Raw genomic sequence first — 564,470 nt, 5'->3', positions numbered from 1 at the left:
CCAAAAATTTTACTCAAGAGTAGCGTTACTTCAAAATAAATTTACTCAAGTAAAAGTCGTCCAAAATTATACTCAAGTACAAGTAAAAAAAGCATTTGGTGAAAAGAAAAATCAAAAGAGTGAGTAACATTTTGAGTAACTGCTTATGATGTTTGATTTTTTTTTTTTTTTTTTTTTAAACAAATGTATTTTTTATACGAACTATTATTATTATTTGGAGAAGACTAAAACCTATTATATAACCACAATAAGCCAAAGGGAACTTTTTTTTTTTATTCCAAAGAGAGATAAAATACAGAAATGAAGCATCATTCATCCAAAGTGCCCTCTAGTGGAGAGAACATTTCATATTATGAAAAGGTTGGCATCTCTGGTTTTCCTTGGCCAATCGGTGCCAAATAAAACTGGAGAGAGGTTAAAATCCTTTCAAGTCATGTTGACAGGAGTGTCGATGTCAAATACTACATTTTTACGGTGCTTTAAAGACTGCATGTGATTGAACGGGCTGGCGTGATCATAGAACGGCAAGCTTCAGTCCGATTGGTTCAATGGAGTCATGATTATTGTTGTGACATCTCAGTGGTGAAACTGGTAGCACTATTGTAGCCAAAGTAACAGAGTAAGAGTAGCGTTTCGTCACAAATCAAGTAAAAAATAATAAGTATGGCTTAATAAAACTACTCCGAGAAGTACAGTAATCCCTCGCTACTTTGCGCTTCAAACTTCGCGCCCTCAGTCCATTGTGGCTTTTTTTTCCAATTAAAAAATGCAGTATTTTATAGAGCTGTCACGATCCAATCACAGTCTGTCTTTCCCCTGCCGCTTTTCTTGGTCAGGCAGTGCACTGGAGTTGCTTATTAAAGTTAACGATGATTGACAGACAGTTCAGGTTTGATCTTGCCAGAGACGCTCAGAAGTCAAGACTTCAAAGCGCCGCATGCGTCAACATCGTTTAAATTGTTAAACAGTTGCTGTTGCAACTCTTTTTAAGTGAGCAGCTTGAGCGGATTTGAGTGGATTCACTCAATGAAGCATTTAATAAAGAATTTTTTTTTTTTTTTAATGGATTGGGCGTCTACTTTTTTTCTTGTTTAAAAATAATTTGGTGGGACAGTAAAATGTTTAAAATATATAAATATAATATTAAATATAAAATATATAACATAATTACAGTGATCCCTCGCTACTTTGTGCCCTCAGTCCATCGTGGATTTTTTTTTTTATTTATTTAAAACAAAAAAACAAAAAAAAACAAGCTGTCCCAAGCCGAACGAGTAGTTTATCTCCCTCGCTCCCTCCCCCTGCTCTTTGTTGGTCGGACAGTGAGTAAACTGGAGTTGCTTATTAAAGTTAAAGATGATTGACGGACATTGATTTCTGATCTTGCCAGAGAAGTGAACTTTAAAGCGCCACTTGTGTCAATCATCGTTTAACTTGGTAAACAGTTGCTGTGGCAACTCATTGTGTGTAAGTGAGCAGCTTGAGCGGATTTGAGTAGACTCACTTAATGAAGCATTTAATAAAGACAAGGATTTTTCAAATATATACATACCGGTACATACAAAAATGTTTTTGTTTTTAATTATATTTTGGAGGGGGGGGGGGAGTGAAAAAACATGCCTTATATGTATCTCCAATGCTAAATCTGAATAAATGCATTGAACACATACACACTCAAAAAGAAAAAAAAACTTGGGGGGGTGGGGGCGTTACTTCGAGGGTTTTTACTTATCAAGGCAGGTTCTGGTCCCCATTAACTGCGAAAAATGAGGAATCACTGTATTACATTTGAAGTGCTTAAAACCATTTCTTAATACAGTATATATATATATATATATATATATATATATACATATGGCGGAAAAGACTGAAAAAGCAGTTTCTGAATTGTTATGTTTGATAGAACAATATGTTTATATGCTGCCATAGCAGATTCATGGCGCATTAAGCCCCCAAAAGATTTTTAATTTGTCAGTTTTACCCTGGAGACCCCCGTTTACAGACCTCGCGCAACCGCTTTTGTTTCAACCCAGCCATAAAAAGGTAATTATATTTATTATTGAAACTCATTTTTAGCTTAGAATCATTAATTGATGTCTAATATATAAAAAAAAAACATTTTAAAAAAGTATTCACTCGCATATTTTAAACTTTTAGACAAATTACTTCACATTTTTTGTTTATTTTTTTTGTTACTGTTACTGATTTTAGATGATAAAAAAATCGTTCCAAACAAAAAAAATTGAACCAAAAAAAAAACAATGTTTAAAAGGGTAAATATATGGAAAAAATAGTACATCTCGACCACTCCTTGATGTCTGCGATTTCTGCATCGCGACTCTTGTTATATTACTATGTTTCAGCCATAAAATCCCCACAAAATCCGGCTGTGGCCATTCACATCTGTCTTGACACTCTGTGATATAGGCTACATGGAGTTTTTGGATCTAAACAAGGTAAGTACACGATATCTTGTTAAAATCGTGGTGTCTTAATTCTGCTCTCATGCGCTCACCTCCAGTTAGGGTTTTGCTGTTTACATTTTCTTAATGCCCTCCTGTTCAAAAATTTTCTTCCCCCAGAAAATTTAGATTTTAAGCTTTCCAATGATGTATACCACATGTGGATATCGGACAATTTTGAAATTTAGCCAAATTGGGGGTCTCAGAGCAGAACTATAAGTCACGTGAGTGTTTTCCGCCATATGCAATTAAAAAATATACTTTTGGGAAGAAAAAGTAGGGGGGGGGGGAGTCTTATATGTATCTATTTCCAAAGATATGAGAAATCTGAATAAATACATGAAACACACACAAAAAGTGTTTTTATTGATGGGGGGGCGCTACTTCGTGATCGTTCACTTATCGCAGCTGGTTCTGGTCCCCATTAACCACAAAAAACCCTACATTGTACGTTTTTCTCAGTTACTCAAATGTAATAAAGTAAATATAACGCGTTACTACCCACCTCTGCTTTTGAGTATTCTTTTCACTGAATACTTCTTTTTTACTTCAGTATGTATATTTTTACTGAATACTTCTTTTTTACTTCAGTATGTATTTTTTTTTTTTGGTGAGTACTTAAGCAATATTATTTTTAAGTAACACTACTCTTGAGTAAGAATTTTGACTACTCTACCCACCTCTTGTGCAAATACACGCCCCAAACACGTATACAGGGTGTGTATAAAAGACGTGCGAGGGTGGGTTTTAAGGCCAGACTTGCGTCCAAGGGACCCAGGTGAGTACTGACTTCATCTTCTCATGAAATCACACGCACACACCTCATCCATCCAAGCACATATTCAGCAAGGTGAGGCATCTATTTGCATGGCATAATTCAACAGCAGGTCATTCAAAGTGCTTTGAGAGACCAGCAGTAAGATTTTATACAGTTTCCTTACTAGTTTACTAATTTCCTGACCAGTTTAAAATAGATTAGTTGCATTTTCTAGCTTGATCCCCCCCCCCCCCCCCCCCCCCCCCACTAAACATGTAGATACACCAGGGATGGGCAAATCTGGTGTCTTGCAAGCGCAATCATCTGGTCGCAGTTAGGTGCTTCTTGTTTCAGCAGAAACCGTCTGTGCTGGATCAGTTGAAACAGAGACCAGGATCCACTATGGCCAAGGGCGTAGGTTTGGTCTCAATATTGATAGGGACGATATAACAGCATAACCTGCATGTACACTTTTTGCTGGGGACGGGACATTAATAAGATTGGGTGAACAAGGGTCAGAGCAACATTTCTCCCTAATATGAACCTAATTAATTGATAGGCTAAACGATTAATGCAAAATAAATCTGTATTGACTTATACTACTAACCTTCCCGTTGCAAATTTAAAGTATGTCTTAATCTGATCATTTTTCATAAATCAAGCCGAATAATTTTCTCCGTCTTGTTTTGTTTTAAAGGCTAGTTAACTGATTAATGCGTCAGATTCTTCCATTTAAAGTAAATATTACTTGTGTTTTTGTTCTTGGCTCATACATCTAAAAGTTGGTCATTTTTCACCTAAATCAAGAAAAAAATGCTTTCAAATGTTTTCAACAATATCTATTTTTGAATTAAGAAACCAAACCTTTTGCTTAAAATAAGTCTTACATTTTCAGCTAGCTATTGTATTCCAACAAATCTGAGTAAAATTTCTTGAAGCACTGGCAGATAATTTCACTTATTCCTAGTAGATTTACACTGAAAACAAGTTTTACATTTTTGGGAGGGGGGGGTTTGCAGTGCATATGTATTGGTTTAGGTGGTACCCCATTCCGATTCAAGCCTTTGTTTTCAAAAACTACTTAGAAACATTTTGGAAACTTCCAGAATAAGTGTCTGGATTTAATAAGCAAATTTAGGTAACACTTTACAATAAGGGTCCCTTAATTAACATTACTTAATGCATTTTTAGACAATAACTCATGTTTAAGTAACATTACAATAATTAATATAATTGCTTATCTAACATTTATTAATATATTAACATGAGTTAATGCATTTGGTAATGCAGTAGTTAATGCATAACCAGACAGTAACTAATGATTTGGTAAAATTAAAAAAAAAAAAAAAAAATGGCACAAAACACTCAGATTACTTGAAGTTCCGCTCTGAGACCCCCAATTTGGCCAAATATCAAAATTGTCCGAAACGCACGTGTGATACATCATTGGAAAGTTTATAATCTCAATTTTCTGGGGGAAGAATGTTTTTGAACAGGAGGGCTTTTTTTTTGTTTGTTTGTTTTGTTTTTTTAAACAGCAATACCCTATCTGGAGGCGAGAGCACGCGAGAGCAGAATTACAGACGCCATGACTTTAACGAGATGATATCGCGTACTTACCTTGTTTCCATTCAAAAACTCCATGTAGCATGTATCACTGAGTTTCAAGACACAGCTTTGAATGGCCACAGCTGGATTTTTGGGGGATTTTATGGGTGAAACACTGTCATATAGCAAGGGTCGTGAAGCAGAAATCGCCGACATCAAGGAGTGGTCGAGATTTTCTTTTTCATATATTTACCCTTTTAAACGTTTTATTTGCAATGCTTCTTTGTTTGGATCAATCATTTATCATCTAAAATATCGGAGAAAATGCGACAGTAACCAAAAAAAAACACAATTAAGCCAGTAATTAGGTAGCTATCAGTGACTTTTTTTACAGACACCATTTTTTAAAATTGTGACGTCATTTGTTTAAAAGTTTAAAATATGGGAGTGAATAATTTTTTAGTCTTTTTTTTTTTTTTTTTTTTTTAAACAAAATATTAGACATTAATTAATGATTCTAAGCTAAAAATGACAGACGTTTTGAATAAGAAATATAATTTATTACTTTTGTTTTATGGCTGGGTTGAAACAAAAGCAGTTGCGCGACGTCTGTAAACGTGGGTTTTCAGGGTAAAACCGACATATTAAAAATAGTTTGTGGGCTTAATGCGCCATGAATCTGCTATGGCAGCATATAGACATATAGTTCTATCAAACACAACAGTTGTTTTGGCTTAAAATACAGCGGTTTCTTTTAAGGAGGAGTGCAAGAGCAGAAACTGCTTTTTCAGTCTTGTCTGTGTTTTCCGCCATATATATGTGTGTATATATATATATACATATATGTGTATGTGTATGTATATATGTTAGGGGTGTCAAACGATTAAAATTTTTAATCGAGTTAATTACAGCTCAAAAATTAATTAATTGTAATTAATCACAATTCAAACCATCTATAAAATATGCCATATTTTTCTGTAAATTGATGTTGGAATGGAAAGATAAGACCGAGATGGATATATACATTCAACATACGGTACATAAGTACTGTATTTCTTTATTATAACAATAAATCAACAAGATGGCATTACCATTATTAACATTCTGTTAAAGCGATCCATGGATAGAAAGAGTTGTAGTTCTTAAAAGATAAATAAAAATAATAAATAAAATATATATTTATAAAAATTTATAGAAAATAAAAGATAATAACTAGTACAAGTTATAGAAATTTTATATTAAACCCCCTCTTCATGTTTTCGTTTTAATAAAATTTGTAAAATTTTCAATCAAAAAATAAACTAGTATGCTCATGGCTGCTGAAGCCTATAAAATCAGTCGCACCCAAGCGCCAGCAGAGGGCGGCAAAACTCCGAAAAACACAATAAGTACACCTTGCACTTTGCTGTCCTTTTAATATGTTTGAGCGGGGCATTTGTGCGTTAATTGCGTCAAATATTTTAAGGGGATTAATTTAAAAAATTAATTACCGCTCGTTAATGCGTTAATTTTGACAGCCCTAATATATAGTGCCTTGCAAAAGTATTCGGCCCCCTTGAACCTTGCAACCTTTCGCCACATTTCAGGCTTCAAACATAAAGATATAAAAAAAAAATTTTTTTTCAAGAATCAACAACAAGTGGGACACAATTGTGAAGTGGAACAAAATTTATTGGATAATTTAAACTTTTTTAACAAATAAAAAACTGAAAAGTGGGACGTGCAATATTATTCGGCCCCCTTGCGTTAATACTTTGTAGCGCCACCTTTTGCTCCAATTACAGCTGCAAGTCGCTTGGGGTATGTTTCTATCAGTTTTGCACATCGAGAGACTGACATTCTTGCCCATTCTTCCTTGCAAAACAGCTCGAGCTCAGTGAGGTTGGATGGAGAGTGTTTGTGAACAGCAGTCTTCAGCTCTTTCCACAGATTCTCGATTGGATTCAGGTCTGGACTTTGACTTGGCCATTCTTACACCTGGATACGTTTATTTTTTAACTATTCCATTGTAGATTTGGCTTTATGTTTTGGATCATTGTCCTGTTGGAAGATAAATCTCCGTCCCAGTCTCAGGTCTTGTGCAGATACCAACAGGTTCTCTTCCAGAATTTGGCTGCATCCATCTTCCCGTCAATTTTAACCATCTTCCCTGTCCCTGCTGAAGAAAAGCAGGCCTAAACCATGATGCTGCCACCACCATGTTTGACAGTGGGGATGGTGTGTTCAGGGTGATGAGCTGTGTTGCTTTTACGCCAAACATATAGTTTTGCATTGTGGCCAAAAAGTTCCATTTTGGTTTCATCTGACCAGAGCACTTTCTTCCACATGTTTGGTGTGTCTCCCAGGTGGCTTGTGGCAAACTTTAAACGAGACTTTTTATGGATATCTTTGAGAAATGGCTTTCTTCTTGCCACTCTTCCATAAAGGCCAGATTTGTGCAGTGTACGACTGATGGTTGTCCTATGGACAGACTCTCCCACCTCAGCTGTAGATCTCTGCAGTTCATCCAGAGTGATCATGGGCCTCTTGGCTGCATCTCTGATCAGTTTTCTCCTTGTTTGAGAAGAACGTTTGGAAGGACGGCCGGGTCTTGGTAGATTTGCAGTGGTCTGATGCTCCTTCCATTTCAATATGATGGCTTGCACAGTGCTCCTTGAGATGTTTAAAGCTTGGGAAATCTTTTTGTATCCAAATCCGGCTTTAAACTTCTCCACAACAGTATCTCGGACCTGCCTGGTGTGTTCCTTGGTTTTCATAATGCTCTCTGCACTTTAAACAGAACCCTGAGACTATCACAGAGCAGGTGCATTTATACGGAGACTTGATTACACACAGGTGGATTCTATTTATCATCATCGGTCATTTAGGACAACATTGGATCATTCAGAGATCCTCACTGAACTTCTGGAGTGAGTTTGCTGCACTGAAAGTAAAGAGGCCAAATAATATTGCACGCCCCACTTTTCAGTTTTTTATTTGTTAAAAAAGTTTAAATTATCCAATAAATGTTTTTCCACTTCACGATTGTGTCCCACTTGTTGTTGATTCTTGACAAAAAAATTAAATTTCATATCTTTATGTTTGAAGCCTGAAACGTGGCGAAAGGTTGCAAGATTCAAGGGGGCCGAATACTTTTGCAAGGCACTGTGTGTGTATGTATATATATATATATATATATATATATATATATATAGGGTTAGGGTTTGTTAACTTTACACACATGTGGGTTAATTAAGGTTAAGTAATACTTATGAGGTACGTTCAGTATTACTTAACCTTAATTAACCATTACTGAATGTTTTTTGGACCCTTATTGTAAAGTGTAGCACACGTATCCCTTAACTAAGAAATTATAAATGCTTAGATTTCCCTCTCTCAACCTTTATTAACCATTACTGAATGCTTTTTGGACCCTTATTGTAAAGTGTAGCACATGTGTCCCTTAACTTTTATTATTTATTAAATTATAAATGCTTAAGTTAACAAACCCTATACCCTAACCCTATATAGGCCTAATTTTTATTTTTATTTTACCAATCTATTAGTTACTGTCTGGTGATGCATTAACTAATGCATCAACTAATGCATTAACTCATGTCAATATATTAATAAATGTTGGATAAGCAATTATATTAATTGTTGTAATGTTACTTAAACATTAGTTATTGTCTTAAAATGCATTAACTAATGCAATAACTCATGTTAATATATTAATAAATGATAGATAAGGGATTAAATGAATTGAATTATTGTCATGCTACTTCATGTGTTATTGTCTAAAAATGCATTAACTAATGTTAATTAAGGGACCCTTATTGTAAAGTGTTACCCAAATTTAAATTGCACTATCTGAACAAAAAAAAAAAAAAAATTATATGATAACAATCATACACAACAAATACAAACTTGTGAAGCATCTCTCAACTGTCCAGGATTGCAAAAAATAAACATGCACGTAATGTCCGCGAATGCAGCGGTTCCAAAGTCAACACTTCAAACTTTTAGTAAAGGAATATTTTCTAGCGTTTGATCATGTAGGAAACTTCTCCTCAGACACATCTTGCCATGTGGCTGCACACGTAAACAACTCAACTGCACACCGCTCTCTCACCGTTAACGTCTTTGCCGTGTCTTTAAGCATTTAATTATGCCATTTTAATGTTGCACCTGTATGTTTATGATGGAACTTGTATATTTTAGGGCTGGCAAATGATTGAAAATTTTAATCGAGTTAATTACAGCTTAAAAATTAATTAATTGTAATTAATCACAATTCAAACCACCTATAAAATATGCCATATTTTTCCGTAAATTATTGTTGGAATGGAAAGATAAGACGGATATATATATTCAACATATGATACATAAGGACTGTATTTGTTTATTATAACAATAAATCAACAAGATGGCATTAACATTATTAACATTCTCTTAAAGCAAGCCATGGATAGAAAGACTTGTAGTTCTTAAAAGATAAATGTTAGTACTAGGGCTGTCAAAATTATCGCGTTAATGGGCGGTAATTAATTTTTTAAAATTAATCACGTTAAAATATTTGATGCAATTAACGCACATGCCCCACTCAAACAGATTAAAATGACAGCACAGGGTCATATGCACTTGTAACTTGTTTTTTGGAGTTTTGTCGCCCTCTGCTGGCGGTTGGGTGCGACTGATTTTATGGGTTCAGCACCATGAGAATTGTGTAATTATTGACATCAACAATGGCGAGCTACTAGTTTATTTTTTGATTGAAAATTTTACAAATTTTATTAAAACGAAAACATTAAGAGGGGTTTTAATGTAAAATTTCTATAACTTGTAATAACATTTACCTTTTAAGAACTACAAGTCTTTCTATCCATGGATCGCTTTAACAGAATGTTAATGTTAATGCCATCTTGTTGATTTGTTATAATAAACAAATACAGTACTTATGTACAGTATGTTGAATGTATATATCCGTCTTGTGTCTTATCTTTCCATTCCAACAATAATTTACAGAAAAATATAGCATATTTTATAGATGGGTTGAATTACGATTAATTAATTTTTAAGCTGTGATTAACTCGATTAAAAATTTTAATCATTTGACAGCCCTAGTTAGTACAAGTTTTATAAATTTTATATTAAAACCCCCTCTTAATGTTTTCGTTTTAATAAAATTTGTAAAATTTTCAATCAAAAAATAAACTAGTAGCTCGGCAATATTGATGACAATAATTACACAAAGCTCATGGTGCTGAAACCCATAAAATCAGTCGGACCCAAACGCCAGCAGAGGGCGACAAAACGCCAAAAAACACAAGTAACAAGTGGACATGACACTGTGATGTCATTTTAATCTGTTTGAGCGGGGCATGTGCGTTAAATACGTCAAATATTTTAACGTGATTAATTTAAAAAATGAATTACCGCCCGTTAACGCGATAATTTTGACAGCCCTAGTATATTTAGCACCTTTGTACAACAATGAGAGTCCAACTGCATGTAAAACAGTGCTTATTCACCACAACAAAAGCTTCTGGAGCAAAATATTATAATGGGTGAAAAATTTGACAGAACACCGGCTGTGAATGCGTGTGTGTGAGGAGGTGGTAAGTCGTCAGCCAATCAAACCTGCGTTTGAGGGGGAAAAAATGGACTGGCCCATTTCGTAAGTGAAAAATGGGTCAATATAAGTCTGATCATATTGAAAGTACTGTAATTCACTTAATAATGGGAGGGTTAATTCTATCCTCACAACATGGGAAGACAAATCTAAAATACCTATATAATTGAAGTCAATATATAATGCAAATAAGGTTGCTTAAAAGTTGGTGGGGACAATTTGAGAATCCTTAAAGTTGGTAGTGTTTTGTCCCTACCGTCCCTATGCAAACCTACGCCCCTGACTACAGCCATTGAGGACCGGTTTGCCCACCCTTGACATACGCCATTGCAATGATACTAAATTGATGGAAAACTGACTAATGTAATTTGACTAAGAATGATTTGAAAAAAGAAGGCGTTGTGATTTGTTACAAGCAGCCGGGAAATGAAATGAGCAGCGCGGTGTTGGGCAACGCTAGCGTGGCGGAATACAGAGACTCCTTCAGCAAAGCGTTGATCAAGAATGTGCTGGTGGTGGCCATCGGCCTGTCTGTCAACTACATCAACATCTGCCTCATGTACACCTTCTGCAAGCACCAGGTAGAACACAGTGTCTGATTTTTGAACATTTTTTGGTTACTGATTCCGACATTCAGCTGTGTGGTATCGACCATAACGATAGGTGTATCGAAACTGAAATTGCGGTGGTCGGTCATGATCCTGTCTCGTGGTGTTAGACGATAGAATCGTGGCCTTTCAAGCCGAGTTAAAACCAAATGATACCTGGCAACGAGACGAAATGAGGCATCAACAATGACCTTTGAGATTGTGAAAACTTGCTAATTAGATCCGCACAATATACAGTGGGGCAAATAAGTATTTAGTCAACCACTAATTGTGCAACTTCCCCCACTTGAAAATATTAGAGAGGCCTGTAAATGGCAACATGGGTAAACCTCAACCATGAGAGACAGAATGTGGGAAAAAAAGAAAAAATAAAATTGTTTGATTTTTAAATAATTTATTTCCAAATTAGAGTGGGAAATAAGTATTTGGTCACCTACAAACATGCAAGATTTCTAGCTGTCAGAGGTCTACTTCTAACGAGGTCTAACGAGGCTCCACTCATTACCTGTATTAATGGCACCTGTTTGAACTCATTATCGGTATAAAAGACACTTGTCCACAACCTCAGTCAGTCACACTCCAAACTCCACTATGGCCAAGACCAAAGAGCTGTCCAAGGACACCAGAGACAAAATTGTAGACCTGCACCAGGCTGGGAAAACTGAATCTGCAATAGGTAAAACGCTTGGTGTAAAGAAATCAACTGTGGGAGCAATTGGGAAAAAGTAGCAGCTTATAGTCTGAAAATGACGGTAATTAAATCTCTAAAACTGACCATAAATACTCAATAATGTTGAGGTCTGGGGATTGTGCCGGCCATACGAGATGCTCAACTTCATTAGAATGTTCCTCAAGCCATTATTTAACTAATATATTCAATGATTATGACGGTGGAAAATAAGTGGTCAATACCAAATGTTCATCTCAATACTTTGTTATGTACCCTTTGTTGGCAATAACAGAGGCCAAACGTTTTCTGTAACTCTTCACAAGCTTTTCACACACTGTTGCTGGTATTTTGGCCCATTCCTCCATGCAGATCTCCTCTAGAGCAGTGATGTTTTGGGGCTGTCGTTGGGCAACACGGACTTTCAACTCCCCCCACAAATTTTCTATGGGGTTGCGATCTGGAGACTGGCTAGGCCACTCCAGGACCTTGAAATGCTTCTTACAAAGCCACTCCTTTGTTGCCCTGGCTGTGTCTTCGGGATCATTGTCATGCTGAAAGACCCAGCCACGTCTCATCTTCAATGCCCTTGCTAATGGAAGGAGATTTTCACTCAAAATCTCTTGATACATGGGCCACATTCATTCTTTCCTTTGCACAAATCAGTCGTCCTGGACCCTTTGCAGAAAAACAGCCCCAAATCATGATGTTTCCACCGCCATGCTTCACAGTGGGTATGGTGTTCTTCGGATGCAATTCAGTATTCTTTCTCTTCCAAACATGAGAACCTGTGTTTTTACTAGGGCTGTCAAAATTATCACGTTAACGGTCGGTAATTAATTTTTTTAATTAATCACGTTAAAATATTTGACGCAATTAACGCACATGCCCCGCTCAAACATTAAAATGACAGCAGTGTCATGGCCACTTGTTACTTGTTTTTTGTCTCCCTCTGCTGGCGCTTTGGTGCGACTGATTTTATGGGTTTAAGCACCATGAGAATTGTGTAGTTATTGACATCAACAATGGCGAGCTACTAGTTTATTTTTTGATTGAAAGTTTTACAAGTTTTATTAAAACGAAAAAATTAAGAGGGGTTTTAATCTAAAATATCTATAAGTTGTACTCATATTTATCTTTTAAGAACTACAAGTCTTTCTATCCATTGCTTTAACAGAATGTTAATAATGTTAATGTCATCTTGTTGATTTATTGTGATAATAAACAAATACAGTACTTATGTACAGTATGTTGAATGTATATATCCGTCTTGTCTTATCTTTCCATTCCAACAATAATTTACAAAAAAATATGGCATACTTAATAGATGGTTTGAATTGCGATTAATTGCGATTATTTACAATTAATTAATTTTTAAGCTGTGATTAACTCGATTAAAAATTTTAATCGTTTGGCAGCCCTAGTTTTTATCAAAAATTTCTATTTTGGTTTCATCTGACCATACAACATTCTCAAAGTCCTCTTCTGGATCATCCAAATGCTTCTAACGAACCGCAGATGAGCCTGGACGTGTGCTTTCTTCAGCAGAGGGACACGTCTGGCAGTGTAGGATTTTAGTCCCTGGCGGCACATTGAGTTACTGATAGTAGCCTTTGTTACTGTGGTCCCAGCTCTCTCTAGGTCATTCACTAGGTCCCTCCATGTGGTTCTGGGATTTTGCTCACCGTTCTTGTTATCATTTTGACGACACGGGGTGAAATCTTGCATGTAGCCCCAGATCGAGGGAGATTATCAGTGGTCTTGTATGTCTTCCTTTTTCTAATAATTGCTCCCACAGTTGATTTCTTTACACCAGGGGTCAGCAACCTTTTTGGTGTGGAGTGCCACTTTCAAATTTTCTTGTCAATCAGTGTGCCACCCCAAGATTAATGACGCGCATCCGAATTTTTATATCCGGCAGAGCTGTAATTTTACTCCAAATAAAAAAAAACATGGACATACATTTAGTTTGTATAACTACCATTTGTCTTCATCAATTAACTAAAAACAAATGCATATTGTAGAAAATATCAAAACTTGAAAATAAGTGCAACAGTAATAACAGCTGTACAGCTGCACCATTTTATGCAAACATATCACACACACACACACACCCCAGCACGCAAAGGGGAACAGGTGTGATTCTCAGTGCAGGTCTCTCACAGTACAGAGAGCCTTCAAAGTCAGAACAGCCGACTCTTACATTTTGTCTTGTTCACTAGCAACTTAAAGAATGAATTATATGTACAATTTTAGATTTTATATTACAAATATAAAAGATGCCCACTTTAATGTGTTCCTTGGCCCTGTTTTCTATGAATTTTCATGTTTTGTCTCGTAGTGGCGTTTGACACTTGTTGTGCGACACACAACACTCTCGAGGCATAATGCACAAAAAGAGCTAGCGGAAGTAACCAGGCAACCAGTTGTTACCGGTATTCCCAAGGGGCCGCTGTCCCCTACAATATGATCGGCTTACTAGTTAAGCGTAGAAGAAGAATTGGGCGTCTGTGCGAGAAAAAGAGAGGGAGCAAAGGAAGGTGTTGAGAGAGAGCGGAGAGCGCCGTGAAAAGGAGAGAAGAGGCTGTGTCCCCCGCTGGTTTTTGTTTTGTTTAATAAAAGTCTCCAGTAAAACGCCATCCAACGCGTCACAGTGTTTTTATACACATTGCCACCTCTCCGAAGTAAGCACCGGACGAATCGACGGCAACGAGCCACGTTAATCGCTGGTCCACTCCATACTACAGTGCAAGCATCGCTTCACCCGCTGCCCTGACCTGACAGCTGGCAATCGGGGTCCAACCGGAGGGTTGCGATGCGCCGGGACAGGGGTGTACAGTCCCGTATCTTAAGCGACCGGCCTCCGCGCCGGGGCGAGTGTGTGACATCGGGATCTCAATTCAAAGTTAAAGCGACGGGGCTCCCGGTGCGGACGCCGGCGATTCGCCGGCTGTCTACTCGCTTACTGGCCCGCTGGCCTCCACGCTGGGGCTTGGAGTAACAGCACCAAAAAGTGCAGATTGGTGACACTGTACTTCCGCCAGCTTTCTGACTGATTGGCTTCGTGACACGTTAGTAGCGGGTGCTGAACTGAGCGCGCAGAATTGAGCGCGCAGAGGGGAAAAAAAAAACGACGAGCGCAGGAATCGAGAAATTGAAGAGCTGGAAGTGTGCTCAAAATCCATAATTGTTCGCAAATAACGCTATAGGCAGAGGGGTCGGGAGGGACGCTCCTGTAAAGCCCTAAATAACAAGGCGTGCAACTAAAAATGTCTTAATTTCAGGTAAAAAAAAAATAAAAATAATAATAATTCTTTTGCCATGCGCTCGCGTGTCACTGGTTAACCCTTCGCGTGCCAATGCTGACACGCGTGTCATAGGTTGCCGACCCCTGCTTTACACCAAGCGTTTTACCTATTGCAGATTCAGTCTTCCCAGCCTGGTGCAGGTCTACAATTTTGTCTCTGGTGTCCTTGGACAGCTCTTTGGTCTTGGCCATAGTGGAGTTTGGAGTGTGACTGACTGAGGTTGTGGACAAGTGTCTTTTATACCGATAATGAGTTCAAACAGGTGACATTAATACAGGTAACGAGTGGAGCCTCATTAGACCTCATTAAAAGAAGTTAGACCTCTTTGACAGCCAGAAATCTTGCTTGTTTGTAGGTGCTTGTTTTTTTTTTTTTTTTTTTTTTTTTTTTTTCCCGCACATTCTGTCTCTCATGGTTGAGGTTTACCCACGTTGACAATTACAGGTCTCTCTAATCTTTTCAAGTAGGAGAACTTGCACAATTGGTGGTTGACTAAATACTTATTTGGCCCACTATATATGAATATAATCATATGTCGCAGTCTTGATATTTTTTGCACTTCCAGTTTTTATGTGAGTAAATAATGAAGAAATACAATGAATTTGAAGCATCTTAAATCTATAATGCAACAATTTAAAAAAATACAGAAACTAATAACATTTTTATATAATGTATTGCTTAAAGAATGTAAAATGAAGAAAAAAACTAAGAATAATGGATAAATGAGAAAAAAACATTGGAGCAACTTGGAAAAAACAATGTAATAAAATACTGAATGCAAGGGCGTAGGTTCGGTCTCAATATTAGTAGGGATGACCTAAAAGCATATCCTGCATCTACACTTTTTGCTGGGGACGGGACATTAATAAGACCAAACGGATTGTGTGAACGGGGGTCAGGGCTACATTTCTCACAAATATGAACCGACTTGATTGAAAGGCTAAATGTTTAAAGCTAAATAAATCTGTATTGACCTATACTAACTTTCACACTGCAAATGTATCTCTTTATCTGATCATTTTTCTCAAATAATTTTCTTCCATCTTGTTTTGAGTGTTTAAGGCTAGTTAACAGATTAATGTGTCAGATTCTTCCACTTATTTTAACTAAATATTACAACAGTATTTGTTCTTAAGGCCATACATCTAAAACATTTTCACCTAAATCGAGAAAAAAATGCTTTCAAATCATGTTTTGACTTTTGAACAATATTATTTCTGATTTTTTTTTTTTAATATAAGAAATATACAAACTTTTTGCTTAAAATAAGTCTTAAGTTGATTCTCAGCTAGCTATTTTTTTCTTATTTCAAGAAATCTGAGTAAAATTTACTTGAAGCACTAGATAGAAGATCATTTCACTTATTTTTTAGTAGATTTACACTGAAAACAAGGGTATTTAAGTTTGAAAATGGATGATAAACAGATTTCAAATCACAGCCGAAGGCTAAAGGGTGACAAGTGCTTCTTTTTTTGCGGCGTGTGTAGCTGGCAGCCATCTTGAGTGGGGCGACTAGCGTTTGGAAACTAGGTCTTGAAGAGTACATGTTGCATAGCATCGGTTATTTCTTTGCACTCCCCAAAACCGATGATGTCATTTAGTGCCGTATCGGTACTGATACTTTTTACCTTTCCGTTTTTCAGATCTTCTACTGGAACCCTCGCTATATCCTGTTCTTCCACCTGGTTGTGAATGACATGATCCAGATGAGCGTGAGCATCATCCTCTTCGTGGTCAGCTACACCTTGTACCGCATCAGCGTGAGCGTTTGCGCCGCCTTCATCCTGATCGCCGTCATCACCTCGGAGAACACGCCCCTTAACCTGGCCTGCATGGCGGCCGAGTGCTACGTGGCCGTCTGCCTGCCGCTCCAACACGCCCGCGTCTGCACCGTCAGGAGGACCCTACTCTTCATCGCCGGCATCTGGACCGGCAGCTTCATCTCCACCTTCCCGGACCTCTTTGTCACGCTGGCCACCGAGCCTGCCGAGTTCTTCTCCGGCAAGATCTTCTGCCTTCGAGAAACCGCCTTCCCCAGCCCGGAGTTGGCACGGAAGCGTGACTTCATCTACATCGTCTACCTGGTCCTGATCCTGTCGGTCATCTTCTTCTTGTACTTCAAGATCCTGTTCACGGCGCGGATGGCCAGCAAGGATGCCAAGAAGGCCAGGAACACCATCGTCCTGCACGGCGTCCAGGTCCTGCTGTGCATGACCATGTACGGCGAGGCTCTGGTCAAAATGCCTCTTCTCCGATGGTTCCCCAAGAACAACTCGGACACGCTCTTCGCCTGCTACATCGTCATGCGTATTCTTCCTCGCGCAATCAGCCCCGTCATTTACGGCGTGAGGGACAAGTGCTTCCGCAAGTATCTCAAGCACTACTTGGTCTGCAAAAACGGCCCCAACTCGAGAAGCAAGAGACCTTTTCGCCGGAATGTCGTATGTGCTGTGGGGTCTGCTTTTTCTGATGCCAGAACATAAAAAAAAAAAAACGTCTTTTGAGAGAGCAAAAAACGGTCTATAGTACTCTATTGTGAGTTTTAGTCAGTAGATTTAAGACATTTAGAAAAAGCATTTATGTCCAAATCAAATTAAAGAAAAACATCAAAATGCTTGTTTTCTTATATTTTTGTAAAATTCACATAATTTACACACACATACACACACAAAAATACAATTTATTGTATGACAAATTCAACTCTCACATGCCAAAAAAATCTATGTGGATAATATATATACAGTGGGGCAAATAAGTATTTAGTCAACCACCAATTGTGCAAGTTCTCCTGCTTGAAAAGATTAGAGAGGCCTGTAATTGTCAACATGGGTAAACCTCAACCAGGGCCGGCCCAGGCCATTTGCTGGCCCTAGGCAAAAAAAAAATGCAAAGCTGCCCATATTTTTGGCTCATCATTTCGTCACAGTGTACTGTGAAACCCATACATGCAATCCAACCCATACGTCCATATTTTGTATATTAATCAGATTTTGTTGCACTGCATACTTCAAACTTCTCACCCCAAATGATTGTCAGTACGTACAGTAGATAGCGCCAAACCTTTTTCTAAAAGGAAAGAAAAGCTAAGGAAGAACTTTTTTTTTTTTTTTTTTAAGCTTGTAATCAACTAAACTCACAAAAGTCAAGTAAAGCAAACTGCAGTAAACAAAATAGAATATAAATTAAACAATTGCCTGATTGGGGGCCCCCTAGTTGTCAGGGGCCCTAAACAGCTGCATAGTCTGCGTATAGGCAGGGTCGGCCCTGGGTTTCAGGGTACCTAACCTAACTCGAACCTTGGGTTTAGGGCAGTACTTCTCAAATGGTGGGGCGCGCCCCCCCAGGGGGGCGCAGAGCGATGCCAGGGGGGGCGCGAGTGACCTCGGGGAACATGCTTTTTTTTTTTTTTTTTTTTTTTGCCGTACTAGAATAAAGTGTACTTGCACATCCACTCCGTAGGTGGCAGTGGCGCTCTCATTTTCAAAGTGCGTGCAGTATTTTTGAAGTAAGCAAGAGCACACGGAAGAGACTCATGCAGAGCTGGACTCACGCAGCGACCCACTGTCTTCTTCGGTTCTCACGTGTCCGGCCGAGAAGTGCCGTTTTCGGCTTGGGATCGTCACGACCACCGCCCTCACCTACGGTTCTCCCTCGGCCGCCGAGAATGCGTTTTTTTCGGGCCGTTTGCCTTTGACTTTTAATATAGTGGGAAATGAGGAAAGACCACTGTTTACTGAGTCTAAAAATGATTATAGCGGAGAAGCCAAATCAGTTAAGACGCCACTTAAAGACATTAGACCTCAATCTCATTGATAAGCCGCTTGATTGTTTTTCAGCGAAAATGTGCCGAATATTGCCAATTGTCACCATCGTCCCGCTTTGTCAGTGTTATATCAGTGTTTTTTCGGTCAAATTTTTTGGCATGTTGTCCTGAAGAGTAAATGTTTCTAATCAATTTGAATTTGTTATTATTTACTGATTTTATTTTTCAGTATCAAATGGTCAAAAATGTACCTTGAGTGTATTTTTACAGTTTGGATGTGACTTTTTTTTTTTTTTTTTTTTTAACTTCAGGCAAATTGATGCGCGTTAAGTCTTTTCTGTTACAAGCAACACAATGTTGAAAAAGTTATACTTTATTATAAGTTGATCTATGTTACTTTTTTTTCTTTAATAGAAAAAAAAGGACACAATGTTAGGCTGAGGCGTACTTATAATAGTGATATAGACGAATGATACTATTTACAGTGGCGGCAGAGAGTTGGGGGGGGGGCGCGAAACATTTACGTCTTCCTTGGGGGGGCGTAACAGAAAATAATTGAGAAGCACTGGTTTAGGGTAACTCGCCTAACTCTAACCTACTCTAACCTAACCCTAACCTAAACCCTAACCAAAATGAACTCATTTTGATCACTTACTTGTTCATTTTATAGTACTGAAGGTCAATTCTTATTGATTTCAGGTCAGTTGTATATTTGTAATAATTCCTGTTGATTTTATGGTATTTCCAGGTTGCTCCTGTTGATTTTGAGTCACTTTCTGTATTTTGTGGGCCATATTTTGGGTTCATTTCCTGAAGATTTTGTATCAATTTCTGATGACTTTATGGTATTTCCAGGTCGCTACATGTTTGTTTTGGGTCACTTCCTATTGGCTTCCTGTATTTTATGTGGCACACCAAGGTCACTTCCTGTAGATTTTCTTTCAATTTCTGTTGGTTTTATGGTATGTCAAGGTGGCTGGCTGTTCATTGGTCATTTGCTGGTTTTTTGGGGGCATATCCCGGTCACTTCCTATTGATTCCGCATCACTCTCTGTTAGTTTTGGAGGACTTAAGACGTCATGATTCATCTGTTATATTTTTTAATTCATTATATAATGCCTTCGTTTCTTCATATCAAGTCTTCCATCGTCAGATCGATTGTTTGTATATTCACGTTTTGTGTAAAAAATATCAAGACCGCGACATATGATTATATTCATATATAGTGGGGCAAATAAGTATTTAGTCAACCACCAATTGTGCAAGTTCTCCTATTTGAAAAGATAAGAGAGGCCCGTAATTGTCAACATGGGTAAACCTCAACCATGAGAGACAGAATGTGGAAAAAAACAGAAAATCACATTGTTTGATTTTTAAATAATTTATTTCCAAATTAGAGTGGGAAATAAGTATTTGGTCACCTACAAACAAGATTTCTGGCTGTCAGAAGTCTACTTCTAATGATGTCTAACGAGGCTCCACTCGTTACCTGTATTAATGGCACCTGGTTGAACTCATTATCGGTATAAAAGACACCTGTCCACAAGCTCAGTCAGTCACACTCCAAACTCCAATATGGCCAAGACCAAAGGGCTGTCGAAGGACACCAGAGACAAAATTGTAGACCTGCACCAGGCTGGGAAAATTGAATCTGCAAAAGGTAAAACGCATGGTATAAAGCAATCAACTGTGGGAGCAATTGGGGAAAAAGTAGCAGCTTATAGTCCAAAAATGGCGGTATTTACAGTGGGGAGAACAAATATTTGATACACTGCCGATTTTGCTGGTTTTCCCACTTGCAAAGCATGTAGAGCTCTGGAATTTGTATCATAAGTTCTCTTCAACTGTGAGGGACGGAATCTAATACAAAAAACAGAAAATCACGTTGTATGATTTTTAAATAATAAATTTGCATTTAATTGCATGAAATAAGTATTTGATATCTCATAAAAATCAAACTTAATATTTGGTACAGAAACCTTTGTTTGCTATTACAGATACCAAACGTTTCCTGTAGTCCTTGACAAGGTTTGCACACACTGCAGCAGGGATTTTGGCCCACTCCTCCATGCAGATCTTCTCCATAGCCTTCGGGTTCTGGGGCTGCTGCCGGGCAACATGGACTTTCAGCTCCCTCCATAGATTTTCTATCGGCTTCAGATCTGGTGACTGGCTAGGCCACTGCAGGACCTTAAGATGCGTCTTACGGAGCCACTCTTTAGTTGCCTTGGCCGTGTGCTTTGGGTCGTTGTCATGCTGGAAGACCCAGCCACGACCCATCTTCAGGGCTCTCACTGAAGGAAGGAGGTTGTCAGCCAAGATCTGGCGATACATAGCCCCATCCATCCTCCCCTCAATACGGTGCAGTCGTCCTGTACCCTTGGCAGAGAAGCAGCCCCAAAAAATGATGTTTTCTCCTCCATGTTTCACAGTTGGGATGGTGTTCTTGGGGTTGTACTCATCCTTCTTTTTCCTCCAAACACGACGAGCTGAGTTTAGACCAAAAAGTTCGATTTTGGTCTCATCCGACCACATGACCTTCTCCCATTGCTCCTCTGGATCATCCAGATGGTCAGTGGCAAACTTCAGACATGTCTGGACATGCACTGGCTTCAGCAGCGGGACCTTGCGTGCGCTGTAGGATTTTAATCCATGACGGCGTAATGTGTTTCTGATGGTTTTCTTCGAGACTGTGGTTCCAGCTCTCTTCAGGTCATTGACCAGGTCCTGCCGTGTAGTTCTGGGCTGATCCCTCACCTTCCTCATGATCAGTGATGCCCCACGAGGTGAGATCTTGCATTGAGCCCCAGAACGAGGCAGATTGACCGTTAACTTGAACTTCTTCCATTTTCTAATAATCGCTCCAACATTTGTTACCTTCTCGCCAAGCTGCTTGCTTATTTTCCTGTAGCCCATCCCAGCCTTGTGTAGGTCTATTATTTTATCCCTGATGTCCTTACACAGATCTTTGGTCTTGGCCATTGGGGAGAGGTTGGAGTTTGTTTTTTTGAGCATGTGAACAGGTGTCTTTTATCCAGGTAACACGTTCAAACAGGTGCAGTTACTTCCGGTAATGAGTGGAGAACAGGAGGGGTTCTTAAAAAAGAACTAAGAGCCGAAATATATACTAGTTGGTAATGTATCAAATACTTATTTAATGCAGTTAAATACAAATTTATTATTTAAAAATTATACAATGTGATTTTCTGGATTTTTGTATTAGATTCCGTCCCTCACAGTTGAAGAGAATTTATGATACAAATTACAGACCTCTACAAGTGGGAAAACCAGCAAAATCGGCAGTGTATACAAATACTTGTTCTCCCCACTTTAAATCTCTAAAACTGACCATAAATACTCAATAATGTTGAGGTCTGGGGATTGTGCCGGCCATAAGAGATGCTCAACTTCCTTAGAATGTTCCTCAAGCCACTATTTAACAAATATGTTCAATGATTATGATGCCAAAATGTTTGGTGTTTTTCTATTATGTAGTCCAACCCCTGTATTTCACGTCAACACGCATGAAATCGTGTGTGTGTGTGTGTGTGTGGTTGCATTTACCTCATACACATCCGCATACAGGATGCTTATAAAAGACAGGTGGCGCTGACTTGCAGCGATTGGTCCCAGGTGCGTCCATCCAGCTGGCAGGTGAGTATCCATCCACTTCACGGTTCATTACTCCTCTCGTCGAACGGTGCTTGCTTCTAAAGAGGCTCATTTTATTTTCATTAATCATTGGCTTCAATTGACAGCAAAGGATTTTAGAAATTAGCTTTTTTAAAGTTGACCACACTGTAACATAGGCATATTTACACTTAAAACACTCAAACTAAGCAAACACATGGACAACCTTCCTACTGTTCCTTCAGCTTGAATCTTATTTAATAAACTAACATTGCCTGCCATAGACCGCGATAGACGTCCAAAGCCTATGGACAGAGAGAGCAAGAAATGTATTGGAATCAAGTCTTAAATTGGCTATTTTTCCAATTTCGTTTAAACATGACTGTCAATGGTTTGAACAGTAGTAAAGTTATTAATGTATTTCCTTAGTTTGAGTCTTGTAAGTGATAATTTGATGATGTTACTGTGTGGTCAATGTAAAAAAAAAGATTGTTGCCGTTAATGGCAGACAATGAATCAGTCCAAATTTTATCTCCTTACATTAATGAATAAAAATTCAATCAGTTTTCAAAGTCATGAGAAAACAGTCGTGTTTGGTATCAAAACAATTGCGAATGAGTATAGGATGCAGCTGTACAGTTTAAAAAAAAAAAAAAAAAAAAAGGGTATACTCATCATTGCTAACAACTAATCAACGAATTTTTTCATTTATACTTGAAGTCCGGTAGAATCCAAATGATTTTCAAATTGGTCCAAAAGATAGCCATGTTTGGTCTCAAATCGATTGGAATTGACCATAGGACACAACTGAATAGATTATGGAAGTATATTTATCATCGCTAATGACTAATTAACCAAAATGTTCATTGATACTTGATGAGAATCCAAATGATTTTCAAATTGGTCCAAAAAATAGCCATGTTTGGTCTCAAATCGATTGGAATTGACCATAGGACACAACTGAATAGATTACAGAGGTATATTTATCATCGCCAAGACTAATCAACTAAAATGTTCATTTTTTCTTAATTAGAATCCATTTTATTTTCAAATTGTTAAAAGAAATAGTTGTGTTTGGTCTCAAATCGATTGGAATTGACCATAGGACACAACTGAATAGATTATGGAAGTATATTTATCATCGCTAATGACTAATCAACTAAAAATGTTCATTTCTTCTTAATTAGAATCCATTTTATTTTCAAATTGTTGAAAAAAATAGTCGTGTTTGGTCTCAAATCGATTGGAATTGACCATAGGACACAACTGAATTGATTATGGAAGTATATTTATCATCACTAATGACTAATTAACCAAAATGTTCATTGATACTTGATTATAATCCAAAGGAATTTCAAATTGGTCCAAAAAATAGCCATGTTTGGTCTCAAATTGATTGGGATTGACCATAGGACACAACTGAATAGATTCCGGAAGTATATTAATCATCGCTAATGATTAATCAACTAAAATGTTCATTTTTTTTCTTAATTAGAATCCATTTTATTTTCAAATTGTTCAAAAAAATAGTCGTGTTTGGTCTCAAATCGATTGGAATTGACCATAGGACACAACTGAATAGATTATGGAAGTATATTTATCATCGCTAATGACTAATTAACCAAAATGTTCATTGATACTTGATGAGAATCCAAATGATTTTCAAATTGGTCCAAAAACTGGCAATGGTTTGGTATCAGATCGATTGGAATTAAGCATAGGACACAATTGAATAGATTATGGAAATATATATGTATATATCATCACTAATGGCTGATCAACTAAAATGTTAATTGATACTTGATTAGAATTTGATTAATTTTCAAATTGGTCAGAAAGTAGTCGTGTTTGGTATCATATCAGTTGTGAGTGAGCGTAGAATCCAGCTGTACAGTTAAAAAAAAAAAAAAAAAAAGATATACTCATCATTGCTAATGACTAATCATTGAAAATATTCATTGATTCTTGATTAGAATCCATTTCATTTTCAAATTGTTCAAAAAATAGTCGTGTTTGGTATCAAATCAATTGTGACTAAGCATAGGACGCAGCTTTGACGTTTATATTATTTATATACTCATTATCGCTAATGACTAATCAACGAAAATGTTAATTGATAATTGATTAGAACCCAAATGACATGCAAATTAGTCCAAAAAATAGCCATGTTTGGTATCAAATCGATTGGGATTGACCATAGGACAAAATTTAATATATTTCGGAATTTTATCTATCAGCGCTAATGACTAATCAATGAAAACATTCATTAATACTTGATTAGAATCCAGTTGTTTTTTAAAATAGTCTAAAAAAATAGCCATGTTTCGTATCAAATCTATTGGGATGGATCATAGGACACAACTGTATAGATTACAGAAGTATACTCATCATCAGTGATGACTCATCAATTGAAATGTCCATTCATATTTGATTAGACTACAGCATAATTAATTTTCAAATTGGTCAGAAAATAGTCATGTTTGGTATCAAACCGATTGGGATTCAGTGTAGAATACACCAGTAAAGTTTACGGAATGATGCTGCAATCCAATGAGTATCACATGAGAACTTTTTACAGCCTTCAGCCTGTAGTAACACATCAGTGCATCCTTTTCTTTTTTTAAAAAACCATTTTCTTTGTGTCTTGATGGTCATAGAATTTAAAAAAAAAAAAAAAAAAAGAAAGAAAAATATTATTTTAAAGGGATATTTAAATAGGATCCCTTATTTTTCTGTTCAAAAAATTTGTTGCACTAGTGCTGCAAAGGTTGTAAATAAATGGATAAACGTATCACCAAAAAAAGAACTGAATCACTGCTTGTGGGTATTTTTTGCACTCAGGCTAACGACAAAGTGGGGAAATTGCGGTTGTCAAACGTCATGAGCGGAGCTACGCTGGCAAACTCCAGTGCGGTAGTACTATATCGCGACTCACTGGGCAAAGCAGTGGTGAAGAACGTCATCGTGCTGGTCATCGGACTCTCCATCAACTACATCAATGTCGGCCTCATGTACACCTTCTGCAAGCACCACGTAGGAAACAACAAATACATCTGACACACATATTTACATCAGGGCTGTCAAAATTATCGCGTTAATGAATCACATTAAAATATTTGACGCAATTAACGCACATGCCCCGCTCAAACAGATTTAAATGATTGAAAATTTTACAAATTTTATTAAAACGAAAACATTAAGAGGGGTTTTTAATATAAAATTTCTATAACTTGTACTAACATTTATCTTTTAAGAACTACAAGTCTTTCTATCCATGGATCGCTTTAACAGAATGTTAATGTTAATGCCATCTTGTTGATTTATTGTTATAATAAACAAATACAGTACTTATGTACAGTATGTTGAATGTATATATCCGTCTTGTGTCTTATTTCTCCATTCCAACAATAATTTACAGAAAAATAGGGCATATTTTATAGATGGTTTGAATTGCGATTAATTACGATTAATTAATTTTTAAGCTGTGATTAACTCGATTAAAAATGTCAATCGTTTGACAGCCCTAATTTATATATTTTTTTGTTTTTACTTTCCATGAAAAATGATTTTTTAAAATATATTTATAAAAGGGGGAGCCGTTTGACTTTTTGTTTTTGTTTTTTCTTACTGGTTTTCTGTCATATTTCTATTACATTTTTAAAAATGCATCTGAAAATGTGAAAAGAATTGAAATATATATAATATATACATTTATAAAATCAGTTCAGTTGTTTGGCTGGTGAGCATTTTTTTCATGCATTTTTCTGTCTTTTTTAAAGAAATTTTTTTCTTCAAAAGCCTTTTGCCTTTTGCCCCCCCCCCCCCCCCCCACTCAGTCTTTTCTGTCTTTTTTTTTATTTTTTATTATTATTTATTTTATTCTTTTTTTTTTTTAATGGAGAATGTATGTTGTATGTTTTTTTTTAAAAACATTTTAAAACTAGAAACTGCAATTTCTGGAGAAATTACTCAGGGTCTTTGCTGTGTGGACATACAGATCTTAGCCCCGCCCAGGTTGGTTTGAGGCATTTCTGGGACAATATCAGCTCACTTGCTGTTGATTGGGGACATTTGGGATGCGTGTCCTGGTCATATCAGGTCATTTGGGGACATTAGGGGGCGTGGCCTGATCATATCAGGTCATTTAGGGACAATTGGGGGGGCGTGACCTGGTCATATTAGGTCATATGGGGTCATTTGGGATGCGTGTCCTGGTCATATCAGGTCATTTGGGCACATTAAGGGGCGTGGCCTGGTCATAACAGGTCATTTAGGGACAATTGGGGGGCGTGGCCTGGTCATATCATATTCCTAAAAATGTCCCCAAATCAACAGGAAATGACCAGATATGACTAGGACACGCCCCCCCAATGACCTGATATGACCAGGACATGCTCCCCAAATGTCCACAAATGACCTATGACCAGGACACGCCCCCCAAATGTCCCAGAATGACCTGATATGACCAGGACACGCCCCCAGAAGTCCCAGAATGACCTGATATGACCAGGACACCCCCCCCCAAATGTCCCCAAATGACCTGATATGACCAGGAAACGCCCCCCAAATGTCCCCAAATGACCTGATATGACCAGGACGTGTCCCCTAAATGTCACCAAATCAACAGGAAGTGACCTTATATTGTACCCGAAATGTCCCCAAACATACCTGGGCAGGGCTAAAATCTGACACAGCGAAGACCCAGAGTACTTTCTCCAGAAATTGCAGTTTCTAATCGGATAACAAACATTTAATGGGAGAGGGAGGGAGATGAAAAACAAGTCCATGCACGTCCATTGGTGCCAAGATTGCAATTTCAAAAGAGCATTAAATGCGAATACAAAATAAAATATATAAATTAAAAAAAAAATAATGTAAAATAGCTTAGCATTAATTGGTATAAAAAATGAGGTTCTAAGTAAAACAAAAGGAAAAAAAAAGGGTTTAAATGTCTAATTTGCCAAATTGATATGTAATTTTATTACATCGTAATAAATTTGCATAGCAAACGTCTGCTAGCTTAAATGCTATAAAATGCTAACTTTTTTTTTTTTTTTTTACAAACACATTTTCCCACAATAAAGTCTAAATATGATTACAGGATCTTGGCTCGGTTGTTCTCGACCACCTTTGGAGGTGTCGCCCACATTGACTCCAGGGTCTCCAGTCCGTACTTGGCACAGATGTTTCTGTACACTATGCATGCTACCTGGTTATGTCCTTCCATGTATGCCTTGCCTGCCAGCGTCTTGCACACTGGTGTGATAGACCCCAGCCTCTATTGATCTTGTGTTTAGGGCCTGTTTTTGTGCTGCCATGATCAGTGCCTCTGTGCCGTCTTTCAGTCCGGCGTTTTCAAGCCACTGGTATGTTTTTACCATGTCAGCTACCCCCTCAGTGAGCAGGTCATCACTGGGGGCCATTTTCATGATGTACTCTTGGAGGGATGTAGTTTCCTCCTGGATAGTGGCTCTGATGCTCACTACTCCTCGGCCTCCTTCTTTTCGCTTTGTTTAGAGCCTCAGGATGCTGGACTAATATATGTATATGTACAGTGGGGCAAATAAGTATTTAGTCAACCACCAATTGTGCAAGTTCTCCTACTTGAAAAGATTAGCGAGGCCTGTAATTGTCAACATGGGTAAATCTCAACCATGAGAGACAGAATGTGGAAAAAAAAAAGAAAATCACATTGTTTGTTTTTTAAAGAATTTATTTCCAAATTAGAGTGGAAAATAAGTATTTGATCACCTACAAACAAGCAAGATTTCTGGCTGTCAAAGAGGTCTACCTTCCTATTACGAGGTCTAACGGGGCTCCACTTGTTACCTGTATTAATGGCACCTGTTTTAACTCATTATCGGTATAACCTGTCCACAACTTCAGTCAGTCACACTCCAAACTCCACTATGGCCAAGACCAAGGAGCTGTCGAAGGACACCAGAGACAAAATTGTAGACCTGCACCAGGCTGGGAAGACTGAATCTGCAATAGGTAAAACGCTTGGTGTAAAGAAATCAACTGTGGGAGCAATTATTAGAAAATGGAAAACTTACAAGACTACTGATAATCTCCCTCGATCTGGGACTCCATGCCAGATCTCACCTCGTGGCGTCAAAATGATAACAAGAAAAGTGAGCAAAAATCCCAGAACTACACGGGGGGACCTAGTGAATAACCTACAGAGAGCTGGGACCATAGCAACAAAGGCTACTATCAGTAACACAATGCGCCGCCAGGGACTCAAATCCTAAATTGCCAGACGTGTCCTCCCGCTGAAGCCAGTACACGTCCAGGCCTGTCTGCGGTTCGCGAGAGAGCATTTGGATGATTCAGAAAAGGACTGGGAGAATGTGTTATGGTGAGATCAAACCAAAATAGAACGTTTTGGTAGAAACACAGGTTCTTGTGTTTGGAGGAGAAAGAATACTGAATTGCATCCGAAGGACACCATACCCAATGTGAAGCATGGGGGTGGAAACATCATGCTTTGGGGCTGTTTTTCTGCAAAGAAACCAGGACGACTGATCTGTGTAAAGGAAAGAATGAATGGGGCTATGTATCAAGAGATTTTGAGGAAAAATCTCCTTCCATCAGCAAGGGCATTGAAGATGAGACGTAGCTGGGTCTTTCAGCATGACAATGATCCCAAACACACAGCCAGGGCAACAAACGAGTGGCTTCGTAAGAAGCATTTCGAGGTCCTGGAGTGGCCTAGCCAGTCTTCAGATCTCAACCCCATAGAAAATCTGTGGAGGGAGTTGAAAGTCCGTGTTGCCCAACGACAGCCCCAAAACATCACTGCTCTAGAGGAGATCTGCATGGAGGAATGGGCCAAAATACCAGCAACAGTGTGTTAAAAGCTTGTGAAGAGTTACAGAAAACCTTTGACCTCCGTTATTGCCAACAAAGGGAACATAACAAAGTATTGACATGAACTTTTGGTATTGCCCAAATACTTATTTTCCACCATGATTTGCAAATAAATTCTTTAAAAATCAAACAATGTGATTTTCTGGGTATTTTTTGGGGTAGGTTTACCCATGTTGACAATTACAGGCCTCTCTAATATTTTCAAGTGGGAGAACTTGCACAATTAGTGGTTGACTAAATATTTATTTGCCCCACTGTATGTGTGTGTGTGTAGTGCTGCAACGATTAAAACGATTAATCGATTGATTCAAGTAATTCGATTGGGAAAAAGCTTCGAATTCAAATTTGCTGCTTCGATGATTGGTTTAATTAGAGTAGCATTGTTATGGTTTGTTTTGAAAGTGTTGCATTACATTCAATTGGTTTGGGAGGATACAGTCCCCTCTGGTGGCAACAGTGAATATGACATAACTCATCTAGGCTTAATCCAGCTCCTCCCAGTTCAGGCCAACATAAGGCTTTAAATTTTTGTTTGAGCTACTATGTTTATTCATGCATTGAAGCATATTTCAATTTTATTGTGGGAATGTTTTTGTCAAAAAAAGCATTTTAGCTAGCAGAATTTTTTTTATGCGCAAACGCGCATCTGCTCTTGGATTGTCTGCTCGTTCTGTGAGACGAATCCTCCATGAAGAATTGAAATTTTATCCCTATAAATTAGCTATGGTGCAGGAACTGAATTAATCTAATTTTTTTTTTTTTTTTAAATAAAAAAACAAATAATAATTTTTAAAAAATGATGGCACTGCTCCGCCTGCCTCCCCTCAATCTCCTCGTATGCATTTCCTCCATTTTTCAGATCTTCTACCTGAACCCCCGCTACATCCTGTTCTTCCACCTGGTTGTGAACGACATGATCCAGATGAGCGCCACCATCTTCCTCTTTGTCTTCAGCTTCACCTTGTACCGCATCAGCGTGAGAATGTGCGCCAGCTTCATCCTGATGGCCGTCATCACCTCGGAAAACACGCCCCTCAACCTGGCCTGCATGGCGGCCGAGTGCTACGTGGCCGTCTGCCTGCCGCTCCGCCACGCCCGCTTCTGCACCGTCAGGAGGACCCTGCTCCTCATCGCCGCTATTTGGGCCACCAGCTTCTTCTCCACCTTCCCGGATCTCTTCGTCACGCTGGCCACCGAGCCCGCCGAGTTCTTCTCCACCAAGGTCTTCTGCCTTCGAGAAACCGCCTTCCCCAATCCGGAGTTGACCCGGAAGCGGGACATCACCTACATCGTCTATTTGGTCCTTGTCTGGTCGGTCATCTTCTTTTTGTACTTCAAGATCCTGTTCACGGCGCGGTCGGCCAGCAAGGACACCAGGAAGGCCAGGGGGACCATCGTCCTGCACGGCGTTCAAGTCCTGCTGTGCATGACCATGTACGCCTTGCCGCTGGTCAGGGAAGCTCTTTTCCGTTGGTTTCCCAAGAACTACTCGGACTCGCTCTTCGCCTGCTACATCGTCGTGCAGATCCTGCCTCGAGCCATCAGCCCCATCATATACGGCGTGAGGGACAAGTGCTTCCGCAAGTACCTCAAAAACTACCTCATCTGCAGGAAGTGACGCCAAAATACGGCTTTTTCTGATTTTTTTTAATGTAAAGTGATGGCTTGGTCAGACACTGCTTTAACTCATTGGCTGCCATTGACGTTACGAGACGTCCAATCTCTTTGAAGCGCTTCAAATGGATTGGACGTCTACTTGTGATAAACTCATTTCAATTCATAACAGTAGCTTGGAAAGACTTTTCATTGCAGAAATGCCCTAAAATGAGCAGGAAGTGACCATAAATCATCAGGAAGTAACCCGGAAATTTCCTAAAATCGGACGGAAGTGACACGAGAATGCCCCAAAATCAACAGGAATTAACCCGAAAGGAACGGAAAGGGTCAAACGAACAGGAAGTGACCCATAAGTGCCTCAAGGTGAGCAGGAAATGACCAAAATCAACAGTCAAGTGAACGCAGAATGCCCAAAAATCAACAAGTAGGGAATGAAAATTAACAGGATCGCTTAAAATGAAAAGTAAATGACCCAGGAATGCCCTAGAATGAACAGAAAGTGACAGAAAATCAACTGGAACTGACTCAGAAATACCCTAAAATCATCATGAAGTGACAGAAAATGAACAGGAAGTGACCCGTAATAGCCTAAAATCAGCAGGAAGTGACCTGGGAATGTCCCGACATCAACAGGAAGGGACCCGAGATGAACATGATGGTACAAAATGTACAAGTGGTGACCTAGAAATTCCCTGAAATGAGCAGGAAGTGACCAAATCAACTGGAACTGACCCAGAAATACCCTGAAATCATCAGGAAGTAACAGAAAATCGACAGGAACTGACCCGAAATTAACAGAATGGGCCAAAAGATGACCAGGAAGTGACCAAAATAAACAGTCAAGTGAACAAAGAATGCCCCAAAATCAACAGGAAGGGAATGAAAATTAACAGGATTGCCTAAAATGAACAGGAAGTTACCCAGAAATGCCCCGAAATGATCAGGAAGTGAGAGTAAATGAATAGGAAGTGACCTGAAATAAACACGATGGCACAAAATGAACAGGAAGTGACCCAGAAATGCCCTGAAATGAGCAGGAAGTGACCAAAATCAACTGGAAGTCACCCAGAAATACCCTAAAATCATCAGGAAATGACCCAAAATTAACAGAATGGGCCAAAATGAACAGGAGGTGACCCAGAATTGCCCTGAAATCAGCAGGAAGTGACCAAAATCAACTGGAATTGACCTAGAAATACCCTAGAATCTGCAAGTGACAGAAAATGAACTGACCCGAAATGAACAGAATGGGCAAATATAAACAGGAAGTGACCCAGAAGTGCCCTAAAACGAGCAGGAAGTGACCAAAATGAACAGTCAAGTGAACAAAGAATGCCCCAAAATCAATAGGAAGGGAATGAAAATTAACGGAATGGCCTAAACTGAACAGGAAGTTACCCAGAAATGCCCCGAAATGAGCAGGAAGTGACAGTAAATAAATACGAAGTGACCTGAAATAAACACGATGGCACAAAATGAACAGAAAGTGGCCCAGAAATGCCCTGAAACGAGCAGGAAGTGACCAAAATCAACTGGAAGTGACCCAGAAATACCCTAAAATCATCAGGAAGTGACCCAATATGAACAGAATGGGCCAAAATGAACAGGAAGTGACCCAGAAATGCCCTGAAATCAGCAGGAAGTGACCAAAATCAACTGGAATTGACCTAGAAATACCCTAGAATCAGCAAGTGACAGAAAATTAACTGGAATTGACTTGAAATTAACAGAATGGGCAAAAATAAACAGAAATTGACCCAGAAATGCCCTGAAACGAGCAGAAAGTGACCAAAATTAACAGTCAAATGAACAAAGAATGCCCCAAAGTCAACAGGAAGGGAATGAAAATTAACAAGATTGCCTAAAATGAACAGTAAATGACACGGAAATGCCTTGAAATCAGCAGGAAGTGACAGAAATCAGCAGGAAGTGACCCAAAATGAACATGATGGCATAAAATGAACAGGAAGTGACCCAGAAATGCCCTTAATGAGAAGGAAGTGACCAAAATCAACTGGAAGTGACCCAGAAATACCCTAAAATCATCAGGAAGTGACCCAAAATGAACAGAATGGGCCAAAATGAACAGGAAGTGACCCAGAAATGCCCTGAAATCAGCAGGAAGTGACCAAAATCAACTGGAATTGACCTAGAAATACCCTAGAATCAGCAAGTGACAAAAAATGAACTGGAATTGACTTGAAATGAACAGAATGGGCAAAAATAAACAGGAATTGACCCAGAAATGCCCTGAAACGAGCAGGAAGTGACCAAAATGAACAGTCAAGTGAACAAAGAATGCCCCAAAGTCAACAAGAAGGGAATGAAAATTAACAGGATTGCCTAAAATGAACAGGATATGACACAGAAATGCCTTGAAATCAGCAGGAAGTGACAGAAATCAACAGCAAGTGACCCGAAATCAACAGGATGGCACAAAATGAACAGGAAGTGACCCAGAAATGCCCTAAATGAGTAGGAAGTGATCAAAATCAAGTGATCAAAATCAACTGGAAGTGACCCAGAAGAACCCCAAAATCAAAATCTTACACTCATCCAGAGTCTTTAGTTTTGGCTTAAAGTGGGGCTGTCAAATTTATTGCGTCGACGGCGGTAATAACATTAAAATATTTAACGCATGCGCTGAACTACCCACTCATGCATTGTCGCGTTCAATCTATAATGGCACCGTATTACGCATACATAGAACTAAAAGGCGACGTAAAATGAGTAGAGAGAATTTTGGCAGCCTTTGAAGCCTTTTTTAATTGGCTAAAGTCTTACAATCCCTCTCTAAACGATCAGAAATATCGTGGGAAGCAATGTGGGGAAGAAAGGTAGTAGTTGATCTTTTTCTTAACACCGAATTTTTATTTCCCAACGCTGAGAAGATATATCAATTGGTACCATTACGCACAGTCATGGTTGCACTTCCCATCATGCATTGGGCAGAAGTTAAATGCCTGAATTATCATTTACTGAAAGCTCATAAAAATCCACTAGATAGCAATATTTAGTCACAATATACAAAGTCACATTTGTCCTTTAAGAATTACAAGTCTTTCTATCCGTGGCTCCCTTCTCACAGAAAGAATGTTAATAATGTAAATGCCGTCTTGAGGATTTATTGTCATAATAAACAAATACAGTACTTATGTACTGTATGTTGAATGTATATATTCGTCCGAGTTTTATTCATTTTTTTTTTAATGCATTGCCAAAATGTATATGATCGGGAAAAATTATCGGGAATGATTGGAATTGAATCGGGAGCAAAAAAAAAAAAAAAAAGCAATCGGACCGGGAAATATCGGGATCGGCAGATACTTAAACTAAAATGATCGGGATCGGATCGGGAGCAAAAAAAACACGATCGGAACAACCCTACCTAAAATGAACAGGAAGTGACCTGGAAATGCCTAAAATCAGCAGGAAGTGACAGATAATCAACAGGAGGTGACGTGAAATGAACATGATCGCACAAAATCAACAGGAAGTTCCCCAGAAATTTCCTAAAATCAGCAGGAAGTGACCAAAATCAACTGGAATTGACCTAGAAATACCCTAGAATCAGCAAGTGACAGAAAATTAACTGGAATTGACTTGAAATTAACAGAATGGGCCAAAATGAACAGGAAGTGAGTGACCCAGAAGTGCCCTAAGATGAGCAGGAAGTGATAATAAACAGTCAAGTGAACAAAGAATGCCCAAAAGTCAACAAGAAGGGAATGAAAATTAGCAGGATGGCCTGAAATAAACAGGAAATGACCCAGAAATGCCCTGAAATCAACACGATGAGACAGAAAATCAACAGAAGGTGACCTGGGAATGCCCCAACATCAACAGGACGTGACCCAAGATAAACATGATGGCACATAATGAATAGGAAGTGACCCAGAAATGCCCTAAAATCAGTAGGAAGTGACAGAAAATCAACAGGGCGTGACCTGGGAATGCCCGAACATCAACGGGAAGTGACCCGAAATGAACATGACGGCACCAAATGAACAGGAAGTGACCTAGAAATACCTTGAAATGAGCAGGAAGTGGCCAAAATAAAAGTCGAGTGACCGGGGAATACCCCAAAATCAACAGGAAGGGAATGAATATGAACATGATGACCCAAAACGAACACGAAGTAAGCCAACATGAACAGGAAGTGACCCGTGGGAGTTTAATAACCATGCAATTTCCCCAGATATAGCATTTTCTAGTTATTTTGCAATGTGCCTTATTTATTTCCGTGAATTATGAATTAGTTATATAAAGAAATGTGTCATTTTAATTAAAATAACATTTCGTTTTTATTTGTTATGATAATTTTCTGCATTGGTGACGTGAAATAAACCTTTTACAAAAACCTTTGTCGTGTTTTCCATCATTGAACCCCAAACTTTGTTCAAAACATTAAATAAAGTTGGTGATCATGACAAAAAGGTTCATAAACAAATTAAAAGTCACAAACATCAAGGGCATTAATCCAAAGGGAGCAGAAGCAAAGTTCAAAAACGAAACCTACGTCAAAGTCATCAAGCTAATGATTGTTTTGAAATGTTGCGCTAACGAGCTTTTTGACCTTCAAACCTTTGAGGATTCATCGAGTTCCTCCGAGAATTCCCGCCGGTGTTTTAAAATCCTCGCTGGAAAAAACATCCGTAAAGGTCACGTAGTGTAGGAGCGCTCTTTTTTGCCATTACTTCATAGGCCACAATGGATAACTAACTGGGCGTCGAACGCCGTCAATGGCAGCCAATGGGTTAAAACAAAAATGGCACACACAATCTCACAAAAACATTTCACTCCTACTGGTTTTCAACTCAGAGCTTCAAAATACAATTCTCAAATTGCTCCAAAATTAAGCGGGAAGTGATGCCAGATGTACAGGAACTAAGCCGGGAATGCTCCAAAATCATCAGAAAATTTGCCAATATCAATAAAAAATGACCCGAAATCAACAGAAAGTGATCCAGAAATGCCCTAAAATCGACAGCAAGCGACCAATGACCAGTGGTGACCCGGAAATGCCCTAAAATAAACAAGAAAGTATCCAAAATGTGCAGGATATGACTCTAGAATGCCCCAATCTGCACAGGAAGTGACCCAAAATCAACAGAAAGTTAGCAACAAATGGCCCGGAAATGCCCTAAAATTAACGCGAAGTGATAAAACATGTTAAGGAAGTGACGCCGGAATGCTCCAAAATAAACAGAAATTGATCCAAAATCGACACAACGTGACCTGTAAGTTCCCCAAAACCAACAGGTGGTGACCCAAAATTAACATGAAGCGACCAATGAACAGAAAGTGACCCGGAAACGACCCTAAAATCAACAGAAAGTGCCCCAAAACCAACAGGAGGTGATCCAATATCAACAATAAGTAAGCTGTAATTGCCCCAAAACCAACAGAAGGTGACCTAAAATCAACATGAAGCAACCAATGAACAGGAAGTCACCCAGATATTGTCCTAAAATCAACAATAAATAACCTGTAAGTGCCCCAAAATCAACAGGAGGTGACCCATAATCAACATAAAGCGACCAATAAACAGGAAGTGACTCTTGATATTGTCCTAAAATCAACAGGAAGTGCCCGAAAACCAACAGGAGGTCACCCATAATCAACTATAAGTAACCTGTAAGTGCCCCAATCTCAACAGGACGTGACCCAAAATCAACATGAAGCGACCAATGAACAGGAAGTGACCCGGATATTTCCCCGGAAATCAACAGAAAGTGCCCCAAAACCAACAGGAGGTGACCCAAAATCAACAGGAAGCAACCTGTAAGTGCCCCAAAAGCAACAGAAGATGACCCAAAATCAACATGAAGCGACCAATGAACAGGAAGTGACCCGGAAATTTCCCCAAAAGTCAACAGAAAGTGTCCGAAAACCAACAAGAGGTGACCAGAAATCAACAGGAAGTGACCTATAGGTGCCTCCAAACCAACAGGAGGTGACCCAAAATCAACATAAAGCGACCAATGAACAGGAAGTGACCCGTATATTGTCCTAAAATCAACAGAAAGGGCCCCAAAACCAACAAGAGGTGACCCAAAACCAACAGGAAGGAACCAATGAACAGGAAGTGACCCGGATATTGTCCGAAAATCATCAGAAAGTGACCCAAAACCAACAGTAGGTGACCCAAAACCAACAGGAGACTACCCGAAATCAACAGGAAGTCACCAGTAAGTGCCCCAAAACCAACAGCAGGTGACCCAAAATGAACATGAAGTGACCAATGAATAGGAAGTGACCCGGATATTGTCCGAAAATCAACCGAAAGTGCCCCAAAACCAACAGGAGGTGACCCAAAACCAACAGGAAGGGACCTGTAAGCGGCCCAATCCCAACAGGAGATGACTCAAAATCAACAGGAAGCGACCAGTAAGTGCCCCAAAAGCAACAGAAGATGACCCAAAATCAACATGAAGCGACTAATGAACAGGAAGTGGCCCGGAAATTTCCCCGAAAATCAACAGAAAGTGCCCCAAAACCAACAAAAGGTGACCAGATATCAACAGGAAGTGACTTATTGGTGCCCCCAAACCAACAGAAGATGACCCAAAATCAACATGAAGCGACCAATGAACAGGAAGTGACCCGGAAATTTCCCCGAAAATCAACCGAAAGTGCCCCAAAACCAACAGGAGGCTACCCAAAATCAACAGGAAGCGACCTGTAAGTGCCCCAAAAGCAACAGAAGATGACCCAAAATCAACATAAAGTGACCAATGAACAGGAAGTGACCCGGAAATTTCCCCGAAAATCAACAGAAAGTGCCCCAAAACCAACAAAAGGTGACCAGATATCAACAGGAAGTGACTTATAGGTGCCCCCAAACCAAGAGAAGATGACCCAAAATCAACATAAAGCGACCAATGAACAGGAAGTGACCTGGAAATTTCCCCGAAAATCAAAAGGAAGTGCCCAAAAACCAACAAAAGGTGACCAGAAATCAACAGGAAGTGACCTATAGGTGCCCCCAAACCAACAGGAGGTGACCCAAAATCAACATAAAGCGAACAATGAACAGGAAGTGACCCGGATATTGTCCGAAAATCAACCGAGAGTGCCCCAAAACCAACAGGAGGCTACCCGAAATCAACAGGAAGTCACCTGTAAGTGCCCCAAAACCAACAGGAGGTGACCCAAAATCAACATAAAGCGACCAATGAACAGGAAGTGACCCGGATATTGTCTGAAAATCAACCAAAAGTGCCCCAAAACCAACAGGAGGTAGAGTTGTTCCGATCATGTTTTTTTGCTCCCGATCCGATCCCGATATTTCCCGATCTGATTGCTTTTTTTTGCTCCCGATTCAATTCCAATCATTCCCGATAATTTTTCCCGATCATATACATTTTGGCAATGCATTAAGAAAAAAATGAATAAAACTCTGACGAATATATACATTCAACGTACAGTACATAAGGACTGTATTTGTTTATTATGACAATAAATTATCAAGATGGCATTTACATTATTAACATTCTTTCTGTTAGAGGGATCCACGGATAGAAAGACTTGTGACTTTGTATATTGTGACTAAATATTGCCATCTAGTGTATTTGTTGAGCTTTCAGTAAATGATACTGTAGCCATGCCCAAATGCATGATGGGAAGTGGAATCATGACTGTGCGTAGTGCTACCAATTGATATATCTTCTCTGCGTTGGGAAATAACATAAGGTGTTAAGAAAAAGTTCAATTGCTATCTTGCTTCCCCACATTGCTTCCCATGATATTTCCAATCATCGGGAGAGGGATTGTAAGGCTTTAGTCAATCAAAAAAAGGCTCCAAAGGCTGCCAAAATTCACTCTACTCATTTTACGCTGCCTTTTATCTCTCTATATAGGTAAAACAGTGCCATTACAGATTGAACGCGACAATGCGTGAGTGGGTCGTGCAGTGCATACATTAATTGCATTAAATATTTTAACGTGATACATTTTTTAAAAAATGAATTACCACCGTTATCGGGATAAATTTGAAAACCCTACCTTGAGCCTAAACTAAAGACTCTGGATGAGTGTAACATATTATGTCTGTAACGTTAAATACAATTAGAAAACGATTTAATTAAAAAATATATATATATTAAAAAAAGGCATGGCCGATTTTTTTTTTGCTGAATCCGATACTTTGAAAATGACGTCATCCCGATCGATCGGGACATCTCTAACAGGAGGTCACCCAAAACCAACAGGAAGTGACCTATAAGTGCCCCAAAACCAACAGGAGATGACTCAAAATCAACAGGAAGCGACCAATGAACAGTAAGTGACCCAGAAATGCCCTAAAATGAACATGAAATGATCTGAAATGTACAGGACATGACCCACTATCAACAATAAGTAACCTGTAAATGCCCCAAAACCAATCGGAGTTGACCCCAAATCAACATGAAGCGACCAATGAACAGGAAGTGACCCAGAAACGCCTTAAAATCAACAGAAAGTGCCCCAAAAACCAACAGGAGGTGACCCAAAATCAGCAGGAAGCGACCAATGAACTTAAAGTGACCCGAAAATGGACTAATCCAGTCTACATGAAATAATCCAAAATCAACAGGAATTGATCCAAAAATAACACATTGCCTGCCATTGAAAACAACAAACATGCAATGAACTTAAATTGGCAGATCTGGCTGATGTTTCAGTGCCATTGACGGCGCTAGACGTCCAATCAATTTGGCTTGGGAGGGGCGAATGAACTATTGCTATCAGTACTCGTAGAATAAGTAGTAATGGGATTTGTACTAGTTGTTATTATGGTTCATATGATCCCGAGAAGTGGTGTGATTGACGGTGATGTCAGGAGTATGCCATTGGACGGTTTGGCATCACCTGACATTCGCCGTCCTATAACAAGATTGGCTCGGCTACCGCCTGAACACTCGTGGTCCGACGTGGTCCTCTTCAGGTGAGCCGAGCGCCTCATCGTCTTTGTTTTCCGATTCTCTCCAGAAATGGCAGTCTTTCAACAGTGTAGGACCTTCTAGTATTACCATCCCTGTATTAATTTTATTTTCTTGGCTATTCTGTAGGAATCTCTGATGTTCTGTAATAATTGGATGTTCTAGGTCACATTAGGACGCAGAGTTTCGTCGAAGTTTTCGGGCAGAAAACAGCACCTAGGATTGGTCACATGCAAACCATGAGGTAAAATGATAGAAGAGCCATCATACTGAGGATGTTGACGACCTTGCTGAGAAATCCATCACATGCTGGTTTCTGTTCCAGCAAAAACAGTACTAAAACACAAGAAATCCAGAAAGGATCTGCTGGATTTGTTGCGTTTGGTGCTGGTTTTGCAATTTAAGAAACCAACAAATGCTGGATCCTGTAATCCAGAGGTGGATTCTGGTGGATTTGTTGTGTTTTGGTACTGGTTTTGCTGGGTCGGAACCAATCATATGATGTCGCCTGTTACCCAGCGAATTCTGCTAGATTTGTTGTGTTTTGGTCCTGGTATTGCTGTTGCAGAATCCAACAAATGCTGGTTCCTGTAATCCAGCAAGATTTTTTTTTTTTTTTGCTGGGTTTTCTAGTTCAGAAGCCATCATCATTTGTTGGTTTCTGTACCAGCAAAACCAGTACCAAAACACATCAAATACAGCAGGTTTTGGTCAGATTTTTGTTTTTGGAACTGGTTTTGCTATGGGATTCACTATGCAATTTCAGCAATGTTCTGTTCGATTTGTTGTGTTTTGCTACTGGTTTTGCTTATGCAGAAACCAGAATATGGTACCTACCAGTACCAAAACTTGACAATTGTTGGATGGTTTTGCTGGTGTTGTTGTTGTTTTTCTACTGGTTTTGCTCATTCCTGTACCAGTAAAACCAGGACCAACGACAAATCCACCAAGGTTCTCCTTGATTTGTTGTATTTTGGTACTGGTTTTGCTAGTTCAGAAACCATGTTATGCTGGCTTCCTCAGCAGAAATCTAGCATTTGTTGGTTTATGGTTTATCAAAACCAGTACCAAACCACAACAAAACATTAAGTTTTGCTAGAATGGTTCTGTTTTGATACTGGTTTTGCTATGGGATTTTCTATGCTATCCCAGTAAGGTTCTGTTGAATTTGTTGTGTTTTGTTCCTGGTTTTGCTGTTGCAGAATCCAACAAATGCTGGTTCCTGTAATCCAGCAAGGCTCTGATAGATTTTTTGTTTTTTTTCTACTGGGTTTTCTAGTTCAGAACCCATCATATGCTGGATTTTTCAACAGAAATCCAGCATTTGTTGGTTTCTGTACCAGCAAAGCCAGTACCAAAACACATCAAATACAGCAAGATTTGGTTAGATTTTTGTTTTTGGAACTGGTTTTGCTATGGGATTTACTATGGAATTTCAGCAATGTTCTTTTGGATTTGTTGTGTTTTGCTACTGGTTTTGCTTATGCAGAAGTCAGAATATGGTACCTACCAGTACCAAAACTTGACAATTGTTGGATGGTTTTGCTGGTGTTGTTGTTTTTTTTTCTACTGGTTTTGCTCGTTCCTGTACCAGTAAAACCAGGATCAACAACAAATCCAACAAGGTTTTCCTTGATTTGTTGTATTTTGGTACTGGTTTTGCTAGTTCAGAAACCAGCTTATGCTGGCTTCCTCAGCAGAAATCCAGCTTTTTTTAGTTTAAGGACTATCAAAACCAGTACCAAACCACAACAAATACAGCAAGTTTCTGCTGGATTGATTCTGTTTTTTTTTACTGGTTTTGCTATGGGATTATCTATGCAATTCCAGTAAGGTTCTGTTGAATTTTTTGGATTTCTTAGCAGAAATCCAGCATTTGTTGGGTTTCTGTACCATCAAAACCAGTACCAAAACACAACAAATCTCAGAAGGTTTTTGCTGGATTTGTTGTGTTATGCTACTGGTGTTGCTATTTTAGAAATCAGCATATGCTGGTACCAGAACGAACAAAACCAGTACCAACACACAACAAACCTCGAAGGGTTTTCGCTGGATTTGTTATGTTTTGCTGCAGGTTTTGCCATTTCAGAAACCAGAATATGCTGTTTCCTGTATCAACAAAGCAGTCTCAAAAACAAACTCAGTAAGGTTCTCCTGGATTTGTTGTATTTTGTTAGTTTTTTCTAGTTCTGAAACTAGCATATGATGGGTTTTTAAGCAGTGAGGAAGTGAATGGCGTTTTTTTTGTCGTCAGGTTTTCAAGAAGAAAGCGCTAATCGACGATGCTAAACTCGTCATCGTTCAGCTGGCAGAACGTCAGTTCCTACGGTCCCGTTTGGGCGGTTCCGAAAGACAGCTTCTCCAACGCGCTGTCCAAGAACATGGCGGCCATGTTGGTGTGGCTGGCCCTTAGTGTCATCAACGGCAGTATGGTGCACACCTTCCTCAGGCACAGGTGCGGCTTTCTTACGTGTCCAAGCGTTGATCACTTACGTTTTATCTATTTATTTATTTTTTGCGTCGACAGCGTGTTCTACGACAATCCGCGTTACATCATGTTCATCGCCATGGTGATCAACGACGCGCTTCAGCTGAGTCTGGTGACGGCACTCTACGTGCTGAGTTACATCTTCCGCAAGATCCACGCCTCCGTCTGCTGCCTGCTGGTGAGAAGACATGCTAACGTAACGCCGAGGGTCACTTTCTGCAGAAATTCGGTCACTTTCTGTTCATTTCTAGGTATTTGCAGTTCTCTTAAGTGTTGAAGTCGTTGGCTGCCATCGACACCCCTAGATGTCCAATCCAGTTCGACTGGGAGGACCGAATGAACCTTCGTCGAGTCGACCCTCCCAGTCAAAATTGATAGGACATCTAGAACCGTCCATGACACGGAATGATGAGCAGTTTAAATGAATTGACGTCTATTGTTGACAATGGCAGGCATTGGGTTAGGTTTCAGCAGGGAGCCCTAAGCAAAGAAATGCAAAGGAGCCCATATTTTTTGGCTCATCATTTCGTCACAGTGTACTGTGAAACCCATACATGCAATCCAACCCATACATCCATATTTTGTATATTAATCAGATTTTGTTGCACTGCATACTTCAAACTTCTCACCCCAAATGATTGTCAGTACTTACAGTAGATAGTGCCAAACCTTTTTCTAAAAGAGGAAAGAAAGAAGTTAAGGAAGAACTTTTATTTTTTTAAGCTTGTAATCAACTATCAAAACTCACAAAAGTCAAATAAAGCAAACTGCAGTAAACAAAATAGAATATAAATTAAACAATTGCCTGATTGGGGGCCCCCTAGTTGTCAGGAGCCCTAAGCAGCTGCATAGTCTGCGTATAGGCAGGGTCGGCCCTGGGTTTCAGGGTACCTAACCAAATTCGAACCTTGGGTTTAGGGTAACTCGCCTAACTCTAACCTACTCTAACCTAACTCTAACCTAAACCCTAACCAAAATGAACTCATTTTGATCACTTACTTGTTCATTTTATTGTACTAAAGGTCAATTCTTATTGATTTCGGGTCAGTTGTATATTTATAATGATTCCTGTTGATTTTATGGTATTTCCAGGTCACTCCTGTTGATTTTGAGTCACTTTCTGTATATAGTGGGCCATATTTTGGGTTCATTTCCTGAAGATTTTGTATCAATTTCTGCTGACTTTATGGTATTCCCAGGTCGCTACATGTTTGTTTTGGGTCACTTCTTATTGGCTTCCTGTATGTTATGGGGCACACCAAGGTCACTTCCTGTAGATTTTCTTTCAATTTCTGTTGGTTTTATGGAATGTCCAGGTGGCTACCTGTTCATTGGTCATTTGCTGTTTTTTTGGGGGCATACCCTGGTCACTTCTTATTGATTTCGTATCACTCCCTGTTAGTTTTGGAGGACTTAAGACGTCATGATTCATTTGTTATATTTTTTAATTCATTGTATAATGTCTTCCGTTCTTCATATCAAGTCTTCCATCGTCAGATCGTTTGTTTGTATATTCACGTTTTGTGTTGTTCAGCTGAGGGCATGATGTTCTTAGATCTTTTCTTTCCTTGGTAAGATCATGTGGGCGGTGCTGACGACTCGTTCCACGCCGCTGATTCTGGCGGGGATGTCAGTGGAGCGTTACCTGGCCATCTGCTTCCCACTGCACTACGGGCAGATGTGCACAGTGCGGCGCACATTGCTGCTGATCGCCGCCATCTTGACGCTGACCGCCACGCCGCCTGTCACCGACTTGCTGGTCAGCGTTATGCGGGAGCCGCCCGGTTTTTTCCAGGCCGCCATCTTCTGCGACCACGCACTGCTCTTCCGCCACCGCGCTATCTATATCAAGAACTTCGTCTTCGATGGCGTCTACTTGTCCTTCGTGGTCCTCACCCTGGTCTTCACCTACTGCAAGATCATGATGACGGCCCGCGCCGCCGCCTCCGCTGGGCTAGCCTCCGTCACCCGGGCCCGCAACACCGTCATGCTGCACGGCCTGCAGGTGGCGCCTCTACCACTTTGTCTTTTGGTGCTTGTGTGTCTTTTCTTTGCTGTGTCTTGAAGAACTCCATCTATTCTAATTGTTACTTACACTGGGGCAAATAAGTATTTAGTTAACCACCAATTGTGCAAGTTCTCCTACTTGAAAAGATTAGAGAGGCCTGTAATTGTCCACATGGGTAAACCTCAACCGTGAGAGACAGAATGTGAAAAAAAAAACAGAAAATCACATTGTTTGATTTTTAAAGAATTTATTTCCAAATTAGAGTGGAAAATAAGTATTTGGTCACCTACAAACAAGCAAGATTTCTGGTTGTCAAAGAGGTCTAACGTCTTCTAACAAGGTCTATCCAGGCTCCACTCGTTACCTGTATTAATGGCACCTGTTTTAACTCATTATCGGTATAAAAGACACCTGTCCACAACTCAGTCAGTCACACTCCAAACTCCATTTTGGCCAAGACCAAAGAGCTGTCAAAGGACACCAGAGACAAAATTGTAGACCTGCACCAGGCTGTGAAGACTGAATCTGCACTTGGTAAAACGCTTGGTGTAAAGAAATCAACTGTGGGAGCAATTAGTAGAAAATGGAAGACATACAAGACCACTGATAATCTCCCTCAATCTGGGGCTCCATGCAAGATCTCACCCCATGGCGTCAAAATGATAACAAGAACGGTGAGCAAAAATCCCAGAACCACACGGGGGGGACCTATTGAATGATCTACAGAGAGCTGGGACCAGAGTAACAAAGGCTACTATCAGTAACACAATGGGCTGCCAGGGACTCAAATCCTGCACTGCCAGGCGTGTCCCCCTGCTGAAGCCAGTAAACGTCCAGGCCCGTCTGCGGTTCACTAGAGAGCATTTGGATGAACTAGAAGAGGACTGGGAGAATGTGTTATGGTCAGATGAAACAGAAATAGAACTTTTTGGTAAAAACACAGGTTCTCGTGTTTGGAGGAGAAAGAATGCTGAATTGCATCCAAAGAACACCATACCCACTGTGAAGCATGGGGGTGGAAACATCATGCTTTTGGGGCTGTTTTTCTGCAAAGGTACCAGGACGACTGATCTGTGTAAAGGAAAAAATGAGTGGGGCCATGTATCGAGAGATTTTGAGTGAAAATCTCCTTCCAACAGCAAGGGCATTGAAGATGAGACGTGGCTGGGTCTTTCAGCATGACAATTATCCCAAACACACAGCCAGGGCAACAAAGGAGTGGCTTCGTAAGAAGCATTTCAAGGTCCTGGAGTGGCCTAGCCAGTCTCCAGATCGCAACCCCATAGAAAATCTGTGGAAGGAGTTGAAAGTCGGTGTTGCCCAACGACAGCCCCAAAACATCACTGCTCTAGAGGAGATCTGCATGGAGGAATGGGCCAAAATACCAGCGACAGTGTGTGAAAAGTTTGTGAAGAGTTGCAGAAAACGTTTGGCCTCCGTTATTGCCAAGAAAGGGTACATAACAAAGCATTGAGATGAACTTTTAGTATTGACCAAATACTTATTTTCCACCATGATTTGCAAAAAATTCTTTAAAAATCAAACAATGTGGTTTTCTGCCCCCCCCCCCACACACACACACACACACACATTCTGTCTCTCATGGTTGAGGTTTAACCATGTTGACAATTACAGGCCTCTCTAATCTTTTCAAGTGGGAGAACTTGCACAATTAATGGTTGACTAAATACTTATTTGCCCCACTGTAATTTAAGATATTTCGTACAAGACGGTCATACTCTTGTCCCAACAATTAAACCAAAGACCGGCTAATCCCGTTAACGGAAGTGAGTTCAATCTGACCTGGCTCTACTCACATGAGTACTTTCTACTGAATTCCTTCTAGCGTACTTCGCTTCTATTGTCTTTTCGGGTCAATTACTCAAAACCATGTTTCTTGCTTGTTTTGCTGTTGTTTGCGATTGCATTTTGTCGAGTGATTTCCTCAATACCAAGACCGAGACGTGACCCAGACTTGCGCGACATCAGGAATCACTGAGATGAAGTCAAGATCAAGACGTTTGGGGGTCAAAACCAAAAGAATTAGTCCAACACTAAGACATTATGAAGACTGGGGTAGAGTCAGGAACCAGAGTTTAAGTCGGGATTAAAAGGTTTTTGAAGAGTCAAGATCAAGACTCTTGTAAATCAAGACCAAGACAGAAACATGACTAAGACTTTCCTGGAATCAGGAATCATTTAGATTTGGTCAAACTCAAGAAATTTGGGGTCATGACTAAGACCAATACTAAGTACAAGACAAGATCAAGTCCGAAACTTGACTGAGACTCTCCCTGAATCAGGAATCACTTGGTTTAAGTGAAAATCAAGACTTTTGAGAGTCAAGAAGACCAAAAGAATAAAAACTGGGCCAACACCAAGACCTGATCAAGACTTGCCAAGTCAGCTTTTTTCTGAATAATTGTTATAATTGAAATTAGTTAATTTGTAGTTGACATCCAATTCATTTGAGATTTGAGGGTTGGTCTCCTAGTGATAAACTCATAGTAATTGACGGCATGCCCCCCTGCCAAAATGACCTCTGGGCGGCCATGTTGGTAGGGGCAACCTTCCCCATCAAAGTCAGTGCATTGACATGCAAAAGTAGCCCAAACTATCTTATCTCTCAACCCATTTCTGTTGTTGTTGTGTTTGATTCATCGTGTATTTCAGTTGCTGCTGTGCATGCTGGCCTTCGTCGTTCCGTCGCTACAGGCGGCGCTCATCTCGCTCTTCCCGCGCCTGAGTCTGGAGATCCGCTACATCTTCTTCCTGCTGGTCTACATCATCCCGCGCTTCCTCAGCCCCGTCATCTACGGCTTCCGCGACAAACTCTTCCGCAAGTACTGGACGCGTTACATGGCCTGCCAGAAACGGGTTGGCGCTCGCGTTGCTCACATTTCCTGAATGCCAGTGATGGGATATATTCCAGTTCATATTTTATATTTTAGTAAAAAAGTTGGAATATGAAGTTTTAAATCTCTCGTTGTGCTCTGTACGATGACATTATGACAATAAAGGCTGTCTATTCTATTCTATTCTATTCTATTCTATTCTATTCTATTCTATTCTATATTCATCAACTTTCATCGCAGACTACAGATATCAGACAATCTTCACAGTTTTTCCACATTATTAATTAAAAATAAGTCTAAAAATACAGATTTAGAAAAATAATGAAAATTCAAAAGAATGTTTTGTCTATTTTTTAATTAAAAATCAAATTTTAAAAAATTTGAAATAAAGAAAATATTTTGTATTTTCATTTTTTTCAATTGAAAAAAAATTGAAGAATTGAAAATATTTTTTCTTGCATTTTTATTACTTAAAAGGTATTTTATAAAATATCATAGTTACACTTTTTTTTTCAAATGAAATATGAACCATACATTTGCTATTAATTTTCATTTAAAAAGAGAACATGTACTGTTTTTAAAAGAAAGCACATTTGCTGTTTATTCATTTTTGTTTGTTTACGTAAGAATATATTTTTTAAAACGAACACTTAGTTTTTCCCCCTTTTTTTCTTTCTTTCCTTTTAATTACAACAACAACAAAAAGTAATGATACATAGAGAATATTTATTCTTGAGAGGTTCCAAAAATAATCTTTGGACCATTACGAGGTCTCGAATGTCTCGAAACTATTTCTCGATTGTCACCATTTATTTGAATTATTCTGTAAAAATGATAATAATATTGACTATATTTATTTTTTTCAATAATTTAAACTTTCATTTCAACATGTACAGTATGTAGCTTATTTAATTCATATACATGTCAACGTTTTTAATCAAATCATCCCAAAAAGTCATAAGATGAAATAAAATATATAGGGCTGTCAAACGATTAAAGTTTTTAATTGAGTTAATCACAGCTTAAAAATTAATTAATCGTAATTAATCGCAATTCAAACCATGTATAAAATATGCCATGTTTTTTAGTAAATTATTGTTGGAATGGAAAGATAAGACACAAGACGGATATATACATTCAACATACTGTACATAAGTACTGTATTTGTTTATTATAACAATAAATCAACAAGATGGCATTAACATTAACATTCTGTTAAAGCGATCCATGGATAGAGAGACTTGTAGTTCTTAAAAGATAAATGTAAGTACAGGTTATAGAAATATTATATTAAAACCCCTCTTAATGTTTTCGTTTTCATAAAATTTGTAAAATTTTCAATCAAAAAATAAACTAATAGCTCCCCATTGTTGATGTCAATAATTACACAATGCTCATGGTGCTGAACCCATAAAATCAGTAGCACCCAAGCGCCAGCAGAGGGCAACAAAACTCCAAAAAACAAGTAAGAAGTGCATATGACCCTGTGCTGTCATTTTAATCTGTTTGAGCGGGGCATGTGCGTTAATTGCGTCAAATATTTTAACGTTAATAATTTTTTAAAAAATTAATTACCGCCCGTTAACGCGATAATTTTGATAGCCCTAATAATATACACTTTAAATACGTACAACCAGGGGTGAAAGTGGGCCAGAACGGTCAGGAACGCAGTTCCGGTATAAGATTCAGGGCTGGAACACTGTTCCTGTATACGGTGCCTTGATTCCGAAAATGTGACGGCAACTGTCAAAATGCTATTTAAAAAAAAAAAATACAAAGCTGCCACACGTGCATTTCATCTCCGAGAAGAAAACAATCTACCAACATCAGATTTACATACACAAGTATGTAATAAAATAAAAGCATAATAAAATGCTTGTGTAGCGTAATCCGTTTCCACCGATATTAATTATTTATTTTATTCCACGGATGGCATGGAGGTTTCCCCAGCTGCTGCAGTTATCTGAGTCTGACGATGACGAGTCACATCAATGTGCAAATGCACGCAGCAAAGCAAAACGCCTGGACTCATTTATCCGTTCATTTAGCTGACATACTGACATGTGATCACCCGAGATAGTTACTGTAGCTCTGATTGGTTCAAATGTGCATGTTTTCTGGAATAGCAAAAAAAAAAAAAATGCAACAGAAAATGGATCAAATCTTTATGAGCAAGCAAAGAGTTAAGAAGGCTTATTTATCACATATAGTTTTATTTGCATCTTAGCTGTCAATGTGCACTTTGGACTTACAGTATATTTGTTCATTTATGTTAGGCTACTTTTTCATTTCCTTATGATTTAAAAAAAGTCATTGTTTGCCTGATCTTCAAAATATATTCCATTTCACTCTGCATAATATAAGTAATTTGTACTTATTTTTCTTAATGTATGTTACTTATATCTTTATTATTTAAAAAAAACACAACAAAAAGTAAATGTTTACATTATCTTCCAATGTTCTTAAGTAGTTAAAATTGAGATTTGGCATTTTGTATGTGAGGAAATGAGGGAAAATAAAAATTAGGAGATGGAGGTTGGGGTTATAATTGTTTTTGTTAACTTTTATTTTGCAAATCATTGAAAAAAATACAATTTTGAATGAGAATCAGTTTTTGTATGTTATAGAAATAACTGACCAAAACAGTTTTCTTTGCATTTCAGTAGTTTTGACCCCCCAAAAATAAAGAAAATAATTTTTTTTTAAATTCTTGCTCCTTCACGTCGGGGAGTTCCGGCAAGAAATTCTAACCACTTATTTTCATCAACAAGTGCTCCTCTACTGGAAGATGATTTTCAAACATAATTTTTCTCCGCATAATACATCTATATGGAACAACCGGTATATTCAGTGGAAAAGGAAATCAATTTATTTAGAAGAGTGGGATACAAAAGGAGTTTGGGCAATCGCTCATATTATGGATGAAAATGGAAATGTACTACAGTATGAGGAGTTTTGCATAAAATTTAATGTTAACTGTTCGATTAGGCAATTTAATAGGATAACAAAAACCGTTCCTTCTCCTTTGATTTCGATGGTCAGGGAAGGTATTTTGCACTCTGATGTCTCCCTGAGACAGCTCCGCATACATGGTGTTGATTTAATTGATATTAAATGCAATAAGTTTATAAGGATGCTTTTGTGTCAGGAATTGTTTCCCGGTCCAACAAAAAGACATGTTTTTCTGAGGGACTTCAACAAGGCGGAGATTAAGGACTTCAGGACGAAATATCTTTCATTTCCGATTCCGCCAAAATGTAAAGAAGTACAATTTGAGATCCTAAATGCAATTTATCCCACTAATGACTTTATGAGACTTAAATTTAATTTTCAGACAAATTGTTGTGTGTTTAGTGAAAATGACATTGAGGATATTGATCATTTGTTTTTTCATTGTGACCTAGTGCAGTTGTTCTGGAAGGATATGCGGAGCTGGCTTCAGTCCAAACAAATTGATCTTTCGATGTGGTGAGTTGAGTCTATCAAGTTTGGTGTGTCTGGCATAAATAAGGATTTGGTTTTTGTTGTTAATGTGATTTTACTACTTGGAAAATTCTTCATTCACAAATGCAGGTATTTTAAAACAAGACCTTGTTTTAAACATTGGATAAATGAGTTTCATATATGGTATAGATCTCTGAAATTGATCAAGCAGCAAAAAGCTCTCCATTTGGTTGCATTGTTTGAGAAAGTTAATAATTCTTTGTAAAGCTCTGTGTTCGAGTATGTGTGTGTGTGTGTGCGTGTGATGTGTGTGTAAGTTGTGTAGTGACGCGTGTGTATGAATACAAACATGGCAAACAAGTAGAAATGTATATATTATGATGAAGAGTGTTATTTGTGGTTTCTTGGTAGATTGTCGAACATGTGTGAGCCCGTTTTAGTTTGTAAATGTGTATAAATGTGTAAATAATAAAATTTAAAAAAAAATTTAAAAAAACATTCTAACCACTTTCACACCTGCGTACATGTTCAGGTACATTGGATCTAAAAATCCATGTAAGTAGGCGCCTTTCCGTTAGGGGCGGTGTGGTAACGTTTCAAGCGTTCTCTGCCTTTAGCAACACGAAGAAGAAAAGCTCCGCGTCTCTGAAGCAGCTCATTTTCTTTCCGTTTCTGTACGTGAAGGTCCAACAAGGTGAGTCCAACATGACAGCTTCGTGTCCACTCCAACTCTCCGAAGTCAACCTTTGAAATAATTTGACGTATTTCCCCGCCGTGGGAGTGTTTGTGTTTTGTTGTTTTTGTGCTGCTTTTTGCCTCCTTGCCGGCTGACCGTCAGGTTAGCCGGCTAGCCGGCTAATTCGTGTAGCTATCTCCTTGTCGATCTTAATACAAACTATTTTATCCTATTTATATTCAATTGACTTACAAATAATTAGGCCGTCAAGGTTGTAGCTGCCCAAACGTCGCATAATTATGGCAAAAGCTGTTTTAATTGTCATATTACTAATGAGGCGAGCAGTTTTGACTTAAGTATTGGTTGCTTTAAAACAATATTTGATTGCAGTATTATTGAAGCAGTTATTTGGTTTTGCACTACCATAGGTCACCAGAAAGAAAGGAAAAATCTGATTTTTCACTACTATTGAAAGCAATGGAGAATATTTTTGCATCTTCTTGTTCACTCATTTGCTGCCATTAACGTTAATAGACGTCAAATCCATTTGGAGTGGGAGGGTTGGCAACAAATCAACGTTTTTTCAATTCAATGTCAACCCTCCCACTTCAAACACATCAATGTCAAATCATCTGATTTCCTTAGTGGGTGCCTTTGATGTTAATAGATGTTGAAGTTGGAGGTTCTACAGCGAATGAACTAATATTTATGTTTTTTTTTTTGGTAGAGATTGCGGACAATGTCGCTACCCAAGCCGGTGCTGAGAGGTCTTCTGGCAAAACGGCTGCGCTTTCACCTGCCCATTGCTTTTGGGCTGTCCATCCTGGTAGCCGTCGCCTTCAAGGTGACACGTCCGAGTCCTCTTAAAACTTTCTGTGGAAATTCTATAAATCTGAGGGTTGGCTGTTTTTGTGTTTAGTACACTGTGACGGAACCTCGCAAGAAAGCATACGCAGACTTCTACAAACAGTATGATGCTGTTAAGGAGTTCAACGCCATGCGGGAAGCCGGAGTCTTCCATAGCGTGCGGCCCATCGGAGAGCAGCCCGCTGAAGAGTAAAACCCGGTAGGCGCTCGCACGAAAAACAAAAGTTACCGATTTAATACATTTGCTATTCGTAAATATTTGTTTTTTCTTGTAGTTCCGTTTCCTGCCGCTCATTCCCGCTGTGAAGATGTTATTGCACCAATATTTGGATGATATCTACGTCAAATAAATGTTCATGGAGACACTTGCTGTTGCTTTTATTCATATAGCATTTCTATTAGTTTTTTGCTCCTTGGCTGCCATTGACTGTTAAATAGATTTGCTTAAACTCCTTGATGCCTGAATTTGCAAATAACAAATATACATCAAAAAGCACAGAAGAAATATAGAATAAGTACAATAAAATGATATGCATTAATTGAAAAACAATTCAACATAAAATGGGAATTACAGAATCTAAAAAATCGAAACTACTTTAAAAAGTACAGATAAATGGAAGGAAATTGAAAGTTATTTCAGAATTAAAGAAAAAACAAAAATTTAAAGTATGAAACTAAAATATCATTTTTGGGTGGGGGAATAACAAATGAAAAGGAGAAATTAATCAAATATTTTACATTTTTAAACTGCTTCAATCCGAATTAACTGTACAAAAAAAAAAAAAATCTTTTGGTCATTGAAGCGACAAGGTTAGTATTTGGCGCCCTCTGTCGGTGCCGCCCGTCCCTGCGGCATTCATTACACTGTGCCATCATTATCACATATAAAGAGCTAGATGCTAGAATCGTCGGAGTAGGCGACGTTAAACGTCAGCGGCCATATTAAAGCAGTGCAATCCTCGATGCGGGCCATACCAAGATGATTTTGTCCACTAAAATACTCTACCAAATATTTAAAATATGTAATTAAGTTAATAAATTTCTGATCTCAATTAAACCCAAGCCATTTGAAAATCGGTTCAAAATAGTTAATACGTTTCTGACCTCCATTAAACCTAAGCCATTTGAAAATCGGTTCAAAATAAGCAATTTGAAGCAAATTCAAAGTACTATCTACATTTACCGTTGAGCAGAGTTCTGCGTTGATCGTTTGGGACTGAAACAAAATGGCCGACAAGCGATAACGGTACTCGCAATTGGCTCACAGCGCGAAATACTTATCTACACATGTATGTGATGTTTACACTCTATCCGCGGCTGCTTTTCTTCTTCGTACGTCTTCGTTCGCTTTCGTTCTTCTTCGTCTCCCAGCCTACTTCCTTGTTTGCACCCCCCGCCGAAGAGACTCTGGCGCTGCGCTTAAAAAGTCCAAAGTTGGACGAGGATGTCCCGCAACCGAGGGCGGCGCCGCCCGCGGCTCGCCTAAAATGTGACTAGCAAGGCGGTTGCTTTTCTGCGTTGTCTCCCCTCCGCGAGCGGTCGGAAACACCGCCGCGGGACTGACGAGTCGGCTCGCTAGCGCGCTAGCCGTTAGCCACGTAGCGAGCGGTCGCCACGGGACGCTCGACCGGGCCGGGTGCCTCCGAACGGCGCCCGTCGAGCGAACCGGGAACCGCTAGAGCGTCGAACATGGAGAACCAGGACAAAGTGCAGATGCGGAACCATCCTCGCAGGTAAAAGGCGTCATCCTGCCTATTCGTCGTGTCTCTTCCTACCGCGGGGGGAAATGCTTTCGAACACTTGATTTGACGTGAGTTTCTGTAGCTCAATGGGTGAAATCGTGCACACGGTGGCGCTCTACTCAAGGGATTATAATCGCGAATAATTCATATATATTTTTTTTATAATCATAAAAGAGATTCCCCTCTAAGGTTTAATAGTAAATCTTAGTATATATATATATATATATATATATATATATATATATATATATTAACGAAATAAAAACGAATATATAATATTAACAAATATTTTCAACAGTAATTATAATATTTTTTATTGGGGTTGTTTCGATCATGTTTTTTTGCTCCCGATCCGATCCCGATCGTTTTAGTTTGAGTATCTGCCGATCCAGATATTTCCCGATCCGATTCCTTTTTTTTTTTTTTTGCTCCCGATTCAATTCCAATCATTTGCACTTCCAGTTTTTATGTAAGTAAATAATGAATAAATACAATTAATTTGAAGCATCTTAAATCTATAATGCAACAATTAAAAAAGTACAGAAACTAGGGTTGTTCCGATCATGTTTTTTTGCTCCCGAGCCGATCCCGATCGTTTTAGTTTGAGTATCTGCCAATCCCGATATTTCCCGATCCGATTCAAATCATTCCCGATAATTTTTCCCGATCATATACTGGACTGTCTCAGGAAATTAGAATACACAATATTCTAATTTTTTGAGACAGTCCTGTGTATATATACAGGACTGTCTCAGGAAATTAGAATACACAATATTCTAATTTCCTGAGACAGTCAGGAAATATATAAATGAGGATCTAAGTATATCAAAAGAACAACTAGCTAACTTACATAGCAAAAGTCCGCAAGCTAATAAATTGCTAACTTTGTTATTATTATTAATTTCCTGAGACAGTCAGGAAATTAGAATATTGTGTATTCTAATTTCCTGAGACAGTCCTGTATATATACACAGGACTGTCTCAAAAAATTAGAATATTGTGTATTCTAATTTCCTGAGACAGTCCAGTACATTTTGGCAATGCATTAAGAAAAAAATGAATAAAACTCGGACGAATATATACATTCAACATACAGTACATAAGTACTGTATTTGTTTATTATGACAATAAATCCTCAAGATGGCATTTACATTATTAACATTCTTTCTGTGAGGGATCCACGGATAGAAAGACTTGTAATTCTTAAAGGGTAAACGTGACTTTGTATATTGTGACTAAATATTGCCATCTAGTGTATTTGTTGAGCTTTCAGTAAATGATACTGCAGCCATTTAACTTCTGCCCAAATGCATGATGGGAAGTGCAACCATGACTGTGCGTAGGGGCACCAATTGATATATCTTCTCTGCGTTGGGAAATAATATAGTGTGTTAAAAAAATGATCAGTTACTACCGTTCTTCCCCACATTGCCTTCCACGTTATTTTTAATTGCTGAGAGAGGTATTGAAGGGCTTTCGCTACAGTAAAAATGGTTCCAAAGGCTGTCAAAATTCTCTCTACTCATTATACGCTGCCTTTTAGCGTTATCAATTGGTAAAATGGCGTCTCTATAGATTGAACGCATCAATGTGTGAGTGGGTCGTGCAGCGCATGCGTTAATTATTCAACGTGATTAATTTTAAAAAATGTATTACCGCCGTTAACACAATAAATTTGATAGCCCTACTTTAGCCAAAACTACTCTGGATGAGTGTAAGACATTTTGTCTGTAACGTTAAATACAATTAGGAAACGATTTAAATACAAAAATATATATATATATATATATTTAAAAAAGGCATGTCCGATATTTTTTTGCTGATTCCGATATTTTGAAAATGACGTGATCGGATGCCGATCGATCGGGACATCTTTATTTTTTTATATATGATAGCATATATACGATGTAATATTGTAGTCCTTTACATTTTTTGACATGTTCACCGTTTCATAAGCCCTTTTAATGTTACGCTTCTGCATTGATTTTCGAATGGATGACCAACTTTTCAGTGGATTAGGCGTACGCACGGAATTCATTTGCTGTGAGTGAACAGTTACGTTTAATTGCATCAGGCAATTGAAGAAACTGAGCGAGGACAGCCTGACCAAGCAGCCCGAAGAAGTGTTCGACGTGCTGGAGAAGCTGGGTGAAGGGTGAGTGCTTCTGCCGCCGCGGCCCGACTTCCCGTTTCACAAGTTCCTGTCTGGGCAGGTCTTACGGCAGCGTCTTCAAGGCTCACTACCGGGAGACCGGCGAGATCGTGGCCATCAAGCAGGTTCCCGTGGAGTCGGACCTACAGGAGATCATTAAAGAGATTTCCATCATGCAGCAGTGCAACAGGTGCCCTCTCTCTATGTCCGTAACAATCATCCATTTATGCTCCTTCGTGTTAATAACAATTATTTTAGGTTATGTGGAGAGAAATCCTTCAAGGTTGTTCATAACGATCCCGTTTTTTGAATAACATTTTTGTTTTCCTATCCAAATCTATTCATAACAATATTTTATGTTTGTAAACAAAATCATTTCCCAACAATATTTTTTGTTCATGACCATCCTATATAGGTAGTCCCTGGGTTATGATGTACTCAACTTACGCGATTTCGACTTTAAGACACCGTGAACAGTACCTTATTGTACCTCAAACTATCTTAATTTTGACTTTACTTATTAATATGACACGTTCTGTCCTCACTAAACGTGAGTTGTTCAGCTTTACAGACAGCAAACAAGGCAAATTATGCTTTTTGAAACTTTTTACATCCTTCACTTTTGACAATTGGTAAAGCTGTACCACATTTTTACACTTGTGTTTAGGGCTGCAGCTATCGATTATTTTAGTAGTTGATTAATCGATGAACTAGTTAGTTCGAATAATCGAGTAATCAGTTAAAGAGCATAAAAAATTAAAATACCTGAGCTTTAAATGGTATTAAAAAATAAATGAGGATCTAAGTATATCAAAAGAACAACTAGCTAACTTACATAGCAAAAGTCCGCAAGCTAATAAATTGCTAACTTTGTTATTATTATTATTATTTTTTTACAATACTGTTAACAAATGGTTCAAACACATATTTCCTCAAAAAATGGTTAATTATACCTATAAACTAAATTACAAATGCTTTTAAAACATTAGCTCAATCAAAAACTTAGCTAATGTTGGTCTTGACAGGGAGCAGCTGGATTCAGCCATATAAAATTAGTTATGTCTTATTCACTGTCGCCGCTAGAGGGCAGTGTTCCCACCCAAATCCATAAAACTCAATGCAAACACTTTCAGAACAAACCATTACAACGCCACTTTAATTAAACGAACACTTGAGGCAGCAAAAGTTAGATCGAATCTTTTTTTCTAATCGAATTACTCGAGTTAATCGATTAATCTTTGCATTACTACTTATGTTCAAAACGACACACATTTTCACAATAAAATTTTGACACAAAACAATCGGAGCTCAAACGTCCATCCAGTCTGATCAATATGTAAATTTAGTAGATTAAAATAGCCTAATTTGCCTAACAAAAGTCTGGTATCTTAAATGCTACGTATGCTAACGTGTTTACAATTCTCATAGCAAATTGCTCGTACGTAACTCCAAAAACTGTCATTCTAAACTTAATTACCGTATTGGCCCGAATATAAGACTGTGTTTTTTCATTGAAATAAGATTGATAAAGGGGGGGTCGTCTTATATTCACGGTCTAGACATTATATGCATTCACCACGCTGGATGACGCCAGATATCATTGAAGCGATGTTCTGTTATGATAGATCTCAGCTACTCTCCCCATTCATGACGCTAGATGGCGGCAGATATCATTGAAGCGATGTTCTGTCATGACAGATCCCAGCTACTAGTTTAAGCAGTTTGCATTATTTTATTGCAATATTTTTCCTTATTCAGATTTGTTCCAAGACTACATTTACAGTCAGACTTCACTTTGATGGTTAATCGAGTTATTGCAATTTTGTTGTTTTATCACAATAGATTAGTTTATTTACATTTCAAAAACCAGAAGCCATTCATTTACGAAAGTGATTGCACTTTAGTTTACATATTTAAATGTTCAGATATTAAGATTTGAATGAGGCAAAATCTCTCAAATGTATTGTTATAATCATTTGTTTCAGATGTACTGTAATTATTTTCTGTATAAAAATTAATTTGGTGTTCAAAACGTCTTTTTTCAAACTTGAGTCTTGAAAAACGGGGTGGTCTTATAATCAGGGCCGTCTTATATTCGCGCCAATACGGTACAAATGCATACACAACCATGTGTTAGCTGAAACAACTTACAGCCTTATGTGGGCCAAACCAAAGCTCAGCTGTCCTTTATCCATGTCAGACGAGTGTCTACTTATCAGTCATAAGGCGACAGTCCAGCCAGACCAAATGCTGCCACCAGAGGGCAGTGTATTCTCCATAATTAATCAAAATATAATACTTTTGGACTTTGGGATGGATGGCACTTAAAGGGTTAATTAAGAAAATTTGTTCCTAATCTTTTCCGTTGGCCCTGTCCAGTCCCCATGTGGTACGCTACTATGGCAGCTACTTCAAGAACAGTGACCTGTGGATCGTCATGGAATACTGCGGTGCGGGTTCCGTCTCCGACATCATACGCATACGCAACAAGACGGTAACGCTCATCTCCTTGTGCACACGCATTGGCAATAATTGTGTTGTTAACGCATTGGCTGTCATGGAAGGTCCTAGACTTACAGTTCATTTGGACTGGGAGCGGGCAAATGAACGTTCCCTGTTCAGTGGGATTAGTAAGTGCCATAAAAGGCACTGAGAGAGCCAGTCCTCGGAGTTTAAAGCGGAAATGTTAAGTAAGGTTGGCCAACCATGTTTTTGAATAATATCAGTGGCTAAACAGTTATAAGCATATTTTTGATATTTTTTTTAACGCAACCCTTCCAGATTCTTTGTTTAACCCATAGCAACGCCCTTGACAACGAAAATGCTTTTCTTCGGAAATCTTCGGAAATTACGTCACACAGGGTAGTGCGAGGGAAGTCAGCCATAGAACAGTATTGTTTGTTGCATTGCTTCTCGGTAAGATGCCACGGCGGTGTGTGGCGATGTTTTGTTCTCACTCAAACGAAAAGTTGTATGAGTGGCCAAAGAATAGCAGGGCACGTAAATGGACATCTTTCGTTCGCACGAAGCGAATGCATTTGACTCCATCGTCGAGTAGTGTTTTCTGCTGCAAACACTTCGAAGATGCCTGCTTCCTTAACCGGTCTGCTTATGATGAAGGATTTGCCAAAAAGTAAGTGTGATTTTTGGATAGATGACTGATGACTTTGTCAAAGCAGAGCTGCCAACTGTTGTGGAATGAACAGTATAAGCTAGCGACGTTAGCCGAAAGTTAACTCGTGGCAATCCCTGATCATAGTTGTTGTTGCGTTCGCTAGGTTAAGCGTGTTTTAATTGTGCGTCATCTAAGATCTTGTCCGAAAGGGTTTAACCACTGTCAATCGGGAAAGGGGTGTGGATGTGCATATAAGCGGGTCGGCGTCGCGGCAATTCACGGTCACGTTGCCGTAAGAGACACACACCGCCGGTGAGTTTGTGCACATTTATTTGTAGAGGCGTGCAAAATTTCCGATTCTTAGATTATTCACGATTCGGCCGTGGATGATTCGAGAACGATTCACAAACATCCAAATTCCGATTATTGAATTATACCAGGTAAAGCGGAAACGCTACAAAGAGCGCCCAGTTGCTAGTTGCTACAATCATACGGCAACATACGGCTATGGCAGATATCACATATATCTAGACTAGATGTGAAATGACACTTTCCCGCGCTAGTAAACAGGCGCCATCTTAAAGCAGTAGACTTCTCTCGAAGGCTCTGTTGTAGAGAACCTAATTACTTTTTATCTAAAATACCCCTAAATCGGCAAAATCTTGACTTTAATCTATCTTAAATGAGGAAACAGTTTTAAAACTTTCACATGTCGAAAGTAGACATGAGGGAAATTATGGAATAAAGGGCGCAATTTTAACAACTTTAACGGTTGATTCACAACATTAAATTAATTGAATGTAGTTTAAAGCTTCTGATACAGAATGGGGACTTGAGTATTTTATTTCCTGTTTTTAACCGGTAACTTGATACTAAAATAGTAGTTTGGTTTATTTGGCCTGAGAGGATTTTTGAACAATTTTGGCACAAATATACAAAACATTTTAAAAAATGGGGGGGGGGGGGGGGGCACCAATAATTTATTTATAATCGAATCAGAGTCTCTGAATCGTAATTGAATCGTTAGGTGCCCAAAGATTCCCACCTCTATTTATTTGTATTTGTATTATGTATTTCCACCTTCATGCTTCAAGCATTGCATTGCATTTGTACGGTTCGGCGTTTCTTTCACGGTGATCGCTTGATAGCCTTCTAGTTTGTGTTTTACGTACGAGAGCCGCTGACAGGTGACAACAACAAGCGTGTTGCTTTTAATGTCTGGCAGCGGATCAGCGAGCGCGCAGGTCACGCAGTGAATCATGGGAAATGTAGTCTCGGGACAACACTGAAGTGGTGCTTTGTAATCTGTTCGCTTGTGTGAAAAAACTACATTTCCTCACGCCATTAGACGCCACTTCCTGCCGAGAGCCCCGAGCTGTGGTCGTACTGTTAGCGCCATGTGTTAATAAAGAAACAAAGTTGTCAGCACGTCGTGTGTTCAAACAAAAAGCTCATAACAAGACACTATGCACGATCCGTTTAAGAAGGCAAGGAGGGGATCAGCAAGAAGCAAAACTTCACGAATGTGGCGGCAGTCCGCTATTATTTTGTTTTCTTATTGTTGCCACAATTAAGTGGAGAAAGCATCAACGACTCATCTCCTTCTTTCCCTCCAACGTTTTTATATTATTTTATATGCACAAGAGCTGCCGGATCTGCCGAAATGAACATGAAGTCTGATTATTATTTTTTTTAACAATGTCATCAGATAGACAAAAACATAAAATTATGTGCAAATGCCTGCATCTTCAAATCATGAAAATAATAACAGCCTATATCTTACCAATCTTGTAATCAGATGGGTCTTGTATCCATTCCATGTCAGGTTGTCTAGGCACATTGTTTGCATCCTGATTAGCGTCTGGCTAATACATGTTTGGTCCAACATAAAATTCCAACCTCCTCTTCTTCCTCCAACTCTTCAAAAACTTGGATCTCCTCCCTTGCGCTCGATCTATCGCTTATATCTCTGTTTGAATCATTGTTTGAAGGGCTTTGTATGGCCGCCGTATGTATGGAGCTGCCATCGCTGCGATTTGACGCATCACTTCCGGGTTCGTCCTCTTTCAGGCTCGAACTTCGGAAACGCGATTATTTTGTTAAATATACAACATATAAATTATTTTTTTCGTGCTTTATTTGTTGGAGAATGTTTAATTACTTTACTTGTGACCCTATTTGGCATGTCATGAAATTACTTCACATTTCTGCTTTAAATGAACTGGACATCTGTCATTGTCAATGGCAGGCAATGAGTTAATTTTAGGTCCCTTTTTTTGTGAAATTAAAGGTACTTCTAGGTCACGTTCTGTAGATTGTAGATAATTTCCTCTTGATAGTAGGATGTTTCCGGGTTGGTTTGTGTTCTTTGATCACATTCTGTTGATTTTTAGAGATTTTAGGCCAACTTTCTTTTGGTTTTGGGTCACTTCCTCTATATTTTAGGTTATTCCATTGTCACTCCCTGTAGATCTTGGATCATTTCCTGTTGATATTAGGGTATTTCTGGGTCGCTTTCTGTTCATTGGTCACATCCTGTTGAATTTGGGGCATTTCCATGTCACTTCCTGTTGGGACACAACTTTTGGGACACTGGTTGGTCATTTTTTGTTAATGTGGGATCATATATGAGGATTTTGGAGCATACTGAGTCACTTCTTGTATTTTTTGGGTCTATTCCTGTTAGTTTTGGGGCATTTTTTGTCAAAAATAATGACAACCAACCAACATTTGTTCATTCGCCTCTCCAGGGCACTTGGCACATGTGTTGCTCTATACTGTATGCAGTATGTCACAGTTTTTTTTGTGTGTGTAGTTGACAGAAGATGAGATGGCCAGCATCCTCCAGTCGACGTTGAAGGGTCTGGAGTATCTTCACTTCATGAGGAAAATCCACCGGGACATCAAAGCTGGAAACATTCTGCTCAACGCCGAGGGCCAAGCCAAGCTGGCTGACTTTGGCGTAGCCGGTCAGCTAACGGTGAGCGCTCCTACCTGATTTGCGGGCCTTCCTCACCACAGGCCATTGACGGAACCAGAGTTTTTGAAGTACTCGCTCAGTGCTCCAGACTAACATTTTTTACTAGTAGCACAGTGGCCCTTAAAGGTAACCACGGATAAAAAGACATGTAGTTCTTAAAAGATAAATGTTAGTACGAGTAATAATAATTTGTTATTAAACCCCCTCTTAATGTTTTCGTTTTAATAAATTTTGTAAAATAAAAAAAAAAAAAAAAAAAAAAACTAGAAGCTCGCCACTGTTGTTGACGCCGCTGGGCGGTGACGTCACAGGGTCACGCTGCCGTACTTCACAGTCACTGTAATTATGTAAGGTAGTGATTTAAATACACCACAAGGTGTCAATGGCGAGTTTTACATTAATAAGACATCAAGCCAATGAGTGCGTTTTGTCCCTTTACTGATGCCGTAGCTCCCTGTTTCTTTTTAGACTGGGTAAATTGTGATTCACGTTCATTTGAGTGTTGTTTTCACAATACTCCTGAAAATGGCTCCCAGCATTATAGTTTGTGTATTGTGACTAAATATTGTCAGCCAGTGTATTTGTTGAGCGAAAGGAGTTGCTAAAATGTTTAAATATAGTTTGACCCAAGTCTGAGTAAATTTTATGTGTATTTTGCGCATCTATTTTGATTGTGAATGCCAGTTCTCTTTGCATTGTTGTGTTAACTGTGAGAATAGGGCCTCAGTAATACAGATTGAAGCACTTTTCTTCTTGGTGACATTTTTTGAGAACTATGAGTATTAGTTTTGTAGTTTTTTCACTATATGATACTTATGTGTGTTGTGAAAGAGTTGCCGATGCTCATGCCAATAAACGGCGCGGTCCGGGCTACGAATCTGAATGCCTGTGTCCACTCTCCTTTCTCTCTCCTACTGTGGATTAAAGAAACTGCAGCGTCAAGGGAAAATCTGTACTCATGGATTTAATCCCTAATTAATGTAAAACTCCCCTTTGACACCTTGTGGCGTATTTAAATCACTACCTTACTAGGCCATACCCCCCAAATGTTCCCAAATGACCATATATGACCAGGCCACGCCCCCAAAATGTTCCCAAATGACCTAATATGACTAAGCCACGCCCCCAGACGTCCCTTAATGACCTGATATGAGTAGGACACGCCCCCAAACGTTCCCAAATGACTTATGACTAGGCCACGCCCCTCAAACGTCCCAAAATGACCTGGTATGACTAGGCCACGCCTCCCAAACGTTCCCAAATGACCTGATATGACTAGGCCACGCCCCCCAAATGTTCCAAATGACCAGATATGACTTGGCCACGCCCCCAAATTTCCCCCAAACGACCTGATATGATTAGGCCACGCCCCCCAAACATCCCCAAATGACTGGATTTGACTAGACCACGCCTCCAAACGTTCCCAAATGACCTGATATGACTAGGCCACGCCCCCCAAATGTTCCAAATGACCAAAAATGACTTGGCCACGCCCCCCAAATTTTCCCAAACGACCTGATATGATTAGGCCACGCCCCCCAAACATCCCCAAATGACTGGATTTGACTAGACCACGCCTCCAAACGTTCCCAAATGACCTGATATGACCAGGCTACGCCCCCAATATGTCCCCAAATTAATAGGAAGTGACCTGATATTGTCCCCGAAATGTTAGCAAACCAACCTGGGCGGATATAAGATCTGTATAGCCACACATCAAAGACCCAGAGTAATTTCTCCAGAAATTGCAGTTTCTAGTAATTAAAGAGTGACACGTTTTTTTTTTTTTTTTTTTTTTTTTTTTTTTTTTTTTTAAAGAGTGACAAGTGGAATTCTGGCAGCGTGGCCCTGTGACGTTACCGCCCGGCGACGTCATCAACAATGGCGACCTAGTAGTTAAAATAATTTTACAAATTGCATAAAAACTAAAACATCAAGAGGGGTTTCAATATCAAACTATAACAACTTGTACTAACATTTATCTTTTAAGAAATAAAAGTCTTTCTATTCGTGGATCCAGTTAACTTTAAATTTTAATGAAGCAAGAAGAATCGGGCGCACACTGTAAATTGACATACAGTGGGGAGAACAAGTATTTGATACACTGCCAATGGGTTTGGCAGTGTATCAAATACTTGTTCTCCCCACTGTATATAGCATAATTTTAGCGGTGCAACGGTTTGCGGTTCAAAGCCGAACCGTTCGGTTCGCCCTGTACGGTTCAATACGCCTTTATGAACCGCGCCTTTTCGGTTTTTCAATTAATGTATTCCGAACGCTTGTGGAATGAATTGATCGAGCTCTGTGTGCCTGTCTGAAGCACCGCTGTGGAGAAATTCCCGCCCGCAAGTAAATGTCAGATCGCTGTCAAGCTCCTGTGTAATAGAGGCCGAGTAACGCCCTCTCTCGCTTACGAGCTAAGTTGAAGTGAAACAAGAAAGAAATCGCTATGGCGAACGGTGGAGAGACCGAATTTTGAGGAGGCACCGGCTTCTTTCAAATCTGCGGTGTGGCAACATTTTGGTTTCCCCGTGGACTACTACAATGCGGAGGGAGAGAAAATATTGAAAAAAATAATAAATTGCAAGCATTGCTCGGCGCTTGGTCCCCATGCTAATGGCGACACTTTTATAACATGTCTCCGGCACCTCAGCCTGCATCACCCACAGATATCACTTTCTCAGGGCAGGACAACCCCGAAGATGACACCAGTGAAAACACACGACGGGCTTCGTTAATTTGTTTGCAACGCTTGACCCGTGTTACATTGTTCCCTCGCGGACATATTTCTTCCAACAACGTAATCCCCGACATTTATGAAATGGCATGCAAAGCCATCGAAGATGATTTCGCTAAAGCACATCGTTTCGCCCTGACCACTGATTGTTGGTTGTCCTGTGCTACAGAGTGTTACTACCTAACTGTGACGGTCCACTATAATTCATACCTGTCAAGTTGTACGGTCTCGTCGTAATTTGTACAAGTGAGCTCTGATTTTTAAATGTGTACGCCGTACGTTACGTTCAAAATCTGCACGTTTTTTGTGCATTACGTTTCTTTTTTTTTTTTCATCTATTCGGATTTGGTCACCGTTTCTGCAACGAGACAATGTTCGTTAATACGTTGGTTGAATGACGCGAGAAAAAGTCAGACACGGAGAGGGAAGAGTGTTTGTTGAGACGCTGTAGCAAACGCGATGCTAGACGAGGTGGCTCCAATATTTCCTGACTACAGAATACAATCTACGCCTAGATATCTCATGCATATAGAACTACATGCGAAATGACAGACTCAGTAGCGTTAGTAAACAGCCGCCATTTTAATGCAGTAAACTTCTCAGAAAGGCTGTGTTGTAGTAAACCTTCCAAGCGAACCTAAGCAACTTTTTATCTAAAATACTCCTAAATCGGCGAAATCTTGACTTGAGTCTATCATTAAAGGATGAAACAGTTTTAAATTTTTCACGTCGAAAGTAGACAGAAGGGAACTAATGCAAAAGCGGGAGCAATTTTATCAACTTTAACGGTTGATTCACAACATTAAATGACCTCCAAACATAGCAAAGGTTACTATGTTTTTTTTTTTCCCCCCTTAAATGGAAAAAAAAACATGAAAGGTCTCACCAGTTACTTTGCCAAGTAACGTTTTTACTACTGTGTGTATATTTCGGTAGTCTGTCACTACACTAGCCAAAGAGTTAAGAGGCATTTTAACAGTCGAAAATGTTTACATTTTAAGTGTTTATTTCATTTTTTTAAAAGCAAAATAAAGGCAGTTAAAAAAAAAAAAAAAACGCAAACCAAAGCCGAACTGAAACCTTGATCCCAAAACCGAGGTTCAAACCGAACCGTGGGCTAACTGAACCGTTGCACCCCTACATAATTTTCACTGTTAAACCGATACTTTCATAATAAATGCATAAAATCACAAAGTTATGAACCTATATTTTATTCTCAATCAGTTTTGACATTGACCAGTATACTGCTGAGAAATTAGGTTAACATGGGATTTTTGTTTTTTAGGGAAAATCAGCTGTAAAATGGTTGCAGAGTGTCCCATTCATGACAATAAATAAATATAATAATCACTCACTACTTCGCGCTTCAAACATCGCACCTTCAGTCCATCGCAGATTTTTTTCAAATAAAAAAAAAAAAAATGCTTGATTTTATAGAGATTTTCCATCCGATCACGTACAGCCTCTTCACTCTACCGCCTGAAGCGTTTCTTTCTCACCAGGCAGCTACTGCTTGTTAAAGTAAACTATGAGTGACAAGGGAGCTGCTTTGAAGTGGCCAGAAAACGACCGGTACCTTTCAAAGGCTGCCGCCTCGTTTAGCTTTTTAAACATTGGCTGTGGTCGCTATGGCAACTCGTTGTGTCATGTGCTGGTCTAAGCAGCATGAATTGATTTGGGAGGACTCACTCAATGAAGAATTATACTTTGGGGGGAAAAAAAGGGAAAAGTCATGTCTGATATGGATCTCTTTCCAATGCTAAATTTGAATAAATACATGAAAACACCCCCAAATTTTAAAAAATGTTTTTATTTAAACTACTACTTTGCGGATTTCGTTTATCCTGCAATGTTACTGGTTGCGCATGTAGATGTAGATGAAAAAAATACTCTGGCTCTAAAATACTGGCTCTAATTTTGGTATCAAAATGCAACCAGTTGGTCGCAGTCTGAAGCCCTGTCACTTTGTTTTTTACTAAAGGAAAAGTACAGATGCAGGGGCAAAAAATTACTTCTTGTACACTTTTGATCATTTCCTGTTAATTTTAGGGCATTTCTGGGTCACTTTCTGATCATTTTAGGGCATTGCGGAGTTACTTGCTGTACATTTCAGGTCACTTCCTATTAACTCTGGGGAAACGTGCGGATTTTTTTTGGGTGGGGGGGGGGGGGAATGTAAAAAATAAATAAATAATTGTAAGTTTTGAGGCATGTTATCCATCCATCCATTTTCTTCCTGATTTTCTCGTCCAACTGAATGGTGATGTGTCTCAAAATGTTTGACCAAGGGTGTAGTATTGAAAATTGGAGCGAGTATTTTTTTTTTTTGGGCATGGAAATAGAGTTGAAAATTTTAATATGGTGACAACAGCGGGTCTGACATCTCTGTTGCGTTTCCGCCGGCAGGACACCATGGCCAAGAGGAACACTGTAATTGGGACGCCCTTCTGGATGGCGCCCGAGGTGATCCAGGAGATGGGCTACAACTGCGTGGCAGACATCTGGTCGCTGGGCATCACTGCTGTGGAGATGGCCGAGGGCAAGCCGCCCTACGCCGACATCCACCCCATGAGGGTCAGTCGCCCAATTGAATCAAATTTTATTCTACAACTTTGATCTACAGCAGACATGTCCAAAGTCCGGCCCGGGGGCCAAATGCGGCCCGTGGTCAAATTTCATCAGGCCCCCAGCCTCTGTCATAGAATCAATAACGTCTGGCCCGCACACAGACTTAATAAATTGGTCAGCAGTACTGTTACCAGCATATGAAGTAGCTTACACACTAAATGCTGCTCCTCATTTACCCACTAAAAGGCAGCAGCACTCTAAGCAACATTACCCCATGTGACACTTTACTCCTTTTCTAAAATGGCGACAATTAACAAAAAAAAGTTGACTGGGCTGGCTGGCGCTTCAAAGATAGGTGGAAATTGGACTATTTCTTTACTAAAATACGCAACAACTGTGTCTGCCTCATCTGCAAAGAGACAGTTGCTGTTTTTAAAGAGCTCAATGTGAGGCGATATTACCAAACAAGACACGCTAACATGTATGACAAGATTAGCGGGAAGATACACAGCGAGAAATTGAAGCAACTTGAGGCTAGTTTAATTTCACAGCAGCAGTGTTTCACAAGAGTCGAAAGAGAACGCTACAAAGGCTAGTTGCGAGATTGTTGAAATTATTAATTAAAAAAAAAATAGTAAAGCAAATGTGGCTTGCTAAAATTTACTTAAATATATCGTTCTACGTAAAGGACATCAGCCAAGGTCGGCCCCCCACATTTTTACCACACCAAATGTGGCCCCCTTTGCAAAAAGTTTGGACACCCCTGATCTACAGTATTTCAGCATGCATTTATTTACATGCAATTTTTTCCCCCGAATTTAGTAATTTGTTCGACCTGCATCTCAATTTGTAGTTATTTTTACATTTATTTGAATTTTTAGTTGATTTTAGTTTTCATTTCAATATTAAGTTAATATTTAAGCTATTGATTTCCTGTTTTTTGTGGTTTTTTTTATTTATTTATTTTTTTGGGATGATTTTGATTTTTCAGTAATTTTTTTTTTTTTCATTTTCACTCATTGGCTGCTATTGATTGCGTGAGATGTCCAATCCATTTAGACTGGGAGTGTCTTGCGCTGTCAATGACACTAAAAAATGAGTATTCCCAGCTAGTCCTCCCATTGTTGTCAATGGCAGTTGTCATGTTGACCCATCCTTATCTATTTAGGATAGATGAATACAAATACTTTAAATGTTTATCTTTTTTTTTAATTAATACTACAAAATTGTAAAAAAAAAAAGATTTGGGGAAACTCATTGGCTGTCATTGATGGCACTAGACGTCCAATCCATTTAGATTGAGGGGGCTGCCCTAGTCAAAATGGATTGGACATCTCGCGCTGTCAATGGCACTGAAATATGAGTCAGTTCTCTCAGTTTAAATAAATTGGAAATCTATTGTCAATGGCATTTGAATTGGAATTGTTCTTGACATTGGAAAAAAGTCAATTCAAAAATGTGCAAATAAATAAAAATGGAAATACATGTTTTTAAAAAATGCTAATATCAATCCTGTTTTTGAAAAATTAGGGAAGTGAAAAAAATTGAGTAAAATAAAAGCATACTATACAAAATAATAAATACAGTGCCCTCGATAATTATTGGATTTATAATAATTATGTGTTTTTTAGCTTCTAATTATATTTTTTTCTTCTAAATAATATGGGACCTTAATGGAAAATCTGTTGCCCTCTGCCCGAAAGCTGAAGATGGGTCGTCACTGGGTCTTTCAGCAAGACAATGACCCTAAACATATGGCCAAATCTACACAGAAATGGTTCACCAGACACAAAATCAAGCTCCTCCCATGGCCTTCTCAGTCCCCAGACCTCAACCCCATTGAAAACCTGTGGGGTGAGCTGAAGAGGAAAGTACTGAGGAGAGGACCCAGGTCTCTGGATGATTTAGAGAGATTCTGCAAAGAGGAATGGCTGAAGATCCCTCTTTCTGTCTTTTCTTATCTTGTGAAACATTATAGGAGAAGATTAGGTGCTGTTTTGTTGGCAAAAGGGGGTTGTACAAAGTATTAACACCAGAGGTGCTAATAATTGTGATACACATTATTTGATGTCAAATAATTATTTCTTTATGTGGGATTTTTTCCCCCACTGAATAAATGCACTTGTATTGAAGGTTGGATTTTTCTCTTTTTTTTCCATTGAGGTCCCATATTATTTAGGGGAAAAAATTGTTAGAAGCTAAAAAACACATTATAATAAATCCAATAATTATGGAGGGCACTGTATAAATACAAATAATTAACATTTATTTTTAAATTCAATGTAATTAAAAAAAAAACTGTACAAAATTGTAAAAATATTTTTCCAAAACTTGTTAGGCCATATTCATGATCCCCAGCAACCCCCCGCCCAGTTTGCGCAAGCCGGACGCGTGGTCACCGCAATTCCGCGATTTTGTCAGCCAGTGTTTGGTAAAGAACCCGGAGAACAGGGCCACCGCCACACAACTGCTGCAGGTATTTACTACTCTAAAACTCCATCGGCGTGGCCACAAGAAACAGTGACTTTGACTTTTTTTTTTTCTTCTTCTCTAGCATGCTTTTATCAAGGCGGCCAAGCCCGCCAGCATCCTCAGAGCACTCATCAGCGACGCCATGGACATCAAAGCCAAACGCCAAGAGGCGGAGCAAGAGGATGACGATGACAATTCTGTATGTTGCCGCAGGAAAAAATGTTTTGTTAAGTCGCTCACTGCCCTTGACATTGTTCTTTTTTTGTAGGTTTTAAAAATATTAGGGTTGTTCCGATCATGTTTTTTTGCTCCCGATCCGATCCCGATCGTTTTAGTTTGAGTATCTGCCGATCCCGATATTTCCCGATCTGATTGCTGTTTTTTGCTCCCGATTCAATTCCAATCAATCCCGATCATTTATCCCGATCATATACATTTTGGCAATGCATTAAGAAAAAAATGAATAAAACTCGGACGAATATATACATTCAACATACAGTACATAAGTACTGTATTTGTTTATTATGACAGTAAATCCTCAAGATGGCATTTACATTATTAACATTCTTTCTGTGAGAGGGATCCACGGATAGAAAGACTTGTGACTTTGTATATTGTGACTAAATATTGCCATCTAGTGTATTTGTTGAGCTTTCAGTAAATGATACTGTAGCCATGCCCAAATGCATGATGGGAAGTGGAACCATGACTGTGCGTAGTGCATGCGTAGTGCTACCAATTGATATATCTTCTCTGCGTTGGGTAATAACATAAGGTGTTAAGAAAAAGATCAATTGCTACCTTGTTTCCCCACATTGCTTCCCATGATATTTCTAATCGTAGGGAGAGGGATTATAAGGCTTTAGCCAATTAACAAACGGCTCCAAAGGCTGCCAAAATTCACTGTACTCATTTTACGCTGCCTTTTATCTCTCTATATAGGTAAAACGGCGCCATTACAGATTGAGCGTGACAATGCGTGAGTGGATCGTGTAGCGCATGCATTAGTTGCGTTAATATATTATAAATCATAATAATAATAAATATTTTAACGTAATACATTTTGTAAAAAATTCATTACCGCCGTTATCGGGATAAATTTGATAACCCTACCTTAAGCCTAAACTAAAGACTCTGGATGAGTGTAACATATTATGTCTGTAACGTTAAATACAATTAGAAAACGATTTAATTAAAAAATATATATAAATATTAAAAAAAGGCATGGCCGATATTTTTTGCCGATTCCGATACTTTGAAAATTACGTCGATCGGGACATCTCTTAAAAAAAAAAAAAATATATATATATATATATATATATATATATATATATATATATATATATAATTGTATAACAGATAAATGTTTAAAAATTTAAAAACAATTAAGAACAATAAAAAAACACAATAATTTAACTTTTCCTCATTGTTTTTATTTCGGCCAGATTTCAGACTGAATAAAAAACAACCTTGGACTGAAAAAAACAAACTGAAAATGCTAAAAACTGAAAATACATTGACTTTTTTTATAGTGAAGTTTGTTTATTTTTCTGGTTTCAGGACGAGGACGAAGTGGACCAGGGCACCATGGTGAGAGCGGGGTCTGGCGACTCGGCCACCATGCGAAGCGTGGTTCGGCCAGACTCCCTTGAGGACCAGACGGGAACCGTGCGGTCGCAGCTGGGGACCATGATCATCAACTCGGAGGACGACGAGGAGGAGGAGGAGGAGGCAGGCACCATGAAAAGTACAACCTTTTTTAAAAGATAAAACAAAATGGCTGCTATCGACGGTGCTAGACATCCAATCCATTTGAAATGAGAGAGTGGCAACGGATGAATGAACGTTCATTTGCTGCCAGGAAGTGGCCAATCGCATATGTTTTCTCATTCATGTGACTTCAAGTTGTTGGAGCCTTCCTCAATATCCGGTAAACAAAAGTCCAATGAAAAGCAAACAACAGTCAAAATATTAGGAGATACAAGTCGCCATACTACGAGAATGAAGTCAAACATCGTAATATTATGAGAGAAAAGTTGTAGTATTACAAGATTAAAGTCGTAATATTATGATAATTAATTCATATATCGTAGAATTAAAGGATAAAAACCATAGTATTACGAAATTAAAGTCATTTTGTTGCTTGTTGTAACGTTACGTGAACCAGATGTTTGGTTTCATGGGCTGAGACTTATCAACACCAAACTACTTTTGGCCTAAAATTAGGAGATTGAAGTAATACTGTTATCAGTACAGTGGTACCTCGACATACGATCCTTTCGACATCCGACGTAAAATTTGACTCGTCATTTGTCTCGACATGACATGTTCGAAATACAAAGATTTATAAGAAAGTCTCAATTTCATTGTTTTCCCGCAAGACTGACGCACGGCGGATTTTCTTGTGAGAGAAATCAACATGGGTCCAAAGAAGGTTAGTTCTGCCGGTAGAAAAGGGTGACTTACCATTGAAATTAAAAAGCAAATGATAGAAAAATATGAGCATGGTGAGTGAACTGGCTCAACAATATGGCCAGTCTCCCTAAAGCCGGTTTCTATAAGTAAAGATGATAATAAAAACGCTTTCTTATTTCCGATTTATTATTAGTAGGGTTGTTCCGATCATGTTTTTTTGCTCCCGATCCGATCCCGATCGTTTTAGCTTGAGTATCTGCTGAATCCGATATTTCCCTATCTGATTGCTTTTTTTTTTGCTCCCGATTCAATTCATATCATTCCCGATAATTTTTCCCGATCACATACATTTTGGCAATGCATTAAGAAAAAAATGAATAAAACTCTGACGAATATATACATTCAACATACAGTACATAAGCACTGTATTTGTTTATTAAGACAATAAATCCTCAAGATGGCATTTACATTATTAACATTCTTTCTGTGAGAGGGATCCACGGATAGAAAGACTTGTGACTTTGTATATTGTGACTAAATATTGCCATCTAGTGTATTTGTTGAGCTTTCAGTAAATGATACTGTAGCCATGCCCAAATGCATGATGGGAAGTGGAACCATGACTGTGCGTAGTGCTAATTGATATATCTTTTCTGCGTTGGGAAATAACATAAGGTGTTAAGAAAAAGATCAGTTGCTACCTTGTTTCCCCACATTGCTTCCCATTATATTTCTAATCGTAGGGAGAGGGATTGTAAGGCTTTAGCCAATTAAAAAAAGGCTCCAAAGGCTGCCAAAATTCACTCTACTCATTTTACGCTGCCTTTAACTCTCTATACAGGTAAAACTGCGCCATTACAGATTGAGCGCAACAATGAGTGAGTGAGTCGGGCAGTGCATGCATTAATTGCGTTAAATATTTTAACGTGATACATTTTTAAAAAAATTAATTACCGCCGTTACCGGATCAAATTTTATAACCCTACCTTAAGCCTAAACTAAAGACTCTGAATGAGTGTAACATATTATGTCTGTAACGCTAAATAAAATTAGAAAACGATTTAATTAAAAAATATATGTATATTAAAAAAAGGCATGGCCGATATTTTTTTGCCGATTCCGATACTTTGAAAATGACGTGCTCGGACCCGATCGGGACATCTCTAATTATTAGTATTATTATATTGTAACATCAGCAAGGAAGTCGCCTGCGTCGTCAGGTTTTTAATCATTTATTTCTGAACTTGTGCAACACAGTACGACTACTGTCCACCGTAGCCTACGCCAAAAACATGATAAAAATAAAAACTTCCCACTCTACCGGACCTCCCTCTCTCTCGTCAGTCACACAGTGCGTTCAGGAATGCAAAATGTTATATAACTTATATTTATGTTATAAAAACGTGAAGTTGTTCAGGGCACATAGACTTCCAACTTCCAACGCAGCTTTAGAGCGGCTGTGTTGGTAGGGGCAACATTCCCATCAAAGTTCAATTCAATTCAATTCAATTTTATTTGTATAGCCCTGGATCACAACAATGTTGTCTCAAAGGGCTTTGCAGAGGCAATATGATACACAATCAGAAACAGCAAATGAAGCTAAGTCCATTGTCAATGCATTGACATTAAAATCAAATCATAAGTAGTTTATTTCACAACCATTTTTTATTTTATCAAGTCAAAGCATCTGATAATTACTCATTGTCTGCCATTGATGGTGCTAGGCGTCCAATCCATTTGAAGTAGGGGTGTTGGCAGTAGTCATTAGCATATCATGCTAATCTTTCCAGTCGGCGTTTGTTGTGAGCGCCCACCAGAGGGCGCACTTAGCTCATTGACCGTCACAAGGGAGAAATCTACTTGTTCTAGAAGCATATAAGAACGCTGACTTTTTTATTTTATTTTATTATTTTATTTTAATGAGTTCCCACGTGTGCAGTTAATCAACTAATTGTCTGCCAATAAACAAATCTATCAAAATGGTTGAAAACCTTTTTTGAGGCTAGTTAATTTAAATATATATTTTAATACTTAAAAAAAGGAAAAATAAGGGGGGGGGGGAAATCTTTTCATAAAAAGTGTTACTTTAAAGAGTTTTTAAAAAAAATCTAATGATTTAAAATATATACATATAGAAAATTTAATTTAAAAAAGAGCAAAAACTATCCAATAAATATGAAAAATAGCAGTAAAAGATTGCCCTCCCGGTCTAAGCAAATTTGACGTCTATTGCTGTCATTGGCAGCCAATAAATTAGTAAAAAAAAATCATTAATTCAAAAAAAAGGAAAGTTGGAATTTGAAAATGTTGTTTAATTTTATTTAAAAATGTACAAATATTTTATTGTCTTAAAATTACTTCAAAAAGATTTCTACTCATTTTTTTTAAAAAATTGGGGCAAAAACAGTAAATCTGTAAATATTTTCAAAATGTATATTTTAAAAAACAGCTAATATTAACAAACGACAAAACATCACACTTTAAACAAGATTTTATAAATGAGGTTATCACTAGTAGATGTCCAATCCATTTGAAATGGGAGGATTGGCAACTTATGAACGACTGCGTCGTCAATGGCAGCAAATGAGTTAAACACAACTGAGTGCACTTGTAACCCATTAATTATGTATATCACATTAAAGAACCGTCGGTGATATTCAAGTGTAAGCACATGGCATGGATTGGTGAGCTCTCATGAATAATCAAAGTGTCCGTTTGCCGCCCTAAAAGGAACGTTTCGAGTTACATGCACAGTATAAAACGGAAAGCGAGTCCCGAAATAGTGGGCCCGTATCGATGTGGAGATCGGGTTACCGGCCGCACCATCGCAATGCGCCGATTCCCATCAGGTCTGAGGGAAAGAAATGTATTTGGACCCACCATCCAGTCCAAGAGGATTGGACCACGAGCGATGTCAATGGCAGCCAATATATATATTTATATATAATATATAACAAATATATAATATATAATAGGTCTAAATAATTTTCTCATTTGTTTTAATTTTTTTTCAAAAATTAAAATGCTTTAGTGAATTTTTAAAAATTATTTTTAATTTGGAATTTCGTATTTTCTTGTAATACTTATTTTTTTACATAATTGAATGTATTTCTCTCATTTTTAATTTTATTGTATAATATATAGTTAGTTTTAATTTTTAATTTTCATTGTTTTTTTTTTATGGTTTTTATGTGGAATTCTTTTTAAATGTTTTATTGTTTTATTCTTGGAATTTGTTTTTTAAATTTGGAATTTACTTTCTTTTTAACAATCTTTTTTTCACATTTGAAATATATTTAATGATTATTTTTTTATTGTTGTGGTTTTTCCATTTGGATTTTTTTTTCACCTACTGTAATACTTTTGAAAATTAAAATATTTTAGTTTTTTTAAAACATGGATTTTTAAAAATTTTTTTTTCACTGAAATTTAAGTTTGAATTTATTTTGAATATTTTAGTCTTTTAAGCACTTTTTTCTTTCCTTAAACTTGAAAGACTGGCTGCCATTGACAGCTATAGATCCATTTGGACCGGGAGGCCTGTCAACAACCATTCAACGAGTTAATGCGTCCCGAGAGGTCAAAGCATTTGACACTCAGATTAAAAGCATTTGACACTCAGATTATGTACTTGTATAGATTTCAGCATATGTGTTATTGGAGTTAGCAAATCACTAAAAACATGAAAGTTTAGCATACAAAAGCTGTTCTCAGTTGGATTGGATGTCCCTTGCTGTCAATTGCGTCTACTGTGTTTTATTTTGCACCTGTTTTTGTGTTAGGAACGGACGAGAGCTCGCCGCCTTCCAAGCCGTCCTTCCTGGAATATTTTGAGCAGAAAGAGAAGGAGGAGGCCAGCAGTCAAAATGGAAGCCAGGCGTCAAAAGTGCTATCGGAAGCTGATCTCCGCTTGGTAAGTGGGGCGAGCGCTGTCAAATGTCAGCAGTGTCAACAAAAAATGTTTTGTTTTAGAAATACGGGTAATAATAAATATAAAAATTAGGGGTGCATGATATATATTTTTTGAAACCGATATTGATAACTTCCTGCTCCTTAAGACCGATATGATAACCGATAATATAAATGTAAATTCACCTGAGTTTTTCAACACCTGTAGGTACAAAATACTAGTGGTGGATTCAGCATAGATTTGCCTTTGACCTAACCAGAATTTCATGACATGAAACAAAACAAAGACAAGAACAGTTATGACTTCAAATAAAGTGCCCATATCAGTTTTTTCAAATAACTATAATTTGAGTCAATCACAATCGATCAGTCAATATCATTGACGATGTGTGCCTCTGAACAATAAGCACAGAACTAAAACAAACATAAACCCAACAGGTATTGGAGACTTTTGTTGTCTTTGTCCATGAAACAACTTTCTTAACCTGGCAATTATAGGACAGCAAGCCTATCAATAACCAAAAGGCCTCTTAATAACTTAAGGCAGTGCTTCTCAATTATTTTGTTACGCCCCCCCCCCAAGGAAGACGTAAATGTTTTGCGCCCCCCCCAAACTCTCTTCCGCCACTGTAAATAGTGTAATTGGTCTATAAAAGAACGATTATTAATACGCCTCTGCCTAACGTTGTCCTTTTTATCTATTAAAGAAAATAAGTAACATAGATCAACTTATAATAAAGTATAACTTGATTAACATTGTTTTGTTTGTAACAGAAAAGACTTAAAGCGCATCAATTTGTCTGAAATAAAAAAATAAAAAAATAAAAAAGTCACGTCCAAACTAAAAATACACTAAAGGTACATTTTTGACCGTTTGATACTGAAAAATAAAATGTAATAAAATCACTAAATAGTAACAAATTCAAATTGATTAGAAACATTAACTCATCAGGACAATATACCAAAAAATGTGGCCAAAAAAAAAACTGAATAGAAGAAAAACGACAGTGTCTTTGGACAGAAGGACAATTTTTATTTTTGCTGCTCACAGTTTCACCTGCTTTGCAATGTTTGCAATGGTGTGGGGTTATTTTGCACTGAGCGTGCTGACAGTGCTCATTGGTTTACTGATATAACATTGAAAAAGCGGGACGAATGTTGGCAATATTCGGCACGTTTTCGCTGAAAACAATCAAGCGGCTTATCAATGAGATTGGGATCTAATGTCTTCAAGTGGCGTCGTAATGGATTTGGCTTCCGCCTGTCCGCTATAATAATTTTTAGACACAGTAAACAGTGGTCTTTCCTCACCTCACACTGTATTAAAAGTCAAAGCCAAAATGCAAACGGCCAGAAAAAAAGCGCATTCTCGGCGGCAGAGGGAGAACCGTAGGTGAGGGCGGTCTTTGTGACGATCCCAAGTCGAAAATCGCACTTCTCGGGCGGACACGTGAGAAGACAGTGGGTCGCTGCTTGAGTCCGGCCGGAAAACGGCTTTCGAAAACGGCCTATATAGCTCTTCATATCTCTTTTCTGTGTGCTCTTGCTTGGTTCAAAAATACTGTGCGCGCTCTGAAAATGAGAGCGCCACTGCCACCCACTGAGTGGATGTGCAAGTACACTTTATTCTAGTACGGCAAAAAAAAAAAAAAGCATGTTCCCCGAGGTCACATGCGCCACCTATTCCACCACTATTTGAGAAGTACTGACTTAAGGGTAACCATAGCACTGTAAAATGCAAACATTGCCTTATTGACATAGTAAGGTTCATCACTCAGTAATGGAGAAATAAGGCCTGTAGAACAGTAATTACGTGCCATAATTAATATTAACAGGCCCGATAATAAATAATGTTATTGGATTTATTGGGATGACGTCATAATTCCTATTATCGGACCGATAATTATCGTGGATCTCTGGTAAAAATGAAATGAATACCAACGAATTTTTCTGAACATATGGCGGATAACACTCAAGTGACTTAAATTTCCGCTCTGAGACCCCCAATATGGCCAATTTTCAAAATTGTCCGATATGCATGTGTGACACATCATTGGAAAGCTTATCGTCTCAATTTTCTGGGGGAATAAAAATTTTGAACAGGAGGGCACTTTTTTTTATTTTTTTATTTTTATTTTTTTATAAATAAAAGTTTTTTAAACAGCAAAACCCTATCTGGAGGTGAGAGCACTGCAGAGCAGAATTACAGACGCCATGACTTTAACGAGAGATTATCACGTACTTACCTTGTTTCAATCCAAAAACTCCATGTAGCATGTATCACGGAATGTCAAGACACAGCTGTGAATGGCCACAGCTGGATTTTGGGGGAGCAAATGTCGCGATGCAGAAATCGCAGAGATGTTCTTTTTCATAAATTTACCCTTTTAAACATTTTTTTTTTCAATTTGTCTTTGTTTGAATGGATTATTTGTCATCACAAATAATGGGGAAAATGCGACAGTAACAAAAAAAAATACAATTAAGCGATAGTTATGAGGTAGATAGATATCCGTGACTTTTTTACAGACGCCATTTTTTTCATTGGGACGTCATTTGTTCAAAAGTTTAAAATATGCGAGTGAATAATTTTTTAAAGTGTTTTTTTTTTTTTTTTTTTTTTTTTTTTTAAACAAAATATTAGACATCAATTAATGATTCTGAGCTAAAAATAATGAATTACCTTCGTTTTATGGCTGGGTTGAAACAAAAACGGTTGCGCAACATCGGTACACGGGGGTTTCCAGGGTAAAACGGGCAAATTAAAAATAGTTTGGCGGCTTAATGCAAAGACATATTGTTCTATCAAACACAACAGTTGTTTTGGCTTAAAATACAGCAATTTCTTTTAAATAGGAGTGCAAGAGCAGAAACTGATTTTTCAGTCGTGTCTGTGTTTTCCGCCATATATTTTTTAACCCTTGGGGGAAGACTTATGCATGTCACATATGCAGTAAATGAACTAGTGTACTATCAACACCTTCTAGATGTGAATACTCTTCTAGATGTAGTTTCCAACTGCTGGTTGCCCAACCAAAATGGCCGCCAGCTATGAACACTGCCGTAAAAAGATGAGCACTTGATGAGATGATGATAGACATCCAATCATCCTTCTGGCTTGAATTAAAATTAGTTTACCACTAGTAGGTGATAGATTCGGGACAAAATATCATTTGAATAGCATAGCAACAAACTAAATAGCATACCTAGCAATTAATGAAACAACATGATCGGTAACTGACGAAATAATTAACACAGGACATGAACTTTGAAAATGTTTTTATCCTCAGCGCTGCAGTGCATGCTGGGAGGCATGAGGCACGGGTTGCAATATTTTGGGACAAATACAGTGTTGACAGCAGGTGGTCGCAAAGGTTGTCTCTCTCCCAAGGGAAGTGAGAGATTAAGCAGGGATGGTGAAATGAAGCTTCTTTAATCTTGATCAGAGTGGTTCATTTGCTCTCAATTGGTCTTGAAAAGGCCAAAAGTGTTGAATTCTATTGCTATTTGTTTAAGAAGATACAAATGTGCTTGGTTTATATGAACATAATGCAAAAAGTGCTATAAGGATAATTTTATTCATTTTTTATTCAGAAATAACTTTCCCATATTGTGTGGCTTTAAATGCTTCCTTTTTGCATGTCCATTTCCAGTCTGCGCTCCTGAATCTTCTGCTTGCGCCCCTAAAATTTTTAAGTTAGGGGTCACTGTGCTCCTAGTAAAAAAAATGTTAATCTGGAGCCCTGGGTTGGTTAGATTGCCACCGTTAACCAACGCTGAGCGACTTTAAAGCAGGGTTCCAGCGGGTCCTTAAAAAGTCTTAAATTTAAAACCAAGATATTCAAATTCTTCAATTGTTTACGATGTAATCGAAGATTGCAGTCGGTATTAAATTTCCAGATCATGCGTTTAATGCCTGTGTTGCTACAAACATTTTCCATTAGAATAGTGTTAGCTCACTGACTGCCATTGACGGCGCTAGACATCCAATTTATTTGACTGGATTGGACGTCTAGCGCCATCAGTTTCACTGAAACTAAAGCTTTCACATTCAGTATTTTGTGGGCATTTACTGTACAGGTCACCTCCTGTTGATTTTGGGTTACTGAAAAGGAAGTGACTCAAGAATGTCCCCAAATGAATAGGAAGTAACCTGTAAATGCCTTAGAAAGAACAGGAAGTCACCTGTAAATTCCTTAGAAAGAACAGGAAGTCACCTGTAAATTCCTTAGAAAGAACAGGAAGTGACCTGTAAATGCCCCAAAATCAACAGGAAGAGACCTGTAAAGGCCTCAAAATCTCTTCGCCTAGCATTGGCTGCCACTGACGGCCATAGACGTTCAGTCGATTTGAATTGGAATTGGATCAAATTTGTCGGATATAGACCCTACTCACCTACGTCACAAAATGACGTGTCGCTGTATCCGGCCGCCATATTGTCCGTATTTTTTAGACCTATTTTCATTGTTTTCAATTAGTCGTGCAAGTTATAGAGCAATTCATGGAAGCCCCGGTGTTATCTGACGCCGTAAACTCATTGGATGCGTTGCATAAAAGGCGTTATGTGGAAAAGCTTCAGTTTATCCATTCGCCAGATCCATATTTAATGCCTAAATCGATGTTTTTCGACCCGCTGTCTTCGCCGTCTTTACCTGACCCTGATATTTACAACTATCTTGTCCACACAAAATCAGCCTATTCTCACGAAAGTTTGAAAAACTTTAAGAGCTTGGAGGCTTATAAATGCTACGTTGCTGGTTGGGTGAAACAGGTCCTCGTACACGAAAATTCGGCAGGAATCTTGTGCTCGGGAAGGTGAGTTACGAAATTTTCAATTCAAAATCTTTTGTTCTTGCTAATATCCACTGTCAAGTCTAATGTATTTCATGTCATTTGTCAATGGAGCGAGGGCTTTTAATGTTTATATGGTTTAGCGATAGCACTCTCACTACATACATATATAATATGTAATAAATATGGAGTGCGATAGCACTACTCCAGATTGTCCCTAGTTGAATTTATTTTTTGGCTTTTGACCTCAATAGTGAAATTGTAAATTAATTGTATGACAACTGTCTTATTATGCCCTTATAATTATATATTTTCAGGTAGTTCATTCACAACGTCTGTGTGTATGTTGTCGGCGATTAGCCTAGCAATGATCTTAATTGTTGTTGTCAGCCCAAAACCCTCTAAGTATATATTAAATGCATCTTACCAGATATAAAATGACTACTACATAATCTGTGGTAGTCGTTTGGAGCCCAGTTTTCTCGTCGAATTGCAGCAGTCAATCTCGCTCTCCTCTCCGGGTCTCTCGGAATACGGTAAAACTTCAAGTCTCTCTGTCTATCTTCTCTGTTTTTGCAACCGACGGCCACACACGACTTCACCATTTTGATTATTAATGTTAACGAGCAGAAAAACACGCCATAATAGGAGGAATTTACGAAGCGCTAATGCATTAACATGACGAGTATACGGACAACATGGCGCGGGGGCGTGGCTGTGACGTCACGTGAGTAGGGTCTATACCAGACTCACCGCTGTTCCAGCGATTGAGTCTGGCGACCGTCCGGCGGATCAAATTCCGAGGGCGGAGCAAGCCACAGCAAACAGACAGCGGAGTGGACCAATCAGCGACGGGCCGACGTGACGTTGTTAAAGCGATAAGTAATTAGCGTGAGCAGAGAATGGAGACGTTTATTCAACATGGCTAGCGGGAGCCATGGTGTTGGTCTTGTGTGTTTTATCAAGGGTAGGGTCAATGCAGCTAGCTAGCAGGAGATTTTGGAGCACTTCATGCTTCCATCTGCTGAAAAGCTTTATGGAGATGAAGATTTCATTTTTCAGCATGACCTGGCACCTGCTCACATTGCCAAAAACACTGGTAAATGGTTTACTGACCATGGCATTACTGTGTTTAATTGGCCTGCCAACTCTCCTGACCTGAACCCCATAGATAATCTGTGGCATATTGTGAAGAGGAAATTGAGAGACACCAGACCCAACACTATGGATGAGCTTAAGGCTGCTATCGAAGCATCCTGGGTCTCCATAACATCTCAGCAGTGCCACAGGCTGATTGCCTCCATGCCACGCCGCATTGAAGCAGTCATTTCTGCAGAAGGATTCCCGACCAAGTATTGAGAGCATAGCTGATATAATTAATTGAAGGTTAACTATTTTGTATCAAAAAACACTTTTTTGTATTGGTCGGATGAAATATGCAATTTTTTTGAGATGGGGATTTTTGTTTTTACTTGACTTTTTTGCCAAAATCATCAATATTAAAACAATAAAATGCTTGTATTACTTCAGTTGTGTGTAATGAATCTAAAATATATGAAAGTCTAATGTTTATCAGTACATTACAGAAAATAATGAACTTTATCACAGTATGCCAATTTTTTGAGAAGGACTAGTATATATGTGAAATCTACCTTGACCGCAGGTGAGCTCATGGACAGCGGAGGATCTGCGCGCCCGGCTAGCTGCTTTGGACCCACAGATGGAGCAAGAGATGGAGGAAATCCGACAGCGCTACAGAGCCAAGAGGAAGCCCATCCTGGACGCCATCGAGGCCAAGAAGCGGCGACAGCGCAATTTGTGATCTCGTCCAATGGCAAGATTTTACACAGGCAGGTGGCAAAGGCACAAAATATTGTGATGTCATGTTTTGTAGCTACAAATGAATATTTTTTGGAAATACATATTACATACAATGTTTTTTTTGGGGGGGGGGGCACCAGTATTTAATATATGAATTTTGTCATGAACTTATTCTATTTTGTGCTCAGAAAATACTCTTTCATCCCCCATGATCTTATGTTTTGTAGCCACGAATTAATGTTTTCGTGGCAAAACATAATATGGTACTTTGTGGCCATTGAATTTCTTTGTGGCTCCAAATGAGTGTTTTATCATAAGAAAACAGGATTTTCTGCTTACATATTTTATTATTTGCCCCCGATGTGCTTGTTAGCCACAAAATCACTTTTTTTTTCGTGCAGTATACCTCACTTTTCGGCAGCAGCTTACTATTTGTAGTAAGCATATCAGATTTTGTGGCCATCGTCTAGTCATTCTGGGTCCCAGGTTTGTATTTTTGTGAGTTATTTTTGTCTGGAAATGTGGATTTGCGCACTATTTTGGAAGCGTTTCAGCTTTTTTTTTTTTTTTTTTTTTTTTTGGGGGGAGCCGCCGTCTTGGAAGTTGAACGACTACCGCATTTGTCGCTTTTTGGTTGCTTTGATGCATGTGTGACGTTTGGACTTCAGGAAGCTTCTCAGGGTCAAAATGCTGGTTAAGTCTTTGCCTGCCATTGATAAGGATAGACGTTTATTTTAGATGGGAGAATGAATTTTTTTTTTTTTTTAATCATTTTTATTTCCCTCTCTTAAAAGAAAAAATGTCTTTTGCTTTTAGTTTTTGTCTTTATTTACTTTTTATTTTTGGTTCTAGTAAAAAAAAATTTAAAACAAAAAAAAAAAAAAGAAAACCAGCAACATGGTCTTAATTGTTTACACATTGATTTTTTTAAATGAGAGAACTAAACATTTTTTCCCGATTTTTGTTTCCCTATTTTAAAAAATAGGTCGGAAATGTTATATAAATAGTTTTCATTTTTTTAATGTAGTTTTAATAAAACCCTTTTTTTTTTCATTTTTGGATGCAATTAAAAAAACGTTTTTTTTTTTTTATTTAAAAAAAAAAAAAGAATTCATGAAAGGGGGAAAAATACTGATGAATTGCGGACAATGAATCTTTGCCCTTAATTTTATTTACATAAAAAACATGAAGTTGATGGCCCACTAATTACAATCCTGGCCTAAATAACAATATTTTCTTGTTCGTTTTTTTTTTTTTTTTTTTTTTAATCATTTTTATTTCCCCCCTCTGAAAAGAACTTTTTTTTTTTTTTTTTTTAAATTATTTTTATTTCCCCCCTCTTAAAAGGAAAAAATATATTTTGCTTTTAGTTTTTGTCTTTATTTACTTTTTATTTTTGGCTTTAGTTTTAAAAAAACTGGAAAAACAGCAACATGGTCTTAATTTTTTACACATTGACACATTGATTTTTTTTAATGAGAGAACTAAATATTTTTTTCGCTTTTTGTTTCCCTATTTTAAAAAAATAGGTCAGACATGTTATATAAATAGTTTTCATTTTTTAATGTAGTTTTAATAAAACCCTTTTTTTCATTTTTGGATGCATTTAAAAAAAAGTTTTTTTTTTTTTTTTTTTTTTTAATTAAAAAAGATTTTATTAAAGGGGGAAAAATAGTGATGAGTTGCGGACAATGAATCTTTGCCCTCAATTTTATTTACATAAAAAACATGAAATTGATGGCCCACTAATTACAACCCTGGCCTAAATAACTATATTTTCTTGTTCGTTGTTTTTTTTTTTTTTTTTTTTGGGACATCAAGTGCCATCAATGGCAGCCACTGAGTTAACTGTTGCTGCCTTTTTGAAAAAGGGAACATTAGTCGAAAACACTGGATGTTAAAGGGATGAATTATTATTTTGTTTTGCACGAGCTTTTGTCTTACTGCTGCAAAAGAAGGCAACAATTGCCTTTTTAGGTCCTTTTTTGTTTTCCGCCTGAAAAGCAACTTGAACTTTTTGTCTGACGAGCAGATTGACTTTATAGAGCTTGCAAGTTGCGCTGTTGATGTTTTTGCGCCATTCAAGAAAATAAAGATGAGAAAACCAGGCTTGAAGTTGCTTTTATTGGGCTGCTTGGGTGCTCACAAGACAAAAGGAAAACAATATTAAAAAAGACGAATGTTTCATTGGAACACGAGCAATATTGTTGTTTGGATATACAGGAGTGCCAAACACAGAATTAATAAAGTATTTAACATTGAACAGTATACACTTTTTAATGCTCGTATATTATTTCTATTATACTGTAAAAATGTAATAAATAGATTGAATAACGAGTAATAAAGTGATTGAATACTTGTACTTCATAGTATAATTTCAGGGTTTCCCCTACATATTAATTAGTGTGGTGCACCGCCACACCAAAATAAAGGCCGCCACGCTGTGCAAAAGAGATGTTTTTACCAAAAAAAAAAAAAATTAAGTCAGTTTCAAACTAGCGGCAACCTATTCATTGTGTATTGTAATGTCCATAACTCTGGAGGCCCAATGAAGAAACATTCGGACGACGAGCTGTGACGTACAGGGAAGCAAGGTAGCGGTCGCATGTCACGGAAGCCTGCTGTTATTTTGTTATTGTTTTTCTTTATTTGCCACAATAAAGTGGGTTAGCCAATACAGACTCCTCTCCTTCTTCCCCCCATCCGGGGCATTACAGTATTTTGGATCGGACTTTTCGGCAAAAGTAAGCAGTGGACGGCCGAGGGGCATGCGTACTTATTATATCTGCTACCAGGCTGTTTCGGCGAACGGATATACGCAATCACGGTTGACGAAACCTTGATAAATGCGCTCTTTTTATCCAAGTTTCGCGAGCTCTGGGACACTCGAAAAATTACTCTCATACTTCTTGCTGAGCTAATTGGTACCTCAATGTGCGTTTGTGTGGAAATGGAGTTCACAAACAACAACCAAAAAAATATTCACCTTCTCACCGAAACTAGTAAATCTCTTAACACGGCAAGTAGAATTTCCCCCTACTCCTTGAAATGGATCCATTACAAGGGCAAAGGTTTGGTCTCAATATTGGTAGGGACGATATAACAGCATAACCTGTATATACACTTTTTGCTGGGGACGGACATTACCGTAATAAGACCCAACAGATTGGCTGGGTCAGGGCTGCATTTCTCACCACAAATTTGAACCTAATTGATAGATAGGCTAAATCAGGGCTCGGGAACCTTTTTGGCTGAGAGAGCCATAAACACATTTTTTAAAATGTAATTCCGTGATAGCCATACAATTTGTTTAAAACTAGAAATACAAGTAATGTGTGCATTTTATGTCATTTAAACACTTTTAAAGTACAATAAATCTCTAAATTCTTTTTAATAACATTGTTATGCTGTTGCTAATCAATGATGAGTATTTCTTACCATTAATGCGACTTCTGGTGTTGCTGATGGCTTTGTAGTCTGGTTGATACTTGATGAGGTTAAGCGTCATGCAGGCATTGAGAAACTTAGGATACGTCTCTTATCATGTTCACGAAGAAACGACACGAATCCTGTTTTTTCCAACCATACACGGAGCACCATCAGTGCACACCGAAACAAGTTTGTTTTGGTTGATTTTTTTCTTTAGCAAACTCAATGAAGGACTTGAAAAAATCCTCCCCTCTTGTTGTCCCTTGCATAGCCAAAACTGCCAGACTTTCCTCATGTAGTGTGTCACTGACAACATACCTTGCGATCACGCTGAACTGTGATAAATTGCTTACGTCCGTTGACTCATCCAAAGCGAGTGAAAAAAATGGAGCCAATTTATGTCCTTCATGTCAAAAAGTTCATTGGCAACATCAAGCATGAATGCTTTGGCGTACTCCCCATCTGTGAATGGCTTCCCGTTTCTCACAATTGCTAAAGCGCCAGCAAAGCTAGCCGAATTCCAGTCACCTTGCTTGGTTCAAACACAGAGTTGCACTCTTGATAGAAGCTCTTGACATGCTTTCTTCCTGTTGTCCCCCGCCGGATATTTCGATGCAAATGTAGTATGGCGGGTGTCAAAGTGCCGCTTTATATTTGACCTTTTCATAGATGCAATTTCATCATTGCATATTAGACACGCCGCAGAACCTGCTCTCTCCACAAAGGCAAATTCCTCTGTCCATTCCTGCTGAAAAGTACGATACTCCTCGTCTTTTTTTTTTTTTGCCATCTTCTCAAAAGGGTTTCTAAAATTAGCAGGGAAAACGAAACTACAACCGTGGGAAAATGACTACGCACATGCGCACATCGGCCGCTCTTTTTGACAGCAAAATACGGCGAACCCACTCGATCAGTGTCTCTGCCTCATCTGCGTTGCCAATGCGATTGATAGACAGATCAATAGATAGACGCAACGACATGTATGTTAGCCACTTTCCCACTAAAATAACTGCGAACCGGCTTTCTAGTCGGCGGGGATCGTCGCAGTTTTGCGCAATGCGCAAAGGAGTATAAAGAAGGTTTTTTTAAATAAAGATTTGTCTGCGAGCCAGATGCGGCGTCAAAAGAGCTCGCGGGCCATAGGTTCCCAACCCCTGGGCTAAATGAGCAATGCAAAAATAAATCTGTCTTGACGTACTAACTTTCACACTGCAAATTTAGAACGTTTTAATACAATGATTTTTCTGAAATCTATTCGAATAATTGTTCTCCATCTTGTTTTGAGTGTTAAAGACTAGTTAACAGATTAATGGGTCCGATTACTCCATTTACTTTAGGTAAATAATACCATTTGTTCTTATTAAGCCTATACATCTAAAGGTTGGTCATGTTTCACCAAAATCAAGGGGGAAAATGCTTTCAAATAATGTTTTGAACAATATCACTTGTTGAATTAAGAACATTCCTGATGAAAAAGTTTTTTTTGCTTAAAATACAGTGCCCTCCATAATTATTGGCACCCCTGGTTAAGATGTGTATTTTAGCTTCTAATAATTTTTTTAATTCCAATAATATGGGGAAAAAAGAGAAAAATCCAACCTTCAATACAAGTGCATTTATTCAGTGGGGGGAAAAATCCCACATAAAGAAATAATTATTTGACATCAAATAATGTGTGTCACAATTATTGGCACCCCTGGTGTTAATACTTTGTACAACCCCCTTTTGCCAACAAAACAAGATCTGGGGACCGAGATGGCCATTGGAGGAGCTTGATTTTGTGTCTGGTGAACCATTTCTGTGTAGATTTGGCCATATGTTTAGAGTCATTGTCTTTCTGAAAGACCCAGTGACGACCCATCTTCAGCTTTCGGGCAGAGGGCAACAGATTTTGATTTAAAATGTCCTGGTATTTCAAAGCATTCATGATGCCATGCACCCTAACAAGGTTCCCAGGGCCCTTGGAAGCGAAACAGCCCCACAGCATCACTGACCCACCCCCATACTTCACAGTGGGTATGAGGTGCTTTTCAGCATGCGCATCTTTCGTGGCACGCCAGACCCACTTAGAGTGTTTGTTGCCAAAAAGCTCAATCTTGGTCTCATCTGACCAAAGCGCTTCAACTGGGACCGTGTGCTTTGGTGTGCTTCCACCCTAGGTTGCTAAACTGTCTTGAATGCACACTCCTACCCAAGGTGATTTTTTTTCTGACCAAAGCACACGGTCCCAGGCTTCAACTGGGACTGTGTGCTTTGCTGGGACCGTGTGCTTTGGTCAGATGAGACCAAGATTGAGCTTTTTGAAACCAAACACTCTCAGTGGGTCTGGCGTGCCACGAAAGATGCGCATGCTGAAAAGCACCTCCTACCCACTGTGAAGTATGGGGGTGTGTCAGTGATGCTGTGGGGCTGTTTTGCTTCCAAAGGCCCTGGGAACCTTGTTAGGGTGCTTGGCATCATGAATGCTTTGAAATACCAGGACATTTTAAATCAAAATCTGTTGCCCTGTGCCGGAAAGCTGAAGATGGGTCGTCACTGGGTCTTTCAGCAAGACAATGACCCTAAACATATGGCCAAATCTACACAGAAATGGTTCACCAGACACAAAATCAATCTCCTCCCATGGCCATCTCGGTCCCCAGACCTTGTTTTGTTGGCAAAAGGGGGTTGCACAAAGTATTAACACCAGGGGTGCTAATAATTGTGACACACATTATTTGATGTCAAATAATTATTTCTTTATGTGGGATTTTTTACCCCACTGAATAAATGCACTTGTATTGAAGGTTGGATTTTTCTCTTTTTCTCCATTAAGGTCCTATATTATTTGAAATAAAAAAAATATTAGAAGCTAAAAAACACATCTTAACCAGGGGTGCCAATAATTATGGAGGGCACTGTAAGTGTGTTAAAAAATAGCTGTCTCAAAATAATCTTATTTCAAGAAATCTGAGTAAAATTTACTTAAAGCACTGGCAGATAATTTCAATTATTTCCAGTAGATTGAAAACAAGGGAATTTAGTCATCTGCCAGTCAAACGTGCATTTGAGGGGGGAAAATGGTGTCAGTGTAAGTCTGAACATCTTGAAAGTAATTCACTTAATAATGGTTGGGTCAATTCTATTCTATCCTTACAAAATATGTAAAGACAATCCAAATGACCTCTATAACTGAACTCATTATATAATGCAAAAAGGTTGCTTAAAATTTGGTGGGGACAATTTGAGCATCCTGAAAAGTTCCTAGTGATATGTCCCTAACGTCCCTCTGCAAACCCATTAGTCCATTAACCGAAGTACTAATATTGTTGTGTTAATGTAGTACATATTAAGGCCAAATAAAAGGAAAAAAAAGGACTACGAGATGTAAGTCATAGTATTGCTATAGGAAAAAAACAGTCGTATTATTACGTAGGGTAATGTAACTGTAATCAGCTACGCATTTTCCGTACATGAACCGTAGCTGAGAGCTATGACATTAGCCTGGCTCATGAAACATTTCAAATAGATCTTTGTTATGGTTCTTTTTGGGAAGCAAAATGTGAAAAAAAAATCTCATGATATGACGCAATTTTGCCGTGGCACGACATGGTGAGGCAGTCCGACTCCAATGCAGGCCACCACCACAGTTTCAAAAATATTCAAGAGGAAACACTGAATTTGTCATACTATTATTTCTAAATATACGAGGGTAAATAAAAAATTATCCGCTTATTGGCCTAAAGCGCACTCTTGTTTTAGCTTTTTCCCAAATTTTTTTTAACACGTGTCGACTACTTTGTCACGTGATCACGATCAGCTAAACCAGGGGTGCCCAATCCCGGTCCTCGAGAGCCCCTATCCAGCTTGTTTTCCGTGCCTCCCTTCTTTTAACACACCTGAATCAAATGATCAGCTCATCAGCAAGCTCTGCAGCAGCCTGATAACGATCCTGATTAGTTGATTCAGGTGTGTTAGAGGAGGGAGACACGGAAAAGAAGCTGGATAGCGGTTCTCGAGGACCGGGATTGGGCACCCCTGAGCTAAACTAATTGTTCGTTGAGTTTTAACATGTGTTATTTTCAGTTGATAAAAATGGACGCTCCACTTGCACAATTCACCAGAGAAGAACAACGTGCTGTGGTCAGAAGGTTCACCAGGGCAGAAATAAAAGTCTCTCAGTGCGTTGTCTCCATATTGTGCTATCGAGAAGAACGGTATATGGGTGGATTGAGAAGTTTAAAACTACCCAGACGATTGAAACATGCAGAAGGAGCAGGACGTCCATCAACCGCCATCAGTAAAGAGAAGACTCTGCAAGTTCAACAAATCATATTGGCAAACCACCGCATAATCACTGATGAGCTAGCACAATCTTTGCAGATCAGTTTTGGCTCTACTTAAGAAATTATTCATGAAATCCTTGGGTACAATAAAGTTTCTGCAAGGTGGGTGCCAGGGCAGCTTACAGAAGAGCACAAGCGTAGATGTATGGAGATCTGCCAAATGTTATTGAACTGCTACAACAATGAAGGTGAAGAATTTTTGAGTCTAATAGTCACTTGAGATGAATCATGGTTTCATCACTAGTCCTGAAACCAAGAGGCAAAGCTTGGAGTTGAAACTGTCCTCCCCGTTTAACAAAAAGAATTCAAGAGTCAACTTTCTGCAGGAAAGGATATGCTAACCATTTTTTGGGATTCCGACGGGCCTGTTTTGGAGGAATTTCTAGAAAAGGGGAGTACATTCAACAGTGCAAGGTACTCTAATTCACTAGCCAAGTGCCTGACGCCTGCAATTTGGATCAAACGCCGAGGGTTACTGTCAAAGTTTTGCTGCATCATGACAATGTACGCCCACATGGTGCATGGAAACCACTAAAACCATTAACAGACCGGGTTTTGAGGTGCTGGAGCATACTGCATACAGCTCAGATCTCGCTCCTTCCGACTCTTTGCTCCACTCAAAAATGCATTACGGGGCTTTAAATTTCCTTCTGATGAAGCAGTGCGAAAAGCGTTGCATAAATGGTTGCGCGACCAGCCAAAGATTTTCTTCTCAGATCTTTTTCGTGGTTTGTGTTTTTGAAATAAAATAATAAAAAGTGTAGATTATTATAGATTTACCCTCGTATAAATATAAATTAATATAGCAATTATAGTATACAGTGTATCACAAAGTGAGTGCATCCCTCGCATTTCTGCAGATATTTAAGTACCGTATTGGCCCGAATATAAGACTGTGTTTTTTGCATTGAAATAAGACTGAAAAAGTGGGAGTCGTCTAATATTTGGGGTCTAGACATGATACCCATTCACGACGCTAGATGGCGCCAGTTATCATTGAAGCGAATGCTGAACTTAAGGAGTAATGTTCTGTTATGACAGATCTCAGCTTCTCTCAAGTTTAACCAGTTTGCATTATTTTATTGCATTGTTTTTCCTTATTAAGATTTGTTTTAAGACTACAGTTACATTTAGACCTCACTTTGATGGTTAATGCAGTTATTGCAATTTTGTTGTTTTATCACAATAGATTGGTTTTGACACAATGAAAAGTAGTCTGTGTGCAGCTTATATAATAGAGTTAATTTATTTTCCCCTCAAAATAACTCATAATATAGCCATGAATATCTAAACCCCTGGCAACAAAAGTGAGTACACCCCTTTGAAAAAACATACATCCCTAAATGTCCAAATTGAGTACTGCTTGTCATTTTCACTCCAAAATGTCATGTGACTCGTTACAGGAGTGCTGTCAGCATTGCTGCAGAGATTGAAGAGGTGGGGGGGGGGGGTCAGCCTGTTAGTGCTCAGACTATGCGCCACACTCTACATCAAATTGGTGTGCATGGCTGTCACCCCAGGAGGAAGCCTCTTCTGAAGATGGTACACAAGAAAGCCCGCCCGTCTCATCAGACCATACAACATGGTTCCAGTAACCCATGTGCTTTGTTGACATGTCTTTAGCAAACTGTTTGCGGGCTTTCTTGTGTACCGTCTTCAGAGGAGGCTTCCTCCTGGGGTGACAGCCATGCACGCAGTTTGATATAGAGTGCAGCGTATGGTCTGAGCACTAACAGGCTGACCCCCCACCTCTTCAATCACTGCAGCAATGCTGATAGCACTCCTGTAACAAGTCACATGACATTTTGGGGGGGAAATGACAAGCAGTACTCAATTTGGACATTTAGGGATGTACGTTTTTTCAAAGGTGTGTATTCACTTTTTTTGCCAGGGGTTTAGATGTTAACTCATTTGCTCCTCAAAACGTATAAATACGTTCTATTTTTTAATTGTTTCAGTGTCCCAAAGACGTATTTATACGTCTTTTACGTTAAAAAAAAAATTATTTTTTTTTAAAGACATCTCAGGGTCGTGATTCAATTTAGCTCCAAAACACAAAGCTGAAAATCCATTTTAAAGCAATAAAACTGACCACTGGAGGGTAGTAGCGCATTGGTAAGACCCACAACCCGATTTAACGGCAACGAACGGCCGGGCGCCGGCGGAAGACGACCAAATGGATGCCAGGCGGTGGACGACCGTGCAGAACAACCGGTAGGTCACCCGGGATGCCAGGCGCTGGACAACCGAGCAGAACGACCGGGACCACTAGTGCAGTGGACGCTGCCTTTGAGTCCGTGCTGCTTGCGAGCTGAGCCCGCAGAGACTCAAAAAAATTCATATTTATGAGACAGCGATGAGGGAAAAGTTTAAACGGCTGTCGCTGCCAGAGCAACATCATCTTTCAGTTAGCAAAGTAACAATTTATTTACACACAACTATCTAAAGCACTATTTGTCTTGTTTATGTTATTTAGTAAAAGGAAAACATTATTCAGATGTTTGGGATGTAACTAAAGCAAAAAATAGCTGTGTTAAAGTCAGAGTTATGTTTGAAATTTATGCTTTCACAAAAAGCTCAATTTCTCAGTTTTTTCATGAGAAATTGGAAAATTGCTCAAACTAAGCTATTTTCTAATGCTGATAGAACAATAGAACAGAATTTTCTGTGGGCCTTGCAAAATCAGTCAAAATCCAGTAAAACGGTCGGGAGCGAAGGGCCTTGCTCCGGTGAAAATGGCTGGGAGTGAATGAGTTCATGACAATAATTTGAGGGGAAAATAAATGAACTCTATTATATAAGCTGCACACAGACCACTTTCCATTGTGTCAAAGTGTCATTTTGTCAGTGTTATCCCATGAAAAGATATTAGGGGTGCACGATATCCATTTTTTAAAACCAATATCGATAACTTCCTGCTCCTCAAGGCCGATACCGATACGATAACCGATAAATATATATATATATAATTTTTCAATGTATATGCACCTGAGTTTTTGAACACCTGTAGGTCAAAAATACTAGTGGTTGATTCAGCTTAGATTTGCCTTTGACCGAACCAGAATTTTCATGATGACATGAACATTATTATAATGAACAAAACGAGGACAGTAACAAAACTATGCATACTGGAAAAACAGGAGTAGAAACAAACGCACAAATCCCAATCCGACACCGTGCCAAAAATATTATTAATAAGGCCAATAATATGTTATCGGATTTATTGGGATGACCTCATAATTCCTATTATCGGACCGATAATTATCGTGCACCTCTAGAAGAAATACTTAAATATCTGGAGAAATGTGAGGGGTGTACTCACTTTTGTGATACACTGTATTTAGTACTTAAAGCAACACAAGGTAAGTTTTCAGTTTTGGTTGATTTCAGCAACGCCGGTGGACATAAGCGGTAGTGTTTAGCCTTTTTCCCATGAGGACTAGCGCACACCCGCACTGTGTCGTAAAATCATGATCTCCTTATTGCCTGCAGATGGATTAAACGACAATTCTGTATCTGTGTGAAGGATGAATAGTAATAAGGTAATGAATGTAGTTGTGACTAAACAATGGTAAGTGACGGTTAGCAACCGTGTGGATTATTGCGGCTAACCGCCCCACCCAAACTCATCAATGGGGGAGTCGCGAGAGAAACCCAAAATGTCAATGACCAAATACTCATTGAAACCGAATCGTCCAATTTATCCACAACAGACCGACTTTGGGAAAAAGAATCGAGCGTGGGAAATCGAGGGGGTCAGAGCGGCCGGGTTTCGGCGGCGCGGTCCTCCACGTAGCTGCGGTTTACCACGCCTCCGTCGCCGCCTTCTTCGTCACCTCTGGCTCTGTTTCGGACGGATGCCTCCAGCGCCTTCTGGCACCGGTAAAAGTGGGAGAACTTGTTGAAGATGAGGGTAATGGGCAGCGCCACCACCAGAGTGCCCCCGAGGATGCAGCCTCCGGCCGCAAGCTTGCCGCCCACCGTCACCGGAACCACGTCGCCGTAGCCCACCGTGGTCATGCTCACCGTGCCCCACCACCAGCACGCCGGGATGGTGTCCAATCCCTCCTCCTGACCAGCAAAAAAACGTGTCACTTTTCAAGTCCTTCCATGAATATGAAGTGAAATTATTGGTTTTGATATACATGGATTGTGACAGTAATACTTACTTCTTGGTACTCAGCGGTGTAGGCCATGCCGGAGAAGACGGACACGCCCACGGCCAAGTATAGCAAGAGGATGCCCACCTCACGGTAGCTGTGCTGCAAACAGACCGTGCCAAACCTTGTTTAATCGGGCTTGGGCGGATGAGTATGCGGTGCGCTCACCCTCAGGGTGGCCCCAAGCGAGCGCAGTCCTGTGGAGTGTCTGGCCAGCTTCAGGACTCTGAAGACCCGCAGGAGACGGAACACCTGAAAGACACCAAACATCCAGCGAGTGAGCAGCTAGTTGGTGAAACAAAGCGAAAAAAGGAAGTGAAAGAGGGTAAGATGGAAGTGAAATGGGGAGGAATTGAAGGAAGTAAGGAGGAAAGTTAAGAGTGAAAAGAAAAAAGTTTTTGTTTTAATTCTCTTATTGAACAGAAGTTCACAGTTCTGTGTATTTTGGTCACCTAAAATGGTAATGTAAACGCATACTTGTTAACCCGAGGCTGATGGCAGTCTTACAAATAGTGACGTACGCCCTTACAAATTGGTGACTAATCTTACAACGTTGTATATAGCGTGCAATATGAAACAAAAATAAAACTCAATTTTTAGAATAATATGAATTTATTGGTAATATTGTAACATATAACCTGGAGAAATCAAAGAACAATCAATATCTACAGCTACATCATGATTACTAAAATTAGAAGTGACTTGTTATAATTATTAGTATTATTATAATTATAAACTTTGGCAATTTCTATCATGTCATGATGGCTGCACTTCAGCTCGCAGTTCAGTTTAAGTATTTAGTCAACCAGCAATTGCGCAAGTTCTCCTACTTGAAAAGATTAGAGAGGCCTGTAGTTGTCAACATGGGTAAACCTCAACCATGAGAAACAGAATGTGGAAGAAAAAAAACAAAAGCGCATAGTTTTATTTTTAATTTCTTTCCAAATTAGAGTGGAAAATAAGTATTTGGTCATCTACAAACAAGCAAGATTTCTGGCTGTCAAAGAGGTCTAACGAGGTCTAACGAGGCTCCACTCGTTACCTGTATTAATGGCACCTGTTTTAACTCATTATCAATATAAAAGACACCTGTCCACAAACTCAGTCAGTCACACTCCAAACTCCACGATGGCCAAGACCAAAGAGCTGTCGAAGGACACCAGAGACAAAATTGTAGACCTGCTGCAGGCTAGGAAGACTGGATCTGCAATAGGTAGAACGCTTGGTGTAAAGAAATCAAGTGTGGGAGCAATTATTAGAAAATGGAAGACATTCAAGACCACTGATAATCTCCCTGGATCTGGGGCTCCATGCAAGATCTCACCCCGTGGCGTCAAAATGATCACAAGAGACCTAGTGAATGACCTAGAGAGAGCTGGGACCACAGTAACAAAGGCTACTATCAGTAACACAATGCGCCGCCAGGGACTCAAATCCTGCACTGCCAGATGTGTACCCCTGCTGAAGAAAGTACACGTCCAGGCCCGTCTGCGGTTCGTTAGAGAGCATTTGGATGATCCAGGAGAGGACTGGGAGGATGTGTTTTGGTCAGATGAAACCAAAATAGAACTTTTTGGTAAAAACACAGGTTCTCGTGTTTGGAGGAGAAAGAATACTGAATTCTATCCGAAGAACACCATAGCCACTGTGAAGTATGGGGGTGGAAACATCATGCTTTGGGGCTGCTTTTCTGCAAAGGGATCAGGACGACTGATCTGTGTTAAGGAAAGAATGAATGGGGCTGTGTATCGAGAGATTTTGAGTGAAAATCTCTTTCCATCAGCAAGGGCATTGAAGATGAGATGGGGCTGGGTCTTTCAGCATGACAATGATCCCAAACACACAGCCAGGGAAACAAAGGAGTGGCTTCGTAAGAAGCATTTCAAGGTCCTGGAGTGGCCTAGTCAGTCTTCAGATCTCAACCCCATAGAAAATCTGTGGAAGGGAGTTGAAAGTTCGTGTTGCCCAACGACAGCCCCAGAACATCACTGCTCTAGAAGAGATCTGCATGAAGGAATGGGCCAAAATACCAGCAACAGTGTGTGAAAAGCTTGTGAAGAGTTACAGAAAACGTTTGGCCTCCGTTATTGCCAACAAAGGGTACATAACAAAGTATTGAGATGAACTTTTGGTATTGACCAAATACTTATTTTCCACCATGATTTGCAAATAAATTCTTTAAAAATCAAACAGTGTGATTTTCTGTTTTTTTTTTTCAACATTCTGTCTCTCATGATTGAGGTTTACCCATGTTGACAATTACAGACCTCTCTAATATTATCAAGTGGGAGAACTTGCACAATTAGTGGTTGACTAAATACTTATTTGCCCCACTGTATATGCATGAGATATCTAGGCGTAGATTGTAGGCTGTCGGCTACAGTCAGGAAATATTGGAGCCGCCTAGCCTCGCATCGCGTTTGCAACAGCGTCACAACAAACACTTCGCTCTCAGTGTCTCTGACTTCTCTCGTGCCATTCAACCAACGTAGTAAAGCATAGTAACGCACGTTGTCTCGTTGGCGAAACGGTGATAAAATCCGAACCGAGAAAAAAAACGTAATTACAACAAACAAATTAACAAATTACGCCGAAACCGTATAACTTGACAGGTATGTAAAAGGTTATAGTGCAGTATAATAATAAAAGTTACGGGTGACATTGTACTGAGAAAAAAATGTATACCTATGTTTAAAAAAAAAATCCAATTGTAAGAAGTTACTCATTACCTTCCTTTTCAACGAATTATTTTTACTTGTATTTGAATAAATCTTTTGGATGTTTACTTTTACTTGAGTACCGTATTTTCCGCATCGAAGTATAAGGCGCACCATTAGACCACGGAAAACCAGAGATATTATTGTTGAATTTTCATGGTAGGGAATATATTTTCTCCACTAGAGGGCACTCATGCTCTTTGGGTAGGTGATGTCTCATTTCTGTAGATTTTTGGGTAGGAATTCAATGATTTTGTGTGTTTTTTTTAACTAATATTGTCATCTAATAGGTTATAGTACACATAGATGACATTGTGCCGAGAGAAAAATATATTATCGTTGAAAAAATATTAGACATTGGAAGCAGATACTCACATTGGTACTCATTACTTGAATGTTCTTTTCATTAAGTACTTTATTTTTTACTTGTACTTGAGTTTTTTTGGATGGCTTATCTTAAAGTAACGCTACTCTTACTTGAGTAAAACTCTTCGCTACTCTACCCACCTCTGTGTATGTAGAGCGGTTAGAAGGAAAGAAGAAATGAGAAGGAAGGAGGGTAGGAATGGAGGGAATGGAGGTAAGCAAGCAAAGAAGGATGGAAAAGGTGGAAGGAAGGTAGGGAGGGAGGGAAGGATAGAAAAGGAAGGGTGAATGGGAGGGAGGAAAAGAAATAATTGTAGGGGATTGGGAGAAAGGGAAACGAAAGCTAAAAATGAAAAGTGAGAGAAGAGGTGTCACCTGCAGTACACGTCCCATCATCCCCTGCTCCGACTGGGCGCCCAGCGTCCAGTCGCAGAGGAGCGTCACGTAGACGGGAAGAACACACGTTGCGTCAATCACGTTGAGCGGGCGGTGGAAGAACTGCTTCCTGTTTGGCGCTAACAGGAAACGCAGCACCACCTGAGGAACACGCATGCAAAGTCAGTGCCATTGACGACAACAGATGACCAACTGTCGTCATGCCGTCCATAAAAATGGAAAATAATTTCCATTGACAGCAGAAGCATAGAAAGTTCTTTCATGGTCTCATTGTGGCAAATTCAGTCACTACAATCTTAATTCTCAACCAAAGATTATTTTATCAATGTCAAAAACACTGAAGTAAGGGATGTCGGCAGCGAATGAACGAACGGCCTCGTGTTTCAAATGGATTGGATGTGCATAAGTTATACACTTATTTCAATTCATAGCAGAGGGATTCTCGCACGTCACATAACTGGACGTCCATACATACACACGTACCTCCAGGGTAAACCAGCAGGTGCTGAGCACTTCGACGGCACCCACAGTGGGATCTTCCACCAAATTGCCGTCGCTGTCCAACGTCTGCAAGACCAACAACTGTCAAAATGGCGTACTATTGTAACTGGGAGCTCATGTAAGCAAATAATGTATGTTCATGTTGTCATATAGAGGTATGAAAAAGTATCTGAACGTTTTGGAATTTCCCACATTTCTGCACAAAATCCCCATCAAATGTTATCTGATCTTTGTCAAAATCACACAGATGAAAATACAGTGTTTGCTTTTACTAAAACCACCCAAACATTTATAATTTTTCATGTTTTAATGAGGATAGCAAGCAAACAATGACAGAAAGTGGGAAAAAAATAAGTAATTGAACCCTCTGCCTAAGGAGACTTAAATAGCTATTGAAACAACGACAGTTCTAGTCAGTTGTGTGCCCAATCACTGATGAGTGGTTTAAATCTGCCCTGCCCACTATAAAACACACACTTGGTAAGAATTGTCTTGATGAGAAGCATTGTCTGATGTGCATCATGGCTCGGTCAAATTAGCTGTCTGAAGAACTGAGATCAAGGTTTGTTGATTTGTAAAAAGCTGGGAAAGGATACAAAATCATCTCTAAAAGCCTGGATGTTCATCAATCAACCGTCGGAGAAGTTGTCTACAAATGGAGGGTTTGGCACTGTTGCTTCTCTCCCGAGGAGTGGCCATCCACCAAAGATGACGCCAAGAGTTCAGCGCAGAAAACTCACAAATGTGAAAAAGAACCCCTAGAGTGTCTGCTAAACACTTACAGAAATCACTGGCACAGTCCAATATCTCTGTGCACACATCAACTATATGTAAAACTATGGCCAAGAATGGTGTTCATGGAAGGACTCCACGGAGGAGACCACTGCTGTCTAAAGAATACAAACATTGTTGCGCGTTTAATTTTCGCAAAAAGGCACTTGGACACTCCACAGAAGTTTTTAGCAAAATATTTTGTGGACTGATGAAACCAAATTTGAATTGTTTGGGAGTAACACACAATGTCATGTGTGGAGGAAAAATGGAACAGCTCACCAACATCATCACCTCATCCCCACCGTGAAGCATGGTGGAGGTAGCATCATGATTTGGGGCTGTTTTGCTGCCTCAGGGCCTGGACAACTTGCAATCATTAATGTAAGAATGAATTCAAAAGTTTATCAAGATGTTTTGCAGGAAAACCTGAGGCCGTCTGTCAGACAGTCGAAGCTAAAAAGAGGATGGATCATGCAACAAGACAATGATCCAAAACATAGAAGTAAATCAACTTCAGAATGGTTTCAGAAGAACGAAATACATGTTCTGGAGTGGCCAAGTCAAAAGTCCAAACTTGAAGCTGTGACTTGACCTAAAGACAGCGGTTCATGCCTAAAATCCCAGGAATCTGACTGAACTACGGCAGTTTTGTAGAGAGGAATTGGCCAAGACTAGTCCTGATCGATGTGCCAGACTGATCTGCAGCTACAGGTAGCATTTGGTTAAAGTTATTGCTGCCGTGGGGGGGGGGGGGGGGCACAAAATATCAAAAGTGATGTTTCACTTACTTATTTTTCCTCTTCGGTCATTGTTTGCATACTATCCTCATTCAAATATGAAAACCTATAAATGTTTTGGTTGTTTTAGTTAAAGCAGACACAGTTTTTTCATCTGTGTGATTTTGACAAAGATCAGATCACATTTAATGGTGATTTTATGCAGAAATGTGGGAAATTCCAAAAGGTTTAGATACTTTTTCATACCACTGTAATTATACAAAATTTCTTTTTTTTCCTCAAATTTTGTTGCAGTCTATCTTTTTGTATCAAAATTGAAACTTTGTGTATTGTTTGTTTCCCATATGTTAATAAGGTTACACTTTGTCCATCCGCCCTGTACCTTATACTCTGGCACACTCTTGATGCACGTGGCGGTGAGGGAGGCCAGCAGCACTCCGACAGCGACGACGCTAAACAACTTGCCGGGAAGTGAGTATCCAGGATTCTCCAGCGTCAGCCACAGACACCTGCGGGCGGCGCCACAACGCAAGCGGGCGAAGTGCTGCAACTCCCTGTGAAAAAATGTCGTGCGTCAGTAGGGGGCGTGTCGGCGGCGGGGAGGCAGGGGAAATTCTCACGTGCGCAGCCGTTGGATGTCGTTGCGCTCGGCGCGAATGGCGCCGCCGCCAAGACGGTCTTCATCGATGTCATCGTCCCAGCTGGGCCGGAGCCGGCTTCCTAGCTTGCGCTCGTGGTAGCGAAAACTGCAGCAAGAGGCCAGGAAAAAGTCGCCGATGCCCCAGTACTCCATCTCCTGGCTGGGATTGGAGCAGTTAGCGCATTCTGTTTTTAAGTTCGCTAACTGCCATTGACGAATAAGACCTGCTCTTAAAATGAATCGTTTTTACATTGAGCGCTTATTGCTTATTAAAGTTATCTATGATTGACAGACGGTTAAAATTTGATCTTGCGAGAGACGCTTGTAAACCAAAAATTCAAAGCGCCGCATGCGTCAAAATCATTTAACTTGTCAAAGTTACCGTGGCAACTCACTGTGTGTAGGTGAGCAGCTTGAGCGGATTTGACTCAATCAATGAAGCATTTAACAAAGACAAGCATTTTTCTACTTTATTCTTGTTTAAGAGTAATTTGGGGAACAGTAACATGTTTAAAATCGTATATATACTTATCATAATTATTACAGTTGAAGTGCTTAAAAACCATTTATTAAATAATATATTTACATAAACGTTTTTTTGTTTAGTTTTTTTTTTTTTAATTATACTTTGGGGGGAAAAAGTGTAAAAAACAGGCCCTTTATGTATCTCTTTCCAATGATAAATCTGAATAAATTCTGGTCCCCATTAATCCCAGAAAAACAAGAAATCACTGTATTACCGCTTACAATATGCAAACTATCGCATAAAACCCTTGAATCCTGAATTTTCATTTAACAAATATTAATAAAAATAGCATTGAAGGAATATATAAGTACATAAAAATATTACATTTAAAATAAATATAGAAAAATAAATGAATGAAAATACAATTAAAAATGTGAATAAATAGTTTTATAATAAAAAAAAAAAGACAAATATAGAAATAGAAGACTCAGAAAATTCATTAAAATGATAGATTTCTGGGGGGTATTAAAACAATCTAAAATTTTATTATTATGTTTTAAAAATATTTTGTATATTTTTAGATTATTATTTTTTTAATTTTAGGATTTTCTCAATTTTAGGGTGTATTTTTGTTGTATTAAGTTGGCTTATTTTGGGACACTTCCTGTTGATTTTGGGGCAATTTTGCGCACTTCCTGATGATCTTTTTGGGCACATTCAGAGGATACTTCCTTTTGATTTGGGGGAATTACTGCATCAATTCCTGTTAATTTTGGATCACTTCCTGTTGATATAAGTTAGAGCATTTTTGGGTCCCTTCCGATTGATTTTGGATCACTTCCTCTTAATTCTGGAGTATTTACAAGTCACCTTCTCCTGATTCTGAGCCGTTCTTGTGCAGATTTCTGTTAAGTTCAACTCCAGGTCACTTCCTGTTTTTTGGGGTAAGATGTTGGGTCATTTCTTGTTCATTTTGGTTTACGAGTTGATTTCGAGGCATTTTAGGATCCCTTTGTTCATCCTGGATCACTTCCTTTTGGGGGAAGTCACTCACAGCAGGGGGTGCTGAGGATCTTTTTTCGTGTTTCCCCATCCAAAAACAGCCGTTTCAGTCCAAATTTGGCATGCTCGCATGTTTTCGCCATATAAAGCAGGGGTCCCCAAACTACGGACCGCGGGCCGGATACGGCCCGCCTCCACATTTGGTCAAGCCCCCTGAACAATACCAAAGAGCATTTTGAATTTTTTTCTCTCACCCTTCTCCATGGTGTTATTTTTTTCCTCGCCTTTTACTGTGAAAAACTCAGAGAGGGTTATTTGGTTATTATCTATTTAACCCTTAGATGCATAAGTGTGTCAAAAATGACCCGGGGAGGTTGTTTTCTTGAAATATCTTTGGAATGAAACTTGTTATCAATTCATATTCCAGGTATTCCTCACAAACATGTTTTTGATATAATGCCATTCAAATTTTTGATGAACTTTTTATACATTTGAAGAAATTGTCATTTTTGTATTGCTACCCTAAGCTTCTACAAGTGGGTCAAAAATGACCCACATGCATTTTCTATGGAATCCAATGGGAATCTTTCATTCTTATCAACTTTGGCTGTCAGGAATAAATTTACCGTGGACCACACAGACTAGGTATGTAAAAAGTGACATCCCATAAAGAGATTATTTTACACAAAAAGAGCTGATACGCGTACAGTAAGTATTATGTCCATATAGTATTTTGTGTGTGTGTCTTTCATGACTCTTTATTATTATTTATCAACAAATTAACCTACTTCATAACTAGCTAGCTAACTAAGGCTAGGTTCATACCGCAGGTCCTAATGCACAATTCCAATTTTTTGTCATATCTGTTTTTTTGGCGTACCCGTTCAGACTGCCTTTGTCCATTGAGCCTGTTCAAGTATCACACACGCGCTCTAATTCACAGTCTGAGATGCGCTGAGCAAACTGGCCCGCATGCGCAGGAGCATTAGAGCAGCGCGAAAACCGAGCTTTGTCAGGCTTATTCTCAACCCATTTTATTTTTTTATGACTGTTGTCAAGCCCACTCCCTCCCCAAAAGCCGCGTTCATGCTAGGCGCCAACCTTAATGCACAGCTGCACTGTAGCACCCTGTCTCTCTCGCTCTTTGCTGATGTTAATTGCTGCATGAATTCCAATTTGGGGGACTTGACAGTTCGGACCGTAACCACATTCTGGAAAATGTGGCCCGGATGGGATTTTAACCACATACGAAAGTGACCTGGACACAAAAAAATTGGATTTGTGCTACATGTTAGGTTTTGTGTTTGGTTTCTCCTTGTGTGACTTGTCCCTGTGATTACCCATTGCTCTCACCTGTGTGTGTTTTCCCAGTGTATCCTGCAATCTGCATCCACCTGTGTTACCCAGCTGTTCCTCGTCTCGTTACCCCTTGTCTGCGTATATAATGACCCAGTTTCTTGTCACTCCTTGTTGCGTCATTGTCTATGTCAATGTCAGTGTCTGCGTCCAAGCTGAAGTCCTTTCCAAGCCCTCGTGTATTAGTCCCTCCGGTAAAGTAAGTTTTGTTTGAACCTTGCCTTTTTGATCCACAGTCCTTTTGTTTGTACTTTGTGCCTTTGGTTAGTTATAATTAAAACGTTTTTTTGAGTTCACCTGCCTTGCCGCTTTTGTTGCCCTGCAATTGGGTCCACACAACCTGCCTTGCCCGCCCGCATTCCGTGACACTACATTTACAGCTGAAATGGTCCTTCAGATGTTGGATGATGGAGAGGCAGTGACAGGGTTGGATTCAAGTGTCTGAAATTTCTGATGATGAGGACCCAGACTATTGTCCAGGTGGCAGTGGCAGTTTTCCACCTGGAAATCCAATTGAACAGGATCAATCTAATTCATAAGTTTCCACTTATGTGTCCTCTGAAAAAGAAAGTGTCTAAATCATGACCAACATAATGAGTTGGTAGGGCTCTTACTAGACAGAATTACCTCCCAGCCAGGGCAGAAAACAGAGCCACAATATCCTCAGAAATTGGTCAGTGTCTCCACAAGGGCTTAGCACCGCTGTCTCACCAAAAAGATGTATGGGAGCTCTTCATCATTGATGATAAAATACAAAGAAGGATAAAGTCTAAAAAAGCAGTTTTTTTTTTTTTTTTTTTTTCAAAAAAATTAATTGAATTAAAGATATTTCAAGCACGAAATCATTCTTGTGTGGCCTTAAATATCATACTAATTAATATACAAGTGATTATTCTTCACCAAAATGGCATAAAAACACATTGGTTCTAATATGGGTCATTTTTTACCCATTTATGGAAGAGTGCAGGGTCCAGTAACTTGTGCATCTAAGGGTTCAATAATAGTGTTATTATATTTTATATTATATTATATTATATTATATTATATTATTATTTTCTTTACTTTTGTTCCATGAAGAATCCAGGAAGGGTTATTTGATTGTGGCTTTCTGAAAAACAATAATTTTTTACATTTAGGCACTCCTGCAATCGTCACACTTTTTCTGTTACAAACTGACCCCGGCCCCTCATCAGAGAAGGCAAAAGTTATGTGGCCCTCACAAGAAAAAGTGTGGGGACCCCTTATATAAAGCGTTCAGAATGGCAGTCCACACGCATGCTGGATAGTTTATGTACTACTACTAGGCTACCACAAAGACATTGTTTTATTTTACCTACAGTGTGTGTTGGAGTTTTTGTATTGGAAACAAAAGCGCCTGTGTATCATAGCGCAAATCATTGCAGCTAGATGGCGCAATGACACAAACATATTTGAAAACTAAAAGGTCCAATAAGCGTCAGTTTAACACCGTTTCACAAAACGAAAACAAATTGCACATGAATATCCAACAGTGGTCTGTATGGTGGCAGCTCAGCAGCAACAACAAACAATAATATGGCCACAATGCAAGCATGTCTTACCTATTTGAAGACACTAAAAGGTAGATGGAACAGTCATGATAATCATCTTCATTTTTTACCTCAAATTAAAGTTTAGAAAAAAAACACTGTTTTTGTAAAGAAAAAAAATGCTAATTTGTTTTTGGGTTAGTTTTCCAATTTCCTCATAGCGTCAGATGGTGACCATGTTACTAATAAAAAAAATGAAAATAAAAAAAAAGATTTTTCCAACATATATATTTAATCCCCAAAGTTGAGTACCCTATTGTTTCAGTGTTTTATTTATTAATTCATTTGTATTTATTTTTTTAACAAAAAAATGTCCCAAAACACTTTTTTTATCTTCTCCGCAACACCAGGGGGTGCTGCAGCACCATCTGCATTCTGCACTTCCCGCGCCACTGCTCTATGTTGCTTTTGGAGAATTTCCATGAGAAATTAGCTCTGATTATGGCCCTCAATAACACTCCATTTTTAAATTTTACTTAATTTTCATAGTAATCAGTGCCCTATTAAGGCTTAACATTCTGAGAATTCAAAAATTCGGCACCTGAAGGAGAAAACGCAGAGCTCGTCCATGATGTGAAGTTTTCCCGTCCGGTAGAAGTGAAGAACGTAGCGGAACAAAATTGGATTGCGGTCAAAGTAAAACTCCTTCCGCTGCACGTCGTAGTCGTCGCACACCTGCAGGAGGCGCCCGAGCCACACTCACACCGAGTAGTTCCCGATATTTGGGACTTTTTTCCAGAACGTCGTCGCTACTGACCTGCAGTATGTCCTCCTCTGAGTGGCAATCCAGAAGTTTTCCCAGCCTGGTCTCGGGGAATTTGGTGAGCGTGCCACAGCAGAGAGAGCGCCTAAGCCCGCCCACGTTCACGTGCACCAGACCCTCGCCGGCGTCCAGGCGCAACGTCGCGCGACCCCGACGCTCAGTCACCATGCTTGGCTATCGCGGCTAAAGCAAGACAAAAAACTAGGGCTGTCAAACAATTAAAATTTTTAATCTAGTTAATTACAGCTTGAAAATTAATTAATCGTAATTAATTGCAATCCAAACCATCTATAAAATACGCCATATTTTTCTGTAAATTATTGTTGGAATGGAAGACACAAGATGGATATATACATTCAACATACGGTACATAAGGACTGTATTAGTTTATTATAACAATAAATCAACAAGATGGCATTAACATTATCAACATTCTGTTTAAGCAATCCATGGATAGAAAGACTTGTAGTTCTTAAAAGAAAAATATTAGTACAAGTTATAGAAATTTTATATTAAAATCCCTCTTAATGTTTTCGTTTTAATAAAATTTGTAAAATTTTCAATCAAAAAATAAACTGGTAACCCGCCATTGTTGATGTCAATAATTACTTACACAATGCTCATGGGTGCTGAAGCCTATAAAATCAGTCGCACCCAAGCGACAGCAGAGGGCGGCAAAACTCCATAAAACACAACAAGTTAGTGTTTCACTGTACTGTCATTTAAATCTGTCTAAGCGGGGCATCTGCGTTAATTGCGTCAAATATTTTAACGTGATTAATTTAAACAATTAATTAACGCCCGTTAACGCGATAATTTTGACAGCCCTACAAAAAACATCAGATATTTCACGCAATGTATACCGTTTACACATCGTAACCATACGAGACGTAGGAAACATCCATAATGTAAGAAGCATTACAGACAACATCGTCAACAATATTGTAAGTCGTCCGTTAAACATAAATCTTCTACAAATTATTGTAAAAACATCGCAAACATCAAAACACAAAAGCACAAGACATTGCATCCATGCAAGGCGTGCACAATGGCAGGATCCACGCATTCCAAATAGTTTACGTACTACTACTAGGCTTCTACAAAGACAGCGTTCTATTTCACCTGCAGTGTGTGTTGGAATTTTTGTACTTGTATTATATGTATTATAATTAGGGTTGTTCCGATCATGTTTTTTTGCTCCCGATCCGATCCCGATCGTTTTAGTTTGAGTATCTGCCGATCCCGATATTTCCCGATCCGATTGCTTTTTTTTGCTCCCGATTCAATTCCAATCATTCCCGATAATATTTCCCGATCATATACATTTTGGCAATGCATTAAGAAAAAAATGAATAAAACTCGGACCAATATATACATTCAACATACAGTACATAAGTACTGTATTTGTTTATTATGACAATAAATCCTCAAGATGGCATTTACATTATTAACATTCTTTCTGTGAGAGGGATCCACGGATAGTAAGACTTGTAATTCTTAAAGCATAAATGTGACCTTGTACAGTGCCTTGCAAAAGTATTCGGCCCCCTTGAACCTTGCAACCTTTCCCCACATTTCAGGCTTCAAACATGAAGATATGAAATTTTAATTTTTTGTCAAGAATCAACAACAAGTGGGACACAATCGTGAAGTGGAACAAAAAATATTGGATAATTTAAACTTTTTTAACAAATAAAAAACTGAAAAGTGGGGCGTGCAATATTATTCGGCCCCCTTGCGTTAATACTTTGTAGCGCCACCTTTTGCTCCAATTACAGCTGCAAGTCGCTTGGGGTATGTTTCTATCAGTTTTCCACATCGAGAGACTGACATTCTTGCCCATTCTTCCTTGCAAAACAGCTCGAGCTCAGTGAGGTTGGATGGAGAGTGTTTGTGAACAGCAGTCTTCAGCTCTTTCTACAGATTCTCGATTGGATTCAGGTCTGGACTTTGACTTGGCCATTCTAACAACTGGATACGTTTATTTTTGAACCATTCCATTGTAGATTTGGCTTTATGTTTTGGATCATTGTCCTGTTGGAAGATAAATCTCCGTCCCAGTCTCAGGTCTTGTGCAGATACCAACAGGTTTTCTTCCAGAATGTTCCTGTATTTGGCTGCATCCATCTTCCCGTCAATTTTAACCATCTTCCCTGTCCCTGCTGAAGAAAAGCAGGCCCAAACCATGATGCTGCCACCACCATGTTTGACAGTGGGGATGGTGTGTTCAGGGTGATGAGCTGTGTTGCTTTTACGCCAAACATATCGTTTTGCATTGTGGCCAAGAAGTTCAATTTTGGTTTCATCTGACCAGAGCACCTTCTTCCACATGTTTGGTGTGTCTCCCAGGTGGCTTGTGGCAAACTTTAAACGAGACTTTTTATGGATATCTTTGAGGAATGGCTTTCTTCTTGCCACTCTTCCATAAAGGCCAGATTTGTGCAGTGTACGACTGATTGTTGTCCTATGGACAGACTCTCCCACCTCAGCTGTAGATCTCTGCAGCTCATCCAGAGTGATCATGGGCCTCTTGGCTGCATCTCTGATCAGTTTTCTCCTTGTATGAGAAGAAAGTTTGGAAGGACGGCCGGGTCTTGGTAGATTTGCAGTGGTCTGATGCTCCTTCCATTTCAATATGATGGCTTGCACAGTGCTCCTTGAGATGTTTAAAGCTTGGGAAATCTTTTTGTATCCAAATCCAGCTTTAAACTTCTCCACAACATTATCTCGGACCTGCCTGGTGTGTTCCTTGGTTTCCATAATGCTCTCTGCACTTTAAACAGAACCCTGAGACTATCACAGAGCAGGTGCATTTATACGGAGACTTGATTACACACAGGTGGATTCTATTTATCATCATGGGACATTTAGGACAACATTGGGTCATTCAGAGATCCTCACTGAACTTCTGGAGTGAGTTTGCTGCACTGAAAGTAAAGGGGCAGAATAATATTGCACGCCCCACTTTTCAGTTTTTTGTTTGTTAAAAAAGTTTAAATTATCCAATAATTGTTGTTCCATTTCACGATTGTGTCCCACTTGTTGTTGATTCTTGACAAAAAAATTAAATTTCATATCTTTATGTTTGAAGCCTGAAATGTGGCGAAAGGTTGCAAGATTCAAGGGGGCCGAATACTTTTGCAAGGCACTGTATATTGTGACTAAATATTGCCATCTAGTGTATTTGTTGAGCTTTCAGTAAATGATACTCTAGCCATTTAACTTCTGCCCAAATGCATGATGGGAAGTGCAACCATGACTGTGCGTAGTGCTACCAATTGATATATCTTCTCTGCGTTGGGAAATAAAATAGGGTGTTAAGAAAAAGATCTACTACTACCTTTCTTCCCCACATTGTTTCCCACGATCAGAGACGTAGCAAGGGTTCCCGGGGGCCCCAGGCAACAAGCAACATGGGGCCTTTCGAGCGTGTGCAAGTAAGGGGGACAGTTGGACTTTATTTCATGGACGCACACATTTTAACTGGTGGCCGTCCTGAGCTCGAAATACGCTCCTTACGCCTATTCTCGCTCCCAGAATACGCAGCGCTTGTGACGTAGGACGATAACAGGACTGGTTGCTATCGAAACGTTCGCATACCCAAGGAACCTTGCTAAAAGGAGGATTAAAATTGCTAATAAAATTGTTTAGGATTATTTTAGATACATATATGTTATATTTTTCTTGTAGAGTATTCGACGAGGAATACAATAGACCCATTAATAGACTTTTTTGGAAAAATCGCCATTTCTTTAAGTAGTCACATGAATAATGAGGTGGCCTGTGAAAATCAATTTGACTCAACTCGGTAAGGACTTTCCTGAGAGTACTGGGTGAGTCACTCTATAAACAATCATGTGGTATTAATATCTGTTTGGGCTTTCTTAAACATGTAAATTCTACGTGACATGGTTAGTGCTGATTGGGATAGATAACAGAATCGATAGATAATCTGCCAAATGATTCCATGGTACAGAAACACTCCCTACACTTGTCGCTGCCACAGTACAGTAAGGCTGTGTGTGCTAAATCTGTTGGCCCCTGCTGGCTGGGGGCCCTAGGCAATTGCCTGGTTTGCCTAATGGAACGCGACGCCTCTGCCCATGATATTTCTAATTGTTGAGAAAATCAGCGCCCTATTTGTTACATTCAATGACATTTTCGTCCACCAAGGGGGCGATTACTCCCCCCCGGCTCCCCGTAGTCTCCGCGTATGATTACATGATGCTTCGGAAACAATATCATAAGGTTTACACTAAATAGCGAAAACCTTGTACTAACCATTGTAAACATGACAAAAAACACCGAAAGGTTTTCCACGATGTTGTAAGCATCATACAAAACTTCGTACATGACAATCTAAATATTATACAAAACATCGTAATCATTATCCACGATGTTAGCATTATCCACAACATCGCAAAGATTGTACAGGACATCGCAAATCAATGTAACCATCCCTCATTGTCACTTGATCAACTTTGCATCCAGGGCACGCTCACCTCTTGTCAAGTGTGTCCCGCAGCATCCTTTGACGTCACGCCCAGCCCACCTGGTCAAGTCTAAAAATGAGACGCAACGTCTTTAATTAATGACGTCAAATGAGGAGACGTCAGTCAAAAGTGCGCCTTGCGGCTGGTCTGCCAACACGACTGCACGCAAAGTGCTCCTTTCTACTTGTGGGTCTTCGGCTTTTTCCGGCGCTTTCCGGAGGGAGCCGAGATTCCACGTGACCGACTGACGATTTCAGAGCAATTTTTTTTTTTTTTTTTTAAATCCTATCATTCATTTGCTTTGATGATTTTTTTTTGTACCATGCATTTAAAAGCTCACAAATAGTCAAGGAAATAATCTTCAAAGTGAAATACCTACGGCTCCCGACGTGAGTATAAATCTGTTACTACAGCGTCATCTTGTGGTAATTTTTTCCCCTGCATGTCAATGGAAGTCAAAGCCTGAGGAGAACAGGAGTGCAAAAATAAAATAAAATAAATGAATAAATAAACACACAATTGAATAAATTACTAAATGTGTCATCAAAATGTTTCTGTTTCAATATTTATTTATTTATTTATTTCAATATTTACTTATTTATTTCAATTTATATACATTTAAATTTCCATTTTTTAATAAAAATTTTTATTTATATATTTCACTTTATATTTATTTGAAAAATTATGTATTTAAATTTTAATTTATTTATTTCAATTTATATTCAATAATGTCAACATTTATTCTCATTTTTAGGACCAGCAGTGCAAAAAATAAAATAAAAAAAATACACCATTAAATAAGTTATTAAAAGTCAATTTAAAAAATAAAATAAATACAAATTTAAATAAATAAATAAATAAATGCTGAAATAAATAAAAATACATTCAAATAAATAAATGTTGCAATAATTAAATATAAATTCAAATAAATAAATAAATTTAAATAAATAAATTTTGAAATAAATATAAATTGAAATATATATAAAAAAAATCAAACAAATAAATGAATATTGAAATAAATATAAATTCGAATTGATAAATATTGAAATAAATAAGTAAATATTCAAATTGAAGCATTTGGCACATTTAATCATTTATTTAATTGTGTATTGATTTATCTAATTTTTGCACTGCTGGTCCTCAGCGGTGGTGGTGGTGGTGTGTGTGTGTGTGGGGTAACAAATATATAAAACGGGAAAGAGTTTTAGTAAATCTTTTACCTTTTTAAAAAACGCTTCAATCCCAATAAACAAGTTCAGAACCCCAAAAAATGTTGCAATCTTTTAGGAATTGAAGTGATTTGTTGTGACTTTACACAAGTTTTTCTTCAGCAATTGGTGTCCTCTGTCGGTCCTGCTTATCGCTGCAGCATTCTTTGCATCGCTAGCGCATATAAAGAGCAAGATGCGAAACGTCGGAGTCGGCGATTCATCACCGACGGCCATTGTAAAGCAATGAACCTCGGTCTCTTTCGCAACCAAACTCTGGTGAGTGTTTTTCTCCACTAAAATACTCTTAACTCTGCCAAATATTATTGTGAAACTATTTTAAATGTGTGATTAATTTACTAAATCTTTAACATTTAGGGGAAAAAAAATCAAGCCGTTTGAAAATGAGCAAATTACAGCTATTTCAAAGTCCACGACTGTTGGCACTGACACAAAATGACCGACAAGTGATAACGGCCATCCTTATAAATCGACCACATCGTGTACATGTGAACGCAGTTGCTTTTTGTCTTGACCTCAGTGATTGTGATAAATGAGTTATAGAAATTCACCTTCACCCAGTGTTGACCAAGGCGCCGCCATGCAAGTAGTTGTTGTTCTTCTTGTTTAATAACTTTGAAGTCCGACTCTTCCGTAATTCGTGTAGCGATCATCATGAAACTTGGTAGCTATGTAGCAAGGGACATTACCTATCAATCCTTGGAGCTGACTATTTGACTTTTTTTTTCTATCACGGATGATTAATTAATTGCTGACTAATTGGTGCCTGTTTTGCCTGTAGGTTACGAGTTAACCAGTAGAGGGCATGCCCACAGTTTCCAGCCTCTGATGTACTGGAGCACACTTGTGCTTGTCTTTATGAGATCATGTTTATTACGTTTCAGTTTTACTATCTTTACAGTCACTGTTTACTATGTGGCCATTATATATTTGATAGAGCTTAAGGCAATAGTTATTGTTATAGTCAGCTGTGCAGGGCATCTTTAGTTACACTGGGGCAAATAAGTATTTCGTCAACCACTAATTGTACAAGTTCTCCAACTTGAAAATATTAGAGAGGCCTGTACTTGTCAACATTGTTAAACCTCAACCATGAGAGACAGAATGTGGGGAAAAAAAACAACAGAAAATCACATCTACATCCATAATAGGTTATAATACAGTATAATAATAACAGTTCATACTGATGAGGTTGTTCTGAGAAAAAAATATACAATGATTTCAAACCAATCAGTAGTTACAATGTTACTCATTACATGGGTATTCTTTTCAACGAGCACTTTTTTCTACTTGTAATTGAGTAAATTCTTGGTTGACTACTTTTACTTTTGTAACATTATTTAGAAGTAACACGACTCTGACTTGAGTAAATTTTGGGGCTTCTCTACCCACCTCTGGTAATTGAGGCGTAATAACAAGAATCACCTCAAAACCACAAATGAGTTCATTTTCTAATAATATCCATCATTTTGTTAAATATTTTATAAAATAAGATAAAATATAATATAGGGCTGTCAAAATTATCGCATTAACGGGCGGTAATTAATTTTTTAAATTAATCACGTTAAAATATTTGACACAATTAACGCTCAGATTAAACTGACAGACGTTTAATGTCCGCTTGTTACTTGTTTTTTGTTATTTGGCGCCCTCTGCTGGCGCTTGGGTCCAAATTATTTTGTGGGTTTGGGGAGTGAGCTTGGTGGAATGACATCAACAATGGCGAGCTACTAGTTTATTTTTTGATTGAAAATTTTACAAATTTTAATTAAACGATAACATTAAGAGGGGTTTTAATATAAAATTTCTATAACTTGTACTAACATTTATCTTTTAAGAACTACAAGTTTTTTTTTAATCCATGGATCGCTTTAAGAGCATGTTAATAATGTTAATGCGATCTTGTTGATTTATTGTTATAATAAACAAATACAGTACTTATGTACCATATGTTGAATGTATATATCCGTCTTGTGTCTTATCTTTTCATTCCAACAATAATTTACAGAAAAATATGGCATATTTTATAGATGGTTTGAATTGCGATTAATTACGATTATTTAATTTTTCAACTGTAATTAACTCGATTAAAAATTCTAATCGTTTGACAGCCCTAATACAATTTTAGTTCGTTCATCTTATTTCAGTTAAACCCATTGCATCCGTAGGTGGCTCGCATTCGTCACTGAGCCATTTCTAATCTCGCGAGGTCCGGTGACTTTCCCGTCTGTTCGTCTTGAGTAGATCTCGCGAGACGTCTAAGCGAGCTAGGTAAGTAGTGGTTCCTTCATACTAAGTGGCACACATCGACGATTACTAAAATACGACAAAGTAAGTCCAATCTGTCCAATCTGAAACTCCTATCGCGTGGTCGGTTTGTAGCGTGTGTTCGGGGTCACTTTTAGCCGGGATGTAGTTGCTGTGCACGGTCTTTTGGCAGCAGCGGAGGTGGAAGAAAAGAGCGGATGAATGGAGGGATGGGGTGGAAAGAAACACTTGCTAACACCGACACGTCTCATTGATCTTGGTATTAATAAATACGACAGCGAACTTGACTTATGGTCACATAGTGCAAATAAGAATTTAGGTGGTGAAAAAGACTAAAAAGGCGGCGGCTGCTTGGTACGGCGTCGATATAATAGCGTTAGGAGGTTCATTGCGGCAAGTTAGCTAAAATGTTAACGGTGGTAGCATCGGAGGCTAACGAAGCTAACGTGGGTCACCCTTGGCCGCGTTCCTTTAATGTGTCCGACCGGTGAATGAGGCACGACCGGTAAAACACCTTTGACGTGTGTTTTTAAGACATGTAGTGTAACACGTTGAAGGCAGATGAAGCCAGAACTTCTAGAGGTAACAGGCCTTTCAGGACCATGGACAGGGGTTTCACTGGCTGTATTCCAATTTTTTCGACTGCATATTATTTCCTATTGAGTATTTCAATCATGTTGTTGGACAATGTATGCTGTGGATTAATATTCATTTTCCATTTTTAGACTTGTGTGGGTTCTCATCGAGCCTCTTTTTTTCTTTTTGAAATTTTCAAAATTCGCACGTCTCAAGCTTTACATCTAAAATGCATAGCTTTCCAAGTACCTACATTAACTCATTCACTCCCAGCCATTTTCACCAGAGCAAGGCCCTTCGCTCCCGGCCGTTTTTCTGGATTCTGACTGATTTTGCAAGGCCCACAGAAAATTCTGTTCTATTGCTATAGACCCTACTCACCAACGTCACAGAATGACGTGTCGCTGTATCCGGCCGCCATATTGTCCGTCTTTGTTTATCCGTATTCTCAATGGTTTCAATTTGTCGTGCAATGGCGTACCGCAAGCAACACCTAACTTCCGCTCATTAATATTCATGACATTAGCTACTGTTGCTAAGCAAGGACAAGCCAACGTTTGTCCCTAATAGGAAATGAATGGAAATCGTGTACGAAGGAGATGTTTACAGAGATAATCCTACCAATTCTCTCCGAAAATGATGTGCCTGGTGCTAAATTGACTGGCATAGATGTGGAAGAATATAAAAATGTTCAGTTAAAGAGATAGCTTTAGTGTCGAAGGCTGAAAAAGAAGAAAAAAACGAGCCGACCTAAGCATAGCTTTAGCTTTTTTTATCGACGCGACTGTTTCACATAACATAAGGTGTGTTTTTGTTATAGTTAATGTTTGTTTAAGCATTCATTATTTAGTTTAGAAGTATATTTGGCGTTTTTTGTGGGAATATGTGTTTGAATGATTTGTTAAGAGCATTGTAAAAAAAAAAATTGGGAGCATTTTATAGCATTTGAGCTAGGGGACATTTGCTATCCAAGTTAGCCAACTGTTCTTTTGTTGTACTTGGATCCTCACTTATTTCTGTCTTTTTATATCGTTCGAGGCTAACTTCAGGTATTTTATTTTTAAATGCATTTATTGCTCTTGTGAAATGAAAGTGCAATTCTGGATCTTTTGAAGAAACACTTGCAATTTTATTTTGTATACACATTCAATGCTCTTTTGAAATTTTAATCTTAGCAAGCCAAAATAAATGTTATTGCAAGCATAAACATTTGTTTGTTTCACATATTTTAAACGTTATTCTGCAACACATTATAATAATAATAATAATACATTTTATTTATAACGCCCTTTACATTTGAAAAAGAAATCTCAAAGTGCACATTACCATGTAAAAAAAAAATAAAAAGACTAAGAATAAAAGAATAAAAGCATAAACAGACAGATGCGTTAATATTTACAAATGAAAATGAATACATTTTAAAAACCCAATCTTTTCCAACCGATACAAAGCTTCTAAAAGTGACGTGCTCAGGCCCGATTTTCAACTACAGCGGTATGAAAAAGTATCTGAACCTTTAGGAATTTCTCACATTTCTGCATAAAATCACATTCAAATGTGATCTGATCTTTGTCAAAACCACACAGATGAAAATACAGTGTCTGCTTTAACTAAAACCACCCAAACACTTATAGATTTTCATCTTTTAATGAGGATAGCATGCAAACAATGACCTGCCTAAAGAGACCTAAAAGAGCAATTGTAACCAATTTTTAACAAACATTTTAAGTTACGGTAGGTGTGTGCCCATCACTGATGAGTGGTTTAAAGCTGCCCTGCCCACTATAAAATTCACACCGGGTAAGAATTGTCTTGATGAGAAAAGCATTGTCTGATTTGCATCATGGCTTGGTCAAAAGAGCTGTCTGAAGACCTGCAATCAAGGATTGTTGATTTGTATAAAGCTGGGAAAGGATACAAAACCATCTCTAAATGTCTGGATGTTCATCAATTGACAGTCAGAGAAGTTGTCTACAAATGGAGAGAGTTTGGCACTGTTGCCTCTCTGTGGTCGTCCACCAAGATTAGTCCTGCTGCAGCTACAGGAAGCGTCTGGTTTGTTATTGCTGCCAAAGGAGGGGTCACAAAATATTAAATGTGATGGTTCACTTACTTATTTTTCTCCCTTCTGTCATTGTTTGCATACTATCAACATTAAAATATAAAAACCTATGAATGTTTGGGTGGTTTTAGTTAAAGCAGACACTGTTTTTTCATCTGTGTGATTTTGATAAAGATCAGATTAGATTTGATGGTGATTTTATGCAGAAATGTGACAAATTCCAAAAGGTCAGATACTTTTTCATAGCACTGTACATGATCGGATAGGGGGCATCCCTAATTTGAACATTTATTATATGTCCTGTGAAAGACTGGTGGCCAGTTGGTGTCATTCCACTTTGGCAAGCGGGTAAATGCAGGAATGGTATTTGCAATAGGATTTTTACTTAAAGTATGCTTTTAAGAAACCAATCCGAGCCCATTGTTTGTATTGTGGCTCAAATAGGCTTTTTAAATGTTAGGTCTTCAAGGCCTGTCTGAGAATATAGGGCATTAAGCATCGGTTTATTATGAGGGCATGCCATTCATTTAGACTAATGTTTGAGGGAGCAAAAACCGAATGAAGATTCTGAACAGATTGGGCTGCAGCCTGGAGCCATAGTGCTGACATCTCTCTCTTCCACTCACTATGACCAATGCTGTGGGCGACAAGTGGAGCTTGCATGAGTCTCACTGCCTGTGTGGAATGTTTATAAGGACAAGTGGAAACTCCAGCTGCTTGACTGTTTATCTGTTTTAATAAAGTGCAGAAGGATCAGATTAATAGTACACTATATCGGCAGATCCTAGGGACAACTCTCGTAACTAATACTGTGGTAATTAAGTGTACATTGTTCTCTCTTTTAGCCTTCCGTGACGGATCCCTTGCCGGAGACGTTGCATAAGGGTCTCTAGAGTCGTTAAGAAGCCGCTCTGAATCATGGGGAACATTTTTGGGAATCTGTTGAAGAGCCTCATAGGAAAGAAGGAGATGAGGATCCTGATGGTGGGCCTTGACGCAGCAGGAAAAACTACAATCCTCTACAAGCTCAAACTGGGGGAAATAGTTACCACAATCCCAACCATTGGTATGCGTGGGCTGTCTAAGATGAGTACAAGCGGCATATTTGTTGCATGACCTTGTGTGGCAACCTTTGTTTTCAGGCTTCAATGTGGAGACAGTGGAGTACAAGAACATCAGCTTCACTGTGTGGGATGTGGGTGGGCAGGATAAGATCCGTCCCCTCTGGAGACACTACTTTCAAAACACACAGGGTGAGCTGAGTAGATATGTGCGAATGAACATCATAATCCTAAATATTTTTGTTTCCTCTAGGTTTAATCTTTGTGGTAGACAGCAATGACAGAGAGCGTGTCAACGAAGCGCGAGAAGAGCTGATGAGAATGCTGGCTGAGGATGAGCTGAGAGATGCCGTGCTCCTCGTGTTTGCCAATAAACAGGCATGAAACACTCACATACACCTGCATAAATGAATGACGTTCAATACAGGATCGGTGTCAAACGTTCTGACTTCAAAACAAAAAAATTTGCTCAAATAGCTGATTCCGCTTTAATAATGATTAACAAGTCAGCAAAGACTTAAAAAGCTGTAGTGAAACACATCCCTCAATTTTCTATACTGCTTATTGGGGCTAAACGTCAGCAGATTAGCATATTAGCACACATATCCCCCGAAAATAGAATATTTCGAATAAGCTCCATATTTTTGTCTTACCTTTTCAGAAAGCAAATTATTATTATTTTTTAAAATATAAAATCATTTTAATATATAGAAATATTCTGTTAATACTGATGATTATGATTTCGCGCTAGTTAAAACAGAAAACATGAATATTATAATTCTTATAATACTATTTTATATAGTAGTATACTATAATAATAATGCTAGATTTTTTTTTTAAATTGCTTTGAATAATGTTGGAAAGGCGAAGTTAGTGTTCTGAATCTGTTTACATTGCATTCTTTTGCACTAGTAAATGCAATCAACATTTGACCTCATTGTTTATGTGTGATTAATTATTGTTATTTACATGTTTATTTGTACTTTAATAAAGAATTTAAGTGTTTTTGTGAATTAATAAGCGTCAACAAAAATGTCATTGCTAAATTAGTAAAAAGTCGACTAATCGTAAAAATAGTCAGCTGACTAATCGGGAGACAATTAGTCGTTTGGGACAGCACTACCGGAACATACAGTGGAGCAAATAAGTCTTTAGTCAACCACTAGTGCAAGTTCTCCCACTTGAAAATATTAGAGAGGCCTGTAATTGCCAACATGGATAAACCTCAACCATGAGAGACAGAATGTGGGAAAAAAACCAAAAACAAAACAGAAAATCACATTGTTTGATTTTTAAAGAATTTATTTGCAAATCACGGTGGAAACTAAGTATTTGGTCAATACCCAAAGTTCATCTCAATACTTATTGTTATAATGGATTATGTCGTCAGTGATGGGCACGTTACTTTAAAAAAGTAATTTGTTACATTACTCACTACTTCTTCCAAAAAGTAACTGAGTTAGTAACTGAATTACTCTATAGTAAAAGTAACTAGTTACCAGGGAAAGTAACTATTTCCGTTACTTCAAAAAGAACTTGTTGTATGTCAAAGAATTTGGAATTTTCAGAGCAGTATTCGAGTCAGTGGAATAGAGAAGAACAGACAGGTAGTTAACTTGTTAGGTGCTTCAGCAGATTTGAATTGCTTACCACAGATGTCGACAAAAGCTTTGCCCCGGGACATAAATTACACATTACATGCAGGTTCTTTCCTTTAATTTCGACAAACTTGAAATAGTGTCTATATCTCCACCTCTTAAAGGACATTTTTTTCTTCGGAATGCTCTGCCATGTGACCGACCCTGTGCATCTGTTTTGCGTGTGTGTGTTTGCCGCACGCGCTGCTCTGGTTTGCTTGTGAAATCACCGGCTCTGATTGGCTTACCACGACACATGACTCTAACCCTCAGTCAATCACAATCACTTCCATCGCCTCTCTCGAGGGGCTGCATTCAGGTAGGCTCGGGTAGAAAAGCGCTATACTTGTATAGCGCTTTTCTATACAAGTATAACACCATTTACCATTTCCCGACAATTCACGTCACCTTCAAAGCGTCTGCCTTCCTCAAGATGGAAACAGAATTATTGCTGGCTGACAGTGGGAGATGGGAACGAGGCTAGCATCAGGTGTAGCAAACACAGAAATGTTACCAAACTTTGGAAAGCATTGTCTAATTGAATGAGCAGGGACAAACAGCTTGGAGTCAGAAGTACGTGCTCTATTCTCGAACCTGAACGCACCCCAAGTCTTGGATGACAAATCAACAGAGCAGAGAGTCGACTCGACACGGCTGGTAGTTTCTTCAATTTATTCAGTGTAAGTAACGCACCGCTTTTGACAGTCAGTAATGGTAACGGCGTTGTAACGGTGGAAAAAGTAATTTGTTACATTACCCCGTTACTGAAAAAATAACGCAGTTACGTAACGGCGTTATTTATAACGGCGTTACTCCCAACACTGGTCGTTGTGTACCCTTTGTTGGCAATAACGGAGGCCAAACGTTTTCTGTAACTCTTCACAAGCTTTTCACACACTGTTGCTGGTATTTTGGCCCATTACTCCATGCAGATCTCCTCTAGAGCAGTGATGTTTTGGGGCCATCGTTGGGCAACACGGACTTTCAACTCCCCCACAGATTTTCTATGGGGTTGAGATCTGGAGACTGGGTAGGCCACTCCAGGACCTTGAAATGCTTCTTACGAAGCCACTCCTTTGTTGCCCTGGCTGTGTGTTTGGGATCATTGTTATGCTGAAAGACCCAGCAACGTCTCATCTTCAATTCCCTTGTTGATGGAAGGAGATTTTCACTCAAAATCTCTGGATACATGGCCCCATTCATTCTTTCCTTTACACAGATCAGTCGTCCTGGTCCCTTTGCAGAAAAACAGCCCCAAAACATGATGTTTCCACCCCCATGCTTCACAGTGGGTACGGTGTTCTTCGTATGCAATTTAGTATTCTTTCTCCTCCAAACACGAGAACCTGTGTTTCTACCAAAAAGTTCTATTTTGGTTTCATCTGGCCATAACCCATTCTCCCAGTCTTCTTCTGGATCATCCAAATGCTTTCTAGCGAACCGCAGACGGGCCTGGACGTGTACTGGCTTCAGCAGGGGGACACGTTTGTTACTGTGGTCCCAGCTCTCTGTAGGTCATTCACTAGCCCCCCCGGTCTGGTTGTGGGATTTTTGCTAACCGTTCTTGTTATCATTTTGACGCCATGTGGTAAGATCTTGCATGGACCCCCAGATCGAGGGAGATTATCAGTGGTTTTGTATGTCTTCCATTTTCTAATAATTGCTCCCACAGTTGATTTCTTTACACCAAGCGTTTTACCTATTGCAGATTCAGTCTTCCCAGCCTGGTGCAGGTCTACAATTTTGTCTCTGGTGTCCTTCGACAGCTCTTTGGTCTTGGCCATAGTGGAGTTTGGAGTGTGACTGTCTGAGGTTGTAGACAGGTGTCTTTTATACCGATAATGAGTTAAAACAGGTGCCATTAATACAGGTAACGAGTGGAGCCTCGTTAGACCTCGTTAGAAGAAGTTAGACCTCTTTGACAGCCATAAATCTTGCTTGTTTGTAGGTGACCAAATACTTATTTTCCACTCTAATTTGGAAATAAATTCTTTAAAAATCAAGCAATGTGATTTTCTGTTTTTTTCCACATTCTGTCTCTTAGTAGAGGTTTACCCATGTTGACAATTACAGGCCTCTTTAATCTTTTCAAGTAGGAGAACTTGCACAATTGGTGGTTGACTAAATACTTATTTTCCCCACTCTATTTCCACCACACCCTTCTCACCTTTTAAACCCCTGACCCATTCTCATACCTGTAATTTAATTTAACTAATTAAGTACCTCTAAATGCCCCCTAAATCTCAAAATAACTATCCAAAAACATGTACTATACGTCATATTAATACATAAAAATTAAGATAGATTTTCTTACAACTGTCATTTATTACTGTAATTTGTCACAGTCAAACTATGAACACACAATTAGAAAATAAAATACAATAATGATAAAGATCATACAGTGGTACCTCTACATACAAAATTAATTCATTCCAAGACCGTGTTTGTAAGTCGAAATGGACATATGTCGAGCAGGATTTTCTCATATGAATACTTTATAATTCCATTAATTCGTTCCACAGCCCGAAAACCTACACTATATCCTTAATAAATGCTACTGTAACTATTGCACGTAGCAATTACACAGAGAAAAACAAAAAAAATATGAACAAAAGAATAATAATATCATAATAGTAATAATAATAATACCTGTAATAATGTAACAAATCAGGGAGGATGTGTTTTATGTGGTGTACCTGAACGCACTGTGTGGCTGACGCAACAGAGTGAGAGAGGACTTTTTACTTTCATGTTCAGCTGCGGCGGACAGTTGGCATGTTGTGTTAAACAAGTTCTGAAATAAATGATTAAAAACCTCATAAAGCTGGAGATTTCTTTGGCGATGTTATAACAATAATAATTGTCACCTTAACTTACAAAGACTGGCGAACGGAGGTCGGAGGAGGACCGTCCAGATCATAGACATTCTACGGCCATATTGTCGAGCCAGTTCACGGACGCGCACACCACGCTTATATTTTTCTATCATTTCCATCTTCACTTCAATGGTAAGCATCACCTTTTTCCTTTTTTCAACACCTGCGCTAAACTTCTTGGAACCGATGTTGAATTCGCTAAAGAAAATCCGCCGTGCGTCCGTCTTGCGGGAAAACAAATAAAATGCGGCGCTGTCATAAATCGTCGTATTTCGAGCATGTCATCGGATGTAGAATGAAGGAATCTGACCTTTTAGCCAGACTGCAGGTATCGTGCCAGCCGACCCGGGCCGGCAGGAACCAACATCCTGGCCAAAAGGCTAAACTCCGCGCAGTCACCTTAGTCTTACCCCTTTGTACTGATTCCATTTTAAAAGCTAGACAAAGGCTTCGAAGCACAAGTTGGCAATTTATTCAGGTGGGCAGCGATCAAACGGCAAGGCGAAACGGAAACAAAAATAAATGGTGAGTCAAATTTTACTTCGGATGTCGAAAAGATTGCGTGTCGATGCAATCGTATGTCGAGGTACCACTGTACTTTTATGACTTGTGATACAATGAGCCTGGAAGAAACTATCCCCCTGTAGACCCCAATCACCAACGCCACACTATCACGTGATCTCTGTATTGTGCCGCCATATTGTCCGTCATTGTGTGTCCGTATTGTCATTGATCGTAGTTTCTAAAGGTGGATTCACTTGCAAATTATGGAAGCCCCGGTGCTTTCAGACGCTGTAAACTCATTGGATGAGTTGCATAAAAGCCGTTATTTGGAAAAGCTTCGGTCGATCCAGTCGCCAGATCCATATTTGATGCCCAAACCGATGTTTCCTCCCGTCCAGTCCCGTCCTGTGCGTCAGAGCTCGTCCTGAGACTACAAAATTTCCAATCATACTCCAGTTTATGTCACGATGAGGAGTCGGGTACCCAAAATCGGCACCGGGCTGAATATAAACCGACATTTGGTCAGCTGAGCGTCACCGTTGTCACGACTGTAAAATGAAACTTGATCGACAACGGGCCGGTGTGTGCTGAAAAATAGCTGCCCCGCGTGAAATGTCCCCCCCTGACGGGAGCGCTTGTTTATAACGCTTTATTGACGTGGAAACATCAAATGTTTTCATGGACGCATTACAGTAATGGACTTACAACTGTAAGAAGATCAGTTTTAAATAATTAAATTACACAAAATATTAATACTGTATTTTAGTAACAAATCGTGGACTCGGCCACATAACCATCTTTGAACAGAAATGTATTAGTCTACAGGTTTTCACGACCATATCCCAATGACAATCACACAGGTATGACATTTATTAGTTAAAGCAGAGTAAAATAATACATATTCACGGTACAAGAAAGTCGTTTCCGTGTGGGCGCTCCCGTCAGGGGGGACATTTCACGCAGGGCGGCTATTTTTCGGCACAACACCTGTTGTTGCGCTCACTTTCTTGCTGCGCGACCGTGGCGACGAGCTTCGTAGTCTCCATCTGTTGATGTCTGCGATCGTGTTGGCATCATATTGATGTTTTGGCCGCTGTCTGACGGCTGTCGACACAAACGCATCATGGACCGAGATAAACAAATCGTGCTGCTTTCGAGATTTGCCCTTTTAACAATGGGCACACAGCAACTACTAAAATGACCGTTTATCTTCTCTGTTACTGCAACCAACCGCCACACATGCCTTCACCATTTTGATTAATCAATGTTAACGATTGTCAGGAAGGTTTTTGGGTTCGTTTACTAGGCCAGGGGTCTCCAACCCAGTCCTCAAGGCCCACTGTGGGTCCTGGTTTTTGTTCCAGCCGATCCAGCAGAGACAGTTGAACCAATGAGGCTTCTGCTAAAACAAGCCACACCTGACTGCAATCAACTGATTGCACTTGTAAAACACCGGATTGGGGAAAAAGTGTCGTCATCTTGTTTGGTAGGAATGAAATCCTGCACCCACAGTATGCCTTTGTGGAATAGGTTGGGGACCCCTGTACTAGGCGGCGATTCCTTAGACAAGCAGAAAAACACGCAGTAATAGGAGGAATGTACGTAGCGGTAATATGTAAACACAATGAGCTGACGGACAATATGGCAGCATCAGTCAGGGGAGCGGAGTTGTGACGTCACGTGATTGGGGTCTATATCCCCCTATAATCAACAAGTGTAATACAATACAGCAGAATGCGCTGTAATATTTAGTCCGATTAGATTGTTCTGTGGTACTTCTAGAATGAAATAATTCATCAATTCCCTCCTCAATAGGACTTGCCTAACGCCATGAATGCCGCCGAGATCACAGACAAATTAGGATTACACTCCCTGCGCCACCGTAACTGGTATATCCAGGCCACCTGTGCCACGAGCGGCGACGGCCTCTACGAGGGCCTCGATTGGCTGGCCAATCAACTCAAGAACAAGAAGTAGGAAGACTGGAAACATCCGGCAGACACAACCATCTGACTTTATTTTGTTTCATTTGGGACTGAGGATGCGGGATGGAAGAATTCCAGGGAGATTTTCGGCTTTCATTTTCCTTCCATCATTATCCGAGTTCCGTTTCGACCACGCAAACCATAAAACAATCACTCTGATGTGCTTCTCTTGTGCCCACCTCTTGTCTTTAGGTGCCGTGTACGATGTTTTTTGGGTCACATGATTCCACAGCAGCAAGACTGACTCGTGTGTGTTTTCTTGCAATGGCGTATGATCAGCCTGCCTGTGAACTAAAACCATGTGTGACAACAGCAACCACTATTGAAAGCTTTTGAGCATTTTATTCAGTATCCTTGATATCCAATCTAAGGTCTACATACTAGTACTATGGATCATCGATTCTTTTTCCCTCACCTCTGGGCAATCACACCCCTATTTTAAACACTATGAGACCAGCGACAATAAGAACTGAAAACTTGGTTTGGCTCTGGGGTCAGCCACCTTTCACATTCAAAGAGAAAATTCGGCCCAGGATCCACGGTAAAGAACACTGGGAGCTGTAATCATAAATTGATATCTGAAATGATTGAGTCAGCTGGACTTTGTGTATTTAAATACATACATAAACTGGTGTTTATTTATATACATACATAAACGGGTTCATATTGTACTTAAAAAAAGGAGTCTAGGCTCCTTTTAATTAGCAGATTAAGTGCTAACGTTTTACACTAGTTTACAAAACACTAATCTAGGCCATAAATTCACCAACCAAAGTAAAGGTTGCTGCTTGGAAGGTGTACCTACAAGTCTGGGTCTGTGAATGGCGCAAATATTTGTGGCTACACCTTGCAAGTATCAACCGTGACTTTACATAGTTGGTAAATTTAGCGCCTGCATGAGTATTTTGTAAATAAGTATAGCAACCTTGACTTTACATAGTTGGTACATTCAGGACCTGTGTGAGTGTTCTGATGACAAACACACATGACAGTGAGCCTGCCATGATCTGCCTAATAAAAAAAAAAAAGTTGAACAAATTTGTTAAATCTCACAAGCGCTAGTGTAAATTTTAGGGCTGTCAAACGATTAAAATTTTTAATCGAGTTCATTACAGCTTAAAAATTAATCGTAATTAATCGCAATTCAAACCATCTACTATAAAATACGCCATATTTTTCTGTAAATTATTGTTGGAATGGAAAGATAAGACACAAGATGGATATATACATTCAACATTTGGTACATAAGGACTATTTGTTTATTATAACAATAAATCAACAAGATGGCATTAACATTATTAACATTCTGTTAAAGCGATCCATGGATAGAGAGACTTGTAGTTCTTAAAAGAAAAATGTTCAATCAATCAATCAATCGATCAAATTTATTTATATAGCCCTTTACAAAAACCCGAAAGGCCCTCAAAGTGCTTTACAACAAAACATGGCTCAAGATAAATAAAAGGCAGGAAAATATTATACAATGACATTTAAAAAATAAAGTAAAACAAAGAGCGCATCACAATAAAAGTCCAGCAAGTAAAACAATAAAAACGATAAAATCGAAAAACATTAAAAAAAAGTCCTTAAGCTAATAAAACCAGGCTATCCTAATCTTTGTAAAAGGCGAGTCTAAAAAGGTGCGTTTTTAGCCGAGACTTAAAAAGACCTACATCCGTGGTGGTGCGGATTTCGGAGGGAAGGCTGTTCCACAGCCTGGGGGCAGCAACCGCAAAGGATCGGTCTCCCCACTGTTTAAGTTTTGACCTCGGAACATCTAAAAAAAGCTGGCCGGTCGAGCGAAGAGTTCTGCCAGAGTTACGAAAAGTTAAAATTTCCGATTCCGATAGAATGTTAGTACAAGTTATAGAAATTTTATATTAAAACCCCTCTTAATGTTTTCGTTTTAATAAAATTTGTAAAATTTTCAATCAACAAATAAACTAGTAGCCCGCCATTGTTGATGTCAATAATTACTTACACAATGCTCATGGGTGCTGAAGCCTATAAAATCAGTCGCACCCAAGCGCCAGCAGAGGGCGGCATAACTCCATAAAACACAATTAACAAGTGAGATTTTCACTGTACCGTCATTTAGATGTGTCTGAGCTGGGCATCTGCGTTAATTGCGTCAAATATTTTAACGTGATTAAATAAGAAAATAAACGCCCGTTAACGCGATAATTTTGACAGCCCTAATAAATTGTAATCAAATTTTCCTTATTTTAATATGAAACTCAGCCGCATCAGTTCAAAGAGCCGCAGGTTGCTGACCCCTGGCATCGTTAAAAAGAAATATTTGATGAAAAATGAACATTTTACTTACTGTTATACAACTCATTTGCGTACTGTTATAACCTAAATCCGTTGAGCACCTTAATAGGAGGACAACATTTGCACTCTAGTAATACATATGCATATCAATAGTACGAGAAACCTGTGCGCTAGTAAAAACTGTGTTACCACTCCTACTGGTGACCCAATATGTCACATGTAATGCACTTATTGCAAGCAAATGTCAATTTTAATGTCATTTGGCAGTGGAAAAACATGCTAGTAACACAGTCAAATATTGTACTAGTATAAAATATTACGGACATGGATTAAATGCTCAAATAGCGACCCCGTTCTGAGTTTTGTGTTGTGATACGAGATGAACACATCCTCGTCACATCAGGCCTTTTTTGGGCAGCAAATTGTCATTCTTATGTCTGTTTGGTGGGAAAGGAAGCTTCTGTCATTGCAACCTCATGAATATGTTTACTGAATGTGCATTGAATATTATGTGTGGCTGTAGAAAAAGCTGTTAAGTATATTTATTTTACACAAAGTCATTTATTTAGGTGGTGTGTCAATATAGGGAAGAAAGCAGGGTGAAGCAGAGCAAAATACGGGCACAAGCAAATGACCGATACCAGCAGGCTTGTAATTGATTTTTTTCCCCCCGTGCCGTACATGACAACTATTATACTGTAAGTGTTTCTATTCTATTTTCAATCATGGGTTTAATCATTTGGGTTTTGTGGCCTTATAGTTAGTGTTGGCTAAAATTGATTTTGATCTTTTTTTTTTCTTTTATGCTGTCGAAACACAGGTTTGTGCACTGTAGTTTGAGATGATTAGGCAAAGGTTTGTCCTGCTGTAGCTTGTGTTTTGCCTGTATACTTGATTCATATTTAGTGGTAGGTCTTCATTGTATGGGGGTAGTGGGGTGTTTAAAAAAAAAAAAAAAGACTTGTGACCACGTCTGTAAAGCCAATGGGAAAAGAAAAGAATCCTGGTATTCATTCTGTACTGTCCTAGTTACACACAAATGACCACATTGCAGTGCTACGTGCATCTGTATGTTATGATCACTTCCTGCTGTATCACAAATAAACCCATTTTCTGTAGGACCAGTCTCATAGTACTTGTGCAATTGACTAATTCCACTATTTGGTTATCCTTTCATTGTCATTTAAAATGTTAAGCTTCGGTCGGCACTGTTTTGCAGTCAGTCTATTTTTCAGTATGTATAGTGCCCTCCATAATTATTAGCACCCCTTAAAAAGATGTGTTTTTTAGCTTCTAATATACAGTGGGGAGAACAAGTATTTGATACACTGCCAATGGGAAAACCCATTGGCAGTGTATCAAACCCATTGGCAGTGTTCTCCCCACTGTATATATATATATTTTTTCCAGATAAATGGGACCTTAATGGAAAAAAAGAGAAAAATCCAACCTTCAATACAAGTGCATTCTTTCAGTGGGGAAAATTTTTCACATAAAGAAAAAAATATTTGACATCAAATAATGTGTCACAATTATTAGCACCCCTGATGTTAATACTTTGTACAACCCCCTTTTGCCAACAAAACAAGGTCTGGGGACTAAGATCGCCATGGGAGGAGCTTGATTTTGTGTCTGGTGAACCATTTCTGTGTAGATTTGGCCATATGTTTAGGGTCATTGTCTTACTGAAAGACCTTGTGAAGACCCATGTTCAGCTTTCGGGCAGAGGGCAACAGATTTTGATTTAAAATGTCCTGGTATTTCAAAGCATTCATGATGCAGCCTAACAAGGTTCCCAGGGCCTTTGGAAGCGAAACAGCCCCACAGCATCACTGACCCACCCCCATACTTCACAGTGGGTATGAGGTGCTTTTCGGCATGCGCATCTTTCGTGGCACGCCAGACCCACTTAGAGTGTTTGTTGCCAAAAAGCTCAATCTTAGTCTCACACAAAAATACACATGGTCCCAGGCTTCAACTGGGACCGTGTGCTTTGGTCAGATGACCTGGTGTACTCTATACGTACCTTAGTAATTCTGGCAACCACAGCTGCCAGTATTGTATCGTAACTTCAACATTTATTTATTGCTATTTTTATTTCAACAGTGCATACACTTTGGTCCCTCCCATGAATTAAAATCAAAACAATGGAGAACAAAGGTGTTCAGTTCTCTTAATTGGTCTCAAATGATGTTTTAATCATTGCTGGGTTTGTTTAAACATCACACAGTGTTGCGGAAGGTTCGACAGCCTTGGGCATCTGCCTTTCTTGATGCTGCACTGCTTGGACACAAGAAGGTAAGATACACACCCACACACACATATGTTGAACTGATTACCAAGTTTAGCTTTTTGTCCTATCTTAATGTTGTACTATGATATAGGTTTAAAAAAAAACTGTCTGTTCTCACATTTTTAAATTCTAACTCAACACTAAGAGTGAGAAACTCTTGGTACGATACGATACGATTTGCGATAAAAAGCGCACGATAACGATGATCTGACGATATAGCGATACAACGATTTTCGATACATTGGTAAGGAAATCATTCTAGGATGTTCTAGAAAAAACTAATAAACAGAAAAAACAAGCTTCTGCTGTGAATTGGAATGAATTTATCACTAGTAGACGTCCAATCCATTTGAACTGGGAGGGTGGCAGCGAATGAACATTCGTTCATTCGCTGCCATCCCTCCCACTTCAAACGGATTGAACGTCTATGGCCGTCAGTGGCAGCCAATGCCAGGCAATGAGTAAATTTGGGCCATTTAAGGTCATTTACCTGTTGATTTTCAGTTACTTCCTGTTGATTTTGGGGTATTTTATGGGTCACTTGCTGTTTCTTTTGCGTTACAGAACCGGAAGTGACCTGGGAATCACCCAAATGAATAGGCAGTGACTCAAACTCAACAGGAAATGACCTGTAAATGCCCTAAAGTGAACAGCAAGGACCTGTAAATGCCCTGAAAATCGGACAGAATGACTGCGAATGCTCTGGTTTTGAATGGACAAACGTTTCCAGTCTAACTGGATTGGGCGTCGAGCTCCGTCAATGGCAGCCTTTTTTTCCCCTTTTTTTAAAATTCACTCCTTTTTAAAACGATATCTCGATTCTTGACAGGAGCGTATCGATAACCTTTTGGGATATCACGATATATCACCATTTTGATATCAACAAAATACTTCAAAACCTGTTTGTGATGATGAGCCACTTGCAGGTCTCCCACATTTCTGTGGTTCGGCACTCATTACACCTTTTAGCTAGACACCCTGAAGTAGATTTCCTACTTTCCTCTCGTGGGGTTTTTCTTTGCTCTTTTGTGGGTTCAGATCAGTGCATGTCGTAATTGTTTACGATCGGTGGGCCCGTGAAGCCCTTAGAGACAATTGTTGTGATTAAATAAAGGTGACTTACTATAGCCCAATTCAGACTTGTATCCTGCTAAATTACCGTTTAAGGCAGGGGTCGGGAACTTTTAGGCTGAGAGAGCCATGAACACCACCTATTTTTAAATGTAATTCTGTGAGAGCCATACAATATGTTAAAACTAAAAATACAAGTAATTTGTCCATTTTATGTAATTTGAACACTTAAAGTACAATAAGTCTCAGAATTATTTTTAATAACATATACATGATAATAATTTAATTGAATAATAAAAAAATAATATTAAAATAGTTATTCTAATATTTTGTTGTGTCCACAGATAGATTCACCCTATGTTTAAAATGTTCCATCTAATGTCGTTTTGTTTGTGGAAAATATACACACAAGTTACAGCCTGAAAAGACTGTTGTACTTACAGTTTTAAACCAGCAGGGGTCAGCGTTCGCTTCTTGGCCTGCATGGACAATAAATGTTCATATTTTAGAGCGTCTTTGCAGCAATGCGAGACGGATGTTGTAAACTAGTATTTTTTTCTTGTTTCAGGTGAGAAAAACAGTATAATTTGACTGTGTATATTAGCGGATTGCTTTATTTGAGGATGATTATGATGTGTACTGTGTGTTAATATAGTTCAGAAATACGTTGATCGTTAAGTATGTATATGTATGACTGCAGCTGTGTTCGTAATGGTGAGCGGACGACGCGTGAATGCTAGTAGAGTAAAATGCAGAAAAAAGTTTTCTCACAAAAACTTAGATTTTTTATTAATCTAATTATATATGAATTAGCATTTTAGAGCGAATAAGAAATGAGCCGTCTGCAGCAATCCGAGACGAAAATTGTTTTTTTCTTGTTTCAACTGTACAAGAAAAATGACAATAAAACAAAATTAAATGTGTAGGAACAGACTGAAGCACTAGTCTCTGTCTGCACCACGCTACAGATGCATAGCTATTATTTCAACCGACTGCCACATGCATCATCAGACTTATCAGACGCTCTCCACTGCCACACCTGTCCTAAATGTCGCCTGACCACTGGCTTGCCGAAGGAAAAAATGTTAGTGCCCCTAATGGTTGCACTATTTAACACTTCGCCTGTGGCCGTTACGCCCGCCAGGTTTTCCCTGAGGTCCTAGCGCCCTTCCTATTACATAACGACACTTTTTTTTTTTTTTTTTTTTTTTTTTAAATAATTGAAGATTTGTCTGCGAGCCAGATGCAGCCGCCAAAATAGCCATATCTGGCTCACGAGCCATAGGTTCCCGACCCCGGGTTTAAGGTGACAAAGGATTTAGCCATGTCGTGGCTTTCACACATGGGGAAATGCTCCAGGAATAAACTGGGTTCTATGTGTGAAAGTGGCTAAATCTATCCCGGGTTGGCATCTCGGCGCTCGCTGTGCGGGGAGGGCAGCTGGTGTGATTTTATAACCCGGACATTACGTCATTTTTTGTGACATCGGCTGTCACATTCTGTTGGTCAGATCGTGTCTTGATACAGAGCCGGTTGTGAGACGGTGCCTGACATTGACGTCCAAGCTCATCAGGACTGTATTTAAGCCCAGGTGATCAAAGAGAAGGGTGTCGAGATATTAACTTGCTCATTTGACACCTTGTACTCTCAAATTTTGTGCATTTGCTAGCTTGTTCGTCTGTCGCCCTTGTTTTGAAATCCTCTGGGTTCTGGTATTTATTTGAGTGTATGTATTTTGTTGCTTTCACACATACAGTCATGTGAAACAATCGGACACCCCATTAAATATTCAGTTCTTTATTAAGAAATGTTCACATATCAATGTCTGATCTTGTTTTTCTGTATCTTTGGAAAAGAAAGTGATTTAATTGCAGGTAAACAACAAAAAATAACATTGTTTTACCCATTAAACCAAATATATCAACAAAAATACTTATTCTAACTGAGGAAAAAGTTAGGGCATCCAACCACCTAATAGCTAGTGTTACCCCTTTTGGCTGAAATAACTTCAGTGAGAAGCTTTTTGTAGCCGTCTACCAGTCTTTAACAACGGTCTGAAGAAAGTTTTCCCCACTACTCAACGCAGAATACTTTCAGCTGTGAGATGTTTGAGGGATTTCTTGCATGTACAGCCCGTTTCAAGTTACCCCACAGCATCTCAATGGGTTTAAGATCTGGGCTTTTACTAGGTCATTCCAGGACTCTGTATTTCTTTTCAGCCAGACCTTGGTGGATTTACTGGTACTTCTTTTGGGTCATTGTCATGTTGCAGGGTCCAGTTTTGCTTCAGCTTTAATTTTTCACAGATGATCTCACATGTTCCTCAAGCACCCTCTGATACACGATAGAATTCATGGTGGATTCTATGATGGTGGGCTTGACAGGTCCTGCTGTAGCAAAGCATCCCCAAACCATGACACTTCACATGCTTCACAGTTGATATGAGGTTCTTTTCCTGGAATGCTGTATTGGGTTTACGCCAAACATGTTCTCTGTTCTAGCGTCCAAATAATTCAATTTTAGATTCATCTGTCCAAAGAACATTATTCCAGAAGTCCCGGTCTTTGTCTACATTCACTCTGGCAAACTTCATTCTGACCTTCATGTTCTTCTTGGAGAGCAACGGTTTCCTCCTTGCAAAACTCCCATGAAGGTTAAACTTGTGAAGTCTGTTTCTGATTGTAGAGGCATGCACTTTCACATTGACAGTAGCAAGAGCCTGCTGTAGGTCCAATGATGACATTTGAGGGTTTTTGGAGACTTCTTTTGCATCTTGCGGTCTGCTCTTGGGGTGAACTTGCTTGGATGGCAAGACCTGGGCATGTTGGCAGTTGTTTTGAATGTCCTCCACTTGTAGACTATTTTCCAGACAGTAGAACAGCTGATTTTATATTCTTTTTAGGTCTTTTGGAATCCCTTACCAGGCACATAAGCGTCTACACTCGTTTTTCTGAAGGCTTCAGACAGCACTCTTGATCTCACCATGGTGTTCTCTCTCACTTCAACAGTCAGTTACTGTTGAAAGTATTCTGCGTTGAGGAGTGAAACTTTCTTCAGACCAATGTCAAAGACTGGTAGATGGCTACAAAAAGCGTCTCACTGAAGTTTAGGGGGTAAAAGGGGGTAACACTAGCAATTACAGTGCCTTGCAAAAGTATTCGGCCCCCTTGAACCTTGCAACCTTTCGCCACATTTCAGGCTTCAAACATAAAGATATCAAATTTTAATTTTTTGTCAAGAATCAACAACAAGTGGGACACAATCGTGAAGTGGAACAAAATTTATTGGATAATTTAAACTTTTTTAACAAATAAAAAACTGAAAAGTGGGGCGTGCAATATTATTCGGCCCCCTTGCGTTAATACTTTGTAGCGCCACCTTTTGCTCCAATTACAGCTGCAAGTCACTTGGGTTATGTTTCTATCAGTTTTGCACATGGAGAGACTGACATTCTTGCCCATTCTTCCTTGCAAAACAGCTCGAGCTCAGTGAGGTTGGATGGAGAGTGTTTGTGAACAGCAGTCTTCAGCTCTTTCCACAGATTCTCGATTGGATTCAGGTCTGGACTTTGACTTGGCCATTCTAACACCTGGATACGTTTATTTTTGAACCATTCCATTGTAGATTTGGCTTTATGTTTTGGATCATTGTCCTGTTGGAAGATAAATCTCCGTCCCAGTCTCAGGTCTTGTGCAGATACCAACAGGTTTTCTTCCAGAATGTTCCTGTATTTGGCTGCATCCATCTTCCCGTCAATTTTAACCATCTTCCTTGTCCCTGCTGAAGAAAAGCAGGCCCAAACCATGATGCTGCCACCTCCATGTTTGACAGTGGGGATGGTGTGTTCAGGGTGATGAGCTGTGTTGCTGTTACGCCAAACATATCGTTTTGCATTGTGGCCAAAAAGTTCAATTTTGGTTTCATCTGACCAGAGCACCTTCTTCCACATGTTTGGTGTTGTGGCAAACTTTAAACGAGACTTTTTATGGATATCTTTGAGAAATGGCTTTCTTCTTGCCACTGTTCCATAAAGGCCAGATTTGTGCAGTGTACGACTGATTGTTGTCCTATGGACAGACTCTCCCACCTCAGCTGTAGATCTCTGCAGTTCATCCAGAGTGTTCATGGGCCTCTTGGCTGCATCTCTGATCAGTTTTCTCCTTGTTTGAGAAGAAAGTTTGGAAGGACGGCCGGGTCTTGGTAGATTTGCAGTGGTCTGATGCTCCTTCCATTTCAATATGATGGCTTGCACAGTGCTCCTTGAGATGTTTAAAGCTTGGGAAATCTTTTTGTATCCAAATCCGGCTTTAAACTTCTCCACAACAGTATCTCGGACCTGCCTGGTGTGTTCCTTGGTTTTCATAATGCTCTCTGCACTTTAAACAGAACCCTAAGACTATCACAGAGCAGGTGCATTTATACGGAGACTTGATTACACACAGGTGGATTCTATTTATCATCATCGGTCATTTAGGACAACATTGGATCATTCAGAGATCCTCACTGAACTTCTGGAGTGAGTTTGCTGCACTGAAAGTAAAGGGGCCGAATAATATTGCACGCCCCACTTTTCAGTTTTTTATTTGTTAAAAAAGTTTAAATTATCCAATAAATGTTGTTCCACTTCACGATAGTGTCCCACTTGTTGTTGATTCTTGACAAAAAAATTAAATTTCATATCTTTATGTTTGAAGCCTGAAATTTGGCGAAAGGTTGCAAGATTCAAGGGGGCCGAATACTTTTGCAAGGCACTGTAGGTGCTAGGGTTTCCTAACTTTTTCCTAAGTTAAAATATGCATTTTTGTTTATATATTTGGTTTAATGAGTAAAACAATGTTAATTTTTGTTGTTTACATGCAATTAATTCACTTTCTTTTCCAGAGATAAAGAAAAACAAGATCAGACATTGATAGGTGAACATTTCTTAATAAAGAACTAAATATTTAATGGGGTGTCCTAATTTTTTCACATGACTAAGGGATTTAAACGGTGTTAAGGTGTCTGTGAAAGGGGCTGATGTGTGACTTGACGGTCAAAAATCTGAAATGCTCATTTTACCACAAACTGAAAATGCCCCGCACAAATTTATTTACTAGTTTTGCACCATAATAGTGAAATCACATTGTGACATTCTAACTTTATTCACTTGCAACAAGTTGAGGAACAGCTGTGGTAACAGAAGAGTATAGGAATGTAATAATGAATAGATTGATAAACTCTGTGAACTTAAGGAGAATAATTTGCATATCAATTGGGCAGCTCCTCCTCTCACTTATATGACAGTAAGGAATGTTTCAAATGTCGTTAAACCTGTGGAGGTTTAATGTCTGTTGTAGCATGGCAGGTTGATTTCAAGTCAAGATGTTCAATTGTATTTTGCCTTGCATGATAAGTCATTAGTTTGTGGAGGCGTAACTCCTGCTTTGATAAGTGAGTGTATGTTGTTCTCTTTTTTAAAGGATCCATTGCCAGTGACTTTTCTTAAAGACATCTAGAATTGGCAAGAAGCCTCTCTGAATCATGGAGAAATTGCGGAATTATTTGAAGAACTTCCTAGGAAATAAGGAGATGAACATACTGATGGTTGGCCTTGAATCAGCAGGGAAAACAACAATCCTCGACAAGCTCAAACTCGGGAAAATTGTCACTTCAACGCCGGCCAGTGGTATGCGCAGGCTGTTCGAGATTACTAACACCATGTGCGTGACCTCACCATTTGTGACCTCTTCTCAGGCTTTAATGTGGAGACAGTGGAGGATGAGAACATCAGTTTCACTGCGTGGGATGTGGGTGGCCAGGATAGCAAGCGTCCCTACTGGAGACAGCTCTTTTCCAACAAACAGAGTGAGTCAAATAGAGCAGAACAACACAATCTTAAATGTGCGAATGTATTAATGAATTCTGTCATGCGTTCCATAGGTATAATCTTTGTGGTGGATAGCAATGACAGAGAGCTTGTCAATGAAGCGCAACAGGAGCTTAACAGACTGCTGAATGAGGATGAGCTGAAAGATGCTGTGCTCCTTGTGTTAGCCAATAAACAGGTAAGAAACACTCATGAACCTGCACAATCGAGTGAAATTAAAGGTCCTCTCTTCAATAGGACATGCCGAATGCCATGCGTGGCCCCGAGGTCACAGAGATGTTGGCTTTACACAATGTGCGCCACTGTATCTGGCACATCCAACCCACCTGTGCTCTGAGTGGCGACGGCCTCTACGAGGGCCTTGAATGGCTGGCTAATAAAGTCAAGAACAAGTAGTAGGAAGACAGCAACTTTCCGACAGCCACACCCGTCTTACCTTGGCTCACATTTTCATTTTGTCCGTCAGTGTATGAGCTCAATTTGTATTGGTTCTGGTAGGTGAACACATTCTCATGAATTTGGAAAGCAGAGGTTAGTAGGGTAGCCAAAAGTTTTACTCAAGTAAGAGTAGGGATACTTTTTTTCAAAATAATATTGTATTTTCCACACATGAGGCAAACTTAAAACACTTCAATTTTCTCAAAAGCCGTCAGTGCGCTTTATAATCTGATGCGCCTTATATATGGATCAATATTGGTTAGTTATGGCATGACATGCATAACGCAACCCCAACCGCAACTACTACTGCTGCGGCTTATATGTATGCATTATTTAGGCACGAGAAAACTATAGCAGGCTTCTGTCTGGTAATAATAATAATAATAATAATAATAATAATAATACATTTTATTTGTACAGCGCTTTTTTCCAATGCTCAAAGACGCTTTACAGTAGGAACAAAAAAACAGCAGACAACGTGAACAGAACAAAACAATAAAGAACATAATAACAGTATATGTTAAAAGCTAGTTTAAAAAGGTGAGTTTTTAACAGTTTTTTGAATGTGGGAAGGTCTTTACAGGAACGGATGGGTTTAGGAGGTGAGTTCCAAAGGGAGGGGGGCAGCAATGGAGTAGGCTTTGTCCCCCCCAAGTTCGATGTGTTCTTTGTTAGGGCGGTGCGAGGATGTTGCCATTAGAAGAGCGGAGGTGACGGGAGGGGGTGTGGAGACAGAAGGTCTGTGAGGTAGGGAGGGGCCAAGTTATTGAGTGCTTTGTAAGTGATAAGGAGGATTTTGAACTGAATTCTGTATGAAATAGGAAGCCAGTGCAGTTTATGGAGGACGGGGGTAATCTAAAAAGATTTTTCCTGCAAGTGTTCTTGTTCTATCGTCAATCATGGGGTTGAACGATTTGGTTTTGCAGTTTTGCTGAAATTCATTTGATTATTTTTTTTCCGAATAAAATGAATATTGATTATTTTTTTATTCTGTTTTTTCTCCCTCGTGCTGTCAAAGCACAGGTTTTTGCACTTTAGTTTGACATGTTTTGGCTAAGGTTTTTCCTGTGGTATCTTCTGTTTTGCTTGTATACCAGATTGTTATTTAGTGTTAGGTCTCAATTGTATGGGGCATGGAGGTGTTAATAAAAAAATGACCACCTCATTGAAGTGAATGAAAAAAGAGAATTTATTCGAGTACAGTCGTTCTTAACCTTGCTAAAGGTACCGAACCACACAAGTTTCACATGTGGATTGACTGAACTCTTCAGAATTAGATAATAAAGCTTTTTCTCTCCTCTCTCCCCTCCCCTCCCCTCCCCTCCCCTCCCCTCCCCTCCCCTCCCCTCCCCTCCCCTCCCCTCCCCTCCCCTCCCCTCCCCTCCCCTCCCCTCCCCTCCCCTCCCCTCCCCTCCCCTCCCCTCCCCTCCCCTCCCCTCCCCTCCCCTCCCCTCTCCAAACCATGTTGACTGGGATTTGACATTGATTGGACCATCCAAATTGTTATGGACACACATTTCAAACAGCAGCATTTGTAATGTGCCAGTGGCATAATTTACACATCTGTGAAGGCACCATGAATACTGAAAACTACATACAGGTTGTGGAGGAACATCCATTCAGCATCTTTTTCATGGACGCCCCCGCTAATTTCGCTATTATGGCCTGCATGCAGTCCGGACCTGTTTCCCATTGAAAATGTGCGGCACATTATGAAGCATAAAATACGACAACGGAGACCGTTAAACAGCTGAAGCTGAACATCAAGCAATAATGAGAAAACATTCCACCTACAAAGTTTCAAAATTAGTGTCCTCAGTTCCCTATCATTTACTGAACGTCATTAACTCATTTGCTCCCAAAAACGTATAAATACGTTCTATTTTTAATTGTTTCAGTGTCCAAAAGATGTATTTATACGTCTTTTAGGTTTTTTTTTTTTTTTATAGAAGAGACATTTCTGGGTTCTGATTCAATTTAGCTCCAAAGCACAAAGTTGAAAATCCATTTTGAAGCAATAAAACTGGCCACTGGAGGGCAGCAGCGCATTTGGTAAGACCCGCAACCCGATTAAACGGCAACGAACGGCCGGGCCGCACGGTTGGGGTGCCGGCGAAGGGCGACCGAATGGAGAACAACCTAGAGGACGCCCGGGATGCCAGGCGCTGGACGACCGAGCAGAACGACCGGGACCACCAGTGCAGCGGACAATGTCGTTGAGTACGTGCTGCTCGCCGAGCAGACCCCGCAGAGACAAAAAAAAAAATCCATTTTTATGAGACAGGCGGCGATGAAGGAAAAGTTTACCCGGCTGTCGCGGCCAGAACAGCGTCATCACTCAGTTAGTTATGTGTAAATAAATTGTTACTTTGCTATCAAAAGCTCTATTTGTCTTGTTGTTTAACTTATTTTGTAAAAGGAAAACAGTATTCAGATGTTTGGGATGTAACTAACGCAAAAAAGAGCTGTGTATAAGTCAAACATATGTTTGAAATGTATGCTTTTACAAAAAGCTCAATTTGTCCGCTTTTTTCATCAGAAATTGGAAAAATTGCTCAAACTAAGCTATTTTCTAATGCTGATTTCTAAAGAACGGGAAAAAGATATGAAGTTTGTTTTCTGCTGAAAGAAGAGAGTCTAATCTTTCTTTTGGTGGGTTCCATGTTTTTATAGCAATAGAATAGAATTTTCTGTGGGCCTTGCATAATCAGTCAAAATCCAGTAAAACGGCTGGGAGCGAAGGTGGTTGCACCGGTGAAAATGGCTGGAAGTGAATGAGTTAAAATACATGTGACACAAAAAAGCATGTTTATTTCATATTACTATGCTCCTGAATGAAATGGACCACTTGGATGTGTGCAGAAGCAATCGATATATTTATTCAATTTTTTTTGTATCCAGCGCTATGCAAATGAGAGTCTTCCGGCCAAAGTCTCAGATTGAGGAAGAAGGCGGATGTGACGTCAAGACATCATCTTCACTATACAACCATACTACTGTATGCATACTACAGGACTGTGGATTCAGCTGATTTTGCAGATTAATTCATTTATTTTTCACGTCACGCCAGCCCAATGTGCGGCAGGCTTTTGTTGCTTCACCAGGGAAAGTGGTGTGACCCTTTCAGAGTTTCCAAAAGATCACGTTCAACGTGGGAACATGGGAAAAACAAGTCCGACAATCGAGGGACCATTGGACGGACGAGGAAGTGAGTAAACTACGTGTTTGATATTATGTCAAATAATAGCATTATGACACACGTTTTAATAAGGAGGTGGCTTGCATTTTGTGGGTGACAATTCTCCTTGTCTACCGAGAAGGCGGAGTGGCCGCCTCACTCAGCCGATGACTGGCGGCTTGTCGCACACCCGTGCTCAGGCAGCTACGCGGTTCTTGATTGTGTTGAGACTTCCACCCCCCTCGGCCCTGCTCGCGTGCCCGCCGATGGAGCGCTTACCTTCTTTTTTTGTTTCCGCTCTTTCCTCCGTCTCTGAGTCTCTGCAGGGAAATGACAAGCCTGACTGCCTCCGGTGGCATAAAATACCGTTCGAGAGGTTTAAGAAGTCGACAGTTTTGACCATTATGCAGTAATTTAGCCCACTTGTACTGAATAAAGACATTTTTAAATATTTCATATTCCATTTAGCACAAGACTGGTATTTGTCATGACCATACAATTTATTTAGCAATCGGGGAAAAAATACTTAGATACAAAGAATATCCTATAAAAATTTTGGAGTAGAGAGATAAAAATAATGATGACATTTCGCTGCTCTCTGTCGCATTTTTCTCGTTCTGAATCTTCCCCCTCAATGGGCTGAATTCTAAATCATCTGATAATTTTGACGGCCCTACTCAAAATATGATTTTAATTCAAATAATAATGCTATTTAAGATTTTTTTTTATCGTGTCACAGGCACTTTCAGTCAAATTGTTGAACACATTATTATTATTATTACATTTTGCTGTCTGCTCTAGTCATCAGCCTCGTGTTTCTTGTCTCTGTCGCCTTTTTACTCGTTCTGAATCTTCTTCCTCCTCCAAATACAACTCAAACATATATGGCTGTATGTCACATACTTCCTCTGGATCGACAACATCAATTGAAAAATCCACACTTGAACCAGAATCGCTGAAAAACGCTTCCTCCTCCATTAGGCTCAATGCTAAATCCACTGAAATCGCTCATTGTCTGACATCATCACCAAGATGGAGGCGCCAGAGCGCTAATGACAGGAGGAGCTAAACGGCCGATTTTTAAAATCATTTCTCGTCATCTGCGTTTTGCCAAATTGTTGCTTGTGGTCGAATCGTCTCAAAATATGATTTAAATTTCAATAATAATGCTATTTAAGATTTTTTTTTTAGCGTGTCACATGTATTTTTAATTAAATGAAAAGGTGATGTAACACAGTGGTAAACGTTAGCATGTCCCAGTTTTTTGGGAATGTGTTGCAGCAATAAAAAATTCCAAGTTAATGTTTATGTACCAAAAACAATAAAGTTTATCAGTTTGAAAATTAAACATCTTGTCTTTGTAGAGCATTCAATTAAATATTGGTTAGACATGATTTTCAAATCATTGTTCAAGTTTGAATGCTTTTTTTTTGTTTTTTAGAGCATTAATGAATTGAGTTTATGAAATATTTAGTTTCTGTGCATCTCATATACAACTTCCAAAAACTTGACTTTTATCTACTTTCATGAAGTTTATTACATTTTTTAGAATTGTTTGAAAACAGTTTGTTAACAGAAAAACAAAAAGTCTTCCCGTATGCTTTGCTTTCATGTTGTGTTTGTACAAGCAGCATATTTTTTGATACAAAGAGAAAAGGGGAGGGGGGCATTTTAGCATAACTTCCTGCTCATGGTGAAATATTAACCATTAGTTTGGAGCACTTCTACTTTTGGAGTGACTACGCTCTCGAACAATCTTTTTTTTTTTTTTTGAGATCGCCTTTTCATCTTGTGTTCAGGTCAAGATGGAGAAAACAGAAAGGTTGCTTGAGTGCGAGCAAGTTGTTGTGAGCCATGAAGAACAAGAGACTGGATCCTCAGGCCGAGCAGGTTCCACAAAGCAGTTCAACTGGCTCGCCCTCTCTCATGGCAACAAAATTGTTTGCACATGGTTTTAGATAGCAAAATAACAAGAGGCTTTCCAAATCAACACGAGATGGTCATCAGTTCAATTCGGGCGGGCAACGTTCACTTCATGCCACATGTTTTGTTTGATTTTGAACTTTCACTTTCTTCTGCCACTCTTGCTTATAATGACTATAACTTTGGTATACTGTATACCAAAGTGGCATCTGCTATCTATTCTTTATTTCTTTACGATAAATCATCATCCTCAGACAAATACACAAACATAATTTTTATTTGTTTATTTTTAACATGTCAACGACTGAAGTTGTTCTTCGTGGCCTCGTCAAACTCCTCCCTGGTCTCAGTAATCACCAGAGCCGTATGTCACTTGCCCAGCATTAGCAGCCTATGGATTCCCACAGGCCACAAATTCCCAATAGGACTTCTTCAGCTTGATGGCATCCTTTACTGCCGGTGTCTACCAGCAGGCTGCCATGACAAGCACCGACCACCTTACGGTTGCAGCTCTGCTCCACCGCCTCAGCAATGGAGGCGCAGAACAGTGTTGTTTTCCTCAACGATGACTATAATGAAAAAATTTCGTCAATGAACAATTTTTTCATGACAATGACATCACAATGACGCGCTGAAAACATGTCTAGGAAGACTAAAACATAACGAGATGAATGCCGGTTGTCGTCTGACGACACGAGAACGAGATGATAATTCGCCATAGTTTTCGTAAAAAATTCACAATGTGTGATATTTTCTTCTGGTAAATTTTGCTTTCTTATCTTGACTAGATATGCCATGTTGCTTTAGCCTTTAAAGGTCTGTGCTGAGTGATCATCACACACTAAACTAACTTGTAGCATTAGCATAGCGTTTGCATTAGCAATCGCGTTAGCATTAGCATTTTTGTGCGGTGACTCGTTGTCTTCTTAAAGTCTTGGAAAACATTTTACATACAGTTCGTGGCATCCAGATGAGTTTAATTCAAATAATGTTCTGTTTTCCTGCTGAGTGTGTATGATCATCATGAAAATGGTGATGTCCTTGTAGACTCTAGTTATGTGGTCGTCTGTAATGTTCATTCAAAATTGTTGGAAAACTTTTACAGTGGGGCCAATAAGTATTTAGTCAACCACTAATTGTGCAATTTCTCCCACTTGAAAATATTAGAGAGACCTGTAAGTGTCAACATGGTTTAACCTCAACCATGAGAGACAGAATGTGGGGGGAAAAAAACAAAATCACATTGTTTGATTTTTAAAGAATGTATTTGCAAATCATGGTGGAAAATAAGTATTTGGTCAATACCAAAAGTTCATCTCAATACTTTGTTATGTACCCTTTGTTGACAATAACAGAGGCCAAACGTTTTCTGTAACTCTTCACAAGCTTTTCACACACTGTTTCTGGTATTTTGGCCCATTCCTCCATGCAGATCTCCTCGAGAGCAGTGATGTTTTGAGGCTGTCATTGGGCAACACGAATTTTCAACTCCCTCCGCAGATTTTCCATGGGTTTGAGACCTGGAGACTGGCTAGGCCACACCAGGACCTTGAAATGCTTCTTACGAACCCACTCCTTTGTTGCCCTGGCTGTGTGTTTGGGATCATTGTCATGCTGAAAGACCCAGCCATGTCTCATCTTCAATACCCTTGCTGATGGAAGGAGATTTTCACTCAAAATCTCTCGATACATGGCCCCATTCATTCTTTGCTTTACACAGATTAGTCGTCCTGGTCCCTTTGCAGAAAAACAGCCCCAAAGCATGATGTTTCCACCCCCATGCTTCACAGTGGGTATGGTGTTCTTCAGATGCAATTCAGTATTCTTTCTCCTCCAAACAGAAGAACCTGTGTTTCTACCAAAAAGTTCTATTTTGATTTCATCTGACCATAACACATTCTCCCAGTCCTCATCTGGATCATCCAAATGCTTTCTAGCGAACCGCAGACGGGCTTCGACGTGTACTTTCTTCAGCAGGGGAACATGTCTGGCAGTGCAGGATTTGAGTCCCTGGCGGCGCATTGTGTTACTGAAAGTAGCCTTTGTTACTGTGGTCCCAGCTCTCAGTAGGTCATTCACTAGGTCCCCCCGTGTGGTGCTGGGATTTTTCCTCACCGTTCTTGTTATCATTTTGACGCCACGGGTGAGATCTTGCATGGAGCCCCAGATCGAGGGAACTTAACAGTGGTCTTGTATGTCTTCTATTTCTAATAACTGCTCCTACAGTTGATTTCTTTACACCAAGCGTTTTACCTATTGTAGATTCAGTCTTCCCAGCCTGGTGCAGGTCTACAATTTTGTCTCTGGTGTCCTTCGACAACTCTTTGGTCTTGGCCATAGTGGAGTTTGGAGTGTGACTGACTGAGGTTGTGGAAAGGTGCCATTAATACAGGTAACGAGTGGAGCCTCGTTAGACCTCATTAAAAGAATATTACTTTTTTAAAGTATTTTCTTATGGCATCTTTAGTATGTTCTGCCTGTATGCATCTAAACAAAACAAGCTGAAAGGGCACGGTAGTGGCATAACGGCAGGTGGCAGGGCACCATGCCTTTACCTGCATGCCCCTGTTTTCCAAGTGCAAAGAGGTGAAATCATCAGAGCACGAAACGTAATCTTGAGTTCATCTGTGTAAAGGAGTGGAAGGTTCAAAGTCCCTCCACAAGACCTTAAATAAAGATTATGAGCTGTGTCCTAGTAATTTTTGTGGACTGTATGCAATAAATTGAGAAAAAGACTGTGGCTAAATGTGATTTTTCACTTTTTATATGTTATTTTTCACGTGGATTTGCAATATGAATAAACACCTGATTTGGCGAAGATGATTTAAAAAGAGAACTACATTTTTTTTTACATGATTACTATTTTTCTCTGGCATCACGTGTCAGGAAGTTTTAATCTCAAATAAACCGCTGTTAAATAAAGTTGCATAGGAACTCACGCTTGACTTGCTGGTTTCACGACATGACGTATCTCTAGACAAACACTGATATGTGTCATCGTTAGTCACCAATGACAAATCTGAAATGAACAACTTGACCCTTACTAATTGTGAATTTTATGATAATTATTGGGACATTTATCTTTCCTTGGGACTGTGGACACGTCACAAGTTATGACTATAATATGATTACATTTTTGACCATTCAAGAGATAGATTATAGTAGACATTTAATGTTACTGTTCATTAAAATGATGGAACAGTGGTTTTCACGAAACTGTATTTCTTACCATTTAATTATAAACTGAAGTCTAGGTTCCCAACCCAATCTCATTTTGCATGTCTTTCCTGAGCTTGTGTCACTTTCTATGCATACTCCAATATGCCAAAAACATGCATGCCCCAGTATGTACAACCCTTATGACTACAACCCTTAGTATCCATCGTTGTGAGAGCTAAACGAAGCATGTATTTTTTTTTGAGTCATCTGTGAATGTTTTGTTTCTGTATTTGCACCTGCAATTGGCTGGTGACCATTTCAGGTAGTACAATAGTGATGTTGAGCCATAGAAAACAAAGGACTGATTGATGTCTGAGTCACAATGGAAGTGAGGGAAGTGTTCCCTTGCACCGCAATTAAAAAACAAAACAAACAAATTATTCAACATTCCTGAAGTGATGCAGAAGTATATTATATAGTTGCTGGGTTGTGATGGATAAAAATCTCGAGAAGACAACAACAAAAGCCTAACATCGTCACTTATATAGCGTTAGTGTACATATATATATATATATATATATATATATATATATATATATATATATATATATATATATATAAAACACTAAGGAAACTAAGCCACTAAGTAAACATATATTGCACATCCATATGTTATAGTAAACATAGAATACTTACAGACATATATTTTCGAGGCGGAAACACAACAGAAAGCACTCACGATTGTCAATGCTACCGCTAGACACTGCAATCTGTAAGTGAATGAACCAAACTACTTTAAAAAAAATAAAAAAAAAATACATGCAGTGAATTATTCTGGCCAGCAGGTGACAGCAATGCCCCGCAAATGGTCAACTGATTTCCCGTGCTAGTGTGTACTGTAAACTGTAAAGCCAACACAGTACATATTATCAGTCCTATTAATAATGTTATTGGATTTATCGGGATGACGTCATAATTCCTATTATCGGACCGATAATTATCGGGCAAATGATTATCGTGCACCAGTAAACCTAAGCTTTCAAAAGCGACCACAACTACTGAGCAAGAACCAAGGATTGAAAATGTTGACCATGAAAAGCCAGAGAGCACCGCCAAAATGGTGAGCGGAGTTTCAATTTGCCCCACTAAAGACGCTAATGCCTCCAAATGTTCCCAAATGACCTGATAAAATGTCCACAAACCAACCTGGGCGGGGCTAAGATCTGTATCTCCACACAGGAAAGACCCAGGTGTAATTTCTCCAGAAATGGCAGTTTCTAGTTGTACAACAAATTTTGCACCCTTATAATATTTTGCTCCCACAGCTGTTGTGACGGTGAATAAGCCCTCTTTCACATTCAATTGGATTCTCAATGTTATCCACAGGTGCTAAGTAAACAAGTAAAATCGTAAACATACATGTTCCACACGAGTATGGCGTAAATTGATGCTTAACTACACGGCGAAGACATAAACAGGGATAGAGCGGCGTGCAGTTGTCGTGTACAGCTAACATGGCAAAATGTGTCTGAGAACTTTTCTACATGTCAGTCCATGATCAAACGTAAGTGAATATTCCTTTATTTAAAGAAAGCTTGTAGTGTTTACCTTGTAACCGCTGTACTTGCGGCCATTTATAACACAAAGTTGCAATTTCTGATGGGGTGCAAAATTTGACAGTACAACAGTTGACACCGGCGGGCGTAGCATATTCAATGGATGGCGATCTTGGTGAAAAGTATAGCTGTCCTCAGCAGCCTGATTCAGAATTCAGAATTCCCCCCAAAAAATGATGGGAAACAAAAAAAAAAACACTTATTTTAATCAAGGCTGTCAAAATTATCGCATTAACGGGCGGTAATTAATTTTTTAAATTAATCACGTTAAAATATTTGACGCAATTAACGCACATGCCCCGCTCAAACAGATTAAAATGACAGCACAGTGCAATGTCAACTTGTGTTTTTTTTTTTTTTTTTTTTGAGTTTTGTCGCCCTCTGCTGGCGCTTGGGTGCGACTGATTTTATGGGCTTCAGCGCCCAAGAGCATTTTGTGTAATTATTGACATCGACAACGGCGGGCTACTATTTTTTGGGGGGGATTGAAAAATTTACAAATTTTATTAAAACGAAAACATTAAGATGGGTTTTAATATAAAAATTCTATAACTTGTACTAACATTCATCTTTTAAGAACTACAAGTCTTTCTATCCATGGATCGCTTTAACAGAATGTTAATAATGTTAATGCCATCTTGTTGATTTATTGTTATAATAAACAAATACAGTACTTATGTACCGTATATTGAATGTATATATCCATCTTGTGTCTTATCTTTCCATTCCAACAATAATTTACAGAAAAATATGGCATATTTTATAGAGGGTTTGGATTGCGATTAATTACGATTAATTAATTTTTAAGCTGTGATTAACTCGATTAAAAATTTTAATCGTTTGACAGCCCTAATTATTATATTATTCTTGGAAGTTAATTTTATTGCTGAAACTGCGTTTCAGGTCATTCATCAACTTTTGTGCCCCCCCTACCCTAAAAGTCAAACTCCGCCTATGACTTGAGTGTCAAGACAGCTGTGAATGGCCACAGCTGGATTTTTGGGGGATTTTATGGGTGAAACATGGTCATATAACAAGGGTCGCGATGCAGAAATTGCAGACATCAAGCTGTGGTCGAGATGTTCTTTTCCATATATTTACCCTTTTAAATGTTTTTTTTTTTCAATTTTTCTTCGTTTGGATCGATTATTTATAATCTAACATATCGAGGAAAATGCGACAGTAACAAAAAATACAATTTAGCGATAGTTATGAGGTAGATATCCGTGACTTTTTTACAGACGCCATTTTTTTCCTTTGTGACGTATTTTGTTTAAAAGTTTAAAATATGCCAGTGAATAATTTTTAAAGTTTTTTTTTGTTTTTTTTTTAACAAAATATTAGACATCAATTAATGATTCTAAGCTAAAAATGACAGACATTTTAAATAATAAATATAAATACCCTAATTTTCGCACTATAAGGCGCACCTGACTATAAGCCACAGCCCACCAAATTTGGCACGAAAACGGTATTTGTTCATAGATAAGCTGCACTGGACTATAGGCCGCAGCTGTCCTCACTGTATCATGGGATATTTACACCAAAAGATATTAACCGGTAAAACTTAATTTGACAGCGGCATCAGACGACTGTCAAAAGACCAAACGAAGCACCATGAAGCTTTGAACCAATTGGCTGTTAAGCTTTATTGCTTCAAGAAGCTTCATTTGGCCATCACTGCTCCCTTGGGGGAGACAGTCAACCTCTGCTGCCATCTGCTGTCAACACTGTTGTCATCCAACATGCCTCTTAGCATGCACTGCAGCGCTACAGATGTAAATAACAATCAAAAATCATGTTCTGTGCTAAATATTTCTTCAGTTACTGTTCCAGTTGTTTCATCAATTGCTAGTTAGGGTATTTGGTAACACTTTATTTGACAGTGGTGGCATAAGACTGTCATTACACAATCATAATTATGACATGTCGCTGTCCTGAGCATTCATGAATGCTTATAACAGATGTCATTAAGTGTTATCCGGCAAATGATCTCACTTTTGAATGGATGCAAAAGATCCAAGATGGACAAAAATTGAGTTAGTGACATAATTTGCTAAATGACACTTTATGACATTCAGTAATGTCCATGATAGTGTCATGTCATAATTTTGATGATCTTATGACAGTCTTATGACACCGCTGTCAAATAAGTAAAGTGTTACCTAAAAAAATCAACAAATAAGCTGCACTGGACTATAAGCCACAGGTATCAAAATGAAGGAAAAAAGTAGTGGCTTATTGTCGAAAAATTATGGTAGTTACCTTGTTTTCATGGCTTGGTTAAAACAAAAACGGTTGCGCGACGTCTGTAAACAGGCGTTTTGAGAGTAAAACGGGCAAATTAAAAATAGTTCGGGGGCTTAATGCGCCATGAATCTGCTATGGCAGCATATAGACATTGTTCTATCAAACACAACAGTTGTTTTGGCTTAAAATACAGCAGTTTCTTTTAAAGAAGAGTGCAAGAGCAGAAACTGATTTTTCAGTCTTGTCTGTATTTTTTGCCTTATGTCTCTTGACATGATTCGTTTCTGTCTTCCAAGTTGTTCCAAGGTTTCCAGTTCTGCAAGCTTTTAGCGTGCGTGCGTGTGTGTGTGTTCTGTTCACACTGGCCCCTCCCATTCAAATCAGTGCAAGGGAGAAAAAAAAGCCACTCCGATCTCTGATTGGCCTTCAGTTACGCTCCAATCACTGCTGGTTCATTTCAGCTACACACTATGAGCTGGATACACCAAAACTAGAAGTGGATATACTAAAAGTTCTACTCTGAATGGACTCTTGGGCAATTCCATTCACGGGATGGTAAATGCTGCATCGGACGGCGTGACGTTTTGAATGAGAATGACCTCCGTGTTGAGGAAGGGCCAACAGGTGCGTGCGGTCCTGTTGCTGCTGTCACTTCTGCTCAGCTCGGTGCTACAACTCTGCAGTGCACAGACACAAGGAGGTAAGAACACTTGCACGCACACATATATTCAAAATGATTAGAAAATTTGCCATGCTATGATGTAAGGTAGGAAAAAAAAAAACACCTGTCAGGCCACACATTCACAACCTGCTCTACAAACTTCAAAACCTGTTTGCGATGAGTCACCTGCACCTCTCCCACAATTCTGCATGGTGACGCTTATCTAGCTTGTCACTCTCCCAAGGTTCTGGAACGCACACAGTGTTGCTCAATTCTTTTTTTTCCTACGCACTCTACAAGCACAAAGCACGTTCTTTTTTAATTCACCAAAGGAATGAACGCACATTGTAATTCCCTTCATTTATTTGAAGCAAGAATAGGCCAGTTATGGGAAAGATGGATGGATGGATACATAACTTGACATTAAAATCTGCAACAATGTAAAATAATTTGGGATTTCATGTCTCGCAAGATCTTAATAATTACATTGTTATAACAAATACAGTGGGGCAAATAAGTATTTAGTCAACCACCAATTGTGCAAGTTCTCCTACTTTAAAAGATTCGAGAGGTCTGTAATTGTCAACATGAGTAAACCTCAACCATGAGGGACAGAATGTGGAAAAAAACAGAAAATCACATTTAAAATTTTTTTTTAAACAATTTATTTCCAAATTTGAGTGGAAAATAAGTATTTGGTCTCCTACAAATAAGCAAGATTTCTGGCCGTCAAAGAGGTCTAACTTCTTCTAACGAAGAAGTATTAATGGCACCTGTTTTAACTCATTATCGATATTTAAAAGACACCTGTCCGCAATCTCAGTCAGTCACACTCCAAACTCCACTATGGCAAAGACCAAAGAGCTGTCGAAGGACACCAGAGACAAAATTGTAGATCTGCACCAGGCTGGGAAGACTGAATCTGCAATAGGTAAAACGCTTGGTGTAAAGAAATCAACTGTGGGAGCAATTATTAGAAAATGGAAGGCATACAAGACCACTGATGATCTCCCTCGATCTGGGGCTCCATGCAAGATCTTACCCTGTGGCGTCAAAATGATAGCAAGAACGGTGAGCAAAAATCCCAGAACCATACGGGGGGACCTAGTGAATAACCTACAGAGAGCTGGGACCACAGTAACAAAGACTACTATCAGTAACACAATGCGCCGCCAGGGACTCAAATCCTCCACTGCCACATGTGTCCCCCTGCTGAAGCCAGTACACATCTAGGCCCGTCTGCGGTTCGCTAGAGAGCATTAGGATGATCCAGAAGAGGACTGGGAGAATGTGTTATGGTCAGATGAAACCAAAATAGAACTTTTTGGTAGAAACACAGGTTCTCGTGTTTGGATGAGAAAGAATACTCAATTGCATCCGAAGAAAACCATACCCACTGTGAAGCATGGGGGTGGAAACATCATGCTTTGGGGCTGTTTTTCTGCAAAGGGACCAGGACGGACAACTCTAATTTTTATGTATCATTTTATTTGTGTTTATGGAATTTAATGTGATGCTAGGCAGTTTGAATTACCTTGAGTTGAATTGTGCATTACAAATAAATTTCCCTGGCTTAATCATATATTCATACAGTGGGGCAAATAAGTATTAATTGTGCAAGTTCTCCCACTTGAAAATATTAGAGAGGCCTGTAATTGTCAACATGGGTAAACCTCAACCATGAGAGAAAACCCAGAAAATAACATTGTTTGATTTTTAAATAACTTATTTGCAAATCATGGTGGAAAGTAATTATTTGGTCAATACCAAAAGTTCATCTCCATACTTTGTTATGTACCCTTTGTTGGCAGTAACGGAGGCCAAACGTTTTCTGTAACTCTTCACAAGCTTTTTACACACTGTTGCTGGTATTTTGGCCCATTCCTCCATGCAGATGTCCCCTGGAGCAGTGATGTTTTGGGGCTGTCGTTGGGCAACACGGACTTTCAACTCCCTCCACAGATTTTCTATGGGGTTGAGATCTGGAGACTGGCTAGGCCACTCCAGGACCTTGAAATGCTTCTTACGAAGCCACTCCTTTGTTGCCCTGGCTGTGTGTTTGGGATAATTGTCATGCTGAAAGACCCAGCCATGTCTCATCTTCAATGCCCTTGCTGATGGAAGGAGATTTTCACTCAAAATCTCTCGATACATGGCCCCATTCATTATTTCCTTTACACTGATCAGTCGTCCTGGTCCCTTTGCAGAAAAACAGCCCCAAAGCATGATGTTTCCACCCCCATGCTTCACAGTGGGTATGGTGTTCTTCAGATAAAATTTAGTATTCTTTCTCCTCCAAACACGAGAACCTGTGTTTCTACCAAAAAGTTCTATTTTGGTTTCATCTGACCATAACACATTCTCTCTGTCCTCTTCTGGATCATCCAAATGCTCTCTAGCGAACCGCAGACGGGCCTGGATGTGTCCTTTCTTCAGCAGGGGGACACGTCTGGCAGTGCAGGATTTGAGTCCCTAGCGGCGCATTGTGTTATTGATAGTAGCCTTTGTTACTGTGGTCCCAGCTCTCTATAGGTTATTCACTGGGTCCTCCAGTGTGATTCTGGGATTTTTGCTCACCGTTCTTGTTATCATTTTGACGCCACTGGGTGAGATCTTGCATGGAGCCCCAGTTCGAGGGAGATTATCAGTGGTCTTGTATGTCTTCCATTTTCTAATAATTGCTCCCACAGTTGATTTCTTTACACCAAGCGTTCTACCTATTGCAGATTCAGTCTTCCCAGCCTGGTGGAGGTCTACAATTTTGTCTCTGGTGTCCTTCGACAGCTCTTTGGTCTTGGCTATAGTGGAGTTTGGAGTGTGACTGACTGTGGTTGTGGACAGGTGTCTTTTATCCCGATAATGAGTTAAAACAGGTGCCATTAATACAGGTAACGAGTGGAGCCTCGTTAGACCTCGTTAGAAGAAGTTAGACCTCTTTGACAGCCAGAAATCTTGCTTGTTTGTAGGTGACCAAATACTTATTTTCCACTCTAATTTGGAAATAAATTCTTTAAAAATCAAACAATGTGATTTTCTTTTTTTTTTCCACATTCTGTCTCTCATGGTTGAGGTTTACCCATGTTGACAATTACAGGCCTCTCTAATTATTTTCAAGTAGGAGAACTTGCACAATTGGTGGTTGACTAAATACATATTTGCCCCACTGTATATAACGGAACACAATATACATAATCCAAATAAAGTCGCTTAAAAGGTGGTGGGGACAACTTGAGCATCCTGAAAAGTTGCTAGTGTCATGTCCCTACCGTCTCTATGCAAACCTACGTCCTTGCCTAACCCGAAAGACAAAGAACTAAAGCCCTGCACTTCAGCTGGCGGAATACATAAAACATATTTGAATGAAATTTATATTTATTCATCACCTGCCTATTTTGCTCTACCTGTAATCTGCTTTACAATGAACCAGAATAGCACAAATTTATTGTTCCAATCAAGATGAAGTAAAACACATCATTTCCTGAGGGTGTTGTTGTGATTTGAATCCAAGCAAGACTGTGAACTTTGACCCCACCCATGTTTTGCTGTTTACCTGCTGCCTCAGACACCTGTGGCGCCTAAGATTGAGAAAAACAATGTGTCCCAAACAATCATCATTATCATTAAAGGAACAACAAGTTTTGCATAAGACTATGCTTCTGTGTTAGTGGGCTCAAAAAAACACGCAGGAACTAACATAATTTAAGTAAATTTGAGGTTTACGGTCATTGAAGCAGCTTCTCTTTTGCCCGGGAAATGACTAGACAGTAAACAGGCGTGTTGTAAAAGAACTCTTCTATTGTTTTGTAATGCAGGAAGATGAACTTGTGTATTACTGGCAACACCCTGGTCGTTAATTTATCGTATCTTTATGACATCACGGTTAGCATGCAATTCTGAGGTTCTGGGATAGAATCTTGGCTCTGGTCAGGGTTTTCTCCGATTTAGGATTTACAACCCCTAGCAAAAAGTATGGAATCACCATTCTCGGACGAGCACTCACTCGGACATTTTTTCATGTAGAACAAACTCAGATGAACAGCTTGAAAAAATAATGAATTAGTTCAAAAGTGCAACTCTTTAGCATTCTAAAACACTAAAGTAAATGAATAAAAAACGTTGTGGTGGTCAGTAAATGTTACTTTTATTGCGCAAGTGCAAGGAAATATATATGGAATCACACCATTCTGAGGGAAAAAATATGGAATCATGAGAAACAAACAAAGAAATAACAATCAAAACTAGGAGTGGGAACCTCTTGGTACCTCGCGATACATAGCTCACGATAACAATGATCTGACGATATGGCGATACAACGACTATCGATACATCGGTCAGGAAATCATTCTAGGATATTCTACATGCAACTAATAAACAGAAAAACACAATTTTCATTCTTTGGCTGTGTGTTTATCACTAGTAGACGTCCAATCCGTTTGAACATCTATGGCCGTCAGTGGCAGCCAATGCCAGGCAATGAGGTAATTTTGGGCCATTTAAGGTCATTTACCTGTTGATTTTCACTTACTTCCTGTTGATTTTGGGGTATTTTATGGGTCACTTCTTGTTTATTTTGAGTTACCCATAGCAAAGCAAAATTGAAGATGAGATCTTGTTCATGTCTCATTTACATCTCTGAGAAATGAATAAGCAATAATCGAGACCAGAGTGGTTTTCTCTGTTTTCTCAAATTTGTCTAATGAGAAGTAAGTCTCATTGTGAGCATAACATTAGAAGGTATTGAGAATAGTTCTACTGGCACCTTTTTCAATTAAGTCTCACAGTTGTCTCCTCTCAAGATCTCACCAAGAGACAACTATGAGCACATGTGTCGATCTCAACTGCGTCTCAATTTTATCTCATTACTTGGAGTCACGATCTCAGTAATGTCTCAGTAAAAGATATGGACGAGCAAAGTATTTTATTTCTTCAACTTTGCTCAAAGTTGACCTTATATTGTGCCAGTCACAAATATTTCTCAATTTGATCTACTTCCATTTTGCAATTGCTTATTTTAGGTTTTCAAGATTCTTTCATTGTAAGAAAGAGTGTCTGCTCTGACATGTTCAATCACATCTTAATTCATCTCATGCCAAAATCTGAGAAAATATTATAATTGGTCAAATAATTAAATAACATCTGGTTCATTTGGTTCATCTTGTTCAACGTAAAAATTAGAGATGTGACCGAAAATTTGGCACCGAAAACTATCGGCTGCTACAAATGCATTATTGGTTTTTGGTTTCGAAGACCGAAAGTTTACCACTAAATAGTGTGAAGAAACTTAGTCCTCTTTTTGATGACGGAATCAAAGCAGGCAACACGCTGGCTGACGACGTCTCGCTAAAACTACTGGCTCACAGGCAACATGTCTGCGATTTGGAAGTTTTTTTTTTTTTAAATATAAAAGAAATATATAAATTATTAAATGAACCAAAATGTAATACATTTTCTTCATTGCTGCTACACAGTTTCTGAAGTTGCTTTCCATTGATGTGCCCCGTCACATCGAGCACAGTGCATCTAAGCCCGTGCGTGGCTCAGTGGTAGAGAAGTCGTTCCCCCACCAAGAGTTTGTGAGTTCAACTCTCTGTCCTGATGAATTCATGTAAGTATCCTTGAGCAAGACACTGAACCCCATGTTGTTGCCTCACCAGCAGGTAGACAAGGATATAGTGTCAAAGCACTTTGAGTGCCTGAGAGAAACTGTACTAGTATAACTCAGTTTTTAATTAAGAGAATTTGTCTTCTCAAATATTGGTCAAATCTGGTTTTCTCAAATCAATCTCCTTTGTCTCAATGATGACTTTGCTCAATTTGACTCATCACTTGCTCCTAAGGGTACCCTGAGGAGCACAAACTCAGCAACAAATAAGCAGAGAATAAGATAAATTTGAGATGATCAAATTCGTCTCATGAGACGAGATTAAGCAACAGTTGAGTAGCAAATTTTTGCTGTGGGTACAGAACAGGAAGTGAGCTGAGAATCACCTAAATAAATAGGCAGTGACTCAAACTCAACAGGAAATGACCTGTAAATGCCCTAAAATGAACAGCAAGTGACCCGTAAATGCCCTGAAAATCAGACAGAATGACTGTGAATGCTCTGGTTTCGAATGAACGAACGTTCCCAGGCTAAATGGATTGGGCGTCGAGCACCGTCAATGGCAGCCGTAGAGTTAACTTAGACACTATCATGGTGGAAGATTTTGGTAGCAACTTGATGGTACTTTTTTTTTTTTTTTTTTTTTTTCAACATTGACACCTTTTTAAAACGATATCTCGATTCTTGACAGGAGCATATCGATAACCTTTTGGGATACAAAGTATGATGATATATCACCATTTCGATATTTTGTCTCACCCCTAATCAAGCTTTTATGACAGCTTGACATCTCTTAGGCATGGCCTTGATAAGTATTCTTCATCAATTTGGTGCCAACTCTCTTTGATTGCAGTTGCCAGATCATCCTTGCAGGTCGGAGCCTTGCTGTGGACCATCTTTTTTCAATTTCCACCCCAGGTTTTCAATAAGGTTGAGATCTGGGCTATTTGCAGGCCATGACATTGACTGGATGAGTCTTTCTCCAAGGAATACTTTAACAGTTTTAGCTCTGTGGCATGATGCATTGTCATCTTGGAAAATGACAAAAATATTTTCAATTGAAGGGATAGGAAAGCTGTCTAAAATTTCATTGTAAACTTGTGCATTTATTGAAGATTTAACCGCAGCCATCTCCCCAGTGCCTTTGTGTGACATGCAGCCCCATAACATCAAGGACTAAGGGAATTTTTATGTTTTTCTTCAGGCAGTCATCTTTGTAAATCTTACTGGAACAGCACCAAACAGCAGTTCCAGCATCATCACCTTGTCCAATGCAGATTCTTGACTCTTGACACCTTGTCCGATGCAGATTCTTGACTCCTGACAAGAATGCTCTAACAGTTTTAGCTCTGTGGCATGATGCATTGTCATCTTGGAAAATGACAAACATATTTTCAATTTAAGGGATAAGAAAGCTGTCTAAAATTTCAATGTAAACTTGTGCATTTATTGAAGATTTAACCGCAGCCATCTTCCCAATGCCTTTGCCTGACATGAAGCCCCATATCATCAAGGACTAAGGGAATTTTGATGTTTTCTTCAGGCAGTCATCTGTGTAAGTCTCACTGGAACAGCACCGAACAAAAGTTCCAGCATCATCACCTTGTCCAATGCAGATTCTTGACTCTTGACAAGGTGATGATGCTGGAACTTTCTGAATGCTAAAGAGTTGCAATTTTCAACTAATTCATTATTTTTTTCAAGCTTTTTATCTGAGTTTGTTCTACATGATAAAATGTCTGAGTGAGTGCTCATCCGAGACTGGTGATTCCATACTTTTTGCTAGGGGTTGTAGTCTAAGAATATGAATTGTCCATCCAGTAGTTATGAATGGCTGTCAATCGGTGCCCTGCAGTGGGCTGGTGACCAATCTAGTGTACTTGATGTCAGCGTGGATAAGCTTCTTCTTTCTTTAATTTTGCTGCTTCGAGTATTCGTTTAATTAGAGTGCCGTTGTAATGGTTTGTTTTGAAAGTGAGACCACGCTTTGATTCACTATTCATTGATAGCTTTTCAACTGCTTTGTGTTGAATTGTGCTGTACAAATACATTTGCCTTGCCTTTTCTACACAGTTCTCACGGGCTGATTTGTTGGAAGAATAAAGCCTCATTTTTCTGGCTTTGCGCGCACATTACAAATCATTCAGAATGGGTGGAAAACAAAAGCGCCTTGTGCGAAATGCGGCGCTTTCGGAGGAGTGAGGGTTTACATTTACATTTGGTTTGTTAGTTTTCGTTGTTGAATTCCATTTCTGTTGCCTACCAGTCAATGGTGCACAATGCACAAGTGTCAAATTCACTGCATTATCCTACTAAAGCAATTATTTTATTATTTATTTCCTGCTAAATTCATTTGCCATTTTCATTTTGGTGAGACAAAATTGCTTTTTACTAGTTTTACCAGCGTGATTTTTTGCCAAAAGCCGTTCTCACAGAAATTGGACAATTTTTTCAATTACATTTTAATTCACAGTAATATTTGGACTATGGACTGCACTAGACGATAAGGCTGTTCTATAATCCTTACGTTGCTGTTATCAGTGTAATTTAAGAGTCATGCAGACTGTTTTGAAATGGCATTTGGGGCAGTTATATTTGAGCCCTTTGGACTCTGCCTGGAAACAAATCTTAGCCAAAAGTTTTATTCAAGTAACAGTAGCGTTACTCCTAGGTAAAGTTAGACCTCTTTGACAGGCAGAAATCTTGCTTGTTTGTAGGTGACCAAATACTTATTTTCCACTCTAATTTGGAAAGAAATTCTTTAAAAATCAAACAAGTTTTTTTTCTCCACATTCTGTCTCTCATGGTTGAGGTTTAGATATTTTTTAAAATTCTATTTAGAAGTGTTTTTACTTTTTATGGAAAATAATTCTTCTTGTTCTTTTGTTTAGAAACTTGAGCTGTGGCTGTGGGTTTAGTCGATAAAATTGAAATAGATACAACTTATTTAAAATATTTCAGTTTTCAAATATGTTGTGAAAAATTAAACCATAATTGTTTTTTAACCCATACGTCTCAAAATAACACATTTTAGAACTATAATTGCAATACTGTGATATCGTGAAACTGCGGTATTTTTTCTAAAGGTTGTCATACCATCAAAATTTCATACCAGCACATGCGTAGTCACTAGTGTTGCACCGATACCATTTTTTGGCCCCGATACCGATACCTGGCTGTGCAGTATCGGCCGATACCGATACCATACCGATACCACCCCGATTATATATATATATATATATATATATATATCCCCCCCCCAAAGAGCTACATAATTGGATGGGAAATCATTGCTATCAAGGCTTTGTCAGGCTGTTGCTTACCTTTGCAAAATAGGAAAAAGACTAGTACAAAGTATAATACTAGCCCAACAGTAAGAAAGTAAAAATAAGTTCATAATAATAAACTCTGAATGAACTGAGTAAACTTTTTTTAAACCTCTCAAAGGCCAAACAGTGCAACTTTCATGAAATTATTGTCACATTCTGCTGCTGGTTAGATTGTGTTTTGTTGCTGGGCTGTTAGTGGGGGCGTTCCTGACGTCGCACCTCAATCCAATGCGGGCTTATCAACGCAGCATTTAAGCACGGGTGAGCTCAGAGAAGGCTGCAGAGATATTTGCTTTGCTGATCGCCATTTGACATCTCACACTATAGTCTCGCTACATTTGCTTGTTACGCCCCTGCATTGGGTTTTTTCTGTTAGTGTGCTGCACTCGTTTGTAACCTCTACCCTGTGCAGGTATTTGAGTGTTTTTATTTTGGCTTTTTGGCTCGCTGCCTATCGTCTTAGTTAATCTTCGAGTTTTTAGTATTGAGCTCCATCGACCTGCTGTCACGGACTCCTTTTGTTATTTCTACTATCCCGCGATCGCGTGTTATTTTTTGTTTGCAATCATTAAACCCTTGTACTTATCCCCCGCTTGTTGTCCGCTTCGAGGTCCAACCTTGTTTCCGCATTTGCGGACGCTCACAATTATAAGTAATAATAATTGACCACAGCATCCCGTCTCTCTATTAGCCTCGTTTTTTCGGGAGGGGGTGGGTCCCTTATTTCTATTTCTGAAAGGTGGCAACCCTACATTGGAAACACTTCCCAAATTACTGTGGCATTTCTTTCATTAAAAGACAGTAAAAGTAAAGTAGACGAAGTGAACTGACCAGAGATAGTTGCTCCGGTCCAGCGCTCTGCTTCCTCTGGATAGCAGTCCTGCTCTTGCAGGCTCAAACTCGTTGTGTTTGTTCGCGTTTCGTCTTCCAATGTTTTATCAGGTTCGAGGTATTGAAACTGGCCGATTTATCTCCACATCTCGAAACTTTCAGGCCGCAAATCTTGCATGCAGCCATTGATTTTAATTGACGGGATTTCTATTTTGAAATATTTCCCGACCGCCGCCATGCCGCCATGTCGCCATGTCGGCCATGTCATTGGTCAGAAGTGGCTATTGGCCTGTTCTCATTGGTCTGGAGCAGGCCAATAGCGATAGCTGTTTGGTGTTCACGTGTCATCACACAACACAGAGACAAAGTGTAGTGAGCACCAGGAGAAAAAAAAAAGGCTGCGGTCAAATGTCATAATAATGGACCGGTAAATGGTATCGGCGCCGTCTTTGTTGGTACTCGCCGATACCGATACCACCATTTTGGCCGGATCGGCGCCCCCTGCCGATACTAGTATCAGTATCGATGCAGCTTTAGTAGTCACTTTGTAAAAAGAAGAAATATATAACGACTCTAGTGTAGCCCAAAGTAGCGGAGTAAGAATATTGTTTCTTTTTCACAAATCTACTCAATTAATCGTAAAAAGTATTGCGTGGTAAAACTACTCTAAGAAGTACGTTTTTTCTCAAAAACTTACGTAAATGTAACGTAGTAAAGGTACACACTACTACCTCTGCTGGTCGCTGAAATGCAACCTCATGTTTTCCGAGTGTGATTAATTAAAGCGAATTGCTCTTGCTCCTGTTGCCAAAGTTTGTACATTTTGGTAACTCCCAATGTCAGCAATAATTGACTTGCTGTAATTTGAACTCCTTAACATGACTGACATGTTGTTTGTTTGTCCAAACGGTGTAGGACAATGGCACAAAACATCACACTCACTCAGGTGTGTGTGTAGCTTGCTCATCATGCAATAATCTCCCAGGGTGCCCTGCCAAGTTTCTGTTTACCGCCTCAATTGTCTCAAGTGCTTTATTCGGGCTGTCATCACCTCCTCCTACTTGCTTTACACACAGAACTGGAATTTCAATAACAACGCGGAAATCCATTTTCTGTGGTGATGGCTTTTCCGCGTGTTACGTTTCTTCTCCGTTCTGAGGACAATGACCCCTTTTGCCAGCAATCAATACTACGGTTAGTGATGGAATAGCCCAACACAAGAGTCGAGTGTCGGCGCGGACGCACAGAGGTCGACTGATGCGCTACAATTTTTACATCTTTCAAAAAGGAGCCTATTGTTTATCCGTGCGCATGTTGACTCTAATCCCTCCGCCCCGATCCCTTTTTTTTCCCTCTCCCGCCATCCATCTGCTGGCCCTGAAAGTCGTCCTTTGATAGAAAACCCACTCAGCCTGTTGAAATTCTCGGCCTCCCCCAGCCGCGGCTTGTGCATTGTTGCGTGGCAATCATTGCATTTTTTGTCTTCCAAAACATCAAAATGGTGATATATCGTGATACTTAACTCACTAACTCACTAAAGGTGATCTCACAATTAGTGTTGCACCGATACCATTTTTTGGGCCCGATACCGATACAGATACCTGGCTGTGCAGTATCGGCCGATACCAATACCATTCCGATACCACTCTCTTTGCAAAAAAAAAAAAACATATATGCAGTATGTACTGTACCGTGCCTTGCAAAAGTATTCGGCCCCCTTGAATCTTGCAACCTTTCACCACATTTCAGGCTTCAAACATAAAGATATGAAATTTAATTTTTTTTGTCAAGAATCAACAACAAGTGGGACACAATCGTGAAGTGGAACAACATTTATTGGGTAATTTAAACTTTTTTAACAAATAAAAAACTGAAAAGTGGGGCGTGCAATATTATTCGGCCCCTTTACTTTCAGTGCAGCAAACTCACTCCAGAAGTTCAGTGAGGATCTCTGAATGATCCAATGTTGTCCTAAATGACTGATGATGATAAATAGAATCCAAATGTGTGTAATCAAGTCTCCGCATAAATGCACCTGCTCTGTGATAGTCTCAGGGTTCTGTTTAAAGTGCAGAGAGCATTATGAAAACCAAGGAACACACCAGGCAGGTCCGAGATACTGTTGTGGAGAAGTTTAAAGCCGGATTTGGATACAAAAAGATTTCCCAAGCTTTAAACATCTCAAGGAGCACTGTACAAGCCATCATATTTAAATGGAAGGAGCATCAGACCACTGCAAATCTACCAAGACCCGGCCGTCCTTCCAAACTTTCTTCTCAAACAAGGAGAAAACTGATCAGAGATGCAGCCAAGAGGCCCATGATCACTCTGGATGAACTGCAGAGATCTACAGCTGAGGTGGGAGAGTCTGTCCATAGGACAACAATCAGTCGTACACTGCACAAATCTGGCCTTTATGGAAGAGTGGCAAGAAGAAAGCCATTTCTCAAAGATATCCATAAAAAGTCTCGTTTAAAGTTTGCCACAAGCCACCTGGGAGACACACCAAACATGTGGAAGAAGGTGCTCTGGTCAGATGAAACCAAAATTGAACTTTTTGGCCACAATGCAAAACGATATGTTTGGCGTAAAAGCAACACAGCTCATCACCCTGAACACACCATCCCCACTGTCAAACATGGTGGTGGCAACATCATGGTTTGGGCCTGCTTTTCTTCAGCAGGGACAGGGAAGATGGTTAAAATTGACGGGAAGATGGATGCAGCCAAATACAGGAACATTCTGGAAGAAAACCTGTTGGTACTGCACAAGACCTGAGACTGGGACGGAGATTTATCTTCCAACAGGACAATGATCCAAAACATAAAGCCAAATCTACAATGGAATGGTTCAAAAATAAACGTATCCAGGTGTTAGAATGGCCAAGTCAAAGTCCAGACCTGAATCCAATCGAGAATCTGTGGAAAGAGCTGAAGACTGCTGTTCACAAACACTCTCCATCCAACCTCACTGAGCTCGAGCTGTTTTGCAAGGAAGAATGGGCAAGAATGTCAGTCTCTCCATGTGCAAAACTGATAGAAACATACCCCAAGCGACTTGCAGCTGTAAATGGAGCAAAAGGTGGCGCTACAAAGTATTAACGCAAGGGGGCCGAATAATATTGCGCGCCCCACTTTTCAGTTTTTTATTTGTTAAAAAAGTTTGAATTATCCAATAAATGTTGTTCCACTTCACGATTGTGTCCCACTTGTTGTTGATTCTTGACAAAAATTAAAATTTGATATCTATGTACATATAAGGGATGCAAGTTAACAATACAGTTAAGTCACGGTTCGGTACGATTTTCGATACAATTCAATACATTTAATGCTCTGAAACAGAAAATACAACTGTTATTATTATTATTATTTATTTATTTTTATTTGCTAACAAGCAAAAATAACAGTGCCATCATATAAACAAGCATTTTAGTGCACAATATTTATGTGCTTACTTCTTACTGATCTAAAAAAATTTTGTATATAAGTGCTAAGAACAATCTTTACTGTTTGTAAAGTGGGGCAAACTGTTGATTTCTGCAGCTATATTTACCATATAAGCAAAACATCCTATTTGTGGTCCGAGTCCATCTGTAACATTTACTGAATTAACAGTATTTGCAGCATTATCTATAGTCACTGGTATGGATTGATTTGGCCTGCTTAACTTCCATTCAGTCATGGCGGTTTCTAATTCATCAATGTAGTATATGGATTACGCGTCGCTCTGGGCTCACGCAGCTAATGGCATGGGATCTAATGTAGCACATCTAGGTTGCTATTTGATGATATCTAGTGTGTGCGCGCGAGAGTTGGCATGGGATCTAACATTATACATCTAGGTTGCTATTTGATGATATCTAGTGTGCGCGTTGCGCTGCTTGAGTGTTTTCTGGCCACAGAAGTCACTTCTGCTCATTACTGCACAACACCAGCATATGACAATCGACTTTCATAAACAGGACAAGTTTGAAGTACGGCGCTCTTAATTTGCCACTCATTGTTCATCATGAAACCATGAGTTTGCTTAGTCTCCCACGGTCTTAACCTTTCTGATCCCATTGGCACTACAACAGCAGGCGTTAGCTTACGCATGCTAATCTTTGTGAATGCCATGTTAGAAAAGTAGTGTAACATTGCGGAAATGCGTTGTAGTGATCATTCTTAATTTTGAAGACGAAGGTGTTAATTTGGTTTGGTAAATTCGAGACAAAGACATACAGATGTCATGTATCGGGATTTGGGAAGTTAGCTCACGTGGGGAGGACAGTACATTTGCGTGCAAGTAATGCCAGTAGATGGTATCGGCACCCTAAATGTTGGTACTCGTCGATACCGATACCACCAATTCGGGCCGGATCAGCGCCCCCTGCCGATACTGGTATCGGTGCAACTTTACTCACAATATGGTGATACGATGATTATCGATACATTGGTCAAGAAATCGTTCTAGGATATTGTACAAAACAACTAATAAACAGAAAAACAAGCTATTTTCATCATCCTGCTGTGAATCGCAATGAGCTTATCACTAGGAGATGTCCAATCCGTTTAGTGCTGCAACGATTAATCGATTAACTTGAGTCATTCGATTAGAAAAAAAGCTTCGAATCAAATTCAAGTTCATTTTGTTTACACTATAGTCACTGTTGCCACTAGAGGGCAGTTTATTCAGCCAAATACAGAAAACTAAATGCAAACACTTTCAAAACTAACCACTCCAACGCCACTGTAATTAAATGAATCCTCGAGGCAGCAAAATTTGATTTGAAGCTTTATTTTAATCGAATTACTCGAGTTACTCGATTAATCGTTGCACCACTAAACGGATTGGACATCTACTAGTGATAAGCTCATTGCGATTCACAGCAGGATGATAAAAATAGCTTGTTTCTCTGTTTATTAACCGTAATTTCCCGAATATAAGGCACACCCGTGTATAATGCGCACCCCAAATTTTCTTGTAAAATCTAGGGGAAATTATTGTACCCGTTTATAATGCGCACCCTAATTTTAGCACCAATAAATAGAAGAATACAAGAAAACAGCTCGTGTACAGATACAGAAATGTCATTTTACTGACTGGTGAAACACACATTGGTTGGCACATTGGTAGTTTAAAACATTACCATAAACTGACAATATTTATGGTAATAATATGATTTGACAACTTCTCCAACTTACCAGACTCTAGGAGAAAACAAAACAGATGTGACTTTTCTTTTAAAGGCTGCTGTATAACTTGCTCGTTTCATCATAATAAATAAATGTTTCTTCCATGGATTGATACGGTAAAATGAAAGTGAGAACGCAGGTCGGAAATCCGTGAGAGCTCATCGCTGTCGACACGACAGTAACAATAGGAACTATTGTTATTTTGGTTTGAGTTTCCCGAGAGACAGATATAGTTGACGGACACAGGAAGTCTGTGTGCTTACGTTTGTTATGGTCCGAGTTGCGGAGCTGCAATAAACGTTGACTCAAATGAGTTCAAGAAACTAAATTCTGTGCTTTATGAAGAGTGAAAAAGCAGAATTTAACACAGACGAAATAATTCGGCCGATTAGAGTGAAGTATTACTGAAACAAAATGGTGACGTCATGTACCCTAATGGTCAGCAACGGGTTGCCGCATACGTTTCTTCAACACAACGTGGCCGTGTCAATAAAAAAAAAAAAAAGGTTTATATATATATATATATATACATATATATATTAGGGCTGTCAAACGATTAAAATTTTTAATCGAGTTAATTACAGCTTAAAAATTAATTAATCGTAATTAATCGCAATTAATCGCAATTAATCGCAATTCTAACCATTTATAAAATATGCCATATTTTTCTGTAAATTATATATATATTCTGTAAAATAAATTGTTGGAATGGAAAGATAAGACACAAGATGGATATATACATTCAACATACGGTAAATAAGGACTGTAGTGGGCATTTAACTCTACTGTCATTTAAATCTGTCTATGCTGTCCTCACTCCGAAGCGTCTACTTTTTCCAAAGCTAGACAGCTAGTGAACGACGCCATAATAATCAAACTTCTTACTTTTTCATCTGATTTATTAATAAAATGGCCTCAAACCATTGTCCTCTTTAGACCGTCGTAAATCTACAAAAAAAGTACACAAGCATTGCATTAGCAACAACGTTAGCTTAGCATGCTATACAGGTTCACAAAACATAAACAAAAAGCGTCTCGTACAAAAAATATACCATTTCGCTTACTAACATAATATGTGCATTATTTACAACAACCATACCATCTTGTCCAAGGATCATATAAGCACAACATTACAACGTAGGCGTCAGCCCGAGACGTCCTGCAGCCATATTGAACTGGCAAGACAACAATAAACCATGTCGCAAAGCGACCACAAGAGTTCGCTGTTAGACAGCCCAAAAAGCCTTGCTGTAAAACTTACCAAAAGGCAGAATACTGTCTGAGCGGGACATGTGCGTTAATTGCGTCAAATATTTTAACGTGATTAATTAAAAAAATTAATTACCGCGCGTTAACGCGATAATTTTGACAGCCCTAATATATATATGTAATATATATATATATTTCTGTGTCCAACGATGTACCCATTTATAATGCGCACAATGATTTTACAAGTTGATTTTGGGGAATAAAAAGTGCGTTATATTCAGGAAATTACGGTCGTTGTTTTGTACAATATCCTAGAACAATTTCCTGACCAATGTATCGATAATCGTCATATCGCCATATTGTGAGATCCCCTTTATCGTGAGCTGTGTATCGCAAATCGTATCGTATTGTGAGGTACGAAGAGGTTCCCACTACTACTGGTTTTACTAGTGTACACGTGTAAATAGGATAGAAAACAAGTGGAGATTAAAAACAAACGGAAAGAGGCCATAATTAACTATATTATGTACTTTTTTCATCACCCTGCTCATCATCCTGCACATTCCGATCATACATGTTTGTACGTACAGTGGGGCAAATAAGTATTTTGTCAACCACCAATTGTGCAAGTTCTCCCACTTGAAAAGATTAGAGAGGCCTGTAATTGTCAACATGGGTAAACCTCAACCATGAGAGACAGAATGTGGAAAAAAAAACAACAGAAAATCACATTGCTTGATTTAAAAAAAAAAAAAATCCAAATTAGAGTGGAAAATAAGTATTTGGTCACCTACAAACAAGCAAGATTTATGGATGTCAAAGAGGTCTAACTTGGCTCCACTCGTTACCTGTATTAATGGCACCTGTTATAACTCATTATCGGTATAAAAGACACCTGTCCACAAACTCAGTCAGTCACACTCCAAACTCCACTATGGCCAAGACCAAAGAGCTGTCGAAGGACACCAGAGACAAAATTGTAGACCTGCACCAGGTTGGGAAGACTGAATCTGAAATAGGCAAAACGCTTGGTGTAAAGAAATCATCTGTGGGAGCAATTATTAGAAAATGGAAGACATACAAGACCACTGATACTCTCCCTCGATCTGGGGCTCCATGCAAGGTCTCACCCCGTGGCGCCAAAATGATAGCAAGAACGCAAAAATCCCAGGACCACACGGGGGGACCTAGTGAATGACCTACAGAGAGCTGGGACCACAGTAACAAAGGCTACTATCCGTAACACAATGCGCCGCCAGGGACTCAAATCCTGCACTGCCAGACATGTCCCCCTGCTGAAGAAGGTACACATCCAGGCCCGTCTGCGGTTCGCTAGAGAGCATTTAGATGATCCAGAAGAGGACTGGGAGAATGTGTTATGGTCAGATGAAACCAAAATAGCACTTTTCGGTAGAAACACAGGTTCTCGTGTTTGGAGGAGAAAGAATACTGAATTGCATCCGAAAAACACCATACCCACTGTGAAGCATGGGGGTGGAAACATCATGCTTTGGGGCTGTATTTCTGCAAAAGGACCAGGACGACTGATCTGTGTAAAGGAAAGAATGAATGGGACCATATATCGAGAGATTTTAAGTGAAAATCTCCTTCCATCAGCAAGGGCATTGAAGATGAGACGTGGCTGGGTCTTTCAGCATGACAATGATCCCAAACACACAGCCAGGGCAACAAAGGAGTGGCTTCGTAAGAAGCATTTCAAGGTCCTGGAGTGGCCTAGCCAGTCTCCAGATCTCAACCCCATAGAAAATCTGTGGAGGGAGTTGAAAGTCCGTGTTGCCCAACGACAGCCCCAAAACATCACTGCTCTAGAGGAGATCTGCATGGAGGAATGGGTCAATCTACCAGCAATGGTGTGAAAAGCGTGTGAAGAGTTACAGAAAACGTTTGGCCTCCATTATTGCCAACAAAGGGTACATAACAAAGTATTGAGATGAACTTTTGGTATTGACCAAATACTTATTTTCCACTCTAATTTGGAAATAAATTCTTTAAAAATCAAACAATGTGATTTACTTTTTTTTTTTTTTTTCCACATTCTGTCTCTCATGGTTGAGGTTTACCCATGTTGACAATTACAGGCCTCTCTAATATTTTCAAGTGGGAGAACTTGCACAATTAGTGGTTGATCAAATACTTATTTGCCCCACTGTAGGTGTTCGTTTTTGGGTATTTCACAACATACGTTTAAAGGCTGCCTCCACCCAACTCTAATCCCTGATGGTAACAAACTAGTCAAGTTTTCTAGAGCCACATAATGAACATTTAATTGAATCCAGTAGGACTCCTGGAATAATTGTTTGCTTGTTCTTGTTAAGAAATAAAAAACATAGCTAATTATTTAGTTCAGACAAAGCATGTTGTTTGGTAATGATGATAATACTGATTGGTTCCATGTAAGTGCGTGACAACCTCATGTTCTAAAAAACACAATGAATGGATTGTTATCACAACTTAATAGATGTGCAAAGCACATCGTTTGTTTGTGCAGAATATGAAATGATTACCTGTTGCCTGTTTACTTCCTTGTTATATTTTGACCATGATGGAATGTGTTCTTTGTATTTCCATTTTTACATGGGTGTTGTTTATTTTATTGCTACCCAATGCCCAGATTCCTTCCTTCACAGTCACCTTGGAGTTTAATAATTAGCACAGTGTGGGCTATTACCGTATTGGGCCAAATATAAGTCGGGCCTAATTATAAGACGACCCCCTCTTTTTCAAGACTCAAGTTTGAAAAAAGACTTTCTGAACAGCAAATTAATTTTTATACAGAAAATAATTACAGTACATCCGAAACAAATGATTATAACAATATATTTGAGAGAAAAAGCATGTTATTTTGCCTCATTCAAATCTTAATATCTGAACATTTAAATATGTAAACTAGGGCTGTCAAAATTATCGCATTAACAGGCGGTAATTAATCTTTTTAATCAATCACGTTAAAATAATTGACGCAATTGACGCACATGCCCCGCTCAAACAGATTAAAATGACAGTGTCATGTCCATTTGTTACTTGTGTTTTTTTGGTGTTTTTTTCGCCCTCTGCTGGCGCTTGGGTTGTTCTGATCATGTATTTTTGCTCCCGATCCGATCCCGATCGTTTTAGTTTGAGTATCTGCTGATCCCGATATTTCCCGATCTGATTGCTTTTTTTTTTTGCTCCCGATTAAATTCCAATCATTCCCGATAATTTTTCCCAATCATATACATATTGGCAATGCATTAAGAAAAAAATGAATAAAACTCGGACGAATATATACATTCAACATACAGTACATAAGTACTGTATTTGTTTATTATGACAATAAATCCTCAAGATGGCATTTACATTATTAACATTCTTTCTGTGAGAGGGATCCACGGATAGAAAAACTTGTAATTCTTAAAGGGTGAATGTGACTTTGTATATTGTGACTAAATAGTGCCATCTAGTGTATTTGTTGAGTTTTCAGTAAATGATACTGCTTCCATTTAACTTCTGCCCAAATGCATGATGGGAAGTGCAACCATGACTGTGCGTCGTGGTACCAATTGATATATGCTCTCTGCGTTCGGAAATAAAATAGGGTGTTAAGAAAAAGATCAACTACTACCTTGTTTCCCCATAATGCTTCCCATTATATTACTAATGTTTGAGAGAGGGATTGTAAGGCTTTAGCCAATTGGAGAAAAGCCTTCAAAGGCTGCCAAAACTCTCTATGCTCATTTTACGTTGCCTTTTTCACTCTATGAATATGTAAAATGGGGCCATTATAGATTGAACGCGAAAATGCGTGAGTGGGTAGTGCAGCACATGCGTTAATTGTGTTAAATATTTAAATGATATTACTGCCGTTAACTCGATAAGTTTGATAACCTACTTTAAACCAAAACTACAGACTGTGGATGAGTGTAACACATTTTGACTGTAACGTTACAGACAACTAGAAAACAATTTAATTAAAAAAAAAAAAAAAAATATATATATATATATATATATATATATATATATATATATATATATATATATATATATTAAAAAAAGGCATGTCCGATATTTTTTTTCCGATTCTGATACCTTGAAAATAACGTGATCGGACCCGATCGATCGGGATCAATCGGGATCGATCGGGACATCTCTAGTTTCAGCACCATCCATGAGCACTGTGTAATTATTGACATCAACAATGGCGAACTACTAGTTTATTTTTTGTTTGAAAATTTTACAAATTTTATTAAAACGAAAATATTAAGAGGGGTTTTAATACAAAATTTCTATAACTTGTACTAACATTTATCTTTTAATAACTACAAGTCTTTCTATCCATGGATCGCTTGAACAGAATTTTAATAATCTTAATGCCATCTTGTTGATTTATTGTTATAATAAACAAATACAGTACTTATGTACAGTATGATGATAGTATATATCCGTCTTGTGCCTTATCTTTCCATTCCAACAATAATTTACAGAAAAATTTGGCATATTTTATAAATGGTTTGAACTGCGATTAATTACGATTAATTAATTTTTAAGCTGTGATTAACTCGATTAAAGATTTTAATCGTTTGACAGCCCTAATGTAAACTACGTGCAATCACATTCGTAAATGAATGGCTTCTGGTTTTTGAAATGTAAATAAACCAATCTATTGTGATAAAACAACAAAATTGCAATAACTGCATTAACCATCAAGAAGTGAAGTCTAACTGTAACTGTAGTCTTGAAACAAATCTGAATAAGAAAAAACATTGCAATAAAATAATGCAAACAGTTTCAACTTGAGAGTAGGTGAGATCTGTCATGACAGAACATCGCTTCAATAATATCTGGCGCCATCTAGCGTCGTGAATGGGTATAATGTCTAGACCGCGAATATAAGACGACCCCCTCTTTTTCAGTCTTATTTCAATGCAAAAAACACCGTCTTATATTCGGGCCAATACGGTAACTTATTTCTCCGACTATATATCGCAGTGCGATTTATACTCTGGAGTAGGGATGTCTAGATCACATATTTTTGCACCCGAGTCTGCGTGACCTGATTTTGAGAATCTGCCGATACTGCTCCCGATCCGATACCCAAAAAATGTTACAGTAGTGTACTTTTTACAGTACTTTCGTTTCCGCTGTTTCCGAGAGAGTTGCGGAGTATAAAACGTATATATTTTTGAATCTTTTGGCAATGCCATTGTATCTCTGGATTATTTTGTTACTTTTAGCCATAGACTTCCCCATCAGTTGACAAGACATCTCCTACAGACATTGCGCAACGCCTTCCCGTTGGGGGCCGACCGAGGCAGAATGTTGAGTTGCCTTTAACTGTGATAAACTCAAAAACACGCTGCGTTCTAACACCAGTTTTGGGTGGAAACAGGACGAAGGTTTTACTGAATACAAGCAGGCAGGAGTGTCTCGGCTGATTTGGTCGAGGATTCAAGGTAATTATTATATTAAATTGTAGAGCCGTGCAAAATGTCCAATTCTTAGATTATTCGCGATTCAGCCGTGGAAGATTTGAGAATGATGCACAAACATCAAAATTCCGATTATTGAATTATACCAGGCAAAGTGGAACTAAATCACAGTTAGCGCGGTCTTTGGGACCCAATGAGAAACGGACCTAGAGTAAATATCATGTTCATCTCATGGCGCTAGATAAAAAAAAAAACAATAATACCTGACTGTGGCCAACAGCCGCTACAAACAACGCCCAGTTCCCACCTCCATTAAATAGCACCATGTACCATGAAAGTTCAACTTAAAAAGCTCTTTGTTTTGTGACAGCCGCCACGTTGGATTACACAATGGCGTAAATTTACCTTGAAATATTGACGTAAAATGAATGACAACTGCCTGTTTTTTTGTTTGTTTGTTTGTTTTGTTTTAACCAAGAATGTAGACTCTTCTATGTTCATATCGATAGAAATTTCGGGATGTATGTAGGCCTGTCACAATAACAAATTTTAGTGTACGATAATTTATCTCATAAATTATAGCGATGTGCGATATTATTGCACCCCCCCCCCCAATTTTTTTAAAAACCAATTTACAATAACACAGTGAGAATACAGTATATATTAATAGATCAAGTACACCCATTGAAACGCGATAAATGTTTACTCTTAAATAAAAGAAATACTGTTTAAGAAATCACAACTAAAAACAATAGACCATGCCTCTTAAGTAAAAGACAGCAATAATACCGGACAGAAACACAGAAAAAATAAAATGTGTTTTACAAGAAAAAAAATAGAATTGCACTTAATAACTTAGGCATTTAGGCAAATGAAAACTTTTTCCCTCATAGGTTCTGCTATGGTGTTCCATAGGGATGCAACGATACAGTTAAGTCACGGTTCGGTACGATTTCGGTCCGGGGGACACCATTTTCGATTCGATTAAATGCATTCAATGCCCTGAAAAAAAACATAACAATTGTATTTTTTGTTCCGTTTTTTTTCTTTTTCTTTTTGCTAACGAGCAAAAATAAATTGCCATCATGTGAAAATGCATTTTAGTGCAGAAAATTTATGTGCTTACTTCTTATTGATCTGAAGAAATTTTGTACAAAAGTGCTGAGAACAATCTTTACTGTTTGTAAAGTGAGGCGGGGCACCCTATTGATTGCTACAGCTCTCTTAGCAGCTAGGTTTACTACATGAGCAAAACATCTTATTTGTGGTCTGAATCCATATGTGTCACGTACTGAATTAACAATATTTGCAGCATTATCTATAGTCACTGGTATGGATTGATTTGGCCTGCTTAACTTCCATTCAGTCATGGCGGTTTATAATTCATCGATGTAGTATATGGACTACGTGTCCCATAATCACTCTGGGCTCACGTAGCCAATGGCATGGGATGTCTTATAATTTTATAAGGGAGCAAATTTTGACAGAACACCGGCGCTATTTTTTGTCGGTGTTCTGTCAAAATTTGCTCCCTTATAAAATTTTACTCCCAAAGCTTTTGTGCCACTGAAAATGCCCTCTTTTACATTCAGTTGGACTCTCAATGTTATCCAAAGGTGCTAACTTAACTAGATACATCATAAACATACATGTGCAACACGAAAATGGCGTAAATTAATACTTAACAACACGGCGAGCGCGGGATGAAGTTGCTGTGTGCAGCTAACATGGTAGGATGTGTCTGAGAACTTTTGTACATGTCTTTACATGATCAAACCTAAGTAAATATTCCTTTCTTTAAAAAAAGTTTGTAGTGTTTACTTTGGAATCGCTGCATTCGCGGCCATTTTTAATGTTACGCGCATGCGCAAAACCGCAAGGTAGCAATTTTTGATGGGTTGCAAAATTTGTCAGAACACCGGACCTGGAACGAAGATGCATTTTGCGTAGTTGGTAACAAGGAATCCGAACTTATAACAGCACGTCTGCCGCACGCGCGCACGCACGTGCACGCGAGGCAATAAATCGGAAAAATTACAGCCTTCATTTTTATTTATCGTGCGATAAATGGAATTATTGCATATTGTGACAGGCTTAGATGTATGTATTTATTTGAAAGAATTTTAAACCTAAAAAGCTCTTTGTTTTGTGATGGCCATCTTGTATCCATATACAGTAATGTAACTTTACATTCAAATGATAATGTAATTTTCGACCCGCTGCCCGTTTTTTGGCCAAGAAGTAATAATTTAGACATTTCTGCGTCCATACAATTTTTGGTCGTTCAAAAAATACATATTAGAAATTATTATTATTTTAGATTCTTGTTAATATTTTAATCTTTATTTCATCATTTTCTCATTTTTATATTCTCGTTTTAATATAAACACACATAAAAATTAATACAATATTAACAAAAAAACAAAATTAAATCAATTAAAATGAACAAAAACAGAAACACTGTCGTTAATGCTCCAAAGGACACTCTAGGGTAGATTTTATTTCATAGTATTTATCTCGTTGCATGCGATAGATGTCCAATTCTTCATTTAAATAACATCTCATGTTTCAGTGCCACATTCATTCCTCCTTCCCAGTCAAAATGAACTGGACGTCTAGCGCCATCAATGACAGCCAATGAGTTAAATGACTGCCCAGTAAGGGGTTAAAAAAATAATCATAATTTGTGCATGAAATTTAGATGGAACCTAAAATAATTTTTAGAAAATTACAAGCGAGCTCTAAGTTGTTCCTCTTTTCAATTTCCAATGGTGTGCTGTATCACTATAGAGAAATTTAAGTTTTCATCAGACTATTTTTGACCTTTGCTTGACATTTGAATAGCAAAGCAGCCTAATAGTTAACCGCAATGACTCAAGTCCTTTAGCATATTTTGCTTTTCTTGTCCAAACCACACCTCATATGGTCCATGTTGCACGTGTCTTGCAACTTCTGGAATTCTTTACTGTCGTTGATTTCAATAATAGATTGAAAACAGACTTTTTTTCATACAGTGTCAATTTTCTTTTGTTGATGTTGAGTTACAGAGCAGCTCCCAAGATGGACTTTTGCTGAGATTTCTATTATAAGCTTTATATAGTGGATGTACATATACTGAACAGACATAAAATCTATTTTTTTTCCTCCTCAGTGGTAGTTTGTAGCGGCACCCAAAATGGTCTGAGCACGACGGGAAACTCCACAATCCAGTTCAACCTAATGCGGGAGAGGTACACCGGCTGTGAGATTGTCATGGGCAATTTAGAGATCATCATGATGGAGCACACCAGAGATTTTTCCTTCCTAAAGGTAAGCCACTGAAAATGTAGAAATCATTATTTGACAAAAAAATTAGGTATTATACAATGGAATGTAAAAAAAAAAAAAATTTTTTTTGAGGTCGACCGTTATGGGATTTTAAAATTTACTTGTACTAGAGAGAGTCAGCGAATTCCTCACTGTTTGACTCATTCAGGGTGCTATGAACAAAATATCTACAAAAATTTCTTGTTAAATCACATGCAGTCAATCAGGGAGGTGACAGGTTACATCCTGGTTGCCCTCAACGAGTTCAGTCGTCTGCCACTGGACCACCTACGTGTCATCAGGGGCACCACATTGTACGATGGCCGGTACGCCTTGATTGTAATGATCAACTACCAGAAGGGTGGCCAGCATGGTCTGCAAGAATTGGGCCTGATACACCTCACAGGTATTTTTCTGTTTAGCCGGCGAACCTACGGTTTGTGTTGTGGCGTGAAAAAGTTTCTGAACCTTTTGGAATTTCTCCCATATCTGCATAAAAGCACCATCAAATGTGATCTGATCTTTGTCAAAATCACACAGATGAAAAAACTGTCTGCTTAAACTAAAACCACCCAAACATTCATAGGTTTTCATATTTTAATGAGGATAGCGTGCAAACAATGACAGAAGGGGGGGAAATAAGGAAGTGAACCCTCTGCCTTTTTACCAAACAATTTAAGTCAGGTGTGTGCCCAATCACTGATGAGCAGTGTTGGGCACGTTACTTTAAAAAAGTAATTAGTTATAGTAACTCACTACTTCTTCCAAAAAGTAACTGAGTTAGGACCTGAATTACTCTATAGTAAAAGTAACTAGTTACCAGGGAAAGTAACTATTTCCGTTACTTTAAAAAGAACTTGTTGTTTGTCAAAGAATTTGAAATTTTCTGAGCAGTATTCAAGTCAGTTGAACAGAGAAGAACAGACAGGTAGTTGTGTTATAGAACCTTGTAATGTTTATTGCACCTCACCAGCAACAGATTTATCCTTAAGTGCAACAAAAATAAACAGATTTGAATTGCTTACCACAGATGTCAACAAAAGCTTTGCCCCGGGACATAAATTACACTTTACATGCACGTTCTTTCCTTTAATTTCAACCAACTTGAAATAGTGTTTATATCTCCACCTCGTAAAGGACAAATTTTTCTTCTGAATGCTCTGCCATCATATCCCTCTGCATCTGTTTTGCGTGTGTGTGTTTGCCGGACGCGCTGTTCCGGTTTGTGTGGGAAAACACCGGCTCTGAAGTTTGGTTAAAAAAAAAACAACAAACTTTTATTAACAACAAATACACGTATACAAACATAGGGCGAGACAATTCACATATAAACAACCGTCTCTGAAGTACGTGCGCTATTAGGCTCGAGCGTTTATGTAACAGAATGGGGGATCACGTGAGATTTGACAACAATGCAGCCATATTGGAAGCAGGTCTGGCTCGCGGGACATTAAACTTTAACTCGCCAGTTTGATAAAGAGACAAACTCGTTACTAAGGTGAAGAACAGATATCTGATCAAACTTAAGGATGTGAACAATGTTGACCCTTACGAGCAAGCTGAAGACAAATGGAGTAAAGATGTCGACGGGCTTCCACAATTACGCGAAATGGACATTCTGCTGTATTGATTCTTTTGTGTATGTTACTAAACTCATCAGCAATTCCGAAATTACAAATAGCTACAACGCTACGAACAGTTTTGCTGCGGATGGGTGCAGGACCTGCACATAATGACCGTATCAAAGGGCAACTCCATTGTTCTTGCAAGGGTAGGCTATGAGTGTTTACTATTTTCATTGCCATGAACCTGAACGCACCCCAAGTCTTGGATGACAAATAAACAGAGCAGAGTAGACTCGCTACAGCCGGTAGTTTCTTCAATTTATTCAAAGTAAGTAACGCACCGCTTTTGACCGTCAGTAACGGTAACGGCGTTATAAAGGTGGAAAAAATAATTAGTTAGATTACCGTTACTGAAAAAATAATGCCGTTATGTAACGGCGTTATTTATAACGGCGTTATTCCCAACACTGCTGATGAGTGGTTTAAAGCTGCCCTGCCCACTATAAAACACACACCTGGTAAGAATTGTTTTGATGTGAAGCATTGTCTGATGTGCATCATGGCTCGGTCAAAAGAACTGTGTGAAGACCTGCGATCAAGGATTGTTAATTTGTATAAAGCTGGGAAAGGATACAAAACCATCTCTAAAAGTTTGGATGTCCATCAATCGACAGTCAGAGAAGTTTTCTACAAATGGAGAGAGTTTAGCACTGTTGCTTCTCTCCCAAGGAGTGGCCGTCCACCAAAGATGACGCCAAGAGTTCAGCGCAGAATACTCAGAGATGTAGAAAAGAACCCAGAGTGTCTGCTAAAGACTTACAGAAATCACTGGCACAGGCCAATATCTCTGTGCACACATCAACTACATGTAAAACTATGGCCAAGAACGGTGTTCATGGGAGGACTCCACGGAGGAAGCCACTGCTGTCTAAAAAACATCGTTGCTAGTTTAATGTTCGCAAAAAAGCACTTGGACACTCCACAGAAGTTACGGCAAAATATTTTGTGGACTGATGAAACCAAAGTTGAATTGTTTGGGAGTAACACACAACGTTATGTGTGGAGGAAAAATGGAACAGATCACCAACATCAACACCTCATCCCCACCGTGAAGCATGGTGGAGGAAGCATCATGATTTGGAGCTGTTTTGCTGCCTCAGGGCCTGAACAACTTCCAATCATGGAAGAATGAATTCGAAAGTTTATCAGGATACTTTGCAGGAAAGCCTGAGGCCGTCTGTTAGACAGTTGAAGCTAAAAATGAGGATGGATGCTGCAACATGTCAATGATCCAAAACACAGAAGTAAATCAACATCAGAATGGTTTCAGAAGAACAAAATATACGGCCAAGTCAAAGTCCAGACTTGAACCCCATTGAGATGCTGTGGCATGACCGAAAGACAGTGATTCATGTTAGAGAGAGACAGCGAGAACCAAAAGTTTTATTTGCCATGTGGCATTTTTTTTTGCCACGTGGCATTTTTTTTGCCATGCGGCAACATGGATTTTGCCATGTGGCATTTTTTTTGCCATGTGGCATTTTTTAGCCATGTGGCAAAATTGATTTTGCCATGCGTCATTTTTTTCTTTGCCAAGAGGCATTTTTTTTCCCATGTGTCAAAATGGATTTCGGTTTGTGGCATTTTGGGGGGGGGGGGGGGGGGGGGGCTATGTGGCATTTTTTGGCGATATATGGCAGTTTTGCAGGCTATTCACAACCATGCACGTCCATGCCATTGACGGCTATGTACGTCCAAATTTTCCATTCATTTTAAATGGCAGAAAAACATGTGTGGTTGTGATTTTTGAACATACACTTTACGTTACGGCGCATTGACATTCAACTGGCACCCAAACTAAGGTTTTTCCATTGACGACTATGCATGTCCAAATTTTCATTGATTTTAAATGGCAGAAAAACATGTGTGGCTGTGATTTTTGGCCATCCACTTACACAGCGCATTGACATTCAACTGACACCCAAGTCAGGTTATGCCATTGACGGCTATGCATGCATGCATGCAAAAAAAAAAAAAAAAATGCGACATGGCAAAATCAATTTTGCCACATGGCAAAAAAAAAATGCCACATGGCAAAACAAATGGCTCATAGCAAAATCAATATTGCCACATAGCAAAAAAAATGCCATATGGCAGAAAAAAAAAAAGCCACACGGCAAAATCCATTTTGTCACATGGCAAAAAAAAAAAGCCACATGGCAAAATCCATTCTGCCACATGGCAAATGCCACTTTTGATTCTCGGCCCTGCTGAGTTTTTTAGAGAAGAATGGGCCAAGTTTAGTCCTGATCGATGTGCCAGACTGATCTGCAGCTACAGGAAGTGTCTGGTTGAAGTTAATGCTGCCAAAGGAGGGGCCACAAAATATTAAATGTGATGGGTCACTTACTTATTTTTCCCCCTTCTGTCATTGTTTGCATACTATCCTCATTAAAATATGAAAATATATAAACATTTGGGTGGTTTTAGTTAAATCAGTTTTTTTCATCCGTGTGATTTTGACAAAGATCAGATCACATTTGATGGGGATTTTATTTAGAAATGTGAAAAATTCCAAAAGGTTGATACTTTTTCATACCACTGTATGTTCAATTATTGATTTTGTTGTCTATTAGAGTGTTTGGACAGTATACTGTATGGGAGCCTTTACAGTACTTGTAAACGTTAGTATGTTCAATTACATCCGTTAAAGTATTGCCTGTTTTAAGTGTGGGCGGCTGCGCAGATAAGAGGCAGCTCGTTGGAGCTCCCACACTGCCACACCTTCAGTTTACCTGTCGTTGAACAGTGTGTGTGTGCGTAATGTATGTCGTGAGGTCACAGCAATGCCTCATGTGAGCTTCTCAACTGTCAGTGAAACATGAGCCCTTACCCACGATCGTGTGTATTCCAGTTTTACCATTTCTAATAATGTCTGAAGACGGATGGGCATGTTGTGACTTGTAATTTGTGTCTCCTCATTTACTATGTCTGCCACCCACAGAGATACTGGAGGGGGGAGTCCAGATTATACAAAATAGCTACCTGAGCTACGCCCCACAGGTGAACTGGCTGGACATTGTGAAGGATGGGACGGCACCTATTGAATTGGAGAACAATGGACCTGAAAGTGAGTGAAAAGTAGACCAACACAACAACACTGGTTGGCAAGCAGATTGTTTTCTGGATAAAAGTAGTGAGACTTTACTAAATTTGGTTCACTAAAAAGGACAAAAGTGTCATTTGGCTATAGTTTGTGAGATACAGCATCTGGCCGAAATGTTAAAATTTGAGTAATTGAGGCTAAAAAGAGTATCAATTGAAATGGAAATGGTTATTTCTGGGTAAACATATCTAACTTGAAGGGAACCTTGGACTTAGGGACTTGTAGGGTGTAATTGTAGGCCACAATTGTTCTCTTTTACTAAAATACAGTATGTAGAAACACATAAAGTATACTTTTTGCATGTGTTTCCCTCTCATAACGTTAAGCATTGTGTTTTCCTATGGTAGCTTTAAAGCAGATTGTTGATCTGTTGACCACATTAGTCATGTAACGTACACTCACCGGCCACTTTATTAGGTACACCATGCTAGTCACGGGTTGGACCCCCTTTTGCCTTCAGAACTGCCTCAATTCTTCGTGGCATAGATTCAACAAGGTGCTGGAAGCATTCCTCAGAGAGTTTGGTCCATATTGACATGATGGCATCACACACTTGTTGCAGATTTGTTGGCTGCACATCCATGATGCGAATCTCCCGTTCCACCACATCCCAAAGATGCTCTATTGGTTTGAGATCTGGTGACTGTGGAGGCCATTTGAGTACAGTGAACTCATTGTCATGTTCAAGAAACCATTTTGAGATGATTCCAGCTTTATGACATGGCGCATTATCCTGCTGAAAGTAGCCATCAGAAGTTGGGTACATTGTGGTCATAAAGGGATGGACATGGTCAGCAACAATACTCAGGTAGGCTGTGGCATTCCAACGGTGCTCAATTGGTACCAAGGGGCCCAAAGAGTGCCAAGAAAATATTCCCCACACCATTACACCACCACCAGCAGCCTGAACTGTTGATACGAGGCAGGATGGATCCAAGGCTACATGTTGTTGACGCCAAATTCTGACCCTACCATCCGAATGTCGCAGCAGAAATCGAGACTCAACAGACCAGGCAATGTTTTTCCAATCTTCTATTGTCCAATTTCGATGAGCTTGTGCAAATTGTAGCCTCAGTTTCCTGTTCTTTGCTGAAAGGAGTGGCACCCGGCGTGGTTTTCTGCTCCTGTAACCCATCTGCCTCAAAGTTCGACATACTGTGCGTTCAGAGATGCTCTTCTGCCTACCTTGGTTGTAACAGGTAGTTATTTGAGTCACTGTTGCCTTTCTATCAGCTCGAACCAGTCTGGCCATTCTCCTCTGACCTCTGGCATCAACAAGGCATTTCCGCCCACAAAACTGCCGCTCACTGGATATTTTTTTCGTTTTTCGGACCATTCTCTGTATACCCTAGAGATGGTTGTGCGTGAAAATCCCAGTAGATCAGCAGTTTCTGAAATACACAGACCAGCCCTTCTGGCACCAACAACCATGCCACGTTCAAAGTCACTCAAATCACCTTTCTTCCCCATACTGATGCTCAGTTTGAGCTGCAGGAGATTGTCTTAAACCATGTCTACATGCCTAAATGCACTGAGTTGCCGCCATGTGATTGGCTGATTAGAAATTAAGTGTTCACGATCAGTTGGACAGGTGTACCTAATAAAGTGGCCGGTTAGTGTATTTAAACCACCCTTATTTGATATTACTACGTTTAAGTATTTTCTTAAGGCATCTTTAGTATGTTCTGTCTGTATGCATCTAAGCAAAACAAGCTGAAAGCGCACGGTAGTACTTTGGGTGTCAAATTCGCATCTTGTAGCACGTTTCGCTGGTGTAGCACATTTTGGCAGAACATGGGTTTTGTCCTTCTCTCGTCTCATCTCACCTTGTCTTTCCTGTTCATTTTGCTTTTGCTACTCGTTTTGTGAAATATCAACAGTGCTGTCATGCTCGTTGATGTTCCTCTCAGGTTGAAATTGAAAGGGTTGAACAGATGACATGTTTATGTCATTAGTCATACTATGGAAGCCCAGCAGCGTAACCCAGTGACGTCACCACCCTGCGACGTCAACAATAATGGCGACCAACTAGTTCAACAATTTTTACAAATTGTACGAAAACGAAAATATCAAGAGGGCTTTTAATATCCAATTTTTAAACTCATAATAACGTTTATCTTTTAAGAACTACAAGTCTTTCTATCCGTAGAGCCTTTTAAAAAAAGTCTACCACTTCAGAAAATAATTGTGTAGGCAAGAGCTTTGACCCTAACCAAACACTAAACCCAAACCCTAAATCAGATGCTGGTCTTTCAATGAGGGGAAGCTAAAAGTGTGCCCGTATGTGAGTGCTTTGTGACGGTGGAGGGGCTCAGCGGCACACGCTGCTCGGTAGGGAAAGAAACTAGAGTGCCAGAAGTCATGTATCCAAACACAAGCAGCTACAATAGAAAAAACAAACCAGAAATTGATTTTTTTTGCTAGTCGTTTTTAACAAAAGCAAGTGTCGCTATGATGATTATGAAAATCTGCGGTTAAACTCAGAACAACAGAATTAAAATTGAAAAATGCCTCCCGTGGATGTTCATACGACAAGATCCCTGATTCGCTTATTTCGTTGTCAACCAAAAATGATTCAGCCTCAGACAGATCATCCAATCATCACACAGAGAAGCAGAGCATCCGGACCAGCCCAGCCCATCCCAGCCCAGCCCAATGCCCATAGAACCCTAGAGACTCACAGCATCCGATAGGCGGGACAAACCCAGCCTTTAGCCAATGGCACGTCTCATTTCGCTGTAGTTGAACAATGCACTCTCAACTCTGGACACGTCCAGAGTCCACACAGTTTAAAGGACTGTGAAGCTGTGCGAATTAATGAAAAGCAAGCTGCATCGTACCCAGTGATAAGAGGCTAATTCTAAACAAAATTGGGCGCGTTTTAGCGCAGATTTAGTCAATGATATGTACACACAACATTTTGTTTTACATTTTGGGGGAAGTTCAGCTTCCCTTGCAGTCTTAAAGCAAAAGCCACTGATGTAGACACATTTCATAAGCCGCAGCACACACTGATATATCCATCTCATGTCAAATGTAGCAACTTGTAAAAACTGATATTGTATAATTACACAAATGTATTTTTGTAATCAAATTTTAACCTTAAATATCTTGAATACTTTAGCCAACCAGCGCTAAAATCCTGTATTTTCCAATCCATGTCACCACAGCAAGTACGATTTTTATCTCTAAAGCAGATATTTTCCAAATTTTTTGTAGACCAGTGTAATCATCTGTGCTGTAGCAGTATGAGAAAAAAAACCAAAAAACAAAAAGGACATTCTGCAACTAGAGGAAGGCAAAATGTTACATTTTTAACACGAGAACTACCAAGGAGGGATCAATTGATACAAATCCCTTTTGTAACCAGAGAAGGATCATCTGACCCTAATCAGCATATCTTTTGTGAGCACTACGGTCCTCATTAGTTATTCCCATTCGCACTCGCAAAACCACAGGGTTGGATTGCTCCAATTAGCATCTTGAGTGTTTGCAGTGCAGGGGTGCCTTGGCTGATGAGGGAAGGGTAAACTGGTGTTATTCTAGCTGGCCTGTTGTCACTTTTAAGCCCAGAAGACAGGTTGTAGGGAAAAAGCCACCATAAAATTGACCAAACTACTGACAGGATGTGACTTTTCTTTTTAAGTCTTTACTTGTCCCTTCAACTCTTCCAGTTTTGTCCTCTGTGTAAACCAAATGGAACATACTAGTCAGGTTTTCTCTTTTTTTTTCATGCATGCAGCATGCAACTTCATGCATGGAACCACACTGTGGTCAGACTTACAGTATGTCTCACATATACTGTATGTGTGTGTAAACTGTATGGAGACAGAAAGGTGCCATTGGATGGTTGTCTGAGGCAATTAACACCTTTAGAGGTCATTTTCTCTACCCTTCCGAATAGGATTGTCCAGTTGGACAAAACAGTTGTGGCTTGTCAGACAGTGGACCGCTCAGGCAGGCAATCGGGCGGACAACCTTTTTACATCTTCCAAAAGCTGCAGTTTGCCTACACTACAAGGGACAGTGTAATAAAAAAACAAAACAAAACATTTTTTAAGTGGTGACATATGACACTTTGCCCTTTTTCCGGGGCTAGGTGTTGGAGGTTGTTGCCCAAGCAGTTTTTCCTTCTGCACCTTCTTTGCGCCCATATGAGAGTGAGCCAATTCCCTTGCAAGACCCATCAAGAAGTCCACCCGTCTCTCTTATATTCAAGGTGCTAATTAAAGCTATCCGGAGTGAAACCCCCCTTCACACCAAGGCAGCGACTACACAGGAGTGTGTAGCGGGGTGGCCTGCTTGATTGCTTCTTTGAGTGGTCTATTGTTTGACAAAGCCCAGTAGTCAGTTTGGTATCGGGGTCGTTTGACGCCTTTCTCGTATTTCTTTATAGCAAAAAAAAAAAAAAAAAAAAAACCCCGGGAGTTCTACTGTTATAACAGCCAGTTAAACTTCAGCTAATGTGAATACAAAAGTCGACACACCTCTGTTCAAAGGCAACTGTGGCAGATATTAATGTCAATTGCACATTTTGAGGAATTTGATAAATCATTCTGGGGTCTGCACTAAATTTCATGAAAGACTTTCAGAAAGTTCAAAATGTGTTATTCCATAGACTATCAGTTGACAGGACACTGGGCTCGGGGCAGATCTGAATGGGACCTATTTTCAAAAACTTAAAATTCAAATATTTTCAAAACCAAAGCCGTTTGTGACCTAAAACCAAAACAAGCACCTCTCTTAGGCATATATGAGTCTCCATGAGCAGCGACGTAAAAAAATTCAAAGTCGTTCACTAATAAAATCCCGATTAATAATTTTTTAATACAAGTATAAAAAAACTTAAAATGGCTATAAAATTGTCAAATTTTACACTCGATGCACAAAAATCACCAAATGCAGAGATAATCACCTATGTTTTTTTTTAAGATCAATAGCAATATTTAATATGTAGGTTTTTGCCAAAAATAGCAACTTAAATTTTTTTTTGATTTAGTTCAAGTTGTCAACAGCTAATAAATCACACAGGTTTCACATCAGAAACTTAATACTTCAGGAAAGCTTGAAGAATCATCTTAATTTTACTCAACAAAAGCAGAATTTGCATTTTTCTATATACAATCACAACTTAATTAGATTGAATTCCGCTATTGTGTAGAGATACAAAATCCAACATGGCGGCCGTCACAAAACAGTGATTTTTTAAAATTCTTGTAAGTAAATGCTTAAATCGCGGAATTTCTATAGATATGAACGTAAAACCGTCTAGATTCTTGGTTAAAAGCAATAAAAGGGCAGTTATCGTTCATTTTACGTAAATAATTCAAGCAAAAGTTACTATATTGTGTAATCCAACATGGCTGCCGTCACAAAACATAATGATTTTTTAAAGTTGAAAATTCCTGTAAGTAAATGCTTAAATCGAGAAATTTCTTCAGATATGAACGTAAAACAGACTATAGTCTTGGTTAAAAGCAAAATACGGGCAGTTGTCGATCATTTTACGTAAATATTTCAAGCAAAAGTTACGGTATTGTGCAATCCAATTTGGCGGGTGTCACGAAACAAGGTGCTTTTTAAGTTGAGAATTCTTGCAAATAAATGCTTAAATCGCAGAATTTCTATAGATATGAACGTAAAACAGTCTAGATTCTTGGTTAAAAGCAATAAACGGGCAGTTATTGTTCATTTTACGTAAATACTTCAAAAGTTTTACTGTATTGTGTAATCCAACATGGCGGCCGTCACAAAACAAAGAGCTTTTTAAGTTGAAAATTCTTGTAAATAAATCCTTAAATGGAGACATTTATTTAGATATGAACGCAAAACAATCTATATTCTTGGATAAAAGCAAAAAACGGACAGTTATGGTTCAAATTTGCGTAAATGTTTTAAGCAAAAGTTACGGTATTGTGTAATCCAATATGGCAGCCGTCACGAAACAAAGTGCTTTTTAAGTTGAGAATTCTTGTAAATAAATGCTTAAATCGCGGAATTTCTATAAATATGAACATAAAACAGTCTAGATTCTTGGTTAAAAGCAATAAATGGTCAGTTATCGTTCATTTTACGTAAATACTTCAAGCAAAAGTGACTGTATTGTGTAATCCAACAGGGCGGCCGTCACAAAACAATGATTTTTTTAAAGTTGAAAATTCTTGTAAGTAAATGCTTAAATGGAGAAATTTCTTTAGAAATGAACGTAAAACAGTCTATATTCTTGGTTAAAAGCAAAAAAACTGACAGTTATCGTTCATTTTACGTAAATTTTTCAAGCAAAAGTTACACTAATTTTATCCACTGATTTTTTTCACAACGTTTCTAAGTGCATGTATGGTGCTATTTAATATAATAATTACCTTGAATCCTCGACCAAATCACTCTTGAGACTCTCCTGCCTGCTTGTATGCAGTAAAACCTTCGTCCTGTTTCCACCTAGATCCGGCGTTAGAACGCAGCTTGTGTTAGAGTTTATCACAGTGAAAGCCAACTCAACGTTCTGCCTAGGTCGGCCCCCTACGGGAAAGCGTGGCGCAATGTCTGTGGGAGCTGTCTTGTCAACTGATGGTGGAGTCTATGGTTATCCTAATATATTGTCTGAGTTGAAATGTTATTTAGTGTACCTTTGACTCTTTCACTGCCATTGACGGCGATAGATGTCCAGTTCATTCGGAATGGACGTCAATCGCTTTCAACAGCACTGAGACTTGATCATTCTCTGCCAGACTGCCCTTCATATAATGGTCTTTTTGGTCAATTAAGCTGCAATGTTGTGCAAAGCTTTTATATCAAGTCATTAATTATTATCAAAGCATGAATCTTCATCAAACTAATAACGAATGCATGTGTCAGAGCCTTGCAGTGAATCATGCAACAAGGTGCCATGTTGGGGACCCGGAAATGACACATGTCAGATCTGTGAGTGATATCGCCTTGCCGTTTCTTTGCTCTGTGTCTGCTCGGTTAATTGACATGTGGTCTCAAACGTGTTCCAGTGACAAAGACGGTGTGCGCTCCTCAGTGTAATGGCCGCTGTTTTGGCACGAACCCAAGTGAGTGTTGTCACAATGAATGTGCTGGAGGCTGCACTGGACCCCTTGACACTGATTGCTTTGTAAGTTGGGATGTTGGCTTGCATTTGACTTCCTCTCAATGTACCATGCAGCCCTTTTTCCCCTTCCATTCTTCATCATTTCTTTGTTCTACCCTTCTTTTTTGAATTGGTCCTAAATTAATTCATTCATTGTATTTAAAATGATATACAATACAGTGATCCCTCGCTACTTCGCGCTTCAAACATCGCGCCCTCTGTCCATCGCAGATTTTTTTTCAATAAAAAAAAAAAAAGCAGGATTTTACAGAAATGTCCCATCCAACACGAACAGCCTCTCACCCTCCCTCCTGAAGCGTGTCTTTCTCACCAGAGAGCTGCAGCTTGTTAAAGTAAATGATAAGCCTGTCGCAATATGCAATAATTCAATTTATCGCACGATATATAAATATGAAGGCGGTAATTTTTCCGCTGCGATTTATCGCCTCGCGTGCACGTGTGTGCGCGCGTGCGGCAGACGTGCTGTTAAAAGTTTGTTACCAACTGGGCAAAATGCATCTTCGTTCCAGGTCCGGCAAAAACTAGCACCGGAGCCAGTCGTTCCCATTATATCCTATTGTTCGACGTATACCGGCCGCGTCAGTGCTCCGGAGTGACTGTGGACCATCTATGGCGCGCGAACACCGGTGTTGTTGACGTGTGGGCGCTCCCGTCAGGAGTGACATTTCACGCGGGGCGGCTATTTTTCAGCACTACGCTGGATATTTACAACAAAGTCCGCCAAAACATTGTTACCGACTTGGCTGCTACGAATAACCTCACTTTGACAACGAACAGTTGAATGAAATTAAGAGCGCTGTGCTTCAAACTCGTCCTGTTTATGAAAGCCGTCATATGCTGGTGTTGTGTAGTAATGAGCAGACGTGACTTCAGCGACGCTTGCTAACTTTTTTAATGCGTGGTTGCGCGCACACACTAGATATCATGAAATGGCAAACTAGATGTGCTACGTCCCATGCCATTGGCTACTTGAGCCCAGAGTGATTATGGGACATGTAGTCTATATACTACATCGATGAATTCTAAACTGTCATTTGCCACATGAGGTTAAGAAGGCCAAATCAATCCATACCAGTGACTATAGATAATGTTGCAAATATTGTTAATTCAGTACGTGACACAGATGGATTCGGACCATAAATAGGATGTCTTGCTCATGTAGTAAACCTAGCTGCTAAGAGAGCTGTAGCAATCAACGGTGTGCCCTGCCTCACTTTACAAACAGTAAAGATTGTTCTCAGCACTTTTATAAAAAAAAAAAATTCATATCAGTAAGAAGTAAGCACGTAAATATTATGCACTAAAATGCATGTTTATATGATGGCAATTTAATTTTTGCCCGTTAGCAAAAAAAACAAAAAAAAAAACAAACAAAAAACACAATTGTTATTTTTTTTTACAGAGCATTAAATGTATTGAATCGGATCGAAAATCGTGTCCCCCGTATCATAATTCGTACCGAACCATGACTTAACTGTATCGTTGCATCCCTATGGAACACCATTGCAGAAGCTATGACGGGAAAAGTTTTCATTTTCCTAAATGCTTAAGTTATTGAGTACAATTTTTTTTTTTTTTAAACACATTTTATTTATTCTGTGTTTCTGTGCGGTATCAATATTGTTGTTTTTTTACTGTAGAGGCAGGGTCTATAGGTTTTTAGTTGTGATTTCTTAAAAAGTATATTTGAATTTAAGAGTAAATATTTATCGTGTTTAAATGGGTGTACTTGATCTATTAATATATACTGTATTCGCACTGTGTTATTGTAAATTGGTTAAAAAAAATTGGGGGGGGGCGCAATGATATCGCATATCGCAATAATTTATGAGAATAGTTATCGCACACTATAATTTGTTATCGCGACGGGCCTAGTAAATAATGAGGGAGCTGCTTTGGAGTGGCCAGACAACTACCTTTCAAAGGCCGCCGCCCGTGTAACTTTTTAAACATTGGCTGTAGTTGTTATGGCAACTCATGCTGTCGTCATGTGCTGTTCTAAGCAGCATGAGTTGATTTGAGAAGAATAAAGAATAAGTCATAAATAAAGAATTATACTCTGGGGAAAAAAGGGAAAAATTATGTATCTCTTTCCAATGGTAAATCTGAATGAATACATAAAACACACCCAAAAGTGAACGAGTGAACACTGTATATTTAGAATAATTTTAAATTATATATGGTGGAAAACACAGACAAGACTGAAAAAGCAGTTTCTGCTCTTGCACTCCTCTTTAAAAGAAACTGCGGTATTTTAAGCCAAAACAACTGTTGTGTTTGATAAAACAACATGTGTAAATGCTGCCATAGCAGATTCATGGCCCATTAAGCCCCCGAACTATTTTTAATTAGTCTGTTTTACCCTGAAAACCCCCGTTTACAGACGTCGCGCAACCGCTTGTGTTTCAACCCAGCCATAAAACGGTAATTAACTACATTTATTATTCTAAATGTCTGTCGTTTTTAGCTTAGAATCATTAATTGATGTCTGATATTTTGTTTAAAAAAAAAAAAAAAATTTTTTAAATTTTTCAATCGCATATTTTAAAATTTTAAACAAATTATGTCACAGTGAAAAAAATGGCTTCTGCAAAGAAGTCACGATATCTACCTCATAATTATCGCTTAATTGTATTTTTTTTTTGTTACTGTCGCATTTTCTCCGATATGTTAGATGATAAATAATCGATCCAAACGAAGAAAATTTGAAGAAAAAAAAAAAAAACATTTTAAAGGGTAAATATATATGAAAAAGAACATCTCGACCACTCCTTGATGTCTGCGATTTCTGCATCGCGACCCTTGTTATATGACCATGTTTCACCCATAAAATTCCCCAAAAATCCAGCTGTGGCCATTCACAGCTATGTCTTGACACTCAGTGATACATGCTACATGGAGGTTTTGGATCGAAACAATGTAAGTACGCGATAATATCTCTTTAAAGTCATGGCGTCTGTAATTCTGCTCTCGCGTGCTCTCACCTCCAGATAGGGTTTTGCTGTTTAAAAAACATTTTTAAAAAATGCCCTCCAATTCAAAATTTTATTACCCCAGAAAATTGAGATTTTAAGCTTTCCAATGATGTATCAGACATGCATATTGGACAATTTTGAGATTTAGCCAAATTGGGGGTCTTAGAGCGGAACTTCAAGTCACCTGAGTGTTTTCCGCCATATATATATATATTTTTTTTTTTTATTGCCCACCGCAAACTATGCGGGGGGCCTCAAAATATTGTCCCCTGGGCTTTTTGTTTGACACCCCCCTCTCTATAGGAATGTAATAATTTAAAAAAACAAAACAAAACAAAAAACATAATTCATCAATAAAAAAGCTGAATCCATTATAATTGTTTGCAGTGTAATGCCCTATCTTCACATGCAATTGACTATCCCATTTCACTATGCATGTTCAGACTTGATTAAGGGATAGGTTTTAATTAGCAAGAAAATATTTTTGGTGCATTGTCAGGAAAATGAAGGGGAATTGTTACAGTTGAGAGCTAAAGAGTAGAAAAAAGAAAAGGCAAAAGGGAACAAAATGACAATGACTTTCACGGTGTAAAACGCCACAGCAAGAGCCAAAAGCTGTAGCACTTTAATCAGTGTAAACTGAGATGAAGTAGAGAGTGCCACGAGTGTCTCGCTTCATCACAAGTTGTGGTAGCAGTGAGTAATAAAGCTTTCAAAATGTTATTCAGCTCAATACACACAATTCTCACTTTTACTGATGATGAAGGTTAACATTCGGCTCAATTATTGCAACTCACTGCTCTACGGTCTCCCTAACAAGTCCCTCCAGAAACTGCAGCTCCTCCAGAACTCAGCCGCACGCCTCATCACTCGAACCCCCGCAACACACCACATCACCCCCATCCTCCGTCAACTTCACTGGCTTCCCGTCAAACAAAGAATCAATTACAATATCCTCATCATCACCTTCAAAACACTCCATGGCCTAGCCCCTCCCTACCTCTGCAATCTTCCCCTTTCCGTCCCCCGTGTCCGCCTCTCCACCTTTGGTTCAAGAGCTTTTAGTCAGTGTGCCCCCCAGCTCTGGAACTCCTTACCCCCTGATCTTCGCAGCATATCTACCCTATCACTTTTGAAATCCAGACTGAAAACACACCTGTTCACTCTTTCTTACCCACCATAACCCCTAGCTCTGTTATATTTTTACATCTTTTTATTGTGCTTTTAATCTTCTATCCTTTTAATACCTTTTTATCGTACTGTGATTCCATGTCTCTTGTGAAGCGTCTCTATGTGGTTTGAAAAGCGCTCTAGAAATAAAATGTATTATTATTATTATTAGAGATGTCCCGATCGATCGGGTCCGATCACGTCATTTTCAAAGTATCAGAATCAGCAGAAAAATATCGGCCATGCCTTTAAAAAAAAATTTTTTTTTTTTTAATTAAATCGTTTTCTAATTGTATTTAACGTTACAGACATAATATGATACACTCATCTAAAGTCTTTAGTTTAGGCTTGAGGTAGGGTTATCAAATTTATCCCGATAACGGTGGTAATTAATTTGATTAAAAATGTATCACGTTAAAATATTTAACGCAATAGCTCAATCTGTAATGGCGCCGTTTTACCTATATAGAGAGATAAAAGGCAGCGTAAAATGAGTTGAGTGAATTTTGGCAGCCTTTGGAGCCTTTTTTTAATTGGGTAAAGCCTTACAATCCCTCTCCCGACGATTAGAAATATCATGGGAAGCAATGTGGGGAAGCAAGGTAGTAATTGACACCCTAGTTATTTCCCAACGCAGAGAAGATATATCAATTGGTAGCACTACGCACAGTCATGGTTGCACTTCCCATCATGCATTTGGGCATGGCTACAGTATCATTTACTGAAAGCTCAACAAATGCACTAGATGGTAATATTTAGTCACAATATACAAAGTCACAATTCTTTCTATCCGTGGATCCCTCTCACAGAAAGAATGTTAATAATGTAAATGCCATCTTGAGGATTTATTGTCATAATAAACAAATACAGTACTTACAGTATGTACTGTATGTTGAATGTATATATTCGTCCGAGTTTTATTCATTTTTTTCTTAATGCACTGCCAAAATGTATATGATCGGGAAAAATTATCGGGAATGATTGGAATTGAATCGGGAGCCAAAAAAAGCAATCAGCTCGGGAAATATCGGGATCGGCAGATACTCAAACTAAAACGATCGGGATCGGATCGGGAGCAAAAAAACATGATCGGAACAACCCTAATTATTATTATTACAAATCTTTGCAGTACACGAATAACTGTTTTTGTTTTTCAATAAATGATTAAATATGCCCCTATCTGTTGCATTTTTCAGGCTTGCAGGAACTTCAACAACTCGGGTTCCTGCGTCCCTCAGTGTCCTCAGACTATGATTTACAACAAACACACATTCAAATTGGAGCCTAACCCCAATGCAAAGTACCAGTATGGCTCCATCTGTGTTCCTCAGTGTCCAAGTGAGTCCACTTGTACTTTTCTCACACTACATAACTCTATGTTGGTCAACCTCGTTCTGGACCCTGTACATCACTTTCTCAAGGCTTGAGTACTGTTTGTGTCTCTTAAACGAACATGTATGTATGTTTTTCATAGCCAACTTTGTGGTGGATGGCAGCTCGTGTGTGAGTAATTGTCCAGCGCACAAAAAGGAGGTGGAGAAAAATGGGGTGAAACAGTGTGAGCTCTGTGGAGGTCTTTGTCCGAAAGGTATGTTTTACACCAGCAGTGTTACAGTATATTACTTGGCTTATGAAAACATTTGTAATTTTACTTGTGTTGTATCGATACAATTTCTTCCCCAATACCCAGTTGTTTGGTATCGGCGGATGCCGAAACTGTCAAATGTCTGTTATTTTTAGCTTAGAATCATTAATTGATGTCTAATATTTAGTTTAAAAAAAAAAAAAAAAAAAAAAAAACGATTTCAAAAATTAGTCACTCGCATATTTGAAACTTTTAAACAAATTACATCAGAATGATAAAATTGGTGTCTGTAAAAAACGTCACGGACATCTACCTGATAACTATCGCTTAATTGTATTTTTTTCGTTACTGTCGCATTTTCCCCAATATTTTAGATGATGAATATTCAATCCAAACAGAGAAAAATTGAAAAAATAATTGAAAAGGGTAAATATTTGAAAATGAACATCTCAACCACTCCTTGATGTCTGCGATTTTTGCATCGCGACCCTTGTTGTATTACCATGTTTCACCCATAAAATCCCCCAAAAATGCTCGGATTAGTCCATTTAAAAGTCTGAAATTTGGGCTCATTTTGGCTTTTACTGCAAAAACTAAGTCATGGAGTATTTAGAATCCCGCATTTTAGCAGGTTTGCACTAAAAAGACAAAATGTTATAATAAAAACCATATGTTGTTAAAACATAAAATATTTTTTTATTTTAGTGCTGGATGAGGTTTCAGCTTAGGGTTTAGGGTTTACATTGATATAAAAATACTGTCCATTTATTTTTTTTTTCTAAAGTGATATACAAATACTGCAATAATCGACTTCAAGATTATCCGGATTAATCGGGTTCGAATCGAATCTTGACCCTAGCAACAACACAGCTAGCGTGGGAATAATGAATAAACTCCTCTCAAACTTCACACTTTTATCACTCTTAAAGGCCCAAAAACTGTTTTAGTTTAGCTCAAGTGCTAATGTCTTAAGCTAGCATTGCACACAAGTTCGCGAGTCGACTTCTCTGTTTTCCAAACAAAGCTAACATGATGATAACATGATAGATGCTCATGTCAATGTTTGTTCATAAAACGTTAAATTCGCTAAATGAGACCGTTCAACAACACCTTTCAGATTATACTTTGAGAATGAAAACTTCTCAGTTGAAAACAACGCTGGACTTGACCCTACCATCTTCCATCATGAAAAAAATATTAATTTCTTCTTACCTACTTGCTAAGATATTCATTAAAAAGCTTTATTAAATATTTACTATTGCTAATGGATGCCTGCAATATAATGAATGCTTACATTAAAGTTTAGGTATTGATGATTAATTGCTAGAATAGAATGCTTTATGATTAACTGCAATAAGGAGATATTATTGTGTTTGATTACTTTAAACATGTTTGAATCATGATGAAATCTGCCTTGTCATTCAGACCGGTTTAAACCGGCCTGGGTTCCACAGGTCAACTTCCAGGAGAGGCCGCAGACATTAAGAAATTAGACCGTCTGGCACATTTAAGAAATCTTGCATTTATCTTGACGCCATTGCTTCATGAAATGTATTACCACTAGGGCTCTCAAAATTATCGCGTTAACGGGCGTTAATTAATTTTTTCAATTAATCATGTTAAAATATTTGACGCAATTAATGCATGCACTGAATGACCCGCTCACACATTGCCTCAAACAGATTACAGTGATGCGGGGGACCCTGCCTTGCCTGGGGCTTGGTGGGCCGCTGGGGGTCCCGTGGCGTGCCGTGCCGGTTAGGGGGCTGTGGCTGTGGCTCGTGGCCCGGGTGGGCGGGCGGGGGTGGGTGTAGGCGTGGGGTTGGTGATGCGTCCCCTCCTGCCATCCCTGTAGGCCGGTTGATGGGCGCGCGGGTGGCCCGGGGGACCACCCTGGGTCCCGGGGGGGGGGGACGGTGGCTCCTTTGCTGGGCGGCGGGAGGAGGGATGGGCTGCGCATGGCCCCCCCGCCCCCCCACCCTCCCCGGGCTGGCTGGGTGGGGGCCGTGGCCCTGGGTTGGCGCCCGCGCGGTTTCTCCGCCCGTCTGCGTGGCTGTCGCGCACCCGGTGGGGCTTGCGTGCTGCTGGATGTGGTAGGGCATGTTCGGGTTGGGGGTTCCGGTGCCGGGATTGGCGATGCGGCGGCGTAGGGTTGGTCGCCAACGGGCTTACACTCATAAGAGATTCACACGATTACTGGGTTCTAGATCACAGAACTGATTTGTGTACACTCTACCCCTTTCAATCACTTAGCTTATAGTTTTATAGACACCCCCACCCCCATTCTCCTCTTTCACTGGCCAATTGGCCCCCACATGGTGTAAACCGGAAATACATCTCGCTGACGATAGCACCAGCATATTAGTAACTAGTTTAGATGTTCAATGTATTTCTTGTTGTTGTTTGTGTATGTGTTTCTTTTCTTTCTTCTCTTGTGTTTCTTTTCTTCTGTCCCCCCATAATCCCTTCCTGTTCGCTGCTTTGTCATAATAAAAAGGTATTTTGAAGGATCACAATGGGAGTATGTCAGACTCTCCATGTGAAACATTAAAACTGTTCAGAATCTGGGCACTTAGACTTCCATTCTCTGTGTCAAACAGCTGAACAGGACAGGTTTAAAAAAAAAAAAAAAAAAAAAAGATTACAGTGATGCCGTTTATGGACATTAAGAGTGAAGAGAATGCCACCGGCCGCTTGGGGGCAGCGCCGTTCCATACTAATGTTATTCCTTCTAAACGTGGGAGAATTAGTAGTTGTGAGACGTTTATGCTGTTGCATTGTGCTATTTGTGCTCCACACATATTATTGTAAGTTTTCTTTCTTTTAGTGGCAATTATGTGTCTCTTGTTGTATTTTGGGTAAGATATGTACAGAGATATATATGTTATAAAGGCGAGCGAGTGGACACAGGCGTTCTTTGGACCGCGCCGTTTATTGGCATAAGCTTCGGCAACTCCTTCACAACGAACATAAGTATCATTTAGTGAAAGCACAAAAAAAAAAATATTCCTATCGCTCCAAAAAAAATAATGTTCACAAAAAGAAAAGCACTTCAGTCTATAGTAATGAGGCCCTATTCTGACACAGTTAAACAACAATGCAAAATGAACTGGCATTCCATATCAAAATAGCTATGCAAAATACACGTACAACTTACTCAGACTTTGGTCACTCGATTCTTATTATTGTTATTTTTATTCTTATTATTATTATTATATTAACTCTACTTTTGATTGAACATTTTACAAATTTTATTAAAACGAAAACATGAAGAGGGGTTTTAATATAAAATTACTATAACTTGTAACTATAACATTTATCTTTTAAGAACTACAAGTCTTTCTATCCGTGGATCACTTTAACAGAAAGAATGTTAATAACTCCATTTGTGGATTTATTGTTATAATGAACAAATACAGTACTTATGTAAAGTATGTTGTAAGTATATATCCGTCTTGTGTCTTATCTTTCCATTCCAACAATAATTTACAGAAAAATATGGCATATTTTAGGGATGGTTTGAATTGCGATTAATTACGATTAATTAATTTTTAAGCTGTGATTAACTCGATTAAAAATTTTAATCATCTGACAGTCCTAATTAGCACACATGTATATAATTCCACCTACATACACACACATGGCCAAACAAGTCCAAGGGGTGTCACCAGCTTGCTTCCCCTTCCCTTTTAGGGAGACACCCATCTGTTGCTAGGGCCAACCCCCAAATAAAAAGAAAGGGCGCGGGAGGGTTTAGGTTAGAGCAATTTTGGTGACTGTATAGTATAATCTAGCATTTCACTGTCTAGTACCTCCAGCTCTCCTTGCGCAAGTTCACAAAAAAACTGAGTGCCTTCTCTCCTTATTTTGGGTAATATTATAAATGTCTACCTAAGGATTGTTGTTTGAACTTGACACTACTCCTGCGTTCATTACAAGCGGCTATCAAGGCAAGCGCTGCTTTTTTACGGTACCGTGTGTAGCTGTCGGCCATCTTGGGTAGAGCGAGCGGTGGTTGGAAATGAAATCTCAAAGAGTACATATTGCGCACCAACAGTGCGTTACTTCTTAGTACTCCGTGATGATTATTATGCCATTTAAGTGCCATATCGGCAGCGATACAATTGATATCACTGCAAAACTAAATTTTGCATTGAAAAAACTAGTGAGATACTTATTGAATGTCCTTTAGTAGAAGCAATCTGAGAGCTGTACCACACCAATTGTCTCCAGCTTATCCGCGAAGAGAAAAAAAAAAAAAAAAAAAACTTTCATTTTTCCATTTTATTCCATACAACTGTTATAAAGTTTCAAGCGCAAAGGACATTTTTGCCCTGAAAATAGAATACTAAATTTAAGTCGGTCCTCGCAGCTTGCCACGGTACCGGATCTCAGGACCGTCAGACTGTGGACGCTCTCAACATTGACAGTTTCATCAACTGCACGAAGATCCAGGGCAGTCTTCACTTCTTGGTGACTGGGATCCATGGGTAACAAGACTCTTGGCATTGATGCTTGTGTCCTTCCTTTCTGCTTTATTTGAGTGATGCTTGTTTTTTTCTATCAATAACAGGGATGATTACAACAAAATCCCAGCCCTTGATCCAGAAAAACTGAAGATTTTCAACACGGTGCGAGAAATTACAGGTATGTACCTTGGGTTTTTAAAGTTTTTGCACCCATTTTTCTTTGGTTTGCCTGTTGAAGAACGCAATATAAACCCTTTCAGACATCCTCAGTATCCAGTCGTGGCCTGAAAATATGACTGACCTGTCTGTCTTTTCCAACCTGCAAACTATTCAAGGCAGGTCACTGTACAGGTGAGATTTTAGCGCTGTTTGTATACATTTTGTGTGAAATAATGCAAATCAAGTGAACCTTGATCTAATTATTGTCTTCTTTTTTTTTTTTTTTTTTTAAATCCCTTTCAAAACATTTAGAGGAGTGAGCTCTAGAAGGTATAGTAATATTTGATTATGCACACCTCCTTCATAATCTCATTATGGATATTAACTCATTCACTCCCAGCCATTTTCACCGGTGCAACCCCCTTCGCTCCCGGCCGTTTTACTGGATTTTGACTGATTTTGCAAGGCCCACAGAAAATTCTGTTCTATTGCTACATAAACATGGAACAAGAGAAAGATTAGACTCTCTTCTTTCAGCAGGAAAAAAAAGTTCATATCTTTTTCCATTCTTTAGAAATCAGCATTAGAAAATAGCTTAGTTCAAACATAACTTTAACACAGCTATATTTTTTTTAGTTACATCCCAAACATCTGAATAATGTTTTCCTTCTACAAAACACCATAAACAAGAAGACTACTGCCCTCCAGTGGCGCGTTTTAATGCTTTAAAATGGATTTTCAGCATTGTGCTTTGGAGCTAAGTTGCATCAGAACCTAGAGATGTCTGTTGTGAAAAAAAAAAAAACGTAAAAGACATATAAATTAGGGATGTCAAAATTATCGTGTTAACGGGCGGTAATTAATTTTTTAAATTAATCACATTAAAATATTTGACGCAATTAACGCACATGCCCGGCTCAGACAGATTTAAAAGACAGTACAGTGAAATGCCCACATGTTAATTGTGTTTTATAAATTTTTGCCGCCCTCTGCTGGTGCTTGGGTGCAACTGATTTTATAGGCTTCAGCACCCATGAGCATTGGGTAAGTAATTATTGACATCAACAATGGCGGGCTACTAGTTTATTTTTTGATTGAAAATTTTACAAATTTTATTAAAACAAGAAAACATTGAGGGGTTTTAATATAAAATTTCTATAACTTGTACTAACATTTATCTTTTAAGAACTACAAGTCTTTCTATCCATGGATCGCTTTAACAGAATTTTAATAATGTTGATGCCATTTTGTTGATTTATTGTTATAATAAACAAATACAGTCCTTATGTACCGTATGTTGAATGTATATATCCATCTTGTGTCTTATCTTTCCATTCCAACAATAATTTACAGAAAAATATGGCATATTTTATAGATGGTTTGAATTGCGATTAATTGCGATTAATTACGATTAATTAATTTTTAAGCTGTAATTAACTCAATTAAAAATTTTTATCGTTTGACAGCCCTAGTATAAATATGTTTTTGGGACACTGAAAATATTAAAAATAGAACATATTTATACGTTTTTGGGAGCAAATGAGTTAATGTTGGTGTTAAGTGCATTTTTTGGCGGCGCATGCTATTTCAGGTTTCAGTTATTTGTCTTAATAATCACAGAATCACGCCACGCTTTATCCTCCTCTTAATTTTTTGTAGGGGTTACTCTCTTCTGGTGATGAAGATCCCGTCCTTGACTTCTCTGGGTTTACGCTCACTGCGAAGAATAAATGATGGAAGCGTTTACATCACAGGAAACAAGAAGCTCTGCTACCATGACACTGTCAATTGGACACGTATCTTGTATAGCAGTTCACGCCCGCAGCGACGCCAGAAGTTTATTGACATCAAAGAAAACAGACCAAGGGATAAGTGTGGTGAGTTGTTTTGGATTTTTTTTACTCCGTCTAAAATTGATTTATAAGTATGTATTTATTAAGCCCTGAGCACCAACTGGTGCGAGAGCCCTATTGGAATGCAAAGGATCATTATTATTTCTTCATGACAAATTAAAATAGCCAATTTTGAGGCCGGAACATGCACAAAGATCACCAAAATTTGCACATATATGCAGCTTGGTGTAAATTTAGATAATTTTTCAACTTTCCGGAGAAAGTAAAAAAAAAATGGCTCAGTGGCGTACCCTTGAATTTTTCAAAAAGGCCTTTCGTATTAGTTTTTTTTTTCAACGTAGAGCGATGAAATTTGAGTCGATACCTTGTGCGAAATTGCTCCAAAAAGTGTCTTGCACCCATATTCCAAACCCAACAGGAAATGGCGTATTTTGGATTGAATGTGAAATTTATACCGAGTTACAGCGTGCATATCTGAGACATTAGCACCTGTTAGTTGGATCCTCTTCAAAATTGGTGAGACTGTTAATGAGACATATGAGATCTTATGTTATCAAAATGGTGGGTTTTCATTCACGGGCCTGACCTGGGCAGGGTGCCTAAGTCAGCCATTTTTCTGACAACATGCCAAATTCAGTAAATGACTAATAACTCCCTGATACAAGTTTCAGTCTTTTTTATATCCGACATGTATGTGACGTATCCCAGCCTGAACACGACTGCATTGAATTATTACTCATTAGGCCTGGTGCCCCCTGCTGGAATAAAAGGCACCCTTTTTAACTAGACAGGCTCTTCCTCCAAGGGAAAAAAATAAATAAATTGACCTCAAAGCTGCATCCGGGGAGCCTTAAGACATGTGTTCAGGTGCCTGATGAAAAATATTGAGGTTTTGTTGAAGCAGAAGGGTCCAAACAGGAAATTGAAAATGACCGTCGCCATTTTGTCTCATCGCAAATTTTGAGCAGTCATAACTTGGCGCACATACAACATACCTGCGCCAAACTTCCCTTGCTTGATAAATTGTATCCTGAAGGGTTCTGTAGGGGTTATTTGCATCATCTCTGCAGGGCCAACAAGTGGAAACGGAAAATAACTGACCTTACTTATACATGTCCAGTTCTTTTCAGGTTGTTCATTGTAGTTATAAGACCTTTTGTAATACTGCATTATATGGCGCATGTCCACATGTCTCTGTCTGTTGCCTGGACGACCCTTTGTCCCTTTGTGTTAAAAGGAAGTAGATTTTTTTCATGGACTTAGGGAGCTGGTAGACCTATGAAATTTGACACACTTGGACAAATTGGTCCAATTAAAAGATTGATTTTGGTTTTTAATAAGGGCGTGGATGCACAGCTCAGTACCGCCTCCTTTTTTGTAGGAATCTCTTCAATAGTTTTTTTTTCTCCTAAGCGTGTGAATGTATTTCTAATCTCAAAAAGAGGCCAGTTTCGAGCAAATTAGGTTCTCATGAGATGATGAGAGAGGGACAATCTGCTACCACCCTGACCAGCGTGCCGTCCGAGTTGCGCCAATTTTTTTTTAACATTTATCAATATTTAGATGTGCTTCAATAATTTGAGCCAATTACAGTGCCTTGCAAAAGTATTCGGCCCCCTTGAATCTTGCAACCTTTCGCCACATTTCAGGCTTCAAACATAAAGATATGAAATTTAATTTTTTTGTCAAGAATCAACAACAAGTGGGACACAATCGTGAAGTGGAACAACATTTATTGGATTATTTAAACTTTTTTAACAAATAAAAAACTGAAAAGTGGGGCGTGCAATATTATTCGGCCCCTTTACTTTCAGTGCAGCAAACTCACTCCAGAAGTTCAGTGAGGATCTCTGAATGATCCAATGTTGTCCTAAATGACCGATGATGATAAATAGAATCCACCTGTGTGTAATCAAGTCTCCGTATAAATGCACCTGCTCTGTGATAGTCTCAGGGTTCTGTTTAAAGTGCAGAGAGCATTATGAAAACCAAGGAACACACCAGGCAGGTCCGAGATACTGTTGTGGAGAAGTTTAAAGCCGGATTTGGATACAAAAAGATTTCCCAAGCTTTAAACATCTCAAGGAGCACTGTGCAAGCCATCATATTGAAATGGAAGGAGCATCAGACCACTGCAAATCTACCAAGACCCGGCCGTCCTTCCAAACTTTCTTCTCAAACAAGGAGAAAACTGATCAGAGATGCAGCCAAGAGGCCCATGATCACTCTGGATGAACTGCAGAGATCTACAGCTGAGGTGGGAGAGTCTGTCCATAGGACAACAATCAGTCGTACACTGCACAAATCTGGCCTTTATGGAAGAGTGGCAAGAAGAAAGCCATTTCTCAAAGATATCCATAAAAAGTCTCGTTTAAATTTTGCCACAAGCCACCTGGGAGACACACCAAACATGTGGAAGAAGGTGCTCTGGTCAGATGAAACCAAAATTGAACTTTTTGGCCACTTTGCAAAACGATATGTTTGGCGTAAAAGCAACACAGCTCATCACCCTGAACACACCATCCCCACTGTCAAACATGGTGGTGGCAGCATCATGGTTTGGGCCTGCTTTTCTTCAGCAGGGACAGGGAAGATGGTTAAAATTGACGGGAAGATGGATGCAGCCAAATACAGGAACATTCTGGAAGAAAACCTGTTGGTATCTGCACAAGACCTGAGACTGGGACGGAGATTTATCTTCCAACAGGACAATGATCCAAAACATAAAGCCAAATCTACAATGCAATGGTTCAAAAATAAACGTATCCAGGTGTTAGAATGGCCAAGTCAAAGTCCAGACCTGAATCCAATCGAGAATCTGTGGAAAAGAGCTGAAGACTGCTGTTCACAAACACTCTCCATCTAACCTCACTGAGCTCGAGCTGTTTTGCAAGGAAGAATGGACAAGAATGTCAGTCTCTCGATGTGCAAAACTGATAGAAACATACCCCAAGCGACTTGCAGCTGTAATTGGAGCAAAAGGTGGTGCTACAAAGTATTAACACAAGGGGGCCGAATAATATTGCACGCCCCACTTTTCAGTTTTTTATTTGTTAAAAAAGTTTAAATAATCCAATAAATGTTGTTCCACTTCACGATTGTGTCCCACTTGTTGTTGATTCTTGACAAAAAAATTAAATTTCATATCTTTATGTTTGAAGCCTGAAATGTGGCGAAAGGTTGCAAGATTCAAGGGGGCCGAATACTTTTGCAAGGCAATGTATCAGGGGAAAAATATGAAAATCATTTTTTACATATTTTAGATTGAGTCTCAGTGTTTGTTAGGTTAGATTTGTATTGCTGTTGTTCCTGATACGCCCTTCAAGGACTAAAGTACGTAGCAATAATTTATTCAATTAAATAGAAGTACAGTAAAGTACTCTATGAAAATTGATATTTAAAATGAACAGTTTTGTGTTTATTTTTTTAAATACAACAATTACCTAGTTGGTGGCAGTATCATCAACAAAAAATGAGAGTGAAGTTATCAATTTTAATATACTATTCTTAGTAATTATATTCACATCAAATAAAATCTGCCCATTTTCAAGTTCACAGTTTGATTGTGTCTTAATTAATTGGCCGCTGTTGACGCCAAAAGAAGTCAAATTAGTTTTTAAAGGGATTTGACTGATCACAGCTAGCTTCTCCGAGGAATGTACGTTGATCACCGCGAATGGCAGGAAAACATGAGCATTCCCTACCAACCCTCTCTGTTCAAAGTTTCAAATAGTAAACGATACAGTTTACTGACAAGCTTGTTTGTTTGCATTTATGTACAGTTGAGCTCGGCCACGTGTGCGACCCCATGTGCTCCTCAGATGGCTGCTGGGGACCCGGACCGGATCAGTGTCTTTCCTGCAAGAAGTACAGCAGAAGAGGAACTTGTGTGCCAGAATGCATGTTCTTCACAGGGTCAGCTTTTGATCTTGTTTTTTGTAGTCATCTCCACCTGATGTTTCATGTTTTCGTATTTGACTTCAGCATAATAGCATTTTGAATGTTATTTTCATCCTGACTTAGGGGGAGCCGCGAGTTTGCTGATCCATCAGGAGAATGTAGGCCGTGCCACCCTGAGTGTAAAGTCCAAGAGGGAAAGGAGACTTGCACTGGCCCGGTAAAAATGCACACAGAATACTAAATGCAAGATTTGATTTGGTCTCCCTCTTGTGGTCAAAGAAAGACACGCGGCTGTTTTATTTTTATTTTTATTTTTTTTTAAATTTATTTATTAATTTTTTTAAACCCTGTACAGCAGGGGTCCCCAACCTTTTTTGCACCACGGACCGGTGTGATTTGGGTCTTTTTTTCACAGACTGGTGTTGTCAAATTTTTCACCCTTATAAAATTTTGCTCCCAAAGCTTTTGTGGTCCTCTTTAATATTCAGTTGGACTCTCAATGTTATCCAACAGTGCTAAAAAACTATTTATATCATAAACATACATGTGAAACATGAAAATGGCATAAATTAATGCTTAACGACACGGTGAAGTTGTTAAGTGAGAGAGCTGCGTGCAGTTGTGTGCAGTTAACATTGCAAACGTAAGATAATATTCCTTTCTTTAAAGATAGTTTGTAGTGTTTACTTTGGAATCGCTGCATTCGTGGCCATTTTTAACGTTAGGCGCATGGAAATTTTGTCAGAACACCGGCAATGTGCGGCAGAAAAATACAGCAAATATAGAATAACATTTGTTTTTAGCCCCGTTGTGTTAAGTGCAGGGAAAAAATAACTCACCCGCTGAATCAGTGGGAGGCCTGAGCTTGTTTCGTTGAGACGAGATGGTCCCATCAAAGTGTGATGGGAGAGTGAGAGAAGCTTGCTTCACAAAGATACAATGTTGGAAATTGTAGCACGGTTTTCAATGCTCTCCTAGCGATATTCCGGAATGACTTTAATCCAGAACCTCGGTAGAGTTGTTGTCTCAAATGTACGTTTAAGGTCGCCGTCATTTGTGATCTCTACAAATTGATCCTCCTGTTGCACAGACATGACTCGAATCACTCGGTTTATTCACAAAGGGGTCACGAATCCACTCCCTCGCAGTTTGTGGGTCTTTAGCGATTAGGAAGTTGCGTAGATTTTGTTTTCTTCGAGGTTGTAGGCTCATCTTTTGACTCGTCAGGTGCCCTTTTCCCCATGAAAAATCTGTTCAAAGATGTCTGTTTTTCAGTCATTTTAGTGTGGAGGCTAATTGTTTCCTGGAGCAAATGTGATGCGCCCACCTTACGTCAAACATTATTATTGAGGACAAGCGCACATAGATATACAAAACAAGATGTACTGCTAGCAGTCCAATCAATGGCTTTCTATGATGACATTCCATCCTGTAGTATTATATCTGGAGTAGACAGGGATACTGGTGTGTTTACGGGGAACAGGCCAGAGTTAATTGGGCCATTATGCAGTCATTAATAAATTATTATTTCTTTTGCGGCCCGGTACCAAATGCGCCACGGACCGATACTACCGGAGGTAGATATCTGTGACTTTTTTACATATGCCATTTTTTTCCTTGTGACATTACTTGTTTAAAAGTTTAAACTGGGCGAGTGAATACATTTTTTAAAGTCGTTTCTTTAAAACGAAATATGAGACATCAATTAATGATTCGAAGCTAAAAACGACAGACATTTTGAATAATAAATATAATTCATTACCTTCGTTTTTATCGCTGGGTTGAAACAAAAGTGGTTGCGCGACGTCTGTAAACGAGGGTTTTCAGGGTAAAACGGACAAATTAAAAATACTTTGGGGGCTTAATGCGCCATGAATCTGCTATGGCAGCATATAGACATATTGTTCTATCAAGCACAACAGTTTTGGCTTAAAATACAGCAGTTACTTTTAAAAAGGAGTGCAAGAGCAGAAACTGCTTTTTCAATCATCTCTGTGTTTTCCGCTATATATAAAATAATTAAAAAGCAGTACAATACATCTAGAAGACATGGTTAGACCTTTTGTAATTGGTAAGTCCCTAATGGAACAAATAACATTTACTAGTACATACAGTTGTGGTCAAAAGTTTACATACACTTGTGAAGAACATAATGTCATGGCTCTCTTGAGTTTCCAGTTATTTTTACAACTCTGATCTTTCTCCGATAGAGTGATTGGAACAGATACTAAAAAACATTCATGAAGTTTGGTTCTTTTATGACTTTATTATGGGTTAACAGAAAAAGTGATCAAATCTGCTGGGTCAAAAATATACATACATGGATCTGAAAAAGCGAATCATTGACTTGAACAAGTCAGGAAAGTCACTTGGAGCCATTTCAAAGCAGCTGCAGGTCCCAAGAGCAACAGTGCAAACAATTGTAAGTATAAAGTGCATGGCACTGTTTTTTCACTGCCACAATCAGGAAGAAAACGCAAGCAATCACCTGCTGCTGAGAGAAAATTGGTCAGGAGGGTGAAGAGTCAACCGAGAATCACCAAAAAGCAGATCTGCCAAGAATTAGAAGCTGCTGGAACACAGGTGTCAGTGTCCACAGTCAAGCGTGTTTTGCATCTCCATGGACTGAGAGGCTGCCATGCAAGAAGGATACCCTTGCTCCAAAAGCGGCACCTTAAGGCTCGACTGAAGTTTGCTGCTGATCACATGGACAAAGATAAGACCTTCTGGAGGAAAGTTCTGTGGTCAGACGTAACAAAAATCGAGCTGTTTGGCCACAATGCCCAGCAATATGTTTGGAGGAGAAAAGGTGAGGCCTTTAACCCCAAGTACACCATGCCTACCGTCAAGCACGGTGGTGGTAGTATTATGCTGTGGGGCTGTTTTGCTGCCAATGGAACTGGTGCTTTACAGAGAGTAAATGGGATAATGAAGAAAGAGGATTACCTTCAAATTCTTCAAGATAACCTAACGTCATCAGCCTGAAGATTGGGTCTTGGGCGCAGTTGGGTGTTCCAACAGGACAATGACCCCAAACACACATCAAAAGTGGTAATGGAATGGCTAAATCAGGCTAGAATTAAGGTTTTCGAATGGCCTTCCCAAAGTCGTGACTTAAACCCCATTGAGAACTTGTGGACAATGCTGAAGTAACAAGTCCATGTCAGAAAGCCATCAAATTTAACTGAACTGCACCAATTCTGTCAAGAGGAGTGGTCAAAGATTCAACCAGAAGCTTGCCAGAAGCTTGTGGATGGCTACCAAAAGCGCCTAATTGAAGTGAAAATGGCCAAGGGACATGTTACCAAATATTAGCGCTGCTGTATGTATATTTTTGACCCAGCAGATTTGATCACTTTTTTCTGTTCACCCAAAATAAAGTCATAAAAGAACCAAACTTCATGAATGTTTTTTGTGACAAAGATGCATCTGTTCCAATCACTCTATCAGAGAAAAATCAGAGTTGTAGAAATAACTGGAAACTCAAGAGAGCCATGACATTATGTTCTTCACAAGTGTATGTAAACTTTTGACCACAACTGTACCAAACGTTAGGGGAGCAGTATTTCAGCTGCTGCAAAAGAAAAAGCTAGCACCGTCAATAGGTTTCTATAAACTGTTCAGGTAATGTTTAAAGTTATATTTTGACATTTATTGTGGTCATTCACTCATGTATGCAGGGAGCTGATAAGTGTGTAGCGTGCGCCAACCGCCAGGATGGACCACATTGTGTTTCCATGTGTCCTGAGGGTGTGATGGGAGGCGAGGGCGTCATCTTCAAGTACCCAAACAAGCAAGGTCGTTGCGAACAGTGCCACATCAACTGTACTCAAGGGTAAGGTATAATTTGGGGAATGTTTGAGCTCTCTGAGCATTTTCTGCATTTAGCTAAATGGGATTTTTCTTTAGGTGCTACGGTCCGGGAACTGGAGGCTGTATTGGTTCTTCCAGATACATTTCTGGGTAGGATTTTCCTCAGATTCTGTACAATCTATTATAAACTTTCTGGTATGTGAAAAAAAATCTCCCTCTTTTTGGATTTTCAGACAAGCAACCACAGGCATCGTACTGGGAGTTATTGCCCTTCTGTTTGCCAGCTTCTCCATTTTTGTGCTAAGCGTTTTGTACCGGCGAGGCCTCGCCATTCGCCGCAAACGGGCGATGAGGAGATACATGGCTAATGGAGAGGTGACGCTTTTTTATGTTTATTTTATTATATTATTACCTAGGGATACATGTAAACACTCGATACGATGCACCTCGATGTGGCAGTGTCACGATACGACACATCACGATACAATATCAAAAAATGTTAAAGATAAAAGTACTATGTTATTAAAAAGTACTTATTTTTGTTTCAGTTGCACATTCAAATGCTGTACAGACTATAGTAGACTATAGAGCTAGTGAAATACTGTCCAAAAAACAAACTAAACATTGAAGCCAAACACTGTGCGAAAGCTATTATTTCTAAATAAAAAGTAATAACAAATTATCCTTATAGGTTTTGTTGTATTTTGTTCATTTAGAAACACAAGCACATTCATATCATTTTTTTAAAACAAATAGGCATACAATTCTTAAGAATGTTGGGCTCTTGGGCGTCAAGACCACTAGATAGCACCATAGAGCAAATGAACCACCATGAAGCTTTAAACCAATTGATTGCAAAGCTTAAATGCTTCGTGAAGCTTCATTTGGCCATCACTACTCATACAGACAACCTCTGCTGCCACCTGCTGTCAACACTGCTGTGGTCCAACATGCCTCTTAGCATGCATTGCTGCGCTACCGATGTAAATAACCTTCAAACCTTATGTTCTATGGTAATTATTTATTCAATTATCGCCCCAGTTGTTTCATTAATTGCTAGTTATGCTATTTAGCGTGTTACGTGATAATTTTACTTTCGTTTTGAAAACGTGAGTTTGAATAACCTTTGATTTAATGACGTGCTATTACTTGTCTTTGATCGCAAATTGGGTGGAAATTGGTTCTTCTGGCTACACATTATTAGCAGGAATTGATCCTTTCTGTCTCATGAGTGCCACAAAGTAGCAAGTGGCTACTCATGGTAATGTTGCTGGGTCAGTAAAGTAAATAGACTAAACTGTTTATGGGCTATATTGCTCTAACCATGTGGCCTTTATATCGCGATCCTTTTTTTTTTTTTTTTCAAATTCAATCTCAATTTGTATCGTGACGTCTTGTATTGCAACACATCGCCGAAGGATACTCTGTCCCAAATCCATTATTATCATGATAGTTGAAGAGTTGTTCACCTGTCACTGCAGATGTCTCATGTTGTTTAGTTGTTTGAAACTGTACTTTATAGTGTAGCAATATCAGCAAAATTAATATACTGTATACCGTATTTTTGGACTATAAGTCGCACCTGAGTATAAGTCGCACCAGCCCAAAAATATGCAATGAAGAGGGGAAAAAAACATATAAGTCGCACCGGAGTATAAGTCGCAATTTTGGGGGAAATTAACTTGATAAAATCTAACAAATAGAACTGATATGTCATCTTGAAAGGCAACTTAAAATAAAAATCCAATATACAGTGCGGAGAACAAGTATTTGATACACTGCCGATTTTGCGGGTTTTCCCACTTGCAAGCCATGTAGATGTCTGTAATTTGTATCTTCAACTGTGAGGGACGGAATCTAATACAAAAATCCAGAAAATCACATTGTATAATTTTTAAATAATAAATTTGTATTTAACTGCATGAAATAAGGATTATACATTACCAACTAGTAAATATTTCGGCTCATAGCTCTTTTTTAAGAACCCCTCCTATTCTCCACTCATTACCGGAAGTAACTGCACCTGTTTGAACTTGTTACCTGTATAAAAGACACCTGTTCACATGCTCAAACAAACAAACAGAGGAGCAATGGGAGAAGGTCATGTGGTCGGATGAGACCAAAATTGAACTTTTTGGTCTAAACTCGGCTCGTCGTGTTTTGAGGAAAAAGAAGTATGAGTACAACCCCAAGAACACCATCCCAACCGTGAAACATGGAGGAGGAAACATCATTTTTTGGGGGCTGCTTCTCAGCCAAGGGTACAGGACGACTGCACCGTATTGAGGGGAGGATGGATGGGGGTATGTATCGCCAGATCTTGGCTGACAACCTCCTTCTTTCAGTGAGAGCCCTGAAAGTGGGTCGTGGCTGGGTCTTCCAGCATGACAACGACCCAAAGCACACAGCCAAGGCAACTAAAGAGTTGCTCTGTAAGAAACATCTTTAAGGTCCTGGAGTGGCCTAGCCAGTCACCAGATCTGAACCCGATAGAAAATCTATGGAGGGAGCTGAAAGTCCGTGTTGCCCGGGAGCAACCACGAAACCTGAAGGCTCTGGAGAAGATCTGCATGGAGGAGTGGGCCAAAATCCCTGCAGCAGTGTGTGCAAACCTTGTCAAGGACTACAGGAAACGTTTGGTATCTGTAATAGCAAACAAAGGTTTCTGTACCAAATATTAAGTTCGATTTTTGTGATGTATCAAATACTTATTTCATGCAATTAAATGCAAATTTATTATTTAAAAATCATACAACGTGATTTTCTGTTTTTTTGTATTAGATTCCATCCCTCACAGTTGAAGAGAACTTATGATACAAATTACAGACCTCTACATGCTTTGCAAGTGGGAAAACCAGCAAAATCGGCAGTGTATCAAATACTTGTTCTCCCCACTGTAGAACAACATGCTGAATAAGTGTACAGGATGATAATATTACATGATGCATGAACAACGAAATGCGAACGTGGCCGGTATGTAATCGTAACATAGCTATTAAGAGTTATTCAGATAACTATAGCATAAAGAACATGCTAACAAGTTACCAAAACATAAGTGTCACTCCAAAACACCAAAATAACATGTGAAATGATATATGTGTTAATAATTTCACACTTAAGTCGCTCCAGAATATAAGTCGCACCCCCAGCCAAACTATGGGGGGGGGGGGGGGGGTGCGACTTATAGTCCAAAAAATACGGTAATACAATATTTTTTACAAAAAGTAAACATTTTGTGATGACATTTCATGATGCATTTTAGGACTCTCCTAACCTGTCAACTGAATACGAAAAATCCCTCACGTTTTGTAATATTTCTTGAGAGTTTTTGCTTGAAGTTTTTGTTCATTCATTCATTCATTTTCTATGCCGCTTATTCCTCACAACAGGCAGTAGGCGGGGGACACCCTCTGTTGTTGTTATTTTATTTAAATAATTGAAGGATGTCCAGTGGGAAACAATGCGGTCGTCTACACCCGTGCCCTTCTGAGTTTAAAATACTCTTCGTTCATCCTCAGAGTTTTGAGCCGCTGGACCCCGGCGAGAAGGGGCCCAAAGTCCACGCTCGGATCCTGAAATCCACCGAGCTGCGTAAGATCAAGCTGCTGGGCAACGGCGTGTTTGGATCTGTTCATAAGGTAGGCAAAATTGTACCAATGTGAAGAAAAAATGTTCCAGATTGAAAGCAGGCTCAAGTATTTCTGCATTTCACAGGGCATTTGGATCCCAGAAGGAGACACAGTGAAGCTTCCTGTTGCAATCAAAACCATTCATGACCGCACTGGGCGACAGACATTCTTCGAAGTGACAGATGTAAGCAAGGACAAAATGCTTTTCACTGCTAAATGCCATTTGCCTGTTGGTAAATTAATGTATTCAATTACTGTAATTTATGGACTATAAGGCGCACCTGGACTATAAGCTGCACCCAGCTAATTTGACAAAAGAAAACTATTTATTGTTATATAAGTCACTCTATATTCACATCTAAAGATTACTGTTGTCGCAATACTAATATACTATAATTTTCAACTCCATATTGATAGTAAAAAAAGATACTACTTAATTAAAAACCCCAATATTAGTTAATGATTATAGATGTCTATTTTTTCACTTGAAGAATTGGACATCTAGATCTTTCAATGGTAGCTAATGAGTTTAAATAAAATGAAATTTGTTATTCCTCGGGCCAAGATGCAACCTCAAACCAATGAGTTTATCACTCGGGGACCTCCAATTCATTTGAATATGAATGGTCTTCAAATGGATTGGACGTCTAGCACCGTAAATGGCAGCGAATTAGTTAACAAAAGGATGCAACAGTATTCTCCATTTATATCAAGAGTAGGCATGTGCCGATTACCGGTTTCAAGGTATACCGTGGTATGACAACGTCACAGTTTCTAAACCACATAAAATTTCCCTCATACCGTCCCTAATTGCTTAATGTCAGCTGTGCTATACGATGGCTAGAGGAGGTGAAACTCCTGAACTTTTTCCCCCATCGAAGAAAACAAAATTGCTGGTATGGGAACACTTCAGTTACAGGAAAGTTAAAGATGGCCGCAACTTAGAGGAGGGCCAATCGACATGTAAAACATGTTTTTGGAGGGTGGCTGCCGAGGAGGCAATACCTCCAATATGATTTCGCAATTATACAAAATTAAAGGTTAGTAAACACTGTCATGAACATTTCCCACCAGTTACGAGAGTTAACTCCAGCGTGTTTAGTGTGTCTAGCGGTGGTGTTTTCTTTCTCTATTGCAACTGTCTGTCTTGAGAAAGAGAGTGTGTGTATAATGTAAACATGATAATGTTGAGCTTCGGCTGTGAGTTTAGGCTCTGGTTCAATTGATTTTTGTTTTTTTAAACCCAGATATTTTAAAGTAACATGTTTTAGAGCTGTAATTACTAGAGATCGGGATGCCGATCGATCGGGTCCGATCACGTCCTTTTCAAAGTATCGGAATCGGCAAAAAAATATCGGACATGTCTTTTTCTAATATATATATATATTTTAATTAACTCGTTTTCTAATTGTATTTAATTTAAAGACATAATATGTTACACTCATCCAGAGTCTTTAGTTTAGGCTTAAGGTAGGGTTATTAAATTCATCCCGTTAACGGCGGTAATTAATTTAAAAAAAAAATTTATCATGTTAAAATATTTAACGCAATTAACGCATGCACTGCACCACCCACTCACGCATTGTCGCGTTCAATCTGTAATTGCGCCGTTTTACCTATATATAGAGCTAAAAGGCAGCGTAGAATGAGTAGAGTGAATTTTGGCAGCCTTTGGAGCCTTTTTTAAATTGGCTAAAGCCTTACAATCCCTCTCCCTACTATTAGAAATATCGTGGGAAGCAATGTGGGGAAGAAAGGTAGTAATTGATCTTTTTCTTAACACCCTATGTCAGATATGTCCACAGTCCGGCCCGGGGGCCAAATGTGGCCCGTGGTCAAATTTCATCCGGCCCCTAGCCTCTGTCATAAAATCAATAACGTCTGGCCCAAACACAGACTTAATGAATTGGTCAGCAGTACTGCAACCAGCATATGAAGTAGCTTACACACAAAATGCGTCCCCTCATTTACCCACTAAAAGGCAGCAGCACTTTAACCCTTTATTGCCAAATGTATCACATTTGATACAACTAAAATTTCATGATTTTGCGACTGATTTAGAATTTTGACATTTCTTTTTGAGAAAAAAAGTGATGGATGCAAGTCAACACATGCATCTGCAGGTTCCATGAGAAAAAAACCTCATGATTTAGCATGGGTTATAGATATAGAGCGGTTATTACACATATTCATTTTGACTTTTTTTTTTTTACAAATTTGAAAAAAAGGTTTCATTAGGACCTTATTTTTCAAATTTAGGGATTCTCTGATAAATGCTTCAGGTTGGATGTATTTAAGGGCTAAGCAACATTATTCCGTATGACCCATTACTTCCATTTTCTAAAATGGTGAAAATCAACAACAACAAAAGAAGTTGACTGTGACGGCCGACGCTTCAAGGATAGGTGGAAATTAGACTATTTATTCACTAAAATACGCAAAAACTGTGTCTGCCTCATTTGCAAAGAGACGTCGCTGTTTTTAAAGATTTCAGTGTGAGGCGATATTACCAAACAAGACACGCTGACATGTACGACAAGATTACAGGGAAGATACGCAGCAAGAAATTGAAGCAACTTGAAGCTAGTTTAATGTCACAGCAGCAGTATTTCGCAAGAGCCCGAGAGTCGAAAGAGAAAAAAATAATTAAGCAAATGTGACACACTGAATGGCTTGCTAAAATTTGCTAAAATATATAGTTATACGTAAAAGACATTGGCCAAGGTCGGCCCCCCACATTTTTACCACACCAAATCTGGCCCCCTTTGCAAAAAGTTTGGACACCCCTGCCCTATGTTATTACCCAACGCAGAAAAGATATATCAATTGGTACCACTACGCACAGTCATGGTTGCACTTTCCATCATGCATTTGGGCAGAACAGTTAAATGGCTACAGTATCATTTACTGAAAGCTCAACAAATACACTAGATGGCAATATTTAGTCACAATATACAAAGTCACATTTATCCTTTAAGAATTACAAGTCTTTCTATCCGTGGATCCCTCTCACAGAAAGAATGTTAATAATGTAAATGCCATCTTGAGGATTTATTGTCATAATAAACAAATAAAGTACTTATGTTCTGTATTTTGAATGTACAGTATATATTCGTCCGAGTTTTATTCATTTTTTCTTAATGCATTGCCAAAATGTATATGATCGGGAAAAATTATCGGGAATGATTGGAATTGAATTGGGAGCAAAAAAAACCCCAATTGGATTGGGAAATATCTGGATCGGCAGATACTCAAACTAAAACGATCGGGATTGGATCGGGAGCAAAAAAACATGATCGGAACAACCCTAGTAATTGCAATAGTGTGATACCGTGAAACTGGTATATTTTGGCTTAAGGTTATCATACTATCAGAATCTCATACGGGCACATGCTTAATCAAGAGTAATGCAAAAATATATTTTATGACACCAAATATCTGGTGACTTGTGGTCGAGCAAAAATAAATATCTGAGTAGTGATACTTTTGCAATTTAATATTGTATCCGGATACCACATTTCAATATTGATTCTTGGATATTTTTTGATAATTCTGACAACCCTACGAAAGACCGGTAAGAATGCATAAATAAGCGGCACTGGACTATAAACCGTTGAGTTCACAGCAGATGAAAAAAAATAATGGCTTCCAGTCCAAAAATTACAGTAAACCACAATTTATTTGCCAGGAAGATTCTTCGAAAGAAAGAAAAAGGACTTCTGTTCTTTCATCCAAAATGTTACAAGGTGCTATGATAATTGACTACAATCCTCAATGTGGTATGCAGCACATGATGGTGATGGGAAGCTTGGACCACCTCAACGTAGTCCGGATCATCGGTATCTGTCCTGGCGCTAACCTGCAACTCATCAGCCAGCTCGACAACCAAGGCTCCCTGCTGGAACATGTCAGGAACAACAAGAACAAACTTAGTCCTCAGAGGCTCCTCAACTGGTGTGTGCAAATCGCTAAGGTAATATGGCTTAACTGAGTAGCACTTCTCTATGAAACATCACTGTAGCCCATTGACTGTATACATCTCTACACAGGGGATGTGTTACCTAGAAGACAACAGGATGGTCCACAGGAACCTGGCTGCTAGAAATGTGCTGTTGAAGAATAACTACACCGCTCAGATCACCGACTATGGCATTGCTGATCTACTGTACCCCGATGACAAGAAGTACTTTTACAATGAAGTCAAGGTTTGTATACAGGTTGAAACATTGTCAAGTGAAGGTGACTGGATCAATTGTGCGTTCAAATACTTTAATATGCTTTTAGACACCGATCAAGTGGATGGCCCTTGAGAGCATCCTGTTTCGCAGATACACTCATCAAAGCGATGTGTGGAGTTATGGTGAGTTGTGTTTCATCGCCATTTGTTTATGTGTAGAGGGTTAATGCAAAACACTGTGTAGTGCGCAGTGAAAGCGTCTGCCAATGTTAAACTTAAAAAAAAAAAAAAAAAGTTGGGGTGCATTTGCTTGTGATTTTTGAATACTCCTGAATTTTAGCTTTGTGCATGAAAGATCACAAAAGGTTAAATATTTTGATATTTCATAGACTTCACTATAAGTTGATGGGAAACGTGGTGCGGGGCCACTCCAGAGGGGGCCTATTTTCAAAAACTTAAAAAAGTATTTTTCAAACCGAAGCCGCTACCGACCTAAAACCAAAACAGGCACCTCCCTTAGTTAATATTTGAGTCTTCATGAGCAGCAGCATCGAAAAATTCCAAGTCGTTCCCTTGTAAAATCCCGATTAAATATTTTTTATGTAAATATACCGAAACTTAAAATGGTTATAAAATTCTCAGATTTTACATTAGTTTCACAAAAATCACCAAATGCAGAGATAATCACCTCTATTTACAGAATCAATAGCAATATTTAACGTATCATAATTAACACATCAAGGTTTTGCCTGAAATAGCAACTTCATTTTTTTTTTATTTAGTGCAAATTTGATATGTTTTTATCAGCTAATAAATCACTCAATTTTCACATTACTAACTTAATACTTGAGGGAAACATGCAGAATCATCTTAATTTTACTCAAAAAAAGCAAATTTTGCATTATATTCAATACACAATATACTTTATACAATCAAGTATACAATCAAGTCCTATTTAGGTTGAATTCCGATGTCACTATTGCCTCAGCACGTCTTGCCGGCTATCTGGCCCTGGTAGTTTTTAGATTGAAATGTTTCATAAAATAAAACATGTAAATGCCGAATATTTTTTTGTACGGACGCAGAAATGTCTAAATTACTAATATTTTGCCAAAAAACGGGCAGATGGCTGAAAATTTCCTGATTATTTGAATGTAAATTTACGCTGTTGTGTATGAATATGGCCATCACAAAACAAAGAGCTTTTGAATGTGAATTGTAAATAAATGCGTAAATCTCGGAATTTCTGTAGATATGAACGTAAAACAGTCCAGATTATTGGTTAAAAGCAAAAAAAAAAAAAGGGCAGTCATCATTAATTTTATGTAAATATTTCAAGCTTAAGTTACGCTAATTTTTTTCATTCATTTAATTTTTTTCACGTTTCAAAGTGCATGCATGGTGATATTTTACTTAATAATTACCTTAAATCATCGGCCAAATTACTCTTGAGACACTCCTGCCTGCCTGTATGCACTAAAACGTTCGTCCTGTTTCCACCTAAATCCGGCGTTATAGCGCAGCGCGTGTTTGAGTTTATCGCAGTGAAAGCTCCCAGGACGCTCTGTCTGGCCAGGCCCCCTACGGGAAGCCGTGGCACAATGTCTGTTGGAGCTGTCTCGTCAATTGATAGTGAAGTCTATCTATTTCTAATCCGGTGGTAGGTGAGATGGCCTTAATCATCTGTCAAATTGAAAACATGAAAAAATGGCCACTCTAAAGCTATCATAGAGAGTGTCAAAAAATGAATTCATGAATTTAATTCATGTTAAACTCAGGGGGGAACAAATTTAAATTGCATTTTAGTGTTGATCTGGTCATATGTTCTATTGTGATTCAACTGGTGAAAACGTAATATTGTATACCGTAAATATTGAATATTGGGAGCAACCCTGTGCCTTTTGATTTCACGTTACATCTTCAAGTGTTCTTTGTTTTGTTAGGTGTAACAATATGGGAGATGATGTCACATGGCATGGAGCCCTACTCAAACATGCGCCCGCAAGAAGTTCCCGATCTGCTGGAAAAAGGGGAGCGACTCTCCCAGCCCCCTATCTGCACAATTGACGTGTACATGGTCATGGTCAAGTGTGAGTACATTATTGATTCTGCAGCCGAATCAATATCGTGTAGCATTGAATTTTGTTGAATTCAGTGAAATATGACAATAACAAACTACTTCTAGGCTGGATGATCGACGAGAACGTCCGTCCTACATTTAAGGAGCTCGCCAATGAATTTACCAGAATGGCAAGAGATCCTCCTCGCTACCTGGTGATAAAGGTTCGATAACATATTGCGTCGAAAGACTTGGGAAACAGGCGCTGTGTAAATATTTAATTCACATGTCAATGTATTTACTTTCAACAGGAGGACTGCAGCCAGACTGATGGGCCCGCAGATGAATTTACCCAACGTAGTGCAGACCTTGAAGACTTGGAGGATCTTGACTTTGAGCTGGAGGAGCAAGGGAAGGAACTATCAATGGAGGACCTTTACACGGGATCGCACTACCTATCTCCCACTAAGTCTCGGAGCCTGGGTGGCCTCTCCAGGCTGGATTCTCACAGAGTAAATACTTGCTTTTTATTATAATCTTACATTACAATGTACTGTATTCAGTGATCTAAAAATACTTCTTTCTATTAAGGTGGTTTTGAGTTCACCCGGTGGTGCTGGTTATCTGCCAATGACATCAGGTGTAGAAAACCCAGCACAGGTATGATCATTTATGTTTCTCATAATGCATATACTCTCATCCCTAAGCTACTCATTAAAAGCTATTTAAATTGGCATTGTTCGCAACATTACAGGTTCCCTGGCAGCCACGTTCTCGACTCAACTCTGCTCGGACTGTGTCCGAGAGTTCTGAGGGATGCGGTACTGCCACCGAATTGGAGCTGATCGAGGACTCATCCCTGGCTGGGAGCCCGAAGCGTAGGCGTCAGCGGCAGGACAGCGCCTACGTGTCCCAGAGAGATAGCTTGTCTGGTGGGCCGCCTGAGACTCCATCTCCAGAGATGGATGAAGAGGACCAAAACGGTTATGTGCTGCCCGGAGACAGCCCGGAGAGAGGTGATATATCTGCTACTATTAGCGTAGTAACATTTCTGACACAATGGTGAACGATTGTACTGTAACAATAAATCATTCTGGGTCAATATACAATAGGTATGAGTTAAGCACAATCGAAAAGAAATCGATCAAAATGTCAATCAGTGTTGACATATTTAAACTATGCCGTTTTGTTGAAGAGAATGCTTTTTGTTTAAATATTTGAAACTTTTCAACAACAAAATTGTGCAAAAACATCAAAATTGCTTTGTATCAGTGTTGTTTTTAGCCGCCCTTTTCATTTTTGTTTTAGTCTTACTCTTTTGGACGAAAATATTTATTAGTCATATGTTAGTCATTTCAAAATGTGTTCGCCACAGTCTACTTTTCATTGACGAAAACTGATTTCATCTAATTGTAGTCGACAATTACTCAAAATGTTTTCGTCTGTAAAATTCAAGAAAAGTTTGGTCCAAAAATAAATAAAAAAATGAATAAACAACAATTTCGAATAAAGACTGACAGACGAGCACATATTGTAGCGTCTACAAGGACAACGCTAACTTAATGATGATAATACACACTCAGCTAGATAACAGTACAGTGATCCCTCGCTACTTCGCGCTTCAAACTTTGTGCCCTGAGTCCATCGCGGATTTTTTTTTTCAACTAAAAAAAAAATGCAGATGAGCTCTCCCGAGCCAATCACGTAGTCTCACTCACTCTCCCTTCCCTCCTTCCCCCTGCTCTTTGTTGTTGGCAGTGCAATGGAGTTGCTTATTAATTTTAACGATGATTGACAGACGTTTAATGTTTGATCTTGCCAGAGAAGCGAACTTCAAAGAGCCGCATGCGTCAATCAGCGTTTGACTTGTTAAACAGTTGTCGTGGCAACTCATTGTGTGTAAGTGAGCAGCTTGAGTGGATTTGAGTGGACTCAATCAATGAAGCATATAATAAAGCCAAGCATTTTTCTGCTGTATTCTTGTTTGAAAATAATCCGGTGGAAAAGTAACATGTTTAAAACTTATTATATTTACACCAAAAAAAAAAAAAAAAATATATATATATATATATATATATATATTTTTTTAAATGTTATATTAAATATTATTACATATTAAATGTTAAATTAATATTAGAGCTGTCAAAATTATAGCGTTAACGGGCGTTAATTAATTTTTTAAATCAATCACGTTAAAATATTTGACGTAATTAACGCAGATGCCCCGCTCAGACAGATTTAAATGACGGCACAGTGAAACGCTCACTTGTTAATTGTGTTTTATGGAGTTTTGCCGCCCTCTGCTGGCGCTTGGGTGCGACTGATTTTATAGGCTTTAGCACCCATGAGCATTGTGTAAGTAATTATTGACATCAACAATGGCGGGCTACTAGTTTATTTTTTTGATTGAAAATTTTACAAATTTCATTAAAACGAAAACATTAAGAGGGGTTTTAAGATAAAATTTCTATAACTTGTACTAACATTTATCTTTTTTAGAACTACAAGTCTTTCTATACATGGATCGCTTTAACAGAATGTTAATGGCAATGCCATCTTGTTGATTTATTGTTATGATAAAAAAATACAGTGCATATGTACAGTATGTTGAATGTATATATCCGTCTTGTGTCTTATCTTTCCATTCCAACAATAATTTACAGAAAAATATGGCATATTTTATAGATGGTTTGAATTGCGATTAATTGTGATTAATTACGATTAATTAATTAATTTTTAAGCTGTAATTAACTCGATTAAAATCTAACCTTAATCGTTTGACAGCTCTAATTATTTTTGGGGAAAAAAATATGTCTTGTATGTATCTCTTTCCAATGCTAAATCTGAATAAATACACTGAGCACTCACACACACAAAAAATATATATATGGGGGAAGGGGGGGGCACTACTTTAACTTATCACGGCACGCGAAAAATGAGGGATCACTGTACATTATTTTCAAATAATTATACCTACCTGAACGCTACGAACAATTAAAAAAAAAAAAAAGGTGTACGCTTGTCACACTGACATTTATGCTTATGCTAATGCAAACACGAATGCTATGCTAATGCTACGAGCTAAATTTAGTGTGTGATGATCTCTCAGAACAGACACATTTGTCTCGTCAGGTTAGACATGTTTTTAGCTCGTCATCCTTCGTCGATGAAATGTTTTCGTTCTCGTCATCGTTGACGAAAACAACAAGGCTTTGTATATTTGATGGCTTAGAGTGTCCGCTAATATATTGTTACCTCTTTTTTCCCAGAAAACCTACTGTGTCCGTCTCGAGTCATTCCTGGCAGGATGGGCAAGTCGCACTCGTCTGGGCTTTTGTACAACCTGAAAGATGACCAATACGAGTACATGAACAAGCAGACAGAGCTCTTACCCAGAGTCAACAGCCACCTCAAAGACAACGGCCAAAGGCCCAAAACCAAGAAGAAGCGAACGTCTTCCCTCTCATCGCAGGTGATGGTGAGCTCAGGCAACGTCATGCCGTTCGGGAACAATCGAAGCTCAGAACAGCTTGGTTCTGCTGAAGAAGTCAAATATGAATACATGGATATTAGGTGTAGTGAAAAGGACGAAGACCCTCCAGCACACGATCCACCTACTCCTCCCATCAGTGTAGGGCTGACAGAGGAAAAAAAGAAGGATGCAGAAGTAGAGTATGTGGAAGACAGTAATTACCATTACACCAACAGACAGCCAAAGCTGAGGCAAGCCCTTCGGGAAAACAAGGAACTAAAGATCCAGGATCCGGACGAAGGTGAGGCTTATGAGTACGAGGACATGGACTGCTTCACTGCCCCGAAGCCTGCAGAAGCAGGGCAGTACCAGAACATGCAAAGAGGAGGCAAGGGAGAGTCAACTGTCCCCACGGGTCGTCAATTGGGCTTTGACCCGTACGTAAAAGTGCGAGCCGGAGTTGAGGTCGGCGATCCCATAAACGGAGACAGATCCTTTGACAATCCCGACTACTGGCACAGCAGGATTTTCCACAAGCCCAAAGCAGTGCCTACATGAAGAAGGCTCATCTGCTCCTTGCATATATTGATTCATGAAGGACTAAAAAGAACAAAACATCAAAAGCTAAAATATTGCCCTCTTACACTGACATAAGAAATATTAAGCCAACGGTGTCCAGTCCACTTTAACTTTGAAGACTGGCAGTGATCATTCACTGCCAAACTTCTCAGTTCAAATGGATTAAATGTCTATCACTGTCGATGGAAACCAATGTGTTAAAAGCTATTCACTACTGTATTCAGGATTTCCCCAATGGGATTTTGCAAATATATGAGCACTGAAAGGAAATAGAACACAAAACGAGCTATATACAGTATTTTTGTTTACAATTTGAAATTAAAAAATGTTTTTCTTTGTATATTTTCTACCTAAAATAAAACGTTTTTGAATTGTTATCTGAATCACGTTGAATGATTTTTAAACTACACACTCCATTTGGTGCAATACAGAAAGTACTACAGTAAAAATACACACTCACCCACACACACAAAAAGATGCTAGTATTAACCCTTTCAGAGACGGTGATTACTACAGTGAACAGCTATTTAAAGGTTGACACTTAAAACCTTTAAGCAAGTGACTATTTTTGGTCGTTTAAAAAAAACATATTAACGATTATTGTTATTATATTGATTTTCTAAATATTAATCATGATGACATGTTTTTTATATCTATAATTTTAACTACATTTATGATTTAATACAATGTTGATTAATCTAAATTATGAAATTTAAAAGAATAAAAACAAATACACACTGGTTGCGGCCCCAAGTAACACTCTAAAGTTGTTTGGGTTTGTTGTCTCCTAGTGTGGCTTGTCCCTGTGATTACTCATTGATTTCACCTGTTGTGCCGAGTCCTTGTGTGTTGACCAATCCACTGCCTCTTGTGTCACCCACCTGTGCCTCATTGTCTGGTTACCCCATGTCTGTATTTAAAGTGCCTATGACAGCAAAAAACATGTTTATTTTATATTTTCCACGGTATTTTATGCTCCTGAATGAAATGGACAACTTGGATGTGTGTGGAAGCGTTCGATATATTTATTTAGTTTTTTTAATCCCGCCCATGAAAATGAGCGACTTCCTATTTTGACGATGTTTTGCTAATGTGACGTCAGCGGAATAGTCATCTTCAGTATATAGCCAATACTATAGTATGCAGAACGACTGCGGATTCAGCTTGTTTTGCGGAATAATTCGTTTATTTTTCACATCACACCAGCCAAACGGCTGCAGAAAAATGTTGCTGCACCAGGGAGTTTCAAAAGGTTCCCATTCACCGATGGATATTGGCCAAAACAAGCCCTACTACTGTGGCACCATTGGACTTACGAGGAAGTGATTGAACATTGTGTTTTGTATTACGTCAAATACTGGGATCATTTTAATACATAGGTGGCTTAGATTTTGTGGCTGACATGCTTCTTGTTCACTTGGCTTGTCGCACATCACCCTGCCGGGATAGCACTATATTAGGTTTCTTGCCCTCTTCTTCTGCCCGGTGTTCTGTCAAATTTTCCACCCGATCAGAAATTGCAACTTTGTGTTAAAAATGGCTGAGAATACAGCGATTACAAAGTAAACACTACAAACTTTCTTTAGATAAAGGACTATTTACTTACGTTTGATCATGGATGGGCATGTAGAAAAGCTCACTGCCAGACACATTCTGTCATGTTAGCTGCACAACAACTGCAGCCGCTCTCCTGTGACTCTCTCGCTGTTTACATCTTCGCCGTGTAGTAAAGCATTATTTTGCCATATTCGTGTTGACCATTCGGCAGCATTGCGCTTCTCCGATGTCGGCCGGTTTGTTCGGCGGTCATTGTCCAGCTGCTTCCCCGCTAACGAGCCCTCTGCCCTCAGCAGGGAAACGACGAGCTCTAACTTACTCGTCGCCGGGCGAGTTGCCGATCGGCGAAGACAATCGACAACCCCGCCGCCGTGTGAAATGATCTGGGCTAGTTATGTGTGATTTTCCGTTTCGAAGACTTTGAAACATCATTCGGTTCGGGTTAGCGTGTCGTCTAGATGTCACGCCTCTTGGTTTGGTTTACATTCTCTGAAGCCGGCAGGGAAATGACAAAAGCCTGACTAACTACGGCGGCATAAAATATCGTTCGGGAGGTGTGACAGTAAGGGTGAAGTTGACATTTTTGACCATTATGGAGTAATTTTGCCATGTCGTACTGAATAAATGCATTTTTATTATTTCACATTCCATTTAGCTCAAGACTCTTATTTGTCATGACCATACCATTTATTTAGCTATTGGGGAAAAATACTTGGATATCGTCGCATTTTCCTCATTCTGAATAATTTCCCCTCAATGGGCTGAATAGTAAAACAGATGAAACCATTCTCCCGCTGACGTCATTCACCTGTTGGGGACGCTAGAGCCCTATAATGGTAGGCGTGGCTAACCGGCGGATTAAAAGACTAATTTCTCGTCATCTGCGCTTTGACAAATTGTTGTTTACAGTCGAATCGTCTGAAAATATGATTCTTATTCACATAACAATGCTATTTAAGACTTTTTTTTCCTCCTGTTGTAAGCACTTTAAGTCCCCCATGTGCTGTCTGTTCCTCTTGCGTTATTTTCTATTTGTACGTCCAAGCCCTCGTGTTCAGATTCCTGTAAAAAGTAAGTTTTGATACCTTTTCATTTGATCCCCTGGTCTTTTGTTTGGTTTGGTAACTGTTAGTAAAGCATTTTGAGTTCCCACACACCCTGCCTTGCCTTGCCTTTTGTTTTCCCTGCGATTTGGGTCCACCTCATCTTTGAAACCCTGACAAAAGTAGGGTTGGGAACCTCTGGCATGAAGCCGATTCGATATGTATGTAGATACACAGGTTACGATTCGATTAAAAAACGAGACATTTTTAAGGCCGAGCGATTCGATACGATTCGATACAGTTTATGAACGATACGGTTTGATACAGAGTGAAAATGATACGATAGTAAACATTTGTTGTGTGTGTTCGTACAGTATTTTAAACATATAAAAAACACCATATTTCTAATAGCAAAATTAAACAACAAAATTTCATACCAATGTTATGTTTTATTTTTTTATGAAAAAATAAAATAAGGCTTACTATATGATCAGTGTTGTTAATCTTACTGAAAAAAAGTAATTAATTATAGTTACAAATTACTTCTCCCAAAAAGTAATTGCGTTAGTAACTCAATTACCTGAATGTAAGAGTAATTAGTTACTTGGCAAAGTAATTGGTGATAATTACTTTTTTTTTTGCCCTCAAAAAAAAAAAAAAAAACATTGGCCACGCTATGTGAAGTTTTTTGTGAAGGTTTTTGGTACAATTGGCCCGAGCCCAATTCTTTACCCTAATTTACCCTTTACCCTGAATCAACTGTTAAAAGTTGTTAAAATTGCTTACATTATTGCATTAGTTCCCTTCTCTCTACTTTCGACATATGAAAGTTTTAAAACGGTTTCATCATTTAAAGATAGATTCAAGTCAAGATTTTGCCGATTTAGAAGTATTTTAGATAAAAAGTTACTTAGGTTCGCTAGGAAGGCTCTCTACAACAGAGCCGTCCTAAAAAGTCTACTGCTTTAAGATGGCGGCTGTCTACTAACGCATTTAGTGCCATGTCTGTCATTTTGCATCTAGTTATATCTATATACAGTACTAGTGATATCTACCATGTCTACCATATCTACCATAACATGCGGGCGTAGTTTGTAGGCTAGCGGCTACAACATGTATTATTGGAGCTACCTAGCATCGCGTTTGCTCGGCGTCACAACTTTCTTGCCTTCTCCCCACTCCTGCTCTGCTCTGTCGTCTCGGTGAGTCCGTCTCCCTCAGACTTTTCGACCAATATAGTAACGCATAGTAACGCATGCCTTTCCGTCCTCAGTAACGGTAACGGTGTTGCCAAGATGAGAAAAGTAATTAATTAGATTACCCACTACTGAAAAAAATAACGCCGTTAGTAACGCCGTTATATTGTAACGCCGTTATTAACAACACTGTTCATGTTTAAGTAGACTGCGTTTCGTGGAAACAAAATCTTCAGAGGATCGTGCTTCCCTTTTCACCATTTTAGTGGGTTATTTTTCAGGGTTAAAAACTCACGATCTCTGTACCACTTCACACTAGCTATTTCCCATGCGAACAGATCTGGCTGCCTTCATCACTTCAAAGTCCGACTTTTGTTTTCCTGGGTGATTTGAAAATCAATCGCTGCAGGTCGCTGGCGTTGGTGCTCAAACGGTCCATTGTTTTAGCATGTTGCTTCGTTGCCACTACTTGCTTCGTTTTGGGCTGTGAAGAAAACGCTACGGAGCGTGCGTTACAGTGGTTTTGTTAGCTCTCGCGTTGTTATGACACGCCCGTGACGATCGGGTAATGACGGCGACTAGTAGCGGCTCTGCCGAAATGCATGGGAAGTTGAGGCAACTACAAGTCCACGACTGTGAGTTGTGCTTGTCCATATTATATCATGCGTGCGTTCTCAATCTAAGTGCGCTGTGTGTTGAATGACACAAGCGCATGTAAAGTAAAAGCTAAATTATTATCCTATTATGCAATGCATTGAGCTAGGCATTAGAAGCCGATTCTTGTGCTCGCGATAGCCGAATTCTATCTCTACTATCGGTTCATTGAATATTTAATGGCTAATTACTGTCAAATGGTAACTTTACTATCGATACAGCTGTATCTCTCACCTGTAAAACCGGATATCCGGTCGTATCGGTTTATTGTTCTCAAGCTTAGACAAAAGTAGATTTTTCTTTTTTTCATAGTAAACTTGTTGAATGCCACTCATGATGATTGACACTAAATTAATTTATACCAGGAACACTGGCTATAAAATTTCATGTTTCAAAGCCATTGACAGGGCTACAGTTGTATTTTACTACTGTAAGTAGGTTATAAAATAGTGTATTCTTCATTAATAACTTTAGACAAAACAAGATGGAGACCCCAGTACACAACAGTTTGGCAATCCTCTTTAAAAATACCATTTATCAAGAATTAATGTATTTATTGTCAATGGGAAAGTAGCACAAGTGATGCAATCTAACCTTTTAAGGGACAGTTAGATACAGTATTGTGTTCAGTTTAACGTTTCAAAAATTTATCAGCATTTTTTTCATGCCATATATCTATAGAGTGTACTGTAGATCAGGGCCGGAGTGGGAATCACTTTCATCCTGGGAATTTCATGCCTTAGACAGGCCTACTTTATATGATTTAAAATATGGATGTCCCGCTCATGTATTTTTGCACCCAAGTCTGAGTAACCTGATTTTGAGAATCTGCCGATAAAAAGTCCCGATCCGATACCGAGAAAAAAACAACAACAACAAAAAAAACATTTGAACAAAAGTTTCAAACCTTTTACAGTACGGTATTTCCTCGTCTTCTTTTTCTGGGAGAGTTGCAGAGGATAAAACGTGTATATTTTTGTTTCTTTTGGAAATGCCATTGTATTTCTGGATTATTTTGTTACTTTTTAGCTGAATACAAAAATATATAAGTGTATTGCCCAAAACAGTGCGTTCCCTTGTGCACTGCCCGGCAGCTAACTAACATTGAATTTCCTCCAATAAAACACAAGGCTTGGCATTTTCTTGTTTTTACAGAATATGAAGTAATTTAAGTTTGTAAAACTGTAACAAAGAAACATGCACGCATACAAATACCATGTAGACGCCACACTTCACTTGAGCTAGCTAGCTATAAGTATAGTTGAGCTTCCATACAGCAGGACTGATTAACAAATTTCATTCATATAGCTTTTCCCCTTAAACAATAAATGGAAAAATACTGACATAAAACTTCCAAGGTAGAAACGTAACAGAACACTCTTTTTTCTTTTTTTACAAAGCATTCTGATCAATTCAAGTCAATTTTATGGCACTTTAAAGACACCACGTAATTGATATTATTTTTAATTTTCACTCACTGAACATTGCAATCCTACCTCCCTGCTCAGCACCTGCGGTGTTCTCATCATGGCTGTTGCTTGCTGCTGCATGTCCCTTGTGAGGTGATACAAGCCAAAGTGTCATGTCGCTTCCTGTTTTATTTTGAAGGCTTTGCCCTCTTCGTAGTCGAGTACTTGCCCTTCCTCTTGTCACCTAATCACCTATTGTTTCCACCTGTTCCCCATTACCTTGTGTGTATATAATGCCCTATTTTCCCTTGGCTTGTGCAGAAGTGTCTTTTTTTTTTTTTTCCCAGGTCAGTCATGTCAGTCTCTCGCCATAGCCTATCATAGTTATCCTGCATATTATCCTCCATTTGGAGCACTTCGTGTTTGAACCTTTTTGAACCTAGCTATCTTGACTTTTTCCTCCATTTGGAGCGTTTTGTGTTTTTGCCTTTCCTCCCTTTTGGAGTTCTTTTTGTTTGAACTTTTTTATCATGCCAGCAGAAGAACCTTAGTTTTCATGAATAAACTTTATTGCCTGTACTCCGCAACTGAGTCCGTCTCGTCACCACAGTTATATGTTGTTGTTGTACCACACTGTTTGCAAAGTTGCTTTTTATTTGCCATCTTCCCTTACACTTACATTGTAATCCTCTGTCGTTCGAGGGCGCGAGCTCGTATTAAAAAAAATGCTTTTTTTTTTTTCGACTCCACACTTGCTCTTTTAATTAATGATCCAGCACAGCATGAGCTAGTAGCACATTTGGCTCAATACGGACTCCGATTAGCGGGTGGAGCTGCATGTTTTTAACCTGCACACGTCAGGATGCGTCTGAAAAAAATTCTAGTATAAATGTATTTTATATTTTTTTTAAAGACAGCCCACAGGGACGGCAGTAACAGCATTAAGTAACACCCACTGTCATCTATAAATACCAAAGAAAATTATAATGGTTCTAATGTGGCAGTCGTATTTTGTGTGGTGTACCTGAACGCACTGCGGGACAGACGGCAGAGTGAGAGAGTGCAATTCAGATAACACTTTAACATCCTTTTGTTGCGGGCAGTTGGCGTGTTGTGTTGCACAAGTTCTGAAATGATTAAAATCTTGACGAAGCTGGCGATCTCTTTGGCGATGGTTGTCACCCTTACTTATAAAGACTGGCAAACGAAGGTCGGAGGAGTATTGTCAGGCAGTTCACGGACTCGCACCACACGCTAATGTTATTCCATTGGTAAGCCTCACTTTTTGTTTCACCACCTCCTTTAACATTCTTGGAACCCATATTCATTTCTCTCACAAGAAAATCCGCCCTGTGTGCGTCTCGCGGGAAAACAATGAAATTGCAACGCTGTCCTAAATCGTCGTATTTTGAGCATTTCGTCGGATGTAGAAACAAATGGCGAGTCAAATTTTACATCGGATGTCGAAAAAATCTTGTGTTGAAGCGATCGTACAATAGGGCAAATAAGTATTTAGTCGACCGCCAATTGTGCAAGTTCTCTTACTTGAAAATATTAGAGAGGCCTGCAATTGTCAACATGGGTAAACCTCAACCATGAGAGACAGAATGTGGAAAAAAAACAGATACAAAATCACATTGTTTGATTTTTAAAGAATTTATTTGCAAATCATGGTGGAAAATAAGGATTTGGTCAATACCAAAAGTTCATCTCAATACTTTGTTATGTACCCTTTGTTGGCAATAACGGAGGCCAAGCGTTTTCTGTAACTTTTCACTCTTCGCTTGGTGTAAAGAAATCAACTGTGGGAGCAATTATTAGAAAATGGAAGACATACAAGACCACTGATAATCTCCCTCGATCTGGGGCTCCATGCAAGATCTCACCCCGTGGCGTCAAAATGATAACAAGAACGGTGAGCAAAAATCCCAGAACCACGCGGGGGGACCTAGTGAATGACCTACAGAGAGCTAGGACCACAGTAACAAAATCTACTATCAGTAACACAATGCACTGCCAGGGACTCAAATCCTGCACGGCCAGACGTGTCCCCCTGCTGAAGCCAGTACACGTCCAGGCCTGTCTGCGGTACGCTAGAGAGCATTTGGATGATCCAGAAGAGGACTGGGAGAATGTGTTATGGTCAGACGAAACCAAAATAGAACTTTTTGGTAAAAAAACAGGTTCTCGTGTTTGGAGGAGAAAGAATACTCAATTGCACCATACCCATTGTGAAGCATGGGGGTGGAAACATCATGTTTTGGGGCTGTTTTTCTGCAAAGGGACCAGGACGACTGATCTATGTAAAGGAAAGAATGAATGGGGCCATGTATCGAGAGATTTTGAGTGAAAATCTCCTTCCATCAGCAAGGGCTTTGAAGATGAGATGTGACTGGGTCTTTCAGCATGACAATGATCCCAAACGTACAGCCAGGGCAACAAAGGAGCGGCTTCATAAGAAGCATTTCAAGGTCCTGGAGTGGCCTAGCCAGTCTCCAGATCTCAACCCCATAGAAAATCTGTGGAAGGAGTTGAAAGTCCGTGTTGCCCAACGACAGCCCCAAAACATCACTGCTCTAGAGGAGATCTGCATGGAGGAATGGGCCAAAATACCAGCAACAGTGTGTGAAAAGCCTGTGAAGAGTTACAGAAAACATTTGGCCTCCGTTATTGCCAACAAAGGGTACATAACAAAGTATTGAGATGAACTTTTGGTATTGACCAAATACTTATTTTCCACCATGATTTGCATATAAATTCTTTAAAAATCAAACAATGTGATTTTCTGTTTTTTTTTTTCCACATTCTGTCTCTCATGGTTGAGGTTTACCCATGTTGACAATTACAGGCCTCTCTAATATTTTCAAGTGGGAGAACTTGCACAATTAGTGGTTGACTAAATACTTATTTGCCCCACTGTATGTCGAGGTACCACTATAGACCCTACTCACATGACGTCACAACCACGCCCCCGCGCCATATTGTCCGTCAACTCGTCGTGTTGATGCATTACTGCTACGTAAATTCCTCCTATTATGGCGTGTTTTTCTGCTCGTTAACATTAATAATCAAAATGGTGAAGGTGTGTGTGGCGGTCGGTTGCAATAACAGAGAAGATAGACGGAGAGACTTGAAGTTCTACCGTATTCCGAGAGACCCGGAGAGGAGAGCGAGATGGGCTGCTGCAATTCGACGAGAAAACTGGGCTCCAAACGACTACCACAGATTATGTAGTAGTCATTTTATATCTGGTAAGATGCATTTATTATATACTTAGAGGGTTTTGGGCTGACAACCACAATTAAGATCATTGCTAGGCTAATCGCCGACAACATACCGTTTCAAATTCAAGATACTTATTTCTTCCACCATCTTTATTTTTTGAATAATATTTAGCTGGTAACAAGTGAAAGAAGCTGGCCTCGTCTACGGATCATCGGTTAAACAGGGGTGTCCAAACTTTTTGCAAATGGGGCCAGATTTGGTGTGGTAAAAATGTGGGGGGCTATCTGGGCTGATTTACGTAGAACAATACATTTAAAGAAATTTTAGCAAGCCCTTCTGTGTGTCACATTTGCTTTATTATTATTATTTTTAATTAATAATTTCAACAATCTCGCCTTTGTGTCATTCTCTTTCGACCCTCGGGCTCTTGCAAAATACTGCTGCTGTGAAATTAAATTAGCTTCAAGTTGCTTTAATTTCTCTTTGCGTATCTTCCGCGACTGTGTCTTAGCAAATGAGGCAGACACAGTTGTGTATTTTATTGAAGAAACTGTCCAATATGCACCTATCCTTGACGCGTCGCAGTCAACTTTTTTTTTTTATTGATTGTCGCCATTTTAGAAAATTGGACGTAAAGGGTCACACGGGGTAATGTTGCTTAGAGTGCTGCTCTTAAAGTTTTTCAAAGTTTCTTGAGAATAGGCTGAGTTTCTGTGGACAAGATAGTTGTAGATATCAGGGTAGCAGATGTCAGGCAGAGACGGCGAAGACAGCGGGTCGAAAAACATCGATTTAGGCATCAAATATGGATCTGGCGAATGGATAAACTGAAGCTTTTCCACATAACGCCTTTTATGCAACGCATCTAATGAGTTTACAGCGTCAGATAACACCGGGGCTTCCATGAATTGCTCTATAAATTGCACGACTAATTGAAACCATTGAGAATAGGGCTAAACAATGACGGACAATATGGCGGCCGGATACAGCGACACGTCATTTTGTGAAGTTGGTGAGTAGGGTCTATACTGTAGTTTTAAAATTGTGTAAAACCCGGACCGGATTCCCCTTCTGGCCAGCCGGCCCATCAGGATTTCTCCTGATTAGCAACTCCGGGCCTGCTGTAGATAGCATAAAATTATTAGAGCAATTGCATTTATTGGTATGACTATGTACCAACTCTCCTCACCAAAATAATCCACCCATTTTCAGTACCTTTTTATCTTGTTGAAGGTTGCACTGTAATGGAGCTGACAGCAGCCGATACCAGGCGAAAGGCATATGACATCTTGATCTGGTTGTCAATTAGTAGTAAATGAATATAATGTGATGTACTACTACCATTATTAAAATATCAGCAACTTTTGAAATCAAATCATTGCACAGGCCCCCACCAAAAATTATCCAGCCCAAAACCACTGAATGTGCAAAAGCAGAAAGTGAATGCACAGCAGACAACATAAAACAAGCGACGCTTGCAAGTTGCAGGAGAGGTGAAGAGAAGGACGCGCCTGAAGCTTTTTAGTACAGAAATGTGAGTACATAACATATGGTGAGTATTTAAGCGGTTGAAACCGTAAATAATCTTAAATGTTCATTTATATTCTTATCAGTAAAGTCTACATTTAGACAATTCACTTGTTTAAGGACTCGGGAAATAGGAGAATCTTCTCAGCTGTATAGATTATGATGAAAAATTGCAATCTTTGCAGTTCACAGATGTATAAGTCTGCCTCAGACCTAAAAATGACTACATCTTAAAGAAAAGAAAAACATACTTGATGCTTAAAATCCAGTTGTCAGTCTCCCTAGTTTATTATTTTTAAGGTTTTGAACCTTACTTGAACACATACAGTATCTATATGGTTATGTTAAAAATTTGATGTTTTTAAAAGCAATTTTGATCAGCATATTTTGTGCATTGTTCCAAACATAACTGCGTGGCATCTCTATAATCACGAAAAGCAAACTTCAAATATAAAACCGTGTGGTTAAAACGGTAATAATTTCAAACGCAACAAAATCATATCAGAAGAAAAATGACGTAGTCTTCCATAGGAATATTGGCTTGATGTATTTTAACAGATAAACGGAACATTTTCATTCACGTTTCCTCGGAAATGTTCAACTTAAGTTTCGATTCGCAAAAAAAAAAGAAGAAGCAGCATTTTTCGACCAATCGCATGCGCCGTTTGACAGCGAATCAACCAATCAGCTGTTGGTGATGGAAACTGCGGAAGCGCAGGGAGTCCATTGTGGCTTCTCAACGTGTTTTTCTTAATACTGTGGAACCAAAATGGCTCCTTACAGTGGTGGGAGGAACTTATTTGTCGAAAACGAGACCTAAGGAAATGCAAAACAATGTCATGCCTGGTGGAAAGCTTCGGGCACATAATACGGCGAGGAATCGGACACATTCGTGTTGTAAACATCGCTCCATAAACAAGGTATGAACATGTTTTGTCGCCAATCTCACTTACTGTGTACACATTTATTACAGACCGTAGCAGTCTGTAAAATATTAACGCATTGTCCACTTTGATGGGACATTTATTATCACTTTATATTGGGTATTCCCCTGTTTCTGCTGACTGAGAACAAACGTACTTACAGTATGTAATCAAGTAAAGAAAACAGGAAAAACCAATTGTCTTTTCTGATCATATACATACTGCATTGGAGTAGACTAACATTCAATTTAGGACTACCATTTTTATAAGATGGGACATACATTTTGTCGACCCAGTCTTTTTAAAAATTCTATTTCTATAATGAATAGGTCAATTCACTGCTTTCTTCTTTTATCTTGCTAAAAAGGTGAACCCTTTCAGGAACAGTGGTCACTACAGAGGACAGCTAATCAAAGTTGACATTAAAAGACATACAACTCTTTATACAGCAAGTCACTGTTTTGGTGATTAAAAAAAACTTAAAAAAAAATATTATTTTTATAATTATAAACAAATTTATACAATGAAAACTAAGTTATTGAAATTGAATAAATAAAAGCAGAAATACACACCGATTACGGGCCCAAGTAACACTCTAAAGTTGATTTATTTTTTCATAATACCTAATTCATTGCATGCTATTGATGGTGACAGACGTCCAATTTTTTTTAAACCAGGAAGACAGGCTGTGAATGCTCATCTTCAGTGCCATTGGCGGCGCTAGACGTCCAATCCATCCCAGTCGAAATGGATTTGGCGTCCAACTCAGTCAATGGCAGCCAGTGAGTTGAAAGAGTGCTCCGTAAGAGTTAAAAATAAATAAATAAATAAATAAAATCAGAATTTGTGCACACAGGTTTAAAGGAATTGAACAAATAGAAAAACTGCATTTTAGGGGGTACTGTAGTCCTAATTGTTATTTTAGAAAAATGTTTCCAAGCATTCTTTCCGCTTAGTTTATTTTTTTTCTGTTTGGTTTACAAGTCAAGACAAATCTACTCCAAAACTGCATGTTATAGTACAGGGGTTGGTCAAAATAATGGAAACACCTAACATTTTAGTATCATAATCATTGAACATACAGTAATTGTTAAATAGTGGCATGAGGAACATTCTAATGAAGTTGAGCATCTTGTATGGCCAGCACAATCCCCAGACCTCAACATTATTGAGCATTTATGGACAGTTTTAGAGATTCAATTAAGACGTCGATTTGCACTGCCGTCATCTCTAAAAGAGTTAGAAGGTATTCTAACTGAAGAATGGCTTGTAATTCCTTTGAAAATAACAAGGTGCATTACTCAATACCTCAGTGAAGGTTGTAATTGCCACAAAAGGCAGACATACACCGTATTTAATTAGTTTTTGTCAAATGTGCCCCGATCCTAGAATCACCCAATAACACAATAGTATGAGAGTTGACAATACTTCATTATGGGCCCCTGCCAGTCAAGAAACATTACAACAAACCCTTTCTCCTACCCTCAGGATGTCTCAGTGGGAGAGGCTGGTGCAGCTGCCTGCTGCGTTCAGTCAGCAGTTGCATGACTTGTATGACAGGGAAGCACTCCCCATGGATGTTCGCCATTACCTGTCTGCGTGGATAGAATCACAACAGTGGTAACAACTTCGACTCATACTGTACCAGAATTGTTCTATTGAGAGAGTTGAGACTAAATGGATCACATCCAAGTATTCACACTTAAATTGCAAATTCCATCCATCCATACGTACATACATACATACGTTAAAGTATAACGATGCTTTTACATGGTCTCTTTACTAGATGGCAGGAAACATTGAATTTACCCTGTTTTCTATATCTATCTTTTGATCATGCGTGTCCTTTTAGGCAGCGGGCTGCGAGCGACTACGACTTGGCCATGGTCTTATTCCAAGTCCTGCTAGAGAATCTGGATATCCAGTACAGTCGCTTTGTACAAGAGGATTCCTTCTTGATGCAGCACAACTTTCGGCGATATAAACAGAACTTTCAGGTTTGGACTGGATGTTTGAAAAATCAAGGGACAATTAATTCTGTTGTGGTTCTGACAACAATTGTTCAATATAAACATCTAATGCTGTTGAACTAATGAATGACTAAATGACGTGTATTGCTTTTGCGTCCTGACTGAAAATGATCATTTCTCTACAATGTCACAGAGGTACCTGGAGAACCCGTGTGTTTTGGCACACAACATCTGTTGGTACCTGGAAAAAGAGAAAGAGATCTTGCAGACTGCTGATCTGGCTGAGCAGGTAGCAGATTTTTTCCCCCCCCGGAAACATATTTTAAATTTATTTCTTCTGCCAAACCAGCTTGTTTTGAGCTACTCTAAACCTGTTTTTATCAAGCTGTTCCTTTCATAAAAGTTTCAAAACTATCTTAACCCCTATACTAAATGGAAAACTGATCTCCATCTTAAAAAAGCGTGTTATGAGTGCAACAATCTGTGCTGGAAAATGGCTGTCCTGATGGAATGTAGTAGCACTTCAATTGGACTGACAAAGGAGTTATCGTATGATCTCAGCTCCTGACCACAAAGTTCATTATGTGAATTGTCATTAATATCAGAATTTGATGGAAATTTGGAGAAAAACCATTAAACCAAACACAAGCAAATATTATATTGTTCCTAAATGTAAGTAGTAATAAAACCAAAATACACACATTTGTAGTAGACTATGCACGCACAATTCTGCATTTAGGGTACTAGTAACTATCGTGCGTTGTTGCTCAAGTATCTTTTATTTACCAAAAATTAAATTTTAAATGTTTTTTTAGTAACTCTTTCAGGGCCATTGACGGTGATCAACGTCCAATCGTGTGGTCAGGGTACCCGCGGGTTATTAAAAGTATTAAAGAAGCATTGAATTTAGTTTTCCATTATTAAAGGTATTAAATTAGCTGTTGTAAGTCTGGAATTTTTTCACCGTGGTCTCATTTTCAAGAACATCTCAGTGCAACCTAAATTATATCCGTGACAAAGTTTTTTTCTGGTCCACCATCCGGCGTCTGAGGAGAGGAAAGCAGTGCACCATTAACATTGTGTATAGTGAAGATGGTGTACTGCTGACCTCGACTCAGGACGTCGTGAGTCGGTGGGGAGAATACTTCGAAGCCCTCCTCAATTCCACCGACACGCCTTCCTTTGAGGAAGCAGGGTCTGGGGACTCTGAGGTGGGCCCTTCCATCTCTGGAGTGGAAGTCACTGAGGCGGTTGGTAAGCTCCTCGGTGGCAAGGCCCCGGGGGTAGATGAGATCCGCCCGGAGTTCCTAAAGGCTCTGGATGTTGTAGGGCTGTCATGGCTGACACGCCTCTACAACATCGCGTGGACATCCGGGACAGGGCCTCTGGATTGGCAGACCGGGGTGGTGGTCCCTCTTTTCAAAAAGGGGGACCGGAGGGTGTGTTCCAATTATAGAGGGATCACACTCCTCAGCCTCCCCGCTAAAGTCTATTCAGGGGTGCTGGAGAGGAGGGTCCGTCGGGAAGTCGAATCTCGGATTCAGGAGGAGCAGTGTGGTTTTCGTCCCGGCCGTGGAACAGTGGACCAGCTCTACACCCTCGGCAGGGTCCTTGAGGGTGCATGGGAGTTCGCCCAACCAGTCTACATGTGTTTTGTGGATTTGGAGAAGGCGTTCGACCGTGTGCCTAGGGGAGTCCTGTGGAAGTTGCTCCGGGAGTACGGGGTACCGAGCCCCTTGGTAAGGGCTGTTCGGTCGCTGTACGACCGGTGTCAGAGTCTGGTCCGCATTGCCGGCAGTAAGTGGAATTCGTTCCCAGTGAGGATTGGACTCCGCCAAGGCTGCCCTTTATCACCGATTCTGTTCATAATTTTTATGGACAGAATTTCTAGGCGCAGCTGAAGCTTTGAGGGTGTCTGGTTTGGTGGCCTCAGCATTTCATCTCTGCTTTTTGCAGATGATGTGGTGCTGTTGGCTTCATCAAGCAGTGAGCTCCAACTCTCATTGGGGCGGTTCGCAGCCGAGTGTGAAGCGGTTGGGATGAAGATCAGCACCTCCAAATCCGAGACCATGGTCCTCAGCCGGAAAAGGGTGGCATGCCCTCTCCGGGTCGGGGAGGAGATCCTGCCCCAAGTGGAGGAGTTCAAGTATCTTGGGGTCTTGTTCACGAGTGAGGGTAGGAGGGAGCGGGAGATTGACAGGCGGATCGGTGCAGCATCTGCAGTGATGCGGACTCTGCACCAGTCTGTTGTGGTGAAGAAGGAGCTGAGCCAAAAGGCGAAGCTCTCGATTTACCGGTTGATCTACGTTCCTACCCTCACCTATGGTCACGAGCTGTGGGTCGTGACCGAAAGAACAAGATCCCGGATACAAGCGGCCGAAATGAGTTTCCTCCGCAGGGTGTCCGGGGTCTCCCTTAGAGATAGGGTGAGAAGCTAGGTCATCCGGGAGGGGCTTGGTGTCGAGCCGCTACTCCTCCGCGTTGAGAGGAGCCAGTTGAGGTGGCTCGGGCATCTAGTTCGAATGCCTCCTGGACGCCTCCCTGGAGAGGTGTTCCGGGCATGTCCCACTGGCGGGAGGCCCCGGGGTCGACCCAGGACACGCTGGAGAGACTATGTCGCTCGGCTGGCCTGGGAACGCCTTGGAATCCCGCCGGAGGAGCTGGCTGAAGTGGCTGGGGAGAGGGAAGTCTGGGCTTCCCTGCTAAAGCTGCTGCCCCTGCGACCCGACGCCGGACTAAGCGGAAGATAATGGATGGATGGATGGACAAAGTTTTTTTTTTTTTTTTTTTCCTTAAATCCATAACGAAGATGACGCATAGAATTTTTACGATGCACTGCACTACAAATCGAAATGCAACTCGTGCGTGCCAGACCACCACAACTGGCAAAACAGAGAATCCATCCACCTCTGCATCGGGAATGCGTCCGTTTGTCGGGGAACGAAAACCCTGCAGGCAGAAGTATTGTGGATTCTGAACACCAAAACAGACCACCATTCATATACTTCAAATAAGTCCATTGGTGATCTGTTTCGGATATTACGTCATTTTTGGTCGGCATCAGCTGTCACAATGTTGGTCATATTGTGTTTTGTTCCAGAGGGAGCGTTCCCGATGTCTTAACTGTCTTTTGTAACGAATTTTCAGTTGGCAAAAAAACCCCCCGCACATTTTCTTAATGTTTAAATAGTCTACATATTTTTATGACCACTATAAATGCATCTACACAGTGAAATAACGCTGGAAAAGTTTGTTAAACATAATGTTGCTCAAATCGTGTTTTTTTTCTGGAGGGAGCATTCCCGACTTCGTAACTGCAGCCAATTTAAGCTCATCAAGACTTTAAGATAGAGGTAAAATCGGGCCTAAAAAGTCCAGCCCGACCCGAACTGGTCCGCAGGTATTAAAGCCCGACCCGCGTTTTGTGTGATAACATTTGTGACGATGTCTGCATAAAAGCCTGTCTTTTATAACGAATTCTCAGTTGGCAGAAAAAAAACGCACATTTTCTTAATGTTTAAATAGACTACATATTTTTATGATCATTATAAATTTATTTACACAACGAAATAACGCTGGAAAAGTTTGTTAAATATAAATAAACAGATGTGGTTTTGTGGACTCGCAGAGGGGAAGATTAAAAAGGGCGTAGAGGCCCGCTCTGGCTCTGCAATGACCATACAGTGCCTTCTTTTTTTTAATCCAAATTATTTATTTTATAACAAGTATTCCTTAGTTTATCATTCATACACCGTTAATATATAGTTATTTCAAAAAGTTAGCGAGAAAGAACCCTGGCCCGGCCCGAAGTAATATTTGACATTTTAATTTTGGTCATGTTTTCAGTTTAATTTAGCTGTTTCTAGCTTGGTATGTTTATAATTGCGATGTTTGCTTACCGCTTTTCCTCTTACTGCAAAGATGGAGGAAGTTACATCGGCCGCCGCTATGATATTTAAGTCATCAGCCATCTGCTGTGACCCGGGAATTTAACGCCTGCTTTCACGCACACTGCTTCCCATGACAGTCGACACGGGAAATTGTTTTCACACACAACTGCTGCACGGTTAAGTCCCGTGATATTCCCATTGTTTTGGAGTATGTGATAGGGGCTCAAGTTACATCCAGATACTTTAGGTTGCAGTTTATGGGTCATGCGAAGGCAGTGGACCTGCTTAAACATTTCGGTTTGCCTTTCGAATGAATGTGAATTTCGCCGTTTTAACTCGAGAGTTAGCCATGTTCACTGGGGTCTTGGCAGGTGCACTAGCGGCTAGCCTGTTACAGAAGATGGCTGGTCTGAGTCCTGTCCTCCTCCTCTTTTTGTCCATAATTTTTGTGTGTTTAAAAAAATTCTGACAGACTTTATAATGTTACTTTAAATGTGTTTTAATTGTATCTTCAATATATGTGCATTCTTTTGTCAAACACACTTAGTAATTGAGGTTAAATTCGATGTTTAGTGCTTTATTTATTTAATATGATTCAATATGATCTAAATAATGGGTGCGAGAAAAGTATTAATTTTCAGTTGAAATGGCATTAAAAAAGGTCTTAAAAGTCTTGAATTTAGATTTATCAATCCTGGAGGGGACCCTGGTGGTGTCCAATGATCCGTCTGCTGTGAACTGAAATGAATTTGTCCCTGGTAGATGTCCAATTCATTTAAAGTGGGAGGGCTGATAGCAAATGACCATTCCGCTGATAACAAATGAACATTCCGCCTTTAATCACAGCCAATAAGTTGATAGAAACTAAATATAAATATCCTATAGGTCACACTTCCTGTTGATTTTTTTTTGTCACTTCCTAATGATTTTGGGGCCATTTTAGGTAACTTCTTGTTGATTTAGCTTCAGTGGCGTACCGCACGCATGCTATTTTTAGACCGTGACGTCGCTTCATAAAGCGGAAGTAAAACAGGAGTGGGACATTATAGACCCGCCCTGGCATAGAAAGAATGTCAATTGTGCTACTTATCTCCGGTAATCTTTCAAAAACGAACATGGCGATCACACATTGTATTTTTTGGAACTTTTAGAAACGACTCTAGACAATATGACATATGAAGGATGTTTTCTTCATACATTTCCCGAAACCAAAAACTCGAAGGAAAAAATGTGAAGACTGAATCAATGTGCGCGGACTTTTATCGCCAGCTCGGCAGTAAAGATTTATGCAGTAAACATTTTGTTGGGTTGACATTGTCTTTCAGAGGACAAAGAGGTAAGCCATTTTGATATTTTTAACTTATTTTTTAGCGTGACGTGCCGTGCTGCTTCTGTCTGACAATGAATGACCTGAAAATAATTAAAATGGTATCTGACTGCCACTGATACATTTTCTGTTGTAGAAAAAAAGCAACTTTAGTAAGGGGGAAGTGTAAATAAGTTATTGAATTAAAATTTGTTAACAATGAAAAAATTAAAAGTGTTCGTTGGCTGTCACTGAGTAGCATTCGCGATCGCTACACAAAACTAACTAAATTACCCCCAAGAACGGTCATAGATGTAGGATAACCAGAGGATATAATATATAAAGACAGGGCTGGTGGTAAAGGATAGCTTGTTGAAACAGGAGAATGTCATTGTCAGTCGCAAGACCGCGTCGATAAAAAAAGCTAAGGCTATGCTTAGGTCGGCTCGTTTTTTTCGTCTTTTTCAGCCTTCGACACTCAAGCCATCTCGTTAACTCAACATTTTTATGTTCTTCCACATCTTTGCTAGTGAATTTGGCACCAGGGACATCATTTTCGGAGAGAATTGGTAGGTTTAGCTCTGTTAACATCTCCTTCGCACACGACTTCCATTCATTTACTATTGGGGACAAGCTCTCGTTTGTCCCCCACTTAGCAACAGTAGCTAACCCCATGAATATTAATGAGCGGAAGTGACGTGTTGCTTGCGGTACGCCATTCCAGCCCACTCTTTCAGTGCCATTGACCACAATAGCCGTTTTGACTTGTCGAAAGGGATTGGACGTCTATCGCCATCAATGGCAGCCAATGAGTTAACAAGGGAAATGCAAAACTATCCACTATTACTATCAAGAGTAGTTCAAAATTCAAATTTCCCCCACGACAACAAATTCCTGGTGACCTGCGGGCAGGCCAAAACAATTAAATGACTATTGATACTTTTTTCAATCAAATATCGTATCCTGATATAACATTTTAGTATAGATACTTTGATACTTTTCACAATCCTACTTGAAATCAGTCTTTTGTTTTTCTAGTTCTCCTTTGTCTACTGGTTCGATAAGGTGGGGAATACTAAGGTCATCTTCTCCTACTTTTCTGTGTCTTATCAGGTGCGGGTTATGCAAGTAGAACAAGGAGGCTTTGAGACCAGCACTCAGCGTGACCTTGACCATAGAATGGCTAGCCTTAAAAATGAAGTGCAGGTGTTTATACTGTTAAATTATTGTTAATTATGTGAATGAAATACATAATGTGATGAACCAACTATCATTTTCCCCCTTGTTTCATGTGTGGGGGTCACCCGCTCGGTGTTTCAGTGTATGGAACACGCAATGATGTGTCTGGAGGAGCAGCAAGATGAGTTTGATTTTAAATACCAAACTTTCTTGATTGAAGGTAAGCAAAGCACAATGTTCTAATTACGTTTCCAAAGTTCTTTGAGGAGTCGCATAATGTTCTTATGTGTTATTATTATTTTTTTGGTCTTGTGTGGAAATTGTGATCTCACTGTGGAAAAAGCACCCCTAAGTGGAAACCCTGACAACCCACAACAAGCAAAACTTCAGTCATTGATAAATAAACTCAACGATTGCAGAAAGGTTAGCGGCTTTAAGCAGTATCAGTCTGTCCTAGTCCCGTCATTTCTCCAAATCATGCTTACACTTTTGTTCTAGAACACGCTGTTTGGCCTTAATAAGCTTCTGGAAAAGGCTGAGGACCTGATAGATGTTTTGGTGAACAAAGAGAAGGTTGAGTGGCAGAGAAGACAGCAAAAACACTGCATTGGAGCGCCACACAGAGTTTGTCTAGATCAGCTGGAGAAATGGTATGCTTATATCCGCATGAACCATTTTAAGATTGTACATAGACTTCATAATTGTATTGACGGGTCATATCCGTCAGCCACTGCGCAACGCCTACAAATAGGGGGCCGTCCTACATTCCGCTTCAGTTATTTGCAGTCGGTCGCAGTTAGTCAACACGCGTTGCAGCGTTCCAATGCCGGATTTAGGTTGAAAAAGTACGAAAGCTGTACCGCATAGGCCTGTCGCGATAATAAATTTTAGTGTGCGATAATTATTCTCATAAATTATTGCGATATGCGATATTATTGCGCCCCACCCCAATTTTTAAAAACCAATTTACAATAACACAGTGAGAATACAGTATATATTAATAGATCAACTACACCCATTTAAATGCGATAAATATTTACTCTTAAATTAAAAAATACTTTTTAAGAAATCACAACTAAAAACAATAGACCATGCCTCTTAAGTAAAAAACAACAATATTGATACCGCACAGAAACACAGAATAAATAAAATGTGTTTAAAAAAAAAAAAAAAAAAAAAATTGCACTTAATAACTTAAGCATTTAGGCAAATGAAAACTTTTCCCGTCATAGCTTTTGCAATGGTGTTCCATAGGGATGCAACGATACAGTTAAGTCATGGTTCGATACGATTTTTGATACGGGGGACACGATTTTCGATCTGATTCAATACATATAATGCTCTGTAAAAAAAATAACAATTATATTTTTTGTTTCGTTTTTGTTGTTGTTTTTTTTTTTTTGCTAACGAGCAAAAATTAAATTGCCATTATATAAACATTTATTTTAGTGCATAATATTTATGTGCTTACTTCTTACTGATCTGAAAAAATTTTGTATAAAAGTGCTGAGAACTATCTTTACTGTTTGTAAAGTGAGGCGGGGCACACTGTTGATTGCTACAGCTCTCTTAGCAGCTAGGTTTACTACATGAGCAAGACATCCTATTTGTGGTCCGAATCCATCTGTGTCACGTACTGAATTAACAATATTTGCAACATTATCTATAGTCACTGGTATGGATTGATTTGGCCTTCTTAACTTCCATTCAGTCATGACAGTTTAGAATTCATCGATGTAGTATATGGACTACATGTCCCATAATCACTCTGGGCTCATGTAGCCAATGGCATGGGACGTAGCACATCTATTTGCCATTTCATGATATCTAGTGTGCGCGCGCATTAAAAAAGTTTGCAAGCGCCGCTGAAGTCATGTCTGCTCATTACTACACAACACCAGCATATGACAATCGACTTTCATAAACAGGACACGTTTGAAGCACAGCGCTCTTAATGCCATTCAGCTGTTCGTTGTCAAAGTGAGGTTGTTCGTAGCAGCCAAATCGGTAACAATGTTTTGGCGGACTTTGTTGCAAATATCCGGCATTGTGCCGAAAAATAGCCACCCCGCGTGAAATGTCACTCCTGACGGGAGCGCCCACACGTCAACAACACTGGCTCGCCATAGATGGTCCACAGTCACGCCGCAGTACTGACGCTGCCGGTATACGTTGAATAATAGGATATAATGGGAACGATTGGCTCCGGCGCTAGTTTTTGCCGGACCTGGAATGAGGATGCATTTTGCGCAGTTGGTAACGAGGAATCCGAACTTTTAACAGCACGTCTGCCGCACGCGCGCACGCACGTGCATGCAAGGCGATAAATCGCAGCGGAAAAATTACCGCCTTCGTTTTTATTTATCGTGTGATAAATGGAATAATTGCATATTGCGACAGGCTTAGTACCGCATACAAACAGAAACGATTGTCTCCGGAGCAGGGGTCGCATTAACCGGATATTTTCCGTCGTTGACCGGTTTTTTAAAATGGTGACGGAAAAAACTGAAATCCGTCCGTCATTTTGACAGGTTGCAATTCACACCCCAGACCACAGGGTGGCGAGTCAGCATATTATCTATTGTCTCTCTTAATGCATGACGTCGTTGGCTCTTCTGTCAGAATATTGTAGCTTCACCGGGGTCTGGCGGCGGCACTGTGATTGACACATCAACGTGAGGTTCTTATTGGTGCACCCGGTGTGCCAGCGCGTCATCCAATCACCCAATCACATGACGTCACAACTCCGCCCCCCTGACCGGAGCCGCTATCTTGTGTGTCAGCTCGTCATATTTACACATTACCGCTACGTACATGCCTCCTATTACGGCGTGTTTTTCTGCTCGTTAATATTAATAATCAAAATGGTGAAGGCGTGTGTGGCGGTTGGTTGCTGTAACAGAGAAGATAGACGGAGAGACTTGAAGTTCTACCGTATTCTGAGAGACCGAAGATGAGAGCGAGATGGACTGCTGTAATTCGACAACAAATCTGGGCACCAAACGATCACCACAGACTATGTAATAGTCTTTTTATATCTGGTAAGATGCATTTAATATATATTTAGAAGATTTTGGGCTGACAACCACAATTAAGATCATTGTGTGACGTTGGTGATTGGGGTCTATATCGTTGCCTCTTTTTCTTTGGGGGCGGAGTTGTTGGTAAGCAGAGTAAAAAGGGAGAAAAATACCACGACTTCCGTGTCTAATTTTTCGCCGCCAAGCAAGTGTTACAATATTAATTAAAAATGAATGAAAACTAAATACTATTGAATATGTCATCATTATCATTTAAAAAATTTAAGTGACGGGTAAAAATAGACGATGACCGGATTTTTATGACCCTGTCAGTCAAAATGACAGACAACGAAAATGTCTAGCGCAACCTCTGCTCCGGAGTGATATGTTCGAGGATTCAAGGTAATTATATTTTTTGTACCATGCATGCATTTTGAAACGTTGTGAAAAAAATCAATAGGAGAAATTAACCGCTATGGACTAGCATCATTCTACGACATATTTACGTAAAATAAATGCTAACTGCCCGTTTTTTTGCTCTTTTACCAAAGAGTCGAGACGGTTTTACGTCCATATCTATAAAGAATTCAAGGATTTAAGCATTTGTTCACAAGAATTTTCACCGGAAAAGCTCTGTTTACATATGGCGGCCACCACATTGACTAACACACTAGCATTATATTTCGACATATTTACGTAAAATAAAATAAAAAGTTTTTTTCTGCTTTTATCCAAGAATCGAGACTGTTTTGCGTCCATATCTATAAAGAATTCAGGGATTTAAGCATTTATTCACAAGAAATTTCAACGAAAAAAGCTCTTTGTCTGTGATTCCTCTCGGTCAGCTTTGACGGCCACGCCAACAATGCAGGCCGCCTATTAATCGGCCCCGCACCCCGTGTCACGTCAATATCATAATGAAGTCTATGGATCATATTAAAATACTTACTTTTTAGATCTGAATAGCCAGTATATTTTTATTTTGTGTGTGATCTTTTTTATTCTTGTTTTTGTTTGTTGTATCATACTGTGTATGATCCATAGCGGAAACATGAGAATCGCAAAGATTATCGGTTATAATTTTCCAATTTAAAAATTGTATTTTAAATTATTTTAAAAAAAGCACATGATCTCAGATTATCAGCACACAACATGTTACTCTAAGAGCATCTCAGAAGTTTTAAATTTATTCATTCAATGCTGGTAAATCTAGTGAATAACCCAAACCATAGTCTAGGAGTCTGTTTAATTGTTGTATTACAATAATGAACATGCGTTAAAAGTCTTTTATTGTCATGATAAGTTATACTGTTTTTTTTTTTTTTTTAATTTCAGAGAGTATTTTAAATTTTATGTACAGTATATAATACTGTTTGATCAATCATTTTACGACAATGCATCTTGTAATGCAAGAGGTGTATTCATAAATTAATGTACTTTGTACAACAAAACGAGTTACTTATACTTCAATACAACCTTTTTCGTTGTTGGAACAATTGGCAACCATCGTCAAACTAGCGACAAATATAGTGACGAGTTACCATCATTTTTCTTCTGTTGTACTGTATTGTAATTGTGGTCCATTAACCCTTTAACACCAAAGCCTATTTTGGCCGAATTCGCATGCCTTTGATGTTGCCTTTATATTTCAAAGAAAAATACTGTTCACAATGGCCATGTTGGGTCCCTTTTTTCAGGATACCTTGAACTTCATGTCCAAACTGTTGTTTTCTTCACTGACCAACTTTAATCCACATTTTGGACCCAAAAAGACAAAAAAATCCCCAAATCTTTTTTCAAAATTTGTAATGTTGAAGTCCCACTGACAACCAAACATGCTCGACCAACCGTTTTTTGAAGCTTGATAATATTTATTTAACTTGCTAGGATAAACATTCAATAGAAAAAAATAAGATTGAATAGTTTTATGTTTGACAATTCAACACAAACAGCAGCTATGGTCATAGGCGTTTTTGGCCTTCACACATACTATAGAGCCTACCCACCAACGTCATAAAACCACGTGCTCGCTGTATGGTTCCGCCCACTTGTCCGTCATTTTGACTCTGTATTAGCATTGTTTTCAATTGATGGCGGAATTTAAAATGCATTTCATGAAAGACCCGGTGCTTTCTGATGCCGCAAACTCACTGGATCTGTTGCATAAAAGGCGTTATGTGGAAAAGCTTCGTTCTATACAGTCGCCAGATCCATATTTGATGCCTAAATCGATGATTTTTGACCGGCTGCCTTCGCCGTCTCTGCCTGACCCTGATATTTACAACTATCTTGTCCACACAAAATCAGCCTATTCTCACGAAAGTTTGAAAAACTTTAAGAGCTTGGAGGCTTATAAATGCTACGTTGCTAGTTGGGTGAAACAGGTCCTCGTACACGAAAATTCGGCAGGAATCTTGTGCTCGGAAGGTGAGTTACGAAATTTTCAATTCAAAATCTTTTGTTCTTGCTAACATCAACTGTCAAGTCTAATGTATTTCATGTCATTTGTCAATGGAGCTAGGGCTTTTAATGTTCATATGGTTTAGCGATAGCACTCTCACGACATACATACGTGTATGTTGTCGGCGATTAGCCTAGCAATGATCTTAATTGTGGTTATTTGTCAGCCCCGTATACAAGGCCAGTTTCTTTCACTTGGTACCAGCTAAATATTATTCAAAAAATAACGATGGTGGAAGAAAGGGAAGTCACAAACATCTTGAATTTGAAACTATGTCGTACTACGTCGTATGTTGTCGGCGATTAGCCTCGCAATGATCTTAATTGTGGTTATTTGTCAGCTCCGTAGACGAGGCCAGTTTCTTTCACTTGGTACCAGCTAAATATTATTCAAAAAATAACGATGGTGGAAGAAAGGAAAGTCACAAACATCTTGAATTTGAAACTATGTCGTACTACGTCGTATGTTTTCGGCGATTAGCCTCGCAATAATCTTAATTGTCGTTATTTGTCAGCTCCGTAGACGAGGCCAGTTTCTTTCACTTGGTACCAGCTAAATATTATTCAAAAAATAACGATGGTGGAAGAAAGGGAAGTCACAAACATCTTGAATTTGAAACTATGTCGTACTACGTCGTGTGTTGTCGGCGATTAGCCTCGCAGTGATCTTAATTGTGGTTATTTGTCAGCCCAAAACCCCCTAAGTATATCTTAAATGCATCTTACCGGATATAAAATGACTACTACATAGTCTGTGGTGATTTTTTGGTGCCCAGTTTTCACGTCGAATTGCAGCCGTCCATTTCGCTCTCCTCTTTGGATCCCTCGGAATACGGTAAAACTTCAAGTCTCTCCTTCCATCTTCTCTGTTAGTGCAACCAACAGCCACACACGCCTTCACCATTTTGATTATTAATGTTAAGGAGCAGAAAAACACGCCGTAAATAGGAGAAATGTACGTAGCCGTAACAGGTTAACACTATGTTTTGACGGACAAGTGGGCGGTACCATTCAGGAGAGCGGAGCTCTGATGTCACGTGGGTAGGGTCTATAGTCAAAACATGTTATATACAGTGCAAAATAGTGAGAAAAAAAATTATATATATTATCCAACACAGAAAGGGTTTGGAGGATATCTCTTTGTGAAGTTAGGTATTGTACCCATCACCAGTGTTGTTAATCTTACTGAAAAAAAGTAATTAATTATAGTTACAAATTACTTCTCCCAAAAAGTAATTGCGTTAGTAACTCAATTACCTGAATGTAAGAGTAATTAGTTACTTGGCAAAGTAATTGGTGATAATTACTTTTTTTTTTTTCCCTCAAAAAAAAAAAAAAAAAAAAAAAAAAAAAAACATTGGCCACACTATGTGAAGTTTTTTGTGAAGGTTTTTGGTACAATTGGCCCGAGCCCAATTCTTTACCCTAATTTACCCTTTACCCTGAATCAACTGTTGAAAGTTGTTAAAATTGCTCCCATTATTGCATTTGTTCCCTTCTCTCTACTTTCGACATATGAAAGTTTTAAAACTGTTTCATCATTTAAAGATAGATTCAAGTCAAGATTTTGCCGATTTAGAAGTATTTTAGATAAAAAGTTACTTAGGTTCGCTAGGAAGGTTCTCTACAACAGAGCCGTCCTAAAAAGTCTACTGCTTTAAGATGGCGGCTGTCTACTAACGCATTTAGTGCCATGCAGTGTTGTTAATTTTACTTTTAAAAAGTAATTAATTACAGTTACAAATTACTTCTCCCAAAAAGTAATTGCGTTAGTAACTCAGTTACCTGAATGTAAGAGTAATTAGTTACTTGGCAAAGTAACTAGTGATATTTTTTTTTTCTCAAAAAAAAAAATAAAAAAAAATAAAAAATAAAAAAAAATTAAAAAAACAGGTCACACAATGTGAAGCTTAAAGGGTTTGGGGGACAATTGGCCCAAGCCCAATTCTTTACCCTCCACTTAACTAGACACAAGGGTATTGCGATAACTAGCTAGTAACCTTTGCTATGTGTGGAAGTCATTTAAAGTTGTGAATCAATCGTTAAAGTTGTTAAAATTTCTCCCGTTATTGCATTAGTTCCCTTCTGTCTACTTTAAACATGTGTAAGTTTTAAAACTGTTTCATCATTTAAAGATAGATTTAAGTTAAGATTTTGCCGATTTAGGAGCATTTTAGATTTAAAAAATTTACTTAGGTTCGCTAGGAAGGATCTCTACATCAGGGCCTTCCTGAGAGGTCTACTGCTTTAAGATGGCGGCTGTTTACAAACGCATGTAGTCCTTAAAACATGTTGGCAATGCAGCAGTGTCTGTCATCTGCATCTAGTTCTATAATATGATATCTACCGTGTCATGTGGGCGTAGTTTGTCGGCTATGGCTGCAGTCAGGTATTATTGGAGCCATCTAGCATCGCGGTTGCAACGGCGCCGTCTTCCCCACTCCTGCTCTGCTCTCGTCCCCGTGAGTCAGTTTCTCTCAGACTTTTTTTTATTTAACCAACTTAGTAACGCATAGTAACGCACGCCTTTCCCGCCTCAGTAACGGTAACGGCGTTGCCAAGATGAGAAAAGTAATTAATTAGATTACTCATTACTGAAAAAAATAACGCCGTTAGTAACGCCGTTATATTGTAACGCCGTTATTAACAACACTGCCCATCACCTTATCAAAGGTATATATGTACATGCAATCAAGCTTCTCAAACACACATCTATATAAAAATTGAAAAGATTCATCGTGAAGAAAAAATAACAAACATTGAAAAAAAAGTATTTTCAAAAATATTGACAAGTAGTTCAGTTCAATTCAATATTTTTTAGGCATGCGACCCAGTAAAGTTTTTCTTTTTTTGCGCACTCAATAAAGTTTGACTTGTTTTTGAACATGTCACTAAGCTGCGTCACATACAACGTCACACAGCCTACTCATCCGCCGTTTGCGCGCTGCTGTCACTTCTACTCGCCGAGACGACTTATCCGAGGAAAACAATGACAAATACAGCTCATCCTATTCCTTGAGTTAATGAAATAATGCATTAGCTTGCGCTAAATTTAGTTTTCGATTCATTCTGCACGTTTCAAAGTCGCTAGCTCAATCCAACCGGCCGTTGCTTGCTACGCAAGTCTCCTTTCCCTTAGTTGGCGCCTTGCTCGTCAATTTATTAAAAATGTTCACATTAGGTTCGTCCTTCTTGACATCACAACGGCTCTTGGGATATGTAGTCTTTTGTGCTGCTTTCGGTTTTGAAAAAAGGACAAGAAATGATGGAAATATGGAGACACATGGTCCATGCAGCGTTTTAATGCATATTTATGAGTGCAATACAACTATAAAACTCATTTATCTCCCGTTTTACTTGGTCGATTGACTTCAAATAAAAACTGGTGTGGACATCAACTTCTGTACTTTCAAACGAGAGCAACCAGGGGCACGTGGGTGACGTAATTACAGCGTTACGAGGCTTCAAAGATGATATGCGTAAACGTGTCACATCCGACACGTTCGGTGTTAAAGGGTTAAGTTTGGCAATGTTAAAAAAAAGTTAGGGTTCTATGACGTTATTCCTCTCTCCTACAGCGTCCATTACAATTACATGCAAATTGCAAAGCTTATGGAAATTAGGTGATTACGTTATCTAGCGACTTTTAGAACAGCCAATAGCTACTTTTGTTACTGGGGAGTTGGCAACACTAGAGCTGCTGTGACCAGCCCCTTGTACAAGGGCAGAAGGCTTTTACATACACTTTGAAGGCAACATACATATTGCCCAAAACCGATAATAATAACTGATGTTGATATTTTCCGATATCACTTAAAATGCTTTTATCTGCGGATATTATCGGACAACTCTAAGAAACATTTAAATGTAATTTGTCTGTTGGATGGACAAATCCTTTTTTTCCCCCCAACTCTTTGACAATTATGTGGACAATCACTCTCTTGTAGGTTCACCTGTGTTGCAGAAAGTCTTTTCCAAGTGCGTGAGTTCCTCAGTAAGCTAGAAGAGCTGGCTGGAAAGGTGACGTATGAAAAGGACCCCATCAAGGGTGTAAAACCCTCTTTGCAAATGAGGACCGAAAAACTCCTATCAGATTTGCTCAAGAGGTCTGAATTTTGATAAACATTTTTTGTGCTTATACAGTGGGGAGAACAAGTATGTGATACACTGCCGATTTTGCTGGTTTTCCCACTTGCAAGCCATGTAGAGGTCTGTAATTTGTATCATAAGTTCTCTTCAACTTTGAGGTACGAAATCTAATACAAAAATCCAGAAAATCACATTGTATAATTTTTAGATAACACATTTGTATTTAACTGCATGAAATAAGTATTTGATACATTACCAACTAGTAAATATTTCGGCTCTCAGTTCTTTTTTTAAGAACCCCTCCTGTTCTCCACTCATTACCGGAAGTAACTGCACCTTTTTGAACTTGTTACCTGTATAAAAGACACCTGTTCACATGCTCAAACAAAACAAACTCCGACCTCTCCACAATGGCCAAGACCAAAGAGCTGTGTAAGGACATCAGGGATAAAATAATAGACCTGCACAAGGCTGGGATGGGCTACAGGAAAATAAGCAAGCAGCTTGGTGAGAAGGTAACAACTGTTGGAGCGATTATTAGAAAATGGAAGAAGTTCAAGTTGACGGTCAGTCTGCCTCGTTCTGGGGCTCCATGCAAGATCTCACCTCGTGGGGCATCGCTGATCATGAGGAAGGTGAGGGATCAGCCCAGAACTACACGGCAGGACCTGGTCAATGACCTGAAGAGAGCTGGAACCACAGTCTCGAAGAAAACCATTGGAAACACATTACGCCGTCATGGATTAAAATCCTACATCGCACGCAAGGTCCCGCTGCTGAAGCCAGTGCATGTCCAGACACGTCTGAAGTTGGCCACTGACCATCTGGATGATCCAGAGGAGCAATGGGAGAAGGTCATGTGGTCGGAGGAGACCAAAATTGAACTTTTTGGTCTAAACCCGACTCGTCATGTTTGGAGGAAAAAGAAGGATGAGTACAACCCCAAGAACACCATCCCAACCGTGAAACATGGAGGAGGAAACATTATTTTTTTGGGGCTGCTTCTCTGCCAAGGGTACAGGACGACTGCACCGTATTGAGGGGAGGATGGATGGGGCTATGTATCGCCAGATCTTGGCTGACAACCTCCTTCCTTCAGTGAGAGCCCTGAAGATGGGTCGTGGCTGAGTCTTCCAGCATGACAACGACCCAAAGCACACAGCCAAGGCAATTAAAGAGTAGCTCCGTAAGAAGCATCTTAAGGTCCTGGAGTGGCCTAGCCAGTCACCAGATCTGAACCCGATAGAAAATCTATGGAGGGAGCTGAAAGTCCGTGTTGCCCGGCAGCAGCCCCGAAACCTGAAGGCTCTGGAGAAGATCTGCATGGAGGAGTGGGCCAAAATCCCTGCTGCAGTGTGTGCAAACCTACAGGAAACGTTTGGTATCTGTAATAGCAAACAAAGGTTTCTGTACCAAATATTAAGTTCGATTTTTGTGATGTATCAAATACTTATTTCATGCAATTTATTATTTAAAAATCATACAACGTGATTTTCTGGATTTTTGTATTAGATTCCGTCCCTCACAGTTGAAGAGAACTTATGATACAAATTACAGACCTCTACATGCTTTGCAAGTGGGAAAACCAGCAAAATCGGCAGTGTATCAAATACTTGTTCTCCCCACTGTATATATATATTTTTTAATATACATTTTTTCATATAATTTTTTTATCCCCATCATTTCTTTAAGCTCCTTTGTGGTTGAAACTCAGCCATCCATGCCTCAGGGGAAAGGCCCTCTGGTTCTCCGCACAGGTGTACAGTTCTTTGTTAAAACCAGGTCAGTTTCCAGTTTGATGTAATTTAGAAATATGCACAAACCCATTCTGATTAACGGATTCTTCATGGAGCATGTTTCCGTAATTCTATCCAGATTGTAATTTGTGTTTTAATCTCATAAATTACAACTGCAAACAATTTGATGTTATATAGAATTTTCTCCCTTTGGGAAAAGCAGCCCAGTCTTCCATTTTTTGAAAATGTGGAACATTTAAACATTTTTCAGACTTCTCGTCAAGTTTCCCGATCTGAATCATCACATGAAAGTCAACGTATCAATGGACCGGTAAAATAGTTTGTCTCTCATCCCAGAATTGTATGATGTTGTGTTGTACTTGTGTGTTCAATGCCTTTTTCAATCCTCTATGCTTTTTCAATCAGCGAGCCACCTCAGATAAAGAGGTGAATATTTTTCTTTCATACTTTGCCTTGAAATGATGTGGCACTTTGATTCAGTTGTTATCAGTGTGTTTTTTTTTTTGTTTTTTTTTTTTTTTGCTTACAGATATCGTCATTTTAATGTCCTCGGAACCACAAGCAAAGCCTTGAACATGTCAGAAAGTAAGAATGGCGGCATGGTGGCAGACTTCAGACATCTCGTGAGTGACCTTGATTTTAATTGGAATTAGAGATTGACCGAAATGCGTTTTTAGGACCAATACAAATTATTAGTAGTTAAAGGGGCCAATATCCGATTTTTGGAATAATTTAAAATGCCTATGACAGGATAAAAAAACGTCTTAAATCGCATTATAATGTAAATTAGAATCATATTTTGAGACAATTTGGCAAAGCGCACATGACGAAAAATTTGTCCTTTAATCTGCCGTTTAGCCCTTGCCTATCATTACAGCGCTCTAGCGTCCCCAGCTGAAGGATGGCTTCGGCGGGGTCACGATTTCATGTGATTTAGAATTCAGCCCATTGAGGGGGAATTAGTCAGAAAGGGGAAAATGTGATGCAGAGAGCAGCAAAAATTCATTGTTTCACGCTCTCTTCTCCAACATTTTTACAGGATATTCTTTTTACCTAAGTAATTTTCCCCAATTGCTAAATAAATGGTATGGTCATGACAAATAACAGTGTTGTGCTAAATGTAATATGAAATATTAAAAATGTATCTATTCAGTACGACATAGCAAAATCACTCCATAATGGTCAAAACTGTCGACTTCTTACACCTCCCGAACGATATTTTATGCTACCGGAGTTAGTCCGGCTTTTGTCATTTCCCTGCCCCGGCTTTGGAGAGCGTAAACAAACAAGGGGTGGTGACAGCTAGCCGACATGCTAACCCAAACTGAGCGACGTTTCAAAGTCTTATTCTCGCCTTTCGAAGCGAAAAATGACACAAAACTACCCCGGGTATGTCACACGGCGGCGGGGTTGCTCAGTTTTTACCGATTGGCAAATTGGGCCCGATCAAGCCATTTTCAAAGGATCGGAATCGGGTAAAAAAAGAACTGGTTTTAAAAAGTTATTTTCATTTTTAGGTTTTAAATCATTGGCTGCCATTGATGGCGAGAGATGTCCACACCAATTTGACTGGGTTGTCGGCAGCAATCATTCGCTGCCGATCACAGAGTCAAATTGGAATGGACGTCTCGCCGTCAGTGGCAGTGAAACATGATTACTTTTAATGGAGGTGAATGAGTTAAAAGCTACTCACAACAAAATAATCTAGACATATATTGCAAAATAATACATATATACAGCAGAGGTTGCGCTAGACATTTTCGTTGTCTGTCATTTTGACTGACAGGGTCATAAAAATCCGGTCATAGTCTATTTTTACCCGTCAAGTAAATTTTTAAAATGATAATGATGACATATTCAATAGTATTTAGTTTTCATTCATTTTTAATTAATATTGTAACGCTTGCTTGGCGGCGAAAAATTAGACACGGAAGTCGTGGTATTTTTCTCCCTTTTTACTCTGCTTACCGCCAACAACTCCGCCCCCAAAGAAAAGGAGGCAACGATATAGACCCGAATCTCCAACGTCACACAATGATCTTAATTGTGGTTGTCAGCCCAAAATCTTCTAAATATATATTAAATGCATCTTAACAGATATAAAAAGACTACTACATAGTCTGTGGTGATCGTTTGGTGCCCAGATTTCTTGTCGAATTACAGCAGTCCATCTCGCTCTCATCTTCGCGTCTCTCAGAATACGGTAGAACTTCAAGTCTCTCCGTCTATCTTCTCTGTTACAGCAACCAACCGCCACACACGCCTTCACCATTTTGATTATTAATATTAACGAGCAGAAAAACACGCCGTAATAGGAGGCATGTACATAGCGGTAATGTATAAACATGACGGGCTGACACACAATATGGCGGCTCCGGTCAGGGGGGCGGAGTTGTGACGTCATGTGATTGGGGTCTATACACAGGCAGCAATCTTGTCCATCAATTGGATGACGCGCTGGCACACCGGGTGCACCAATAAGAACCTCGCGTTGATGTGTCAATCACGGTGCCGCCGCCAGACCCCGGCTACGCTACAATATTTTGACAGAATAGCCAACGACGTCATGCATTAAGAGAGACAATAGCTAATTAGTATGCTAACTCGCCACCCTGTGGTCTGGGGTGTGAATTGCAACCTGTCAAAATGACTGACGGACTTCAGTTTTTTCCGTCACCGTTTTAAAAAACCGGTCAACGACGGAAAATTTCCAGTTAACGCGACCCCTGATATACAGTAAGTTTTATACCTTTATAAGTGTATATATTTACACTAAGAAAACAAATTTTCCAATTTAGTTGTTGTTGTTGTTCTATATATTTATTTATGTAAAAGAAAATATTTAAACAACCTTATATTGTGCTGCCCAACTAATTTGCAAAAAAAAAAAAAGTCATTATTTTCGCTTAGTTTAAATCACCTTCTCACAGTATATGATTATAATGTCATGATAGCTTTGTTCAAATGAATAGATAGAAAAACACATTTTATGTTTTTTTTCCTCAATAAATTTCCTAGGTATCAGATCAGGAAACGTTATTGGCAGATCCTCAAAATCGGGCGACTCGGAATCGGATTCACATGCAAAAATATGTAATCGGGACATCCCTTGAAATAAGAAATGGGCATGTCACCACATTTTATTGTTTCGCTATAAGGAAAATAAACAAATCATTTATCAAGAACAACAATTCATGAAAAAGTAGAATATCTTGCGATCTTGACTCTTTTAATATTATTTCATGAAAAGTTAAGTTTGAAGTTTTATTGTATAATATTTTAAAGAGTTTTGATGGGCGCACGTAGTTGTTTTCAAGCACTACAAAATGTATTATTATTATTATTATATATTTTTTAATCTCTGTAGAATCTGAAGGAGCAGAAGTCGGGAGGTGGTGCAAAAGGAGCCCCTGATGTGAGTTGACCTAATTGACATACGTATAGGTGTGCAATGTAAAGATATATCTTATACATGTGATATAAAAATTACATCGTACTAAATTATTCTTGAATCTTGTACCTGTGGATTTACCTTCCCTGTTTATCCTATTTTGGCTGTTCTCTGGTGCAATCACTTCGAACCGTTAAATGTACCGCATTTTCCGGACTATAAGTCGTACTTTTTTTATAGTTTGGCTAGGCCTGTGACATATCCTCAAGTGCTTATGTATTAATACTTATACAGTGGTACCTCGCCACGTGATCTTTTCGACATCCGACGTAAAATTTGGCTTGCCGTTTGCTTCTACATCCGACGACATACTCGAAATACGGCGACATGACAGCGCCGCAGACGGACGCACGGCGGGTTTTTTCTTGAGAGAGAAATCGACACAGGTTCCAAGAAGGTTAGTGCAGGTGGTGAAATGAGGAAAAAGGTGACGCTTACCATGGATATGAAAATATGAGGGTGGGGTGCACATCCGTGAACTGGCTCAACAATACGGCCATAGAATGTCGACGATCTCCACGGTCCTCCTCCGATCTCCGTTCGCCAGCCTTTATAAGTTAAGGTGACAATTATTATTGTGGCAACATCGCCAAAGAAATTGCCAGCTTTGTCAGGTTTTTATTATTTATTTCAGAACTTGTGCAACACAACACGCCTAATGTCCACCGCAGTTGACTGTAAGGATGTGCCAAAAAATCGATTATTAGATGCATCGCAATACGACACTTGACGATTCGATTAAGATTAATAAATGTTCAAAAATGATGATTTTCCCTAATAACCTTATGACAGCCGCTAGAAGCGGAATGAAATTCAAGACACGTCTGCCGCCCGGACACCTTTAATGGACGCACGCACAACGTTATGATAGATGCAGCAGGTTACTGAGCGAGAGATTTACTCCTTTTCAAAAGACTTGAAAATAAATTTGTGTATGAGACAGGCAGGTACGCGGCGGTCGCGCTTTGGGTCCTCTTCTGTGCGCAAGTTATTTTTTAGAGCGAGAGGGTAAGAGAGATAGCTCGTTGCTCCTTGTCTTTCAGTTGTCCAGCAGTAAGTTCAAGTCGTGTTAATTGGAAAAAAATCCCTAGTGTTTTGCTAAGTCTCGTGTCCGTCTATCAGAAGTGAATACACGAACCCTCTTATACGCTTTATCTTTTATTGTTGTTGTTTTTGAGATGTTACAAGTTAGCGCTGAGCACTATGCTAATTAGCTACTTCGCTAACATGTATTTCCATGTCAGGTTGTGCGTTGTATGGTAGTGAACAAAAGTTATTCCAGATGCAGAATGTTTAAAACCAGGATTAGGTACAGCAGTAACACTACAAACATGCGAAATAGTACAGAAATCTGTGAAAACAAAGTATATTGGTTAAAAGAAGTCCTATTTGTAAAGACACTTTCCAGAAAATGTGGAATTCATTCCACCAGTGTAAATTTTATCGTACTGTTGAGAGAAATAAGTACTGCCTTTGAAACAGCTAATGTTTTTGCACCTTCTTGTGAAAAAGAGCATCTCAAAGTCAGCTGTGTGTTGTATACGCATGTTGAGAAATAAGTACTGCCTTTAAAATGGTTAATGTTTTTATACTTTCTTGTATAAAAAAAAAAAAAAGTTGAAGGGCAGCTTTTTGTTGTTTGGGCATGTTTCCATTGTTCCTGTTGAATCATTAGGATATTTCAAATAGATATTGGACATAAATTTGTTTGGCTACTTTATTTATTAGTAATGTATGATTCATCGATAATCGTAAATACCGTGATCATCGTTCAATAATCGAATCGTGGCACCCTAAATCATAATCGAATCGAATTGTGGGGTGCCTAAGATGGCACACCCCGAGTTGATGGTGTTGTCAGTAGAACATTAAAAGAGAAAGTAAAATCTCAACCACACCGCTCCCTCACTCTGTCATGTCAGCGACGTGGTGCGTTCAGGTACAGCACGCAAAACACGTCCGCCACATTAGAACCCAATTTGTTACATTATTACAGGAATCATTATTATTATTTTATTATTCCGGTTTTTATTAATAATTTATTTGTTTTGCTATGTGTAATTTCCATTTGTAATAGTGCCAGCAGTATTTGTTAAGTATTTAGTGTAGGTTTTCGGGTGGTGGAATGAATTCATGGAATTATGATGTATTCTAATGGGAAAATCCTACTCGACCTAATCTACTTTTATCATTATCTTAATAACTGTTAATATGTCAGCAGATACTTATTTAGCTCTTTGTTCTCCGTTTTATTGTGCTTGGTCTCTGTTTAAATAAAATGACCTCTCCAAAATTAATACTTCAATACTCCAGTGTGACTTCTATATGCTTTTTTCCTTCTTTATTGTGTATTTTCGGCTGGTGTGACTAATTTTTTGTCATATCTGTTTTTTTGGCGTATATGGATCGATAGCATGCACGCACTGTCCGTGCATGTCACACACACATACGCGCAGTTTGCCCCGACTCTCGGCCGTGTAAGCAATGTTGCAATATTGCTTATATGGAGCAGACAGAAAACCGATCATTCGCAGGCTTATCCTCAACCCATTTTAATTTTTTTTATGACTGTTGTCAAGTCCGACCCTTCCTAAAAAGCCTTAGGCGCTAATAACGTACAGCTGCACCGCTACCGTGGCGTCTCTCTCACTTTTTGATGACGTAATTGCTGCATGAATTCCGATTTGAGAGACTGGACAGTACAGACTGCCGCGACAGTCTGGAAAAATGTGGCCCAGATCGGATTTGAACCACATACGAAAGTGACCCAGATCGGATTTGAAATGGTCCAGTTCAGAGGTTGCGCTAGACTTTTTCGTTGTCTGTCATTTTGACTGACAGGGTCATTAAAATCCGGTCATAATCTATTTTTACCCGTCACTTAAATTTTTAAAATGACTACATCTTGATGCAGTCACTATATGTATATACACAATAATACAATAATACTTTATAATATAAAGTAACTAACATTAGTGCAGTCATGGATTACAGTAAGCTGGCCAGTACTGTGTTTCCATATATATTTTTATTATATTATGTATATACAGGAGATATATATATATTTATTTTTTTTTTCCCCCAAGTGGGACCTTCTATGATCCTAAAACATTTAATAATAATAAAATATTATATAATTCTATTATATTTATTTATTTATTTATTTATTATTATTATTAAATAAAAATGCACGTCGATACGACGCACATAAAGGCAACTTCCAATTTTAAAAAAAATCGTTAGAAAGTTGTATGGACTTACAATCCGCTAGCTTGTTGTTTCCTGTTGTCTTCCGAAATACACCTGGGTGACGGCGCGTCAAGTGTTCGTTCATAGCCGACGTGCTACCGTGGTATGCGAGCTCAGTTTAGCAAAAAGAGTACACACAGTGGTGGCATATTTTCCTTGAAATAATTTCAGGCTCTGGCTAGTCTGGTCCGCTTTTTTGGCTTTATGCCGCTTTCAGCGTGTTACCAATTCTGCCCTTCTTGGTAATTGGCGGCGTTTTCAACTGCTCGCCGCAGTGAGGAGTGAACCGGCGATTCACTTGATTCGTTGTCATCCTTCACTGCATCAGTCCCTCTTTTTTCGACACCATCGTCGTTTTGGGGCTTTTTGAAGAAAAGTTGTCTTGACATTTTTCCGAGTAAGGCCAACGACGTCATGCATCAAGAGAGACAATAATAGCTAATTAATATGCTCACTCGCCATCCTGTGGTCTGGGGTGTGAATTGCAACCTGTCAAAATGACAGATGGACTTCAGTTTTTTCTGTCACCGTTGTAAAAAACCGGTCAATGACGGAAAATATTCGGTTAACGCGACCCCTGGTCCAGTTCTATGCGACTTGTCACGTTCAGACCGTCAAGTTAATGCCTCACTCGAGTCGGAAAAACACGAAAAAATTGGATTTGTGCATTAAGACCTGTAGTATGAACATAGCCTTATACTCGGGTGTGACTTACAGTCCGACAAATATGGTACCTCTTTTCCTGTTTAGAAAGGAAGTGGTCAAGATCACAAATTTTCTTTATTGTGTTTAACATCAAGGAAATAATATGATCTATTGTTATACAGTGCCTTGCAAAAGTATTCGGCCCCCTTGAACCTTGCAACCTTTCGCCACATTTCAGGCTTCAAACATAAAGATATAAAATTTTAATTTTTTGTCAAGAATCAACAAGTGGGACACAATCGTGAAGTGGAACAAAATTTATTGGATAATTTAAACTTTTTTAACAAATAAAAAACTGAAAAGTGGGGCGTGCAATATTATTCAGCCCCCTTGCGTTAATACTTTGTAGCGCCACCTTTTGCTCCAATTACAGCTGCAAGTCGCTTGGGGTATGTTTCTATCAGTTTTGCACATCGAGAGACTGACATTCTTGCCCATTCTTCATTGCAAAACAGCTCGAGCTCAGTGAGGTTGGATGGAGAGTGTTTGTGAACAGCAGTCTTCAGCTCTTTCCACAGATTCTCAATTGGATTCAGGTCTGGACTTTGACTTGGCCATTCTAACACCTGGATACGTTTATTTTTGAACCATTCCATTGTAGATTTGGCTTTATGTTTTGGATCATTGTCCTGTTGGAAGATAAATCTCCGTCCCAGTCTCAGGTCTTGTGCAGATACCAACAGGTTTTCTTCCAGAATGTTCCTGTATTTGGCTGCATCCATCTTCCCGTCAATTTTAACCATCTTCCCTGTCCCTGCTGAAGAAAAGGAGGCCCAAACCATGATGCTGCCACCTCCATGTTTGACAGTGGGGATGGTGTGTTCAGGGTGATGAGCTGTGTTGCTGTTACGCCAAACATATCGTTTTGCATTGTGGCCAAAAAGTTCAATTTTGGTTTCATCTGACCAGAGCACCTTCTTCCACATGTTTGGTGTTGTGGCAAACTTTAAACGAGACTTTTTATGGATATCTTTGAGAAATGGCTTTCTTCTTGCCACTGTTCCATAAAGGCCAGATTTGTGCAGTGTACGACTGATTGTTGTCCTATGGACAGACTCTCCCACCTCAGCTGTAGATCTCTGCAGTTCATCCAGAGCGATCATGGGCCTCTTGGCTGCATCTCTGATCAGTTTTCTCCTTGTTTGAGAAGAAAGTTTGGAAGGACAGCCGGGTCTTGGTAGATTTGCAGTGGACTGATGCTCCTTCCATTTCAATATGATGGCTTGCACAGTGCTCCTTGAGATGTTTAAAGCTTGGGAAATCTTTTTGTATCCAAATCCGGTTTTAAACTTCTCCACAACAGTATCTCGGACCTGCCTGGTGTGTTCCTTGGTTTTCATAATGCTCTCTGCACTTTAAACAGAACACTGAGACTATCACAGAGCAGGTGCATTTATACGGAGACTTGATTACACACAGGTGGATTCTATTTATCATCATCGGTCATTTAGGACAACATTGGATCATTCAGAGATCCTCACTGAACTTCTGGAGTGAGTTTGCTGCACTGAAAGTAAAGGGGCCGAATAATATTGCACGCCCCACTTTTCAGTTTTTTATTTGTTAAAAAAGTTTAAATTATCCAATAAATGTTGTTCCACTTCACGATTGTGTCCCACTTGTTGTTGATTCTTGACAAAAAAATTAAATTTCATATCTTTATGTTTGAAGCCTGAAATGTGGCGAAAGGTTGCAAGATTCAAGGGGGCCGAATACTTTTGCAAGGCACTGTACCTATATTGTGATGTCAAATTGTTTCCATATTGCATATTTGTATCAGGGTTTCTATTCAAATCTTTGTGGTATGTTGGTGGTAGATTTCTCTGAGTGTGACAGAGGAGCTGCACATCATGTACTTCAACACTTTGTTTGAGTTCAAAGGAATGTCTGTTGAGTTACAGGTAAAGTATCTTTATTCCACATGGGAAAAAAATATTCACATAAATGAATCTGGTTAGAGACTGGATAAAAATGGAATTTCTTGTACCTTAGGCTACCTCTTTACCAGTGGTTATCATCTCGAATGCCAGTCAGCAGCAGAGTGCCTGTGCATCTGTGCTTTGGTTCAACATGCTCAGCCAGGACACTAAAGTGAGACATCTCTCAAGCCATTTTGAAGCATTCCAAGCCACCATTAAACAAGTGATGAAAATGTTATTGTTTTAATTTTGCCACAGGATCTGATGTTCTTTGCTAACTCACCGGCAGCCACTTGGCCACAGTTTGGAGAGATGCTTAGTTGGCAGTTTTTGTCTGCCACCAAACGTGGTCTGAATGATGCTCAGCTGGAAATGATCGCAAATAGACTCTTTGGTAAGTTGATGTTCATTGAAAACAAGCACGAGTGTGCCATGCCCTCTACTGGCTAATTCATAACCTACAGGAATCAATACACAATTAATTAATCAGCCTTGATACAAAAAAAAATTAAAACTCAGGCTCTGAGGGTTGATAGATACTGACCCATGCTACATATCTACATATAAGTTTCAAGACGATCGGTTCACGAATGACTGAACAGTAGGAATTCAAAGTTTGATTCCACAAGAGGAACAATTTCAGCCTGTAAAAAACATGAGTTACCAATTTCACATTTTATTTTGGGCTGTTGTTTGTGTCTCCTGTGACATCGTATGATTTTGTCAAAAGGTTATTAATCTCTATTAAAAGGTTATTGATGTTTTTTTTTTCTCCACTCAGGAAAGCAACAGAGCTACGACATCTGTAGTGTAGCCTGGTCTACTTTTTCAAAGGTAAGGATTTGAACTTTGCGTAGTTGTTGGTATCATGACATGGTCAGAGGTGGGTAGCTCTGTTACATTTCCTTGAGTAATTTTTTTGAGGAAAAATGTACTTCGAAGGGTAGTTTTACCACGCCATACTTTTAAATTTTGACCTGAGTAGATATGCGACGAAGAAACGGTACTCTTACTTGAGCTACACTAGAGTCGTGAAATTTTCCCTCTTTATTGTACATATTAGATTTTATTTTTGCCAAAGATGAAGACGGTTGGTCTACCAGTTTCACCAATGAGACGTTGCAACAATAATCACGTGACTCCATTATATCAATCAGGCATAACAATACAGGCACATGACCACACACAAGCCTGCAGTCCGAAGTCCTATGATTACGCCGGCCTGTTCGATCACACAGTGTCTATCAAGGGCGTAGGTTTGAATAGGAATGATATGGACACAACACCACCAACTTTTCAGGATGCTCTAATTGTCCCCACCAACCTTTAAGCAACCATATATGCATTATAGACCCTACCCACCGACGTCACAAAACCACGTGCTCGCTGTAGGGTTCCGCCCACTTGTCCGGCATTTTGTCTCTGTATTAGCATTGGTTTCAATTGATCGAGGAATTTAAAATGCATTTCATGGAAGACCCGGTGCTTACTGATGCCGTAAACTCACTGGATGCGTTGCATAAAAGGCGTTATGTGGAAAAGCTTCAGTTTATCCATTCGCCAGATCCATATTTGATGCCTAAGTCGATGTTTTTCGACCCGCTGTCTCCGCCGTATTTGCTTGACATCTGCTAGCTACTCTGATATGTACAACTATCTTGTCCACACAAAATCAGCCTATTCTCACGAAAGTTTGAAAAACTTTAAGAGCTTGGAGGCTTATAAATACTTCGTTGCTGGTTGGGTGAAATAGGTCCCCGTCCACGAAAATTCGGCAGGAATCTATCTTGTGCTTGAAAAGGTGAGTTACGAAATTTTCAATTCAAAATCTTTTGTTATTGCTAACATCCACTGTCAAGTCTAATGTATTTCATGTCGTTTGTCAATGGAGTTAGGGCTTTTAATGTTTATATGGTTTAGCGATAGCAGTCTCACTACATACATACAGTGCTGCTCAAAAGTTTGTGAACCCCCTCAACATTTTGGAATTTTCTATTATTTCAACCTGATTTCCTAATCAATCAATTCAGTAGTTTTTTTTGTTTTTTTTAACAGTTGTGTTGTCGAGACTAAATTAAAAAGAGTTTTCATCAACTGATGTAGGTGCAAAATTGAACTGTTTGGTCACAACCAAAACCGCTATGTCTGGCGAAAAGTCAACACTGCATACCACCAAAAGAACCTTCTCCCAACAGTGAAGCATGGAGGTGGGAATGTCAAGATCTGGGCTTGCTTTTCATCCTCAGGACCTGGACAACTCCACATAGTCCAGGGAATCATGAATTCTGAGGAATATTGTCAAATCCTAGAACATAACCTGACGCCATCTGTTTTGAAGTTAAAGCTTGGCAGAAGGTGGATCATGCAACATGATAATGATCCAAAGCATTCCAGCAATACAACCAAGGAATGGCTGAAAAAGAAGAAGATTCGTGTTCTGGACTGGCCCAGTCAAAGTCCTGACCTAAATCCCATTGAAATGCTGTGGCGGGACCTGAAGCGAGCAGTTCATGCCAGACGCCCATCAAACCTCTCTCAACTGACTGCGTTCTGCAAGGAAGAATGGGCAAAAATCCCCCAAAGTAGATGTGAGAGGCTGATTAGTCACTACAGAAACCGTTTGGTTGAGGTAATCTCTGCAAAAGGAGGCGCAATATCCTATTAACTGAAGGGGTTCACATACTTTTGCACACATGATATCTGAGTTTTTCTTAAATCAACCACTTTTGTTAAATAAAGAATGACAATATAACTATTTCTTTTGTTTCAGTCCATTATTTGGAATGTCAGTATTGTGGATTTGGGTATAACTTAACATTTAATAAGGTTATTTTAGTTTTTTTTACAAAAAATCTGACCATCGCTGTGGGGTTCACAAACTTTCGAGCAGCACTGTACGTGTATGTTGTCGGCGATTAGCCTAGCAATGATCTTAATTGTGGTTGTCAGCCCAAAACCCTCTAAATATATATTAAATGCATCTTACCAGATATAAAATGACTACTACATAATCTGTGGTAATCGTTTGGAGCCCAGTTTTCTCGTCGAATTGCAGCAGCCCATCTCGCTCTCTTCTCTCCGGGTCTCTCGGAATCCGGTAGAACTTCAAGTCTCTCCGTCTTCTCCGTCTATCTTCTCTGTTATTGCAACCGACCGCCACACACGCCTTCACCATTTTGATTATTAATGTTAACGAGCAGAAAAACACGTCGTAAATAGGAGGAATGTACGTAGCCGTAACAGGTTAACACTATGTGTTGACGGACAATTGGGCGGTACCATTCAGGAGAGCGGAGTTGTGACGTCACGTGGGTAGGGTCTATACAGTATAATGAGTTTAGCTATACAGGTAATCTAGGTTGTCTTCCCATATGTTGTAAGGATAGAACTGACCCTACCGTTATTAAGTGAATTATTTTCATTACGTTCAAACTTGCTTACATTTACCCCTTTTCACTTGCTAAATGCGCCGGTCCATTTTTTCTCCCTGAAACGTACGTTTAATTTGCTGATTACTTGATCCACCCCAGACACACACACGCACACTCACACTCACACTCACTCAGCCCCGACAGAAATACATGTAGACAACATGCCGCCTCCTCCGCCCTCTTCGAAGAGGAGGGATCTTAGAATTTTTTTTCGGGCAGCAGCAGCCACTGTGAGTAATTTAAAATGATGCCAATATTGTGGAGGAGGCCAACACACAACTAATTTTGCTCCGTAATGTCCGACTTGCATCACAGTTAGCATCACCTTAAACTGTGGGAACTCGCTAACCTGCAAAACTCGAGTAGGAAGCTGCTTAGAGAAAAGTGTCCTTCTGCTTGTGTTTTCTACTGTTATCGTTAATTAAGCTGTGAGAAATGTAGTGAACTCTGCTGGAAACTATAGAACCCGAAAAAGCAAGTGAGTAAGAAGCTGCTTAGAGAGATGAGTGCTGCATAACCTCATAAGTTGCTCACACAACACAACATACACACAACATAATCACAATTGGCTATGTACATAAAAAAAATTTAAAAAATGAAGATTCGATGTAATGAGGACCCCTGATTTAGCATATCAATTAATTGGGTTCATTTTCATGAGAAATGTAGCTCTGACCTCCATTCACTCAATCTGTTTGTCCCATCCCGAGCAAAAAGTGTATATCCAGTTTATGCTGTTAAATCGTCCCTACCAATGTTGGGACCAAACCTACACCCTTGGTGTCTATAAAGCGCCGCAAAAATCAAACTATTTGATATAGATTCAATATTACTCAAAAGGGCAGATTTCAACCTCTCTAACAGTTTTTATTTGGTACTGATAGACCACGGAAAACCAGAGATATGATCGTTTTCATTTCACTGTAGGAAATATGTTTTTTCCACCAGAGGACAGTCGTGCTCTTTGGACAAATGATGTTTCATTTCTGTAGGTTTTTCTAGTCAGAATTTGTTGATTTTTGTATATTTGTTTGGCCTTATCTGACCATGTATTTATTTATAGTGCCGTATAATAAGTTCATATAGATGATGTTATGCTGAGAAAAGAAATGCCATTGTTAAAAAAGTATCAGACATTGTAAACAGTTACAATGTTATTCATTACTTGGATATTATTTTCACCGAATACTTTTTTTACTTGTACCTGAATACATTTTTCAGATAACTATTTTTACTTGAGTCATATTATTTTGAAATAGCGCTCCTCTTACTAGAATAAAAATTTTGGCTACTCTACCCATCTCTGGACACAGTTTCACACAATTGACAATATAGGGAGAGAATACTGTTTTCCTGACTGTCTTTACATGTGAATCAATATGTTGCATACAGTATGTGTCTATTTGTACAAAGATTCGAGTTTCTGACCAGTTTGTCCCAATACAGGAAAACAGTCCTGACACATTCTGGGTGTGGTTTGACAGCATTGTGGTGATGGTGAAAGCAAATCTTGAAAACTTGTGGAGGGATGGGTATGTATTGGACCATCAACACAGACTTGATTGAAACTCAAGCTCTTCATTTTTTTTTTTTTTTTTTTTAAAAACAATTGTTTCTCCTCATCTGTATTATAGCCTCATCATGGGCTTTGTTACCAAAAGCAAAGAGAAGACCCTCCTGAAGAAAAAACAGAAGGGCACCTTCCTGATACGTTTTAGTGAAAGTGTCATTGGAGGCATCACCTTCTCCTGGGTGGAAAATAATGCAACTGGTGAGTACGGTGCATTTAGTAATCATGTTTTATAGCTACAGCACACTAATTTTTTATCTATGTGCCATCTACAGGTGATCCGGAAGTAAAGACAATCCAGCCATTCACCAAAGATGACCTTTCGCAAATTCCCTTCCCTGAAATTATCAGGCATTTCCTCATTTTAAAAGATGTCCCACAAAATCCCTTACTATATTTATACCCAAACACTCCTAAAGATGAAGCTTTTGGAAAATATTATGCTGACAAGAGTGGACGTAAGAAAAGCTATGTTCATTTGTGTTGAATTGTTATTCACTGTTATTACGCTTTACATTCGTCTCTAATCTTCTATTTTTTTTAGTTGACTCGCCTTACCTGATATACATCAAAACCAGGCTCGTGTTTGTTTTAAAGGGGTAAGTGTAATAGTTTTGGTCTATTTTCACATTTTCTATTGTGAATCAAGTGGAATTTATCTGTACCAGCAGGGAGCAGTGTTGCACCACGAGCATTTACACGCTGTTTCCATACTTTAGCAATTACTATTATAATCTTTGGATGAAGACCGTCATAATGTCAGCTCATACGTTTGTTATCGGTTATGTAGGGACACATTGGAAGCGGTGTCACACATGTCCACAGATGCGGCAGAGGGTGAAGTTCCACAGCCAATTGAACCATTTGGCAACGTTGCTGGTGAGCAATGACTCGCTTTGGTGGCACAATTAATAAAGTCAAATGCATTTGTTTAGCCTTTAATTACAAGAGATTCTTAAAATTCTTCTTAAATGGCACGAAACAACAGCATCCCTAGGTCTTACAAGGAAATATTGATCCTGGCAGCATCATTATAACTTTGTCTTGCGTTTATTTCTTCGGTCTTAGTGCAACCTGTGGATTCTCTGGAGCATCATGCGGCCAATTGTTGTTTGGATCCCATGCTGTGTGACTCTGTTGCAAATTTAGGAGATGATCCGATGTATCCCAGCTGCACGAACCACTTTTTTGATTCTGAACCCTTGCCTACCAGTCTATAATAAGTTCAATCATCCTGCCAAAATGTTGAAACATTCGCTTTTACCTCTTTTCTGTTCCTCTGCAACTTCCTGGTCACTGTGCTCATTATTAAAAACAGTCCTTGTTTACATCTGGTTTGTGTGCCTTTTGTCATTAAAGATTGGGGGGGGGGGGGCATCCATAAATATAAGGCCCGTTTGGAAATGGTAGAAACGGACTCTGTGGTTGAATAATAGAAATACACTCAACATTACACTAAGACTAGTGAGTTTGCAGAGACCTTAATCACCAAAGATTCTTAAAGACTAAAATGGCCCTTTGCATAAATGTTAGAATCGCAAAATTATTGGGTGTCACTGGGCACGCAGCACAGGAATTCTGTTTTAGGTTGCACTGGACCGTATACTAATCAATGTGCAAACTCAACGAGTATTTGTAATTGCGTGACAAATACAATTAAAAAAATGTGTAGATCATCCCATTCCCCCCCCACCATTTTCTACAGTTTTGTTTTTTTTAGGCCGTTGGTGATTGGCAGTCTGTCCCAACCAACTTTGGGAAAGTGGGGGAAAAAAATTGAAACTTTTTGGGAGTGAGGGGGCGACATAAGTTTTCAGTGTAATGTACTTTATTTCAATACCACGAATATCCCATTTATTTTTTAAATTGAGTTGGGATGCTTTTGTTGCATCTCGACACAAGAAGTCTGCCAGGGTAACGTTTGCGATTTCAACTTTTATTTTCCTTTGTTGTTGTGTCCGCAAGTTCACAACCGCGCTCTCTCTTTTTCTCTCTCCTCCAAAAACACAGGTGGTGCTTTTTGTGACCTCGAAAATGTCAGTCTCACAAACGATGACTTCATTTGCAATGCGGAAACACAAAAGCATTGGACACAACACAAAAATTTATTAAAACTTGTGAAAATCAATTACACAGAGAGGGGTGCATGTCAAACCAATTACTAAACTGTATTACCATTTGTGAAAATCAAATACACAGTGGGGGCTGCATGTCAAACCAATCACTATCTCCTACACTTTGCTCTCCCATTGCTCCTAGAAATTGTGCAGCATTTTCGGGTCACTTCCATGTTAACTCGCTGACTGCCATTGACGCCCCTAAATGTCCAATGATACAGTTACCCCTCCCACTCAACATGGATTGGACATTTAGCGCTATCAATAACAGCCAATGAGTGCCCTACAATGACTAAAACTAAAATATCAAAGTATCAATTTTTGGGTACAACGACTAAAACTAAAATATCAAAGTATCAATTTTTGGGTGATATTTTGGTGTGGGTGTGTGTGTGTGTGTGTGTGTGGGGGGGGGGGGGGGGGGGTGCCCAAAATTATTGGGTGTGACTCTTGGTGTTTTTCATGGTTTAGCAAAATTTGAAGGTGGTGTGTTTTTTGCCAATATTTTTCTGCAGTTTTGTGTTTTTCTGCTTTGTTGTTGTTGCTGGTGTTTTTTCAGTTTTTTTTTTTTTTTTGCCAATTTGTGCAGGTTTTCGTGTTCTTTGCTGGTTTTTGTCAAGACAAGAATCAACAACAACAGTAACAATCACTACTACTTCTGTAATTAATCCAAGGGGGGGGAAATGGCACACTGACCCACTATTTACTGTCTGCCCCGCTGATCTGCGTCATATTGATTGAGCTCTAGCGCCCCCTGCTGTCCGATTGCCATCATAATGACGGAGGACATTAACCTGCGGCACCTGCCAGTTGCAGGGCACAGCCATCCAAGTTCATACCAGTGTTTTTTTTTCGTCAACGATGATAACGACGAAAATATTTCGTCAATGAACAATTTTTTTCATGACTATGACATCACAGTGACACGCTGAAAATGGTCTTGGGAGACTAAAACAACAAGATGGATGCCAGTTGTCGTCTAACGGAACGAGAACGAGGTGAAAATTCGCCATAGTTTCTATCCACTGACCCCTCCCACGTTTAGCAGTGAGTAAACCTGTGCCCAATCCAGGCTCCTTTTGTGAAACTTATGTGTCAGGTGCTGCAGGGTATCTTTGCTTTCTTATCTTGGCTAGATATGCCATGTAGCCTTTAAACGTTTGTGCCGAGTAATCATCATCACACACTAAACTAACTTGTAGCGTTAGCATAGCGTTTGCATTAGCATTTAGCGCGGTGACTCGGTGTCTTCTTAAACTCTTGGAAAACATTTTACATACAGTTTATGGCCTCCAAGTGAGTTAAATGCAAATAATGTGCTATTTTCCTGCTGTGTGTGTATTATCATCATGAAAATGGTGATGTTTGTAGACTACAATTATGTGGTCGGCTGTCATGTTCATTCATGTTCAGCTTTTTGGCAACAAACACTCTAAGTGGGTCTGGCGTGCCACGAAAGATGCGCATGCTGAAAAGCACCTCATACCCACTGTGAAGTATGGGGGTGGGTCAGTGATGCTGTGGGGCTGTTTAGCTTCCAAATGCCCTGGGAACCTTGTTAGAGTGCATGGCATCATGAATGCTTTGAAATACCAGGACATTTTAAATCAAAATCTATTGCTCTCTGCCTGAAAGCTGAAGATGGGTCGTCACTGGGTCTTTCAGCAAGACAATGACCCTAAACATATGGCCAAATCTACACAGAAATGGTTCACCAGACACAAAATCAAGCTCCTCCCATGGCCATCTCAGTCCCCAGACCTTGTTTTGTTGGCAAAAGGGGGTTGTACAAAATATTAACACCAGGGGTGCTAATAATTGTAATAATAATTAGAAGCTAAAACCACATCTTTTTCAGAGGTGCCAATAATTATGGAGGGCACTGTATATATCTTGTTTATAAAGTCTTTGAAGCAGGCAATCCTTGGCTGAGTCTGATTCTTTTCCCCTAATTGATACTTGTCTTGGTGTTCAGAAGTGAACTTCCCTGACAAATATAACTAAGACTAATAAGTACTTTCATCCAAAAGACTAAGACAAAAATTAAAATGGCTGCCAAAAACAACACTGGTTCATACCTGTAGGCAATTAGGTCTTGCAGTGCAGTATTACTAAATTAATGCTGTATATGGAATATAAGAAAGATGCAACACCCAGTGGAAACGTGACAGCTGAAATTACAACCTGGACGGTGATCAACTTGACTCAAGAAGAAGTCACTATATATAACCTTTGGATTTATTTTTTAATAAACTATATATTTAAATATTTGACATATTAATACAAAATGCACCCGTCCATTTTAAAAGTGCAGAAACCGTATTGGCCCGAATATAAGACGGTGTTTTTGCATTGAAATATGACTGAAAAAGTGGGGGTCGTCTTATAGTCGCGGTCTAGACATTATACCCATTCACGGCGCTAGATGGCGCCGATATCATTGAAGTGATGTTCTGTCATGACAGATCTCAGCTACTCCCAAGTTTAACCAGTTTGCATTATTTTATTGCAATGTTTTTCCTTATTCAGATTTGTTTCAAGACTACAGTTCCAGTAAGACTTCACTTCAATGGTTAATGCAGTTATTGTAATTTTGTTGTTTTATCACAATAGATTGGTTTATTTACATTTCAAAGATTAGGAGCCATTTATTTACGAATGTGATTTGTGTACATATTTAAATGTTCAGATATTAAGATTTGAATGAGGCAAAATAAAATGTTTTTCTCTCAAATATATTGTTACAATCATTTGTTTCAGATGTGCTGTAATTATAATTTGGTGTTCAAAAAGTCTTTTTTCAAACTTGAGTCTTGAAAAAGAGGGGGTCGTCTTATAATCAAGGCCGTCTTATATTTGGGCCAATACGGTAATATAATAATCAACCTAGAACAGATTTTCAGACATAATGTGACTCATAGTTAAAACATTTGTGGAATATTATAGTTTGACTAACCAATTTCTAATTGGTTTCTAGGAACCATTTTTTCTAGATGTACAGGGATTCACTACCTTAGGCAAGGTAGCAACACTGTTTGCAATTTGTAAGTGATGAAAAAGGAAATGAAATGACATTGCTGGCGGCTAAACTCATTTCATGGACCTGATAGAAGCAAAGCATAATTGGTAAGTACAGTATTTGTGTTTGGTACGTAATTGTCAAGAAAACTACACTGACTCATCTTAATAGTTGCAGTTGAGTCACAGGTTTCTCAATTCACAGTATGAAATGTGTCGTCTGGTGCCTGACAGGAAATTCTTCCTGCTGCAACATGTTGGGATTTCATTCTTAACGTGACACACATTATGTAACAGTGGAATAAGTAGCCCATGGAAAAAAAGGAAATGCATGTGCCTCATAAATTTTGCTAGCAAACGTGTCTTCAATATGCGTTAATAGCTAAATTTACCTCACAAATCACAATAAACATCTTGAATGTCGGCAGACCAACAAATAAAACGATTGCATACTGGAATTTTTTTTTAAAGAAACATGACTTGAATATCTTGGAACTGCACCATTTTCTCCCAATTTCTGCTTTTACTTTCTTGTGAAAGTTCCTCAATTCGTGTAGGGGAAATTCCTGCCGCGACATGGTGGGGGTTTCATTCATAATGTGACACAAATGATGTAACAATGGGTAGGTATTTCAAAATGAAAAAAGTGTTTGCTTAATATAAAAAATGTAAGCTAAATCTAGCAAATGTGCCTTAAAGGTGAAGTTAAAAATAATAAGGGTGGCAAGACCAACAAGTAAAAGGACATTGAAAAAAATTAAGAAATGTTACTAGAGTTCCTTGAGCCTTTTTGTTCCCTTTTCTCACAATTGCTACTTTCACTTTTACCACTAATATTTCTTAGCCTGCCAGTGAGTTTTCTGTTTTTGTATAGGAGGGGTCCGTAATCTTTTTGAAAGTGAAAACTTTTGGGGAGCAGTCTGGAACCCCTGGACATTTTTTTGGTGACCCCTGTTTTACATTGTTTGATTTATTTATTTGATTTGATTTATTTTATTTCAGATGTTAAAATTAATCAGCCTCAAAATCCACACAAAAATTATTTGAAATAATAACACTGAAGCATCTGAAAAGGAGTGAGAAGAAGCATAGCTTATTAGGTCCCACCCCTACACATTCAAAATATAATGAATTTTATACTTAAAACACACCTTCATATAATTCAAAACTATACATGCTGTACGTGCATATCAATATCACAAATCAATAAGTAAATAAACACACAAAGATAAATAAAACAACTTAAAAAAAAAAAACATCATTGCACAGTTTCGCACATGTAACACTGAAATATTGACTAATTAAACATTCTCTTAAATTGATAAATACTTTGACATATTTTTAACTCTACATTCAGAGCATTCCACATCCTTACTCCACAAACTGATATACTGAAACCTCTCATTGTTGTACTCATCCTAATCCTTTTGAAATTAAATGTCCTTCTAAGATCATACTGCCCTTCTTCTAAATTAAGCAATTGTTGAATATTACGAGGCAGTTTATTATTTTTTGCTTTGAACATAATTTGCACTGTTTGGTAATGCACCAAATCAGCAAATTTTAAAATCTTTGAATCAAAAAAAAGGAAATGAGTGTGATCCACATATCCTTTCTTATGAATGATATGTATTACTCTTTTTTTGGAGAATAGAGATGCAATGAGTTTTTTCCCCAGACTTCCACACAGTAAGGTAAATAGAAGAACTAAAGAACAGTACAGAATATAGAGAGAATCAAAATCTAAAAACAATTTTGCTTTATTTATTACTGGAATACTCCTTGATATTTTATTTTGTAAATATTTGATGTGTGGTTTCCAATTTCTTTTTCCATCAATAATGACTCCAAGAAATTTTATTTCAGAAGCGCTCTCAATATCCACTCCTTCAATAGAAACAAATGCCTGGGAATTCATTTTATTATTACCAAACAACATAAATTTTAGTTTTTACGAAGTTTAAAGATAATTTATTTAAATCAAACCAAATGTTCAATTTACCCATCCTGTAATTTCTTTAAATTCTCTCCTGAACAAAAAATATTCGTGTCATCGGCAAAAAGAACCAATTTCAATAACTTAGACACATTGCAAATATCATTAATATACAAAATAAACAATTTAGGCCCCAGCACTGACCCTTGTGGGACCCCACACACAATATCTAGGTGAGAAGAACAAAAATCCCCTAGTTTAACAAATTGTCTCCTCTTAGATAAATGGCCCCTAACCCAATCTAAAACTATTCCCCTAATGTCATATTTATCTAATTTGCTGATTAATTATTGATGATTAATTGTATCAAGTGCTTTTTTTTAATCAATAAATATTCCTATAGCACGTTGTTTCTCATCTATGGATTTTGTGATATGTAAATATCAATAGAATATTTCTCCAGTTCTTGTAAAAACTTTTTTGTGTTGAGGGAATCTATGAGCCCTGAATCTAGCGGCATGTGAATGGTGTCACTGCCCTGGTGAGCAGCAATTGGTAGGCTCGTCGGAATTGTCGGTTCATGACAGCGTAGAGCACAGGGTTGATGCAGCTGTTGAGCCAGGTGAGGTTTGCACAGAACATGTGCAGCACCTGCGGGGCACGACCACTCTTATCAACAATATTAAGTAACATAAAGGGGACGAAGCAAAACACAAAACACAAGAAAACCGCAAAACACATGCGAGTCACGCGCCTAAATTCTCCATCGTCTCCTGAGGATGCTGTGTGGGATGCCGCAGAGTTGGGCGCAGGTGGGCTTGAATGTGGCTTATTGACAACATCAGGAATTGACTTGCTTCCTCCCAATTGATTTATTGGCTCGTCCTGTGCTTCGAAGGGTGCATTGTCACTATTGACATCCTCTTTACTCTGCATGAGTTTGCCCTGGTTGCTTAGCTCAGTGCTCGCAGTGGCCATCCCACTCTCCACACCACTGTCATCAGTGCCTGGTGCAGAGAGGGGCGGTTTCTTTTTAGAAGACCGCCTGCTGAGCCTGTAACGGAGCAGGGCCTTTGAAGCAACCCGGACGCGCCGATAAATGAGGAGATAGAAAGTGCCTACGCAGCCCAGTCCGACGAAAAAGTAGAAAAAGAGCAGGATGGTGCTGTAGGGACGACCCCTGGTACGATGGAAGCTGCATGTGCAAACTTGAGGCACAAACACATAAACGGACCAGAGCGGGCCGAAGCTGGCAAGTCCGAGCGCCCATGTCGACAAGAGGAGGAAAACCAGCCCGCAGTCTGAAAAAATCCGGTTAAACAAGGCCCTTTTAGCAACCAGGATGTATCGACTCATTGCTACAAGGCAGAGAGTGATAATGGAGACTGAGTTAGACAGGAAGAGGAGCAGGCCGAAGGTCCTGCACCAGAGCTCGCCGCTGCGCCATCTGAGGTACAGATAGGAATCTACGGAGATTGGCTGCAGAATGGTGCAGTAGAGGAGATCAGCCACAGCCAGGTTGACGATTAGCACATTAAAGCGGGTCCTCAGTTGTGAGTCCATAGCGAAGGCCAGAATGGTCATCAGGTTCCCCACCGTACCGGTGATGGTGACCGCGCATCCCCACAGGACTGCAAAGTAGCGGTAGCCTTCCACTGAAGCGCTGTAGCAGGAGAAGGCATCCTCTGATTGGTTGGTGACATTCAGCAACATCCTGTCAAATAATTGTAAATCAGATTTTGTAATGTCATAGAAGTACAAATACAAACTCACAGATTGAAGAAAAATTTGGTGTAAATCAGCATTTCACAACTGCACTTGAACCATCAGAAACAATCACATGGCAGATGGCAGTGGCATGGCACACGACCCGACTACCAAATAAAAAGTTATCAAAAGTGGAAAGAGGTTAATAATTTCTTCACGTTTTTAGGTCACTATATACTGTATATGTACATTTGTTTATTCATCAAATCATACTTCCTCGGTCAAAAGAGAACCACAGTTTCAGCATGGTCTAAAATAGCTTGGGATGGTGACAAATGACTTTTACATGTGTTGGATTTTAACAAGATAATTTGTAGGAAAAAAATAATAGTAAAATATGATGTAATATGTCCTACATTACTGATTTTTGTGTTTTAATAGAAGAAAAAATTCACACAGCGGCTCCGATTGTGATGCTTCACCATGCGTTCCATCATGCATTTGTTTTTCATTTGAATCATGCAAACATTGACGCCAAGGAGACATGCACTCATTGTCAGTAAACAAACAATACTGAGTGTGTTTGTACATCAATTTTAAGAAAATACAGTAAAATAAAAATACTATATATGAAATGAAATCCAAGTGTTTATAGATTCTACCCAAAAAAAAAAAAAAAAAAATACTGAACTGTAAGGTGGGCGTGCAAACCACTCTTCCATCGTGCCTCTTTTTTATAAGATTTTATGGTAAATTAATCTTTACAAGTGTAAAGTTGCTTAACTCTTGTTTCTTATGAGGCTTTACCTTTAATTATGTAAGGTCATTGTTATTGGTCATTGGTCAACTTCAGTGTTAATATGTGTATTTATACCTTTAAATATATAATTGTATTTTCCTTGAAAAAATGCGATTAATCGCGAGTTAACTTTGGACTGCATGCAATTAATCGCGAGTTAACTATGGACTGCATACGATTAATTGCAATTTTAAAAATTGAATCGACTGACAGCACTAATCGTAGGTAATATACTTTAGCATCTTAAAATATTTTCAGCAGTGTAGAATTATTTGCAATATATATATATATATATATATATATATATATATATATATATGGCGGAAAAAACAGACTAGACTGAAAAAGCAGTTTCTGCTCTTGCACTCCTATTTAAAAGAAACTGCTGTATTTTAAGCCAAAATAACTGTTGTTTTTGATAGAACAACATATCTATATGCTGCCATAGCAGATTTATGGCGTATTAAGCCCCCGAACTATTTTTAATTTGTCCATTTTACCCTGAAAACCCCCATTTACAGACGTCGCGCAACCGCTTTTGTTTCAACCCAGCCATAAAACGAAGGTAGTTAATTATATTTTTTATTCAAAATGTCTGTCGTTTTTAGCTTAGAACCATTAATTGATGTCTCATATTTCGTTTTTTTTTTAAATCATGGAAAAAAATGGCGTCTGTAAAAAAGTCACGGATATCTACCTCATAACTATCGCTTAATTGTATTTTTTTGTTACTGTCGCATTTTCTCCGATATGTGAGATGATAAATAATCGATCCAAACAAAAAAAAAAATTTACCCAAAAAAATTATGGACCCCAGTTTACAGACACCGTGCAACCGCATGTTTCAACCAGCCATAAAAAGACGGTATGTAATTATATTTATTATTCAAAATGTCTATCATTTTTAGCTTAGAGTCATTAATTGATTTCTAATATGTAGTTTAAAAAAAATAAAAAATAAAAAAAATAAAATTATTCACTCGCAAATTCTGAACTTTAAACAAATTACGTCACAATGACAAAAATAGGGTCTTTAATTAGGTCAAGGATATCTACCTCATAACTATCACTTAATTGTATTAACAAACAAAAAGATTGAAAAAATTTTTTTTAAGGGTAAATATATGAAAAAGAAACTCTCGACCACTCCTTGATGTCTGCGACTTCTGCATCGCGACCCTTGTTATATTACCATGTTTCACCCATAAAATCCCCCAAAAATCTGGCTGTGGCCATTCACAGCTATGTCTTGACACTCGGTGATGCATGCTACATGGAGTTTTTGGATCGAAACAAAGTAAGTATGCAATAATATATCTTTAAAGTCATGGCGTCTGTAATTCTGCTCTCGCGTGCTCTCACCTCCAGATGGGGTTTTGCTGTTTAAAAAACATTTTTTAAAAAATGCCCTCCAATTCAAAAATTTTCTTCCCCCCAAAAATAGAATTTTTAAGCTTTCCAATGATGTATCACACATGCATATCGGACAATTTTGTAAGTTGGCTAAATTAGGGGTCTCGGAACGGAACTTCAAGTCCCCTGAGTGTTTTCCGCCATATATATATGTGTATATATATATATATATATATATATTTATATATGTATGGCGGGAAAACACTCCAAAACTTTGTGTAGCATGTCTCACCAAGTGTCGAGACGCAGCTGTGAATGGCCACAGCAGGACTTTTTGGGGTGAAACACGGTAATATAACAAGGGTCGCAGTGCCGAAATCGCAGACATCAAGGAGTGGTCGATATTTTCTTTTGAAAATATTTACCCTTTAAAATTTTTTTTTCAATCTTTCTTTCTTTGTTAATACAATTAAGTGATAGTTATGAGGTAGATATCCGTGACCTATTTACAGACCCTATTTTTGTCATTGTGACGTAATTTGTTTAAAGTTCAGAATTTGCGAGTAAATAATTATATAAAGTCGTTTTTTTTTTTTTTTTAAACTACATATTAGAAATCAATTAATGATTCTAAGCTAAAAATGATAGACATTTTGAATAATAAATATAATTACATACCGTCTTTTTATGGCTGGTTGAAACAAAAGCGGTTGCACGGTGTCTGTAAACTGGGGTCTCCAGGGTAAAACGGACAAATTAAAAACAGTTTGGGGGCTTAATGCGCCATGAAACTGCTATGGCAGCATATAGACATATTGTTCCATCAAGCACAACAGTTCTTTTAGATTACAATACAGCAGTTTATTTTAAAGAAGCGTAGCAAAAGCAGAAACTGCTTTTTCAGCCTTGTCCGTGTTTTCCGCCATATATTTTTCCCCAGGTGCCCTTAATTCAATATTTGTGATGAGTAATATCAAATACAAGAAATTCAACATAACAGCTAGAAATTTGCGTTACATATCTGCAACTACGGTAATTAATATCACATACATGTATTCACACATGCACTCACACATACAGACATGCTGTATATACTTTGTAGTGTATGTATATATGCTATGTACATTGTAAAGAATATTATGTGGCTCAAATGTTAATAGAAAAAAAAAAAACATTGGGTCATATTGACCATCAGATAGTCTTAAAATTTCCAGAGAAATGGGTTAGGATGCTTAGGTAGTGAAATATTTCCGAAGTTTAGAGCTATGTTAATTTTAGTAATTGTCTGATGTTCATCTAGATTATTGCTATAGCATCACAGGCTATAATAAAATATTAGTACAAAACCACATCTGTAGGTAAAACAAGACAATAAGACAAAGAGCAATTTTCAAGCAAACTCACCTCAAATTCCCGCCAGTTGTCTGCAAAGTTGATAAAAATCTCCGTCTCACCGTGCCCCGACTCGCTCCTCTGTTGTACTTCTCGTCAGCATTTGTTATATACTCGTTTTGTGTGTTGCGAAAGGGCCCTTGGCATGATGTAATTGTTTGACATAGGGCTTTCCCATTTTCTGTCATGTTGAATTCAGAAAAGGAGGTACTTTGCTGACTGTATGTCCTCTTAGCTTCACTGTAAGTAACCGAAGTGTTGTGCATGTTTTTTTTTAAATTAAGAAATCATTTAAAATGGTGACTACATCTTTACTGCATCATGTTGTCTCTTTCAGACCCAACTATGTTTAAAACGGTGACCTGGGACGGGTACAGAAGAGGAAACAAAACTGCTTGTTCCCAGCAGTCAGGTATTAACTCGCAAACACACACACACAAAATCACATTTTGCAGCCACTTTGTAAAACAGGAAAAGACCTTTAGCTCATAAATTGGGTGTTAAATTAATGTGATCATACTGTTGAGTTAACAAAAACAAACACATTACATGAAGACAGTGAGGATGGCTAATTATTAACATCACCTTAATCTGTGAGCTCTGATATAGTTTTATCCAGAGCTTAATTTGTAAATCATAAAGTGATGGAACTCAAAGTACCGGACATATACAGTGTGGCAAATAAGTATTTAGTCAACCACTAATTGTGCAAGTTCTCCAACTTGAAAATATTAGAGAGGCCTGTAATTGTCAACATGGGTAAACCTCAACCATTAGAGACACAATGTGGGGGGAAAAAAAAACAGAAAATCACATTATTTGAATTTTAAAGAATTTATTTGCAAATCATGGTGGAAAATAAATATTTGGTCAATACCAAAAGTTCATCTAAATACTTTATTATGTACCCTTTGTTGGCAATAACGGAGGCCAAACTTTTTCTGTAACTCTTCACAAACTTTTCACACACTGTTGCTGGTATTTTGGCCCGTTCCTCCATGCAGATCTCCTCTAGAGCTGATGTTTTGGGGCTGTCGTTGGGCAACACAGACTTTCAACTCCCTCCACAGATTTTCTTTGGGTTTGAGATCTGGAGACTGGCTAGGCCACTCCAGGACCTTGAAATGCTTCTTACGAAGCCACTCCTTTGTTGCCCTGGCTGTGTGTTTGGTATCATTGTCATGCTGAAAGACCCAGGCACGTCTCATCTTCAATGCCCTTGCTGATGGAAGGAGATTTTCCCTCAGAATCTCTCGATACATGGCTCCATTCATTCTTCCCTTTACACAGATCAGTCATCCTGGTCCCTTTGCAGAAAAACAGCCCCAAAACATGATGTTTCCACCCCCATGCCTCACAGTGGGTATGGTGTTCTTTGGATGCAATTCAGTAATCTTTCTCCTCCAAACACAAGAACCTGTGTTACTACCAAAAAAGTTCTATTTTGGTTTCATCTGACCATAACACATTCTCCCAGTCATCTTCTGGATCATCCAAATGCTCAGACGGGTCTGGACGTGTACTTTCTTCAGTAGGGAGACACGTCTGGCAGTGCAGGATTTGAGTCCCTGGCGGCGCATTGTGTTACTGATAGTAGCATTTGGTACTGTGGTCCCAGCTCTCTGTAGGTCATTCACTCGGTCTCCCCGTATGGTTCTGGGATTTTTGCTCACCGTTCATGTTATCATTTTGATGCCACGGGGTGAGATTTTGCATGGAGCCCCAGACCGAGAGAGATTCTCAATTATCAATCAATTTTTTTTTTTTTTTTTTTTGCAAGCAAGTAGCTCTACCGATTTAACCAATGAGTCGTCGCAAAAATAATCACATGACTCCATTATACCAATCAGACGCAAGCTTGCCGTCAACTTCACGCAAGCCTACTGAATCATGTGGTGTCTTTAGCACCGTAAAAATGAAGTATTTGATATTGAGCGCTGCTCTCAACATGACGCGAAAGTGCGGATTTCAACCTCTCTCCCAGTTTTTATTTGGCACTGATTGACTATATGCTCATTTTAATTTCTAAATGGTAATTATGAAGGAACTCTTTACTATTCAAACTAGAAATTATTTTCTCCACCAGAGGGCGTCAATACTCTTTGGACGAATAATGCCTCATTTATGTTTTTTTCTCTCATTGGAATTCAATGTATTTTTTTGTGTGTGTTTATTTGGTTTAATGTGGTTATGTAATGTGTTATTGTCCAGTATCATTATGACAACGATTCCTATACCATTGTTTAAAAAAAAAAAAAAAATCAAACAAAAATAAGTAGTTACTCAAAATGTTAACTCTTACTTGAGTATTCTTTTCACTGTATACTTTTTTACTTGTACTTGAGTACATTTTGTGGATGACTATTTTTACTCGAGTAATACTATTTTGAAGTAACGCTACTCTTACTTGAGTAAAATTTATGACAAAATTTAAATTTGCTTATGAAATCCAGACACTTATTCTGGAAGTTTTCAAAATATTTCTTTAGAAGTTTTTGAAAACAAAGGTTTGAATCGAATGGTGTACCACCTAAACAAACCAATACATATGCACTGCAAAACTTCACCTTCTTAAAACGGAGAAAAAAGCTGAACTTCCCTTGTTTTCAGTGTAAATCTACTAGAAATAAATTATCTGCTAGTGCTTTAAGTAAATTTTACTCAGATTTCTTGAAATAAGAAAAATAGCTAGCTGAAAACAAGTTTAACAGACTTATTTTAAGCAAAACGTTTGTATATTTAATTAAAAAAAAAAAAAACTTTTCAGAAATGTTCTTAATTCAAGAATAGATATTGTTCAAAACATTATTTGACAGCATTTTTTTCCTGATTTAGGTGAAAAATGAACAACTTGTAGTTGTATGGCCTTAATAAGAAGAAATACTGTAGTAATATTTACTTAACGTAAGTGGAAGAATCTGACACATTAATCTGTTAACCAGCCTTTAACACTCAGAACAAGATGGAGAAAATTATTTGACTAAATTTAAGAAAAATTAACCCTTAAATACCTGCAACATGAAGCAATTATCAGAGAATCCCAAAATTGGAAAAATAAGGTCCTAATGAAACCTTTTTTTCAAATTTGTAAAAAGAACATTCAAAATGAATATGTGTAATAAGCGCTCTGATATTTATAACCCTTGCTAAATCCTGTTTGTTTTTCTCATGGAACCTGCAGATGCATGAGCTGACTTACATCCGTCATATTTTTTTCCAAAAGAATTGTCAAAATTCTGAATTATTCTCAAAATCATGAAATTTTAGGTGTATCAAATGTGATCCGGTTGGCAATAAGGGGTTAAGACGTTATAAATTTGCACTGTGGAAGTTAAATGAATTTGTATTGATTTCTTTGCATCAATAATTCAACCTATCAATTAATTTGGTTCACATTGGTGAGAAGTGTAGCATTGACCGCCGTTCACGCAATCTGCTTGGTCTTACTAATGTCCCGTCTCAAGCAAAAAGTGTACATGGAGGTTATGCTGTTATATCGTCCCTACCAATATTGAGACCAAACCTACGCTCTTGCACAGCGTCATTACTGTTTCAAGTACTCTAAAGCTGTGACTTTAGAGATGGAAACTTGGAAAAATATATTTGCACATACAGTAGAATCATCAGCTTTTAATGATTTTGCGTACAGTTTTATTACAAGTCAACAACTTGGAAGACCCCACATTTGCCACTTGTCTTTTTATTTTTAGGTTTTAAAGAACCTACATTTACACTAATGTTCCTACACATCACTCCTAAAAACAATGAATATATTTTTTGACACAATTTCTTTGATTGCGTTTCTTGCATTTCACATAAAAAGTAGAAGCAGAAAGTATTGCTACAGTTTTGCTTCGCTGAAGTTTCCCGCTAGTGTGTGACATACTCCCGTGACCGATTTCATGGTGATTCTTCAATGTCATGTTGGATGATAAAGCAGAGCAAATCAGCCATTGCCTCATCCTTCTGCACACCTGCAAAGCTATCAAAAAGGATATTTTTGCTACTTATGTTTGTGTGTTTGCGCTTGTGTTTCTCATATACTGTATAACATATTGCTGGTGTCCTTTTATGTAGTTAGAACATTATTCTAATATGCATATTATTTCTTACTAATATTACATTTATTATGGTTTGCGCTGTATCTACGTGTATACAGTTGGGCAAATAAGTATTTAGTCAACCACCAATTGTGCAAGTTCTCCTACTTGAAAAGATTAGAGAGGCCAGTAATTGTCAACATGGGTAAACCTCAACCATGAGAGACAGAATGTGGGAAAAAAAAACTGAAAATCACATTTTTTGATTTTTAAAGAATTTATTTCCAAATTAGAGTGGAAAATAAGTATTTGGTCACCTACGAACAAGCAAGATTTCTGGCTGTCAAAGAGGTCTAACTTCTTCTAACGATGTCTAACGAGGCTCCACTCGTTACCTGTACAAATGGTACCTGTTATAACTCAACCTCAGTCACACCACTCTCCAAACTCCACTATGGCCAAGACCAAAGAGCTGTCAAAGGACACCAGAGACAAAATTGTAGACTTGCACCAGGCTGGGACGACTGAATCTGCAATAGGTAAAACACTTGGTGTAAAAAAATCAACTGTGGGAGCAATTATTAAAAAATGGAAGACATACAAGACCACTGATAATCTCCCTCGATCTGGGGCTCCATGCAAGATCTCAGCCCGTGGCGTCAAAATGATAACAAGAACGGTGAGCGAAAATCCCACAACCACACGGGGGGACCTAGTGAATGACCTACAGAGAGCTGGGACCACAGTAACAAAGGCTACTATCAGTAAAGCAATGCGCCGCCAGGGACTCAAATCCTGCACTGCCAGACGTGTCCCCCTGCCAAAGAAAGTACACGTCCAGGCCTGTCTGCGGTTCGCTAGAGAGCATTTGGATGAACCAGGAGAGGACTGGGAGAATGTGTTATGGTCAGATGAAACCAAAATAGAACTTTTTGGTAGAAACACAGTTTCTCGTGTTTGGAGGAGAAAGAATACTGAGTTGCATCCGAAGAACACCATACCCACTGTGAAGCATGGGGGTGGAAACATCATGCTTTGGGGCTGTTTTTCTGCAAAGGGACCAGGATGACTGATCTGTGTAAAGGAAAGCATGAATGGGGCCATGTATCGAGAGATTTTGAGTGAAAATCTCCTTCCATCAGCAAGGGCATTGAAGATGAGACATGGCTGGGTCTTTCAGCATCACAATGATCCCTAACACACAGCCAGGGCAACAAAGGAGTGGCTTCGTAAGAAGCATTTCAAGGTCCTGGAGTGGCCTAGCCAGTCTCCAGATCTCAACCCCGTAGAAAATCTGTGGAGGGAGTTGAAAGTTCGTGTTGCTCAACGACAGCCCCAAAACATCACTGCTCTAGAGGAGATCTGCATGGAGGAACGGGTCAAAATACCAGCAACAGTGTGTGAAAAGCTTGTGAAGAGTTACAGAAAAGATTTGGCCTCTGTTATTGCCAACAAAGGGTACAGAACAAAGTATTGAGATGAACTTTTGGTATTGATCAAATACTTATTTTCCACCATGATTTGCAAATAAATTCTTTAAAAATCCAAAAACAGAAAATCACATTTTTTCCCCCACATTCTGTCTCTCATGGTTGAGGTTTACCCATGTTGACAATTACAGGCCTCTCTAATATTTTCATGTGGGAGAACTTGCACAATTAGTGGTTGACTAAATACTTGCCCCACTGTATGTGTGAACTGGTTATCCCCATTTTGCAAGTAGCTGCTACTATTTTACTTACTCATTGCCCTGCTGTGCTCACAGTGTTGCAAGTCTTTCTCTGAGATATGGAAACTTTTCTGTTTTGTGCAGTGAAACGTAAATTAAAGCATTTAAATGCATTTAAAAATCACTTACATGCAGACGTTTACCCCAGTGCAAAGTCACTTTTTTTGAACACGTTACCAGGGAAACATCTGGGGCTCATCAGACAATTAACATGTAGATCTAAACCTAAAGATACTTGCTTAGTCTTCCCTGATGTTCCTTTAGCTTGTTTTTCCCCGCTCCAACTTCAACATCTAATCAGACCACAAATATTAACACTGATAGCTGCATAGTACTTCTTCACCACAACTACAATTTTGCCAACCCATTCACATGGTTAAGGTGCTTCTTTGAATATCTTCTTTAAGACGTAATGTATATTCTGTTCCTCTTTTACTCCCTGTTTGTGTCCCACAGAGGTAAATACAGACCCCCTAAGCCAGCTGGGAAGATCCTAGACATACAGTACAAATGTTGCAGGAGACTCCAGCAGCAACACAAATGGATTGACCACAAAAAAGTGAGGGACCCATTACACAGTGATTGCTAACAGCTAACACCAGAAGAGACCACAATATAGAACCCAGCGGGTTTCTTTTTTTTTTTTCTCTCATGAAATTAATGCATCAGATGTGGAGAAGATTTGAATCATTGAAGAGGTAGGGTTTCAAATACTGCGGTTAAGCCCCCTGCAAAGTGGAAGTGGATTTAATAGTCCACATCCTCATTTTCACAGGTTCATTACCGGTGATAACTTTATTGATGGAGGGCAAGTGGATCAGATGGAAACGTAAGCTCTCTGTTTGAAAAGTCTTCAAGTTGTCAGATATCTCTGGTTCTCCCTGTTAGCATAACTGCAGCAGCTTTCTGCAACTGCAGTATGCACCGATGAGCGTCAGTCACAATTTTGACTATAATGAAACACCAGCTAGTTTCGGCTCTCAGCTTCACAGTGTGCTTCTTTCTGACTCCTCCTCATCCTCGCGCTATTAGTACGGAGTGAAGAGAATTGGCCCGTGCGTAGTGCGTATGGGCCCCGGAGCGGGCCTCAGCAGGCTGAGGGGTGCCCCCTGGAGCAGATGGTGATGGGGGTGAGGATGGGCTGGAGGTCCAGGAGCACGAAGTGCCAGCTGATTTGAGGATGCCGCAGCGGCCATGGCTGCTGCAACAGCCAGAGGATTTGGTAAAAGTCCTGCCCCAAGAGTTTTTGGAAGTTCCTTTGAGAAGGACAAGAAAAATAGCACACGATTAAATGAGTGGATGAAACACACTTGAACAAAAGTACTGGGGCACTTGTCATCTCCCACAGGCAGTGTTGTTTTCCTCAACAACGACTATAATGAAAATATTTCGTCAGCGAATGATTTTTCATGATGATCACGAGACGATAACGAGCAAAAAACGTGTTATGGGAGACTAAAAAATAACAAGACAAATGCCAGTTTTCATTTGATGGGATGAGAACGAGACGAAAATGCGCAGTTGTTTCCGTCACATGTTTTAAATGTGTGACATTTTATGTGTAGTTAGTCTGCATCCTAGCATTGTCTGGTTGTGTCACTCATTTGACGTGCTGCTCCTCTCCAGTCTCCAGGCTTGCACATGGTAAGATTTGTTTTCTTATCTTGGCCAGAGAGAATATGCAATGTTGCTTTGGCCTTGAAAAATCTGTGCTGAGTAATCATCACACACTAAATGTATCTCGTAGCATTAGCATAGCCTTTACGTTAGCATTAGGTCAATGCTAACGGCGTTGTCTGGTTGTGTCACTCATTTGATGTGCTGCTCCTCTCCAGTCTCCAGGCTTGCACATGGTAAGATTTGTTTTCTTATCATGGCCAGAGAGAATATGCAATGATGCTTTGGCCTTGAAAAATCAGTGCTGAGTAATCATCACACACCAAATGTATCTCGTAGCATTAGCATAGCGTTTACGTTAGCATTAGGTCAATGCTAACGGCGAGTGTCCGCTTAAATTCTTGGGAAAATTTTTAACATACAGTTCGTGGCGTCCAGGTGGGTGTAATTAATTGAAAACAATGTACTGTTTTCCTACTGAGTGTGTATTATCTCCAAGTAGTTTTCCTTGTAGGCGTTAAAATATGTGGTTGTCTGTCAATGTTTAAACAGTTGGAAAACTTTACTTTTGCAGTAAAATATTTTAATTTTACTGACGAAAACATTTTTAGTAAACGTCGACTAAAACTAGACTAAATTAGTCTTAATTTTTGGACAAAAAACCCAGACGAAATTAAACATTTTGAGATAACTAAAATATGACCAATAAGTATTATTGTCCAAAAAACTAAGACGAAAATTAATAGGGCTGCCAAAAACACCGCTCACAGGTAATGGTTGTTTTTCTACAATAAACACATTTGATCACGATCCTTTATCCAGAGGTAGGTAGTAATGTGTTACATTATTACAAGTTTTTGAGAAATATTTACTTCTTAGACTAATTTTACCACACAATACTTTTTAATGAGTAGATTTGTGAAGAAGACACACCACTCTTACGCTGCAACTTTGGGTTACACTAGAGTTGTTACATTTTTCCGCTTTATTCTACATATTGACTTTATTTTTGTCAGATGCCGACAGTGGCTGTCTGAGTTTCACCAGAGATGTCGCAAACAATAACCACACGACTTTATTATACGAGTCAACGATAACAACGTTATTTTGTTTTTGTTTTTTCCACCAGAGGGCAGTCATGCTCTTTGGACAGGTGCGGTTTCATAGTATTGTTCTGGTCTGAATTCTGAAATGTTTTTGTGTCATCTTTTTTTGCATGTGATGTAATAGTTTGTAGTACAGTATAATAATGAGAGTTCATATTGATGAAGTTGTGCTGAGAAAAAAAACACCATTATTACTAGGGTTGTTCCGATCATGTTTTTTTTGCTCCCGATCCGATCCCGATCGTTATAGTTTGAGTATCTGCCGATCCCGATATTTCCCGATCCGATTGCTTTTTTTTTGCTCCCAATTGAAGCAAGGCCAATTGAAGAATGGCTCCAAAGGCTGCCAAAATTCACTCTACTCATTTTGCGCTGCCTTTTATCTCTCTATATAGGTAAAACGGTGTCATTACAGATTGAGCGCGACAATAAGTGAGAGGGTCGTGCAGCGCATACATTAATTGCGTTAGTTATTTCAATGTGACACATTTTTAAATAAATTAATTGCTGCCGATATTGGGATATTTTTGATAACCCTACCTTAAGCCTAAACTAAAGACTCTGGATGAGTGTAACATATTATGTCTGTAAATTTAAATACAATTAGAAAACGATTTAATTAAAAAAAAAAAAAGTTTATAAAAGGCATGACCGATATTTTTTTGCCGATTCCGATACTTTGAAAATGACGTGATCAGACCTGATCGATCGGGTCCGATCACGTCATCTCGACATCTCTCATTATTACCATTATTTTTTAAAAAATCTGACATTGTAAGCAGTTACTCACAATATTACTCATTACTTGAGTATTCTTATCAACGAATGCTTTTTTACTTGTATTAGAGTAAATATATGGGTGAATACTTTTATTTATACTTGATTAATAGTATTCATAAGTAACGCAACTTTTACTTGAGTAAAATATTTGGCTATTCTATCCACTTCTGTCTTTATCCTTATTGTTCAATGGGCAGAAACAAAAAAGGGCCACCCAAAAACTTTCAAATGAATCCATCCATTTTCCATGTACTCTATCACTCGATCACGATCCCGGTGGATTATAGTATGATGATTCCATTTGGAGGGTGCTCCAATACTATTGTCTATGTTATATATTTGATGCAAAGATGAATGGTATACCATAAAGTCAGCACGCTTCTTGTGGCGACTGAGTAGAGGATTGGGCTTCCCTGCAACTCCATCTCGATGCCTACGGCTGGAAATATGCTGCAGCGCGGAATGAAACCAGTCAGAGAATGGCATTGGTATCGTTTCCTTTTGACAAAATTTCTCACTTGTTTAAGTTGTAGTTCAGAGTTGACCCTGACATTGCAGATCTCACAGTGGAAGGTTCTTTCCTGAGTGTTGGGGTCAGACGACAGCTCCCCACCCTGTTCGGGGCCTTTCAGACCTAGACGTGGGTACGCTTTAATTGGCCCCAGTCCACTCCGTGCCTCCAGAATTGTTTTGTGTTTTGTACCTATGATGAATAAATTGCATCATGGAATCCAGGTTATATTCACATTTGATTATATGTGATATGCAATTTTCCTATTATACCACTGAGAGGCAGTAGTTCTCCTGCTTTAATTTTATTTTTTCACAACAAATGTGACATTTTTAGCAGCATATGTGTTGGTTTCTCATTTCACGTGGTTTTGCTTGGTGAGCTATGCATATGCACGACTTACCTTTGTTGTGAGCCTCCAGCTGTGAGAGGGAATTAACTGCAACTTTGCATAAGGAGCAGTAGAGAAGCTTCTTAGCTTTCTCCTCCTCGGACTCTCCAGAAGGAGGGCTGGGTGCTGGAGATGGGGTGTCAGGAAGATTTGGCCCTGCTGAGTCTGCAAGTGGCGTGTTGATGATGGCATCCGGTGAAGGGGATGATGGTAAAGGTGTGCCCGTAGATGCTAAGGAGGGACACTCTGCTTCCGCTGAACTTGCTGCCTGTGTCTGGTGGCTTGGGGTCAAATATGACTCAGAGGTGGGACAGGATCGGTTGTCGTCTAAAAACAGTACGCGTATTTCAAGTTAGTAAGAAGTCATAAAAGCCCCTTAAACACGCAGGATCTTAATATAAATGTGAAAGTAATGTGCTTTGCTGCCCGGACATGCCCGAAAGCCTGTCAACACTCGCGTTAGCCCAATCTGCCTTGGTTTCATGGCTTCTGTTGTATCATGTTGTTAACTCATTCCCTACCACTGAATATTATGCTCCCCTGGATATACCAGCAGGATACTGTAAACTAACCATAGAGATGTAACAGAATCTGAGCAGATGTGTTGAGCATCTGTGCCGTTTTGTGCCAAATTTTGTCTCTGTGTGCGTATGCATCATCTCATGTCACCGGTGATGCTCACCCTGCTTATTAGGATCGGGATCCAGGTTGGATGGTGACGGGCCTGACGGGGAGGGTGAAGTCGTGGGGGGAGGGTGCTGCTTGTCGCCATCTTGAAGACGAGCTGTCTTGGACGTTTCGATGCCTTTAACTCTGCGAGCGTGCCTGTTACCCTTATAGTGAGCCTCTGCCTGACTCTGGAAGAAAACACAAATTGATGGATGTGAAAATTCGAGAGTACGTTTCTATCAGTTCCATCATCTTCATTCCTTATTTGCCTTTTGACGTCCAAGTGAGTCATAGAGCAATCTTTCAGAAATGTGTTATGACATGGCCATTTGGTACGCTTTAAACTCTGTGACTTTAAGTTTGATATGTCAAAGTTTTAGGAGTAATTCATTAAACTGGGTCTTCATTGTTATTTGATGACGTAAGTTTGACATGTGAAATAGTGCACTGTGAACTGACTTCTAAGTAGGGGATTTAGTTCTCTTAAGTCTGTGTGAGAGATGATTTCTAACTTGTTTTATTCTACAGAAGCAGTCTTGTAGTTGTTTTTATTCACTCAATTTTGAATGTGGCATGGAGAGGTACACTGACATTGCATCTTAATTATAACATCTAGTCTTATAACGTCTTGTATTACAACATTTTATATTTGATAACAATTTATTCTGACACTTGCGATTTTTAACAAAGAAGCTTAACTTTCCTTTAGGCACATCAAGTCAGTTTCACTGTTTTGTTTGTTTGCCAACATAACACACACAGATCACGAGTTCAACAACTATGTAAAGTCATAGTTGACACTTGGAAGGTATAACCACAAGGCGAAGTCCTGATGTGTTTTTTGTATTTTTTACATGAAAGCGATAATGAGATGATCAAGTGACAGTACTCAGTCAGTGAACACTCAAATATAAATACTCATATTCGGTATAGGGTATTGGAATCCCTAACAAGGGGGTCCGGTCCCTGTATGACCGGTGTCAGAGTCTGCTCCGTGTAGCCGGTCGTAAGTCAGATCCATTTCCAGTAAGGGTGGGACTTCACCAAGGCTGCCCCTTGTCACCGGTTCTGTTCATAACTTTTATGGACAGAATATCTAGCGCAGCCAAGGCGTTGAGGGGGTCCGGTTTGTTGGCCTCAGTATTGCATCTTTGCTTTTTGCAGATGATGTACTGTTGTTGGCTTCATCAAGCCGTGGCCTTCAACTGGAGCAGTTCGCAGCTGAGTGTGAAGCTGTCGGGATGAGAATATGCACCTCCAAATCCGAGACCATGGTCCTCAGTAGGGAAAAGGTGGAATGCCCTCTCCGGTTCAGGGATGAGGTCCTTCCCCAAGAGGAGGAGTTCAAGTGTCTCGGGGTCTTGTTCACGAGTGACAGGAAAATGGAACAGGAGATCAACAGATGGATGGGTGCTGCGTCTGCAGTGATGTGGACTCTGCATCGGTCTCTCGTGGTGAAGATGGACCTGAGCCGACAGGCGAAGCTCTCTATTTACCGGTCAATCTACGTTCCTTCCCTCACCTACGGTCACAAGCTGTGGGTTGTGACTGAAAGAACAAGAGTGGCTGAAATGACTTTCCTCTGTAGGGTGTCCGGGCTCTCCTTTAGAGATAGGGGGAGAAGGGAGGGGTTTGGAGTAGAGCCGCTGCTCCTCTGCATCGAGAAGAGCCAGATGAGGTGGCTCGGGCATCTGATTACGATGCCTCCGAGGCGCCTCTCTGGTGAGGTGTTCCAGGCACGTCCAACTGGAAGGAGGCCGCAGGGCCGACCCAGGACACGCTGGGAAGACCATGTCTCCCTTCTGGCCTGAGAATGCCTTGGGATCCCCCAAAAATTGCTGGATGAAGTGGCTGGGGAGAGGGAAGTCTGGGATTCCCTGCTGAAGCTTCTGCCCAAGGGACCCGATCTCGAATAAGCGGGAGAAGATGGCTGGATGGATGATGGATGGCTATTCGGTCAAAAATGTAGGCTTACAGGTGCATTCTCGGTGTATGCAAATAAACACATGTACAGGTTCTAGCCACATCACTAAATCAGCTGCACAATCTATCAATATCTTATTGAAAGCTAAACAAAAATGTGTCTTTACAAATTCACTAAGGTACAATATAGGTTGATACTTTCAATGAGGTATCATTTGTCATGTAGAAGAGAAAGGAAACTTAGCAATATTGCCTTAATAGATACTATTGAACTGGATTGCAATACATGGTGTCAGTATTGTGGCGAGGGTGTCCAAACACATGATAAGATCGTTGAAGATAATGCCAAAACCAAGTAAGAGGACTTGGACCATTAAGGCTCTTAATGCGAAGCTGGGGCTTCATAGACTACTATGACATGTTAAAGATGCCTCTGTAATTCTCAGGCATTAGCTGGTGATGATAGTTACCCAGATAGGCCTCATCCTGATTGGTGGTGACAGAATGGCATCCGTAGCTCTCTGCTCATGTAACCCAACCCAGTGGCTGCTGCTTCCCAAAGCCTTCAATTAGACAGGGGGATGATGCTTTGCTGGCTCACAAACATGCGCCAGCAGAGCACAAGTCTTCTATTTTCTAACTTTTCTGTATTTTATTCTCGCCGTAGTCTGAATACTTTCACTCTCTTTGTGACCTTCAAGTACAGGTCAGAAGAAATCAATAAGGGATCAGAAGAGGGGTTGGAGATTTGCGCTGAGATCCTCTCAGCTAGCCATGAGGACAGTGCACGGAATAAAATCACTGAGGTTAAGGGGCAAAGTGAATAATGATGAAATATGAATAAAGTGTAGAATCGTAAACTGAGAAAAGGAACGACGACCCTATATGGAAAGGGATTAGATGATTGAGGAGGCATGGATGGGATTTTAAAGGGGAGAAAATGGGAGCAAGTGAACGTCCCTGAAATCCTTTTCTCTCTAAGCAGGATACGCTTTGATGTTTTATCTATAAAGTGACAAAGGCACAGAAAATGGAGCGAGCTGGTCCCAGACAAATCAGGGTACAGGCAGCAGCGACAGGCATGTGGGGGGGTTGGGTAAGAAGCTGGCGAGGTGGCGACAAATGATACAATAAACCCCACAGAGGATGAAAGGGGAACATAATAAACAGAGCAGAAAACGGTAAGAGAAAAAAACTTGTCGACATGTCAGGTTAAGGGAAGGAGCGTGTTGATGTGAATCTGGCTGAATGGAATTTTCAGGATCGAACAGCGTGCGTCCACTGTCGTTCTGCAGTGATGACGACAGCTAATGCAGCATGGCGTGACGTCAGCCTTGCAGCATGCAGGAGTGTGCCGAACACTGGCAGGCTAATATGTCCTCTGTGGCCTGAGATGAATTGGCAACATTATAATTACAACATGTAGCGTAAGAGGCGAGCTGTGGAGGCACTTTATTTTGAGTGGTCACATCAATCACTCAGTCACTTAGACTTTTACTTCTCTTCGACAAACGCTTCCCTCAGGCATTAACAAGAACATGCATAGGTGGGTTTTGCTGCTAAAATGCAAAAGCAGTCGTGGGAACGCTTTCAAAAATTGTTATTCACCACCTTTCACCTGCGGAAACTCTACTCCAAGCAGATTATTCCTTCATTATTAAAGCAAGTCCACAAAGTTCCAGTCCTCTCCGGTTACTGTGGGAAGTTCTGTTCCATGTTGCAGCGCAGATGCGCTGGGTGTCCACACACACGTACAAGACAAACAGGTGGACGGGGGAATGGACAACATGACAGAGGCCTGACGTCTTGTAAATGACACTTACTGTCACTAGTACATAAATGCAATCATAGTGAACAACGTGCTCCACATGCTCACATCTCCTGCTCTTGTGGACCATGTGACAACAGGAGTGGGGGGATATAATTAAGTGGCCCCTCGCTGAGAACAGGGCAGTGTTACACAAGTTTCAGATGACTACTCTGCCTGTGTCCTTTACACACTACTGCATTTAGAGGACAAATATTTAGCACCTAATCAACAGATTGTATTTATATCTCAGGCTCTCCTTAAGAGTTTTGTTTGAATCCTATTTATGTTTTTTCTGTTTATGTTATCTTTTGGCATTTGCTTTACTCAACAACACACAACCACATGATGGTAATCCTTGGAAGAACTATAATACTTTTAAACGTCACTTGAATTAAAGTGATAGACAACACCTAGTATAGAACATAGACTTCATAATGATATTGACGGGACAATGGTGCGGGGCTGATTAATAGGGGGCCTATCTCCGTCAAAGCTGACCAAGTGGAAACACAGACAAAGAGCTTTTTATGCTGAAAATTCTAGTGAATAAATGCTTAAATCTCTGAAATCTTTACAGATATGGACGTAAAACCATCTCGATACCTTGTTATAAGAGCAAAGAGCTTTTATTTTACGTAAATATGTCGACTGTGCTGTGAGTCTTTAAGCCACTGTAGCTTTTTACGTTGAAAATTCTTGTAAATAAATGCTTAAATCCCTGAATTACCATATTTTTCTGACTATACATAAACGCTGATACACTTGAAACTGGTCAAAAGTAACTAAGAAAAAAGGCATGAACTCTACATACAGTATATAGTTAGTGTACTTGTTCAATCCGTTGCTGGCATTCTCCATTCGATGTCTGAGACACAAAGTCTGCGTCACTTCCTGGGTCCATTAAAGCTTATTTCCTTCAGAGTTGGATACAGGGACTAGCTGGCAGGACAGTCTGCGATATTTGCATTTGATTGACTGGCATTTCAACGTGTCTAAAAACAACTATTTTTCCTACTTATGGGAAATACTGGCCTTTATTTACATTTTCCCCCCGCTATTACATATCGGGAAAATGCAATTCTCGTTTTTTTTTTTTTTTACTTCATTAAACCAGATTCTTTCTACTGGGCTACATTGATAGACGTGAGGTCTATTCCTCTAAACATTATAATCCCAAAACGCACAACACATCAGATTAATAACAACAATGAACAACATTTTAAATTTGGTCTTTTTGTCTTTTCGCTTTTTGTTAATGAGGAGTCATTCAACAGAAAGCATTATGTGTAACTCCACTCTTTAGGTACCATGATATAAAGGAAACAGTAACTGACCCCCGAAAGGAAGTGAACTGAACTGTAGGCCTATTGCTGGGTTAGAACATGATTTTTCAGCTTGAGTTTAAAGCAACACTTCGCAACTTTTCAGTTTGGTCGATTTTAGTGACACCGGTGGACAAAACCGATAGTGTTTTGCCTAAAGAAAGACTGCGTTTCCCATGAGGACCAGCGCACACCCGAACACTGTAGTAAAATCATCAATGAATCAAAATTCAATCTCTCGGTCGCCTGCAGATGGATTAAACAACATTTCTGTATCCAGCAGCTGTGTTAAGGACGAATGGTAATCAGGTAATGAAAACAGTTGTAGCTAAACAATAGCATAAGACTGTTAGCAACCGTGAGGCTTAGTGTGGCTAACCCTGCCACCCCACCCGAACTCGTCAGCACTGATGAGTTCGGTTGGGGGGGAGTGAAAGCAGGGCCAATGTTAATTCTGTTTATCCTGGTAGCCTCTCTTTTTTTTTCCTCCTCAGAAAAAAACTTTTTGTCTCTTGTTGCCCTGCCATCTTTGCAGCATTTGCGCAAAAGCGTCCGCATCGACTTCCGTCTTTATAATGAAAGGGGGAAGGGATGTATGCCGTAAAGCATTCAGCACATTTGTAGTTTTTTGTGTGTGGCAGGATTCCTGACTCCCTCCTCAAAGTTAATTAGTGCCGGTGAAATTGATACAGACCCCATCAAGATATAGGTGTCATTCAACTAGTTTTCAATCGACATATTATCACAAATGTTATGAAAGTACCGTATTGGCCAGAATATAAAACGGCCCTGATTATAAGACGACCCCCTCTTTTTCAAGTCTCAAGTTTGGAAAAAAAAAAAGACTTTTTGAACACCAAATTATTTTTTTATACAGAAAATAATTACAGTACATCCGAAACAAATGATTATAAGAATAAATTTGAGAGAAAAAGCATGTTATTTTGCCTCATTCAACTCTTTATATCTGAATATTGAAATATGTAAACTAAAGTGCAATCACATCCGTAAATGAATGGCTTCTGGGGTTTCTAAATGTAAAATAAATGTAACTGTATATGTAAAATGTTAAACTTGAGAGTAGCTGAGATCTGTCATGACAGAACATCGCTTCAATGATATCTGGCGCCATCTAGCGTCGTGAATGAGTATAATGTCTAGACCGCAAATATAAGACGATCCCCTCTTTTTCAGTCTTATTTCAATGCAAAAAAACACTGTCTTACATTCTGATATACGGTATTTTATAAAGGTTGAAAATTTACCTAGTGTCATTTTAAATGATAAAGTTTTAACTTTTTCTCCTCGATGGAAACATTCAATTTTTTTCCTTAAGACCTTTTAGATGCATTGCTTCCAACTGACAGTGTACGCAAGCACCCTCCCGCCCTGAAAAAAGCCTCATCATCTTTAATGTAACTTTACAGAAACGCTGCTGCTGACTTTGCTTCTTGTCCTTGTGGCCTGTCTCACACCTCTTCCGTTAAATTCTTATTAGAGTAAATCTAATAGTCTCCTGTATCCTGACACTGGCAATCTCATGCTGAGGTTTAGTGAGAGATGATGACCCAGCAAGCTGGAGAATGGGTGCACCTTTGCAGAAAAATAACAGGTCAATATACAGTATAGAGTCTTTGATAATAATAACTAAGGATATTTATAATTTCATACATACCTATTAGCTAGACAGCAAAGTACAAAGTTTCTATCGCCTACAGTATATGCATTCCTTTAGTCAATGAATGGGAAGCTCTATCACTGCCAATAACCGCTCCCCAAAAAAATCCAGTCTCATCTTATTCTTGCCTTTTTTCATCGACAATACGACGCCTCAAAACCTGACACAAGGTCACCATTATCCAATTTTAGTGTGCCTGTAATATAATCTGCAATTATTTTGCAATGGTCCGCTAAATTGCTTTCAACTGTATCGCTGTATGTCCGTCATGCCTAAGTCGCTCTCTAAAGAGGCTGACTTCACCGTTTTTTATTTCTGTGATTTAAAAAAAAAAGTATTTTAACAAGTGATGTAATATCAAATGATTTATAACACCGCAAACACAAGTGTTACCTAAAGGCCTATCCATGTGTTGCCGTGTTGAGTTGTCCTACTTCTGAATGCTGAATTTAAATTGGACATTAGTTGCTAGGTTGCAGACTGTGATGTCAGATTTCCTACCTCTGAGTTGAACCGAATTTGACAGACATTGCAGGAGATTACGGGTCGCTTGGTCTTCACCATGGGGTGCCCAAAAGTGTGCGTCATTACGGCTTTCTGGACGGGGTCCATCTGAGGAGAGTGAGCACAAAGGTCACTTGACAGATTCAACAACACAGAATGAGATGAAGGCTCTCTGTTTGCTTATGGTCACCAGTGTTGTTAATAACGGCGTTAAAATATAACGGCGTTACTAACGGCGTTCTTTTCTTCAGTAGTGAGTAATCTAATTAATTACTTTTCTCATCTTGGCAACGCCGTTACTGAGGTGGGAAAGGCGTGCGTTACTATGCGTTACGATGTTGGTTGACTGATGCGAGAAAAGTCTGAAAAAGATGACTCACGGAGACGAGCGAGCAGAGCAGGAGTGGAGAGGAGGAAAGGGATTGTGAGGCCGTTGCAAACACAATGCTACTATGCTAGGTGGCTCCAATAATACCTGACTGTAGCCGATAGCCTACAAACTACGCCCACATGATACTTTGGTAGATATCACATATATACAGAACTAGATGCAAATGACAGACACAGCACATTAGCAACATGTATAATAAAGAACGTGATGCGTTAGTAAACAGCCGCCATCTTAAAGCAGTAGACTTCTTAGGAAGGCTCTGCTGTAGAAAACCTTCCTAGCGAACCTAAGTAACTTTTTATCTAAAACGCTCCTAAAGCGGCAAAACTTAAATCTATCTTTAAATGATGAAACATTTAAAAACTTTTAAATCAAACATTTTAAAACTTACACATGTCGAAAATAGACAGAAGGGAACTAATAAAATAACGGGAGCAATTTTAACAACTTTAACGGTTGATTCACAGCAATAAATGACTTCCACATATAGGAAAGGTTACTATCTAGTAAGGGTGTAACGGTACATGTATTTGTATTGAACCGTTTCGGTACGTGGTGCTCGGTTCGGAACGGAGGCGTGCCAAACGAGTTTCTGACGTAATGTAACCCTTACTTTTCGAGGCTGTGAGTCGATCGGGTTACAGTTTATTTATGTGGATTATATTTACTCAGTCTTCTCTACTATAATGAGGACCAACACGGTAGGACAGTATAACCCAGAAACGTCAACGCAGCAACGCAAGAACGCAGTGAAACACGGGTGTTAAAGTCAATCAGCCAATGCACACCAGTCGCAGTGCGGCCGCGTATTAGACGCGTCCCAGAAGCGGTTTAACACGACGCACGCGAAAAGAACGGCAGAGTTTATTATTTGGCGCGAGACGCAACCCTCCTGCGTCAATACTACTACCGGTAGCTCGGACCGGGCAGACCGGAAGTCACTCGTGTAAAAATACGGCGGATCCGGTCGATTTTCAAACTAATATGCAGTCGTAACCTACTTTTTGAGTCCATCAGATCTCTTGAGTGGTAGATCGGGGCACAGTGGACTTGTCTTTGTTGATTTACTGCTGTCTTCTCTGCTATCATAATAACCAACACGGCCCCGTGTTCAATATTCAATATTCACAGAGGAACTAAAGTTATACAACATAAAATATACAATATAAATGAATACTACATCACATTTGTAAAATATAAACACATAATAAAATAAATAATAGCCCATTTAAATAAAATAAATTGAAATGAGCTAGAACACCTGTACACAGATCCTGCTTACACAATTAAATCTATTCATTTCTGTGTGACGCTTTAACTTGAGAAAATGCACCAGTAAAGCTTTTGAAAACCGTTCATAAGAAAAAAAAATGTTTCATTGAGGCATTTCATTTGTAAAATACATGTTAAAATCTTGATATTGGGATTGCTTTTCTCTTTAGCTCAGGACTTCTGTTTTTCTTCTTTCTTTCAGAAAGAAAGCTGACCAATACGGTCTGAAAGGCAAATAGTTTTTAAATACCCGTTACTTTTTGAGCAGAATTCTAGCTTTGTATAGGTTAATGTTGCTATTGTTGAAAGCACAAAGGTGTGTAATAAACAACTAGCACATTTATATTTTGCATTTTCTTACCTTACTGTACCGAAAATGAACCGAACCGTGACCTCAAAACCGAGGTACGTACCGAACTGAGATTTTTGTGTACCGTTTCACCCCTACTATCTAGTTATCACAATATCCGCAATACCTCTGTGTCTAGTTAAGTTTAGGGTAAAGAATTAGGCTAGGGCCAATTGTCCCAAAAACCCTTTAAACTTCACATTGTGTGACCTGTTTACATGAAAATTATCACCAGTTACTTTGCCAAGTAACTCATTACTCTTACATTCAGGTAACTGAGTTACTAACGCAATTACTTTTTGGGAGAAGTAATTTGTAACTGTAATTAATTACTTTTTTAAAGTAAGATTAACAACATTGATGGTGCCTGTAGAAAGGTTCAAGAATGTGAACGTGGAGAAGGAAATTTGCGCAGGTGACTGAAAGGGGGGGACTTACTAAAAGGAGAGATGAAAACACGAAGCGTGAATTGGGTGAGAGCTTATTGATGTGACAGGAGTGGGAGTGTGGCCTGTTTCTCAGCAGCTGTTGTATGGGCCTGACTTCCTGGGTGCGGTTCAAATGCTTTAATTCACATCATGACTTGAAGGGCCTAATTACAGGCACACTCCATCCAAAAAAAGTGTGTATATATCTTTTTGGTGAGATACTACTGTATATAGATTAGAACTACTCTAGTGCGTAATTGTAGAAAGGGTTGCTCTTAATGAATTTCAAAGGTCAAGAATGTGTGCTCTTTTTTTATGAGGACTACCATGCCCTGATATACAGTATGAGTGATAGACTGTTGAGAATACCCAGTTTTGTTTCACTTCCTGTGCAGTTCATTGTAATGCTTTTAGTTGGAAAAAAAAAAAATCAACACTAAATGCCTCAAACAAAAAAGGTCAGCATCAAATATCAGATGCAGGCCACCTTTTATGTAGAGTCATTGGTGCTTCCTGTTAACATTCAGAGACACACAGACAGTGGGGGTGTTGCCCTCAGCAACCACCTAAAGTTCTCTGTGGTTTTACTCAGCCTATCATCTATTGCCTCTGCTCTGGACACATGCAGCCAAATGAAAGACTGTTTACGCTCCACAGCTGCAGACACCCAAGGAAATTGTGTTGGTCTGAAAACCGGAATTCTGTTGGAATGTATTGTTGGCATATTCACATTTTCTGTTTATTTTCAGCTATTTTCTCTCCTGTCGTCTTCTTGCGTTCTCCGTTAGTATGAGAGACTGTCAGTCAACAAGTTAATTGAGTAATGGATGTAGATGTAATCTAAATAATTGAGCCAATTCAAGGCCCCTCCGGTGCCATTCCACTATTCAATTCATAATTAGCTTATCACAATTTCAGTCAGTTCATCAGCAAGTATTAAAAATAACTCATCATACAGATGCTAAACGTGAATAAATTACCATATTTTTAGGACTATTAAATCGCACTGGAATATAAGCCGCACCAACAAAAAACTGCATAATGAAGAGGAAAAAAACAGATGTAAAACGCACAGGAGTATAAATTAATCTTATCAGTGACGAGAACAAATATTAAGCATTATATTAATAATAACAATGAAAATGGAGACCTCTTCATCGTAAGTAAACATTTATGAACAGGGTCTTGTGTAAAGAGAAGTCATAATGTGATGATTTATCCTTTGAGTTTTCCCTCCACACTTAAAAACTAGGATGTCTTTTAGGCTATATTTAAATGAAGTTTGTCGCACGACTATCAGGAAAAAATGTAGTGCATGTTAAATTTGAACAAAAGACAAGTTGCGACTCTCCAAACTGTTGGATTTATGTGAAATGTATGCTGTGGTTTGTTTTCATTTTTTGAATGATATCTGATTACAAATAGATAATAGATTAGAATAGAATAGAATAGAATAGATAATTTTTCTTCACTAGAAGCCATGATTATATCAGGTACTAGACCCTGATGATACGAGCACCTTACCTTCCGACTTTTTCACAATACGAGCATCATTACAAGAGAAAATAAATCATTAGGCAGGAAAATTTTTACGATGCGAGCAACGAGCGCAATCCAGAAAAGCCTCTCTCTCGTTTTGGTGTGTCTGAGTGCCTCGGCATCCCGCCAGGTGGCATGCCAACTCTCTCCCTTTGACTCCCCAAGTGTCTTGGCGTCCTGTTAGGTGGCATATGAGCATCTCAATTTAACAGAATCCCCCATCTGGCCACCTGCCGCTCATCCTCATTGTCTAATTTTGTATCGGAGTGCATCCGAATCATTTGTGCTAACAATTGAACATTAACTATGTCCCCCAGTTCACTTACTCCAAAAAATATACGTACAGTGGGGCAAATAAGTATTTAGTCAACCACTAATTGTGCAAGTTCTCCCTCTTGAAAATATTAGAGAGGCCTGTAATTGTCAACATGGGTAAACCTCAACCATGAGAGACAGAATGTGGGAAAAAAACCCAGAGAATCACATTGTTTGAATTTTAAAGAATTTATTTGCAAATCATGGTGGAAAATAAGTATTTGGTCAATACCAAACGTTCATCTCAATACTTTGTTATGTACCCTTTGCTGGCAATAACGGAGTCCAAACGTTTTCTGTAACTCTTCACAAGCTTTTCACACACTGTTACTGGTATTTTGGCCCATTCCTCCATGCAGATCTCCGCTAGAGCAGTGATGTTTTGGGGCTGTCGTTGGGCAACACGGACTGTCAACTCCCTCCACAGATTTTCTTTGGGTTTGAGATATGGAGACTGGCTAGGCCACTCCAGGACCTTGAAATGCTTCTTAAGAAGCCACTCCTTTCTTGCCCTGGCTGTGTGTTTGGGATCATTGTCATGCTGAAAGACCCAGCCACGTCTCATATTCAATGCCCTTGCTGATGGAAGGAGATTTTCACTCAAAATCTCTCGATACATGGCTCCATTCATTCTTTCCTTTACACAGATCAGTCGTCCTGGTCCCTTTGCAGAAAAACAGCCCCAAAGCATGATGTTTCCACCCCCAAACTTCACAGTGGGTATAGTGTTCTTCACATGCAATTCAGTATTCTTTCTCCTCCAACCACGAGAACCTGTGTTTCTACCAAAAAGTTCTATTTTGGTTTCATCTGACCATAATACATTCTCTCAGTCCTCTTCTGGATCATCCAAATGCTCTCTAGCGAACCGCAGACAGGCCTGGACGTGTACTTTCTTCAGCAGGGGGACACGTCTGGCAGTGCAGGATTTGAGTCCCTGGCGGCTCATTGTGTTACTGATAGTAGCCTTTGTTACTGTAGTCCCAGCTCTCTGTAGGTCATTCACTAGGCCCCGCTGTGTGGTTCTGGGATTTTTGCTCACCGTTCTTGTCATCATTTTGACGCCACAGAGTGAGATCTTGCTTGGAGCCCCAGAACGAGGGAGATTATCAGTGGTCTTGTATGTCTTCCATTTTCTAATAATTGCTCCCACAGTTGATTTCTTTACACCAAGCATTTTACATATCGCAGATTCAGTCTTCCCAGCCTGGTGCAGGTCTACAATTTTGTCTCTGGTGTCCTTCGACAGCTCTTTGGTCTTGACCATAGTGGAGTTTGGAGTGTGACTGACTGAGGTTGTGGACAGGTGTCTTTTATACCGATAATGAGTTAAAACAGGTGCCATTAATACAGGTAACGAGTGGAGCCTCGTTAGACCTCGTTAGAAGATGTTAGACCTTTTTGACAGCCAGAAATCTTGCTTGTTTGTAGGTGACCAAATACTTATTTTCCACTCTAATTTGGAAATAAATTCTTTAAAAATAAAACAAGGCTATGTTCTGTTTTTTTTCCATGTTCTGTCTCTCATGGTTGAGGTTTACCCATGTTGACAATTACAGGCCTCTCTAATCTTTTCATGTAGGAGAACTTGCACAATTGGTGGTTGACTAAATGCTTATTTGCCCCACTGTACGTTGTTCTTGCTATGCTATCGATTCCATGAATTTTACAGCATATGCATGGCTGCCCGTATTCTCTCAGCCCTCTTGGTAAGTGTTTGGGTATAAATAACATTGTTTTTTAGATTTTGAATTTCTTTTTCAGATTATTTAGCCTTAAAAATGATGCCGTAAATTATTATTTAGGGGGAAAATGTGGGTCATGTGAAGTGTTGCAAATATTAACTGGAATTAAATTATTTCCTATGGAGGAAATCAAGTCATGATACGAGCAGATTCACGTTTAGAGCTTGGTTGTGGAACAGATTTTGCTCGTATCTTGAGGGTCCACTGTATATGTAATTTGTTTCAGTGAGTACTTCAATTTAAGTACTTGTGCTTGTCTAGAGAAAGTGGTATTGTAGCATCCCTGGTTCGTAAAACCATGGAAATACATTCCGAACGCGATGCTGACTCAACTTTGTTAAACACGGGATGCTTCACTAAGAATAATAAGTAACTGAATTGTAGAGTTAAAGAATACAATATGTGAGTATATGTTGTACTGTATCAAAAGACTAACGGAGTTCAACTCTAGAATATATTACCGTAATTTTCGGACCGTAAGCCACTACTATTTTCCCCTCATTTTGAATCCTGCGGCTTATACTCCTGTGCGGCTTAATTGTTCATTTATTGGGTTAATAGGTAACACTTTATTTGACAGCGGCGTCATAAGACTGCTGTAAGACCGTCATAAAATTATGACATGACACTATCATGGGTGTTAATGAATGCATATGACAGATGTCATTAAGTGTTATCCGGCAAATTATGTCACTATCTCCATTTATGTCGAGCTTGGATATTTTATATCCATTCAAAAGTGAGATCATTTGCCGGATAACACTAAATGACATCTGTTATAAGAATTCATTAATGCTCATGACCGTGTCACTTCATAATTATGATGGTCTAATGACAGTTTTATGGTGCCACTGTCAAATAAAGTGTTACCAAATACCTTATCTAGCAACTAATGAAACAACTGGAACAATAACTGAAGAAATAATTAGCACAGAACATGAATTTTTATTGTTATTTACATCTGTAGTGCTGCAATGCATGCTAGGAGGCATCTAGGACAACAACAGTGTTGGCAGCAGAGGTTGACTGTCTCCCCGAAGAGAGCAGTGATGGCCAAATGAAGCTTTTTGAAGCAATGACGCTTTGCAGCTAAATGGTTCAAAGATTCATGGTGGTCCATTTGGTCATATGACAGTTTTATGCCGCTGCTGTCAAATAAAGTGTTCCCGTTAATGTCTTTTAGTGTAAATATCATAATACAGTGTGGACAGCAGTGGCTTATAGTCCAGTGCGGCTTATCTATGAACAAATGCCGTTTCCGTGTCAAATTTGGTGGGTCGCAGCTTATAGTCAGGTGTGCCTTATTGTCCAAAAATTACGGTACTCAATGAAATTTCATTGAATGTATCATTCAAGGTCACAAAACTCATATAATAATTTAAACAAATTAATTGACCGCATAGTTTTTGAGTTAGCGCCATAGCAACACCTTAGCAACAGGCACGTTCCTCGCTGCCAGCCTCTGCCTGATGACGTCATTTACAGAAACAGCACACTTCATTTACGGAAACATTGCATCACGCTAACCTCGCCTTATTCCACAACAATTTTCAGAACGATTTACTCGCGAGATTCATCATGCCATGTCGATGAGTAGCGATGAATTGCTAACTGTATCAGTGGCCCAAAACAATCTTTAGAAAATATTTGGACATCGTTCATGAGAGTCAAGCAGAAGAAGTTCACACCGGCTGCGAGATCGGTTGTATGCTACAAAATGTCAGCAGTGACAGCTTTCAAAACCTAGCAAAATACAACCTTGGTTATTCAAAGACGTAATGATGCCTTACTCCTGATGTTCCATTGACATTTTATTTATAGTAAGCTATGTAGTGATTTGCAAAGGTCTTATGACATTAGTGGCCACATTCCATTCTTCAATATTGCAGCATGAATCTTAAACTCACGAAAGGGTCATTTTGTCCGAGCGGATGAAGATGACAAAGATGATGTGTGTATGTATGTGGCCACGCTGACCTTCACATGCAACCCAATCTGCAAATTAGAACCGGAAAATGCTGACTGCGGAGAAGTCAGCTTGGGCTTCTCATACAATTGATTAGCTGCAAGTCATTTTAGTGCTTTAAACACACACACTCTAAATGAGTGTCGCTGTTGAATCAAAATGTCAATAGCTGTCACTTTGCTGGAAAAATGTGTAAATCCAAATATCCAACACTACCAAACACCAACTGTCGCTTGCTTCAGATTCCGTTTGACCACGTCAGCATCCGCGCTTGGTGATAGGACTTGGACCACTTACTGTATTAAAGTTGTGGAAGAGACCCAGAGTGGCAGGGTGCGGCGACTCCAGGGGAAATTGTAGGAAGGGCTTCATATCCAAAGGTGACGGTGGGATGACGGCTGGGCTCCTGAGGAAGGCAGGGACCGGCCCTGCTCGGTTTACACTTCCTGTACACAAAGAGAATTCGAGATGAAAACTAAAAATGTGCACGTATAGATTACTTTTTGTGCTCCATATGCACGAGAATTACATATGACCTTTGCTGCTTGCAATATCCTGGCTCACATATCCTTTAAAATCAATGGTCTAACTCAGATGAGGAATCTTTGAAATTCTAAGGCGGTTCAGTTGAGATCGACTTGTGTACAAACAAATTATAAATAATTCTACCTTGAACTGAAAAGGAACCCGCGGACAGAATGGAAATCTTAATAATGACCAGTGTTGTTCAAGTTACAGTGATAGTTCTCTGAAAAGTTACTAATTAGTTGCCGAATTATTCAATTATTAAGTACTTAATTACTTAAAGGAAAAAATATATAAACACGATTTGAAAAAGTGTTTTTGTTGTTCTGTCGTACATAAAATGCCCTCCTAACACTATGAAATGTAATGGAACAACAAAACGTGCAGAAATTTTGACAGGCATCTTCATTTTTATAAACTTCATCTCCCAAAAAAGGTGCTGTGTAACAATACTAATTAAAATAATAATCATCTCAAGACATCTTCAACAAGACCTGCCCTACTCTGTCAGACTGTTTCTGATTGGCTTACACTGACATCTTGCCCTATGTTAGCTAATCAATAACTGGTGTTTTCTGATAATGACTTTTTGACCGATATCCCGATATTCTCCAACTCCAAATATCCCATATCGATATCAAACCGATACCGATATATGCGTACGTGGACTTAACATATTATGGCTAATTGTATTGTGATGCCCCACTGGATGCTTTAATAATGATAATGCTCACGTAACAAATCCCAAGCTTCTTAGGCTAGGTTCATACTGCAGGTCTTAATGCAAGAATCTGATTTTTTCGTGTTTTTCCGATTGAGGCATTAACTTGACGGTACGAACGTGACAAGTCGCATAGAAGTGGAACATTTCAAATCCGATCTGGGTCACTTTCGTATGTGGTTTAAATCCGATCTGGGCCTCATAAGGCTTATGTGTGTGCATCATGCTCGCTCAGTGCATAGTTATTTGTTTTGATGCTTCTTAGTTTGATGGTCAGTTTGCTCAGTGCATGTAGGACTGCGAATTACTGCGCATTCATAATACTGAATGGACTCAATGGACAAAGGCATTCTGAACGGGCACGCCAAAAAACAGACATGACAAAAAATCGGAATTGTACATTAAGACCTGCAGTATGAACCTAGCTTTTCTTTGGAGATATCAAATGGTCAGTAAGCATAACTGCTGTGCGAAACTGTGACCAGCCCTTGTACAAAGGCAGAAGGCTTCTACACTCACTTTGACCAACGTCATACCGATGTCGATATTATCCGATGTCATTTTAAAACTCTTTTACTCTACTCAACCGATATTATTGGCTACCCAATAATATCGGAAACTATCAATAACCTCTTCTGGAATGTGCTGTGTTCAAGTTATAATGAGAAGAACCATGTGGACTCCGAGGCTAGTATGAGAGCACAATGCTGTCAACAGAGAACACCACAGAAAGCAGCAGAGACGTCTGTAAAGTGACAGGCCACGATGCTGCAGGGGGACACTTTTCACTTACAGTGGGGCAAATAAGTATTTAGTCAACCACCAATTGTGCAAGTTCCTCTACTTGAAAAGATTAGAGAGGCCTGTAATTGTCAACATGGGTAAACCTCAACCATGAGAGACAATGTGGGAAAATAAAAGAAAATCACATTGTTTGATTTTTAAAGAATTTATTTCCAAATTAGAGTGGAAAATAAGTATTTGGTCACCTACAAACAAGCAAGATTTCTGGCTGTCAAAGAGGTCTAACTTCTTTTAACGAGGTCTAACGAGGCTCCACTCGTTACCTGTATTAATGGCACCTGTTTTAACTCATTATCGGTATAAAAGACACCTGTCCATAACTTCCGTCAGTCACACTTCAAGCTTCACTATGGCCAAGACCAAAGAGCTGTCGAAGGACACCAGAGACAAAATTGTAGACCTGCATCAGGCTGGGAAGACTGAATCTTCAATAGGTAAAACGCTTGGTGTACAGAAATCAACTGTGGGAGCAATTATTAGAAAATGGAAGACATACAAGACCAATGATAATCTCCCTCGATCTGGGGCTCCATGCAAGATCTCACCCTGTGGCGTCAAAATGATAACAAGAACGGTGAGTAAAAAATCCCAGAACCACACGGGGGGACCTAGTGAATGACCTACAAAGAGCTGGGACCACAGTAACAAAGGCTACTATCACTAAAACAATGCGCCGCCAGGGACTCAAATCCTGCACTGCCAGACGTGTCCACCTGCTGAAGAAAGTACACGTCCAGGCCCGTCTGCGAACCGCAGGCTAGAGAGCATTTGAATGATCCAGAAGAGGACTGGGAGAATGTGTTATGGTCAGGTGAAACCAAAATAAAACTTTTTGGTAGAAACACAGGTTCTCGTGTTTGGAGGAGAAAGAATACTGAATTGCATCCGAAGAACACCATACCCACTGTGAAGTATGGGGGTGGAAACATCATGCTTTAGGGCTGTTTTTCTTCAAAGGGGCCAGGACGACTGATCTGTGTTAAGGAAAGAATGAATGGGGCCATGTATCGAGAGATTTTGAGTGAAAATCTCCTTCCATCAGCAAGGGTATTGAATATGAGACGTGGCTGGGTCTTTCAGCATGACAATGATCCCAAACACACAGCCACGGCAACAAAGGAGTGGCTTCGTAAGAAGCATTTCAAGGTCCTGGAGTGGCCTAGCCAGTCTCCAGATCTCAACCCCATAGAAAATCTGTGTAGGGAGTTGAAAGTCCGTGTTGCCCAACGACAGCCCCAAAACATCACTGCTCTAGAGGAGATCTGCATGAAGGAATGGGCCAAAATACCAGCAACAGTGTGTGAAAAGCTTGTGAAGAGTTACAGAAAACGTTTGGCCTCCGTTATTGCCAACAAAGGGTACATAACAAAGTATTGAGATGAACTTTTGGTATTGACCAAATACTTATTTTCCACCATGATTTGCAAATAACTTTAAAAATCAAACAATGAAATTTTCTGTTTTTTTTTTCACATTCTGTCTCATGGTTGAGGTTTACCCATGTTGATAATTACAGGCCTCTCTAATATTTTCAAGTGAGAGACCAGCACAATTAGTGGTTGACTAAATACTTATTTGCCCCACTGTAGATCATATAACATGAATAACTTGGGTAACCCTCGTACCATAACTATAGCTCCGTTATAGAATGGCAAAATGTAAAGAGTTGCGTTAGAAGTTACAGGAAAAAGGTAGTTTTGTTATGTAAGGGTGTTAGTTCCAACACCGATAATGCCATTATTCTTGATTATCAGAAGATTAGTTGAGAAATGGCAAAAAATCTTAGAGGACCTTCCAGAAGACTAACGGAAAGGTTGGTCTAGCAGAGGGAAAAACGCAAACCTCTGATTGATAAGCAGCAGCTGATTATACCAAGAAAGAGGCATGTACTTATGTACTTTGTATTTGTAATTAAACCATGCAGTGAATAAAAATGCTGATCCACTTCCTACCCGCACCTCTCCTCCCACGGCATCTCTTGCTCACTTTCCTCTCACTTGCAGCTCAGGCACAGTGGATGCCTGTACTTAAGGACTCTTCTGTGATAGGCAGGGAGGGGGGCTAAGCTCTTTAAGCCTCACAACTGGGGTGCCGCAGATATCTGCCTCCTCGTTTTCTCTGCCGCTGCTGTCTGTCACCAGTCGTTGTTTTCTGCCCTCGTTTCATGCTCGGTTACTCTGCGTCTGCATCCGTGTTTTCTCCCCTCTGCGGCACTTTATCCTACTTCTCGTGTTCCTCTTTATCTTCGCCACTTTTTTTACATGTTCTTCCCACTGTCGTGGTCTCTGGTGGCAAAAACTACAATAAAATTAAGACGCAATCTGATAACACAAGAACAAAAGATCTCTTGAGATATATGCAATCACCATGCGACTGCTTTGTAATATCCACTTATAGCGGTTACATATGCATAGAGAAATTGGTACAATTAGGGGATGTATAGAAATGCTATTATGTTTATTCCAGGCAAGTTCTTTTCACTGACAATAGGAGAAATCTGAAGAATGCACCATAAGGTGCACGGATGAATGAGAAGGTATTTCCTCCTGTCATTCCGCTTCAGATTATTTGAATCCGAACAACACAGTGTTAGCTGTAGGCTATTCTACAAGCAGAAAGCTTTTTCAGGATGACAAATTCCTAAATTTCTACTGAAGTGTGTGCAAATTTAGAAGTCAACGTCACTGTGATTTCATAATACTATAGATTCAGACATATTGCAATGCTCATACAATACTGATACACCTGGTCGAACGTGATTTTGGTAAATTGGACCAGGGTGGTGGCAGATTGATGTCAAGTTGCTCTGACATATTTGTGTCGCCCGAGGTTATCACCAGCTCAGACTGTACCGCTGTTAACATTGTCAGTTGCCAAACCAAGGCTAAAACACGTGGATGGGTGTAGTCATGCATCGTCCTCTTCTGTACAAAGATCTCAGCTCAACTGTGACATCAAAGAATATGCTCTATTTTTCGTAGTACAAGTCGCAGTTTTTTCATAGTTTGGCCGGGGGTGTGACTTATACTCTGGAGCGACTTATGTGTAAAAGCATTAACACATTATTATATCCAGAGGTGGGTAGTTACGCGTTACATTGACTCCATTACATTTACTTGAGTAACCTTTTGAGAAAAATGTACTTCTAAAGGTCATTTTACTAAGCCATACTTTGAATTTTTACTTGAGTAGATTTGTGAAGAACAAATGCTACTTTTACTTTATTTTACATATAAGATTTTACTTCTTTTTGTTTTTCTCAGAGACGCAGTGGCGCCACCCCGCTTGCCAGTATATCGTTAGATTGTTGTAGCATCAGTTATGCATTTCTTCGCAAATGAATGCATTTATTTTGTTTTGTTAAATGTAGGGCTGTCAAATTTATCACGTTAACGGGCGCTAATTAATTTTTTAAAACTAATCACGTGAAAATATTTATCGCAATTAACGCATTCTTGGTACGACTCATTCACGCATTGCCGCAAACAGCCTACAATGGCGCTGTTTTACTTATATACAGAGATAAGAGGCGGAGTGGAGTACATACAAGCATTCATTGGGGCCGTGCTTTTAATTGGCAAAAGCTTTGTCATCTCTCCCACAGCAACTATAAATATTGTGGGAAGCGACGTGGGGAAGAACGACTGGAGTTGATCTTTTTCTTAACACCCTGTAGTGTACCCAATGCAGAGAAGATATAGCATTTGCAGCCACCACAGAGTCATGGTTGCACCACTTTCCATCATGCATTTGGGCAGAACAGTTAAGTCGCTGCAGTATCATTTACTGAAAGCTCAACAAATACACTAGATGGCAAAATTTAGTCACAATATACAAACTCACATTTATCCTTTAAGAATTACAAGTCTTTCTATCCGTGGATCCCTTTCACAGAAAGAATGTTAATAAAGTTAATGCCATCTTGTGGATTTATTGTTATAATAAACAAATACAGTACTTATGTACAGTATGTTAAATGTATATATCTGTCTTGTCTTATCTTTCCATTCCAACAATAATTTACAGAAAAATATGGCATATTTTAGAGATGGTTTAAATTGCGATTAATTACAATGAATTAATTTTAAAGCTGTGATTAACTTAATTAAAAATTTTAATCGTTTGACAGCCCTAGTTAAATGTACACCTTATGCCTAATATATACATAACACAATAAAACAGAATTGTTGTGGAACTCAAATGTTGACTGGACAGTTATAGACTATGCACATTAAATCATTAGTAACATCATATATTACACAATACACCAAAGTATATCAGTAGCCGTGTCCTTAAGTCTTTCTGATAGTTTTCCCCTGACCTTTTTACTACAATAATATAATGAAAACCTGAAATTATGGCTTTTAGTTTTGGCCACCCCAAGATTTTAAGTGGCCCCATCTGGCCACCCCTATGAAAAATTTCTGGAGGCGCCACTGCAGAGACGCCAACAGTGGCTCAACCAGTTTCACAGATGAGACGCCACAACAATAATCTCATGAGTCCATTATACCAATCTTGCAATCTATGATCACGCCAGCCTGTTCAATTATGTGGTGTCTTTAAAGCACGGTAAAAAATTAAAGTATTTGACATAGCCATCAACATGTTTCGAAAGCACAGATTTTAATCTCTGTTTTAATTTGGCACCGATTGAGTTTTATAGTTCCATAATAGAAAATGTTTTCTCCACTAGAGGGCACTCATGCTCTTTGGACGAATAATGCTCAATTTCTGTATTTTTTTTTTTCTGTTGCCGGAATTCAATGTTTTTTGTCATTTTGGTATTTCTATGGATTAACGTGGTTATGTAATACGTTACAGTACAGTAATGCACACAACTGTACTGCGAAAAAAAAAAAACCATTGTCAAAAAAAAAATAAAAAAATAATCAAACATCTTTAGCAGTTACTCACAGTGGTACTCATTACTTGAGCATTCTTTTCACCAAATACTTTTTTACTTGTACTTGAGTACATTTTTTGGATGACTACTTTTACTTCATTAATATTATTTTGAACTAACGCTACACTTAAGTAAAATTTTTGGCTACTCTACCCACATGTGATGATATTTCACATGTTATTTTTACATTAAACCTTAAGAGGACCTGCAAGATTTCATTGTATTTAGTGATTTGGAGTGACACTGATGGTTTGGTAAACTTGTTAGCATGTTCTTTATGCTATAGTTATCTGAATAATGCTTAACAGCTATGTTTCGTCAACATAGCGGATACGTTCTCAGGTCGTTTTTCATGCATCATGTAACGTTAGCATATTCAGCCTGTTGTTCTCTATTCTACAGTGGTACCTCTACATACGAATTTAATTCGTTCCAGGACCTTGTTTGTAAGTCGAAATGGTCGTATGTCGAGCAGGATTTTCCCATAGGAATACATTATAATTCCATTAATTCGTTCCAAAGCCTAAAAACATACACTAAATTCTTAATAAATACTGCTGGCACTGTTACAAATGGCAATTAAACATAGAAAAACAAATAAGTTATAAATAAATAATTCAGAATAATATAATAATAAGAAGAATAATTAATAATTATTCCTGTAAATAATGTAACGAATCGGATTCTAATATGGCGGACACTTTTTACTGTCCCTGAACGCACCGCGAAGGTGACGTCTCAGTGAGATAGGTCGGTGCGGTAGAGATAATACTTTCGTTTTCTTGAGAGCGGTCAACTGCTTAAGACAATGGGCGTTTTGTGTTGGATAAGTTCTTAAATAAATGATAAAAACGTGACGAAGCTGGCGATTTCCTTGGCAATGTTACCACAATAATAATTGTCACCTTAACTTATAAATAGTGGCGAACGGTGGTCGGAAGAGGACCATGGAGCTGTATTGTTGAGCCAGTTCAGGGACGCGCACCCCAAGCTCATATTTTTCTATAACTTGCATCTTCATTTCAAAGGTAAGCATCACTTTTTTCCTTGTTTCTCCAACTGTATCAACTTTTTTTGAAAACTGTGTTGATTTCTCACACAAGAAAATCCACCGTGCGTTCGTTTGCAGTGCTGTCATGTCGTCGTATTTCGAGCAACTCGTCGGATGTAGAAACAAATGGCGGCTCAAATTTTACGTCGGATGTCGAAAAGATCGTGTGTCGAAGTGATCGTATGTAGAGGTACCACTGTATTTTTATTTTATTTATCTTTCAAGATGAGATGTCTGTTCTTGGTGTTAGATTTTATCAAATGAAATTTCCCCCCAAAATGCGACTTAAACTCTGGTGCGGCTTATATATGTATTTTTCCTCTTCATTGCGCATTTTTGGGCGGGTGCAACGTACACTCAGGTGCGACTTATAGTCTGAAAAATACGGTAAGTGTATAGGCGGAGTTTGACTTTTGGGGGAGGGGAGCACAATATCTTAATGACCTCGAAACACAGTGTCAGCAATAAAATTAACTTACAAGAATATTTATCATAATAAGTTAAAAATGAGCGTTTTTTTTTTTTTTTTGTGTGTCCTATCATTCTTGAGGCGAATTCTAAATCAGGCTACTCAGGACAGCTATACTTTTCGCCTAGATCGTCATCCATTGAATATGGTACGCCCGCCGGTGTCGTGCCAATGTAGTTACCCCGTCAAAAAATGTATCCGCTGGGCGGAGTCACTGCGCTGTACTGATTTGCTTGATTTCCGTGTTTTGGTGATGTAGTTAGCTACGAGGTTTTAAAACATGGCCCATCCATCAAAAAAAAAAAATAAATAAAACGTATAACGTAACATACTGAACGTTAAAAAAAGTCAATGTTTTACTGTTTTACTCGTAGGTTGACCTATAACTGTTATTACTGTAATTTAATTCCTGTGTGGAGTTTCTCTAGTTTAATAAACATCGATGTCCAAAATGTATAACTGTGGTTCTTTTCTGGCTTCAATTAATTGTTTAAGTCGACATAACATTTACCTAATGTGTGTGTGTGCGCTCCCGCGGCCAGGGGATACAATTTTTGACAGGGGTAGCTACATTGGCAAGACACCGTCTTTAGTGGGGCAAACTGAAACTCCGCTTACTATTTTGGCAGTGCTATATAGCGTTTCATGGTCCACATTTTTAAATCCTTGGTTCTTGCTCAGTAGTTGTTGCCGCTTTTGAAAGCTTAGGTTTGAAAAAAATTACGTATATCCATCTTGCCTCTTCGGTCCTCGAGTGGTTTTGGTTAAGCAAAGCAAATGACAGTCTAAGGTGCTAACCACATGATCTGTTCGAAAAATAATTTTGACCCATTATAGAACCTACCTTAGACTCCGCGTATGGGTAAGTGGAATATAGAAAATGGATTTATTGATAAATATGGTCTTAAAATCTTTTCCTGAGTTTAGATTAATGCAGGTTATTCCTAGTCTAAATGGATTAAAAATGGTTTGATTGTATTCCAAATACTGTTTGACGTTGCTTCTTGACAAAAACTTTCACAGGCTGTGAGCTTTTATCAGCTTGTGTAGCACATTTTGTGTCAATGACTCAACTTGTCAAAATCAGTAAAACTAGGCAGAAGTGATGGTATTCATCTTTGATTGAGCGAATTTTCGACATAGCCCTTGTATTGGATCACTATCTACTGGTCATTTCAAATGCTTCAGTTGCTAGCAGTGTTGGGAGTAACACCATTATAAATAGGGTTAGCGTTATTTTTTCAGTAACGGGGTAATCCAACTAATTACTTTTTCCGCCGTTACAACACCGTTACCGTTACTGACGGTCAAAAGCGGTCCGTTACTTACTCTGAATAAATTGAAGAAACTACCAGCTGTGTCGAGTCGACTCTCTGCTCTGTTGATTTGTCATCCAAGACTTGGGGTGCGTTCAGGTTCGAGAATAGTGCACGTACTTCTGACTCCAAGCTGTTTGTCCCAATTAGACAATGCTTTCCAAAGTTTGGTAATGTTTCTATGTTTGCTATACCTGATGCTAGCCTCGTTCCCATCTCCCACTGTCAGCCAGCAATAATTCTGCTTCCATCTTGAGGACGGCAGACGCTTTGAAGGTGACGTGAATTGTCGGGAAACGAGCCTACCTGAATGTATCCCCTCGAGAGATGCGATGGAAGTGATTGTGATTGGCTGAGGGTTAGAGTCATGTGTTTTGTAAGCCAATCAGAGCCGGTGATTTCACAAGCAAACCGGAACAGCGCGTGCGGCAAACACACACACAAAACAGATGCACAGGGTCGGTATGGCAGAGCATTCAGAAGAAAAATTGTCCTTTAAGAGGTGGAGATATAGACACTATTTCAAGTTTGTCGAAATCAAAGGAAAGAACCTGCATGTAATGTGTTATTTATGTCCCGGGGCAAAGCTTTTGTCGACATCTGTGGTAAGCAATTCAAATTTGCTGAAGCACCTAACAAGTTAACTACCTGTCTGTTCTTCTCTGTTCCACTGACTCGAATACTGCTCAGAAAATTTCAAATTCTTTGACATACAACAAGTTATTTTTAAAGTAACGGAAATAGTTACTTTCCCTGGTAACTAGTTACTTTTACTATAGAGTAATTCAGTTACTAACTCAGTTACTTTTTGGAAGAAGTAGCGAGTAATGTAACTAATTACTTTTTTTAAAGTAACGTGCCCGACACTGGTTGCTAGTATAGCAGTGCTCATGGTGAGATGTTTGGTTTCATCTAACATTGGTGGTTAAAATGTCTCAGCAATGTGTTTGGGGAAGGCAAGTGTCATTTACGTGAGAGACCAATTCACCGCTGTAACTGGCAGGTTCTTTGCACGTGGTCTTCTTGCCTGGCAGGTCACGGTCTGTTATCATTTGATGTTGTTTATCGATGGTAATATCGTAAGGGAGTTGAACTCAAATTACACCAGTGTAGTACAGCATAATATTGATACTGAATTTTCACAAAAGAAAGACATGAAATAATAGGCAACGGTCGATAGAACTCAAGGTTACTTTAACACGGTTATGTGTTTCTAGATTTTGGATTAAAATGCAGAAAGCCCTCTCTGATTTAATTAAATGCTTGGTTAACAATGCAAATATAGGCAGGTCGAACGACATCTCAAGCAGTATGGATTCCGGCATGAGGTGTAATCTTTCCTTCTGCCTAGCGAAGCGTGCTCCCGCTGCTCATTTTACGCCACATTACAGTTTAAAAGTCAAATCATTTCTGCTGTTCCTTCATTAACATTGCAGCATGCCACAATAGAGTCATGTAAAGTTATCACGCTGCCTTTCCAGAGTCACATTCTGTGCCATCTCAAAGCAGCTTGTGTTCCACGACCTATACGCGCTTCCCGAATGATTTACAATGACATCAGATAAGTGAATGCGGCGCCTCTTCAACAGCGACCACGCAGTACGACTGGCATTGATTGGACACATTCAGAGGAGAGTTTAAGTGTTAATGTGCTGTCAAACTATAAATCCAGACCTCGCCATGCATTGGCCCTTTACTCAGAAAAAGCAGCCCGCCTTCCCTTCAACTGCCTTTTGTTTTCTCATGCAAATGTTTGACTGAGAAAAGATCAATGCCCATGTAATAGCTTATTGAATTTTTAGATTTGTGAGAGCCAGCCTGAAATGAAGAGATGCAGATGTAAGGCAAGGGAATACAGAGAGAAAAAAAAAAGAGCGCCACGGGCAGCAGTTTATCTCCACAAACCATGACGTGCGCGCGCAAACACGTGCGCGCAAACGTGCGGTGCCTAAGGCCTCTCAAATTGGCAATTCATTTGGCCAATTTAAGTTTAATGATCACAGAGGTAATGTCAATGTCAGTGACGATGGTGTAGCCTCTCAGCATTCTCTGCCTTGCTCTGTTCCACGGATGGGAATGGGAGGGAATGTTGGGAGGTGGGCTGGAGATCTCGCTGCCAAAATAAATAAAAGAAAAAAAAAAAAGAAAAGAAATGCAGCCATCTTCCTTTCCTGGCTCGGCACAAAATGCCAGGCGCCTCACATCTGCATTTAAATGGGCTGCTGTGCACAGAAGAAGCCTCCCATCGCCTCCCTTGACAACGCTAGTGTACAGAGCTTCCAATGTGAAGCCCGCAGGTCTGTCTTGACCCACTCTGCTCGTGTTTATTTTTCCCCGCAGTTTATGTGGCGGCGTCACACGTTTGCGAGTTGATTTGGCGGCAAATGACACCGTAAAGAGCAGATGATCATTTATGAGCATCGTTTAGCTCACCTGCTGGCAGGGACCTGACTTGCTCGTAGTTTGTACAAAAATTCTAAGGGCTGCAGTGTTAGCTCACTTAAATGTTGTCCAACATAGGTGTATAAGCGTGAAAGAAACACTGCAAACTTTGTTGCAACTGCAGGGTGAATCTGTCTCAGTGAGGCACGTTGCTACTTGTGAAGGACTGAGCATGAAATCCAATTTACTGCAGCTCAGCTTACCCCCAAAGTCAGACAGAGTTATTTCAACCTAAGTAAGGGACAGAAAGCACACAAAACACTGCTGTGTAACTCTGGGCTTGGTCCTGATTAATGTCGCGTCAGTGTGTGTGAGATCTGCTGGTTGATTTAAGTTTGCGCTTTGTTTTAATGATAGATGCCCTGCACCCCGGTGGCTGAGTTTAAATGCAGCCTTCCACAAAACTCCCACAAGTCCTTTCACTGAAAAGCGAATGTGTGAGCGTCAGCTAGTCTTCCTGCAGTCTTCTGAATTCTCATTGCTTTTGTCATTAACAACCATATGCTTGTTTTTGTCACCATCACATGAATGTTGCTTACATAGTAACGGTGTAACGGTACATGTATTTGAATTGAACCTTTTCACTATGTGGTGCTCGGTTCGGAACGGAGGCGTACCGAACGAGTTTCTGACGTAATGTAACCCTTACTTTTCGAAGCCGTGAGTCGATCGGGTTACAGTTTCTTTGTGTAGATTATATTTACTCCGTCTTCTCTACTATAATGAGGACCAACACGGTTTGCCTGGTATACAGTTGTGGTCAAAAGTTTGCATACACTTGTGAAGAACATAATGTCATGGCTCTCTTGAGTTTCCAGTTATTTCTACAACTCTGATTTTTCTCTGATAGAGTGATTGGAACAGATACTTCTTTGTCACAAAAACATTCATGAAATTTGGTTCTTTTATGACTTTATTATGGGTGAACAGAAAAAAGTGATCAAATCTGCTGGGTCAAAAATATACATACAGCAGCGCTAATATTTGGTAACATGTCCCTTGGCCATTTTCACTTCAATTAGGCGCTTTTAGTAGCTATCCACAAGCTTCTGGTTGAATCTTTGACCACTCCTCTTGACAGAATTGGTGCAGTTCAGTTAAATTTGATGGCTTTCTGACATGGACTTGTTTCTTCAGCATTGTCCACAAGTTCTCAATGGGGTTTAAGTCAGGACTTTGGGAAGGCCATTCGAAAACCTTAATTCTAACCTGATTTAGCCATTCCATTACCACTTTTGATGTGTGTTTGGGGTCATTGTCCTGTTGGAAAACCCAACTGCGCCCAAGACCCAATCTTCGGGCTGATGACGTTAGGTTATCTTGAAGAATTTGAAGGTAATCCTCCTTCTTCATTATCCCATTTACTCTCTGTAAAGCACCAGTTCCATTGGCAGCAAAACAGCCCCACAGCATAATACTACCACCACCGTGCTTGACGGTAGGCATGGTGTACTTGGGGTTAAAGGCCTCACCTTTTCTCCTCCAAACATATTGCTGGGCATTGTGGCCAAACAGCTCGATTTTTGTTTCGTCTGACCACAGAACTTTCCTCCAGAAGGTCTTATCATTGTCCATGTGATCAGCAGCAAACTTCAGTCGAGCCTTAAGGTGCCGCTTTTGGAGCAAGGGCTTCCTTCTTGCACGGCAGCCTCTCAGTCCATGGAGATGCAAAACACGCTTGACTGTGGACACTGACACCTGTGTTCCAGCAGCTTCTAATTCTTGGCAGATCTGCTTTTTGGTGATTCTCGGTTGAATCTTCACCCTCCTGACCAATTTTCTCTCAGCAGCAGGTGATAGCTTGCGTTTTCTTCCTGATCGTGGCAGTGACAAAACAGTTCCATGCACTTTATACTTACAAACAATTGTTTGCACTGTTGCTCTTGGGACCTGCAGCTGCTTTGAAATGGCTCCAAGTGACTTTCCTGACTTGTTCAAGTCAATGATTCGCTTTTTCAGATCCATGTATGTATATTTTTGACCCAGCAGATTTGATCACTTTTTCTGTTAACCCATAATAAAGTTATAAAAGAACCAAACTTCATGAATGTTTTTTGCGACAAAGAAGTATCTGTTCCAATCACTCTATCATAGAAAAATCAGAGTTGTAGAAATAACTGGAAACTCAAGAGAGCCATGACATTATGTTCTTCACAAGTGTATGTAAACTTTTGACCACAACTGTACCAGACTCACTGCTGTTCCAGCGATTGAGTCTGGCGACCGTCTGCTGGATCAAATTCCGAGGGCGGAGCAAGCCACAGCAAACAGACAGCGGAGTGGACCAATCGGCAACGGGCAGACGTGACGTTGTCAAAGCGACAAGTAATTAGCGTGAGCGGAGAATGGAGAAGTTTATTCAACATGGCTAGCGCGAGCCATGTTGACTGTTTCGATGTGTTTTTGGTAATTTAAAACTGGTTTTACCATGGATAGGAACATATTCTCGGCTCTCCCATTCGCCATCTGTGTTGTTGTAGACACTACTTTCGGCGCGCAAGAGTGACGTTACTCATTAAGAACACGTCACGCCAATAAACGAATCTCATTGGACGATTGATTTTGTACCTTGCTCGAGAGGCCGTTAATGGGCTGGGTCCCAGACTATTTCTCACTGTGTTTGAAAAATACAGGGAGAATAGTCTGGCTGTGCCAGGCAACAAAACGGTAGGACAGTATAACCCAGACACGTCAACGGCACGACAACGTGGCCGCCGCGAGAACGCAGTGAAACGCGGGCGTTAAAGTCAATCAGCCAATGCACACCAGTCGCAGTGCGGCCGCGTCTTAGTCGCATCCCAGAAGCGGCTCAACACGACACACGCGAAAAGAACGGCAGAGTTTATTATTTGACACAAGACGCGACCCTCCTGCGTCAATACTACTACCGGTAGCTAGGATCGGGCAGACCGGAAGTCACTCGTGTAAAAATACGGTGGATCCGGTCGATTTTCAAACTAATATGCAATCGTAACCCACTTTTTGAGTCCATAAGATCTCTTGAGTGGTAGATCGGGGCACAGTGGACTTGTCTTTATTGATTTACTGCTGTCTTCTCTGCTATCATAATAACCAACACGGCTCCGTGTTCAATACAAAACCCTCCTACCACAACAAAACAAGTAGGAACTAATATTCACATTGGAACTAAAGTTATACAAGATAAAATATACAATATAAATGAATACTACATCACATTTGTAAAATACAAACACAAAATAAATAATAGCCCATTTAAATAAAATAAATTTAAATGAGCTAAAACACCTATAATTAAATAATAAGAATAATACACAGATCCTGCTTACACAATTAAATTTATTAATTTCTGTGTGGCGCTTTAACTTGAGAAAATCCACCAATAAAGCTTTTGAAAACCATTCATAAGAAAAAAAAAAATCATTGAGGCATTTCATTTGTAAAATACATGTTAAAGTCTTTGTCATTGGCATAGCTTTTCTCTTTAGCACAGGACTTATTTTTTCTTCTTTCTTTCAGAAAGAAAGCTGACCAATACGCGGGGTCTGAAAGGCAAATTGTTGTTGGATTATCTTTAAATACCTGCTACTTTTTGAGCAGAATTCTAGCTTTGAACAGGCTAATGTTTCTATTGTTGAAAGCACAAAAGTATGTAATAAACAACTAGCACATTTATATTTTGCGTTTTGTTTTCTTACTGTACCGAAAATGAACCGAACCGTGACCTCAAAACCGAGGTACGTACCGAACCGAGATTTTTGTGTACCGTTACAACCCTACTGAAGAGCGAATGTGTGAGCTTCAGCTAGTCTTCCTGCAGTCTTCTGAATTCTCACTGCTTTTGTCATTAACAACCATATGCTTGTTATTGACACAATCACATGAACAGTGTTGGGAATAACGGCGTTATTCTTCTCAGTAACGGGAATATAACGAATTATTTTTTCCCGCCGTTACAACGCCGTTACTGTTACTGACGGTCAAAGCGGTGCGTTACTTAATTTGAATAAATTGAAGAAACTAGCAAGTCTATTCTGTTCTGTTTATTTGTCATCCAAGACTTGGAGTGCGTTCAGGTTCATGGCAATGAAAATAGTAAACACACTTAGCCTACCTTTGCAAGAACGATGGAGTTGCCGTTTGATACGATCATAATGTGCAGGTCCTGCACCCATCCGCAGCAAAACTGTTCGTAGCTTTGTAGCGATTTGTAATCTCGGAATCGAGCGCACATACTTCAGAGCTGGTGTTTTCCCACACAAACCGGAACAGCGTGTGCGGCAAACGCGCAAAACAGATGCAGAGGGATATGATGGCAGAGCATTCAGAGGAAAATTTGTCCTTTACGAGTTGGAGATATAAACACTATTTCAAGTTGGTCGAAATTAAAGGAAAGAACGTGCATGTAAAGTGTAATTTATGTCCCGGGGCAAATATTTTGTCGGCACCTGTGGTAAGCAATTCAAATCTGTTTATTTTTGTTACACTTCAAGTGTAGGATAAATCTGTTGCTGGTGAGGTCCAATAAATATTACAAGGTTCTCTAACACAACTACCTGTCTGTTCTTCTCTATTCAACTGACTCGAATACTGCTCCGAAAATGTAACATTCTTTGACATACAACAACTTCTTTTTAAAGTAACGGAAATAGTTACTTTCCCTGGTAACTAGTTACTTTTACTATAGAGTAATTCAGTTAATAACTCAGTTACTTTTCGGAAGAAGTAGTGAGTAACTATAACTAAATAGTTTTTTCGAGTAACGTGCCCAACACTGCACATGAATGATGCTTACATAGGCATGCTGTCAAATTGCTTTGTTCAAATGTTGAACAAAGAGACATGAAAACATGTCAGATTTAAAGCGTGGCGTACATCCTATGATTGGCAGGGAGATGAGATTGTGGAGGAATGATAGCAGCTGAGGGGTTGGATTCAATCGAGCGCAAGTAGAAAAAAGGCACTGGACTAAAATGGGGGAAGAGAGGGATGGAATCTCAGGTCGGGGAGGGGTTTGGGGGGAGCTGCATGTTGAAAGGTGAGTCCAAGGTGAACTGAGGATGTAAAGAGCTGCATATGTAACCTGCAGGTTAATGTGTGGGAGAAGTCACTGGCGGTTTTAGAAGAAGGTGACACAAATTGCTTAACACTTCCATGTGATTATCAAGCGACCCCCACATAGCTGCAGTATACCTGCCTCCAAGGCTTAACGTTTGGCTGTCACATGCAAAATGTCACATGCGCATGAGAAATTTTGGATTTTTTTCATTTCTCATCTGTGTTATGCTTCATTTCTACAACAAAGCATTCTGACCTTTGGATCAATAATAGTCACTACTTGGAACAAATTGTCAAATTAAACATTCACTGCACATTCTACAGTATGAATTGTAGTGTAAAAATTTAATAGTATTTCTAAATGTTGTATATAGTCCCTACTCGAAAGTCGAAACAGTGCAAATGAACTTTAATAACATTGTACAGTGGTATGAAAAAGTATCTGAACCTTTTGGAATTTCTCACATTTTTGCATAAAATCACCATTAAATGTGATCTGATATTTGTCAAAATCACACAGATGAAAAAAACTGTCTTCTTTAACTAAAACCACCCAAACATTTATAGGTTTTCATATTTTAATGAGGATAGTACCGTATTGGCCCGAATATAAGACGGCCCTGATTATAAGACGACCCCCTCTTTTTCAAGACTCAATTTTGAAAAAAGAACACCAAATTAATTTTTATACAGAAAATAATTACTGCGCATCTGAAACAAATGATTATAACAAAATATTTGCGAGAAAAAGCATGTTATTTTGCCCCATTCAAATCTTAATATCTGAACATTTAGATATGTAAACTAAAGTGCGATCACATTCGTAAATGAATGGCTTCTGGTTTTTGAAATGTAAATAAACCAATCTATAGTGATAAAACAACAAAATTGCAATAACTGCATTAACCATCAAAGTGAAGTCTAACTGTAACTGTAGTCTTGAAACAAATCTGAATAAGGAAAAACATTGCAATAAAATAATGCAAACTGGTTAAACTTGAGAGTAGCTGAGATCTGTCATGACAGAACATCTCTTCAATGATGTATGGCGCCATCTAGCGTCGTGAATGGGTATAATGTCAAGACCGCCAATATAAGATGACCCCCACTTTTTCAGTCTTATTTCAATGCAGAAAACACCGTCTTATATTCGGGCCAATACGGTATATAAACAATGACAGAAGGGGGAAAAATAAGTAAGTGAACCATCACATTTAATATTTTTTGCCCCCCTCCCCCTCCTTGGCATCAATAACTTCAACCAGACGCTTCCTATAGCTGCAGATCGGCTACATCATTTTTCCATTAATGATTGCTAGTTGTACAGGCCCTGAGGGCAACAAAACAGCCCCAAATCATGATGCTCCCTCCACCATGCTTCACGGTGGAATGAGGTGTTGATGTTAGTGAGCTGTTCCATTTTTCCTCCACACATGATGTTGTGTGTTACTCCCAAACAATTCAAATTTGGTTTCATCAGTCCACAAAATATTTTGCCGAAACTTCTGTGGAGTGTCCATGTGCCTTTTTGTGAGCATTAAACGAGCAATAATGTTTTTTTTTATTTTTTATTAGACAGCAGGTGGCTTCCTCCATGGAGTCCTCTCATGAACACCATTCTTGGCCATAGTTTTACATATAGTTGATGTGTACAGAGATATTGTACTATGCCAGTGATTTTTGTAAGTCTATAGCAGACATTCTAGGGTTCTTTTTTACCTCTCTAAGTATTCTGCGCGGGACTCTTGGCGTCATCTTTGGTAGACCGCCACTCCTTGGCAGAGAAGCACAGTGCCAAACTCTCTCCATTTTTAGACAACTTCTCTGACTGTCGATTGATGAACATCCAGACTTTTAGAGATGGTTTTGTATCCTTTCCCAGCTTTATACAAATCAACAATCCTTGATCGCAGGTCTTCACACAGCTCTTTTGACCAAGCGATGATACACATCAGACAATGCTTCTCATCAAGACATTACTTACCAGGTGTGTGTTTTATAGTGGGCAGGGCAGCTTTAAACCACTCATCAGTGATTGGGCACACACCTGACTTAAAATGTTTGGTAAAAAATTGGTTTCAATTGCTTTTTAAGTCTCCTAAGGCAGAAAGCTCACTTACTTATTTTTCGCCCTTCTGTCATTGTTTGCATGCTATCCTCATTAAAATATGAAAACCTATAAATGTTTGGGTGGTTTTAGTTGACGCAGACAGACACTGTATTTTCATCTGTGATGTGACATTTGAAGGTGATTTTATGCAGAAATGTGAGAAATTGCAAAAGGTTCGGATACTTTTTCATACCACAGTAGGTGTAATGAATATTTAATACTTTGAACTTCATACGCTGTTCCTGGCAGTAAAAGATACATTTCTACTTTTTTGGAAAAATGTGCGTACTTAGCTGTTGTTTTTATTGTCTCTGTAGACACTTATTAATTTACCATCTAATTTGATTTTCACAGTTGGTTACTCTCGGCTGTAATGAAGCTGAGCCACTTTCTGCTGTTATTGCTACTCAACATTTTGCATGCTTCTTCATCGTCTTTTGCTTTCGTTTTACTTGATGCTAAATGTGTAGCTGGTACTCATCCATATATTTGCCAGATTGTTAGTTTACTTGTTACCATAGAGTTGAGGATTTGTAATTTAGGCCAGGTTCATACTGCAGATGTTAACGCACAATTCCGATTTTTTTGTCATATCTGTTTTTTTGGCATGCCCGTTCAGACTGCCTTTGTCCATTGAGCCCGTTAAGTATTACGCATGCACACTAATTCGCAGTCTGAGGCGTGTTGAGCAAACTGACCCGCATGCGCAGCAGCATCAAAAAAATGACTACACATGACGCACACACACACACTTCGGGACAGTTTGCCCGACTCCCGGCCCTGTAAGCAATCTTGAAATATTGCTCATTTGGAGCAAAGAGAAAACTGAGTATTCTCAGGCTTACCCCCCCATTTTATTTTTTTCATGACTTTTGTCAAGCCCGCCTCTTCCTTAAATGCCGCGTTCAAGCTAGGCGCTAACACTAATGCAGAGTTCCATCACTACTGTACAGCCCTTTCTCTCTCGCTTTTTGCTGACGTAATTGATGCATGAATTCGGATTTGGGGGACTTGACTGCAGCCAGATTCTGGAAAAATGTGGCCCAGATCGGCTTTTAACCACATACGAAAGTGACCTAGATCGGATTTGAAGTGGTCCCCTTTTATGCAACTTTTCCCGTTCAGACAGTCAAGTTAATGCCTCACTCGAGTCGGAAAAACATGAAAAAATCGGATTCATGCATTAAGACCTGCTGTATGAACCTAGCATTTGAGGAGTAGTTCAGCACCATGGAAGGACAGTGTTGACTGTTGAGCCACACCAGCTAGCCAATTGGAGATCTTCGCATTCCCCCAGTTATACCCGGACAGCCAGAAGAGCTGGGTGCAGGGGTGGCCGACCGTTCAACATGGGTGCTTTATTACCGTATTTTTCGGACTATAAGTCTCATTTTTTTTCGTAGTTTGCCTGCGACTAATACTCTGGAGCGACTTATGTGTGAAATTAATAACACATTATTATATCATTTCACATGTTATTTTGGTGTTTTGGAGTGACAGTGATGATTTGGTAAACTTGTTAGCATGTTTTTTTATGCTATAGTTATTGGAGATGTGTGAAATTTCCGATTCTTAGATTATTCGCGATTCGGCCATGGAAGATTCGAGAACGATTCACAAACATCCAAATTCCGATTACCGAAATATGTCAAGTAAAACACACTCCGCGCGCCGCGCGGTCTTCGGGACACAGTGAGGAACGGAGCGAGACTAGCTAAACATCATGCTTGTCATTACCCGGCCCCTCGGGTAATGCCAATGCTCAACTCATGGCTCTAGCTCAACTCATGCCGCGAGATAAAAAAAAAAAAAAAAAGCATACCTGCCGACAGCTGCTACAAAGTACGTCCACATAATGGTACGGTAGATATCATATTTATATAGGGCAAGATGCTATATAGACTCGGTGGCATTGGCAGCACATGTACAAAAAGCTCGATGTGGGCGTTAGTGAACGGCCGCCATCTTAAAGCAGTAGACTTCCCTGCAAGGCTGTTGTAGCGAACCTTCCAAGCGAACCTAATTAACTTTTTATCTAAAATACTCCTAAATCGGTAAAATATTGACTTGAATCTATCTTTAAAATAGTTTTAAAACTTTCACATGTCGAAAGTAGACAAAAGGGAAATTACGGAATAACGAGAGCAATTTTAACAACTTTAACGGTTGATTCACAACATTAAATTAATTGAATGTAGTTTAAAGCTGCTGATACAGAATGGGGATTTGAGTATATTATTTTTTGTTTTTAACTGTTAACTTGATACTGAAATAGTCGTTTTTTTAAGCCTGGGAGTTTTTTTTTTTTTCAACAGTTTTTGTGACTAATGTACAAAACATAACATAAAAAATAACATCTGTCATCAGCCCTCATTCATATTAATGACAGGTGTCATGTCATCATTATGAAAGTCTTATGACACAAACTTCAAATAAAGTGTAACTATGGATTTTTATGTTCTTGCATTGCATTATTTGTACAGTTCTAAAAATATAGGTATTGAATCGGCATCGGATCAGTATTGGCTAAACATATCTTGAAAAAAATCGGATCGGAAGTCAAAAAAGCAGCATCGGCACATCCCTAGTTGCGCAGTCCATCTTCATTAAACTGAGGTTACTCTTTTTCGCAATTTGAGACCAACCGAGGAGTGTATAGCATAATACCACACCGAGGGAAGTGAAGGTCATTAAGAAATCTGCTGTTTCAACATGACTTGCAGCCTTGCCACCGCACATGAATATTATCATTATCATCCTGTTATGTGAGCATTTACACACCTGCTGTTTTTGACCAATGGGGATCGCACAACTTGTGCAAACCTAGTGTATGAGCAACCCAAGGAAAAACATACACATAAGAGTCAACATGCATTCATACAATAACAATAGAGCCAGCAGGTGCATCCTCTATTGTTTTTTTTTTTCTTTTTTCAAGGGGAGAAGACATGAAATGGATGTTAAGGTGACAGCCGTTATCGAACTACTGTGTCATTTTCCATGGAAAGAATAATTACAGGTTTTATTTTGAGTCCATGTGGTTTGATGCAATAGCGTGGTCTTGAAGCAACACACAAAGATAATGACTGGCCAGCGCCAGGCTCGTAACCCTAAGGCCTTATTTGGCAACCTTGAAACCAGTAAATGACAGATCTACACGTTTCTGCCTTTGTATCCAAGCCGTTCTTATTATATATGTGGTCAACAGACTTTTGGCTAGGCAAAAGCCTTTGTCTGTGCTTTACCAGATATTGAACTGGTTCAAAGTCAATATCTTATTTCCTATGCATTCAGGTGTTAAAATATTAATTATTCGGACAAAACAAACTGAATTGTGTGTATTGTAATACAAATTTTAAAATATTATTTTAGCGTTCTAGTGCCTTTGTTAAATGAAGAGGCAGTATTTGAAGTAGGGCCAGTATAATACAGACCAAGACACATGAGTCCAAGAGTCTAAGGCTAGGTTCGGACTGTAGGTCTTAATGCAGGAATCTGATTTTTTTGTGTTTTTCCGACTCGAGTGAAGCATTAACTTGACGGTCTGAATGTGACAAATCTCACAGAAGGTGAACATTTCAAATCCGATCTGGGCAGGGCTGGCCCAGGCCATTTGGGGGCCCTAAGCAAAATAATGCAAAGGGGCCCCTATTTTTGGCCCACCATTTTGTCACAGTGTACTGTGAAACCCATTCATGCAATCCAACCCATACATCCATATTTTGTATATTAATCAGATTTTGTTGCACTGCATACTTCAAACTTCTCACCCCAAATGATTGTTAGTACTTACAATAGATAGCGCCAAACCTTTATCTAAAAGAGGAAAGAAAAGTTAAGGAAGAACTTTTATTTTTTAAAGCTTGTAATCAAGTATCAAAACTCACAAAAGTCAAATAAAGCAAACTGTAGTAAACACAATAGAATATAAATTCAACAATTGCCAGATTGGGGGCCCCCTAGTGGTCAGGGGCCCTATGCAGCTGCATAGTCTGCGTATAGGCTGGGTCGGCCCTGGATCTGGGTCACTTTCATATGTGGTTTAAAGACCAAATGTGAAGTAAGGTTGGCCAACCATGTTTTTGAGTAATATCAATGGCTAAACAATTATAAGCATATTTTCGTTTTTTTTTTTTTTTCGCAACCCTTCCAGGTTCTTTGTTTAACCCATAGCAACGCCCTTGACAACGAAAATGTTTTTCTTTGACAATCTTCGGAAATGACGTCACACAGAGAATTGCGAGGGAAGTGCGCCTTAGAACAGTATTGTTGCATTACTTCTCGGTAAGATGCCACGGCGGTGTGTGGTGATGTATTGTTTTCAGTTTAAAGAAAAGTTGTATGAATGGCCAAAGGATAGTAGGGCACGTAAATGGACATCTTTCGTTTGCAGGAAGCGAATGAATTTCACGCCATCATCGAGTAGTGTTCTCTGCTACAAACACTTCAAAGATGCCTGCTTCCTCAACCGGTATGCTTATGATCAAGGATTTGCAAAAAAGTAAGTGTGATTTTTGGATAGATGACTGATGACTTTGTCAAAGCAGAGCTGCCAATTGTTGTGGAATTAACAGTAGAAGGTAGCGACGTTAGCCGAAAGCTAACTCCAGGCAAAACCCCGATCGTGTTGTGGAATGAACAGAAGAAGCTAGTGACGTTCGCTGAAAGCTAACTCGAGGCAATCCCCGATCATATTTGTATTGAGTTCATTTTGTCTACAGTTATAAATTCGTCAAAACTTTTCTTTATTTCCCAGGCAATAGTAGGTGGTTTATTTACCTGACATGTTTCGACGAACACTTCCGCCTTCATCAGAGGGTCCGAAAGCGGAAGTGTTTGCCGAAACTGCAATTATTACTCATTAATGATATGAATAGCATCGATTCGAGCCGAAAGCTAACGTCGCTAGTAGAGATGATGCCGACCGATCGGGTCCGATCACGTCATTTTCAAAGTATTGGAATCGGCAAAAAATATCGGCCATGCCTTTTTTTAATATGTATACGTATATTTTTAAATTAAATCGTTTTCTAATTGTATTTAACGTTACAGACATAATATGTTACACTCATCCAGAGTGTTTAGTTTAGGCTTAAGGTAGGGTTATCAAATTTATCCCGATAACGGCGGTAATTAATTAAAAAAAAATGTATCACGTTAAAATATTTAATGCAGTTAATGCATGCGCTGCACCATCCACTCACGCATTGTCGCGCTCAATCTGTAATGACGCCGTTTTACTTATATAGAGGGATAAAAGGCAGCGTAAAATGAGTAGAGTGAATTATGGCAGCCTTTTAGCCTTTTTGTAATTGGCTAAAGCCCTACAATCCCTCTTCCCACGATTAGAAATATCATGGGAGGCAATGTGGGGAAGCAAGTTTGCAATTGATCTTTTTCTTAACACCTTATGTTATTTCCCAACGCAGAGAAGATATATCAATTGGTAGCACTACGAAAAGTCATGGTTCCACTTCCCATCATGCATTTGGGCATGGCTACAGTATCATTTACTGAAAGCTCAACAAATACACTAGATGGCAATATTTAGTCACAATATACAAAGTCACAAGTCTTTCTATCCGTGGATCCCTCTCACAGAAAGAATGTTAATAATGTAAATGCCATCTTGAGGATTTATTGTCATAATAAACAAATACAGTACTTATGTACTGTATGTTGAATGTATATACTGTATTCGTCCGAGTTTTATTCATTTTTTTCTTAATGCATTGCCAAAATGTATATGATCGGGAAAAATTATTGGGAATGATCGGGATCGGATCGGGAGCAAAAAAACATGATCGGAACAACCCTAGTCGCTAGCTTCTACTGTTCATTCCACAACATGATCCGGGATTCGTCAAAACTTTTCCTTTTATCCCAGGCATTAGTAGGTGTTTTTTTTACCTGATCTCGGCAACATTTTTCAAGAATGCGGCGGCGGTCTGAACTGTCAAGTCTCCCAAATCTGAATTCATGCAGCAGTTACGTCAGCAAAGAGCGAAAGAGGCAGGCAGAATGGCAGCGATGTAGCTGGGCATTAGCGTTAGCGCCTAGTTTGGACTGGAGGTGGGCTTGACAACATTCTTGGGTTTCGTCTTCCATGCTTCCTCTTTCATCCTGTTCATGTCTGGTGACTGGGCTGGCCAGTCCTGGAGGATCTTGATCTTCTTTGCCTTGAGGAACTTTGAGGTAGTGATTGAAGAATGCGATGGAGCACCATCCTGCACTGTTTTCACAGTTTTTTGAGTGAATCTCGGATCCATGCGGGCTCCAGTAGGTCTCCTGCAATATTTGCGGCGACTGTGGTGTAATTCAATGGAAGATTCATCTGAAAAATCCACCTTTTGCCACAAAACAGTGAAGTTTGGTGGTGGCAAAGTCGTGGTCTGGGGTTACATCCAGTATGGGGGTGTGCGAGAGATCTGCAGGGTGGAAGGCAACATAAATAGTCTGAAATATTAACAAATCTTAGCTGCCTCTTACGTTCCTAACCTTAAAAAGGGACAAATTCTGCAGCAGGATGGTGCTCCATCGCATACTTCAAGCAAGAGTCTCCAGGACTGGCCAGCCCAGTCACCAGACATGAACATCATTGAGCATGTCTGGGGTAGGATGAAAGAGGAAGCATGGAAGCCGAAACCCAAGAATGTTGATGAACTCTGGGAGGCATGTAAGACTGCTTTATTTGATGTTCCTGATGACTTCATCAATGAATTGTATGAATCCTTGCCGAACCGCATGAATGCAGTCCTTCAAGCCCATGGAAGTCATACAAAATATTAAATTTGGATCTCACAGCACCACTACTTAATTCACTTATGTTATGTAATGTAACATATTTTTGTACTTGAAGTACATTTTTTGTTCAGTTCTCACACTACTTTCTGTAGGCGACAAAACTTTTGTCTTGCCAAAATTTGACCTTCATGTCTTCATTAAATGATAAATCGTTTTTTAGTGAAACAAATATATTTTTGTACATTCAACATCATTCGGGAGGGTCTGAGCTTTCATATGAGCAGTTTCTGAAACCAATTGAATAATTAAAAGTCAGGTTATTAGCAACTGTTTCTACAAAATGGATAAGCGACAAGACTTTTGTCAGGGACTGTACTTGTTAAAATAATTTTACAAAATTTATTAAAACGAAAACATTAAGAGCGGTTTTAATATCAAATTATTATAACTCGTACTAACATTTATCTTTTAAGAACATGTCTTTCTATCCGTTGTACCCTTTAAAATAACACGAGAATTATATCGTATATAATGTGTGACAATGTATGTTACAGTAACTCTACTATTAGCATCTTTCACGTTGTAGTTTTTTTTTTTAAATATAACATCTTGCTGCTTAACAAACAATGCACAGAACTCTGAACATTTAAACTTGCGCTGACATTAGCGTCAAATGGTATTCAGGTTGCTCGATTAATCTTGTGGTCCAATGAAAAAGTTATTCAAGGTTGTTAGGGCAATGATACAGATGCTATTCTCCTCAGTACAATACAAGCCTGTGTGCAAGCACATTGATTTTGAGGCTATTATTTTAAGGACACATTACTTGTGAAGTGACTCATGCGTCCAATTCAGTCAAATTAAACTTCACTGACTCTGCAGAGTTTGTGGGAAATGTGTGTCAGTCTGTGAAGCATGCGTTTCAAATGTCAATATGGTCATCCTTCAGTGCGTTGCCTTGGTGTAAAGGTCATGTTATTTATCAAAGGCAACATACACCTGTAGTTCTTTTAGGGGGTATCGATGAGTCCAGATATATAGACTACACACATATGCGCGCGTGGGTCTGCGTGTGAGAGTAAGAAGCGCTTCAGTCCTTAATTTTTAATAAGTTAAGACCTCGAACCACTGGAAGTAAAATATTCATTATTTAAAAAAAAAAAAAAAAAAAAAAAAAAAAAAGCACACAAGTCTCCCAACGCTGCTTTGCACCGAGGGTCATGCGTCACATTCAGAACATTTAGAATGTGTGAATATTTGCTCTCTGGTGTTCAAGTTGTGGATGACGAGCAGAGACAATATGTTGACGCGAATGTGACTGATACTGACGTGTGAGTCTTCCATGCCTGTTAAAACCTGATTCAGTTTGTTGCAGCGCAAGGGATTTGACCATGAAAGCTAAAATAGATTCAAATGAAATATTCAGTCGCATAATCTACACAGACAACGCTCTCATTGCAGTTTATCCATTTGATCATTTGAATTAATTCAATGTAAAGTATGCAGTATGAATCTACAAATTATGAAACAATTGATATTTGCAACGCTATCGTGTTATGTTTCATTTAATAAATCTCAACACGATGTCTTTCATACTAAAAGGACCAGAAGAAAAGAGGTATAAAAATGTTATTCATTCAAGTACAATTGAGGGGGCCTAGCGGTGAAGTTGTATATTGCTCCTCTCTCACCCCCCCCTCCCTTTTTGAGCGAGGAGAGGAAATGAAGATGACCTTCAAGCATTGTCATATTGCAACAGTGTCATTGCAAGATCACGTCAGCAAAGCTACTGAATGAACGATATCACAATTTCGTGTTTGACTGACAACAAACATCTATGGTATTTGTGCATTCAGGGCTACTGTAGAAAAATGGCGCTGCAAGATGGCGGGCTCTGTAAAAAAAACACACAAACAAAAGACCTGCTAATTATGTGTTGCTGGAACCCAGTTTTTAGGTTAAGTTTGGAATATTATTCAGAATTTTGCAGCGTGTCCCAGTTTTTGAAAAAAAAAAAAAAAAAACATAAAAGATTCTTAAGTCATTTTTACCAATCAAATCGACTATCTACAATTCAATTTTAAAAACTGAAAAAAGTTAACATAGTTAGCCTATTAACACGGAATCTTTAAAAAGTTATTAAACACTGATTGCATACAATAAATTGGATTGTAAATTATTTTAATGAAGGCTGGATTATTTTGAGGAAATGACAGTATATGTAAACAGGCTCTAAATGTGTATGTAGGATTATGGAACGCAACAAAGATCTCAAATTAAGCATACGTCAATAAATAAGATGTAAATCCACTGACCTTTACAATCCTCAGTCACTCATCCTCAAAATCCTTAAATAGCTGAATTGATAAATATGACAATTATTAAAGGTGCCTGCTTCTTTGTTTACTTGACCGTGACTGTGATGACACTCATCAAAGTTGTGCAATGACGGACAAAAAAGTTTGCATGATAACACCAGACTCACCTAAGATCATCCTGAATCCTTCCACAGTGAACTTGTTTTTGTCCACAATATCGTCCTCTAAGGTGTGCTGAAGCTCAAATCTCCCTCAAAACTCAGCATCAATGCAGAACAGGCATCCGACATCACAAGCTTTACTTTGCATCCCGATGTCGTCGCTCATCTCCTGCTGAATTGTCTTTCTGATCTTGAGTGGTAGCTGCAGGGGAAGCACGGCAGTCCTGACTTATGCTGCAACATGCGCTCAGATTCTACTGCATTTCAGTCACTGATGTATTCATTGGTAGACATTCAGTTCAGCAGCAAGGACAACTGCGAATAGAGCTTAGATGAAGCTTCACTAGAGGAACCTCTGCACAACTCTCTCTCTTTTGCTCTCTCGCTCACACATATTTTGGGGTTGGGTATAACCTAAAGGCACCTTGCGCTCCCAAGCTGCGATTGGCTGCCGCTTCAGCCAATGAGAGCAGTCAACGCGGTGCATTTTCTTGGGGGGTTTGAATTAGAAGGCAGAGGTTATGTTGCTCTCGCCTTCCTTTTTACCAGCCTTCTTTTTTCGTACCCTAACACACGCATATTTTGGGGTTTTGCATTTGCTCAGATCCATCTGTGATGTGTTTTTTTCCCTTGCTTTTGTAATGCATAGAAAATAGCTAGCGGAGAGCAGAGGCAGAGGTGTGAAAAGAGTCTGTCAGCCCGAGAGAATGGATAGTGTTTGAGGGAACAGATGAGAGATTGAGTTTAATGCACACTGACTGGGGATAAAAGAGTCGGCTGTGGAGACGTGCTGACATCTGTTTTGACACTGCTGATGAGGCTCCAATAAGCAGGCATTTACCATGATAGGAAGGCAAGGCCATTCCATGTGCATGTCATTACTTTCCCTTAAGATCTAGTGGCGTAGTCATATGACCTCTCAACTCAGTCCTGCATGTTTTATCTGATCGACTTCACATGGTGTGTTCGTGTGTGTGCACATGTAAGATAGGATTTCCTCATTAGTGAGCTTGGTCTTAATAATGCAGGTAGGTGCATTGTTAAACCAATAGGCCAGGTGCTAATGTGTGCTGTCCAAGGGTGAGGGTGGGGGCTGTCAAAGCACCACTTTAATGGATGTCACCAAAGTAAACTGAAATCGGACCTGCAGACTCTAGTGACACATGATTCAGTGTGTGTGCGTGCTTGTGTAATTTGTTTGGCTATATCAGGGAGGACGGGCAACTTTGATTATCATGAGGTTTGCTAATGTTTTATAATAATAATAATAATAATAAATTTTATTTGTAGAGCGCTATTACCAATGCTCAAAGACGCTTCACAGTTGAAACAAAAAACAGCAAACAACGTGAACAGAACAAAGCAACAACAACAACAAAAAAAATATAAGTTAAAAGCTACTTTAAAAAGGTGAGTTTTTAACAGTTTTTTGAATGTGGGAAGGTCTGAACAGGTACGGATGGGTTTAGGGAGTGAGTTCCAAAGGGAGGGGGCAGCAACGGAGAAGGCTCTGTCCCCCCCAAGTTCGGTGTGTTCTTTGTTGGGGTGGTGTGAAGTAGAGCAGGGCGGTAAAATGAAAATTTACCGTCACCGAAATTCTTCACGATGACCGACGTAATTTTGACCATGTCGGTAAATTCGGTAATTTAATAAAACAAGAAAATATAGTCTTTCATCGCGCTTTGACTCTGTGTTGTTCGGCTATGTTCATTCCCCTTTAAGAAAGCAGACTGTGTGCTTACGTATGGAGTCACGTGGTTTTCAGAAGGCCAAACAAACAGAAGCCCGGTAGGCTAACGCCAGCGGCTAACGCTACAAGTAAACGGGATGGAGTCGGGCTTAAGTTAGCTTCGCCAAACTTTCACCCGACATTAAGTAAACTCTTGACGGGTTCCAGACGGGCTTTCACCAGCTGTCCTCCCTGGTTCTCACAATTTCAGGATATAATAGTCCGCTTGGGCGAATTTATCGTCATTTATCGTTATCGAGGTAAATCTGCTCAATTTATCGTGATACGTACTTAAGGCCATATCGCCCAGCCCTTGTGTGAGGATGTTTCCATTAGAAGAGCGGAGATGACGGGAGGGGGTGTGTGGACAGAGAAGGTCCGTGAAGTAGGGAGGGGCCAAGTTATTGAGTGCTTTGTAAGTGAGAAGGATGATTTTGAACTGTACCCTGTATGAAATAGGAAGCCAGTGCAGTTTGTGGAGGACGGGGGTAATGTGGTTCCTATAGGGGGTCCGGGTGAGAAGGTGTGCAGCGGAGTTTTGGACATATTGTAGTTTATTGATGAGTTTGGGTGGAAAACCAAAAAGAATGCCATTACAGTAGTCAAGTCTGGAGGTGATGAAGGCATGGATGAGGGTTTCAGCAGCGGAGAAAGTGAGGGAGGGACGAAGACGGGCAATGTTCTTGAGGTGGAAGAAGGCAGTTCTGGTGATGTGGTTGACGTGCTGGTCGAATCTTAGTTTATTGTCGAAAATGATACCTAGGTTGTGGGAATGTGTTGAGAGACGCAGGGTGCAGTTGTTGATGGTGAGGGAAAATTGACTGTCTTTGATGTGAGCTGCAGGATCGATGATGATTATGTCCGATTTGTTACTGTTGAGTTGAAGATAGTTTGTTTGCATCCAGGATTTAATTTCACTGAGGCAGTTGTGAAGTGTGGATTCGGTGCTGTGCGAGATTTGTTTTGTGGAGATGTAAATTTGGATGTCGTCAGCGTAACAGTGAAATTTGGAGTCCATATTTTCGGATGATCTGACCAAGGGGGAGGATGTTAAGAATGAAGAGTAGGGGACCAAGAACTGAACCTTGGGGGACACCTTGTGGTAGGGGAACAGGAGGGGTTGTGCAGTGATTAATGCAGTGATGAATTGTTGTCGGTTGGTGAGGTAGGAGCGGAACCAGGAAAGTGCAGTGCCAATGATGTGTACAGATTCTAATCAGGAAAGCAGAATAGTATGGTTGATTGTGTCGAAAGCAGCAGTGAGGTCCAGGAGGATGAGGATGGTAAGTTGTCCAGAGTCCGAGGAGAGAAGAATATCGTTGGTTATTTTGAGAAGGGCTGTTTCGGTGCTGTGCTGTGAGCGGTATCCAGATTTAAAAAGTTCAAACAGGTTATTATAGGTTATTGTTTACCATTCCTCTCAGGGCCAGACTTAGCATGCATTCGCATTTTTTTTAAGAACAACACTATTGTGTCGAGTAGGACACCAATTTTAATAACTCACCACGCGCTTTGACAATAAAACAAACCCATCACTGAAAGGTCATTTCACTAAAACAACACATATTTTGCCCTTTACTGTATGTGACACTGGGCTAAGATAAACATATGTCTTGTGAATGTCACCGATATGTATTTGAAAAATAAAACTTACTTTAAACAGCTTGTTAGTGTAACAATGAAAGGTTACAGAACCTGAACAGTTTTGTCAAATTTTGTATGACTATGGGATGTGTGAAAGGATAGGGATGCGGGGGAAGGGGGTTGAAGTAAGGGGCCAGAGGGTGTGTTCCAATTATAGAGGGATCACACTCCTCAGCCTCCGTGGTAAAGTGTATTCAGGGGTGTTGGAGAGGAGGGTCCGCTGAGAATTGGAATCTTGTATTCAGGAAGAGCAGTGTGGTTTCGTCCCAGGCCGTGGAACAGTGGACCAGCTCTACACCCTCGACAGGATCCTTGAGAGTTCATGGGAGTTCGCTCAACCTGTCTGCATGTGTTTTGTGGATTTAGAGAAGGCGTTCGACCGTTTGCCTCGGGAGTCTTTGGAGGGTGCTCCGGGACTACAGGGTACGAGCTCCTTAGTAAGGGCTGTTCGGTTCCTGTACGACCGGTGTCAGAGTTTGGTCCGCGTTGCCGGCAGTAAATTGAATTCGTAACCAATGAGGGTTGGACTCTTTCCAAGTTTGCCCTTTGTCACCGGTTCTGTTCAGAATTTTTATAGACAGAATTTCTAGGCGCAGTCGAAGCGATGAGGGTGACTGGTTTGGTGGCCTCGGCATTGCATCTCTGCTTTTTGCAGATGATGTGGTGCAGGTCGCTTCATCAAGCCGTGACTTCCAACTCCCACTGGAGCGTTTTGCAGCCGAGTGTAAAGCGGATGGGATTAAGATCAGCACCTCCAAATCCGAGACCATGGTTCTCAACCAAAAAAGGTTGCGTGCCCTCTCCGGGTCGGGGATGAGATTTTGCCCTAAGTGGAGTAGTTCAAATATCTTGGGGTCTTGTTCACGAGTGAGGGTAGGACGGAGCTGGAGATCGACAGGCGGATCGGTGCAGCGTCTGCAGTGATGCGGACTCTGCGCCGGTCTGTAGCGGTGAAGAAGGAGCTGAGCCGAAAGGCGAATCTCTCGATTTACCAGTAGATCTACGTTCCTACCCTCACCTATGGTCAAGAGCTGTAGGTCGTAAACGAAAGAACAAATCCCGGATACAAGCGGCTGAAATGAGTCTCCTCTGCAGGGTGTCCGGGCTCTTCCTTAGAGACAGGGTAAGAAGCTTGGTCATCGGGGAGGGATTAGGTGTCGAGCCGCCACTCCTCCGCGTTGAGAGGAGTTGAGGTGGCTCGGGCATCTGGTTCGGATGCCTCCTGGATGCCCCTGGGATGACCCAGGACACGCTGGAGAGACCATGTCTCTCCAGCGTGTCCTGGGTCATCCCCGGGGCCTCCTGCCGGTGAGACATGCCTGGGACATCTCTGCAGGGAGGGGTCCAGGAGGCATCCGAACCAGATGCCAGAGCCACCTCAACTGGCTCCTCTCAATGCGGAGGAGTAGCGTCTCTACACCAAGTCCCTCCCAGATGACCGAGCCTCTCACCCTATCGCTAAGGGAGAGCCAGGACACCCTTCGGAGGAAACTCATTTCGGCCGGTTGCATCCGGGATCTTGTCCTTTTGGTAACGACCCACAGCTCGGATTTGGAGGTTCTGATCTTCATCTCAACCGCTTCACACTCTGCTGCGAACCACTCCAGTGAGAGTTGGAGGTCACGGCTTGATGAAGCCAACACACCACATCATCTGTAAAAAGCAGCGATGCACCGCTGAGGGCACCAAACCAGACCCCTCAACGCTTCGGCTGCGCCTAAAAATTCTGTCCATAAAAATTATGAACAGAATCGGTGACAAAGGACAGCCTTGGTAGTCCAACCCTCACTGGGAACAAATTCGACTTACTAATGCAAAACAAACTCTGACACCCGTCATACAGGGACCGAACAGCCCTTACCAAAGGTCTCAGTACCCTGTACTCCCGCAGCACTGCCTGAGGCACACGGTCAAACACCTTCTCCAAATCTACAAAACACACTCAGACTGGTTGGGCGAACTCCCATGTACCCTCGACGACCCTGCCAAGGGGGTATAACTGGTCCACTACGCGGCCGGGACAAAAACCACACTGCTCCTCCTGTCCCTGAAGTCCACGCAATGTTGTAGAGTCGTGTCAGCCAAGACAGCCCCACAACATCCAGGCCCTCTAGGAACTCAGTGCAGATCTCATCCACCCCCAGGGCCTTGCCACTGAGGAGCAGATGACTTTCATAGAAGAAAATAATTTACTGTTTTGCTGTGAAAATGACTGTAGGTTTTGTACTTATAAAAAAAGCCTCAGTCACCAGTGTACACTCACCAGCCACTTTATTAGGTACACCTGTCCAACAGCTCGTTAACACTTAATTTCTAATCAGCCAATCACATGGCGGCAACTCATTTAGGCATGTAGACATGGTTTAAGACAATCTCCTGCAGTACGAACCGAGCATCAGTATGGGGAAGAAAGGTGATTTGAGTGGCTTTGAACGTGGCATGGTTGTTGGTGCCAGAAGGACTGGTCTGAGTATTTCAGAAACTGCTGATCTACTGGGATTTTCACGTACAACCATCTCTAGGGTTTACAGAGAATGGTCCAAAAAAGAAAAAATATCCACTGAGCGGCAGTTCTGTGGGCAGAAATGCCTTGTTGATGCCAGAGGTCAGAGGAGAATGGCCAGACTGGTTCGAGTGATACGTCGAATTTTGAGGCAGATGGGGTACAGCAGCAGAAGACCACGCAGGGTGCCACTCCTTTCAGCTAAGAACAGGAAACTAAGGCTACAATTTGCACAAGCTCATCAAAATTGGACAATAGAAGATTGGAAAACGTTGCCTGGTCTGATGAGTCTCGATTTCTGCTGCGACATTCGGATGGTAGGGTCAGAATTTGGCGTCAACAACATGAAAGCATGGATCCATCCTGCCTTGTATCAACGGTTCAGGCTGGTGGTGGTGGTGTAATGGTGTGGGCAATATTTTCTTGGCACTCTTTGGGCCCCTTGGTGCCAATTGAGCATCGTCTTAACGCCACAGCCTACCAGAGTATTGTTGCTGACCATGTCCATCCCTTTATGACCACAATGTACCCAACTTCTGATGGCTACTTTCAGCAGGATAATGCGCCATGTCATAAAGCTGGAATCATCTCAGACTGGTTTCTTGAACATGACAATGAGTTCACTGTACTCAAATGGCCTCCACAGTCACCAGATCTCAATCCAATAGAGCATCTTTGGGATGTGGTGGAACGGGAGATTCGCATCATGGATGTGCAGCCGATAAATCTGCACCAACTGTGTGATGCCATCATGTCAATATGGACCAAACTCTCTGAGGAATGCTTCCAGTACCTTGTTGAATCTATGCCACGAAGAATTGAGGCAGTTCTGAAGGCAAAAGGGGGTCCAACCCGTTACTAGCATGGTGTACCTAATAAAGTGGCCGGTGAGTGTATATTTAAAGTGGAAAAACCTGTAAAGGTGAATTTTTTTTTTTACTGGTGGTGATGTTTTTCGCCAATAAATATCACGTCTAAAGCGCTAAGTAAAACATTTGTTCAGTCCCTACATTTGATAGCTTTTGGAAGCCTCTTACGGTGTGTGACTGTACCTTTTAAATAAGCGTTGGGCAGTCGGTAGCATCAGTGTTTCATCTTTACGGGAAATGTAATAAAGGGAAAAACTGCTGAAGTCCTTAGGAGAATGTGCACTGTATGTGTGCCGGAAATGCCCATGCTTTAGTATTACCTCATCCAGTAGTTTTGTAACAATCAGGATCGGTTTTGGACTCAAAACCATATTTTTAAGGTCATTGTCTTGTCGCAGATTTAGAGTAGCCAGTGGGTCTGTCGAGACTGGTATTTAACTCCGATAATCATGAGAGGAAGCATGAGATAAAAGACAAATACCTCCGATTCATGTGTTAATAATCTTCCACCACTCCCGTAAATAACTGAAATCTTGCGGCCCTTACAAAATTTTCCCAAGTCACTCCCTTTTTGGCTAGTGCTACCTCCTTGTAAAGTAATCTGACATTCAGGTCAAATTCGAAAATGTACAATTTAATATGTTCTGCAGAGAGTGTTACTCACACAAATGGCAAATTTTCTCTGCTTACTAGAGCTGGGAATCTTTGGGCACCTAACGATTCGATTACAATTACGATTCAGAGGCTCCGATTCGATTATAAAACGATTATTGTAGAGCTGAAACGAATACTCGAGCAACTCGAGTCACTCGAGTTTAAAAACTGATCCGAGTAATTTTACTCACCTCGAGTAATCGTTTATTTTTAAGCATCACGTTTTGCTCGGACTACCTTTAATGCAGGACAACGCGCTGATGTCACATGCGTAGAGGAAGAAGCAAAAAAAAAAACTTACTGCAACCGACAGCCGCTACAAATGATGCCAACGTTGCTAAATACTAGCCCGCACGATGCTACGTTGGTAGGTAGCGTCTGACGAGTCTCATAGAGATCACATGTATGTTGAACTAGATGCTAAATGACAGACTCGGCCGCGTCTGGGCAGCGTTAGTAAACAGCCGCCATCTTAAAGCAGTAGAGCGCTAAGCGCTAATAAAGAGCGCTAAGCGCTAATAAATAAAGATTAACGTTACTTATGACCACTGTCGATGCGTGGCTAACGTTTCTTACATACAGGCTTTAACATAACATAGCGTTGTGGAGTGATAAGGGTGTAAAATAAAAACTCAATAATGCTAACTATCAATTTTAGCTCAGTAGTCATTGCTGGATAAAACACCAAGTAGCACTGGTCCCTAATGTGCTCCAATATAGCCTGTATCATACATTTATTTTGAACACTGCAAAAACTCAAAATCCTATCAGAATTTACAGTTTAGACCAACTTAAAACTTAACTAGAACTTAAAAATGGCTTGACACAAATAGAAATTCAATTGAAACACGTGGGAAAAAATCCTAACTTTTAAGTGATGTGTGCTGTCAAGCATAACGGCATTTTTAGGTATATATATATATATATATATATATATATATATATATATATATATATATATATATATATATATATATATATATATATTTTAATAAGATCTAAAGGTTTTTTGAGTGAAAGCAGTGAATTTGTCTTTTTTTTTTATTCTAGTTAATCTGAGATGCAATTGTTGGATTTTTTCAACAATCTACATCGAAAATTAAGACATTGATTGACTGAAAATGGTTCAAGATTAGATGAAATGTCTTGTTTTCTCATGTATATTTTTAATTGCTCTTCACATAAAAATATATTTGTTTTATCCGATTACTCGATTAATCGATAGAATTTCCAGTCGATTACTCGATTACTAAAATATTCGATAGCTGCAGCCCTAGATTATTAATGCACCCCCATCCTTTTTTTTTTTTTTTTTTTTTTTTTTTTTTTTAATGTTTTGTACATTAGTTCCAAAGTTGTTCAAAAATCCTCTCAGGCTAAACCAAACTACTATTTCAGTATCAAGTTAACATATAATAGTAAACAAATATACAAAAATAACAGTAGATAAAAAACTCCAGTCCCCATTCTGTATCAGCAGCTTTAAACTACATTCAATTAAATTAATGTTGTGAATCAACTGTTAAAGTTGTTAAAATTGCTCCCGTTATTCCATAATTTCCCTTCTGTCTACTTTTGTCAAAGTTTTAACACTATTTCATCATTTAAAGATAGATTCCAGACAAGATTCTGCCGATTTAGGAGTATTTTAGATAAAAAGTTAATTAGGTTCGCTACAACAGAGCCATCTAGAGAGGTCTACTGCTTTAAGATGGCGGCTGTTTACTTACGCCGGAAAGTCTGTCATTTCGCATCTCTGTTCAATAATACATGGTCTAACACCGACGTCGTCTGTCATTTTGCATCTAGTTCTACTTATATATAATATCTACTGTAGCCGTATGTTTGTAGCAACTAGCAACTGGGCGTTCTTTGTAGCGGCTGTCAGCCGCAGTCAGGTATGATTGTATTTTTTTTATCTAGCGGCATGAGTTGAACATGATATTTACTCTTTACACTCTCATTGTGTTCCAAAGACCGCACTGACTGTGTTTTACTTCCGCTTTACCTGGTATAATTCAATAATCGGAATTTGGATATTTGTGAATCGTTCTCGAATCTTCCACGGCCGAATCGCGAATAATCTAAGAATCGGAAATTTTGCACGCCTCTACTGCTTACTCCCAAAGACTTGTTAATTTTGATCAATTATGAACAGAATATTTGTGTGTGTGTGTTACACGTTTCAGAAACAGCAGGTCACACTCTTCTAATTCTGGCTGTGATAGCAACGAGTCCTCGAGATGCCAGCCAGTGTTAAATAAAATCGTCGCCGGCCCACAAATGTGTTGGTCAACACCTTCAGGTCATGGCAAATATGACCAAACTATTTAACACTCGTCCTTAGATTGGCTGGTCCAGGGTATACAGTATGTACGCCACCTGTTAGCAAAAGTCAGTTGGGGTAAGCTCCAGCTCACATGTGACCCTATATTGAGGAGCTGCACTATAGAAAATGAAGGGATGGAAATTTAACTCTTAGTTTCTGCCACGACTATCACATTTCTAAAAAAAAAAAAAAAATTTTAAGTGCCCATTTGGACAAAATGGTCAAGTTCAATTTAAAATGTATTCTCTATAATCCGCTGGAACATTTAAACAGCCATTAGCACCAATCTGTCAAGTACCTTTGATACAGTCCCGATCAAAAGTTTGCCTGCCTCACTAAGGTACAAATGCTTCGTTCCCACAGTGTGACATCACACGAGGTGTTTATACTGTTGCGAGGTCACACTTCCTTATTATTCCATTTACGCGTACATCCATCTCTTTTGGCTTTTTTCACAAGTGATTGAGTATAATAGTATACATGTGCATATTGTATGGGTGTACTAAATTGTCGGCGCCTGGTGTGAATTTCCAAAAAAATACTGCGACGCGGTATGCCTGGATGCGTTTTGTCCAGTGGACATGAGATGAATGGAGAAGACCCTCTATATTGACTCATCTCTTTAGTGAACATTTGACCCCAGATGACTAGGAAAACCCATCGTGGCAGTTGGGTCCTGTGTCGAAGTTGAGTTGAAGCCGTTAGCTTGTCGGACATGAGCTATTATTATTATTGTTCTTTTTGTCTTTTGATCAATTTTGACGGCAGCGCTTTATCTGAAACAGTTTATGTTTTACATCCCTTTAGCTCATTTGCTCCCAAAAACGTATAAATAAGTTCTACTTTTAATTGCTTCCTTGTCCCAAAAACGTATTTATACATCTTATGTGGGGTTTTTTTCACAATCGGCATCTATAGGTTCCCATGTATCTCAGATAGAATGCACAAAGCTCAAAGCTGCCCATTTTAAAGCAATAAAACTGGCCACTGGAGGGCAATAGCGCATTTGGTAAGACCAGCAACCCTATTCAAAGGCAACCAACGGCCAAACCGCAAAGCTGGGGAGAGGGCGGAAGACGATCGAATCGATGACAAGCGGCGGACGACCGAGCAGAACAACCGGTAGAACACCTGGGATGCCAGGCGCTGGACGACCGAGCAGAACGACTGAGACCAGTAGATGCCGTACAGTCTGTGCTGCTCGCAAGCAGAGCCCGCAGAGACTCAAAAAAATTCATCTTTTTTAAACAGGCGGCGATGGCGGAAAAGTTTAACCCACTGTCGCGGCCAACACAACGTCATCTTTCAGTTAGTTACAGTATGTCTAAATAAATTGCTACTTTATTTATTTATTTATTTATTTATTTATTTATTTATTTATTTATCTATTTATTTATTTTCCCTTCAGGCATGACAAATCCAAAAAAACATACAGCATTTATATGTGTTTACAATTAATTCAACCTCAAAAAAAAGGGCTGACGGGAGAAGCCGAAGCTTATTGAAACCCGTCCCCAGTATACCATATAGGACGCAGAAAATGCGTCCTTCGCCTTCGAGTGTCTGAGTGGTTGTGAGTACTTTGCTATCAAAAGCTCTATTTGTCTTGTTGATTCTGTTTTTTTGTAAAAGGAAAACATTATTCAGATGTTTGGGATGTAACCAAAGCAAAAAATAGCTGTGATAAAGTCAAAGTTATGTTTGAAATGTATGCATTCACAAAAAGCTCAATTTCTCCATTTTTTTCATCAGAAATTGGAAAAATGGCCAAACTAAGCTATTTTCTAATGCTGATTTCTAAAGAATGGAAAAAGATATGAACTTACTTTTTTTTCTGCTGAAATAAGAGAGTCTGAACTTTCTATTGGTGGGTTCCATATTTATATAGCAATAGAACAGAATTTTCTGTGGGCTTTGCAAAATCAGTCAAAATCAAATAAAACGGCCGGGAGTGAAGGGCCTTGCTCCGGTGAAAATGGCTGGGAGTGAATGGGTTAAAGACACCGCCTGATTAATCACGGCGGCATGATCGTAGCACTCAGGATGACTTGTGACTGCAAACTTGTGCGTAGTCATGTGACTGTATTATTACATCTGATTGGTATAAGGAAGTCATATAATTATCGTTGCTATGTCTCGTTGGTGAAACTGGTAGAGCCACTGTGGACATCTCTGGCCCAAAGTAGCGGAGCAAGGGGACTGTTTTTTCTTCACACATCTACTCAAGTAAAAAGTATAAAGTATGACATAGTAAAAATCTTGAGACATAGACTTCATAATGATATTGACGGGACACATTTGCCATACACTGCGCCACGCCTTCAAGTAGGGGGACTGCCTACATGAAGAGGAGTGATCTCAAACACACGTACGCAACGATCTAACGCCGGATATAGGTTGAAAAATTGCGAAAGTTGTACCGCATACAAACAGGAAGGATTGTTTCAGGAGTGATTTGTTTGAGGATTCATAGTAATCATTATATTATATTATCATTATAATATGTATACTGTATGTTATACCATTCTACTTTCTAGGATGGCAGCGCAAGGGATTTCAAATCAAGCATTCACCTTTGAAATGTCGGGAACACACGATAGCCCTTGGTCCAGGTACACGAAAATTCCTCCAGGTTTACTACACAATTACCACCCACGCTGTTCTAAGTACATCCTTATTTGAAATATCCATACGTTGATATCCCTAAATCTTTGTTTCCAACACTCTTGCATCCACAGACAACTCAATAGTTTGGCATTTGTGGCAGACATTTCACACAGTGACACCCATACTAAATGGCAGATTTTTAAAAAATCTGGGCCATAGACTTCATAATTATTGAAGGGTCAGGTCACATCCGTCAGACACTGCGCCACGCCTTCAAGTAGGGAGCCTGCCCATACCAAGCATCAAGGGGAGTTATTCTTAAACACACGCACGCAGCAATCTAGCACCAGATTTAGGTTGAAAAAGTACGAAAGCTGTACCACATACAAGGCAAGGCAAGGCAAGGCAAATTTATTTATATAGAACAGGATGGATTTTCTCAGGAGTGATTTGTTCAAGGATTTAAGGTAGTTATTATATTTTTCGTACCTTGCATGCATTTTGAAACGTGAAAAAAATCAATGGGAGAAATTAGCCGCTATGGCATTGGCGTTATAGTTCGCAATATTTACGTAAAATAAATGCAAACTGCATGTTTTTTTTGTTTTTGCTTTAAACCAAGATTCGAGACTGTTTTACGTCCATATCTATAAAGAATTCAGTGATTTAAGCATTTATTCACAAGAATTTCCAATGGAAAAAGCTCTTTGTGGTGATAAGGCGGCGCCACAGTGGCTTAAAGACTAGCAGCACATTCGATATATTGATGTAAAATAAGTGCTAACTGCCCGGTTCTTTGCTCTGTTAACAAAGAATCAATACTGTTTTACGTCCATATCTATAAAGAATTCAGGGATTTAAGCATTTATTCTCAAGAATTTTCAACAGAAAAAGCTCTTTGTGGTGATAAATTGGCGCTACAGTGGCTTAAAGACTAGCAGCACATTCAACATATTTACGTAAAATAAATGCTAACGGCCCTTTTTTTTTTTTTTTTTGTCTTTAAAGTGTATGAAAACACCTGAGGAAATGCTAATATTCCATCATTTACCCATAAACGCATGCCTTTTGGATTCATATCATGCCCCTTCATGTAATTACACACATCACAACACCAAGAAAATGATAGAAATTTGGATCGGATGTCAAGCTAAAGTGACCGGCGCCTGAGATCCTGGAAATCTAGCATATTGTGTGCGTGACGTCACAACAAGGAAACACCCGGCTCAGTACTGAATGGCGGCGATGATTGCGGACAATTTTGTTTCTAGTTGCAGCGACGAATCCGACGTAACGAACGTTTTTCTAATGGTGACGAGGAGAGTTATGAACCTTTCTTTGGTGTTTTGGGTTATCAATTTGAGCCCAAACGAAAGCCAATGCAGCCTAATGAAACGATCATTGAAGGGAGCAATCACACTAATGAAACACCGGCAACAGATCGTGTGGGAAACACCGAATGGTTTGTTTTGCATTTCTTTTTGTGAAGCTGATACACCGTGACCGCAAAATAAAGTAATGAATAGTATAGAATAATTATCATTTATTGTGCTATCATAGGTTTTCGCTCTGCCAACAGACACATATATACAACGTATATATTTTATGAGCGATAATTTATACATGTGTCCAGTCCTATATCCAATGCGTGGTGATATGTTTTTATCATAAAAGAGTACTCACTTTGCTTTGCCTGGGGTGGTCTCATCAGTGCCAGTCATCGCCCTCTTTCTTGATATCTCGGGACATTTAGGTGGCTGCACGTGTATGGTGGGCACCGCATCTGCTTTCAGCAGCAATTTCTTCGCAAAACCTGATTTCGTTTGTCTATAGTTCGAATAGCTTTTAGGTGTAAAATGCGCACCACACAAAACCGTGCCGGACGCTGGGTCTGCAAAATTAGCCCTCTTTGCACGGACGAACTTTACTCATTGTCTGCGTAGTCCAGCTCTTTTTCTCGCGTTCGGGAACTCATGGGTACTACATTGCGACAAATGGCTAGTTGTATACCACATAGCATGACAGGTTTGAAGCATTTTAGCGATTTTTTGCTAAAACACGAACGCAACTCTCTCGTCGATAAACAACGATGGCACGTGCCTCGACCTTTTGTTTCCTGGCTGTGACGTCAAAGCTCCATTCGGCTGTTTCCAGAATACTTTCGGAAATGTTTGTAATTTTCGATCTATTTTCGATAATTGCTCATGAATGTGATTTATTTATTTTTGTTACATTATTAATATTTTTTATCTTGCCACATAACGGTTCTATTGATATCTCACAGCCCCTGAGTATTATCATTCTCTTTAAACCAAGAACCAGGACTGTTTTACGTCCATTTCAGGGATTTAAGCATTTATTCACTGGAATTTTCAACGTAAAAAGGTCTTTGTCTGTCTCAGCTTTGACTGAGATCGGCCTCCTATTAATCGGCCCCGTGTCCTGTCACTATCATTATGAAGTCTATGCTTGGGAGTACATATTTCTTAGAAGTTACTTAAGTAAATGTAACGGAGAAAATCTAAAGCGTTACCACTACAGATGTCCCGATCGATCGGCATTCAATCGGGTCCGATCACGTCATTTTCAAAGTAGCGGAATCAGCAAAAAATATCGGACATGCCTTTTTTTAATATATATATATATTTTTAGTTTAAATCGTTTTCTAATTGTATTTAACGTTACAGACAAAATGTCCTACACTCATCCAGAGTAGTTTTGGCTTAAAGTAGGGCTATCAAATTTATTGCGTTAACGGCGGTAATTCATTTTTTAAAATTAATCACGTTAAATAATTAACGCATGCGCTACACGACCCACTCACGCCTTGTCGCTTCAATTTATAAAGACATTGTTTTACCTTCAGATAGCGCTAAAAGGCAGTGTATAATGAGAGAATTTAGACAGCCTTTGGAGCCATTGTACATGTGGTTAAAGCCTTACAATACCTCTCTCAGCAATTAAAAATAACGTGGGAGGGAATGTGGGGAAGAAAGGTAGTAGTTGATCATTTTCTTAACACCCTACGTTCTTTCCTAACGCAGAGAAGATATATCAATTGGTGCCCCAATGCACAGTCATGGTTGCACTTCCCATCATGCATTTGGGCAGAAGTTGAATGGCTACAGTATCATTTACTGAAAGCTCAACAAATACACTAGATGGCAATATTTAGTCACAATATACAGTCACATTTATCCTTTAAGAATTACAAGTCTTTCTATCCGTGGATCCCTCTCACAGAAAGAATGTTAAATAAATGCCATCTTGAGGATTTATTGTCATAATAAATAAATACAGTACTTATGTACTCTATGTTGAATGTATATATTCGTCTGAGTTTTATTCATTTTTTTCTTAATGCATTGCCAAAATGTATATGATCGGGAAAAATTATCGGGAATGATTGGAATTGAATCGGGAGCAAAAAAAAAAAAAAAAAAGCAATCGGATCGGGAAATATCGGGATCGGCAGATACTCAAACTAAAACGATCGGGATCGGATCGGGAGCAAAAAAACATGATCGGAACAACCCTAGTTACTACCCACCTATACTTGTAGCTTAGCTTTTCGGCACTCGTTGTAAATGTGGCACTGATTAGCATTTCCATCCTGAGTTTGTGTCTTAAAATGTAATTGCACCTAGGTTAAGTTGGTACGCAAATAAATAATCACATATAGCAAATTAGGTTAACACAAAGTCTTGTAATTGGCTGATTGGTGGAGAACGGGACATCCGTTGCAAACACAGAATCAAAACAATAACAACTAAAACGGACTGAGTATTGACTTAACCATTGAGAGCAGTGTTGTCTATTAAATATTTGTGATTATGAAAACTCAAAAAATTCAAGGCATGTGCTTGCCTCATTTTTTTTTAGTTCTGGTAACTTATCAAGGTTTACTGTGCAACTATAACTGTCGATATACTTTGAAATATACCTTAATTGGTCGAAAGGTGACCTAGTTTGTTACATATTCACTTAGATGACTTTAATAGATTTTAGTCTGACAAATGGTGCTTTTCATACGTGTTAATCCCACCTTCCTCCTCCCTTCATGCATTCCTTTACTACTCAGGGGTCAGATATAAGGCTGGTGTCCTGGTATTCACACAAAAGTGGGAGAGTTTCATTGAAGAGCAGTGTTTGGAGCCAGCATGACTATCATACTGTATGTTCTTCTAGTTTTACACCAGTCATTAATTGACAGTTAGTCTTATCTGCCTCCCGATTCATTTCAAGATGTTTAACGGAAGAAGTCTGAGTATTATCAGACGAGATCTAGCCTACATTCCACAATGAGGCTCTAAGTCGGAAACCTAAAGCAACTGAAAGATCCTCTTTCAGGTGAATGAATGGCTGGACAGTTGTGTTGACAATAATAGTGGTGTGTAAAACATCAAGAGGAATTGTGGAATGTAGTCCAATCATCCTGGGCCAGAGCAGCCGTTCCCATGGGCCAGAAATTGGTTTGACTATGGGCAAAACAAAACTTGAATGAACTTGAACACTGACAAAATGACACTTTGACACAAAGAAAAGTAGTCTGTGTGAAGCTTATGTAATAGAGTTAATTCATTTTCCCCTCAAAATAAAAATATAGCCATTAATATTAGGGTTGTTCCGATCATGTTTTTTTGCTCCCGATCCGATCCCGATCGTTTTAGTTTGAGTATCTGCAGATCCCGATGTTTCCCGATCCTATTGCTTTTTTTTGCTCCCGATTCAATTCCAATCATTCCCGATAATTTTTCCCGATCATATACATTTTGGCAATGCATTAAGAAAAAAATGAATAAAACTCGGACGAATATATACATTCAACATACAGTACATTCAATATACAGTACTGTATTTGTTTGTTATGACAATAAATCCTCAAGATGGCATTTACATTATTAACATTTTTTCTGTGAGAGGGATCCACGGATAGAAAGACTTGTGACTTTGTATATTGTGACTAAATATTGCCATCCAGTGTATTTGTTGAGCTTTCAGTAAATGATACTGTAGCCATGCCCAAATGCATGATGGGAAGTGGAACCATGACTGTGCGTAGTGCTACCAATTGGATATCTTCTCTGCATTGGGAAATAACATAAGGTGTTAAGAAAAAGATCAATTGCTACCTTGCTTCCCCACATTGCTTCCCATGATATTTCTAATCGTGGGAAGAGGGATTGAAAGACTTTAGCCAATTAAAAAAAGGCTCAAAGGCTGCCATAATTCACTCTACTCATTTTATGCTGCCTTTTATCTCTCTATATAGGTAAGACGACGTCATTACAGATTGAGCGCGACAATGCGTGAGTGGATCGTGTAGCGCATGCATTAATTGCGTTAAATATTTTAACGTGATACAGTTTTTAAAAAATGCCGTTATCGGGATAAATTTGATAACCCTACCTTAAGCCTAAACTAAAGACTCTGGAAGAGTGTAACATATTATGTCTGTAACGTTAAATACAATTAGAAAACGATTTGATTGAAAAATATATATATATTTAAAAAAAGGCATGGCCGATATTTTTTTGCCGATCCGATACTTTGAAAATGACGTGATCGGACCCGATTAATCGGGATGCCGATCGATCGGGACATCTCTAATTAATATCTAAACCCCTGGCAACAAAAGTGAGTACACTCCTATGAAAAAACGTATATCCCTAAATGTCCAAATTGAGGACTACTTGCCATTTTCCCTCCAAAATGTCATGTGACTCGTTACAGGAGTGCTGTCAGCATTGCTGCAGATATTGAAGAGATGAGGGGTCAGTCTACATCAAACTGGTGTGCATGGCTGTCACCCCAGGAGGAAGCCTCTTCTGAAGATGGTACACAAGAAAGCCCACCTGTCTCATCAGACCATAGGACATGGTTCCAGTAATCCATTTGCTTTCTTGACATGTCTTCAGCAAACTGTTTGCGGGCTTTCTTGTGTACCGTCTTCAGAAGAGGTTCCTCCTGGGGTGACAGCCATGCACACCAATTTGATGTAGAGTACGGCATATGGTCTGAGCACTAACAGGCTGACCCCCCACCTCTTCAATCTCTGCAGCAATGCTGACAACACTCCAGTAACGAGTCACATGACATTTTGGAGGGAAAATGACAAGCAATACTCAATTTGGACATTTGGGGATGTACGTAGTTTCCAAGGGGTGTACTCACTTTTGTTGCCAAGGGTTTAGATATTAATTGCTATATTTTGAGTTATTTTGAGGGGAAAATAAATTAACTCTAACATATAAGCTGCACACAGACTACTTTTCATTGTGTCAAAGTGTCATTTCGTCAGTGTTGTCCCATGAAAAGATACACTTAAATATCTGCAGAAACGCGAAGGGTGTACTCACTTTTGTGATACACTGAATACTCCAGTACAAATTATATATGGGTTATTCCTTTTCGTTGATAATTTTTAGCTGGTGCCGCTTATACTCTGAAGCAGGGCCGGCCCAGACCATTTGGGGGCCCTAAGCAAAATAATGCCAAGGGGCCCATATTTTTGGTCCACCATTTCGTGTACTGTGTACAGTGTACTGTGAAACCCATACATGCAATCCAACCCATACGTCCATATTTTGTACATTAATCAGATTTTGTTGCACTGCATACTTCAAACTTCTCACCCAAAATGATTGTCAGTGCGTACAGTAGATGGCGCCAACCTTTTTTCTAAAAGAGGAAAAGAAGATAAGGAAGAGCTTTAAAATTTTTAAGCTTGTAATCAAGTATCAAAACTCACAAAAGTCAAATAAAGCAAACTGTAGTAAACAAAATAGAATATAAATTAAACAATTTCACCGTCTCACAATGTACTGTACTGTCACAACCAGTACAACAGTACACAACTGTTGTATCAAGTGAAAGTCAAATATCACATCAGCAAATAAATTATATACAGTTTAAAGCAGGTTCAACGTCACTCCCCAGGTTGCCAGATTGTAATGACAAGAAAATGGATGTTTGCATAGATAAATGGGAATGCGCGCCTCCTTATTCATGATGCTCTATTAACAACTTATAAAATGAGGTTGCCAGATTGGGGGGCCCCTAGTGGTCAGGGGCCTTAAGCAGCTTCATAGTCTGGGTATAGGCTGGGCCGGCCTTGCTCTGAAGTGACATATTAATATAAAAAAATACGGTAGTTCTTAGAAACAACAGTTCTACAACTGAATTGTATCCGTCCCACCAATAGGGTTGCAGGCAAGCCCTCAAACAGAGATGTTCTAACAAAATTTTTTAACCCAGATTGCATGTGTGAGGAGGATGTGCTAAACACTATTCAGCATCCTACCAAATAATACTTAAATGCAGATAAAACCAGTATTTAAGCAATTGTATAAGTCCACAAACAATACAAAATCAGGGGTCACCAATTACTGTGTCACTTTAGTAGTTCATCCCAAATTATGTCTCATTTGTATGACTTCAGTGCTTCAGAGTTCATACCTGTCAAGTTGTACTGTTTCGGCGTAATTTTCCACAAGTGAGCACGTTTTTTTAAATGTGTATGCTGTACGTTCAAAATCTGTACGTTGTTCGTGCATTACGTTTTTTTTTTTCTCCGTTCAGATTTTGCCACCGTTTCAGCAACGAGACAATGTGCGTTACTTTGCGTTACTACGTTGGTTGAATGATGCGAGAAAAGTCAGAGACACGGAGAAAGACGAGCGGGAGTGGCAAAGGGGGAGTTGTGACGCCGTTGCAAACGCGATGCTAGGCTAGGTGGCTCCAATAATACCTGTCTGTAGCCGACAGCCTACAAAGTACGCCCACATGATGCTTCTCTAGATATCACATGTATATGAACTAGATGCGAAATGATACACTTACCGGCGTTGGTAAACAGCCGCCATCTTAAAGCAGTAGACTTCTCAAAAAAGGCTCAGTTGTAGTGAACCTTCCTAGCGAACTTAAGTAACCTTTTATCTAAAAAAATTCTAAATTGGCAAAATCTTGACTTGAATCTATCTTTAAATTATGAAACAGTTTTAAAACTTTCACATGTCGAAAGTAGACAGAAGGGAACTAATGAAAAAACGGGAGCAATTTTAACAACTTTAACGGTTGATGCACAACATTAAATGACTTCCAAACATAGCAAAGGTTACTATGTTTTTTTTGTTTTTTATTTTTTTAAATGAAAAAAAAAAACATGAAAGGTAACACTAGTTACTTTGCCAAGTAACTAATTACTAGTGTTGCACCGATACCATTTTTTGGGCCCGATACCGATACAGATACCTGGCTGTGCAGTATCGGCCGATACCGATACCATTCCAATACCACTTTGTTTGCAAAAAAAAACTCAAAAAAAAAAACCCATGTATATATGTACGTATAAGGGATGCAACGATACAGTTAAGTCACGGTTCGGTACGATTTTCGATGCAATTCAATACATTTAATGCTCTGAAACAGAAAATACAACTTATTATTATTATTATTATTTATTTATTTTTTATTTTTTTGCTAACAAGCAAAAATAACATCATATAAACAAGCATTTTAGTGCATAATATTTATGTGCTTACTTCTTACTGATCTGAAGAAATTTTGTAGATAATTGCTGAGAACAATCTTTACTGTTTGTAAAGTGGGGCACACTGATGATTGCTGCAGCTCTCTTTGCAGCTATATTTACCAAATAAGCAAAACATCCTATTTGTGGTCCGAGTCCATCTGTAACATTTACTGAATTAACAGTATTTGCAGCATTATCTATAGTCACTGGTATGGATTGATTTGGCCTGCTTAACTTCCATTCAGTCATGGCGGTTTCTAATTCATCAATGGACAATATGGCGTCGCTCTGGGCTCACGCAGCTAATGGCATGGGATCTAATGTAGCACATCTAGGTTGCTATTTGATGATATCTAGTGTGTGCGCGCGAGAGTTGGCATCGGATCTAACATAGGAAATCTAGGTTGCTATTTGATGATATCTATTGTGCGCGCTGCGCCGCTTGAGTGTTTTCTGGCCACAAAAGTCACTTCTGCTCATTACTGCACAACACCAGCATATGACAATCGACTTTCATAAACAGGACGAGTTTGAAGTACGACGCTCTTAATTTGCCAATCATTGTTCATCATGAAACCATGAGTTTGCTTAGTCTCCAACGGTTTTAACCTTTCTGATCCCATCAGCGCAAAAGTAGCAGGCGTTAGCTTACGCATGCTAATCGTTTGTGAATGCCATGTTAGATGAGCAGCGTAACGTCGCGGATATGCGTTGTAGTTTACATCCTTAAAATTGAAGACGAAGGTGTTAATTTCGTTTGGTAATTTCGAGACAAAGACATACAGATGTCATGCATCGGGATTTGGGAAGTTAGCTCACGTGCGGAGGACAGTACATTTGCGTTCAAGTGATGCCGGTAGATGGTATTTGGTATTTGGTACTTGTCGATACCGCCCCCTGCCGATACTGGTATCGGTATCGGTGCAACTTTACACTCTTACATTCAGGTAACTGAGTTACTAACTCAATTACTTTTCGGGAGAAGTCATTTGTAACTGTATTTAATTACTTTTTTAAAGTAGGATTAACAACACTGGTCATACAGATGCAGTCTGCAGAATGAAAAGTTACAAAAGCGGAGATTTTAATCCGCCAATTTGTTGCCAAACACAATTTGCCTGCAACTATTGCTGATCACTTCTAATAATTGGCAAAAGAAATGTTCCCTGACTCAAAGATTGCATTGGTAAGTTAATTTCATCAATTGACCTTTTTAATTTATAATTGGACACACTAACAAACTACCTTCAAGTTAAACTGAACTGCGAGCTGAAGTGAAGTGCCATGAAGTGCAGCCATCAAAAGACATGATAGAAATTGCCAAAAGTGCTACATACAATTACAACAAAAGTCACTGTTAAATTTCAGTAAGCATGATGTAGCTGAAGATATTGATTGTTCTTTGATTGCACCAGATTGTACAGTTGTGGTCTAAAGTTTACATACACTTGTGAAGAACATAATGTCATGGCTCTCTTGAGTTTCCAGTTATTTCCACAACTCTGATTTTTCTCTGATAGAGTGATTGGAACAGATACTTCTTTGTCACAAAAAACATTATGAAGTTTGGTTCTTTTATGACTTTATTATGGGTGAACAGAAAAAAGTGATCAAATCTGCTGGGTCAAAAATATACATACAGCAGCGCTAATATTTGGTAACATGTCCCTTGGCCATTTTCATGTCAATTAGGCGCTTTTGGTAGCCATCCACAAGCTTCTGGCAAGCTTCTGGTTGAATCTTTGACCACTCCTCTTGACTGAATTGGTGCAGTTCAGTTAAATTTGATGGCTTTCTGACATGGACTTGTTTCTTCAGCATTGTCCACAAGTTCTCAATGGGGTTTAAGTCAGGACTTTGGGAAGGTCATTCGAAAACCTTAATTATAGCCTGATTTAGCCATTCCATCACCACTTTTGATGTGTGTTTGGGGTCATTGTCCTGTTGGAACACCCAACTGCGCCCAAGACCCAATCCTCGGGCTGATGACGTTAGGTTATCTTGAAGAATTTGAAGGTAATCCTCCTTCTTCATGATCCCATTTACGCTCTGTAAAGCACCAGTTCCATTGGCAGCAAAACAGCCCCACAGCATAATACTATCACCACCGTGCTTGACGGTAGGCATGGGATACTTAGGGTTAAAGGCCTCACCTTTTCTCCTCCAAACATATTGCTGGGCATTGTGGCCAAACAGCTTGATTGTTGTTTCGTCTGACCACAGAACTTTCCTCCAGAAGGTCTTATCTTTGTCCATGTGATCAGCAGCAAACTTCAGTCGAGCCTTAAGGTGCCGCTTTTGGAGCAAGGGCTTCCTTCTTGCATGGCAGCCTCTCAGTCCATGCAGATGCAAAACACGCTTGACTGTGGACACTGACACCTGTGTTCCAGCAGCTTCTAATTCTTGGCAGATCTGCTTTATGGTGATTCTCGGTTGAATCTTCACCCTCCTGACCAATTTTCTCTCAGCAGCAGGTGATAGCTTGCGTTTTCTTCCTGATCGTGGCAGTGACAAAACAGTTCCATGCACTTTATACTTACAAACAATTGTTTGCACTGTTGCTCTTGGGACCTGCAGCTGCTTTGAAATGGCTCCAAGTGACTTTTCTGACATGTTCAAGTCAATGATTTGCTTTTTTAGATCCATGTATGTATATTTTTGACCCAGCAGATTTGATCACTTTTTCTGTTAACCCATAATAAAGTCATAAAAGAACCAAACTTCATGAATGTTTTTTGTGACAAAGAAGTATCTGTTCCAATCACTCTATCGGAAAAAAAATCAGAGTTGTAGAAATAACTGGAAACTCAAGAGAGCCATGACATTATGTTCTTCACAAGTGTATGTAAACTTTTGACCACAACTGTATGTGACAATATTACCAATAAATTCATATTATTTTAAAATTTGAGTTTTATTTTTGTTTCATATTGAACGCTTTATAAAACATTGTAAGATTAGTCACCAATTTGTAAGGGCATACGCCACTATTTGTAAGATTGCCAATGGCCTCGGGTTGACAGGTTTGAGAGTTATTCCGCATCAAATTCACCATATTTTCTTACCTGTGTGCACTGGCACACTGAGGAAAAAACAACAAAAACTTCCCACACAATTGCCAACAGTGTCTTGACAAGGTAAATAATTAAGAGTTGTTGATACTTCTGAGTACAGCTGCTTCTCTTCTGTCACAGTGCATAGCCTCAGACATCATAAAGTAAATATTCTAGTAGGTTTCCACCGTTAAAATGCTGATGTACTCCAAATTCCAAAGCGCTCTCAGCATCTCTGTCACTCTTGGTGATTGAGTTTGTCATGCAGTGAGACATACTCACTGAAGTGCTGGCTGCAAACGCAGAAGAATTTAATTTGGACTGCTGTGAGACGAATGCAGTCACACAAATCAAACATGATACTGCAGCACTGCAACTGTACCTACATACCTCCACATTACCAGTTGAGGTGTCAAATTAGATCAGATGTCATTTATGTGCTTACAAGTGATGTTTTGGACATATAGGGGATTATTGAGTGGACGTGCAGGAGCCAAGGACCCAGACTGACATATGGCACAATGTCGAATGAATGTCAGTCTAATTCTGATAGGTTCAAATATCAGTTTAGGAGACAGCTCCACTCCCTAATGTTACACACCTCTCTCTGAATGTGTTAGATTATATGCGAACGACCAAATGACCTTTTGTGCTCTATGAAAGCAAACAGTGATGCCCACTCATGTTTTTACGTAACAATACATTGGCATGGTCCATAAAAACTGAGCACATGTCCCGTTTGCACCCGTGAGCACGAACTATCTGTACATTGTGTTTCAAAATGATTATGTAAATGATATGTATTTATATTCTAAGAGATCACAAAATTAAAGTTCAGTCAATATTTCATTTTCCTGGGTGATTTTAGTCAATAAAATTTGGGTAAACCCAAATTTCCCACCCTTCCTCATGAATCAGTAATACCATAATGATAATACCATAATAATAAGAACAATAATAATAAGTAATACAATTGTTCCATGCACTTGTTTTCGAGTCTATCAGTGTTTTGTGCACTGTTTGTTTAAACATTTTTCAAACTATCAGAGTTCTAGTGTCCAGTTTGCATGAACGCGTTCAATCAACGATCGTTAATGAACACTAGAGGCGTGCGAAATTTCCGATTCATACATTATTCGCGATTTGGCCGTGGAAGATTTGAGAACGATTCATAAACATCCAAATTCCAATTATTGAATTATACCAGGTAAAGCGGAAATAAAACACAGTCAGCGCGGTCTTTGGGACACCGCGGTCTTCGGGAGGCAATGAGGAATGGACCGAGAGTAAATATCTTGTTCAACTCATGCCGCTAGATAAAAAAACAAAAAAAACAAACAAACAAAAAAAACATACCTGGCTGCGGCCAACAGCCGGTACAAACAGCGACCGGTTGCTAGTTGCTACAAACATACGGCAACATATGGCTATGGTAGATATCACATATTGTAGAACTAGATGTGAAATGACAGACAACGACAGCATTGGAACATATACAAAGAACTAGATTCGAAATGACAGACTTGCCGCCATCTTAAAGCAGTAGACTTCTCTAGAAGGCTCTGTTGTAACGAACCTAATTACGTTTTATCTAAAAATTCCCTAAATCGGCAAAATCTTGACTTGAATCTATCTTTAAATGATGAAACAGTTTTAAAACTTTGACATGTCAAAAGTAGACAGATGGGAAATGAGGGAATAACGGGAACAATTTTAACAACTTTAACGGTTGATTCACAACATTAAATTAATTGAATGTAGTTTAAAGCTTTTGATACAGAGTGGGGACTTGAGTATTTTATTTACTGTTTTTAACTGTTAACTTGATACTAAAATAGTTTGGTTTAGCCTGAGAGGATTTTTGAACAATTTTGGAACTAATGTACAAAACATTAAAAGTGTGGTGGGGTGCATCAATAATCGATTTATAATCGAATCGGAGCCTCTGAATCGTAATCGAATCGTCAGGTGCTCAAAGATTCCCAGTTCTAGTATCTATTCACTTCACAAGTTGAATGACAAAAACAGCGAATACACCCTCCAGAAACAGTGCTATGAGGGTTATGATTGAAACATGTTCATTCTATATTGCAGATGAGTTTTGTAGCCATTATTAAATTAGAAAAAGTGGACACCAGCCCGGTGAGGCTTCCTCCCTTTTTACTCAAATGCAAATTTATTATTAAATGAGAATGGCACTAATGTGACTTCATCAGTATTATTTGTTTTATTTTTGGCCCACCCACCCTTTCAAAAATCTCTTTATCAGGTACCTCTCTGTGATGCTGCTAATAGAGAAACAAACACTAAATAAGACTGTCTTTTGCCAAGTTTATCTACTACAAAAGTGTAAGGGGAAACTGGAGCAAAATGACCCAATTTTCTGATGTTGTTGCTTGAACGCCGGTTTATTTTTATTTCATTTGCATGACACACGAGCACCTTCTGTCAACATGCCACGGAGGGGTTAGGCTAGGGGACAGCGGCAAGGGCAACAAAGTAGAGCAGTGAGCACGTTTCAGTAGGGGGATACTCTTACATGCAAACAGTTCTATTCACCCCCCCCCCCCCCTTAAATACGGAACCTCCATCCCTCCTTCGCTCAGAGAGCGGCACTCTTCTCTCAAAAGCTCCTCTTTCTCTCCCGCGCAATAAAACTTTTACAAGATGGCTCAGCATCACATCTGGCCGAGGAGTGCAGGAAGTCGCATTCTCCTCTCTGATCTATTTATGGCTCATCAGCGTTTATACACTCGTGCATTCAACTCCGTGTGTGGAGCCTTTTGAACTTGTGTAACAGCTCATTCAAGCTGGAAAGCCACACGAACGACCATGAGACACAAGCGAGGTTGATACATTTTTCAGGATGTTCAGTTGACATCATTTGTGACAGTGTTGGAATTCAAAGCACCGTAGAAGGTTGTTTGAGGCCAAATGACTTAGTCCTGCACAGTAATGATCAATTAAAAACAACAACAAAAACAGTTTATACTAGAGATGTCCCGATTGATCGGCATCCCGATCGATTGGGTCCGATCACGTCATTTTCAAAGTATCGGAATCGGCAAAAAAAATATCGGCCATGCCTTTTTTTAATAAATATATATTTTTTAATTAAATCGTTTTCTAATTATATTTAACGTTACATAATATGTTAAACTCATCCAGAGTCTTTAGTTTAGGCTTAAGGTAGGGTTATCAAATTTATCCCGATAACGGCGGTAATTAATTTTTAAAAAATGTATCACGTTAAATATTTAACGCAATTAATGCATGCGTTGCACGACTCACGTATTGTCGCGCTCAACCTGTATTGGCGCCGTTTTACCCATATAGAGAAATAAAAGGCAGTGCTAAATGAGTAGAGTGAATTTTGGCAGCCTTTGGAATCTTTTTTTAATAGGCTAAAGCTTTACAATCCCTCTCCCTATGATTAGAAATATCATGGGAAGCATTGTGGGGAAGCAAGGTAGCAATTGATCTTTTTCTTAATACCTTATGTTATTTCCCAACTCAGAGAAGATATATGAATTGGTAGCTGTTAGGTCTAAACTCACTTTTGTAATTAATTAAAGACCCAGAGAAGGATGGGAGAAGGATCGGACCAGGAACGGAGATAAGTTTTCACTGGTGGCCACCAGGGAGAGGACTGACAGTGCTGTACGCTTTACTCGCAAGTCAGTGATTCTCTCTCAGCCCCCTCCCTGGGGTTGCGCCTTTTATTGAGGACTATTGATGAGCAGAATACAGTTACAACACTGTTGTCCAACGTGGCAGGTTCGGTCGGGCAAATTCCTTATTCTAGTCAGTGATTGAACAGCCACACTTCCTGATTAAACCTTCCTGATTGAATTTCCTGAGCAGGCAAGATATCTTTGTTTTGAACCCACATTTTGCACTCAAAATACTGTAGCTTGGTGGAAAAGTACTGAGACATTGTGTGATGAATCAACATATGTGTGTGTATCTACTTATCAGCAGGTTGTGATCAATCACCGGTAAGCACATGATGATGGCTAAAACTGTATTCTTCATAATAGCTTGGGAGTGCGCGTATAATAGCTGTGGGAGAGCAAACTGGCATAATACTGTATATTTGGCACCCAAAAACAAGCTTATCTTACAGTAGCACTACGCACAGTCATGGTTCCACTTCCCATCATGCATTTGGGTTGAATGGCTGCAGTATCATTTACTGAAAGCTCAACAAATACACTAGATGGCAATATTTAGTCACAATATACAAAGTCACAAGTCTTTCTATCCGTGGATCCCTCTCACAGAAAGAATGTTAATAATGTAAATGCCATCTTCAGGATTTATTGTCATAATAAACAAATACAGTACATATGTACTGTATGTTGAATGTATATATTCGTCCGAGTTTTATTCATTTTTTTCTTAATGCATTGCCAAAATGTATATGATCGGGAAAAATTATCGGGAATGATTGGAATTGAATCGGGAGCAAAAAAAAGCAATCAGATCGGGAAATATCGGGATCGGCAGATACTCAAACTAAAACGTTCGGGATCGGATCGGGAGCAAAAAAACATGATCGGAACAACCCTACTTTATACATTTACATATATTGTTTGATCCCTCAGAAATTAAGCATTTGAGAAAATTCATTGAAATATTTATGCAATATTTGGGTCTTTTTCTTAAAGAGGACATCTTTACGGCAAAACAACGCCCAGACATAGATTTCATAATGATATTGACGGGACACGGGGTGCAGATCTGATTAATAAGGGGCCTATCTCCGTCAAAGCTGACCGAGTGAAAACACAAACAAAGAGCTTTTTATGTTGAAAATTCTTGTAATTAAATGCTTAAATCCCTTAATTCTATATAGATATAGACGAAAAACAGTCTTGATTCTTTGTTAAAAGAGCCAAAAAAATGGGCAGGTAGCATTTATTTTACGTAAATATGTCAAATTTGCTGCTAGACTTTAAGCCACTGTAGCGCCGCCTTATCATCACAAAGAGCTTTTTACGTTGAAAATTCTTGTGAATAAATGCTTAAATACCTGAATTCTTTATAGATATGGACGTAAAACAGTCTTGATTTTTTGTTTAAAGAGCAAAGAACCGGGCAGTTAGCGTTTAATTTACATAAATATGTTGAATGTTCTGCAGCCGTCTTATGAAAGCAAAGAGCTTTTTCTGTTGAAAATTCTTGTGACGAAATGCCTAAATCCCTGAATTCTTTATAGATATGGACGTAAAACAATCTCGATTCTTTGTTAAAAGAGCAAAGAACCAGACAGCTAGCATTTATTTTACGTAAATATGTCGAATATGCTGCTAGACTTTAAGCCACTGTAGCGCCGCCTTATCATCACAAAGAGCTTTTTCCGTTGAAAATTCTTGTGAATAAATGCTTAGATCCCTGATTTTTTTATAGATATGGACATGAAACAGTCTTGAATCTTTGTTAGAAGAGCAAAGAACTGGGTAGTGAACATATATTTTACGTGAATATGTCGAATGTGCCACTAGTCTTTAGGCCACTGTAGCACCGCCTCATCATCACAAAGAGCATTTTCTGTTGAAAATTCTTGAGAGTAAATGCTTAAATCCCTGAATTCTTTATAGATATGGACGTAAAACAGTCTCGATTTTTTGTTAAAAGAATATGGTAGTTAGAATATATTTTACGTAAATATGTTGAATGTGCTGCTAGTGTTTAGGCCACTGTAGGGGGCCTTATCATCATTTCTTGAATCTTTGTTAAAAGAGCAAAGTACCAGGCAGTTAACATATATTCTAACGTAAATATGTCGAATGTGCTGCTAGTCTTTAAGCCACTGTAGCGCCGCCATATCATTCAAAGACCTTTTTTCCGTTGAAAATTCCATCCATCCATCCATTATCTTCCGCTTATTCCGGGGTCGGGTCGCGGGGGCAGCAGCTTCAGCAGGGAAGCCCAAACTTCCCTCTCCCCAGCCACTTCAGCCAGCTCCTCCGGCGGGATTCCAAGACGTTCCCAGGCCAGCCGAGCGACATAGTCTCTCCAGCGTGTCCTGGGTCGACCCCGGGGCCTCCCGCCGGTGGGACATGCCCGGAACACCTCTCCAGGGAGGCGTCCAGGCATGAAAATTCTTGTGAATAAATGATTAAATCCCTGAATTCTTTATAGATATGGAAGTAAAACAGTCGATTCTTTGTCAAAAGAGCAAAGAATCGGGTAGTTAGCCAATATTTTACGTAACTTTGTCGAAGTACAATGCTACTCTGTTAGTGAATGAGGCTAACGGCCGCCTGGTGTGAACAGAGTTTTTCTGGCGAAAATTCTTGTGAATAAATGCTTAAATCCCCGAATTCTTCATAGATATGGATGTAAAACAGTCTTGATTCTTGGTTAAAAGCAAAAAAACCATGAAGTTAGCGTTTATTTTACGTAAATATGGCGAACCATGACGCCAATGCAGTAGCGGATGATTTCTCCCATTGATTTTTTTTTCACAATGTTTAAAAATGCATGGTATGAAAAATATACCGTATTGGCCCGAATACAAGACGGCGTTTTTTGCATTGAAATAAGACCGAAAAAGAGGGGCTCGTCTTATATTCACGGCCTGGACATTATACCCATTCACGATGCTAGATGGCGTCAAATATCATTGAAGCGATGTTTTGTCATGACAGATCTCAGCTACTCTCCCCATTCACGACGCTAGATTGCGCCAGATATCATTGGAACGATGATCTGTCATGACAGATCTCAGCTACTCTCAAGTTTAACCAGTTTGCATTATTTTATTGCAATGTTTTTCCTTATTCAGATTTGTTTCAAGACTACAGTTACAGTTAGACTTCACTTTGATGGTTAATGCAGTTATTGCAATTTTGTTGTTTTATCACAATTTATTTACATTTCAAAAACCAGAAGCCATTCATTTACGAATGTGATTGCACTTTAGTTTACATATTTAAATGTTCAGATATAAAGATTTGAATAAGGCAAAATAACATGCTTTTTCTCTCAAATATATTGGTATAATCCTTTGTTTCGGATGTACTGTAATTATTTTCTGTATAAAAATTAATTTGGTGGTCAAAAAGTCTTTTTTCAAACTTGAGTCTTGAAAAAGAGGGGGTCATCTTATAATCAGGGCCGTCTTATATTCGGGCCAATACGGTAATAATTACCTTGAATTAGGCCTGAACGATATTGGAAAAAACTATTGCTGTGATTTTTGGGGGGTTTGCGTTATATTGCGATATTATATTGCGATATTAAAAAAAAAAAAAAAAATATATATATATATATATATATATATATATATATATATAGATTTTTTTTTTTTTTTTTTTTACTAAATGACTTGAATAGCTGTTTGGAAAGACATTGGATGACTCATCATGACCACAGTGTACAGTATTCCATCGTTTTTCGCGGTTAATAGGTACCAGAACCCGCCGCGATAAGTGAAAAACCGCAAAGTAGCGCAGACCCCCCATACACCCCCCCCCCCCACACACACACACACACACAATTTTTGGTGTGTGTGTGTGTGCTCAATGTTTTTATTCAGATCTAGCACTGGAAAGAGATACATATAGGACATGTTTTTTCTCGCTTCCCCCCCCCAAAGTCTGATTTTAAAAAATGTATATATATGTATATTAATAAATGCTTTTTAAGCACTTCAAATGTAATAATTATGATCAGTTTTAAACATAACTGTCCCACTGAATCAGTACTTACTGCAGTAGAAAAATGCTTGGCTTTATTAAATGCTTTTGTTTACCTAACATGGCTGTAACTCTTGGAGTGACATGTAGGAATTACAAACTCCTCAGAATCACTTCTGGCGTTTATTTTATATGTTTCGAACGCCTCCACATTCTCCCCCCACAGACACACACATTCATTCCAGCCCGCGCTTCCTTGCAGAAACTGTTTAACAAGTTAAACGATGATTGACAGATTGCTGCCCGGCTTCTTTGGCCGGATCAAAGCCATCGTTAACTTTAATAAGCAAGTGCCGCAGTGACTGAGAGCTGGAAAAGGGGGTGAGCGAGGCTGTGCGAGCGAATGAAGCAGAACAAAGGTTTGTAGATTGGAAAAAAAAAAAAAAAAAAAAACTATCCCACGTCCTTGCGATGGGACTATCGCGCATGCGCACATCCCGATGGCGATCTTTAAATGATATATCGTTCAGGCTTACCTTGAATCCTCGAACAAATCACTTTTGAGAAAATCATTCCTGTTTGTATGCGGTACAGCTTTCATAATCCTTCAAAAATCCAAGCTTAAATCCGGCTATGACATGAGCGTGTGCTGTCTTCGAATGACTATTACTAAATGAAGCCCAGCCTCCTACGGTAAGGCGTGCCGCAAAGAATGACGAACTGTCAGGTCAATAGAGTTCAGAGGTTAAATTCTGACTCACGCCTCCCTGCATCATTCTAAACATGTGTTAGGTTAATTAAAACAACTCTAAATTGTCCATTGTTGTGCGTGAACGGAAGTTGTAATTCAAACAAATTTTATGTCGAATTATGCCTCCACTCTCATTCAAATCAACTGTTAAATACTCTAAATACAACAAAAGACAAGTGCAATGTTTGTGTTTATAGCTATCACACTTGAACATGTTTTCTTGTATCAATATGGCATCCTTCAATGATTCCAAAATTTCTTTCAAATTGTGCCACTCTTGGGTTCATTTCAGTTTTTTTTTCTTCCATGGAGTTTGCCCGCAGTGCTGCTTTTGTTCTCCACTATCAGTGTGCACCTCTAGGATAAAAGCACACATTACATTCCTCTTTCCTATTAAACCGAGGTCCTCGGTTCTCGCTTTGAAGATTTAATCAGGCAGATTTCCTTGATTAATCTTCTCTGCATGTCTTTTCACGGAACATAATCACAATGATATGAACCCTAGTTGGATGCACACTTTTGATTGAGTGTAGTCCCCAGGTACCTTCATTAGCCTGATTATGCACATCCAAACATCCACCAGTTTGCGTGTAATTAGGTTAATTCAATTCCCCAACTTCTCCTCCTCTGCTGGCATGTGTGTATATCAACAAAATATGCACTAACACATTTGGAACACACTAAAGAGACTGCAATAATTTAGATTGACTTAATCCGATTTTTTCAAATGAAGGAGGAATGAGGGAACGCAACCTTTTGCAGACCAGTCTAGACGTCACCTTGTTAGATGGTGACATCTAGTGGTTCAATGCTCCAATGTAACAAAAACGATTTCATAGCAGTGATGTCACAAGTTTTCCACGTGGCGGCGCTCCAAATCCGTAACTATTTATTAGATACTGATTTGCAGTTGGCTCGACATTCGAAATTACTGTATGTCTGTATCTCCATTGAGCAGATTTTTATCTGTTTTACCCTCTAAAAATGTTTTTTTATTTGTGGGAATTGCCACATTCTCAGCAGTGCTGTTTTGAATATAAATGACACATTTAGTTAAACTATTCAGGGATAGTGGATACTACAGTGGACATCGATTCAAAAGTTGCTTTCTCCTATACTAGTCCTTCTCATAAAATTAGCATATTGGATTAAGTTCATTATTTTCTGTAATGTACTGATAAACATTAGACTTTCATATATTTTACATTCATTACACACAACTGAAGCAGTTCAAGCCTTTTATTGTTTTAATATTGATGATTTTGGCAAAAAAAAACAACAACAACAAAAAAAAAAAAGTAAAAAAACAAAAACAAAAATCCCTATCTCAAAAAATTAGCAGAATGGATTAAGTTCATTATTTTCTGTAATGTACTGATAAACATTAGACTTTCATATATTTTACATTCATTACACACAACTGAAGCAGTTCAAGCCTTGTATTGTTTTAATATTGATGATTTTGGCAAAAAAAGTAAAAAAACAAAAATCCCTATCTCAAAAAATTAGCATATTTCATCCAACCAATACAAAAAAAGTCAACCTTCAATTAATTATATCAGCTATGCACTCAATACTTGGTCGCGAATCCTTTTGCAGAAATGACTGCTTCAATGTGGCGTGGCATGGAGGCAATCAGCCTGTGGCACTGCTGACATGTTATGGATGCTTCGATAGCGGCCTTAAGCTCCACAGGGTTTGGTCTGGTGTCTCTCAACTTCCTCTTCACAATATCCCACTGATTCTCTATGGGGTTCAGGTCAGGAGAGTTAGCAGGCCAATTGAGCACAGTAATGCCATGGTCAGTAAACTATTTACCAGTGGTTTTGGCACTGTGAGCAGGTGCCAGGTCGAGCTGAAAAATGAAATCTTCATCTCCGTAAAGCTTTTCAGCAGATAGAAGCATGAAGTGCTCCAAAATCTCCTGATAGCTAGCTGCATTGACCCTGCCCTTGATAAAACACAGTAGACCAACACCAGCAGCTGACATGGCACCCCAGACCATCACTGACTGTGGGTACTTGACACTGGACTTCAGGCATTTTGGCATTTCCTTCTCTCCAGTCTTCCTCCAAACTCTGGCACCTTGATTTCCGAATGACATGCAAAATTAGCTTTCATCTGAGAAAAAGTACTTTGGACCACTGAGCAACAGTCCAGTGCTGCTGCTCTGTAGCCCAGGTCAGGCGCTTCTATCGCTGTTTCAGTTTTAAAAGTGGCCTGATATGGGGAATGCGGTAACCCATTTCCAGCACACGCCTGTGCACGTTGGCTCTGGATGTTTCTACTGCAGACTCAGTCCACTGTTTCTGCAGGTCCCCCAAAGTCTGGAATCGACCATTCTCCACAATCTTTCTCAGGGTGCGGTCACCTCTTCTGCTTGTGCAGTGTTTCCTGCCACACTTTTTCCTTCCCACCTAGGTGCCTTGATACAGCACTCTGGGAAGAAAATATTTGCTCAGAAATTTCTTTCTGTGTCTTAGCCTCTTGCTTGAGGGTGTCAACGATGGCCTTCTGAACAGCAGTCAGGTCGACAGTCTTGCCCATGATTGCGGTTTTGAGTAATGAACCAGGCTGGGCGTTTTTAAAAGCCTCAAGAATCTTAATTCGTTGATTGAGATGATTAGGTTAGTAGCTTCTTAAGAGTACCTTTTCATGATATGCTAATTTTTTTAGATAGGGATTATTGTTGTTTGACTTTTTTGCCAAAATCTTCAATATGATAACAATAAAAGGCTTGAACTACTTCAGTGTGTGTAATGAATCTAAAATGTATGAAAGGCTAATGTTTATCAGTACATTAGAGAAAATAGTGAACTTTATCACAGTATGCTAATTTTTTTAGAAGGACTAGTATTAAATGTCTCAAACTCTATCTATGGGTGGGGGGGTATGGAAATAAGAGTCGGAACTGCGTCAAGGGTTCCCCAAAAAGGGGCTAATGTTGCTAATTCACTTCGGCTAACTTGTTGGTAAAAACACTAACACATGTTATTAGCTTAATTTCCCAGTTAATATGAATTTGGACGTCTATTGCAGTCAATGGCAGCCAACGAGTTAAGCTACAATATGTGAAGTCACAAGAAATGTATATATGGTGGAAAACACAGACAAGGCTGTAAAAGCAGTTTCTGCTCTTGCACCCCTCTTTAAAATAAACGGCTGTATTTTAAGCCAAAAGAACTGTTGTTTGATAGAACAATATGTCTATATGCTGCCATAGCAGATTCATAGCGCATTAAGCCCCCGAACTATTTTTAATTTGTCCATTTTACCCTAGAGACCCCGGTTTACAACCGCTTTTGTTTCAACCCAGCAATAAAAAGGTAAGTAATTATACAGGGTGTTCCAAAATGGTTGACCCCATTCTAAATGCCCATATCTCCGAAACTACTTGATGGATCTTAATGAAACTAAATACACTTTATGTTGAAGGTCTTAAGTTTTATTGGTTAAATTTACAAAGAAAAGTACAAATATTTGTTGGTCTTTGACAGAGTTTCATAAATGTTCAATACTATTGCCGCCTGTGACTCTGCACACGTCGAGTCGTATTTTCGAGCTTGTGCCAAACTTGCTGTAGCATGTCTTCGGTAACAGTTTCCAGTACAGCTGTAATTCTCTGTAGTTGGTGCCTTCTTTGCAAAATTTGTGAAGAAGGCACTCTGCACTGTCTTAGGGAACAGAGTCCTAGCATACTGTAACACGCAAAATGCCTTTTCTTATGAAGTGAACGGCATTTCTTAACCTGAAAAGATTGAAATGCCAAACGTTACACACAAAAACTTGAAACTTTTCTACACAAGCTGTGAAATTTTGAAGTCATTCCAACGCAAATTGTCAAAATTACTGGCCTACGAAATGGGGTCAAACAATTTGGAACACCCTGTATTTCTTATTCAAAATGTCTGTCGTTTTTAGCTTTGAATCATTAATTGATGTCTAATATTTAGTTGAAAAAAAAAAATAAATAAAACAACGTATTATTACAAATTATTCACTCGCACATTTTAAACTTTTAACAAATTACGTAATGATGGTAAAAATTGTGTCTGTAAATAAGTCACTGATATCTACCTCATAACGATCACTTAATTGTTTTTTTTTGTTTGTTTGTTTTTTGTTTTTTTTTGTTACTGTCACATTTCCCCCAATATTTTAGATGATAAATAATCGATCCACTCAAAGAAAAATTGAAAGAAAAAAAAAAACAAGTTTAAAAGGGTAAATATATGAAAAAGAAAATCTCGACGACTCCTTGATGTCTGCGATTTCTGCATTGCGACCCTTGTTGTATTACCATGTTTCACCCATAAAATCCCTCCAAAATCCAGCTGTGGCCATTCAGAGCTGTGTCTTGACACTCGGTGATACATGCTACTTGGAGTTTTTGGATCGAATTTTTAAATGCCCTCCTGTTCAAAAATTTTCTTCCCCAAGAAAATTGAGATTTTAAGCTTTCCAATGACGTATCACACATGCATATAAGACAATTTTGAAAATTTGGCCAAATTGGGGATATCAGAGCGGAACTTCAAGTGACCTGAGTAAAGCTTTTTGGGGAAAGGCATCAACATAGAGTTTACAGGAAAAAAAACCCCGAGGCCTTCAACGAAAAGAACACTGTCTCCACAGTCAAATATGGCGTAGGTTTTCTGATGTTTTGGGGTTGCTTTGCTACCTCTGGCACTAGAGTGCTTGACCATGTGCATGGCATTATAAAGTCTGAAGACTACCAACAAATTTTCCAGCATAATGTAGGGCCCAGTGTGAGAAAGCTGGGTCTCCCTCAGAGAGTCATGGGTCTTCCAGCAGGACAATGACCCAAAACACACTTCAAAAAGCACTAGAAAACTTCTAAAGTGGCCAGAATTGAGTCCAGACCTGAATCCCATAGAACACCTGTGGAGAGATCTGAATATGGCATTTTGGAGAAGGCACCCTTCAAATCTCAGAGACTTGGAGCAGTTGGCCAAAGAGGAGTGGTCTAAAATTCCAGCAGAGCATTGTTAGAGACTCATTGATGGATACCAGAAGCGGTTGTTCGCAGTTATTTTGTCTAAAGGTTGTGCTACCAAGTATTAGGCTAAGTGTGCCAATACTTTTGCCCAGCCCATTTTTGGAGTTTTGTGTAAAATGATAATGATTTAATTTTTGTTTTCATTCTGTGTTTTTTCATTGCAAGCAAAATAAAAGAAGACATTACTACCAAAGCATTTGTAATTGCAATCATTTTATAGGACGAATTGAGCATTATCTGACAAAATTGCAGAATCTTTCCCAAGGACTAGTAAAAAACTTAAAATTGTACAAATGCATTTTATTATGAAGTCCTTTAAAAAGCTTGGAAGCAACCAATTATCTTCAAGTGCCATTTAATTAAATGAAATCAGCAATGCAATCTAAATGTTACATCCAGTCAGTACATGTTTTTTTCAAAAAAGCCCCTGAGGCTTCAACATGAAAGCGAGATGCACTGCTAAAAGAACACAACCATGCACTATATACCAAAGAACTTCCCTAACAAATCCGACAAATGTTTGATGAACCATCAAATTCATTTGAATCAAATGAAACAGTCAGCAATCTCTGCAAACATGAAGCTATCCCTTAAAAAGTGCGTACGACAGGAGAAAAAAAGTTTTAAATAGGATTATTATGTGAATTAGAATCATATTTGGAGACGATTCGACTACATACAACAATTTAGCAAAGCGCAGATGATGAGAAAATAGTCTTTTAATCTGCCGGTTAGCCACGCCTACCATAATAGGGCTCTAGTGTCCCCAACAGGTGGATGGCGTCAGCAGAGTCAAGATGTCATCTGATTTAGTATGCAGCCCATTGAGGGGGAATTATTCACAATGAGGAAAACGCGACGAAGAGAGCCGCAAAATGTCATTGTTTCAGTCTCTCTACTCCAATATTTTTACAGGATATTCATTTTATCCACGTGTTTCCCTAATAGCTAAATAAATGGCTTGAGAAGGACCAGTCAGCCCGTTGAAGGGGAATTATTCAGAACGAGCAAAACTTGACGAAGAGAGCGGCAAAATGTCATTGTTTCAGTCTCTCTACTCCTATATTTTTACAGGATATTCTTTTATCCAAGAGTTTTTCCCAAATAGCTAAATAAATGGCATTGTCATGACAAATAACAGTCTTGTGCTAAATGCAATATGAAAAAATAAAAATGCATTTATTCAAGACGACATGGCAAAATGACTCCATAATAGTCAAAACTGTCGACTTCACCTTTACTGCCGCACCTCCCGAACGATATTTAATGCCACCTAAATCGGGCTTATGTCATTTCCCTTCCCCAGGTTCGGAGAATGTAAACAAACCAAGAGGCGTGACAGCTAGCCGACACGCTAACCCGAACCGAGTGATGTGAAGTGAAGTCTTCGAAGCGGAAAATCACACATAACTAGCCCGGAACATTTCACATGACGACTGGGTTGTCGATTGCCTTCACCGATCGGCAAACCGCCCGGTGGAGAGCAATTTACAGCTCGTTCCCCTGCTAATAGGGGCAGGAGAGCTCGCCGAGGAAGCAGCTGGACAATGACCGCTGAACATTTACATGCCAATCCATGATCAAACGTAAGTAGTCCTTTATTTAAAGAAAGTTTGTAGTGTTTACTTTGTAATCGCAGTATTCGCGGCTATTTTTAACTCAAAGTTGCAATTTCTGATTGGTCGGAAAATTTGACAGAACACCGGGCACTTGAAGAGGGGAATAAGCCTACTATACAAGTAGTGCTCTACCGGCGGGGGGCTGTGCGACAAGCCGCCAGTCGTCGGCCGAGGGGACAAGGAGCATGTCACAAAATGCAAGCCACCCACATATTAAAATGATCCCAGTATTTGACATAATACAAAACACGATGTTTACTCACTTCCTCGTAAGTCCCATGGTCCCACAGTAGTAGGGCTTATTTTTGCCAATATCCACCGGTGAATGGGAAACTTTTGAAACCACCAAAACGCTTGTCCCTCGTACAAGATTTTTCTGCAGCCGTTTGGCTGGCGTGATGCGAAAAATAAATGTATTAATCCGCAAAATCAGCTGAATCCTTAGTCCTTCTCATACAACAGTACCAGCATTGTCAGTAACGCGTTACCTGATTACTTTCTTCAGTAACGAGTAATCTAACGCGTTCATTTTTCCAAGCCAGTAATCCGATTAAAGTTAGTTTCCCTAGTGCCTGTGTGTGACTATTTTGTTTTTGCCTCATAATGTATGTAGAATGAAGAATACTGTAGTCATGTACGAAGAGCATTTCTCATCAGGGGGGAAAAAAACGGATCACGCGTATTACGGTGCTGTCTGAGGCTGAGCGCTGTCTGCCATGGCGGTCAACAACATAGCATTCTGATGAGGCAGCGAGGCTAACAGTGAAAGCCAGGATATATACCGCAAATGGATGCCTTTGCTCACTGGAAACAGCGCCGTTACTTCACATTTCTGTCCAGTAAAGATGACAAAAATATCTCCGTGCGTTGCAAATTTTACGCTGGCTGAAAATGACAGTCGGTCACTAAATCAACAAAGAAGCACTTGGAATTACAGTACAACGCAACAAAACTCGAAACAGCCAACAGGTGACAAGACAGCCAGCACTTCTACAGTTTGTAACCAGCCTTTACGCACATTTTATTGTCAGTGTTTGTAACCATAGGCGGAGTTTTACTTTTGTGGGGCTGGGGTAAAGCATGTTGATGACAAACAAAAGTCAAAAGTTTGGACACACCTAAACATTTTTACGTTTTATATATTTTCACTACTATTGTAAATCCTCTCTGAATACATCAAAGCTATGAACGAACATGTGGAATGGCCAAAAAAAGTGAAGTAACTGAAAACAGGTTTTATATTCTACATTCTTTAAAGTATCCACCTTTGAGGTGTCGCCAAACTTTTGGCTAATACTGTATATATACCGGTACATATACAGTGCCTTGCAAAAGTATTCGGCCCCCTTGAACCTTGCAACCTTTCGCCACATTTCAGGATTCAAACATAAAGATATAAAATTTTTATTTTTTGTCAAGAATCAACAACAAGTGGGACACAATCGTGAAGTGGAACAAAATTTATTGGATAATTTAAACTTTTTTAACAAATAAAAAACTGAAAAGTGGGGCGTGCAATATTATTCGGCCCCCTTGCGTTAATACTTTGTAGCGCCACCTTTTGCTCCAATTACAGCTGCAAGTCGCTTGGGGTATGTTTCTTTCAGTTTTGCACATCAAGAGACTGACATTCTTGCCCATTCTTCCTTACAAAACAGCTCGAGCTCAGTGAGGTTGGATGGAGACTGTTTGTGAACAGCAGTCTTCAGCTCTTTCCACAGATTCTCAATTGGATTCAGGTCTGGACTTTGACTTGGCCATTCTAACACCTGGATACGTTTATTTTTGAACCATTTCATTGTAGATTTGGCTTTATGTTTTGGATCATTGTCCTGTTGGAAGATAAATCTCCGTCCCAGTCTCAGGTCTTGTGCAGATACCAACAGGTTTTCTTCCAGAATGTTCCTGTATTTGGCTGCATCCATCTTCCCGTCAATTTTAACCATCTTCCCTGTCCCTGCTGAAGAAAAGCAGGCCCAAACCATGATGCTGCCACCACCATGTTTGACAGTAGGGATGGTGTGTTCAGGGTGATGAGCTGTGTTGCTTTTACGCCAAACATATCGTTTTGCATTGTGGCCAAAAAGTTCAAGTTTTGGTTTCATCTGACCAGAGCACCTTCTTCCACATGTTTGGTGTGTCTCCCAGGTAGCTTGTGGCAAACTTTAAACGAGACTTTTTATGGATATCTTTGAGAAATGGCTTTCTTCTTGCCACTCTTCCATAAAGGCCAGATTTGTGTAGTGTACGACTGATTGTTGTCCTATGGACAGACTTTCCCACCTCAGCTGTAGATCTCTGCAGTTTATCCAGAGTGATCATGGGCCTCTTGGCTGCATCTTTGATCAGTTTTCTCCTTGTTTGAGAAGAAAGTTTGGAAGGACGGCCGGGTCTTGGTAGATTTGCAGTGGTCTGATGCTCCTTCCATTTCAATATGATGGCTTGCACAGTGCTCCTTGAGATGTTTAAAGCTTGGGAAACCTTTTTGTATCCAAACCCGGCTTTAAACTTCTCCACAACAGTATCTCGGACCTGCCTGGTGTGTTCCTTGGTTTTCATAATGCTCTCTGCACTTTAAACAGAACCCTGAGACTATCACAAAGCAGGTGCATTTATACGGAGACTTGATTACACACAGGTGGATTCTATTTATCATCATCGGTCATTTAGGACAACATTGGATCATTCAGAGATCCTCACTGAACTTCTGGAGTGAGTTTGCTGCACTGAAAGTAAAGGGACCGAATAATATTGCACGCCCCACTTTTCAGTTTTTTATCTGTTAAAAAAGTTTAAATTATCCAATAAATGTTGTTCCACTTCACGATTGTGTCCCACTTGTTGTTGATTCTTGACAAAAAAATTAAATTTCATATCTTTATGTTTGAACCCTGAAATGTGGCGAAAGGTTGCAAGATTCAAGGGGGCCCAATACTTTTGCAAGGCACTGTATATAAAACTGTTCAAGCTCAGTTGTTGTTGGTTGCGTTTGAAAGCTTAGGTTTACAGAAATTGTAAATATCAATCTTGCCTCCACAAGTGTAGTTTTGGCTTAGCAAAGCAAGAGCTAGTGTCTTAGGTGCTAGTCAAATGATCTGCTCGAAAAATGATTTTGACCCATTATGTAATACGTTGTAGGATACGTTGTATTTGTTGTTTGATTTATTGCGTTACAACTTTTATAGACAATATTTTAACAGCTAGGTCTTTATTTTAAAAGGGAAGTTCAGAATTTTTGACATTAGGCTTTATCTTGGAGTTAGCAGGGGTTTATTTAGTCGTTGGAGTTGATTTGAACAAATTCCGTGCAGTTTGTCAGTTATTTGTTAGTTTCAGGCTCCAGGGTGGCTAAGCTAGCGTGAGTCAATGGTGGTTGAAATCAACTCCATCGACCAAATAAACCCCCGCTAACTCAAAGATTAAGCCTTATGTGAAAAATTCAATTACATGTGATATTTTTTGTTGTTGTCATTTTTTATGTTGAGGCAGCAAAAGGAGAAAAATTGGTAAAAAGTAACTTAGTTACTTTGATAATAAAGTCATCGGTAAAGTAACTAGATTATTTTTTTGAGGTGTAATCAGTTATCAGTAATTAAATTACATTTTTTTAAGTAATCTGTGACAACACTGAACAGTACGGCTGTATGGTGAAGAGGACCCCTTCCTCCGTACATGTCACAACGCCCTCTTTCTCAACTCGAGACTGTTGCTGGAAGTCACACATTTTCATGGCGCGGGATTAAAAAAACTAAATAAATATAGCGATCACTTCCACACACATCCAAGTGGTCCATTTCATTCAAGAGCATAAAATACCACGTGTATTATGAAATAAACATGCTTTTTAGTGTCACAGGCACTTTAAAGGATGGGCAAGAAGAGGCAAAAATGACTTTCAACAATGTTTGTCCAAAAAGGAGGAGGTTTTTAATTTAAAAAACAAAAACAAAAGCAAAACTCATAAAGCATGTATGAAAGCCTTTGCAAGGCCCTGTAATGAATTGTCCAGTGAGTGTGTTTTGCAGAAATGAAAGCTACTTGTGTTGTTCAAACTAAAAGAGCAGTAGCTTCTGTTGAAGGCTCTTCCACATCAGAGTGCAGTATTAGAGGTCACAGGGTCGAATGGGGTCAGGTCAAGAAAAATCCTTCGATTGATCTTTCAACTTCAAACATTTCTACTGGCTTTGGGCAATCTTTCCATATTCATAAACGGGAATATCCTGTCACGTGTTTCTCACAGAGATCTTTGGTTTTCTTATTCATTGCGCGCCACACACTTAGTTTGCCTGGTCAGTATAGTGCAAATACACTGCAAATACACACGCAGGCTTACGCTAATCCCTCGGGAAAACAAGGCGATAGGTTTCTCCCTACACAGATCAAGCATGGGATGTTCGTCAGGATTATCAACTGTAATGTAACTGCCAACATCACATTTAGCACACAACATATTTGGCTGGTGTGCTTTGCAAACCACCACAAGTGTTGACATTTTCATATTCAGTAATATGGGAGGATAGTGTGATGGTGCCAATGTTGGATATAAGTCTTTCAATACCGTTCTCACCAATGAGCTCTGACCCACACTGACCTTATCACCCCTGGCTAAGTGACCTCTCAGTGGGTGGCCTCCACACTGACCAACATGAAGCATGAATCACCTCAACTGGATGCTCTTAAATAGACACACAGACAGACAGATAAAATGAACCGATATATCTGTTAGCTGGATTAATTTCGGTCCTGATTTATGGAGGATGAGAAGCAGATGGGGTTGTGGTGGATGCGTCGTTGGGGCATTGCAATTGATACCACGCCAGCCGTTCACTCCAAAATTACTAGGAACCTTAAGCAATTTTTGTATTAGTTATTTTGAGAAATTAATCACCGGAAAATCCGTAACGAATACATTATGAGAAACCGTAACATGTACAATCATTACTTAACAGTTGGTATGTGCAACGATAGCATTTGCACACTATTGGGCTCTGATGTAAGGATGAACATAAAATGTACCATAATTTTCGGACTATAAGGCGCACACAACTACAGTAGGGCTGCAGCTATCGAATATTTTAGTAGTCGAATAATCGATAGACAAGTTAGTTCGAATAATCGAGTAATCGCATAAAGAACATGAAAAATTAAAATACCTGAGCTGAGCCTCAAACGGTATTTGTTTTTTTGGGGCTGTCGTTGGGCAACACGGACTGTCAACTCCCTCCACAGATTTTCTATGGGGTTGAGATCTGGAGACTGGCTAGGCCACTCCAGGACCTTGAAATGCTTCTTGCGAAGCCACTCCTTTGTTGCCCTAGCTGTGTATTTGGGATCATTGTCATGCTGAAAGACCCAGCCATGTCTCATCTTCAATGCCCTTGCTGATAGAAGATTTTCACTCAAAATCTCTCGATACATGGCCCCATTAATTATTTCCTTTACACAGATCAGTCGTCCTGGTCCCTTTGCAGAAAAACAGCCCCAAAGCATGATGTTTCCACCCCCATGCTTCACAGTGGGTATGGTGTTCTTCGAATGCAATTCAGTATTCTTTCTTCTCCAAAAACGAGAACCTGTGTTTCTACCAAAAAGTTCTATTTTGGTTTCATGTGACCATAACACATTCTCCCAGTCCTCTTCTGGATCATCCAAATGCTCTCTAGCGAACCGCAGACGGGCCTGGACGTGTACTTTCTTTGGCAGGGGGACACATCTGGCAGTGCAGGATTAGAGTCCCATTGTGTTACTGATTGTGCCTTTGATACTGTGGTCCCAGCTCTCTGTAGGTCATTCACCCCGTGTGGTTCTGGGATTTTTGCTCACCTTTCTTATTATTATTTTGACGCCACGGGGTGAGATCTTGCATGGAGCCCCAGATCAAGGGAGATTATCAGTGGTCTTGTATGTCTTCCATTTTCTAATAATTGCTCCCACAGTTGATTTCTTTACACCAAGCGTTTTACCGATTGCAGATTCAGTCTTCCCAGCCTGGTGCAGGTCTACAATTTTTTCTCTGGTGTCCTTCGACAGCTCTTTGGTCTTGGCCATAGTGGAGTTTGGAGTGTGACTGATTGAGTTGTGGACAGGTGCCTTTTATAGACCCCAATCACGTGACGTCACAACTCCGCCCCCCTGACTGGTGCCGCCATATTGTCTGTCAGCTCATCGTGTTTACATATTACCGCTACGTAAATTCCTCCTATTACTGCGTGTTTTTCTGCTTGTCTAAGGAATCACCGCCGAGTAAACGACCCAAAAAACCTTCCTGACAATCGTTAACATTGATTAATCAAAAGGGTGAAGGCATGTGTGGCGGTTGGTTGCAGTAACAGAGAAGATAAACGGTCATTTTAGCAGTTGCTGTGTGCCCATTGTTAAAAGGGCAAATCTCGAAAGCAGCACGGTTTGTTTATCTCGGTCCATGATGCTTTTGTGTCGACAGCTGTTAGACAGCGGCGAAAATATCAATATGATACCAACACGATCGCAGACATCATCAGACGGACACTACGAAGCTCTTCTCCGCGGTCGCGCAGCAAGAAGGTGAGCGCAACAACAGGTGTTGTGCCGAAAAATAGCCGCCCTGTGTGAAATGTCCCCCCTGACGGGAGCGCCCACACACAAACGACTTTCTTATACCATGAATATGTATTATTTTACTCTGCTAGAACTAATAAATGTCATACCTGTGTGATTGTCATTGGGATATGGTCGTGAAAACCTGTAGACTAATACATTTCTGTTCAAAGATGGTTATGTGGCCCAGTCCACGATTTGTTGCTAAAATACAGTACTAATATTTTGTGTAATTTAATTATTTAAAACTGATCTTACAGTCGTAAATCCATTATTGTAATGCGTCCATGAAAACATTTGATGTTTTCACGTCAATAAAGTGTTATAAATAAGCGCTCCCGTCAGGGGGGACATTTCACGCGGGGCAGCTATTTTTCGGCACACACCGGCCCGTTGTCAGTCATGTTTCATTTTACAATCGTGACAATGGTGACGCGCAGCTGACCAAATGTCGGTTTATATTCGGGCCGGTGCCGATTTTGGGTACCCGACTCCTCAACGTGACATTAACTGGAGTATGATTGGAAATTTTGTGGTCTCAGGACGAGCTCTGACGCACGGGACGGGACCGGATGGGAGGAAACATTGGTTTAGGCATCAAATATGGATCTGGCGACTGGATCGACCGAAGCTTTTCCAAATAACGGCTTTTATGCAACTCATCCAATGAGTTTACAGCGTCTGAAAGCACCGGGGCTTCCATAATTTGCAAATGAATCCACCTTTAGAAACTACGATCAATGACAATACAGACACACAATGACGGACAATATGGCGGCACAATACAGCGATCACGTGATTGTGTGACGTTGGTGATTGGGGTTTATACCGATAATGAGTTAAAACATGTGCTGTTAATACAGGTAACGAGTGGAGCCTCGTTAGACCTCGTTAGAAGAAGTTAGACCTCTTTGACAGCCAGCAATCTTGCTTGTTTGTAGGTGACCAAATACTTATTTTCCACTCTAATTTGGAAATAAATTCTTTAAAAATCAAAACAATGTGATTTTCTGTTTTTTTCCCCCACATTCTGTCTCTCATGGTTGAGGTTTACTCATGTTGACAATTACAGGCCTCTCTAATCTTTTAAAGTTGGAGAACTTGCACAATTGGTGGTTGACTGAATACTTACAGTATTTGCCCCACTGTATATCGCCCTTACCAATGTTGAGACCAAACCTACGCCCTTGCAAAAGAACTTGTTATATTCCTTTCATATACATTTTAATAGTTTTATCAGAGGAGTCAGAGAATCTGGGACCAGCTTTTCAGAGCCCAAGATCATCTGAAAGGAACTGACGTCAAGTGCAAAAGTTTGTTTTGGTCTAGCAAGCCTACGGTACATTTCAAATATGAGTGATTTTTGTTTTGTTTTGTTTTGTTTTTTCTCTCCAAAATCATGGAAAGATATGTGCGTGTCAAACCGATGTGAAGGATTATTCTATCCCGGTGTTTGTGAAGAGGGAAGTTGAAACTTAAGCCATAATCACACATTTCCATCGTTCAATCCTACATTGTACATCAGCGGTTTCATTAAAACGTGGCTGCAGGATTAGTGCGGATAAACCACCAAATCTGTCAAAAAGGAAAAACAAGTGAAATGAAGTCGGGCATCAACAAGTCTATTGAACACAGAGTGCATCCGTTGTTGATCATTCATCTTTTAATGTTAACGTCCAAAACAAACAAAATGCAGCTCAAAAAGCAACATGTCATGGAAGAGATATCCATCTTAAAATCTTTGCAAACCTGAGAGTTGTGTTCATTTTCTTCATCATAGTCTTTGTTTTGTCTTTGTTTTCCTCCAAAGATCTACTAAGCATTGCTACAAAACAATGTTTCCACTTCCAATCTTTAAAAACGAGGTAACACACAACAAAGAAAACTACGCACAAAAGACAAAATGGCAAAGAATGAGACCACAAATACAAAACAAACCATAAAAACACATATACATCAGATTGAACATTGTGTGTATTAAATTAGACAATAAATAAAAATACATTTAATTTATGTAGAATATTTGTTGATGCCAAGGAAGAGCTAAAATAGAAGTGCTTGTTTAATTAATAGGACATTGCAGATGATCCGTCATGAGAATTCCCATTAGGATCCATTTGGTCAGTTTGGAAAGAACTATAGAAACGTACTGTACTGTATGTCAAGTATTTTCTAAATTTATACAGCTAGTCTATGTGCACCACACACCTGATCAAGTCATTTTATTCAGTCTACTGATTGCAGAATGTTTCTGCTAGTCTCTGTAGACAGGGGTTATTTGTCGGGGGGTCATGTGAGGTGGATGGTAGGAGTCATATGACGCCTGTACGCCATACCCAGACTGAGGCGGGTACAGGCCATGGTCCCCGGGGGACGGGGAGTAATGCGACGGGGCTAAGTAGTGAGGTGACGTCTCCTGTTTGCTGACCAGGTTGCTGCTGATGCTCAGGGGTGGAGTAGGAGGACCCTCGTAGGGGGGCGTCCCCACACCGCCAGCGTTGTACTCATTTGGCGAGTGGCTCTCATACGCTCCACCCTTCATGGCCCTCAGGTGAAGCAGGTGAGCAGAGTCAAAGCTGCCGTAGGGTGGACTTGGCAGGCCCGGGGAGGTGTAGCTCGCCATGCCGCCCAGAGGGACAGGCGGTGGGCGAACTCTATCTGTCGGTGGCGCGGGGCCTAGCTGCAGACACCCTGCCACTAGGTTGGTGGTGGGTTGCGAAAGGCCTTTGCACAGGGTCTCCATAAAGGCCCTGCTCTCCATGGAAAGACCTCCTTCTAGGGCGGCGGAGAGAGCGCAGATGTAGTTACGAGCAAGACGCAGGGTTTCGATTTTGGACAGTTTTTGGGTTTTAGAGTGACAGGGCATGATGCTGCGCAGGTTCTCCAGAGCGTCGTTTAGGCCGTGCATGCGCGAGCGCTCCCTGGCGTTGGCCTTCACACGCCGGGCACGAAAGCGTTCCTGCCTGGCCTTGGTGGCTCGCTTCCTCTTGGGGCCGCATTGACTGGATTCATTTTCGCCCTCCTGGACTCCCTCTTCCTCCTCCTCGTCTTGTTCCACGTCCTCGCTGCCCTCCTCCCTGGGCTGATGGTTCACGGCGCGTGCTCGACAGCGGTGCGAGGTCAAAGGTACATCACCATCGGGTGAGCTCATGTCACCCTCCATCCACTGCACAGGGCTAACGTCCTCCGCTTCTTCTTCTTGTCTCGCATAGGGTTTAATCATCATCGTAGCTACAAACACAATAAAATAACCCAATGTAAGTAACAATACTTTAAGACATTCACTTCATTATATAATGTGAGATATTAAAGATAATATAACTGATTTGTTCAGATCGTGAGAGAATTAGTAATATTGTAGAGCTGTACTAATATTTCTGACAATTAGACTTGTGCTGATTACCGGTTTCGAGGCATACCGTGGTATGAAAACGTCAAGGTTTCAAAACCGCAAAAATTTTAGCTATTAGCTATTTTTTATATCTCAAAAATGCAGGGAGGAATCCCTCGCTTGCAGTTGCAAGGCTCAACCCTCCCCCACCGGTTGTTGCTCAGTGTCAGTGAGTCAGCTGTGCTACATGATGGCTGGAGGAGGTGAAAATCCTGAACCTTTTTTCCCCATCGAAGAAAACGAAATCGCTGGTACGGGAATACTTCGGCTACAGAAAATTTACAGACGGCTGCGCCTTAGAGGAGGACACCAAACCGACATGTAAAACATGTTTGCGGAGGGTGGCTGCCAAAGAGGCAATACCTCCAATATAATTTCACATTTATACAAAAATTAGGTTAGTAAATCAGTCATGAACGTTTCCCACCAGCTACGAGAGTTAACTCCAGCATGTTTAGTGTGTCTAGCAGTGGTAAAACGGGTGTTTTTTTTCCTCTCTGGCAGCTGTCTGTGTTGAGAAAAAGAGTGTGTGTATAATGTAAACATGATACAAGTCAAACACACATGCTTTTTATGGTATTTGTTCTGATGGTAATGCTGAGCTGTGCCTCTGGGTTTAGGCTCACCCAAAGGATTTATTTTAATTTTATTTAGAATATTTTGTTGTTGTTGTTTTTTAAATCTATTTTAACTAGGATAGTCAAAATTATTGCGTTAACGGGCGGTAATCAATTTTTAAAATTAGTCACGTTAAAATATTTGAAGCACTTAACGCACATGCCTCACTCAAACAGATTAAAATGACAGCAAAGTGTCATTTCCACTTGTTACTTGTGTTTTTTGGTGTTTTGGCGCCCTCTGCTGGTGGTTGGGTGCGACTGATTTTATGGGTTTCAGCACCATAATTATTATTGACATCAACAATAGCGAGGTACTAGTTTATTTTTTGATTGAAAATTTCACAAACTTTATTAAATCGAAAACATTAAGAGGGGTTTTAATATAAAATTTATATAATTTGTACTAACATTTATCTTTTAAGAACAACAAGTCTTTCTATCCATGGATCGCTTTAACAGAATGTTAATAATGTTACTGCCATCTTGTTGATTTATTGTTATAATAAACAAATACAGTACTTATGTACAGTGTGTTGAATGTATATATCAGTCTTGTGTCTTATCTTCCCATTCCAACAATAATTTACAGAAAAATATGGCATATTTTATAGATGGTTTGAATTGCGAATAATTACGATTAATTAATTTTTAAGCTGTGATCAACTCAATTAACAATTTTAATCGTTTGACAGACCTAATTTTAACTTAACATATACTTATGTTTCCAATTTGCTAATATGTTTTGAAAAATAAAAATCATGTTCAATGGAAAAAAGTGTAATTGCAAGACCGTGATACTGTGAAATTTTGACTTAACGTTATCATACCGTCTAAATATTATACCGGTACATGCCTAGTGACGATTTGGTAGCGTATGACAAAGTATAGTGCAGTATTGCAACATATACAAAACACAAATAGAAGCATACTGTTTACTCTTTATACATACTGACGAGTTTTATTATTGCCATAAGGTCAGAATCTTTAATGAGCATGGACTCATTATATTTTAATGTGGTGCTCAGACTAACCTAGCTATTCTGCCTTTACTTTTTTTTAATTTTTGCACAACATGTTACTTTTGACCACTGTATTTCCATTTTTTATGAAAGCTGTGATTAATCATTCAAGTTGAAGTTACAACAGAGTTGTAAGAGTACTACTGCAACGTCCCAAAAATGCATGAGGCCATAATCAGATGTGTGCAACTCGATTTAAACAATTAGTTAGTTGAATTTAGGACTGCAGCTATCGATTATTTTAATAGTCGATTAATCGATGAACTAGTTAGTTCGAATAATCGAGTAATCGGATAAGGAACATGAAAAATTGAAATACCTGAACTGAGCCTCAACGGGTATAAAAAATAAATAAATAAATGAGGATCTATGTACAACAAAGGAACAACTGGCTAACTTACATAGCAAATTCCGCTAGCTTAAATGCTATAAAATGCTAACTTTTTTTTTTTTTTTTTTTTTTTTTTACAATGCTCTTAACAAATTGTTCAGACACATATTCCCACAAAAATGGCTAAATATAAAATTATGAATACATTAGAAAAAATTAGCTCAAACAAAAACTTAGCTTATGTTGGTCTTAACAGGGAGCAGCTGGATTCAATAATGTGAAATGAGGCAGAGTAGAGGGCAGTGTATCCACCCAAATCAAGAAAAACTAAATGCAAACACTTTCAAAATAAACCATTACAACGCCACTTTAATTAAACGAATACTCGAAGCAGAAAATTTTAATTTGAATATTTTTTTCTAATCGAATACTCGAGTTAATCGATTAATCGTTGCAGCACTAGTTGAATTAATACAAATGCTTTAGCTAGGATTTTAGTTTTTCCATTGCTTTCAGCACTGGACAGTTCTCCTTCTGATGCAGTTGCTTTTTTTTTTCGCCCAAACATTGTACATCGAGAAAGAAAATTTAGATATCCTTTTCGACCACCAGTCTTCGCAATCCTATTCCTTGCCCCTTCTTCCTCATTTGGTTGTAATCCCAGTCAATGTCTGAACTGGTAAAGCCCCGGAAGATAAAGTCACTGACAGGTTGCAACTCCAATCTGGGCCATCGTAGGATTTACTCTGCGGATGAAGCGGCGACCACAGGATTAAAATGGAACCCTGACGACCCCAGATCAGACATAGAGAATTCTAGATGAATTGAGATACATCATCAAATGAAGAAATAATAAGTTCATCAGTTTCAATTTGCTTAATGGAAGTTGAGGTCTAGCAAGTTTATATTTCGGGGGCATTCATGTTTCGAGAAATTTCGTTATGAATTGCTGATAAGTCTCTTGATGGTGTTGTTTAATTTGTAGTAGTTAGTAAAAAAATGGTCTATTTCACTAGTCAATAAAATTAGTAAGTGTTCAATTTGACAATTTATACTCATTCAGGATACCAAGTAAAACGGATAAGACTGAAAAACACTACTAGGAGACGTACCTGTTCTCTGGAAGTTTGTCAAGGGAGCTTTCTTGCGTCCAACGGTCACGCTTGTCTTTCCATCAATCAGAGATGTTTGGCTGTGTGCCTCTGCAGAGCTGCAGCGCATTCTCAGTGAGGGTCACCCTGCAGGGGCTCTGGCTTTAACCTCCACTGATAAGCTCCTCCTCTATCCCCCCTCCACCCACCACCGCCAACCAAGTTGCGCGTGGCCGGCCCGTGGCTGGAGGCCCAAACGGCGCCCCCGTGCGTGTCTGCGTGTGTGTGTGTGGACACCCTTTGTTGCAGTGAGGCAGCACGTTTGGGGAGACGCGCTCAACAGCCTGAGCTTAACTGTATGTGACAGCTTGAAGTTGCATGTGAGCAGGTGTTTGCTGCATGCCCTCTTGCAGCCTGCCGTCCCTCAACAGTGGCCTGCTAAACTGTTGCACAAGGTCATCTCACCCAAGAGGCAACTCACACCAGATGAGGTGTACAATTTAATAAGGGTTTCATATAAAGTTTTGCCAAGATGCTCCATACTACAGTAGGTCCGATGCAACAGAAGAACCCTCCCAACGCATGCTGGAGCAGTAGTGCTTGATTTGAAATGTTAACTTTTGACATTTTATTCGAGACCCTTACAATATTTTGTATCAATACTGAATTACACTCACCGGCCACTTTATTAGGTACACCATGCTAGTAACGGGTTGGACCCCCTTTTGCCTTCAGAACTGCCTCAATTCTTCGTGGCATAGATTCAACAAGGTGCTGGAAGCATTCCTCAGAGAGTTTGGTCCATATTGACATGATGGCATCACACAGTGTCACCACACGTTCCACAACATCCCAAAGATGCTCTTTTGGATTGAGATCTGGTGACTGTGGAGGCCATTTGAGAACAGTGAACTCATTGTCATGTTCAAGAAACCATTTTGAGATTATTCCAGCTTTATGACATGGCGCATTATCCTGCTGAAAGTAGCCATCAGAAGTTGGGTACATTGTGGTCATAAAGGGATGGACATGGTCAGCAACAATACTCAGGTAGGCTGTGGCGTTCCAACGATGCTCAATTGGTACCAAGGGGCCCAAAGAGTGCCAAGAAAATATTCCCCACACCATTACACCGCCACCGCCAGCCTGAACTGTTGATACAAGGCAGGATGGATCGACGCTTTCATGTTGTTAACGCCAAATTCTGACCCTACCATCCGAATGTCGCAGCAGAAATCGAGACTCATCAGATCAGGCAACGTTTTTCCAATCTTCTATTGTCCAATTTCGATGAGCTTGTGCAAATTGTAGCCTCATTTTGCTGTTCTTAGCTGAAAGGAGTGGCACCCGGCGTGGTCTTCTGCTGCTGTAGCCCATCTGCCTCAAAGTTCGACGTACTGTGCGTTCAGAGATGCTCTTCTGCCTAGCTTGGTTGTAACTAAAGATGCACCAATACTAGTATCGACAGGGGGCGCCGATCCGGCCCAAAATGGTGGTATCGGTATCGGCGAGTACCAACAAAGACGGCGCCGATACCATGTACCGGTCCATTATTATAACATTTGACTGCAGCCTTTTTTTTTTTCTCCTGGCGCTCACTACACTTTGTCTCTGTGTTGTGTGATGACACGTGAACACCAAACAGCTATCGCTATTGGCCTGCTCCAGACCAATGAGAACGGGCCAATAGCCACTTCTGACCAATGACATGGCCGACATGGCGACATGGCGGCGGTCGGGAAATATTTCAAAATAGAAATCCCGTCAATTAAAATCAATGGCTCCGTGCAAGATTTGCGGCCTGAAAGTTTCGAGATGTGGAGTTAAATCGGCCAGTTTCAATACCTCGAACCTGATAAAACATGTGAAGACGAAACGTGAACCAACACAACGAGTTTGAGGCTGCAAGAGCAGGACTGCTATCCAGAGGAAGGGCGCTGGACAGGTGCAACAATCTCTGGTCAGTTCACTACGTCTACTTTACTTTTATTGTCTTTTACTGAAAGAAATGCTGCAGTAATTTGGGATCTGTTTCCAAAGTAGGGTTGCCACCTTTCAGAAATAGAAATAAGGGACCCACCCCCTCCCGAAAAAACGAGGCTAATAGAGAGACGGGATGCTGTTGTCAAAAAATAACACGCGATCGCGGGATAGTAGAAATAACATAAGGAGTCCGTGACAGCAGGTCGACGGAGCTCAATACTACAAACTCGAAGATTAACTAAGACGATAGGCAGCGAGCCAAAAAGCCAAAATAAAAACACTCAAATACCTGCACAGGGTAGAGGTTACAAACGAGAGCAGCACACTAACAGAAAAAACCCAATGCAGGGGCGTAACAAGTAAATGTAGCGAGACTATAGTGCGAGATGTCAAATGGCGATCAGCAAAGCAAATATCTCGGCAGCCTTCTCTGAGCTCACCCGTGCTTAAATGCTGCGTTGATGAGCCCGCATTGGATTCAGGTGCGACGTCAGGAACGCCCCCACTAACAGCCCAGCAACAAAACACAATCTAACCAGCAGCAGAATGTGACAATAATTTCATGAAAGTTGCACTGTTTGGCCTTTGAGAGGTTTAAAAAAAGTTTGCTCAGTTCATTCAGAGTTTATTAATATGAACTTATTTTTACTTTCTTACTGTTGGGCTAGTATTATACTTTGTACTAGTCTTTTTCCTATTTTGCAAAGGTAAGCAACAGCCTGACAAAGCCTTGATAGCAATGATTTCACATCCAATTATGTAGCTCTTTGGGGGAAATTTTTTTTTATATATATATATATATATATATATATATAATCGGGGTGGTATCGGTATGGTATCGGTATCGGCCGATACTGCACAGCCAGGTATCGGGGCCAAAAAATGGTATCGGTGCAACACTAGTTGTAACGGGTGGTTATTTGAGTCACTGTTGCCTTTCTATCAGCTAGAACCAGTCTGGCCATTCTCCTCTGACCTCTGGCATCAACAAGGCATTTCTGCCCACAGAACTGCCGCTCACTGGATATTTTTTCTTTTTCGGACCATTCTCTGTAAACCCTAGAGATGGTTATGCGTGAAAATCCCAGTAGATCAGCAGTTTCTGAAATACTCAGACTAACTCTTCTGGCACCAACAACCATGCCACGTTCAAAGTCACTCAAATCACCATTCTTCCCCATACTGATGCTCGGTTTGAACTCCAGGAGATTGTCTTAAACCATGTCTACATGCCTAAATGCACTGAGTTGCCTCCATGTGATTGGCTGATTAGAAATTAAGTGTTAACGAGCAGTTGGACAGGTGTACCTGATAAAGTGGCCGGTGAGTGAAGAAATGATTCACTAATATACTGTATACAGTCCCTGACAAAAGTCTTGTCTCAGACATGCTCAATGATGTTCATGTCTGGTGACTGGGCTGGCCAGTCCTGGAGGATCTTGATTAAAGTAAGCGATGGAGCACCATCCTGCTGCAGAATTTGTCCCTTTTTATGGTTAGTTGCCTTGAACCCTGCAGATCTCTAGCACACCCCCATACTGGATGTAACCCCAGACCATGATTTTGCTACCACCAAACTTCACTGTTTTCTGAGTGAATCTCAGATCCATGCGGTAATTCAATGGAAGATTCATCTGAAAAATCCACCTTTTGCCACAAAACAGTGAAGTTTGGTGGTGGCAGAATCATGGTCTGGGGTTACATCCAGGAATAACCCATATACAATTTGTACTGGAGTATACAGTCCCTGACAAATGTCTTGTCGCTTATTCATTTTGTTGAAACAATTGCTAATAAACTGACTTTTAATTATTCAGTTGGTTTCAGAAATGGCTCATATTAAAGCTGAGACCCTCCCAAATGATGCTGAATGTACAAAAATATCACTGGAAAAAGATTTATCATTTAATGGAGACATAAAGGTCAAATTTTGGCAAGACAAAAGTTTTTTCGCCTACAGAAAGTAGTGCGAAAATTGAACAAAAAATGTATTCAAATACAAAAATATGTTACATAACATCAGCGAATTAAGTAGTGGTGCTGTGAGATCCAAATTTAATATTTTGTATGACTTCCATGGGCTTTGGCAACGATTCATACAATTTATTGATGAAGTCATCAGGAACATCAAAGAAAGCAGTCCTGCATGCCTCCCAGAGTTCATCAACATTCTTGGGTTTCGTCTTCCATGCTTCCTCTTTCATCCAGTTCATGTCTGGTGACTGGGCTGGCCAGTCCTGGAGGATCTTGATCTTCTTTGCCTTGAGGAACTTTGAGGTAGAGATTGAAGTATGCGATGGAGCACCATCCTGCTGCAGAGTTTGTCCCTTTTCATGGTTAGGAATGTAAGAGGCAGCTAAGATTTGTTATTTATCCATTTGTAGACAACTTCTCTGACTGTCGATTGATGAACATCCAGACTTTTAGAGGTGGTTTTCCATCCTTTTCCGGCTTTATACAAATAAACAATCCTTGATCGCAGGTTTTCAGACAGCTCTTTTGACCGAGCCATGATGCACATCAGACAATGCTTCTCATCAAGACAATCCTTACCAGGTGTGTGTTTTATCGTGGGCAGGGCAGCTTTAAACCACTCATCAGTGATTGGGCACACACCTGACTTAAATTGTTTGGTAAAAATTGGTCTCAGTTGCTCTTTAAGTCTCCTTAGGCACTTGTATTGAAATGTACTTCAAATACAAAAATATGCTACATAACATAACCGAACGAAGTAGTGGTGCTGTGAGATCCAAATTTAATGTTTTGTATGACTTCCATGGGCTTGAAGGACTGCATCCATGCGGTTCGGCAAGGATTCATACAATTTATTGATAAAGTCATCAGGAACATCAAAGAAAGCAGTCTAGCATGCCTCCCATGGTTCATCAACATTCTTGGGTTTCGTCTTCCATGCTTCCTCTTTCATCCTACCCCAGACATGCTCAATGATGTTCATGTCTGGTGACTGGGCTGGCCAGTCCTGGAGGATCTTGATTGAAGTATGCCTTGAGGAACTTTGAGGTAAAGATTGAAGTATGCGATGGAGCACCATTCTGATGTAGAGTTTGTGTGGTGGTCCTTGCCCACACTCCCCTCTGCTGGCTTTTATTGTTCTGACACTTCCTGTTTTGAATAATGGTATCAGCTTTAACCTGGCTCACCTCGGAGTGCACCTGCAGCTCATCATTAATCAACACTGCTTATGAGGAGCGGCCCGGGCAGCAAGCAGGTGCCAGATGATTCTGCCAGTCACCATTGGTACATCGGCCAACTCAAGTCTGTGGTCTTTTGACTCTTGTTTTTGAAAGCTTCATTGATTTTATCTTTTGCCTTCAGGACACTCACCCAGCCAGGCCTCCTGACAGAACAACGCCGCCTGCCACAGTCACAACCTGGATCATCAACCCTTCCAGCCACTCCACACCTTGCATGTCTTTAATAAATACCATTTCACTCTACTTCAGCTTCCGGGTCGCACTTTGGTCCGCATCGCCTTCGCCTAGCCTGCCTTAACAGTTTGTCCCTTTTTATGGGTAGGAATGTAAGAGGCAGCTAAGATTTGTTGATATTTCACCCTGCAGATCTCTCAGGGTGCAGACAATTAAAAAAACGTGTGGAATTTTTCCAAGGCCCACAGCCAGTCAAAAGGATGGACGCTGGATAAGTGGCAAAAGGTAGATTTTTCAGATGAATCTTCCATTGAATTACACCACAGTCGCTGCAAATATTGCTGGAGACCTACTGGAGCCCACATGGATCCGAGATTCACTCAGAAAACAGTGAAGTTTGGTGGTGGCAAAACCATGGTCTGGGGTTACATCCAGTATGGGTGTGTGTGAGAGATCTGCAGGGTGGAAGGCAACATAAATATCAACAATTTTTAGCTGTCTCTTACATTCCTAACCATAAAAAGGGACAAATTCTGCAGCAGGATGGTGCTCCATCGCATACTTCAATCTCTACCTCAAAGTTCCCCAAGGCAAAGAAGATCAAGATCCTCCAGGACTGGCCAGCCCAGTCACCAGACATGAACATCATTGAGCATGTCTGGGGTAGGATGAAAGAGGAAGCATGGAAGACGAAACCCAAGAATGTTGATGAAATCTGGGAGGCATGCAAGACTGCTTTCTTTGATGTTCCTGATGACTTCATCAATAAATTGTATGAAATCCTTGCCGAAGCCCATGGAAGTCATACAAAATATTAAATTCGGATCTCACAGCACCAACATAATTCACTTATGGTATGTAACATATTTTTGTATTTGAAGAACATTTTTTGTTCAATTTTCACACTACTTTCTGTAGGTGACAAAACTTTTGTCTTGCCAAAATTTGACCTTTATGTCTTCATTAAATGATAAATCTTTTTTCAATTGAACAAATATATTTTTATACACTCAACATCATTTGGGAGGGTCTTAGCTTTCATATGAGCCATTTCTGAAACCAAATGAATAATTAAAAGTCAGCTTATTAGTAGAGATGTCCCGATCGATCGGCATCGATCGAGTCCGATCACGTCATTTTCAAAGTATCGGAATCGGCAAAAAAATATCGGACATGCATTTTTTTGATATACAGTATATATAATTTTTGAATTAAATCGTTTTCTAACTGTATTTAACATTACAGACATAATGTCTTACAGTCTTCCAGAGTCTTTAGTTTAAGCTTAAGGTAGGGTTATCAAATTTATCGCGTTAACGGCGAGAATTAATATTTTTTACATTTATCACGTTACAATATTTAACGCAATTAACGCATGCGCTGCACGATCCACTCACACATTGTCGCGTTCAATCTATAATCGCGCCGTTTTACTCATACAGTCAGGGCCGGCCCAGGCCATTTGGGGGCCCTAAGCAAAATAACGCAAAGGGGCCCATATTTTTGGCCCACCATTTCGTCACAGTGTACTGTGAACCCAATACATGCAGTCCAACCCATACGTCCATATTTGGTAAAATAATCAGATTTTGTTGCACTGCATACTTCAAACTTCTCACCCCAAATGATTTGTCAGTACTTACAGTAGATAGCGCCAAACCTTTTTCTAAAAGAGGAAAGAAAGAAGTTAAGGAAGAACTTTTATTTTTTTAAGCTTGTAATCAAGTGTCAAAACTCACAAAAGTCAAATTAAGCAAACTGTAGTAAACAAAATAGAATATAAATTAAACAATTGCCAGATTGGGGGCCCCCTAGTGGTCAGGGGCCCTAAGCAGCTGCATAGTCTGCGTATAGGCTGGGCCGGCCCTGGTTAAATCACTGTTTTTACATCTGTGTAAAATCTGCATACAGTATATAGAGCTAAAAGGCAGCGTAAAATGAGTAGAGAGAATTTTGGCAGCCTTTGGAGCCTTTTTTTTTTTTAAAGGCTAAAGCCTACAATCCCTCTCCCAACGAGTAATCGTGGGAAGCAATGTGGGGAAGAAAGGTAGTAGTTGATCTTTTTCTTTACACCCTATGTTATTTCCCAACGCAGAGAAGATATATCAATTGGTACCACAACGCACAGTCATGGTTGCACTTCCCATCATGCATTTGGGCAGAAGTTAAATGGCTACAGAATCATTTACTGAAAGCTCAACAAATACACTAGATGGCAATATTTAGTCACAATATACAAAGTCACATTATCCTTTAAGAATTACAAGTCTTTCTATCCGTGGATCCCTCTCACAGAAAGAATGTTAATAATGTAAATGCCATCTTGAGGATTTATTGTCATAGTAAACAAATACAGTACTTATGTACTGTATGTTGAATGTATATATTCGTCCGAGTTATATTCATTTTTTTCTTAATGCATTGCCAAAATGTATATGATCGGGAAAAATTATCGGGAATGATTGGAATTGAATCGGGAGCAAAAAAAAAGCAATCGGATCGGGAAATATTGGGATCGGCAGATACTCAAACTAAAACGATCGGGATCGGATCGGGAGCAAAAAAACATGATCGGAACAACCCTACTTATTAGCAATTGTTTCTACAAAATTGATAAGCGACAAGACTTTTGTCAGGGACTGCAGAATATATTATGTAGCTGAGGTCAACTAAGGTCAATAAATCACAAAGTATTTTTTGTTTGAATGTTAGGTTTCATGGTGTTAAAATGTGTATTGGAATTTGTATAGTGAGAAAGAAAGGGAACTTATTTGGGTAAATGCAGTGTTGTTTTCGTCAACGATGACGATAGAACTTTATAGATGTTTGCTTTTATGAGATGAAAAAGAGTGTCTTTGAATTATACATACCTGTACTGAAAACACTTAAGGTTTCAATCCGTCATAATTTTTTAATGCGCTCAAGTAGTCAAGAAACGAGTGCATATGCAATTAACCAGTTGGAGGGATCGTGCAAATAACTCACATAATCTTATGTCACACATAAAAGAAAGTAGTGAGTGATTTGAAAATATGTCATCATTAAACATCATGTAAATTAAATTATGATTTGGGTTTGGGGGAGTAAGTGGTTCAAATGTGAATGACATGAGCACTGAGGCTGTGGCTCTTGACGTTTATCCTGATGAAAAGGGCAAAGTGTGTAAAGTGCAAAACCAAAGTATGCTCTTCTCTGTCCCTGTTCATTTCTACCCTGAGCTCCCAGCCTCTCCTATTCCACACCTGCAGCCTGTGTTGGGAATAGTAATGTTGGGCCTACTACCTCCCCCGGAGAGAAGCAAGCTCGCTGAGACCTTGTGTGCTCACTCTATTCTCTACGATGCTGACATTAATTTGTATGCCATTTCATTGCATGCTATTTCGTTTTTTAGAGGTGCCCATTTTTTTTGGCCTACTTATTTTATACAACATATGTTCGAACTGTGCTGCTTGTGTTCATACGCAGGCCCCTTCATTAGGTACACCTACACATTTAAAAGCAAATGTTCTGACATACGCGGGGTAAGTCGTGATTGACACTGTCGGAGAGGTATGGAGGTCACTTCATTTCTATGAACCGTCAGACAGGCAATTTTTGGCTTTGACTGGCGACGAAAAATTGACAAATGAGCTCTGTATAAAAAAAAATTCCGAGGTACTTCCGCATTTCTGCTTGCGACTTCCGTTTTATACTTTCTCTAACCAAAACAATAGTGGAGCTGGAGTGACATCACTCATCATAATCCCTCAAAAAAAGACAATTTGGAAGTACTGCAGCTATCTGCCATCATCACGAAATGGGAGGACATGTTCATGACGGCAGATGTGAAACCAAACCCGTGCCACCACAAAGACCGGGTGTTTATGTAGCCATGTTGCCGCTGTGTTATGGAAGCAGTGTTGTCACAGATTACTTAAAAAAGTAATTTAGTTACTGATTACACCTCAAAAAAATAATCTAGTTACTTTACCGATTACTTTATCATTAAGTAACTAAGTTACTTTAAAAGTAACTTATCAGTTACTTTTTACCAATTTTTCTCCTTTTGCTGCCTCAACATAAAAATGACAACAAAAAATGTCATCGCATGTAATTGAATTTTTCACATAAGGCTTAATCTTTGAGTTAGCCGGGGTTTAATTAGTCGATGGAGTTGATTTCAACCACCATTAACTCGCGCTAGCTTAGCCACCCCAGAGCCCTGAAACTAACAAATAACTGACAAACTGCACGGAATTTGTTCAAATCAACTCCAACGACTAAATAAACCCCCGCTAACTCCAAGATAAAGCCTAATGTCAAAAATTCTGAACTTCCCCTTAAAAATAAAGACCTAGCTGTTAAAATATTGTCTATAAAAGTTGTAAAGCAATAAAACAACAAAAATTATTGAAATGAACAAGAATCCTAAGACACTAGCTTTTGCTTTGCTAAGCCAAAACTACACCTGTGGAGGCAAGATGGGTATTTAGAATTTCTGTAAACCTAAGCTTTGAAACGCAACCAACAACAACTGAGCTTGAACAGTTTTATATATATGTATATATACAGTATTGGCCAAAAGTTTGGCGACACCTCAAAGGTGGACACTTTGAAGAATGTACAATATAAAACCTGTTTTCAGTTATTTCACTTTTTTTTGCCATTCCACATGTTCAATCATAGTTTTGATGTATTCAGAGAGGATTTAAAATAGTAGGGAAAATATATAAAACGTAAAAATGTTTAGGTGTGTCCAAACTTTTGACTTTTGTGTCAGTCATCAACATGCTTTTCCCCCAGCCCCACAAAAGTAAAACTCTGCCTATGGTTGCAAACACTGACAATAAAATGTGCATAAAGGCTGGTTACAAACTGTAGACGTGCTGGCTGTCTTGGTACCGCTCGGCTTTTTCGAGTTTTGTCGCGTTGTCCTGTAATTCCAAGTGCTTCCTTGTTGAAGTGGATGTAGAGTTTTTAGCGGGCGACAGTCTTTTTCAGCCAGCGTAAAGTTTGCAACGCACGGAGATATTTTTGTCATCTTTACTGGACAGAAATGTGAAGTAATGGCTGTATTTCCAGTGAGCAAATGCATCCATTTGTGGCATATATCCTGCCTTTCACTGTTAGCCTCGCTGCCTCGTCAGAATGCTATGTTGTTGACCGCTGTGGCAGACAGCCTCAAACAGCATCGTAATACACGTGACCCCCCCCCCCCCCCCCCCCCCCCGATGAGAAATGCTCTTCGTACATGACTACAGTATTCTTCATTCTACATACATTATGAGGCAAAAACAAAATAGTAACGCACAGGCACTAGGGAAACTAACTATAATCGGATTACTGGCTTGGAAAAATGAACGCATTAGATCACTCGTTACTGAAGAAAGTAATCAGATTACAGTAACGCGTAACGCGTTACTGGCAACACTGTATGGAAGGTATGTTCTTCCTATCCCTGCATTTTTATGTGTCCAGTGCTCCGAAAATACTAAAAGCTAAAATCATGCGCATTAAACGACTTATTGTCTTTGATATTGTTATTATGTTGATTCTAGTTATGATGATGTTTAACTCATTCACTCCCAGGCATTTTCACCGGTGCAACCCCCTTCGCTCCCGGCCGTTTTACTTTATTTTGACTGATCTTGCAAGCCCCACAGAAAATTCTGTTCTATTGCTATATAAACATGGAACCCACCAAAAGAAATATTAGACTCTCTTCTTTCAGCAGGAAAAAAAAGTTAGTTCATATCTTTTTTAGGGCTGTCAAAATGATCGCGTTAACGCGCGGTAATTAATTTTTTTAATTAATCACGTTAAAATAATTGACGCAATTAACGCACATGTCCTGCTCAGAAAGTATTCTGCCTTTTGGTAAGTTTTACAGCAGGGCTTTTTGCGCTGTCCAACAGCGAACTCTTGTGGTCGCTTTGCGACATGGTTTATTATTTTCTTCTTTTCTTTCTTCATTATGGCTGCACGACGTCTCGGGCTGATAATGTTGTGCTTATATGATCCTTGGACAAGATTTGTCCGTAAGTATGGTTGTTGTAAAGAATGTACATATTATGTTAGTAAGCGAAATGTTATATTTTTTGTATGAGACGCTTTTTGTTTATGTTTAGTGAACCTGTATCGCGTGCTAAGCTAACGTTGTTGCTAATGCAATGCTTGTGTACTTTTATTTTGTAGTTTTACGACGGTCTAAAGAGGACAATGGTTTGAGGCCATTTTATTAATAAAGCAGATGAAAAAGGAAGAAGTCTAATTATTAAGGTGTCGTTCACTAGCTGTCTAGGTTTGGAAAAAGTAGACGCTTCAGAGTGAGGACAGCATAGACAGATTTAAATGACAGTAGAGTGAAATGCCCACTACAGTCCTTATGTACCGTATGTTGAATGTATATATCCATCTTGTGTCTTATCTTTCCATTCCAACAATTTATTTTACAGAATATATATATAATTTACAGAAAAATATGGCATATTTTATAGATGGTTTGAATTGCGATGAATTACGATTAATTAATTTTTAAGCTGTAATTAACTCGATTAAAAATTTTAATCGTTTGACAGCCCTAATCTTTTTCCATTCTTTAGTGTAATGGACCAAACATACACTGGTGTTTCAACTTAGGTGAAAATTCAATTTCATAAAAGTCACAAAAGAAACAGTTTAACAAAATATCTTGAGCCCAACATAAAAGAGGCCAACATAACAAAAAGGCTTCAACCAAACTGACCTCCCCTCCAGACACATCTCTGTGGCCATTTAAATCAGGGCGGACTCTACTAACGACCACCTGAAGGAGGTATGACAAATTAGCCTAACACTGTCAACTTAATAAAACAACAGATGGAAAATATACATATATTCAAACAATAATTAACTAATGTGCATTTAAATAAACAGTGAAACCTTTACTTCAAACAATCATAATTAACTTAAATAACCCCCTTTCAGAGTAGTAGGTGCCAGATCTTACACAGCTGTGGTCGTTACCTCAAATTGGCAAATAAAATCTAATAGCATTCAGACAAATATTAACTAAAGTGTGCACCCATTAGAAAATACATATCCAAAGTATCACATAAATAACTACCTAAATCTTGAAACACTAAATTGTGGTGGTGGTCGTGGTAGCCACCACATTTAGAAATCAGCATTAGAAAATAGCTTAGTTTGAGCAATGTTCTAATTTCTGATGAAAAAACAGAGAAATTCCGCTTTTTGTAACAGCATACATTTCAAACATAACTTTGACTTTAACACAGCTATTTTTTGCTTTTGTGTTATCCCAAACATCTGAATAATGTTTTTCTTCTACAAAATAGCATAAACAAAAGTTAGTTCATATCTTTTGCCAATCTTTAGAAATCAGCATTAGAAAAATAGCTTAGTTTTAGCAATTTTCCAATTTCTGATGAAAAAACAGAGATATTGAGCTTTTTGTAAAAGCATACATTTCAAACATAACTTTGACTTTAACACAGCTATTTTTTGCTTTTGTGACATCCCAAACATCTGAATATTTTTTTCCTTCTACAAAATAACAAACAACAAGACAAATAGAGCTTTTGATAGCAAAGTAACAATTTACTTACACATAACCAGTGTTGGGCACGTTACTTTAAAAAAGCAACTAGTTATAGTTACTCACTACTTCTTTCAAAAAGTAACTGAGTAACTGTATTACTCTATAGTAAAAGTAACTAGTTACCAGGGAAAATAACTATTTCCGTTACTTTAAAAAGAAGTTGTTGTATGTCAAAGAATTTGAAAATTTCGGAGCAGTATTCCAGTCAGTTGAATAGAGAAGAACAGACAGGTAGTTGTGTTATAGAACCCTGTAATATTTATTGCACCTCACCAGCAACAGATTTATCCTACACTTGAAGTGCAACAAAAATAAACAGATTTGAATTGCTTACCAAAAGCTTTGCCCCGGGACATAAATTACACTTTACATGCACGTTCTTTCTTTTAATTTTGACCAACTTGAAATTGTGTTTATATCTCCACCTCGTAAAGGACAAATTTTCCTCTGAATGCTCTGCCATCATACCCCTTTGCATCTGTTTGGCGTGTGTTTGCCGCACGCTCTGTTCCGGTTTGTGTGTGAAAACACGTGCGCTATTAGGCTTGAGCGTTTACGTCACAGAATGGGGGATCACGTGAGATTTGACAACAAAGCAGCCGTATTTGAAGCAAGTCTGGCTCGCGGGACATTAAACTTTAACTTGCCAGTTCGATAAAGAGACAAACTCGTTACTAAGGCGAAGAACAGATATGTGATCAAACGTAAGAATGTGAACAATGTTGACCCTTACGAGCAAGCCGAAGACAAATAGAGTGAAGATGTCGACGGGCTCCCACAATTATGCAAAATGGACATTCTGCTGTATTTATTGTTTGGTGTATGTTACTAAACTCATCAGCGATTCCGAAATTACAAATCACTACAAAGCTACGAACAGTTTTGCTGCGGATGGGTGCAGGACCTGCACATTATGACCGTATCAAACAGCAACTCCATCGTTCTTGCAAAGGTAGGCTATGTGTGTTTACTATTTTCATTGCCATGAACCTGAATGCACCCTAAGTCTTGGATGACTAATAAACAGAGCAGAGTAGACTCGCTACGGCTGGTAGTTTCTTCAATTTATTCAAAGTAACGCACCGCTTTTGACCGTCAGTAACGGTAACCGCGTTGTAACGGCGGAAAAAATAATTAGTTAGATTACCCTGTTACTGAAAAAAATAACGCCGTTATGTAACGGCATTATTTATAACGCCGTTATTCCCAACACTGCACATAACTAAACTATTGAACTGAGAGATGATGCTGTTGTGGCCGTGGCTGTCTCGGCGGACGGGGTGGGCTTTTCCGTCGTCACTGCCTGTCTCATCAAGATTGATTTTTTTTTTAGTCTTTCTTTTGTGGTGACCACTGCCTCATAGCGGAGTTCGCTTGGGGAGCTTGTGTGGGGTATGTTGTGTTCCTGGCGGGGAACTGGTTTGGCCGTGCACATTTCCGGCTTAGTCGCGGGACACTGGAGGGTCCGAGCGGCCAAGCACGGCGGCGCGGCCTCTGCTCGACGAGCAGCACAGACTCAACAGCATCGTCCGCTGCACTGGTGGTCCTGGTCGTTCTGCTCGGTTGTCCAACGCCTGGCATCCCGGGCGTTCTCCCGGTTGTTCTGCTCAGTCGTCTGCCGCCTGGCATCCTGGACGTCCTCCTGGTCTTCGCACTTGGTCGTTCGTCGCCTGGCGTCCCAGACGTCCTCCCGGTCGTCCTGTTCGGACTTCACGCGCCTGCCGTCCTGGACGTCCTCCTAGTCGTCCATTCGGTTGTCTTCCGCTGGCGCCCCGGCCGTTCGTTCCGTTGAATCGGGTTGCGGGTCTTACCAAATGTGCTACTGCTCTCCAGTGGCCAGTTTTATTGCTTTAAAATGGATTTTGAGCATTGTGCTTTGGAGCTAAATTGCATCAGATTATAGAGATGTATCTTGTGAAAAAAAACGTGAAAGACATATAAATACGTTTTTGGGACACTGAAACAATTAAAAATAGAACATATTTATACATTTTTGGGAGCAAATGAATTAATATTATTTACTACAACTACTGTACTGCTGTGGCTGCAACACATGCTGTCTGCTGCTAGCCTGTTTACAGGTGGAAAACGCTGTTAGGCAAGGCAAGGCAAATTTATTTATATAGCACAATTCAACACAAGGACATTCAAAGTGCTTTACATCACATGAAGATCATAAAAATCACATTTAAATCAATACAACGTAAAAACCAAGACAAAAGATCGCATTTAATCACAAATAGAATAAAATTAAATAAATAGGCAAGGGAAGACAACTTTATGTGCCTCACAACAACACTTACTGTACTTTGATGGACATATATATAGACTACGTGCATTCTACTTTGATGATGGAAGGCTCAACTTATGCTCCACCTTCGTTAATATTTTTCTAATAATTTTATAATTTGTGATTAATTTACCTGTTTTGCACATGCACCAATCCTTTTAAATAAAACAAGAAATTGAATCATGTTGTCCAAAAGTTTTTATTCATTATTATTTATATCTATTGCGATCAATATCTGCAGTAAAAAAGAATGACATACCGTATTGGCCCGAATATAAGACGGCCCTGATTATAAGACGACCCCCTCTTTTTCAAGACTCAAGTTTGAAAAAAGACTTTGTGAACACACCAAATTAATTGTTATACAGAAAATAATTACAGTACATCTGAAACAAATGATTATAACAATATATTTGAGAGATAAAGCATGTTATTTTGCCTCATTCAAATCTTAATATCTGAACATTTAAATATGTAAACTAAATTGCAATCAGATTCGGAAATGAATGGCTTCTGGTTTTGGAAATGTATTGGTAATGTATCTATTGTGATAAAACAACAAAATTGCAATAACTGCATTAACCATCAAAAAGAAGTCTAACTGTAACTGTAGTCTTGAAACAAATCTGAATAAGGAAAAACATTGCAATAAAATAATGCAAACTGGTTAAACTTGAGAGTAGCTGAGATCTGTCATGACATAACATCGCTTCAATGATATCTGGCACCATCCAGTGTCGTGAATGGGTATAATGTCTAGACCGTGAATATAAGAAGACCCCCACTTTTTCAGACTTACAGTATTTCTATGCAAAAAAACACCATCTTATATTCGGGCCAATACGGTACTATTTGGGTTTATATGTACATGTGTGATGAGCTCCTAACACAATAACTATAACCAGATGAAAAATACCTTGTAGTATTTCCTTCTAACAACAAAATCTGTGTCAGCCCTTCTGCATTCGGTAACTGTAATATTATTTGCAATTTTGCCTCATTTTGGTCACTCAAGTGGCCGGCGTATCAATCTACACCTCATGTTAACACAGACTGCAAAGATTGTTAGAATTTTGTCCACCAAGAATCGACGAAGTGATAAGAACAAACGCACACCACAAAAAGCTTCATCTATGTAGTGCTAAATCCATTTTGGGAGATTCCGTGGGTTCCTCTGGTTTGATTTTTGAGTTTTAACTTTGTCTACACACTGCTTACTTCAACCGCACTTCATGTTGTTAGGTCTTAACTTGAAGTCCTTAGCAGAAAATGTCAAAGATGGCGCCACCCATGTTTCGCTCAGGAAACTTGTCTATCGTGAAATTGACTCTCGTCACTCCAAGTTTGCTGTCCAACTGAACAAAGAAATATGAGAAAATATAGAAAATGTGTATTTAAAACTACCACGTAGCTTCATCCAAGCAAAGTCTGCTTAACATATTGCTAACAAGAAATGAAAATGCCATACAAGAGCTAACAAATAGCATTATATTGTTATATCTGAATGCAGATCATGAAACAATCAGCAAACACAGAAAATAATATTTCAATACAAACAGGGATGTATCTGTTTATCCTTTGCGAAGCAAGACTTATATTTCAGAGACCGTCCCCATGTTATACATTTGACCATCTGACAAAGTTGCACACACAAAAATAAGCTGCAACACTGCTCATTGATTTAAAGTACAAATATTTAGACCGTCAATTTAATTCTATAATCATTGTAGTGCAATATTAAAGTGCGTACGACAGGAGAAAAAAAGTCTGAAATAGGATTATTATGTGAATTAGAATCATATTTTGAGACGATTCGACTATATACAACAATTTAGCAAAGCACAGATGACGAGAAATTAGTCTTTTAATCTGCCGGTTAGCCACGCCTACCATTGTAGGGCTCTAGCGTCCCCAACAGGTGGATGACGTCAGCGGAGTCATGATTTCATCTGATTTGGTATGCAGCCCATTGAGGGGGAATTATTCACAATGAGGAAAACGCGACGAAGAGAGCCGCAAAATGTCATTGTTTCAGTCTTTCTACTCCAATATTTTTACAGATATTCTGTATGTTGTATGTTATTAAAATATTTTATAAAGGTTGAAAAGTTACCTAGTGTTGCTTTATTTATATTTATAATACAAATTAGAGAACATATATGCAAAATAATTAAAAACATTTTTTAATTAATATGTTTAAGAACCACACAAAACTTTCAAATTAAAAAAAAAAAAAAAAAAAAAAAAAGGGAATTTTGTGTTCATTATTCCTGGGGTCAGGCACTACACTATAGGGTTAATTTTGCACACAAAAAAAACAAAAAAGTATTTAGTCTGGTAATTTTTATTCATTTCGAATGGTCTGGATGATTTAAAAAAAAAAAAAAAACAAGTTTTGAGTTTCAGGTGTGTTGACCATTAATTAAACATTAATTAATTAAATTTAATAATATATAATAATAAATAATAATGATATATAATAAATAATAATAATAGTAATAAAATAAATAATAAAATGAACAAATAATAATAATAATAAATACATAAATAAAATTTTTTAAAAAATGATAAAATAAAAAAAATAAATAAATAAATAAACATGTATCTCATGGTAATTTTACAAAATATTTACTAATTACAGTAGTTTGTCCATCACAAATTTAGGCTTTCAACACACAACACTATTCTGTCCTGTCCTTCCGTGGGTGTGTGTGTCTAAAGTAGTAATTATATTTTTTTCTAAATGGACACATCAAACTTCACTTCAGTAGACACAGACAGAGACACGCACAAACTCCCAACTACCTCTGAATCCCATGTGCTACAATGTGTGTGTGTGAGACAGTGGGGGAAAGAGGCTTCTGTCCATCTGTTGTACTCCAGGTCCAATGAGAGAATCACCTCCACTGCAAGAGGAGTTCATATATGTACGGAAGTGTACTTGTGTGTTCATTTGTGACTTCGCCAGGGACTTCAAGTGATTGCATGAGAAGCTATCAATTGCCTATTAACAATGTAGTTATCCTGGTCTGGCAAATCAGATTCTTTGTATTCACACTCTCATAAGTACCTCAAATGGAGTATTTAGATTTGCTTTCGTCTTTTTTTTTAGGCGTTGCAGCCATTAATGAATGCTAAATTTCACCTGTTGGTTCTCCAGGGTTAAAATGCATATTTTAAATGCCACCATTTAGTTACATTTCATGACAAAGAGGAAAATGAGATGATGACAGTAGAAATTGAATTGACTGCATACAGTGTTGTCAGTAACGCGTTAGTTAGTAACGCTTTACTGTAATCGGTTTTTTCAGTAACAAGTAATCTTACGCGTTCATTTTTCTACACCAGTAATCTGATTAAAGTTAGTTTCCTTAGTGTCTCTGCGTTACTATTTTTTCATTGCTTCATAACGTATGTAGAATGAAGAATATTGTAGTAATGTATGAAGAGCATTTGAATAGAAAATGCTAAAATAAAAGGTTCCCGTTACGTGTTTCAATGACAACCTCTTAGCTATTTCCTGTTTTGGTCTCGCGTCACGTGTTGTGGGACTGAGGCGGGTGGACATTTGCGCCAAGTGTTGAGACGTTGCGAGAGAATAAAGATCTGTGGATATCCATGAATGAAGGTGAGTATTCTTCCTTCATACTGGAGGGTATTAGCAAAAGGTTGGACCCCCTACATGCGCGGCCGTTTCGTAGCTTTGCCGTAGCAACGATGGGCAGTCATCGCTCCAAGTTGGCAAGCTTTGTTTACATCATATGCGTGTTGCACATTCATGCCGCGAGGTGATGTGTTCGTTTAGCATCTGTGGGATGTGTTGTAAGTCCGATTGAGTGTAAAGTGCTTAGTTGCCGCCACGTTTTGTGGCCAAATTGACCATGTGTGTTGAGAAGAGTACTTCCGGGTTGTGCACGCGCATCGGCGCCCGCCACCACCTTTGCAATTTTGTGCAGTCAGTTTGCATTGTGTTACATTGGCACTAATATGCAGTTAACCATAACCCGAAATTCAGAAGTTTTGACATTAGGCTTAATCTTAGAGTTAGTGGGGTTTAATTGGTTGGTGGAGTTGATTTCAACAAATTCCAAGCAGTTTGTCAGATATTTGTTAGTGTCAGGGCTCCTGAGTGGCTAAGCTAGCGCGAAATTCTGATATTCCCCTTTAAATTCAATCATCGGAAAGTCAATTACATGTCATGACAATTTTCTGGTGTCATTCTTATGTTTAGGCGGCAAAGGGAGAAAAGTGGGTAAAAAGTAACTGATAGATTACTTTTAAAGTAAATTTGTTACTTTGATAATGAAGTAATCAGTAAAGTAACTAGATTACTTTTCTGAGGCGTAATCAGTAATCAGTAATTAAATTACTTTTTCAAGTAATCTGTGACAACTCAGGCCATTTTGGGGGCCTTAAGCAAAATAACACAACAGGGCCCATATTTTTGGCCCACCATTTCGTCACAGTGTACTGTGAAACCCATACATGCAATCCAACCCATACGTCCATATTTTGTATATTAATCAGATTTTGTTGCACTGCATACTTCAAACTTCTCACCCCAAATGATTGTCAGTACTTACAGTAGATAGTGCCAAACCTTTTTCTAAAAGAGGAAAGAAAGAAGTTAAGGAAGAACTTTTATTTTTTTCAAGCTTGTAATCAAGTATCAAAACTCACAAAAGTCAAATAAAGCAAACTGTAGTAAACAAAATAGAATATAAATTAAACAATTGCCAGATTGGGGGCCCCCTAGTGGTCAGGGGCCCTAAGCAGCTGCATAGTCTGAGTATAGGCTGGGCCGGCCATGCACTGACTGCATAGTGGCATAGCAGTATGCCTTGACATACTGTAGCTGCTCAGTAAATTCACAACAAATGGGCATGTTATTTAAAGAAGCAAAGGAGAAGGTACGGCACAAAATCAAGTTTGACCCTCTCCAAAAATGATAACTAATACTACAACTTGTTTTTTGTTTTTTTTAAAATAAAGAATGAAATATTAAAACAAAAACATCACATTGCTTGAGCAATGTGACATTTTAAAGCAATACGAGGTAACTTTTATGTTTTGGTCGATTTTAGCGACGCCGGAGGACAAAAGTGGTAGTGTTTTGCCTTAAGAAAGACTGCGTTTCCCATGAAGACCAGAACACACCCGCACAGTGTCGTAAAATCATGATCTCCGGGTCGCCTGCAGATGGATTAAACAACATTTCTGTTTCCAGTGGGTGTTTGAAGGATTAATAGTAATAAGGTTATGAATCTTGTTGTGGCTAAACAATACCATACGACGGTTAGCAACCATGTGGCTTAGCAGAGGCGTGCAAAATTTCTGATTCTTAGATTATTCGCGATTCGTCCGTGGAAGATTCGAGAACGATTAAAAAAAACATCCAAATTCCGATTATTGTATTATACCAGGTAAAGCGGAAATAAAACACAATCAGCGCGGTTTTCGGGAAGCAATGAGGGATGAACCGAGAGTGCCGTCAACCGCTACAAACAGCGCCCAGTTGCTAGTTGCTACAAGCATACAGCAACATACGGCTATAGTAGATATCACATATATCTAATAGTAGATGTGAAATGACAGATGACGGCCGCGTTAGAACATATACCAAGAACTAGATGCGAAATGACAGACTTTCCCGTGCTAGTAAAAAGGCACCATCTTAAAGCAGTAGTCTTCTCTACAGTCCCTGACAAAAGTCTTGTCACTTATCCATTTTGTAGAAACAATTGGTAATAACCTGACTTTTAATTATTCAATTGGTTTCAGAAACTGCTCATATGAAAGCTAAGACCCTCCCAAATGATGTTGAATGTACAAAAAATATATTTGTTTCACTGAAAAAAGATTTATTATTTAATGAAGACATAAAGGTCAAATTTTGGCAAGACAAAAATGTTGTCGCCTACAGAAAGTAGTGTGAAAATTGAACAAAAAATGTACTTCAAATACAAAAATATGTTACATAACATAAGCGAATTAAGCAGTGGTGCTGTGAGATCCAAATTTCATATTTTGTATGACTTCCATGGGCTTCGGCAAGGATTCATACAATTTATTGATGAAGTCATCAGGAATATCAAAGAAAGCAGTCCTGCATGCCTCCCAGAGTTCATCAACATTCTTGGGTTTCATCTTCCATGCTTCCTCTTTCATCCAGTTCATGTCTGGTGACTGGGCTGGCCAGTACTGGAGGATCTTGATCTTCTTTGCCTTGAGGAACTTTTTGGTAGAGATTGAAGTATGCGATGGAGCACCATACTGCTGCAGAATTTGTTCCTTTTCATGGTTAGGAATGTAAGAGGCAGCTAAGATTTGTTGTTTATCCATTTGTAGACAACTTCTCTGACTGTCGATTGATGAACATCCAGACTTTTAGAGGTGGTTTTCCATCCTTTCCCAGCTTTATACAAATAAACAATCCTTGATCGCAGGTCTTCAGACAGCTCTTTTGACCGAGCCATGATGCACATCATGGCTCGGTCAGAAGCACAATGCTTCTCATCAAGACAATCCTTACCAGGTGTGTGTTTTACAGTGGGCAGAGCAGCTTTAAACCACTCATCAGTGATTGGGCACACACCTGACTTAAATTGTTTGGTAAAAATTGGTCTCAGTTGCTCTTTAAGTCTCCTTAGGCAGAGGGTTCACTTACTTATTTTGCCTCCTCCTGTCATTGTTTCCATGCTATCCTCATTAAAATATGAAAAACTATAAATGTTTGGGTGTTTTTAATTATAGCAGACACCGTTTTTACATCTGTGTGATTTTGACAAAGATCAGATCACATTTGATGGTGATTTTATGCAGAAATGTGAAAAATTCCAAATGGTTCAGATACTTTTCATACCAATGTACCAATGCAATGGATGTTAATTCTATTGATGGCCATATCCTCTGATTCCATTTACACCCATTTACGTCCTTGCCATTGACGGCCATGTACATCAAAATACTAATCTAAAGTGACCTGTAATCAACAGAAGTGGCCCCTAAATGCCCCCAAATCAACAGGAAGGTACTCCAAAATGCCCCCAAATTAACTAAACGGTCTTAGATCTGTATCTACCATAGCAAATCTGCCGTCGCAATTTCTCCAGAAATGGCAGTTTCTAGTTTAACTCGTATTTCTGGTCACCTCTGTAATACACGTATTCACTTGTTTATACACTTGATCATTAGTTGTAAGTATTAAAACCAGAGATGTCCCGATCGATCGGGTCCGATCATGTCATTTTCAGTGTATGTAGTATCGGAATCGGCAAAAAAATATTGGCCATGCCTTTTTTTAAATATATATATATATATATATATATATATATATATATATATATATATATATATATATATATATATTTTTTTTTTTTATTAAATCGTTTTCTAATTGTATTTAACGTTTCAGACATAATATGTTACACTCATCCAGAGTCTTTAGTTTAGGCTTAAGGTAGGGTTATCAAATTTATCCCGATAACGGCGGTAATTAATTTTTAAAAAAATGTGTCACGTTAAAATATTTAACGCAATTAATGCATGCGCTGCATGACCCACTCAGGCATTGTCGCGCTCAATCTGTAATAGCGCTGTAAGTAGTGCTTACCTATATACACTTACTTATATACACCATATATACACTGTCTATGGGAAAACCCATTGGCAGTGTATCAAATACTTGTTCTCCCCACTGTAGAGATAATGTCGCGTTCTGCTGCTTGTCAGAATTTGTTTTTGTTGCAGAGCCGGCTGTGGGGGCGTGCCGACGTCGCACCTGCAGCTAATCCCTGCTCGTCAGCTATAGTATATAAACGCAGGCTATCCGGGAGAAGAACGCCGAGATATTTCCCTTGCTGGTCGCCATTAACACGTACTGCTTTCGAGTCGCTTTGTATTTGCCTTCTAGTTCGTCGGACGTCTAGTTTTGTGATCCTCTACCTTGTGCAGGTATTGAGTGTATTTTTGTTTGTCTTTTTGGCTCTCTGCCCTCCGCTCGGTTTTCACGTTTTTGATCCCCGTCAACCTATTTGTCACGGACCCCTTTTGTTATTCCCTTTTTACCACGTTCGTGTGTTTTGTTTTATTTGTAATTAATAAATCCCCGAACGCTTCCCCTCTATTGTCTGTTTTTGGGTTCAATCTTGTTCTCCGCATCCGCGGAACATAACAGATAAAAGGCAGTGTAAAATGAGCAGAGTGAATTTTGACAGCCTTTGGTGCCTTTTTTTAATTGGCTAAAGCCTTACAATCCCTCTCCCTACGATTAGAAATATCATGGGAAGCAATGTGGGGAAGCAAGGTAGCAATTGATCTTTTTCATAACACCTTGTTATTTTCCAACGCAGAGAAGATATATCAATTGGTAGCATTACGCACAGTCATGGTTCCACTTCCCATCATGCATTTGGGCATGGCTACAGTATCATTTACTGAAAGCTCAACAAATACACTAGATGGCAATATTTAGTCACAATATACAAAGTCACAAGTCTTTCTATCCGTGGATCCCTCTCACAGAAAGAATTAATAATGTAAATGCCATCTTGAGGATTTATTGTCATAATAAACAAATACAGTACTTATGTACTGTATGTTGAATGTATATATTCGTCCGAGTTTTATTCATTTTTTTCTTAATGCATTGCCAAAATGTATATGTTCGGGAAAAATTATCGGGAATGATTGGAATTGAATCGGGAGCAAAAAAAAAAGCAATCGGATCGGGAAATATCGGGATCGGCAGATACTCAAACTAAAACGATCGGGATCGGGAGCAAAAAAACATGATCAGAAAAACCCTAATTAAAACCTTACTTAAAAGAGCTTGTTAAAGTGGATAAAAGCATTATGTTTAGCCTTGGGAAATCAAATTTCACAAATGTCAACCCGCCAACATAGTTGTGTTTGCCTTTAGAGGTCACACTCTTTCCTGCAGTGCATAACCTGTAAAAGTAAAGGTGAAGTGTTTGTGAGCGTAAGCTGGGCTACAATACCAACAGTGTGTGATTCAACGGTTTAATAAATGCAACTCAGCAGAGACTGTGACTCTCCATATGTGTGCATTCACTTCAAAAAGTATATTATGCTAATAGTGGCGACAATATGGAGAGCATACAAAAAAGTGCAGAGAATGAACGCTGCTGCGAGTTTCATGGTCCCCCATCAACTTTTGAATTGACCCACATCCACGCCACACTTGAACCTCCCTCCAGCCCGGGCCGACCCGGGGGAGATTGGGGTGATGTTGACCATGTGTCCCCCTGCTAACCATCTCATTGATGGACCCCGGGACTGGATAAAATAGAGCCCTCGAGCCCACCCCCTCGCCTCACTAAACCCCCTTAACCCTTCTCCAAAGCCGCTGTTGGCCCCCCGTCGTGCGTGCTCATTGGCTGACCGCCTTCAGGCGTCCCTTTTTCACGGGCCCATTGTCTGGGCCCGTAAGCAGCTTTGTTTCTGCATGTGCAGCTGGGCTAGCCCGCGCCGCCATTAGCCGCAACACGCTACACACAGAGCGGGATAATATAATTACAAAACAAAAGTCAGGTGGCTCACGAGATCTGCCAGAAGAAGCCAATTTGGGGGAGATGCAAGGACACGCTGGCGGGTGGCCAGCTATAATTCGATTATGAAGTTGTGTGAATGACAAAAGAAACAATTGAATCTTTTTTCTTTTATTTGCCCCACTGCGATTTAATTGAATTCCATTTGGGCTGCAAAAAAATGGCAGCATGAAAAGAAAGAAGATTTACTCTTCCAATTTAGTGGTCACCCGCTCAGAAAATTCAATATTCTGCGACGAAATCGCAGGAGAAGTTGTCCCCCTCCGACCCGCTGACTGCATGTGAGGCCCGGAGCGGATGAATGACGGCGGCTCAGAGTTTTGCCGCAAACTGACGGCTCTTGTGCTGTTATTGTGCGTGAAAGCACACCGACCGTCAGACAATGGGATCAGTGGCAGATCCATCTCCTGTAATGCTTTCTTTAAACACGGCTGCAAGTGTGTCCCCCTGTTTTGTCGGCAGACCAGAATTTATCCTGTTAGTCACCCTAGATGAGTGAAAAAGACTAAAATCAACCCCCATCCCAGCTGGACACACACACATACACGCGGGCATAAACGCGGCAGCTTTATAGACAGCTGATATGAGCAGGTTTAGCTGGTGACTACTGTTTGGAGCAGGTCAAGCATAACAACATCGGTTAATGTCTTTTTGTCTCCGCGGTCCGTTCCGTACGCAAGGACTGTTTTTGGGGCTTTCGTATAAGACAATAAGCAATTGTGTCAAATGGACACATGCTCGTTCTACTCGAGGGTTGGTGTCAGTTTTGTACCCACTCAGGGTGTGTAAATGGCCATTTTGTGCCTCATTAGGCACAGTTGGATCTTGCCCCTGTGAAAGCGCCGCATTCTCATGCTCGGTGTATCTCGCCAGAAATGTTTCAGCGCAAATTGACAGACATTTCATTGACGTGCTCATGAACGCAAATCGTGTCAAATTGACTCTATCACAACTTGGGTGGGGGCCTTTAAATTGGAATTCTTGAGTTTATCAATTCATTTTGGACAATTTTATGGTGACAGATTCAGGCAAGGTACATCAAGGTAGACTTGGATGAGTTTTGTGTGGAAGAACCTGAACGTTTGGACCTTTAGGCGCTTTCGCACTGCAGGAACCTGAGTACTTGGCTCCTATAACTTGTAAATAGTTTCAGTTTCAGCGTGATGACTGTAATTGACACTATTGCCCCGATTAAGACAAAAACTTTGTCAAGAAAGAACAGGTCACCCTGGAGAAATGCCACACTAGCTTTAAAACAAAAGCAAGATTGTAGACGAGCAGAACGCAGATGGCGAAAAAACAAACTCCTAGTTTTATATGATATCTACAAAGAGAGTCTTCGCAAATACAACCAGGAACTGAAAAATGCTAGACAGTCATATTTTTCGGAGATCACTAGTAGAAACACCAACAATACTCGCACACTATTTTCTGTTGTTGAGAAACTGACAAACCCACAAGCATCAATACCTCAGGAATTGGCATCTGAGGTGTCCTGTAATGATTTCGCAGCATTCTTTACAGACAAAGTACTAAAGATTAGACAGACTGTGTGCAACTCCAGATTAACAATTGTTACACTAAATGCCTCCCAAAATGTCCCCCACGTCAATCTTAGACAGTTTAGCCTCTTGGACTATGCCACTTTAACAGAAATTGTGTCAAAATTAAAGCCCACAACATGCTGCCTTGACATCCTTCCTTCAAACTTTTTCAAAACTGTTTTTCATTGCATAGCCCCAGACATACTTCAGATTATAAATACTTTTCTCCAAACAGGAGTTTCCACAGACTTTAAAAACTGAAGTAATAAAACCTCTTCTAAAAAAACCTAATCTGGATGCCTCAACCATTAGTAATTACAGGCCAATATCAAATCTGACATTCCTGGGGAAAATTATCGAAAGGGTTGTGTTCGAACAGATCCAGACTTTTATAATGCAAAACAATCTTTTTAACTCATTTCAGTCTGAATTTCGGCCACAACACAGCACCGAAACCGTGCTTATCAAAGTCCTAAATGATATTCGTTCATTCGACACGGTTGATCACAACATACTACTCAGCAGATTGGAACAGTGGGTAGGGCTTACTGACACTATACTTCAGTGGTTCACATCCTATTTACATGATAGGGATTTCTTTGTGTCAATCGGAAACCATCAGTCAGAACTAACCAAATTCATGTGTGGAATCCCTCAAGGGTCAATTCTTGGACCACTCTTATTTAACATCTATACGCTTCCCTTAGCTCAGATAATGGAACAGTATGACATCTCCTATCACGCCTATGCAGATGGCACACAACTGTACATTTTTGTGTCCCCACATGATTATAGTCCCTTAGTCTCCCTGAGTAAATGCATTCATCAAATCAATGAATGGATGTGCCAGAATTTTCTCCAGTTAAATGTGGAGAAGACAGAGGTGATCATTTATGGGCCAAAAAAGGAAAGGTCAAAGATAAGCAGGCAACTTAGCTCAATGTCACTTACAGCTACAAATCAAGTCAGAAACCTTGGCGTAATTATTGACTCAGACCTAAAATTTGATAGCCATCTGAAGTCCGTCACTAAATCCGCTTATTACCACCTAAAAAATATAACCAGAATTAAGGGGCTTCTGACTCAACAAGACATGGAAAAACTTATGCATGCATTCATTTTCAGCAGATTGGACTATTGCAACGGTATATTTACAGGTCTTGATAAAAAATCAGTCAGGAAGCTGCAGCTAGTACAGAATGCTGCAGCCAGAGTCCTCACAAATACAAGGAAGCTGGACCACCGGTTTTGAAATCGCTACACTGGCTTCCAGTGAGTCAAAGGATAGACTATACTACTGCTTGTCTACAAAACACTTAATGGCGTTGGACCAAAATACATGCTTGATTTGTTAGATTCCTATGAGACATCTAGACCCCTAAGGTCGTCTGGAACCGGTCTTCTGCATGTTCCAAGAACGAGAACCAAGCAGGGTGAGGCAGCATTTAGTTATTATGCTGCTCACCTCTGGAACACGTTACCTGAACGTCTGAAGTATGCTCAAACTGTTAGCTCTTTTAAATCAGGGCTAAAAACGCTTTTGTTTAGCACTGCATATCCATAACTGTCTATATATTTCAATCTACTTGCTTTCTATTCCCCTTGTGCTTATCTCCATTGCCGATTTCAATTATTATTAGTAGTAGATTTGGTTTTATCTTTATTTATTTATTTTTATTCTATTTGTTATTAAATGCGATTTTTATGTATAATTTTATTTCCGACTTTGATTGTCTTAAATGTGATTTTTATGATCTTCATGTGATGTAAAGCACTTTGAATTGCCTTGTGTTGAATTGTGCTATATAAATAAATTTGCCTTGCCTTGCCTTGCCTTGCCTATAACTACCCCGCCCTCCAGTAGTTCGAGGAACTATCCTTCCGGAGGCAGTCGTGTTCGCACATGGGTACTACGCCCAATGTGAAGTTTAATTCTGCGCCAGTAACGCGCCAGTGACCCATTATTTACTCGTCACACCCAGCAGAGGCGCATTTTTGAAGGGAATAGTTTCCAACGGCAAGCAAATCCAAGAGACTGGAAGCGTATGCAGATTTTGTTAGAAGACGACAGATCCAAACGCGAGCAATGTTTCTTCGTTTCATGAAGGATAAAAGGCAATCGGACAGTAAAAGACAATGGAGGCAACAGGTAAGTGTATATTTAACGTGTTTTTGAGTTTCTTCATCTTCTCCCTACATTGTTTTGTGCCACGATAAATCCCACAATAGCAAGGAGGGCTTTTACGTCCTCGTAGCTCCATAGAGAATTTCCTGGCTCCATTTTTACGATTTAACAACAGTACAGTATTAACAGCAACAACTGTATAACCGCAGGGTAGTGTTTTTTTTTTTTTTTTAAATACGGCGGTTCCACGAGATGCCGCGAGTATGGAAGGGGCGTAGCTGCTGATTTCAGCGAATCACCAAAGAGCTACCTAATATAGTTCCTGCGGCCCCACGGAAAGTATTCACTTCAGAGTAAGGGCTAAAATGATTCTCGCAGTTCGAGTTCCTTGTCCCTAGTTCCTATATATCCGAACACGCAAAATTACGTCATCCACCCCCAAAAGGTTCGAGGAACTGCGGATAGTTCCTACAGTGCAAAAGCGCCTATGAATGAGAACTAGGTTTGGGCATCGAGTATCGATGGGAGTACACCCCATAGAAACTACGTACAGTGGGGGCAAATAAGCATTCAGTCAACCACTAATTGTGCAAGTTCTCCCACTTGAAAATATTAGAGAGGCCTGTAATTGTCAACATGGGTAAACCTCAACTATGACAGACAGAATGTGGGGGAAAAAAAAAAAAAAAAAAAACGAAAACCACATTGTTTGATTTTTAAAGAATTTATTTGCAAATGGTGGACAATAAGTATTTGGTCAATACCATAAGTTCATCTCACTACTTTGTTATGTACCCTTTGTTGGCAATAACGGAGGTCAAATGTTTTCTGTAACTCTTCACAAGCCTTTCATACACTGTTGCTGGTATTTTGGCCCATTTCTTCATGCAGATCGCCTCTAGAGCAGTGACGTTTTGGGGCTGTCGTATGGCAACACGGACTTTCAACTCCCTCCACAGATTTTCTATGGGGTTGAGATCTGGAGACTGGCTAGGCCACTCCAGGACCTTGAAATGCTAATGTTGCTTAGAGTGCTGCTGCCTTTTACTGGGTAAATAAGGCGCAGCATTTAGTGTGTAAGCTACTTCATATTCTGGTAGCAGTACTGCTGACCAATTTATTAATTCTGTGTGTGGGCCAGACGTTATTGATTTTATGACAGAGGCTGGGGGCCGGATGAAATTTGATCACGGGCCGCATTTGGCCCCCGGGCCGGACTTCGGACATGTCTGCGTTACACAGATCAGTTGTCCTGGTCCCTTTGCAGTAAAACGGCCCCAAAGCATGATGTTTCCACCCCCATGCTTCACAGTGGGTATAGTGCAATTCAGTATTCTTTTTCCTCCAAACACGAGAACCTGTGTTTCTACCAAAAAGTTCTATTTTGGTTTCATCTGACCATAACACATTCTCCCAGTCCTCTTCTGGATCATCCAAATGTTCTCTAGCAAACCGCAGACGGGCCTGGACGTGTGCTTTCTTCAGCAGGGACATGTCTGGCAGTGCAGGATTTGAGTCCCTGGCGGCGTATTGTGTTACTGATAGTAGCCTTTGTTACCGTGGTCCCAGCTCTCTTTAGGTCATTCACTAGGTCCCCCCGTGTGGTTGTGGGATTTTTGCTCACCGTTCTTGTTATCATTTTGACGCCACAGGGTGAGGAGGGAGTTTAAAGTCTGTGTTGCCCAACGACAGCCCCAAAACATCACTGCTCTAGAGGAGATCTGCATGGAGGAATGGGCCAAAATACCAGCAACAGTGTGTGAAAAGCTTGTGAAGAGTTACAGAAAACGTTTGGCCTCCGTTATTGCCAACAAAGGGTACATAACAAAGTATTGAGATGAACTTTTGGTATTGATCAAATACTTATTTTCCACCATGATTAGAAAATAAATTCTTTAAAAATCAAACAATGTGATTTTCTGTTTTTTTTTCCACATTCTCTCATGTTTGAGGTTTACCCATGTTGACAATTACAGGCCTCTTTAATATTTTTAAGTGGGAGAACTTGCACAATTAGTGGTTCACTAAATACTTATTTACCCCACTGTATATCCCTAAATGTCCAAATTGAGTACTGCTTGTCATTTTCCCTCCAAAATGTCACGTGACTCGTTACCGGAGTGCTGTCAGCATTGCTGCAGAGATTGAAGAGGTGTTGGGTCAGCCTGTTGGTGCTCAGACCATACGCCGCACTCTACATCAAATTGGTGTGCATGGCTGTCACCCCAGGAGGAAGCCTCTTCTGAAGACGGTACACAAGAAAGCCCACACGTCTCATCAGACCATAGGACATGGTTCCAGTAATCCATGTGCTTTCTTGACATGTTTTCAGCAAACTGTTTGCGGGCTTTCTTGTGTACCGTGTTGGTTTTACACTTGTATTGCATCTTTCCACCTTTTTAAAGCTCTCAAAGCGCTTCACACTAACACACTAACTTGGGGTTTTGCATCTTGCTCAAGGATATTTAGACTAGGTCATTAGGGCTTTTTTTTCTGTAAGAAAAAAAAAATCACAGAGGTATTTATTTAACCTTTTATTCAACTTTATAAGAGTTTTCTGAGTGTTTCTGAGTCCAGGAAATTCAGGCACTTCTGGAGCTATTATTTTCTATATGTGTGATTCAATAAACATGCTTTAGGCATTTTAATGATGTTCAGTGTTTGCGCATATTTTTACACTTTTACTGCAAATCAGTATCGGCTCCAAAAAACTGTTATCGGCCCCTCTGAATACTAATAATCAGTATCGGTCCTGAAAAATATCGGTCGATCTATATTTAAGATACTTTTATCATTATACTGTAGTTTCTATTGGGATACAGGAGTGCGAGCCAACTCTGGAATTACTTTATTAAAGCACATTCACGTCAAACTTTAACGTTAAACTTTCATAGACAATGTTTCCCCAATAGTCAGTGTTTGACGTACAGCGTACAAGACATTTTTAAACGTGGGAGTGTCATAATAGACTACTGTAGACTCCTGTATGGCTTATTCAGGTTCTGGGTGTTGCAGGATAGCCAGTGCCAATATATTTCTTGCCATCCCCGTAGTAAGAGTTATCCCACGTGTATGTTTGGATGATCAGCTCCTTTCCACCAAGACTCAACCGACATCTGTTGGGGGGAAAAAATAGACAATTTGTGGCGAAAGTCCAGCAATGATGGGGGGACCATGCAGGGTGACACTCACTGTTTTCCAGGCCTGGTGATGTAACACAGGCTGTAAATGGCAAAGTCAAACTCAGGGCTGCAGCCAATGACTGCAGAGCCCACCTGCTTGAAGTAGCCATCCCACTTGAACTGCATTCCTAGAACGTCCGGGTAGGTTGTCCACTACGAATGCAAGGACGGGACAGACAGTAAAGGAAGAGCTTCATGTGGGACGTAGCTTTAGGAAGTAAAGTTTTTGTTTACAGGTCCGTTGAAGCTGTGGCTGTAATAATTCAGAAGTCCTCTTTTCTCCAGAAGATAAAACTGGATCCAATTGTGGAAGCCTGACACCTTGCCACCCTTGATCTCACCTGGAACAGAAGAACATTTCCATTCTTAATATTTGTACATGTGCTTGGGATTTGTGAGGATGCTCGAATTTTAGTTATGCGTCAAAGTGTGTTACAATGCCTGTATTTTTTACTTGCATGCTCGTCTGAAGATAAGCTCCCAGTTTTTAATTATATAACTTGTCTCTCTATTTTGGAGCCAAATTTTGTTTTTCTTAATGGGCCTTCCTTTGACATATCAAAAGCTGTGTTTATTTGTACGCAGGAGTCTAAATCCGGCACATGACATAATTTATTAAAAGCAAAACAATCATCCATTTCATGTTTTTGCCTACCTGTAATTTTCGTACTATAAGCCACACTGGACTATAAGATCACTGTATTATGGGAAATATACACCAAAAGCTGTTAATCGGTAACACTTTACTTGACAGCGGGATCATTCGACTGTAATGAGACCAAATGAACCACCATGAAGCTTTGAACCAATTGGCTGCAAGGCTTCATTTGGCCATCACTGCTCCCTTGGGGGAGACAGTCACCCTCTGCTGCCACCTACTTTCAACACTGTTGTCATCCAACATACTTCCTAGAATGCATTGCAGCGCTACAGATGTAAATAACAATCAAAATTCATGTTCTGTGCTAAATGTTTCTTTAATTACTGTTCAAGTTGTTTCATTAATTGCTAGTTATGATATTTGGTAACACTTTATTTGACAGTGGTGCCATTAGACAATCATAATTTTGACATGACGCTGTCATGAACATTAACGAATGCTTATAACAGATGCCATTTAGTGTTATCCAGCAAATTATCTAACATTTGAATGGATGTAAAAGATCCCAGCTGGACATAAATGGAGTTAGTGACATAGTTTGCCAGATGACACTTAATAACATAAGCATTCAGTGATGCCCATGATAGTGTCATGTCATAATTATGACGGTCTTATGACAGTCTTATGACGCCGCTGTCAAATAAAGTGCTCCTATTCACCCAAATAAATCAACAAATGAGCCGCACTAGACTATAAGATGCAGGATTCAAAATGAAGGAAATAGGTAGTGTCCAATTGTCCGAAAATTACGGTAAATCTATGCTTAAATGAAGACCATCTTTACTTTTAATAGTGTTGAGCTCTTACAAGCATATTTGTTACCAAATCCCTTTTTTAAACAAATAATTCTACCAGACTTCGGATTTTCATTGGTTGTGTATATTACTGTATATGTAAATGTGTCTAGACAATTATGTATTTATTAGAGCTGAAAAGATTACTCAAATAATTCAAGTAACTCGATTTAAAAATTTGATCGAGGCATTTTGTCCTTCTCGAGAAATCGTTAAATTTTGCCATCCCTAAGCATGATGTTTTGCCCGGACTACTTTTAATGCGGCACAACACGCTGACATCACATGCGTAGAGGAAGGAGGGAGAGACGGCGTATATATTTGATTTCAACAACGCATGAATATAGAGGTAACAACGAAGAAGCCGACGAAAGTGAAGAGAAAGGCACCATGAAAAAGCAGAAAATGTCAAAAGTTTGGGAGAATTTAAAGAATTTAAAAGCCTCAGGAATCTTTCGCAGGGGTTTTGAATTAATTCGTTGATTCAGATGATTAGGTAAGTAGGTTCTTTCGATAACCTTTTCACGATATGCAAATTTTTTGAGATAGGGATTTTTGGTTTTTCTTTATTTTATTTTATTTTTTTGCCAAAATTATCAATATTAAAATGATAAAAGGCTTGAACTACTTCAGTTGTGTGCAATGAATTTAAAATATATGAAAGTCTAATGTTTATCAGTACATTACAGAAAATAATGAACTTTATCACAATATGATAATTTTTTTTGAGGAGGACTAGTCGATTTCGCTATGGTCTCGCGGATTTTTTCAATTGTTTTTTTTATTTTATTTTTTTTCATTAGGACATGAATAACTGACACTATCTTTGTGATTGACCTGTTGATGTATTGATTAGCAAAATGTTCCTCCTCTTTCAATTTTTGTGTATGCTGTATTTAGTGTAAATGTCCTAAAAATATGACTGTTTCCAACCTGCAAAAATGTGCTCAAAACCACTGGAATCCATCTTCCTGTTGTTCCGAGAGTACAATCCGAACCACATCATTTTCAGGTCGTATATGAATTCCTGTTCTGATGCGTAGATGCCTTCATGAGCAGAATAGCAATAATTTGAGTAAACGATCAAGTGTGTGTATGAGTGCGTGTGCAATGGACTACCCTTGGTGTACAAGAAGCCAAAGAGTTCTCGGCCCAGCTCGGTGTTGGACATGGTCTCCCTGAGGAAGATGTCCTGCTCAGCCTTCTCCTGAGCATTGACGTCTTCTGTTTGTCCTGTCATCCTGTTGTAGTTGTCCAACAAAGCCACAAGAGCTGCATAGGTGGGCCTGGAGAACAGAGCCTCTTCGTCCAAAAAGCGGAAAAGACTGCAAGTAACAACAACAACAAAAAAATAATAAATCACCTAACTCCAAGGAAGGTGTTTAAAAGCACTATAAAAGGATCTCACGGGCGAGAGGAAAGATCTTTCTGGGAGCCGCTCTGAGAACCTGAGATCAGAACCTGGGGGTCCAACACCAACTCAGAGGCTTTTGCCCGGTTAGAGTCCAGAGCGTAAAGTGCTTCTGAGACGGACTTGATCTCAGCGTCTGTGATCACGGAACCACCACCAGTTTCACCACCTGTGAATGTGTGTATACATTAAAATTAATATTACGCGACGTGGATGACCCTGGGATTCAATACTGATGAGATGCAGACACCGAGTCACTCAAAATCTGGAATAACACTGACATCTACTGGTTGAATAGATTAATTGCTCATGATACATGGAAACGCAAGTCAAGGCCCAGAAAGTGAATGATCATCTTTCAGCCTATGAGTTAACTTATGATCAGAGGTGGGTAGAGTAGCCAAAAATTTTACTCAAGTAAGAGTAGCGTTACTTCAAAATAATAATACCCAAGTAAAAGCAGTCATCCAAAAAATGTACTCAAGTACAAGTAAATAAGCATGTGGTGAAAAGAATACTCAAGGTAATGAGTAACATTTTGAGTAACTGCTTCTTTTTTTGTTGGAGTTTTTAAAAAACATTTTTAACAATGGTATTTTTTTCTGAGCACAAAGTTATCTATATGCACTATTGTTATAATGATACTATACAATAATACATTACATAACCATATTTAAGCCGAAGAAATACAACAACATCAACAAAAAATCATTGAATTCTGACGAGAGAGAAAAAAGAAAAAAAAAAGAATCATTATTCATCCAAAGAGCATGACTGCCCTCTTGTGGAGAAAATAGTTAAGCGTTACTTCATAATTAACTATTTTGAAATTAAAAGGATCATATCTCTGGTTTTCCGTGGTCAGTCAGTGCCGAATAAAGATTGGGAGAGAGGTTAAAATCCGCGCTTTCGAGTCATGTTGAGGGCAGCGCTCTATATAAAAGACTTGATTTTTTACCGTGCTTTAAAGACACCACGTGATTGAACAGGTTGGCGTGAAGATAGAACGGCAAGCTTGCGTCTGATTGGGTTAATGAAGTCATGTGATTATTGTTGCGACGTCTCATTGGTGAAATCAGCAGAGCAACCCGGGTAATACACCAGGCACGTCTCTATTCTTAGCATCGGAAAAAAAAAAAAAAAATCAAATATGTAGAATAAAGCGGACCTTTTTTCCCGCATTTACAACGCCGTTACCGTTACTGATGATCAAAAGTCCAGAATCAGAATATTACAGCATGTACTTCTTATGACTCCAGGCTGTTTTTCCCTTCTCATTCAATTAGAAAATGCTTTCCAAAGCTTGCTAACGTTTCTGTGTTTGCTACACCTGAATGCTAGCCTCGTTCCCATCCCCCACTGTCAGCCAGCAAGAATGCTGCTTCCATCTTGAGGATGGCAGACGCTTTGAGGGTGACGGGAGGAGTAAGGGGACGAGGCTACCTAAGTGCACCACCTGCATAGGTGCGATGGAAGTGATTGTGATTGGATGAGGGTTAGAGTCATGTGTCATGGTAAGCCAATCAGAGCCGGTGTTTTCACACACAAGCCGGAACAGCGCGTGCGGCAAACACACACATGCAAAACAGATGCAGAGGGATATGATGGCAGAGCATTCAGAGGAAAATGTGTCCTTTACGAGGTGGCGATATAAACACTATTTCAAGTCAAAATACTTGAAATACAGTAGGCTATGGCTACTTGACCAGTTGTCTCGGGTTGTGAGAGTTAGATTGAATTGATTAAACTCACTTTATATTGTTTACTGCTGATCGTTATTTTATTATATTGTTTACTGTTTATTTTTGTTGCACTTCAAGTGTAGGATAAATCTGTTGCTGGTGAGGTGAAATAAATATTACAAGGTTCTATAACACAACTACCTGTCTGTTCTTCTCTATTCAACTGACTCGAATACCGCTCAGAAAATATCAAATTCTTTGACCTACAAAAACGTATTTTTAAAGTAACGGAAATAATTACTTTCCCTGGTAACTAGTTACTTTTACTATAGAGTAATTAAGTTACTAACTCAGTTACTTTTTGGAAGAAGTAGTGAGTAACTATAACTAATTACTTTTTCAAAGTAACATGCCCAACACTGGGTAAGAATAGCGTTTTCTTTTCTTCACAAATGTACTCAAGTAAAAAGTATAGCTTAGTAAAACTTCTCTTAGAAGTACATTTTTCTCAAAATGTTACTCAAGAAAATGTAACGGAGTACATGTACCGCGTTACTACCCATCTCTGCTTATGATTGAGAGTGTATACTTCCATGCAACATTTTTGTTTATCGGTGGGCAAAGACAATTTTCAAATAGGAACAGACTCTTATTTAGTTGCGCTTGTCCCCTCCATAGAGTTCAATAAATTATGTTAAAACTAGGGCTGTCAAACTATTAAAATTTTTAATCGAGTTAATCACAGCTTACAAATTAATTAATGGTAATTAATCGCAATTCAAACCATTTCTAAAATATGCCATATTTTTCCTGTAAATTATTGTTGGAATGGAAAGATAAGACACAAGACGGATATATACATTCAACACACTGTACATAAGTACTGTATTTGTTTATTATAACATATCAACAAGATGGCATTAACATTATTAACAGTCTGTTAAAGCGATCCATGGATAGAAAGACTTGTAGTTCTTAAAAGATAATTTTCAGTACAAGTTATAGAAATTTTATATTAAAACCCCTCTTAATGTTTTCGTTTTAATAAAATTTGTAAAATTTTCAATCAAAAAATAAACTAATAGCTCGCCATTGTTGATGTCAATAATTACACAATGCTCATGGTGCTGAAACCCAAAAAATCCGTCACACCCAAGCGCCAGCAGTGGGTGACAAAACACCAAAAAAACACAAGTAACAGGTGGACATGACACTGTGCTGTCATTTTAATCTGTTTGAGCGGGGCATGTGCGTTAAATGTGTCAAATATTTTAACGTGATTAATTTTAAAAATTAATTACTGCCCGTTAACGCGATAATTTTGACAGCCCTAATTAAAACACATAGCCCCAATTTAGATATTTTTGCCAAGGTTTATTGAGTAATTTTGAACACCTTAAGCCCTATGTTTGGGAAATGGAGAGCACATTTATCTACATTGTTACAATGCCAAAAGCGCTTTACATTAGCATACATTTAACCTTTCATGCACACATTCACACACCAATGGTGCTGCTGCTATGTAAGGTGTTGCCAACCCATTGGGGGCAAATTAGGGTTCAGTGCCTTGCCCAAGGACACTTCGACAACTGCTGACCTTTCGGTCTCAGGACAACTCGAGCTACAAACTGCGCCATGGCCGCCCCTGATGTTATGTTTTACGTTCCAACATGTGAAAGTAAGCAGGTGTTCACCACGAGACAACAGAGCAACACGTGAGTGATTTTCCCTCTCTCTCACCATTGCATACATCTGCATAGTCGCCACAGCAGTTGCTGTACTGCGTACACTTGGAATTGCAGTGGCACTTGTTTTGAGAATTGTATTTCTCATTGCATCGACCTTTACATGATGTGGGTCCATCTGAAAAAAGAAAGAAACAATTGTTTGTTATTACAATTTGATTAAAGTGTATTGTGACAGTTATAAGATTTAACAAAGGAATTTAGCTTCCCTTTAGTAAGCAGAACAGATCAGGGTCATTTAAAAAAAATATCTTTATTTATAGAACACTCACGCATGTGTGAATGGCGCAAAAACTTGTGGATCCATCTTTCGAGGGGCACCGTGACTGTACATAGTTGGGGAAATTATGACCTGTGTGAATGTTAGGGCCGAACGATATTGGGAAAAAATTGACATTGCGATTTTTTGGGGGTTTGCGATATATTGCAATATTAAAACTAGAATTTTCATCAGACATGAAGAGCTTTGTTTGGAAAGACTTTGGTTAACTCACTATGACCACATTTTATTCATTAGAGATGTCCCGATCCTATCACATGATCGGAAATTGGGCCGATCGCGCCATTTTTTAGAGGACCGGCAGTGGGTAAAAAGAATCTGATTTTTAATCAAATATATGGCGGAAAACAGACAAGACTGAAAAAGCAGTTTCTGCTCTTGCACTCGTCTTTAAAAGAAACCGCTGTATTTTAAGCCAAAACAACTGTTGTGTTTGATAGAACAATACGTCTATATGCTGCCATAGCAGATTCATGGCACATTAAGCCCCCAAACTATTTTTAATTTGTCAGATTTACCCTGGAAAACCCCGTTTACAGACGTCGCACAACCGCTTTTGTTTCAACCCAGCCATAAAACGAAGGTAATAAATTATATTTATTATTCAAAATGTCTGTCATTTTTAGCTTAGAATCATTAATTGATGTCTCATATTTCGTTTAAAAAAAACGACTTTAAAAAATTCTTCACTCACATATTTTAAACTTTTAAACAAATTATGTCACAATGAAAAAAATGGCGCCTGTAAAAAAAAAAAGTCACGGATATCTACCTCATAACTGTTGCTTAAATTTATTTATTTATTTTTGTCAATGTCGCATATTCTCCAATATGTTAGATGATAAATAATCGCTCCAAAAAAAGAAAAATTGAAAAAAAAAACCTTTAAAAGGGTAAATATACGAAAAAGCAAATCTCGACCACTCCTTGATGTCGGCGATTTCTGCATCGCGACCCTTGTTATATTACCATGTTTCACCCATAAAATCCCCCAAAAATCCAGCTGTGGCCATTCACAGGTGTGTCTTGACATTCAGTGATACATGCTACATGGAGTTTTTGGATCAAAACAAGGTAAGTACGTATTAATATCTCGTTAAAGTCATGGCGTCTGTAATTCTGCTGTTGCTTGCTCTCACCTCCAGATAGGGTTTTGCTGTTTATTTTTTTTAAAATGCCCTCCTGTTCAAAAATTTTCTTCCCCCAGAAAATTAAGATTTTAAGCTTTCCAATGATGTATCACACATGCATATCGGAAAATTTAGAAATTTGGCCAAATTTGGGGTCTCAGAGCGGAACTTTAAGTCACCTGAGTGTTTTCCGCCATATACTGTATATATTTATGTTTTTCTTCTTCATGCCTGTACAACTTCTCACAATCGCTCCTGAAAAGCAGTGCGACCAAACTGTTTTTCTTGGTCACCTGGATAAACGGCGTTTGTTAAGGCTAAAGATGATTGACAGGTTTGTAGCATTGATCTGGCCTGAGATGCCTTGGTAGTTCTACGATCAAACGCACAAATGCGATAATCATCGTTAAGCTTGGTACACAGTCTGAAGCAGGGGTCGCGTTAACCGAATATTTTCCGTCGTTGACCGATTTTTTTAAACGGTGACGGAAAAAACTGAAATCCATCCGTCATTTTGACCGGTTGCAATTCACACCCCAGACCATAGGGTAGCGAGTGAGTTTATTAATTAGCTATTGTCTCTCTTGATGCATGACGTCGTTGGCCTTACTCTGAAAAATGTCAAGGCAACGGAGTGTCCGAAGTTTCTTCAAAAAGCCCCAAAACGACGATGGTGTTGATAAAAGAGGTGAAAAAACAGGGACTGCACAAGCGGGCACGCAATTCAAGTCCATGCGCACCAGGAGGAAAGTGTGAGACTACGTTCAGGCCACAGCAGGTGAACTGTTAATTTCATTGTTCCATATGCTACATATGGTAGGCTACCTAACTACTGGGGCCACAGTTAGCTGTTTTTGTCACTGCGGAGAAAAAGTTACATATTCATCTGCTTGATGTGTGATGGCACGGTGTGGATTCTCTGTTAAGCTTGTTCGGACAGAATATTAATTTAAAATGAATGAAAACTAAATACTATTGAATATGTTGAAGCGGTATGCAATGTTAAGAGTTTTGTTAGCTGTAGGCGCACTATCCTAGACCCCTCACTATCCACTCGCGGGGGCCTGCGCTTGTCAATGACGTTCCTTATTCTCGCTATATGATTATACAACTTTAACATTTGTTAATAATACGCTCTGTGTGTAGTATCATCCATCGCTTTTCCTTTTTAAATGGGCACTTATAAGCGAACGCAAGAAGTAACAACGGGAACATTTTTAAACGGGCATTTCACGGGAGAGCATTTCGACTCTTCGGCCAATCATATAGCGAGAGCGAGTGGATAGTGAGGGGACCGCGCGCGGCTCCTAAGTGTCTCTGTCACGTGACTGTCGTAGCCGGTAACGCGCTCGGCCAAATGGACACACAAGTACGGAAGGTGAATTATGCCAAACAAAGGGTCACCACAATGTCATTATCATCATTTTAAAAATTTAATTGACGGATAAAAATAGATTATGACCGGATTTTTATGACCCTGTCAGTCAAAATGACAGACAACGAAAAAGTCTAGCGCAACCTCTGGTCTGAAGTGTACTGTGGCAACTCTTCATTGTGTAAGTGAGAAGTTGTACTCGGCAGCATGAGCGTCAAAGCAAAAAAAAAAAAAAAAATAAATAAATAAATAAATAAATAAATATCGGATCGGGACTCGGTATCGACACATTCTCAAAATCAGGTGACTAAGACTCAAACTCGGGTGTAAAAATGAGCGATTGGGACATCCCTATTATTCATATAATACCATTTAATTCAAGCTAAGGGTGTTTGTCTGTGAATGATGAAGATTGGTGTGTGTGTAAAAGGGATCCAGGAAGCCCATCCCCTGGGCTAACGTCTTCATTTCAGACGTCTAAAAGTTTTTGCGGCCCTAAGTTTAGTCTTTTCCATAGAAACCGGTCAAATTGCTCTTTCAGTGTTAAAGATTGCCGACCGCTGGTATATACCAATCAGCGCTTGGAGGGATCATTTGGTGTGAGGTGGGAAATTAGCCAGTTCCTCTACATTGGTCACAAAATTATTCATTCAAAATGGGTACTTTATCTTCATATCTAAGCCTGCAACATGCAGTCACATTCACAACAATTAAATACTCTTTTACTAAATGGCAGAAACTACGTCATCAACCTGTTTATCCACTTTTTGTGACTTTTTTTTTTTTTGAGTGGTATGACAAGAATTTTTTTCTTAAATGTAAAATATGCAAACTGGCTCATTATAAACTGGGAAATACCACACAAAGGTCTCATGCCACCACCAACCTTTTTGTTAAAAGTGCCTCCTTTTTCTTTTTAAGACAGGCTTTCTGACAAAGACCTCGTAAATTGTAAGACTACGCCCAAATTACATTGACTGACTGGCTGATTTGCAGACAATGCGGATGGGTGTTGCAAGGTCCAGTAAGGCATCTATTAGATTTTTGGAAAAATTTGTACAAAAGTAGATTGTTTTGATTTTTCAAGTTTAGAGAGCACTTAAGCTTACATAATTCCTAAAGGTCAAATAAAGGTGACTGTACTTTGTCATTTCAAAATGTTTTACCTTCAATCCAAAAGACGTTTTCAGGTGTAATTTTTAGGGCGTTAGATCTGAAGAGGGGCTCAAGACTTACTAGGACCTCTGTGGCATTTAACCCTCAATGTTAGAGGTGCAAGTAAAAAAATTAAGAGTGAACAGTATACATTTACTTTTCAAGTAAATGTTCACATTTCCATTTTCACTGTTACAGCTATTTTTTTTTTAATTAATGCATTATTATATTATTATTAGTGCTGTCAAACGATTAAAATTTTTAATCGAGTTAATCGTAGCTTAAAAATTAATTGTAATTAATCGCAATTCAAACATCTATAAAATATGCCATATTTTTCCGTAAATTATTGTTGGAATGGAAAGATAACACACAAGACGGATATATACATTCAACATACGGTACATAAGTACTGTATTTGTTTATTATAACAATAAATCAACAAGATGGCATTAACATTATTAGCATTCTGTTTAAGTGATCCATGGATAGAAAGACTTGTAGTTCTTAAAAGATAAATGTTAGTACAAGTTATAGAAATTTCATATTAAAACCCCTCTTAATGTTTTCGTTTTAATGAAATCTGTAAAATTTTCAATCAAAAAATAAACTAGTAGCCTGCCATTGTTGATGTCAATAATAATTATGGTGCTGAAACCCATAAAATCAGTCGCACCCAAGCGCCAGCAGAGGGCGGCAAAACACCAAAAAACACAAGTAACAAGTGGAAATGACACTTTGGTGTCATTTAAATCTGTTTGAGCGGGACACGGGACATGTGCATTAAATGTGTCAAATATTTTAACGTGACTAATTTAAAAAATTAATTAACGCCTGTTGACGCGATAATTTTGACAGCCCTAATTATTATTGTACATTATTGTCAACAAATGGATCCTGTCAGCAACAAATAAAAATCTATGCGTTAAAATAAACATACAAATATAAAATAATTTTGTAAATTCACAAATTGACTGGTTGCACATGCACAGACAGATGAAAAATGTATTCACACTAATCAAAATTTATCATAAAATGCCACTGTTATGGGCATCAGGAGCCTTGATTTATGGATTAAGCGCCAAATATCATGGCCAAAACTGAACCCGAAATCACTGAGACCAAAGTAAGATCCAGACTTTTCGGAATCAAGACCAAGAAAGAAACGAAATCAAAACCACTGTATTTTTCGGACTATAAGTTGCAGTTTTTGTCATAGTTTGGGTGGGGGTGCGACTTATACTCAGGAGCGACTTATGTGTGAAATTATCAACACATTATGATATCATTTCACATGTTATTTTGGTGTTTTGGAGTGACACTGATGGTTTGGTAAACTTGTTAGCATGTTCTTTATGCTATAGTTATGTGAATAACTCTTAATAGCTATGGCCACGTTCACATTCTGCCTTTGGCAATGTGTGTTCAATTGTATTATTGACTTAAATATATTGAAATGCATGCTTTTAGTTTGTGGCGCTTTCTCGCCCAAGTGGGGTCGCACTCGCACTTGTTTACGCGAAGAAGAGCGCTCACACGCCAGAAGAAGAGGGACAGCTACGCAGTGTCTCTGAGCGAGTGGGCGAGAGAGAGGGAGAGAAACACGGCTGCGAACCTACGTTCATTGTTTATGCTTGTAAAATATCTCTACAGAGGCAACGTCTGTGTGTATCATCTTTTCTGTTGTTGTTGTTGTGTGTTTTCCACCTGCGATCGGACACTTAGAGACAGTTGTGTGGTTGTTCGGACGATGTGCTAATGCTAGTGAACACAGTGCTAACAGTTTGTTTCATTGCTGTAATAGCAGCTAATTATCATTTAGTTATGCTGATGGAAACCTGTTTGGTATCGAGGACGAAATTGATTAGTATTATTTCTATTTTTAGTTCCACTCTTCAAATGATGGTGTCATAACGACGGCCAATATAAAGTTAGCAAATTATACGGACGTCCAGCATCGTCATTTGGGAGTTTAGCTCGCTGTATAGCCAGGACCGAGCCGTAGCGTCCTATTGAGGACAGTATAATCGCATTTTGTTGTTCATGTATCATGTAACATTATCATACTGTACACTTATTCAGCATGTTGTTCTCTACTGTATTTTTCCGATCGATCGGGTCCGATCACGTCATTTTCAAAGTATCGGAATTGGCAAAAACATATCGGATATGCCTTTTTTTAATATATATATATTTTTTAATTAAATCATTTTCTAATTGTATTTAACGTTACAGACATAATATGTTACACTCATCCAGAGTCTTTAGTTTAGGCTTAAGGTAGGGTTATCAAATTTATCCCGATAACTGCGGTAATTAATTTTTAAAAAAATGTATCACGTTAAAATATTTAACGCAATTAATGCATGCGCTGCACGACCCACTCACGCATTGTCGCGCTCAATCTGTAATGGCGCCGTTTTACCTATATAGAGAGGTCAAAGGCAGCATAAAATGAGTAGAGTGAATTTTGGCAGCCTTTGGAGCCTATTTTTAATTGGCTAAAGCCTTACAATCCCTCTCCCTACAATTAGAAATACCGTGGGAAGCAATGTGGGGAAGCAAGGTAGTAAATGATCTTTTTCTTAACTCCCTATGTTATTTCCCAACGCAGAGAAGATATATCAATTGGTAGCACTATGCGCAATCATGGTTGCACTTCCCATCATGCATTTGGGCATGGCTACAGTATCATTTATTGAAAGCTCAACAAATACACTAGATGGCAATATTTAGTCACAATATACAAAGTCATATTTAAACTTTAAGAAATACAAGTCTTTCTATCTGTGGATCCCTCTCACAGAAAGAATGTTAATAATGTAAATGCCATCTTGAGGATTTATTGTCATAATAAACAAATACAGTACTTATGTACTGTATGTTGAATGTATATATTCGTCCGAGTTTTATTCGTTTTTTTCTTAATGTATTGCCAAAATGTATATGATCGGGAAAAATTATCGGGAATGATTGGAATGGAATCGGGAGCAAAAAAAAAAGCAATCGGATCGAGAAATATCGGGATCGGCAGATACTCAAACTAAAACGATTGGGATCGGATCGGGAGCAAAAAAACATGATCGGAACAACCCTAATTTTTATATTAAATTGCCATTCAAGATGACATATCTGTTCTATGTGTTGGATTTTATTAAGTAAATTTCCCCCCAAAATGTGACTTATTCTCCAGTTTTTTTCTCTTCGTTGGGCATTTTATGGCTGATGCGACTTATACTCGGGTACGACTTATAGTCCGAATACGGTATATCTCTTTTGCAAGTTTGGTCTGAGACCAGACCAACATCTTTAAAATGTGGTCCTGAAACAAGACCAGTCCCAAGTGTACAACACTATAAAATATCTTATTTTTTTAGTTGTTACAAAAACAAGCTACTTCAGTTCAAATGTCTGAAAATTAGACTGAAAAACAAGCATTTTAAAATTTAAATGATAAAATGTTTTCAACAGAACCTCTTCAGTCTTACCTTTACATTGCTCTGCATAATCTATACAGCAGTCTCTGAAACGCTCACATGACGGATTACACTGACACGAATAATCACTGTCAGTTCCGAAGCCACAGCGACTCTGGCATGAGTCAAGGGAATCTAGAAGAAAACGAGACACATCATAAAGCCGTACAGATGTGCAGCAGTGTCAATAGGAATGGAAGTAACATCTTACTACTGTGTGCCTGACAGAGTAGAGTGACCCAAAGCGCAAAGACAGCACTGAGCTTCATTGTGGCTCAATGGAAACAAGGTGAACGGGCCCTTGTTGTGGTCTCCCTTTAATAGAGCACAGCCCATGGAGCATGTCGGCCAACCCACATGGTAGGATTGCCTCACGAGATGTCCAAAATGCACTTTATACAGGATTCACTCAGGTATTTGTACTGGTTTAATAATTGTTCCATTTGTTTGGCCTCAGATATATTTTCTTAATGTGCAAATAAACTTGCTATCTTTTCTCTGTGAAACACCACACCTGCTTGAGTGAGACAGCAACTCGACGTGAATGACAGTATTGAGTTCTTAATGCTAGCAGTAACTTTTCTCTTTTATTTCTCTTTCTTCCGCTCTCTTTTTTACCCCTTTTGATCAGAGGATTTTTGTCAACGTTGAGCCCATGAAGCCCTTTAACCTATTGTTACAGTAAGGGCTATAAATACTGTGATGTCAATTGACTTGGTTTGACTAATTTATGAAATTATATGGAAGATGATCACTGTTTCTCTTTCAAATTAAGCTTGCATGTCAAATAGAGACAAACTATCATAAAGACAATATTTTGAACCGTTTTTAGGTTGCTAATGTGACAGATGTTGTATTTCACATATAGGGGTGAATGAGTTTAGTCACGTTGATAAAATGACCGTAACCATTCTGGCTCTAACTCTCGAATAGACCACTTTGTCGCTACCCTGGAGTAAGAAGTGACAGCGATCAAAATAAATAAATAAATACATAAATAATAAACTAAAATTAAAAAAATTTGAAAAAAGAGGTCTATGACCGCCAGGGATGCAGGTCCGAGCAGCAGAGCAGGAGCATCAGGAATATCAAGTGGGTCGAGAAAAAAAAACCAAACAAAAAAAAACGAGAGTACAAACATCAAGTCAAACAAGAAATAGGCAATTTTCAAATTTCAGCAGCTGGGAGAGAAGGATTTTATTTTTTGTTTTAAAAATGTTGTTCCACATCATTATATAACGAACTGGTGTTTTATGATGTTATTTTGTGGTTAGCACGTCCGCCTTGTAGTTGTGAGCTTGTTGGTTCAATCCCATCGACGGCCTTACTATGTGGAATTTGCATGTTCTCCCCGTGCCAGCGTGGGGTTTTCCCAGGTACTCTGACTTCCTTCCACACCCTAGAAACGTGCATTGTTGGCTGATTGAACACTGAATGAATAATTTTTGTGTGAATAACTTTTCTGGGAGCTACGTGGTGCAAGAGTGGTTATCACAGTACTGAGTTCAAGGGTTCAATCCCGGGCTTTGGCCCCCCCCTGTGTGGAGTTTGCATGTTCTCCGTGACACTTCATGGCTTTTCTCTAGTTACGGTACTTTGGTTACGATAAACACGCATTATAGGGTAATTAAACACTCCAAAATTGGTACGACTATGAGCGCAAGTGTTTTTTTGTCTCATTGTGCACTGTGATTGGCTGGCAAAAAGTTCAGGGTCTACCCTGCCTACTCCCCATAGTTGGCTGGGATAGGCACTAGCACCCCTGCGACAGCTCGGAAGATGGATGGAAATATTTTCTGGAGCCAGTGTTCCCGAGACTGGCTGGAAGAGAACTTTGGATGTCTTGTGATTAGTCTAAGGACTCATTTTGAGAGCGCACCTCAAAGCCCAGACCTTGGCCCCTCCTTCAGACACAAGGACCGAGTGTATGCAGGTAAAACCCAGAACCATCACTGAACTGAATGAACTCATCAGGGTCTATACATAGGGTCTATACATAGGGTCTATATACACACACACACACACACACACACACATATATATTAGGGCTGTCAAACGATTAATATTTTTAATCGAGTTAATTACAGCTTATAAATTAATTAATCGTAATTAATCGCAATTAATCGCAATTCAAACCATTTATAAAATATGCCATATTTTTCTGTAAATTATTGTTGGAATGGAAAGATAAGACACAAGATGGATATATACATTCAACATACGGTACATAAGGACTGTATTTGTTTATTATAACAATAAATCAACAAGATGGCATTAACATTATTAACAATCTGTTAAAGCGATCCATGGATAGAGGGACTTGTAGTTCTTAAAAGAAAAATGTTAGTACAAGTTATAGAAATTTTATATTAAAACCCCTCTTAATGTTTTCTTTGTAATAAATTAAAAAAAAAAAAAAAAATCAATCAAAAAATAAACTAGCTGCCCGCCATTGTTTATGTCAATAATTACTTACACAATGCTCATGGGTGCTGAAGCCTATCAAATCAGTCGCACCCAAGCGCCAGCAGAGGGCGGCAAAACTCCATAAACACAACAAGTGAGCGTTTTACTGTACTGTCATTTAAATCTGTCTGAGCGGGGCATCTGCGTTAATTGCGTCAAATATTTTAACGTGATTGTTTAAAAATCATGTTTCGTGCATGAAAGGGTTAATCTATGGAGGTAGATTTGAGTCTTTATTATTCAATCCAAAAAAAGACGCTTCGATCAAAATATATATATTTTCAATTTAAAAAAAGTCTCTTCAATAAAAATATATATTGTCAATAAAAAAAGCCACTTCAATCAAAAATAAATTTGAAACTCAAAAAAATGCATTTGATAAATATTTTTCTTTGATTATTTTTTGTTTGAAATCGAGTTTTTTTTTAATATATATATATTATTGAAACATTGAAGTAATGTAATAATGTGGCCCAAATGCAAAACTACATTACGTCAATCAAAAAAATTGTTTCAATAAAAAAACTTGACTTCAATTTAAAAAAAAAGAAATCAAGAACTGTTTTAGTTTCAAATTTATTGATGCATTCAAACACTTTTTTTTTTTAATTGAAGTGACCTTTTTATTGAAAATATATATTTCGATTGAAGCGACTTTTTTTTTTTTTTGATTGAATAATAAAGACACAAATCTACCTCCATAATCTACCTTAACCCTTTAATGCCTGCAATATGAAGCAATTGTCAGAGAATCACAAAATTTGAAAAATAAGGTCTTAATGAAACCTTTTTTCAAATTTGTAAAAAAGAAAAAAAACATGTGTAATAAGCGATTTAATATCTAAAACCCTTGCTAAATCCTTTTTTTTTTTTTTCTCATGTAACCCGCAGATGCATGAGTTGACTTGCATCCATTATAATTATTATTATTATTATTTTTTTTTTTTTTTTTGAGGAAAGATATTTCAAAAATCTGAAATAGTCTCAAAATCATGAAATTCTAAGTGCATCAAATGTGATACATTTGGCAAGAAGGGGTTAATCTTGAGAGCATGAAGAATAGTCACTTCGCAGAGGACGTTTGTTGATTTTTTTTTTGGTTGTTATTGGGTTGCTGCAGTTATCCTCCTACACGCTAGATGACGTTATTTTCCCCTTGCGTCCAGTAACTTCTGTCTCTCCTCGGCTTCCATCGACATCGTGGATTTCAATGACATTCACGTTTTGCGCTAAATTCACAAGTTTCTATGTTGAAAAACATGTCATTAAGCTCTATATTCAGGAATCTCACTATAAATGTGTGCAAGGTAAGCCGACTGGTATTTGATTGTAACGAGTCGTTTTTTCCCCTCACTCATCCGATTCCGTAATGTTTAATTCGTCAAGAGTAGACCTGCGTTTTAATAAATGACTTTTTAAAGAATGTCATTGGCATAGTCGTCATGCTATTTGATATTATATTCGAATATAGTAGACAGTTGTTGGAGTCAGAGCACGTTTCTGATGATGAAATTGTAAAATGAGTTTCTTTGCTACCCTGTCACCTTCAGGTCAGTAGACAGACTTTGCACACAGGATGTCCTCTTCTGGCCACTGACAAGAACCTCCTGGTCAAGCTGAGAAAAAGCACGGGCTACACTTTCATTAACTGCAAGAAAGCGCTTGAGAAGTTCGACAACGACATAGCCCAGGTTTGGAATTTACACACAAAAGGAATTCCTTTTTCTGTCAAGATTTTTGAAATGATCAACTTGATGTGTTCAAATGACAGGCAGAGGCATGGTTACATGAGGAGGCCAAGAAGGAAGGCTGGAGCAAAGCAAACAAGCTGGAGGGTCGCAAAGCCAAAGAGGGTCTCATTGGTCTCCTTCTAGGAGATAAAGTAGCTGTCATGGTGGAGGTACAGGAATATTCCACATTGGCACTTCACTATTAACTAAGTGTGTAACGGTACATGTATTTGTATTGAACCGTTTCGGTACGGGGTGCTCGGTTCGGAACGGAGGCGTACCGAACGAGTTTCTGACCTAATTTGAGGCTGTGAGTCGATCGGGTTACAGTTTCTTTGAGTAGATTATATTTACTCCATCTTCTGTACTATAATGAGGACCAACAAGGTAGGACAGTATAACCCAGAAACGTCAACGGCGCGACAACGTGGCCGCCGCGAGAATGCAGTGAAACGCGGACGTTAAAGTCAATCAGCCAATGCACACCAGTCGCAGTGCGGCCGCGTGTTAGACGCGTCCCAGAAGCGACTCAACACGACGCACACGAAAAGAACGGCAGAGTTTATTACTTAACGCGAGACGCGGCACTCCTGCGTCAATACTACTAGCTAGGATCGGGCAGACCGGAAGTCATTCGTGTAAAAATACGGTGGATCCGGTCGATTTTTAAACTAATATGCAATTGTAACTAGGGCTGCAGCTCTCGAATATTTTAGTAGTCGATTAATCGATGGACTAGTTAGTTCGAATAATCGAGTAATCTGATAAGGAACATGAAAATTTAAAATACCTGAGCTGAGCCTCAAATGGTAGAAAAAAGTTGTTGTTTTTTAAAATGAGTATCTATGTACAACAAAAGAATAATTGGCTAACTTACATAGAAAAAGTCCGCTAGCTTAAACGCTATAAAATCCTAAAGTTTTTTTTTTCTTTTCAATGCTCTTAACAAATAGTTGAGACACATATTCCCACAAAAAAACGGCTAAATATACCTATAAACTAAATGAAGAATGCATTAGAAAATTAGCTCAAACAAAAACTTACGTTGGTCTTAACAGGGAGCAGTTGGATTCAGCCATGTGAAAAGAGGCAGACCAGAGGGCAGTATATCCACCCTCATCAATAAAACTAAATGCAAACACTTTCAAAATAAACCATTACAACGCCACTTTATTTAACGAATACTCGAAGCAACAAAATTTAGTTTGAATATTTTTTTCTAATCAAATACTTGAGTTAATCGATTAATCGTTGCAGCACTACTAACCCACTTTTTTAGTCAATCAGATTTCTTGAGTGGTAGATCGGGGCACAGTTGACTTGTCTTTGTTGATTTACTGCTGTCTTCTCTGCTATAATAATAACCAAAAAATAACCAACACGGCCCTGTGTTCAATACAAAACCCTCCTACCACAACAAAACAAGGAGGAACTAATATTCACATAAGAACTAAAGTTATACAACATAAAATATACAATATAAATGAATACTACATCACATTTGTAAAATATAAACACATATTAAAATAAATAATAGCCCATTTAAATAAAATACTTTGAAATGAGCTAAAACACCTGTAATTAAATAATAAGAATAATACACAGATCCTGCTTACACAATTAAATTTATTAATTTCTGTGTGGCGCTTTAACTTGAGAAAATCCACCAATAAAGCTTTTGAAAACCGTTCATAAGAAAAAACAAATGATTCATTGAGGCATTTCATTTGTAAAATACATGTTAAAAACTTTGTCATTGGGATTGCTTTTCTCTTTAGCACAGGACTTCTTTTTTCTTCTTTCTTTCAGAAAGAAAGCTGACCAATACGCGGGATCTGAAAGGCAAATTGTTGTTGGATTATTATCTTTAAATACCCGCTACTTTTTGAGCAGAATTCTAGATTTGTATAGGCTATTGTTCCTGTTGTTGAAAGCACAAAAGTGTGTAATAAACAACTAGCACATTTAATTTTGCATTTTGTTTTCCTACCGTACCGAAAATGAACCGAACTGCGACCTCAAAACCTAGGTACGTACCGAACCAAGATTTTTGTGTACCATTCGACTCCCTACTATTAACAAGTTCATTAATTTGCATTTTGGGAGACCTACACCTACACTGCCGTTATGACATATCAAATTTATTAGCCTACAGTTATAAATGAGCAACATTTACCCTGTGTTGTTTTAGCAGCCCTTTTCATATTTGTCTTAGTCTTTTGGATGAAAATACTTATTACCATAGTCTTAATCATATTTTAGACATTTCAAAATGTGTTTTTTTTTTTCGTCTAGTTTTAGTCAGCGAAATATCATACACATTTCATCGCGTTTTAGTCGACAGTTACTAAAAAGGTTTTCGTCTGTTAATTAAAAGGTTTTAGTCCATAAAATAAAGATTTCCTACAATTTCAAATAAACATAAATGAGCACATATTGTAGCATCTACAAGGACAACGCTAAGTTCGTGATGAAAATATACCCTCAGCAGGAAAAGCAGTACATCATTTTCCAATTAAACCCACCTAGAAGCCACGAACTGTATATGTGTATATATATATATATATATATATATATATATATATATATATATATATATATATATGGCGGAAAACACGGACAAGGCTGAAAAAGCAGTTTCTGCTCTTGCTCTTTAAAATAAACTGCTTCATTTTAAGCCAAAAGAACTGTTGTGTTTGATAGAACATTATGTCTATATGCTACCATAGCGGTTTTATGGTGCATTAAGCCCCCGAACTATTTTTAATTTGTCCGTTTTACCCTGGAGACCCCTGTTTACAGACACCGCGCAACCGCTTTTGTTTCAACCCAGCCGTAAAAAAAAGGTAATTTATTATTCGAAATGTCTATAATTTTTAGCTTAGAATCATTAATTGATGTCTAATATTTAGTTTTTAAAAAAATATATAAAATTATTCACTCGCATATTTCAAACTTTTAAACAAATTACGTCACAATGAAAAAATAGTGTCTGCAAATAAGTCATGGATATCTACCTCATAACTATCGCTTAATTTAATTTTTTTTTTGTTACTGTCGCATTTTCCCCCAATATTTAAGATGATTAATAATCGATCAAAACAAAAAAAAATTGAAAAAACACATTTAAAAGGGAAAGTATTTGAAAAAGAAAATCTCGACCACTCCTTGATGTCTGCGATTTCTGCAATGCGACCCTTGTTACATTTCCGTGTTTCACCCATAAAATCCCCAAAAAGTCCAGCTGTGGCAATTCACAGCTGTGTCTTGACACTCGGTTTTTGGTTCGAAACAAGGTAAGTACGCGATAATATCGCGTTAAAATCATGGTGTATTTAATTATACTTTCTCATGCTCTCACCTCCAGTTAGGGTTTAGGGGTTTAATTTGTTTTTTTTTTTTTTTAAACGACCTTCTGGTCAAAATCCCCCCCCCCCCCCCCCCAGAAAATAGAATTTTTAAGCTTTCCAATGAATTTTGAAATTTGGCCAAATTGGGGGTCACAGGGTGAACTTCAAGTCACCGGATTGTTTTCCGTCATATATAACAAATTGTTGTCCTGAGTGTTTAATTAAGAGGATGCTTTTCACACTAAAGTTGATGCTAATGCTAACGGGAATGCCATGCTAACGCGACGAGTTACATTTAGTGTGTGATCACTCAGCACAGACCTTTAAAGGCGAAAGCAACATTGCTTATTCTCTCTTGCCAAGATAACAAATCTTACCATGTGTTTTTAAACAAGCAAGATGGAGCACAGCCTAGCTTGAAACTAGAGTTGGCTGATAATGTCGAAACATTTTAAAATATCAGATAATATCGACATCGATTTTTGAAGATCTGTTTTGGGCCAATATGCATATGGCAGTGTTGTCATGTCTAACAACAGAAGCAATTACAGTACAACAAATATTGATATCCTTTACAAATAATATTCACTGCACTGGTAAACTAATGTGAAAGTCTGAATTTATGTATGTTCCAAACGTTATCCAGGTAAGATTGAGTGGTGGCGTGAACCACTTACAATGTAAATAAGAGTTCAGATTTAACACTGAGAGGGCTACTTACGGTCTCAAACTGCACCCTGGCGTAAATGCTATGAACGACAAAAGCAACACACTGGGATCGATCAGCAAAGCACATTATTTAAACATTTTGATAGTTTATCTGTTATCAGTTTGGTCTATTTTACCTTAATTTTTATTTCATTGTTTGATGGCACGGGAGGTTTTTTTCATGATCCAATGAAATGAACTTCAAAAATGGGATTTATGTATAAAACTTCATCAAATGCAACTGTAGGAAAATGAAAAGTTTTGAAAAACGTTTTGTAGTCATAACTCTAACTTACACCCCTGCAAATATTACCTTAAATGTTGTGTGGTCACTTTTCAATGCCTTCTTTGATGCAGGTCAACTGCGAGACAGATTTTGTCGCCCGGAATGAGAAGTTTCAGCAGCTGGTTAAAGACGTCGCCTTCGCCACTTTGGCTCACCACCAAAGTAAAAGTCAAAGTCGGACAGGATACATCAAGGTAAGGCCATGCGTGAGATTTTGGGGCATTTCATACCATTTCCTGTTGATTTTCGATCACTTTTCCTTTTGGGGCATTTACAGGTTATTTCATGTTGATTTTGGGGCATTTACAGGTCACTTCCTGTTAATTTTGCGTTACTAAAAAGGAAGCGAATCACGAATGTCCCCAAATAAATAGGAAGTGACTCAAAATCGACAGGAAGTAACCTGTAATTGCCCTAAAATGTACAGGTAAATGCCCACAAAAGACTGGCTGTGAATGCTCTGTTTCAGTGCCATTGTCGGCGCAAGACACCCAATCCAGTCAAAATTAGATGTCTAATGCAGTCAATGGCAGCCAGTGAGCTAATGTAGGCACTATTGTAATAGAACATTACCAAGAACACATTTAACCTATTACAAGAATCTCCATGTGATTAGAATAAAGTAACAGTTGCACAGTTTTTAATGTTAACTCATTCACTCCCAGCCATTTTCACCGGAGCAAGGCCCTTCGCTCCCGGCCCTTTTACTGGATTTTTGACTGATTTTGCAAGGCCCACAGAAAATGGTGTTCTATTGCTATATAAACGTGGAACCCAACAAAAGAAAGTTCATATCTTCTTCCATTCTTCAGAAATCAGCATTAGAAAATAGCTTAGTTTGAGCAATTTTCCAATTTCTGATGAAAAAACGGAGAAAATGAGCTTTTTGTAAACGCATACATTTCAAACATAACTTTGACTTTAACACAGCTATTTTTTTGCATTAGTTACATCCCAAACATCTGAATTAAAGATACACGATAATATCGGTCACCGATAATTATCGGCCGATAATGGCAATTATGACGTCACACAGATAATCCAGATAATAAAAAAATTCAACCGATAATGCCGCGTTAGCTGGATAAACGTTTCCCTCATCGTTGTCTGTCTCATAAAAATTGAATTTTTGAGTCTCTGCTGCGTCTGCTCGGCGGCCAGTCGTTTTGTTCGGTCGTCCAGCGCCTTGAGTCCCGGGCGTCCTCTCGGTTGTTTTGCTCGGTCGTCCGCCGCCCGGCATCAATCTGCCAGCGCTCCGACCATGCTGCTCGGCCGTTCATTGCTGTTGAATCGCGTTGCGGGTCCTACCAAATGCGCTACTGCCCTCCAGTGGCCAGTTTTATTGCTTTAAAATTGGTTTTGTTCTTTGTTTCTTAGATAGATCAGAAGCTATAGATGCTTCTTGTAAAAAAAAAAAAAAAAAAAAACGCAAAAGATGTATAAATACATTTTTGGGATAATGAAGCATTTAAAAATAGAACGCATTTATACGTTTTTGGGAGCAAATGGGTCAAGAATTACCTGTACAAAACTAAGTACTTCAATGAGGTTAGCGCTGTGGTATAAATCAAGAGTTGAAGTAAAAAAAAAAAAAAAGCCACAATGTTAAGATGATAAACATACATCTGCATTGATACAGTGGATCCTTATTTAATGAAATGTTTTGTCACATTATCAAAATAAGGTTAAAGAACCACAAGGTAATTTTTCAGTTTTGCTCGATTTTAGTGACACAGGTGGACAAAAGCGGTAGTACTGTTTTGCCTTAAAGAAGACTGCGTTTCCCATTCATACCAGCGCACAGCACACAGTGTCGTAAAATCCTGATCTACCGGTCACCTGCAGATGGATTAAACAACATTTCTTTTTCCAGCAGCTTTACTGTGAAGGATGAATAGTAATGAATCCAGTTGCGGCTAAACAATAGCATATGATGATGTTGAAAATAGAAACGTTTGATTTTGTACCGTATTCCCCCACTGGTACTCCACTCTCCCACCCCCTCCCTCGTCAGCGCTGACGAGTTCGGTTGGGGGTGTCGTGGTCATGCCAGCGAGTAAAAGTCGGGCCAATGTTTATTCTTGGGTGTCCTTTTTTTTTTTGGGAGCCTCCCTTTTTGTCTCCTCGGACAAAACTTTGTTTTGTTGCTTTGTCATCTTTGCAGAACTCGCGCGAAAGGCGTTTGCATTGACTTCCATCTTTTTAACGAATGGCGAAAGTGACATATGCCGTAAATCAGTAAGCACATTTATAGTTTTTGTGTGGCAGGGTTCCTGCCACCCTCCCTAAAATTAATTAGTGCCGGTGAGGGACACCCTCAAGATATAAAAGAGGTGTCATTCGGCTAGTTTGCTACATTACTACATTTTATAAAGGTTGAAAAGTTACCCAGTGTTCCTTTAATGTTGTGTTTCAACATTACAAACAAACACATTCACATTTGACAAGACATTAAAATATACCAATGGACCAAAGTGAACAAAATACTGCAAACTGCGGCAGGAATTTGAAGTCCTTTTCTAAGACCAAAAAGAATTATTACCACATGGATAGTTGTTGTCCAAGTTTTTCAGGTGAATCAGCTCATATACAGTGGGGCAAATAAGTATTTAGTCAACCACTAATTGTGCAAGTTCTCCCACTTGAAAATATGAGAAAGGCCTGTAATTGTCAACATGGGTAAACCTCAACCATGAAAGACAGAATGTGGAAAAAAAAAAAAAAACAGAAAATCACATTGATTTTTAAAGAATTTGTTTGCAAATCATGGTGGAAAATAAGTATTTGGTCATACCAAAAGTTCATCTAAATACTTTGGTATGTACCCTTTGCTGGCAATAACGGAGGCCAAACGTTTTCTGTAACTCTTCACAAGCTTTTCACACACTGTTGCTGCTATTTTGGCCCATTCCTCCATGCAGATCTCCTCTAGAGCAGTGATGTTTAGGGGCTGTCGTTGGGCAACACTGACTTTCAACTCCCTCCACAGATTTTCTATGGGGTTGAGAGACTGGCTAGGCCACTCCAGGACCTTGAAATGCTTCTTACGAAGCCACACCTTTGTTGCCCTGGCTGTGTGTTCAGGATCATTGTCATACTGAAAGACCCAGCCACGTCTCATCATCAACGCCCTTGCTGATGGAAGGAGATTTTCACTCAAAATCTCTCAATACATTGCCCCATTCATTCTTTCCTTTACACAGATCAGTCGTCCTGGTCCCTTTGCAGAAAATCAGCCCCAAAGCATGATGTTTCAACCCCCATGCTTCACAGTTGGAATGGTGTTCTTCGGATGCAATTCAGTATTCTTTCTCCTCCAAACATGAGAACCTGTGTTTCTACCAAAAAGTTCCATTTTGGTTGCATCTGACCATAACACATCCTCCCAGTCCTCTTCTGGATCATCCAAATGTTTTCTCGTGAACCGCAGACGGGCCTGGACGTGTACTTTCTTCAGCAGGGGGACATGTCTGGCAGTGCAGGATTTGAGTCCCTGGCGGTGCATTGTGTTACTGATAGTAGCCTTTGTTACTGTGGTCCCAGCGCTTTGTAGGTCATTCACTAGGTCCCCCCGTGTGGTTCTGGGATTTTTGCTCACCGTTCTTGCGATCATTTTGACGCCACGGGGTGAGATCTTGCATGGAGCCCCAGATCGAGGGAGATTATTAGTGGTCTTGTATGTCTTCCATTTTCTAATAATTGCTCCCACAGTTGATTTCTTTACACCAAGTGTTTTACCTATAGCAGATTGTCTTCCCAGCCTGGTGCAGGTCTACAATTTTATCTCTGGTGTCCTTCGACAGCTCTTTGATCTTGGCCATAGTGGAGTTTGGAGTGTGACTGACTGGTGGACAGGTGTGTTTTATACCGATAATGAGTTAAAACAGGTGCCATTAATACTGGTAACGAGTGGAGCCTCGTTAGACCTCTTTGACAGCCAGAAATCTTGCTTGTAGGTGACCAAATACTTATTTTCCACTCTAATTTTGAAATAAATGCTTTAAAAATCAAACAATGTGATTTTATTTTATTTTTCTCCACATACTGTCTCTCATGGTTTAGGTTTACCCATGTTGACAATTACAGGCCTCTTTTCAAGTAGAACTTGCACAATTGGTGGTTGACTAAATATTTATTTGTCCCACTGTATTTGTTCCATTGAGGCCAGGATTACAAATCCAGTCTATTGTTGCCTCGTCAAAGAAGCAGGAACTAATCGGGCAATATTTTTTTTCTTTTCAGTCTGCAGCTTCCTTTACCTGCTAATCAGTAATTGGACCATTTTTCTATTGCTTAGTTGATATTGCATGTGTTCCAGAGTCTCCTGACATCCGATGAGCTGGGCAAACTGAGTGTGTCTGATGGAGCCACCCTGGCTGATCAGGTGGCTTTAAGCATTGGTTGGTAACAGTCATTCATTGTCCTCAGTTTGCTTACATTTATTAACGCACTGGTAATCCCTGAATACGGAACTGGTTACAAGAGCTTTAGATTTGATTTGTTTTCATCAGCTGTGACCATTGGATGCAGTATAATCCCATCAGGTTTTTTAAAATGTTGTGAAGAATTTATTTTTTTGTTGTTACATTAAAACTACTGACAAGTACAATTTCATAAGTTATTTACATCACTAATGAAGTAACTGTAGCGTGTTACTACCAGTGACTGGTGGCCCTAAAGTGCAAAATGTAACGGCAAATCAAAAAATGACGGCCAACAACTTTTACACTTCAGGGCCACCAAATGTAACAGTAATGAGAACAAGCACTATACACGATTAATATTGAAACCATAGCAAATGGACATTTTATTCCCATTTTTTTGGAAATATTGTAACCGTTTTTTGAACTTATCCTTTCCCCCCATCAGGTCGCCTGGGTGAGAACATGTCAGTGAGGCGGGCAGTCACAGTAAGCGTCCCCGCCGACTGGAACATTGGCTCGTATGTTCATGGTGGCATAGCAGGCCAGACTGAGGTGTCAATGGGACGCTACGGTTCTCTGGTTGTGTTCCAAGGTGGTAAAGAAGAAAACGGGGGAATTTTAGGACGCAAACTGGGACAGCACATCGTGGGAGAGGCGCCCACATCGCTTGGCAATATGGATGACCTGCCATGTGGTGAAAGTGAGACGCGCCTCTTGCCTCAGACCTTTCTGGGAGACCCCAGCAGGACTGTGGCCCAGTTTCTGAAGGGTCAAGAGGCTCGGGTTCTGGACTTTGTCAGATTTCATTGTGGAGAGACCATCGGTGAAGAAGTCAAATGATAGAAGCAAAGAAATAATTTCAGTGCATCTCGTGTCAGTAACATAACATAAAAAGCTTAAAAAGGCACCATGAAATTGTAGCCATGTCAACAAAAATGACTGCGCTAATGTAATTTTATATACAATCATTTTACCATTTCATAGTTATTCCACACAAAACAATGCATCAGGAACTACTTTAAGTTCAGCAATTGTGGTTGTGACATCAGAAATTGATCATGTCGAAGCTTTCTATGGCTGTGCTAGCTAGTACATGTTGTATGTTTACATGTCTGAGAATAGAAAGCCTATGGATAGCATGCTTGCAGACTGCAAACATCTACAGCTCATTCTGGGTGTGAATCGTTTTAGTAGTCGGGGTAAAGGCAGCTAAGAAAGGTAGACTAATTAGCATCTAATTAAGCCTGGTCACCTTTTTTGGATGCTTGTGCCCAAAATATGGTTTGCTATCATTTTAAAGTCACTTGCTGCAGTACTTCCTCACACCTTTTTTGCACCCAGTACACCCATAAAGACAGTCATGACCACCATTTTTTCTGGCTGATGCCATGAACTCTGTAATGATCTATGTCCTTATTGATGCTAATAGGTTGTGGAAGCACATTTGAAGCTTTACATGTACAGTGGGGCAAATAAGTATTTAGTCAACCACTAATTGTGCAAGTTCTCCCACTTGAAAATATTAGGCCTGTAATTGTCAACATGGTTAAACCTCAACCATGAGAGAATGTGGGGGGAAAAAAAAAAAACAGAAAATCACATTGTTTGATTTTTAAAGAATTTATTTGCAAATCATGGTGGAAAATAAGTATTGTCAATACCGAAAGTTCATCAATACTTTGTTATGTACCCTTTGTTGGCAATAACGGAGGCCGAACGTTTTCTGTAACTTCACACACTGTTGCTGGTATTTTGGCCCATTCCTCCATGCAGATCTCTTCTAGAGCAGTGATGTTTTGGGGCTGTCGTTGGGCATCACAAACTCCCTCCGCAGATTTTCTATGGCGTTGAGACAATAGGCCACTCCGAGACCTTGAAATGCTTCTCACGAAGCCACTCCTTTGTTGCCCTGGCTGTGTGTTTGGGATCATTGTTATGCTGAAAGACCCAGCCGCGTCTCATCTTCAATGCCGTTGCTGATGGTAGATTTTCACTCAAAATCTCTCGATACATGGCCCCATTCATTCTTTCCTTTCCACAGATCGGTTGTCCTGGTCACTTTGCAGAAAAACAGCCCCAAAGCATGATGTTTCCACCCCCATGCTTCACAGTGGGTATGGTGCAATTCAGTATTCTTTTTCCTCCAAACAAGAGAACCTGTGTTTCTTCCAAAAAGTTCTATTTTGGTTTCATCTGACCATAACACATTCTCCCAGTCCTTCTGGATCATCCAAATGCTCTCTAGCAAACCGCAGACGGGCCTGGACGTGTACTTTCTTCAGCAGGGGGACACGTCTGGCAGTGCAGGATTTGAGTCCCTGGCGGCGCAGTGTTACTGATAGTAGCCTTTGTTACTGTGGTCCCAACTCTCTGTAGGTCATTCACTAAGTCCCCCCGTGTGGTTCTCGTTTTTTTTGGTCCGCGTTATCATTTTGACGTCACAGGGTGAGGGAGTTGAAAGTCCGTGTTGCCCAACGACAGCCCCAAAACATCACTGCTCTAGAGGAGATCTGCATGGAGGAATGGGCCAAAATACCAGCAACTGTAAAAACCTTATGAAGAGTTACAGAAAACGTTTGGCCTACGTTACTGCCAACAAAGGGTACATAAAGTATTGTGATGAACTTTTGGTATAGACCAAATACTTTTCCACCATGATTTGCAAATAAATTCTTTAAAAATCAATGTGATTCTGTGGGATTTTTTCGCACATTCCGTCTGTTTGAGGTTTAGCCATGTTGGCAATTACAGGCCTAATATTTTCAAGTAGGAGAACTTGCACAATTAGTGGTTGACTATTTGCCCCACTAGTTTCAAATAAGTGCCTTGACATAATTTACACCACTTACCTGGGCTGAGGCAAAGCATGTGACAATTTAAGCTTTCGAGCAAAGTCTGCAAAATGCATCATGTCATAACTCAAAAATAGACTTGGCGGGGGATCCATGTCTGACCAAATCTTTAAATTCTTCCCAAGCAAGAGCCAGGCTGGTCATCAAGCACCAGTTGTCTCTAGTTATGCATTTTTGAGTACCACTTGCTAAGTAAAATTCATGGCTGTTGAAAATATTTTATAAAAACTGTACATTTGATGCTGTTGCTTTAACCTTCAGCATGGTCAATGTCATTATTTGAAAAAGTTGATTTAAACTAGCAAGTCAATTACCTTATTTAAAATCTATTTAGGGGTTGTAGTGTACTCATAAATTTGCTTGTATGCATTATGTAGCCTTTTTTTTCCTCAGTAAAAGCAATCATGCATTCACATTCTAGCTAGTTTAAACCTCTACCATTTGGTGTCATCTCGAAAAAAAAAAAAGTGTCACGTGATCCCCATCGTCTACTTAAGTCTTTGTTAAGCAAATCAGGGGAAGTCACAAAACAACCCCCAGAACTGTTTGTTGACCAATGGGTTGAATGATTTATCGCCCAGTAAATTATAAAACGTGAGGTATACTGTATATTAGTCAGATTCTGAAATGTGTGTGCCTCATTCATGAAAGCTTTTGTTTATTGTTTGACTACACCCTGAGACTCTGTATTTGTGTTTCCACTTAGTTTTTATTAAAGCCTCCAGAACAGAAAATGTGCAGCGTTGTTGGTACGAGGTCAAGAGCCAACACCAATATCGTACTGTATATGGAAGATCGAATAAAAATGTTACATTTAAAAAATACTTCAAACGTCCCAAGGTAAATTTGGACCCGATTAATGCATTTGAAGGTTTAGTAAAAATCTAGGAAAGCTAGAGCAAACAAAGGTTTTGAAATAAAAAATGCAAACAAAAGTTCAATGTAAAATGTTTATTAATATAAAGTTTAATTAAATACACATAAAAACCCAATTTTGTAGACAAGGATCAGCATTGTAAGTTTTCTCCATCACCTAGGGGGGAAAGAAAAAAAAAAAAAAACAAGCGTCATCCAACTTCAAAAAGACATTGAAATTCACATTAGAATCAACATGATTGTAATGTAGTTAAACAGGTGGTGCTGGGTAAGTGACCAATATCACTTAAGACATTTTAAAATCCAAAATGTCACATCGACTGTGCATTTGCCTTATTAGAGTACAAGAAGCAGGACAACTCATTGCCTGAATTGGGGTTTTAACTAGAGGGATGTTACTTTGAAGGGTAAAACGTAAAAGAAAATCTTAAGGGACATGCAGTCAAAATTGGAGCAGTGGTAATCAAAGTGTAAAAGTAATTAAGCGCATTTAAGGTTGAAAAGAGTTCTGAGATTCTCAACTGGCACCAACCTAAAATACTGTACTTACCTTTTAATTTGGGCTCACCACTGTATACATTTTCCCCATGATTGTTGTGCTTTCCTCCTAGTGAATAAAAATTGTTCCCATTAAAGCATGTGAGATCAAACTTGTTCAGTTGTAACAATGTGCTCTAGTCTACCTAAACCACAAGTGCATGTTGGTAGGATTTGCAAAATATCAAAGCACCAGGGGGAATTGCATGTGGCCTTCAAAACCACCAATAAGCCAGTCATGTCAAAAGAGCAGCAGTTTTACAGAATTTTGATGAATCGAGGCACAATTTCTATATACACAAAAAATACTGGTCCTTTTACAAGGAAATAACTACCCTTCTGCGTGTAGTAATCAGCAATGTAAGTTTTTAAAATTGTAATTGCTTTTTTAAAACTGGAATTCAAAGTTTACATGTATGAGATCAAAGTACCTGTGACCTGGTTAAAGTTCAATGCCGCATTTAAAAAAAAACAAAACAAAAAAAAAAACAAACAAAAAAAAAACGTTTCAAAAATGAGCAGACCACGCGAGTCCTTACTATCAGTTACAAATGGACCAATGGTAAATTGGAGAAAATTGTTCGAATGTAAATATTAAAATTTGTTCAAGTCAGCAAATATTAGCAAGTTCCAGCTATTTGCAGAAAATTAAAATGGCTTTAAAAAGGGACACAAATTGTCTTTGAAAACTAGTAATGACATATTAAAATAAAATAAATATTTGTGCAGCCCTTTCCTTATTTAAAATGCACCCAAAACAATATTTGATGGCAAAAACGTGCGTCTAAGACCTAGAGTGAAACAGTCACTGTACATAGTTGAATTCATGACCTGCGTGTGTTCGGTTAAGATAGCGTCTACGTACTAAAGGGAAGCTAAATCCCCATTAAATTTTTTAAACGCCACATTTTGATGCTCAAAGAGCTGCGAGTTACCAACCCCTGATCTAGGTATACACAAGCTGCGAGTAATAACGCATGAGAATGCATATCAGTCACTCATAATGTTACTGCCCGACCGTGAGCTTAATCCATTAATCACATTTCTGCTAAATATCTCAACTAGGGCTGTCAAACGATTAACATTTTTAATCGAGTTAATCACAGTTTAAAAATTAATCGTAATTGCAATTCAAACCATCTCTAAAATATGCCATATTTTTCTGTAAATTGTTGGACTGGAAAGACGACAAGACTGATATATACACCGTAATTTCTGGACTATAAGACACCTGACTAAGCTGCCACCCACCAAATTTGACATGAAAACTGCATTTGTTCATAGATAAGACGCACTGGACTATAAGCCGCAGTTGTCCTCATTGTATTATGGGATATTTACACCAAAAGATATTAACTGGTAACACTTCATTTGACAATGGTGTCATAAGACTGTCATGAGACCAAATGAACCACCATTAAGCTTTGGACCAATTGGCTGCAAAGCCTTATTGTTTCTAAAAGCTTCATTTGGTCATCACTGCTCCCTTGGGGGTGACAGTCAACCTCTGCTGCCAATTGCTGTCAACACTGTTGTCATCCAACATTCCTCCTAGCATGATTGCGGCGCTACAGATGTAAATAACAATCATGGTCTGTGCTAATTATTTCTTCAGTTACTGTTCCAGTTGTTTCATTAATTGCTAGTTATGGTATTTGGTAACATTTTCTTGGATAGTGGTGCCATAATGTCATAAGAGTCATAATTATTACATGACACTGTCATAAGCATTAATGAATGCTTATAATAGATGTCGGTTAGGGTCATCCAGCATGATGCCGCTGTCAAATAAAGTGTTACCTATTAACCCAAATAAATCAACAAATAAGCCACACTGGACTATAAGCCACTGGATTCAAAATGAGGGGGAAAAAGTAGCGGCTTATAGTCCGAAAACTAGGGTACGTTCAACATACCGTACATAAGTACTGTGTTTATTATAACAAATCCACAAGATGGCATTAACATTCTGTTAAAGGGATCCACGGATACAAAGACTTGTTCTTAAAAGATAAAGTACAAGTTGTAGTAATTTTATATTAAAAACCCCTCTTAATGTGTTCGTTTCAATAAAATTTTCAATCAAAAAAATAGCTCGCCATTGTTGACGTCACCGAGCGGGACGTCTCATGGGCTCCTGCCGTTCTTCCGCAGTGTCTTGAACTATGTAAGGTCGTGATTGAAATGCACCACAAGGTGTCAGTGGAGCGTTTTAAATTACTTAAAAATCAAGCCAATGTGTGTTTTGTCCCTCGACTGACGCCGTAGTTCCCCGTTTACTGATCTATCCATTGTACATCAGTCATTTGAGTGCTGGCTTCACAACATACGAGACCTCTGATAGTTTGTATATTATGACTAAATATCCAGTGTATTTCTTGAGCTAAACGAAATGTTTGAGTTTGACCAAAGTGAGTAAGTTTTATGTGTATTTTGCATAGCTGTTTTGATTGGGAATGCCAGTTCTCTTTGCATTGTTTACCTGTGAGAATAGGGCCTCATTAATACAGACAAGCGCTTTTCTTTTTGTGAACATTTTTGAGAGATTGGAATATTATTTTTGTTGTGCTTTCACTAAATTATACTTATGTTTGTTGTGAAGGAGTTGCCGAAGCTTATGCCAATGAACGCCTGTGTCCACTCCTTCCTCTGCCTCTTAGCTGTCAATGTGCAAAAAACGTATGAGGGGGTCATTTCATGCATGCGTTAAATGCATAAAATATTTTAACGTAATTTTTAAAAATTACGATAAATTTGACAGCACTAATCCCAACATATAGCCTACTCTGCTAAATCTAGACATTTCTTTAAAGAAAAAGACTTGATCAAAACCCTGGAAAACATACCATGCCATTTGTTTCTCAAAGAACCACATTTTCTCCGAGTCTTCTGTATACGTCCATTCATCGAGACTCCTTCAGTTTTGCCATTTCGCGTACCTAAGGATCATCACTGTTAGTAATGCTGTTAAACATCTAAACCAGGCGCATGTCGGATTACCTGAATGTTTTCCTATCAGTCCCCCGTTGGATTTCAACTCCTCATATGTATATATGGATTTATGAATTCCATCGCAATGGAAGCCAATGACGACACAATGTCCTGTGCTGCCGGGAGATAATTCAGCCACACAACGTTGGGTTTTCAGGTGACTCTCCTCAGTGCATAATTCTACATTTCCTGATTCCGTAGCTTCTACATTATTGGGAGTTGACTGGGCTATAGATGGGATGTACTCTGCTGATGAGGAACTTGTGGAAGTTCCTTCTTGGTCAGCAGTGCAGGGACTTCCAGCCTGCCGCGCAGTAAAACACAAATCCTGGTTTGGGCTTTGATTAGCCACAGGTTCAGAAGACCCATTTTCACCTCCATCTTCATTAGAAGCTGTGTTATTACTCTGCAAACAGGTTAAGGAGTCTTTTTCTGGAGATCCTGCAATTTCTGAGTTTTGAACTTTTTCATCTTTTTTCATTTGTGATTGATTCATTTCAGCTGGGGGACTGATGCCAAGCCAAGGGTCAGACATGGGAGGAGCGCTGGAAGAAAATCTTGGACTAACACGCCCATCGTGATTAGCTTTGAAATCAAAGTTTTTCTTCGACAGCTCTTTCTCCTCAGGATTCTCGTTTAACTCTGCAATCATGCGAGTGTCAAACAATCCATTAAGCATTAGCCATTCCTTATTAGGGATAAAGGGCGCATACGATTCCACAGACCAAACAGATTCGTTCAATTTCCTGTTCCCTGCAGAAGCACTCAAATGCAATTTATAAGGAAAATTGGTAGTCCCTTCATGTGAGCTCGTAACGCCATCGTTTTCCATGGCTTGGACTTCATTGGATTTATTCAACCAATGTTCACATTTGTTCTGAGGTTGGGTCTTGGAAATACTGCTCCCAAATGCTTCAATTTCTCTTCTAGATTCCAAAAGGAGCTCTTGAATTGTATCATTCTTGCTAAAGATTTCCTTGGCACTAACATCATTATCATCATCATCATCTAGCATGGGAACATTTTTTGTATTTGTGGCACTTGGGTGAAGAAGCCCTTCGTATTCCTGGTCAGTTTTGGATTCAAGTCTATCGTCGTGAGGAAGTTCCTTTGCAGACACTTTCGGTACCTCCTCCTGTGGTGTGTCACCTCCCCAGCGCGTCAAAATGTCAGGGACTGTTATGCTCCTCTCTTTGATAATCTCATCCTCTTGTTGAGAAGAGCTACATAGAGGGACCATACAATCCTGAGAGCTCACTGACCACCTATTACAGTGGACAGTCGTTTTGGGAGGGTTTTCTGGATTGGCCACACCTGCAAGCCGGTTCTGGTTTTCTAACATTTTGCAAGACAAATTGGTGCCAATGTTTTCAGCAGGACGGGACACGCAGTCTTGTTTACAAGAATTGATTTTTTCAGTCACCTGATTGTCATTTTCTGCACAACTTCTGTGTCGAGTATCCGTACCCACCTCGGCAGAACCTTTTTGGGAGCAAGAACTAGAGGACGGCGAACACGAAGCAGTTCCTCTCCCAGAGTCTTTATCACTACATGATCCATCTGAACATTCTGTTTGAACCTGGGAGTTGGCAGTTTCTTTTACAGGGAAAGTACAAGGAGCGCGAGCTCTTCTAGTCTGGTTTGGGTTCTGGTGCAGAGGGCCTTGACCCATTAACGGTGCGTGGAGGAAGCGTCTGTAGTCAACCGGTTGAACGTGCGGGTGGGGCATGATGTATGCTTGAGCCTCCATGTAGGGTGGAGGAGGGAATGGAGGCATCACCATGCCATAGCCTGAGAAAAGGTAGGAAAAAAAATTATTTACAGATTAACAGTTTATAAAAAGCTGTATTAATGTGGCTACAATTTTGAAAAAATCTAAATATACAGTAAGATTATTGCATCTCTGATGTTCAAGCTAAACCGTGCCGTTTGAAAATTGAGCAATTTCAAAGTACGCGCGCCATTGACAAATTTGTTCAATGAATGGACCAATGCAAAAAGGCCAACAAGTGATGGCACACGTCAGCATTGGCAAATGGCTGGTATCAACTTTATATATGCGATATCTATGGGCGCACACCCGATACAGAAAGTTACATTGAGAACACAAACGCTCCAAACAAAAGGATATAACAGTGTTCACCAAATCTGGACCTCGATGCCATCTATCCTGTCGTGTTTTCTACGTCTCTCCTCCTAACACACCTGAATCAAATGATTATGTCATCAGCAACCACTCCAGAAGCCTGATAATGATCCTGATTATTTGATTCAGGTGTGTTAGGAGGAGGGAGACATGGAAAACACGACAGGAAAAGTGGCTCCGAGGACCGGATTTAGTGAACCCTGGGATATAACTATGGATTTACTACCTAGATCAGGGGGGAAAAAATTTACTACAATTGTTATAGCCTGAGACAATTGCCACAAATTATGCATATTAGGACTATTCCTACATCAACATATTGTTAATTAAACAAATGCAACAGTTTAACATTCTCTTACATATTATACAGGAGCAAAAACTTACACAAGTATGAGTAGCATTACTCCAAAATAATATTACTCAAGTAAAAGGTATTACTCAAGTAAAAAGTACTCATCCAAAAAATGTACTCAAATAGAGGTAAAGTATTTGGTGAAAAGAATACTCAAGTACTGAGTAACAGGCTTACGACGCTCGATTTTTTTTCTCAGCATAAAGTCATCTATATGAACTGTTATTATACTGTCCTGTAACATTACATAACCACATTAAACCAAATACACACACAAAAAAAAAAGCTACAGAAATTAGGCATTATTCGTCCAAAGAGCACGAGTGCCGTCTGGTGTAGAAAACATTTCCTATTATGAAACTAAAAGGATATCTCCGGTTTTCCGTGGCCAATCGGTGCCAAATAAAAGTAGATTAAAATCCGCGCTTCAGAGTCATGCAAGATATTTTTTTTAATGGGGCTTTAAAGACTCCACATGATTGAACAGGCTGGCGTGATCATAGAACTGCAAGTTTGATTGCAAGCAAGATTAGTATGTGTTACTATTGTTGCGACGTCTCATTGGTGAAACTGGTTGAGCCACTGTTGGCTATAGATGGGATGTTGGCCCACAAAAAAGGAAAAAAAAAAAAAAATATGGAGGATAAAGAAAAATGTAACGACTAGTGGTGCAACGATTAACTAGAGTAATTCGATTACAAAAAAGCTCAAATCAAATTTTGCTGCTTCAAGTACTTATTTAGAGTGGCGTTGTAATGGTTTTGAAAGTTTGCGTTTTATTGATTTGAATGGCTACACTGCCCTCTAGTGGCAACAGTGAATAAGACCTAACATGGCTGAATCCAGCTGCTCCCCGTTATGACCAAAATAAGGCAAGCTTTTGTTTGATCCAATGTTTTTAATGCATTCGTAATTTGGGTTATAGGTATATAGCCGTTTTTGGAGGAATTTGAACGATTTGTGAAGAGCATTGGATAATAGAAAAAAAAAGAAAAAAAAAAAATTTAGTATTTGAGCTAGCTTTTGCTATGCAAGTTAACCAATTCTTTTGTTGTACATAGATCATCAATTTTTTTTTTTTTTTTTTTTTTTTAAATACCGTTTGAAGCTAAGCTCAGGTATTTAAATTTATTTTAAATGAAAGTGCAATTCTTCATAGTTTGAAGAAACACTTGGGAATTTTGTATTCCCCATTTAATGCTCTTTGGAAAATGCAATCTTTGCAAGCCTTTGTTTTACATCTCCCAAAATTGATTCCGCAATGCATTAAATGTTCATAATCCGATTACTCGATAATTCGAAGTAACTAGTTGATTACCGTAATCGACTACTAAAATAATCAATAGCTGCAGCCCTAGCAATGACTAGTGTAGTCCAAAGTAACGGAGTAAGAGTTGCGTTTCTTCACAAATCTACTCAAGTAAAAAGTATGGCTAAGCAGAACTACATTTTTTTCCCCCAAAAAGTAAATAATGTGTTACTACCCACCTCTGATTATACACTAAATCAGTTACTGAGCACTTCATCTCAATTTTTTTGCATGGGTTTTATGACTTACCCATGCCTGGAAAGCCTGGAAAAGAGTTATAGGGGAAGGGCATTGGCCACTGGTATTGGAGGAAAGGAGGTGGAGGCGGAGCAGGGACATAGAACACCGGTCTTGGATGAAGATGGGGATGAGATGTTGGCTCTTGGCTTGTGCCTTGCAGTCCTTGGTCCTGCTGTCCAGTGCTTGGCACACCACCGGTGGCACGAAAATGAATGTCAACCTCTGGTGGTGGGCGGGCTGTTGTGGGTCTGTTAACAGCTGCCATGTTGTGCTGCCCACCACATGGCATAAATCATACAATGCAGGTCAATGCTTTAATAAGTTTCTTTCATCAAAATAAAAATTATGGTAGATAAAACTGAGGATCACATGAGGAAATAAGTTTTTTTTTTTTTTTTTTAAGTGAAACTCATGTCAATTCATTAGGTATTAACACAACCATCCAGATACTTATAGCAACCAAAATCATAAAATCTTCATTGTGAATCTACACTTCACTTGAAATAAATTGAATTCCACCATAGCTTAATGTAATAACCTTTATGCATAGAATCCACGACTTTTCAACTGAATGAAACACTGATTAAAAATGTAACTGAATATAGCAACTTAATAAGTAAATTTTACCTGCGTTTGGAGTGTCAGATTATAAAAACGACCAAAAACACATCCAACAATGCAAAAACAGCACCGGCTCTAATCATTTCGCTTTACTGTGATCTACAGCACAATTGTATGATTAGAACGTGCAACTAAAAGTTTTTCCTTACGATGTAAATTGCCATCAAGTCATTCATTTTTATAGCCCTTAATCACAACAAATCGCAAAGCTTTACATGCAAACAGTTGACAAACTAACGACATCCACGCATCCGAATCCCAAAAAGAGCACGGAGGGGAAAAAAAAAAAAAACTTTTCAAGGGAAAACGTCGATTTTGCATGTTTGTACTTGCTCAGTTACGATCAAACATACAAACATTTGATTACTGTAGTCCTTGTCAAAGGGCGGCAGAACCTCAAAATTTCCTGCATTATCAAAAAGCACCATAAGTTTTCATTACAATATTGACTATTAAAGAAAGGCCCTGCTTACCTTGTCCAGAAGGAGCCAAACCACAAATTAGAGTAGTAAGCAACCTACTCGCACACCTGAGTTTAAGTAATTGCTGCTCTGCAAGGCTGTGGCGCTCCCCCTCATTTGAGTTAAAGCCAATCAGGAGTGACTTGTGGTTCCTTGCAAACCAATGTAGTCAACCTTTTCTACACTAAGGGGCGTTAAACTCAAGAAACATACATATACTGCATTTTATACACACACATACTATATGTATACATATATTTCCACGAACATATATATAGACCCTACTCACCTACGTCACAAAATGGGCGTGTCGCTGTTTCCGGCCGCCATATTGTACCTCTTTTTCAGACCTATTCTCATTGTTTTCAATTAGTCGAGCAAGTTATAGAGCAATTCATGGAAGCCCCGGTGTTATCTGACGCTGTAAACTCATTGGATCCGTTGCATAAAAGGCGTTACGTGGAAAAGCTTCAGTTTATCCATTCGCCAGATCCGTATTTGATGCCTAAATCGATGTTTTTCGACCCGCTGGCTTCGCCTGACATCTGATATCCTGATATTTACAACTATCTTGTCTACACAAAATCAGCCTATTCTCACGAAAGTTTGAAAAACTTTAAGAGCTTGGAGGCTTATAAATGCTACGTTGCTGGTTGGGTGAAACAGGTCCTCGTACACGAAAATTCGGCAGGAATCTTGTGCTCGGAAGGTGAGTTACGAAATTTTCAATTCAAAATCTTTTGTTCTTGCTAACATCCACTGTCAAGTCTAATGTATTTCATATCATTTGTCAATGGAGCTAGGGCTTTTAATGTTTATATGGTTTAGCGATAGCACTCTCACTATATACATATATAATAGGGAATGGGACGTACTACGTCATTGTTTGGACGCGCCTCCATGCTGGCAATATGATTCACTTCCGGGTCGGCAGACTCAATGCGGATTGTAACGTGTGGTCGTGCTAAGCTAACTCTTTCGGTGTTTTAGAAAGAAATTATGGGTGTGTATTGTTGTGTTACCGGGTGCAACAGTTTCTCCTACGACTAAAAAAAGGGCGAGGAAAACTGGACTCACTTTTCACCGTTTTCCTGCATGGAGGACCAAATATCAGATCACGAAGGCACGACTGATGGCTGGATTGCAGCGGTTCGTCGGAAAAGCATTTCTTATGATCATATTTCTGCTGGAATGAGAGTATTCCCCTCATCTCTACTCTTGTAAGTTGAACGATTTATCCGTTTTGGTTTCAATACGTTTTTTTTTGTGTGTGTTTTTTTTTTACTGTTGTGTAAATCTGCCTCGGTAGCAATGCTAACCTCCTCCTCCTCACCTACCTGTTGTGTTACTAGGAAAACCTGCATATGAAATGATGACAACACATCCCGATTGGTCACCATATCTCTTCTTGGGTTATTCTGTGTCAAGCGCACCACATCGGAGCGTTATGAGAGGTTGGAAAGGCGAAGAGTGCACGCTGAAACTTCAGTTTGCTCTGCTCTTACAAACACGATCCCAAGTGTTGTTGTGAAAAGTCAATAAAATATGAATACCAAAACATGACTTGAACAACTTCTTGACAAACTGTAACTGCTTGTTGTTTACTTCAGGTCTTCATAATAAACAGGTGTAATAATTACAAAGTCAGGTGACTTAATTTTGTTATTCTATTTGGAATATGCATTGACAATTTTTGGACAGTGTTGTAGACAAGAACTGGGACTGATAAGTTGCAATAGATTTATTTCAAGTAATGCAATTTCTCCAATACGATATTTTAATTGACAGTTTAAAATCTTTAAATTAGTGCAAACAAGGCCCACCCTCTGACGGTGGCATCAAATATTATATAATTATAAGTAATACACAAATACAAGATCACAATAAACGTGTCTTTGTCAAAGCAGTTTAAAACACTATTTACTGGCCTTGGGTAAATTGCCAGACAGGATAAATATGTGCTTTAAAGTTCTTGCATTTCCATTTTAAGTATTGCAAGTACTAGTCTCCAACACAGTATTTGAACTGACAGTTTAAAATCCTTTCAGTACAAAATGGCCCACACTCTGGCAGGGGGCAGCAAATATTATAATACATAATACATTATAAAAAGCTATATACTATATAAATACAAGATCACAACAAAACCTGTATTTTTTCAAAGCAGTTAAAAAACATCCAGTGGCCTTAGGTAAATAAAGGTGTAAAAATATGTACTTTACAGTTCTTGCATTTCTATTTTAGGTATTGCAACTTTTCCAACACTATTTGAATTGACAGTCTAAAGTCTCCATAAGTGCAAATAAGAATATTATAATTTAAAAATAATAATAGAATATATAAATTCAACATTACAATGAAACGTGTCTTTGTCAAAGTGGTTTAAAAATAATAATAATTATAATACGTCACTGGCCATAGTTAAATAGCCAGGCAGAATAAATATGTGCATTACAGTTCTTGCATTTTCACAAGTTAAAAGCCCGCAGTTCATCGACGAGAAGGGCAGACCCAGATGGCGTCTGCAGCAGGGGCTTGTTTGAGTCCGACACAGGACAAATGGAACCACTCCATTGAACAAATGTTCTTTGTCAAATGATCCAAGAAGAGAGATGGTGACAAATCGGGATGTGTTGTCAGCAGGTTTACCTAGGAACACAACAGGTAGGTGAGTCGTAGTAGGCGAGCATTGCTACCGAGGCAGATTTACACAACAGTGTAAAAAAAGAAAAACGTATTGAAACCAAAAGTGGATAAATCGTTCAACTTACAAGAGTAGAGATGACAGGAACACACTCTCATTCCAGCAGAAATATGATCATAAGAAATGCTTTTCCGACGAACCGCTGCAATTCAGCCATCCGTCGTACCTTCGTGATCTGATATTTGGTCCTCCATGCAGGAAAACGGTGAAAAGTGAGTCCATTTTTCCTAACCCCTTTTTTTGTCGTAGGAGATGCTGTTGCACCCGGTAACGCAACAATAAGCACCCATATTTTCTTTCTAAAACACCGAAAGAGTTAGCTTAGCACTACCACACGTTACAATCCGCATTGACTCTGCCGAACCGGAAGTAAATCATATTGCCAGCATGGAGGCGCGTCCAAACAGTGACGTAGTACGTCCCATTCCCTATACGTAATAAATATGAAGTGCGATAGCACTACTCCAGATTGTCCCTAGTTGAATTTATTTTTTGGCTTTTGACCTCAATAGTGAAATTGTAAATTAATTGTATGACAAGTGTCTGATTATCCCCTTATAATTATATATTTTCAGGTAGTTCATTCACAACGTCTGAGTGTATGTTGTCGGCGATTAGCCTAGCAATGATCTTAATTGTGGTTGTCAGCCCAAAACCCTCTAAATATATATTAAATGCATCTTACCAGATATAAAATGACTCCTACGTAATCTGTGGTAGTCGTTTGGAGCCCAGTTTTCTCGTCGAATTGCAGCAGTCAATCTCGGTCTCCACTTCGGGTCTCTCGGAATACGGTAAAAATTCAAGTCTCTCCGTCTATCTTCTCTGTTTTTGCAACCGACCGCCACACACGACTTCACCATTTTGATTATTAATGTTAACGAGCAGAAAAACACGCCATAATAGGAGGAATTTACGAAGCGCTAATGCATTAACATGACTAGTATCCGGACAACATGGCGCGGGGGCGTGGCTGTGACGTCACGTGAGTAGGGTCTATACATACAGTTTACGTAAATACATACATATGTATGTGGCGGAAAACAGACAAGACTGAAAAAGCAGTTTCTGCTCTTGCACTCCTTCTTAAAATAAACTGCTGTATTTTAAGCCAAAAGAACTGTTGTGTTTGAAAGAACAATACAGTATGTCTATATGCTGCCATAGCAGATTCATGGCGCATTAAGCCCCCGAACTATTTAATTTGTCCATTTTACCCTGGAAACCCCTGTTTACAGACGTCGCGCAACCACTTTTGTTTCAACCCAGCCATAAAACGAAGGTAATTAATTACATTTATTATTCAAAATGTCATTTTTTAGCTTAGAATCATTAATTGATGTCTAATATTTCGTAAAAAAAAAAAAAAAAAAAGACTAACCTTTAATGCCAGCAATATGAGGCAATCATCAGAGAATCCCAAAATTTGAAAAATAAGGTCCTAATGAAACCTTTTTTTTTTCAAATTTGTAAAAAGAAAAGTCTAAATGAATATGTGTAATAAGCGCTCAGATATCTATAACCCTTGCTAAATCCTGTTTGTTTTTTCATGGAACCTGCAGATGCATGTGTTGACTTGCATCCATCAATTTTTTTTTTTCCAAAAAGATATGTCAAAATTCTGAATTAGTCCCCAAATCATGAAATTTTAGGTGTATCAAATGTTATACATTTGGCAATACAGGGTTAAAAAAAATTTCACTCACATATTTTAAACTTTTAAACAAATTATGTCACAATGAAAAAAATGGTGTATGTAAAACAGTCAAGGATATCTACCTCGTAACTATCGCTTAATTGTATTTTTTTGTTACTGTCGCATTTTCTCCGATGTTAGAGGATAAATAATCGATTCAAAGAAAAGAAAAAAAAAAAAAAGTTTAAAAGAGTACATATATGAAAATGAAACATCTCGACCACTCCTTGATGTCTGCGATTTCTGCATCGCGACCCTTGTTATATTACCATGTTTCACCCATAAAATCCCCCCAAAATCCAGCTGTGGCCATTCACAGCTGTGTCTTGTCACTTGGTGATACATGCTACATGGAGTTTTTGCATTAAAACAAGGTAAGCACTCGATAATTACTCGTTAAAATTGTGGCGTCTGTAATTCTGCTCTTACGTGCTCTCACCTCCAGATAGGGTTTTGCTGTTTAAAAAAAAAAAAAAAAAAAATTAAATGTCCTCCTGTTCAAAAATTTTCTTCCCCCAGAAAATTGAGATTTTAAGCTTTCCAATGATGTATCACACATGCATATCAGACAATTTTGAAATTTGGCCAAATTAGGGGTCTCAGAGCGGAATTTCAAATCACCTGAGTGTTTTCTGCCATATATAGCCTATGTTAGGGAGGCGTGAGCAAGGAGGGGATCCCAAAGCAGACAGCCGGTTGTGAGGATGGATATTTTATTGGTGAACAAAATGATGACACGAGCGTCGAGGCAGAAGGCGGGTGACGTCAGGCTTGGAGGGCTTAGCAGGGAGGCGAAGCGGAGGCTCGGGGAGAGGCAGGCGTGGAATCCGACAATCGGCGCGCATAAGACAAGTCCTGGGGCAAGAGCAAAAATGTCAGCAACTAGTAATCAAAACGATGAATCAAGGAAATGCGAGATACAACTGACGGAAGTAACCAGACGAGTTGATCGGGCGACGAGGTGGTGGCGTCCACTGGCTTTTAAGGAAGGCTGATTGTTAGTTGCCCTCACCTGTGGCCGCTCCACCCGTCTCAACCTGTAATCAGATAAAAACATGTGCACCTGCCCCAGGTGGGTTAGGTGTCAGGAGGGAGGGGCGGAGGCCCTAACAGGACCCCCCCGCCTACGGGCGCCACCTGGCGCACGACGAAGAGCCCCGGGATGGGCACGGTGGAAATCCCGGATGAGTGCACGAGACAACACCCACCGGGCCGGGATCCAGGACCGCTCCTCCGGGCCATAGCCCTCCCAGTCGACCAGGTACTGGAGCCCCCGGCCACGGCGGCGAACGTCCAGAAGCCGCTCCACCCTGTAGGCCGGATGCCCGTCGACCGACAGAGGCGGCGGAGGGGGCGGAACAGGGGGGGCCAAGGGACTTGTGGAAACCGGCTTGACTTGGGAGACATGGAACGTGGGGTGCACCCGGTAATGAGCAGGGAGCCGAAGACGCACAGCGTTGGGGTTCACCACCTTGATGACCTCAAATGGGCCGACGAACCGGGGGGCGAGCTTCGCCGATTCAGTCTTCAAAGGCAGGGATCGGGAGGAGAGCCATACCTTTTGGCCGACGTTGTAAACCGGCGCAGGCGCACGGTGACGATCGGACTGCGCACGGGACTTCTCAGAGGCACGGAGGAGCGCCGAGCGCGCCTGCTCCCAGACCCTGGAGCAACGCTCGATGTGAGCCTGGACCGAGGGGACTGCTATGTCCCGTTCCTGCGTGGGGAACAATGGGGGCTGGTACCCCAACGAACAAAGGAACGGGGACATGCCTGACGAGGCATTCGGCAGAGTGTTGTTGGCATATTCTACCCAAGGTAGGTGATCGCTCCAGGTGTTGGGGTGAGCTTGCGTGATGCAACGGAGGGCTGCCTCCAGCTGTTGATTCGCACGCTCACACTGGCCGTTGGACTGCGGGTGGTAACCGGAGGAGAGACTCACACCCACCCCAAGTGCTGCGCAGAACGCCCTCCAGACCTGCGAGGTGAATTGAGGGCCTCTGTCGGAGACTATGTCCGCCGGAATGCCGTGTAGACGAAAAACGTGGTCAGTGAGCAGGGTTGCGGTTTCCGTGGCTGATGGGAGCTTGCGTAGAGGGATGAAATGGGCGGCCTTGGAGAATCTGTCCACTACAGTGAGGATCACGGAGTTTCCTTTGGAAGGGGGTAGACCAGTGACGAAGTCCAGGGCTATGTGGGACCAGGGCCGGCTCGGGATGGGTAGCGGGCGAAGGAGTCCACTGCTGGGCCTGGTGGATGTCTTGCTGCGAGCACATACGGTGCAGGCCTGGACATAGGATCGTGTGTCCTCTTGCATGGTTGGCCACCAGAATCGTTGGCGCAGGACATTCAGAGTCCTCCGGATGCCGGGGTGGCAGAAGAGGCGGGATGAGTGAGCCCACTCTAATACTTGTGCACGAAGCTCCTGGGGTACAAATAGGTCAGATTGGGGACCGTCTCGAGGATCTGGGTGCTCACCCTGGGCGTCTTTTATTTTACGCTCGATATCCCACTCCACGGAGGCAAGGAAGCGGGTTTGTGGGAGTATCGGGGCAGGTTCTTCCTTAGGTTCGATAGTCTGGAATTGACGTGAAAGGGCGTCGGGCTTGATGTTTTTGGATCCTGGAATGTAGGACAGGGTGAAGTCAAAGCGACAGAAAAACATTGCCCACCTGGCTTGTCGTGGATTTAATGTCCGCGCTGACTTGAGGTACTCTAGATTCTTGTGGTCAGTGAGCACGACAAAGGGCTGTGGGGTGCCTTCCAGGAGGTGGCGCCATTCCTCCAGAGCTAGTTTGACTGCCAGGAGTTCTCTGTCCCCGATGCTGTAATTCCGTTCTGCGGGTGAGAGCCTGCGGGAAAAAAAAGCACACGGGTGGACCTTGCCATCGGCGGGCTGGCGTTGGGAGAGCACAGCGCCCACACCCGTTTCTGAGGCATCAACCTCCACGATGAACTGCAAAGATGAGCTGGGGTGGACCAGCACCGGGGCGGAGGTGAACCGGCTCTTAAGGTCACTGAAAGCGGCGTCCGCAGCGTCTGACCAGAGGAAGGATTTGGCAGTGGAGGTGAGAGCCGTGAGGGGGGCAGCTACCCGGCTGTAATTGCGGATGAACCTTCGGTAAAAGTTGGCAAACCCGAGGAAGCGCTGCAGTTGCTTCCTGTTGGAGGGGCGAGGCCAGTCCAGGACCGCCGTTACCTTTGCCGGGTCCATGCGTAGCTCCCCCTTTCCTACGATGTACCCAAGAAAAGTAGTCTCCGGAACATGGAATTCACACTTCTCAGCTTTTACATACAGCCGGTTCTCGAGGAGCCTCTGAAGGACTTGACGGACATGGATCTCATGTTCTGATCGCGTGCTTGAGAACACTAGGATGTCATCCAAATAGACTACCACGAACCTGTTGATCATATCACCTAGGACGTCGTTAACCAAGTTTTGGAAGACTGCAGGGGCGTTAGTGAGCCCAAAGGGCATCACTAGATACTCGAAATGGCCCAGGGGCGTGTTAAAAGCAGTCTTCCACTCGTCACCCTCCTTAATACGGACGAGGTGGTAGGCGCTACGCAGGTCTAACTTCGTAAAGAGGGTAGCCCCGCGGAGGGGGGTGAAGGCAGAATCCATAAGAGGAAGAGGGTATTTGTTTTTAATTGTGATGTTGTTCAGGCCTCGGAAGTCGATGCAGGGCCTACGGCCGCCATCTTTTTTACTCACAAAAAAGAACCCCGCACCGACTGGGGAGGAAGAAGGACGAATAATACCTGAGGCCAGGGACTCCGTGATGTAAGCTTTCATTGCCTCCCTCTCTGGTAGCGAGATGTTGTAAAGCCGTCCCTTCGGGAGAGTCGCACCAGGAAGCAGAGTGATGGCACAGTCGTATGGACGGTGAGGAGGGAGTGACATTGCCTGGTCCTTACTAAAAACTTGCCCCAGGTCGTGGTAGCATTCTGGTACCGCCGAGAGGTCAGGCTGCTCCAGTTCGCGGACCGATCGGGTAGGCACTAGGGCAGATTTCAGACAGTGAGTGTGACAATATTCACTCCATGCCGTTAACTTGGGGTGTGTCCAGTCTATGGTGGGGTTATGAGTTCTCAACCAAGGCAAACCAAGGACCAAGGGTGTACGAGGACTACGGAAAACGAAAAAGGAGCTCACCTCTCTGTGGTTGCCAGATAAAAGGACGTCGAAGGCTTCAGTCTGTCGGCTCACGCTGAAAAGAGGCTGTCCATCAAGCGCAGTTGTCTTTAACGGGGCAGGAAGTGGGTGTGTCTCCAGCCCCAACTGGTTCACCAGGCTCTGATCTATGAAATTTTCATCTGACCCACAGTCTACTAGGGCTGTGACTGTGCGGGAGTGACCCCTCCAAGAGAGTGTAGCGGTGAGCTGGAGCCGACGTGAGGAATTTTGGGAAACGTGGCTCACCAGTAGTCCCTCTTCTATTGGCGAGCCTAGCAGTTTCCCGGACGCACCGGGCAGCTGCGTATAAAGTGCCCTCCCTGACCGCAGTAAATGCACAATTGAGCAGCATACCTGCGTGTGCGCTCCTCTTGGGAGAGCCTGGTGCGACCCAATTGCATGGGCTCGGGCTGGTCAGCAGGGGGCGGGGTCGCCGGCGCAGCGTCTGTGACCTGTACAGGAAGTGGAGGCGGGGACGGAAGGGCCGCGAAGCGAGTGCGCGGAGCGCCCGGTTGTTCCTTGCGTTGTCGTCGTCTCTCCCTCTGGCGATTATCGATTTGAATCGATAATCGAATCAGACTGTCCAATGAATCCGGCTCGTCCCTCGTAGCCAATTCGTCTTTAAGAGATTCGTTCAATGCGCCGGTGAAAATCTCCTGGAGCGCCGCGTCGTTGAAACGGCTTTCAGCGGCTAGTGTCCGGAACTCGATTGAGAATTCTGCGACGCTCCGAGACCCTTGACGCACGGACATAATTCGCTTAGCGGCCTCTCTGCCGCGAACGGGATGGTCGAAGATTTTGCGCATCTCCTCTGTGAAGCGGGAGTATGACGTGCACAACGGGGAACCCTGCTCCCATATGGAGGAAGCCCAATCCAACGCGGTCCCTCTCATGCTACCAATAAGGTAAGCTATCTTTGCTCTGTCCCCCTGATACATGGACGGCTGTTGCTCAAAAACAAGGCTGCACTGGACTAAGAAAGCCCGACACGTGCCAAGGTTACCGTCGTATGGAGCCGGTGCGGGAACGTGGGGTTCTCGACCTGTAGCCGATGACGCTGGGTTAGCAACAGGCGTGTGGCTTGGCGAGGCGGTGGGGTGACGTAGGGGTGACGGGGCCGTGCGCGCCTGAGGTAGTGGTGTGAGTTGCGCCTGGATGGATTGGAGTGCATGAGTTATGTCCGTTACCTTACTGAAGAGATAGTCTATGGCTTGGTGGTGGTCGGCGAGTGACGTGGGTGAGCCGGCTGTGTTGTCCGCGGGATCCATGGTGGCCCGATCAATCTGTTAGGGAGGCGTGAGCAAGGAGGGGATCCCAAAGCAGACAGCCGGTTGTGAGGATGGATATTTTATTGGTGAACAAAATGATGACACGAGCGTCGAGGCAGAAGGCGGGTGACGTCAGGCTTGGAGGGCTTAGCAGGGAGGCGAAGCGGAGGCTCGGGGAGAGGCAGGCGTGGAATCCGACAATCGGCGCGCATAAGACAAGTCCTGGGGCAAGAGCAAAAATGTCAGCAACTAGTAATCAAAACGATGAATCAAGGAAATGCGAGATACAACTGACGGAAGTAACCAGACGAGTTGATCGGGCGACGAGGTGGTGGCGTCCACTGGCTTTTAAGGAAGGCTGATTGTTAGTTGCCCTCACCTGTGGCCGCTCCACCCGTCTCAACCTGTAATCAGATAAAAACATGTGCACCTGCCCCAGGTGGGTTAGGTGTCAGGAGGGAGGGGCGGAGGCCCTAACAGCCTATTTGATTAAAAATCCGATTCTTTCATAACTATCGCTTAATTGTGTGGTTTTTTTTTGTTACTGTCGCATTTCCCCCAATATTTTAGATGATAAATAATAGATCCCCCCAAAAAACCAAAAACTGTAAATATATGGAAAAGAAAATCTCGACCACTCCTTGATGTCTGCAATTTCTGCATCGCAAGCCTTGTAATATTACCATGTTTCACCCATAAAATCTGCCAAAAATCCGGCTGTGGCCCTTCACAACTGTGTCTTGACACTCGGTGATACATGCTACATGGAGTTTTGGGATCTAAAAGAGGTAAGTACACATTAATATCTCGTTAAAATCATGGCGTCTTTAATTCTGCTCTCGCGTGCTCTTACCTCCAGTTAGGATTTTGCTGTTTAATTTTTTTTTTTTTTTAAATGCCCTCCTGTTCAAAAATTTACTTCCTGCAGCAAATTGAGATTCTAAGCTTTCCAATGATGTATCACACTTGCATAAGACAACTTTGAATATGTCCAAACTGGGGGTTTTACAGCATATACACTATAAACAAAGACCAATCAGTCAAATTAGTCAGGAATAGATAATTACATATCCAAAGACACATACTTTGATACACAGAGCTTTCTTTTCACTTTTATTTTTCTTGTCAACATTATGTAATTAAAACCTTGCCAGAATTTGGAATCCAAACTGCAAGATGGAGCACACACTGAAGTGGTGAGTTACTGAGATTTTGAGCTTCCTTCAGTCGTGTAAAAACATACAAGAACCGAACACAGACGCGATATTTCTTTTCACATACTCATAACACAGATGCTGGTAACTTTACTCACAGCTCAGGTGAGATGTGAAATACTGACAAAACATGAGTTCACCTGTTGGCAGGGTCACAGAAACGCACGGACATACTGAATGGCACTGGAAATAAAACTGCATGGTAGTTTACAGATCAAGGCATGCCTTCAAACATCCTTACAGTCACAAAAAAGGGTAAATACAGCCTACAAATGTAACAATATTCCATTACAATGTCGATAACAAAGAAAGGCGATGGAAAAACAGTAAAAAATATTTCTTTAAAAATCGATAGGATAAAAAGTGAGAATACCATTGCAGATATCAAACGTCTTTTTTCTCTCCTTCATTTTCTAACTTCAAATGAACCATCCAACCCTTTACTTTTCCCAAACAACAATAAAATTCACTGAATAAGTTTGAACTAAAACAAATAAAAAATATTTTGGTTTAGCAATCGACACAAATGATTAAATTTTCTGGCTGCTTCAGTCATTCCTTTCAGACAGCACTACATTCCTCACAACTTCTCAAGCTCCTCGCTAGACCCTTTTTACTCTCAAAGTGCTGGAACGTTATGAGAAAAATACTTGAAAAGGTTAAGTGTTTATCTTCCCTCTCGCAACTAATGGAGAACACTGAACATTGAATACAGTGATTCCTCGTTTTTCACAGGTAATGGGTAGTAATTTGTGTAGTTTTTATATGTAGTCTTTAGTTATTTCTTAGTTTCAGGGCTCCGGAGTGGCTAAGCTAGCGCGAGTCAATTGGACAATCTTAGCATGCCCATTTCTTCTGTCTGTTTCCACAGCCTCTACCGATCTGGGAAAATATCATTGGAACACCTCCACTATTTGATCGCTCACGAGAAGGCAGGTCTGCTGGAGGTCAAAAAGTCTTTCGATAGCCAAAATAAAAAAACAACTTGTCGCGATCAGCCATCTTTGCTGTTTACATTCGCTTGGAACGCTTTGAGGTTGCAACTGGTAACCTCCGAGCGGGATAAGTCCAACTTCCCACCTTCCTTGAATGCAGCGTCAGCATGAGAGGCCGAAGAACTCCTCTCTATTGTGGTCGTATAACGCATCTAAAAAAAAATAGTCCTGCAGAATGAAATGAATTACGGCAGTTTGGTGTGACATTATTTTTGCCGCATGGGTGTTTTGGAACGATGATCTGTGTTTTGAATTTATTTGAATATGTTGGATCTGTTTGTAGATCTATATCGTTTTTTTTTTTAATTGGCATGCCATTGACTCGCGCTAGCTTAGCCACTCCAGAGCCCTGAAACTAACAAGTAACTTACAAACTGCAGGGAATTTGTTGAAATCAACTCCACCAACTAATTAAACCCCTGCTAACTCGAAGATTAAGCCTAATGTAAAAAATTCGGGACTACCGCTTTAAGCATGTCAAATGTGATAATTATGATGAGTTCTAAATATGTTACTGTACCACCGAATAGCTAGGTTTTCACGCTGCACACTTACACACAATGAGTTGCCACAGCAAATTTTTAACAAGCTAAACAATGATTGACACATGCGGTGCCTTGAAGTTTTGGCTTCCAAGCGTCTCTGGCAAGATCAAACCTAACGCCTGTCAATCATTGTTAAATTTAACAAGCAACTCCAGTGCACTGCCTGACCACGAAAAGCAGCAGGAAGGAGAGTGAAAGACTTCGTGATCGGATCAGGACACCTCTATAAAATACTGAGTTTATTTATTTTTCAATTGAAAAGAATGGACTGAGGGCGCGAAGTTTGAAGTGCGAAGTAGCGAGGGATCACTGTATTTGCAATCAGTGCTCATCCATGGAATTGAAACAGAATATCCAGTTTACAGTACATTGTTTTCGATGGCATCCAGACGATGTTTATGTTACGTATTTATGAAAATGTATCATTCTGAGTGTTCACGCAATTGAGAGAGGAGTTCCAATCGACCCTTCTTAATGAAACAGTATTTAAGACAGGAGAAGGGTTATATAAGTGCTTAAATTCAATTTCATGGATGCTTCAAGTCTTAAGAATGAGATCCAAGGAAAGATTCAAAGTGCATTCATTTTCTTACATATTGTAAATGTCAATTAGTACCGATGGGGGAACGCGAAGAGATGCCCCGAAGACTTGAGAATGAATTAGCTGCTGTGGAGTGCTGTGAAAAATTAAATGCAACAAGTTGACTCTTCTCGTCCTCCACCTGAACATGTTAAGACCCTCATAGTTCTCTGGAAATGTAAAATCACCGAGTGACAACCGACTAAACTTCATTTGAATCTTCTTGATCCAATTCAAGCAGGTCACCTTTCTTGGTACAAGTTGGTCTCCTTTTTAAAATGTCTCACACATCAATAGTCCAGTAGGATTTAAAATTAAAAAAAAAAAAAAAAAGGAATAAAATGCTTTTTTTTTTCTTAATGTGAGCTAGAAAGTGGTCAGTGCCATTCATGAGACAATTCATCTCACTGTGGAGGCGGAACTGGAGCAGAGGGGTGAAGTGTTTCGGTGGGTACAGGAGTGTTGGCCTCTGTGAGTGTGATGGGAACAGAAGAAAGCATTGGATTGACAGCTAAGGTGAATTACAACATGAGAGCACTGAGCTCTATTGAAAGGATTCATTGGCAGTACGTCAGCTAGCTTCTGCTTTAGGATTTTACTTCTCACTGACCGTGGTGTGCAGCGGCGCTGCTTGAGGCGGAGTGGCCAGTCACCGGCGGGCCCGGGGGTGATGCGCGGGCACCCGGAGGAGTTTGGGACTCCACGCCGGGCCCCACGGAGGCCGATGGTGCGGGGCTGCGGGCCGGTTGCGGAGTGCTGGCAGATTGCTGACCCGCGGCCGAGCCTTGGGAGCCCGAAGCCGTCTGAGGGGGATGAGGACCCCCGGCTTGGCTGTGCTGCTGATGTTGGATCTGCTGGAAGTGCTGTTGGCGAGCTCTCATCTCGGCGTACTTGAGCTGCTCCATGTGGAATGACTGCCGGTCAGCCAGAAGCTGCTGTCGCTGGTACTCCAGCTGGAAGTGCGGAAACAGACGAGAACATAGATAATAACCCTTGTCTTGCAAAACAACACTTTCTCCCACAAACCAGTACTCACAGCCTCCCTCTCTCTATCCATGATTGTTTCCAGTTCCTCAAAGTGTCGCAGTTTGATCTCTAGTTTTTTCATTTGGGTCTCCACCAGCAGTGCCACCAACGATTTGATCTTCCTCTCCTCCACTGCAGCCAAGTGCTGGTAACGACATCATCGACAACTTAAATTAAAAAAGTAGATGTGACGGCACAGTCATACAATATGTGCCTTGTTCCTTTGCGTACCTTAGCTTTGACTGCTGCCGCCGCCAGTGCAGAAGCAGCGGCGGTGGCCAGATTGCCCTCACCCACGTCCCGTTCTACCTTGGCCTTCTTTTCTCCCTCACCCTCAGCTTCTCTTTGTCCTTCCTCACCATCTTTTCCATCTTTCTCCTTATCACCATCACCTGAGAAGATTAAAAAAAAAAAAAAAAAAAAAAATCATGTTTTCCATCTATGATGACAAGCCTATTTTCTCTCCAGGTGATGGAAAACCCTTGTCTCACGTAGGCCTGTCGCGATAAAAATTTTTAGGTTGCGATAATTTATTTAATAAATTATTGCGATATGCGATATTATTGCGCCCCCCCATTTTTTAAAAAAACCAATTTACAATAACACAGTGAGAATACAGTATATATTAATAGATCAAGAACACCCATTTAAACGCGATAAATATTTACTCTTAAATTCAAAAATACTTTTTAAGAAATCACAACTAAAAACAATGGACATTGCCTCTTAAGTAAAAGACAACAATAATAATACCGCACAGAAACACAGAATAAATAAAATGTGTTTTTCAAGAAAAAAAGATCAAATTGCACTTAATAACTTAAGCATTTAGGCACATGAAAACTTTCCCCCTAATAGCTTCTGCTATGGTGTTCCATAAGGATGCAACGATACGGTTCGGTAAGATTTTCGATACGGGGGACACGATTTTCGATCCGATTCAATACATTTAATGCTCAAGAAAAAAAAAAACTTTTTTTTTTTTTTTGCCTAACGAGCAAAAATTAAATTGCCATCATATAAACATGCATTTTAGTGCATAATATTTATGTGCTTACTTACTGATCTGAAGGAATTTTGTATAAAAGGGCTAAGAACAATCTTTACTGTTTGTAAAGTGAGGCAGGGCACACTGTTGATTGCTACAGCTCTCTTAGCAGCTAGGTTTACTACATGAGCAAAACATCCTATTTGTGGTCCGAATCCATCTGTGTCACGTACTGAATTATCTATATTTGCAGCATTATCTATAGTCACTGGTATGGATTGATTTGGCCTTCTTAACTTCCATTCAGTCATGGTGGTTTATAATTCATCAATGTAGTATATGGACTACGTGTCCCATAATCACTCTGGGCTCACGTAGCCAATGGCACGGGGCGTAGCATACTATCTAGTTTGCTATTTCATGATATCTAGTGTGTGCGCGCATAAAAAAGTTAGCAAACGCCACAGAAGCCACGCGTGCTCATTACTGCACAACACCAGCATATGACAATTGACTTTCATAAACAGGACGAGTTTGAAGCACAGCGCTCTTAATTTGCCACTCAATGTTCATCATGTCAGCTTTCCGTTGTCAAAGCGAGGTTGTTCGTAGCAACCAAGTCAGTAACGTTTTGGCGGACCTCCTTGTAAATATCCGGTGTCGTGCCGAAAAATAGCCGCCCCACGTGAAAGGCCACCCCTGACGGGAGCGCCCACACGTCAACAAAACCGTCACAGTCACAGATGGTCCACAGTCAATCAGGAGCACTGACGTGGCTGGTATATGTTGAACAATAGGATATAATGGGAATGATTGGATCCGGCGCTATTTTTTGCCGGACCTGGAACGAAAATGCATTTTGCGTAGTTGGTAAGGAATCTGAACTTTTAACAGCACGTCTGCCGCACGCGCGCACGCACGTGCACGCGAGGCGATAAATCGCAGCGGAAAAATTACCGCCTTCATTTTTATTTATCGTGCGATAAATGGAATTATTGCATTTTGCGACAGGCTTAGTCTCACGTGCTCTATAATAATTAAGAAATAAATCTTTGAATGGAGACGAGAACTTTTCTTTTATGTGCTTTGAAGGCTTTTTGTTTCGTGTTAGATTTTTTTTTGTTTAATGCGTGACCTGTTTAGTAATTTCTATGCTTTTTGGTAATAAACATTTTGGGGGATTTACAGTGCTGCTCAAAAGTTTGTGAACCCCCTCAACATTTTGGAATTTTCTATTATTTCAACCTGATTTCCTAATCAATCAATTCAGTAGTTTTTTTTTGTTTTTTTAACAGTTGTGTTGTCGAGACTAAATTAAAAAGAGTTTTCATCAACTGATGTAGGTGCAAAATTGAACTGTTAGGTCACAACCAAAACCGCCATGTCTGGCGAAAAGTCAACACTGCATACCACCAAAAGAACCTTCTCCCAACAGTGAAGCATGGAGGTGGGAATGTCAAGATCTGGGCTTGCTTTTCATCCTCAGGACCTGGACAACTCCACATAGTCCAGGGAATCATGAATTCTGAGGAATATTGTCAAATCCTAGAACATAACCTGACGCCATCTGTTTTGAAGTTAAAGCTTGGCAGAAGGTGGATCATGCAACATGATAATGATCCAAAGCATTCCAGCAATACAACCAAGGAATGGCTGAAAAAGAAGAAGATTCGTGTTCTGGACTGGCCCAGTCAAAGTCCTGACCTAAATCCCATTGAAATGCTGTGGCGGGACCTGAAGCGAGCAGTTCATGCCAGACGCCCATCAAACCTCTCTCAACTGACTGCGTTCTGCAAGGAAGAATGGGCAAAAATCCCCCAAAGTAGATGTGAGAGGCTGATTAGTCACTACAGAAACCGTTTGGTTGAGGTAATCTCTGCAAAAGGAGGCGCAATATCCTATTAACTGAAGGGGTTCACATACTTTTGCACACATGATATTTGAGTTTTTCTTAAATCAACCACTTTTGTTAAATAAAGAATGACAATATAACTATTTCTTTTGTTTCAGTCCATTATTTGGAATGTCAGTATTGTGGATTTGGGTATAACTTAACATTTAATAAGGTTATTTTAGTTTTTTTTACAAAAAATCTGACCATCGCTGTGGGGTTCACAAACTTTCGAGCAGCACTGTATTTGCATGAGCTTGTTTTTAATGTAATTGTTTAATGTCTTAAGCCCCTTTCACAAACATATCCCGGTAAATTCCTGTGTAAGGTGACGCGATATTTACTCGTGTCATTGCTTTCACGCATGTAGAGATATCCCGGGAATGACGCGGGTTGGACAGTGGACACTCTCACAGACTTGTCCTGTGTTGTCCACTGGCGCTCTCTGCGCAGGGAGGACTGCTGGCGCGATTTTATAACCCCGACATTACCTCATTTTTGCCGGCATAGGCTGTCACAATGTTGTTTTAATCGTGTTTTATTACAGAGCAGGTTGTAGGAGCATTCCTGCAGCCAATTCAAGCTCATCAAGACTGTACTTAAGCCCAAGCGACCCAAGAGAAGGGTGCCGAAATATTAACTTGCTGGTCGTCAGTCGGCACCTTGTACTAGTACTCTCGAATCTTGTGGATTTGCTATCTTGTTCGTCTGCCGCCCTTGTTTTGAAATAACCCACTTTGTGCTGGTATTTGAGTGCATTTGTTTTGTTGTCTTATCGGCTCTCTGCCTACCCGTTGACCTACTGTCACGGACCTATTGTGTTATTCCCCCTTTTCCGCGATCGCGTGTATTGTTGTTTGTATTTAATAAATTCTTGAACGCATCCCTCCGTTGTTTCCTGCTTTGAGGTACAACCTTGTTTCTGCAGTTGCGGACTCTAACATCGACAAGAAAATAAACCACACATTTCCAAAAATGGACTCGCTTCCTTGGCTCTACAATCCAGTAGCATTTTAATTCAGTTATGTTTTTAATTTAATTTAGCTATTTCCAGCTTGCTATTTTATAATTGTGATGTCTGTTCACCGCTTTTCATTTTACTGCGAAGAAAGAGGAAGTGACAATCGGTCAACTATGATATTTATGTTATCAGCCATCGTGCTGTGACCCGGGAATTTAACCCTTGCTTTCACATACGCCTCGTCCCGGGAAAGTCCCAGACATTATACCAATGCGCGACCCGTTAGGTGTCCGCGTAATCTCCATGTCAGTCGACCCGGGAAATTGCTTTCACATACAAGGCCTGCCCGTTTAAATCCTGGGATTTAAACGGTGTTTAAGGGTATGTGAAAGGGGCTTAAAACAATAAACAATTACATTAAAAACAAAACAAAAAAGTGTGAAGCTTTTAATGTATAAGAGTTTTCAGGGGAACGTGAGAGGTTTGTGACTGTCAAGAGTGTTTTGTCTGGGAACATTTTAAGTTTTTTGGGTGTGTGTGACTGTTTTTGGTGTGCAGGAGAGAGTTTAAAGGTGCTATATGGAGTTTGTCACTTTTTTACTTACCTCCAGCCTAAAGTGTAACTACAGCCTGTGCTAAGCTTATGCATGGCATGTCTGGGTGTATGAGCACTAACAAAGCAACAAGCGTTTGGCCCATCAAATCAGCACCAGAAATGTAAAAACAGCAAACGTGATTGTTTACTGTTAGTAGTCTTAAGTAAGTCTTAAGTGGGTTAGAAAAGTGTTTTTGCCAAGCGGAGACTAGGTTGAAGCTCGATAAAGCAGCGCTGCTGCCACGGGGACATGCGTGGATGTGCACAGGCGTGTGTACGTGAACACTCTCTATCGAAGGGAAGAAAAATGGCTTTCCGGGGAAGTATCAGTTAAAATGTCAGGGCTCTGTGTACTCATCAGGGCATTGGTGGAGTATGCATAAAGTAGATTTATTATATTAATATTGTAAATGAACAGCAAGGATTCTGTGTAATAACTTTAAGAACTCTATTGTTGCCCTTTTCAGCCCTACAGATTTTTCTTACCCATCTCAGACTCGGCTTTGTCCGCTTCCCCCTCGCCTTCAGTTTCTCTTCCCCTCTCCTCTTCTTTCTTCCCATTCTCAGCTACTTTATCTTCTTCCTCGCCTGTTCCATCTTTGCTGTCCTGCGGGTGCACAGCATGAGGTTACCAACCATCACGTTATAAAACAAAAGTGTAAGAAACCGCGTCCTACCTTGGCATCCCTCTTTTCTTCATTTGATTGGTTGTCACTCTTACTATCGTCATTGCTTTCATCTGAAACTGAAACCATTAAGACCTCCATTAATCTTTCAATTTGCCTCTTGTCATCATTGTTTTATAAAGGCATGTGTCAGCCGTACCTGGTTTCTCGCCTTCCTCCAGGCCAGTGCCAGCGATGCCGCTCCCTTCGAGGCCATACAGAGGGTCCTGCCGCCCGCTGACCCTCGCCGCCTCCTCCACCCGCCGCACGTGAGCCTCAACCAGGGCTGCAGGAACTTCCTCTTTCATTCGAGAGAACTCCTCTGAGAACGAGGTAGGAAAGGTTAAGTTGCTCCCGAATTTAGAAGTGTGGCTATCGGACATTTTTAGATTGAAAGTGTCAGAATCGATTAATTCAGATTGCATAGTTGGTCGTAATGAGTACAGATTAGTGTCTGACTGTTAATGGGATTCAGGGTTTTTGAATTTGATGAATCATTGGAGCACTAATTATTATATCATTTGATCGAGAGATGACGAATGAGAGGTTATTTAAAAATTAGTGAAAGTGGACAGTGTCTCACCTAGAGCAGATTTCGCTGCTGCTGAGGCCACACGGGGGTCCACTACAGAGGCGAGGAACGCAACTGTGCTCATTACGGGGTTTCCTGCTTGGCTAAAAGGCACCGGCTGGTATGCCAGTGGTCCCAGGGATGAATAGCTTTCCTCCAGATAGGGGTCTTCGATGGGCAGACGAAGGAAGTGCAGGATACACTCATCCTGCGTGCGGCTGCCGACGTGCTCCGACACCTTGTTCCAGTCGTCCTTGTACATCTCCAGTCCCTGAAAACAACAAGGGTTCGAATTCAACTATATGTTTTTAGAATATTGTTAAAGTTGAAACCGTTGATATTATTGATGTACCTCTAGAAGTAATAGTGTTTCCTGCTCTGTCCAGTCCCTCATAGAGCTTGCTGCACTCTTGCTCTGTTTACAAATAATTATGGACATCATAAAAATGGTGGCTCGAATCCTAGTTTGGAAGTACTTTCTTATCTATCAATTTGGAAATTAGTGTCCTAACTTTTGACTGTAATCATGTTTTGTTTTCAGTGTTTACCTTGGAAGACCCCATTTTCTTGCTGTACATGTCAGTCCGTAGCCCAAAGTTCTGCAGGTCAGTTGGTTTATCCTTCACTTTATCTGGGAAGGACATCATCTGCTGAGGCGCAGGAGTCTAAAACAAGACATACTATGTTGAATATTTTGGGGTGCCCCCCCTTCCATTTTTACACAGACCTGGGATGTCTTGGGTTGTAACGGCACCAGACTGGACGGAGTGTCTGCAAGGACATGAAAGTGGGAAGTGGGTGGGGGGCCCATGGGTGTAGGCCGACTCTCAGAGTCCACCTGGTAGTTGATCAGTCCCCACTGCTCCAGGAAGGCGTGGACTCTGCAAGAGAAGACGTAATGATTTTATTCAACTCAGTCATAAAAGACGATTATTGTACGATGAGCTTTATATGACCTACACAGTTAAGGAATCACATCTTGTGTAATTCTATATTTTTAAAGATCAGGGGGAGGCAATGTTTTAGGGCCGCAGCTATCGATTATTTTAGTAGTCAATTAATCTATCATCTAGTTAGTTCAAATAATCGAGTAATCGGATTAGGAACATTTAATGCGCTGCAGAGTCAATTTTAAGAGATGTAAAACAAATGCTAAGATTGCACTTTCAAAAAAACATGAAATGCGAATACAAAATAAAATTCTCGAGTGTTTCTTCAAACTATTTAGAATTGCACATTTAAAAATTAGACCAAAATACCTCAGTTTAGCCTTAAATGGTATAAAAATGATGATGTTGAATGAATTTATTGTCATTATCATCATCATCATAATCATTGAGTTTCAGAGTGTGGAATTTGCCCGAAAAAAAAAAAAAGACGATGACAGACAAAGGGAAGACGGGAAAAAGCAAATGCTTATCGTAAAATAATAAAAATTGAAAATAAAATAAAATAATAATAAATGAGGATCTAAATACAATAGCTTAAATGCTATAAAACGGGAACGTTTTATTTAAATTTTATTTTTTTTACAGTGGTGTCAACAAATCGTTCAGACACATATACCCAAAAAAACTGCTAAATACACCTACAAACTAAATTATGAATGCATTAAAAAACATTAAAAAACTTACCTTATGTTGGTCTTAGCAGGGAGCAGTTGGATTCAGCCATGTTAAATGAGTTATGTCATATTCACTGTTGCCACTAGAAGGCAATGTATCAGGGCTGCAACTATCGATTATTTTAGTAGTCGATTAATCGATGAACTCGTTAGTTCGAATAATCGAGTAATCGGATAAGAAACATGAAAAATTAAAATACCTGAGCTGAGCCTCAGACGGTACTTAAAAAAAAAAAAAAAAAAAAAAAAAAAAAAAAAAAAAAGGGATCTATGTACGACAAAAGAATTGGCAAAAAAAAAAAAAAGAAGAGTCCGCTAGCTTGAATGCTATAAAACGCTAACGTTTTTTTTTTTTTTTTTTTTTTTTTTTTAACAATGCTCTTAACAAATGGTTCAGAAATGTTCCCACAAAACACGGCTAAATATACCTATAAACTAAATTACAAATGCATTAAAAAACATTAGTTCAAACAAAAACTTGGCTTATGTTGGTCTTAACATGGAGCAGCTGGATTCAGCCATGTGAAACGTGTATGTGCGTGTGTGTATTCACCCAAATCAATTAAACTAAATGCAACCACTTTCAAAATAAACCATTACAATGCCACTTTGATTAAACGAATACTCGAAGCAGCAAAATTTTATTCGAATGTTTTTTTTCAAAGCGAATACTCGACTTAATCGATTAATCGTTGCAGCACTACAATGTATCCACCCAAATCAATAAAACTAAATGCAAACACTTTCAAAACAAAACACTACAACGCCACTCTAATTAAATGAATACTCAAAGCAGCAAAATTTGATTGGACGCCTTTTCCTAATAGAATTACCCGATTTAATCGATTAATCGTTAAAAGTCCAATTTCTACTCCATCGCCTATACCGACATTTTCAATCCCTTACATACCTCATGATTGCACAGACATCTCCAGCTAAGTTCCTGCGGCAGGCGGTGGAGGTGAGGTACTCCTGAGGATTTAGTCGGTAAGTGTCGATCATGAAATTCCTGTACGCTAAGTAGCTGTTGGTGAGGGGAAAAGAGATAAAACAGGAAGTACACAATGTACAACTTGATGTTCAGTGCTCATTCCAAGAATTGTAACCAATCAAACGTGCTACAAATACAAATGTACTTACATCTCTGGGGTTTTAGATTTATTTTTCCCATTGAAGAACTCTGGAAGGGCTCTGCGCTCAATAGCATGAACGCTGAGGAAAATAAGTTAGGATCACTAGTAGACACTGTAGGTGAGCTTACACAGAGTGGGAAGTCACCCCATGAGGTGATGATTTTGAGTTCTTTATTACCTATTGTAGTCAAACCAGGCAGCGTAGCTAGGGATGATGATATGATGCGTCTGCTCTGTCACGTTGTCTTCGTGAAGGTCTGAGCCTTTAACAGGCTCCCCCTTAACACTCGGAGAACCCTCTTCCTCCTCCTGTGAGAACATAGGTACAATCTACTCACTCGTTGGACTCTAAAATACCTACACCTGCATAATCTAAGGAGAAGATTTGATACGATTAGAAATAATTACTGAAGTGGTGTTAAAAATACAAAGTAATTTTCATGTTTTGGACCATTTTGTTGCTGAAATAGTTCAGACATTTGAAAGAAAACCATTCTTTTCAACTAAATATTATAGAACAATTATCGGGCGGGCCGGTTATCAGCGCCGATATTTGGAAATTTAATAAATATCGTTATCTGCCTTTTTTTTTTTTTTTAATCCGACCAGCTGATAGGAAAAAATCTATTTAAAACTGGGTTATTTTGGCTCAGATGCAGCTCTTTCCTGCCTGCTGTCTCCTGCACTAGTATTCACCCCATCCTCTGATTGGTTAAATGGTAATGGTAATTGGAGTTACACTTGTATAGTTGTATTGCGCCTTTCCACTTTTTTAAGGCCTTCAAAGCCCTTCACACAATATCCTCATCTACCTACTGGTGAGACAGCACCAGGAGTAGGCCTGTCGCGAGAACAAATTTTAGTAGGCGATATACTGTCTCATAAATTATTGCCAATATGCGATATTATTGTCATTTTTTTAACCAATTCAACCACTATATAGTGACATTCTAATAAATCCTGATGAATCACCCATTCAAATGAAACCCAATGCCCTTTTTGTTCTCTGCCAATTAGTCCATCAAAAGTGGTCACACAGTACAGTATTTCATCCAAAATGACTGTCATCTTGTTCTGCAAAGTGCACATTAGCAAATTTGAAGCCAAATTATTCATTGCCAATCAGATTTTTCATAAAGAGTGGGGTGTCATTATAAAAGCTATTCTTAGTGTAGAATCTGTAGTATGTGAATTTAACTCCAGAAATTGTTATTCATATGTTGAACATGACATGCTTTTATTTTGAAATGTTCCCCGGTAGTATGTTCACTAAGCCGCTAACCGTAAGCTTTACACTTTGTAAAAAAAAAAATATTTTTTTCATCATGCATGTGGTGTCAGTAATAGAATTTTTTTTTTTTTCGTATTTTTCGTTTGCAAATGCTGTTTGCGAGCGATTTTTCATTTTTGAAGTGTCACCTTTTAACTGCAATTTTGCGTTGAGGAGAAGACTGTCGATGTTTTACAGAAGGCTAAAGTGGTTAGTACATTGTCTTTTTTCCATTAGCCTCAATGTAGCAATGCCAACGTTTTACAGTGTTTAATATAGATGTGTTTCCTTATTTTGTATGTCTGAACTTTAAATATATGGCATGTTGATAACAATAAACATCTCTGAAAGGAACTGGAGTCTCATATGCTATCTATATGCACGTGTACATGCATGCACAAATGCATGCATGCGGCGATTAAACGCAGCTGTGAAGATTACCGCCCTCATTTTTATTTACCGAGCGATAAATGGACTTATTGCATATTGTGACAGGATTAACAAGGAGCAACGTGGGGTTCGGTATCTTGCTCAAGGATACTTAGACGAGGTCATAAGGGTGGAGAATCAAACCCACAACCTCTGGGTTGGGGAACGACTACTTTACCAATGAATTTCAGAGAGCTATTTATTTAACTTTTTAATGTTTCTGAGTCTAGGAAATTCAGGCACTTCTGGAGCTATTATTTTCTACTTATGTGATTCAGTAAACATGCTTTAGGCATTTCAATGAAGTCTAGTGTCTGAATTATTCAAAAATTTTTACGCTAATTTTTATACTTTTACCGCAAATGAATATCGGCTTCAGAAATCGGTTATCGGGCCAATAACACCCATTGATTCTTTAGATCCCATTATTTTGCAAATGTACCTAAACTTGTGGCCAATTTTTGTATACATGCATGTAAGCTTACCTTTCCTGTTACTTCCATGGACTCATCCTCTTGCTCGTCTGTTAAAATCACAGAAGAACGAAATAAAGATTGAAACAAAAGTCAGAACGTTGAAAAAAATAGAAGTGTCTACTAATACAATAAGACAAATTCAGCTGTTTTATTCTCACCTATATCTGCTCCTCCCTTGACAGGTGTTGAATCAGAATCCTTCTTGGTGCTATCTAGAAGAAGAACGCAAATGGGTGATCAGTTGTCTTACAAGTTCATAAGTACAAAAAGAAAACAGACAATTATGTATTAAAAGAATAATAAAAAGACAAAGTTTATCTCAAATGTTGAACATATAACATGCAGCGCACTTGTTTTGGCTGCATTTCCATCTTCAGATGCTGGAACAGGTGATGCGTCATCCAAATCTTTACTGAGATCCTCTTGTTCCTCTTCCCTCTGGCCCCGTTTGGATTTAGTGTATGGGGTCGTCGGCCTGTTGCACATTAATTTATAACCATTTAAAATGTTATGTCATGGCTAATAACTTTTCAATTAATAATGGCACATGTCACAGACCCTTTTTTAGCGTTCTTTTTCTTGCTCTCCTGTGGCGGCGGTGTGGGAGACGGAGAAGGCGAGCGCTTCCTCTTCTTGGCACCGACAGGCTTTTTGTCTCTTCGCTCGTCCGGGGTGATCACCTCGTCTGTAAGAGTTTTGGCCGATATCCTCTTCCTCTTTGGAAGACTTTCTCCCACTTCGTAGTCCTCCTCATTCATCCACTCGTTATACTGGTCCAGGTCTAAAATCCACTTCGCGTGGACCTGTCCACCAAGACCAACACCCGAGACTTATAGTTTTAAAGTTTATTTTACGGTGAGTTCTTGTGTTGAAATACCTTCCTAGGCTTCTCTGGGCTGGGGGCATCTTCCACAGAGGCTTCAATCTCGCTAGCAGGAATCCAGGTGTCATAGCTACATGTTTTTAATAAAATGACAAAAAGATGCACAGTGGCTCAAAAGGGCCTGTCTATACATCTCTTGCTACCAAAATGTGCCCTCTTCATGCAAATGAGCTGCAACTGGGAACAAACCTGTCAGGAAAATATCCCCAATGAAGGAGCACTTGCTTGTCTCTCTTCATCACAGGGCGCACCCACTCCTCTAAGAAGAAGAAAAAAAAAAAAAAAGATTTCATCACTTTACCCTTTATGAGGGGCAAGTGACAGTATTTGGTGAAACGAAAAATATAAAAACAAACAAAAAACAGAAAGTTAACAATCTAAAAATTAGGTATACATAGTTACCTACATGACCCAAAATGTGATGTCCGCATACTGTAACACAGGTCTCGATTATTTTAATATTACATTTTTTGGGTAATTATTATTCATTATTTGTATATAACTTATGTATGAATATAATTTTAAGAAAATGTTAATAGAGACAAAAATAATAAAATAAAATCTTAAATACGCTGACTACGGCCCCCACTGACATCCAATCTGCACACATTGGAATAACTTTTTTGTTTGTTTGTTTGTTTGTTTTTTAAATATATATTTTGTTGGTGCACCAGTACAACCAGAACCGGCTCTGCCCTAAGCAGCTTTTGAAAGCTTACCTTCTTCCAAGCTGCTGGGAATTGGAAGAACAATGTGGGAGCTGGAGGTTTTGTCCTCTGTCACTGAGCCCTGCATGAGAGCACATCAATAGAAGTAAATATGCATGAAAAGACAACTGAACAAATTCTGATAATCAATGATACCTGCAGCATAATGTATGAGCCTAATGTAAATCTATCTTTGTTTTCCCAACATTTACAGATACAAAGCATGGATTTTACATTCGAAAAACAGCATGACAGCGCATTATATTTTATTGTATTTTTGTTTGTCAAAAATGTATTTCAAGTCTGTGCCTTTTTGTAAGAGTCTATGTTTAAGTATTGTTAACAAATGGCATATAATCACACTTAAAAGTCATAATTTCAAAATTTCTGACACTTTAATTTTATTTCCCTTAGCCCAAAAGAACAAAGTGGGCCACCACTGGGCTTCTCTACAACAAGGCTTTCTGGGAGAAACCCTGTTGATACATTTTGAAGTAAATAAGTTCCAATCTCATGATTACAAGTAGTCCCCGGGTTACGAACGAGTTCCTACGCTGGCAACGTAAACCGAATTTCCACTTAAGTCGGAATCAACCCTTTAAGTACCCCAAAATAACCATCCAAAAAGTCCAAAAGTGTTAGGGCCTCCGTCCCTTCTTCCTGAAGCCTTCCTCAGGTGAGGGGAGTTTGGCTGATTACAGGTCAGACGGGTGGAGCGGCCACAGCTGAGAGCGGTTTACATCAGCCAGCTTTAAAAGCCCAGCAGACGCACCACCACGTCGCCCGATCAACTCGTCTGGTTCCACCGTCAGTTGTTTCTCGCATTGCTTGGATACGTTCTCTGATCACCGGCTCACGACTTGTTTTTTCTCTCGCCCCAGGACCTGTTCTCTGCGCGCCCCTTGTCGGATTCCACGCCTGCCTCCTTCCGAGCTCCCTCGCCTCACGCCGGCTCAGCCACCCTGAACAGAGCACGCTACTACAACACTTCGTCCTTGGTGTCACTAATAAAGCATTGGTCATCACAAGCCCTGTTTGTCTGCACCGGGATCCTCTCCTCCTCACGCTCCCTAACACAAAAGTATTGTATTTTGTTTAATGATGGAGGATACACTGCCCTCTGGTGGCAGCATTGGGTCTGGCTGGACTGTCACCTTATGACTGAGGAGCAGACTCTCGTCTGACATGGCTAAAGGACAGCTGTGCTCTGGTTTGGCCCACATAAGGCTGTAAGTTGTTTCAGCTAATATATGTTTGTGTAAGCATTTGTCATTAAGTTTACAGCTACAGTTTCTGGAGTTACGTGTGAGCGATTTGATATGAGCATTGTAAATATGTTAGAATTCGTAGCATTTAAGATAGTGGACTTTTGTTAGGCAAATTAGGCAAATGTAATCTACTTAATGTACAGTACGTACTGATCAGACTAGATGGACGTTTGAACATCAACTGTTTTGTGTCAAATGTTTTATTGTTAAAATGCGTGTCGTTTTGAACATAGGTGTACATACGGTACGTGTGTTACAGCTTTACAAATTGTCAAAAGCAAAGCATCCTTGTTTGATGAATGTAAAGCTGAACAACTTCATGTTTAGTGAGGACAGAACACGCCATATTAACTCATTTGCTCCCAAAAACGTATAAATACATTCTATTTTTAATTGCTTCAGTGTCCCAAAAACATATTTATATGTCTTTTGCGGTTTTTTTTTAATTTTTTTTTTTTTTACAAGAGGCATCTATAGGTTCGGATGTATCTAAGATACAATGCACAAAGCTCAAAACCCATTTTAAAGCAATAAAACTGGCCACTGGAGGCCAGTAGCACATTTGGTAAGAACTCATCTCGGGGCAAGAAAGAAAGTGAAGAAAAATAGTCAGGAAACGGAAGTTGGAGGGATCTTGTGAAGACGCGTGAGAATTTGAGAAAAATGTGGAGAACGATAGGGAAAAAAAGGCAAATGACAATAGAGGAGTGTTTTGAAAAGAAAACGAAAGCATCGTCAAAGAAGGATTCAAAAAAATCGATCTTGATGAGATAGATGGTGACGTCCACAATAGCATCAGGTTCCACACTCGTTTTGCGGAGCTCATGTTGCATTACTCCTTAGCCCGAGGTTGAAACCAACGATGAAGATGATGAAAAAGTGAGACCGATTTTGATCCGGACTCATCAGATTACTGCGAGCCACCTCATTCAACCGGGAGCAGCGAAGGGCCTTCTCCGCTGTTATGTCCGCAAACTTTTCAATAGTTTTGTTACGTGTAAATAAATTGTTACTTTGCGATCAAAAGCTCTATTTGTCTTGTTGTTTGTTATTTTATAGATCGAAAACATTATTCAGATGTTTGGATTGTCACATAAGCGAAAAATAGCTGTGTTAAAGTCAAAGTTATGTTTGAAATGTATGCTTTCACAAAAAGCTCAATTTCTGTTTTTTCATTAGAAATGTGAAAATTGCTCAAACTAAGCTATTTTCTAATGCTGATTTCTAACGAATGGAAAAAATATGAACAAACTTTTTTTTTTCTGCTGAAAGAAGAGAGTCTAATCTTTCTTTTGGTGGGTTCCATGTTTATATAGCAATAGAACAGAATTTTCTGTGGGCCTTGCAAAATCAGTCAAAATACAGTAAAACGGCCGGGAGCAAAGGGCCTTGCTCCAGTGAAAATGGCTGGGAGTGAATGAGTTAAAGAAGCAAAGTAAAAAATAAGATTCTGTGAGGTACAATAAGATAATGTTTATGAGACTAAATTAAAAAAAAAAAAAAGTTAATCCATGAACTACATTTTTCATTGTTCTTTATCATTTAACATTGTAATTATTGCTTTATTTATTATTTTATTGCTTCATTCATAGGTTTGGTGAAAGTATGTCTTGGGCACTTTACTGGAGCAATATAATAAAAATAATGTACTGTATACAGGTTCAAGATCTTTAGGCACAAACAGAATTCATACATAAGGTGTACTGGATGATAAAGTACACTGTCATTTTGGGGAACAATACAGAACTTTAAGTGTGCCATCAAATACGATAATTAAGTGAAAATAGATAATTTACTGCAAGACACAAAGATCTTACACAGCGGATCAGTTGGTAATCACCATCATAATGCATTTGTAAACACACCTGATGTCTCTTGATGATGTCTTTCAGCTTCCCCAGCAGTTTTGGCTCAATGTCAGAACTCAAGTAGATCACTGGTCGACTCAAGCAGTTATTCTGAAGTACAAAATGTGCTTAAAATCATTATTAACCTCTTTATTTCAGTCTTTACAACATTTAAAAATGTGGATTAGAATCCAGTGAAATATGTAAGAGAGAGAAGACACACCTGCACTAAGGACTTTTCGATCGTCATGAACATCTCTACATTTCGGTCCATCCTGGACGGGTTCTGGAAGTCAAACCTGCGCCTAACAGGAAATTAGACTGGAGTTACACACGAAACAGCACCACGGCCGATATCCAGATGTGCAAAGACATTATATTAAACCTAATCTGTGATGAAGGAACGTGAACTCTAAACTCAAGTTAGCTGAATCTGCACAAAATGCAAAGCATTCAGCAGGGATAAGGCAGAAATATATATTTAAAAAAAATAATTTTAAATGGAATATGTGTACAACAACACCTGGAAAGAAAGTCTTACCATCCTTGGTCGCTCTTGAACTTGTAGGCAGCCGCCAAGATGTGGCAAAGAGCGCCTCCAGCTTTGAAGTCCAAAAAGGATTTCATCTGGAGACAAATATTATAATTATTATCATTAATTGAAAGTCTTGAAAGAGTTATAAGATGGCAGGGCGTGTGTCGAAGGCATACAGTCAACTTGGTGAGTGGGGGGTTGCTGACATGTCGACCAAACACCTCCTCTTGAAACTGGAGTAGCTGGACCACAAGACTGGACAGGGACTTGTTGGTTGGGGGCTCTGCTTGGATGTACTGAGAGATAAGACATGGAACTTCATTGTAGGGTGCTGAAAAACTTTATGTGTGATTGGTTGTTCAAGTACCTTGTCAAAAAGCTTGACATTGTGTTTAAAGTGTAAGTACAGTATGTAGTATTTAGAATGTGCAAATGTGCTGACTAGGAGTGGGAACCTCTTGGTACATCACGATACGATACGATTTGCGATACAAAGCTCACGATAACGATGATCTGACGATATGGCGATACAACGATTATCGATACATTGGTCAGGAAATCATTCTAGGATATTCTGCAAACAACTAATAAACAGAAAAACAAGCTTCTGCTGTGAATTAGAATGAGTTTATCACTAGTAGACGTCCAATGAACGAATGTTCATCCGCTGCCACCCTCCCAGTTCAAATGGATTGAAGGTCTATGGCCGGTAGTGGGAGCCAATGCCAGGCAATGAGGTATTTTTGGGCCATTTAAGGTCATTTACCTGTTGATTTTCAGTTACTTCCTGTTGATTTTGGGGGTATTTTATGGGTCTCTTCCTCTTTATTTTGAATTACAGAACAGGAAATGACCTGGGAATCACCCAAATGAATAGGCAATGACTCAAACTCAACAGAAAATGACCTTTAAATGCTTTAAAATGAACAGCAAATGACCTGTAAATGCCCTGAAAATCGGACAGAATTACTTTGAATTAGGGCTGTCCCAAACGACTAATTTTCTCCCGATTAGTCAGCCGACTATTTTTACGATTAGTTGACTAATCTAATAATAAAAAAAATAAAAAAAAATGTTTTTTTGTTTTGTTTACTAATTTACCAATTAAATTTTTGTTGACGCTTATCAATTCACAAAAAACATATTGGAACTCTTAAATTATTTATTCAAGCACAAATAAACACGTAAATAACAATAATAAATCACAAATAAACAATGAGTTCAAATGCTGATAGAATTAACTAGTTTAGCATCCCGAATGAAAAGATGCTCTCTTAAACTGATGGTTTACAACTTTTATTCCATCCTTGATGTAATCACACCGTAAGAGCTACGGTGCACACAAATAAAACAACACAATTAGAAATTAACAAAAACTTTTCACCTTTTTCCTTTTAAACCTTATTTATATATCAATGAATTGCCTATATGAATTGCCTTTACCTTAATTTATTACCTTATCATTGACAATCTCTCCCTTGAGTGCAATCACTGTATATACTGTATATATGTATGACCTTTTAACCTTATATAATTTTCTATACCATAAAATAAACCATAACATTAAGCAAACATTAAGAACAATACTAATGGCACTTATAGGCCCATTGTCAATGAAACATTATTATTTAGTAAGGCGACAGCACCCTCTGGTGTACAAAAAATGAAAAAACAACAAAAAAATTTTACAAACTGGGTGACGGCGCTTGAGGTGTTTATTCACGGCCGACGTGCAGCCAAGCTTGTCATTGAAGAGACAGGACAGAAGAGTGTACCCTCCTTTGTTTCTTTGAAATAAGTCAATGTTTTGGACACTCTGGTGCGCTTTTTTGGCTTTGTGCCGCTTTCCCTGCTTGCATACAGAGCATCCGACATTCTGAACTTTCCATGCATATATTTTTTTAACCCTTCATTAACCGTCGACGGGATGGTGTGCTCGTCGACGGATTTACGTCTACGATGACGTCGACTATGTCGACTAGTCGGGACAGCTCTACTGTGAATGCTCTGGTTTCGAATGAACGAACGTTCCTAGTCTAAATGGATTGGGCGTCGAGCACCGTCGATGCAGTTTTAGAGTTAACTGAGACACTATTATGGTGGAAGATTTTGGTAGCAACTTGTTGGTTCATTTTTATTTATTTTTTTAGACATTGAAACTCAATTCTTGGCAGGAGCACATCGATAACCTTTTAGGATACAAAGTATCACGATAAATCACCATTTCGATATTTTGTCACACTTAGTGCTGACCCTAGTGCTGACTGCTTTACGGCATACGCCACTTCCCTCTTTCCCCATTCATTATAAAGACGGAAGCCAATGCGAACGCTTTCGCGCGAATCAGACAAAGGTGGCTGAGCAACAAGAGTCAAAAAGTTTTGTCTGTGGAGGAAAAATACAGGCTACCAGGATATACAGAATAAACAATGGCCCCGGCTTTCACTCGCTGGCGTGAACCCCCCACTCAACTGAAGTTGTCAGCACTGACGACTTCGGGTGGGGTTAGCCACACTAAGCCACACGTTTGCTAACCGTCATATACTATTGTTTAGCCACAACGAGATTCATTACCTTATTCATCCTTCACACAACCGCTGGACACAGAAATCTTGTTTAATCCATCTGCAGGTGACCGAGAGATTGATTTTTGATTGATTGATGATTTTACGACATTGTACAGGTATGCGCTGGTCCTCATGGGAAACACAGTCTTCCTTCAGGCAAAACACTACCGCTTTTGTCCACCAGTGTTGCTAAAATTGACCAAAACTGAAAAGTTACCAACTGTTGCTTTAAACTAAGTGTAGTACTTTGATTATGCCCTATAGATGCCAAATGACAGCAAAGTCAAGCGATTTCTCCCAATGAATCAAACATTCACTGTCTTATATTGGTGAAGTGACAGCATACCAATATTTCCAAGAACCCATCCGCAGATGTAGCTTTTCAATAAACGCATCAGGATGTTAAAACATTACACGAACAATTTGGCCCCATTAAAAATTCCTCTCTGTGTAGGCATGGTAACAGGACATGCAATCTTAAAGTGCAAGACAACATATCGTTATAAATGACCTTAGTATAAATGACCACAGGTGCGTGAGATGAGTATTCATGACATAACAAGTAAGGACAGGAAATTTTGGATACTCATATTTGATTGGCTAAAATAGCAGGGATGTCCTGATCCGATCACATAATCGCAAATCGGGCCCATTGCACCATTTTACAAAGGATCGGAATTGGGTGAAAAGGATTGGATTTTTGATTAAAAAATACATATTTATGTTTTTCTGCTTCCTCTCGTACGGCCTATTACTCTCCCTCCTGCTGCTTTTCTTTGTCATCTGTCCACTGGAGTTTGCCTGTTAAAGTTAACGATGATTGACAGGTGTTGAAGCTTTAATCTTGCCAGAGAAGCTTGTGAGCGCTACCTTCAAAGGCGCCAAATGCGTCAATCATCATTTAGCTTGTTAAACACGAGTGATAGTGTGCTGTGGCAACTCATTGTGTGTGTGTAAGTGGCCAGCTATTCTTGGCAGTGTGAGCGGATTTGAGTGGACTCACACAATAAAGCATTTAAAAAAGACAAGCATTTTTCTTCGTTATTCGTGTTTAAATATAATTCACATTATGAAGGCGGCACGGTAGGACAGTAACATATATAAAACTTTTTATTTTATTTTGTTATCAACACTTTTTTTGGGGATTGGCAGATTCTCAAAATCAGGTGTCTCGGACACGTGTGCAAAAATATGGTATACTCAAGTGTTTTTTTGTTGATAATTTTATTGTATTTTATTAATATTAATTCACTGTAAGATGCACCAGAAGAGAGTCGCAACTTTTACTCTCACTGTACTATGTATAATGACAAATAAAGTGTTCATGTAGTCCCTGGGTTGCGACATACCCGACTTGCGTGATTTTGACTTTACGACGCCGGAGTCTTTTCCCTTTTTTTTGTAACTAATTTTGACCTTTGTTTTGTGATGCATGCTTTTACTTTTGCGCAGGACGCGTACAGCAGGTAGTACTTCCGCACGCAAGTAAGAGCGCATGTCCACACGAAGAAGAGGCATTTGCTCCCACGAAGAAGGGGAAAGAGCTGCAAGCCTGCGCGCACATTTGTTGCTTGTGAAGCATCCAAATGGGCAACACATGTATATAACATCTTTGATACTGTTTTTTGTGGGATTTCAATTGTGGTGAAATACTTGGGGCGAGTTGATGTGATTGTTTTTGATGATGTGGGACCCAGATACATTCTAATCGTTTGTGTGGATTATTATTGCTAATCAGCAGCTAGTTTTAAACGCAAATTTGAATAGCTGATATTGAAAATGAAACTGATTTTTATTTTAGTTTCATTCTGTAAGTGTTGATATCATGAGCAGCTGAATAAATTCAGCAAACCGCACGGACATTTAACATTGTCATTTTGGATTTTAGCTCGCTGTCTAGCTAGGACTAAGCTTCAACATATTGGTGAGGACTAGGGGTGCACGATAGCCATATTTTTAAACCGATACCGATTAAGTTCCTGCTGCTCAAGGCCGATACCGATACGATAACCAATAATATATATATAACTTTTCAATGTATATTCACCTGAGTTTTTGAACACCTGTAGGTAAAAAATACTATTGGTTGATTCAGCATTGATTTGCCTTTGACTGAACCAGAATTTTCATGATGACATGACATTATTATAATGAACAAAAACAAAGACAACAGTTTTGACTTCAAATAAAGTGCCCATATCATTTTTTTCAAATAAATATAATTTGAGTCAATCACAATCAATCAGTCAATATCATTGACAACGTGTTCCCCTGAACAATGAGCACTGATCTAAAACAACAGCTATTGTGCTTTCTCAGCAGATAAAAGATTTGGTGCAACAGGAGAGGAGACTTCTGTGGTCTTGTGGTTTTATGGTCCATGAAACAACTTTCTTATCCTGGCAATTAGAGAACAGCAAGCCTATCAATAACCAAAAGGCCTCTCAAGAACTTGTAAACATACTAGAACTAGTGCTGTAACGATTAATTGATTAACTCGAGTATTCGGTTAGAAAAAAATATTCAAATTAAATTTTGTTGCTTCGAGTATTCGTTTAAAGTGGCGTTGTAATGGTTTATTTTGAAAGTGTTTGCATTTAGTTTTATTGATTAGGGTGGATACACTGCTCTCTGGTTTGCCTCTTTTCACATGGCTGAATCCAAATGCTCCCTGTTAAGACCAACATAAGCTAAGTTTTTGTTTGAGCTAATGTTTTTTTAATGCATTCATAATTTATAGGTATATTTAGCCGTTTTTGTGGGAATGTGTGTCTGAACCATTTGTTAAGAGCAGTGTAAAAAAAAACTAGCATTTTATAGCATTTAAGCTAGCGGACTTTTTCTTTGTAAGTTAGCCAATTGTTCTTTTGTTGTACATAGATCCTTATTTTAAAAAAAAATCTATGCCGTTTGAGGCTCAGCTCAGGTATTTTAATTTTTCATGTTCCTTATCCGATGACTCGATTATTCGAAATAAATAGTCCATCGATTAATCGACTACTAAAATATTCAATAGCTGCAGCCCTAGCTAGAACAGTAACAAAAATTTGCATACAGGCAAAACCGGAGTGGAAACAAATGCACACATCCTAATCCGACACCGTGCCAAAGATATTATCAATAGGCCTGATAATATATAATGTTATCGGATTTATTGGAATGACGTCATAATTCCTATTATCGGACCGATATTTATCGGACCGATAATTATCTTGCACCTCTAGCGAGGACAGTACAATGACGTACAAAACATGTTTTGGGACAGTTATTTTGAGATTTAGGGGGTATTTGGGGGTACCTAAAGGGTTAATTCCGACTTACGCGGACATTCGGGTTTTGGTACCAGCGCAGGAACGCAACTTGTTCGTAAACCGGGGACTACTTACAGTATATTATATTTTATTCTTTTCTTCATTTTTGTTGTGCCATGTTGTTGTTGAACATTTGAGACGTTTGATTTAAATAAACATTTGATTGAAATGTATTAGCAGTCAAAAATAAAACTTGGAAATTTTAGAGGTAAATCAGTTTTTTTTTTTGCTGTTTTTAAAAAATTTTTTTTAAAAAAGACCATAACACTTGTGCATGTGGTGATTGCCTAATGTCTGAAAAGAGGGTTTCAACACCATCGCAGATTTACTTCAGGTTTCACATAACTCTTTCAATAGAAAATCAATGGTAATCAGAACTCTCGGTGTTAACTTTCTCCCCAGTTAACCCAATTTGCTAGAGGAAGCAAATTCTGATAATGAGTCAAAATTGTTCTATATAAAAGGAAAAAAAAAAACTTTCCAGCTAATCATTCCTCTGCACATAGCAGGAAAACATTGTAGTTTTACAATTAGTGAGGACTAACGCATAGTATTTGTATGAAACATGAGATGGACAGCCAAATGAATAGGATGGATCCACATAAAGCTGTTGGAATACAGTACTTATTTATGGCACACTCGTTTTCATTCATAATTCAGCGCACCAGTTGGATATGGAAGAACCACAAGTATTTTATTCAACAAATGAAATCAAGTAGCAGACCGAATGGAGTTGGCGCGCGCCACATCCAGCCAACATCTGGATTTGCTCCTGCACCGTTAGCCCGTGAGCTACCTAGCAAGCTAGCGTCCGAGTCCGGTCCTTTAAGCCTTCGCTAGAAGCGAGTAGAGTGCGAGTGCGAATGCGCGCGCCGCTTTCTTCCTCATTCAAATGGCATTAGTAAGCGAGGATAAAGTCACGAGCGGCCGCATCTGGCGCCGCTAAGAGCTCAGCATCCTTTTGTATCCTGACACGAGTGAAGCCAGCGAGCAGCTGGACGCTGAGCAGCGAGCACCCTCCCTCCTCTTTGTCACTGCCAATAAACCCCGAAGCTCAGTGGCCGCGTTTTCAGCGTGAAAATGGGAGTCGACAAATCATGCTGCCAGTACCTTTTTGTAATTCTTTCCCAGCCAGACGCGCACATTATCAAACTGAGAGACTGTATCAGAAGCTTCAAAATATTTGACATTCGGGCCGCCGTCTTTCTTCCGTACCGCCATCTTTGCCTGCAGACAACTGGACGACGTCGGTCGCCACCCAGAGGCAGCAGGGTGGTACTACAATACATATGCTGTAATGCTTCCAAATGTCCAGCAAGAGTCGCTGTTGTATCCAAAGTTTGTAGTTTTACAGCGTGGCAGCAGCGATTAACTCATTGGCCGCAATTAACGGTGATAGCAAAATCTGATCTGAAAATGAACTTTTTTTTTTTTTTACACTGACCACAGAGTAACTTTTGCACATTAACAATTACAACACTCAAACTAAGGAAGTACATCAACAGCCTTCCAAATGTTCTCACGGTTTTATGTAATTTTATGAACTAACTTCATTTGCTGCCATTGACGATGACAAACGTCCAATTAAGTTTTCCTGTGGAGGGCTGGCACTTCAAAAGGGATTTGATGTCTATCGCTGTGAATGAGTTCAATAAAACAACAGAAATCAAGATCAACTCGACTATTTTCAAAGTGAAATGAGCTGAAATGCCATCAATCTGTCTTAACCGGCCTTGTAAAGGCGCTGGAAGTCACTCACAGCAGGGGGTGCTGAGGATCTTTTTTTTTTAGTTTTTTCCCATCCAAAAACAGCCATTTCAGTCCAAATTTGCCATGCTTGCGCATTTTTTTCCTATACATAGGCGTGTACAATGCCAGTACACAAGCATGCTTAATAGGTTACATACTACTAGGCTACTAAAAAGACAGCGTTCTATTTCACTTACGGTGTGTGTTGGAGTTTATGTATTGGAAATAAAAGTGCCCGTGTATTTAATGCAAATCCCTGCAGCTAGATTTCTCAAAGACACATAAACACATTTGAAAACTAAAAGGTCCAATAAGCCTAACACCTCCTTTTGGCAACACTTAAAATGCACACGAACCAACAGCGCTCTGCACTGCGCAAGCTCAACAGCAACAACAAATAATAATACAGTGGTATGAATAATTTTGGAATTTCGCACATTTCTGTATAAAATCACCATTGAATGTGATATGATCTTTGTCAAAATCACACAGATGAAAAAACTGTCTGCTTTAACTAAACCACCCAAACATTTATAGGTTTTCATATTTTAATGAGGATAGTATGCAAACAACGACAGAAGGGGGGAAATAAGTAAGTGAACCATCACATTTAATATTTTGTGCCCCCCCCTTGGGCAGCAATAACTTCAACCAGACGTTTCCTGTTGCTGCAAATCAGTCTGGCACATCGATCAGGACTAATCTTGGCACATTCTTCCCTACAAACCTGCTGTAGTTCAGTCAGATTCCTGGGATGTCTGGCATAAATCGCTGTCTTTATGTCATGCCACAGCATCTCAATGGGGTTCAAGTCTGGACTTTGACTTGGCCACGCCAGAACGTGTATTTTGTTCTTCTGAAACCATTCTGAAGTTGGCTTACTTCTGTGTTTTGGATCATTGTCTTGTTGCAGCATCCATCCTGTTGTTTCAATGTGCCATTCTGTTATTCAGAGTGGCACTCACATCACTTTGTAAGAGTAAATGCACAAATTGAATAAACCAGACACCTATGTAACGATGTACATGCCAACAAAACCAGGAAACGACTGAGTTACTCCCACTTCAGAAACACCAAACAATACTGCAGTACGTGAAGTGACAAAAGTGCAACAGATTTCTATAAGGGAAACCTCATTCATACTGGCATTGATACACCACACTTTTGTATTTCCAAAACCCCATCAGAGAACAAGCCTGAAAATCTATACTGAGTCTGCAGACAATTTATGATGGGTTTATTACGTATCCTAAAGGAACATAATGAATAATGATAGCTTTAATGCCATTGCTATAAATCAGGGCATGCTGTATACTTCCCTCAGGAACATTTGATCTGGCTTGTCAAAGCAATTGTAAAGACAAATAAAACCCTTTAGAGCTGTTATGAAACACACACTTGTTAACCTACAGATGCGTATATCATACCTGTCAAGTTGTACGGTTCCGGCGTAGTTTGTACAAGTGAGCACTGATTTTTAAATGTGTACGCCGTACGTTCAAAATCTGAATGTTTTTCGTGCATTACGTTTTTTTTTTTTCTCTGTTCGGATTTTGTCACTGTTTCGGCAACGAGACAATGTGCGTTACGATGCGTTACTACGTTGGTTGAATGACGCGAGAAAATTCAGAGACACTGAGAGGGAAGAGTGTTGTGACGCTGTAGCAAACGCGATGCTAGGCTAGGTGGCTCCAATATTTCCTGACTGTAGCTGACAGCCTACAATCTACGGCTAGATATCAAATGCTTATAGAATTACATGCGAAATGTCAGACGGCGGCGTTAATAAACAGCTGCCATTTTGAAGCAGTAGACTTTTCAGAAAGGCTCTGTTGTAGTGACCCTTCCTCGCGAACTTAAGTAACTTTTGTTCTAAAATACTCTTAAATCGGCAAAATCTTGACTTGAATCTATCTTTAAATGATGAAACAGTTTTAAAACTTTAACATGTCAAAAGTAGACAGAAGGGAACTAATGCAAAAACGGTAGCAATTTTAACAACTTTAACAGCTGATTCACAACATTAAAACGAACTACCTTCAAGTCAAACTGAATTGCGAGCTGAAATGCAGCCATTAAGACATGATAGAAATTGCCAAAAGTGATACATACAATTATAACAAAAGTCACTGTTATAATTTAGTAATCATGATGTAGCTGAAGATATTGATTGTTCTTTGATTGGACCAGGTTATATGTTACAATATTACCAATAAATTCATATTATTTTAAACATTGAGTTATATTTTTGTTTCATATTGCACGCTATATACAACGTTGTAAGATTAGTCACCAATTTGTAAGGGCATACGTCACTATTTGTAAGATTGCCAAAGGCCTCGGGTTGACAGGTATGGTATATTGTAAGTTTAATGTAAAAAAAAATGTTTAGACCTTTTCCAAGCTGTTAAAAAGTATCTAACTACACATTATTAAAATTATTGCTAACATAGAATGTGGACTTCAAGGAAATCTAAGCCGCATATAGACAAATTTGACTTCTTTCATCTCAGTGACCTTTTTACATGTTCTCATTAATCAAGCATTACAACAGCGTGTGTGCGTGGTGGACGCACGCGGACGCACACACAAACATGTGAGTGTGTTTATGTGTATTTCAGTGCGCCCAAGGCTAATTTGCAAAAGTCCTAAGACAACATTGAAAAGTGGAGTGCAACTGGTATTTGTCAGACAGGGTGCGTGTGTGTTTGAGGGAAAGAGAGAGCAAAAGCGAGAGAGAGAGAGCAAAGGAGTGAGAGAGAGGCCTATTGATTATTTTAATCCGTCTATTTGTGAGTCTGTGATCCTCTCGGATGGGCCTGCCACAGAGGAATTGCTAATGGGGCTGAACGCTTCCCTCCTCAACCCTCACTCCCTGTCCAATTAACTTAACGCTGGAATCTGCGAGGGAGAGCATTGAGACTCACAGGGGGGGTTGTTCGAAGCGTGGGGGATGACAACCCCCACACTCCACATCCCAATGTCCAACAACTCAAAAATCCCTCATCTGCACCACATTCAAACCTCCTCGCCAAGAATGGTACAGTAACCACTCTTAAATTTGATTGAAGATCATCTCTTGGTTGTCATTGTTCTTTGTTAGTTTTTAGTTTGTACTGTAGAGGCATGAGTTAGGACTAAACTGAAACAGGGCCAAAAGGTTATTCAGACAGGCCCAAGCAAACTATAATTTAATCTAAGACAATTAATGCTCCTTAATTAAAACTTCCTTTTAAATAAAAGCAATCAAACCTACAGATATACCCTTTGAATTCATATGCTTGTGTTGTTAATCAATTGATAGATAGATAGATAGATAGATAGACAGACAGACAGACAGACAGACAGACAGACAGACAGACAGACAGACAGACAGACAGACAGACAGACAGACAGATAGATTTCAAGTGGTTTCACACAAATGCTTTCAGTAACTATTAAATTATGTAGTTTAATGAAAAATGTCTAAATGATTTACAGTGGTATGAAAATGTATCTGAACCTTTTGGAATTTATCACATTTCTGCATAAAATCCTCATCAAATGTGGTCTGATCTTTGTCGAAATCACACAGATGAAAATACAGTGTCTTGCTTTAACAACCAAAACATTTACAGGTTTTCATATTTTAATGAGGATAGCATGCAAACAAAGAAAGAAGGGGGAAAAATAAGTAAGTGAACCCTCTGCCTAAGGAGACTTAAAGAGCAATGGAAACCAATTTTTACCAAACATTTTAAGTCAGGTGTGTGCCCAATCACTGATGAGTGCTTTAAAGCTGCCCTGCCCACTATAAAACCCACACCTGGTAAGAATTGTCTTGATGAGAAGCATTGTCTGATGTGCATCATGACTCAGTTAAAAGAGCTGTCTGAAGACCTGCGATCAAGGATTGTTGATTTGTATAAAGCTGGGAAAGGATACAAAACAATCTCGAAAAGTCTGGATGCTCATCAATCGACAGTCAGAGAAGTTGTCTACAAATGGAGAGAGTTTGGCGCTGTTGCTTCTCTCCCAAGGAGTAGCTGTCCACAAAAGATGACGCCAAGCGTTCAGCGCAGAATACTCAGAGAGGTAAAAAAGAACCCTAGAATGTCTGCTAAAGACTTACAGAAATCACTGGCACAGTCCAGTATATCTGTGCACACTTCAACTATATGTAAAACTATGGCCAAGAATGGTGTTCATGGGAGGACTCCACGGAGCAAGCCACTGCTGTCTAAAAAAACATTGTTGCTTCGTTTAATGTTCGCAAAAAGGCAGTTGGACACTCCACAGGAGTTTTGGCAAAATATTTTGTGGACTGCTGAAACCAAAGTCGAATTGTTTGGGAGTAACACACAACGTGATGTGTGGAGGGGAAAATGGAACAGCTCACCAACATCTCAATCATTAATGGAAGAATGAATTGAAAAGTTCATCAGGATGTTTTGCAGGAAAACCCGAGGCCGTCTGTCAGACAGTTGAAGCTAGAAATAGAATGGATGCTGCAACAAGACAATGATCCAAAATCCAAGTAAATCAACTTCCGAATTGTTTCAGAAGAACAAAATACACATTCTGGAGTGGCCAGGTAAAAGTCCAGACTTGAACCCCCTTGAGATGCTGTGGCATGACCTAAAGACAGCGATTCATGCCAGACATCCCAGGAATCTGACTGAACTACAGCAGTTTTGTAGAGAAGAATTGGCCAAGATTAGTCTTGATCGATGTGCCAGACTGATTTGCAGCTGCCAAAAGGGGGGCCACACAATATTAAATGTGGTGGTTCACTTACTTATTTTTCCCCCCTTCTGTTGTTGTTCGCATACTACTATCCTCATTAAAATATGAAAACCTATAAATCTTTGGGTGGTTTTAGTTAAAGACGACACTATTTTTTTCATCTGTGTGATTTTGACAAAGATCAGACCACATTTGATGGGGATTTTATGCAGAAATGTGATAAATTCCAAAAGGTTCAGATACATTTTCATACCACTGTAAATCATTTAGGCATTTTTCATTAAACTACATAATTTAATAGTTACTTAAAGCAGTTGTATGAAACCACTTGAAATAAGACATTTGATTATGATTTTATGCAGAAATGGGAGAAATTCCAATCGGTTCAGATCCTTTTTCATACCACTTCATGCGACATTATACGCTAAATCCTTAATAAGTACTGCTGGTACAACCACAAATAGCAATTACACATAGTAAAACAAAAAAAATATAAATACAAATCGTAATAATAATGATATAATACAGGTAATAATGATTATGTAACGAATCGGGTTCTAATGTGGCTGTTGTGTTTTTTCATGCTGTTCCTGAACGCGCCGTGTGACTGACAACAGAGCGATAGAGGTGAGGAGAGGTACTTTCTCTTTTCATGTTGTTTTTGGCATTGGCTACGATGGACAGTAGCCGTGTTGTGTTGCACAAGTTCTTAAAAAAAAGGATTAAAAACCTGACGAAGATGGAGACTTCCTTGCCGATGTTACAATAATAATAATTGTCACTTTAACCTATGAAGACTAGCGAAAGGAGGTCGGAGGAGGCGAAGTCGAGATCGTAGACATATTCTGGCCATGGTCATATTTTTCTATCATTTCCATCCTAATTTCAATGCTAAGTGTCACCTTTTTCCTTTTTTCACCAACTGCACTAACCTCCTTGGGACCCATGTTGATTTCGCTTGTAAGGAAGTCCACCGTGCCTCCGTCTTGCGGGAAAACAAAGAAAAGGCGAAGCTGTCATAAATCGCTGCATTTCGAGCATGTTGTCATGCGCCGAGACAAATGACAAGTCAAATTTCACGTCGGATGTCAAAAGGATTGTATGTTGATGCGATATCGAGGGGCCACTGTCTATCTATGCCTATATCTATATCTATACTTATATATAAATGGAACTTTGCCTGTGGGAGTGTGTGTGTGTCTGTCTGTATGTGTTTGTTCCCTACAGACTCTGAAAAGGTGATTTTTACGAAATTTACACAGTTATACTTTACGTTTCTGGGCGTGTTCTCAGATGGGTTTGATCTCTGTCAGCCTCCATCTAGTGCGGAAGTTTAATTCGAAACTCCAAAAATTAGCATAGAAAATCCCTGATTGTGGAGGCGACAGTGCCGTCTTTTGGGCAAAAGACGCATCTCCTGCGATTGCAATGTCACAGATGGCTTTCGAACAGTTTAATGTAAAATTTAGAAGTGTTGTGATAATACGTTGTTGCTTTGAGTACTCCACAACATGAAGCTAGATTTTCAAAAAGAAAACTAATTTTCTGGAATGTTGTAGTGGATTTATTTCGGCTGGATATTCACACTGTTGTGACTGTTATTATGTGTTACGCTCGCAATGGTCCATCGGTAGTTGTGGCAACCATGACTGAGAGTGGTGTTTGTTTTTGTTACGTTTTGGTGTTTTCTGTTCAATAAAGGTTCTTGGGGTCGTGTGGTGTATGGGGCACAAGAGCAGCAAGGATGAAACACAAAAACTCTCTCCTATTGTTCTTCATGTCGCTCACCACAATACTGTGCACAGTGATGGAAAAGTGATTGCGCATTAACCCCTTTATGGTGTCCTTTTACTATTACAGCATTACAGCTGCATCTCCAAGGAAAGTACTGTATTGACCCGAATATAAGACAGCCCTGATTATAAGACGACCTCCTCTTTTTCAGCACTCAAGTTTGAAAAAATACTTTTTGAACACCAAATTAATTTTTATACAGAAAATAATTACAGTACATCCGAAACAAATGATTATAACGATATATTTGAGAGAAAAAGCATGTTATTTTGCTTCATTCAAATATTAATATCAGAACATTTAAATATGTAAACAAAAGTGCAACCACATTCGTAAATGAATGGCTTCTGGTTTTTGAAATGTAAATAAACCAATCTACTGTGATAAAACAACAAAACTGCAATAACTGCATTAACCATCAAAGTAAGGTCTTAACTGTAACTGTAGTCTTGAAACAAATCTGAATAAGGAAAAACATTGCAATAAAATAATGCAAACTGGTTAAACTTGAGAGTAGCTGAGATCTGTCATGACAGAAGATTACTCCTCAAGTTCAGCATTCGCTTCAATGATATCTGGCGCCATCTAGCGTCGTGAATGGGTATAATGTCTAGACCCCGAATATAAGACGACTCTCACTATTTCGGTCTTATTTCAATGCAAAAAACACCATCGTATATCCGGGCCAATACGGTATGTTTTATCTGCCATTTTGTTGTATTGCGTTCACGTTACACAAACCTGAGCATCCCCGAGCTATACCGCAAGTGGCACTATAAATTTCAAGATGTTGGATGTATGTTTTATTTGGTGTTGTTATCTAATTTATTTGGATAAGCAAAGAAGAAAAACAGCAGTTCAGATGTTTTTTTTATTGTGTTCCATGTCGTTCAAGTGTTGAGAATGCCACACAAACAACCAAGCTTACAAAGTACAGTGACAGCGATGAGTGCACACTAAGATGACAGCGGCAAAGGACACAGTTGGGTGGAGAATGGCATTGTAGAAGAATGTCACCATCTCACATCAACGCAGTGGTGACTTTCATCAGAACAGATCCACATCCACAGTCACGCTATCAAACGTCACTCACAGGGGCCGAAAAGTCTCTGGCATACAGTAAGTGATGTGCTATAATGCATGTTTCAATTATACTTTGTTTTTAATAGTTACATATAATCATTTAGGTACATTGGCATATTATATTAATTAATGCAAAATTTCAATGACATGCTTTTCTTGTTTTGCTACCACATAGACAGATCCTCCATTCCCCTTCTTGTTTACATAATGTAAATTCTATCCATATACAGTATAGATTCAAAGATCCACAGTCCCTGGTAAGTGTCTCAACATCAATGGCACGGACTGCACCGTGGAAAATCCCTGTCAGATTGCTGTGGATTAGCTTCTCTGTCCGCACAGCTTGGGTTTGAGAAATGAAACAGTCTCATGCATGGAAAATGAAAGGGAAACAGGGCGCTTAAGGCACAGAAACCCTTGTGTATGCTCGCAATATGTCAACATTGGTCACCTGCATTTAAAAATCACCTTCACAGAAGTACATTCACCAATAAAATAAATGAATTAGGTAGTCAGGTTTTCACATCGCTTGATTTTAATGAAAAGGTAAAATGCTGCTATACCGTGACCGATACCACTCTGAGCTTAGTATTACGCAAAGTAACATAAATTTTGTTCAAAGCTACAGTAGGACAACTACAATAAACACTAGATTTTCCTTGAATGTTCTGTTTGTACTGGTTTTCTTATGAAACTTTAATATACGACACGGACCTCTTTTCAGATCTAAGGTCGTGTTAACTCTCTTTAAAAGTTTGCCATCTTGCTAAAATTGTGAAGAAGGCACGCAAACTTTTTACACACTTAAGATACAAATTCACCACAACAACTGATATAAACTGGATTTTTTTTTGTGCGCGTTTGTTTTTTTCAGTCCATTTACCATTGCAAATGATATCTATTGTACCATTTTGTTCCGTTATATTTACTGTGGCAGGATGTCAAATGCGAAATAATAAACAGACATGATGTATCATATTAAGTTTTTTATATTTTACACCAAAACATGTAATTTTGCCTTGATGTTAATGCAGTCGGAGCATATTTTGAAAACCAGCACGTTCAAAACCCAAATATTTCATGTTGAATTATTTATCACTTTTCATTCCCCTGTCAAAAGTCTCTGGGTAAAAATGTGACATTCAACAGCGTAGGTCAAACGAAAACTTCAATGTAGAATGGTAATGACACATACAACACATACACACTTATTTTTTTCCGCAACTGAGTCAAATGCATCATCAGCTATCATCTAGGCTTTTTTTTCAATCTGATCTCCTTTCTAAAGATGTATTAGCATGAGGAGGCCAGATCCTGCTAAAATCACATGATGAGTTGATATCTAATCTCCATTCAATTAATTCCAGTAATGAGACACTGTTCATGTTATGGAATTACAACTATTGTCTGAGGTAAAACTGATGAAAATACAATTTTATATTCTTTAAATAGATTTTTTTTTTTTTTTCAAAGTTTGCATGATGAAATCTGAGCCTGTTAGATGCAGAGAGGGATTAAGGATGGTAGCGTGTCAGTCAGGGTAGATGAGGAATCCGGAGAAGGTGCTGTATTTGTTGGTGTTCCCGCCGTGAACTTTGCCGCCATCCAGCTGCACGCACACTTCATCTCCCACGTCCAGGTGCAGGATGACGCTATTCGAGGCGTAGTCGTAATTCTGGTCTGCATCCTGGGCGATGGCACTGGCCCTCACCTAAAGAAATGGAAGATGGGGAAGAGAGGAGAGTAGTTGATAAAACTGTTGCAAACATAACACAGGAGAAAATTGTTTTTGCTTCTGTTGCCACAATAAACAGAAACAAGAACCGAAATAACTTTACTACAAACTGTAAAATGTTTTTGCTTGAGTGTTTTCCAATTTTCAACAAATACCAGTCTGCTCCATCTGTATCAAGGTAACAATGCAGTTTTAAATCCATATAAGAATCTTAGTGTCATCTCAGCTCCATTCTATTAAAAAAAACTAGGAACCAGGTCACAGGACAGTATACCTTTGTAAGTTGTACACTCAGTGGCCAAATCGTTACGTATTGAACATCTATACTACAATTAAATATGCTCCAGTATAATTTTGCAGAGAAAAAAAATAGGCAGTATTAGTTTACCATGTAGGATTACAGTGATACCTCAGCTCACGAACGCTTAAGCTCACAAACTTTTCGCCTCAAGAACATTAAATTCGCGAGCATATAGTCTCTGCTGACGAACTAGTTTTCGGCGGACGAACCAAACCACGCGGTCGAACAGCGCCACGAGAAGCTGACGCACGCTCACGGCGTCCCAGTTCGTCCCCTCCCTTTCGTTGAGTGCGGACGTGGTTTGTGTTTGATAGACATTTTGGACCATATTGAGTGTACTTTTGCTATTATGGGACCGAATAACACCCCACCACAGGCTAGTGTTAAGCCTAAGAAGACATTAAAGAAAATAAGGTATATTTTTGTGTAGTTTTAAGGCTTATTTAGTAGAAATTTATGTTTTATGGGGACCTGGGAAGGGATTATTCTCATTTTAATGGTTTGTTATGGGAAATAAATGTTCGGAAGACGAACGTTTCGCCTTACACACACTTTCTGGGAACCAATTATGTTCGTGAGCTGAGTTATCACTGTATTTCAAAGATTTCCAAATTTGGGCTTCAATGACCACATTACAAATAAAATACAGGTAGTCTATAGTCCGAGGTTCATTCCTATGCTGGCGACGTTACCCGGATTTCCAAGTAAGTTGAATTGACCCTTTAGGTACCCCATAATAACTATCCAAAAAGTCCAAGAGTATTTTGTTTAATGATGGAGGATGCACTGCCCCCAATGCTGCCCCCTGGTGGCAGCATTGGGTCTGCAGGACTGTCGCCTTGTATGACTTGTAAAACAAATCCCAAGCATCTTAGCTTGGAGATATCTAATGGTCAAGAGGCATAACTGCTGTGCTAAGCTGTGACCAGCCCTTGTACAAAGGCAAATGCATTCACTTTGAAGGCAACATGCATATTGCCCCAAAACGGATAATGAAAAACTGATGTTGATATTATTCAGTATCATTTTAAAATGCTTTTATCGGCCGATATTACCAGCTATCCGATAATTATTCATTATTTTTTAAAATTATTATTATATTTTTCATCATCATTATTTCCATCAGATTTTAATAATAATAATAATAATACATTTTATTTATAGAGCGCTTTTACCGGTGCTCAAAGGCGCTTTACAGTTGAGGGAAAAAAATAAATAAAGCTCACACAACGTGAGCAGTACAGAACAATAGAGGAAAGAATTACACATTAAAAGCTAGTTTAAAAAGGTGAGTTTTTAACAATTTTTTGAATGTGGGAAGATCAGAACAGGTGCGGATGGTTTTAGGGAGTGCGTTCCAAAGTGAGGGGGCAGCACCGGAGAAATTCAATTCTACATAAATACAGGTAGTCCCCGGGTTACGAACGAGTTCCGTTTCTACGCTGGTGACGTAATCAGAAATTTTGCGCAAGTCGGAATGAGCATTTTAAGAACCCCAAAATAACTATCCACTGCCCTCTGGTGGCAGCATTGGGTCTGGCTGGACTGTCGCCTTGAATGACTTAGCAGACTCAGACGTCTGACATGGATATAGGACAGCTGCGCTCTGATTTGGCCCACACCAGTCTGTAAGTTGTTTCAGCTAATATTTGTTTGTGTAAACATTTGTAATTGAATTTTGAGCATTTGGAGTTACGTGTGAGCCATTTGCTATTAGAATTGTAAATACGTTAGCATTCGTAGCATTTAAGCAAGCGGACTTTTGTTAGGCAAATTAGGATAATTTAATTTACTAAATTTACATATTGATAAGACTAAATGGACGTTTGAGCACCAATAGTTTTATGTCAAGTGTTTTATTTAAAAAATGTGTGTCGTTTTGAACAAAAGTGTGCTTATGTGTGTTACAGCTTTACAAATTGTCAAAAGTCAAGGAAGTAAAAAGCTTCAAAAAGCACAATTGTCTTGTTTGCTGTTTGTAAAGCTGAACAATTTCAGAACACGTCATATTAAAGGGATCCACGGAGAGAAAGACTTGTAGTTCTTAAAGATCAACGTTATTATGAGTTAAAATAATTTGATATTTAAACCCCTTTTGATGTTTTCGTTTTTATACAATTTGTAAAATTAATTTAACTAGTAGGTCACCATTGTTGTTGACGTCACAGGGTGGTGACGTCACATGGTTACGCTGCCGGGCTTCCAGAGTATGACTCTAGTGACATAAACATGTCATCTGTTCAACCCATTCAATTTGAACCCGAGATGAACATTAATGAGCATGAAAGCTGTGTTGGTATTTCACAAAACAAGCAGCAAAAGCATAATGAACAGGAAAGACGGGATGAGACGAGAGTAAGGGGGGAAAAAAAGTGTTCTGCCAAAATGTGCAACACCGGCAAAACGACTACAAGAGGCGAATTTGACACCCAAAGTACTACCCTGCTCTTACAGCTTGTTTTGTTTGGATGCATACAGACGGAACATACTAAAGATGCCTTATGGAAATACTTAAACATAGTATTATCAAATAAGGGTGGTTTAAATATGCTAGGTGACTAATGTGGTTGGTCAAGAGATCAACAATCTGCTTTAAAGCTACCACAAGAAAACACAATGCTTAAAAGTATGAGAGGGAAACACATGCAACTCAATAAAAACACGAATAGTAAGTACTAGCCGCTTTTAACCGATGAGCGTCTTGCCGCGTAGAGGGAATTGCAGTAACCCGGTAGTATTCGTCGAGTGACAGTGACAAGCTACGTCATCCCCTCGAGCGTCCATAAAACACGGTGCCCTCCGTAGGTCAAAACATGCACCATCAATAGATTTTTAAACCGATAGCAGTATTGTGTTATGTGTTTCTAATAGAATATTTTTGTAAAAGAGAACAATTGTGGCTTATTAAAGCCTACAAGTCTTGAAAGTCCGAGGTTCCCTTAATGAAGTAAGGTAAAAAATAAGATGCTGTGAGGTACAATAAGGTACTGTTTATGCGATTGAAAAATAAAAAACAAAAACTAAATGGCCTGCAAGACTCTGGCGTCGTAAAGTCGAAATCGCGTAAGTCGAGTCGTCGTAACCTGGAGACTACCGGTATTCCAAAATTCAAACCATAGTTATCAGCGCTTTTCTGTTTCTTTGTGTGATTTAGTGATGCTACTGCATAAATCATGTCAAATATTAAAAGTTTGATGATAACCCTAAAATTTAACCTTGTACGCCCTGAAATTCAGACCACTAATCTTGTGCAAGAGACTGCTGTGTCAACAACTGCGATCGAGCTGCTTGACTGGACGCTGAGTTATTGTAAACCCAGATTGTAGATAGTGTTATTGTACAGTTTGTACAATGTGTTGTGGCCATATGATGTAAGTAACTGTACCATGTCTGATTGTGCGTCTTTAGCTGTATGGGGGGGACGGGAAACTGATAAGCATATGCTTCCTCCCGTCTGCCTTTGTCTTCTTCTTCGGTTCCTTCCTTCGGGCAAATCATATCACATTTTTAATTGTCAATGATTGTCATTGACAATTGTTTTTTGACAAAGGAAAGGCTCTGATTGCTTAGTAAATTATTGAAACTACAATTTACAGTGTTAAATCTGAATAACATATGGCGGAAAATACTCAGGTGACTTGAAGTTCCGCTCCGAGACCCTCAATTTGGCTAACTTTCAGAATTGTCCGATATGCATGTGTGATACATCATTGGAAAGCTTAAAATCTCAATTTTCTGGGGGAAGAAAAAATTTACAGGAGGGCATTTAAAAAATAAAAAATTTAAACAGCGAAACCCTATCTGGAGGTCAGAGCATGAAAGAGCAGAATTAAAGACGCCACGACTACTGGGGTCTAGATCACAGAACTGATTTGTGTACACTCTACCCCTTTCAATCACTTAGCTTATAGACACCCCCACCCCCGTCCCACTCTTTCACTGGCCAATAGGCCCCCACATGGTGTAAACCGGAAATACATCTCGCTGACGATGGCACCAGCATATTAGTAAGTAGTCTAGATGTTCAATGTATTTCTTGTTGTTGTTTGTGTATGTGTTTTTCTTTCTTCTCTTGTGTTTCTTTTCTTCTGTCCCCCCATAATCCCTTCCTGTTCGCTGCTTTTTCATAATAAAAAGGTATTTTGAATGATCACAATGGGAGTATGTCGGACTCTCAATGTGAAACATTAAAACTGTTCAGACTATCAGGGCACTTAGACTTCCATTCTCTGTGTCAAACAGCTGAACAGGACAGGTTAAAAAAAAAAAAAAAAAAAAAGACGCCACGACTTTAACGAGATATTATCGCGTACTTACCTTGTTTCGATCAAAAAAACTCCATGTAGCATGTATCACTGAGTGTCAAGACACAGCTGTGAATGGCCACAGCTGGATTTTTGGGGGATTTTATGGGTGAAACATGGTAAAATAACAAGGGTCGCAATGCAGAAATCGCAGACATCAAGAAGTGTTCAAAATGTTCTTTTTCATTTAGTTGCCCTTTTATATATATTTTTTTCAATTTTTCTTTGTTTGGATCGATTATTTATCATCTAACATATAGGAGAAAATGCGACAGTAACAAAAAAAAAAAACAAAAAACAATTAAGCGATAGTTATGTGGTAGATATCCGTGACCTTTTTACAGACACCATTTTTTTCATTGTGGCATAATTTGTTTAAAAGTTTAAAATATGTGAGATAATAATTTTTTAAAGTTTTTTTTTTTTTTAACTAAATATTGGACATCAATTAATGATTCTAAGCTAAAAATGACAGACATTTCGAATAATAAATATAATTACTGAGCTTCTTTTTATGGCTGGGTTGAAACAAAAGCGGTTGCGCGTTTTTAAACGGGGGTTTCCAGGGTAAAACGGACAAATTAAAAATAGTTCGGGGGCTTAATCCGCCATGAATCTGCTATGGCAGCATACAGACATATTGTTCTATCAAACACAACAGTTATTTTGGCTTAAAATACAGCGGTTTCTTTTAAAGAGCAGTGCAAGAGCAGAAACGTGCTTTTTCAGTCTTGTCTGTGTTTTCCGCCACATACAAAAAAGCATTTGATCTAATCATATTTAAAATTGAACATACTAATACATATCATTGCACATTCCAATTTTAACGAGTAGTATGTTTGTTTCATCTGCCATGGAGAGGTATGTTCACTTCAGCTATCACACATTAATGTAACTGAAGATCTTATGTATAGAATAAACAATTACTTAGGAAAATCATAATGCACTTAAAATTTCAAAGTACTCTTTGGAGTATTCTGAATAATTTTCTACAGACATTGTCATTGTCACTTATCCTGTTCACAGAGTGTAACTACAGCCATGACTGGTTGCCAGTCAGTCAAAGGGCACAAAAAAGATGACACACAACGATTCACACTCACCATCATACTGACATGAGTGGGAAATGAGCCCCCCCTCACCCTGCGTGCGAAAGTCTGACCAGTGAATCACGACACCACTAGTAAAGAATTTAACCTAAGCGTTCAGTTGAGACGTTTCATTCCTCATCTTAAATCACACGAACGTTGATTACCAACAAGGACGTGGTGACAGCTGATGATTAAGTCACATGTTTACACAACTGCCAACAAATGGGAGCTAATGATGTATCAGATAATGATGCATCCATAAGCTAGAAAAGCTTTCATCAAGGCCTGCGCAAACGTAAATGCGACTGCTAAATGTATTGTCATGTTCATTCCTTCCTCTCAGAATCACAGACATTTCCTACCAAGGATTTATTTGAACACATTTCAAGGTGGGAAAATTGTCACTGTGATAATGGATAGGACAGCTACATTCATTATGCTGAAAGGCGGTCCTGTTATTCCGTTCTACTCAGTAAGCAAATCTGCGGATAATGAATTGCACTATCATTGGGAGAGTAACCAGCCATCCGCGCACACAATTGTGAGGGAAAATAAAAGCACATACATATTAATGACGCAATTATGATAAAACTACTACTACTACTAATTCATTCCTGTCTTGTGCTTCATGGCTTGGGTTTTGAGAATTGTGAGGAGAGATAAATGACATGAGATTTGACCTTAAGGTTATAGAAAGGAAATTAAGTCTGTTTATATCTTAATCCACAATGTAAATCTGCATCTACACATTGCAACATTTATCTTTCTGTCTCATTATAGATGAAAGGGAGGCGGTGGGGGAGAAAAATGCATTCCGACAACGTAAATACTAGGAGTGCAACGGTTTGCGGTTCAAAGCCGAACCGCACGGTTCGCCCTGTACGGTTCAATACGCCTTTATGAACCGCACCTTTTCGGTTTTGCAATTAATTTATTCCGAACGCTTGTGGAATGAATTGGTCGAGCTCTGTGTGCGACGTGAAGCACAGCTGTGGAGAAATTTCCGCCCCGCCGCAAGTAAATGTCCGATCGCTGTCAAGCACCTGTGTAATAGAAGCCGAGTAACGCCCTCTCTCGCTTACGAGCGAAGTGAAAGTGAAACAAGAAATAAAACAAAAAGCTATGGCGAGCGGAGGAGTGGAGAGACCGAATTTTGAGGAAGCACTGGCTTCTTTCAAATCTGCGGTGTGGCAACATTTCGGTTTCCCCGTGGACTACAATGTGGTGGGAGAGAAAATAGGAGGGAGAGAAAATATTGAAAAAAAAATAAACAATTTGCAAGCATTGCTCAGCGCTTGTTCCCTATGCTAATGGCAACACTTATGACATGACTCCGGCACCTCAGCCGGCATTACCTACAGATATCCCTTTCTCAGAGTAGGACAACCCCGGAGATGACACCAGTGAAAACACACGGCGGGCTCGTTAATTTATTTGCAACGCTTGACCCGCGTTACATTGTTCCCTCGCGGACATATTTCTCCAACAATGTATTCCCCGACATTTATGAAATGGCATGCAAAGCCATCGAAGATGACTTCGCTAAAGCACATAGTTTCGCCGTGACAACTGATAGTTGGACGTCCCGTGCTACAGAGTGCTACTACCTAACTGTGACGGTCCACTATAATTCATACCTGTCAAGTTGTACGGTCTCGGCGTAATTTGTAGACGTGAGCACTGATTTTTAAATGTGTATGCCGTACGTTACGTTCAAATTCTGTACGTTTTTCGTGCATTACGTTTTTTTTCCTCCGTTCGTTAATACGTTGGTTGAATGACGAGAAAAGTCAGAGGCACGGAGAGGGAAGAGTGTTTGTTGTGACGCTGTAGCAAACGCGATGCTAGGCTAGGTGGCTCCAATATTTCCTGACTGTAGCCGACAGATTACAACCTACGCCTAGATATCTCATGCATATAGAACTACATGCGAAATGACAGACTCGGTAGCGTTAGTAAACAGCCACTATTTTAGAGCTGTAAACTTCTCAGAAATGCTCTGTTGTAGTGAACCTTCCTAGTGAACCTAAGTAACTTTTTATCTAAAATACTACTAAATCGGCAAAATCTCGATTTGAGTCTATCTTTAAATTATGAAACAGTTTAAAATTTTTCACAAGTCAAAAGTAGACAGAAGGGAACTAATGCAAAAACGGGAGCAATTTTATCAACTTTAACGGTTGATTCAGAACATTAAATGACCTCCAAATATAGCAAAGGTTACTATGGGTTGTTTTTTTTGTTTTTTTTGAAAAAAAAAGAAAAAAAAAACATGAACAGTAACACCAGTTACTTTGCCAAGTAACTTTTTTACTACTGTGTGTGTATTTCAGTAGTCAGTCACTAAACTAGCCAAAGAGCTAAGAGGCATTTTAACAGTCGAACATGTTTACATTTTAAGTGTTTATTTCATTTTCTTAAAAGCAAAATAAAGGCAGTTTAAAAAAAAAAAAAATGCAAAAAGCAAACCGAAACCGAACCGAAACCGTGATCCCAAAACCGAGGTTCAAACCGAACCGTGGGCTAACTGAACCGTTGCACCCCTAGTAAATACCAGGCTGTTTATATACCAGTAAAATCTTTCTCGGTATGTCGCACGCAAGGTTGCTAACTGTCAAATGCTATTGTTTAGCCAAAACTGGAGTCATTACCTTATTACTAGGGCTGTCAAACGATTAAAATTCTTAATCGAGTTAATTACAGCTGAAAAATTAATTAATCGTAATTAATCGCAATTCAAACCATCTATAAAATATGTCATATTTTTCTGTAAATTATTGTTGGAATGTTCGGACAATAAGGCGCAGTTTTTTTCATAGTTTGGCTGGGGGTGCGACTTATACTCAGGAGCGACTTATGTGTGAAATTATTAACACATAATGACATCATTTCACATGTTATTTTGGTGTTTTGGAGTGACACTGAAGGTTTGGTAAACTTGTTAGCGTGTTCTTTATGCTATAGTTATCTGAATAACTTAATAGCTATGGCCACGTTCGCGTTTTGCCTTTGGCAATGTGTGTTCAATTGTATTATTGACTTTTTTATATTGAAATGCATGCTTTTAGTTTGTGGCGCTTTCACGCCCACGTGGGGGCGCACTTGCACTTGTTTACGTGAAGAAGAGCGCTAACACACCAGAAGACCGACAACTACTTAGCTCTGACTGAGTGGGCGAGTTAGCGAGAGAGAAACACGGCTGCAAACCTCATTCATTGTTTATGCTTGTAAAATATCTCTACAGAGGCAACGCCTGTGTGTATCATCTTTTCTGTTGTTGTTGTTGTGTGTTTTCCACCCGCGATTGGATACTTAGAGCCAGTTGTGTGGTTGTTTGAACGATGCGCTAATGCTAGCGAACGCATGGTAACCGTTTGTGTCATGTCATTGTTGTAAAAGCACCTAATTATCATTTAATTTACGTCGATGCGAACCTGTTTGGTATCAAGGACGAAATTGATTCATCAAACTATACGGACGTCCAGCATCGTCATTTGGGAGTTTAGCCAGCTGAATAGCCAGGACCGAGCCGTAGCGTCCTGGTGAGGACAAAATATTCGCATTTCGTTGTTCATGCACTGTACACTGTACACTTATTCAGCATGTTGTTCTCTATTGTATTTTTATATTAAATTGCCTTTCAAGTTGACATGTCTGTTCTATGTGTTGGATTTTCATTAAGTAAATTTCCCCCAAAAATGCGACTTATACTCCGGTGCAACTTGTATATGTTTTTTTTTCTCTTCGTTGGGCATTTTATGGTTGGTGCGACTTATACTCAAGTGCGACTTGTAGTCCGAAAAATACGGTACATTCAACATACAGTACATAAGTACTGTGTTTGTTTATTATAACAATAAATCAACAAGATGGCACTAACATTATTAACATTCTCTTAAAGCGATCCATGGATAGATCTTAGGATAGGATCTTAAAAGATAAATGTTAGTACAAGTTATAGAAATTTTACATTAAAACCCCTCTTAATGTTTTCGTTTTAATAAAATTATTAAAATTTTCAATCAAAAAATAAACTAGTAGCTCGCCATTGTTGATGTCAATAATTACACAATGTTCATTCATGGTGCTGAAACCCATAAAATCAGTCAGACCCAAGCGCCAGCAGAGGGCGACAAAACACAAAAACGACAAGTAACAAGCGGACATGACACTGTGCTGTCATTTTAATCTGTTTGAGCGGGGCAAGTGCGTTAAATGCGTCAAATATTTTAACGTGATTAATTAAAAAAATTAATTACCGCCCGTTAACGCGATAATTTTGACAGCCCTACTTATTACTATTCACCCTTCACACAGCCGCATTGATGATTTTACGGCACTATTCGAGTGTGCTTTGGTCCTCATGGGAAACGCAGTCTTCCTTAAGATAAAACACTACCGCTTTTGTCCACTGGCGTCACTAAAATTGACCAAACTGAAAAGTTGCAAAGTGTTGCTTTAATTTTTGGTATGTAAAACATACAGGTTGTAGACTACAAATGATGTATGTTGTGAAGACTGTATCATAGCATATTGAGCCATGCCCATATTCAGCCATCTTTGTATGCTTCAATATAACCTTGAGCAACAACAATGGGTATCTGTTGACCGCGCTTATCAAAAAATGTGCTGATGACTCACTGTTTGTACCAGCTAAGACCAGGCTCTCAAGGTTTCAACTTAAGATGTTTTTCTGATGGAAAAGCCCCAACTTGGGCCAGAGTTTCAGCAACGCCCTTTCAGCAGTATAAAAGACTTGCCTCTTATTGTGTTTCCTTGCACTTTTGCAAGATCATAGCCCTTGCCTGTATCGCATTTGTGCCCAGAATATTCTGCAATAAAACCTTCAAAGGAAAACTTTACATCTCCAGCCTCTAATTTACCAGCATTCTCACCACCCAAAATTCAACGAACACACGAAGGACGAAAACGGCGTCCTTCAACAGCTGACATAATCATTGCTAAAATTAGTGTATGCTTTGCATCCGTCTTTTCTGCTTGAACCTTTACTTACGAACGTCTCTACATACAGAATTTTCAGATCACGACACATCTCAACGGGAAATATTGCTTATTATTACAAAAGAAATTTCAGGATACGAAAGCAAAATACAATATGGGCTGCTACTTGCAGCTACCAGAGTTTACTGACATAACATACTTATAGCTGCTCTGTTTTCCTGTCATCCAATTGATAAAGAAGGACCTTTACTGTATTAATGTATGTGTGTATTCCAGCATCCTCTTCATTCGCCCCTGGGCCATGAGGTGATCTAACAGCTTTACGTGAGTGTATTAACTTTTATTCTTTACTCTTGTCTTTGTTTTTTACATTATGTACAACTCTTATTTTATGTTTATTGTGTAATAATCTAATTGTAAGATGTATTTTTCCATGTTTTGATGCATTTTTTCAATGCTTTATCATAGACGTCATAATATATTGATGGGACACGGGGCGCGGGACCAATTCCTAGGGGGCCCATTTCCGTCAAAGCTGACGGAGTGGAAACACAAACAAAGAGCTTTTTAAGTTGAAAATTCTTGTTAATAAATGCTTAAATCCCTGAATTCTTTTTAGATATGGACGTAAAACAGTGTCGATACTTGGTTAAAACCACATTTATTTGACGTAAATATGTCGAATGTGCTGCTAGTCTTTAAGCCACTGTAGCGTCGCCTTATCACCACAAAGAGCTTTTTATGTTGAAAATTCTTGTGGCTAAATTCTTAAATCCCTGAATTCTTTATAGATATGGACGTAAAACAGTTTCGATTCTTGGTTAAAACCAAAGAAACGGGCAGTTAGCATTTATTTTACATAAATATGTCGAATGTGCTGCTAGTCTTTAAGCCACTGTGGCGCAACCTTATCACCAACAAGAGACATACTGGAAGTATTGCCTCCTCGGCAGCCACCTCCACAAACATGTTTTCCATGTCGGTTGGCCCTCCTCCTCTAGGCCGTGGCCGTCCGTAACTTTTTTGTAGCTGAAGTATTCCCATACCAGCATTTTCGTTTTCTTTGATGGGAGAAAAGGTTTCACCTCCTCCAGCCATCGTGTAGCACAGCTGACTCACTGACACTGAGCAACAACCAGTGGGGGAGGGTTGAGCCTTACAGCTGCAAGCGAGGGATTTCCCCATGCATTTTTGGGACATAAATAATACCTAATATCTTAGGGATGGTATGATGGAAATTTTTTGCAGTTTTGAAACCTTGACGTTTCATACCACGGTATACAATGAAACTGGTAATTTTACTTTGGGTTGACTTTATGACGTTTAAGCAATTTTTTTTAAAAGAATGAGAAAGTGAATTACATTCACCTCTATATTATGTGGGTGGGCTTTTTCAAAACATATTGGCAAACTGGAACATACAGGGTGACCCAAAAAAAAGTTTACACTGCCATAATACAACTTAAATGCCATGTTTATTCATCTTAGAATTAGAATTTAATCACAAATTATACATTATTGTAAAGAACATGTACAGTACACTCTATTTTTCAATGTGTCCTCCCTTAAGTGTCACAACAGCCTCCAGGTGCCTGCGGAACGCTTGACAGGTCTTCTTTATGTAGGATGCTGTCATCTTTTCCCAAGATCTAACAATGGACCTCTCCAAGGCTGCCACAGAAGGGTGTGGCTTCTTACAGGCACTGTCCTCCACAGTTGCCCATATGCTATAATCCAGGGGATTGAGATCTGGACTCTGGGGTGGCCACATATCACCTTGTCAATCAACTTTTTGGTCCGCACAGATCGGGCACGTCCAGACCCAGGTTTTCGTGAGGCTGTTCCAGTATCTTTCAGCTTCTTTTTAACTTTGTAGACTGCACATCTGGATATTACCAGATTTTCTGCAATCTCAGTAGGTGTCAGACCGGCACGCAGCAATTCAGGTACAGCTAAAGTTTTCTACATTTTCAGCAGAAGCACAGGAATTGTAGAGACGAGAGATTACCAGCTGCATTGAGTGACCTTAATGAATCACTTAAGCATGACAAGGTATTTAGATATGTTTCAATGGCTTTTAAACAAGCAGTCAGCTGAGTGTAAACTTTTTTTGGGTCACCCTGTAAGTACAATGTTAAGTTAAAATATATTTTGAAAAAATAACAAAATATTCTAAATAAAATTAAAATAAATGCAGTTCTTTAGGTCAGCCTAAACCCACAGCCGCAGCTCAACATTATTACCATAAGAACAAAAATAATTTGAATTATTTTCCATAAAAAGCATGTGTGTATGACTCATATCATGTTTACATTATACACACACTCTCTTTCTCAACACAGACAGTTGCCAGAGAGAGAAAAACACCATGTTTTACCACCACTAGACACACTAAACACGCTGGAGTCAACTCTCGTAGCTGGTGGTAAACGTTTATGACAACCTGGAGGTATTGCCTCCTCGGCAGCCACCCTTCACAAACATGTTTCACATGTCGGTTGGCCCTCCTCCTCTAAGCCGTGGCCGTCCGTAACATTTTTGTGTCTGAAGTATTCCCATACAAGCGTTTTCGTGTTATTTTATGTGGGAAAAAGTTCAGGAGTTTCACCTCCTCCAGCAACAGTGTAGCACAGCTGACTCACTGACACTGAGCAACAACCGGTGGGCGACGGTTGAGCCTTACAGCTACAAGCGAGGGGTTTCTCCATGCATTTTTGGGACATAAATAATACCTAATACCTTAGGGATGGTAGGATGGAATTTTTTGCGGTTTTGAAACCTTGACGTTTTCATATCACGGTATACCTTGAAACCAGTAATCGGCACATGTCTTAACATTGGTAGGGGCGATAGAACAGCACAACCTATATAAATGCTTAAATCCCTGAATTCTTTATAGATATGGACGCAAAACAATCTCGATTCTTTGTTAAATAGCAAAGAACCGGGCAGTTGGCATTTATTTTATGTAAATATGTCGAATGTGCTGCTAGTCCTTAAGCCACTGTGGCGCCGCCTTATCACCACAAAGAGCTTTTTTGCGTTTAATTTTTTTCTGAATAAATGCTTAAATCCCTGAATTCTTTATCGGTATGAACGTAAAACAGTCTCGATGTTTGGTTGAAAGCCTAAAACCGGGCAGTTAGCATTTATTTTACGTAAATATTGAGAATTATGACACCAATGCCTACTGGTGCACGATAATTATTGGTCCGATAATTATCGTCCGATAATTAGGAATTATGACGTCATCCCAATCAATCCAATAACATTATTAATAGGACTGATAATATGTACTGTGCTGGCTTTACAGTTTACACACTAGTATGGGAAATCACTTGACCATTTGCGGGGCATTGCTGCCACCTGCTGGTCAGAATAATTCACAGCATCTATTTTTTGTTACAGTAGTTTGGTTGATTCAGTTACAGATTGCGGTGTTTAGTGGTAGCATTGACAATCGTGAATGCTTTCTGTTACGTTTCTGCCTCAGAAATACATGTCAGTAAGTATTTTATGTTTAGTATAACATATGAATGTGCAACATATGTTTACTTCTGTGGTGAAGGGTCATATGTACGGAACTTCATAAGTTGTTGTGTTATAGAAGCCAGCCAATGCTTTAGTAGCTCAAGCTAGTGTGCTATGCTATACATATAATAGTTGTGTATATAAGTGTATCGTGCAGTTTGTTGTATATTCAGTATTGAATATGTGTATTTTTCTGTTGTACTTTCACAATTTTAAGATGAGTGTCTTCCCATAAAAGCAAGAAAAGACCAAGCCATGTGCATTCATTCTAAGCAGCCTGTTGGGCAGTGCAGAAGTGAAACGCATTGTTTTGTTCATGTCATTATGAAAAATCTGGTGAGAGCAAAGGCAAATCTATGTTGAATCCACCACTATTTATTTATTTATTTATTTATTTTTAAACCTCCAGGCGTTCAAAAACGCAGGTTATACATTTAAAAAATTATATTATTTATTATCGGTTATCCATATCGTTATCGGCTTTAAGGAGCAGGAAGTTATCAATATCAGTATCGGTTTCAAAAAATGGATATCGTGCACCCCTACCAATGCCGTACTGGTTAATTTTTCCCACCGATTTATTTCACAATGTTTCATAATGTATTCATGGTATGAAGAATATAATAATTACTAGAGATGTCCCGATCACGTCATTTTCAAAGTATCGGAATCGGTAAAAAAATATCGGCCATGCCTTTTTTAAAAAAAAAAATATATTTTTTAATTAAATCGTTTTCTAATTGTATTTAACGTTACAAACATAATATGTTACACTCATCCAGAGTCTTTAGTTTAGGCTTAAGGTAGGGTTATCAAATTTATCCCGATAACGGCGGTAATTAATTTTTTAAAAATGTATCACGTTAAAATATTTAACGCAATTAATGAATGCGCTGCACGACCCACCCACGCATTGTCGCGCTCAATCTGTAGTGGCGCCGTTTTACCTATATACAAAGATAAAAAGGCAGTGTAAAATGAGTAGAGTGAATTTTGGCAGCCTTTGGAGCCTTTTTTTTAAATTGGCTAGAGCCTTACAATCCCTCTCCCTACGATTAGAAGTAACATGGGAAGCAATGTGGGGAAGCAAGGTAGCAAATAATCTTTTTCTTAACACCTTATATTATTTAACAACGCAGAGAAGATATATCAATTGGTAGCACTACGCACAGTCATGGTTCCACTTCCCATCATGCATTTGGGCATGGCTGCAGTATCATTTACTGAAAGCTCAACAAATACACTAGATGGCAATATCTAGTCACAATATACAAAGTCAAAAGTCTTTCTATCCGTGGATCCCTCTCACAGAAAGAATGTTAATAATGTAAATGCCATCTTCAGGATTTATTGTCATAATACAGAAATACAGTACTTATGTACTGTATGTTGAATGTATATATTCGTCCGAGTTTTATTCATTTTTTTCTTAATGCATTGCCAAAATGTATATGATCGGGAAAAATTATCAGGAATGATTGGAATTGAATCGGGAGCAAAAAAAACAAAAGCAATCGGATCGGGATCGGCAGATACTCAAACTAAAACGATCGGGATCGGATCGGGAGCAAAAACCATGATCGGAACAACCCTAATAATTACCTTGTATCCTCGAACAACTCACTTCTGAGACAATCCTTCCTGTTTGTATGCGGTACAGCTTCCGTACATTTTCAAGCTAAATGCGGCGTTGGATCGCTGCAAGTGTGTGAGAATAACTGCGACAGTCTTTGACCGACTGAAGCGGAGTGTGGGACGGCCCCCTACATGAAGGCGTGGCGCAGTGTCTGGGGAAGGTGTCAGGTCAATATCGTTATGAAGTCTATGGCTTTATAAAAGATTTATGTCTAAATTTTGGGGGGCTTGGAACAAATTGGGGCATTTACATGGAAAACGCATCACTACATACGGAATTTTCAGTTTACGAAACTACCACCAGAACCAATTAATTTCATAAGTAGAGGTTCCACTGTACAACAAAAGACTCCTTGCTTGCACTGGATGTTCTTTCGGCTCAGCTTGTTTTTCCATTGCGAAGAGCTTATCTGGCAAGAAAGGGATGTTCTGCTCTTCATTTTTTTTTTTAAATCCTGGTTGGGATACCATTTTTGGCCCCAAATCTTACATATGGCTTCTTTAAGCAAAAAGAAAATTTTAGGAAATACGATGAAACTTCAGCTCCTGTCTACCAGTCATTAGGGTTTTCTGACTTTCATGTGATTACAAAGAAAAATCTAATTAGCTTCCTCTTCTCATTTCATCATTTTAACTCATTACACAATCGATTTCTCTGTGGAGACAATTGCTCTATTTAAAAAATGTGAGTAATTTGATTCTGCGTTGTAAGACAGAAACAAATCAATACACCCTCTTTGTTTTCATTCAGCGCACACCACCACACTAATTGTTGTCTGTTCTTCCACACCTCACCCTCTCTCCCCCTATGATTCCTCACCCATTTGCACCGCCGTCGCTCCCTCTTCATTCCGGGCTCATCTATCCATCTTTTTGTGTCCTTACACTTCAGTGGGATGCCGGTCACGCACACATTTTCACTCCTCGCCATGGAGGTGTTGGCGGGAGCAGCGACTAAGCATGTCCCTGTCCGGTCTAAATCGGATTGATTAACGGCGTGCTGCTGTGGCAGGTCTCCTGGGGACCACAGCACCCCCTCTCACCCCACTACCACCACCCACACACACAACCCACACCTCACTGTGTCCAGATGCACCAGGGTAGGCTATACACACTTGCAGGCTTGGGTAATTGGTAGTCGGACAGCCATGGCAGCTCAGCGCCTAATAGCTCCAACCCCTCAATAAGGCTATACAATCACAATAAATGTGGGATAGGCTGCAATGGTCAAATAGACCCATGAAATACTAGCAGTAGGCACAAAAAAATGACATTTCCCATACCTCCATACTGCTTTCATCCATCCTATTTTTATTTTTTTTTAGAGAAATGAAGTGTGCTGCAGAACATATGGGATGTGTCTTTTTTTATTATATTTTCTTCGGGAGACTGTTTTGCTAGGAAGGGACAGAACAATTCCCTTAAGGAGGCCTAATAGGTTTCTGGAGAATGAAAGAAGGAAAGAGATTCTGACATCTTGTACATCCAACATCTGTCTACATGGTTGAGCGGTACCATTCCCCTGATACTCTTAGCTGAGTTGCAGGCTGACGGGCGCTGTAGCTTGCTACAAGCACGAAACTATTTCAATTGAACTTTTGCTTCCTCTGCATAGTGTTAAATTTTGGTCTGTCAAGAACTTGTCCAATTAATTGTTAATTTCTTCATTTCTAGTCACATTCAACTTGAGATTTCTTTTTTTGAATCTATGAGTAGAAGTTACATAAGAATATAACACATGATCGTAAGAAGACTAAACCTTTTTTTCAGTGTTACATGTTAAAAAGGCTTTTAAATGTATGATTATGGAATTTTGTTCCATCCCTTAAAAAAAAAAAAAAAATGTTCCCGACAAAATTTATGGATGCATCGAGTGTTGTTTTTGGCAGCCCTTTTGTTTTTGTCTTGAAGGATTCTGACCTTTAAGCCAGATTGCCGGAATCGCGCCAGCCGAATCGCCGGACCCGCGCTGGCGCAGCTCCAACGACCTGGGCCGGCGGAATCCTAACAACAAGGCCAAAAGGCCAAACTCCACACGTTCATCTTAGTCTTAACCCCTTGTACTGACTCCATTTTGAAAGCTGGAAAAAGGCTTCGAAGCCGAAGTTGACAATTTATTCAGGTCGACAGTGATCAAACGGTAAGGCAAACAGAAAATCTAGTGCCATTAATAGCAGTTAATAAGTTGCATACAATGAAACTGATTGAACAAAAAAAACCAATCATTTTATTAGTTTTGTTTTCGTGAACATTTTTTTAAAATGAATATATACTCTGTTTAAACAATCCACCCCGTCCACTTCGCTCTTCCACTATCCTCCCTCTCTCCGTTCCCCGTGTCCGCCTCTCCACCTTTGCTTCCAGAGCCTTTGGTCAGAGTGCCCCCCAGCTCTGGAACTCCCTACCCTGATCTTCGCGGTACAGTGACCTCCATAATTATTAGCACCCCTGAAAAAGATGTGGTTTTTAGCTTCTAATATATATTTTTTTAATTCAAATAATATGGGACCTTAATGGAAAAAAAAGAAAAATCCAACCTTCAATACAAGTGCATTCAATCAGTAGGGGAAAAAAATCCCACATAAAGAAAAAATTATTTGACATCAAAAAATGTGTGTCACAATTATTAGCACCCCTGGTGTTAATACTTTGTGCAACCCCCTTTTGCCAACAAAACAAGGTCTGGGGACTGAGATGGCCATGGGAGGAGCTTGATTTTATGTCTGGTGAACCATTTCTGTGTAGATTTGGCCATATGTTTAGGGTCATTGTCTTGCTGAAAGACCCAGTGACGACCAAATCTTCAGCTATCGGGCAGAGGGCAACAGATTTTGATTTAAAATTTCCTGGTATTTCAAAGCATTCATGGTGCCATGCACCCTAACAAGGTTCCCAGGGCCTTTGGAAGCGAAACAGCCCAATCTTGGTCTCATACAAAAATACAAACGGTCCCAGGCTTCAACTGGACTGTGTGTTTTGGTCAGATGAGACCAAGATTGAGCTTTTTGGCAACAAACACTCTAGTCTGGCGTGCCACGAAAGATGTGCATGCTGAAAAGCACCTCATACCCACTGTGAAGTATGGGGGTGGGTCAGTGATGCTGTGGGGCTGTTTCGCTTCCATAGGCCCTGGGAACCTTGTTAGGGTGCATGGCATCATGAATGCTTTGAAATACCAGGACATTTTAAATCAAAATCTGTTGCCCTCTGCCCGAAAGCTGAAGATGGGTCGTCACTGGGTCTTTCAGCAAGACAATGACCCTAAACATATGGCCAAATCTACACAGAAATGGTTCACCAGACACAAAATCAATCTCCTCCCATGGCCATCTCAGTCCCCAGACCTTGTTTTGGTGGCAAAAGGGGGTTGTACAAAGTATTAACACCAGGGGTGCTAATAATTGTGACACACATTATTTGATGTCAAATATTTTTTTCTTTATGTTGGATTTTTTCCCCACTGAATGAATGCACTTGTACTGAAGGTTGGATTTGTCTCTTTTTTCAATTAAGGTCCCATATTATTTGAATTTTAAAAAATTATTAGAAGCTAAAAAACACATCTTTTTCAGGGGTGCCAATAATTATGGAGAGCACTGTATATCTACCCTTTCACTTTTCAAATCCAGACTCAAAACACAACCTATTAACTCGTTCTTACCCACCATGACTCGCGCTGTTATATCTTGACTTTATTGTGCTTTTAATCTTTTATTATTATTATTATTTTTTTTTCTTTTAATTATTGTTTTGATCATACTGTGTTTCCATCTCCCTTGTGAAGCGTCTTTGTGTGGCTTGTGTGGCCCATTGATAATGGATTTTGAAATTAGCGTGATTCTTAGGCTAGGTTCATACCATAGGTCTTAATGCACATATCTGATTTTTTTTGTCTTTTTCCCGACCCGAGTCAGGCATTAACTTGACGGTATGAACGGACAGGTTGCATAAAAGAGGACCATTTCAAATCTGGTCTAGGTCACTTTTGTATGTGGTTAAAATCCGATCTGGGCCACATTTTTCCAGAATGTGGCTGCAGTCTGAACCGTCAAGTCCGCCAAATCAGAATTCATGCAGCAATTACATCAGTAAAGAGTGAGACAGACAGGGCGCTACATTAGTGATGGAGGTGTGCATTGACGTTAGCGTGTAGCTTGAACGCGGGTTTTAGGGAAAAGGGCAAGCTTTAAGACAGTCATTAATAAAATGGGAGGTTTTCTGTGCTCAAAATGAGCAATATTTCAAGATTGCTTACACGGCCTTGAGTCGGGGCAAAATGTCTGTATACTGTATTTTTCAAACTATAAGTCGCACCTGAGTATAAGTCGCACCAGTCATAAAATGCCCAACGAAGAGGGAAAAAACATATATAAGTCGCACCAGAGTATAAGTCGCATTTTTGGCGGAAATTTACTTAATAATCCAACACGTAGAACAGATTTGTTATCTTGAAAGGCAATTTAATATAAAAATACAATAGAGAACAACATTCTGAATAAGTGTACAGTATGATAATGTTACATGATGCATGAACAACAAAATGCGAATACACTGTCCTAACCAAGACGCTACAGCTCGGTCCAGGATATACAGCGAGCTAAACTCCCTAATGACGATGCTGGACGTCCGCATAATTTGCTGACTTAATTTTGTTCGTCGTTATGACACCATCATTTGAAGAGTGAAACTCAAAATAGAAATAATACAAATCAATTTCATCCTCGATACCAAACAGGTTCGCATTAACGTAAATAAATGATAATTAGCTGCTATTACAGAAATGACACAAACGGTTAGCATGCGTTCGCTAGCATTAGCACATCATTCAAACAACCACACAGCTGGCTCTAAGTGTCCGATCGTGGGTGGAAAACACACAACAACAACTAAAAACACGTGCGTTGCCTCTGTGGAGATATTTTACACGCATAAACGATGAATGTAGGTTCGCAGCTGGGTTTCGCTCTCTCTCTCGCCCACTCGCTCAGACAGTACGTAGCTGTCCGTCTTCTTTTGGCGTGTGAGCACTCTTCTTCGCGTAAACAAGTGCAACTGCGCCCCCACTTGGGCGTGAAGGCGCCACAAACTAAAAGCATGCATTTCAATATAAAAAAGCCAATAATACAATTGAACACACATTATCAAAGGTAGAACGCGAAGGTGGCCAAAGCTATTAAGAGTTATTCCGATAACTATAGCATATAGAACATGCTAAGAAATTTACCAAACCATCAGCGTCATTCCAAAACACTAAAATAACATGTGAAAGGATATCATAATGTGTTAATAATTTCATACAAACAGTGGGGCAAATAAGGATTTAGTCAACCACTAATTGTGCAAGTTCTCCCACTTGAAAATATTAGAGAGGCCTATAATTGTCAACATGGGTAAACCTCAACCATGAGAGACAGAAAGTGAAAAAAAAAAAACAGAAAATCACATTGTTTGATTTTTAAAGAATTTATTTGCAAATCATGGTGGAAAATAAGTATTGGTCAATACCAACAGTTCATCTCAATACTTTGTTATGTACCCTTTGTTGGCAATAACGCAGGGCAGAAAAATAGCCCCAAAGCATGATGTTTCCACTCCCATGGTTCACAGTGGGTATAGTGTTCTTCGGATGCAATTCAGTATTCTTTCTCCTCCAAACACTAGAACCTGTGTTTCTACCAAAAAGTTCTATTTTGGTTTCATCTGACCATAACACATTCTCCCAGTCCTCTTCTGAATCATCCAAATGCTCTCTAGCGAACCGCAGACGGGCCTGGACGTGTGCTGGCTTCAGCAGGGGGACACGTCTGGCAGTGCAGGATTTGAGTCCCTGGCGGCGCATTATGTTACTGATAGTAGCCTTTGTTACTGTGGTCCCAGCTCTCTGTAGGTTATTCACTAGGTCCCCCCATGTGGTTCTGGGATTTTTGCTCACCGTTCTTGTTATCATTTTGATGCCACGGGGTGAGATCTTGCATGGAGCCCCAGATCGAGGGAGATCATCACTGGTCTTGTGTGTCTTCCATTTTCTAATAATTGCTCCCACAGTTGATTTCTTTACCCCAAGTGTTTTACCTATTGCAGATTCAGTCTTCCCAGCCTGGTGCAGGTCTACAATTTTGTCTGTGGTGTCCTTCGACAGCTCTTTGGTCTTGGCCATAGTGGAGTTTGGAGTGTGACTGACTGAGGTTGTGGACAGGTGTATTTTATACCGATAATGAGTTAAAACAGGTGCCATTACCACAGGTAACGAGTGGAGCCTTGTTAGACCTCGTTAGAAGAAGTTAGACCTCTTTGACAGCCAGAAATCTTGCTTGTTTGTAGGTGACCAAATACTTATTTTCCACTCTAATTTGGAAATAAATTCTTTCAAAATCAAACAATGTGATTGTCTGTTTTGTTTTCCCCAGATTATGTCTCTCATGGTTGAGGTTTACCCATGTTGACAATTACAGGCCTCTCTAATCTTTTCAAGTAGGAGAACTTGCACCATTGGTGGTTGACTAAATACTTATTTGCCCCACTGTAAGTCGCTCCTGAGTATAAGTCGCATCCCCAGCCAAACTATGGAAAAAAAAAAAGTGACTTATAGTCCGAAAAATACGGTATGTGTGCGTCATGCACGCACAGTGAATGGGGCTTATTTTGGGATTGTGTTCAATGTAGTTCTTTATAAAACACAGCTTTTTGTATTTTGAAAATGATAATTACACCTTCAATGCTGCAAAAATAACTATCATCCTTACATGCAGACTTGAACGGTCCATGTCTAGCAGCCAAGCCAAGCAATGATATTAATGTCGTCTTATTGAAATGGCCTTTTAAAAAATGAGCATCATCTAATTATATTAGCTGGCCTAAAAGGACACCTTGTTATTTATGGCTTTTTATGGTTGACTTTCTTAGAGACACAGAGTTTGTTAGCCTCGCCTCGGTCAGCGGAGATGCTGACATTTAATGTGTTTTTTCCCACTTACTTTTATGATTAATTCATATGGCCACCTACTAACCAGGGGAATTGGATAAGATTTATTTTTAGCATTTATTCTATCCATTATGATTTAATTTTCCTCCATTTATGTTTATTCCTATGTAGTTTTAAAGAAGTCACTAACTATGATATTTAAATACTCACTTTGGATATGTTGATTGAAGTCCCTTAATAGTTACTGTGAACTGAAATCAATCTTAACTAACACACTATACATATTGTACTTCTTTGGTTTGAGGTGGACGATTTAGTTCATACATTTAAAAATGTTCATTCTCGTGTGAAGAAAGCTTACCTTTAAAGACTTTTTCTTAAATTGCTGTGGTTGTTCTGATGTATTAAATGAATTGGACACTTTTTTTTTTACTACCACATCTACATAATTTGTATCGAGAGAATTGTGTTTCTGTGCGCAGCACAGATGAATCTTAAGTCTTCGCTGCCACTTACAATCACAGTGAAGGTGTTTGTTTCCTTAAAGTGGGTAGGAAGTACTTTGACTGGAAGCAAAAACAAGTGAGGAAAGGCAAATCAGGATTATTGTCAGCAGCAGCGCCAGGAAGTAGATTTCTGTCAGTGGGCCCCAAGTTGCTGCATTTGATCCTTCGCCTCAGGGAAGAAGGGGGACCCCGTGGGACAATGAAGAAAATTACTCTCCATCCACTTTTTTTCATTTAAGAGTAGGTTGGCTTGCAAAGTCAGAATTGAACACAATTTCTGTATATAAATATTTTTATTTATTTCCAAGGTAAATGTTCAAAAGTTGTTAATGAAATAACACAGAGCATTCCAATGTTTTACAGAAAAATATGGCATATTTTATAGATGGTTTGAATTCCGATTAATTACGATTGATTAACCCTTTAAGGTCTGGGCCTATTTTGTCTGATTTTGCATGCCTTTGAAATTGCCTTTATATTTCAAAGAAAGAATTGTTTACGATGGCCTGGTTTGGTCCCTTTTTTTGTGACACCTTGAACTTCATGTCCAAACTGTTGTTTCCTTCACTGACCAATTATAAATCATCATTTTGGGCCTAAAAAGACCAAAAATTCCAAAATCGTTTTGTCAAAATTTTTAATGTTGATGTCCAATTGACAACCAAACATGCGTAACAAACCGTTTTGAAACTTTGTAATATTTATTCAACATGTTAGGATGAACATTCAACCAAAAAAATTTAGAATGAATAGTCTTATATTTGACAATTCAACATAAACAACAGGTATAGCCATAGGTGTTTTTTGCCTTTATACATGCTCTAGTCAAAACAGGTTATATACAGCAGACCAAACAGTGAAGAACAGTGAAAAAATATATACCATCTAACACAAAAAGTGTTTAGAGGCCATCTCTTTATGAGTTTAGGTATTGCGGCCCATCACCTGATGAAAACTATGTACACACAATCAAGCTTCTTGAACACACTTTTATATACACAAATTGAAAAGACTGATTGTGGGGGAAAAAATATATATATAACATTGGGAAAAAAAGCATTTTCAAAAATATTTACAATAAAAAAGTTAAATTTTTTTCAGTCATGCCACTCCGAAAAGTAGTTTCGTCCTGGAATTAGACACAGGGCTACATCAAACAGCCCACACTTCCATGGGGTGTCGGTCCTCTTTCCACCCTTCCATTTTCATTTCACTTTACTTTCATTGTCACTATAAATGTACATGAAAAAAAAGTTAGTATTTATGAAAATAATAAAGTATAAAATAAAAATATATACAGCAATAAATAAAAATGGAAATCTATATGTATGACAATAGAAAGAATACCATAGCTGAATATGTGCTACATCCCTAATCTTCATATAGAAAGAAGAACACCACAAATTATAAATTCCTGCCTGGGATACACACAGTGAACGTACGACTTTGATCTGATATGCACATTTTATTATTATATACACAAACACACACTTATATTGCATCAAAATTAACTTTGTCTTGCAATATCAAAAGAAACTTTCAAAAGAAACTTTTTCAGAATTAAAAAAAAAAAAGTGAGTTGGCTTACTTCTGCTCGTCGATGGCGTCACCCACGTGTTCAAATCCGTCACTATCTTCACTCGAGGACTCTTCCGAAGAAGACGATGATGACGAATTTGGACCATCCTCTTCCTTAAGTTGATCAAAAAGCACAATTGCTTGCGCTAAATTTAGTTTTCCGTTCATTGTCAAAGTCACACAAAGTCGCTGCTCGATCCAAACGGCCGTCGCTCGCCACCTCGCTGCTTCAGAACACTCCTCCGTCTCGTTCGGTGGAACCTCGCACGGCAGTTATATTTAAAAAAAAAAAAAAAAACGCATTTTGTGCTTCCACTGTGACTTCGAAAGGGTTCATTTGATTTGTGTTTTTTTTCATGGAACTTCCGTTTTGAAAAAGGACAAGAAATGATGGAAATATAGACATAAACAAATGATCCATGCAGCGTTTTAATGTTTTTTTGAGAGGACAATAAAACTATAAAACTTAAATGACAATATCTCACGTTTTAGTTGGTCGATTGACTTCAAATAATGAGAGTAAACCGCAACTTCCGCACTTTAAAACGAGACCAACCAACGGCATGTGGGTGACGTAATTAAAACGTGAGGGCGCTTCAAAGACGACATGCGCTGAGGACGTGCCGGCGCGTCCTTCGACTCTCAAGGGTTAATTTTTAAGCTGTAATTAACTCGGTTAAAAATTTTTGATCGTTTGACAGCCCTAAGAGTTATTGTAAACACAGATTGTTGATTGTGTTATTGTACAGTTTGTGGCCATCTGATGTACTGTATGTACCATGTCTGAGTGTGCGTCTTTAGTTGTATGGGGGACGGGAAACTGATAAGCATATGCTTCCTCCCGTCTGCCTTTGTCTTCTTCTTCGGTTATTATTTAGCCTACTAAAAAAACTACTAAGTTGGCTAAAAATACATAATGAGCCTTCATGATTAAATGTTTATTTTCCCTGAAGTGTAGCCTATAGAGAATGACACACCACGCGACTACGCTGTTGTACAATGCCGCCTCAAGTTTAAATTCATTAGAATATTAATGAATTAGAATCATTTTTGTCCTCCTACAGCAACCATATTGAAACAAAAAATATATTCCCCTTGCCCGTCTTTTTCCATTTTCAAACATTTTTGAAACAGCTTGAGGGAGCCGCAAAGGCAGCGCTATAAAACATGCACGCACTGACCCTCGCTTTACGTAAAATGAAACGGATTGTGTTAAATGTCTTCATAATTTTGTATTAAATGAACCAAAGTCCTTGAAACATGGCAGGATATCGTAACATTGTCCTAAGAATTGATGATGTATTATGTCTTCATGAATTATTTGCCACCCTCAAAAATATCCTGCCCCCCTCTCGCCACCTCATCAATATTTTTTTGGATCCGCCCCTGTGCTTGAGTGAGTTTGAGTGCTGTTAACATTATAAGATATTAGTTGACACTAATCTGTGCATCGAACAACACTGAAGCTTTACTTAAGACTTCTGTAGTCCATTCACCTTGGGAAAAAAGGTAGCTCAACAGAAAAATCATGGGAAGAGACACTTGGTATGATAAATCAACCAAAATATGTAAAACTTGAGGGACAACAGACACATTACCTGACATAGGCGGCTTATTAAAAAAAAAAAAGAAATTGAAACATTCTTTAACTCATTCACTCCCAGCCATTTTCACCAGTGCAAGGCCCTTCGCTCCCGGCAGTTTTACTGTATTTTGACTGATTTTGCAAGGCCCACAGAAAATTAGGTTCAATTGCTGTATAAACATGGAACCCACCAAAAGAAAGATTAGACTCTCTTTTTTCAGCAGGAAAAAAAAGTTAGTTCATATCTTTTTCCATTCTTTAGAAATCAGCATTAGAAAATAGCTTTGTTTGAGCAATTTTCCAATTTCTGATGAAAAAACAGAGAAATTGAGCTTTTTGTAAAAGCATACATTTCAAACGTAACTTTGACTTTAACGCAGCTATTTTTTGCTTTTGCCAAACATCTGAATAATGTTTTCCTTCTACAAAATAACATAAAAACAAGACAAGTAGAGCTTTTGATAGCAAAGTAACTATTTATTTACACATAACTAAATTACTGAACTGAGAGATGACGCTATTGTGGCCGCGACAGCCGGGGTAAACTTTTCCCTCATGGCTGCCTGTCTCATCAAGATGGATTTTTTTGAGTCTTTCTTTTGTGGTGACCACTGCCTCGTGGCGGAGTTCGCCTGGGGAACTTGTGTGGGGCATGTTGTGTTCCTGGGTGGGAACTGGTTTGGCCGTGCGCGTTTCCAGCTGAGTCACAGGACACTGGAGGGTCGCGTGGGACGCGAGCGGCCGAGCACGGCAGCACGGACTCAACGGCATTGTCCGCTGCACTGGTGGTCCCGGTCGCTGTGCTCGGTCGTCCAGTGCCTGGCATCCCGGGCGTCCTCCCGGTTGTTCTGCTCGGTCGTCAGCTGCCTAGCATCCTGGACGTGCTCCTGGTCGTCCATCCAGTTGTCTTCCGCCGGCGCCCCGGCCACGAGGCCCAGCAGTTCGTTCCATTGAATCAGGTTGGGGGTCATACCAAATTCGCTACTGCCCTCCAGTGGCCAATTTTATTGCTTTAAAATGCATTTTCAGCATTGTGCTTTGGAGCGAAGTTGCATCAGAACCTAGAGATGTCTCTTGTGAAAAAATGTAAAAGTTTTTTGGACACTGAAACAATTGAAAATAGAACGTACGTATTTATAAGTTTTTGGGAGCAAATGAGTTAATTGTATAATTTCACATTTGAATGCTGTATTTGCAAACATATAATTGACAAAGAAAAAAACATTTAAAACCTCAATTTTTTTCCAGTAGGTCGAGGTCAAGGATCACAAAGAATGATATTTTTATTGCTATGTTTTTGTTTCACAGTGCTTTTTAATCCCGCAGTAATAAAACTGACAGGATTCGTTCAATGTGATGTACGGACCTTTCACAGTGGAGCGAGGCCATTGAGACGGCGGTCTCTGAAACTCACCACAGGGAATGTCGGGCGTGAACTAGAGGAGAAGGGCAATTGAAAGGGTTTCCCCCCCCCCTTCTTTTTTGGTTAAAGGTGTCATGTTCTTTCTGCCTCTACCTACATGTACCAGCCAAAGGTTTCCTGTTTCCATTATGCAGGTTGACAAGGAGCCTTTCTAGCTCCCTCTAATTGGCACATAAATAAAAATTTTCACTGACACTCAAGACCCTCGGTGCCAAGATGTTGATTAGAGAGCCTCTAATTGGCTGGAGCTGGACATGTTTTGAGAGTAAAGGAGAAGAATTAATAGAATATAATGGAAAAAGTCAGGACATTCGTTAGAATAATGATGCTATTATTGTGTTAGATTTATTTTTTTTTTGCCTAAATATTTATTAGAGCATCAGCATCATGATTTTTTTTATGCAGGAATTTTACTTTGGGTTGACTTTATGACGTTTAAGCATTTTATTTTTTTAAAAGAATGAGAAATGAAATACATTCACCTCTATATTATGTAGGGGGGCTTTCAGAAAAATAAGAGAAAATAATTTAGTAAGTTGTTTAATGTTCAAACACTAAAACTAATATTTCTGTCCAGACAATTAATAACAATGATAACATTTTAGAACAAATTTGAAATTTTAAGCTTTAAAAAGAAGTGCATTGTAGTGTGCATATAGAAAATGTAAGGGCGTAGGTTTGGTCTCTAGGCATGTGCCGGAAGTATATTCTGATGGTATGATAACCTTAAACCAAAATATCACTGTTTTACAGCATCACGGTATTGCAATTACAGCTCTAAAAAAAAAAAAAAATGTAATTGAACGGGATTTTGATTTTTCAAAACACATTAGCAAATTGGAACATAAGTATAATGTTAATTTAAAATATATTTAAAATATATATATATATACATTCTAAATAAAATTAAAATAAATGCAGTCCTTTAGGTGAGTTAAAACCCACAGCCACAGGTCAACATTATTACCATAAGAACAAAAATAATTTGAATTATTTTCTATAAAAAGCATGTGTGTATGACTAGTATCATGTTTACATTATACACACACTCTCTTTCTCAACACAGACAGTTGCCAGAGAAAAAAAAACACACCACGTTTTACCACCGCTAGGCACACTAAACCTGCTGGAGTCAACTCTCGCAGCTGGTGGGAAACGTTTATGACATACTGGAGGTATTGCCTCCTCAGCAGCCCCCCTTCGCAAACATGTTTTACATGTTGGTTGGCCCTCCTCCTCTAAGCCGTGGCCGTCCGTAACATTTTTGTAGCTGAAGTACTCCAGTACCAGCGTTTTTCGTTTTGTTTGATGGGGGGAAAAAGTTCAGGAGTTTCACCTCCTCCAGCCATTGTGTAGCTCAGCTGACTCACTGACACTGAGCAACAACCGGTGGGGGAGGGTCGAGCCTTACAGCTGCAAGCGAGGAATTTCTCCATGCATTTTTGGGACATAAATAATACCTAATACAGGTTTTGAAACCTTTCATACCACATTATACCTTGAAACCCTTAACTGGCACATGTGTCAACATTGGTAGGGGCGATAGAACAGCATAACCTGCATGTACACTTTTTGCTAGGAATGACATTGATAAGACCAAACCATAGACTTAATAATATATTGAAGGGACATGGGGTGCAGGGCTGATTTAGTGGGGCTATCTCCGTCAAAGATGACCGATTGGAGCTTTTTCCGATGAAAATTCTTGTGAATAAATGCTTAAATCCCTGAATTCTTTATTGATATGGACGTAAACCATTATCCATTCTTGGTTAAAAGAGCAAAGAACCGGGCAATTAGCATTTATTTGACGTATATATGTCAAATGTGCTGCTAGTCTTTAAGCCACTGTAGCGCCACCTTATCACCACAAAGAGCTTTTTCCATTGAAAATTCTTCAGAATAAATGCTTATATCCCTCAATTCTTTATAGATATGGACGTAAAACAGTCTCAATTCTTGGTTCAAAGCAAAAAAAACATGCGGTTAGCGTTTATTTTACGTAAATATTGCGAACTATAAAGCCAACGCCGTAGCGGCTAATTTCTCCCATTGATTTTTTTTCCCACAAAGTTTCAAAACGCATGCATGGTACGAAAAATATAATAATTACCTTGAATCCTCGAACAAATCACTCCTGAGATAATCCGTCCTGTTTGTATGCGGTACAGCTTTCGTACTTTTTCAACCTAAATCCGGTGTTAGATAGCTGCGTGCGTGTTTGAGAATAACTCTTCTTGATGTGAGCAGTCCCCCTACATCAGGGGTGTCCAAACTTTTTGCGAAGGGGGCCAGATTTGCTGTGGTAAAAATGTGGGGGGCCGACCTTGGCTGACGTCCTTTATGCAGAACAATATTATTTAAGCAAATTCTAGCAAGCCATTCAGGGTGTTACATTTCCTTTATTATTATTTTTTAATGAATAATTTTAACAATCTCGCAACTAGCCTTTGTGGCGTTCTCTTTCTACTTTCGGGCTCTTGCAAAATACTGCTGTTGTGAAGTTAACTTCAAGTTGCTTCAATTTCTCGATGCGTATCTTCCCTGTAATCTTGTCGTACAAGCCAGCGTGTCTTGTTTGGTAATATCGCGTCAGATTGAACTCTTTAAAAACAGAGACTGCCTTCTTTGCAAATGAGGCAGACACAGTTGTTGAGTATTTTAGTGAAGAAATAGTCCAATTTCCACCTATCCTTGTTGCGTCGGCCATCGCAGTCAACTTTCTTTTTTTTTTGTTGATTGTCGCCATTTTAGAAAATTGAAAGTAAAGGGTCACACGGGGTGATGTTGCTCAGAGTGCTGCTACCTTTTAGTGGGTAAATGAGGAGCAGCATTTAGTGTGTAAGCTACTTCATATGCTGGTAGCAGTACTGCTGACCATTTTATCAAGTCTGTGTGCGGGCCAGACATTATTGATTTTATGACAGAGGCTGGGGGCCGGATGGAATTTGACCAAGGGCCGCATTTGGCCCCCGGGCCGGACTTTGGACATGTCTGCCCTACATGAAGGCGTGGCGCAGTTTATGACGGATGTGACCCGTTAATATCATTATGAAGTCTATGACCAAACAGATTGGGTGAACGGGGGAAAGCTCTACATTTCTCACGAATAACTGATAGGCTAAATGACCAATGCAAAATAAATCTGGATTGATTTATACTTTACTTTACTTAACTTTCACGTGTATTGCTTCAGGTGATACACTGTCAGATTCAAACCTTTGTTTTCAAAAACATTTTGAAAACTTCCACAATAAATGTATTTTATTATCAGATTTAAATGGCAGTATTTGTATATAACTTAAATTATATTTACATGCACAATAAATACAAACTTGTCAATAATCTCTTAACTATCCAGGAATGGAAAAAATTTGTCTTAAGACCATTCAACATTGTCTGTCTAATCAGAGGTGCCCAAGTCCGGTCCTGGAGAGCCCCTATCCAGCTTTTTTTCCATTTCTCCCTCCTCCAACACACCTGAATCATATAATCAGGCTCGTTATCAGGCTCCTGCAGAGCTTGCCGATGAGCTGATTATTTGATTCAGGTGTGTTACAGGACGCTCGTTATCAGGCTCCTGCAGAGCTTGCTAATAAGCTACCGTAATTTCCCGAATATAAGGCGCACCCGTGTATAATGCGCACCCCAAATTTACTTGTAAAATCTAGGGGAAATTATTGTACCGGTGTATAACATGCACCCTAATTTTAGCACCAATAAATAGAAGAATGCAAGAAAACAGAGCTTGTGTACAGATACAGAAATGTCATTTTACTGACTGGTGAAACACAGCACAAGCATAGCACATTGGTAGTTTAAAACATTACCGTAAACTGACAATATGTACGGTAATAATACGATCTGACAACTTCTTCATCTTACTAGAATCCAGGAGAAAAAAAACAGATATAACTTGCTCGTTTCATCATGATGAATAAATGTTTCTTCCATGGATTGATACGGTAAAATAAAAGTGGTGATTTAGGTCAGAAATCAGAAGAGCGCATCGCTGTTGACTACAATGTGACATTAGGAACTATTGTTATTTGGATTTGAGTTTCCCGAGGGACAGATATGGTTGACGGACACAGAAAGTCTGTGTTGTGTTACGTTTGTTACGGTCCGAGTTGCGGAGCTGCAATAAACGTTGACTCAAATGAGTTCAGGAAACTAAATTCTGTGCTTTATGAAGAGTGAAAAAAGCAAAATTTCGATCGGTGAAGACAATCAATCCGTGTGTGACATGAATCAGGGTAGTTTTGTGTGATTTTTCATTTTCGAAAGGCAAGAATAAGACTTATAAAAGCTGCTCGATTCTGGGAGCATGTCGGCTAGCTGTTACGCCTCCTATTTTGTTTAAGGTCCGTTCTCCATCTCCAAAGCCAGTGCAGGGAACTGACAAAAGCCGGACTATGCCGTTGGCATAAAATACCGTTCGGGAGAGGAAGAAGTCGGCAGTTTTGACCATCATGCAGTAAGTTTTAATATTTCATATTCTATTTAGCACAAGACTGTTATTTGTCATGACCATACCATTTATTTAGCAATTGGAGTAATACTTAGATAAAAATAATATCCTATAAAAAATATTGGAGTAGATAGATTGAAACAATCATGACATTTTGCTGCTCTCTTTCGTATTATCCTTGTTCGGAATCTTCCCCCTCAATGGGCTGAATTCTGAATCAGATGAAATTGTGACCCTGCCGACATCATCATCCAGCTGGGGACGCTAGCGCGCTATAATGACAGGCGGGTTTAAATGGTAGATCAAAAGACTAATTTCTTGTCATCTGCGCTTTGCCAAATTTATGTATATAGTCAAATCTTTTAAAAATGTGATTCTAATTCACATAATAATGCTACTTAAGATTTTTTTTATGCCTGTGATATGTATTAAAATTGCCTGTGATATCTAATAAATACTAGGGGTGCAACAGTTCAGTTAGCCCACGGTTCGGTTTGAACCTCGGTTTTGGGATCACGGTTCGGTTTTGGTTTGCGTTTTGCATTTTTTTTTTTTTTTTGTAAAACTGCCTTTATTTTGCTTTCAAAAAAATGAAATAAACACTTAAAATGTAAACATTTTCGACTGTTAAAATGCCTCTTAGCTCTTTGGCTAGTGTAGTGACTGACTACTGAAATACACACACAGTAGTAAAAAAGTTACTTGGCAAAGTAACTGGTGATACCTTTCGTGTTTTTTTTTTTTTTCCATTAAAAAAACAAACAAACCCAAAAACATAGTAACCTTTGCTATGTTTGGAGATCAATTAATGTTGTGAATCAACGGTTTAAGTTGATAAAATTGCTCCCGTTTTTGCATTAGTTCCCTTCTGTCTACTTTCGACATGTGAAAATTTTAAAACTGTTTCATCCTTTAAAGATAGACTCAAGTCAAGATTTTGCCGATTTAGGAGTATTTTAGATAAGTTGCTTAGGTTCGCTCATAAGGTTTACTACAACAGAGCCTTTATGAGAAGTTTACTGCTCTAAAATGGCGGCTGTTTACTAACGCTACCGAGTCTGTCATTTCGCATGTATATTCGCATGAGATATTTAGGCGTAGATTGTATGTTGTCGGCTAAGTCAGGTAATATTGGAGCCACCTAGCCTAGCATCGCGTTTGCTACAGCGTTTCAACAAACACTCTTCCCTCTCCGAGTCTCTGACTTTTCTCGCGTCATTCAACCAACGCATTGTCTCGTTGCAGAAACGGTGACCAAATCCAAACGGATGGAAAAAAAAAACGTAATGCACGAAAAACGTGTAGATTTTGAACGGAACGTACGGCGTACACATTTAAAAATGAGTGCTCACTTGTGCAAATTACGACGAGACTGTACAGTTTAACAGGTATGAATTATAGTGGACTGTCACAGTTAGGTAGTAGCACTCTGTAGCACGGGACGTCCAACTATCAGTGGTCAGGGCGAAACTATGTGCTTTAACGAAATCATCTTCAATGGCTTTGCGTGCCATTTCATAAATGCCGGGGATTACGTTGTTGGAGAAATATGTCCGCGAGGGAACAATGTAACGCGGGTCAAGCGTTGCAAATAAATTAACAAAGCCCGCCGTGTTTTCACTGGTGTCCTCTTCGGGGTTGTCCTACCCTGAGAAAGTGATATCTTTGGGTGATGCCGGCTGAGGTGCCGGAGTCATGTTATAAAAGTGTTGCCATTAGCATGGGGATCAAGCGCTGAGCAATGCTTGCAATTTTTCTTTTCTTCAATATTTTCTCTCCTTCCGCATTGTAGTCCACGGGGAAACCAAAATGTTGCCACACTGCAGATTTGAAAGAAGCCGGTGCTTCCTCAAAATTCGGTCTCTCCACTCCTCCGCTCGCCATAGCTATTTGTTTTCTTTCTTGTTTCACTTTCACTTCGCTCGTAAGCAGTGTTGTTAATAACGGCGTTAGACTATAACGGCGTTACTAACGGCGTTATTTTTTTCAGTAATGAGTAATCTAATTAATTACTTTTCTCATCTTGGCAACGCCGTTACCGTTACTGAGGCGGGAAAGGCGTGCGTTACTATGCGCTACTAAGTTGGTTGAATAAAAAAAGTCTGAGAGAGACGGACTCACGGAGACGAGAGAGCAGAGCAGGAGTGGGGAGGACGCCGTTGCAAACGCGATGCTAGGTGGCTCCAATCGGTCTTTGTCAGTCACGTGCCCAAACTAGCTGACACGCCTCCATGTGCCATTTTGAGTGTACCACTGATATAAACAAACCAGAACAGGAGTAGCTCCGACGCCACATAACTGCTTCCAACTTCATCGCTGGATATAAAATAAACTCCCTCGTTTACCTGAGTGTAGCCATAGCCTACAAACTACGCCCACATGATACGGTAGATATCACATATTATAGAACTAGATGCAAATGACAGACACGGCTGCATTGGCAACATGTTTTAAGGACTACATGCGTTAGTAAACAGCCGCCATCTTAAAGCAGTAAACCTCGCAGGAAGGCTCTGATGTAGAGATCCTTCCTCGCGAACCTAAGTAACTTTTTAAAAATTTTATTTTAAAATGCTCCTAAATCGGCAAAATCTTGACTTAAATCTATCTTTAAATGATGAAACAGTTTTAAAACTTACACATGTTGATTGGTGAAAGTTGACAGAAGGGAACTAATGCAATAACGGGAGCAATTTTAACAACTTTAACGGTTGATTCACAACTTTAAATGACTTCCACACATAGCAAAGGTTACTATCTTGTTATCGCAAGATCCTTGTGTCTAGTTAAGTGGAGGGTAAAGAATTGGGCTAGGGCCAATTGTCCCCAAAACCCTATAAACTTCACATTGTGTGACCTTTTTTTTTTTTTTTTTAAGAAAAAAAAAACATGAAAATTATCACTAGTTACTTTGCCAAGTAACTAATTACTCTTACATTCAGGTAACTGAGTTACTAACGCAATTACTTTTTGGGACAAGTAATTTGTAACTGTAATTAATTACTTTTTTAAAGTAAAATTAACAACACTGCTCGTAAGCGGGAGAGGGCGTTAGTCGGCTTCTATTACACAGGTGCTTGACAGCGATCCGACATTTACTTGCGGGGCGGGAATTTCTCCACAGCGGTGCTTCACGTCACACACAGGCACACAGAGAGCGATCATTTCATTCCACAAGCGTTCGGAATACATTAATTGCAAAACCGAAAAGTCACGGTTCATAAAGGCCAGGGGTGTCCAAACTTTTTGCAAAGGGGGCCAGATTTGGTGTGGTAAAAATTTGGAGGGCCGACCTTGGCTGACGTCCTTTACGTAGAACAATATATTTAAGGAAATGTTAGCAAGCCATTCTGTGTGTCACATTTGCTTTATTTATTTTTTTTTTAGTGCTGAAACGATGAATCGATTAACTCCAGTATTCGATTAAAGAAAAAAGATTCAAATTAAATTTTGCTGCTTCGAGTATTCGTTTAATTAAAGTGATACACTGCCCTCTAGTCTGCCTCATTTCACATGGCTGAATCCAGCTGCTCCATGTTAAAACCAACATAAGCCAAGTTTTTGTTTGAGCTATTTTTTATTATTTTTTTTAAATGCATTCGTAATTTAGTTTATTGGTATATTTAGCAGTTGTTTTTTTTTGGTGGGAATATGTGTCTGAACCATTTGTCAAGAGCATTGTAAAAAAAAAAAGTTAGTGTTTTATAGCATTTAAGCTAGCAGATATTTGCTATGTAAGTTAGCCATTGTTCTTTTGTCAATCCTTATTTATTTTTTATACCTTTTGAGGCTCAGCTCAGGTATTTTAATTTTTCATGTTCCTTTTCCGATTACTCGATTATTCGAACTAGTTCATCGATTAGTCGACTACTAAAATAATCAATAGCTGCAGCCCTAATTTTTTAAATAATAATTTCAACAATGTCGCAACTAGCCTTTGTGGCGTTCTCTTTCAACTCTCGGGCTCTTGCGAAAAACTGCTGTTATATGTAATGTAATAATGTAATAATGCTGCTGTAAAATTAAACTAGCTTGAAGTTGCTTCAATTTCTCGCTTCTTCCCTGTAATCTTTTCGTACATGTCAGCGTGTCTTGTTTGGTAATATCGCCTCTGGTAATATCGCCTAACATTGAACTATTTAAAAACAGCGCACTGTCTCTTTGCAAATGAGGCAGACACAGCTGTTGCGTATTTTAGTGAAGAAATAGTCCAATTTCCACCTATCCCTGAAGCGTCGGCCCTCGCAGTCAACAGTTTTTGTTGATTGTCGCCATTTTAGAGAATTGGGAGTAAAGGGTCACACGGGGTAATGTTGCTTAGAGTGCTGCTGCCTTTTAGTGGGTAAATGAGGAGCAGCATTTAGTGTGTAAGCTACTTCATATGCTGGTAGCAGTACTTCTGACCGATATATTAAGTCTATGCGGGCCAGATGTTAATGATTATTATGCGGGCCAGATGAAATTTGACCTAGGGCCGCATTTGGCCCCCGGGCCGGACTTTGGACATGTCTGATAAAGGCGTATTGAACCGTAAACCGTTGCACCGCTAATAAATACCATGTTTTTTTCTGTCTGGTTTCTTTTACTGCTTTACACAAGATAAAGCAACAATTAATTTAACATAATGACGAAATAAAAGCTTGAGATAATGAGTGCCATTTTATCATTTTTCAATTTACGTACAGTTCCTAGAAACGGTACTGAAAATTGTACAAGTACAGTGAAAGTCATTAAAATGTTGTGTCTTTTGCCATTCGTTCACTTTTGAAGGCAACCCTTTACATACACGGCCTCGCTAGAAATAATGAGTCTTTAAAAAAAAGGAAAAAAGGCACCTGACGCAGACACACCACATATATTATCCTCACCCACACACCCACAGACACCCAATCTTTTTCATTCCCTCCAACTTTTACACCTTGCATTGTTAAGCCTGAGTCTCGCCGGAAAGCATGTCAGAGCATTTTGTTGGCTTTAATAAGGCCGCTGCCTTATTAAAGGCAAGGTTTATCCAGCAGTCTCCTTGTGCTGCACATGTTTGATTCAACCTGTTGCCACAGCCACATAATGAGGTCACTCAATGTCAACACCAGAGATTCTTTTTTGGGCTAGATGTGGGCACATCGTGATCAGTGATGTCATCGAAACATGGCAATGGACGGGCACTTGCTGGCATTGAAATGACCAACTTTGTGCGCCAGTTTCGGACCAGCTATAAATATTCTTATTATCACACCGTGCTCATCAGTGTAAAGGGCAAAGTACAACTGGATGGTGAATTATATATCAATTGAAAAGGTCGTCTTCCTCAACACCTTTCTGAATCTTGAATTATGGGAGACAAGGAGAGAGGAGAATTTCTTCCTCTTGAGTTTTGAAAAGTCAACTTGTATGTGACAATCACTACCTTAAGATATTTTCCCCCATATATATTTCAGCTCTTCCCTTTAGAGGACACTGGCGTGCCCGCTTTCTCCTTCACTGTCCAGTCTCATTTAGTAATCCATCCATCTCTCGGTGGCACACCTGTCTGACTGCTGTCTGTCTTTGCAGACATCTTTGTCTTGCCTGTGTCTTACTCAGTGATCATCACTAGTCAGTAAGGGTGTAACGGTACATGTATTTGTATTGAACCGTTTCGGTACCTGGTGGTCGGTTCGGAACGGAGGCGTACCGGACGAGTTTCTGACGTAATGTAACCCCTACTTTTCGAGGCTGTGAGTCGATCGGGTTACAGTTTCTTTGTGTAGATTATATTTACTCCGTTGCTTCAAAAAATATATTGTCAAAAAGAAAAATCACTTCAATCAAATAAAAAAATTCAATCATGGAAAACGTTTTTGAATGCGAAATAATACTTGAGATTGAAAAATTTGCATTTGACCACTTAATTTTTCATTGAAAACGTTTTCTTTGATTGAAGCAATCCTTTTTGTGTTTGGGCCATATTATTAGTAGGACATATGTGTGTAAATCATTTAATCCCCCCCAAAAAGTTCATTTAATAAAAAAAAAAAAAAAAAAAAATCAAAGAAAAAAATGATGTGAAAAATAAAATTGCCCTTCCATATTTTTTTTTTAATTATATGCAAAGCAAATGACCGGCTAAATTGCTAGTCACATGATCTGTTCGAAAAATAATTTTGACCAATTATAAAAAAAATAAAAAAAATTTTTGTTCATTTCATTCATTTTTGTTGCAGTTTTATTCCTTTACAACTTTTATATATATATTAAACTCAATTACATGCAATCACACTTTTTGGCCACCAGGGGGGCCTGGCACTGCTGCCCCCCCCCCCCCCTCCTAAAATCTGCTCATACTGACTAGGACAGGGGTCAGCAATTCAAAATGTTGAAAGAGCCATATTACGGCAAAAAAAAAACAAAACAACAACAACAAAAATGTCTGGTGCCACAAAAAAACTGACAGCTTTTTAAAAGTACAGTCCCTGACAAAAGTCTTGTCGCTGATCCATTTTGTTGAAACAATTGCTAATGACCTGACTTTTAGTTACTCAATTGGTTTCAGAAATGACTCATATGAAAGCAAAGACCCTCCCAAATGATGTTGAATGTACAAAAATATATTTGTTTCACAAAAAAAAGATTTATCATTTAATGAAGATATAAAGGTCAAATTTTGGCAAGACAAAATGTTTGTCACCTGCAGAAAGTAGTGTGAAAATTGAACAAAAAATGTACGTCAAATAGAAAAATATGTTACATAACATAAGCACATTAAGTAATGGTGCTGTGAGATCCAAATGTAATACTTTATATGACTTCCATGTAAGTGTGTAAGGGTACATGTATTTGTATTGAACCGTTTCGGTACGTGTTGGTCGGTTCGGAACGGAGGCGTACCGAACGAGTTTCTGACGTAATGTAACCCTTACTTTTCGAGGCTGTGAGTCGATCGGGTTACAGTTTCTTCGTGTAGATTATATTTACTTCGTCTTCTCTACTATAATGAGGACCAACACGGTATGACAGTATAACCCAGAAACGTCAACGGCGCAACAACGTGGCCGCCGCGAGAACGCAGTGAAACGCGGGCGTTAAAGTCAATCAGCCAATGCACACCAGTCGCAGTGTGGCCGCGTGTTAGACGCGTCCCAGAAGCGGCGCAACGAGACGCACGCGAAAAAAACGGCAGAGTTTATTATTTGACGCGAGACGTGACCCTCCTGCGTACTACTACCGGTAGCTAGGATCGGGAAGACCGGAAGTCACTCATGTAAAAATACGCTGGATCCGGTCGATTTTCAAACTAATATGCAATCGTAACCCACTTTTTGAGTCCATCAGATCTCTTTAGTGGTGGATTGGGGCAAAGTTGACTTGTCTTTGTTGATTTACTGCTGTCTTCTCTGCTATAATAATAACCAACACGGCCCCGTGTTCAATACAAAACCCTCCTACCACAACAAAACAAGTAGGAACTAATATTCACATAGGAATTAAAGTTATACAACATAAAATATGCGATATAAATGAATACTACATCACATTTGTAAAAAAAAACACTTAATAAAATGAATAAAAGCCCATTTAAATAACATAAATTCAGGCACGCAAACTGGTTAGGGGTGAAAAAGGTGACAAAGTAACATGGACACACAGCATGCGCGGAAAAGTGCATTTCATAGTGCAACCAGAGACATCTCGAATTAAACACAGTACATAATAATTTAACATATACAAGTCTAAATCTCTCATCCTGAAATCGTAACATATAAGAAGCATTAAGTAGCAAATTATACAAAATCTAAATTATAAAACATACAGTATGTCCCATTTGCATTAAGCAGAGAACAGCTGTACTCCCGTCTCTCACTATTGTCAGTCATTTGCTGTCACGAGAAGAGAGTGGCGATGATAGGTCTAGGTCATCGGACTAGAGCAGGGGTCCCCAACCTATTTTGCACCACGAACCGGTGTTATTTGGGTCTTTTTTTACGAACCGGTGTTCTGACAAATTTAGCAACCCATCAAAAATTGCAACGATGTAGTTCTGCGCATGCGCGTAACGTTAAACATAGCTGCAAAATGCGCAAATGCAGCGATTCCAAAGTAAACACTACACAAATTTTCTTGAAAGAAAGGAATATTAACTTACATTTGATCGTGGAAGTTCTCCACAGATACATCCTGCCATGTTAGCAGCACACAAAAACTGCACACCGCTGTCACCATTAACGACTTCGCCTTGTCGTTAAGCATTAATTAAGAAGCCCGCTTCACAAAGATACGATGTTGGAAATTGCAGCAAGGTTTTCAATTCTCTCATAGCGATGTTATGATATTCCGGAATGACTTTAATCCAGAACCTCGGTAGAGTTGTTGTCGTCAGGTGCCCTTTTCGCCGTAAAAATATCTCCAAAGACGTCTGTTTTCCAGTCATCTTCGCTCGTGTTGGGGCTAATTATTTCCGGGAACAAATGTGCTGTGCCCGCAGCCTAGTAATACGTTATTATCGAGGACAAGCGCACATAGATATACAGTATTATATACACAAACAAGATGTACTGCTAGCAGTCCAATCAATGGATTTCTATGACAACATTCTAATCTATCCCGTCGTATTATATCTAGAGTAGACAGGGATATTGGTGTGTTAAGCAGGGGCACAGGGTTAATTCGGCCAGAATGCGGTCGTTATTAAATTATTATTTCTGTGCAGCCCGGTAGCAAATGCGAGCCGGAACTGGTCCGCGGCCCAGCAGATGGGGACCCCTGGACTAGAGTGTAGTTTTGAGCATGGACTACGGTTTTGAAGTTAACGGTTTCACTCGCTCGCTGACAGAACCACGCCCAATTTTTTTCTCCTCGGATCTACGTGATTCAGAAGAATGACCCATTTTGATTTCAAAACGGCGAAATTTCGCCAAAAGGTGGCAAGTTTGCATGCCTGTAAATTGAAATGAGCTAAAACACCTGTAATTAAATAATAAGAATAATACACACATCCTGCTTACACAATTAAATTTATTAATTTCTCTGTGGCGCTTTAACTTGAGAAAATCCACCAATAAAGCTTTTGAAAACCGTTCCAAAAAAAAAAGTTTCATTGAGGCATTTCATTTGTAAAATACATGTTAAAATCTTTGTCATTGGGATTGCTTTTCTCTTTAGCACAGGACTTCTTTTTTTCTTTCTTTCAGAAAGAAAGCTGACCAATATACGGGGTCTGAAAGGCAAATTGTTGTTGGTTTATCTTTAAATACCCGCTACTTTTTGAGCAGAATTCTAGCTTTGTATAGGCTAATGTTCCTATTGTTGAAAGCACAAAAGTGTGTAATAAACAACTTGCACATTTATATTTTGCATATTGTTTTCTTACTGTACCGAAAATGAACCGAACCGTGACCTTAAAACCGAGGTACGTACCGAACCTAGATTTTTGTGTACCGTTACACCCGTACTAGTCAGATACTGTTAATACAGGGTGATCCAAAAACAAAAACGAAAAAAAAAAAAAGGAACTTTTTAACAATTCACTAAAACAATGAGTGATGGAAGAAACATTTTTTCATAGTAATTGAAAACATTTTTGCAATTTTCATTTAAAAATTACCCTCCTTTAAAGCAACACTAGGTAACTTTGGATCCAATATTTTCATAACGTTTGTGATGATATGTACACTGACAACTAGTTGAATGACACCTCTTTTATATCTTGAGGGGGTATGAATCGCTTTCACCGGCACTAGGAGGGTGGAAGGAACCCTGCCACACAAAAGAACTAAAAATGTGCTGATTACTTTACTGCATATGTCCTTTCCCTATTTCATTATGAAGACGGAAGTCGATGCGGACGCTTTCGCGTGAATTCTGCAAAGATGGCAGAGCAACAAAAGAAACTAAATGTTTTGTCCGAGGAGGAAAAAAATGGAGGCTGCAACACAATTACTGACAAATCTCAAAAGAAGCTATGTCTAGATGCTTGGACACATTACAGAAGAACAGTTATGGCTAGCCACGTTTTTTTTTTTTTTTTTTTTTTTTAAAACTTTGTTTTGATATAAAATGAACAGATTGTCATAGTGTGCTACAGCAAAGCTGCTACTCCAGGGCTATTGCTGATAGCCGTAAGTCGATCGGGTCCGATCACGTCATTTTCAAAGTATCGGAATCGGCAAAAAAATATCGGACATGCCTTTTTTAATATATATATATATATTTTTTTTTGTTTTAATTAAATTGTTTTCTAATTGTATTTAACATTACAGACAAAATGTCTTACACTCATCCAGAATCTTTAGTTTTGGCTTAAAGTGGGGCTGTCAAATTTTTCGCGTCAACGGCGGTAATAACATTTGATGCAATTAACGCATGCGCTGCACTACCCACTCACGCACTGTCTCGCTCAATCTGTAATGGTGCCATTTTACCTATATAGAGAGATAAAAGTCAGCTTAAAATGAGTAGAGAGAATTTTGGCAGGCTTTGAAGCCTTTTTTTAATTGGCTAAAGCCTTACAATCCCTCTCTAAACGATCAGAAATATCGTGGGAAGCAATGTGGGGAAGAAAGGTAGTAGTTGATCTTTTTCTTAACACCCTATTTTATTACCCAACGCTGAAAAGATATCAATTGGCACCATTACGCACAGTCATGGTTGCACTTCCCATCATGCATTTGGGCAGAAGTTAAATGGCTGAATTATCATTTACTGAAAGCTCATAAAAATCCACTAGATTGCAATATTTAGTCACAATATACAAAGTCACATTTGTCCTTTAAGAATTACAAGTCTTTCTATCCGTGGATCCCTCTCATAGAAAGAATGTTAATAATGTAAATGCCATCTTGAGGATTTATTGGTATAATAAACAAATACAGTACTTATGTACTGTATGTTGAATGTATATATTCGTCTGAGTTTTATTCATTTTTTTCTTAATGCATTGCCAAAATGTATATGATTGGGAAAAATTATCGGGAATGATTGGAATTGAATCGGGAGCACAAAAAAAAAGCAATCGGATCGGGAAATATCGGGATCGGCAGATACTCAAACTGTAACGATCGGGATCGGATCGGGAGTAAAAAAACATGATCGAAACAACCCTAGCCGTAAGCCCTGAGTACATCAGATGCTATAGCGGGGATTTTTAAGAGGACTTTGTCCACTTCAAGCATGGAAAGGCAAGGAAAAGTGTTTTTTCTTTGTAACTGTTGTGACATTTTTAGTAAAAGTTTTTTTTTTTTCAAGATTTCAGACTGAGACTTGTGGTGTCTGTTTCCCCCGAGTGACAGGCCTATCAATACGGAGAACACAACTCATTATGCTGATGCGTGTTTATTTGGTTAGTAAAGACTTATATATTGACTATTGTGCTATACTGTAAATGTCCCATATTAGGACATAGCACTTTATGGTTAAGTGTGATGTATACTTCATCTGGATTTTTATTCTTAAATTTTGCAAAATTTGGGCGATGCAGCTTTTAATCAGGTGCGCTCTATAATTCGAAAATTTAGGTAAATGTGGATTTTATTTGGAAAGCCAAAAACTTCTGCACTTTTCATATAAAGGTGAGTCAGTGTTTCGCTATTCCAAATGTCATTTGACTTCTTTTGCATAATCTCTTTGGAAAGATTAAATTTATTAGACAATGATCATTTCAGAATATATTATTAATGTCAGTACAGGATAAAATACCCTGTAAAGATTGCGTCGATTTAGTTGAACAAGTTTTCGAGGGTTTGCCTTTTTGACCTCACAGGTTCTCAAAAATAGACAGTAAAATGGGACGAAAAGATCATCGCTGAATTGGGTTAAATAATTTAGTTGATGGAAAAGATAATTAATGGGGAAAGAGTCAATAGGCAGAGGGGGCTGTAAAAGGGTACGTGTAAGGAGGGGCACAGGTTGAGTGGAGAAGATCTCATCTAAAGGCTATGAAAGATTTAACAGCAGAAGACGACAGGAATGACAATTTGAAGTCTCCTAATTTAATGTGGAATTGAACTGCCCTCCCTCTTTACTCTGTGCTTTATGGACAGCTTGTCAAATCCATGAAAAATGAATAACTTTTTTTTCTCACTTTATTGCTCTCATAAATCTTCGTCTGGGGCTGGCACTGGATCCAGTAGAGCTTCAACGCTACATTTTACCAAAATATTCATTGTTGCAAGATGCCCGTATTAACTCATCGGCTGCCATTGAAGGCAATAGACGTCCCATCTAGACATTTGTCGGTTATACATTTCAGGTATATCGTGGTATGATTAGGCATGTGCCGGTATGAGATTTTGACGGTACGATAACCGTGAGCAAAAATACCGCGGTTTCACGGTATCACGGTATTGCAATTATAGCTCCCAAAAATTTTGAGATGTATGGGTTAAAAAAAAAAACTTTTTTCCATTGAACAGGATTTTTTTTTTTTCAGACCATAGTTGCAAATTGGAACATGAATATATTGTTAAAATAAATAAATTATCAATAAAAAAATATTTGAAATAAAATTAAAATAAATATAACTTATAGACTATACTCACAGCCACAGCTCAATTTGCACAAGATTACAGCAAGAACAAAATAATTTCTATAAAGTAAAAACACTTCTGAATAAAGTTTTTAAAAATTTATACTGCATGACTTTTTTTTGAGGGTGGAAAAGCTTAAGTGAAGTTTCGCCATTTTCAGCCACTGTGTCAACTTAGTCTACATGATGTCATGCCTTTGTGTTAAAAAGAACATAAGGAATTCATAAGTTAGGTAAAAATGTATAAGTTAGTTAAAATGTCAATAATGTTGTGGAAAGGTTTCATCTAATAAAAAAAAAAAAAATAATAAATAAATAAAAAAACACATTGAGAGTGAGACCTCACCTTGATCCAGCGAACGTGGATTTGTGCTCAGGGCAAGATCATTGTTCACAATTAGCGATCTTTGATGCTATCACTTTTTCCCCTTCATTCAAGCGAATCAAGCTTGTTTTCTCACTCTGCGGCTGTAACACTCAACGAAGTTGCTCTCCCAGCTGAGCCTAGGCTAACATTCATCTTTGTAAGCTTTTACTTAGTTTGTATATTGAATTTGAAAGGAAAATGTGTGTTTTGTTTTTGTCGAACTTTTCCCATGGTGCTAATCTGTGGAAGCTACTCACATGGAAAAATCTAATTGTACAACATTTTAAATGTATTCATTTTGTATATTAAACTTACCACGATTTGAGAGCTCAATAAATTGAAGAACAGTATGCCTTATGTTTGGAGTAATTGTTTTTGGGTTAGCTGGCTGTGTAGCCGATAGCGTCACTCTCACACACAGCAACAAACGGGAGGGGGTGAGCGCTGCTGCGCCAAGCCGCTTCTGGCTGCATTTTTGACACAAGAAACATAGCGAATACCGTCCTACGGTCTGACGGAAAATTTTAGTGGTTTTGAAACCGCGACGTTTTCACACCACGGTAAACCGCGAAACCGGTAACCGGCACATGCCTAGGTAGGATGTCATGGTTTCAAAACCACTAAAATTATCCGTCAAAACCTTCCTACGGTATTTGCTATTTTTTATGTCCCAAAGGTAGAGATCGCTCGCTTACAGCTGCAGGGCTTACCTCACCCCCTCCGGTTGTTGCTCAGTGAGTCAAATGCCCCTTTCTTACTGAAACTAGTGGGTCAACGCGCGTTTCTTCCAAGCCGATGCAACCCACTAGCAATTGGCATTTGGCACCTTTCCCATTGACAAAAAAAAAGCCGTGTCTTTTTTTTTTCCACCCGTCTAACCCCCCACCCCTCCTCAGCCATGCGTAAGGTTACATGACGTCACCACGTTAAAATACGCGTCGACAAGAGCGACCAAATTCATTCAGTTCAAGGAAGTAAACAATGCAGAGCAACGTGGAAGCCTCCTTTGTGTTCTCTGTTTTCATGCTTTTTACTGCCCTCAAATGGTTGAAATGCAGCAAAGGATCAACACTCTGCTTGTGCTGAGGCAACGTAGGCGTCGTGAATTTTGGTTTGAAATTGAAAGCAGTCGTGTAAGTCACAGAAGGAGGAGAAGAGCCTGGCACGTTGTTATGACGCATCACGTAAGAGCCTACGTCACCACGTAAATTAGGGTGTCGAATGTTGACTCGGGGTTTTGCTTTCACACTGCATGACGATCAGAGCCGAGGTGATTTTAACGCGGGTCGCTTGGCGGGTTGATTGACACGGGTCGAGGCGGGTCGCTGCACCTTTCCCACTGCCACCAAAAGCCGATTGTTAGTGGGTTGATATGGTTTTTTTGGCCAATGGGAAAGGGGTAAAAGAGACAGCTGTGCTACGCGATGGCTGGAGGAGGTGAAACACCTGAACTTTTCCCTCCATCGAAGAAAACGAAGTCGTTGGCATGGGAATACTTCAGCTACAGAAAAAGTTACAGACGGCCTCTCACTCTTTGCTGATGTTATAGCTGCATTAATTCCGGTTTGGGGGACTTGACAGTTCAGATTGTAGCCACATTCTGGAAAAACGTGGTGGCCCAGATCGGATTTTAACCACATAAGAAAGTGACCTAGATCGGATTTGAAATGGTCCACTTTTATGCAACTTTTCCCGTTCACACCGTCAAGTTAACGCCTCACTGGAGTCGGAAAAACACAAAAAAATCGGATTTGTGCATTAAGACCTGCGGTATGAACCTAGCCTAATTAACTGGAATCTGTCTTTATCCAGAGATTGAACCGCACAGTCATCAAACTTGCTGGGAGGGGAGCATCTTGGCCAGAGTAAGACCACGATTAATTTTTAAGCAGTTGTTTAAGAAATGGCTTTAAAATCAGTAAAAATGTGATATAAATAAGACAAAAATATTTGTTTCCATCTCAACCACTAGGTGTCGCATCGCCATGGGAACTAATATTTAACTAATAAACGAGCTAGTATTTGGGATAGAGAAAAATCTGCGCAAGCTTAACCAAACATTATCCTATGAGGAAACAGATGCACCATTTATATTAACCCTCTAACACCGAACATGTCGGCGGCTACATATTTGCGCGTATCATTTTGAAGCCTCGTCATGCTGTAATTACGTCACCAACGTGCCACTTTTTGGTCTCGTTTGAAAGTGCGGAAGTTGAGGTCCACGCCTGTTTTAACTTGAAGTCAATCGACCAAGTAAAACGTTAGATGTCATTTGAGTTTTATAGTTTTATTGCCCTCATAAATTAGCATTTAAATGCTGCATGGACCATGTGTTTATGTCCATATTTCTGTCCATATTTCATTTTCCTTTTTCAAAACCGAAAGCACCAAGAAAGACTACACATCCAAGGAGAAATTGTGAGGTCACGAAGGATGGACGTAATGTGAACATTACACCATTCTATTCAAACATTTTGGAAACTTCCCAAAAAAAGTCCGGATTTTATGAGCAAATTTCAATTGCATTATTTAAACATGAATTATATTAACATACACAATAAATACAACCTTTTTAATAATCTCTTAACTATCTAGGAATGCAAAAAAAAAAAAAAAACATTTGTCTCAAGACCACTCAACATTGTCTAAATAAAGAAATTAAATATAACTGAAAACATGTCTTTGTCAGGGAATAACCAAAAAAATAAATAAAAATGAACAAAAAAAAAAACATACAGGAGACACCTCTCTAAGCAGCTACCTACTCGAGTTCTGTATGTTAGCAAGTTCACACAGTTTAATGTTATGCTAACTCGGATGCAGGTCGGGCTTTCAGTCGCAACATTTGTGGTGTGTTCCCCACTTCCATAATATTGACGTCGTTTTACATTTCTTACAGTGGCTGCTGCTGGCCGAAATAAAAATGTCTAATATACCTAATAGCTAATGTCTGTGTTTGTGGTTGTGGTGGTGGTGTGTGTGTGTGTGTGTGTGTGTGTGTGTGTGTGTGTGTGTGTGTGTGTGTGTGTGTGTGTGTGTGTGTGCGTGTGTGTGTGTGCGTGTGAGTGTGTCATCAGCCAATCAATTGTGCGTTTAGGAGGAAAAAATGGACTGGCACATTCAGCAAGTGAAAAGATGTACATGTAAGTCTGAACATAATGAAAATAATTCACTTAATAATTGGTGGGGTCAATTAAAACAAAACATATGGGAAGACAATCTAAAAGGTCTATATAACTGAAGTCATTATATAACGCAAATAAGGTTGCTTAAAAGTTGGTGGGGACAATTTGAACATCCTGAAAAATTGGTAGTGTTTTGTCCCTATCGTCCCTATGCAAACCTACGCCCTTGGTGTTACCAGCAGGCTTGTAAAGCAAATGTTCAGAGATTAGTTGTTAAGTCACCATTCTATCATTTGTCCCTCTGTATTTTAACTCAATATCTAGCATTGACAGCAGTGATCACTCACAGCCAGCCCCTCCCAGTTCAAATGGATTGGACATATATCGCCAGCGATGGCAGTGAAACATGATCATTCACTGCCGACACTCCCAGTTTAAATGGTTTGGATGTCCATCGTCACCACTGCCATCTAATGAGTTACCGTAATTTTCTGAATATAAGACGCACCCGTGTATAACGCGCACCCAAAATTTACTTGTAAAATCTAGGGAAAATTATTGTACCTGTTTACAACGAGCACCCTAATTTTAGCACTAATAAATAGAAGAATACAAGAAAACAGAGCTCTCATGTACAGATACAGAAATGTCATTTTACTGACTGGTGAAACACAGCACAAGCATAGCACATTGGTAGTTCAAAACATGACCGTAAACTGACAATAGGTACGGTAATAATTAGGACTGTCAAAATTATCGCGTTAGCGGGTGTTAATTAATTTTTTTAATTAATCACGTTAAAATATTTGACGCAATTAACGCATGCACTGAATGACCCGCTCACGCATTGCCTCAAACAGATTACAATGACGCCGTTTATGGACATTAAGAGTGAAGAGAATGCCACCGGCCGCTTGGGGGCAGCGCCGTTCCATACTAATGTTATTCCTTCTACTAGTGGGAGAATTAGTAGTTGTGAGACGTTTATGCTGTTACATTGTGCTATTTGTGCTCCACGCATATTTCTGTAAGTTTTCTTTCTTTTAGTGGCAATTATGTGTCTCTTGTTGTATTTTGGGTAAGATATGTACAGAGATATATATGTTACAAAGGCGAGTGGACACAGGCATTCTTTGGACCGCGCCGTTTATTGGCATAAGCTTCGGCAACTCCTTCACAACAAACATAAGTATCATTTAGTGAAAGCACAACAAAAATAACATTCCTATCCCTCAAAAAAAAAAATAATGTTCACAAAAAGAAAAGCACAGTCTGTAGTAATGAGGCCCTATTCTCACACAGTTAAACAACAATGCAAAGTGAACTGGCATGAACTGGCAACTTACTCAGACTTTGGTCACTCTATTCTTATTATTGTTATTTTTATTCTTATTATTATTATATTAACTCTACTTTTGATTGAAAATTTTACTATTAAAACAAAAACATGAAAAGGGGTTTTAATATAAAATTACTATAACTTGTAACTATAACAATTATCTTTTAAGAACTACAAGTCTTTCTATCCGTGGATCACTTAAACAGAAAGAATGTTAATAATGCAATTTGTGGATTTATTGTTATAATAAACAAATACAGTACTTATGTACAGTATGTTGTATGTATATATCCGTCTTGTGTCTTATCTTTCCATTCCAACAATAATTTACAGAAAAATATGGCATATTTTAAAGGTGGTTTGAATTTTGAATAATTACGATTAATTAATTTTTAAGCTGTGATTACCTCGATTAAAAATTTTAATCGTTTGACAGCCCTAGTAATAATATGATTTGACAACTTCTCCAACTTACCAGAATCCAGAAGAAAACAAAACAGATGTGACTTTAAAGCAGAATTTAACACAGACGAAATCATTTGACCAATCAGAGTGGTATTACCGAAACAAGTATTACCTAAACAAAATGGTGACGTCATGTACCGTAATGTTCGGCAAAGGACCGCCGCATATGTTTTCTGTAACACAACATGGCCGTGTCAATAAAAAAAAATCTGTCTTTAGATATATATATAATATAAATGGCGGAAAACACAGACAAGACTGAAAAAGCAGTTTCTGCTCTTGCCCTCCTCTTTAAAAGAAACTGCTGTATTTTAAGCCAAAACAACTGTTGTGTTTGATAGAACAATATGTCTATATGCTGCCATAGCAGATTCATGGCGCATTAAGCCCCCAAACTATTTTTAATTTGTCCGTTTTACCCTGAAAACCCCCGTTTACAGACATCGCGCAACCGCTTTTGTTTTAACCCAGGCATAAAACTAAGGTAATTAATTATATTTATTATTCAAAATTTCTGTCATTTTTAGCTTAGAATCATTAATTGATATCTAATAGTTCGTTTGAAAAAAAAAAAATTTTTTTTTTTTAATTATTCACTCGCATATTTTAAACTTTTAAACAAATAACGTCACAATGAAAAAATGGCGTCTGTAAAAAAGTCACGGATATCTACCTCACAACTATCGCTTAATTGTATTTTTTTGTTGCTGTCGCATTTTCTCTGATATGTTAGAGGATAAATAATCGATCCAAACAAAGAAAATTTGAAAAAAAAAAAAACGGTTTAAGGGGGTAAATACTGTATATGAAAATTAAAATCTCGACCACTTCTTGATGTCTGTGATTTCTGCATCGCGACCCTTGTTATATTGCCATGTTTCATCCATAAAATCCCTCAAAAATCCAGCTCTGGGCATTCACAACTGTGTCTTGACACTCAGTGATACATGCCACATGGATTTTTTGGATCGAAACAAGGTAAGTACGCGATAATATCTCGTTAAAGTCATGGCGTCTGTAATTCTGCTCTCGCGTGTTCTCGCCTCCAGATAGGGTTTTGCTGTTTAAAAAACTTTTTTTTTTTTTTTAAATGCCATCCTGTTCAAAATGTTTCTTCCCCCAGAAAATGGAGATTTTAAGCTTTCCAATGATGTATCACACATGCAAATCAGACAATTATGAAATTTGGTCAAATTGGGGGTCTCAGAGCGTAACTTCAAGTCACCTGAGTGTTTTCCGCCATACAGTATATATTTCTGTCTCCATCCATGTACCCGTGTATAATGCGCACCCATGATTTTACAAGTTGATTTTGGGAAAAAAAAGTGCGCGTTATAGTCGGGAAATTACGGTAAGTGTAAAGCTTTGGGTTTTACAAACTGAAAAAATATTCCCCCAAAAGATCTAGCGTCAACAATCTGATAAAAAAAAAGAAAGAAAAGAAAAGAATCTAACCCCCAATAGTATCCAACACTGGTTTAATGAGCAGCTGTTTTGAATTGTAAAATGGTCCACTTCACAATGTATGCAAACAGTGAAACAGTCGAGACGTTAATTTCTCGTGCCTCTTTTTCTTGTTCAAGTATGTAAATCAGTGGAGCGTTGAACAAGAACCTATCAGTCTGGCAGCTGCTGTCAGTTGATGCACCAAGTAAATGATGCACTAAAGCCATCAAACACAGCTATAGTTTGACTTGGAATTTTACAATGCAAAGCATACTTGTTGGATATTTTTTTTCTACTGGTAATCCCCAGGTTGTCACTCTTCTATTTGCAAACACATGTCAGAATCACAGCTCTTCCACACTGTGAGGGTTTACTATGCCAGGCTTGTCAGCGATTTCCAGATGGAAGCATTCAAGGGTTTTGCTAGACATTTGTAGGCTACTTGTTTATTTATTAGCGCTGCAGTCGCAGTTCCACAGAGGCCAGTTGCCAGCTGTTGCATGCCGGCTTTGTTCCACCAAGACGTGGAGAATTGTTATCCCCTTGATCGCTTGCCTGTCAGTCACAGTGCCACTCTCCTTGTTTGCGATCCATATAATTATTTAGTCTTTTTATGTTCCCAGTGAGGAACGCTAACTCGCAAGGAAAAACGTGTCTTGGCACATGAGACAGCTCCAGACTAAAGAAGGGCTAGTGAACTTTATAGGTTTAGGGATAGGTTCACTCGACGTTTTTTTTTATTTATTTATTTTTTAATTTCTCTTCAATTATTGACACTTTTTTTCTAAAGGAAGAAGCCATGGCATTGGTTGTTCAGAATATAAGAGGAGAAGAATAAGGCAAGATGCAATAAATAATGGGAAGTACCGAAGTAAAATTGCATTCAGAGCAATAAGACTCCAGCTTCCATATGCAATTTGTTACATGCTGTCAAAAGTCAGGTGGGCTGTTTCATTTTACAGGTGTTGGCATAAGCGGATTTTATGGGGGGTGGGTGTGGGGGGGGGGGGTGTGCAGGCCCCCCCTGGTGTCCGAAAAGTGTCATTGCATGTAATTGACTGTAATTGATGAAATTATTTTTCGAGCACTTTAGACGGTCATTTGCTTTGCATATAATTTTTAAAAAATAAATAAATTTGAAAAAAAAAAAACAATTTTTTTAATGATTTTTTTCTTTGACTGTAATTTTTTTTTTTTGATTGAAGCAACTTTTTGGGGGGATTGAATGATTTAGACACAAATGTCCTAATCATAATATGGCCCTAACACAAAAAGGATTGCTTCAATCAAAGAAAACTTTTTCGATGAAAAATTAAGTGTTCAAATGCATATTTTTCAATCTCAAATATTTTTTTCGCATTCAAAAACTTTTTCTATGATTGAAATTTTTCTTTTTTTTTTTTGATTGAAGTGATTTTCTTTTTTAAAATCTATATTTTTTGTAAGTAACTTATTTTTTGACTAAATAATAAAAACAAAAATGTCCTAGTCAAAATGTGGCCCAAAGACAAATCAACGTTTACTTCAATCAAAAAAACTAGACTTCAATAACAAAAATTTTATAAATAAATAAAATTAAATTTAAAAATCTAAGAAAAATAGCTTTCACATGCATTTTTTTTTTTTTTTTTTTTTTAGTTTTTTTGAGTTTCAAATTTATTTTTGCATTCAAACACTTTGAGTTTCAAATTTATTTTTGCATTCAAACACATTTTTTGTTTTTTTTTAATTGAAGCGACATTTTTTTTGGTTGAATAATAAAGACACAAATTTACCTCCATATGGCTCCGCCCAAGGGAATACAGTTTTTGACTGGGGTAACTACATTGGCACGACACCGGCGGGCATACCATATTCAATGCATGACGATCTTGGCTAAAAGTATTGCCTAAGCAGCCTGATTTAGAATTCCCCTCAAGAATGATGGGGGAAAAAACGCTCATTGTCAACTTATTATTATAAATATTAATATTATTATTAATATTATAAATATTATATTAATTTTATTGCTGACACTGCGTTTTGGGGTCATCAATATGTTGTGCCCCCCCTGCCCTAAAAGTCAAACTCCGCCCATGGGTGTTGGCTTTGTTGTCCTTTTTATGACATCGAATAATGTTTTCAAAGTGATGGGTAAGGCAAAACTGTAACAATGATAAAACAGGCTTATTATTGTTACAAATAAACAGTGGTTAACTATTGTTTTTCACTTTCACGACTGCTTAAAGAATGCATTTATGTATGTTGTGTATGCCATCATGAATGACATACAAACACGAATAACAGCATAATAATAACAGATGAGCCTTCTATTTAGATTTCTACGTGATGCTCCACGAATAAACAATTTAACTTGCCACCAATATGAGAATCTAAACGTATTTGTATTTTGACCATTATTTTAAACTTGGGCTGTCAAAATTATCGTGTTAACGGGCGGTAATTAATTTTTTAAAATTAATCACGTTAAAATATTTGACGCATTTACCGCACATGCCCCGCTCAAACAGATTAAAATGACAGCACAGTGAAATGTGTACTAGTTTTGTCGCCCTCTGCTGGCGCTTGGGTGCGACTGATTTCATTGGTTTCAGCACCATGAGCATTGTGTAATTATTGCCATCAACAATGGCGAGCTACTAGTTTATTTTTTGATTGAAAATTTTGCAAATTTTATTAAAACGAAAACATTAAGAGGGGTTTTCATATAAAATCTCTATAACTTGTACTAACATTTATCTTTTACGAACTACAAGTCTTTCTATCCATGGATCGCTTTAACAGAATGTTAATAATGTTAATACCATATTGTTGATTTATTGTTATAATAAACAAATACAGTACTTATGTACCGTATGTTGAATGTATATATCCGTCATGTGTCTTATCTTTCTATTCCAACAATAATTTACAGAAAAATATGGCATATTTTATAGATGGTTTGAATTGCGATTAATTACGATTAATTAATTTTTAAGCTGTAATCAACTCGATTAAAAATTTCAATAGTTTGACAGCCCTATTTTAAACTAATTATGTTTATTTTGGTATTTCCTGATGTCACCTCAAACAATTTAAAAACATATGGACTAATCGTATACTGTGTTTTGGATATTTTGTCGACAAATGTCGATTTTGATAGCACTATATTGATGTCAGTTTAGACTAGTATTGTTTTTGGATGTTTTTGTGTAGAAGAATAAAGACAGTAGAAATATATTATAGAACTCGGGTGAGTTATTATCATGGGTCATGTCTAGTTATGGTTTATCCCTTAACGAATTGCTATGACCATGAAAATAATTTGACTGTGTAATCCATATACTGAATGCATAATGCAAAAATATATTTATAAATTGTATGTAAACTCTCAAATCATCGAATTAAGTGACGAAGAAATACTATAGATATTCCATTTATGTTTGTAACAATTAATACTGCGGAAAGAAAAAATTATATATGTTAAAAGTGAAGAAAATTTGCTAATTTATTATACATTTCAAACAAAATGAAATCCATTCGCAAGAGACATGAAGTAGACAAGACACACTTGAGTTGCTTTAGTCCGCCACATGAAATGATGCAGTGGCCTGGATCTGGTGCCGGGCCTTGAGTGGGCCTCTGACACCAGTGTTTTGGATTGAACGGGACCAGTCAAGGGTGTCGGCAGCTTTTAGCTGCAACTCAGCTGGGACAACCTCCACCTCATTCTCAGGAGGTGGAGGACACATTTTTTGGTCAAAATTTTTATTATTATTTTTTAAAATGTCGCCTAAATTACAACCTTCAATAAGAGGCCTGCAATACCTTGGTTTTGACTTTTAATTAGTGCTGCAACGATTAATTGATTTACTCGAGTATTCGATTGGAAAAAAAAAATTCAAATTAAATTGTGTTGCCTCGAGTAGGCCTATTCGTTTAATTAAAGTGGCATTGAAACGGTTTATTTTGAAATTGTTTGCATTTAGTTTTATTGATTAGGGTGGATGCACTGCCCTCTGGACTGCCTCTTCTCACATGGCTGAATCCAACTGCTCCCTGTTAAGACCAACGTAAGCTTTTGTTTGAGCGAATGTTTTTAATGCATTCATAATTTAGTCTATAGGTATATTTAGCGTGTTTTTTTTTTTTTGTGGGAATATGTGTCTGAATCATTTGTTAAGAGCATTGTAAAAAAAAAAACTTTAGCATTTTATAGCATTTAAGCTAGCAGAATTTTTCTATGTAAGTTAACCAATTGTTCTTTTTTTGTACATAGATCGTCATTAAAAAAATATACTGTATATATATATATATATATATATATATATATATATATATATTAATGCATTCATAATTTAGTTTATAGGTATATTTAGCCCATTTTTGTGGGAATATGTGTCTGAATCAGTTGTTAAGAGCATTGAAAAAAAAAAAAAAAGCATTTAAGCTAACAGAATTTTTCTATGTAAGTTAGCCAATTGTTCTTTTTTTGTACATAGATCCTCATAAAAAACATATATATACCGTTTGAGGCTCAGCTCAGGTATTTTAATTTTTCATGTTCCTTATCCGATTACTCGATTATTCAAACTAACTAGTTTATCGATTAATCGACTACTAAAATATTCGATAGCTGCAGCCCTACTTTTAATGATTAACAAATGCAACAAAACGCAGTTTGAATGCTTTTACATTTTGATCAACAATTTGTTTTTGAATTATAACTGAATAAAAACCTGCCCCCTCCTCCCGAACAGCCAATAACTTGCCAGATAGGGTAAATATCCCCAATCAATTGTACTTAAGTAGGCACACAATTCTCAGTATAAGCACGACACATGATATGGACAATTAGTAGACTCACACTGACATCACATACACTCACCTGCCCGTTCTTTTTGAGGTCAGCCCACATGCTTGTCCCATCTCCTCCTCTCATCAGGACATGGTAGGTAAAGTAATAGATGCCGGGCAGAGGGCAGGTGAACTTGCCCGTACTGGGCTCGTAGTAGTTCCCCACGTTGGTCACCACGTCATCAAACTTCAGTACCTCACTCCCTTCGTGTTGCTTCCGCAGGCCGGCATAGAAGGCGATTTTGGGAGTGTACAAGGAAGGGCCGTAGCCACCCGGCCCAGGCCCCGGCGGCCCGGGTGGGCCGGGCTTCCCGGGTTCTCCGGGGGGACCTTTAGGGCCCGGGGGACCCGGAAGTCCCGGGTTTCCTCTAAAACCCTGTTTGCCTCGACGGTTGGCCAAGTCTGGGGGCTGAGGGGAGGAACCCGTCAGCTCTCCTTGAGGGGGGGTGAACGTGTCGCACACCATCTTGCAACTCCCCAGCATCTCATAATGTGTGCCCCCTCCTCCGGAAGCGCCCCCTTTGGTGGTGTGGACCAATAGGGGGATGGCCACCAGCAGGACCAGGACCATGGCCACGCCGACTCCAGCCCCGATCACGCGTTTCTTGCGGCTGAGGCGGGAGGCAGCCAGCGTGAGGAAGTCCTCCTCCCCCTTGACCGGAATGGTTGTGCCGGCCAGGCTGAACTCTGGGTGGAATGTCACCGAAGGAATTTTGGACGTGTGAGTCGTATGCAGGACTGGTATATCGAAGCGAACGTTTGCCCCGTCAGTACATTTACGTTCAATCTTTCTCAGGATAATATAAGCACACTCAACCTCCGCACAGGAAAGACTTCCTTAATTGTTGACGTTTTGTTTCAGGCCACAACGCTCTGGTGTGGTGAAGCAGAGAGCTGTCAGGTGGGGTCGACAGTATTCCCACTGGAGTTCATCTCACCCACCGCATTTACGAAATGGCGCTCACTCGGCTGTCCGCTGGAAACGGAACAATTTGTGCTCGTTTATTCCACCTAAATTGTTTTTTTTTTTTTTTTAACTTGACAGGATGTCACCGTTGTGTTGAAAGAATCTCGCACTGCTCATTAACGCCCAGATTCTGTGTGACGATGCAGCACTTGTGAAAGTGTTTGTTTCAAAGCCGTTTTCAACATCACAGCGCGGACCATCTTTACGATCTGCAAGGGAGAATATTTCAGACACACATTGTTAATAATAAGCAATAACAGAAAATAATCACTTTCAATTTAAATGAAAATATCATTTTTGCATATAACATTTTTGCACAAATAAATTACAGTATTTTAAATATGTTTAGCAATTGTGGCTCAAAAAATTTATGTATTCATTTACATAGTTGCTTTGAGAACATGGAAATCCACTGATAGTTGCATGGGGGGGGATTTTCTTTCTAGTTCTAAAGCCCCCCACCCCCACCCCCCCAAGGGGCCCCGCCAATAATAATAATAATATAAATGTAATAATAATTAGTCATATAAAAGCAGCGTTTATATTTCATGCTTTAAATACTTTATTCAGTCACATTCAACAAACTCCGGTAGAAAACCTCTGAACTGGAGGAATTATCATTAGTTAATCTCATTTGAATCGTGCGCCACATTGGGACAGACACATTCGAGTCATAATAAGAAGTCAAGATGAACTCACCGTTCAGTTTGTTGGTTTGTTTCCTCGGTGCGCTGGAATAAAATGCCTCAAACAACGAGTGCTCCGGCTGAAGTTACGGCGAGGCACTATTAACTATTAAAAAATAATAAGAACAAATAGAAAGACGGAGAAGTGACCACGAGTGTCACTTTTCTAACAGCAAGTAGCACGGAGCGACTGCTTCTTATTCTCACAAGTGAAGTTGAGGAGACTTGGACAGCAGCAGCGCGATCTCTCGTCCGGAGCAACAGTTTCCTCACTTGTTGTATTTGGCTCCTTCCGCTCTCCTCTTTCTCTTCAGCGTCCGACTACGACTCCCTCCCTTCTTCCCTCGCACCTTCCTTCTCCTCCATCACTCGCATGCACGCGCGTACATGCCCGCGCATACATGTGACCTTTTCTCAAATCAAATGACTGCATCTGGAAAGTTTAATCGCAAATCGTCCTGACGAATAATTATGTTCACTCATTGCCTGCCATTGACAACGACAGACGTCAAAATTCTTTTGCACTGACGAGCATAGGCGGAGTTTGACTTTTGGGGCGGGGGGGGGGGGGGGGGGCACAACACGCTGATGACCCCAAAACGCAGTGTCAGCAATAAAATTTACTTACAAGAATATTTATAATAATAAGCTGACAAGATCGCCAAGATCGTCATGCATTGAATATGGTACGCCCGCCGGTGTCGTGCCAATGTAGTTACCCCAGTCAAAACTTGTATCCCCTGGGCGGAGCCATATGGAGGTAAATTTGTGTCTTTATTATTCAATCAAAAAAAAGTTGCTTCAATCAAAATATATATTTTCAACCAAAAAAAAGTCACTTCAATTAAAAATAAAATGTTTGAATGCAAAAATAAATTTAAAACAAAAAAATGCATGTGAAAGCTATTTTTCTTTGATTTTTATTTATATATTTATTTATTTTATTAAAGCAACTTTTTTGATTGAAGTAATGTTGATTTGTGTTTGGGCCACATTTTGGCTAGGACATATTTGTCTTTATTATTCAATCAAAAAATAAGTTGCTTCAAAAAAAAATATCGTCAAAAAGAAAAATCACTTCAATCAAAAAAAAAAAAAAAAAAAAAATTCAATCATGGAAAAAGTTTTTGAATGCGAAAACATATTTGAGATTGAAAAATTTCCATTTGAACACTTAATTTTTCATTGAAAAGGTTTTCTTTGATTGAAGCAATCCTTTTTGTGTTTGGGCCATATTATGAGTAGGACATTTGTGTGTAAATCATTTAATCCCCCCAAAAAAGTTGCTTCAATCAAAAAAAAAAAAAAAAAAAAATTCAATCAAAGAAAAAAATGATTTGAAAAATAAAATTGCCCTTCCATATTAAAAAAAAAAAAAAAAAAATGTATGCAAAGCAAATGACCGTCTAAGTTTCTAGTCACATGATCTGTTCGAAAAAATAATTTTGACCCATTATAATAAATATTTTTTTTTGTCCACCTCATTCATTTTTGTTGTAGTTTTATTGCTTTATAACTTTTATATATATAGGAAAGTCAATTACATTCAATCACCCTTTTCGGCCACCAGGGGTCTGGCCCCCCCTTAAAATCCGTGTATGCTGACTAGGACAGGGGTCAGCAATTCAAAATTTTGAAAGAGCCATATTACGGCAAAAAAAAAAAAAAAACACACACACAAAGAAAAACAACAACAAAAATGTTTGCTGCTACAAAAAATTGACAGCTTTTTAAAAGTACAATCCCTGACAAAAGTCTTGTAGCTTATCCATTTTGTAGAATCAGTTGCTAATAACCTGACTTTTAATTATTCAATTGGTTTCAGAAATGGCTCACATGAAAGCTAAGACCATCCCAAATGATATTGAATGTACAAAAATATATTTGTTTCACTGAAAAAAGATTTATCATTTAATGAAGACATAAAGGTCCATTTTTGGCAAGACAAAATGTTTGTTGCCTACAGAAAGTAGTGTGAAAATTGAACAAAAAATGTACTTCAAATACAAAAATATGTTACATAACAGAAGCGAATTAAGTAATGGTGCTGTGAGATCCAAATGTAATATTTTGTTTGCCTGGCACCGCCAGACGATTCTCCCTGTATTTTTCAAACACTGTGAGAATAGTCTGGGACCTAGCCCATTAACGGCCTCTTGAGAAAGCACAAAATCAACCGTCCAACCAGATTAGTTTATTTGTTCTTAACGAGTAACGTCACTCTTGCGCGCCGAAAGTCGTCTCCACAACAACACAGATGCCGAACGGGAGAGTCGAGAATATGTTCCAATCCGCGGTAAAATCAGTTTTAAATTACCAAAAACACATCGACACAAGTCATTGACAACAGTCTGTCTAGCGCTAGCCATGTTGCATAAACTTCTCCATTCTCTGCTCACGCTAGTTACTTGTCGCATTATCAACGTCACGTCTGCCCGTCGCTGATTGGTCCACTCCGCTGTCTGTTTGCTGTGGTTTGCTCCGCCCTGGGAATTTGAACCGCCGGACGGTCGCCAGACTCAATCGCTGGAACAGGGGTGAGTCTGGTATATATTTTGTATGACTTCCATGGGCTTGAAGGACCGCATCCATGCGGTTCGGCAAGGAATTATACAATTTATTGATGAAGTCATCAGGAACAACAAAGAAAGCAGTCTTGCATGCCTCCCAGAGTTCATCAACATTCTTGGGTTTCGTCTTCCATGCTTCCTCATTCATCCAGTTCATGTTTGATGACTGGGCTGGCCAGTCCTGGAGGATCTTGATCTTCTTTACCTTGAGGAACTTTGAGGTAGAGATTGAAGTATGCAATAGAGCACCATCCTGCTGCAGAATGTGTCCCTTTTTATGATTAGGAATGTAAGAGGCAGCTAAGATTTGTTGATATTTCAGACTATTTATGTTGCCTTCCACCCTGCAGATCTCTCGCACACCCCCATACTGGATGTAACCCCAGAGAATGATTTTGCCGCCACCAAACTTCACTGTTTTGTGGCAAAAGGTGGATTTTTCAGATGAATCTTCCATTGAATTACATTGAATTACACACTACTTTCTGTAGGAGACAAAACTTTTGTCTTGTCAAAATTTGACCTTTATGTCTTCATTAAATGATAAATCATTTTTCGGTGAAACAAATATATTTTTGTACATTCAACATCATTTGGCAGGGTCTTAGCTTTCATATGAGCCATTTCTGAAACCAATTGAGTAATTAAAAGTCAGGTTATTAGCAGTTGTTTCTACAAAATGGATACGCGACAAGACTTTCGTCAGGGAATGTATTATAATCAAGGCAACACACTCTGTATGTATGTATGTATAGAGGAATGAAAAAGTATCTGAACCTTTTGGAATTTCTCACATTTCTGCATAAAATCATCAAATGTGAGCTGATCTTAATCAAAATCACACAGATGAAAAAACAGTGTCTGCTTTAACTAAAACCACCCATACATTTATAGGTTTTTATATTTTAATGAGGATAGTATGCAAACAATGACAGAAGGGGGAACATAAGTAAGTGAACCCTCTGCCTGAGGAGACTTAAACAGCAATTAAAACCAGTTTTTACCAAACAATTTAAGTCAGGTGTTTACCCAATCACTGATGAGTGGTTTAAAGCTGCTGTACCCACTATAAACCACACACGTGGTAAGAATTGTCTTGATGAGAAGCATTGTCTGATGTGCGTCATGGCTCTGTCAATTAGCTGTCTGAAGACCTGTGATCAAGGATTGTTGATTTGTATAAAGCTGGGAAAGGATACAAAACCATCTGTAAAAGTCTGGATGTTCATCAATTGAAGGTCAGAGAAGTTGTCTACAAATGAAGAGACTTTGGCACTATTGCGTCTCTCCCAAGGAGTGGCCGTCCACCAAAGATGATGCCAAGAGTTCAGCACAAAATACTCTGAGAGGTAAAAAAATGAACCCTAGAGTGTCTGCTAAAGATTTACAGAAATCACTGGCACAGTCCAATATGTCTTTGCACACATAAACTATATGTAAAACTATGGCCAAGAATGGTGTTCATGAGAGGACTCCATGGGGGAAGCCACTGCTGTCTCAAAAAAAAACCATTGTGGCTCATTTAATGTTCGCAAAAAGGCACTTGGACACTCCGCAGACATTTTGGCAAAATATTTTATGGACTGATGAAACCAAAGTTGAATTGTTTGG

The 564,470-nt window shown here is 39.3% G+C and overlaps 18 protein-coding genes and 2 long non-coding RNA genes across 31 annotated transcripts; 12 read left to right on the top strand and 8 right to left on the bottom strand.

Moving 5' to 3' along the window:
- The first annotated feature begins 10,240 nt into the window (after window positions 1–10,240).
- On the top strand, window positions 10,241–17,530 carry LOC130922024 (odorant receptor 131-2-like). The gene is made up of 2 exons (XM_057846500.1): window positions 10,241–10,959; window positions 16,605–17,530. The coding sequence occupies exons 1-2, from the start codon at window positions 10,810–10,812 to the stop codon at window positions 17,442–17,444; spliced, it is 990 nt and encodes a 329-aa protein (XP_057702483.1). The 5' UTR covers window positions 10,241–10,809; the 3' UTR covers window positions 17,445–17,530.
- Window positions 17,531–25,234: 7,704 nt separating this feature from the next.
- Window positions 25,235–30,845, top strand: LOC130922082 (odorant receptor 131-2-like). The gene is made up of 3 exons (XM_057846596.1): window positions 25,235–25,387; window positions 30,087–30,449; window positions 30,567–30,845. The coding sequence occupies exons 1-3, from the start codon at window positions 25,235–25,237 to the stop codon at window positions 30,843–30,845; spliced, it is 795 nt and encodes a 264-aa protein (XP_057702579.1).
- Window positions 30,846–42,050: 11,205 nt separating this feature from the next.
- On the top strand, window positions 42,051–51,414 carry LOC130922081 (odorant receptor 131-2-like). The gene is made up of 6 exons (XM_057846595.1): window positions 42,051–42,223; window positions 42,296–42,434; window positions 43,833–44,261; window positions 46,938–47,141; window positions 51,181–51,257; window positions 51,402–51,414. Exons 1-6 carry the CDS (start codon window positions 42,051–42,053, stop codon window positions 51,412–51,414), a joined length of 1,035 nt encoding a protein of 344 aa, XP_057702578.1.
- LOC130922048 (cytochrome c oxidase subunit 6C-1) lies at window positions 51,149–52,471 on the top strand. The gene is made up of 4 exons (XM_057846539.1): window positions 51,149–51,257; window positions 51,967–52,083; window positions 52,159–52,305; window positions 52,382–52,471. The coding sequence occupies exons 2-3, from the start codon at window positions 51,979–51,981 to the stop codon at window positions 52,297–52,299; spliced, it is 246 nt and encodes an 81-aa protein (XP_057702522.1). The 5' UTR covers window positions 51,149–51,257; window positions 51,967–51,978; the 3' UTR covers window positions 52,300–52,305; window positions 52,382–52,471.
- Window positions 52,472–53,483: 1,012 nt separating this feature from the next.
- Window positions 53,484–84,917, top strand: LOC130922226 (serine/threonine-protein kinase 4-like). The gene is made up of 11 exons (XM_057846850.1): window positions 53,484–53,839; window positions 55,923–56,003; window positions 56,062–56,190; window positions 58,380–58,494; window positions 61,931–62,095; window positions 67,239–67,406; window positions 69,739–69,876; window positions 69,955–70,071; window positions 71,433–71,619; window positions 76,070–76,200; window positions 82,651–84,917. Exons 1-11 carry the CDS (start codon window positions 53,796–53,798, stop codon window positions 82,807–82,809), a joined length of 1,434 nt encoding a protein of 477 aa, XP_057702833.1. The 5' UTR covers window positions 53,484–53,795; the 3' UTR covers window positions 82,810–84,917.
- A 7,538-nt stretch (window positions 84,918–92,455) lies between these two features.
- Window positions 92,456–112,536, bottom strand: LOC130921749 (potassium voltage-gated channel subfamily S member 1-like). 3 transcript variants are annotated; one of them, XM_057845996.1, is made up of 12 exons: window positions 112,282–112,536; window positions 110,877–110,963; window positions 110,511–110,570; window positions 106,003–106,191; window positions 105,787–105,920; window positions 100,834–101,013; window positions 100,596–100,767; window positions 98,685–98,768; window positions 98,181–98,342; window positions 94,891–94,974; window positions 94,732–94,824; window positions 92,456–94,633 (listed from the first exon to the last, which is right to left on the bottom strand). In XM_057845996.1, the coding sequence occupies exons 4-12, from the start codon at window positions 106,174–106,176 to the stop codon at window positions 94,319–94,321; spliced, it is 1,398 nt and encodes a 465-aa protein (XP_057701979.1). In that variant the 5' UTR covers window positions 106,177–106,191; window positions 110,511–110,570; window positions 110,877–110,963; window positions 112,282–112,536; the 3' UTR covers window positions 92,456–94,318. The 3 variants fall into 3 exon arrangements, with proteins under 3 accessions (XP_057701979.1, XP_057701980.1, XP_057701981.1); XM_057845997.1 differs by lacking the exon at window positions 110,877–110,963; XM_057845998.1 differs by lacking the exons at window positions 110,511–110,570; window positions 110,877–110,963.
- On the top strand, window positions 111,839–128,097 carry LOC130921750 (ADP-ribosylation factor 3). 2 transcript variants are annotated; one of them, XM_057846000.1, is made up of 5 exons: window positions 111,839–111,988; window positions 117,482–117,702; window positions 117,779–117,889; window positions 117,951–118,075; window positions 124,530–128,097. In XM_057846000.1, the coding sequence occupies exons 2-5, from the start codon at window positions 117,555–117,557 to the stop codon at window positions 124,689–124,691; spliced, it is 546 nt and encodes a 181-aa protein (XP_057701983.1). In that variant the 5' UTR covers window positions 111,839–111,988; window positions 117,482–117,554; the 3' UTR covers window positions 124,692–128,097. The 2 variants fall into 2 exon arrangements, with proteins under 2 accessions (XP_057701983.1, XP_057701982.1); XM_057845999.1 differs by lacking the exon at window positions 111,839–111,988 and adding an exon at window positions 113,999–114,061.
- Window positions 128,098–129,158: 1,061 nt separating this feature from the next.
- On the top strand, window positions 129,159–137,385 carry LOC130922315 (ADP-ribosylation factor 3-like). Of its 2 annotated transcripts, XM_057847031.1 has the most exons (5): window positions 129,159–129,271; window positions 135,797–136,002; window positions 136,071–136,181; window positions 136,257–136,381; window positions 136,441–137,385. In XM_057847031.1, exons 2-5 carry the CDS (start codon window positions 135,858–135,860, stop codon window positions 136,597–136,599), a joined length of 540 nt encoding a protein of 179 aa, XP_057703014.1. In that variant the 5' UTR covers window positions 129,159–129,271; window positions 135,797–135,857; the 3' UTR covers window positions 136,600–137,385. The 2 variants fall into 2 exon arrangements, with proteins under 2 accessions (XP_057703014.1, XP_057703013.1); XM_057847030.1 differs by lacking the exon at window positions 129,159–129,271 and having other exon boundaries at window positions 135,299–136,002.
- An 11,802-nt stretch (window positions 137,386–149,187) lies between these two features.
- Window positions 149,188–220,506, top strand: LOC130921643 (receptor tyrosine-protein kinase erbB-3-like). The gene is made up of 29 exons (XM_057845764.1): window positions 149,188–149,467; window positions 174,151–174,308; window positions 174,525–174,711; window positions 178,875–179,000; window positions 185,892–185,957; window positions 186,035–186,153; window positions 191,492–191,633; window positions 191,770–191,883; window positions 196,253–196,370; window positions 196,454–196,527; window positions 196,610–196,700; window positions 196,821–196,838; window positions 198,168–198,385; window positions 202,144–202,276; window positions 202,385–202,478; window positions 205,942–206,096; window positions 206,171–206,224; window positions 206,308–206,449; window positions 209,593–209,712; window positions 209,789–209,887; window positions 213,491–213,676; window positions 213,753–213,908; window positions 213,988–214,063; window positions 215,824–215,970; window positions 216,066–216,163; window positions 216,251–216,451; window positions 216,531–216,599; window positions 216,694–216,955; window positions 219,209–220,506. Exons 1-29 carry the CDS (start codon window positions 149,356–149,358, stop codon window positions 219,967–219,969), a joined length of 4,296 nt encoding a protein of 1,431 aa, XP_057701747.1. The 5' UTR covers window positions 149,188–149,355; the 3' UTR covers window positions 219,970–220,506.
- Window positions 220,507–230,512: 10,006 nt separating this feature from the next.
- Window positions 230,513–266,842, top strand: stat2 (signal transducer and activator of transcription 2). Of its 4 annotated transcripts, XM_057845215.1 has the most exons (25): window positions 231,287–231,521; window positions 232,202–232,306; window positions 233,013–233,144; window positions 233,377–233,521; window positions 233,688–233,783; window positions 239,804–239,896; window positions 240,011–240,089; window positions 240,213–240,292; window positions 240,368–240,519; window positions 249,297–249,455; window positions 251,131–251,220; window positions 251,446–251,505; window positions 251,601–251,621; window positions 251,725–251,818; window positions 254,563–254,610; window positions 260,418–260,501; window positions 260,593–260,691; window positions 260,778–260,913; window positions 261,301–261,353; window positions 265,397–265,482; window positions 265,585–265,721; window positions 265,796–265,978; window positions 266,065–266,119; window positions 266,311–266,399; window positions 266,589–266,842. In XM_057845215.1, exons 2-25 carry the CDS (start codon window positions 232,272–232,274, stop codon window positions 266,738–266,740), a joined length of 2,358 nt encoding a protein of 785 aa, XP_057701198.1. In that variant the 5' UTR covers window positions 231,287–231,521; window positions 232,202–232,271; the 3' UTR covers window positions 266,741–266,842. The 4 variants fall into 4 exon arrangements, with proteins under 4 accessions (XP_057701199.1, XP_057701201.1, XP_057701198.1 ...); XM_057845216.1 differs by lacking the exons at window positions 231,287–231,521; window positions 232,202–232,306 and adding an exon at window positions 230,513–230,608; XM_057845218.1 differs by lacking the exons at window positions 231,287–231,521; window positions 232,202–232,306 and adding an exon at window positions 230,555–230,626.
- Window positions 266,843–268,320: 1,478 nt separating this feature from the next.
- Window positions 268,321–284,644, top strand: LOC130921389 (uncharacterized). Its single transcript, XR_009064343.1, has 6 exons — window positions 268,321–268,635; window positions 270,615–270,763; window positions 278,042–278,084; window positions 278,180–278,254; window positions 284,068–284,309; window positions 284,387–284,644. It is a non-coding gene; the product is annotated as an uncharacterized LOC130921389 (long non-coding RNA).
- Window positions 269,829–277,913, bottom strand: gpr84 (G protein-coupled receptor 84). The gene is made up of 2 exons (XM_057845222.1): window positions 277,855–277,913; window positions 269,829–274,305 (listed from the first exon to the last, which is right to left on the bottom strand). Exon 2 carries the CDS (start codon window positions 274,302–274,304, stop codon window positions 273,102–273,104), a length of 1,203 nt encoding a protein of 400 aa, XP_057701205.1. The 5' UTR covers window position 274,305; window positions 277,855–277,913; the 3' UTR covers window positions 269,829–273,101.
- LOC130921386 (zinc finger protein 385A-like) lies at window positions 283,506–332,901 on the bottom strand. Its single transcript, XM_057845219.1, has 8 exons — window positions 332,538–332,901; window positions 304,225–304,373; window positions 295,920–296,030; window positions 288,699–288,873; window positions 288,029–288,343; window positions 287,633–287,817; window positions 287,478–287,564; window positions 283,506–284,867 (listed from the first exon to the last, which is right to left on the bottom strand). The coding sequence occupies exons 1-8, from the start codon at window positions 332,545–332,547 to the stop codon at window positions 284,640–284,642; spliced, it is 1,260 nt and encodes a 419-aa protein (XP_057701202.1). The 5' UTR covers window positions 332,548–332,901; the 3' UTR covers window positions 283,506–284,639.
- A 46,927-nt stretch (window positions 332,902–379,828) lies between these two features.
- On the bottom strand, window positions 379,829–384,680 carry LOC130921895 (neurogenic differentiation factor 4-like). 3 transcript variants are annotated; one of them, XM_057846243.1, is made up of 3 exons: window positions 384,538–384,636; window positions 384,134–384,240; window positions 379,829–381,295 (listed from the first exon to the last, which is right to left on the bottom strand). In XM_057846243.1, exons 2-3 carry the CDS (start codon window positions 384,156–384,158, stop codon window positions 380,319–380,321), a joined length of 1,002 nt encoding a protein of 333 aa, XP_057702226.1. In that variant the 5' UTR covers window positions 384,159–384,240; window positions 384,538–384,636; the 3' UTR covers window positions 379,829–380,318. The 3 variants fall into 3 exon arrangements, with proteins under 3 accessions (XP_057702226.1, XP_057702227.1, XP_057702225.1); XM_057846244.1 differs by having other exon boundaries at window positions 384,134–384,171; window positions 384,538–384,626; XM_057846242.1 differs by lacking the exon at window positions 384,134–384,240 and having other exon boundaries at window positions 384,538–384,680.
- A 31,140-nt stretch (window positions 384,681–415,820) lies between these two features.
- endou (endonuclease, polyU-specific) lies at window positions 415,821–430,243 on the bottom strand. The gene is made up of 9 exons (XM_057844970.1): window positions 430,098–430,243; window positions 429,899–430,021; window positions 422,466–422,588; window positions 419,041–419,212; window positions 418,752–418,957; window positions 418,566–418,679; window positions 416,412–416,518; window positions 416,188–416,330; window positions 415,821–416,111 (listed from the first exon to the last, which is right to left on the bottom strand). Exons 1-9 carry the CDS (start codon window positions 430,153–430,155, stop codon window positions 415,991–415,993), a joined length of 1,167 nt encoding a protein of 388 aa, XP_057700953.1. The 5' UTR covers window positions 430,156–430,243; the 3' UTR covers window positions 415,821–415,990.
- Window positions 430,244–433,502: 3,259 nt separating this feature from the next.
- tsfm (Ts translation elongation factor, mitochondrial) lies at window positions 433,503–447,394 on the top strand. The gene is made up of 6 exons (XM_057846989.1): window positions 433,503–433,659; window positions 433,903–434,043; window positions 434,124–434,252; window positions 438,498–438,620; window positions 442,745–442,826; window positions 443,296–447,394. The coding sequence occupies exons 1-6, from the start codon at window positions 433,600–433,602 to the stop codon at window positions 443,688–443,690; spliced, it is 930 nt and encodes a 309-aa protein (XP_057702972.1). The 5' UTR covers window positions 433,503–433,599; the 3' UTR covers window positions 443,691–447,394.
- Window positions 446,638–455,390, bottom strand: LOC130922297 (uncharacterized). Its single transcript, XM_057846988.1, has 6 exons — window positions 455,248–455,390; window positions 454,163–454,424; window positions 450,116–451,897; window positions 449,962–450,054; window positions 447,129–447,185; window positions 446,638–446,735 (listed from the first exon to the last, which is right to left on the bottom strand). The coding sequence occupies exons 2-6, from the start codon at window positions 454,416–454,418 to the stop codon at window positions 446,710–446,712; spliced, it is 2,214 nt and encodes a 737-aa protein (XP_057702971.1). The 5' UTR covers window positions 454,419–454,424; window positions 455,248–455,390; the 3' UTR covers window positions 446,638–446,709.
- Window positions 455,391–465,621: 10,231 nt separating this feature from the next.
- Window positions 465,622–492,413, bottom strand: smarcc2 (SWI/SNF related, matrix associated, actin dependent regulator of chromatin, subfamily c, member 2). Of its 2 annotated transcripts, none has more exons than XM_057845918.1 (26): window positions 492,272–492,413; window positions 485,460–485,579; window positions 485,290–485,375; window positions 484,972–485,047; window positions 484,767–484,859; window positions 481,646–481,715; window positions 481,116–481,185; window positions 480,921–480,996; window positions 480,602–480,846; window positions 480,394–480,518; window positions 480,202–480,255; window positions 480,053–480,090; window positions 478,047–478,177; window positions 477,876–477,947; window positions 477,646–477,759; window positions 475,839–475,992; window positions 475,660–475,776; window positions 475,464–475,526; window positions 475,124–475,382; window positions 474,701–474,862; window positions 474,553–474,620; window positions 474,362–474,482; window positions 469,672–469,832; window positions 469,451–469,585; window positions 469,025–469,367; window positions 465,622–468,883 (listed from the first exon to the last, which is right to left on the bottom strand). In XM_057845918.1, the coding sequence occupies exons 1-26, from the start codon at window positions 492,380–492,382 to the stop codon at window positions 468,819–468,821; spliced, it is 3,129 nt and encodes a 1,042-aa protein (XP_057701901.1). In that variant the 5' UTR covers window positions 492,383–492,413; the 3' UTR covers window positions 465,622–468,818. The 2 variants fall into 2 exon arrangements, with proteins under 2 accessions (XP_057701901.1, XP_057701900.1); XM_057845917.1 differs by having other exon boundaries at window positions 465,882–468,883; window positions 484,972–485,053.
- LOC130921705 (uncharacterized) lies at window positions 474,884–476,952 on the top strand. The gene is made up of 3 exons (XR_009064393.1): window positions 474,884–475,397; window positions 475,653–475,716; window positions 475,837–476,952. It is a non-coding gene; the product is annotated as an uncharacterized LOC130921705 (long non-coding RNA).
- A 7,823-nt stretch (window positions 492,414–500,236) lies between the features above and the next one.
- Window positions 500,237–560,657, bottom strand: c1ql4b (complement component 1, q subcomponent-like 4b). Of its 2 annotated transcripts, XM_057846333.1 has the most exons (4): window positions 560,497–560,657; window positions 560,303–560,395; window positions 558,668–559,812; window positions 500,237–502,223 (listed from the first exon to the last, which is right to left on the bottom strand). In XM_057846333.1, exons 3-4 carry the CDS (start codon window positions 559,205–559,207, stop codon window positions 502,044–502,046), a joined length of 720 nt encoding a protein of 239 aa, XP_057702316.1. In that variant the 5' UTR covers window positions 559,208–559,812; window positions 560,303–560,395; window positions 560,497–560,657; the 3' UTR covers window positions 500,237–502,043. The 2 variants fall into 2 exon arrangements, with proteins under 2 accessions (XP_057702316.1, XP_057702315.1); XM_057846332.1 differs by having other exon boundaries at window positions 560,303–560,657.
- Between the last annotated feature and the right edge of the window lie 3,813 nt (window positions 560,658–564,470).

This window comes from Corythoichthys intestinalis, chromosome 9 (assembly GCF_030265065.1).
Source record: "Corythoichthys intestinalis isolate RoL2023-P3 chromosome 9, ASM3026506v1, whole genome shotgun sequence".
Taxonomy (NCBI): domain Eukaryota; kingdom Metazoa; phylum Chordata; class Actinopteri; order Syngnathiformes; family Syngnathidae; genus Corythoichthys; species Corythoichthys intestinalis.
The sequence above is the reverse complement of the archived record's forward strand: the minus strand, read 5'-3'. Positions and strand labels throughout refer to the sequence as shown.

What these genes read in the sequence shown, in the direction of transcription:
- c1ql4b (XM_057846332.1), bottom strand. Translation starts at nt 559,207, where the DNA reads ATGGTCCTGGTCCTGCTGGTGGCCATCCCCCTATTGGTCCACACCACC. An exon ending in ACCTCAAAAAGAACGGGCAG is followed by an intron (nt 502,224 to 558,667) that starts GTGAGTGTATGT and finishes CCATTTCTTTAG; the next exon opens with GTGAGGGCCAGTGCCATCGC.
- smarcc2 (XM_057845917.1), bottom strand. Translation starts at nt 492,382, where the DNA reads ATGGCGGTACGGAAGAAAGACGGCGGCCCGAATGTCAAATATTTTGAA. An exon ending in ACATCATCAAGAGACATCAG is followed by an intron (nt 481,716 to 484,766) that starts GTGTGTTTACAA and finishes GCTCTCATGCAG; the next exon opens with GGCTCAGTGACAGAGGACAA. An exon ending in GATGTCTGTGCAATCATGAG is followed by an intron (nt 475,993 to 477,645) that starts GTATGTAAGGGA and finishes CTTCTCTTGCAG; the next exon opens with AGTCCACGCCTTCCTGGAGC.
- LOC130922297 (XM_057846988.1), bottom strand. Translation starts at nt 454,418, where the DNA reads ATGGCAGCTGTTAACAGACCCACAACAGCCCGCCCACCACCAGAGGTT. An exon ending in TTTGAGAAACAAATGGCATG is followed by an intron (nt 447,186 to 449,961) that starts GTATGTTTTCCA and finishes TTTATTCACTAG; the next exon opens with GAGGAAAGCACAACAATCAT. An exon ending in TGGTGAGCCCAAATTAAAAG is followed by an intron (nt 446,736 to 447,128) that starts GTAAGTACAGTA and finishes TTTCCCCCCTAG; the next exon opens with GTGATGGAGAAAACTTACAA.
- LOC130922024 (XM_057846500.1), top strand. Translation starts at nt 10,810, where the DNA reads ATGAGCAGCGCGGTGTTGGGCAACGCTAGCGTGGCGGAATACAGAGAC. An exon ending in ACACCTTCTGCAAGCACCAG is followed by an intron (nt 10,960 to 16,604) that starts GTAGAACACAGT and finishes TCCGTTTTTCAG; the next exon opens with ATCTTCTACTGGAACCCTCG.
- stat2 (XM_057845215.1), top strand. Translation starts at nt 232,272, where the DNA reads ATGGATTTGGCGTCCAACTCAGTCAATGGCAGCCA. An exon ending in CTATCAGATTTGCTCAAGAG is followed by an intron (nt 249,456 to 251,130) that starts GTCTGAATTTTG and finishes CATTTCTTTAAG; the next exon opens with CTCCTTTGTGGTTGAAACTC. An exon ending in GATCGCAAATAGACTCTTTG is followed by an intron (nt 260,914 to 261,300) that starts GTAAGTTGATGT and finishes TTCTCCACTCAG; the next exon opens with GAAAGCAACAGAGCTACGAC.
- tsfm (XM_057846989.1), top strand. Translation starts at nt 433,600, where the DNA reads ATGTTGAAAAACATGTCATTAAGCTCTATATTCAGGAATCTCACTATA. An exon ending in TCACTATAAATGTGTGCAAG is followed by an intron (nt 433,660 to 433,902) that starts GTAAGCCGACTG and finishes TGTCACCTTCAG; the next exon opens with GTCAGTAGACAGACTTTGCA. An exon ending in AAGTAGCTGTCATGGTGGAG is followed by an intron (nt 434,253 to 438,497) that starts GTACAGGAATAT and finishes TCTTTGATGCAG; the next exon opens with GTCAACTGCGAGACAGATTT.
- LOC130921750 (XM_057846000.1), top strand. Translation starts at nt 117,555, where the DNA reads ATGGGGAACATTTTTGGGAATCTGTTGAAGAGCCTCATAGGAAAGAAG. An exon ending in CTACTTTCAAAACACACAGG is followed by an intron (nt 117,890 to 117,950) that starts GTGAGCTGAGTA and finishes TGTTTCCTCTAG; the next exon opens with GTTTAATCTTTGTGGTAGAC. An exon ending in TCGTGTTTGCCAATAAACAG is followed by an intron (nt 118,076 to 124,529) that starts GCATGAAACACT and finishes CCTCCTCAATAG; the next exon opens with GACTTGCCTAACGCCATGAA.
- LOC130921386 (XM_057845219.1), bottom strand. An exon ending in TCCCGATCCTAATAAGCAGG is followed by an intron (nt 288,344 to 288,698) that starts GTGAGCATCACC and finishes TACTGTTTTTAG; the next exon opens with ACGACAACCGATCCTGTCCC. An exon ending in GCTGGAGGCTCACAACAAAG is followed by an intron (nt 287,818 to 288,028) that starts GTAAGTCGTGCA and finishes TATTCATCATAG; the next exon opens with GTACAAAACACAAAACAATT.
- LOC130922048 (XM_057846539.1), top strand. Translation starts at nt 51,979, where the DNA reads ATGTCGCTACCCAAGCCGGTGCTGAGAGGTCTTCTGGCAAAACGGCTG. An exon ending in TGGTAGCCGTCGCCTTCAAG is followed by an intron (nt 52,084 to 52,158) that starts GTGACACGTCCG and finishes TTTTGTGTTTAG; the next exon opens with TACACTGTGACGGAACCTCG.
- gpr84 (XM_057845222.1), bottom strand. Translation starts at nt 274,304, where the DNA reads ATGTTGCTGAATGTCACCAACCAATCAGAGGATGCCTTCTCCTGCTAC.
- LOC130922081 (XM_057846595.1), top strand. Translation starts at nt 42,051, where the DNA reads ATGCTAAACTCGTCATCGTTCAGCTGGCAGAACGTCAGTTCCTACGGT. An exon ending in CACACCTTCCTCAGGCACAG is followed by an intron (nt 42,224 to 42,295) that starts GTGCGGCTTTCT and finishes TTGCGTCGACAG; the next exon opens with CGTGTTCTACGACAATCCGC. An exon ending in CCTCCGTCTGCTGCCTGCTG is followed by an intron (nt 42,435 to 43,832) that starts GTGAGAAGACAT and finishes TTCCTTGGTAAG; the next exon opens with ATCATGTGGGCGGTGCTGAC.
- LOC130922082 (XM_057846596.1), top strand. Translation starts at nt 25,235, where the DNA reads ATGAGCGGAGCTACGCTGGCAAACTCCAGTGCGGTAGTACTATATCGC. An exon ending in ACACCTTCTGCAAGCACCAC is followed by an intron (nt 25,388 to 30,086) that starts GTAGGAAACAAC and finishes TCCATTTTTCAG; the next exon opens with ATCTTCTACCTGAACCCCCG. An exon ending in CCGAGTTCTTCTCCACCAAG is followed by an intron (nt 30,450 to 30,566) that starts GTCTTCTGCCTT and finishes TTGTACTTCAAG; the next exon opens with ATCCTGTTCACGGCGCGGTC.
- LOC130921895 (XM_057846242.1), bottom strand. Translation starts at nt 384,646, where the DNA reads ATGCGCTGCAGCTCTGCAGAGGCACACAGCCAAACATCTCTGATTGAT. An exon ending in GACAAACTTCCAGAGAACAG is followed by an intron (nt 381,296 to 384,537) that starts GTACGTCTCCTA and finishes TTGTGTTTGTAG; the next exon opens with CTACGATGATGATTAAACCC.
- LOC130922226 (XM_057846850.1), top strand. Translation starts at nt 53,796, where the DNA reads ATGGAGAACCAGGACAAAGTGCAGATGCGGAACCATCCTCGCAG. An exon ending in CTGGAGAAGCTGGGTGAAGG is followed by an intron (nt 56,004 to 56,061) that starts GTGAGTGCTTCT and finishes CTGTCTGGGCAG; the next exon opens with GTCTTACGGCAGCGTCTTCA. An exon ending in CCGCCACACAACTGCTGCAG is followed by an intron (nt 69,877 to 69,954) that starts GTATTTACTACT and finishes CTTCTTCTCTAG; the next exon opens with CATGCTTTTATCAAGGCGGC.
- LOC130922315 (XM_057847031.1), top strand. Translation starts at nt 135,858, where the DNA reads ATGGAGAAATTGCGGAATTATTTGAAGAACTTCCTAGGAAATAAGGAG. An exon ending in CACTTCAACGCCGGCCAGTG is followed by an intron (nt 136,003 to 136,070) that starts GTATGCGCAGGC and finishes ACCTCTTCTCAG; the next exon opens with GCTTTAATGTGGAGACAGTG. An exon ending in TTGTGTTAGCCAATAAACAG is followed by an intron (nt 136,382 to 136,440) that starts GTAAGAAACACT and finishes TCTCTTCAATAG; the next exon opens with GACATGCCGAATGCCATGCG.
- LOC130921749 (XM_057845996.1), bottom strand. Translation starts at nt 106,176, where the DNA reads ATGGTGACTGAGCGTCGGGGTCGCGCGACGTTGCGCCTGGACGCCGGC. An exon ending in AGAGTGTGCCAGAGTATAAG is followed by an intron (nt 98,769 to 100,595) that starts GTACAGGGCGGA and finishes TTGGTCTTGCAG; the next exon opens with ACGTTGGACAGCGACGGCAA. An exon ending in CGCTTGGGGCCACCCTGAGG is followed by an intron (nt 94,825 to 94,890) that starts GTGAGCGCACCG and finishes GTCTGTTTGCAG; the next exon opens with CACAGCTACCGTGAGGTGGG.
- endou (XM_057844970.1), bottom strand. Translation starts at nt 430,155, where the DNA reads ATGAAGCTCAGTGCTGTCTTTGCGCTTTGGGTCACTCTACTCTGTCAG. An exon ending in ACTCTGTCAGGCACACAGTA is followed by an intron (nt 430,022 to 430,097) that starts GTAAGATGTTAC and finishes GTTTTCTTCTAG; the next exon opens with ATTCCCTTGACTCATGCCAG. An exon ending in TGGCTTCTTGTACACCAAGG is followed by an intron (nt 418,680 to 418,751) that starts GTAGTCCATTGC and finishes CTGCTCATGAAG; the next exon opens with GCATCTACGCATCAGAACAG.
- LOC130921643 (XM_057845764.1), top strand. Translation starts at nt 149,356, where the DNA reads ATGAGAATGACCTCCGTGTTGAGGAAGGGCCAACAGGTGCGTGCGGTC. An exon ending in GGAGAACAATGGACCTGAAA is followed by an intron (nt 179,001 to 185,891) that starts GTGAGTGAAAAG and finishes TGCATGTGTCAG; the next exon opens with AGCCTTGCAGTGAATCATGC. An exon ending in GATACATGGCTAATGGAGAG is followed by an intron (nt 206,450 to 209,592) that starts GTGACGCTTTTT and finishes GTTCATCCTCAG; the next exon opens with AGTTTTGAGCCGCTGGACCC.